This window comes from Macaca fascicularis, chromosome 6, assembly GCF_037993035.2.
Source record: "Macaca fascicularis isolate 582-1 chromosome 6, T2T-MFA8v1.1".
NCBI lineage: Eukaryota > Metazoa > Chordata > Mammalia > Primates > Cercopithecidae > Macaca > Macaca fascicularis.
Genome location: NC_088380.1, coordinates 183,596,714 through 184,057,087, shown reverse-complemented (window position 1 = coordinate 184,057,087; position 460,374 = coordinate 183,596,714). Strand labels below are relative to the sequence as shown.

Below are 460,374 nucleotides of genomic sequence, written 5' to 3'. Positions count from 1 at the left end.
TGACCTCAGGGAGGCTCCTTCTGTTGAAGAATCAGAGGTACCCTGAAGATTCCCAGGTGCAAAGTCAGGTAGGCAGTTGTCTATGTGCTGGGACCAACCAGAGAAAAGTCCGGTCTATACCTACAAGGGCCAGCCCTTTGTTCTGCCAGGGTCACTCACCCTGCTTATCCCATCTGGGCAATTCGACTCAACAGGGAAGCTCTGACTGGTTCCGTCTTCACACCTAATAATTTGAGCCAATCATTTTGACTGACAATTACTCCTCTGGCAATTGCCCCAATTCATCAATGCCCCTCCCAGTCCTTTACTTTGCCACTAACCATCCTGAGGGCCTGAGAGCTGCCTTAAACAAGTCACTTAACAGCCCTGAGCCTCAGTTTCCCCATCTGCAACTTCCAATGCACAGCACTGGCTGCGAAGATCCTGTAAGGTAAAGGTCTAAGTGTTAGCAGCCTACACTTAGACTTAGTTATAGGCTGAGCACTTGATGAGTGCTGAAATGTAATTCATCACTTTATTCAGCAACCATTTCCTGCATTCCAGGCAGTGTGCTGAGTGCTGGGGAAACAAAAGATGAGATCCTGGCCTCGGGAAAAGACAGTTAAATAAAGGTGCTAAGGTGTGAAAATAGGGTTGAGACAACAGTTTCTTCCAAAGCTCACCTCTGAACAACACTGCCCTCTGGAAGAGTAAGGGCCAAAAGGAGATTGGCTGCTGGGGATGAACTGCTTGCTGACAGGTCTAGGGGAGAAGACCAAGACCCCAGGGAAAACCTCTCAGATTTCTCTGGGGTAACCCCTGAGGACCCTCCCTGCCTCTTAGAGTAAAGCTTGGCCACAGAGGCCTCAACCACAGCAGACCCGTCTCCAGCCTCCCCATCCAGCAGGCCCTAGCCAAGCATCTCATGTGTGCCAGCACTAGGTTGAGAAGAACCACAGCACCATGGATTGTCACAAGGACACTGACTCCTTGAGTGGGGGCAGAAGGGGGAGGACTGTGACCCTGTAGGGTGGGGGCCTGGGATGTACACTCAGCTCTCCTCTGGCTGGTTGTCTCAATCCAGGGACCTTTTCTGGGCCTGTGACTCCCATCCTTAGGACCGAGATAAGAATCAGTAAACACTTGCTGGGTCTGTACTATGTACTGGACACTATCCTAGGCACTTCACATACAGTCGTTCCTATGACCCTTCACCAGCCCTATGAAGAATTGAGGCCCGGCCGGGCGCGGTGGCTCAAGCCTGTAATCCCAGCACTTTGGGAGGCCGAGATGGGCAGATCACGAGGTCAGGAGATCGAGACCATCCTGGCTAACACGGTGAAACCCCGTCTCTACTAAAAAAATACAAAAAACTAGCCGGGCGAGGTGGCGGGCGCCTGTAGTCCCAGCTACTTGGGAGGCTGAGGCAGAAGAATCTCGTGAACCCGGGAGGCGGAGCTTGCAGTGAGCTGAGATCGGGCCACTGCACTCCAGCCTGGGTGACAGAGCGAGACTCCGTCTCAAAAATAAAAAAAAAAAAAAAAGAATTGAGGCCCAAGAGACTAAGCCTTCACGCAAGGTGTCAGCACCTTAACTCTCACCTGGTGTGATGGGTCTCACGTGCTTGCTTTCATCCTGTCCAGCCTACAAATACTGCCTGTGAAAAGCCCAGCATGGTGCTCACACACAGGTGCCCAGGAATTTGAATGACAGGCAGAGGGACTCTACCTTAGGCTGAGTTTCCTCATCTGTAAACTGGTGAGATATAATAGATACCTTGGGACATTTGGCCAATGTACAGCGATCTCTTTTTTCTTAGAACCGCCCCTTTTCATTCATTAATTCCATAAATATTTTGGGGGCTCCCTGTCACAGCCTTGTGGAAAAAGCAGACGGGTAATAACAAGGCAGAGAATTGAGTACTGAGAGAGAAGCCAAGGTTGCTGGAGAAGCTGAGAAGGCCCTTGAAACCAACTCAGGGGTATCCTTGAGGAAGCAACATCCAGAGAGAGTCCTGGAGGATATGCAGGAATAGCCAGGCAAGAAGGGGAAGAGGCAGAGATTCCAGCCAAGTCCAGAGAAACACCAGGCTTCAGAGGAACTGACCACACCAAGCATGGCCAGTGCATGTGCCCGGGGCGGAGGTGGTGAGTGCAGAAAGAGGCTCAACCAAGGATGAGGCAGACACAGGGGCCTCACCCTGCAGGGCTTGGCTGGTCAAGTTAAAGAGTTTAAGCTTTATCTGGAAGGCAGTAAGCAGCCATGGAAGGTGAGGGAGGAGGGAGAATAATGACATGATTGCATCTGAGCAGTAGAAAGCTCACTCTTCTGTGTCCAGAAGACACTGGTTCCTCCCCTAGAAACACAACTCCAGCAAGGGCTCTGCCTGTTGTTACAATAACAGTTGTAGGCCGGGCGCGGTGGCTCAAGCCTGTAATCCCAGCACTTTGGGAGGCCGAGATGGGCGGATCAGGAGGTCAGGAGATCGAGACCATCCTGGCTAACACGGTGAAACCCCGTCTCTACTAAAAAATACAAAAAACTACCCGGGCGAGGTGGCGGGCGCCTGTAGTCCCAGCTACTCGGGAGGCTGAGGCAGGAGAATGGCGGGAACCCGGGAGGCGGAGCTTGCAGTGAGCTGAGATCCGGCCACAGCACTCCAGCCTGGGCGACAGAGCGAGACTCTGTCTCAAAAAAAATAAATAAATAACAGTTGTAGCTTATCCTCCTTTGTTCCAGCTACCCTGCAAGACACTCATTTATTCCTCTGAGATGGGCATTATTGTTATCCCTATCTTCCAGAAAGGAAGCATGACTTGACCAGAGACAAACTCCCATCCTAGTTCCAGCTCCTTGTTCCCACTGAACAGGAACAGCATCTGCCTTCTGACTAAACAGTTAGGTCTTGGGAGAGGCATGGAGGCCTTTCGTAATTAATCCTGAACGTTGCTGGTGAACACCAGAACCGTGCCTTCTGATGGGTCTAGGAGCTGTTTCCTTCCTCTCCCCACCCACGGATTTCCCCAGAATTGAATCAGTTTTCAACTTAAGATCAAGAGAGGCCTGGCCACATCTGAGACCAGGCAGCCCACCAGCAAAGTCTCCTTCCTGCCCCAAATACCAGGTTCTGTCGCTAACCTGAGCCTGTACCCCCAGCCCCAGCCCGAAGGACTCAAGCATCCACCTTTAAGTTTTCTTCTTCTTAAACCTCCTTCTGAAGCTTCATATGGTGACCACTAATCCCTGCCCTCCTGCTCTCACTTCCCCCAACTGCCCAGTGCCAGGACAAGCCACATCCTGTCCAGCCTATGCTCACGTCTGTCACTCTGCCTTTTCCCCTGGGCAAACTCCATTCATTCTGTTTAGAAGACTCCTCCTTCCGGAAGTCCTCCCACTCCTACAGGCAGCCATTTTTCCCTGAATGAGTCCCAGTAGTAACTAATGGCTTCTAAATCTGGTCTCATCCAGTTGGAGAGCCACTTCCAACAAGACTAAGGGTATATACTCTAGACCTCCAGTGACCAAGCCCAGACTGTGAGGCTCAGAGTGAGTGCTCCAGAAACATTTCATGATGCCTATCTATCCCCTCCTCTCCTCTGCAAGCCTGTGTCTCCATCAGACAGAATTGTGGTTTCAATAACGGACCAAATGAGTTGTACAAAACTCAAATCCTCCCAAAAAGGATTGAAGATGTTTGAGGAACAAACAGCCTTTGGTGCCAGACAATGCTTTAAAAAGCTTAAGAGGCCAGGTACGGTGGTGCACGCCTTTAGTCCCAGCACTTTGGGAGGCTGAGGCAGACAGATCGCTTGAGCCCAGGAGTTCAAGACCAGCCTGGGCAATATGGCTAAACCCTGTCTCTATAAAAAATACAAAAGGTAGGCCAGGCGCTGTGGCTCACATCTGTAATCTCAGCACTTTGGGAGGCCAAGGTGGGTGGGTCACATGAGGTCAGGAGTTTGAGACCAGCCTGACCAACATGGTGAAACCCCAGCTGAGGCAGGAGAATCACTTGAGCCCAAGAGGCTGAGGTTGCAGTGAGCTGAGATCGTGCCATTTCACTCCAGCCTGGGCCACAAGGCGAAACTCCGTCTCAAAAAAAAAAAAAATTATCCTGGCGTGGTGGTGCATGATTCGTACCCATAGTCCCAGCTACTTGGCAGGCTGAGGTGGGAGAATCGCTTGAGCCCAGGATATGGAGGCTGCAGTGAGCCATGTTCATGCCATTGCACTCCAGCCTGGGTGACAGAGTGAGACTCTGGCTCCAATAAATAAATAAATAAAAGTATAAGAGAGTTTATGACTGGGCTTAGTGGCTCACGCCTGTAATCCCAGCACTTTGGGAGGCCAAGAAGGGCGGATCACGAGATCAGGGGTTCGAGACCAGCCTGGCCAACACGGTGAAACCCCGTCTCTACTAAAGACACAAAAGATTAGCCGGGCGTGGTGGCACGCGCCTGTAATCCCAGCTACTAGGGAGGCTGAGGCAGGAGAATGGCTTGAACCTGAGGGGTGTAGGTTGCATTGAGCTGAGATCCCGCCATTGCACTCCAGCCTGAGCTACAGGGCGAGACTCCATCTCAAAAAAAAAAAAAAAAGGTTACGTGACCTGGAGTCAGACGGATACAAATTCAAACTGCAGCTAGGCTACTTACCAGGAATGTCCTTTATGCTCTTTGAGCCTCACAAATGGGATAGTTATGAAGATAAAATATTCAAAGTACGTATAACCTGGCCCTGGGCCCAACACAAAGCAACTGCCCACTGAGCACCTCCTTCAGGATGCCCTCAGGTTCCTCAACCCAATTATGTCTTCTCTCTCCCACCCCAATCCTGCTCCTTCTCTAGGCATCTGATTTTGTTGGATGCACTCCCAGCATCAAGCCAAGCACTTCTGAACATACTGATTCAAAACAGAGGAAGAGAAAGTGAGAGAATGCTGGGTTCTGGCAGTGCTTGGATCAGGGAGTGGGAGGAGGAGTATGGGGAAAGGGGAAGGTCTCCAGCCAGTGGCCAGAAAGGTGGCTGCACCTCCTCCTGGGTGAGGATTAGTGTTTATAGCTCACCCACCCACACCTACCCCTTGTTGCCCTTCAAAGAGAAGATAGTATCCTATTTTACAGATGAAAACAAAGGCTGAAAAGCAGCTTGTGAAAGCACTGCTCTTGCTAGTGGAGGAATGACAAAGAGTTTGTACCCAGTAGTTGCTCAATAAATACTAAAAGGACTGGGTGTGGTGGCTCAAGCCTATAATCCCAGCACTTTGGGAGGCCGAGGCGGGTGGATCACTTGAGGCCAGGAGTTGAAGACCAGACTGGGCAACAAAACCTCGTCTCTACAAAAAATTAGCTGGGTGTGGTGGCGTGTATCTGTAGTCCCAGCTGCTCCGGAGGCTGAGGTGGGAGAATCACTTGAGCCCAGGTGGTGGAAGTTGCAGTGAGCTAAGATCACACCACTGCATTATAGCCTGGGCGACAGAGGACACCCTAGCTCAAAAATAAATAAATAAATAAATAAATATTAAAAGAGGGTCAGGTGAATAAAAGCAAGATAAGACTCTGGGTAGGCTGGGTGTGGTGGCACATGCCTCTAATCCCAGCACTTTGGAAGGCGGAGGTGGGCAGGTCCCTTGAACCTAGAAGTTTGAGACCAGCCTGGGCAACTTAGCAAGACCCCATTTCTATTTTTTTTTTTTTTTTTTTGAGACGGAGTCTCGCTCTGTCGCCCAGGCTGGAGTGCAGTGGCGCGATCTCGGCTCACTGCAAGCTCCGCCTCCCGGGTTCACGCCATTCTCCTGCCTCAGCCTCCCGAGTAGCTGGGACTACAGGCGCCCACAACCGCGCCCGGCTAATTTTTTGTATTTTTAGTAGAGACGGGGTTTCACCGTGGTCTCGATCTCCTGACCTTGTGATCCGCCCGCCTTGGCCTCCCAAAGCGCTGGGATTACAGGCGTGAGCCACCGCGCCCGGCCACCTCATCTCTACTAAAAATACAAAAATTAGCTGGGCGTGCTGGTACAGGCCTGTAATCCCAGCTACTTGGGAGGCTGAGGCAGGAGAATCGCTTAAACCTGGGAGATGAAGGTTGTAGTGAGCTGAGATCACGCCACTGCACTCCAGCCTGGTGACAGAGCGAGACTCTCTCTCAAAAAAAAAAAAAAAAAACCTCCAGAGCTGTAGATTCAGCTAGCTAGATTTATAGAAAATGTGTCTGAAATGGCAAAGACAGGCCCCATCATCAAATCCCTCAGCCAGGGTGGGTACGGTAGCTCACACCTGTAATCCCAGCACTTTAGGAGGTCTAGGTGGGTGGATCACAAAAGGTCAGGAGTTTGAGACCAGCCTGACCACATGGTGAAACCCCATCTCCACTAAAAATACAAAAATTAGCCAGCCATAGTGGTGCACATCTATAATCCCAGCTACTTGGGAGGCTAAGGCATGAAAATTGCTTGAACCCGGGAGTCTGAGGTTACATGAGCCAGGATCATACCACTGCACTCCAGCCTGGGCAACAGAGTGAGACTTTGTGTCAAAAAAAAAAAAAAAAAAGAGGCCCTCAGCCAACTCAGATTGACTTTCAGTCAGAAAAGATCTGACTTCGTTTCTCATGAAAACCAGTGTTAGGTCAAAAGTGGTGGCTCACGCCTGTAATCCCAGCACTTTGGGAGGCCGAGGTGGGTGGATTACCTGAGGTCAGGAGTTTGAGACCAGCCTGGCCAACATGGTGAAACCCTATCTCTACTAAAAATACAAAAAATTAGCCCAGCATGGTGGCACACGCCTATAATCCCAGCTACTCGGGAGACTGAGGCAGAAGAATTGCTGGAACCCAGGAGGCGGAGGTTGCAGTGAGCTGATATCACACCATTGTACTCCAGCCTGGGTAACAGGAGCAAAACTCCGTCTCAGAAAAAAAAAAAGAAAGAAGTAAACCAGTGTTAGTATGCATCCCTGTGACAGCCATCTCCTGCTGGATTCTAATTCCAGGACAGACAGACAAGATCAGAGCCTAGCCCGAGTTTGTTGGGTAAGGCCTGGGAAGCTCTGCAGGCTCCCCAGCACCCGGTCTCTGAGGCACCCCGCCCCCACCCCCCACTCCCCCGCCGCCTCCCAGAGAGATTCACTTGGGTGAGATGTAGCTTTTCCCTTCTTAGTGAGAAACTGGCAGAAGTAAGACCGAAGAGATGTGATTTCTCAGGCCCACCGAGGACAAATGGAAGGTGAGGTCTGGGAACTTGCTTCTAACTCCAGCCATACTCAGAACAATCTGGAAAATCTTCATATTTCTCAGGCAAAAACTTTAAGCAAAAACCGAGATTGGAAGACAGGGCTTTGTAGATCAAAGGCAGCAGTTGTGAGTGGGGGATAGCATGAAAGGACTTTTTCCAGAGGTCCTGTATAGTTGACCTCTCGTATCACAGGGCCTGGGTTTGCTGTTCCCTCTGCCACCCCAGGACTCCTCCTGTCAATCAGCTGGAGTCCCTCCTCAAACAGGTATTCTTTGGCCCCTCCCCTGGCTCTAGGATCCCCTATCAGATCCCAGGTCACTCTGGCACATCTTCCTGTTGAATCGCCTTAGAGCTATTAGCACTCTCCGAAATTGCCTGATGTTTTTCCTATTTATTTATTTATTTTCTTTTTGTTGAGATATAATTCTCATACCATAAAATTCACAAAGAGTACAATCCAGTGGTTTTGGTTTTTGGTGTTTTTTTGAGACAGGGTCTCACTCTGTTACCCAGGCTGATGTGCAGTGGTGTGATCTTGGATCACTTGCAACTTCCATCTCCCAGACTCAGATGATCCTCCCACTTCAGCTTCCTGAGTAGCTGGGACTACAGGCACAAGCCACCACTCCCAGCTAATTTTTATATTTTATACTTATTGGCCATTTATAATCTTCTTTGGAGAAATATCTATTTAGATCCTTTGCCCATTTTTTTAAAAATTGGGTAATTTGTCTTTATTGTTGTATTTTGTTTTGTTTCAGAGTCTCACTGTGTTGCTCAGGCTGGAGTGCAGTATCATGATCTTGGCTCACTGCAACTTCTCCTGTCTCAGCCTCCTGAGCAGCTGGGATTACAGGTGCTCATCACGCCTGGCTAATTTTTGTATTTTTAGCAGAGGCGGGGGTTTCACCATGTTCGCCAGGCTGGTCTCGAACTCCTGACCTCATGTGATCCACCTGCCTCAGCCTCCCACAGTGCTGGGATTACAGGTGTGAGCCACTGCACCCTGCCGTCTTTATTGTTGAGTTGTCAGAATTCTTCATGTATTCTGGATATGTCCTTTATCAGATATGAAATTTACAAATATTTTATCCCATTTTGTGGGTTGTCTTTTCATTTTCTTGATAGTGTAATTTTAAATACAAAAATTTTAAATTCTGATCAGGTTTCGTTTTCCTGGATTTTCTTTAGTTTTTTTTTCTTTTTTTTAAGATAGGCTCTCACTTTGTTCTGTCGCCCAGGCTGGAGTACAGTGACATGATCTGGGGTCATTGTATCCCTGATCTCCAAGGCCCAAGTGATCCGCTCCACCTCAGCTTCCCTAATAGTTGAATTACAGGTGTGTGCCATCATGCCTAGCTAAGTTTTATATTTTTTTGTAGAGACAAGGTTTCACTATGTTCCCCAGGCTAATCTCAAACTCTTGGGCTCAAGTAATCCACCTGCCTTGGCCTCCCGAAGTGCTAGAACTATAAGTGTGAGCCACCTATTTTTTCTTTCTTGCTTGTGCTTTCAGAATCATATCTTTTTTTTTTTTTTTTTTTTTTTTGAGACGGAGTCTTGCTCTGTAGCCCGGGCTGGAGTGCAGTGGCCGGATCTCAGCTCACTGCAAGCTCCGCCTCCCGGGTTTGCGCCATTCTCCTGCCTCAGCCTCCCGAGTAGCTGGGACTACAGGCGCCCGCCACCTCGCCCGGCTAGTTTTTTGTATTTTTAGTAGAGACGGGGTTTCACCGTGTTAGCCAGGATGGTCTCGATCTCCTGACCTCGTGATCCGCCCGTCTCGGCCTCCCAAAGTGCTGGGATTACAGGCTTGAGCCACCGCGCCCGGCCTCAGAATCATATCTAAGAAACTACTGACCAATCCCCAATCATGAAGATTTACCCTTACGTTTTTTGCCAAGAGTTTTACAGTTTTAGTCCTTACATTTAAGACTTTGATCCATTTTGAATTAATTTATGGTGTAAGGGAGGGGTTCAACTTCGTTCTTTTTTTTTTTTTTTTGAGACGGAGTCTGGCTCTGTCGCCCAGGCTGGAGTGCAGTGGCCGGATCTCAGCTCACTGCAAGCTCCGCCTCCCGGGTTCACGCTATTCTCCTGCCTCAGCCTCCGGAGTAGCTGGGACTACAGGCGCCCGCCACCTCCCCCGGCTAGTTTTTTGTATTTTTTAGTAGAGACGGGGTTTCACCGTGTTAGCCAGGATGGTCTCGATCTCCTGACCTCATGATCCGCCCGTCTCGGCCTCCCAAAGTGCTGGGATTACAGGCTTGAGCCACCGCGCCCGGCCCCTCAACTTCGTTCTTTTGCATGTGGATATCCAGTTGTCCTAGCATGATTTGTTGAAAGGACTATTCTTTCTCCATTTGAATGGTCTTGGCACCCATGACCACAAAAGCACAGGTTTATTTTTGGATTCTCAATCCTACTCCATTGATCTGTAGACCCATCTTTATGCCAATACCACACAGCCTTGATTGCTTGATTTTTGTGCTTATTATTATTCATACCTGTGTCTTTCTGGTTGTCTATAATGGAAACACCGGGAGGTGAGGACTTCTCCACCGCTTTGTTCCCAATGCCTAGAGCAAGACCTGGTGCAGAGTAGGTGCTCAATAAATATTTGTGAATTGAATGAACAAATTATTGAATGAGTACAGTGCTGTTGGGAAGAGGCCAATTGAGAGGGGAAGGTTGAAGGTACAAGACCAAGAGACCACTGAGGCAAAGAAGGTGCAGGGCATGTGGATGGAATCACTAGTGAAGGCATGGGCCATGGACCAGATGAGGAATGCCTCAACCTCTGACACTGGAAGGAAAGGTAAATTGGGGCCTCAGCTATATTTTATGTGGGAAGGGAAGGAAACTGAAGGAGGTCCCAGCCAGTGCCTCTGTTTTCTTGGAGAGGTGAGAAATGAGATCATTAGTTGAGGTAGAAGGGAGGGGCTGCAGGCTCAAAGAAGCTGAGGACAACTGAATAACCTTGGGGTTCCAGCCCAGATCCCTCCAATCACAGGTGGAGGGTGCCCACTGGTTAGGCCCAACCATGGGCTGAAGTTGGGGGTGGTACCAGAGGCTGGGTCCAGGGGGGTTCTGGGGAGAAGGGGTACCAGATGAAAAATGGAGCTGGGGCAAGGGTAGGAAATATGTTCCGTTTTTTGTTTTTTCCTTTTTTGAAACAGAGTTTCTACTGCCCAGGCTGGAGTGCAATGGTGTGACCTCAACTCACTGCAGTCTCTGCCTCCCGGGTTCAAGTGATTCTCCTGCCTCAGCCTCTGAAGTAGCTAGGATTACAGGTGCGTGCCACCACGTCCAGCTAATTGTTCAATTGTTCAGTCTTTTTTTTTGTTTGTTTATTTTTTGGGTTTTTTTTTTTTTTTTTGAGATGGAGTTTCGCTTTGCCACCAGGCTGGAGTGCAGTAGGGCGATCTTGGCTCACTGCAACCTCCACCTCCCAGGTTCAAGTGATTCCCTTGCTTCAGCCTCCCAAGCAACTAGTACTACAGGTGCACACCACCACGCCCAGCTAATTTTTGTATTTTTAGTAGAGACGGGGTTTCATCATGTTGGCCAGGATGGTCTTGATCTCTTGACCTTGTGATCTGCCTGCCTTGTCCTCCCAAAGTGCTGGGATTACAGGCGTGAGCCACCGCACCCAGCCTGTTCAGTTTTTTGTTTTTTGTTTTTTGTTGTTTTTTTTAACAGATATACTGTTTTTGTTGAGATGGAGTCTCAGTCTGTCACCCAGGCTGGAGTGCAGTGGCGCGATCTCTGCTCACTGCAACCTCCTCCTCCCGGGTTCAAGAGATTCTCCTGCCTCAGCCTCCCGAGTAGCTGGGATTACAGGTGTGTACCACCACACCTGGCTAATTTTTGTATTTTTAGCAGAAGCAGAGTTTCACCATGTTACCCAGGCTGCTCTCGAACTGCTGATCTCAAGTGATCCACCCACCTAGGCCTTCCACCATGCCCGGCGATATCTTAAACACATACAGAAAAGGCTGGGCCTGGTGGCTCACTCCTGTAATCCCAACACTTCGGGTGGGATCACCTAAGGCCAGGAATTCGAGACTAGACTGGCCAACATGACGAAACCCCATCTCTAATAAAAATACAAAAATTGGCCAAGCTCAGTGGCTCACGCCTGTAATCCTTGCACTTTGGTAGGCCAAGGCAGGCGGATAACCCGAGATTGGGAGTTCAAGACCAGCCTGGCTGACACGGTGAAATCTTGTCTCTACTAAAAATACGGAAATTAGCTGGATGTGGTGGTCTGCCCCTATAATTCGAACTCCTGGGGAGGCTGAGGCAGGAGGATCACTTTAACCCGGGAGGTGGAGGTTGCAGTGAGCTGAGATTATGCCACTGCACTCCAGCCTGGGCGACAGCAAAACTCCATCCCAAACAAACAAACAGCCAGGTGTGGTGGCATGCACCTGTAATCCCACCTACTCTGGAGACTGTGGAAGGAGAATTGCTTGAACCCGGGGAGGCAGAGGTTGCAGTGAGCCGAGATCATGCCACTGCACTCCAGCCTGCGGGACAGGGTGAAACTCCATCTCAAAAAAAAAAAGAAAAAGAAAAAAAGAATGACCGGGGCAGTGACTCACGCCTGTAATCCCAGCACTTTGGGAGGCCTAGGCAGGCGGATCACCTGAGGTCGGGAGTTCGCTACCAGCCTGACCAACATGGAGAAATCCCATCTCTACTAAAAATACAAAATTAGGCCGGGCGCGGTGGCTCACGCCTGTAATCCCACCACTTTGGGAGGCGGAGGCGGGCGGATCACGAGGTCAGGAGATCGACACGATGGTGAAACCCCTTCTCTACTAAAAATACAAAAAATTAGCTGCGCACGGTGGCGGTTGCCTGTAGTTCCAGATGCTCGGGAGGCTGAGGTAGGAGAATGGCGTGAACCCGGGAGGCGGAGCTTGCAGTGAGTGGAGATCGCGCCACTGCTCTCCAGCCTGGGCGACAGAGCGAGACTTCCTCTCAAAAAAAAAAAAAAAAAAAAAAAAAAAATTAGCTGGGCATGGTGGCGCATGCCTGTAATCCCAGCTGCTGGAGAGGCTGAGGCAGGAGAATCGCTTGAAATAGCTTGAACCCGGAAGGCAGAGGTTGCTGTGAGCCGAGATCGCGCCACTGCACTCCATCCTGGGCAACAAGAGTGAAACTCCATCTCAAAAAAAAAAAAAAAAAAAAAAAAAAAAGGAAAAGAAAAACAATACCACCGGGACTCAATATGTGTTAACATTTTGCATATTTGCTTGGTAGACTTTTTTCTAAGCCATTTCAAATTGAGTTACAGAAATCCTGATACTTCTCCCCCACAACACTTAGTAAACTTCTCCAAAAAGGAGGACAGTTCTCTACATAACCACTATACCACCTAACAATAATTTGCTTCAATCTAACGCCTTTTCCATATTCAAATTTCCCTAAAATGTCTTTTCTAGATGGATCATACACTGATCCTTGTATTTTTTTTTTTTTTTTTTTTTTGAGATGGAGTTTTGCTCTTGTTGTCCAAAGTGGAGTGCAATGGCACAATCTGGGCTGATTGCAACCTCTGCCTCCTAGGTTCAAGCGATTCTCCTGCCTCAGCCTCCCGAGTAGTTGGGATTACAAGCGCATGCCAGCATGCCTGGCTAACTTTTATATTTTTAGTGGAGACGAGGTTTCACCGTGTTGGCCAGGCTGGTCTTGAACTCCTGACCTCAAGTGATCCACCCACCTTGGCCTCCCACAGTGCTGGTATTATAGGCATGAGCCACCACGCCCAGCCAGTCCTTATATCTCTTAAGTCTCTTAAATCTAGAACGTCCCCCACCTCATTTTTTTTTTTTTTTTTCTTTTTTGAGACAGTCTTGCTCTGTCGCTCAGGCTGGGTTGCAGTGACATGATCTCAGCTCACTGCAACCTCCGTCTCCTGGGTTCAAGCAATTCTCCTGCCTCAACCTCCTGAGTAGCTGGGATTACAGGCACACACCACCATGCCTGAGTAATTTTTTTGTATTTTAGTAGAGACAGGATTTCACCATGTTGCCCAGGCTGATCTCGAACTCCTGAACTCAGACAATCCACCCGCCTGGACCTCCCAGAGTGTTAGGATTATAGATATAAGCCACGATGCCCAGCCACGCCTGGCTAGTTTTTGTATTTGTAGTAGAGAAGAGGTTTCACCATGTTGGCCAGGCTGGTCTTGAACTGCTGACCTCAGGTGATCCACCTGCCTCAGCCTCCCAAAGTGCTAGGATTACAAGCGTGAGCCACCATGCCTGGGTATTTTTTTTAATTAATTAATTAATTATTTTGAGATGGAGTCTCACTCTGTCACCCAGGCTAGAGTGCCATGGTGTGATCTCGGTTCACTGCAACTTCTGCCTCCTGGGTTCAAGTGATTCTCCTGCCTCAGCCCCCTGAGTAGCTGCACCACCATGCGTGGCTATTTATTTATTTATTTGTATTTTTTGTAGAGACGGGGTTTCACTATGTTGGCCAGGCTGGTTTCCAGCCCCTGACCTGAAGTCATTTGCTTGCCTTGGCCTCCCAAAATGCTGGGATTCTAGGCATGAGCCGCCTGGAAACATGCTCAGCCTTAGCCAAGCATGTTTAAGTAAGGCAGGTGCTGATGCTCCAGCTTGTGAGGTTTGGAGAGCTTTGAGGGACATCAGGGGCAGATGTCATGCTAGTGGTTGGACACGCATGTAGTTTGAAGATCTGGAGAAAGAACTGGGTGAGAGAGAGTACTTCCGGGGTCATCACGGAGGAGATGAGACCTGAACACTTCAGAGGGGTGAGAGGCAGCGAGAAAACCAAGGACATCTGAGAATAAGCATCCCAGCCAGATGGGCATTTCCAGAAGAGTAAGTGTAAGAGAGGAACAATGGGAGGACGACCTGAGGCTGGACAGTCAGCAACAGACCTGCTCTTCCCCTCTCCCAGATATCAATTCCAGGCCCCTCCCCTGGATAGTCAGTTGGTAGATCTAGAGTTGATACCAAGTGCTCTGGAGGAAAATTGCAGAGGCCTTAAATGATATGGCAGCTCCAGAATCAAAACCGGAAGTACAGGGATTGGATATTTCAAGGAGGAATGAGGCTGGTGGCAGAAGGCCTAATTGGCTGTATTAATGAACCATGCATTTTTGTTTGTTTTGTTTTTTTTGAGACGGAGTCTCGCTCTGTTGCCCAGGCTGGAGTGCAGTGGTGCGATCTCAGCTCACTGCAAGCTCTGCCTTCTGGGTTCACGCCATTCTCCTGCCTCAGCCTCCCAAGTAGCTGGGACTACAGGTGCCCACCACCATGCCCGGCTTCTTGTATTTTTAGTAGAGACGGGGCTTCACCGTGTTAGCCAGGATGGTCTCGATCTCCTGACCTCATGATCCACCTGCCTCGGCCTCCTAAAGTGCTGGGATTACAGGCGTGAGCCACCGAACCCGGCTGAACCATGTAATAATGAGGACTTGAGGCATGGTACTCATGGCAGTGGCATTTCCAGTCTGGGCGGTGGCATGCCCAGAGAGAAAGCCCAGGGGGCAGCTGGGGAACTTAGGGCTGAGATGGACCCTGGGCCTCTGGGCTGCGCACAGACAGGACTGAAGCTAAGTCACAGAAAGACAGAGGGCGCTTCTGCCTCCTGCATCACTGGCCTGTGGCAATGAAAGGTCAGAAACCCCTTGAACACCCAGCCACATGCTTCCCATGTACTGACCGCACCCTAGGAGACTTGTCAACTCTGTTCCTACCTGCAAATCCAGGCTCATCACCTACCGGGTTCCCCTCACTCTCCACCCTTGGCCACACTGGCCTCCTTCGGTTCCCGGATGCAGAGGCCCTTGCCCTGTCAGCCTAGCACTCTCCATAATTCTGTGTGGTGGGTCTTTTTTATTTTTTATTTTTTATTTTTTGAGATGGAATCTCACTCTGTCACCCAGTCTGGAGTGCTGTGGCATGATCTCAGCTCACTGCAACCTCAAGCGATTCTCCTGCCTCAGCCTCCCCTGTAGCTGGGGCTACAGGGTGCGCCACCACACCGCACCCAGCTAATTTTCGTATTTTCAGTAGAGACGGGGTTTCACCATGTTGGCCAGGATGGTCTCGATTTCCTGACCTCATGAACCACCTGCCTCGGTCTCCCAAAGTGTTGGGATTACAGGCGTGAGCCACCGCGCCTGGCCGTGGTGGGTCTTTAGAGTGCCCACTGCCTGAGCTGGTGTTGGAGAGGCAGCACGCTGTGAAGTTATAAGCGCAGACGCTGGCCCAGATGGCTTGATGTGAACCCCCAGCTCTGCCACTTAATAGTGACCTTGGGCAAGTTATAGAGAACTTATCTGTGCCTCTGTGATCGCTCTGTAAAGTGGGATTTTCTTTTTTTTTTCTCTTTTTCTTTTGTTAAGATGGAGTCTTGCTTTGTTGCCCAGGCTGGAGTGCAGTGGCACAATCTCACCCCAACCTCCACCTCCCAGGTTCAAAGGATTCTCCTGCCTCAGCCTCCTGAGTAGCCGGGATTACAGGCATGCACCACCATGCCTAGCTAATTTTTGTATTTTTAGTGGAGACGAGGTTTAGCCGTGTTGGCCAGGCTGGTGATTCACCCGCCTCGGCCTCCCAAAGTGCTGGGATTGCAGGTGTGAACCACCATGCCCGGCCTGAAGTGGAATTGTTGATAGGTAATATGTAAGCTTAGAACAGTGTCTGGCACCTGGCAAGTCCTCCAATGGTTGTAATCATGATTATTATTTTAGTGAGGTTCACACAGAGTTGGTGCATGGCAGCCTTCTAGCAAGATGTGTTTCAGTACATACCTGTTGTGTCATAAACATTCCCACCTTATTGCTGGTGTTTTTCCTGATGTAAATCCCATGGTTTCATGTCCTGTCCTACTACTGTTCCTGTATAGCTTAAATTTCCCCTTGTTAGACCAAGTGAAGGGATTATGGGATTGGAAGACTAAACAGGCATATGGTTACGCCCTTGTTAACAGCAGTGTACATTCTAGTAAGGGGGAGTAGGAAGAAAAAGCCTTAGTACAAGGCTGTGTGTGATGAGATTGTGAGTTCCTCTAGGGTAGGATTATCCACAATCATAAAAATTGTTACCAATGTGTTTTGGGAGCTCACAGTGTGCCGGGTAGGAGACTTTACAATCTTCACAAAGATACTGAAGTAGGTATTAGTAGTCCCATTTTCCAGAAGAGGTATCTGAGGTTCAGTGAAGTTAAACACTTGTCCTAGGTCATATGGTAAGCAAGTAATTTTTCTTTCTTTCTTTCTTTTGTCTTTTTTTTGAAACGGGGTCTTGCCCTGTCACCCAGGCTGGAGTGCAGTGGTGTGATCTCAGCTCACTGCTGTCTCTGCCTTCTGGGCTCATGCTATCCTCCCACCTCAGCCTCCCGAGTAGCTGGGACCACAGGCACACGCCGCCAGGATCTGCTAATTTTTGTATTTTTTGATAGAGACAGGTTTTGCCACGTTGCTCAGGCTGGCCTCAAACTCCTAAGCTCAAGCAATCTGCCTGCCTTTGCCTCCCACGGTGCTGGGATTACAGGCGTGAGCCACCATGCCCGGCATTTTTTTACTTATTTATTTTTGAGGCAAGGTCTCACTTTTTCGCCCAGGCTGGAGCGCTGTGGCGTGATCTCGGCTCACTACAGCCTGCACCCTCTTGCTCAAGTGATCCTCCCACTTCAGCCACCGGAGTAGCTGGGACCACAGGCGCGCACTGCCATCCCGGCTAGTTTTTGTTTGTTTGAGACAAGTCTGTCACTCAGGCTGGAGTGCGGTGGCGCCATCACCGCTCACTGCACCCTCGAACGCCCAGGCTCAAGTGATCCTCCCACCTCGGCCTCCAGGGTAGCTGGGACTAAAGGCACGCACCACCACGCCCGGCTAACTTTTGTATTTTTTAGTAGAGACGCGGTTTCACCATGTTGCCCAGGCTGGTCTCAAACTCCTGAGCTAAAGCAATCCGCCCGCCTAGATCTCCTAAAGTGCTGAGATTGCAGGCGTGAGCCACCGCGCCCGGCGGAGCAAGTAATTTCAACTTGGTTCTGCTTGCTTTCAGATGTCCTGAAACATTACTTTGGACCAGAGAGGGTAAAAAGGACATGACCCCAGAAGCCAGCGAGAGAAAAAGGGGGAATTATCAGAAGGACACAGGGTCCGGGTGTCTGGGACAGGTGGCCTCCCCAACCCCCTCGGCCGGCGGAACAGGGTAGTGGGAGACCCGGCCCCAGACTCCCAGTTCGGCGCCCGCGGAACCCAGCCGGGTGCACGTGGCCAGCACAGCCGCTGGGCCCCGCGGCACTCAAGTCCGGCTTCCGCTCCCGACCACACGCGGGCCGCATTCCTGGGAGAACGCCTCCGATTGGTCCGTTCGGTCAGGTGGCTGCCACGGGCCAATCAGCGGCGGCTGGTGCCGTGGGCCGCGCGAAGGGCTCTGCGGCGGTGGAGCCTCAGAAAAGATCATCTTTGTGCGCTGGGCTACTCCGGTAAAGGGCAGCCAATTTCTATTAACGTTCAGTGGATCCCAGATCTTGCTAGCGACCCCACTGGCCCTTTGTGCCTGTTTATCTGAATTCACCACCAGCCCTGCCGCAGCGCCTGGAGAAGGAGACAGAGAACAACTGGGCCGGACCTCCTCGTGGGCTTTTGAGTCCCGCCCTATTGCTTCCATGGGTTTTTGTGTCCCTTTCTCCTCTCTCGCCTGTGGAGCGCCAACCCTTTCCTGTCTTCTTGCTCCTTCCCAGCAGCCAACAAACGGCCGAGAAAAATCTCAACTCCCCTGCAACCAGGCTCTGCCTCTCCTCCCCTCCACTGTCCTGTCCCCTCTTCCTCATCTTCCTCCTGATCCCACTGCACTCTGGCTTCAGATCACCAGCAGTGCCGCTGTAGCCAAATCCTGTGACGTTTCACGATCTTTGCTGCTTTATTCTGAGAAGCATTTGCGTCTTTTTTTTTTTTTTTTTTTTTTGAGACAGAGTCTCGTTCAGTCCCCCGGGCTGGAGTACAGTGGCACGATCTCAGCTCACTGCAAGCTCTGCCTCTCGGGTTCACGCCATTCTCCTGCCTCAGCCTCCCGAGTAGCTGGAACTACAGGCGCCCGCCACTACGCCCGGCTAATTTTTTTTTTGTATTTTTAGTAGAGACGGGGTTTCACCGTGTTGGCCAGGATGGTCTTGATCTCCTGACCTCATGATCCGCCCGTCTCGGCCTCCCAAAGTGCTGGGATTACAGGCGTGAGCCACCGCGCCCGGCGCATTTGACTCTACCCCACTTGAACCAACCAGGTTTCCAGTCCATCCCCCACTCCTGCCTGATCCCTCCTTATTCTCACAAACCCTTCTCTATGCCTCCATGTCATGGGCAGTCTCCCCTTTTCCCTGCCTGACAAACAGAGATGTCGCAGTGCCCCATCCCAGGCCCACTTTGCTTATCATTCACCCAGTTTCCACGAGGGATCGTCATCCACTCGGCACGTGCATTCCCTAGATGCCAGCAATGCTGGAGCCTCAATCTAGCCTAGATTTGTCCCACAGCCCCAAATTCACTACCTGGGAATCTCACAGATAACTCAGGCTCAACGTAAGTCATTCATTCAATAAATATGTATTAAGCTGTGTGCTTATTTATAGTAAATATCTATATATTTATATATAGATATACATATATTTTTTTCAGATGGAGTCTTGCTCTGTTGCCCAGGCTGGAGTGTAGTGGCATGAAATCGGCCCACTGCAACCTTCGCCTCCCGGTTTCAAGCGATTCTCCTGCCTTACCTCCCAAGTAGCTGGGATTACAGGTGCATGCCACCATGCCCGGCTAATTTTTGTATTTTTTTAGTAGAGACAGGGTTTCACCATGTTGGCCAGGCTGGTCTCGAACTCCTGACCTTGTGATTCGCCTACCTGGGCCTCCCAAAGTGTTGTTGGGAATACAGGCGTGAGTCACCGCCCCGGATTTTTTTTTTTTTTTTGAGACAAAGTCTCACTCTGTAGCCCAGGCTGGAGGGCAGTGACCTGATGTCGGCTCACTGCAACCTCCACCTCCCGGGTTCAAGCAATTCTCCTGCCTCAGCGCCCCTAGTAGCTGGAAGTATAGATGTGCGCCACCACACCCCACTTACTTTTGTATTTTTATTTTTATTTTTATTTTTATTTTTTTATTTTTTATTTTTTTTGAGACGGAGTCTCGCTCTGTCGCCCAGGCTGGAGTGTAATGGCCGCATCTCAGCTCACTGCAAGCTCCGCCTCCCGGGTCTACGCCATTCTCCTGCCTCAGCCTCCCGAGTAGCTGGGACTACAGGCGCCCGCCACCTCACCCGGCTAGTTTTTTGTATTTTGTAGTAGAGACGGGGTTTCACCGTATTAGCCAGGCTGGTCTCGATCTCCTGACCTTGTGATCCGCCCGTGTCGGCCTCCCAAAGTGCTGGGATTACAGGCTTGAGCCACTGCGCCCGGCCAACTTTTGTTTTTTTTTTTTTTTTTTTTTGAGACAGAGTCTCGCTCTGTCGCCCAGGCTGGAGTGCAGTGGCCAGATCTCAGCTCACTGCAAGCTCCGCCTCCCGGGTTCATGCCATTCTCCTGCCTCAGCCTCCCGAGTAGCTGGGACTACAGGCGCCCGCCACCTCACCCGGCTAGTTTTTTGTATTTTTTAGTAGAGACGGGGTTTCACCGTATTAGCCAGGCTGGTCTTGATCTCCTGACCTTGTGATCCGCCCGTCTCGGCCTCCCAAAGTGCTGGGATTACAGGCTTGAGCCACCGCGCCCGGCCAACTTTTGTATTTTTAGTAGAGATGGGGTTTCACCATGTTGGCCAGGCTGGTCTTGAACTCCTGACCTCAAGTGATCCACCCACCTTGGTCTCCCAAAGTGCTGGGGTTACAGGTATGAGACACCACATCTGGCCAACATTATGTTTTTTGTTTTTTTTTTTTAGAAAGTCTCACTTCGTCACCCAGGCTGGAGTGCAGTGGCAGTGGCTCCATCTTGGCTCACTGCAACCTCCGCCTCCCGGGTTCAAGCGATTCTCCTCCCTCAGCCTCCCTAGTAGCTAGCTGGGATTACAGGTGTGTGCCACCACTCCTGGATAATTTTTTTTGTATTTTTAGTAGAGATGGGGTTTCGCCATGTTGGCCAGTCTGGTCTCAAACTCTTGACTTCATGTGATCCGCCCGCCTCAGCCTCTCCAAGTGTTGGGATTACAGGCGTGAGCCACCTCGCCCGGCACACAAGTTACCATTGATAAATATTCTTTTATTGCTGCATGCAAGAGCTTGTAGTGCTGTCTATTGTGACAGGCACACAGTGTGTGCTTTATTACTATGTACCGAATGAATGTAGAAAGGATGTCTGGTATAGTACGTGGCACAGAGGAAGTGCACCTTCAAAGTTAGCTCTCTTCCTCTTGAGAAGCTAGGAGGGCCTGGGAATTCAGTCTTGGGAGCCTTGGCTGGGATAGGGGAGGGAAACTGTGGGAACACCGAGGCCTCATCCCTCAGATCAGCTCTTCCCCAGCGATAGGAACTATCCCAGCACCTCACCCCCAGTGCAAAAGCTATGTAAATGATCTAAATTTCAGAGGTAGAAAGCAAAAGTGAAAGTCTTTGCCCTTGTCCACTCCCAGGGCAGACCTCTGATCTGTCAGTTCAGCAAAGGCAGCACTGCCCAGTGATGGGGCGGGAGGCTGAACCAGGACTGATGGCCTACCTAGGACAGGCAGCTGCTGCAGCTGTCCTGGGAGACGCATAGACCAGGGTTCAAAACTTGGCTGGAGACCACATGCGGTGGCTCACACCTGTAATCCCAACACTTTGGGAGGCTGAGGTCAGCGGATCTTTTGAGGCCAGGAGTTAAAGACCAGCCTGGCCAAGACGGCGAAACCCCATCTCTACTAAAAATACAAAAGTTAGCTGGGCATGGTGGTGCGCGCCTGTAATCCCAGCTACTACTCACTAAGCTGAGGCAAGAGAATTGCATGAACCCCAGAGGCAGAGGTTGCAGTGATCTGAGATTGCACCACTGTACTCCAGCCTGGGCGACAGAGCGAGACTCTTATCTCACACACAAAAACAAAAACAAAACCTGGTTGGGTGATCTTGAGGGTGTGAATTGACTTCTGTGAGTCATCATTTCCATCTGTAGGCAGGGGATACGAATGGACTCTACCTCTTAGGGAGGTTGTAAGGAGACCCCTTAGATCTCTCCCTAAATCTCCCTCCATCTCTTAAAAAAAAAAAAAAAAAAAAATAGAGGCGTCTAGAAAACATTGGTGTTTGGCTTTTGCTTTGGCTGAAAGGGAGGGAGAAGCAGAGCGCTCATGGTGCACTGTCGCCACCGTATGACTAGCTGGGGAATTGCATAGGGGAAGGTTCTCAGACCCAGGAAAGCCCATCTGGACTGTGGAGTGTTTTGTTGTTGTTGTTGTTGTTGTTTGAGACAAGGTCTAGCTCTGTTGCCCAGGCTGGAGTGCGGTGGTGTGATCTCGGCTCCACTGCAACCTCCCAGGTTCAAGTGATTCTCGTGCCTCAGCCTCCCAAGTAGCTGGGACCACAGGTGCCAGGCTGTGGAGTTCGAGGAAGACTGAGATGGGCCCCTGCTGCCAACACCCTCTTCCACTGCCTACAGTGCTTTGGGGGAGCGAGCAGCCTCCCCCTGGGCTTAGGGTACTGGTGGCACCTTCTCTGCTTCTAGAACTTTTGTTGACTTCTCAATGTGGCATTCAAGGCTCCTCACAGCTGGTGCCCTGGACACCTGCTCTGTGCTTGGAACTCAGAGTGACTTAGCCCAGACCTGCCCCTAGCCATTCTCCCTACTTTATCCTCCCTTCTCGGTCCTCCTGGAGCTCCTTTTGTTTTCTCCCTGACTCAGGAGCGTGAAGCGCATTTCCCCGGCGAGCGTGTTCAGTTCCCGAGAGAGTATTCATGTAAAAAGCAACCATTTATGAGTGCCTGCTGTGTGCACGGTGCTGTGCGGCAGCCTTGTGGGGATTCATTCTACCTACTCTTCACAAACCTCACTGGGCCGATTACTACGATTGTCCCTGTTTTGCAGAAGAGTACAATGAGGCCGAGAAAGGTAAAGCTGTCCACCCAAAGTCACATAGTCACTGGATGTGACAGAGCCCTGCCTGTAACTGTTAGGCCGCCTAGTATGGTGGGGAGGGCAGACAGATCCAGGTTCAAATCCCCTCCCTACCCCTCTCAGCTTACTTCCCAACTGTGAGGCTAAGCTTCCTCCTCCATAGAATGGGAGGGCAGCTCCCACAGGCCAGAGGGGCTGGCTCAGTGAGGCAGGCATGTGGGTGCCTAACACAAGAGTATAAGAAGTATGCATGTGTGGCCGGGGTATCAGAGGAGGCAGCCAGAGCCGGTGTGGAGCACACCAGGGTACGCCAGGGTCTCCTCAGGGAGGTTGGGCAGAGGAATTAGGCTGGCACCTTGCAGGGCTGCCCCTGTGTAGCCCAGAAAGGCTGGAGACAGGACTGGGAGCCCCTGCTCTGGACCCAGCCGGCAGGAAGTGGGGGGCTCAAGGATCCCAGCCCCCATCATCTCTCTCCTATGCAGCCCCAACCTATTCCCCCCAAACCCACTTTTGCCTTGTCAGTGCCTTTTGCACTTGGCAGCCTTACGTGGGCCTTCCAAACACATATCTGACCATGTCTGCTGCCACTGAAAACCCTGACCTGCCACTGTTCACCAGGGACTCAGCCCATCACCCAGGACCATGGTACCTGTTGCCACAGCCCTGCCAACTCCGTCACCCTCTCAGGCCTTTGGCCCTCTTCCATCCCCTTGAAGCATCTTGGGCCTTTGCACATGCTGTTCCCATGGCTTGAGATGCTCCTCCTCCCTGCTTAATGTGGAGTTGCTGGCAGCTCTCTTCCAGGGAGGTGGGGGATTGGAGACCTGAAAGAGGAGGAGGAGTTTGGAAAACCGGAAGCGGGGAGACTGCTCTAGGAAGAGAGGGCAGGTGCAAAGGGTCCATGCACTGGGGAAAAGGCACTGAAACTAGTAAGAATAAGGTTCTGTGCCTGAGGCCAAGGCCAGATCCTGAAGGTCTCCTATGCATGTTAAGGAGCTCAGACCACCGCCTGAGGGTGGGGAAGGGTTTGAGCAGGGGCAATTATGGTTTTGTCCATCAGGGATTCCCCTGAGGAAGGTGGAGAGTGGCTTATCAGCATCGTTCTGAAAAACACAGCGCCTAGAGTCACAGGGTCCTTCAGGAATCACTTGATCACCACCAGCAGGGGAAGACTCTGGGCTAGACGGGGGCAGCCCTGCAAGGTCCCCAGCTCAGGCCTGCATCACGCACCAGGCTGAAGCGGAGTATGCACTTCCTGTGGCTGCCAGCAGGTGGCAACAACACCCCACCATGTCCCCTCCAACTCTTCCTTCTGTTTGGAGACCCCTCACAGGGCAGAGAGACCAGAGAGAAAAAAAGAGATGGAAGAGGAAAGGAGAGGACAAGGCCAAGGGATGGTTGGGGAAGGGGCTTGGAAGAGTTGGGGTGAAAGGCACAAGGATGGTGAAATTGGGATGCTGCTGGCTTCCTGTTGTTTGTTTCACAGTCAAGCACAGTTTGTTGGTCTGACGACATTTTCATCATCACCTGCCCTGTGTCCACCCCACTGTGGTCCCTCCTCAAGCCCCTGAAACACACTGAGTCCACCTGTTCACTCAGCTCTCCGTCCTTTCCCATCTCCATGTTCTCCATCACCTCCTTCACTCTCTCGCCCCCATCAGCTAGTCCCCTTTTATTATTTATTTATTTATTTTATGGTTTTTTTTTTCTTTTGAGATGGAGTTTTGCTCTCTCGCCCAGGATGGAGTGTAGTGGTGCAATCTCAGCTCACTGCAACCTCTGCCTCCCAAGTTCAAGCAATTCTCTGCCTCAGCCTCCCAAGTAGCTGGGACTACAGGCACCCACCACCACACCCGGCTAATTTTTTGTATTTTTAGTAGAGATGGGGTTTCACCATTTTGGCCAGGCTGGTCTTTAACTCCTGACCTTGTGATCCACCCATCTCAGTCTCCCAAAGTGCTGGGATTACAGGTGTAAGCCACCGTGCCCGGCCCCCTTTTATTATTTTTATTTTTATTTTGTTTTTGAGACGGAATCTTGCTCTGTCACCCAAGCTGGAGTACAGTGGTATGATCTCGGCTCACTGCAACCTCCACCTCCTGGGCTCAAGCAATTCTCCTGCCTCAGCCTCCCTAGTAGCTGGAGTTACAGGTGCCCGCCACCACGCCTGGCTAATTTTTGTATTTTTAGTAGAAACAGGGTTTCATCATGTTAGCCAGAATGGTCTTGATCGCCTGACCTTGTGATCCGCCTGCCTTGGCCTCCCAAAGTGCTGGGATTACAGACATGAGCCACTACGCCAGGCCACATTCTCCGTTCTTATCACCCTGCCCCCCGGACAGTCATGCTGTTTTGTGTGTGCGTTCTTGGAAAATGTGTGTTTTCTGTGTCATCATTTCATGCAAATGGCTTTGTGCTTTAGATTCCATTTCTTTTTTTTTTTTTTTTTTGAGACGGAGTCTTGCTCTGTCACCAGGCTGGAGTGCAGTGGTGTGATCTCAGCTCACTAAAAGCTCCGCCTCCTGGGTTCAAGCGATTCTCCTGCCTCAGCCTCCTGAGTATCTGGGACTACAGGTGCCTGCCACCATGCCTGGCTAATTTTTTGTATTTTTAGTAGAGACGGGGTTTCACCATGTTAGCCAGGATGGTCTTGATCTCCTGACCTCGTGATCTACCTGCCTCGGCCTCCCCAAGGTGCCGGGATGACAGGCATGAGCTGCCGCGCCCAGCCCATTCTCTGGCTTTCTCACTTGCCGGTCTGGTGGGTAGGAAGTGAGAGCATACCTAAGAGTATTCTCGAGTTTCCAGATCTCCTCCAGTGCTTCTTAGCCTCTGAGGGTCTCCTCCTCAGTCAGTTACCTGGTTGCACACTGTCCTCATTTGTGTTTTGAGGTATTCGTCTTCTTTTGGATTTGCAGGAGTTCCTTAGATGTTGGTCGCTTGTCTCCCACGCTGTCCCCCACACAGTGTTGGAGACTCCTGGTTTATAAGCACACATCCCCAGCCTGGAGGTCCCTCAAGGGCAGTAACAGTCCTGAGCCGTCCCTGCGTCCCCACCCTGACATCAGGGCTGGGTCCCCAGGTCAGAGGATGAGAAGGGGTTGCCGGACCCCCTACAGACACTCTGGGGCTCATGGTTGCAGTTCCCCGAGGAGGCAACATGGATATTTTGGGAGCATTGTCTGGGGTCCTGAGAGGTTTTTGGAGCCTCTCTGAGATCAGTTCACCAGCCTGGGATTTGAATTCTCAATTTGAGAAATTCATTCAACATGTCTTTTTTCCATGAACATCTATGGAGCACAGACTATTAGGCAGATGCCGCTGTAGACACTGGTGGCGCAGCCCTTGGCTTCTCAGAGCTCGCCTTTTTGTGGCAGCCAGTAAAGAGTGAACAAATAAGATCATCGCAAAGAACAAACAAGGGGCTAAAATATGGAATAACAGAGACAGGACTTTAGCCAGGGTGATCGGGAGAGGCCAGTCTTAGGAGCTGACCTTTGTTTTGACAGTCAGAAGAGCCAGGTGAAGAGAGTGACCAGTGCAAAGGCCCTGGGTTGCTAGTGGGCTTGGGACGAGAGAAACACAGAAAGGTTGTGGGGCTGGAGGCTAGACGGGGGAGGCGCACGTGAGGAGCTTGGGAGTGGCCCATTCCGGCTGTGTCAGGTGGTTCTCCATTCTGGCCTGGGCTGCTGTGTGACCTGGGCAGGAGGATGATTTGGCCTGAATGTGACTGCCTAGGAGGGTACTGGGCTCTGGAGTTTGTGAACTGGCTCTGGGGTGGCCGAAGCTTTGGGCCAGGCAACTCTGGCAACAGCGTGTACCCAGAGGGAATACTTTTCTTCCTTAATGTTTTTTTCTTTTCATTTCTCTCTCTCTTTTTTTTTTTGAGACGGAGTCTCGCTCTGTCGCTCAGGCTGGAGTGCGGTGGCGCGATCTCGGCTCACTGCAAGCTCCGCCTCCCGGGTTCACTCCATTCTCCTGCCTCAGCCTCCAGAGTAGCTGGGACCACAGGCGCCGCCACCACGCCTGGCTAATTTTTTGTATTTTTAGTAGAGACGGGGTTTCACCGTGTTAGCCGGGATGGTCTCGATTTCCTGGCCTTGTGGATCCACCCGCCTCGGCCTCCCAAAGTGCTGGGATTACAGGCGTGAGCCACTGTGTCCGGGCTTTTTTTTTTTTTTTTTTTTTTTTTTGAGAGACAGAGTCTTGCTCTGTCACCAGGCTGGAGTGCAGTGGTGTGATCTCAGCTCACTAAAAGCTCCGCCTCCTGGGTTCAAGCGATTCTCCTGCCTCAGCCTCCTGAGTAGCTGAGATTACAGGCACGTGCCACCACACCCATGTAATTTTTGTATTTTTAGTATAGACGGGGTTTCACCATGTTGGCCAACATGGTCTCCATCTCCTGACCTTGTGATCTGCCCGCCTTGGCCTCCCAAAGTGCTGGGATTACAGGTGTAAGCCACTGCGCCCGGCCTCTTTTCATTTCTCTTTTTGGAAACATTTTTCCTCTTTGTGATAGGTAATACATGTACCAGGTACAAAAATCAAAGAAAACAAAGGCATACACAGTGTAAGGTCTTTTCCTCCCCTTACCCCAGCCACCTACTTCCCTTCCTGGGAAGAGAACCAACTCTTGTGCCTGCCTGCCATCCCCAAGCTGTTGCATTTCTGCAAACTCAGGTTCACAGTTCACACCGATGCAGGCACACGCCACACACTGCCCGTGCCTCGAATTTTCCACTCAGCAGTGTAAGGCAGAGACAGTTCCCCATGAGTGCACTTAGGAGTCCTGAGGGGCTCCAGGGCGGCCTGGAGGCTCCAGACCTGCAAGGAGCCCACAGCCCTATGCCTTAGGCCAGGTGGTGAGGTCAATAGGGCCATGTCAGGCTGCATCCCCGAGTACCAGCACGAGAACGTGCGGCTGGCACTGGGGGCCCTGGAAAGGGCTGGCGCTGTGGAATGTGAGCAGTGGCAGGGCCGGAGAGGATGTGGGGAAAGCTGGGTGAGTTCAGCTGTTGGCAATTTCACGCCGCCTCTTCAGCCACTTCTCAGGGACAGGCCCCAGCCGTGGGGCCCAGGTGCCGACGAAGGTCAAATTTCGATAGCAACAGAGTAAAAAGGAGATTTCCTGCAGAGGGGAGCCCTCTCCCCCAAGAGGGAGCTGCAGCTGCCCCACACTCATACTCCAGGATTAGGCCAAATCCTACAGCAGGTGGAGGGGTGGCGGGGGGCCGGTTAGGGTCCAGGGAGTGTGGGAAGGGGTGGGCAGTGTGGGGCAGAGTATACACACCTGACTGTGCCTGTACCTGGGAATGGGTCTCCTTCTTCTCTTCATTCAACAAACACTTTGGCCGGGCGCGGTGGCTCAAGCCTGTAATCCCAGCACTTTGGGAGGCCGAGACGGGCGGATCACGAGGTCAGGAGATCGAGACCATCCTGGCTAACACGGTGAAACCCCTCTCTACTAAAAAATACAAAAAAGTAGCCGGGTGAGGTGGCGGGCGCCTGTGGTCCCAGCTACTCGGGAGGCTGAGGCAGGAGAATGGCGTAAACCTGGGAGGCGGAGCTTGCAGTGAGCTGAGATCCGGCCACTGCACCCCAGCCTGGGCGGCAGAGCAAGACTCCGTCTCAAAAAAAAAAAAACAAAAAAACACCACTTTGCTGCACCCCATTTCTGCCAGACGTTGACCTGGGTGGGGATTTTGCAGGGAGGAGCAAGACTGGTAACAGCTGAACTGGATTGAGGGCCACAGAGCATGTGATGGGGGCTGTGCAAGGAGACTCTGGAAATGATGGCGGTTTCTGCTGGGGAGGGAGATAGTGGGAGCAGGGCGTGGGGGGGTTGCTTTCCATTGAAAACCTTTCTGTACCCTTCTAATTGTTTTTTAATTGTTGAAACCATATACGTGTATTGACTCTTTAAAACTATGGTTCTCGGCCGGGCGAGGTGGCTCATGCCTGTAATCCCAGCACTTTGGGAGGCTGAGGGGGGCGGATCACCTGAGGTCAGGAGTTCGAGACCAGCCTGGCCAACATGTTGAAACCCCATCACTACTAAAAATACAAAATTTGGCCAGGCACGGTGGCTCACGCCTGTAATCCCAGCACTTTGGGAGGCCGAGGCGGGTGGATCACGAGGTCAGGAGATTCAGACCATCCTGGCTAACATGGTGAAACCCCGTCTCTACTAAAAATGCAAAAAATTAGCCATGCATGGTGGCATGAGCCTGTAATCCCAGCTACTCGGGAGGCTGAGGCAAGATAATCGCTTGAACCTGGGAGGCGGAGGTTGCAGTGGGCCAAGACTGGGCCACTGCACTCCAGCCTGGGCGACAGAGGGAGACTCTGTCTCAAAAAAAAAAAAAAAAAGGCCGGGCGCGGTGGCTCACGCCTGTAATCCCAGCACTTTGGGAGGCCGAGGCGGGCGGATCACAAGGTCAGGAGATCGAGACCACGGTGAAACCCCGTCTCTACTAAAAATACAAAAAATTAGCCGGGCGCGGTTGTGGGTGCCTGTAGTCCCAGCTACTCGGGAGGCTGAGGCAGGAGAATGGGGTGAACCCGGGAGATGGAGCTTGCAGTGAGCCGAGATCGCGCCACTGCACTCCAGCCTGGGCGACAGAGCGAGACTCCGTCTCAAAAAAAAAAAAAAAAAAAAAAAAAAAAAAAAAAAAATTAGCCAGACATGGTGGCACACACCTGTAATCCCAGCTACTTGGGTGGCTGAGGCAGGAGAATTGCTTGAAACCAGGAGGCGGAGGTTTCAGTGAGCTGAGATTACACCACTGCACTCCAGCCTAGGCAACAAGAGACTCTGTCTCAAAACAAAACAAAACTAAACAAAACTAAGGCTGAGGCAGGCAGATTACTTGAGGACAGGAGTTCTAGACCAGCCTGGCCAACATGGTGCAGCCCAGTCTCTACTAAAAATACAAAAATTATCTGGGCATGATAGTGCACGCCTGTAATCCCAGCTACTCAGGAGGCTGAGGCGAGAGAATCTGAGACTCTATCTCAAAAAACAAAACTAGGCCGGGCGCGTTGGCTCACACCTGTAATCCCAGCACTTTGGGAGGCTGAGGTGGGCGGATCACGAGGTCAGGAGATCGAGACCCTCCTGGCTAACACGGTGAAACCTCGTCTCTACTAAAAATAACAAAAAATTAGCCGGGCGTGGTGGCGGGCGCCTGTAGTCCCAGCTGCTCAAGAGGCAGAGGCTGGAGAATGGCGTGAACCCGGGAGGCGGAGCTAGAAGTGAGCCGAGATTGAGCCACTGCACTCCAGCCTGGGCGACAGAGCGAAACTCGCGGCGAGACTCTGTCCCAAAAAACAAAACAAAACAAAACAAAACTAAACTATGGTTCTCAAAGCGTGACCCTGACTCCCTCCCCAGACCCCCTCCCCAGACCAGCAGCATCTGGGTAGCAATGCAAATTCCCACGCTCCACCCCAGACCCACTAAATACAAAATTCCTGGGGGGAGGGTGTCCAGCATGCAAGCCCACTAGATAACTCTGACATACGCTACAGCTGTGGAGCTACTGATTTAAAAAATGCAACCAAGCCCGGCATGGTGGCTCACGCCTGTAATCTCAGCACTTTGGGAGATTGAGATGGGCAGATCACCTGAGATTGTGAGTTTGAGACCAGCCTCACCAATGTGAAGAAACGCTGTCTCTCAGGCATGGTGGTGCATGCCTGTAGTCCCAGCTACTCGGGAGGCTGGGCAGGAGAATCGCTTGAACCCAGGAGGTGGAGGTTGCAGTGAGCCGAGATCGCACCATTGCACTCCAGCCTGGGTGACAAGAGCGAAACTCTGTCTCCAAAAACACAAACACAAACGCAAACAAAACACAACCAAAGCAGAGCTTGCATCGTGGTGCTCACAGTCTGGGGAAAGGAGACTGTTCAGAGCATCCCTCTGCTACAGACAGCCGCCAGAGCCTGGGAATGGGGCCAGGCCTGGAAGCCGGCCTGGAATGGAGGACCTGAGGAGGCTGCCCAAGAATTGAGGCTTGAGTGACATCTGAAGGGCAAGTGGGTCTCGGCCACGTGGGAGGTGGTAGGAAGAGTGTCCCCAGGAAGGAGTGGCCTGTGGGAGGGCCCTGAAGGGGCAGGCACTGAATGCCATGGGGCTGGAGGCAGGAGCACTGAGACAGGCACCTCTGTGCTTGGGTGTGGTGACTGTCCATCCACCCCTGTGTGCACATCTCAGTCACAGACATCCCCTGCTTCGTGAACACCCAGAGCCTCTCCTGATCCTCGCAGCTGCTGGGCTGACTAGGGTGTGGGAGTGGGCTCTGCAGTGGGACAGGCAGGGCGCCTGGCCCTGAGCACCGACTTTCTCACTTTCCCCCGTGTGACCCTGGGCCAGTCACTTCCACCTTCAGAGCCTCAGTGTCCACATCTGGAAAATGGGGCAAGAAAGCCTTTGTGGAAGGGCTGCCAGGAGAAGGAAATGAGATCATGGCATCCACACAGTAACCCACCCCTGGAAGCCATTCCCCCTGGAAGCCATTCCCCCTGGAAGCCATTCTTTCCTCACCTCTGTACAGCGACAGCTGTTGTTTACAGAGCACTTAGAAACCACGCTCTGAGGTGGGCGTCGCCATTCCTATGTGACTGGTTGGAAAAACGAGGCTCAGAGAGGGTAACTTTGGTCCTACAGGTTGAGCAACCCTAATTCAAAAATCTGAAACCTGAAATGGTCCAAAATCTGAAATTTTTTGAGCACTGACATGATGCCACAGTGGAAAATTCCACACCTGACATATTTGCTTTTTGTTTCTTTTTTTTTTTGAGACAGTCTTGTTCTGTTGCCCAGGCTGGAGTGCAGTGGAGCAATCATAGCTCACTGCAGCCTCGAACTCCTAGGCTCAAGTGATCCTCCTGCCTCGGCCTCCCAAGTAGCTGAGACTACAAGTGTGCACCACCACACCCGGCTACTTTTTTATTTTTTGTGGAGATGGGGTTTTGCCACGTTGCCCAGGCTGGTCTCGAACTCCTGGGCTCAAGCAATCCTCCCGTCTCAGCCTCCCAAAGTGCTGGGATCATAGGCATGAGCTACGGCACCTGGCTTTTTTTTTTTTTTTGAGACAAGGTCTCATTCTGTCGCCCAGGCTGAGTGCAGTGGCACAATCTTGGCTCACTGCAACCTCCTGGCTCAAGCAATTTTCCTGCCTCAGCCTCCCAAGTAGCTGGAGTTACAGGCAACCACCAGCACGCTTGGCTAATTTTTGTTTTTGTTTTTGTTTTGTTTTGTTTTGTTTTTGAGATGCAGTCTCTGTCACCCAGGCTGGAGTGCAATGGTGTGATCTCTGCTCACTGCAGCCTCCACCTCCTGGGTTTAAGCAATTCTTCCACCTCAGCCTCCAAAGTAGCTGGGATTACAGGGACGTGCCACCATGGCCAGCTAATTTTTGTATTTTTAGTAGAGATGGGGTTTCACCATGTTGGCTGAGTTGGTCTCGAACTCCTGGCCTCAAGTGATCCACCCGCCTCGGCCTACCAAAGTGCTGGGATTACAGGCGTGAGCCACTGTGCCTGGCTGGCCAATTTTTGTATTTTTTGTAGAGATGGGGTTTCACCATTTTGCTCAGGCTGGTCTCGAACCCCTGAGTTCAGGTGATTCATTCACCTGCTTTGGCCTCCCAAAGTGCTGGGATTACAGGTGTGAGCCGCCACGCCCAGCCCCCTACTTTGCTGATGGTTCAGTGTACACAGACTTTGTTTCATGCTCAATATTATTTAAAATATTGTATAAAATTACCTTTAGGCTATGTATACAAGGTATATGTGAAACATAAATTTTGAATTTGAAACATTTTGTATGTGAAACATGAATTTTGTGCTTAGATATAGGTCCCGTTTCTAAGACATCTCATTGTGTATATGCAAATATTACAAACTCTGAAAAAATCTGAAATCTGAAACACTTCTGGTCCCAAGCATTTCAAATGGAGGCTACTCAGCCTGCAGCCCCTCCCCTCCACTGTGTGCCTCCCCCTCCCTCCCAGGTGCTGATTCCTCAGCCAGCAGCCTCCGTCCCGCGGCTAGGGCTTCCCAAGTCAGAGTCACTGTCTTGCTGCCACCAGCCTTATGCAAACAGCCAGCAAAAGGCAGAGTCCGGAGGTGGGCTCAGTGCTTTTTCTTTTCTTTTTCTTTTTCTTTTTTTTTTTTTGAGACAGAGTTTTGCTGTGTAGCCCAGGCTGGAGTGCAGTGGCTCGATCTCAGCTCACTGCAACCTCTGCCTCCCGGATTCAAGCGATTCTCCTGCTTCAGCCTCTCAAGTAGCTGAGATTACAGGCGCCCGCCACCACACCCAGCTAATTTTTTGTATTTTTAGTAGAGATAGGGTTTCACCGTGTTGGGCAGGCTGGTCTTGAACTCTTGACCTTAGGTGATCCGCCTGGCTTGGCCTCCCAAAGTGCTGGGATTACAAGCATGAGCCACCTTGCCCGGCCTTCTTTTTTTGAGACGGTGTCTCACTTTGTTGCCCAGGCTGGAGTGCAGTGGTGCAATCTTGGGTCACTGCAACCTCCACCTCCCAGGTTCAAGCAATTCTCCTGCCTCAGCCACCCAAGTAGCTGGGACTACAGGTGCTTGCCACCACGCCCTGCTAATTTTTGTATTTTCAGTAGAGTCAGGGTTTCACCATGTCGGCCAGGCTGGTCTCGAACTCTTGACCTCAGGTGATCCGTCCACCTCAGCCTCCCAAAGTGTTGAGATTTCAAGGGTGAGCCACCGTGCCTGGCCTCAGTGCTTTTTCTTTCTTTCTTTTTTTTTTTCTGAGATGGAGTCTCTCTCTGTCATCCAGGCTGGAGTGCAGTGGCCCGATCTCTGCTCACTGCAACCTCCGCCTCCTGGATTCAAGCAATTCTCCTGTGTCAACCTCCCAAGTAGCTGGGATTACAGGTGCGTGCCACCATGCCTGGCTAATTTTTTTGTATTTCTTTTTTTTTTTTTTTTGAGACGGAGTCTCGCTGTGTCGCCCGGGCTGGAGTGCAGTGGCCGGATCTCAGCTCACTGCAAGCTCCGCCTCCCGGGTTCCCGCCATTCTCCTGCCTCAGCCTCCCGAGTAGCTGGGACTACAGGTGCCCGCCATCTCGCCCGGCTAGTTTTTTGTATTTTTTAGTAGAGACGGGGTTTCACCGTGTTAGCCAGGATGGTCTCGATCTCCTGACCTCGTGATCCACCCATCTCGGCCTCCCAAAGTGCTGGGATTACAGGCTTGAGCCACCGCGCCCGGCCTTTTTTGTATTTTTTAGTAGAGACAGGGTTTCACCATGTTGGGCAGGCTCATCTTGTACGCTTGACCTTAGGTGATCCGCCCAGCTCGGCCTCCCAAAGTGCTGAGATTACAGGCATGAGCCACCTCGCCCCGCCTTCTTTTTTTTGAGACCGAATCTTGCTCTGTCGCCCAGGCTGGAGTGCAGTGGCATGATCTCTGCTCACTGCAAGCTCTGCCTCCCGGGTTCACGCCATTCTCCTGCCTCAGCCTCCTCAGTAGCTGGGACTACAGGCGCCCACCACCATGCCTGGCAAATTTTTGTGTTTTTAGTAGAGACGGGGTTTCACCATGTTAGACAGGCTAGTCTTGATCTCCTGACCTCGTGATCCGCCCGCCTCGGCCTCCCAAAGTGCTGGGATTACAGGTATGAGCCACCGTGCCCGGCCCGGCCTCAGTGCTTTTTCTATCGGACCCTGTCACTAGCTAGAACCCAGGTAGACGAGGGAGGCCAAGCCCCAGCTGCTGCCATGCTGCCTGGAGCAGGAAGGGGAGGGCAGAGAGCTGGAGCATCAGAGCTCGAATCGGGGAATTAGCAGTATCTGTCTCATTCTGACATGGGACATCAGGAATGTGGAATGGCCCCAGAAAGCATATGCCTGCCAGGGACACTGGCAGGGAGGGGGTGCAGGGTGGGCAGCTGAGCCCCTCCCAGGACCCACCAGGCAGCAGCTGCTCCTGTCACTCTGAGTGACCTGGGTCTGGTCTCCAATGTGCACATGGCCTTCTGGGAACCTGGGGTTCAGCCTAGCCTGGAGACCCATTCTTGTGACCCTGGGCATCAGTTTCTCCACCGTTAAATGGGAAGAACCATCTTGATTTGGCAAGGCTGTGGCGGGGGAGCGCATGGCTGCTTGAGCCTGGCACTGCAGCAGGCTCATGCTGGGAAATTGGAAAATGGGGCTGTTGTTCCACATCCCCTTAGAATAGTGTCCTCACACATGATTCTAACCTCCCAATCCTCTCCTTCCCAAGGTCAAGTCCAAGGGATCTGCTTCTCCTGTGATTGGCTGGACAGGTGGACACAGTCAGTGGACAGTGACCCCCAATGGGAGGCTATACATTGTAGAGTGAGGCTCAGTCAGAATGTCCGGGGTTTGGGAGCTTTGGGAGGCCAAGGTGGGAGGATTGCTTGAGGCCAGGGGTTTGAGACCAGCTTGGACAACATAGCAAAACCCCATCTCTACAAAAAATAAAAAATAATTATCCATGTGTGGTGGCATGCACCTGTAGTCCTATGCACTTGGCAGGCTGAGGTGGGAGGATTGCTTGAGCCCAGGAGTTTGAGGCAGCAGAGCCATGATCATGGCGTCACTGCACTCCAATCTGGTCAATAGATCAAGACCTTGTCTCAAAAAAAAAAAAAAAGAAAGAAAGAAGGAAAGAAATAAAGAAGAGAGAGAGAGAAAGAGAGGAAGGAAGGAAGGAAGGAAGGAAGGAAGGAAGGAAGGAAGGAAGGAAGGAAGGAAAAGAGAAAGAGAGAAAGAGAAAGAAAAAGAAGAGAGAGCGAAAGAGAGAGAGAGAAAGAGAAAGAAAAAGAACGAACGAATGAAAGAACGAAAGAACAAAAGACAGAAAGAAAGAAAGGAAGGGAGGGAGGGAAGAAGGGAGGGAGGGAGGGAGGGAAGGAAGGAGGAAGGAAGGAAAAAGAAAGTCAGTCTGGGGGCTTTCAGGAGTTAGAGGGGGTCTTTGCGAGCAGTCCGCCTTTGGAAGCTGCCTCTGGAGCCACCTGCAGGGGAGGGAGCAAAAGTAGGGTACGCCCTCCCCCAAGCCTATGTGCATCTGCACTATGCTTCGCTTCGTCCTAAACCCTAAGCCCCAGGAGGCAGGCGGGACAGGCGCACCCTACTCATGGGCAAGGACAGTGATCATCAGAGAGGTGGCAGTGCTGGCCTCAGGAGCCACGGCTGGACCCTGGAAGCACTTTAGGGAATAGGGTTCTTTTTTTTTTTTTTTTTTTGAGACAGAGCCTTGCTCCTTAGCCCAGGCTGGCGCAATCTCGGTTCACTGCAACCCTCGCCTCCCGGATTCAAGTGATTCTCCTGCCTCAGCCTCCTGAGTAGCTGGGACTACAGTGCAGCCCACTACGCCAGGCTAATTTTTGTATTTTTAGTAGAGACAGGGCTTCACCATGTTGTCCAGGCTGGTCTCGAATTCCTAACCTCAGGTGATGCGTCCTCCTCGGCCTTCCAAACTGCTGGGATTACAGGCGTGAGCCGCCGTGCCCGGCCTGGAAGGAGGTTCTTGAGGGAAGTGGTCAGGTGACTCCCCGGAGCCTGCCCTGGAGGAGGCGCCGCTCTGGGGGGAGGATGAGTTCTGTGTGGGAGACTGTCAGCCGGAGAGGCTATGTGGAGAGTTTTCAGCCACCACTCCCTGGGGGCAGATGGGGGCAATCCCAGTGGCCTCCATAAAGGCTGTCCTGGTTGGGCAGTTCTGTCCCAGCCTGTAGGAAAAGGCAGGAGAGTGCCAAGCGCTGTGTCAGACACCATGCCTAGGCCCCCCATGGCCCACTCAGGGGCTGGGGAGTAGCAGTACATGCCAGGATGGGGCCAGGGAAGGCTCCAGGCTCAGAGCCCTGAGAAGCTGCTCCCTCTGAGGGGCTCTGGGTACAGGGCTGTGACGGGTCCCCAGTGGAAGACCAGGCAGGCAGGGACAGCTGCAGCCCAGGCGGGCGGCAACCAGCTGCTGCCTGGGAGATTGGCCAGGGTGGGGCGGGCATGGCCCCCACAAGCCCCCAGCCTGAGCAGGCAGAGCGTGGGAGCAGGCCGTGGCCTAAGGCTGGCTTTCAGATTTTCATGCTGTGTTAACGGTCAGCTTGGTTAATGCTGAGCAGATGGGGGAGGGGGCTGCCTGCTCCCCCGGGGACAGCTGCAGGGCACACACGCACACACACATGTGCAGAGGGCACAGGAGTCCCACTGTAGATGGTGCAATGCGGACTCAGCCCATTAACACTCATTCACACTGTCACAGACACAAGATGGTGCTGGTGGGACCGGCGGACCAAGACAGGCACACCCTGGCTCCCGGGGCAGGGGAGGTGGCAGAGCCCACGGCCCGGTCCAGCGCCCTCAGTCCGTGTCCTGCAGGCAGAACTCTCTCCTGGGGGGATCCCTCCATCCCACTCCCCTCCATGTTGCTCAGGGAAGACCTAGGCACACAGAGCTTTATTTCAAAAAAATAATTTATAGAACGCCATTTGCTCCTGTTTTTGGCGGGCTTCCAGCTTCTCTGGGCTCGGGGGTCGACGCTCCCATCAAGATGCTGGGGCAAGCAGCAGGGGGAGGTGTGGGGAAAGGGGGTTCAGAGGCCCTGAACCCCCTGCTGGTATTGGGAGGCAGGAGATTTAGCATAGCAGCTCTCCAGCCAGGCTCAGCCAAACCTGAGGTGGGGGCTGAGCGCCAAGGTCCAAGGGCCGAGCAGAACCCTGACGTTTGGCCCATCAGGACACAGGCACTGCAGCGCCAAGGGCAAGGGCACGGCCTTGAGATTTGAGTTGAGCTGTAGGTTGGGAACCCAAGGCCAGAGCAGGAAGCCTTTACGAACTCCAGGACCAAGAAGGGACCTACCCAAAGCAGAACCAGAGACCTGGGACAGCACTCTGGGCCAGGGACCCCGTGCTGCCAAGGTCAAGCACTGTGCCAGGCTGTGGCTGAGCCCCAAGGCCCAAGGCCACCAGTCTATGTGCCTGCACAGCCTTGAGCCTTACTCATGTCTGCACCCCAGACCCAAAGGGGAAGGAGCTGGATCCCAGTGGCAGGGGGTCGTGGCTGAAGACGGAGTCACTGGAGGAGCAGGTGCTGCTGGTGTCCCCACCAGCAGGGGAATAGGGTCCGAAGGTCAGGCGGAGGTCGAGGTACTGTGGGGAACGGAGCCGGTCAGCCTCTGCAGTGCCCAGGATGGGACGGGGCGCATGTCCACGCGGTCAGGCCAGACGAGGCCTGGAGGGGAGCAGGCAGAGGGAGGTGGTGGGTGGGAGGGGGCTGTACCTCCTCAGAGACGGCCAGTAAGACCTTGTCCAGCGCCTCCACCAGCTGCTTGAAGGTGGGCCTCTGGGAGGGTGCCGCATGCCAGCACTCACGCATCAGCCCATACCTGGGAGAGGTGGGCCAGAAGGTCATAGGGAGCCTCAGGCCTTCAGGAGGAAGGGGAGGACCGGGGGTTCTCTGAGTGGGGAGTTTGATGAGGGATAGGCGGGGTCATCAGTGGAAGCCAGGCCAGGACGATCCACTAGGCTGAGGAGCAGGAAGAGGAAGAGGAGGAGGAGAAGGAGGAGAAAGAGGAGGAGGAGGAGAGGAGGAGGAGGAGGAAGAGGAGAGGAGGAAGAGGAGGAGGAGGAAGAGGAGGAGGAAGAGGAGGAGGAGGAAGAGGAGAGGAGGAGGAGGAAGAGGAGAGGAGGAGGAGAGGAGAGGGAGAGGAGGAGGAGGAGAGGAGGAGGAGGAGGAGGAGAGGAGGAGGAGGAGGAGGAGAGGAGGAGGAAGATGAGGAGGAGAGGAGGAGGAGGAAGAGGAGAGGAGGAGGAGGAAGAGGAGAGGAGGAGGAGGAAGAGGAGAGGAGGAGGAGGAAGAGGAGAGGAGGAGGAGGAAGAGGAGAGGAGGAGGAGGAAGAGGAGAGGAGGAGGAAGAGGAGAGGAGGAGGAGGAAGAGGAGAGGAGGAGGAGGAAGAGGAGAGGAGGAGGAGGAAGAGGAGAGGAGGAGGAGGAAGAGGAGAGGAGGAGGAGGAAGAGGAGAGGAGGAGGAGGAAGAGGAGAGGAGGAGGAAGAGGAGAGGAGGAGGAGGAAGAGGAGAGGAGGAGGAGGAAGAGGAGAGGAGGAGGAAGAGGAGAGGAGGAGGAGGAAGAGGAGAGGAGGAGGAGGAAGAGGAGAGGAGGAGGAGGAGGAAGAGGAGAGGAGGAGGAGGAAGAGGAGAGGAGGAGGAGGAGGAGGAGGAGAGGAGGAGGAGGAGGAGGAAGAGGAGAGGAGGAGGAGGAGGAGAGGAGGAGGAGAGGAGGAGGAAGAGGAGAGGAGGAGGAGGAGGAAGAGGAGAGGAGGAGGAGGAGGAGGAAGAGGAGAGGAGGAGGAGGAAGAGGAGAGGAGGAGGAGGAAGAGGAGAGGAGGAGGAGGAAGAGGAGGAGGAGGAGTTGTTGTTAGTGTTGTCCTTCTGGCCGGCACAAACCCTGAGGCCAAGGTCAGGGCAGAGGAGGAGGACTGGAAAGTGGGGGTCGAGGGCAGGATGAGGCCTCACAGCTCTGGGGGGCAGTGTGGGGGTCGGTCCATCCGATGTCCCTCCCGCAGCAGTGAGAACAGCTCCTCCACCGGGATGCCAGGATACGGGGAGCCCCCGAGGGTGAAGATCTCCCACAGCAGGACCCCAAAAGACCACCTGGAGGCAGGGCCAGGGCTCAGTGTGGCCCAGCGCCCTCCCTAAGACCAGGGCTAGGACGGGGGACCCCACAGGCATGACCCACCCCAGCTGGTGGGGAGTGGGCTCCTCCTGGAGTGTGGTCCCACTCGGATCCCAGAACAAATCTGAAGGAGCCCTGGAGCGCAGGCCTCCTGGGGCCATGTGACTTTGGGCAGTGCCTTGCCCTTTTTGTGGGGTAGGACAGTGACCGCTGGCAGGACTCACACGTCACTCTGGTGTGTGTACACTCGGTCAAACAAGGCCTCGGGCGCCATCCACTTGACAGGCAGGCGGCCCTGGAGGGGAGGGAGGGCCTCAGTGCAGAGTCCCACGAGTTCCCATGCCTGCCACCCCAGGCCCAGCCCCCCTCCACTCCCATCCAGTTCTGCCCCGTCTCCCTCACGTTGCTGGTTTTCTTATAGTAGTCAATGTGGTGGATGCCACGGGCCAGCCCAAAGTCAGCTATCTTCATCACATTGTCCTCCGTCACCAGCACATTGCGGGCAGCCAGGTCCCGGTGGATACACTGCAGGGAGTGGGGGCTTGGGTGCATCAGGACACCTGACCTTGAGCTGAGCACACACCACCCCCCAGCAGGCTCAGGGGCAGGGGCCCTCCACCCACTTTACAGAGGAGGTGGTCAAGGTTTAGAAATGGGGAACGCCCTCTCCTGTGTCCCCTCTCCCCTCTCCCCTCTCCCCTCTCCCTTCTAGGGAAGTGTGAGGAACAAGTGGGGAAGGCAGGAAAGCATGAATGCCTGGGGACACTGAGGTGGGGTCATGAAAAAGAGCAGAAAGGAAGAAGTTGGGGACATTTAATGCCACAGGCCTGAGAGAGTGGAGCTGGAGAGATCGAGAGGGGCCCAGAGCCCTACCGCCTGTACCTTCCGGGACTCCAGATACTGCATGCCTCGGGCCACCTGGTAGGCGCAGGAGACCAGGACTGGGAAGGAGAGTGGCCCCTCACTGCTCTGAGGACCGTCCGGGCTGAGGTCAGGGCCCGGGGGGCGCCGGGCCCGCAGGAACTCCCGAAGGTTTCCCTTGGCAGCGCACTCCACGATTACATACAGGGGCCCTACAGAGGGAGTGGAGGGAGCTTGGAGAGACTGCCACAGCTTTGGCTCTGTACCCTAACGGCCCATGCAGCCGGCCCCGCCTTGGCCCCACCTTCCTGGGTGCAGACACCCAGCAGGTTGATGATGTTCTTGTGTCGGCCAATCAGCTTCATCACCTCCATCTCCGAGACCAGGTCAGCCAGGTCCTTGTCAGAGGCGTTGTCTGTAAGGGCAGCAGATGGGGTGAAGAGGCTGCTCTCCAACTACATGAGGGAACAGGCAGAGGCAGGGGCAGGGCGAGGCAGAGGCAGGGGCAGGGCGAGGCAGAGGCAGGGGCAGGGCGAGGAGCACTGGACCAGGGCTACGTAGGTCTAGGGCTGAATCCTTGCTAGTCTGTGTGGCCTTGAAAAAGTCTCCTAGTGTCTCTGAACCTCAGGGTCGTCTTGTGGGAAACAGAGCAGTGGGTCACACCCTACCTGTCACAGCAGTTGCAAGGATGCAACTATATCAAGGATCTGAGAGGCAGGCCTTCCAGTGGGCAGGTCCAGGAAACAGGAGAGAGGGGAAGAGCTCGGAGCAGGAAGGAAGCTGCCTCTGGAGGGGTTAGCGGTAGTCCCTACATGGGGTCAGAGCTTCTGGGAGCGGAAAGCAGGCTGGCACCCTGGGGTCTGTTTGACCAGGGCCTGGCGTCCAACTGGCCTGGGAATTCAGGGAGCCGGCTGCAGGCAGGGCGCAGCCAGGGAGCTTGGGAAGAAGGCTGCTCTGGCTTCTCTGGCTGGGCCCCTGGGGCTGACCTGTGGCCCTGGGCCAGTGATGTAACACTCCCCACCCACACACGGCAATGTCACAATGCACATTTCTCAATCCCTGCCTCCCAGGGAGCACCAGGTGGCCCCAGCTGTGTAGAGAGGAGGGGAGGAGCAGAAGAGCAGTTGAGGCCATTCTTGCAGGGGGCGCTGGGGAACTGCAACGAGAGGACCTGATGGGCGGGGTACGGGAGTGCCTGGCAAGAGCACCCTCGGGGCTGGGACTGGGTGCAAGCAGAAGGGCTGTCCTTCTAGAGCAGTGGACGCGGGATGGACCTAGGGAGGGTCCCAGGGAGGCTGAGGGTGTGTCTGGGGGGAACCACAGGGAAGGCGGGGGAGGGCCTGTGAGGCTGAGAAGAGGTGAAGTCAAGGCTGACACAGACTGACGCTGACAGAGGATATCAAGCCTGTCACACCAAATCCTTCTCATCATCGTCACCCCAATGGTGACGATTTGTTGAGGGCTGAATATGAGCCAGGCACTTTCCACAGTCCCTGGGCTGGGAGTAGGGACTGTTATTTACCCCATATGACACGAGGGAAAACTGAGGCTCAGAAGTCACTTGCCAGGGTCAGGAGCAGAGCTGAACTGCAGGTTTAAAGGTGGGATCCCACAGCCTCTCCCAGCTCCAGGGCTCACCCGGTAGCACTGTGATCCCCTTCTATTAGTCCCAAAGCCATAGCACCTCCTCCAGGCTGCCACATTCACCTTTTACTTTTATTTCTTTTTTTTTTTTCAGATAGGGTTTCACTCTGTTGCCCAAGTTGGAATACAGTGGTGTGATCATGGCTCACTGCAACCTCCAACTCCTGGGTTCAAGGGATCCTCCTGCCTCAGCCTTCCTAGTAACTGGGACTAAAGGCACACACCACCACACCCAACTAATTTTCTTATTTTTTTTTGTAGAGATGAAGTCTCGCCATGTTGCCCAGGTTGGCCTCGAACTCCTGGATTCAAGTGATCCTCCCACCTCGGTCTCCCAAAGTGCTGGCATTACAGGTGTGAGCCACCACGCTGGGTCACACTCACCTTTGAGCATCTTGACAGCCACAGTACTGGCTTGGTCAGGCCGGGCAGGGTCCATGCCAAAGGCCTCTGCACGTACTACCTGTCCAAAGCAGCCCTCGCCCAGGGGCTTCCCAAGCACCAGCCTGGAGATGGAGAAAGTCCATGCCTCAGACCTCCGAGTCACTCCTGCTGAGGGCAGGCTGCAACCTGGCGCCTGTGTCCCTGCCCCCACACAGCTCAGCGCACCTGTCCCGGGGGAACTCCCACAGTGGGTCGAGAGGTAGGTCTAGACTCACGAGGCCGGCGAGCAAGGCGGGGCCGCTGGAGGAGAGACGCACGCCTCGCACCAGGGATGAGCTTGACTTGCCGGAAGAGCCTGACTCCAGGGAGAACTGCAAAGTGGGAGACTTGGTTCTGCCTGCTGGAGTCAGGCTGCCACATGCGAGGTGGGGGATGCGCCCAGTACCTGTCGGGCCAGAGGGAAGCGGGAGAGCTTCTGCACGGTGGCGGGTGGGCGGGCGTGCCGGCCGTGGAGCGCCTGCCCTCGATACAGCCCAGCCAGCAGCAGGAGCACAGCCAAGGCCAGGGAGCCCGACGCGTACAGGATGACGTCCGTATACCTGGCCTCGGGCGTTGCTGCGGTCCATGTGAGGTCCTCCTCTGCCCTCGCACATGAACATACACAGACAGACCAAGTGGTCAGTGGTAAGACTGGCCTCCCCATGTGCCCTAACTCAGTCCCTCCCAGCTCCCAGCATATGTGGGGACACACACGGAGGAAGCTGTAGTTATGCCCAGTCCCATAGCTCAGCAGAGGGTCACATGGACAGCCACACGTGGACAGGCACAGAGGGGCTGCCATACAGCTCAAACTCACAAATCCACACACTGCCCCCGAGGGCAGACCCCACAAGCCAACAGAGACTGACCACCCAACAGACCACAGCCCCCACTGCTGGCCCAGAGGGGCATCTCGCAGCATATTCTGGCCCTGCAGGTGCTTACCTGGCAGCACCGTGAGCCAGGCAGACTGGTAGGAGAGGCCGATGGAATTGCCTGCAAGGCAGGTGTACTCGCCTGCGTCCTCGGCTGACACGTTCCGCAGGTACAGGACCTCCACCTCTGAGCTATTGATGTCTGCAGTCTGGGGAGGGGGACATACTCTGGGGTCACAGCAGGGCCTGGGGCCACACTGTGATCAACAGGGAAGCTGGGGAGCCCCCAATCCTGGGTGGGAGAAGAGTGGGGCCCAGGCTGGAGCACGGTGCACCTTCAGGACTTGCACATAGGGGAAGCCGTCGGCCCCGAAGCTGCTGCCGTTGATGACGATGTGCTTCAGCCACTGGATGTGGGGCTGGGCATCGCTGTACACCTTGCACAGCAGCTCCACGTCACTGCCCACCACGGCTGTGGTGTTGGCCGGGAGCCCAGCCTGCAGGATGGGCCGGTGCGGGGACCGCTCTGGGGACCAGGCAAGGTAGTCAACCCTCATCACTGGCACCCACAGAAGCACCTGTTTGCCTCCCTCCAGCCTTCCTCAGGTTCAAGGGAAGGACCTTCCTGCAGCTTCTCGTCCGTCTCCTGCTCACCCTGTTTCAACCTTCCCTGGCTCCTCATTGCTTCGGGTCAAGGACGTTTCAGCCTAGCACTCAAAACCCTCCACCACCTGGCTCCCCATATAAAAGCCACATCTCCGAATACGCTGGCCTGCAAGTGCACGGCATTCGTTATACTCAGGCCTGCAGCTCAGGCTGCGCCCTTTGCCTGGCTGTCCTTCTTGTTTTTCCTCTTGGCAGAGCCCTGCTCCTCCAGCCCCACACTAACCCCTGTGCTTTCCCCTGACCGCCTGGTCACCGAGCTGCTTGACTCATCTGAGTCCATCCTGCCCGCCAGACTAGACCCCACCGGAGGGCACGACTGAGCCCAGGATGGGTCAGGCCTCCCCCGTTTCCGGCCCCGCACTCACCCAGCACATCCAGCAGGTAGTTATAGCGGATGCTGCCCACAGCGTTCTCCACCAGGCAAGTGTATGTGCCGCGGTCCGAGGGCACCACGCTCTCCATCACGAGACTCCAGTGCTGGTGGCGCAGCTGCAGGCAGAGGGAGTGTCCAGGACCACCAGACCATGTCCACCAAGGGGGCCAGAGGACCAGGGGGCTAGATCCTCATCCTGCCCACAGGACTCTTCTCAAGCTCTCTAGGCCCCGAGAACATCAGGGCCAGGCCAAGGACTATGGGACAAAGGAGAAGGCTCCCCAGAGTGCTTAAGCCTTGGGTTTGAGCCTTTTGAATTTTAGCTCTCCCTCTCCCTGGCTGTGCCACTCTGAGCCAGCCCTTGCCTTCTCTGAGACTCAGTTGCCTTATGACAGCATGGAGCCGACTCTGCAGGGTCTCATCAAGATGATGAGATGCTAAGGCTTACTGAGACCAACCAGTCCGTGATTCTTCTCACTTTACAAATGGAGTTGCTAAGGCTGTGAGGTTAAGTCACTTGCCAGAGAGTAGCAGAAGAGGAACCAGAGCTGCCCAGGTCCACAGTCCAGGGCTCCTTCTGGGACCCCGCAATTGCTTTCCTCATTCAATGGATGTATAGGTGTGCTTGTAGGCATGAGGGGACTGAGGAAGGAATGAGAATGAGGCAGCAGATGGTCTTGGAACCCAGAGACTCACCCGAATGCCTCCAATGCGGTTCTCCCCATGAAAGGCCTGTCCATCCTTAAGCCAGCGGATGGTGGGCGTGGGGTTGCCTGCAGCCGGACAGCGGAACTTGACGGTGTTCCCAGCCGGTACTGCATGCAGTTTCTTCTCCATGCGCTGGGGGTGTGTCCAGTAGGGTGCTGGAGGGGAGAGGAAGGCCCTTAGAATGACCGTGTGTTCCCACACAGACCTCTTCTTCTCAGTGATTAAATGAGCAGCGGGGACACAAGTCCTTGAAGACTTATACTCACCTTGCTGGGGGTAAATGTGCCCATTCGAGGAGTCCCTATGGGACTGGGGGTCCTCATCATCGTTGCTGGAGGTCAAGGAGTCTACATCAAGGACAGAGGGAGGCATCCGAGGTCCGGGAGGGGCAGGTCTCTCTCCCCAGACATCCCTTAACTGCTAGAGTCTCTTACCATCTATAGTCAAGGTGACATTTTGCAGGACGATCATGGAGGCTCGGGCCAGGCAGAGGTAGCGGCCAGCATCCTCAGGTAGGAAGCTGGCAATCTCTAGGCGGCCCCTCCAGCCCCGTACACGGCCAGCAGGTGCCAGGCGACTGCCCTCCTTGTACCAGTGGCCACCACGCTCAGCCCGCCCACAGCACAGCCGCACAGGCTGCCCAAGGGCTACTGTCAGCTCCTGCTCTTGCTGCTCCATGCTGGGAGCCAGGCAGGGCTCTGTGGGCAGAGGGCAGAGGTCAGCAGACCCCACAGCCCCATCTGAGGCAGCCTCCTGCGTACAGAGAACACGCCACACATGCAGGGCACAAGCACCTCGCGACGCATGCTGGAGGAGCCACCGCTCCTTGACACCCGCACAGCCACATGCTGCGGATGCCACACCCAGGGCAAATGCCACACTCTTGGGGCATGTCACGCACACAGCATTTAGTGCACATGACACTGGCCAAGACACACACACACACACACACACGGACACACACACACAAGGCACATGCTATCGGTGCCATATACAGGGTCATGCTGCGCTGGGGCATATCACCCTCATAATGCATACACCACACATGCTGCCTGGACCTCCTAGGTCACACATCCAGTGCACAGAACACACACACACACACGCGCGCGCACACACCCAGGCAAGGAGCTCACCACCAGCTCTGCGGCCCAGCTTAGGGCCCTGCACCCTGCGAGGCCAGTCCTCTCTCGCAGACACAGAGATACATGGATGCTTGCTGGAAGCCAGGCACTGACTGAGTCTCAGTGGTTGAGCCCTGCCCTGTTGCCACTTTCTCAGGGCCTGGGCAAGGATCCTTTCCAGCTTTGCTCAGCCCAGCAGCCCCCTCCTGGTGCCCACTCTTCCCACCCCTGCCACCCTCTCCCCCCTCAGAAGCCATACCCAGCTCCACTTCCTCCGAGGCCTCCAGGGACAAGACTGGAGGCCCAGGCACACTCAGCAGGACCCCCAAGAGGGCCGACAGCAGCCGCATCTCCTTCCCGCAGCTCTCAGGGGCCCAGGCTGGACTTCCCACCAACTGCCTTCCTAGAATAGGGGGGGAAAAGAGCTCCTGCTCCACATGCACCTTTGCGGGGGCTTTCCCTTATTTTGCAGATGAGGAAACGGAGACAGGAAGTGGCCAGTAGATGTGTCCAAGTCCCTGGCCAGGCTGTGGCAGTGCAGACTGGAACCAGCTCTGCTGTAGCCAGAGCCTGACGCCTTCCTACAGTAGGTTGTGCAAGGGGTCTGGGCTGGGCTTCCTGCTCTCCTTGAGTCCTGCTGGGACCCTGGCACACGTTCACAGAAAGCAGTTTTGGGATTCTTTTCTTGGAGGGAAGCAGAGAACGGAGACTATCTTCTGCATGCTCTTGGCACACGTAATTTATTTTTTGCTGAATAAATGAATTGATTGCCGAAGAGCCAAAAAACAAAGTGAAAAATGATACAAGGCCAAACTTCAGCATCTGGATGTTATCTGATCCAATCCCCACTCCTTATAGCATTACTGACATTTCCAGAGCTGGGCGCCCACCACTGACAAGGCAGCTCCTTCCGTGGCAAGCAGGACCGCATCCCTGAATACCTCTGCTTGTCATGCACCAACTCCATCCGAGGTACACACGGTTTTGTAAAGAATACAGACCGTAATTATCCATCCACCAGAGCCAAGTTCAAATCCCGACTCTCATCAACTTGTAATTCCTTGTCTCTGTCTCTCTCTGGGTTACTATCCTCATAGGACTGTTTTGAGGATAAAAGAGACAACGTGCATCGGCACTGGGCACACAGAGTGTTGGAATGTTCTTCTCCCTGTGCCCGGCCCTAGAACTGTTCACCTGTTGCCCTGGGTCTGCCCTCAGCCAGTCACCTCCGGTTCGGGTGCTGTTACTGTCAGGCTGTGATGTACACACACCCCAGCTGGCTATCCTCTTCCAAATGCTACCAAGGACACCTCTGTTCCCCAAAACAGAACACTCAGAACCGAGTCTCAGCTGGGACAAAGGAATACTGTGATCACTGCAGTCCTAGGGGCCTATGGGTGGCACTGGTGCCTCTGGATCTACCCTGTGTGGGAAGCCTATCACACCTCCTTACCCTTGGTCACTGCCACTCCACTTCCAGTCCATCTGGCTTCCCCTGCCCTGACTCAGGGCAGGTCATGGCCATCTCTTGCATGGGCCTTTGGAAACATCCTCTCCCTGGGCTCTTCAACCTTCATCTTCCAGCAGAGTTTTAAAAAACTACAAGTCTGCCATGTCATGCCCCCAGCTTGCAAGCCCTTAATGGTTACCTGTGCCCAGCAGGATTCAGCTCAGCATCCTAGGGCTCCCTCTGTTCCGCTGCCTATCTCTTTGGTCACACCGTCTGTCCCTTCAGGAGCGCTGAAGCCATTGGCTCTCAAAACTGGTCACATATGCTCTCTTGCCCATCCCTCTGTGCCCCCCATTCCTCTTCTCTACTTGACTCAGATACTGCTGTCTCTGAGGCCACTTCAACTCTCAAATCCAGTTGGATCCCCCTTGGTAAAACCCCCTACCAAGCTCGGCTTGGCAGGGAGGGCAGCTCTTTGAGTACACAGCTTGGGCTGGGAGTGGCTGGGGAGGCCCGGGGATTTTATTCCTACCCCAGGCTGCCCTGATATCAGAGTCCGTGGAAAAGTCACCCGTGGCTGCTGACCGCTGACCGACCACCCCACACGTGGGAACAGAGGGCCTGCCTTAGGCATCAGACAGCCTCCCGCACTCGCGGTGGAGGCCCCCGGGCGCTAAGTGACTGAAACTTTCGGGGCCTCAGCTCCCTCATCTCTGCCGCCGGCGCGAAGACAGCCGCAGGGACAAGCTTGTCCTCCCCCACCCTTGCCGGGCCAGCCTGGGGGGAGGTGCGAATCAATGGGTCCCGAGGGTAGCTGCACAGGGCCAGCCTGCCCCCGCCTCGGTGGGCAATGAGTAACCAGCTCCGCGGCCAGGGTGCTCTTTGGACGGAGCGGGACAAAAGGCCCTGTGTGCACTGCGGGTTACTGATTTACCGCCCCCTCCACCCCCTGCCGCCCGGCGGACGCCCAGGTCCCCTGCGCCGGGAGGGGCAGTCCCTGCAGCCCCGCCGCCGCTCGCCCCCTGGCGGCTGGGAGCGCAGCCCGGGCCCGCAAGGGTTCCGGCTCACCTCGAGCCTGCGTGACTCCGCGCCCTGCACAGGGTCCTGGTCGCCTGCCTCCTACTCACCTGGCTCCTCTGCCGCCTCACTCCCAGCTCCAGCCGGCCGCGACCCCTGCACCCGGCGGGGTCCGCAGACAGCCCAAGCGCTCCTCAGCCGGGAGCAAGGAATGTACCCGCGACGGCGGCGTGGCCGCGGGCGGCCCACCTCCTGCCCCGCCCCTCGGGCCCGCCCCTCCTGCTCGGGCCCGCCCGCCTCCTGCCACGCCCCCTCGGGCCCACCCCTCCTGGCCCAGCTCGAGCCGGAGAGAGGTGTGGCCGGCGGGGGAGGTGGCCAAGAGCCCCGCCCACCTGGAGACCTGCCGCCGACCCAGTCAGCCCACTCCAGGGACCCCGCCCCAGCCTATACACACACCCCTACGCACACCCCCTATACACACCCCATTCAGGCTCCTCCTCTTTCGCCCCACCCAGGCTCCAGGCCAGGCTTCTAAGTTCTAGTCCACTACCCAGCTCTACTGCTTGCTTTTCACCCCTCAGGGAATGCCTGGCTCCCCTGTCTTCTGCGCAGTACCGTGCAGTGGATAGGAGAACCCCTTCCTTCGGCTCCCTCATTTGTTCTCTGCGCAACCTGGGGAGTGATACTTACAACACAAATCTGACTGTGTCAGCCACTCCCTTAAATTTTCCTATAGCTTCCCATAGCTCTTTATACATAGATTATTGCCATGACCCACGCCTCCTGGCTCCCTGCTACTCCTGGGCAGTTTCAGGTACCATTCCCTCTTCCTGGAATGCCCTTTGGTCTGGTTAATTTTATATTATTCTCAGCTCACTTCCTCCAGGAAGCCCTCCGGACTTGCAAGCTCCTCTTAGATGACTTCTCTGTTGTGAGGATGGAGAAAGAAACAGAGTGAAGTGGTTCAGAGCACAGACTACAGGGCTGGACGTCATAGGCCCAGCTCTCAGCACCATCACACAAGGCCTCGGTCTTCACTGTCTTTTCAGTGAAACAGGCAAATGATAGTCTCACCCTCAAGAGGTTGTTGCAAAAAGTAGATGTGGCTGGGCGCGGTGGCTCAAGCCTGTAATCCCAGCACTTTGAGAGGCCAAGACGGGCGGATCACGAGGTCAGGAGATCAAGACCATCCTGGCTAACCCGGTGAAACCCCGTCTCTACTAAAAAATACAAAAAACTAGCCGGGCGAGGTGGCGGGCGCCTGTGGTCCCAGCTACTCGGGAGGCTGAGGCAGGAGAATGGCGTGAACCCGGGAGGCGGAGCTTGCAGTGAGCCGAGATCGGCCACAGCACTCCAGCCTGGGCGACAGAGCGAGACTCCATCTCAAAAAAACAAAAAGTAGACATGTTAGCAGTATATGTAAGCCTGGCATGCAGCGCTTGCTTTGTAATACTAGTGAAAGGACACAAAGATAGATGTGTACCCGCCCCCCACCCGCTACACCTTTGTTCTGCTCTCTAATCTTTGCACATACCAGAGATTTCGTAAGTTCTGTGAGTACCTGGTTTTCTGCACGTACCAGAGATTTTGTTTTGCACATACCAGAGATTTTGTAAGTTCTGAGGCAAGGTCACAAGACGTGTTTAAGTAAGAAAAACTCTTGCTGCCATAAACCTGCTCTCCCGCCTCAAAGTTTGAACCAAAATATCAGAAATGGCGGGAACCAATCATAGTTAGCCAAATCGCCTTGTTCAAACACTAGCCAATCATATATCTGATTTGTATAATAACTCTATGCCCACTTTTCTTAGACTATATAACACTGCTCGGAGCTCAGTGGGGGAGCTCTCCTGCCTGTCTCGTTTCACGAGCGAGGGAGAGTTCCAGGTTCGAACCTGTAATAAAGATCCTTGCTGCTTAGCTTTGACTCTGGACTCTGGTGGTCTTCTTCGGGGAATAAACGGTCTGGGCATAACAAATGGGGGCTCGTCCGGGATTTCCCCCAAGCCCACCAGACCCCCAAGTCAATGGATCTTAATCTGTAGGTAAGCCGGCTTTGTCACTGTCTCTGTCTTTGTCTCTGTCTGTCTCCCTGAAATTTCGCGAAATCCGTAATCTGTAATCTGTATTGGTCTGTTTTATAAGTGGCATGGTCTTGGCGGACGCGCTAAAAGACAGCCACTCGGGACTGGTGGGAGACGTCCCCCAGTGCCCATCTGGGGGCCTCCATCCTTGGTTGCCCCGTCTGACTCAGGTCGGAAGTCCGACACGCGCTCGCGAAGGCTCATCGTTTCTCACTGTCTGTCCGTTATTGTTAAGTGTTAAGTATAAGTCCAAAACGAAACATAAAACCTTTTCTTCCCCTTCCAGGACCGGACCTGTTGGATACTCCCCTCTGCTTCACACTCATTTTCGTCCCTCCTTCTCTTTGTAGGAGCAGTCCAAAGATGGGCAACAACCAGAGCACGCCGCTCTCACTCCTTGTTACCAATTTTAAGGATGTGAAGGCTCGGGGGCGTAACTTAAGCGTAGAACTAAAGAAGGGAAAGCTAGTTACTTTCTGCCGTTCGGAGTGGCCCTCTTTCGGCGTAGGGTGGCCCTCCGAAGGAACTTTCTGTTTCTCTATTATTACTAAGGTAAAAACTAAGATTTTCCTGCCAGGGCAGTCAGGACATCCTGATCAAATTCCTTATATTCTAGTGTGGCAAAATCTTGTGGAAGACCCACCGCCCTGGATAACTCCATTCATCCTTGAGCCTTGCAAGGTCCTAGTAATGCGACCTACAAGACAAAGGACTCCCTCTGCTCCCTCGGCCCCTGTGCTGCCAGACAGCCAGGACCCCCTAACGTTAGAACCCACACTTCCCCCACCATATCCGCACCTTATCCCTCAGGACCCAGTCCCCCAGGGTGGTGCTTCCGTAGAGGGAAACCGAGAAGCGGAAGCAGCCAAGAGCGAAAGTAACCCGGGGGGGCCGGCCGGCCGAACGCAAGGCCGCGTACTGCGGGACCAAGCTTCCCGACTCCCTGACTCCACCGTAGCCCTGCCTTTCAGAGAAATAGGATCGCTCGATGATACCGGGCTCTCCCGTCTCATGTATTGGCCTTTTTCCACTAGCGATTTATACAATTGGAAGTCCCAAAATGCTCGGTTCTCCGATAATCCCAAAGATCTAACCTCGTTGTTAGACAGTGTCATGTTTACTCACCAGCCAACCTGGGATGACTGTCAACAGCTCCTCCGAATCCTGTTCACAACGGAGGAGCGGGAAAGAATCCAAGTTGAGGCCAGAAAGCTGGTTCCAGGAGATGACGGCCAGCCAACTGCAAATCCTGACCTCATTAACGCGGCTTTTCCTTTGACCCGGCCCAGATGGGACTACAACACGGCAGAAGGTAGGGGACGACTGCTCATTTATCGCCAGACTCTAATGGCGGGTCTCCGGGCTGCAGCTCGCAAGCCCACCAATTTGGCTAAAGTATATTCTGTGTTACAAGGTAAGACAGAAAGCCCCGCTGTGTATTTAGAGAGATTAATGGAAGCTTTCAGACAGTATACCCCTATGGACCCGGAAGCACCGGAAAATCAGGCTGTGGTAGTAATGTCCTTTGTAAACCAGGCAGCATCAGATATTAGAAGAAAACTCCAGAAATTAGAAGGTTTAGAGGGAAAGCAGATTCAGGACCTCCTTCAGATGGCCCAGCGAGTTTATAATAATAGGGATACTCCAGAAGAAAAACAGTTCAAGGCAACCAAAGAAATGACCAAAGTTTTAGTAGCAGCTTTCCCCCAGGCAGGGAATGGCCAAAGCAGAAAGCAGACAAAGCAAGGCTCTAGGCAAGGATTAGAAAAGGATCAGTGTGCTTATTGCAAGGAACGTGGTCACTGGATTAAAGACTGCCCAAAGAAACGGAGACCAGCTAACCCTACCTCCGTACTCGTTACCCAGGACTCTGACTAGGGAAGACGGGGTTCGGACCCCCTCCCCGAACCCAGGGTAACTTTGCAAGTGGAGGGGTCCCCAGTTCGCTTCTTGGTCGATACTGGGGCGGAACGCTCAGTCCTAACCAAACCAATTGGAAAAATGTCTAAGAAAACATCCTGGGTCCACAGGCATCAAAAAATACCCCTGGACAACCCAGAGGACTGTAGACTTAGGAACGGGAAAAGTCTCCCATTCCTTCCTAGTCATCCCAGAGAGCCCCTGCCCTCTACTAGGGAGGGACTTGCTGACAAAAATGGGGGCCCAAATCCACTTTGAGCCAGAAGGGCCCAAGATAACTGATTCCCAAAACAGGCCAATATCTATCCTGACTGTCACCTTAGAAGATGAGTACAGACTCCATCAAGAGCAAAAGCCCCCCGATCAGGAAATTGACTCTTGGCTCCAGCGTTTCCCTGAAGCGTGGGCAGAAACTGGGGGCTTAGGGCTAGCTAAACATCGACCTGCCATATTTGTGGAAGTTAAGCCAGGGACGGACCCGGTTCGGGTTCGGCAATATCCTATGCCCCTGGAGGCAAGAGAAGGAATTACGCCCCATATCCGCCGACTCCTAGACCAGGGAGTCCTACGGGCTTGCCACTCATCCTGGAATACTCCACTGTTACCTGTTCGTAAACCCAACAGTACGGACTACAGGCCAGTACAGGATTTAAGAGAAGTTAATAAAAGGGTCATGGACATACATCCCACTGTGCCCAATCTATACACCCTTCTGAGTTCTTTACATCCCGAAAAACAGTGGTATACCGTTCTTGATCTAAAAGATGCTTTCTTCAGCCTTCCTCTGGCTCCCAAAAGTCAAGGACTCTTTGCATTTCAATGGACGGATCCTGAGAGGGGCATCAACGGTCAGCTAACATGGACCAGGCTGCCACAAGGGTTCAAGAACTCGCCAACCCTGTTCGATGAAGCCCTTCATGAAGATCTGGGTGAGTACCGGCGGCAACACCCTGAAATAACTCTTTTGCAATATGTTGATGATCTCTTAATAGCAGCCAGATCCCCGGAAACTTGTGTTCAAGGGACTGAGGACCTCTTGAAGACTCTGGGGGAGCTAGGCTACCGAGCCTCAGCAACAAAGGCTCAGATCTGCAAGTCGGAGGTAACTTATCTGGGGTACCTATTAAAAGGGGGGCAACGCTGGCTAACCAAAGCCCGAAAGGAAACAGTCCTATGCATCCCTAGACCCCAGTCGACACGGCAAGTGAGAGACTTCCTGGGGTCGGCAGGGTTCTGTAGGTTATGGATACCCGGATTTGCTGAGTTAGCCAAGCCCCTATACCAGGCAACAAAGGAACGGCAGCCCTTCAATTGGACGGAAGAGGCTGAGCTGGCCTTTCAACAAATCAAAACTGCCTTGTTATCAGCCCCCGCGCTGGGGCTCCCTGATGTCTCCAAGCCCTTCCACTTATACGTGGATGAAAGTAAGGGTGTTGCAAAAGCCGTGTTAACACAGTACCTAGGCCCCTGGCAGAGGCCAGTTGCCTATTTGTCAAAAAAATTAGATTCAGTGGCTGCTGGCTGGCCACCCTGCCTGCGGATAATCGCGGCGACCGCCCTAATGGTCCGAGACGCTGATAAACTTATCATGGGGCAAGAGTTGCGCGTTATAACCCCGCATGCCATTGAAGGCATCCTCCGGCAGCCGCCGGACCGATGGATGAGTAACGCCCGGCTCACCCACTATCAAGGACTGCTGTTAAACCCCCTCAGAATAACTTTTCTGCCCCCAACCTCTTTAAACCCTGCTTCACTGCTGCTAAATCCAGACTTGGACGCCCCGTTCCATGAGTGCACTGAGATACTGGCTCAGGTGCATGCGGTGCGGGAGGACCTGCAAGATCGTCCGCTCCCCGACACAGAACTCACCTGGTTCACTGATGGCAGCAGCTACGTCCACCAAGGCCAGCGGTATGCAGGAGCGGCTGTAACGTCAGAGACTGAGGTAATCTGGGCGGAACCCTTGCCTCCAGGGACATCGGCCCAAAGAGCTGAACTGATAGCCCTCACACAGGCCCTCACCCTAGGGGCAGAGAAAAAACTAACAGTATACACGGATAGCCGCTATGCTTTCGCTACTGCGCACATACATGGGGCCATCTACAGAGAAAGGGGACTATTAACAGCCGAAGGCAAAGAAATAAAAAACAAGCAAGAGATCCTAGCTCTATTAACTGCTTTGTGGAAACCAAAGAAATTGGCTATCGTACATTGCCCTGGGCATCAGAAACCAACTACGCCAATTGCTCGAGGCAACTTCTTAGCCGACCAAACCGCAAGGAGCATAGCAAAAGCTCCCAGTCAGCTCCTCGCGCTCCAGCTCCCCGATCCTGGCCCGCGAAATTTGCCATGTTTTCCCGACTATACTGAACAGGATCGTGAATGGATAAACACGCTTCCCCTAAAACAGGTTAAAAATGGGTGGTGGACTGATATAAATGACCAAACCATCCTACCAGAAAAATTAGGACGGCAGGTGTTGGAACACATCCACCGGACAACCCACCTGGGTGCCCGGCGAATGATGTACTTAATCAGGCACGCCAAGTTTAGAATCAGGCGCATAGCTGAACTGGCCAGCGATGTCACAACAAATTGCAAAGCCTGCCAACTAAACAACGCTTGCCCCCAAACCCAGACCACCGCAGGAATTAGGTGTAGAGGAACTAGGCCTGGTATCTATTAGGAAATAGACTTTACTGAGATAAAGCCTGGAAAATATAGGTATCAGTACTTACTTGTCTTTGTAGATACTTTTTCAGGATGGACAGAAGCGTTCCCAACTAAGAGAGAAACTGCTCAGGTTGTAGCAAAGAAAATTTTGGAAGAAATCCTCCCCAGGTATGGCTTTCCCGTCCAAATAGGGTCAGACAATGGACCAGCCTTCGTTGCTAAGGTAAGTCAGGATTTGGCTTCCATTCTTGGGGCAAATTAGAAATTACATTGTGCTTATAGGCCCCAAAGCTCAGGACAGGTAGAAAGGATGAATCGGACTCTGAAGGAGACCTTAACTAAATTGACCATGGAGACTGGCGCTAATTAGGTAGTACTTCTCCCCTACGCTCTGTTCCGGGCCCGAAATACGCCTTACAGACTGGGCCTCACACCATATGAAATCATGTATGGCAGACCCCCACCCCTGGTCCCCAGTCTAAAAGATGACTTACTCAAACCTGAAACTGAAAATGTCTCTGAGCTCCTGTTCTCCTTACAAGCCTTACAGAAAATTCACCAGGAAATTTGGCCCAGACTACGAGAACTGTACGAGGCAGGACCTCCGCCGACGCCTCATCCGTTCCAGCCGGGAGACTGGGTCCTAGTCAAGCGCCACCGGCAAGAAACTCTTCAACCCAGGTGGAAAGGACCACTGCAAGTACTCCTGACTACTCCCACCGCTCTCAAAGTAGAAGGCATCGCTTCATGGATCCACTACACACACGTCAAACCAGTGGGCCCAACATCTGACCTTCTCGAGCCGTCTGGAGCATTGGTTACATGGACTGTAGACAAAGCTAAGAACAATCCCTTAAAGCTAACCCTGCGCCGTCACCCACATAGCCGTAACCATGTCTAGCTTGCCTATGCTTTTATGCCTTATACATCTGACTCTCCTAACTGCTGCGCCGTCTAATCCCTATGTCTGGAGGTTCTGGCTCTATGAGAACAAAACTCACCCCGGGGAAACCCCCCAAGCGGGTAAACTGCTAGCTAGTGCAGACTGCCCCCCCTCCGGGTGCAATACTCCAATTTACCTCAATTTCACTAATTTCCAAATTGCCCAACCGGGGATACCCATGATTTGTTTTGAATATGATCAGACTGAATATAATTGTAAGAATTATTGGTGGCACCAGAATGCAGGTTGCCCATACCACTATTGTAAAATGCACTCAGCCAGGGTATGGGACGAATACCCGAGAAAGTCTAACCTTCTCAGGACTCGCTACCCGACAGGGACTCCCAACATATTCACTTGGATAATAACAGATCCAGGGCACTCCCGGTGGACATCGCCCCAACATGGGGCAGTCTACTACGATGCCAGAAGTAGCTGGCCTAGTAGCCACCTGTACTTGTGGCGGAGTCTAGTCCAGATTCGACCCTTAATCCATACACAAATCCACAGACAGGAAACCAAGTTATCACAAGACTTGCAGCCCTTCTCCTGGCTAACCCTATTACAAGAAGGGCTAGCATTCGCCAACCTCACCGGTTTAGGCGACCTGTCCTCTTGCTTTATGTGTGCAACCTTAGGAAGACCCCCATTAACCGCTGTTCCCCTTTCCTCCCCACCCACAAACTATATGCCAGATTCTAATTCATCAACAATTGCAATACCTGATATAGCCCTGTACCGTGACCCATACCAAGAGAAATACCCCTACTGTTATTCAGCATTTAGTAGCAGCCTCTGCAACCAGACGGCTACATACCCTAATAGCCCCATACGTGCTCCCCCTGGTGTGTTCTTCTGGTGTAATATGACTCTGTTAAAAACTCTGTCCAAAAGCATCTCTGACGGACAGTTGTGCATCCCTGTTACACTAGTTCCCCGACTAACCCTGCTGACCCCGGCAGAGTTCATAGGCTGGGCAGGGACTGCCCCAACTGAAACTGCGCGACATAGACGAGCAGTTTTTCTACCACTAATTGCCGGAATATCCTTAACCACCTCTGTCGTCGCAGCGGGGTTAGCAGGAGGGGCCCTACAACACTCCATGATAGAAAATGACAAGCTGTTACAACAGTTCTCTGTTGCTATGGAAGACTCCGCCTATTCCCTAGCCTCCCTTCAGCGGCAGCTCACCTCCCTAGCACAGGTCACCCTTCAAAACCGCAGAGCCTTAGACTTACTCATGGCTGAGAAAGGAGGTACCTGTATGTTCCTCAAAGAAGAATGCTGTTTCTATATAAATGAGTCAGGGTTAGTTGAGGAAAGAGTCCAACGCCTACACGAACTAAGCTTAGAAATGAAAAAGCAACAATTCACTACAGCCGCTAACAATTGGTGGAGCTCTTCAATGTTTTCCCTTCTGGCACCCCTTTTAGGCCCCCTAATGTCTTTACTACTTCTATTCACTATAGGCCCCTGTGTGGTAAATAAAATTTTACAATTTGTCAGAGAAAGGTTTGATACCATCCAACTAATGGTCCTCCGTAGCCATCACCAGCCTCTCCTGCACCCAGAAAGTGAGGCTATATTATAAGACTCTGGAAATCCAAGATTGGACATCCAGTTACTTATGAGAAGGGGGAAATGAAAGGACACAAAGATAGATGTGTACCCGCCCCCACCCGCTACACCCTTGTTCTGCTCTCTAATCTTTGCACATACCAGAGATTTCGTAAGTTCTGTGAGTACCTGGTTTTCTGCACGTACCAGAGATTTTGTTTTGCACATACCAGAGATTTTGTAAGTTCTGAGGCAAGGTCACAAGACGTGTTTAAGTAAGAAAAACTCTTGCTGCCATAAACCTGCTCTCCCGCCTCAAAGTTTGAACCAAAATATCAGAAATGGCGGGAACCAATCATAGTTAGCCAAATCGCCTTGTTCAAACACTAGCCAATCATATATCTGATTTGTATAATAACTCTATGCCCACTTTTCTTAGACTATATAACACTGCTCGGAGCTCAGTGGGGGAGCTCTCCTGCCTGTCTCGTTTCACGAGCGAGGGAGAGTTCCAGGTTCGAACCTGTAATAAAGATCCTTGCTGCTTAGCTTTGACTCTGGACTCTGGTGGTCTTCTTCGGGGAATAAATGGTCTGGGCATAACAAAAGCTGTAATTTAATTATTTAGGACCTGTTATTTCTTCAGCACACTTACCAGAACTGTAACTGAACAGTTAATTATGTAAATAGCTGTGGAATGGCCGGGCACAATGACAGGTGCCTGTAGTTCTAGCTACTAGGAGAGTGAGGCAGGAGGATCGCTTGAATTCAGGAGTTTGAGGCCAGCCCTGGCAACACAGTTGCTCTGTCTCTATTTTTCAATAGAGGAACTGTGCCCGCAGACCTCACCATTAGAGTTCAAGTGTCTGGCATACAGTAGGTGCTCCCTGATAGCTCCGTGCTCACCTGGCTCATGTTTGCCTCACCTTTAAGCCCTTCTCTCCTAAGCATCTAGACTGTGGCCAAACTAGGAGGCCAGGCAGCCTCTGATCTCTGCCCATCCCTCATCTGAATCTCAAGCCCTCTGCTTCTCGTAAGGCACCTTGAGAGGAAAGGAAATGGGCTGGGTGCACCTGTGGTCCCAGCCACTCGGGAGGCTGAGGCCAGAAGATTGCCTGAGCCCAGGAAGTTGAGGCAGCAGTGAGCCATGATCACTCCACTGCACTGCAGCCTGGGCGACAGGCTACTGAGCGAGACTCTGTCTGAGGCTCAGGTCCTGGTTGTCCTCTCTAGCTAGTGTAGACCCTGCCTTAAGAAGCAGCTTCCTTTCTCATTGTTATGCAGACAAGTCTAGTTCTTTCCACTCTCACTCCCAAAGGGATAGTGGCATATCTTTGCATAACTCTAAGGCCCATTAAAGCGACTTAAAATTGTTTTTTTCTTTTTCTTCTTAAGCGAAAGAATGGTCTCCTCCCAAAGATAAATCAGAAAATAATTGGGGCCAGCCATGGTGGCTCATGCCTATAATCCCAGCACTGTGGAAGGCTGAGTCGAGAGGATCGCTTGAACTCAGGAGTTTGAGGCCAGCCTGGGCAACATAGCGAGATCTCGTCTCCATTAAAATATATGTATTAGACCGGGCACAGTGGCTCACACTTGTAATCTCAGCACTTTGGGAGGCCGAGGTGGCTGGATCACGAGGTCAGGAGTTCAAGACCAACCTGGCGAGATGGTGAAACCCCATCTCTACTAAAAATACAAAAAAATTAGCCAGGCATGGTGGTGCGCGCCTGTAATCCCAGCTACTAGGGAGGCTGAGGCAGAGAATTGCTTGAACCCAGGAGGTGGAGGTTGCAGTGAGTCAAGATCGTGCCATTGCACTCCAGCCTGGGCGACAGAGCGAGACTCCGTCTCAAAAAATAAAAAAAATAAAAATAAAAAAAATATATATATATACACACACACACATATGTATAATGTTTTTTAAAAAATTGGTTATCTTTTAAAAACAGTTTGTCCCGGTTCTCATCTCTAGAGACCTGCCTTGCTGGGGCTCCCAGCATAGATGAGGCTCCTTGCTCTGGGAGCTGCCTGTCCAGAGGGGACCTTGCCAGACCTCCCGGACTGCAGGAGGGGTTCAGCTCCCTGCCTCGGGCCCTCTGCTGGCTCCCCTTGTGAATGTGGTTGTGGGCGGGGGGAGCAGGGTGAACCGCCAGCTGGAGCTGGACCCCATATGACTTTCATTCACCTTCCCGGGCATTTCCTGAGTTTACCGGAGCCAAAGGCAAACTAAAAGTTTTCATAGCTCAGGTCATGCAACCTCCTTGTCTCTTGAGATGTGCAAATCCCTCAGACCGGCAACCCTCTGATGTCCCTAGGATATGTTCCCCATATCCCTTGTCTGCCTCCTCTCACGCACTCATAATCTTTCACACTGACCCTCGGCAGAGGCTGACACTCCCTCACAAAGTCATTCACTCATTCGCTCATTCATTTGAATGATTATTTATTGAAGGTTCATTATGTGGCATCCACTGTTTTAAATCATGGGGATAAAGCCCCGAATTGGACCTTTATTTATTTATTTATTTATTTATTTTCTTTTTGAGACAGAGTCTTGCTCTGTTGCCCAGGCTGGAGTGCAGTGGTGAGATCTCAGCTCACTGCAACCTCTGCCTCCTGGGTTTAAGTGATTCTCCTGCCTCAGCCTCCTGAGTAGCTGGGATTACAAATGTGCGCTACTACACCTGGCTAATTTTTATATTTTTAGTAGAGACAGGTTTCACCATATTGGCCAGGCTAGTCTCAAACTCCTGACCTCAAGTGATCTGCCCATCTCAGTCTCCCCAAATGCTGGGATTACAGATGTGAGCCACCTCACCTGGCCTGGGCCCTACGTCTACCCTTCAAGGGGCTGCTGATATTGTGGTGGGGACAGACAGATAAGTAATCAGTTACAGCCTGGGAGATAAACTGAGTCAGGCAGAGCACCTAAGCCTTTCACACTGCCTCACTCTCTTGCTGACATGCAATCCTTCACCAGTCACATTTGCAGTCTCTTTCTCAAAGACATTCAGATACGACTGGGCGCAGTGGCTCACTCCTGTAATCCCAGCACTTTGGGAGGCCGAGGCGGGCAGCTCACTTGAGGTCAGGAGTTCGAGACCAGCCTGGCCAATATGGTAAAACCCCATCTCTACTAAAAATACAAAAATTGGCCAGGCCTGGTGGCCCATGCCTGTAATTCCAGCTCCTGGGGAGGCTGAGGCAGGAGAATCGCTTGAACCCGGGAGGCGGAGGTTGCAGTGAGCTGAGATTGCGCCACTGCACTCTAGCCTGGGAAACAGAGCAAGACTCCATCTCAAAAACAAAAAACAAAAACCAAAAACAACCATTCAGACACACACACACACACACACACACACACACACACACACACACACACGCCTGCTTAGCAGAGGCAAGAGCCTGTCATCCTAAGATCCTGCTGTTAACTTGCCTCTGCCTCAGTTTCTCCACCAAGAAACAGTCATGCTCCATCTTCTTCTTCTGTTGCCCAGGCTGGAGTGCAGTGGCGTGATCTCGGCTCACTGCAACCTCTGCATCCCAGGCTCAAGCAATTCTTCTGCGTCTCCTGCCTCAGCCTCCCTAGTAGCCAGGACTACAGGCACCTGCCACCATACCCTGCTAATTTTTGTATTTTTTTTTTTTTTTTTTTGAGACGGAGTCTCGCTCTGTCGCCCAGGCTGGAGTGCAGTGGCGCAATCTCGGCTCACCGCAAGCTCCGCCTCCCGGGTTCACGCCATTCTCCTGCCTCAGCCTCCCGAGTAGCTGGGACTACAGGCGCCCGCCCCTGCGCCCGGCTAATTTTTTCTATTTTTAGTAGAGACGGGGTTTCACCGTGGTCTCGATCTCCTGACCTTGTGATCCGCCCACCTCGGCCTCCCAAAGTGCTGGGATTACAGGCGTGAGCCACCACGCCCGGCCTAATTTTTGTATTTTTGGTTGAGATGAGGTTTCATCATGTTGGCCAGGCTGGTCTCAATCTCCTGACCTCAGGTGATCCACCCATCTTGGCCTCCCAAAGTGCTGGGATTACAGGCGTGAGCAACGGCTCCCGGCTACTCCAGCTTCTTTCTTCCTGGGAGTGTCGGGGGAAATGAACGCATTCCTGTTCCTGAGTTCCTGACTCTTGAGCTCCCGTTACGTGCCAGGCACCATGCCTGTTGTACAGGCATTATATCCTTTAATTCTTCCACCAAGCCAAATGGCATAGGAATCCTTAGCTCTGACTTGTAGGTGAAGAAACAACCTCAGGGAGATGGAATTACTTTTTTGAGGTCATCTAGCAAGTGAACTGCGGAACTTGAACCCCTGTCTTTGGGGGCAAAGATGGAGCGCTCGGGATAACTCTCCAGAATGGGATCATTGATGCTACCTCATCAAATGCTTTCTGCTTCCATCCTTAACTGTGGCCCGGGAAGGTGCAGATTCACCTGAAGGTGAGTGTGTGGTGGAGGGAGGTGTGGGGGCTGGGACTGGGCACTGCACTCCTTGACCTTTTAGCCAGCAGTCCTGAGAAGACATGCGGCCCCAGGCAGGGGTTTGCAGACTCTGTGCTTCTAGAATGCTGGGCTGGGCCAGGAGGGTCTCCTGAGGCCAGGTCCTACCCCCCACCTGCCTGGGGGCAGAGTTGTCGGGGGGTAGAGGGCAGACGTTGCCTGGTGCCAACGATGTTGCTCTTGGATGGCAGCCGGGCCCAGGGAACACTGGAGCTCTTGTGCAGAAGGGCTGCCACTAAAGCCGGCCCGGCCCCTGCCCAGGCCCCACTCCAGCCTGGGCCTGGCCCCAACTCTGGGCCCAGTCTTGTTCTTTTTTTTTTTCCCCCCAAGATGGAGTCTTGCTCTGTCACCCAGGATGGAGTGCAGTGGCGCAGTCTTGGCTCACTGCAACTTCCGCCTGCCGAGTTCAAGCAATTCTCCTGCCTCAGCCTCCCAAGTAGCTGGACATGCATCACAATGCCTGGTTGATTTTTGTATTTTTTAGTAAAGACAAAAATCACCACCTTGGCCAGACTGGGCTCGAACTCCTGACCTCAGGTGATCTGCCCACTTTGGCTTCCCAAAGTGCTGGGATTACAGGCATGAGCCACTGTACCCCACCCATTCTTGTTCTTTCTTCATTTTTTTTACATTATTATTATTATTTTTTGTGTGTGTGATTAAGTTTTGCTCCTGTTGCCCCAGCTAGAGTGCAGTGGCAAAATCTCAGCTCACTACAACCTCTGCCTCCTGGGTTCAAATGATTCTCCTGCCTCAGCCTCCCGAGTAGCTGGGATTATGGGCACGCACCACCACACCTCGATAATTTTTGTATTTTTAGTTGAGACAGGGTTTCATCATGTTGCCCAGGCTGGTCTCAAACTCCTGACCTCAGGTGATCCACCCACCTCGGTCTCCCAAAGTGCTGGGATTACAGCCGTGAGCCATCCCACCTGGCCTCTTTCTTCATTTATTCTCCTTCCTTCCTCCCTCCCTCCTCCTCTTCTTCCTCCCCCTCCCCCTCCTCTTCTTTCCTCTTCCTTACCTCTTCCTCTTTTTCCTCCTCATCTTCTTTGTCCTCTTCTTTTTTTTTTTTTTTTTTTTTTTTTTTTTTTTTTTTTTTTTTTTTTTGAGACGGAGTCTCACGCTGTTGCCCAGGCTGGAGTGCAGTGGTGCGATCTCGGCTCACTGCAAGCTCCGCCTCCCGGGTTCCCGCCATTCTCCTGCCTCAGCCTCCTGAGTAGCTGGGACTACAGGCGCCCGCCACCGCGCCCGGCTAATTTTTTTTTTTATTTTTAGTAGAGACAGGGTTTCACTGTGGTCTCGATCTCCTGACCTTGTGATCCGCCCGCCTCGGCCTCCCAAAGTGCTGGGATTACAGGCTTGAGCCACCGCGCCCGGCCCTTCTTTTTTTTTTGAAACAGGTTTTATTTTGAGAACATTTTAAAATACAGAAAAAGTACACAGGGTCATACCATACCCGGCTGCTCAGAATTGACAATTGTTCATTACCATTTTTTTTTTTAAGTTGAAACAGGGTCTCACTATGTTGCCCAGGCTGGTCTCGAACTCCTGGGCTCAAGCAATCTGCCTGTCTTGACCTCCAAAAGTGCTGCGATTACAGGGGTGAGCCACCACACCTGGCCTATTTTACCATTCTTTTCCAACCCTTTTCTACCTTGGCTTCTCCATAGGCTCCAGGGAGGTCTGGCTTGGCTGGTCAAAACGGAGGTGACATTGACAACAGCGAATGATTAAAGGTTGGGTGTCAGAGTCAGACAGATCTGGGTTTTTTTTGGAGACAGAGTCTTACTCTGTCACTCAGGCTGGAATGTAGTGGCACGATCTAGGCTCACTGCAATCACCACCTCCTGGGTTCAAGCAATTCTCCTGCCTCAGTCACCACTTGAGTAGCTGGGATTACAGGCGCGTGCCACCACGCCCAGCTAATTTTTGTATTTTTAGTAGAGATGTGGTTTTGCCATGTTGGCCAGGCTTGAACTCCTGGCCACAAGAGATGCACCGGTCTCAGTCTCCCAAAGGGCTGGGATTGCAGGAGTGAGCCACCTTGCCCAGTGACAGATCTGGGTTTGAGTCCTGAAAACTCTTTGTGGTCACGGACAAATCGCTTAACCTCAAGCCTCAGTTTCATTTTCTGTGAAATGGGAATAATACATCTTCCGTGAGGACTCAGTGTGATGATGCATGTCCAGCACAATGCCAATGCCTGGCACATACCCTTGTTCACTAAAGAGCAGCCAATATGAATATTTGCAGCTATGGGCCTGGGACCCACCCAAAAGCATGGGCAACACCCTCCTGTGACCAAGAGGGAGGGACTGAGAATGACCCCTCCTCAGCCCTCATTTCTCCTCATTTCCCACCCATCCTCAATTCTGGGCACATCTGTCTCCAGTTGATACTCTGAGGACAGCAGGGCTGTGAGTTGCAGGTTGCCCAGGGCATTTTTGTGGAGGCAGAGTTTACAGCGGACGGCAGCCTGGGAGAGCTCCGGGGAGGCTTCCAAACCAAGGTGGAGGGAGGGGAACGGGGGAGGAGCGATCTGCGTGAGGTTAGTCCTGGCTAACCTCACTCAGTTCTAACTACCCTGGGCTAGTCCTGGGGCTTCTGAGTCTCAGTAGCACCCCCGGTCCCCTTATTCACTGGTCCCAGATACTACAGACCTGTGGCCTGGCTTGCTGGGACAGGGGCTTTCAGGGTTTGCCAGACTCAGCTCTCTCTAGACTTGGGCCTACAAGCCTCACACCCACTGGGTGTTGGCATGCACATTTGTTTGGAGGAGGGCCGACAGCTGGGAAGTGGCAGAGGCTGGTCTGGAAGAGTGAGAGGGTTGGTGGTCTCCAGGGAAGCAGGAAATAAACTCGTACCCTTCTCTACTTTGCCTGGTGCCCTCCTGGACCATGTAGGGTTTTGTTGGGGTGTGAATAACAGAAAACCTAAGTGACCAGGGCTTAAATGAAACAGTGTATCCATCTCTCACTTAGCCCCCACGCCTAGAGGTGGGTGTAGGTTGGTCTGAAGTCAGGGCTGAGGACACATCTGTTCTCCAGGTTTTTCTCTCATGGTCGCAAGATGGTGGCCTCAGCTGCTGCCATCACATTTGTGCAGAGGCAGGAGGAAGGAAGAAGTTCCAGAGAGTTGAGTTTCCACACAGCAACTCCCAATTTCCTTTCCTTGGCCAGACTGTGACACGGCCACCCCTAGCTGCAAAGGAAGCCAGGAAGTATATTCATTTTGCTGAACACCTTGCTTCCCCTAACCCCTAACAAAACCAGGGGCTATCAAAAAGAAGTGGTGACTGGTTGCCAAAATGACTTTTTTTTTTTTTTTTTTTTGAGTCTCACTCTGTCGTCCAGGCTGGAGTGCAGTGGCACGATCTGGGCTCACTGCAGCCTCCGCCTCCCAGGTTCAAACACATCTGCTGCCTCAGCCTCCTGAGTAGCTGAGATTACAGGTGTGCACCACCATGGCTGGGTAATTTTTTGTATTTTCAGTAGAGACAAGAGTTTCACCATGTTGGCCAGACGGGTCTCAAACTCCTGACCTCAGGTGATCCACCTGCCTCAGCCTCCCAAAGTACTGGGATTACAGGCGTGAGCCACTGTGCCTGGCCCCAAAATGACTTCTTTAAACTACGGATCTAACCAAGTCACTCCTCAGCTTTTATTTTTTTTTTTAAATCATTTATTTATTTATTTGAGACAGAGCCTCACACTGTCGCCCAGGCAGGAGTATAGTGGCGCAATCTAGGCTCACTGCAATCTGTTTCCTGGGTTCAAACGATTCTCCTGCCTCAGCTTTCCAAGTATCTGGGATTACAGGCGTGCACCACCACACCTGGTTAATTTTTCTATTTTCAGTAGAGATGGGTTTCACCATGTTGGCCAGGCTAGTCTCCAACTCCTGGTCTCAAGTGATCCACCTGCCTTGGCCTCCCCAAGTGCTACAGACTTCGGGATTGCAGGCATGAGCCACTATGCCCGGCCAGCTTATTTTTATTAGAGACGGGGTCTTGTTACATTGCCAGATGGGATTTCAACTGCTAGGCTCACAGGATCCTCCTGCCTCAGCCTCCCCCTTAGCTGGGGCTCCAGGCATGTGCCACTGTGCTGCTACTCCTCAGCTTTAACTACTCTCCCCGCACCACTCACTGGCACCCCCAGCTCCGCAGCCTGACATTCAGGGCCCTCTAGGACTGACCTCTGCTGCTCTCTTCTGTCCCAGCTCCAGTCTCCCCCAAGACACCTGCTCTGTTTGCAGCTGCAGTGAGCTCCAGGTAGAGCTCCAGGTAGAACGTGCCTGACTGGCTCACACCGTGGCGTTGTTGCTCACACTGCCTTTGTTGCTGAGTGTTCTTCCTCTGTCCTCCCTATCTATCCTCCCTGCTTTCCAGCCATTGTACCAGATACCTGCCATTCAGCTTTCTGAACTCCTCTCAGGCATTCCCTTTTCTTTTTTTTTTTTTGAGATGGAGTCTCGCTCTGTTGCCCAGGCTGGAGTGCAGTGGTGCAATCTCGGCTCACTGCAACCTCCACCTCCTGGGTTCAAGCGATTCTCCAGCCTCAGCCTCCCAAGTAGCTGGGATTACAGGCGCTTATCACCACGCCCAGCTAATTTTTGTATTTTTAGTAGAGACAGAGTTTCACTATGTTGGCCAGGATGGTCTCAAACTCCTGACCTCAAATGATCCTCCCACCTCAGCCTCCCAAACTGCTGGGATAACAGGCATGAGCCACCACGCCCGGCTAAAGGATATTTATTAAAGCACAGTAAAGAAGACTTTATTCAGGACCACTGAGATAGTCACAGGGACCACTGCAATGGGATCTTGCAGAGGGGGAGAGAGATTGGGCTCCATTCTGAACACAGCATAGGCGAGTGGGAATTCTGAGCCAAGGAGCAGAGTGGGGAGCAGTGAATGGAAAATGACTAAGAGGAAACATTGGGCATAAGGGGATTCTGTCTAAACTGACCCAACAGGATTCTTGCTGAAGACAGGTCCATCAGCCATCACCTGGGGGATGGTGGAGGAGGAGGAACCTGATCAGATATCGAGGATGGGCGGCAGTTCTTGCTAAACTAGACTTAGCAGGTTCTTTGCTAAAACTGGATTTTACAGGGAAGTGCACAGATGGACCTAGGTGAAGGCTCAGAAGCCTGAGTAAAATTTGTTCAACCAAAGAATCTTGCCATTGGTAGAAGACCTACATTCCTCTCAACAAGAGCCTCTTGATAGGGTTGCTTGAGTGTTCCCACAACACGTTAGCTGGTTTCCCTCAGAGCTGGTGATCCAAGAGAGAAATATTGAAGCTGCAATGTCATGTATAACTTACCCTCGGAAGTCAGATTCTGGTCACTTCTGCCTTATTCTATTAGTTAAGAGTGAGTCACAGCCAGGCACAGTGGTTCACGCCTATAATCCCAGCACTTCAGTAGGCCGAGCGAGGAGGATTCCTTGAGCCTAGGAGTTTGAGACCAGCCTGGGCAACAGAGTGAGACCCTCATAAAAAATATTAGCCAGCCGGGCGTGGTGGCTCATGCCTGTAATCCCAGCACTTTGGGAGGCTGAGGCGGGTGGATTGCCTGAGGTCAGGAGTTCGAGATCAGCCTGGTCAACCTGGTGAAACCCTGTATCTACTAAAAATACAAAAATTAGCTGGGCGTAGTGGCGGGTGCCTGTAATTCCAGCTAATCGGGAGGCTGAGGCAGGAGAATCGTTTGAACCCGGGAGGCAGAGTTTGCAGTGAGTCGAGATTGCACCACTGCACTCTAGCCTGGGCGACAAGAACGAAACTCCATCTCAAAAAAAAAAAAAAAAAAAAAAATCAGCCAGGCATGGTGGGGCATGCCTGTAGTTCCAGCTACTTGGGAGGCTGAGGTGGGCGGACCTCAGGAGAGGTCCTTGAGGTGCTTGAGCCCAGGAGATCGAGGCTGCAGTGACCTATTATTGTGCCATGCACTCCAGCCTGGGGGACAGAGCAAGACCTTGAATCAATCAATCAATCAATCAATCAATCAATCAATCAGTAAGTACAGTGAGTTGCTACTTACAGCCCGTATTAGGGGATGCAGGGTAGAAATTAAACTTGACCTCTTGAAGGAAGGGGTATTATAAAATGTAGATGTATTTTATTTTTATTAAAAAAAATTTTTTAAGACAACGTCTTACTCTGTCACCCAAGCTGGAGTGCAGTGGCACAACCATAGCTCCCTACAGACTTGATTCCTGGGTTCAAGCAATCTTTTTGCCTCCCAGGTAGCTAGGACCACCTAGGGATGCATCACCATGCCCGACTAATTTTCTAAAGTTTTTAGTAGAGATGGAGGTTTCACAGTATTGCCTGGGCTGGTCTTAAACTCGTGGCCTCAAGCAGTTCTCCCATCTTGGTCACCCAAAGTGCTGGGATTACAGGTGTAAGCCATTGTACCTGGCCTTATTTTTATTTTTTAGAGACAGGGTCTCACTATGTGCCCAGGCTAGACTTGAACTCCTGGGCCTACGTGATCCTTCTGCTTCAGCCTCCTGAGTAGGGTGCACGTCACTGTGCCCGGCTTTTGTGGACATCTTTTACAACTGCTGTAAGACTTAAAACATCCTGTAGAGGAAATATTTATCATCTGAACTTTTAGTTTCTTTCTTTTTTTTTTTGAGACGGAGTTTCACTCTTGTGGCCTGGGCTGGAGTGCAGTGGCACGATCTCAGCTCACCGCGACCTCCGCCTCCTGGGTTCAAGCAATTCTCCTGCCTCAGTAGCTGGGATTACAGGCATGTGCCACCACATCCAGCCAATTTTGTATTTTTAGTAAAGACAAGGTTTCTCCGTGTTGGTCAGGCTGGTCTCGAACTCCCGACCTCAGGTGATCGCCCGCCTCGGCCTCCCAAAGTGCTGGGATTATAGGCATGAGCCACCGCGCCCGGCCTAGTTTCTAGTTTTGAGGAGTACTCCCATGTGGCAGAGCTCACCTCTCATAGTAGAAGCTGAAAACGCTGTAACTACTACTGCAGTTTTTCTTTCAGCTAAAGCCCAGGTTCTGCCAGTTAACAGCATCCACTTCAGAGAGTCAGTGATGCCCAGGAGTGGCTTGGGAGGCTTGAGAGGCTTGGGAGGCCTAGGAGAAATGTTCCCTGGTGGGGGCTGCAGTAACAAGAATGAGCTCCTGGGGCTGGGCGCGGTGGCTCACGCCTGTAATTCCAGCACTTTGGGAGGCTGAGGCGGGTGGATCACCTGAGGTCAGGAATTTGCGACCAGCCTGGCCAACAGGGTGAAACCCCATCTCTACTACAAATACAAAAATTAGCTGGGCATGGTGGCATGTGCTTGTAATCCCAGCTACTAGGGGGGCTGAGGCAGGAGAATTGCTTGAACCTGGGAGGTGGAGTTTGCAGTGAGCTGAGATTGTGCCATTGCACTCCAGCCTGGGCGACAGAGCAAGACTCTGTCTCAAAAAAAAAAAAAAAAAAAAAAAATGAACTTCTGGGGTACAGAGCAGTGGTACTGGGCACCCTTATGCATGTCTGGACTGACTGGGCTAAGGGCACAGGCAGGAGTTTTCAGGGCTTAGTGTTGGTGGGGACAACGGTATCCTTCTTACACTTACTCTGTGGTATGATACAGGCAGGATCCTGCTCATGTAGCCTGAGCTCACTTTTATATATCTTTTGCTTCTTAAAATCTTTAAAATGTTTTCTCCATGTATAAGGTTTTTTTTTTTTTTTTTTTTTTTTTTTTTTTGAGACAAAGTCTCACTCTCACCCAGGCTGGAGTGCACTGGTGCAATCTCGGCTCACTGCAACTTCTGTCTCCTGGGTTCAAGTGATTCTCCTGCCTCAGCCTCCTGAGTAGCTGGAATTACAGGCGTGCACCACCACTCCCGCCTAATTTTTGTAGTTTTAGTCGAGACACGGTTTCGCCATATTGGCCAGGCTGGTCTTGAGCCTCTGACCTCAGGTGATCCACCCACCTCAGCCTCCCAAAGTGCTAGAATTATGGGCATGAGCCACTGCGCCCACCTCCGTATTTAAGTTTTTTTTTTGTTGTTGTTGAGACGGAGTATCGCTCTGTCACCCAGGCTGGAGTGCAGTGGTGTGATCTTGGCTCACTGCAAGCTCTGCCTCCCCGGTTTATACCATTCTCCTGCCTCAGCCTCCCGAGTAGCTGGGACTACAGGCGCCTGCCACCATGCCCTGCTAGTTTTTTGTAATTTTTTTTTTTTTTTTTTTTTTTTTTTTTTTGAGACGGAGTCTCGCTCTGTCGCCCAGGCTGGAGTGCAGTGGCCGGATCTCAGCTCACTGCAAGCTCCGCCTCCCGGGTTTACGCCATTCTCCTGCCTCAGCCTCCCGAGTAGCTGGGACTACAGGCGCCCGCCACCTCGCCCGGCTAGTTTTTTTTGTATTTTTAGTAGAGACGGGGTTTCACCATGTTAGCCAGGATGGTCTCGATCTCCTGACCTTGTGATCTGCCCGTCTCGGCCTCCCAAAGTGCTGGGATTACAGGCTTGAGCCACCGCGCCCGGCCATTTTTTGTAATTTTTTTAGTAGAGACGGGGTTTCTCTGTGTTAGCCAGGATGGTCTCGATCTCCTGACCTCGTGATCCGCCCGTCTCGGCCTCCCAAAGTGCTGGGATTACAGGCTTGAGCCACGGTGCCCGGCCAAGTTTTTTTTTTAGATGGAGTCTCACTCTGTTGTCCAGGCTGGAGTGCAGTGGCACGATCGCAGCTCACTGCAACTTCTGCCTCCCAGGTTCAAGCGATTCTCCTGCCTCAGCCTCCCGAGTAGCTGGGATTATAGGTGTGCACCACCATGGCCAGCTAATTTTTGTATTTTCAGTAAAGACAGGGTTTCACCATGTTAGCCAGGCTGATCTCAACCTCCTGACCTCAGGCGATCCACCTCCTCAGCCTTCCAAAGTGCTGGTATTATAGGCATGAGCCACCGTGCCTGGCCCATCTATAAGTATTAATATAAGTATTAAGCATAAAAAAAAATCTGTAAGTATTAAGCCAACTTCTTTAATGCTTCTGGTAGTTCTATGTACTTAAACTAGCTGGCTTGTTTCTGTTGCTTACTGCTGAAAATCTTGGCTGATATGTTTTGAGGGCCCTGGTCTTGCAGTCTCTCTCCTTACCTTGTAGCACATTCTCCCTCCTTTGGGTTGACAAGCATCTTCCTCCTCAGAGCCTTGGCACATGCTGTTCCCTCTGCCTGGAACATTCCTTACCCCCACCTTCCCACCCACCACTCACTCACAGGCGGATCACTCAGTTTAAATGTCATGTCCTCAGGGAGACCTTCCCTGGCCCACCCGCAGTCCGGGCTTTGGCCTCCTGCTACACACTCTGGCTGCACTGCTGTTTTCCTTTGCAGCCCTTTGTTACAACTGCTACAGGTCATTTGTACACAGGAGTCCTCTAGGGAAAGTGTGTCTCAGTCCAGGGTCCTGGCATATAGTTGAGGCTGAGGAAAAATCAGTTATGTTTCCCTCACTCTCTAGGGAATCCCTTCTCTCTTTTTTTTTTTGAGACGGAGTCTTGCTCTGTCGCCCAGGCTGGAGTGCGGTGGCGCAATCTGTTTGCTGCAAGCTCCGCCTCCCAGGTTCATGCCATTCTTCCGCCTCAGCCTCCCGAGTAGCTGGGACTGCAGGCGCCCACCACCTCGCCTGGCTAATTTTTTTTGTATTTTTTAGTGGAGACGGAGTTTCACCATGTTAGCCAGGATGGTCTCGATCTCCTGACCTCGTGATCTGCCCACCTTGGCCTCCCAAAGTGCTGGGATTACAGGCATGAGCCACTGTGCCCGGCCGGGAATCCCTCCTCTGTCTGACCCTAACTGCCCTCTGCCCTGGAGCTGCTCAGCCCCTATCAATTTTTCTGACTCTCAGGGAACATTTTCGTTCGGTTGCAAGACACAGATACTCAAAAATCAAATCTGCTTACAAAAATAGTAAATGTACTGGCTCATGCACTTTTGTTTTTAAAGAGATGAGGTCTTGTGGTGTTGCCCAGGCTGGATTTGAACTCCTGGGCCTAAGAAATCCTCCTGCCTCCATCTCCTGAGTAGCTAGGGCTCCAGGAGCATGACTCTAAGTCCTGGTATGAATCAGGCTTCAGAAACAGCTTGATCCTGGTTCCCAATAGTATGGGCAAAACTCAGTCTCTCTTCTGTCTTCTTCTCTATGGCAGGTGCTCCCTAAGAAGTGACAAAGAAGGCCACGAACAGCTCTGGGCTCAAGACATTCCCACTTGGCAACTTCTCAATTGTTCTGGCAAAAGCCAGGAGAGTGGGGGTCTTCCCCACCTAGACTACGTAAGCTGAGGGTGGGGTTCTTCAAAGAAAAGCTTGTTATAGGAAGAAGGCTAAACAGACACTAGGAAGCTTCCGATTATTATACCTAGTGATTCTGTGAGTGAAACTGTTCCCAAACTTAATTATTTAAAACAATGTATTATTTCTCACAATCCTGTGATTAGCTGGGCTCGGGTGGCAGTTCTGATTACGCTGTGGATCGGCTATGCTAGAGGGTCTGGGATGTCCTCCCTCACATGCATGGAGCTTGCTGTTGGCATCTGGTCTGTGGTCGCCACACGATCTAGCCCAAACTTCCTCTCACAGTGTCAGGAAGCTGCACAGGCACTTAAGTCCTAACGTTGGAAGTCGTACAGTCATGTCACTGAATTCTCTAATCAAAGTAACTCACAAGACTAGTTCAGATTCAAGAGACTGGGAAATGGACTCCCCCACCCATCTTGACGGAAGCAATGATAAAGTCACATTGCAAAAGGACACAGGCACAGGGAGGCAATGATTCATGAGAGGCCATGATTGAAAGAATCAACTATGCGCCACAACTCGCCTCTTCTAGTTCCTTTCACTAACCCTCCTCTCACCCCAGCAACCTGGCTACTTTGACCTTCATGACCACTAGAGGATCATCTCCCTCAATAAGTCTTTCTGGCCAGGTGTGGTGGCTCATGTCTGCAATCCCAGAACTCTGGTAGGCCGAGATGGGAAGATCGTTTGAGCTCTGGAGTTCAAGACCAGCCTGGGCAACACAGTGGGACCCTGTGTCTACAAAAAATAAGATAATTAGTTGGGTGTGGTTGTGTGCACCTGTAGTCCCATCTACTCGGGAGGCTGAGGTGGGAGGATCACTTGAGTCAGGGAGGTCGAGGCTGCAATGAGCTGTGTTTGCATCTGCATTCCAGCCTGTGTGACATAGTGAGACTCTGTTTCAAAAAACAAAATAAATGTCTTTCCTGTGAAATCCCAGCAATGGTCCCGACCAGACCATACCCATTTTTATTCATTTATTCATTAACGTATTCAATCACCAAGCAGTTATTAAAACATAACCACAGTCCTATGCTAGGGACCAGTATCATAAGACCCAATTCCTGCCCTCAAGCAATTTCTAGACCCAGTTCCTGCCCTCAAGCAGCCTCTAGTCTAAAAGAAGAGACAGGGAATTAGATCGCCATAACACAGCATATTAAGGGCTATGCTAGAGGGGAACACAGGGCATCTGGGAGCACAAAGGGCAGCCAACTAGGCCTTGGGGGCCAGTGATCTCTGGATGAATGGAGGTCCCTAGGTTGACAAGGCGAGTTGGAGCAAGTATTAGGCAGAAATCTTGGTCACAAGTGATAGAAACTCAACTCCAGCTGACTTAAGGAAAAGTCAAAACTAGAAAGTCCTGGGGGATATTAGCTTCGGGCATAGCTGGATCTAGATAGTCATCAGAAATGAGTCTCCTCATCTGGAGTGCAGTGGCGCGATCTCAGCTCACTGCAACCTCTGCCTCCCGGGTTCAAGCGATACTCCTGCCTCAGCCTCCTGAGTAGCTGGAACTACAGACATACGCCACCATGCCTGGCTAATTTTTGTATTTGTAGTAGAGACTGGGTTTCACCATGTTGGCCAGGCTGGTCTTGAACTCCTGGCTTCAAGTAATCTGCCTGCCTTGGCTTCCCAAATGCTGGGGTTACAGGTGGGAGCCACCGAGCTCGGCCTCCTCTGTGTTGGCTTAGTTCTGAAGCAGGCTGTCCTTACATGCTGGACACTAACAGCTGAAGACTATGACTGTGATTACTCAGGTGGGTCACAGGCTCACACCTGGAATCAGTCCCTCGGAACCACAGGGTCTGAGAATGGAGCAGGTTTGTCACCCAGAGGAGAAAAGGAAAAGAAGGGCTGTGGCGCTGGCCTGACATCAGGTGTACTCCTAGACAGGTGACTAAGTTACAGCCCTCAAACAGAGAGGGCCTCTGAGGGAAATGTCCTGAGGGAACCAGAAATCGGCCTTGGGAATGAGCAGATGTGCTAAGATCAAATCTCTCTCCAAGGCTACTTCTTGGTTGTATAAGCTCTGCAAGACTTTGTCCCTGACTTTCCCCTGTGAAATAAAGTCTTCTCCAGTTGTCCTGAGGGTTCACTGAAATAGGAAATACAGGGGCTCTTGAAGTCACCATGTTCTCTTCCCATTAAATCAAACAGTAAAGTCCCAGGGCGGGTCTACCTTGCCAGAAAAAAGAAGCGGACTCCACCTAGTGGCTAATGGGGTCATTGTGCTGTGGAGTTGACCATTTACAGAACTGGAAGGTTTCTTCAGCGTTTTGATACTCCTAGACAGAGGAAGCAGCATATATGAACAGTAAGCTTGGGAGAGCCAGGCCAGGGACGGGTCTGCCCTGTCTCTGTAATAGGGCTTTTCAAAGGGCAGAAAGGGCCGGGCGCGGTGGCTCAAGCCTGTAATCCCAGCACTTTGGGAGGCCGAGATGGGCGGATCACGAGGTCAGGAGATCGAGACCATCCTGGCTAACACGGTGAAACCCCATCTCTACTAAAAATACAAAAATTAGCTGGGCGCGGTGGCGGGCGCCTGTAGTCCCAGCCACACGGGAGGCTGAGGCAGGAGAATGGCGTGAACCTGGGAGGCGGAGCTTGCAGTGAGTGGAGATTGCGCCACCGCACTCCAGCCTGGGCGACAGAGCGAGACTCCGTCTCAAAAAAAAAAAAAAAAAAAAAAAAATCAAAGGGCAGAAAGGTGAGGTTAGGTGGATGGATGGTCAGAGGGAGAAAAATGTTCTTCCTATTGTATTTTACACTAGTGACTGCTCATCAGAGCATCTGGTCTGGGGGTGGGGACAGCTCATGTGGCAGGGACTGCTGTGAGGGAAGGGCTTTCTTCTTTTTTTTTAAGAGGCTCCCACTATGTTGTCCAGGCTGGACTTGAACTCCTGGGCTCAAGCGATCCTCCTGCCTCCGCCTCCTGAGCAGCTGGGATTACAGGCACATGCATCACACCTGGCTTAGGGCTCTGGGAGGAAACTCTACCTGTTCATTGCTACTTCTTTAGGATTTGAGCTGGGAACTATGATTTCTTCTAACTTCCACTTCACAAGACAGTATCAAGGCCTCGGGTCACATATATCTGGTGGCAGTGCTCAGACCAACACTTAGGGCCCCTGAATCCAAGGCCATTGTCCCTCATGCCATCCCTCATTGGCGGCTATATAGGTACATGTCTAGATGTGTCTGCACTGGTGGGTTGTTATATTCAAACAGCTGCTTTGCATCTAGCTCTGGGCTAAGAGCATGATTCCACTTCCTCTTGTTTCCATTTCATGCATGATTCCATTTCTTCCCCTCAGGTGTGACACCTGAGTAGTGTCACTGGCCAAAGAGCCCTGGGCCTGGGATAAGCAGGGGCTCCCCAGTAGTGGAGGGTGACTTTTCGCTGGACCCCAGTAAAGAATCACTTGTAGCCACTCTGCTAGTTTTCCCCCCGCCTCAGTCAGATCGAATTAGGATTCTGGCATTTCATAAATCACTGAATCGTATTACATGGGGCTATGCCAGATGCCATCTGCTTGTGGCCTTATCCCCACTCCAGGGGCACTCAGGGCTTACTTCAGGTCAACAACAGAAAGAGCAGCAGTTACCATTTATATAGCATTTATCATGTGTAAGGCACTATTAATTATTTCATATCTATCTATTCTTTTAATTCTCACCATAACCCTATGAGGTAGGTACTAATGTTCCTGAGGCAGCTTTGTGATGGCAGAGCTGGGATCCGAACCTTAGCTGCTTGCTTCCCAGAACCTGAGTTTTCGCCACTACACTAGACTACCTCTCCAGAGCTGATGCCTCTCTGAGACCGTCCCTAGGCACTAGAGCCACGAGCAGAGGCTCCCTCTCATGCTTGCCTGCTGTATACACCAGAATGGCCAATATTAAAAAAACTGACACCACCAAGTGCTAACCAAGACGTGGAGCTGCTGGAGCTCCCACACACCGCCGGTGAGGATTTAAGTCAATAGAGCCACTTTGGAAAACGGTCTGGCAGTGTCTAGACAAGCTAAACGCATGCCTACTCTGATCCCACGCCTAAGTCAATGAGTGAACATGTGTACCAAGCAACATGTACAAAATCCTTCATAGCAGTTTTATGATGCCCCCAAACCAGGAACAACCCAATTGTCCCTCAACAGGATGGCTGGGCCAGGCGTGGTGGCTCACGCTTGTAATCCCAGTACTTTGGGAGGCTGAGGCGGGTGGATCGCTTGAGCCCAGTAGTTTGAGACCAGCCTGGGCAACACAGTGAGACCCCATCTCTAAAAAATCATGAAAAACTAGCTGGTAGGCCGGGCGCGGTGGCTCAAGCCTGTAGTCCCAGCACTTTGGGAGGCCGAGACGGGCGGATCACGAGGTCAGGAGATCGAGACCATCCTGGCTAACACGGTGAAACCCCGTCTCTACTAAAAAAATACAAAAAAAAAACTAGCCGGGCGCGGTGGCAGGCGCCTGTAGTCCCAACTGCTCGGGAGGCTGAGGCAGGAGAATGGCGTAAACCCGGGAGGCGGAGCTTGCAGTGAGCTGAGATCCGGCCACTGCACTCCAGCCTGGGCGGTAGAGCGAGACTCCGTCTCAAAAAAGAAAAAAAAAAAAAAAAAAAAAAACTAGCTGGCATGGTGGCATGTGCCTGTAGTCCCAGCTACTTGGGGGGCTGAGGTGGGAGGATCACTTGAGCCCAGGAATTCAAGACCAGCCTGGGTAACAGAGTGAGACTCCACCTCTACAAAAAATAGAAAAAATTAGCTGGTGTGGTGGCATGTGCCTGTAGTCTCAGCTCCGTGGGAGGCTGAGGTGCAAGGATCACTTGAGCCCAGGAGGTTGAGGCTGCAGTGAGTCTTGATGGCACCACTGCATTCCAGCCTGGGTGACAGAGTGAGAACGTCTCAAAAACAAAAACAAAAAAGTAGGATGGCTAAATTGTGCTATATTCAAATAAAGGACCACTACACAGCATGAAAAAACTCAGCTTTTTTTTTTTTGAGACAGAGTCTTACTACGTCACCTAGGCTGGAGTGCAGTGGCGTGATCTCAGCTCACTTGCAACCTCTGCCTCCCGGGTTCAAGTGATTCTCCTGCCTCAGCCTCCGAGCAGCTGGGATTACAGGCATGCGCCACCACCATGACCGGCTAATTTTTGTATTTTTAGTAGAGACAGGATTTCACCATGTTGGCTAGGCTGGTCTCGAACTCCTGACCTCAAGTGATGTACCCACCTTGGCCTCCCAAAGTGCTGGGATTACAGGCATGAGCCACTGTGCCTGGCTGAAAAAAAAACTGAACTTCTGAGACATACAGTAACGTGGGTGAATTCCACAAACTAATATTGTGCAAAATGTATGATTCCATTTTTATAAAACTCAAGAGCAAGCAAAACTAATCTACAATGATAGAGGTCAAAATAGTGGTTACTTCGGGGGACACTGACTAGGAGGGGAAATAAGGGAATGTTTTGGGGACCTGGCAATGTTCTGTATCTTGATATGGAGGGTGACTGCCCCAATGTATACATATAAGTGAGGACTCATCAAATTGAAGCCTAAAATTGGTGCACATTACTGAATGTGTGGTGTACCTAAAAAAGTTCGGAAAAAAAAGGAAACAGTTAAACAATTTCTGGGTATGGTGCACAGTTGTTTTTGCCCCCTCTTCCCCGTGCATCCATTCCCCCTCAATCTGGAAAGAGCCCCTACAACTTTCTTCTTTTGGGGCTGCGTCACTCCCTCTCTCAATATGTTTTAGGTGGAGGTGACTCAGCTTTAGGCACATGACCCAGGCCCCAAATCAGAGTGCCTTTTCCCCTAGCCACAGGGATTAATTCAGGGATGAGAACAGGACTAAAGCAGTTGAGGCAATCCCAGATATTTTGTTGGAACTAGTGGAGAAAGGTGTTCTTTCCACTGTTGTTACTAACGTATCAGGATAGAAGCCTGGGGCTGCTGGTGGCCACCTTGGCACCTCTTGGAGAGAGCTTGCCTGAGAGAGGGCACACAGAGGAAAGCAGAAGGACAGAAAATTCTTCCTGATGAGACCATCTCCGAGTATGGGTCCAGCTATCACTGTATGTGGATTTTTCATTAAGTGAATCAAAACATTCACTTTTTTAGCTAATCGCTTTGGTTTGGCTTTTTTTTTTGAGACAGAATCTCCCTCTGTCGCCCAGGCTGGAGTGTAGTGGCGTGACCTCGGCTCACTGCAAGCTCCGCCTCCTGGGTTCACGCCATTCTCCCACCTCAACCTCCCAAGTAGGTGGGACTATAGGCACCCGCCACCACGCCCGGCTAATTTTTCTGCATTTTTAGTAGAGACGGGATTTCACTGGGTTAGCCAGGATGGTCTCGATCTCCTGACCTTGTGATCCGCCCGCCTTGGCCTCCCAAAGTGCTGGGATTACAGGCGTGAGCCACCGCGCCTGGCCTGATTTGGGTTTCCAACAGTTTAATAATTGGAATCTAATACATTGGGAATGGACAAAATTATGAGAAAAATGGAGGGACTTGGAATATAAACATTGAGTCTTGTCTCATCTGTTTCATGGGTGCTGCCCCTTCCCTGAGTGACTGCTCACCCTGTGAGACCATGGCACTGTTAGGAGATGGGTGAGGCAGGCTGCAGGGGCCATGTGGGAGAGACTCTGGTCCTCACTTGTAAAGGGTTCCAGAGCAAGTCTAGAGAACTGGATTCTACTCTCCATTTTGTCACTTCTTAGAGGCAAGACCTTGGGCAAATCATGACACCTCTTTCAGCCTTGTTCCTTCTCTCCATGGTTTTTATTTATTTTATTTTTTATTTTTTGTAGAAATAGGATTTCACCATGTTAGCCAGAATGGTCTTGAACTCCTGGCTCAAGTGATCCACCCGCCTCGGCTTCCCAAAGTGCTGGGATTACAGGTGTGAGCCACCCTGCCTGGCCTCCTTCTCTATATGGAATATCAACTCTTAGCTCAAAGGTTGTTACGCAGATCAAATGCTAGTTTCCCAATCTCTCCAGCTTTTTCATACCCTTGGCTGAGTCAGTTCCTCATCCTGGGCTTTCTTATCATTGTCATCATGATCTTTGACCGTGTGTGAATCCCCAAGGGCAAGAAAGTGTTAATCTCTAGGTCCCCTTACCAACAGGGCTGGCCACACAGCCGGCAGGGACTACAAAGTGGTCTTGCAGGCAGGAGGCTCACGGTATGATAGCCCATTGACCCTCTGCCCTTCATTTCCTTGCTTGGTAGCTGGGGCTGAATCCGACATACTAGGTGGCTTAGAAGGACCCTGGGGAATTGCTGGAGCAGTCTGATCTTGGGAAGCTGAGAACCTCCCCTGGGGCTGTGTAGAGCCTTTCACAGCAGACCAGGAGCAGGGGCTGAGTGGTGCTGAATGGGAGCTGAGGCTGCCTGGGCCCCTTCCTCAAACCTGGCTGTCTACAGTAAAGGATGGACAAAGAGCTCCTGAGGCCATAACACCCCTTCCTTTTTTTAAATTTTAAAAATTATTCTTTTTAGAGACAGGGTCTTTCTTGCTCTGTTGTCCAGACTGGAGTACGGTGGCATAATCATAGCTCACTGCTGCCTTGAACTCATAATTAAAGCGATCCTCCTGCCTCACCCTTCCAGGTAGCTAGGACTATAGGCATGCACCACCACACCCAGCTATCTTCTTTTAAAATTTATTATTTATTTATTTTTTTGGAGACAGGAGTCCTGCTCTGTCACCTAGGCTGGAGTGCAGTGGCACGATCTCGGCTCACTGCAACCCTCCGCCTCCCGTGTTCAAGCGATTCTCCTGCCTCAGCCTCCCGAGTAGCTGGGACTACAGATGCGTGCCACCATGCCCAGCTGATTTCTCCATTTTTTATAGAGACAGGGTTTTGCCATGTTGGCCAGGCTGGTCTCGAACTCCTGACCTCAGGTTATCCACCTGCCTTGGCCTCCCAAAGTGCCTGGATTACAGGCATGAGCCATGGCACCTGGCCTTAACATTTATTTTTATATATATTTTTTTGGAGATAGAGTCTTGTTATGTTACCCTGGCTGGAGTGCAGTGGTTATTCACAGGCATGATCATAGCATACTACAGGCTGGAACTCCTGGGTTTGAATGGTCTTTCTGCCTTGGCCTCCTGAGCAGCTGGGACTATAGGTGCATGCCACCACAGCTGGCCATAACACTCCTCAGCTCATTTTTGAGTCATGGAAAATGCTCTTTCAAGAATCACCAGGCCTATGATAAGTCCCATGGAACAAACCTATCACTGTGTAAGAGCTGAGCAGGAAAAAACCATCTCTTCTCATACACCTCATTCATTCATTCATTCAATAAAACTTCATGATACACCACTATGGACATCAGGAAGTAGAGACGAATAAGGCTGGGTCTCTGCCCTAAGTGATTGGCCTGGAAAGCCATACTGGACACAGTTTCCATACTGGCCTCCTTGTCTCCTTTCCTGCCCCTCCCTGCATTCCTTTACACAACAGCCAGAATTCTCTCAAACATAAAGCAGATCCCCAGCTTAAACCCTTTAAAGACCTTCACGAGGCCCTATGTGACAGGAGAAGCAGGAGAACATGGATGAGAAGATGAGGCTGTATTGAGTTCAGGGCAACTGAACTCAAGGGAGACTTTCACAGGGTGCTTGACTCTGTCCCAACTCCTAAAATGACTACTGGGGACTACTGAGGTCTGAATGGGGTGGGGGTGAGGGGTCAAGACAGACATACTAGATCCAGTGGCAATATGGCTCAAAACCCTAGGTCTGTTAAGTTGCAGTCTGGCTCATGGGGGAAATTCTTTATTTGGATGCTTCAGTGACCAAGAGACAGAGCATTAGACACACATCAGCACACACATACACACAAACACACACACACACACACCCACACGATATGCAAAGCAAAGGCATTTCACAGGTGAAGGGATAGGGAGTGGGGGAAGGAGGCCACGAGAGCAGCTAGGGGCTTCTCTGACACAATGAGGAGAAGCCTCTGATGGTGACACTCCTTGGAATTCTTGCCTCAAAGCTACAAGGAAAACTCTATCCCTGTGGACTCAGTCCCAGGCCACAAAACAGTAAAGACAGAGAAATCTGGGTGTGGGGCCCGGGGGACACCTGCTCCTCACTGTAGAAACCTGCATCAGCTCTCTATTTCTTTCCCTGGGACCCAGAAATCGCCTGGTGGATGACGGGGAAGGCTAGCACCACAGCAACCTGGGCAAGGTGGTCTGCTGCACAAGGGGGAAGAGAGGGCGAGTAGGGCCGAGGGTAGCAATGAACCTCACAGCTGGCTGGCATGAGGCAGTTTGCCTTTAGGGGCAGAACCCTCAGGGAGACTTGCATGTGGGGCACTTTCCCATGTGACCTTGGGTCAGAGCACCTCTGATGGAGGAGGGGAAAGGTCCCATCCCCACTGGAGTGTCCTATAATCCCAGTGGACATGGAGGCCGCCCCCAGCCCCAGCTCGTTGCTAACTGCTGCAGATCCTTAGCACCATTCAGGAACCGTGGAGAGGGCAGCGGGGGGAGCAATGCTCCGCCAAGACTGTGTCACCGCTCCAGGAGGAGACTTCACAGTTGGCAGAAACCTGCGCAACTGGCCATATCTGGTCTAAGGCTCAGGAAAGCCTGTACCTTCTGGGGGAAGGCAGAGTGTTGTATTAGCTCCAAGCTTCCATGTTGCAGCCATTTCCTCTGTTTCCTGCCTCAGCCCAGGTTTGGCATGAAAGTTCCAGGTTTCACTGGAAATGTCTAGGGCCCAGGGAGATCTCTGTTCTTTAGTTGCAGGAACTGGCCCAAAACTGACCTTTAGAGGAAAGACAGGTGGCTGGGGCCTCAGCACCTATGGCCCAGAGGGGCTGGGGAAGGGGGAAAGCCACCCTCCAAACTGCCACCGGTGAGACCCCAGGTCTCTCAATACCCTTGCCTCCCCTGTCATGACCTACAGGACTCCTGCCAAAGGGGAGCAGCAGGAGTGAATTAGCCTGGACCAACCAGAGGCTGTCTGTGGCCCAATGCTGCCTCAGGCCTGTGTACTTTCCTGGTGAGAACAAGGAGTGAGAGGGAGCCAAGGGCTGAGCAGTCACGGGAAGCTGGCTCACGGCTGGCCCAACATGGGATGCTGGGCAGAATCACCTCTAGTCTTCCAAGGTGGTTGCCTCTTTCTGAATGGGTTGCCTTTGCATTGGAATCTGGCCCAGGGATGATGCCACTGTTTTTGGTGACCTGTATTTGAGAAGGAACAAAGGAACAGGGTCAGTGTGTGGCAGCTGTATTGGCTTATTGCAATGATAGCACTGCCCTGTTAGGGCCTTGGAGTAATAGGCAGGGCACCTTTCCTTCACTGAGGTCCACTGTGGGCTGGCAGAATGCTGGATGCTTAGCTTCCATCATTCCATCCTCATGGCAATTCTAGCAAGGTGAGAAGCAGCATCCTCATTTTACATACAAGGAAAGTAAAGTTCAGAAAGTTTAAATGGCTGGCCCATAGTATGTTTTTTTTTTTTTTTTCTGAGATGAAGTCTCGCTCTTGTCGCTCAGACAGGAGTGCAGTGGCGCGATCTCTGCTCACTACAACGTCTGCCTCCCAGGTTCAAGCGATTCTCGTTACTCAGCCTCCCAAGTAGCTGGGATTATAGGCGCCCGCAACCACGCCCGGCTGATACCTGTACTTTTAGTAGAGACAAGGTTTCTCCAGGTTGGCCAGGCTGGTCTCCAACTCCCTACCTCAGGTGATCCACCCGCCTCGGCCTCCCAAAGTGCTGGGATTACAGGCGCGAGCCACCGCACCCGGCCGCAAAGTATGTTTTTAAGTGGTAGGTTCAGGACTGTAGCCAATGCCTTTTCACTATACCAAACCACTGCCTACAGGGCCCTATACAAACTCATTCCATTTGGTAGTGGCAGAGTAAAATGAATGGGCTTCGAAGTCAAACAGGCTTGAATCCTAGGTCTAACTCCAAGTAACCAAGTGAACTTGGGCAAGTCAATTAACCTATCTGATAATTAGGCTTTCTTTGGTTGTAAAAGGCAGGGGTGGGGGGATATCCTAATTTCAGATCTTTTGTTGAGAATTTAATGAGACTGAAATCAGGTGTTCAACAAATTATAGCTTTATCCTTACAGAATTAGAGGCTTTTTAAAAATTTTGAGACAGGATCTCACTCAGGCACCCAGGCTGGAGTACAGTGGTGCCATCATAGCTCACTGCAACTCAAAGCTCACTCCACCTCCTGGGCTCAAGCTATTGTCTCATTTCAGCCTCTCAAGTCGTTGGGACTACAGGTGTGCATCGCCACACCTGGCTAACTTTATTTTTTGTAGTCGGGGTCTTACTACATTGTCCATATTGGGAGAATTAGAGACTTACTGACTTGCCCAAGGTCACAATGCTGGAAAGTTTAGCAAGAGAACAGTGAACAACACCAGCACTTTCAGGTATGGGTAGCCCCACGGCGCGGCTCTGGTTGGCTTCAGGTTGTCTGTTGTAACTGCCATCATCCAAGCTGCAAGGGAGGTATGTATGCTGAAACACTGTGGGACTGAGTTGCTGGGGCTTGTCTCAAGTCTATACCTAAGAGTACCCCCAAAGTAAAAAACATATCCACAGGTAAAGAGGATGATCTGCTACCGTATGAGAGAGGAGACTCCAGGCAGAGTAGAGAGAACTAAGGACATTTTTTACACCAATACTCTGTGTTTCCACCACCTTTAAATCATTCAGCTCAATGAGCAAAGCAAAATCAATGACCAAAGTCAAACAAACATTTCAGCAGCTTGCCCGCCTGAAACTCAGTTTCCTTGTCTGTAAAACGGGAATTCTGCTACCCATCTCAGAAGGTTATGCTGGGGCCAGGTGCAGTGGCTCACACCTGTAATCCCAACACTTTGGGAGGCCGAGGCAGGCGGATCACTCGAGCTCAGGAGTTTGAGACCAGCCTGGCCAACGTGGTGAAACCCCATCTCTACTAAAAAAAAAAAAAGGTTATGTTGTGGCACACTGCTCATACCACACATTTCCCTTCAGAGAGGAAGGGACAGAACCACGTAGGCCCTCCAGACCAGGTCCTATCCTCTTTATATCAATGGTGCCATAACCTACTTTTGAGCCTGACGCCTTGGGAGGAGCATGCTGTGGGCCAGATAGGCTTCAAGTTGAATCAAGACCGTGCTTCATTCACATCACCACTTTGAATGCTGGTTGTCTATATGTGTAAAATGGGAATAATTATCTTTCCTCTCAGGATTGGAAGGATTACCTGAGAAAATATGCTTGACATACGGCCTGCAACAGAAGAGGGGCTCAAGGAATGTTAGTCACTTCCAAGATTACCATGAACAGGTAACTCTCCGTTCACCTGGTTCCTTCAAAACCCTTATCACAATCTGTGATTATTGGTTGTTTACTTGCTTAGTCTGTTTCCTCCCACCAGGCTGTAAGGTCATGGGAGCAGAGGCTGGGTCTGTCTTGGCCACCATTCAGAAGATGCTCAATATATATTTGATTAATGAATGAGAGGGCCTGGTCATATTTGATAAAAACCTATAGAGGGAACTCCTGCCAGCAAAGGATAGGGTCTCCAGGCCAGTGGAAGAACACTTCCCCAGAGTGCTACAGACCAGGAAAGCCAGGTGTTCTTAGGGTTCCACCAAGAAAATCATGTATGCTTCTCTATTAAAACCTTCAGCCCAACGGCTCCAAAGACTGGGCAGAAGCCGGTAGAGAAATACATATAGAGGAGACACTTGTTCCTGTTAAATGATTTATCTTCTGTTCACTGAAAAAAGGCTGCCAGGATTCCACTTCGGCCCAGAACTACCTGGCTTTGTTCTGACGCAGAAGTCCTGGGCTCCTGCTATGGATCCTAGAATTTCAAAAAATGGTTACTTACTGGTTCTTGTGTTTGAAGCCGCTGACATGAGCTTGGTACTGTTCTATGGAGTTCAGCACTATCTTACATGTTTTGCAGGGGTAGCCCTTTCCAGCTGAAACACATCAAAATCAAGATCTTAGTTATCCAGTAAGAAGTAACCTAAAGACTGTTGCTTTTCAGAGTGTACAAATGCCCTTCTAAGAACTGACAGGTGAGGCGAGGTGAGGTTGCTGGCCCTGATGAGAACCCAGAGGCCACAGTGCTCAGGAGGCACAGACTGCGTGCCTGTGTGCTTCCTGGGGTTGGGAACATCCTCATTCCTGTGTCCCCCGTCCCAGCATAGAGCCCGGCCCAGACTAGCTGAGTGATAAAAGAATGACAGAACAAAGAAGTGACATTTGGTGTCTCTTCTAACTTAACTGTGCTAACTGGCCTCATTAAGGATGCCCTTCACTGAGAGATCTCTGGGAAGGTGCCACTCTCCGAGGGCTTGCAGTAACAGTAATTAATGAGAATGCTGGTTATGAAAATCAATCTGTCTTTCTACCCTGGGAATCACTGACTGTATCTCACTTTACCAGGGCTGCTCCCATGACAAAGTGGCTTTTCCCACATGGTCTGGTAGTGAGTGAGGAGCCAGGAGAGGGAATTGAACTGCTGGTTCTGCTTTCATGTGACCTTAGCTAGATTCCTTCCTTTCTGAGCTTTTTCTTTTTTTTTTGAGCTCTGTGGCCAGGCTGGAGTGCAGTGGCACGATCTCGGCTCACTGCAACCTCTGCCTCTTCAAGGGATTCTCCTGCCTCAGCCTCCTGAGTAGCTGGGACTACAGGTGTGTGCCACCATGCCCAGCTAATTTTTGTATTTTTGGTAGAGACGGGGTTTTATCATGTCGGCCAGGATGGTCTCGCTCTCTTGACCTGGCAATCCACCCGCCTTGGCCTCCCAAAATGCTGGGATTACAGGTGTGAGCCACTGTGCCCGGCATGATCCTTAGCTTTTCTTAACCTCAAACCAATTATACCACAACTTATTTTTTTGAGACAGAGTCTCATTCTGTCGCCCAGGCTGGAGTGCAGTGGCACGATCTCGGCTCACTGCAAGCTCCGCCTCCCGGGTTCACGCCATTCTCCTGCCTCAGCCTCCTGAGTAGCTGGGACTACAGGCGCCCGCCACCACGCCCGGCTAATTTTTTGTATTTTTTAGTAGAGACGGGGTTTCACCGTGTTAGCCAGGATGGTCTCGATCTCCTGACCTCATGATCCGCCTGCCTCGGCCTCCCAAAGTGCTGGGATTACAGGAGTGAGCCACTGCACCCGGCCCACCACTTATTTATTTAGAGACAGAGTTTTGCTCTTGTTCCCAGGCTGGAGTGCAATGGCATGATCTCCACTCCCTGCAACCTCTGCCTCCAGGGTTCAAGCGATTCTCCTGCCTCAGCCTCCCAAGTAGCTGGGGCTACAGGTGTGTGCCACCATGCCTGGTTAATTTTTTGTATTTTTAGTAGAGATAGGGTTTCACCATGTTGGCCAGGCTGGTTTCAAACTCCTGACCACAGATGATCTGCTTGCCTTGGTCTCCTCCCAAAGTGCTGGGTTTGGGATTATAGGTGTTGAGCCACCGTGCCCAGCCCCACAACTTATTTTTGATTTTTTTGAGACAGAGTCTCATCCTATCACCCTGGCTGGAGTGCAGTGGAGGCAGCTCCGTCTCCTGGGTTCAAGCGATTCTCCTGCCTCAGCCTCCCGAGTAGCTGGGATTACAGGCGTGCACCACCATGCCCAGGTAATTTTTGTATTTTTAGTAGAGATGGGGTTTCACCATGTTGGCCAGGCTGGTCTTGAACTCCTGTCCTCGTGATCCACCCACCTCGACCTCCCGAAGTGCTGGGATTACAGGCGTGAGCCACCGCGCCCGGCCACACCTGGGTAATTTTTGTATTTTCTTTTTTTTGTAGAGATGGCGTTTTGCCATGTTGCCCAAGCTCCAAACCTCTTCACATTGGAACCAGGATGATCTGCCCATAAAACTCAAACTGGCAACGGCTTCCCAGGGCTCTTAGGGTAAAGGCCCACCTCCCTAACATGACCCACAAAGTCATGCGTGAACGCCTGCTCATTTCCTCCACATCACTATGTCCCACACTATCCTACTTGCCCTCTGGGGGGCCTTTCTTGATCCCTGCTCCCCCATCTTATCTCCCCTCATTTTATGCCCAGTCTTGCATTTGTCTTTTTTTCTAAAGTTTGTCACAGTTGTAACTATTTGCTCAATGCCTGTATTCTCTGCTAGACGGTAAGCTCCATAAGGACATAGACAATACCTGTCTTGTTTACTACATATATACCACCATGCCTGGCACATATTAGGTAAAAGTCCAATAAATACTTATTGACTATCTATGAATTTAGTAAGACTTGAAAACTTGTCCTGTATAAAAAGCTGAAGAAACTGGGGGACCAGCATGGGGCTCAGAAACCAGCTCTACTGAGTGGGAGACAAGACCCTAATTAGGGAGAGTAAGTGATGGGGTGAAGCAGAGAAGGATTTCAGTAACCTGGAGGGGACATTCAATGCTCTGGGGGCAAGAAGGATTTGCCTGAATGCTATGTAGGTTTTAGTTCTGGCCTTCTCTGGTAAATATGAGAGAAACGCAAGCCTGGAGTATAAAACCACTCTAAGCCTTATTTGATCTGCTTGGTAGATGATGCATTTGCCCAGGTGGGATTTAGATACCCTAGGTCATTTTACAGTAGATCCATACTTGCCATGAGACACTTGTCAGGGACCCTCAGGAACTAGTCTCTGGATCCAACACAGAACTACATTGGGTTTCAATGTGGGCTCAGGCTCTGCCACTCTTTAGTGTGGAACCTGTGGCAAATCACTTCATCTTTCTGGTTTTAATATCCTCATCTGTAAAATGGTGATAATCAAAGTTGTTCAACAGAGTTATCGTCAGGATTATATCAGGTAATGAAATGTGAGAGCACCGAGCCCAAGCCCTGGGCCATAGCTCCTATCAGTAAGTGTTAGATGACTTGACTAAATGAATGAACTAAATGAATGAGTGGCTTTGAATGAAGCCAGCAGGGAGAAGTCAAGCTGTTAACAAACCTAAATAGGCCGGGCTCATGCCTGTAATCCCAGCACTTTGGGAGGGCAAGGTGGGTGGATCACTTAAGGCCAGGAGTTCCAGACCAGCCTAGCCAACATGGTGGAACCATCTCTACAAAAACAAAAACACCTGAATTCTTTGCTAAGGTAGAATCCTTGTCAGTTGAAGTCATTGCCTGCATATTCTAGGTCAACAGCCTACCTCTGTAAGTAAGAAGGGGGATAGAGTGGGGCTCAGTGCCTCTGCTAGACATTCTATACTTGGAAAGCCTCCTGCCAAGTATGCTCAGAGCTGGAGGCAGGTGGAAGGAGTGTAAGGTTTGGAGCCACACAGAGCTAAAGACCCAAAGTGATATCAACACGGGGATTATTAATATCAAGGTCCTATCAGCTGTATGAGCTCAAACCATTTACTCTGGGTCTCAACCTCTTTGTGAAGTGGTCGAAATTATATCTGTTTATAGGAATGTGTGGAAATTAAAATTATAATGTACATATTCCTATCAAAAGGGGATTTAATACCCCTGCCTCTTTGCCTATTTTTTTTTTTTAAATAAAAAAGTATCGATTTTCTTCAAATCCAAGTCCTCTTGAAAATCTATGATCTCAGGCTGGGCACGGTGACTCACATCTGTAATCCCAGCACTTTGGGAGGCCGAGGCGGCTACATCACCTGAGGTCAGGAGTCTGAGACCAGCATGGCTGACATGGTGAAACCCCGTCTCTACTAAAAATACAAAATTAGCCAGCCGTGGTGGCGCATGCCTGTAATCCCAGCTACTTGGGAGGCTGAGGCAGGAGAATTGCTTGAACCCAGGAGGCGGAGGCTGCGGTAAGCCGAGATCACGCCATTGCACTCCAGCCTGGGCAACAAGAGCAAAATTCTGTCTCAAAAAACACAACAACAACAACAAAAAACCTGATTTTTCTTTTTATTTTTTTGAGACAGGGTCTCACCCTGTCGCCCAGACTGCAGTGCAGCGGCACAATCTTGGCTCACCACAACCTCCGCCTCCCAGGCTCAAGCGATTCTCCTGCCTCAGCATCCTGAGAAGCTGGGATTACAGGTGCACGCCAACACGCCTGGTTAATGTTTTTGCATTTTTAGGAGACACAGGGTTTCGCCACGTTGACCAGGCTGGTGTTCAACTCCTGACCTCAAATGATCCACCCACCTCGGCCTCCCAAAGTGCTGGGATTACAGGTGTGAGCCACTGCGCCCAGCCAAGAACACGGGATTTTAAAGTTATGTTATTTGGCTTGATTGCCACCTGCATCTCTAATTGATAATATACAACTTAGTTTTAGAGTCTTTATTTGTTCTCCATAAGGACCAAAAAAAAGAGAAAAAACAAAACTTAAAGAGACACAGGTCGTTTTTTTTTTTTTTTTTTGAGATAGAGTTTCATTCTTGTCACCCAGGGTGGAGTGCAATGGCGCGATCTCGGCTCACTGCAACCTCTGCCTCCCGGGTTCAAGTGATTCTCCTGCTAGGATTACAGGCACCCGCCACCACACCCGGCTCATTTTTTGTGTTTTTAGTGGAGACGGGGTTTCACCAGGTTGCCCAGGCTGGTCTCTAACTCCTGACCTCAGGTGATCCACCCGCCTCGGCCTCCCAAAGTGCTGAGATTACAGGCGTGAGCCACCACACCCAGCCACAGACAGAGGTCTTTCTATAATACGTTCCTCTATGTATTTAAGAACTTGAAATAACTAGCATAAAATGAATATTCCATTCAGTAATAATTTTTTATTTATTTTATTATACTTTAAGTTCTAGGGTACATGTGCACAATGTGCAGGTTTGTTACATATGTATACATGTGCCATGTTGGTGTGCTGCACTCATTAACTTGTCATTTACATTAGGTATATCTCCTAATGCTATCCCTCCCCCCTCCCCCCACCCCACAACAGGTCCCAGTGTGTGATGTACCCCACCCTGTGTCCAAGTGTTTTCATTGTTCAATTCCCACCTATGAGTGAGAACATGCGGTGTCTGGTTTTCTGTCCTTGCGATAGTCTGCTCAGAATGATGGTTTCCAGCTTCATCCATGTCCCTACAAAGGACATGAACTCATCCTTTTTTATGGCTGCATAGTATTCCATGGTGTATATGTGCCACATTTTCTTAATCCAGTCTATCATTGATGGACATTTGGGTTGGTTCCAAGTCTTTGCTATTGTGAATAGTGCCGCAATAAACATACGTGTGCATGTGTCTTTATAGCAGCATGATTTATAATCCCTTGGGTATATGCCCAGTAATGGGATGGCTGGGTCAAATGGTATTTCTAGTTCTAGATCCTTGAGGAATCGCCACGCTGTCTTCCACAATGGTTGAACTAGTTTACAGTCCCACCAACAGTGTAATAAGTGTTCCTATTTCTCCACATCCTCTCCAGCACCTGTTTCCTGACTTTTTAGATTTTTTTTTTTTTTTTTTTGAGATGGAGTCTCGCTCTGTCGTCCAGGTTGGAATGCAGTGGTGTCATCTCAGCTCACTGCAACTGGGTTCAAGAGATTCTCCTGACTCAGACTCCTAAGTAGCTGGTATTACAAGCACATGCCACCACGCCCAGCTAATATTTTTTTTTTTTTTTTGAGACGGAGTCTGGCTTTTTTGCCCAGGCTGGAGTTCAGTGGCATGATCTCGGCTCACTGCAACCTCCTCCTCCTGGGTTCAAACGATTCTCATGCCTCAGCCTCCAGAGTAGCTGGGATTACTGGCATATGCCACCATGCCTGGTTAATTTTTGTATTTTTAATAGAGATGGGGTTTCTCCATGTTGGTCAGACTGGTCTTGAGCTCCCAACCTCAGGTGATCTGCCTGCCTTGGCCTCCCAAAGTGCTGGGATTACAGGTGTGAGCCACCGCACCCGGCCAATTTTTGTATTTTTAGTAGAGACAGGGTTTTGCCATCTTGGCCAGGCTGGTCTCGAACTCCTGACCTCAAGTGATCCACCTACCTTGGCCTCCTAAAGTGTTGGAATTACAGGCGTGAGCCACTGTGCCTGGCCCTAGTTTTCGATTTTAATCAGTAAGTTATTCCTGAGGCAGCGGGAGATACTTTGCTGGTTCAAATTAAAAAGGACTCAACAAGGCCAAATTTATGTTAAGAAAACCTTTGGAAAAGCCTAATATTTTTCTCCTACCAAGTCTTTCTAGACTGGACACCAGGATGTTGAAAACACTGACATTACCCCTTTATTACCAAAGATATGGAGTCAATTTCCAGTTTCCACACATTTATGAAGTAACTTTCTCAAATTCTCTTAGTGCCCACAGTTTCAGGGATAGCTATATGAAGTCTCAAAAAAATCGACATATTAGGGCTGCGTGTGGTGGGTTCGTGCCTGTAATTCCAGCACGTTGGGAGGTCCAGGCAGGTGAATCACCTGAGGTCAGGAGTTTGAGATCAGCCTGGCCAACATGATGAAACCCTGTCTCTACTAAAAATACAAAAATTAGCCTGGTGTGGTGGCAGGCGTCTATAATCCCAGCTAGTTAGGAGGCTGAGGCAGGAGAATCGCTTGAACCCAGGAGGTGGAGGTTGCAGTGAGCCGAGATAGAACCAGTGCACTCTAGCCTGGGTGACAGAGCGAGACTCTGTCTTAAAAAAAAAAAAACAAAACTACATACTTGTAAATGTAATATATAATAGTAATATGTAGCAAAATCTATATATTAGTAAAATTTCAATACAATTGTGTACTTTTCAGAAAAGTATCTTTACCATAAAGAAGCTACTATTTCTTAATTTATAGAACCAGTTTTTACTCAGAAATCTACCAGTTTTTACTCAGAAATCTAAGTAAATCAAATTAGTGATGTTCACTCGAGATCTTTCTGTTCTGGAGTAATAGATTATACTATGCAATTATTACAGTAGCCCCGCCACCACACCCCACTCACCATCCGCAGATTTGCTTTCTATGGTTTCAGTTATCTGTGGTCTACTGCAGTCCAAAAATATGAAATAAAAAATGCTGGCCAGGTAAGGTGGCTCATGCCTGTAATCCCAGCACTTTGCGAGGCCGAGCTGTGTGGATCACAAGGTCAGGAGTTCAAGACCAGCCTGGCTAACATGGTGAAACCCTATCTCTACTAAAAATAAAAAAAAATTAGCTGGGCGTGGTGGTAGGCACCTGTAATCCCAGCTACTCGGGAGGCTGAGGCAGGAGAATCGCTTGAAACTGGAAGGTGGAGGTTGCAGTGAGCCGAGATGGCACCACTATACTCCAGCCTGGGCAACAAGAGCAAAAGTACGTCTCAAAAAAGAAAAAAAAAAAAAAAAAAAGGCAGATCTGGCATGGTGGCTCATGTCTGTAATCCCAGCACTTTGGGAGGCCGAGGTGGGTAGATCACTTGAGCCCAGGAGTTCAAGACCAGCCTGGGCAACATGGCGAGACTCTGACTCTACAAAAAACAAAAAAGTAGCCAGGTGGGGTGGCGCACACCTGTGGTTAAGCAATTTGGGAGGCTGAGGTGGGAGGAATGCTTGAGTCTGGGAGCTCCTGACTGCAGTGAGCCATAATTGAGCACTGTGCTCCAGCCTGTGGGACAGAGAAGACCCTATCCAAAAAAAAAAGGAAAAATCCAGAAATGAACAATTCATAAGTTTTTTAAAGTGCTGGCTATTCTGAGTAGCGTGATGAAACCCCAAGCTATCCCAAGCTATCCCATTGTACTCTGTTCAGAATGTGAATCATCTCTTTGTTCGCCACACTGTATATGCTATCTGCTCATTAGTGCCTTAGCCATGTTGGTTCTCAGAGAGAAAAACACAGTATATAGAAGGTTTGGTATTATCCACCATTTCAGGCATCTATGGGGGGTTTTGAAATGTATCCCCTATGGACTAGGCGTGGACTAGTATATTCTAAAAACGTGTATGTCACAAAATGTTAAAATATACATCGACTTTGAAATGTTTTAATATAATTGGAATGTACAGTAAAAAGGCAGCAAATATTTTTTCCCAATGAATTCACAGCAAACAAGAACACATGTAAGAAAAACTATCATCAAGATGGATATTTTTTTCCCTCTCTTAACCGTATAATATTCATGAAAACTGAATTTCTTCCAGGTCTTTTTTAATTACCCTTAATGTATAAGAAATGGTCCCTACATTCTAATTTTTCCCGTAAGTGTGAAGTTGGTGATTTTATAAAAAGACCCTGATGAGTTACAATATATTTAAAGTTACACGTTAAAAAATTAGGGCCAGGCGCAGTGGCTCACGCCTGTAATCCCAGCACTTTGGGAGGCCAAGGCGGGCAGATCACGAGGTCAGGAGATCGAGACCATCCTGGCTAACAGGATGAAACCCCGTCTCTACTAAAAATACAAAAAATTAGCCGGGTGTAGTGGCAGGCGTCTGTAGTCCCAGTTACTCGGGAGGCTGAGGCAGGAGAATGGCATGAACCCGGGAGGTGGAGCTTGCAGTGAGCCGAGATCGCGCCACTGCACTCCAGCCTGGGCGACAGAGCAAGACTCAGTCTCAAAAAAAAAAAAAAAAAAAAAAACTTAGGAAGATCGGTGGGGCATAGTGGCTCACGCCTGTAATCCCAGAACTTTGGGAGGCCAAAGTGGGCGCATCACCTGAAGTCAGAAGTTGGAAACCAGCCTGGCAAACATGGTGAAACCCTGTCTCTACTAAAAATACAAAATTTAGCTGGGCATGGTGGCATGTGCCTGTAGTCTCAGCTAGTTGGGAGGCTGAGGCAGGAGAATCGCTCGAACCCGAGAGGTGGAGGTTGCAATGAGCCGAGATCATACTACTGTACTCCAGCCTGGGTGACAGAGGGAGACTCAGTCTCAAAATAAGGAAGACCACCTTTCCAGTCAACTTTAAGGAATGTTCATTTTAAAACAGCATTAAAAGTACCAAAATACACAAATACTTTGGGCAAGACTTAAATGCATACTTGATAAAAGCAGGCTGCATGTAATGGCTCATGCCTGTAATCACAGCACTTTGGGCGGCCAAGGTAGGAGGATCACTAGAGTCCAAGAGTTCATGACCAGCTCAGGCAACAAACAGAGACCCTGTTTTTTTTTTTTTTTTTTTGAGATGTAGTCTTGCTCTGTTGCTAGGCTGGAGTGCAGTAGCACGATCTTGGCTTACTGCAACCTCCACCTCCCGGGTTCAAGCGATTCTCCTGCCTCAGCCTCCCAAGTAGCTGGGACCATAGGTGCGTGCCACTACACTCAGCTAATTTTTGTATTTTTAGTAGAGATGGGGTTTCACCATATCAGCCAGGATGGTCTCGCTCTCTTGACCTCATGATCCACCCGCCTTAGCCTCCCGAAGTATTGCGATTATAGGCGTGAGCCACTGCACCCGGCAAGAGACCCTCTTAAAAAAAAAAAAAAAAGGACGGACGCGGTGGCTTGAGACTCCCGTCTCAAAAACAAAAACAAAAACAAAAATAAAAACAGACGGATTTCTATATAAATCTGGCTTTCCAGAGTCTTTGGAAAACCTGAAAGAGGGACGGGCACAGTGGCTCATGCCTGTAATCCCAGCACTTTGGCTGAGGCGGGTGGATCACGAGGTCAGGAGATCGAGACTATCCTGGCTAACACGGTGAAACCCCTGTCTCTACTAAAAATACAAAAAAATTAGCTGGGCGAGGTGGCAGGCGCCTGTAGTCCCAGCAACTTGGGAGGCTGAGGGAGGAGAATGGCATGAACCTGGGAGGCGGAGCTTGCAGTGGGCTGAGATCGTGCTACTGCACTCCAGCACTCCAGTCTGGGTGACAGAGCAAGACTCCGTCTCAAAAAAGAGAAAAAAAAAAAAAAAGGCCGGGCGCAGTGGCTCAAGCCTGTAATCCCAGCACTTTGGGAGGCCGAGACGGGCGGATCACGAGGTCAGGAGATCAAGACCATCCTGGCTAACATGGTGAAACCCCGTCTCTACTAAAAAATACAAAAAACTAGCCAGGCGAGGTGGCGGGCGCCTGGGTCGCAGCTACTCGGAAGGCTGAGGCAGGAGAATGGCCTAAACCCGGGAGGCGGAGCTTGCAGTGAGCTGAGATCCGGCCACTGCACTCCAGCCTGGGCGACAGAGCGAGACTCCGTCTCAAAAAAAAAAAAAAAAAAAAAGAAAGAAAACCTGAAAGATATGGTAACAGCTGAGTAGGAGTGGCATTCACTCTTCAGCTGACCATATCCCCTTCCTGGCTCTCATTTTAATTTCTCATCTGGCTTCTGTAGGTATCTGAGTTTGCAAACCCTACTTACAAGACCTAAGGAGGAAAAGCACAACGTTGGCTGGTCCAGGGAGCCCCAGTGGCTAAGCCCTGGTCCAGCTCTGGGTGTGAGCTAGGCCCCCTCACCTGGAAAGTCAGTGACAGCAGGGTCCGCCAGCCGCCCATAGCGTGCCATTAGTTTGAGCTTGGTCTCCTGTTTTCTGTGTTTCTTGCCCACATAATGTTGTTGAGCCATGACAGGGTCGTTGAAAGTCGCATGGCAGAGGCTGCAGAACTTGTCTGGGTCTATCATCTCTCTATTCTGGTGCAAGGCTAAGGTGGAGGCCACAAGGAAAGGATTTGTAAGGTGTTTCGACAGAGCTGCGGTGAGAGAGTTCAAACAGAAACAATGAAAAAACCCAGAAGGTGCCAGGCTTTTGAGTATGCTGAATAGAAAGGGCTGTGACACCAGTTAATCCCACTTGCAGTGTGGCACTGCCTGTGTGAATCACACACGTGAATGCATTCTCTAATTGGGAAACCTGCGAAGATTTGAGGGAGCCCAAAGACTGGCTATTTCATTCAGCAACTTTAACTACTGTAAGCCCACAAATCCTGATTTTTCTCATATTCTTAGGAGGCTCTGAACTTCTGCTATCAAGTTGTCAAATTACAATAGACTCGAGACGCATACTTGCACTCTTGCAGGGATACCTCAGCATTTCCCAGAACTTCACAGCAAGTGGGACACAAAGTTTGGGAGTTTTATTCTCATCCTTGAAGTAATACAGTTGCAGAGCTGGGAACCAATGCACAGATACAGAAATTGAGGCTTGAGTTCCTGGAGCTCATACAGGGTCATTTAGAAAAGGTAACCATACTAGGGATGCCTTTTAGGCTACATTGCATATTAACAGGCTGAGCAGAGAGAAAAGAGGACCATTAACATTTAGTTATGTGTTTTGCTCATGCCTGTAATTCCAGGGCTTTGGGAGGCCAAGGCGGGCGGATCAGGAGGTCAAGAGATTGAGACCATCCTGGCCAACATGGTGAAACCCCATCTCTCCAAAAAATAAAAAAATTAGCTGGGCATGGTGGCATGTGCCTGTAATCCCAGCTACTCGGGAGGCTGAGGTAGGAGAATCACTTCAACCTGGGAGGCGGAGGTTGCAGCGAGCCGAGATCATGCCATTGTACTCCAGCCTGGGTGACAAGAGTGAAACTCCGTCTCAAGAAAAAAAAAAAAAAATTAGTCATGTGTATTGTATATGTATTTTCTCCTTTGGTCCTCAGAACAACCCCAATGAGGTAGGTATCACTTTGCCACATTATTCAGAAAAACTGAGGCTCAGACGAGTGAAGTGGCTTGCCCAAGGTGACCCAGCTAGTGAGTGAAGCCAGGTCTGTGACCCTAAAGCCTATGCTCTCTTTGCTACGCCAGGCTGCCAGAGTGTGGCAAGAAGACCTGAAGGCTATAGCTCTTACTTTCACCTTCAGAAAACATCCCTCCGGAGGCTGAGGCAGGAGAATGGCCTAAACCCGGGAGGCGGAGCTTGCAGTGAGCTGAGATCTGGCCACTGCACTCCAGCCTGGGCTACAGAGCAAGACTCCGTCTCAAAAAAAAAAAAAAAAAAACAAAAAAAAACCAAAACATCCCTGATTCTGGCCAATGAATTCAGTTAATCAGAACCTGGTGTAGGCATACCTGTGAGCCTCTTGTGCATCAACATATGGCTAGATGTTGACTGCAGGCTGTGCTGCTGCCTCATAAAGTGGATGCCACAACTCACTAACAAGTCCATGTGGCTGAAATGGTGTCAACCTAGCAACTACTGCTTTAAAAATGTGGGGCCCAGAAGCCCCCACCAGTGGTGGAGGATGGATGGGGCTCAGCAGGACTGAGATGAGATGTCTCAGATGCTCTTCCATACCTTTATCACTTCAACTGGGGAAGTTTTGAGGATTTTGGGCAAGCCAGAAGAAATTTTCTGGCCTTTCCCACAATGGTTTTCCAGTAGAGATGGAATCTCAATTTCTCTGCTTGTTGATTTTGTTTCAGCAAGTCATTAAAAAAGTAATGTACATGTTGTAGAATATTTTATAATATGAGAAAATATTCTGTTTGTGGTGTTAGAGTGTAAAAAAATCAAGTTACAGGCCAGGCGCAACGGCTCGTGCCTGTAATCCCAGCACTTTGGGAGGCTGAGGCAGGCAGATGAACTGACTCAGGAGTTCTGAGACCAGCCTGGCTGATCTTGGCGCACTGCAACCACTGCCTCCGAGGTTCAAGTGATTCTCCTGCCTCAGCCTCCCAAGTGGCTGGGATTACAGGCATGCGCCACCATGCCCAGCTAATTTTGTATTTTTAGTAGAGACGGGGTTTCTCCATATTGGTCAGGCTGGTCTCAAAACTCCTGACCTCAGGTGATCCACCCGCCTCAGCCTCCCAAAGTGCTGGAATTACAGGCGTGAGCCACTGCACCCGGCCTACTATCTTCCAACTTTTCTGTAATGAATGTAGATTTTTAACATCAGAAAAGAGATATATAATGGTTGTAAGAGAGAACGGTCATTCTTTGAGATACTGAAGAGAAGCATCAGAGGTGAAAGCGTAAGTTAAGTTTAGAAGAACCATTTAATGTGCATCCAATAAAACGAGGGATATAGAGTCTGTTCCCAGAAAATAAACTGAAATACAATAAAGTGTTCTACAGAGATGTTCACTGTAGTGTTATTTGTAACACTAAAAAGTGGGGGGTGGGGAGATTAAATGTTCAGCATTAGAGGAATGTTAAATGTGGTATGATGCACTCACTAAAAATGCTTATAAAGAATTTTTTAATAACATGGGGAAATACAAATGTCATATTAAATAAAAAACGTATAGAAGGCAATTGTATGGCCAGGTGCAGTAGCTCACACCTGTAATCCTAGCACTTTGGGAGGCAGAGGCAGGTGAATCACCTGAGATCGGGAGTTAGAGATCTGGCTGGCCAACATGATGAAACCCCATCGCTACTAATACAAAAATTAGGCAGGGCATGGTGGCTCACGCCTGTAATCCCAGGACTTTGGGAGGCTGAGGCGGGTGGATTACCTGAGATCAGGAGTTTGAGACCAGCCTGACCAACATGGTGAAATTCCATCTCTACTAAAAATACAAAACTGGCCGGGCATGGTGGCTCACATCTGTAATCCCAGCATTTTGGGAGGCCGAGGTGGGTGGATCACCTGAGGTCAGAAGTTCAAGACCAGCCTGCCCAATATGGGGAAACCCCGTCTCCATTAAAAATGCAAAAATTAGCCAGGCGTTGTGGTGGGCGCCTGTAGTCCCAGCTACTCAGGAGGCTGAGTCAAGAGAATTGCTTGAACCCAGAGGGTGGAGGCTGCAGTGAGTCAAGGTTGCACCACTGCACTCCAGCCTGGGCGACAGCAAGACTCTGTCTCAAAAAAAACACAAAAACAACATTAGCCGGGCATGGTGGTGAGCACCTGTAATCCCAGCTACTCGGGAGGCTGAGGCAGGAGAATCGCTTGAACCCGGGGGGCAGAGGTTGCAGTGAGCTGAGATCGCGCCACTTCACTCCAGCCTGGGTAGAAGAGGGAGACTCCATCTCAAAAAAAACACAAAAAACATAAAAGAAGGCAATTATACACACCATACGGTAAGATCATTGTTTGAGGCCAGGAGTTCAAGAGTAGCCTGAGCAACACAGTGAAACCCCGTCTCTACTAAAAATACAAACATTGGCCAGGCGTGGTGGCACGCGCCTGTAGTCCCAGCTACTTGGGAGGCTGAGGCAGAATCGCTTGAACCCAGGAGGCAGAGGTTGCACTAAGCCGAGATCGTGCCACTGCACTCCAGCCTGGGTGACAGAGTGAGACACCATCTCAAAATAAATAAATAAATAAATAAAAATAAATTAAAAAAAAAATTAAAAAACCCTACATGTGTAATCCATATGTGTATACTGGTATTTTGAAACATCACCAACATATTAACAGTATTTCTCTTTTGGTGGTAGGATTTGGGTGACATTTTAGTTTCTTCTTTGTATCTTTTGCAATTGCTTGAAGTGGAATTATTCATAATGAGTATGCATTGTTTTTATAAAAACATTAAAGTTATTTAAAGTAGTCTATGTTTATATGCACATATACACGGAGCTAACCTAGATATACATAAAACAAATATACACACAGACATACACAGATACACATAACAATAAGATTATAGGAGAAACAGATTATAGGAGAAACCAAAATGTTAACAGTGTTTATCTGTGAATGGTAAAATTATGGGTAACTTTTCTTTCCATTTATCCATGTTTTCCTTATCTCTCACAACATGCTTATATTACTTTTACATTAAAAAGTGTTTAATCTCAGAAATATAGTTATAAAGTCGTGTAATAACATGGAAATGTGCGTAAGCTGTAAAATTAAATGAAAAGTAAGAGCAGGATATAAAGGGTACATGCATTACAATCACAACTATATAAAAACAAAGTATGTGGCAAAAGCTGAACATGAATATGGAAAATAATCTCTTGAGTATGAAATTTCAGGGACCAGGCATAATGCAGAGAATTTTCCCATTTGTGGAAAAATAAGTCTGTGACCTTATAAATTTTTTTTTCTTTTTTTTTTTTTTGAGACAGGGTCTTGCTCTGTCCCCCAGGCTGGTATACAATGGTGCGATCTCAACTCACTGCAACCTCTGGCTCCTGGGTTCAAGCGATTCTCCTGCCTCAGCCTCCCAAGAAGCTAGGACTACAGGTTCGTGCCACCACGCCCAGCTAATTTTTGTTATTTTTAGTAGAGATAGGGTTTCACCATGTTGACCACGCTGGTCTCGAACTCCTGACCTCAAGTGATCCGCCCACCTTGGCCTCCCAAAGTGCTAGGATTACAACAGGCATGAGCCACCACGCCCGGCCTATGTCCTGTGTTTTTAATACACATTATTGTATCCTCACAACCGATGAAGTAGATAGTATTATTATCGTTGTATAGGTTAGGCAGTTCAGACACAAAAAAGTCATATAAACAGTAACAGTGCCAGGCTTTTAAACCTGGGACTCTGTGACTTCAAAGTCCACATTCTGCTGTTTCATACCATGACGTGGGTGTGATCAAAAGGTGTAATTATGAGTGGCCAGGTGTGGTGGCTCATGCCTGTAATCCCAGCATTCTGGGAGGCCGAGATGGGAGGATCACTTAAGGCCAGGAGTTCAAGCCCAGCCTGAGCAATATAGTGAGAAGCCATCTCTATTTAAAAAAAAAAAAAAAAAGGTTTTGGCCAGTGTGGTGGCTTACGCCTATAATCCTAACATTTTGGGAGGCTGAGGCGGGTGGATCACGAGGTCAGGAGATTGAGACCATCCTGGCTAACATGGTGAAACCCCGTTTCTACTAAAAAATACAAAAAAATTAGCCGGGCATAGTGGTGGGTGCCTGTAGTCCCAGCTACCAGGAAGGCTGAGGCAGGAGAATGGCACGAACCTGGGCAATGAGCCGAGATCACGCCACTGCACTTCAACCTGGGCAACAGAGCGAGACTTTGTCTCAAAAAAAAAAAAAAAAAATGAGTGATTTTTCACACTACCTTCAAAGCCTTCCAAAACACTGTTGTCAGTAAACACATAAAGGATAATACTATTACTAATAGTGTAGTCTACTTCTTGGTCCAAAATAGAGAAGCAAAAATTATCAAGGAAACAATGAAATAAACATCAAAGAACTTTCACTCTTGACTAATTGCAATTAGCAGAGCTTAAAACCCCAGAAAGTCAGGAGTTAATGAGATGAAAGTGAGGGCTGAGCCTTAGTCATGACAAGATAAAGGGGGCTATTTCAGAAGTCACTGTACTGGGAATGAATTCATGGCAGTTACAGATTGCGGGGCAGTAGTAGCAGCACTGAAGTATTCAGCTTTGAAAGACAAGTCCCTGTCTTGAGGAGAACAGGCAGCTTTTGAGGATTAAAGTGAGTAGGCCATAACCTGAGCATGTGAAAAAGACAAGGATTTAGCTTTCAACTTGGAACATGCAGTAATAAGGGCAGGTGGATGCTGGGATGGAAAAATCTAAGTGAGAGAGGTAGGAGATAGAATGCTCTCATGGTATGCACGGCCTGGAGGACTTTGGCACTCCTGAGTTATAATTATTAGTCAGGACAAAAGCTCAGGCTATAGAGAAAAATCTATCACCAAAGAAAGGGAGGTTAGGTGAGCATAATTCTGAGATTGCATTTCAATGAAACTGGGTCTAGTTGGAGATTTTTAAGGGTTCTCAAAAGGAATTCAACCTCAAGTCTGTGGCCCCAGTGAGGATCTCTGTGAGTCCCTGGCAATGGTGCCCTGAGGACAGGAGGGGTCCCACTACAGCACTACTCAGGAAAACCAGTACCTTCCACCTTAGTGGATTGCTGCTTCAGCTTTAAGTTCTTTGCGTGGGTCTTCCCCAGGTAGTGCGACTGGGCCACGACAGGGGAGGAAAAGGTCATGTTACAGATGGGGCAGCACTGGTTCTTGTCTTTGCTTCTGCTGCTCTTCTGGTTGGAAGAAAGAACATAGGTCTGATCATACCACTGCCCCGCCAGAAAACCTTCAATGGTTCCCCACTGCCCATAATAGAATAGGCATTTACGGCCCCCCTCACACATTAACCCCAACCTACTTTCTAGATTCTTCTCCAGCTACTTCGTCCCAGGCTCTACTCACCATCCCCCACTTTATTCTCTGATGCTTCCTTGATTTGCTTTGGCCATTCCTGCTGTCTAAAATGCTCTTCCTTCCTTTCCTGCTTGGCAGCGTGTCTGCTTAGCCTTGAAGACCCAATTTAAATAAAAGCTTTTCTTCTGGGGGACTTTCTCTCAAAAAAAAAAAAAAAAATCATTCAGTAAACAACTATCAAGTCCCTTTGTCTGTGTATTCCAGGAAGAATAATTAACCCTGCTCCTCTTCTGTACTCCGAGAGTACATGAAATAGACCTCTGTCCTACCACTTGCCACCCTAAACTGACAGTGTGTCATAGCTTAGGAGACTTTTCTGTGAACTCAAGTGTAACACTGGAACAGGCACTATTTGACTCATTTTTGTTTCCTATCCTTCACACCCCGCTGGAGTCTGGCACACAGTAGATGCTCAGAGTTTGCTGAACAAGTGGACCATTAGGTTGTGTTTTTTTTTTTTTTTTTTTTTTTTTTTTGAGACAGGGTCTCACTCTGTTGCCCAGACTGGAGTGCCATGGCACGATCTCGGCTCACTGGAACCTCCACCTCCAGGGCTCAAGCAATTCTCCCACCTCACCCCATCAAGTAGCTGGACTACAGGAACACACCACCACACCTGGCTAATTTTTGTATTTTTTGTAGAAATGGGGTTTTACCATGTTGCCTAGGGTGGTCTCAAATTCCTGAGTTCAAGCAATCTGCCCGCCTCAGCCACCTAAATTCCTAGGATTACAGGCATGAGCCACTGCACCCAGCCTCCCACTGCATTCTAGTTGCTGATTATGATTAGGCTAGAAAACCGCATATTTCAAGACTACATAAAGGGATCCCAACATCTCTCTCAGAAAGCCTGATCTCTGAATAGGGTGCAAAGATGTAAAATAAGTTGCCCAGGGTCATAGAGTTGATCTTGCCTTTCTGAATTATAAATTATAAGAAAAGGGCCAGGTGTAGTGGTTCAGACCTGTAATCCTGGTACTTTGGGAGCCTGAGGCAGGAAGATCGCTTGAGACCAGGAATTTGAGACCAGCTTGGGCAACAAAGCGAAACCCTGTCTCTATGAAAAAATTTTAAAAAACTCAGCCAAGTGTCTGGGCGCAGTGGCTCACACTTGTAATCCCAGCACTTTTGGAGGTTGAGGCAGGCAGATCACTTGAGGTCAGGGATTTGAGACCAGCCTGGCCAACCTGGTGAAACCCCATGTCTACTAAAAATACAAAAATTAGCTAGGCGTGGTGGCGCATGCCTGTAGTCCCAGCTACTTGGGAGGCTGAGACAGGAGAATCGCTTGAACCAAGGAGGTGGAGGTTGCAGTGAGCTGAGATCGTGCCACTGCGCTCCAGTTAGCCAGGCATGGTGGTGTGTGCCTGCAGTCCTAGCTACTTGGGAGGCTGAAATGGAAAGATCACTTGAGCTTGGGAGGCTGAGGCTGCAGTGAGCCATGATTGTACCACTGCACTCCAGCCTGAGTGACAGAGCCAGGTCCTGTCTCATAAAGAGACAGATAGAGAAATAGATAGAAAGGAGGGAATCCAGGGATAAATAAATAAATAATAAGAAGGGAAACCAGGGGATGAGTCCAGTGAATTTTGAGAAGAGATAAACAAGGACCTTCCTAACCTGTGGCTACTATAATAGGAGGTAGCAGTTTATAGAGTAAACTCTTATTTTTGAGCATCTACCGGGAATTGAAAATTTTACCTCACAATACCTTAAGAAGTAGGAATTATCTTTACTTTATGGGTGAAGTTCGCAGAGGTTAAGTGACTTGGCCAGGTCACCCGACCAGTAAGACACACAGCCAGCTTTGAGCCCTAGTCTGCTCAATTTCTTTTCCCATGATGAGATGGTACTCCTGAGGGGTTGGGTGTTGCTTCAGCATAATGCTCATAATATTTCTGAGCCAAAAAGCACATGTGATCACCTCTAAATCAGAACAGACATTTGGAAAGGAGTTACTTCTGCTTATTTATTCAAAACATTCAAGTGCTGAACTTAGTTCTTTTCCCTGGCTCTCGAGAAAGCAAGCAGCCTGGCTTCTTTCCACTTTCTCTTGTCTGGCTCCAATAAACCACTAGGTGGTAATATGTAATATCGACTCCATTACTGAGTCCCTACTATGTGCCAGGCTCTGAATTGGGTGCTTTTTATAAACCTGCCCTCAATTTTAGTTTCGAAAAATCCTGAAAGGTAGTTGGTATTACCATCCTCATTTTTATACAGGAAGAAACCAAGGCTTTGTGAAGTAATAGACTTGCCCAAGTCACACAACAGGGCCAGGATTTGAAGCCAAGACAGTCTGACTTGCTCACCACACCAACCTGCTGGCTGGCGTCATCAGGAAGCAAGCAGGCTCAATATGGCAGTTGTATTACCTGATCTGAGTCTAGCTTCTTCGTTTCCCCCTTTAATGTCTCCATTCCATGGATTGCTAGGTATCTCTTCACTTTGTTGGCATGTTTTTTGCTCTGCAAAAACCCAGGGAAAAGATCAAAGATAGCCAAATGCTACTTCATACTTAAGGCACTCAAAAACACTTACTAGATTTTCATCTGATTCATCCTCACAAAAAGTTTTGAGGAGGAGGTGAGGGAAGTTTGAGTTCCTGCTCTGTGCAAGGCATTTTACAGCTATCAAATTTAATCTTCACAATCTATGAGAAAATTATGACCATTTCTATTTTATGGATGAGGAAACGATGTCTAGAAATGATGAAGTTTCTTGCTCAAGATGAGTAGCAGAGTTTTGATTCAAACTCAGATCTATTTAATACCAAAGCTCATACTTTATGCTATGCCAAGCTGCAAGGGAAGATACACATATAACGATCCTGATTTAGATAGGGGAGATGAGACTCAGGGAAATTAAGTCAATCTTCAAGTCACAAGCCAACATGCATGGAGGCAACATCTGGGTGGCTAAGCAGCAATTACACTTCACCATGCAAGCCAGGGAGAATTAGGGGTTTGGCATCAGGTCTGAAAAGAAACACAGCTCTAAAAGTATGACGGCATACCTGGTAATGTGCCAGCTTCTGGGACTCAGAAATAAGCAAGGCGCAGCAAACCTTACACTGGGTGTTGGTGAAGAGACATTGGTTCTTCTGGATCATGTGCTCCACTACAGAGGGGAAAACAAGAAATCACTGAGTTGACAAACACCACCTCAACAGCATTGTCTTTCAACTCTGCCTCAAACACAGGCACTGAATGATGGGATGCCATACTAGGACACTGGCAGACCTCAGCCAGCCTTTCCTACTGCCGCTGTGACTCATGCTGTGTTCTCACGCCACCTACACTATTACTTATTTTATAATTTTATGTATGCCAGCTTTCTTTACTTAGGAACTTCTTTTAAAAAGGAATCTTTAGATCATAAACTTAAGTAGATACCAATAAAAATAAATATGATAAAAATGAGGCTTGGAGCATTCCCCAGGAAGAAGAGAACAGCAACTGTGCTGAGAGGTTTTAAGATAAGGTAGTACCCAACTGAAACTTCTTCCCAGATAGAATCAGGAGGACTGAAAGACTCGAAAAGGGAATACTTTTCTCATTGTTCTCGATCTGACTTTGAAACATTTAAAATCACGTAACAGAGCAGGGCGTGGTGGCTCACGCCTGTAATCCTAGCACTTTGGGAGGCCGAGGTGGGCAGATCACCTGAGGTCAGGAATTTGAGACCAGCCTGGCCAACATGGTGAAACCCTGTCTCTACTAAAAATACAAAAATTAGCCAGGCGTGGTGGCAGGCGCCTATAATCCCAGCTACTCAGGAGGCTGAGGCAGGAGAATTGTCTGAACCCTGGAGGCAGAGGTTGTAGTGAGCTGAGGTCGTGCCACTAACTCCAACTTGGGTGACAGAGCTAGACTCCATCTCTAAATAAATAAATAAAATAAAATCACATAACATATTACATAAGTGCCACACTGTATGAAACATGGCCTGGAGAACAGTCTTACCTTTTTGAGGAGAGGTAAAATCTCTCTCCCAAGGCATGAGTTGCATTTTTTTTTTTTTTTTTTGAGATGGAGTCTTGCTCTGTCGCCCAGGCTGGAGTGCAGTGGCGCAATCTTGGCTCACCGCAAGCTCCGCCTCCCGGGTTCACGCCATTCTCCTGCCTCAGCTGGGACTACAGGTGCCCGCCACCGCACCCGGCTAATTTTTTGTATTTTTAGTAGAGACGGGGTTTCACTGTGTTAGCCAGGATGGTCTCGATCTCCTGACCTCGTGATCCTCCCATCTCGGCCTCCCAAAGTGCTGGGATTACAGGCGTGAGCCACCGTGCCCAGCCCTTTTTTTTTTTTTTTGAGACGGGAGTCTCACTCTGTCGCCCAAGCTGGAGTGCAGTGGAGCATTCTCGGCCGACTGCAAGCTCCGCCTCCTGGGTTCATGCCATTCTCCTGCCTCAGTCTCCTGAGTAGCTGGGATTACAGGCGCCCGCCACCACGCCCGACTAATTTTTTTGTATTTTTAGTAGAGACAGGGTTTCACCGTGTTAGCCAGGATGGTCTCGATCTCCTGACCTTGTGATCCGCCCGCCTTGGCCTTCCAAAGTGCTGGGATTACAGGCGTGAGGCATTGCGCCTGGCCAAAGCATGAGTTCTATCATGGCACTGGCAATGTGAGGCAGAGGCAAAGTCTAAAACTGGGAGAGGAGGGCAAGACCACATTTTTAATCTCCTGGTCTCAGCCAAAAAGTGGTCAAGACCAGGCACAGTGGCTCACGCCTGTAATCCCAGCATTTTGGGAGGCTGAGGTGGGAGGATGGATTGAGCCCAGGAGCTTGAGACCAGCCTGGGCAAGATGTGAGACTCTGTCTCTACATAGAAACAAACAAACCAACAAACCAAAAACTAGCTGGGGGTGGTGGCACATGCCTGTGGTCCCAGCTTCATGGGAGGCTGAGGCTGAGACAGAGACAGAAGGATTGCTTGAGCTCAGGAGGTCAAGGCTACGGCAAGCAATGTTAGTGCCACTGTACTCCAGCCTGGATAACAGAGCAAGCCCCTGTCTTAAAAAAAAAAAAAAAGGTCGATGCCCTGGCAGAGGTTCCTGGTGGGGAGCTTTTAAGATGCCTCTCCCTAATCCACAAAATCTAAAGCTTATCTATGTCAGCCCTTTTAGGCAGAAGGGCTGTATTTCCGTCCCTAATGATCTCTTTTTGTATCTGCATTTTTCTCTTACAATGGTAAATTTTTGTCAAAGACCTTGCCTGCCTTAGCTATGCTCTGAAAAACCAAGAGAAGTGACTCTATAAACAGAATTGGCCCAGGGCTTTTAAAAGAGGGTCAGAGGCGGCCGGGCACGATGGCTAATGCCTGTAATCCCAGCACTTTGAGAGGCCAAGGTGGGTGGATCATCTGAGATTAGGAGCTCGAGGCCAGCCTGGCAAACATGGTAAAACCCTATCTCTACTAAAAATACAAAATTAGCCGGGTGTGGTGACGCATGCCTGTAATCCCTACTACTTGGGAGACTGAGGCAGGAGAATCACTTGAACCTTGGAGGTGGTGGCTGTAGTAAGCCGAGATTGTGCCATCGCACTCCAGCCTGGGCAACAGCGAAACTCGGACACACACACACACACACACACACACACACACACACACACACACAGAAGAAGAAAAAAGAAAAAAAAAAAGAGGGTCAGAGGCTTCTCAGAATCAGAAACCCACATGGAGAAGGTAACACCCAGAGGTCAGAGTTCAGTCATCACTTCCTCACCTGGAGATTGTGGATTTTGTTTTGTTCAAGAGATGAGGTTTCAAGCATATTCACAATCAGACTCCTAAACCCACAGCAGGGGTAGGCAAGTACCTGCTAAATAAATGTACCTCTCTGCTGGAATGCACTCTCTGGCCTTAGAGAGCACATTCACATAGTCCACACACATACATTTATAGTACCTGCTTTGTGCCAACACTGCACTTAGTGCTGGGGGCCACACCAACAAATAAGACAGGGTATAAAGTAAAAAATAAGCAAGATAATGACAGAGAATTAGAAATGCCATGAAAACAAGCAGAGTACGTGGTAGAGAATGATGGGGCAGGAGAGTTAGTAAAGCCCATCACAGGGCCAGTTGTGGTAGCTCACACCTATAATCCCAGCAACTCGAGAGGCTGAGGCAAGAGGACTGCTTCAGGCCAGAAGTTTGAGACTGTCCTGGGCAACACAGGGAGAGTCACATCTCTACAAAAATAATAATAAAAAAACCCCCAAAACGTAGTTGGGCATGGTGGCACATGCCTGTAGTCCTAGCTACTCAGGAGGCTGAGGTGGGAGAATCCCTTGAGCCTAGAAGTTTGATGCTGCAGTGAGCCGTGATTGTGCCACTGCACTCCAGCGTAGGCAATAGAGAGAGACCTCGACTCTGAAAATTAAAAAAAAAAAAAAAAAAAGATCATCATGAAGAAGTGTCAGCCACAAGGCTTACAGGAAAAGAGTGTTCCAGCCTGAAACAGTATTAAGTCTGTGAGGCAGGGATGAGTTTGGCATATTCCATGTGCAAAGAATGGAGAGAAGCCCAGTATGCCTGGAATATGGTGAATGAGAGAAGAATGGTAGGAAATTAAGTTGGAGAGATAGCATGAGGCCTAGAAGATCATGTTGAATTAATATAAAGCTCCATAAGCCACAGTATGAACTAAGGATTTTATTGTTAGTGTAATGAGAGGTGACAATATCTGGTTTGCCCTTGAAAAGATTACTCTGACAGTTGTTGTCAACAGAATGTATGGGGACAAGAATGGAAGCAGAAAGAACAAGGAAGAGGCTGCTGTAGTCTTCAGAGAATAGATGGAAGCTTGGACTAGGCAGATTGTCCGTGGAGACGGAGAAAAGTGAATGAATTTGGAATTATGTTCTGGCAGTAGGTTTGACATCTGATTTCTTAGACTGGATGTGGGGGTGGGAGTGAAGGAAGGAAAGGACTCAAGGATAATTCCTAGGTTTTGAACTTGAACAAGTGAATAGATTAGAACTAGGGGAAGATAGCCTTGGAGGAAAAATTAAAGACTTTTTGTTATATGAGTGTGAGTAGTCTATCAGATATATAGGTGGAGATGAGTTGGAGATTCAGATCTGTCAGTCACTTGAAGTTCAAGGGGGAGATCAGAGTTGGAGACATAAATGGGGAATCATTACTGTATCAATCATATTTAACGCTGTGGGGTTGGAAGAAAATGCCTAGCACTGATGAAGAAGGAAAAGTTCAGAGACTGAGCCTTGGGACCCTCCCAATTTTGAAGTTAGGCAGAGGAAGCGAAGTTGAATATAAAACAAGGTGAGTACAGGGTGGAACTTCTGGCCGAGGCAGAGCGAGGAAATCTCCTGCAGAAGCAACAATAAAACAGGACAAAACTGACAAAACCAACCACTTCAGCACTCTGGAAGTTAACCAAAGGGACTTAACAATCTGAGCAACTTTATGCTTGCAAAACTGCTGAACTTCAGGTAAGAATAGTAGGAATCAGTGGCTTTTTTTTTTCCCCCCAAATGGGGGAAAAACGAACAAGCAAACAAACAAAAATTCAGGGTTGCCCAGGCTACACGCTGGACTGCAGTGGCATAATGTCAGCTCACTGTAGCCTCAACTTCACAGGCTCAGGTGAGGCTGCTCTCAGCCCCTCCTGCACTCGGTGTAGAAACTCTGGCAAGAAGGTGCTGGCCATGAAAACAAATAGCTTCCATACAGACGGGAGGAAATCACTTGATTTCCCTTGCATGTTTTCTATATTGTTGATGGAAGTGATGATCTCCAAGGCAGTAAGCAGGAAGAGTCAAAGGCTCCACTGGCCGGAGGTTTGGTCATGGTTGGGGCAAGTGTGTTCCTGGCTGAGACTGTGTGACAGCGCAGACCTGAGAGGGCCCAAGTTAGCCACATACTCACGGCCCACCCTGAGGCTGCATACGCACATGTAAGAGATACAAAAGGACCTCGTGGGAAGGGTAGATCTCAAAATGACTTGAACTTTGAATATGCTTCCCTACCAACACACAGATCCAACAGTAGAAAATCAAGGCCTTATAGGTTCCAGGTGTTTAGAACAAGATCTTGTTGAATCACTAGTTAATCTGACCACTAAGCAACATAAACATACTAAAGTAAAAATTATACAAAGGAACCAAATTGGGAATGCTTGCTTTTAAAGTCTTTGGCCACCATGTAAGCAGTCTGACTGCTCTGAGGCCACCAAGCTATGAGGAAGCCCAGACTATTTCATGCATCAAGACCACATGGAGAGTTTCTAACACCACATGAAAAGAGAGAGATGTCTGGCCAGCCCCCCGAGGCTCCACTCCGCTGTTGTTTCAGCTCTAGCTCCCAGATGCTCTATTTCCCTGCTGTTTCAACTTGAGCCACCATCTGACTGCAACTGCATAAGAGACCCTAAATCAGAACTATCTAGCCAAGCCTTTCCCAAATTCCTGACCCACAAAAACTGAGAGGTGTACGAGGTTGGAGGAAGCTAAGGCCCACAGAGGGGGGAAAAAAAAAAAACTTAGATAAAATTGTCAATTAGGCTGGGCGCAGTGGCTCACGCCTGTAATACCAGCACTTTGGGAGGCAGAGACAGGCGGATCACGAGGTCAGGAGTTCAAGACCAGCCTGGCCAACATAGTGAAACCCTGTCTCTACTAAAAATACAAAAAAGTTTAGCTGGGCATGGTGGCAGGTGCCTGTAGTCCCAGCTACTTGGGAGGCTGAGGCAGGAGAATCGCTTTAACCCAGGAGGCGGAGGTTGCAGTGAGCCAAGATCACGCCACTGCACTCCAGCCTGGGTGACACAGTGAGATTCTGTCTCAAAAAAAAAAAAAAAAAAAAAAAAGCCAATTAGCTGGGTGTGGTGGCAGGCACCTGTAATAATCCCAGTTACTCAGGAGGCTGAGACAGGAGAATCACTTGAACCCGGGAGGCGGAGGTTGCGGTCAGCCAAGATCGCACCATTGCACTCCAGCCCAGGCAACAGGAGCAAAACTCTGTCTCAAAAAAATAATAATAATAATTGTCAAAATTCTGAGATGGCAGCCTGACTACACATCCTTTTTCCCATGATATCTGCACACAACTTTAATCCAACTACCAACTATCTCTCCAGAGTGCAAAAGATTTGACATGGAAAATGAGGTGCTTTTCATTTATTCACTGGAGAGGCAGGGCGTGGCGGCTCAGCCTGTAATCCCAACACTTGGGAAGGCCAAGGCAGGCAGATTGCTTAAGGCCAGGAGTTTGTGACTAGCCTTGCCAACATGGTGAAACCCCATATCTACCAAAAATACAAAAATTAGGCAGGCAGGGTGGTGTGTGTATGTAATCCCAGCTACTTGGGAGGCTGAGGCACAAGGAGCACTTGAACCCAGGAGGCGGAGGTTGCAGTGAGTAAAGATGGTGCCACTACACTTGAGCCTGGGCGACAGAGTGAGACTCCATCTCAAAAAAAAAAAAAAAAAAAGAAAAAGAAAGAAAAAAGAAGAAAATCACTAGAGAGGCTGAAAGTATGGTACTAGGTTGGGCCTCCAGAAACATCTCCAGGAATAGTGCATATATGTTCCAATAGGTGACTTACAGTCTCTGAGGCTTCCTTCACAGCTCTGCTGGAAGCAAGATGCTTTGACTGTAACAACTTCTCTCTCAACCTATGAAGCCGGACAATGGATGCTGGAAAACTGATGTAGTTCCATGACCTTTTTTGACAGCAACAATAGCCAAGAGGCACAGAAGTATGGTCTTTACTGCATTCTACATCCTATGAGATGTTATGTATTCACAGGATTTAATTTATATCCACATGATAGCCAAGTAAAAGACGTATGGTGCAGAGGCTGAGAGATGCAATCTACAGTGTGAAGCACAGGACTACTTTTCACAGGGTCGATGAAGTAGGGACACAGAACTTCTGTGGGGCAGCAAGATAATTAATAAACTTAACACGTTTAAGGGTTGGGTGTGATGGTTCATGCCTATAATCCCAGCACTTTGGGAGGCTGAGATGGGAGGACCACTTGAGCCCAGGAGTTCAAGAACCAGCCTGAGCAATATAGTGGGACCCTATCTTCACAAAAAAACAAAAAAGATTAGCTGAGTGTAGTGGTGCACACCTGTAGTCCCAGCTACTTGGTAGGCTGAGGTGGGAGGATTGTCTGAACTTGAGCCCAGGAGGTCAAGGCTGCAGTGAAGTAAGCTGTGATCACACCACTGCACTCCAGCCTCCATCCTGGGTGACATAGCAAGACTCTGTCTCAAAAAAAAAAAAAAAAAAAAAAGAAAGAAAGAAAGGAAATTAGGAAATTTAAGCCAGGTGTGGTGGCCTGCATGCACCCGTAGTCTCAGCTATTCAGGAGGCTGAGGTGGGAGGATCATTTGAGCCAGGAGTTTAAGACCAGCCTGGACAACATGATGAAACCCCATCTCTACAAAAAACTACAAAAAAATTGGCTGAGTGTGGTGGTGCACACTTGTTATCCCTGCTACTCAAGTGGCTGAGGTGGAAGGATCACCTGAGTTTGGGAGGTCGGGGCTACAGTGAGCCAGGATTGTACTGCTGTACTGCAGCCTTGGTGAGGGAGTGAGACCCTATCTCAAAAATGACTTGCTATTCCTTAGGCCTACATGCTCAATCTACAACTGAGCTCTATATACATTCATCAACTGGGCCGGGCACGGTGGCTTACGCCTGTAATCCCAGAACTTTGGGAGGCCGAGGCGGGCGGATCATGAGGTCAGGAGACCGAGACCATCCTGGCTAATACGGTGAAATCCCGTCTCTACTAAAAATACAAAAAATCACCTGGGCGTGGTGGTGGGTGCCTGTAGTCCCAGCTACTTGGGAGGCTGAGGCAGGAGAATGGCGTGAACCCAGGAGGCGGAGCTTGCAGTGAGCGGAGATCATGCCACTGCACCCCAGCCTGGGTGACAGAGTGAGACTCCGTCTCAAAACAAAAACAAAAACAAAACAAAACAAAAACAAAACAAAACAAAAAAATTCATCAACTAACTGAAGGTGATCCTTAAGAAGATGAAACCTATTTACTACCCAGCTTATTAGGAGGCAAAGGGTTTTTAGGTACAGCTATAGTTAGAAAGCAGCAAATAAAAGATCCTAGGGCTAGGTCAGTGGCCCACGCCTGTAATCCTGACACTTTGGGAGGCTGAGGCTAGAGGACTGTTTGATGCCAGGAGTTTGAGACCAACACAGGCAGCAACATGAGACCACATCTTTACAAAAAAATTTCAAATTATCCTGGTGTGGTGGCACATGCCTGTAGTGCTGGTTACTAGGGAAACTGACATGGGGGGAAATCACTTGAGTCTAGCAGTTTGAGGCTGTGGTGAGCCATAATTGAGCGACTGCACTTCTGCTGGGTGACAGAGCAAGATCCCCCATCTCAAAAGCAAAAAACCCCTCAAACAATCATAAGAAATGGAGGTTGGGTATAATCTACCCATGGGTGAGAATGGTTAGACAATGTAGTTTTTTTGTTTTTTTTTTTTAGACAGAGTCTGGCTCTGTCACCCAGGCTGGAGTGCAGTGGTGCATCTTGGCTCACTGCAAGCTCCGCCTCCTGGGTTCACGTCATTCTCCTGCCTCAGCCTCTTGAGTAGCTGGGAATACAGGCACCCATCACCATGCTCGGCTAATTTTTTGTATTTTTAGTAGAGACGGGGTTTCACCGTGTTAGCCAGGATGGTCTGGATCTCCTGACCTTGTGATCTGCCCGCCTTGGCCTCCCAAAGTGCTGGGATTACAGGCGTGAGCCGCACCCGGCCTAGACAATGTAGTATTTTAATGGGCAGTATGGCCTAAAAGAATGAACAAGATGCTCCTATTAAGTCTACTTAGCAAATTGGTACTTCCATTTTGTGAGTCCATACTGTGTTTTTGTTTTTAATTTAATTTTTTAGAGTCAAGAGTCTCATTATGTTGCCTAGGCTGAATTCAGACTCCTGGCCTCAAGTGATCCTTCTGCATCAGCCTCTCAAGCAGCTGGGACTACAGGTGTGGGCCACCATGCCTGGCCAAATCCATATTGCTGATGGTCTCAAGAAGCTCAAATTTTTATCCAATGAAAATGGCATGAAGAGGCCAGGCATGGTGGCTCACACCTGCAATGTCAGCATTTTGGGAGGCCAAGGCGGGCAGATCACCTGAGGTCAGGAGTTTGAGACCCGGCTGGCCAACATGGTAAAACCCCATCTCTACTAAAAAATACAAAAATTAGCCGGGCATGGTGGAGGGCTGGTAATCCCAGCTAACTCAGGAGGCTGAGGCAGGAGAAGCGCTTGAACCCAGGAAACAGAGGTTGCAGTGAGCCGAGATTGCACCATTGCACTCCAGCCTGGGTGACAAGGGCGAAACTCCATCTCAAAAAAAAAAAAAGCTGGGTGCAGTGGCTCATGTTTGTAATTCCAGCACACCAAGATTGCACCACTGCACTCCAGCCTGGTGACAGAGCAAGACTCTCAAAAAAAAAAAAAAAAAAAAAAAAAAAAGGCCGGGTGCGGTGGCTCATGCCTATAATCCCAGCATACTTTAGGAGGCCGAGGGGGGTGGATCACCTGAGGTCAGGAGGTCAAAACCAGCCTGGCCAACATGGTGAAACTCCGTCTGTACTAAAAATACAAACAATTAGCTGGGCGTGGTGGTGCATGCCTATAATCCCAGCTACTCGGGAGGCTGAGGCAGGAGAATTGCTTGAACCTGGAGGCAGAGGTTGCAGTGAGCTGAGATTGCGCCATTGCACTCCAGCCTGGGCAACAAGAGTGAAACTACGTCTCAAAAAAAAAAAAAAAAAAAAGAAAAGGGCATGAAGAAAGCAAATATAAGGGTACTGATGATCTGTTACTAATAAAACAAACAAATGGAAATTCTGCAGTTCAAGTTAAAATAAATAAAATAAATTTGCTGAAGGAGTTCCACAGCAAGTTCAAAATGGCAGAAGAATCAGTGAACTTGAAGATACAGCCATAGAAATAGCTGATCTGAAGAATAAAGAGAAATAACATTGAAGAATAAAGAACAAAGCTTCAGAGATTATGGGAACACTTCAAGCATACTAACATGTGTAAGGAGAACCTCAGAAGAAGAGAGAAGAGAGACAAAGAGTAGAAAAAAATATTTGAAGAAAATGTCTGAAAACCTCCCATACTTGATGAAAAACATTAATCTACACATTCCAAAATCTCAAGGAACCCAAAGTAGGAAAAATATGAAGACAGCTACACCTAGACACATCTCAAACTGTTGAAAGGCAAAGACAGAAAATCTTGAAAGCAGTGAGAAACAGAGAAAAATGACTCATCATGTATAGTGAAATAATTCAATTAATGACAATTTCTTATTTGAAAACAATTAAGGCCAGAAGGTAGTGGAATGACATATTCAAAGTGGTGAAAAAGAATAAAAATGTCAGCTAAGAACTCTATATCCAGCCAAATGATCCTGCAAACATTACACTAAGTGGCTGGGCACAGTGGCTCATGCCCGTAATCCCAGCACTTTGGATACCAAGACAGCAGATCACCTGAGGTCGGGAGTTTGGAGACCAGCCTTGCCAACATGGAGAAACCCCATCTGTACCAAAAATACAAAATTAGCTGGGTGTGGTGGCACATGCCTCTAATCCCAGCTACTCGGGAGGCTAGGGCAGGAGAATGGTGTGAACCCGGGAGGCGGGGCTTGCAGTGAGCCGAGATAGCGCCACTGCACTCCAGCCTGGGAGACAGAGCGAGACTCCGTCTCAAAACAAAACAAAACAAAACAAAACAAAAAAAAGAGAATCACTTGAACCCCACAGGCGGAGGGTGCAGTGAGCCCAGATCATGCCACTGCACTCCAGCCTGGGCAACAAGAGCAAAATGCCATCTCAAAAACAAAAACAAAAACAAAAAATTTACACTAAGTGAAAGAAGCCAGTCACAAAAAGGCCACATATTTATATAATTCTATTTACATGAAGTGTCCAAAATAGTTGTTGCCAGGGATGACTGCTCCTAGGTACAGGGTTTCTTTATTGGGGTGATGAAAATGTTCTAAAATTAGACAGAGGTGAAGGTTGCAGAACTCTGTAAATACACTAAAAACCACAGAATTGTACATTTCAAACAGGTGAATTTTACGGAGTGTGAAATTTATGTCAATAAAGCTGTTATTTAAAAATAAAATAGCCAAGTGTGGTGGCTCACACCTGTAATACCAGCACTTTGGGAGGCCGAGGCGGGCGGATCATGAGGTCAGGAGATCGAGACCATCCTGGCTAATAAAGTGAAACCCTGTCTCTACTAAAAGTACAAAAAATTAGCCGGGCATGGTGGCGGGCGCCTGTAGTCGCAGCTACTTGGGAGGCTGAGGCAGGAGAATGGCATGAACTTGGGAGGTGGAGCTTGCAGTGAGCAGAGATCATGCCATGCACTCCAGCCTGGGTCACAGCAAGACTCTGTCTCAAAAATAAATAAAATAAAATACAACACAACTGTCATTCAAGAATGAGGACAACACATAGACATTTTCAGAAAAAGATTAAAGAATTCATTGCTAACTGGTCTGCTTTGTAAGAAATACTAAAGGAAGCCCTTCAGGCTGAAAGGAAGTGACACCAGATGGTAACTTGAGTCCAGAGGAGGAAATAAAGAACACCAGAAATGGTAAATATGTGGGTTGATATAAAATATTCTATATTTTTTCTCATTTATTCTCTTAACTTCTTTAGAGAACATAATACTATATAAAGCAATAATTATGACACTGAATCATTAGGTTTATAACATATATACATATAATATATATGACAAAAATAGGACAAAGAAGGGGGAATAGAGCTGTATTAGAGAAATATTTTTGTATTTTACCAGAATTAAGTTAGTATTAATTTAAAGTAGACTGTGATGAGTTAAGATGCATACTGTAATCCCTAGAACACCACCAGGAAACTTAAAAAAAACCAAGAGGAATTAAAATGGTACACTAAAAATACTTAAAGGAATTTAATAAAGGAGGAACAGAAGGATAAAACAGAAAGGAAATCAACAGCACAATGGAAAATGTAATTTTCATATCAGTAAATAAAATAGGAATAGTCTAAACAGTACACTCAAAAGGCAGAGACTGTAAGACTGGATAAAAAAGCAAGCTCCCACTATATGTTATCTATAAGAGATACAAAGAGGTTGAGATAAAAGAATAGAAAAAAATACACTATGCAAAAGTAACCACAGAAGAGCTAGAATGGCTCTATCACTGACAAATTGACTTTAGTATAAAAAATATTAGAGGCAAAAAAGAACATGACACAATGATAAAGGTTGATACATCAAGAAAACACAAAAAAGGAAAAAAATTGATAATTTAAAAAATAGACAAACTAGTAATAATAATTGGAAATTTCAATATGTAAACTGAAAAAATCCTAAGCTCCCCAACCAACTAAACAGAATCCCTCTTGGCCAAGGCGACTCCAGAGAAACCTGAAAAATTGTGTTCCTGGCATGACAGGACAAGAGGTTAGACATGATGTCTCATTATTAAACTTCCTTTTGGAGTTTTTTTTTTTTTTTTTTGAGATGGAATCTTGCTCTGTTGCCCAGGCTGGAGTACAGTGGCACGATCTCGGCTCACTGCAACCTCCACCTCCCAGGTTCAAGTGATTCTTCTTTCCTCAGCCTCCCGAGTAGCTGGGACTACAGGCATGTGCCACCATGCCTGGCTAATTTTTGTATTTTTAGTACAGATGAGGTTTCACCATATTGGTCAGGCTGGTCTCGAACTCCTGACCTTGTGATCCACCCACCTTGGCCTTCCAAAAGTGCTGGGATTACCGGTGTGACCCACCATTCCCGACCTTTTTTTTTTTTTTTTTTTTTTTTTTAAAGATACAGGGTCCTGCTCTGTTGCCTAGGCTGGAATACAATGTCACGATCCTAGCTCACTATGGCCTCAAACTTGTGGGCTCAAGCCATCCTCTTGCCACAGCCTCTTGAATAGCTAAAACTACAGGTGTGTGCCACCATGCCTGGCTAATTTTTAAATTTTACGTTGACATGGGATCTTACTGTGTTGCCCAGGCTCCTTTTGGGGTTTAGACGCAACTGACCAGCATTAATGCTAAAATAGAGATCATAAGACTAACAAAATGGACTCTGTGGTAATAAGATACCAAATTACAAACAGGACCAAAGGCCATGCTAGACAAAGGTTAAGTCACATACTCCTACGGGTCACTCTGACCTGGTATACTGGTTAACAGACTTCCTTATATTAAATTAAAACATCATGGCCAGGCACTGTGGCTCACGCCTGTAATCCCAGAACTTTGGGAGGCCTAGGCAGGCAGATCACCTGAGGTCAAGAGTTCGGGACCAGCCTGGCCAAGATGGTGAAACCCCATCTCTACTAAAAATACAAAAAATTAGCGGGTGTGGTGGCAGGTGCCTGTAATCCCAGATACTCGGAAGGCTGAGGCAGAAGAATTGGTTGAACCCGGGAAGCAGAGGCTATAGTGAGCCGAGACTGTGCCATTGCACTCCAGCCTGGGCAACAAGAGCGAAACTCTGAGTCAAAAAAAAAAAAAAACAAACCCAAAAAACAAAAAACCCAAAACAAAACACTCCTTTGTGCTGACTCCAAAATTTTAGACAAAGCTTTACTCCTTTAACCGCAAACTAAAGAATCTCTGAAGCCACCTATGACCTGTCAGCCCCTTGCTTCAAGATATCCTGCCTTTTTGGGCCAAATCAATGTATAATCGCCATGTATTGATTTATGACTTTGTCTGCAACTTCTTTTTTTTTTTTTTTTTTTGAGACGGAGTCTCGGTCTGTCGCCCAGGCTGGAGTGCAGTGGCCGGATCTCAGCTCACTGCAAGCTCCGCCTCCCGGGTTCATGCCATTCTCCTGCCTCAGCCTCCCGAGTAGCTGGGACTACAGGCGCCCGCCGCCTCGCCCGGCTAGTTTTTTGTATTTTTTAGTAGAGACGGGGTTTCACTGGGTTAGCCAGGATGGTCTCGATCTCCTGACCTCGTGATCCGCCGGTCTCGGCCTCCCAAAGTGCTGGGATTACAGGCTTGAGCCACTGCGCCCGGCCAAGGACTGCTGCAACTTCTACTTCCCTAAAATGTATAGAACAGAGTTGTGACCTAACTGCCTCAGGACCACTTACTCAAGGCTTCTTGGGTTTGTGTTTTTCCTCACCCATGGTCACTCATATTAGCTCACAATAAACCTCTTTAGAATGTTTTACAGTGTCATTTGAGCGCCATTTGGTTTTTCTATTAACAAATATCTTGCTTTCAATAACTCACAGAACTTGTTAGAAAATCAGTAAGGGTTTAGAATAATGTTATAATCAATTTGATCCAACTGGCACATAGAATACTCCACCAACTGTAGAATATAAATTGTTTTCTAATACACACTGAACATTCTCCAGGGTAGAACATATGCCAGTTTCACTTCACTCATTCATTCATTCATTCATTTATTTGAGAGGGAGTCTTGCTGTGTCATCCAGGCTGGAGTGCAGTGGCACGATCTTGGCTCACTGCAACCTCTGCCTCCTGGGTTCAAGCAGTTCTCCTGCCTCAGCCTCCCGAGTAGCTGGGATTACAGGCATCACCATGCCTGGCTAATTTTTGTATTTTAGTAGAGATGGGGTTTCACCATATTGGCCAGGTTGGTCTTGAACTCCTGTCCTCAAATGATCCACCTGCCTCGGCCTCCCAGTGCTGGGATTACAGGCGTGAGCCACCGCCCCCAGCCCAGTTTCACTACATTTAAAAGGAATGAACTCATCTGGAATTTAATCAGAAATCAATAATAGGAAGAAATCCAGGAAATCCTCAAATATTTGGAAACTGAATAACATGTATCAAAGGAGAAATTACAAGGGAAATTAGAAATTATTTTGAACTGATTTAAATGAAAATAAAACATTCAAAATTTGAGTTGCAACTAAAGCAGTGCTCGGGAGGGAAAAAAACTCAGTTTATCCTACTTCACTTTTACAATACAGAATGCAAGACCCAGCAAGCACGACAATGTGTAAGATCCCAAGTCAAAGGTCAAACTGCATACTTGTCTCTCTCAAGTTGCCCTCTTGGCCCTCTTCCAAGTATACTTTACTTCTTTTCATTGCAGCCCTAAAACTTTTTAATAAACTTTCACTCCTGCTCTAAGAGTTGCCTTGGTCTCTCACTTTGCCTTATGCCCCTTTGGTCCAATTCTTTCTTCTGAGGAGGCAGAGACTGAGATTCAGGGCCACTAACACTCCTGCCTTGGCCTCTCAAAGTTTTGGAATTACGGGCAGGAGCCACTGTGTCAGAACAACCTAAAAGATATGTTAAAGGATACAAATAGATAAAGAGATACACAGGTTTGGAAGGGTCTAATGTGTAGGAGCTTCCATCCCAATGGAATTGGGGTGTGCCACACTTCCAGCACATGAATGTGTTCTTATTCACCTTCCTGGAAGCCCCTAAACTCAGTCCTTTGGGTTTTTATGAAGGCTTCATTATGTAGCCATGGTTGATTAAATCATTGGCTATCGGTGATCAACTTGACCTTCAGCTTCTTTCTATTCCCTAGAGATGGGGGGCTGTAACTTCCAATCCTCTGAGCACATGGTTGGTTCCCATGGCGACCAGCCAACCAGAATGTGGTAAACTAGGGACTTCCCAAAAATCACCCTATTAACAAGTACCAAGGTGTAGCTGAAAGGGGTTTGTTATATGGCCGGGCGCAGTGGCTCACGCCTGTAATCCCAGCACTTTGGGAGGCCGAGGTGGGCGGATCACGAGGTCAGGAGATCCAGACCATCCTGGCTAACACGGTGAAACCCCGTCTCTACTAAAAACACAAAAAATTAGCCAGGCATGGTGGCGGCGCCTGTGGTCCCTGCTACTCGGGAGGCTGAGGCAGGAGAATGGCATGAACCCGGGGGGCGGAGCTTGCAGTGAGCCGAGAGATCGTGTCACTGCACTCCAGCCTGGGCAACAGAGACTCCGTCTCAAAAAAAAAAAAAAAAAAAGAAAGGGGCTTGTTATAAATAACAAAAGTCTGCTTTTCACCTTTCTTGCTCTGGAGCAGTTCCAGAGGTGTTTCAGGAACCAAGGACAAAAGGCCAAATATTTTAAGAGAAGATACTCTTACTGCTTTAGTCACTGAAGAAATTATAAGGGTTATAGAAGCTGTGAGCCAGGAACTATGGAGGGAAACATATATATATATATAAACATATATATATAAAAATAATATATCTTATAACGTCACAAGTGCTTAAGAGAGAAACTTATAATTTTAAACATCTACATCAGAAAAGAATGGTCTCAAATCAGCAACATAAGATCTCACCTTAGAAACTAGAAAAGATCAATAAAATGACAAATTCTTAGCTAGACTAACCAAGGAAATAATCAGGGGCCTCACGCCTGTAATCCCAGTACTTTGGGAAGCAGAGGCGGACAGATCACTTTAGAGTTGAGGAGTTCAAGACCACCCTGGCCAACAGAGCGAAACCCTGTCTCTACTGAAAATACAAAAAAATTAGCCAGGGGGCACATGCACTCCTTAGACCAGGAGTGAAAGTTTATTAAAAATCCCAGCTACTCAGGAGGCTGAGGCAGGAGAATTGCTTGAACCTGGGAGGCAAAGGCTGCAGTGATTTTTACTGCACTCCAGCCTGGCAAGACCCTGTCTCAAAAGAAAAAAAAAAAAAAAAACGACACAAGGAGAAACACAAAATTCTGTGTACACTTAAAACAAGTAAAGAAACTGAATTAATAATTAAATATCTTTCCACAAAGAAAAGCCCAAGCCAGCTGATTGCCATGGCCCATGTCTATAATCCCAACCCTTTGGGAGGCTAAGGCAGGAGGATCACTTGAGGCCAGGAGTTTCAGACAAGCCTGGGCAACAGAGCAAGACCCTCTATGAAAAAAACACAAAAATTAGCTGGTCATGGTGGTATGCCCTTGCAGTGCTAGCTTTGAGTTTGAGGGAGTTTGAGCCTGCAGTGAGCTATGATTGTGCCACTGCACTCTAGCCTGGGCATAGCCTGGGCAACAGAGACCCTGTCTCTAAATAAATAGAGAATCAAAAAAAAAAAAAAAAAAAAAAAAGGAAAGGAAGAAAAGCTTAGGCCCAGGTAGCTTCACTGGTGATAACTTTTTTTTTTTTTGAGACAGAGTCTCAATTGTGCTGCCCAGGCTGGAGTGCAGGGGCACGATCTTGGCTCGCTGCAACCTCAGCCTCCTGGGTTCAAGTGATTCTTGTGCCTCAGCCACCTGAGTAGCTGGGATTACAAGTGAGTCACCACACCTAGCTAATTTTTGTATTTTTACAAAAATACACAGTTTACAAAAATTTATAGGTTTTCTCCATGTTGCCCAGGCAGGTCAGAAAATAACTTTTATCGGCTGGGCGCAGTGGCTCACCCCTATAATCCCAGCACTTTGGAAGGCCGAAGCAGATCACCTGAGGTCAGGAGTTTGAGACCAGCCTGACCAACATGGCAAAACTCCATCTCTACTAAAAATACAAAAATTAGCTGGGCGTGCTGGCGGGCGCCTGTAATCGCAGCTACCTGGAGGCTGAGGCACGAGAATCGCTTGAACCTGGGAGGCAAAGGTTACAGTGGGCCAAGATCGCACTATTACACTCCAGTCTGGGCGGCAAAGTGAGACTCTGTCTCAAAAAAAAAAAAAAAAAAAGAAAAAAAAAAAGAAAACTTTTTTTTTTTTTTTTTTGAGACAGAGTCTTGCTCTGCCGCTGGGGCTGGAGTGCAGTGGCCGGATCTCAGCTCACTGCAAGCTCTGCCTCCCGGGTTTATGCCATTCTCCTGCCTCAGCCTCCCGAGTAGCTGGGACTACAGGCACCCGCCACCTCGCCCGGCTAGTTTTTTGTATTTTTAGTAGAGATGGGGTTTCACTGTGTTAGCCAGGATGGTCTCGATCTCCTGACCTCGTGATCCGCCCGTCTCAGCCTCCCAAAGTGCTGGGATTACAGGCTTGAGCCACCGCGCCCGGCCAAAAAAAGAAAACTTTTATCTCCAAGTTCTGCCCAGCGCGGTGGCTCACGCCTGTAATCCCAGCACTCCGGGAGGCCGAGGCGGGTGGATCACAAGGTCAGGAGATCGAGACCATCCTGGCTAACAGGCGTGGCGGCAGGCGCCTGTAGTCCCAGCTAATCGGGAGGCTGAGGCAGGAGAATGGCATGAACCCGGGAGGCGGAGCTTGCACGAGCTGAGATGGCGCCACCGCACTCCAGCCTGGGCGACAGAGCAAGACTCCGTCTCAAAAAAAAAAAGAATCCAAGTTCTTTTAAATGATCAGGGCCCAATGAGATATTAAAATGAGATCGTAATCACTTCCTACTCCCCCTTTTTGAGCTATGACTCATCTATCAAAACTGCTTGCTATTGCCACAAGTGGGTAAGAATTAATCTAATAATGCCCTACCTGACGCTATATCCTACATCCTATAGCTTAACAATGTACAGCCAATCACTAACCAATGTTATTTCTGTAAATCAATGAGAATCCTTTTTTTTTTTTTGAGACGGAGTCTCACCCTGTCGCTGAGGCTGGAGTGCAGTGGCGCGACCTCGGCTCACTGCAAGCTCCGCCCCCCGGGTTCACGCCATTCTCCTGCCTCAGCCTCCTGAGTAGCTGGGACTACAGGCGCCCGCCACCGCGCCCGGCTAGTTTTTTGTATTTTTAGTAGAGACGGGGTTTCACTGTGTTAGCCAGGATGGTCTCGATCTCCTGACCTTGTGATCCGCCCGCCTCGGCCTCCCAAAGTGCTGGGATTACAGGCGTGAGCCACCGCGCTCGGCCGAGAATTCTTGATAAACGACTTTGTATGAGTCCCACTCCCTGTCCACATTTTTTGCCTTTAAAAATCAAGTAAACTCTTTAAATCATATTTTGTGTGTTAGCCTCTTCCTTGTAGATCAACACTTCTATAAAATACTGTAAAAAGAAATATTACCAACTGGGTGTGGTGGCTCACACCTGGAATCCCAACACTTTGGGAGGCCGAGGCTGGTGGATCACCTGAGGTCAGGAGTTCAAAACCAGCCTGGCCAACACGGTGAAACTCTGTCTCTACTGAAAATACAAAAAAATTAGCTGGGTATGGAAGCTCCCTCCTGTAATCACAGCTACTTAGGAGGCTGAGGCTCGAGAATCACTTGAATCTGGGACAGGGAGGCTGCAGTGAGCTGAGATCATGCCACCACACTCTAGCATGGGCGACAGAGTGGGATTCTGTCTGCACTCCAGCCTGGGTAACGGTGAGACTGCGTCTCAAAAAAAAAAAAAAAAAAAAAAAAAAATTAAGAAGATCTATAAGAGAAAATTTCTCAAATCTTGGGTTAAGATAAAGAGTTATTAGATATGACACTACAAGCACAATACATAGGATAAAAAACTGATAAATTTAATTTCATCAAAACTTAAAACTTTTGTGCTTCAAAAGGCACTGTTTAGAAAATGAAAACACAAGTCAGTCGGGGGGAATCTTTGGAAACCGTATCTATAATAAAAGACTTGTACCCAGAACACACAGACAACTCTTACAACTCAGTAGAAGACAAACAGCCCAATTACAAAATAGGCAAATGATATCAATAGATATTTCACCAAAGATCTACAAATGGGTAGTTAGCCCATGAAAAGGTGCTCAGTATTATCAGTCTTTAGGAAACCACAATGAGATATCACTACATGCCCACTAGAATGCCTATAATCAAAAAAGACAAGTGTTGTCAAGGTTATAGAAAAAGCAAAACCCTCATACATTGAAGGCAGAAATATAAAAGGTGAAGCCATTTTGGAAAAGTTTGGCAGTTCTTCAAAATGTTAGAGTTACGATATGACCCAGCAATTCCATTCTTAGGGATATACTCAAGAAATGAAACGTATGTTCACACAAAAACTTGGGCATGAATGTTCGCAGCAGCACTATTCACAAAAACTCCAAATTGGAAACAATCCAAATGTCTAGAAATAATGAACAGATTAATAGAATGTGTTATATTCATTCAATGGAATTCTATTTAGCAATAAAAATGAAGTACTAATACACACCATGACTTGGCTGACCTTCAAAAACATGCCGAGAGAAGCCAAACTCAAAAGACTACCCAAGACAGAAAACAGATCACTGGTTGCCTAGGGCAGGAGGTGGGAGTGGGGATTTAATATAAGTAAGCTCAAAGGAACTAATTGGGGTGATGGAAATGTTCTAAAACTGGACTGTGGTAATGGCTATACAACTGTACATTGGCTAACAATCATTGGCGATATGCTTACAATGGGCGACTTGTATGGTATATAAACTGTAACTCAATGAAGGTGCTAAGAGAAGAAAAAGAGTGAGTAGAACTTAATGTTGCAGGTGTCTACTTAGATTTCATATAAATGTGCGAGAAGTGAGGAGAACAGGGAAATGAAATGGGTCGTAACAGTGCCACTGTACACTCACATACACATAGCAGACAGTTCACTTTTTAGAGCACAGTGGTTTTCTGCTTCAAGATCTAGGGCAAAGGTCACCTTTTGTGCACCTCCAACTCTTAAAACATTCCTCAGCACTGCATCCTTTACATTACACTGGAACTGTTTTAGTGTCTGCTTCCTGGACTAGACTGCAAGCCTTTCCAGGGAAAGGGCAATATCTTTCTCTGATACTCCAGCTCTGAAGCTCAACCAATTCTGGGTCGAGAGCAGACATCTGTGAATGTTTGTCAAATTAATGAAAGGAAAATTGGGGTAGAGCAAGGAAACTACCAAACAAGTTTGAAAGTAGGAGAGCCGGGTGTGGTGGCTCATGCCTGTGATCCCAGCACTTTGGGAGGTCAAGGAAGGCAGATCACTTGAGGTCAGGAGTTCGAGAACAGCCTGGCCAACATGGTCAAACCCCATCTCTACTAAAAATACAAAAATCAGCTGAGCATGATGGTGGTCACCTGTAATCCCAGCTACTCCGGGGGCTGGGGCAGCATAGAACTGCTTGAACCTGGGAGGCAGAGGTTGCGGTGGGATTGTGCCACTGCACTCCAACCTGGGTGACAGAGGGAGACTCTCTCAAAAAAAAAAAAAAAAAAAAAGAAAAAGGAGAGAGGGTCCAAGAAATGGTATGTGTGTATATATTTATATATACACATATATGTAAATATACACACACATATACACATACACACACATACCATTTCTGGGGCCCTGCCTTTCTTTTTAATATATATATATATAAACTTAGGAGACAGGCTAGACTTGTTTTTAAATTGGAGAATTATATACCAGGGTATAGGTCTGTGTATCACCCCTAATTTAAACATATGTTCCTTAGATATGGTCCAAATTTCAATTTTATCCAGGGCAGTCAGTTGACAAATAGCATATTAAACTTTCCATGACAAGTCTGCTCAGCAAGCAAACAAATCACTGGAGAAATCTGATTTCCCTCCAGATACCTGACAGGGTTAGCAGAGAAGCCCAGATAAGAGTTCTTGGACACTTGGGTTAGCATTAAGCAGCTGGCTCTGTAAAGGACGGTGAAGGGAGTCACACAAGAAGGTCAGAACAGCTCTTTCCCATCCTTCTCTTTCTTTCATCCCATCTTACCCAGTCTCAGGTCAAGTGCGCAGCAAGCTGGCACACTTCGGCCCAGAAGTGACCCCTGATGTGGCTTTGCTTATACTGTTCTCAGCAACTTTGGGTCAAGTGTAGAACACAAAGAAGCTGGAGTCAAAGCGAACCCAGACCAGTTTCTCAGGCTCCTTGTCCCCACCTTAGAATAAGGAACCCAGCAAGTAGAAGCCAGAGAGCTAAAAACGGGTAAGCCACGGCTCAGTCACCAAGACCAGGAGGAACCCGGGGGTAAGGAGAAGGCCTTCCAGAGCCCTCGGAAGTGTGAGGCCTGACAGAAGGGAGGCAAGAGGCTCTACGAGGAAATCTGGAGATTGGGACGATGAGGAGTCAAGGAGTGGCGAGGGGCACTCGGCCTGAATTACGGGGATGGCAAAGACTGTGGGTCTCCGACAAGCATAGGGATGACAATCTTCGAATTCGGGAAAAACTGCGCTGTGGTGACTGATGAAGGAGGAGGGGAAAAGCTCTGGGCCTGAGCGTGAGCGGCCGTGATCACCCTCAGCGCGCTGGGGGCCCGATTCTTGGGGTGCCCGCGCCTGAATGGGGAGCACAAGTCTGGGGGTCCCGGAGCGCAGCACGCAAGGAGGCGGGCCAGGGGGGTGTGACCGCAGGCGCTTCCGCAGCTCCCCGCGAGCCGCGCAGGCGGGTGAGGGGCTTCCTGCCTCCAAAGCCCCCGACTCACCTTCCTCCCTACCCACCGGCTGGGCACCGGACACGGCTTCCCACAGGCGGCGCGCCCTCTCGCGGTCAAAGCGCACCCCATCCGGCTCCTGGCCCTCTAGCTCCTCCGAGCTGTTGTAACGCCCGGCCCCTCCGCCGTCTGCGGCCTCCACTGTGGCCGGCGCGGGATACGCCATCTTCCCCGCAAACCCTCGCCGGTGGAGAGCCACTCAGGCGCCTAAGTATCGCGAGATTGGGGGAGTGGTACTTGGTCCGGCCAACAAATCTCGCGAGGTTTGGGCGCTGCCGTGCGGTACCTGGCGCTTATTTTGCTTTGCTACCTCTGGTACCCCTAGCGTGTGGTGTGGATTCGGAAACCTGTCGCTGATTCCGCAGCAGTGACACCCCCTCCCGGAGAGGCTAGTGCGGTTTTGGCTCAGGACTCTCACCTTCCTCACGGTCAGCCCTTGATACTTTTCATTTCGTTCTCAAGGTTCCGTTATGTGGGAGTGTTTTCGCCATTTCATTTACAGGGAAACTGAGGCCCAGAACCTAGAAATGGTCAACTCAACAGTTCGCTGCTAGTAAGTAGTAGTACAGCTGAGGTTCCGTATTACTAATAATAGATTCTACTCGTTGAGTTCCAAGTGCCGGCTCCCAGCTCTGATTTTCCCTGAGACTCCGGACCTGTACACATCCAGTTGCCTCTTCCACAGTTCACTCGAATGGCTAATAGGCTTCTCCAATGTAGCTGTCAGACCCCAAATTTTATTTTCCAACCCCAGAGCTGCTCCTTCCTGTGTCTTTGGGAGCCATCATCTCTTGCCTAGGTTATTGTAGTAGCCACCTCATTGGTATTCACAGCACAGCAGTCCCAGGGATCCTCTTATGACAAGTCAGATCATGACACTTAGGTTCTCAAATCCTCCAACAGCTTCCCATCTCACTGTTAGTAAAAGCCAAAGTCCTTACTTTGACCAACAAGGCCCTGTACAATCTGACTTCACTTAACCTCCCTGATCCTGATGTATCACTCAGTCTCCAACTCCTTAATTCCTGTCCGGGTTACACAGGCCTCCTGGGGTGCATTTCTCCCATATATCTTCATGGCTCAGTCTCCCACTTCCTTCTCTGGCTACTGTATCTAAAATACCTTCTCTGGCTATCATCTAAAATGTTACTTTTCCACACATACTTCATGTCCTCCTTTCCTGCTTTATTTCATATATATTTTACTTTTTATCTTGTTTATTGTCTGTCTACCTACTAGAAGGCAAGCCCCAGGAAGGCAGGGATTTTTGTCTATTTTCTTTTCTTTTTCTTTTTTTTTTTTGAGACGGAGTTTTGCTCTGTCGCCACGTTGGAGTGCAGTGATGCGATCTCGGCTCACTGCAACTTCCGCCTCCCGGGTTCAAGCAATTCTCCTGCTTCAGCCTCCCGTGTAGCTGGGACTACAGGTACATGCCACTGCATCCAGCTAATTTTTGTATTTTTGGTAAAGACAGGGTTTCACTATGTTAGCTAGGCTGATCTCGAACTCCTGACCTCGTAATCGTCCCACCTCAGCCTCCCGAAGTGCTGGGATTACAGGCACATGTCACCGCGCCCAGCCTTTTGTCTCTTTTCATTGTACCTGAATCTCCAGCACTTTGAAATAGAACCTGGACCCTCCTAGGTACATACAAAATATTTGTTTAATGAATGAAGTTTTTAATATTACTAGCTTATTTCAACCTTATTTGTTCAAATACGGAGAATTTACTATGAGCTAGATGATATTTTGAGCATGGAAATATAGTAGTGAACAAGACAGGGAAACTCTAGTATTTTTTATTGTAGTGGAGGAGACTACAATAAAAAAGTTAACAGTAGGCCGGGCGCGGTGGCTCACGCCTGTAATCCCAGCACTTTGGGAGGCCAAGGCAGGCGGATCATGAGGTCAGGAGATCGAGACCATCCTGGCTAACACGGTGAAACCTTATCCTTACTAAAAATACAGAAAAATTAGCCAGGCGTGGTGGCAGGCGCCTGTAGTCCCAGCTACTCGGGAGGCTGAGGGAGGAAAATGGCATGAACCCGCGAGGCGGAGCTTGCAGTGAGCCGAGATCGCACCACTGCACTCCATCCTGGGCAACAGAGTGAGACTCTGTCTCAAAAAAAGAAAAAAAAAAAAAAGGTTAACAGTAATAAGTGCTAAGGAGAAGATAAAACAGGAATATATCTCAGGTGAATGATGTGTTAGGAACATTAGTCAGGGTGGTGTCAGGGGAAGCCTCTGGGAAAATGACATTTGAGCTAAGACCTGATTAATGAGAAGGGGTAGCCATGCAAAAAGCTGGGCAAGAGTGTTCTAGCAGAGAGAACAGCAGGTGCAAAGGCCCTGAGGCAGGAGAGAGCTTGATGTGTTGGAGGAACAGGAAAAAGGAAAGCATGGCTGGAGCCCAGTGAACAAGGGGGAAAGTAGTATCAGACGAGGCCAAAGAGAGACAGATATGAATTATTTTTGCTTGAGATCATATAGCTCATTGGTGTAATTTAGTCATTTATACTACAAGTATTTCCTTATTCATTCTACAAATACTGAGCACCAGCTCTATATCAGGCCTCAGGTCTCAGAGCTTCCAATTTTCCAATACAGTACGTGACTGATGTTTGGCCAATGCTTTACAACTTTTTTGTTTTGTTTTGTTTTATAGATAGAGTCTCTGTTGCCCAGGCTGGAGTGCAGTGGCACGATCACAGTTCACTGCAACCTCCACCTCCTGGGTTCAAGCGATTCTCCTGCCTCAGCCTCCTGAGTAGCTGGGATTACAGGCATCCATCACCATACCCGGCTATTTTTTGTATTTTTAGTAGAGACGGGGTTTCACCTTGTTGGCCAGGCTGGTTGTGAACTCCTGGCCTCAGGTGATCCGCCTGCGTCGACCTCCTGAAGTGCTGGGAATACAGGCATGAGCTACCACACCCAGCCTGCAATTTTTTTTTTTTTTTTTTTTTTTTGAGACAGGGTTTCACTAGTGCAGTGGTATGATCATAGCTCACTGTAACCTTGAACTCCCACCCTCAAGTGTTCCTCAGCCTCCTGAGTAGCAAGGACTACAGGTGGACACCACCTTGCCCAGAATTAAAAATTTTTTTTTTTTTTTGTAGAGACAGGGGTTTCCCTATATTGCCTAGGATGGTCTCAAACTCCTGAGCTCAAGTGATCCTCCTGCCTCAGCCTCCCAAAGTGCTGGGATTCCTGGTGTTAACCACACACTTAGCCCAGGGCAGTGCTTTACAGTTTGCAAAGCGCCTACATTATAGCATTTAATCCTCAGCGTGGTTTCTGTTAGGGATTTCTTCGTAAGTGATGATAAAGAAACAGACTAGGAAAGGTAAAGGTTTTGTCAAGATCACACAGCTAGTTAGGTACAGAGCCCATGCTCGAACACTAGTCCTTAGATTGCAAATCTATGTCCTTTTGCCAACACCAGATGACCAGCCTAAAAGCCAGTGACTGCACATTACTTATTCTCTTTTTATTTATTTATTTGCTTTTAGAGACAGGGTTTCACTATGTTAGCCAGGGTGGTCACAAACTACTCATTTATCTTTTTTTTTTTTTTTTTTTTGAGGCGGAGTCTTCACTCTGTCGCCCAGGCTGGAGTGCAGTGGCACCATCTCGGCTCACTGCAAGCTCCGCCTCCCGGGTTCGCGCCATTCTCCTGCCTCAGCCTCCCGAGTAGCTGGGACTACAGGCGCCCGCCACCGCGCCCGGCTAATTTTTTTTTTTTTTGTATTTTTAGTAGAGACGGGGTTTCACCGTGTTAGCCAGGATGGTCTCGATCTACTGACCTCGTGATCCGCCCACCTCGGCCTCCCAAAGTGCAGGGATTACAGGCGTGAGCCACTGCGCCCGGCCTCATTTATCTTAAAGAAGAGTTCTGGTTACTCATACTTGCATAGCATAAGTTATTCAGGGATAATCCAAGGGATAGAGGGGATTTTTGTTGAAGTGGCAGAACCCACAAGGATATTTTTGAATACTATGTAACAAATCCTGGGAGTGGAGTATATAAGTTGCTTTGCATATTATTGGAAAACAACCCCTCCAACCCCCACCACTCCCAATCCAATTACATGCTCAAAATAATGTCCATTTATTCTCCAATGAGTGCTGTCAGGGTTCATCCCCTGTGCCATAGAGGCAGAGTCCTGAGCTACCCTGCTGAGGGTCTGAACAGCCCTCATTGTCACCAGTTTTCTATTTTGTCTTTGTGTGAGTGCTTCTAAGAACGGCCCAGGCCTGGACTCCTTGCTGGGACCTGGCAGTGCAGGTGATGCCTTATATTTGTTGGGCTGGCTTTTTATTTCCTCCTTGTGGAAAATGAGAACTATTTTCCAACACATCCTACTGTGTATTGTTGCCATGGGAGATGAACAATCCCAGGGAAATGGCTTTGCTAAGGGACAGGAACTAGCTACAGTTCAGCATACATTTCAGTTGCTTAAATACTGACTGTGTGTGTGCATGTGCAAATTAAACTATAGGGCTTAAGATATAGTTCTTACTCTCAAAGAGATTAAACTATAGTTTTTCTTTCTTTTCTTTTCTTTTTTTTTTTTTTGAGATAGAGTCTCACTCTTGTCACCCAGGCTGGAGTGCAATGGTGTGATCTCGGCTCACTGCAACCTCCGCTTCCCAGGATAAAAAAATTCTCCTGCCTCAGCCTCCCAAGTAGTTAGGACTACAGGCATGCACCACCACGCCAAGCTAATTTTTGTCTGTTTATTAGAGACGGGGTTTTACCGTGTTGGCCAGGCTGATCTCAAACTCCTGATCTCATGTGATCTGCCCACCTTGGCCTCCCAAAGTGCTGGGATTACCGGTGTGAGCCACCACGCCCGGCCTCAAACTCTAGTTTTTCTAACTCTAGTATGTCTAATCTAGTGATAGACATAAAAGTATCTACTGAGTATGTAATATCAGAGAGTATGTTTTAACTGCTATAACAGAGATAGAGATTAGGCTGGGCATGGTGGCTCATACCTGTAATCCCAGCACTTTGGAAGGCTGAGGTGGGAGGACTGCTTGACCCCAGGAGTTCAAGACCATGATGGGCAATGTGGCAAGACCCTATCTCTACAAAATTAAAAAAATTAGCTGGGTATGGTGGTGTGTGCCTTTGGTCCCAGCTACTCAGGAGGCTGAGGTGAGAGGATCGCTTGAGACTGCAGTGAGCTGTTGTACCACTACACTACTGCCTGGGTGACACAGCAAGATTCTGTCTTCGAAAAAAGAAAAAAAAAGGCCAGTGCGGTGGCTCATGCCTGTAATCATAGCACTTTGGGAGGCCAAGTGGGTGGATCACCTGAGGACAGGAGTTCAAATAGTGAAACCCGATCTCTACTAAAAAATAAAAAAATTAGCTAGGCATGGTGGCAGGAGCCTGTAATCCCAGCTACACAGGAGGCTGAGGCAGGAGAATTGCTTGAACCCAGGAGATGGAGGTTGCAGTGAACCGTGATCGCGCCACTGTACTCCAGCCTGGGCAAGAAGAGCAAGACTCCATCTCAAAAAAATAAAAAAAGAGAGATGACAGTCAAGGCTAGTTGGCTAGTGTGGATGGGGTGGGACAATGAATTCACCATGTGGGGATCAGAATGGTATCTGGGTTACCTCCTAATAGTCTTTTTATTTCTCATCTCTAAGAATATATCTCAAACTATTAGAGGTGGCCACAGATTAGCTTTTACTAACAGGATGTAAAGAAGTGTTGTTTGAATCAGAACCTGAGATTGGTCCAGAACAGAAGGGGCGCTCTTGAGGAGAACGGCGGAAATACCATGCCCAGCAGGGACCCAGGGGCACATCTTTGCTGCAATCCTAGTCCACTTCTCAGGCTGGGTAATTTTATTTTATTTATTTTTTTGAGACAGAGTTTCACACTTGTCACCCAGGGTGGAGTGCAATGGCACCATCTCAGCTCACTGCAACCTCCGCCTGCTGGGTTCAAGTGATTCTCCTGCCTCAGCCTCCTGAGTAGCTGGAATTACAGGCACCTGCCACCACGCCTGGCTATTTTTTGTATTTTCAGTAGAGACGGGGTTTCCATGTTGGCCAGGGTGGTCTTGAACTCCTGACCTCAAGTGATCCACCTGCCTCAGCCTCCCAAAGTGCTGGGATTACAGGCATGAGCCACCGCGCCCGGCCTGCTGGATAATTTTCTTTTTTGAGACAGAGCCTCGCTCTGGCCAGGCTGGAGTGCAGTGGCGTGAGTGCAGTGGTGAGATCTTGGTTCACTGCAACCTCGGCTGAATGCGACCTCTGCCTCCCAGGTTCAAGTGATTCTCCTGCCTCAGCCTCCTGAGGAGGTGGGACTACAGGAGCGCGCCACCACACCCGGCCAATTTTTTTGTATTTTTAGTAGAGGGGGGTTTAGTAGAGGGGGGTTTCACCACGTTGGCCAGGATGGTCTCGATCTTTTGACCTCGTGATCCGCCCGCCTTGGCCTCCCAAAAGTGTTGGGGTTACAGGCGTGAACCACCATGCCCAGTCTTTCTTACCTGTAGTAATTGAATGGCTTCCTATTGCTTACTGGATAAAGTTAAAATGTCACGTGGTATAAGAGACCCAGCATATTGTACTTCCTTTTCCGCCCACTTCCGATACTCTCTCAAGCACCAAGCCCCGCTGGATGAACTTTAGCACTGTGGTAGGTTCTCCAACTGGGGCATCCTTTCACACCCCTTTGCCTTTATTCATTCTATTCCCATTGCCTTTATTTATTTATTTATTGAGATGGAGTTACGTTCTCTCACCCAGGCTGGAGTGAAGTGGTGTGATTTCGCCTCACTGCAACCTCCGCCCTCCTGGGTTCAAGCAATTCTCCTGCCTTAGCCTCCCAACATTACCTTTAATGTCCTTCTACCATCTCCTGTTGTCCATTTGACAAACTCATTCAACTTCCACCCCAAGTTTCAGCCATAGCATTACATATTGTGCAGAAAATAATTAACATAGTAGGTTTGAGACTACAGTAGCTCTTTGAAAGGTCTGCTCTCAAGTTTGGCTTTTGGTTGGCATCTGGGAACTTGGGATTTCAGAAGTGTTTCCAAATTCCACATAAAAGTGGTTCACTGCGGCTGGGCGCAGTGGCTCATGCCTGTAATCCCAGCACTTTGGGAGGCCTAGGTGGGTAGATCGCCTGAGATCAGGAGTTTGAGACCAGCCACGCCAACATAGTGAAACCCTGTCTCTACTAAAAGTACAAAAAATCAGCCGGGCATGGTGTCGCCCGCCTGTAATCCCAGCTACCTGGGAGGCTGAGGCAGGAGAATCACTTGAACCCGGGAGGTGGAGGTTGCAGTGAGCTTAGATCGCACTCTAGCCTGGGCAACAAGAGCAAAACTCTGTCTCAAAAAAAAAACAAAAGTAGCTCAGTGAGTCTAAACTGTTTGTGCAAACAATATAGTTTATGCTGAACATCTGCTTTCCTTCTGGGAGTGTGAAATTTTGGTTTGCACCAGGCAGAGTGGTAAAGAAGGCAGCCTATGTAACTGACCCCTGATAAAACCCTGGATTCCTAGGCTCAGGCAAGCTTCCCTGGTAGATACCACTTCACAAGTGTTGTCACAATTAGATGCTGGAGGAATTAAGTGACTCCACTGGGAAGGTACTCTTGAAACTTGTGCCCAGTTTCCTTTGGACTTCATCCCAGGTGCTGATTTTGCTTTGTATCCTTTGGCTGTAATAAATTACAGTGTAAGTGCTGTAGTTTGAGAAGCATTGGTTGCTTTTTTTCCTCGTGGTTTTTAGCTTGTATCTCTATTGGCTGTGTTTCCTCTAACTGAAAGTTATATCTAAACACTTGGTGTATTTAAGTTAAACATTCTGGCTAGAATACATCTTTGGAGATGTTGCATGATTCATGTTGTGTAGCATCTGAAGAACATAACAACATCATATCTGATTAATTCGCCAAGTGAAGCTAAATTGACCACTGGATTAGGGTATTGGTAGTTTAAACCTTCCATTACGTAAATAAGTTTCCTCCCTTATGATCAGAAAGTGTGTGTGTGTGTGTGTGTGTGTATGTGTGTGTTTTGGATGGAGTCTCACTCTGTTGTCTAGGCTAGAGTGCTGTGGCATGATCTCAGCTCACTGCAACCTCTGCCTCCTGGGTTCAAGCGATTCTCCTGCCTCAGCCTTCCAAGTAGTCTCAGCCTTCCAAGTAGCTGGGATTACAGACGTGCACCACCAAGCCTGGCTAATTTTTGTATTTTTAGTAGAGCCACGTTGGCCAGGCTGGTCTCAAACTCCTGACCTCAGCTGATCCACCCAGCCTCCCAAAGTGCTAGGATTATATGCATGAACCACTGTGCCTGGCCACCCCCCTCTTTTTTTTCTGATACAAGATCTCCCTCTGTCACCCAGGCTGGAGTGCAGTAGTGCAGCCTTAAACTCCATGGCTCAAGCAATCCTCCTGCCTGAGCCTCCGAAGTAGCTAGGACTATAGGCACATACTACCAAGCCTGGCTAGTTTTATTATTAATGTTTTGTAGAGATGGGGGTCTCACTATGTTGCCCAGGCTGGTCTGGAACTCCTGGCCATAAGTTATCCTCCTGCCTTACCGATTTTTAAGAGCCTGTTTAAACGTCTACTTTGAATGGGCACAAATGAGTTTTTACTTTTTTAAATATCATTATGGAATAATTGATTTTTTTCATTGATTCAGTGTGTTTTCTTTTTGTGTGCTTTTTGGGTTCTTTTTTTTAGATAGGGTCTAGCTCTGTCACTCAGGCTGGAGTGCAGTGGCACAATCACATCTCATTGCAACCTCCACCTCCTGGGTTCAAGTGATTCTCTTGCCTCAGTCTCCTGAGTAGTTGGGATCACAGGTGCCTGCCACCATGCCCGGCTAATTTTCGTTTTTTTTTTTTTTTTTTGAGACGGAGTCTCGCTCTGTTGCCCAGGCTGGAGTGCAGTGGCCGAATATCAGCTCACTGCAAGCTCCACCTCCCGGGTTTACGCCATTCTCCTGCCTCAGCCTCCCGAGTAGCTGGGACTATAGGCGCCTGCCACCTCGCCCGGCTATTTTTTTGTATTTTTTAGTAGAGACGGGGTTTCATTGTGTTAGCCAGGATGGTCTCGATCTCCTGACCTCGTGATCCTCCCGTCTCGGCCTCCCAAAGAGCTGGGATTACAGGCTTGAGCCACCGCGCCCGGCCAATTTTCGTATTTTTAGTAGATACAATGTCTCCATGTTGGCCAGGCTGGTCACGAATTCCTGGCCTCAAGGGATCCACCCGGCCTCCCAAAGCGCTGGGATTACAGGCGTGAGACACTGCACCTGGCCCTGAAGTCAGGTTCGAAGTCAGTATGCCTCCATGACCCATTGAATGTGTGGCGAGAGGGGCTTTGTGGTGGTCTAGGAGGCTTATAGCTTGAGGAAAAGAGTGGATAGTAATGTAACTAAGAGAGACAAATAATGTGTTAAATATACAGATTTCAAGGGAGAGATAATAAATTTGGTTGTGAATGTTCTGAGTTTTAACTTTACGTGGGACATACAGGTGGAAAAGTCAAGTAGGCAATTGAGATTCGATGCTAGGAACCAGAACAGGAAAAACAGATTTGGATGTCAGTCACCAGGATGTAGAAAATCTCCCTAAACAGAGCACTGGGAATCCCAGACCTGCAGTGGTTGGCCTGAAATCACTGTGACCATCTAGCTTGAACCTTCAGTCATTTCCTGATGTTTTGAAAAATAGTGTGATCAGCTTCAGGAGGTTGGAGGACATGAGTGAAGTGACAGTTGTCTCTTTGCTGCTTTTGTCGCTTTTTTTTTTTTTTTTCTGAGATGGAGTCTCGTTCTGTTGCCCAGGCTGGAGTGCAGTGGCACGATCTCGGCTCACTGCAACCTCCACCTCCTGGGTTCATGCCATTCTCCTGCCTCAGCCTCCCGAGTAGCTGAGATTACAGGCGCACACCAGCACACCCAGCTAATTTTTTGTATTTTTAGTAGAGACGGGGTTTCACTATGTTGGCCAGACTGGTCTCGAACTCCTGACCTAATGATCTGTCTGCTTCGGCCTCCCAAAGTGCTGAGATTACAGGTGTGAGCCACCGAGCCTGGCTGCTTTTGTCTCTTGGGCTTTTGGGTTGCCCTATTTAATGTAAAGTACCATGCAAAAAACCAAAAAAACCAAAAAAGATAGGATATTGATAAATTTAGAGAACAGGTGATGTGAAAGCTTAGTTCCAAAGAATGTTTTGTTTATTACACAAAATTGTTTTTACTTTTCTCTTTTGAGAAGGGTCTTACTCTATTGCCCAGACTGGAGTGCAGTAGGATGATCACAGCTCACTGTACCCTCGACCTCCCAGGCTCCAATGATCCTCCCACCTCAGCCTCACCAGTAGCTGGGACTACAGGCGGGCACCACTACACCCAGCTAATTTTTGTATTTTTCGTAGAGATGGGGTTTCGCCATGCTGCTTAGGCTTGTCTCGAACTCCTGGGCTCAAGAGATCTGCCCCACTTGGACTCCCAAAGTGCTGGGACTACAGGCATGAGCCACTGTGCCCAGCCTATTACACACAATTCTTGGACGTCCCTTATCTTGTGAGAGAGACCTATTTATTTATTTTTTATTTTTTACATTTATTTATTTATTTTTGTAGAGATGAGTCTCACTATGTTGCCCACACTGATCTTGAACTCCTGGGCTTAAGTGATCGTCCTGCCTCTGTCCCCAAAGTGCTGGGATTACAGGCATGAGCCGTAGTGCCCCGCCAAGGCAAGATCTATTTTTTTTCTTTCGAGATGGAGTTTCACTCCTATTGCCCAGGCTGGAGTGCAATGGTGTGATCTTGGCTCACTGCGACCTCTGCCTCCCGGATTCAAGAGATTCTCCTGCCTCACAGCCTCCTGAGTAGCTGGGATTACAGGTGCCCGCCGCCACGCCCAGCTAATTTTTGTATTTTTAGTAGAGATAGGGTTTCACCATCTTGGCCAGACTGGTTTTACACTCCTGACCTCAGGTGATCCACCCGCCTCGGCCTCCCAAAGTGTTGGGATTACAGGTGTGAGCCACCGCACCTGGCTAAGAAGATCTATTTTTAAATTAAGAGTGTTAGTTACAAATGACTGAAACCTAACTTGAACTAGCTTAAGCAAAAAAAAAAAATAAATAAAAAATAAAAAAAATAAAAATACTGGCTCATGTAACTCAACCACAGGAAGGGCAAGAGTAGTTGGAATAATGGCTCCCCAAAATGTCCAAGTCCTAATCCCCAGAACCTGTGAATGTTACTTTGGCAGAGGGGACTCTGTAGATGTGATTAAGTTTAGGGTCTTGAGATGGGGAGATTATCTGTGTGGGCAGGATGTAATCACAGTCCTTATAAGAGGGATGCAGGAGGAGTCAGTCAGAAAGAGAAGAGGATGTAATGATGGAAGCAAAAATTGGATTATTGCACTTTGGAGATGGAGGAAGGGGCCACAAGACCAAGAATGAAGGTAGCCATCAGAAAATGAGTAAGGTAAGGAAATGGATTTTCCCCAGAGAGCCTCCAGAAAGTAGCAGCTCCGCCAACACCTTGACTTTCAGCCCAGCGAAACTGACTTCAAACTTCTAACATTCAGAACTGTAAGAATAAATCTGTGAGGCTGCACGTGGTGGCTCACACTTGTAATCCTAGCACTTTGGGAGGTTGAGGCGGCCAGATCACTTGAGCCCAGGAGTTCAAGACCAGCCTGGGCAACATGGCAAAATTCTGTCTACAAAAACAAAAATTAGCTGGATGTGGTGGCAAGTGCCTGTAATCCCAGCTACTAGGGAGGCTGGGGTGGAAGGATCACTTGAGCCTGGGAGTTTGAGACTGCAGTGAGCCATGACCGTGCCACTGCATTCCAGCCTGGGCAACAGAGACTCTGTCTCAAAAAAAAAAAAAAAAAAGTGTTTTAAACCACTAAATTTGAGGAAATCTGTTGTAGCAGCCATAGAAAGCTAGTATGAATACATTGCCTCCCTAGGCTTTGGCTTTCTTTTTATTAATTATATATTTTAATCAAATGAACAAAATACCTGTAAACTAAAAATCTTGAGCCCCCAACCGATGGAACGGACCTCCTCTTGGCCAAGGGGAACCCAAAGAAACCTTAAAGAAACCGAGTTCCAGCCGGGCGCAGTGACTCTCGCCTGTAATCCCAGCACTTTGGGAGGCCGAGGCGGGCGGATCACGAGGTCAGGAGATTGAGACCATCCTGGCTAACACAGTGAAACTCCGTCTCTACTAAAAATACGAAAAATTAGCCAGGCGTGGTGGTGGGTACCTGTAGTCCCAGCTACTGGGGAGACTGAGGCAGGATAATGGCGTGAACCTGGGAAAAGGAGCTTGTAGTGAGCCGAGATTACACCACTGCACTCCAGCCTGGGCAACAGAGCGAGACTCCGTCTGGGGGGGGGGAAGAAACCAAGTTCCCAGCCATATAGGATGGGAGGTCAGACACGCCTCATTGTACCCCCTCCCTTTTGTTGTTTAGACACAACGGACCAGTATTAACATTTAAATAGAGATCAGAAGACTGAATTGCCACTGCGTGGCAATAAGATACCAAATTGTAGATAAGACTTAAGGCTATGCCAGGCAAGGGTTAAGTCATACACCTGAACAGCTTAGTTCTTCTCCAGTGTCTCTTCTTGGAGTTGTACATTATTTTATTTTATTTTAGAGACAGAGTCTTGCTCTATCACCCAGGCTAGACTGCAGTGGCGGGATCTCGGCTCACCCGCCTCTCGGGTTCAAGCAATTCTCCTGTCTCAGCTTCCTGAGTAGCTGAGATTACAGATTCCTGACACCATGCCTGGCTAATTTTTGTATTTTTAGTAGAGATGGGGGTTTCACCATGTTGGCCAGGCTAGTCTCGAACTCCTGACCTCAAGTGATCTACCCGCCTCAGCCTCCCAAAGTGCTGGGAGTAGAGGCGTGAGCCACAGCACCCAGCTGTAAATGATTTTATTACCGGTTTTCATGTGAATCCACTGGGGAGTGGGCAAAATTTGCTTTTGTTTATTGGTCAGGAATTGCTTGATCCTGAAAATCTTGTGAAAAGACATGGCAAGGTTTGGAGTCAACCTCCATAGACTACGATGGCGGACAAAGGGAGAAAGAGCTCATGGTAGTTTTGATATGACTAATGATATTATGTATCTTTTCATGTAGTTATTGGACATTTGAATACATTATTTGGAGAGATGTCCATTTAAGACCTTTGTGGCCAGGCACAGGGGCTCTTGCCTGTAATCCCAGCACTTTCGGAGGTTGAGACAAGAGGATAGTTGCCTATGCTTTTTTCCCAGTTGTTTTTTTGTTATGGTAAAATACACATAACATAAAACTTACCACTGTAACCATTTTAAGTGGCCAGTTCAACAGTATTAAATACATTCATAATGTCGTATAGCTATCACCACCATCCATCTCCAGAACTCTTCATCGTGTTGCCTGTGCTTTTGATGTCATATTCAAGATATTATTGCCAAATCTAAGGTCATGCAGATTTTCCCATATGTTTTCTTCTAAGAGTTTTTTTTTTTTTTTTAATTATTATTACTTTTTTAAAGACAGGGTCTCACTCTATTGCCTAGGCTGGAGTACAGTGGCTCAATCATAGCTCACTGCAGCCTGGAACTCCTAGGCTCAAGGGATCCTCCCATGTTAGCCTTCTTAGTAGCTGGGATTACAGGTGCACACCACTATACCCAGCTAAGTTTTAAATTTTTTTGTAGAGATGGAGTCTCACTACGTTGCCAGGCTGGAGTACAGTGGCTATTCACAGGGATGATTATAGTGTACTACATCCTTGAACTCCTGGGCTCAAGTAATCCTCTTACCTCAGTTCCTGAGTAGCTGGGACTACTGGTATGTATTACTGTGCCCAGCTTATAGTGTATTCATTTTAAATTACACAGTAGAATTACACAGTAGTGGTTCTTTTTTTTTCTTTTCTTCCCACCTCAGCCTCCCAAGTAGCTGGGACTACAGGTGCAAGCCACCAAGTCCAGCTAATTTTTGCATTTTTTGTAGAGATAGGGTTTTGCCATTTTGCCCAGAATGGTCTCGAACTCCTGAGCTCAAGTGATCTCCCCATGTTTGCCTCCCAAAGTGCAGGGATTACAGGCATAACCCACCACACTTGGTCCAGTAGTGGTTCTTAAAATAAAATTAGAACATTACAGATATATTAAGGTTCCTTTTGTCCACTCCCAATTTTGTACCTCTAGCTCCCTTTTCAAAAGTATCCTCTGGCCGGGCCTGGTTGCTCACTTTGGGAGGCCGAGGCAGGCAGATTACCTGAGGTCAGGAGTTTAAGACCAGCTTGGCCAACATGGTGAAACTAAAAATACAAAAAATTAGCCAGGTGCAGTGGTGCACGCCCGTAATCCCGGCTACTCAGGAGGCTGAGGCAGGAGAATCACTTGAACCCGGGAGGCAGATCATGCCACTGCACTCCAGCCTGGGTGACAGAGTGAGATTTCCTCTCAAAAAAAAAAAAAAGTAGGGCCGGGCGCGGTGGCTCAAGCCTGTAATCCCAGCACTTTGGGAGGCCGAGACGGGTGGATCACGAGGTCAGGAGATCGAGACCATCCTGGCTAACGCGGTGAAACCCCGTCTCTATTAAAAAAAATACAAAAAAACTAGCCGGGCGCAGTGGCGGGCGCCTGTAGTCCCAGCTACTCGGGAGGCTGAGGCAGGAGAATGGCGTAAACCCGGGAGGCGGAGCTTGCAGTGAGCTGAGATCCGGCCACTGCACTCCAGCCTGGGCGACAGAGCCAGACTTCGTCTCAAAAAAAAAAAAAAAAAAAAAAAGTATCCTCTATTATGTGTTTATTACATATCCCTGTATCTTCCTAGGCCTATGGAAATACTTTTAGATATATTTACTACCTTCAAAAACATATGGTATTATTTGCGTAAGAATATGTGTTTATGCAAATGGAATCATAATGAGCATATCATTCATTCTACTTTACTCTGTGCTAGGCATTGTTCTAACTTTGATGATACAGCAATACACCAAATAAAGTTTCTATTCTCATGGACATTACATTATCCTGCCACTTGTTTCTTAAAATTCATATCATGTATTGAGATCTATGCATGATGATACATGTAGATCTGTTTCATTTCTTTTTTCTGAGACAAGGTCTCGCTCTGTCACCCAGTTTAAAGTGCAGTGGTGCGATCATAGCTCACTGCAGCCTGGAACTCCTGGGCTCAACAGGTCTTCCTGCCTTGGCCTCTCGCGTAGCTGGGATTATAGACACACACCACCACATGTGGCTAATTGTTTGTTCATTTATTTAATTTTTTTCTGGCCACACGGCATCTGTATAATTTTTTATAATTTTTTTTTTTTTTTTTTTTTTTGAGACTTTGAGATGGAGTCTCGCTTTGTCGCCCAGGCTGGAGTGCAGTGGCACGATCTCGGCTCACTGCAAGCTCCGTCTCCCGGGTTCACGCCATTCTCCTGCCTCAGCCTCCAAGTAGCTGGGACTACAGGCGCGCACCACCACGCCCAGCTAATTTTTTGTATTTTTAGTAGAGACGGGGTTTCACCGTGTTAGCCAGGATGGTCTCGATCTCCTGACCTCGTGATCCGCCCACCTCGGCCTCCCAAAGTGCTGGGATTACAGGCGTGAGCCACCGCGCCCGGCCTCATTTTTTATTTTTTAATTTAATTTTATTTTTTGAGACAGAGTCTCGCTCTGTTGCCCAGGCTGGAGTTCAAGCAATTCTCCTGCCTCAGCCTCTCAAGTAGCTGGGACTTACTGGCATGTGCCACCATGCCCGGCTGATTTTTGTATTTTTAGTAGAGACGGGGTTTCACCATGTTGACCAGGCTGGTCTCGAACTCCTGACCTCAGGTGATCCACCCGCTTCGGCCTCCCAAAGTGCTAGGATTACAGGTGTGAGTCACCATGCCAGACCTATTTTTATTTTTAATAGAGACAAAGTCTCAATGTGTTGCCAAGGCTGATCTTGAACTCCTGGGCTCAAGTGATCCACCCACCTCAGCCTCCCAAAGAAGTTTCATTTCTTTTCTTTTCTTTTTTCATTTAATTGTTGTATGTTATTCTATGAATATACTATACTATGTAATACATCATTCTCTTATGATGGACATTTAGTTTTATATCAGGATGTTTTCTACTTCAGGTAACAGAAAAACATGACTCATAATGGTGTAAATATTAAGGAAACTAATTATCTCACATCATAGAAAACCCAGAAGTTGAATGGTTGCCAGGTATATATGCTTAGGGTCCTAACTGTGCTATTTTCTGCTTTTTTGCTTTCCTCTCTTCTAAGCTCTGAAATAATTGTATGTTGTTATATAACAAATTACCCCAAAACTTAGTGGCTTAAAACATAGGCCAGGTGCAGTGGCTTATGCCTGTAATTCCAGCACTTTGGGAGACTGAGGCGGAAGGATCACTTGTGCCCAGGAGTTTGAGACCAGCCTGGGCACATAGTGAGACTCCATCTTCACAAAAAACAACAAAAAAATAGCTAGCCATGGTGGCATACACCTGTAGTCCCAGCTACTTGGGAAGCTGAGGTGGGAGGACAGCTTGAGCTCAGGAGTTTGAAGCTGCAGTGAGCCGTGATGACATCATAGAACTCCAGTATGGGCGATAGAGTGAGACCTTTTTTTTAAAAAAAAAAACAAAAAACAACAACCAAAAAACCATAAACATAGTTTTCATAGGTCATGAGTTGGGACACAGCTTAGACAGGTCTTTGGCTTAAGGTCTCTCCCAAGATGTGATCAAGCTGTTGCCCTGTGAGTCTTTCCATATGGCTATTTCTCACAGCACAGCATTTGGCCTGAGTGAGCAAATGAAGAACTTGAGATAGTACCCAAGAAGGAAGCCACAGAGTTTCTATAACCCAATCTTGGAAAAGACGTGCCATCATTTCTGCCTTATTCTATTGTTTAGAAGTGAGTTATTAAGCATAGCCCACACTCAAGAAGGGAGATTACACAAGAGTGTGGTTGCCAGCCCGTGGGATCATTAAGGGCCATCTTACAGGCTGCCTATGATAGGCTGTCTGTCCTCAGGTTTGCAGAATGGCTGCCAACAACAATGCATTAATAGTCTTCCCTGAAGTAAGATGCCCTAAAGGGATCTTTTTGGCCCTGCACTGAAACCTTTTCTGATCTCCCCACTCCTCAATATTTAATCAACATTTATTGAGTATTTGCTTTAGGACAGGCCCATTGCTACTTGTGAGGATTACATGGATCATGTCTTCACAGAGCTCACAAGTCTTATTGAAGAGATATAGACTCATACAGCAAAGAATTGTAGTATATTGTGGGAGATCGAATGTCCCAGAAGCTGAGGAAGGATGCAGGAGAAAAGAACTGAGGTTAGAGGAAGCAGTGGAAGAAATGGTTCAGGAGGGTTTTGGAGGATCAGTTGGAGGTAGGTGGCATGGGGGAGATAGGGCAAAGGCATTCCAGAATGTAAATGTTACAGAAAAGTACTAAGAATAATGCACCTGTAGTTCCACGTTCGATTACCCCACCGTTAACATTTTCTTTTTTTTTTTTTTTTTTTTTTTTTTGAGATGGAGTCTCGCGCTGTTGCCCGAGCTGGAGTGCAGTGGCCGGATCTCAGCTCACTGCAAGCTCCGCCTCCCGGGTTTACGCCATTCTTCTGCCTCAGCCTCCCGAGTAACTGGGATTACAGGCGCCCGCCAACTCACCCGGCTAGTTTTTTGTATTTTTTTTAGTAGAGACGGGGTTTCACCGTGTTTGCCAGGATGGTCTCGATCTCCTGACCTCGTGATCCACCCGTCTCGGCCTCCCAAAGTGCTGGGATTACAGGCTTGAGCCACCGCGCCCGGCCAACATTTTCTTATGTTTATTTTTAGGTCTTTTTTTTTTTTTTTTTGAGACAGAGTCTCACTCTGTCACCCAGGCTGGGATGCAGTGGCTTGATCTGGGCTCACTGCATCTTCCGCCTCCCGGATTCAAGCGATTCTCTTGCCTCAGCATCCCAAGTAGATGTTATTACAGGCGTGCGCCACCACGCCTGGCTAATTTTTGTATTTTAGTACAGAAGGGGTTTCCCTATGTTGACCAGGCTTGTCTCGAACTCCCGACCTCAGGTGATCCGCCCGCCTCGGTCTCCCAAAACGCTGGGATTACAGGCGTGAGCCATCGCACTCGGCATTTCCACATTTTTCTAGATGTGAAATAGCTGGGTCATAAAATGGACATTTTAAATTTCACCACACGGAATTGTCCTCAAAAGTGGCCGTTCTATACATTTTACGCCACAGCTATCTCTGAGTTTGTTACTCCTGGCTTTCCCTCAAACCGCAAGCAACTGAGATCGCGCCAGGCGTGAGCCGGGTCCCGGGCGGCCAGCGCCTCCCGCGCAGTTGGTACGTCCCGGGTGGCTCCCCCGCGGCGGGGGTTGGTTCAGTCTCCGCGCGCCGCGCCTGCGCCCGCCCCGAGAGCACGTCTCTGGCATCGGACGCGCGCGCCCCTCCCCCTCCCCCCGCGCGCCCAACGTGTGTCGGCTCGCGACCCCCGGCAACCTAGGGAAGGTCGGCGGAGCGGCCCGCGCCAGCGAGTGAGTACCTGCCGACTGTGCACAGCTCCGCCCGCCCCTCCCTGCCTCCTTCTCTTCCTCAGCGGGTCCGCGGCCCACTCCTCTCCGGGAGGGGTGCCTTCCGACGCCGAGGTAGGCCTCTCCCGACGGCGGGGCGGCCCTTCCTGATGCCTGGGTGGGTCCTTCGCGACGCGGGGGTGGGCTCCGGACGCCGGGGCGGGCCTTGCCGAAGTCGGAGGTGGGTCCCTCCGGACGCCGAAGTGGGCTCGGGATGCGGGGTTGGGATCCTCCCGATTCCAGGACGGATTCCGGACGCCGGGACGGGCCATTCCTGGTGCTGGGTTGGGCTTCTCCAGATGCTCGGGCTGGGTCCCTCCCGACGCTCGGGTGGGCTCGGGACACGGTGAGTCCCTCCGGACGTTGAGGTGGGCTCGGGACGCGGGTTGGGTTTCTCCTGACGCCACGCAGGGCCCCTCGGAACGCCAGGTTGGGCTTTGCACCCTCGGTTGCCGGGCGGGTCCCTTTCACACCTGGGGGGCGGCCTGCATCCTCCGGGGCGTCGGGCGAGCGCCGAGCTCCCTCGGCCGTGGTCCGCTCCGCCTCACGCTTCGGGGCGCCCGGCCTGCGCTCCTTCCCGCGCTGGGTTACTATTTTGTTGTGTGATCCTCGTTTTCTCTAATTATTTGCCCCGAAAAAACCCCCAACGCTCTCTTTGGAGATCCTTATCGTCCTAGACGCTTTCGCCCCCGCAGGGTCGGCGCGTTTCCAGGTGCTCTCAGGCAGCTCCGCAGACTTCTCAGCGCCGCAGCAGGCGGGCTGGTGCCCTGCCGCTCCGTTAACCGGGCGCGCGTCCTGGGCAGTAGTGGAGCTGGATTTGAATCCCGGGAGCTGGACTCCAGTGTTCTTTCATTTGATCACTACATCGCACTGACATATAGAAAAGACACCCGGAGAAAGTGAAAAGTTTATGCTTCTGTCTTTATTGTTTTCCTATCGAGGGAGGAAGTGCCTTGTAGTCAAATGAAAGTCTGTTTTTGGAATCAGATAGATTGAGCTTCAATTCTTAGCCCTTTACCAATTTATCAGCTGTTTGCATAAGTTTCCTCACGTGGAAAATCGTGATGTGAATATCTACTACGTAGAGTTGTTGTGAAACTAGATACTAAAGTCGTGTTCGGATTGTATTGTTATACACTTGTCCTAAACTGAGGCTGTATATAAACTGAAAAATGGAAAATAAAGTATCAGGGATGTATGCGTGTGTATGTATGCATTTACCTTTTTAGAAAAATTACAGAAATAAGTTCATCGTATTTAGTTATTAAAGCGCTTGGCTGCCGGGCGTGGTGGCTCACTTCTATAATCCCAGCACTTTGAGGCTGAGGCAGAAAAATCACTTGAGTCTAGGAGCATCAAGACCGGCCTGGGTAACATAGGAGACTCTGTCTCTACAAAAAGTAAAAAAAATTATCAGAGTATGGTGGCGCCTGCCTGTAGTCCCAGCTACTCAGGTGGCTGAGGCAGGAGGCTCCCGTGAGCCCAGGAGGTGGAGGCTGCAGTGAGCTATGATCGTGACACTGCCCTTCAGCATGGGCAAGAGTGAGACCTTGTCTCTTAAAACCCTCAAAATAAAAAAAAATAGCTGGGTGTGGTGGCACGTGCCTGTGGTTCCCAGCTTCTCGGGAAACTGAGGTGGGAGGGTTGCTTGACCTTTGGAGGTCAAGGCTGATTGCCCTACTGCACTCCAGCCTGGGTGACAGAGCAGGACCTTGTCTCCAAATAAAGAAAGTGCTAGGTACCTATTTAGGGCTAAGAGTCAATCATTTATAAAGGATTGTTCTTAAGGTCCCTATGCCCCCAAGCTTTCAAAGCAATTTTGACAAGTTTGGTACCTGGACTGTCAAGATTTTAAATTACCTTGTCAGTAATTTTTCTTCAGATAGATCAAGACGATGGATGTGCTGAAAGAAAATGACAAATAATATCTGAAATTGAGAATTTTCAAGGACACTTCCCAAAATGTTACCTGTGAAATAAGTCTCATTACTGGGGTACCTGTCCTGCTTCTGCATCTTTCTGGAGACATTTTGTTCCTTAATGTCATGATTAAGAAGCTGCATCCAGACTTGATTCCTCCTTCATAGGCAGTCAGTGGTAATTCATTTTAGCTTCAGTTCAATAAGTGAAGATAGACCATTATTTTAGTGAGTTCTTCATCTTGAAGGGTAGTAACTTAAAAAATAGTAGTTGAACTGTATGCTGGCTTGCTTGTTTAAATGAACTCATCAGGGACCTCTCTTATTTACGTTTTTAGAATTACTGTGGAAAACAGTAATTTACTGTGGCTAAATCTCATGAAGCACTTGAAATTTTGGAATTTGTGTCTGTGGGGAGCCTTTACTTAATGCTTCTTATTGATCCTTCATCTGCTGTGATTCTTTTTTTTTTTTTTTTTTTGAGATGGAGTCTCGCTCTGCCGCCCAGGCTGGAGTGCAGTGGCCGGATCTCAGCTCACTGCAAGCTCCGCCTCCCGGGTTCCCGCCATTCTCCTGCCTCAGCCTCCCGAGTAGCTGGGACTACAGGCGCCCGCCACCTCGCCCGGCTAGTTTTCTGTATTTTTTAGTAGAGACGGGGTTTCACCGTGTCGGCCAGGATGGTCTGGATCTCCTGACCTCGTGATCCGCCCGTCTCGGCCTCCCAAAGTGCTGGGATTACAGGCTTGAGCCACCGCGCCCGGCTGCTGTGATTCTTTGAATACCCACCTTGAGCCTGCAGTGGTTCTATGCTGGGTTTTTATTTATTTACATGCCTTTTAGAAATTACATATATTTTGCGGTGTAGCTTCCCTTGCTATCAAATTTGAGCATATTGATTTAAATATATGGTACATGTAATCCCAGCACTTTGGGAGGCTGAGATGGGCAATTACTTGCACCCAGGAGGTCAAGACCAGCTTGGGTAACATGGTGAAACCCAGCCTCTACAGAAAATACAAAAAATTAGCTGGGCTTGTTGGCACATGGCTCTGGTGGGAGAATTGCCTGATCCTGGGAAGTTGAGGCTGCGGTGAGCTATGATCATGCCATTGCACTCCATGACAGAGTGAGGCCTTGTCTCAAAAACAATACACATGCACACACATGGTACAGGAAACAATTAACTTTATGCTCCTTGTTCACTCAGCAAATATTTATAGGTGCATATCCTGTATCAAGCAGCAGTTTTAGTTAGAGGAGATACAAGTCATGGAAATTGGAGTCCAGTTTTCATGTCAGGAGACAAAAGTGCAAGTACCTGCTGTGTTTGGTCAAGTTACTTTTCTGAACCTGTGTTTCCTCATAATGATATATTCGGGTTTCTTAGGATGGATTGAAATATTCAGTCATCAAATATTTATTAGTACTATTATTTTTTTTTGAGACGGAGTCTCACTGTCCTGAGCTGGAGTGCAGTGGTGCGATTTCGGCTCACTGCAAGCTCTGCCTCCTGGGTTCACACCATTCTCCTGCCTCAGCCTCCCGAGTAGCTGGGACTACAGGTGCGTGCCACCAAGCCAGGCTGATTCTTTGTGTTTTTAGTAGAGATGGGGTTTCACCGTGTTAGCCAGGATGGTTTCGATCTCCTGACCTCGTGATCCACCCACCTCGGCCTCCCAAAGTGCTGAGATTACAGGTGTGAGCCACCGCACCCAGCCGTGTTTATTATTTTTAAAAACTTTGTATTAAGGTATCATTTATATACAGTAGAGTGAACCAATCTTAATTGTACAGTTCAGTGTGTACACTCATGTAAGTACCACCAAGGTATGGAACATTTTCAGAAGGCTCTCTTGTGTCTTTCCCAGTCACTACCCTCCAGAGGTAACCAGAGGTTAATTGTTTTATTTTTTATTTTTTATTTTTTTGGGAAAGAGTCTCACTGTCACCAGTCTGGAGTCCAGTGGTGCAATCGTAGCTCACCACAACCTCAAACTCCTGGGCTCAAGATCCCTTCTCCTCAGCCTCCTGAGTAGCTAGGACTACAGGCGCACGCCACTATGCCTAGCTAATTTAAAAATTTTTTTGTGGAGTTGTTTTTTTTTTTTTTTTTTTTGAGACAGTCTCACTGTTGCCCAGGCTGGAATGCAGTGGTGTGATCTCAGCTCACTGCAGCCTCTCCCTTCTGGGTTCAAGCCTTTCTCGTGTCTCAGCCTCCCAAGTAGCTGGGATTACAGGTATGTGCCACCATGTCTGGCTGATTTTGTTTTTTTTTGGGCGGAGTCTCGCCCAGGCTGGAGTGCAGTGGCGTAATCTCAGCTCACTGCAAGCTCCACCTCCTGGGTTGATGCCATTCTCCTGCCTTAGCCTCCCAAGTAGCTGGGACTACCTTGCCTTGCTAATTTTTTTGTTTTTTTTTTTTAGTAGAGATGGTTTTCACCGTGTTAGCCAGGATGGTCTCGATCTCCTGACCATATGATCCGCCTGCCTCAGCCTCCCAAAGTGCTGGGATTACAGGCGTGAGCCACGGCACCCTGCCCTCACTTTATTCTTTGTCAAGATTGTTTAAGCTGTTCTGGGGCCCATGCATTTCCATATACATTTAGAATAAGCTTGTCTGTGTCTATAAAAAGTCTTAGTGGAATTTTTATAGGAATTTCATTAAACCTAAGATAATGTTCTGTGCTCCCAAAGGTTGAATTAAAAAAAAAAAACCGCCGGGCGCGGTAGCTCACGCCTGTAATCCCAGCACTTTGGGAGGCCGAGGCGGGCGGATCACAAGGTCAGGAGATCGAGACCACGGTGAAACCCCGTCTCTACTAAAAATACAAAAAATTAGCCGGACGCGGTTGTGGGCGCCTGTAGTCCCAGCTACTCGGGAGGCTGAGGCAGGAGAATGGCGTGAACCCGGGAGGCGGAGCTTGCAGTGAGCCGAGATCGCGCCACTGCACTCCAGCCTGGGCGACAGAGCGAGACTCCATCTCAAAAAAAAAACAAAAACAAAAAAAAACCTAGGATCAGTTTGGGGAGAATTGATACATTTACTATGTTGAGACTTCCAACCCGTGGGATGGTATGTCTCTAGTTATTTAGTTCTTTGATTTCTTTCACTAGTTATTCAAAAAATAAAACCCCATAAAACAACTTATGTATAAATCTATCCATACACCTGCAGTGAACTCATTTTCCACAAAGTTGCCAAGAACATACACTGGGGAAAAGACAATCTCTTCAATAGATAGTGCTTAGAAAACTGGATATCTACATGCAGAAGAATGAAACTAGGCCTCCATCTCTTGCCATATACAAAAATCAAATAAAAATGTATTAAATGTATTAAATCTGAGACCTCAAACTATGAAATTAGTGCAAGAAAACTTTGGGGAAACTCTCTAGGATATTGGTCTGGGCAAAAACTTCTTGAGTAATATCCCATAACCACAGGCAACCAAAGCAAAAATGGACAAATGGGATCACATGAAGTTAAAAAGCTTCTGCACAGCAAAGGAAACAATAAAGTGAAGAGATAACCCACAGAATAGGAGAAAATATTTGCAAACTACCCATCTGACAAAGGATTAATAACCAGAATATATAAGGAACTGAACTCTATAGGAAAAAAAATCTAATAATCCAATTTTAAAAATGGGCAAAAGATTTGAATAGACATTACTTCAAAGAAGACATGCAGGCCAGGCACGGTAGCTCATGCCTGTAATCCCAGCACTTTGGGAGTCCGAGGCAGGTGGATCACCTGAGGTTGGGAGTTCGAGACTAGCCTGACCAACATGGAGAAACCCCATCTCTACTGAAAATATAAAATTAGCTGGGAGTGGTGGTGCCTGCCTGTAATCCCAGCTACTCAGGAGGCTGAGGCAGGAGAATCACTTGAACCTGGGAGGCAGAGGTTGCAGTGAGCCGCGATTGTGCCACTGCACTCCAGCCTGGGCAATAAGAATGAAACTCTGTCTCAAAAACAAACAAACAAAAAAACATGCAAGTGGAAAACAGGCATATGAAAAGGCGCTCAACATCATTGGTCATCAGAGAAATGGAAGTCACAGCTACAGTGAAATATCTCACCCCAGTTCAAATGGCTTATATCCAAAAACAGGTAGTAGGAAATGTTGGCAAGGATGTGGGGTAGAGGGAACCCTTGTACACTGTTGGTGGGAATGTAAACTAGTACTACCACTATGGAGAACAGTTTGGAGGTTCCTCAAAAAACTAAAAGTAGACCGGGCACGGTGGCTCATGCCTGTAATCCCAGTACTTTGGGAGGCCGAGGTGGGCAGATGATGGGGTCAGGAGATGGAGACCATCCTGACTAACACAGTGAAACCCCGTCTCTACTAAAAATGTAAAAAATTAGCCAGGCATGGTGGTGGCCGCCTGTATCCCAGCTACTCGGCAGGCTGAGGCAGGAGAATGGCATGAACCTGGGAGGTGGAGCTTGCAGTGAGCCAAGATCACACCACTGCACTCCAGCCTGGGCTACAGAACGAGACTCCATCTCAAAAAACAAAACAAAACAAAAAAGTAAAAGTAGAGTTACTGTATGATCCAGCAGTCCCACTGCTGGGTATGTATCCAAAAGAAAGGAAATCACTGTATTGAAGAGGTATCTGCACTCCCAGGTTTGTTGTAGCACTATTTATAATAGCCAAGATATGGAATCAACTAAGTGTCCATCAGCAGATGAATAGATAAAGAAAATATGGTACTTATACATAATGGAGTACTATTCAGCCATAAAAATGAATGAGATCCTGTCATTTGTAACAACATGGATGAAACTAGAGGTCATGATGTTAAGTGAAATAAGCCAGGCACAGAAAGACAAACATTGCGTGTTCTCACTTATTTGTGGGATCTAAAAATCAAAACAGTTGAGCTAATGGAGATAAAGGGTAGAAGGATGGTCACTAGAGACTGGGAAGGGTAGTGGTGGATGATAGAGAGGTGGGGATGGTTAGTGGGTACCAGAAAAAAAAACAGAATCAATAAGACCCAGTATTTGATAGCACAATAGGATGACTATAGTCAATAATAATGTAATTGTACTTTTTTTTTTTTATGAGACGGAGTCTCACGCTTTTGCCCAAGCTGGAGTGCAGTGGTGCTGTCTCCGCTCACTGCAAGCTCCGCTTCCCAGGTTCACGCCATTCTGCCTCAGCCTTCCACGTAGCTGAGACTACAGGCACCCGCCACCGCGCCCGGTTAATTTTTTTTGTATTTTTAGTAGAGACGGCATTTCACCACGTTAACCAGGATGGTCTCAATCTCCCAACCTCATGATCTGCGCACCTCGACCTCCCAAAGTGTTGGGATTACAGGTGTGAGCCACTGCACCCGACCTGTAATTGTACATTTTAAAATAAAAGAGTATAATTGGATTGTTTGTAACACAAAGGGTAAATGCTTGAGGGAATGGATACCCTATTTTTTATGATCTGATTATTACATATTGCATACCTGTATCAAAGCATCTCGTGTATCCCATAAATATATACACCTATGTACCCACAAACATTAAATTTAATAAAATGTATAAGACATATATGCTAAAAACTAAAATACATCCTAGAAAACAAAAATGCTGCAAGTTTTTTTGAGGATTATTATTATTTTTTTTTCTGAGACAGGATCTCGCTCTGTCACCCAGTCTAGAGTGCAGTAGCACAATCACACTCACTGCAGTCTTGATCTCCCACGCACAAGTTATCCTCCCACTTCAGCCTCCTGAGTAGCTGAGACAAGGTATGCAACCCCATGCCTGACTGATTTTTAATTATTTTTTGTAGAGATGGGGTCTGGCCAGGTTGCCCAGGCTAGTCTCAAACCCCCAGCTCAAATAGTCCTCCTGCCTTGGCCGCCCGAAGTGCTGGAATTACAGGCGTGAGACATTGCACCCAGCCTGAGCATTATTTTTAAATTATAAAATGAGTACAGACTTGTAGGAATTTTAAATAAAGGAGGAAAATATATATAAATTCACCACACTAAATTATTCTAAGGTTTATATAATTAAGTTTTTTGTTTGTTTGTTTTCTTTTTTTTTGAGATGGAGTTTCACTCTTGTTGCCCAGGCCAGAGTGCAATGGCATGATCTTGGCTCACCACAACCTCTGCCTCCTGGGTTCAAGTGATTCTCCTGCCTCAGCCTCCTGAGTAGCTGGGATTACAGACATGTACCACCATGTCTGGCTAATTTTGTATTTTTAGTAGAGATGTTGGTCAGGCTGGTCTTGAACTCTCGACCTTAGGTGATCTGCCTGCCTTGGCCTCCCAAAGTGCTAGGATTACAGGCGTGAGCCACCGTGCCTGACCTTTTTTTTTTTTTTGAGACAGAGACTTTTTCTGTTGCCCAGGCTGGAGTGCAGTGGTGCGATCTCGGCTCCTGAGTTTAAGCAATTCTCCTACCTCAGCCTCCTGAGTAACTGGGATTACAGGTGCGTGTCACCACGCCCAGCTAATTTTTGTATTTTTGGTAAAGACGGGGTTTCACTGTGTTGGTCAGACTGGTCTCAAATCCTTGTCCTCAAGCATTCTGCCCACTTCGGCCTCCCAAAGTGCTGGGATTACAAGTGTGAGCCACCGTGCCCAGCCCACAAGTTGTCGTTTCATCTGTTGATGATATTTGGGTTGTCTTTGGTGTTTGACATTATGGAAAGAGCTGTTGTGAACATATACAAGTTCTTGGGTGGTGATGTTTTCATTTCTACTGGGTAGTCAATAGTAGTGGAATTGAAGCAGAAGTTAAAAAGAGAAAAACAAGTTTTCCTGTACTTGGCTGACTCACTCCAAGGCCAGCAATAGTCTGGGCCTTGACAGAGCCTTGATAACGCTATCTGAAAAGCCAGAGCCCAAAGGAATGAGCTTCAGAGACTCTCCCAACACACTGTGCTGCCCCCCGCCACCCTGGAGCAAAGATAAGAAAAGAAAAAAATTCCTTTCTCATAATTATTTCTACAAACACCTGTGTTTCACAAGTTTTGTAAGTTCCTGTTTTCCCTACAGTGTGGCTGCAAGATCACAAGCTATGCCTGGGTTGTGAGAGCTGTCACAATTTAATTAACTACCTTTGTTCTGCTTCTGTAAGCCTGCTTGCCTGCCCCATGAGTTTTGCGCTGTCATTTTCCCACCACACCATTCAAACTAGCCAACTCCCTTTCAGAGAAGTGTGTGTAAAAAGTCAAGCCCTGTCTTTGTTCTGGGCTCAGCCTTTAGATGTTAATCTGCTGGGCTAGTGGCCACCTAAATAAAATCCTCCTGTTCCACCCATTGGTCTCTCCAGTCTCCTGATTCCCGCAACAGAATGACTGGCTTACATGATAGTTATACTTTTTTTTTTTTTTTTTAAAGAAACTGCCAGTTTTCCAAAGTGGTTATGCCATTTTACATTCCCATTAGCAATATATGAGAGGTTCATTATACTCTGCATTCCTGCCCACTTTTGTATTGTCACTATTTTCGTTTTTTTTTTTTTTTTTTTTTTTTTTTTGAGACGGAGTCTCGCTGTGTCTCCCAGGCTGGAGTGCAGTGGCGTGATCTCGGCTCACTGCAAGCTCCGCCTCCCGGGTTCACGCCATTCTCCTGCCTCAGCCTCCCAAGTAGCTGAGACTACAGGCGCCCGCCACCACGCCCGGCTAGTTTTTTGTATTTTTAGTAGAGACGGGGTTTCACCATGTTAGCCAGGATAGTCTCGATCTCCTGACCTCGTGATCCACCCGCCTCGGCCTCCCAAAGTGCTGGGATTACAGGCTTGAGCCACCGCGCCCGGCTCACTATTTTCAATTTTAGCCATTCTAATGGATATGCAGTGTTAAATCATTGTGAATTTAATTTGTAATTTCTTGATGACTAATGATATTGAACATCTGTTTGTTTTTCCTTATTGACCTTTAGTATATCTGCTTTTGTGAAGTTTGTTAATATCTCTTGTTTCTTTTAAAAATTAGTTTGTCTTTTTTTATTTTTTCTTTTGAGATAGGGTCTCAGTGTGTTGTTCGGGCTGGAGTGTAATTTTTGGAATCCACTTAGAGATGTAAAGTGACATAGCCAGCCTCCCAGTGTTTATCATGTTTATGCTGCATTACCCAGGTGTTTTTTACTATTTCATCCCTTTTACACTTTGATTTTTGTATGCTTTCTTTTTTTTGAGATTGAGTTTCACTCTTGTCACCCAGGCTGGACTACAGTGGTGTGATCTCGGCTCACTGCAACTTCCACTTCCTGGGTGCAAGCAGTTTCTCCTGCCTCAGCCTCCCAAGTAGCTGGGACTACAAGTGCCTGCCACCATGCTCGGCTAATTTTTGTATTTTTAGTAGAGACGGGGTTTCACCATGTTGACCAGGCTGGTGTCAAACTCCTGTCCCCCTGCCTCAGCCTCCCAATGTGCTGGGATTACAGGCATGAGCCACCATGCCTGGCAGATTTTTGTATGTTTTCCAGTATATAAAATACATACATTAGTATTCATATAGTTAAAAAATAAATATACATGTTTTGTGGTTGTGCTTTAAAAATTATCAGTAGAGTTTTTTTTTTTTTTTTGAGACGGAGTCTCACTTTGTGGCCCAGGCTGGAGTGCAGTGGCGGGATCTCGGCTCACTGCAAGCTCTGCCTCCTGGGTTCACGCCGTTCTCCTGCCTCAGCCTCCGAGTAGCTGGGACTACAGGCGTGCACCACCACGCCCGGCTAATTTTTTGTATTTTTTAGTAGAGACGGGGTTTCACTGTGTTAGCCAGGATGGTCTCGATCTCCTGACCTTGTGATCCGCCCGCCTTGGCCTCCCAAAGTGCTGGCATTACAGGCGTGAGCCACCACACCCGTCCTAGATATGTTTTTAAAAGGTAAGAAAATATTTGTGCCTGGGCGTGGTGGCTCACACCTGTAATCCCAGCACTTTGGGAGACCAAGGTGGGAAGATCACTTGAGCCCAGGAGTTCGAGACCAGTCTGGGCAATATAGTGAGACCTTGTCTCTACAAAAAATAAAAAGTAAATTAGCTGTGTGTGGTGGCACATGCCTGTGGTCCTAGCTACTTGGGAGGTTGAGATGGAAGAATTGCTTAAGTCCAGGAGTTTGAGATTGTGGTGAGTCATGTTGGCCTCATAAAGTGCTGGGATTACAGGCATGAGCTACTGCACCTGGCCAATAATTTTTTTTTTTTTTGAGATGGAATCTTGCTCTGTTGCCCAGGCGGGAGTGCAGTGGCACAATCTTGGCTCAACCTCTGTCTCCTGGGTTCAAGTGATTCTCATGCCTCAGCCTCCCCAGTAGCTGGGATTATAGGTGCACACCACCATGCCCAGCTGACTTTTGTATTTTTAGTAGAGATGGGGTTTTGCCATGTTGGCTAGGCTTGTCTCGAACTCCTGACCTCATGTGATCCACCTGCCTCAGCCTCCCAAAGTGCTGGGATTACAGGCGTGGGCCACCATGTCTGGCCCAAGAATTCTTTATATATTCTGGATATAAGTCTTTTGCAAGATAAATGTATTGCACGTATTTTCTTTCTATGGCAGCTTTTTGTTTTCTTTTTTGATACGGGGTCTTACTCTGTTGCCTAGGCTGGAGTGCAGTAGCGTGACCACATCTCATTGCAGCTTTGACCTCCCTGGCTCAGGAGATCCTTCTACTTCAGCCTTCTGAGTAGTTGAAACTACAAGTGTGTGCCACCATACCCAGCTAATTAAAAAGAATTTTTTTATAGAGACAAAGCATTGCTATTTTGCCCAGACTGTCATTCTGTGGCTTCTTAATGGTCTTTTTTTTTTTTTTTTAAAGAGCAGAAGTTTTAAGTTTCAGTGATGTCAAATTTATCAAATTAAAAATTTTCTTTATGTCCTAAGAAAGCTTTACTCAGGCTGGGCACGGTGACTCATGCCTGCAATCCCAGCACTTTGGGAGGCCGAGGTGGGTGGATCACGAGGTCAGGAGATCGAGACCATCCTGGCTAACATGGTGAAACCCTGTCTCTGCTAAAAAAAAATACAACAAAAATTAGCTGGGCGTGGTGGGGTGCGCCTGTAGTCCCAGCTAATCGGTAGGCTGAGGCAGGAGAATGGCATGAACCTGGGAGATGGAGCTTGTAGTGAGCTGAGATTGTGCCACTGCACTTCAGCCTGGGCGACAGAGTGAGACTCCGTCTCAAAAAAAAAAGAAAAAAAAAAGCTTTATTTACTCAAAGTCACTTTTTTTTTTTTTAAATTGAGACAGGGTCTCACTGTGTTGCTGAGGCTTATCTTGAATGCTTGAGTTCAAGTGATCCTTCTGCCTCGGCCCCTCAAAGTGCTGGGATTACAGGCATGCACCACTATTCCAGGCCAAATCTTGGTAGTTCTACACTCTTTTGGGTCTTTAGCTCCTTTGAGAATTCAATAAAAATTATAAAAATTTTTCCAAGGAAGATACAGAAAAAACCAATTTTACACACAATTTTAGTTAATCCCCTGAAGCCAATCTATAGATTCTTTAAGGGCTTTGGGATTGACAGGTTAAGAACTCTCGGCTGGCAGTTCTCTAAATATTAATCTAAGATCTATCTTTTCTTTTGAGATGAGATCTCACTCTGTTGCCCAGGCTAGAGTGCAGTGGCACCATCATGGCTCAGTGCAGCCTCCACCTCCCTAGGCTCAGGTGATCATTGCACCTCAGCCTCTTAAGAGTAGCTGGGACTATAGGCATGCATCACTACACCTGGCTAATTTTTAAAAGTTTTTGGAGAGATGGGGTCGTTCTTTTTTTTTTTTTGAGACAGAGTTTCACTCTTGTTGCCCAGGCTGGAATGCAGTGGCACCACCATGCCTGGCTAATTTTGTATTTTTAGTAGAGGTGGGATTTCTCCATGTTGATCAGGCTGGTCTTGAACCGCCGACCTCAGGTGATTGAGAGGCGGTCTTTCTATGTTGTCCAGGCTGGTCAGATCTGTCTTCTCAATTTGCCAGGTTTCATATTCTTTCCCCTCAGTTGTCTTTGCTGTTTCTCCCCAAAGAGATTTGTTCTTTGGGTAGTGTTCATTATGATAGTAACAGACCTGAATCTAAAAAGGTAGAGTAAGGTGAATTTTTTTTTTTTTTTTTTTTTTTTTTGAGGCGGAGTCTCGCTCTGTCTCCCCGGCTGGAGTGCAGTGGCGCGATATCGGCTCACTGCAAGCTCCGCCTCCCGCGTTCACGCCATTCTCCTGCCTCAGCCTCCCGAGTAGCTGGGACTATAGGCACCCGCCACCTCGCCCGGCATTTTTTTGTATTTTTAGTAGAGACGGGGTTTCACCGTGTTAGCCAGGATGGTCTCGATCTCCTGACCTCGTGATCCGCCCGCCTCGGCCTCCCAAAGTGCTGGGATTACAGGCATGAGCCACCGCGCCCGGCTGGTGAATTGTTAAAACTGAGAACTTGATCAGTCATGATGGCTCATGCCTATAATCCTAGCATTTTGGGAGGTCAAGGCAGGAGGATCGTTTGAGGCCAGGAGTTCAAGACCAGCCTGGGCAACATAGCAAGACCCCCATCTCTTTAAAAAAAAATTAGCTGAGTGTGATAGTGTACTCTTGTAGTCCTACCTTCCTGGGAAGCTGGGGCAGAAGGATTGCTTGAACCTAAGAGTTAGAGGTTGCAGCAAGCTGTGATCATACACACTGCACTCAAGCCAAGGCAACAGAGCAAGACCCTATCTCAAAAAACAAAAACATAAATATAAAACCTGTTTTTGTTAGAAATATGGCAACGTTTGTACAAAGTTGTATTTGTGTTTTTTCCATTTATCTTATAGTTTGGAGTTTAGAAAATTCACTTCTTGCAAATTAATATAAAAATTAATTTTTTTTAGGAAGTACAAATATGTCATCTTATTTGTGTTTTAGTTTGTGTAATGGTAACTTGATAGGTTTTTAGTCTTTTCCTGCTGCTGTAACAGAATATCTTCCACTGGGTAATTTATAAACAATGTAATTTTTTTGCTCACAGTTCTGAAGTCTGGTAAATCTAAGATCAAGGTGCTTGATGAGGACTTGCTCTCTGCTTAAAAGATGGGACCTTCTTGCTGCATCCTCACATGGCAGAAGGGTAAAAGGGGCAAACAAGCTCTCTTAGGCCTCTCTTATAAGGGCACTAGTCCCTTTCATGAGTGCTGTGTCTTCATGACCTAGTCACTTCCCTAGGGCCCCATTTGTTTGTTTGTTTTTTTTGAAACGGAGTCTCGCTCTGTTGCCCAGGCTGGAGTGCAGTGGCGTGATCTCCACTCACTGCAAGGTCCACCTCCCGGGTTCACGCCATTCTTCTGCCCAACTAGCTGGGACTACAGGCGCCCGCCACCATGCCTGGCTAATATTTTTGTATTTTTAGTAGAGACGGGGTTTCACCGTGTTAGCCAGGATGGTCTCGATCTCCTGACCTTATGATTTGCCTGCCTCGGCCTCCCAAAGTGCTGGGATTACAGGCGTGAGCCACCGTGCCCGGCCCCAGGCCCCATTTCTTACCAACACATTGGGGATTAGATGTCAGCATATGAATTTTGGAAGGACACAAACATTTGGACCATAGTGGATAGCTCATATCCAGTTATCTAGTGAGATGTTACTGCTTTAGTATGAATTTATATGTACTTAAATAATAACTAGCTAGTTCTGCGTTGCATATGCAGTAAATATTCTGTTAACTATATTTAAATACAAAAGTTAAAAATGTATATTTCTTTCTTTTTTTTTTTGAGACAGGGTCTTGGTCTGTTGACTGGCTGGAGTGCAGTGGTGTGATCTCGCTTCACTGCAACCTCCATCCCCTGGGTTCAAGCAATCCTCCTGCCTCAGCCTCTCCAGTAGCTGGAACTGCAGGCATGCACCTCCATACCCAGCTAATTTTTGTATTTTTAATAGAGGTGGGGTTTCACCATGTTGTCCAGGCTGATCTCAAACTCTTGTCTTCAGATGATCCTCTCACCTTGGCCTCCCAAAGTACTGAGATTACATACTTGAGCCACTGCCGCTGGCTAATTTTTTGATTTTTGTAATTTCTTGTTCTTTAGTCATTAAAAATATGCATTAAGCACAGAAAAAGACGTTTGTGTGTCTAGTTTTATGAAGGGGAATGATTTTGTAAATTGTAAGCATCTGGGTGTGTACGTTGTCACTATCCCTTAATTTAGAATTTTTTATCCCTTAAGTGTTTTTTTAGAAAAACCTTAATGCTCGTATTGTGCAGACTACTTCTGATAATAAGATAAAACAGCTCCCTTAGGAGTAATTGAATGGTTTGAGAAGTTTGTAACAAAGTTAAGGTGGCTTTATTTAAATCTGTGATTGAGTCAGTGATTCTCTGCTCTGGCTGTAAAATAAAATCATCTGGGGCTCCCCTTTTTTAAAAATTGAGGTGAAATTCACCTAACAGGCCGGAGGTGCGGTGGCTCAGCCTGTAATCTCAGCACTTTGGGAGGCCAAGGCAGGTGGATCACGAGGTCAAGAGATCCGTACCATCTTGGCCAACATGGTGAAACCCCATGTCTACTAAAAATACAAAAATTAGTGGGGCGTGGTGGCGCATGCCTGTAGCCCCAGCTACTTGGGAGGCTGAGGCAGGAGAATTGCTTGAACCCGGGAGGTGGAGGCTTTGGTGAACTGAGATGGTGCCACTGCACTCCAGCCTGGCAACAGAGTGAGACTCTGTCTCAAAAAAAAAAAAAAAAAAAAAAATCACCTAACAAAATCTACCATTTCAATCATTTTAAGTGTATAATTTAGTGGTTTTTAGTAAATTCACAGTGTTGTACAATTATCACCACTTTCTAATTCCAAAACATTTCTATCACCCCCAAAATAAACCTTATATCCGTTTAGCAGTCATTGTACATTTTCCCCAACTCCATCTTCTGGTAATCACTAATCTGCTTTCTGCCTATGGATTTGCTTATTCTAGATGTTTCATATAAATAGAATCACACAGTATGTGCCTTTTATGTCTGGCTTCTTTCGCTTGGCTTGTTTTCAAGTTTCATCCATGTTGTAGCATATATTAATACTTCATTCCTTTTGTTTCCCCATAGTGGCTACACCATTTTACATTCGTATCAATAATACAATGTACTAGAGTTCCAGTTTCTCCAGCATCCTCACCAACACTAGTTATTTTCCATTATTTTTAAAATAGCCAGCCATCAGAGTGGGTATAAAGTGGTATTTCATTGTGGTTTTGATTTGTGTTTCCCTCATGACTAATGATTTGAGTATTTTTTTATATTTTTTTAGACAGGGGCTTAGTCTGTCACCCAGGCTGGAGTACTGTGGCGTGGATCTTGGTTCACTGCAGCCTTGACACCCTGGGCTCAATTGATCCTCCATCCTCCCACCTAAGCCTCCCAACTAGCTGGGACTACAGGTACGCCACCACATCTGTGTAAATTTTGTATTTTTTTGTATAGGGTTTTGCCATGTTTTCTGGGCTCGTCTCAGACTCCCAGGTTCAAGTGATCCACCAGTCTCGGCCTCTCAGAGTGTTGGGATTACAGACTGGGATTATAGTCCACTGTGACTCAAGTGATCCACCAGTCTCGGCCTCTTAGAGTGTTGGGATTACAGCCCACTGTGCCGGGTTACTTTTGCATTTGATGTCTTTTTCTTTTTTTTTGGAAACAGGGCCTTGCTCTGTTGCCCAGGCTGGAGTGCAATGGTGTGATCACAGCTTACTGCAGCCTCAACCTTCTTTTTTTTTTTTTTTTTTTTTTTTGAGACGGAGTCTCGCTCTGTCGCCCAGGTTGGAGTGCGGTGGCGCGATCTCGGCTCACTGCAAGCTCCACCTCCCGGGTTCACGCCATTCTCCTGCCTCAGCCTCCCGAGTAGCTGGGACTACAGGCGCCCGCCACGATGCCCGGCTAATTTTTTGTATTTTTCAGTAGAGATGGGGTTTCACCGTGTTAGCCAGGATGGTCTCGATTTCCTGAACTCGTGATCCGCCTGCCTCGGCCTCCGAAAGTGCTGGGATTACAGACGTAAGCCACCGCGCCCGGCCTGCAGCCTCAACCTTCTGGGCTTAGGCGATCCCTCCTCCTTAGCCTGCCAAGTAGCTGGGACTGCAGGCATTAGCTGCTATGCCTGGCTAATTTTTATTTTTATTTTATTATTATTTTTTGAGACAGGGTCTCGCTCTGTCACCCAGGCTGGAGGGCAGTGGTGTGATCTTGGCTCACTGCAACCATGTTGGCCAGGCTGGTCTTGAGCTCCTCACCTCAGGTGATACACCCACCTCAGCCTCCTAAAGTGCTGGGATTATAGACATGAGCCACTGTGCCTGGCCAGAAATAACATTTTTAAAATTTCAGTTTTGATTGTTTAGGGCTAGCATATAGGAATGCAATTGATTTTTGTGTGTTGACTTGTTTCCTGCATTGATACAAGGCAAGATGAACCTTGATGAACTGTTGATTAGTTATAATAGTTTTTTTGTTGTTGTTGTTTTGAGATGGAGTTTCACTCTGGTTGCCCAGGCTGGAGTGCCTAATAGCACGATCTTGGGTCACTGCAACCTCCACCTCCCGGGTTTAAGCAATTCTTCTGCCTCAGCCTCCCAAGTAGCTGGGATTACAGGTACCTGCCACCACGCCTGGCTAATTTTTGTGTTTTTTTTTTTTTTTTTTTTTTTGAGACAGTGTCTCACTCTGTTGCCCAGGCTGGAGTGCAGTGGCACCATCTTAGCTCACTGCAAGCTCCGCCTCCCATATTCATGCCGTTCTCCTGCCTCAGCCTCCTGAGTAGCTGGGACTACAGGTGCCTGCCACCACGCCCGGCTAATTTTTTATATTTTTAGTAGAGACGGGGTTTCACCGTATGGGCCAGGCTAGTCTCAAACTCCTGATCTCAAGTGATCCGCCTGCCTCAGCCTCCCGAAGTGCTGGGATTACAAGTGTGAGTCACTGCACCTGGCCTGTAATAGTTTTTTAATGTGTTTCTTAGTTTTTTTTTTTTTTTGAACACAGGTCATGTCATCTGCAAATCATAATAGTTTTACTTCTTTCTAAGTTGAATATCTTTTATTTCTCTTTGCTTAATTGTTCTGCCTAGAACCCTAAGTATAATGTTCAATGATGAAAGCAGACATTGTTTTTTTTGAGACAACCTCGCCCTGTTGCCCAGGCTGCAGTGACTGGGACCACAGGCTTGCCACCATTGTTCAGCTAATTCTTTTATTTTTTGTAGAGACAGGGTCTTGCTATGTTGATGAGGCTGGTATCTTAACTTGTGGGCTCAAGCCATCCTCCCGCCTTGGCCTCCCAAAGTACTGGGATTATAGGGGTGAGCCACTGTGCCCAGCCTCTTTTTTTCTTTTTGAGACAGGGTCTTGCTCTGTTGCCCAGTTGCCTAGGCTGAAGTTCATTGGCATGATCATAGCTCATGGCAGTTTCAGACACACTCAAGCTGTCGTCCTGCCTCAGCCTCTTGAGTAGCTGGGACTGTAGGTGCTCAACACTGTGCCTTGCTAACTTTTTTTTTTTTTTTTTTGAGATGAAGTCTCACTCTGGCACCCAGGCTGGAGTGCAGTGGCACAATCTCAGCTCACTGCAACCTCCGCCTCCTGAGTTCAAGTGATTCTCCTGCCTGAGCCTCTGGAGTAGCTGGGATTACAGTCGCACGCCACCACACCCAGCTAATTTTTGTATTTTTAGTAGAGATGGGGTTTTACCGTGTTGGCCAGGCTGGGCTTGAACTCCTGACCTCAGGTGATCAGCCCACCTCGGCCTTCCATCCTGTAGAGACAGGATGCCGTGTCTTGTCTCTACAAAAAAAAAAAAAAAAAAAAAACATTGCATAGGATGGTCTCAAATTCCTTGACCTCAAGTGATCCTCCTGCCTTGGCCTCCCAAAGTGTTGAGATTACAGGGGTGAGCCAGTGTGCCCAGCTGAAAGGAAACTTTCTTGTCTTGCTCCTTGTTGAAAGGAGAAAGCATTTAGTCTTTTACCTTTAAATATGACGTTAGCTTATTAGTTACGGGATTTTTGTAGATGTTCTTTATCAGGTTGAGGCATTTGATATTTAAAAAATCTTAACCTAGGTAACATAGTGAGATCCTATCTTATAAGGAATAAAAAGTAAATTAGCCAGATATGCTGGCACACCCCTGTGGCCCCAGCTGCACAGGAAGCTGAGGTGTGGGAGGGTTGCTTGAGCCAAGGAGGACGAGGCGATCGTGAGCTACGATCATGCACTCTAGCCTGGCCAACAGAGCGAGACCTCGTCTCAAAAAAGAAGAAAAACTTGTAAGTAAATTATAATATGTAGTCAAGGAAAGCAGTTATCTAAATTGATGTTTAAAGAACTAGGATACATTTCTATATTATTGATACTGAAATTTCACCATGGAGAATGAGATTTGTATATTTATATAGTTTTTTTGTTTGTTTGTTTTTGAGACAGAATTTCCCTCTTGTCGCCCAGGCTGGAATGCAGTGGCGTGATCTCTGCTCACTGCAGCCTCTGCCTCCTGGGTTCAAGTGATTCTCCTGCCTCAGTCTCCTTAGTAGAGTAGCTGGAATTACAGGCACACGCTACCATGCCCGGCCAATTTTTGTATTTTTAGTAGAGACACGGTTTCCCCATGTTGGCCAGGCTGGTCTCTTAACTCCTCACGTCAAATGATCCACCCGCCTCAGCTTCCCAAAGTGCTGGGATTACAGGCGTGAGCCACCGTGCCTGGTCTGTGTTTCCCTCTATAGAAAAAAAACATTTTTTCCCTATATTTTTCTAAAAAAAATTCCTCTATATTTTTAATAAGTAGTAGACTAGTTAAGAAATCCAGTTTTACTTCTGTTAGTTAGGGTTATCTTTTCCTTTTACAAGATTAAATTGAGGCTGGGCACGGTGGCTCACTCCTGTAACCCCAACACTTTGGGAGGCCAAGGTGGGCAGATCACCTGAGGTCAGGAGTTCAATACCAGCCTGACCAACATGGTGAAACCCCTTCTCTACAAAAATACAAAAATTAGGCTGGGTGTGGTGGCTCATGTCTGTAATCCCAGCACTATGGGAGGCTGAGGCGGTGGATCACCTGAGGTCAGGAGTTTGAGACCAGCCTGGCCAACATGGTGAAACCCTATCTGTACTAAAAATACAAAAATTAACCAGTGTGGTGGCACGTGCCTGTAGTCCAGCTACTCGGGAAGCTGAGGCAGGAGGATTGCTTGAATTGAGAGGCAGCGGTTGCAGTGAGCCAAGATCGTGCCACTGCACTCCACCCTGGGCAACAAAGCGATACCGTCACAAATAAAAGACTAAGTTGAATAGCTTCTAGAAAACTTTAAGTAAATTTTGATCTTTTTATTCTAGACAAAATTATTGTCCTTTTATTCTAGACAAGAGGATGCCACGGAGAAAGAAAAAAGTTAAAGAAGTCTCCGAATCTCGGAACCTGGAGAAGAAGGATGTGGAAACTACCAGTTCTTTCAGTGTGAAGAGGAAGCGTAGACTTGAGGATGCATTCATTGTGATATCTGATAGTGATGGAGAGGTAAGTAAAGTAGAGCTGAAAAGTAGAGCTGTAGCTCTCAAACTATGCTTCTTTAACCATGGGGAGTATGTTTCATGACTGACGTCACCTTAATGCCAGCTCACCAAAACCATGAAATTTTTACTCAACTTTGTTTTACTTTGTAAATGGAGTTAAGAATTACTTAAGGAAGTAATCCTGTTGCTTAGTTGAGGATGGATCATAGTTCTTCAGTTTTGTGATATAGTAATCCAAAGTGGCATTTTGGAACTATTTGAATAATCTAAATCAATTGAAAATCTTAGTTTTGATATGTCTAGAAAGTGAGAGGAAAAACGTGAATGTTTTTAAATCTTTTGATATGTTCTAGATATAATAGCACCTAGTCACCTATAGCTGTTTAAAAATAACTGAAATTAAAAATCAACTTCTCTGTTGCACTAGTCACATTTCAAGTGATTAAAGACACATAAGGCTAGTGTCAATTGTATTAGACAGCAGAGCTATATGACATTTTTAGCATTTTAGAAAGCTTTATTCTCCAGAATAAAGATTGTAACCTTTTTCCTTTATCCTGTATTTCCATTTGTTTATTGGAGTTTTCTACCTGCCTTCAGGTCTCATCTCAAAGGCAGTGAATTAACTCATTGTTTTTTCCTCCAGATTTTCTTATCTTTCTCTTGTGCTTTTTTTTTTTTTTTTTTTTTCCTGGAGCCAGGTTCTCCCTCTGGTCATGTAGGCTGGAGTTTGGTGTTAGCTCAGCTCACTCCAGCTTCCTTCTCCTGGTCCCACCTCAGCCCCCATGTAGCTGGGACTACAGGTGCGAGCCATTACGCCTGGCTAATTTTTGTATTTTTTTTGTAGAGATGGGATTTCGCCATGTTGCCCAGGATGGTTTCGAACTCCCAGCCTCAAGCAATCCTGCCTCGGCCTCCTGAAGTGCTGGGTTTACAGGTGTGAGCCACTGCATCTGGCCAAAAAATGACATATTTTTGGTTAGCAAGATTGAGCATTTCTTTACATCTTTATTGGTTTTTAAAAAACGTTTCTTGGCTGGGTGTGGCAGCTCATGCCTATAATCCCAGCACTTTGGGAGGCTGAGGCGAGCATATCACAAAGTCAGGAGATTGAGACCATCCTGGCTAACCTGGTCAAAGCCCGTCTCTACTAAAAATACCAAAAATTAGCCGGGTGTGGTGGAACGTGCCTGTAGTCCCAGCCACTCAGGAGGCTGAGGCAGGAGAATTGCTTGAATCCCGGAGGCGGAGGTTGCAGTGAGCTGAGATCGCACCACTGCACTCCAGCCTGGGTGACAGAGGGAGACTCTGTCTCAAAAACAAAACAAAACAAAACCACGTTCCTTATAGTTTAGTTTTTAATTAGGACTTTTGTCTATATAGTTCATCTTAAGTGCATAAAAGTATAGAGAAGAAAACAAGGGCTAGGTACATCCCTGGTGACTCATGCCTATAATCCCAGTGCTTCGGGAAGCTGAGACAGGAGGATTGCTTGAGGCCAGGCATTTGAGACCAGCCTGAGCAACACAGAAAGACCCTGTCTCTACGAAAAGTACAAAACTTAGCTGGGCATGGTGGCATGCGCCTGTAATCCCAGATACCTGGGAAGCTGAGGCAGGTGGGAGAATTGCTTGAGCCTAGGAGTTCAAGGAATTTGAGACTGCAGTGAGCTATGATTGTACCATTGCACTCCATCTGAAAAAGAAAGAAAACAAAACAGTTGTATTACTTGGATATCATCTTAATATTAACAAAAATAAAAATATTAAATACACAAATAGATACGGATATGTTAAAAAAGTTGTATACATAGATGTTTAAAAAAAAAAACCAAGCCGGCCGGGCGCGGTGGCTCAAGCCTGTAATCCCAGCACTTTGGGAGGCCGAGGCGGGTGGATCACGAGGTCAGGAGATCGAGACTATCCTGGCTAACATGGTGAAACCCCGTCTCTACTAAAAATACAGAAAACTAGCCAGGTGTGGTGGCGGGGACCTGTAGTCTCAGCTACTTGGGAGGCTGAGGCGGGAGAATGGCGTGAACCCGGGAGGCGGAGATCATGCCACTGTAGTCCAGCCTGGGAGACACAGCGAGACTCCGTCTCAAAAAAAAAAAACAAAAAAAAAAACCAAGCCATAACAAAACAGTTTAGAAAGGTATGAAATGAAAATGTATACTACAGACATTTAACCATAAGAAATAATTTCTTTTTCATTTTTAAAATAATTTCTTGATGTCATCCGTGTGATCCGAAGGCAATAATTTCTTCTGTGTCCTTGGAAAAAATTTTTTACGTATACAGTATCAGTAGAGATTTTTACAGGAAACAAATCATACTGTAGAAACTGTTTTGCTTTTTTTCCACTTAATGTCTGTGTTAGGTCCTCCAGAGACATAGAACCAATAGGATGGGCAGATGGATGGATGGATGGATGGATGGATGGATGGATGGATGGACGGATGGAATTTATTAGGGGAATTGGCTCATGTAATTATGGAGAATGAAAACTCCCCACAATAGGCTGTTTGCAAGCTGGATACCCTGGGATGCCAGTAGTATGGCTCAGTGCAAGTCTGAAGGCCTGAGAACAAGGGGTAAGGGGTGCTGAGTGTAAGGCCTGAAATCCAAGGCCTGGAGAGCCTGGAGTTCTGATGTCCAAGGGTAGGAGAAGAATAATGTGTCCCAGCTCCAGGAGAGAGATAAATTTGCCTTTCCTATGTTTTTATTCTATTTAGCCCCCCAGCCAGTTGAGTGGTGTTCACCCACATTGAGAGCAGATCTTCCCCACTTAGTCACTGAGACTCACACTCCAATCTCCTCTGCAAACACCCGCACAGACACACCAGAAAATAATACTTTACTAGTTCTCTGGGTATTTCTTACTCCAGTCAAACTGATACCTAAAATTAACCATTACATTACTGGAGACCTTTCTATAGCAGCACATATGTATGTCATATGTCATATATGTTATACATACAGAAATGTGCATAAAATATAAATGCATAGTTTTAAAAATTAATGTGAACACTTGTAGTTACCACCTGAGAATCCCTCTTCTCTTAGTGTGTCCCTCCCCAAATACATTGTTTTCCAACTTACTTTTGTTTTTTTTTTTGAGATGGAGTCCTGCTCTGTCGCCCAGGCTGGAGTGTAGTGGCGCGATCTCAGCTCACTGCAACCTCCGCCTCCCAGGCTCAAGCAATTCTCCTGCCTCAGCCTCCTGAGTAGCTGGGATTACAGGCATGCGCCACCACGCCTCACTAATTTTTGTATTTTTAGTAGAGATGAGGTTTCACCATGTTGGCCAGGCTGGTCTCGAACTCCTGACCTCAGGTGATCCGTCCGCCTTGGCCTCCCGAAGTAGTGGGATTACAGGCGTGAGCCACCTCACCCAGCTCTTTTTTACCTTTCTGAAGGTAACCACTGTTTGTTTTATCTTCCCATATTTCTCCTTACAGTTTTACCACATTTGCATGTATCCCTAAACAGCATACATATATTTTGAAAAACTAAGTACTGGTGATTAGACATGTCTACCAGTATTTTCCAGTAATCTCTCAATTCCCCAGATATTTGAAATTTTCCCTTTATCATAAACTAAAATCTTGTTTATAAATGGGTGTGTCTCTGGATTTTTTTCTTCCATTAATCTGTCACATATTTTTATAATTGTTCAGTTGATTGTCTTGGGTATTTTAGATAGGCATTTATCTCTGCTGATAACGACCATTTTTTTCTCTTTCTTTCTAGCACTTATACCTTTTTCTGTTTTGTTTTCATTGCTTTAGCTGTGGCTTCCAGAATAATGTTGATTGATACTAGCAATAGAGCACATCTTTTATTTCTGATGTTTTGCTATTTGTTTCATATTTCTGTTTTTATGTTAAGGAACTATCCTTTAATTGCTTATTTACTAGTAGTAGTTTTAGGAATTATGTTTAATCAAATACCCTTTATTTAGCAAGATGATGGAGTAGTTTTTCTCCTTTAATCAACTAATATTATATATTGGATTAGTATTTTCTAATGTTGGAACATCTTTGCATTTCTGGAATAAATCATGCTTGGTCATGATGTGTTATGTTAATATAATATTGATTTTTTTTCTCAATATATTATTTAGAAGTTTTTCATCTGTACTCCTAGTGCCATTGGCTTTATAAAGTTTTTGGGAGGGGCTATGGCCTTCATCAGATGTTAATATTAGGGTTATGGTATAAAAGAGAAGGAAAGCTTATTATTTTTTTCTATGTCCTACCACAATTTAAATAGTATAGGAATTATTTGTTTTACAGGGTTTCCTAAAAATCTCCCATAAAACTGGGCTACCAACTGATTTTTTTTTTTGAGATGGAGTCTCGCTCTGTCGCCCAGGCTGGAGTGCAGTGGCGTGATCTCTGCTCATTGCAAACTCCACCTCCTGGGTTCACGCCGTTCTCCTGCCTCAGCCTCCTGAGTAGCTGGGACTACCGGCGCCCATTACCACGCCCGGCTAATTTTTTTTTTTATTTTTAGTAAAGATGGGGTTTCACCATGTTAGCCAGGATGGTCTCGATCTCCTGACCTTGTGACCCGCCTGCCTCAGCCTCCCAAAGTGCTGGGATTACAGGCATGAGCCACCGCGCCCGGCCTACTAACTGATTTTTAATATGTATTTCATATTCTTGTAGTGTCTTGGTATTGTTGTATATGGAAAAAAGTCTTTTTTTCTGCTTTAGAATAGAAAACAGTTGGAATCATCTTAGGAACACATTTGTTTGTTTTTTGTTTTGTTATTTATTTTTATTTTTTTAATATGTATTTTTTTGAGATGGAGTCTTGCTTTGTTGCCCAAGCTGGAGTGCAATGGCATGATAGCGGCTCACTGCAACCTCCGCCTCCTGGTTCAAGTGATTCTGCCTGCCTCAGCCTGCGGAGTAACTGGGATTAAAGGTGCCTGCCACCACAACTGTGTAATTTTTGTATTTTTAGTAGAGGGGGGGTTTTACCATGTTGGCCAGGCTGGTCTCGAACTCCTGACCTCAGATGATCTGCCCACCTTGGCCTTCTAAAGTGTTGGGATTACAGGCGTGAGCCACTGCACCTGGCCTTTGTTTTTGTTTGTTTTTTTTGTTTGTTTTTTTTTTGAGACAGAGTCTTGCTTTGTCATCCAGGCTGGAGTGCAGTGGCACAGTGATGTGATCTTGGCTCACTGCAGTCTCCATTAATAGTATGTACTTTATATGATTTTCATCATTTTTAAACTTAGTCAAACTTGTTTTATGGCCCAGAATATTCTGTGTGTACTACAGAAGAATGCACATTTTGGATAGTGATTTCTGTAAATGTAAATCTGATAAAGTTTGATGATAGTGTTGTTCAAATCTACTTTATATTTATTGGTTTTCTGTCTGTTCTACAAATATTTTGAGGCTATTGAAGTCTTTGACCATAATTGTGAATTTGTCTTACTTCTCTTTTTTTTTTTTTTTTTTTTTTGAGACAGTCTTACTCTGTTGCCTTAGGCTGTAGTGCAGTGGTGCGATCTTGGCTCACTGCAACCTCTGCCTCCTGGGTTCAATTGATTCTCATGCCTCAGCCTCCTGAGTAGCTGGGATTACAGGCATATGCCACCATGCCTGGCTAATTTTTGTATTTTTAGTAGAGATTGGGTTTCACCATGTTAGCCAGGCTGGTCTCGAACTTCTGACCTCAGGTGGTCCGCCCACCTGGGCCTCCCAAAGTGCTGGGATTACAGGTGTGAGCCACTGCACCTGGCCCACAGTTAATTTTAGAACATTTTCCACCCTCCATGGCCACTGCCCTCGCCAGCCTCACACCACACTATACTCTGCCAGTCTGCATGGTCCAGTAGCAGCGGCCTAGAACATTTTCATTACCCCCCAGAAAAAAACCCATTTTCATTAGCAGTTACTCTCCATTTTCCCCTAAACCCCTAGCCCTTGACAACCGCTAATCTACTTTCTATATGGATTTGCCCATTCTGGGCATGTCTTATAAATGGAATTATATGATATATGTGTGGCCTTTTGTCTGGCTGCTTTCAATTATGTATTTTCAAGGTGCATTCATTTTGTAGTGTGTATCAGCACCTAATTTCTTTTTTGTCCACAGTGGTGGCACTATTTTATATTCTCACCAACAGTGTACTAGGGTTCCAGTTTTTCTAATCCTTGCCAATGCTTATTTTCTGATTTGAAACAAATTATTTTAATTATCCTAGTGGGTGTGAAGTGATACCTTATTGTGATTTTGATTTGTATTTCCCTGATGACTAATGATGTTGGGCATCTTTTCATGTACTTCTTGGACATTTCTATATCTTCATTTTCAGAGAAATTCTGTTCAAACGCTTTGCCCAGTTTTATTTTTATTTATTTATTTTTAGAGATGGGATGTTGCTTTGTCTCCCAGGCTGGAATACAGTGGTGCGATCTTAGCTTGCTGCAGCCTGGAAGTCCTGGGTTCAAGTGATCCATCTGCTCCAGCCTCCTGAATAGCTAGGATCATGCCTGGCTAATTAAAGAAAAAATAAATTTTTTTTTTTAATTTAAAAAGAATTTTTTTTGGGAGGGGGTAAGGACAGGATCTCTCTACATTCCCCAGGATGGTTTTGAACTGGCCTCAAGCTATTCTCCCACTTCAAAGTGTTGGGATTACAGGCATGAGCCACTGTGCCTGGCCTTTTATTTCTTTCTCTTTTATTTTTTGTTTTCTTGATTATTTTGTTTGTGTTTCTTATTAAATTTTAGGGTGGGATGTAGGGTTGGTGTATTTGGTTCACTTTTGCTTCTATAGGGTTTTTCATTTACCCTCTTTTTCCTTTCCTTTACTATCCAGTGTCGAAAGAGTGATTTAAAATAAATGAATAAACACTGAGTTTAAACATTATTATTGTTTTTTTAAATCTTCAATCAAGCTACTCTGATCTCAGGTGATGCTTACTGGTATTTTAGAGATAGACTAGTTTTTGTGTGACTGTTTATATGACAGATAATAATGCCAATATATCACACGTTTTTGTTTTTAATGGTTTTTATTGGTTCTAGATCTTATGTTTTCCTTTTTGTACTGAAAAGGATCTTCTGATGTTTTATGTGCATATTTATAACAATCATCAATTCCTCAGAGGCCTCTCTTAGCCATAGAGGAGGTAGAAGAGAGAGAAATTACTACTTTTAGTGGCAGCCACACTGGTCATATTTCTTGTTTTGCAACAGGAACCAAAGGAGGAAAATGGATTGCAGAAAATGAAGACAAAACCGTCGAATAGAGCAAAGTGTTTGGCCAAAAGAAAAATTGCACGTATGTTTTCATTTTTGTTGAGAATGGTTTGGGAATTGTAATAGTCATAGAACTGATACATTTTGGGCTAGTTGATTATCTTGCATTCTTAGCTCTCTGATAGATTCAAGAAAAGTTGTGAATTTATCAGTTTTTGTTGCTATTGTCGTAAGGATTGGAAGAATAACTTTTTTCAGTTTCCTGTATCTTAAGTGGAATCCAGAAGTGGTCATTCTGAATCTTAAAAAAATTTTTTTTTAATTTATTATTTTTTTAGAGACAGAATCTCACTGTCACCCAGGCTTAAGTGTAGGGGTATGGTATGATCATAGTTCACTGCAGCCTTGAACTCATTGGCTCAAGTGATTCTCCTGTCTCAGCTTCCCAAGTATGCCCCACAACGCCTGGCTAATTTTAATTTTTTTTTTTTACACAGGGTCCTGCTGTGTTGTCCAGGCTCATCTCAAACTCCTGGCCTCAAGCAGTCCTCCAGTTTGGGCCTCCCAGTGTTGGGATTACAGGCGCCAGCCACCAGTTAGCCCCCCATTCTGAATCTTACTGAGCAGCAAAATCTGTTTTTATGATTTCTTTTTTTTTTTTGAGATTGAGTCGTGCTCTGTCGCCCAGGCTGAGTGCACTGGTGTGATCTTGGCTCACTGCAAGCTCTGCCTCCCGGGTTCATACGATTCTTCCACCTCAGCCTCCTGAGTAGCTAGACCTATAGGCACACGTCACTACACCCTGCTAATGTTTGCCAGGCTAATCTCTAGCTCCTGACCTCAAGCGATCCACCCGCCTCAGCCTCCCAAAGTGCTGGGATTATAGGCATGAGCCACCACGCCTGGCCAGAACAGAAGTTTTAAACTTTGATGTGGTCCATTTTTTTCTCTTTTATGGTTTTTTTCTTTCTGTGTCCTAAGAAATCTTTGACTACACTAAGGTTATGAAGATTTCCACCTATTTTCTTTTGGAAATTTTGTAGTTTTAGCTTTAGCATTTAGATTTCTAATCCATTTTGAGTTTTTGTATATGGTGCAAGGTAAGAGTTAAGGTTCATTTTTTTTTCCATATGGGTATCCAATCATTCTTGTACCATTTGTTGAAAAGACTGTCCTTTCCTTGTGTTGAAAATCAATGCATGGGTCTATTTCTGAATTTTCTGTTCTTTTCCATTTATTTATGTTTGTCATTATGCCATACCACACTGTCTTGATTACTGTAGCTTTATAATATCTTAAAATCAGGTAGTATAATTCTTCCAACTTTATTTTAAAAATTGTTTTAATCTGGGTCCTTTGCATTCCTGTATAAATTTAATTTTATTATTTATTTATTATTATTATTTTTTGAGACAGGGTCCCACTCTGCCACCCAGGCTGGAATATAGTGGTGTGGGTGCAGCACACTGTAGTCTCAACCTCCTAGGCTCAAGTGGTCCTCCAGCCTTAGCCTCCTGAGTAGCTGGGACTAACAGGCATACATCACCATACCCAGCTAACTTTTTTTTTTTCTTTCTTTTTGAGACAGGGTCTCCCTCTGTTGCCCAGGTTGGAATGCAGTAGCTCACTATAACCTCTGCCTCCTGGGCACAAGCGATCCTCCCACCTCAGCCTCCCAAGTAGCTAGGACCACAGGTGTATACCACCACACCCAGCTAGTTTTTTATTATTTGTCCAGACAAGATCTCACTATGTTGCCCAGGCTGGTCTTGAACTGCTGGGCTCAAGTGATTCTCCCACCTCTGCCTCCTGAGTAGCTGGGACTATAGGTGTGCATCACCACACCCAACTATTTTTAAAAATTTGTTTTCTTCTTTTCTTTCTTTCTTTCTTTCTTTTTTTTTTTTTTTGAGTCAGGGTCTCGCTTTGTCACCTATGCTGGAATGCATTGGTGTGATCTTGGCTCACTGCAGCCTCGACCACCTGGACTTGAGCAATTATAGGCATGAGCCACTGCACTGGCCCTATTTTTCATTGTTATTCTCCTGAGGTGCCTTTTTAGACTATTTTTCCCTCTAACCATTGCCATCCCCATGATATTTTAATACCACAGATATGCTATGTGTTCTGTTTATGTACTGATTGTATGTCTGTATTTTATACATAAGATTTTTTTTTTTGACCTCCAAGAACCAATTTTTGTCCACTTGGGAATGGTACCACTCTTGTTGAGAATGCGTGATAGAAGTTGCCAGACTTGGCCTTGCACAGTGGCTCATGCCTGTGATCCCAGCACTTTGGGAGGCCGAGACGGGCGGATCACCTGAGGTCAGGAGTTTGAGACTAGGCTGGCCAACATGGTGAAACCTCATCTCTACTAAAAATACAAAAATTAGCCAGGCCTGGTGGCGGGCACCCATAATCCCAGCTACTCAGGAGGCTGAGGCAGGAGAATCACTTGTACCTGGGAGGCAGAGGTTGCAGTGAGCCGAGATCACGCCACTGCACTCCAGCCTGGGCGACAGAGAGAGACGCCCTGGCTGATTTTTTTGTATTTTTTTAGTTGAGATGAGGTTTCACTGTGTTAGCCAGGATGGTCTCAATCTCCTGACCTTGTGATCCGCCCGCCTTGGCCTCCCAAAGTGCTGGCATGAGCCACTGCGCCCGGCCAGAATTAATTTTTTGTTTAATTTTTTCTGTGTTGTATGCCCATCTTTCATTTTATTGATTTCTTTCTGTTCTTTATGTTTTTTTTTCTTTCTCCTTACTTGGGTTAATTTTACTCTTTATATTCTAGCATTTTAAGGTGGGAAACTCGGATTACTGATTTTAAAATTTTGCCTTATATGAGCATGGAAAACTATAAATTTCACTATAAATGCGGCTTTTGTTGCATTCTACAGATTCTGATATGTTTTCATTTTCATTAAGGTCATTTCAAATTCAGTTGGGTGCATTTTTTATGTTTGGATTCAATTTTAGTGATCCCCTGTACTTGTTGATTTCGTATTACTAAAACATGTTTAAGATTTGTGTGATTCCATATGTCAAAGTTATACAAAAAAATATAGTCAAAGAAGTGTCATTTCCTCTCTTGTGCCCTTCACTCTGTTCTCAACCACTGATAGGTAATCGTTTGCATTAGTTTCTGGTTTATCTATCTTTCTTTCTTTCTTTTTCTTCTTTTTGTTTTTTTTTTGTGAGACCAGAGAGTCTCTGTGTCACTCAGGCTAGAGTGCAGTAGTGTGATCTTGGCTTGCCTCCTGAGTTCAAGGGATTCTCCTGTCTCAGTCTCCAGAGTAGCTGGGACTATAAGCGCATGCCACCATGCCCGGCTAATTTTTGTGTTTTTGGTAGAGACAGGCTTTCGCCATGTTGTCCAGGCTGGTGTCGAACTCCTGACCTCTGGTGACCTGCGTGCTGCAATCTCCCAAAGTGCTGGGATTACAGGCGTGAGCCACCATGCGCAGCCTATTTCTGGTTTATCTTTCTTTTGTGACACTGTACAAATAAATAGGTTTGTGTGCATTTTCTTATTTCTCCTTCCTTATGTGAAAGGTAGCATATTATCCATAAATTCTTTTGTACTTTATTTTTTACTTAATAACATATCCTTGAAATCACTTTATTCCCAGTCCATAGATATATTCCTTGTTCTTTTTTATAACTGTATGTATGTGTACTACAGTTTATGGTTATTAAATAGATTCTAGTGTTTGGCAAATTTGAACATTGCTGCAATGATATACTCCTTTTAATTAGAAGTGTATCTTTAGGGTAAGTTGCTAGAAGTGAGATTGCTAGGTCAAAGGGTAACTTTATGTAGGTTGTTAGACATTACCAAATCCCCCCCATAAACAACATCCAAAATGGTGATATTCTAATTCTCTCATTTCTTTTACGTTTTTTTAACTGTAATAATTCTATAAAGAGGAGCTTTTAATCTGCTTGGTTACCCAGTAGTATAGCTTGTGTAGACAAAGTAGGGTAAAAACAATTCTATTATTTTATTTATCAGTTTTCATTTTTTTTTTTTTTGAGACAGAGTCTCGCTTTATCACGCAGGCTGGAGTGCAGGGACATGATCTCGGCTCACTGCACGCTCCGCCTCCTGGGTTCAAGCCATTCTCCTCCCTCAGCCTCCCGAGTAGCTGGGACTACAGGTGCCTGCCACCACGCCCGGCTAATTTTTTGTGTTTTTAGTAGAGACGGGGTTTCACTGTGTTAGCCAGGATGGTCTCAGTCTCATGACCTCATGATCCACCCACCTCGGCCTCCCAAAGTGCTGGGATTACAGGCATGAGCCACCACGCCTTATCAGTTTTCATATAGTTAATTCACTAACATTCTTCAACAGTGACTGGTTAGTCAATGTCTTTTAAAAAAAATATTAGTATGAACTTACAGGGTTTTTTTTGTTTTGTTTTGTTTTGTTTTTGAGATGGAGTCTTGCTTTTGTCACCTAGGGTGGAGTGCACGATTTTGGCTCACTGCAACCTCCGCCTCCCGGGTTCAAGTGATTCGCCTTCCTCAGCCTCCCAAGTAGCTGGGACTACAGGCACCCACCACCACGCCTGGCTAATTTTTGTATTTTTAGTAGAGATGGGGTTTCACCGTGTTGTCCATGATGATCTCGAACTCGCGACCTCACATGATCCTCCCACCTTGGCCTCCCACCGTCCTGGGATTACAGGCATGAGCCACCACACCTGGCCTGAACTTACAGATGTAATATAGATGTAACTACACATGTAAATATATTTGATGTAGTTTAATGCATTGCATTCATTATCTTTTTTTTTTTTTTTTTGAGACGGAGTCTCCCTCTGTCGCCCAGGCTAGAGTGCAGTGGCCGGATCTCAGCTCACTGCAAGCTCCGCCTCCCGGGTTTACGCCATTCTCCTGCCTCAGCCTCCCGAGTAGCTGGGACTACAGGCGCCCACCACCTCGCCCAGCTAGTTTTTTGTATTTTTTTTAGTAGAGACGGGGTTTCACTGTGTTAGCCAGGATAGTCTCGATCTCCTGACCTCGTGATCCGCCCGTCTCGGCCTCCCAAAGTGCTGGGATTACAGGCTTGAGCCACCGCGCCCGGCCCGCATTCGTTATCTTTAGTTGATGCTCCAGTTTCATTTTTGGCCAGTGAGGAGTCTGTTTAATTGGCTCCTAAGTTCTTTCGATATGACTCTAGTAGTGTCTAATAGATTCCTTGCTTACATCTGTGACAAATATTCTAGCTCATCTTGTTCATTTCATGCTTTGGACTTGAGGCCACCCATTTCTTCAGTGTACCCCAGTTCCTTTTAAATGGAAAATGGTGTCTGGAGACCACATTCTTATCACTAGGGATGATCTTTTCTACTGGGTAAATCAGAGGATTCTGAGTACTAAAATTATTCTGGCTAAATGTTGAGCATAAAGCATTGTGGATTTAGTAAAAAGCTCTAGAGTGGGCATTAATTCCTCTATTTATTCATTGAGCAAATATTTATTACGTACCCTATGCCCAGCACTTTTTTATGTGCTGGAGGTATAACAGTGAACAGTGTAGGTGAAAACTCAGCCTTCATGGGAGCTTACAGCCTAGTTAACCCAGGATTCTTGTTGTAACTGCTGCTAATTATCTTGACCAACACCTTACCTTTTGGGGTTTTCCTTCTTTACAAGATTATAAAATTGTACGGTCTTGTAATGTCTTCAGTTGAAAAGTTTAATAATTCTCTTTCTTGCCTCCATGCTTATTCAGTGTTTGTGGTGTCCCTCCCTCTCTTTTCCCTACCCTCTTATAGAGATGACAGAAGAAGAACAGTTTGCTCTGGCTCTCAAAATGAGTGAGCAGGAAGCTAGGGAAGTGAACAGCCAGGAGGAGGAAGAAGAGGAGCTCTTGAGGAAAGCCATTGCTGAAAGCCTGAATGTAAATATGCCATGTTGCAAAAGTTTGTGGAGATTGATCAGCAGTATTTTAGACTTCTGTGGTGTCGTAGTTACATTAGGAACTAGCTGTAGTCATTTATAGGGTTTTCACCTAATAGAAATTCCCATAGTAATTTTTTAAAGTCTGTGTTGAATTGTTGGTTAACCCAATTTGAAGTGTTTTGTTAATTCGATATGAAAGAGTTTTCTTCCACCCATGGATTTTTTAGTTCATGGTTGAAAAGAATTATCATAAGTTAACAGCTTCTGAAAAGACTTACTGAATACCAAGAACCCAAAAGGCAGCAAGATAAGATGCTAACTTCTCCTGTTTTGTGGGAGAGCAAAGGGGATGAGAACCAGAGGTGGGTTATGGGAAGAAAGAATGGGCAGTTTTAAAAAAAATAATCAAATAAAGTTAAATTGTCATTTGAATATGCACAACTGAATTTTTTTTTTTTGAGATGGAGTCTCACTCTGTTGCCCAGGCTGGAGTGCAGTCTCAGCTCACTGCAACCTCCGCCTCCTGGGTTCAAGCAATTCTCCTGCCTCAGCCTCCCAAGTAGCTGGGATTATAGGCGACCACCACCACACCCAGCTAATTTTTTGTATTCTCAATAGAGACGGGGTTTCACCATGTTGGCAAGGCTGGTCTGGAACTCCCGACCTCAGGTGATCCACCTGCCTCGGCCTCCCAAAGTGCTAGGATTACAAGCATTAGCCACCTCGCCCAGCCTGAAATGATTTTAAATGTGAAGGATACTTGCCAGTGGTAGGTCCTGAACCATCTTTTATGCTATTTGCCTCCCTATTTTAAAAAAGGGTTTAGTATAGCAATCTAGTACAACACTTTGCACATAGACATTCAGTATATGTTGTGAAATTAAATTGAGCCATCTACATTTTGGAGAAGAGAAATTCTTATGAACAGTGGCCTCCCATTTTGTCCTTCCTGTGACCCTTCATATATAGTTATTTTAATAATAAACCTGGTCTGGTATGGGATCACTTGTTTCAGAGTTGCCGGCCTTCTGATGCTTCTGCTACCAGATCTCGACCTCTGGCCACTGGACCATCTTCCCAGTCCCACCAAGAGAAAACCACAGACTCTGGGATCACTGAAGGCATGTCTCCCTGTTCTGACTCCTTCCATTCATCAAGTATAACTGTACCACAGGGATCTCATGCTGAGAGTAAATATACGGAAGTACCCCAGGTCCTTTTGGTGATAATAAATAAGTTAAATCAGGAAGTAGTTAAGATCATAAGAATATCCAGCATACTTTTATTTCCAAGGAAAAAACCAACATTTGGTTAAACCCAAAGAAGAGCCTTTCTTACCCATATTATGTAATTCTTGGTAAGTGATAGCTTACCAAGCCCTCTTAATAAAAAAGTTTGTCCTTAGCCCTACTTTTTCTCAAATACCTACAGGCATATGGCAGCTGGTACCTCCATCACTGTTTAAAGGCTCACATATCAGTCAGGGAAACGAGGCTGAGGAAAGAGAGGAGCCTTGGGACCACACTGAAAAAACTGAAGAGGAGCCGGTCTCTGGCAGCTCAGGAAGCTGGGACCAGTCGAGCCAGCCAGTGTTTGAGAATGTGAACGTTAAATCTTTTGACAGATGTACTGGCCACTTGGCTGAGCACACACAGTGTGGGAAGCCACAGGAAAGTACTGGGAGGGGTTCTTTTCTCAGAGCTGCCCAGGGTAGCGGGGACACATCTAGGCACTGTCTGCCTACCCTAGCAGATGCCAAAGGTCTCCAGGACATTGGGGGCACTGTGAACTACTTCTGGGGTATTCCATTCTGCCCTGATGGAGTAGACCCTAACCAGTATACCAAGGTCATTCTCTGCCAGTTGGAGGTTTATCAAAAGAGCCTGAAAATGGCTCAGAGGCAGCTCTTAAAAAAAAAAGATTTTGGGGAACCAGTGTTACCTAGACCTCCTTCTCTGATCCAGAATGAATGTGGCCAAGGAGAGCAGGCTAGTGAAAAAAATGAATGCATCTCAGAAGATATGGGAGATGAAGACAAAGAGGAGAGGCAGGAGTCTAGGGCATCTGACTGGCACTCAAAAACCAAGGATTTCCAGGAAAGCTCAATTAAAAGCTTGAAAGAGAAACTTTTGTTGGAGGAAGAACCAACAACCAGTCATGGTCAGGTAAGGGTCAGTGATGCTGTAATTAAGGATGATTTATTCACAGATTAAAACAAGGATTATTTTAGCTATCTGTTATTTTTGTGGTCTTCCCCTCCTTGATTATTAAAGTAATACATGTTCACTGTAGAAAATTAGGAAAGTACAGGAGAATATAAAGAAGAAAAAAACTACCATTTCTTTTTTTTTTGAGTTGGAGTCTTGCCCTGTCGCCTAGGCGCGATCTTCGGCTCACTGCAACCTCCACCTCCCAGGTTCAAGCAATTGTCCTGCCTCAGCCTCCTGAGTAGCTGCGATTACAGGCACCTGCCATTATGCCGGCTCATTTTTGTATTTTTAGTAGAGATGGAGTTTTACCATGTTGGCTAGGCTGGTCTTGAACTCCTGACCTTGTGATCTGCACGCTTCAGCCTCCCAAAATGTTGGGATTACAGGCATGAGCCGCCACACCTGACCAGTCATCATTATTTCTATGCATACAAAAATACGTTAACAATTTTTTTGAACAAAATGAAGACTCTTCTGTATAAGTTTTGTTCCTCCCCCTACTTTATAGTTTATCTTAGATCAGTTCTTAATATATGACATATTCTACCATAGATACACCATAATTTATTTTTTGTTTAAATTTTTTCTTTTGAAGACAAGGTCTCGCTCTGTCACCCAGGCTAGAGTGCACCAGTGCCATCTTGGGTCCTTGCAGCCTCCACCTCTGGGCTCAAGCGATCCCCCAACCTCAGCCCCTTGCAGTAGCTGGGACCACAGGTGCACGCTGCCAGGCTGAGCTAATTTTTATATTTTTTGTAGAGATGGGGTTTCACCTTGTTGCCCAGGCTGTTCTCGAACTCCTGTACTCAAGTCATCCACCCACCTTGGTCTCCTAAAGTGCTGGCAATATAGGCATGAGCCAACACGCCTGGTGTAAAAAAAATTTTTTTTTTTTTGAGATGGATGCATTTTATTGACCTTTTCGTAGAATTGTTGGTTTTTTTTTTTTTTTTTTGAGATGGAGTCTCGCTCTGTTGCCCAGGCTGGAGTGCAGTGGCACGATCTCTGCTCACTGTAAGCTCCGCCTCCCAGATTCACGCCATTCTCCTGCCTCAGCCTGCCGAGTAGCTGGGACTACAGGCGCCCGCCACCACGCCCGGCTAATTTTTTGTAGTTTTAGTAGAGATGGGGTTTCACCGTGTTAGCCAGGATGGTCTTGATCTCCTGACCTCGTGATCTGCCCGCCTTGGCCTCCCAAAGTGTTGGGATTACAGGCGTGAGTCACCGCGCCCAGCGTAAAAATTTTTATTATTTCTAAAAAGTTAAATTTTTGAATAGGTAACAATATTCACATGGCTCAAAATTCAAAAATACGTAAGTAAAAAGTCTTAACTTTTCTCACTATCACCCAGCCAGCCAGTTCCCCTCTCTGGACTCAATTTGTGTCACTAGTTCTAGCATATCCTTCCAAGATACTTTATCTGGTACAAGCAGAACACATATTCTTTTCCCTACCTTCTTTTACACAAATGATTTACACATTATTTTCTACTTTTTTCATTTAATATCCTACTGAGATCATTACATAACAGTATATAAAGAATTTCTTCATCTTTTTTTTTTGGATGTGAAAAATACCATATATGGATTTGTCAGAGTTTACTATTACAAATAGTAAAATGTCCAGAAGACATTTCATCCACAAGGAAGATATTTGTATTATATGATAATTTTCTGTAACTCTAATTGGTGGACCAAAAAATGTATTTGTAATTTCATTAGCTGTTGCCAAATTGCCCTCCATAGAGATCATGTACATTTACCTTCCCACTGGCAGTGTATGAATACTAGTTTGTGCATACCCACAGTAATGCAGTATTGTCAGACTTCGTGATCTTTGCCAGTCTTGAGAGATGAAAAATGGCGTCTCAGTATAGTCTTAATTTGCATATCTCTTACTATTTGTGAGCCTGAACTTTTTTCTCACATGTCTAAGACCCATTTGTATTTACTTTTTTGTCTGTTAGATCTTAATGATCATTTTTCTTTTTTGATAATCTGTTGATTTGTGGATACTTTTTATATTGTAGAGAAAGTAGTCCTTTGTGGTATGAAGTGTAAGGATAGTTTCCCAGTTATTTTTTCCCACTGCATAATGGTGTATATTTCTTATTTTGCTTGTAGTGGTTTTGAATAATTTATTGAAACCAATCTTCTTTTTGGTATGTTTAGTTTGCTTTTTCTGACGTAGCTTGATTATATTGTATATGAAAGCTTATCTCTTATTTTTCCCTTTGAATATTATAAAAGCAATAATATAAACTCTTTATATATAAATTGTAATTTTTTAGAGTATTCTGTTTTATGACTATACTGTTTTTTCTTGCTATTTCTGTTACCAGACTTTGACTTTTGGTTTTGTTTTATTATTGTGTTATTCTGTCTTTCTTGTGTTATGATAAAGGTTCAAGAAATGGTAACTTTGAGGAGCTTCATAGAATAGAGAACATGGATTTGGAGTTGAGTTCTGATTTTTGTGTTTAAGTAATTTGTGTGTTTTTGAGCAAGTCACTTAACCTGTTTGAATCCCACTTTTACATCTATAAAATGGGAATAACAATTCCTATCTTTCGACTGTTACTTTAATGATTGAAGTGAATTTGTGTAAAATGTCTACTACAATGCTTAGGAGTTTATAGGCACTGAACAACTGGTAATTCTCTCTAAGGGATCGAAGGTCATTCACTGGGGGATGCCTCTAGGAATCATTATTTCCTAGTAACCATCTTCATTCACATTCTGGAAAGATTGTTGTCTGGGAAGAGAAGGCATTTTTATTTTTTTAATTTTTTTTCCAAAGGTATATCAGCGAAGAAGCCATTTTTAAGAAATAGTTCTTTTAGTGACTGGCTTCTTTTCCAAAGGAAAGTTACATGATGCTTATGATAAATGTTCAGTTTGTTCTTTCCAATTCAGAGATGCTGTTTCTTAAAATAATACATTAACTCCAAAGAGTGACACTTAATAATTTATTATAATTCAAGTTGTTAGCTTGAAAGATCCCAGGGGCCAGAGCTCTAGATCATAGACTTGTGTCAAGTTCTGTGTTGTGTCAAGTTTGAAGGTAGTGCCTTTGCAGTAGCCTGGAAGTAGTCAAAATCTAGTGGATGGTCTTAATTAGATTGAAGTTCTTTGACTCTTAACTTCATGACCAGGCCACCAAGTACTACAGGTAGTATTATCAGTTGGTACTATTTGCTACAGTAAACTGAATTAAGCTAGCTTAATTAAAAAGAGGACTGGGCTAGGCATAATGGCTAATGCCTGTAATCCCAACACTTTGGGAAGCTGAGGCAGGAGAATTCATTTGAGTTTGGGAGTTTGAGACCAACCTAGGCAACATAGTGAGACCTCGTCTCTACTAAAATACATAAATTAAGGAAACGGGGTATCTCAGAAGTTTTGTTTTTTGTTTTTTTTTTTGAGATGGAGTCTCGCTCTGTCGCCCAGGCTGGAGTGCAGTGGTGCAGTCTTGGCTCACTGCAAACTTTGCCTCCCGGGTTCATGCCATTCTTCTGCCTCAGCCTCCCGAGTAGCTGGGACTACAAGTGCCTGCCACCACACCCGGCCAATTTTTTTGTATTTTTAGTAGAGACGGGGTTTCACCATGTTAGCCAGGATGATCTCGATCTCCTGACCTCGTGATCCGCCCACCTCGGCCTCCCAAAGTGCTGGGATTACAGGCGTGAGCCACTGCGTCTGGCCTCAGAAGTTTTAAAATAGAACTATAACCAGGCCCAAAGAAGGTACCCGGCATCTGTGAGTTTTCTATATCTCATGGTTATATTGTATCTGCTTCATTTTTCTCCCTGCAGACTTAGCATTCTTTGCTTTTGTTTTTCAGGTGCAGGTTGAAGACACTGATCTTATAGCTCTCAAAACTTATTACAGGTTACAGGAGACTTAATCTCTCCCAATTCCAATTTTAAATTTTCAGGAAAGGATTTATGGCCTATTTGGTATCAGTAGCCTAGTCAGCTGTGGCCTGAAGGAAGTTACTTGTCAAATTGGCTGTGAGCCCACTGCTAGTAGGATGGGAGGGGTGAGGGACAGTCCTCAGTGAAAGGAGACAAAGCAGACAACCTAGTAAGTGTATGGACATTAACTTTAATTTTAGAAATCACTTGGAGATGTTAAAAAATGCTGAAAAGTTTAAAGAGTATTACCTATTTTTTGTATGGTTCAGATCATATTATTTAACATTATGTAAACATTTTCTTATGTTAAATTATATATTTTACTTTTAATGGCTATATCATATTTCAGTTTATGAATTTACCATAATATTTTAAACATTTTTCTATTGCTGGATATTTCAGTTGTGATATCTTTCTACATGAAACTTTTCTTTATTCCTGATCAGTGTACTTAGGCATAAGAGCCAGAAAAATGATGGGTTAAAGAGTTACGAACATAAAGACTTGATATTTATTGCCAAATTGCTTGTCAGAAAGGCTATTAAAATTTGTATTCTCTCCATTTGGCAATGTATGAGAATATCTAGTTCACTGCAACCTTGCCAACAAGTAATTGTACCTTTAAAAAACAAACTTGCTAATTTTATAGGCAAATAATGAAAGTCTTATGATTGTAATTTTACCTCTCGATCTTTTGCTTTCAGGAAATGTGGGTAGAAAGAATTCATTTGTTAAACATTCTCTATTGAACACAGCTTTGCTGGAGCTGCCTGTATTTGAGACTTCTTGGTTGATAGAGATAGCAGGAGAGTCTCAAAAATAGGGACTCAGAGAAACATTCACTTTGAGGCACATGACTTAGTCTATATTAAGGTTTATAAAGCTTTAGAATCAAGATGATAACTGGTTTTTGACATCACTGAGACAAGATAAAGTTGCTAATGAAGGCCTATAGATCACCCTGAGAGCATTATGGCAAGGAGTTGGAAGGGGTAGTATGTTGATGTGATTACTACTTTGCAGAATCTGATTCTTAATTTTTCAGTCAGGATAGTGGAATTTTTTTAATCAGAAATGACCAGATTGTGTGGAGTTGTAAAAACTGACTTTGATTTGCCAAACTTCACGCTGATGTATGTATACAAAATGACAATTTATTAATTTATTATGGAATAGAGACATTTTCAGTGACCAGAATACTCAGATCTGTATCTACTGTCTTCTAGAATGACAGTATCTGGAGGGTTGAAATAATCAGAAAATGGAATTTTTAAGGGATGACTCAACTAGTCTGTGGAAAAACCTAATAAACTACCACTGTCACACAATAGAGGACATTTATGTGATGACCAGATGATGTCTCTATTCATTTTCACTTTTTTTTTTTTTTTTAAAAGATGGAGTTTCACTCTGTCACCCAGGCTGGAGTGCAGTGACATGATCTCGGCTCTCTGCAACCTCCACCTCCTGGGTTCAAGCGATTCCCTGCCTCAGCCTCCTGAGTAGCTGGGATCACAGGCATGCACCACCACGCCTGGCTATTTTTTGTATTTTTTGTAGAGACGGGGTTTCACCATGTTGACCAGTCTGGTCTTGAACTCCTGGCCTCTAGTCATCCGCCCACCTTGGCCTCCCAAAGTTCTCAGGTTACAGATGTGATCCACTCTGCCCAGCCCCAATTTCACTTTTAAGTATTAAAAATACCCTTTGATAATAATTCTTTGAATTTTTTTTTTTTTTAAAGATTCAATGCAAACCATCCCTTCCTTATTAACGTATTTCTTCAGGAAGAAGATGTCTTGATTAGGCCACAGATTCCTTGAATTTTTATTTCTGCCATGCTTTCCTGTTCACCTTGATTACATTTGGGTAGTCTAAATTTTATTTGCTTATTTTGCTATCCTATGTTCATATTCTGGAATAACCGCACTTTATGTTCATATTACTGCCATTGAGGTATAAATTTCTAAATTAAAATAATGTTTTGAAATGAAGACATTCTTGGGATTCTACATTGAAATGATTAGGAAGAGGATTATCTGATTAAGCAATATAATAGTAGTTTTGAGTGCATGGGTTTTAGAGTCAGGCAAGTCTCAGCTCTACGATTTTGACCAACTATATGATTTGGGGCAAATTGTTTAACTTCTCGAAGTTTCACTTATTTTTAAAATAATTTAATGGTTTTTGCTTCTTAAGTGGCTTGTGAAAATTAAAGGAGATAAGGAATGTAAAGTGATTAGCACAGGCCTGGCACTGAATAGAAGCACAATAATTTTGTTTGTTTGAGACAGAGTTTCGCTCGTCACCCAGGCTGGAGTGCAGTGGCGCGATCTCGGCTCACTGCAACCTCTACCTTCTGGGTTCAAGTGATTCTCCTGTCTCAGCCTCCCGAGTAGCTGGGATTAGAGGCGTGAGCCACCACGCCCGGCTAATTTTATATTTGTAGTAGAGACGGGCTTTCTCCATGTTGGTCAGGCTGGTCTTGAACTCCTGACCTCAGGTGATCCGCCTGCCTCGGCCTCCCAAATGCTGGGATTACAGGCGTGAGCCACTGCACCTGGCCAAAGCACAATAATTTTTTAAAACAATTACACTGAGAAGATCTGAGATATGCTTTAGCCTAAGGCAGAGATGGAGGTGCCTTATAACTAACTTACTGGTGTCTTGATTGCATCTAAAGACCAAGGCTAGTCATTATAAAATTTTATTAAATGGACACTAGGTGTCAGCATTTCCTTCCTTCCTTCCTTCCTTCCTTCCTTCCTTCCTTCCTTCCTTCCTTCCTCCCTTCCTCCCTTCCTCCCTTCCTCCCTTCCTCCCTTCCTCCCTTCCTCCCTTCCCTTCCCTTCCTTCCCTTCCTTTCCTTCCTTTCCTTTCCTTCTCTTCTTTCCTTTCTTTCTTTCTTTTCTTTCTTTTCTTTTCTTTTCTTTTCTTTCTTTCTTTCTTTCCTGTCTGTCTGTCTGTCTTCCTCTCTCTCTTCCTTCCTTCCTTCCTTCCTTCCTTCCTTCCTTCCTTCCTTCCTTCCTTCCTTCCTTCCTTCCTTCCTTCCTTCCTTCCTTCCTTTCTCTTTCTTTTCAATAAAAACCTTGTCACCCCTGAGTTTTTCAAAGGAAGAGACAGGTTAAGTATTTATTGCTGTTGTATTTTAGTCCTTTGGTAGTTGGGTTAAGTCTTATTTTTCATAATGACTATATTCCATATTGTACAACTTTCCTTTTGACTGAAAACTCATCTATTCCTGATTTTTAAGTGTATTTCATCATTTACCTGAATGGTAACGAGATTCATAGAGAGATAACCTAACTTGTTTAGGTTATTTATATCTTATTAGGAAACCTTGAAAACTTCAGCTGATAGCTTAATGTCTAGTGGAAGAAGCCTCACAGCCCAGGCACTTCCTCAGAAGTCTGCCTAAGGCAGCAGTAGCTGCTTTTTCGGTGATCTTCTGTGCATGTATGTTTAATGAGTTGGTATTTGCACCAACTCTACCATTAATCAATGAAAATAATTTTTGAATCAATGAGAATAATCTTTCCTTATGTAGTCCCTATTCATTACATTTCTGAAAAGATAATCCTGTAGCCAGATATAAAAACCATAGTGGCAGATTTGTAGCAAAAAGAATCTTTATAACCTTCCCTTTAGATGTCCTATGTTATGGCTTGGTTTTTCTCAAAGATCATGGATTGCAGTGTTTATCTCAACTCAGTATTTCCTTTGAAAATTGGACTTTTCTCTATATTTTTCTTTCCCCCTGCACAAAATTTTCGATTGTTTTTCTGAAATCATAATTCATTTGACTTACCAATTAATATTGATATAGGTCTTGCATTTTATGAAGTGCATTGCATGCATTATCTTGTTTAATTTTCACGACACTCTGTGAGACAATTGTTAATACCCATTTTAAGATGAGGAAAGAGATTCAGATGTCACTTACCCAATCACAAAGTTAGTAAGTGATTTAGTTCTGATTTAAATACCAGTCTTCTGACTTTATAGGATGTGCCTGTTTTACTGAAATTTACTGGCTTATGGAAAATATTTTCTTCTTATTGTTAATTGTTGAGAGAGAACGTTGAACAATTAATTTTTTTAAAAAAGGAAGAGAAGCCAGTTCACCTGCGCCTGTATATTTAAGATACTATGTATTTCTTTGCAGTCTTCCCAAGGGGTTGTTGAAGAAACTTCTGAAGAGGGAAACTCTGTACCTGCTTCGCAAAGGTGAGAGATTATATGTTGCTATGAATTCTCTCCTCTGATGGTTGCCAGCATAAGGGAGATGAACCACGTGAGTGAGACTGTACATGGACAGCTTGCCAGAGAACTTGTAGCACTTTTATAAATGAAGACTAGGAGAAATTTTATTAGTATCTCTAAGTTCTCAGATGTGCATTTCATAGAAGCCCAGAATATTAAGAGCTGGAAGAGATCCTAGAGGTTATCTTGTCCAGGCCAGCTATCTTGGCGTAAATCTTATTTACATTATTCCTGAAAAATGGTCACATCTTGCTATTCTTTTAACTAATTACACTAGTTTTTATGCTAATTTGAAGGCTCTAGACTGATTTCTTTATAGTCCTTCTATTCTTAGCCCCTTTCTCTCTTTTCCCCAACTCTGCTTATGCTTATTTTGTCTGTATATCTAAACCTTATATGTCTTTTAAATTTACTCTTGAGACTTATACATCCTCTTTGAAGTTTTCGTATTATTCAGGCCACACAGGACCTGCATCACTCTCACTGTCTGTTCTGTGCCACTTTTAATCTGTTTGTGCCTCCTATCTCCTGTAAAGGATTGTATTTGCATTACCTCCTCCGTTGTTCTTGCTGATTGATTGAGGGCTTACCTTCTAAGTCTTCTTACTTTAATAATAAATAGCAATTGATTAATTATAAACTGCACTGTTAACTGGATCATGCTTCCAGTTACTTTCTTTTTTTTTTTTTTTTTTTTTTTGAGACGGAGTCTTGCTCTGTCACCCAGGCTGGAGTGCAGTGGCCAGATCTCAGCTCACTGCAAGCTCCGCCTCCCGGGTTCACGCCATTCTCCTGCCTCAGCCTCCAGAGTAGCTGGGACTACAGGCGCCCGCCACCTCGCCCGGCTAGTTTTTTTGTATTTTTTAGTAGAGACGGGGTTTCACCGGGTTAGCCAGGATGGTCTCGATCTCCTGACCTCGTGATCCGCCCGTCTCGGCCTCCCAAAGTGCTGGGATTACAGGCTTGAGCCACCGCGCCCGGCACTTCCAGTTACTTTCTGCTTGCCCTTTTTATCTGGTAGTTGAGTTTGAAACTTTCTCAAGAGTTTAACTTTGAACTGCATGACTGTGTTCTCCCATATGAGAGTTGAAGCCCAATTGCCATTTGCTGTAGTCAAGGTGGCGGTCTTTCTTAGGCGTCTGGTTGATAGTACTTGGTATTCCTTCCTGGGCTAAAGAATATGGCTTTGGTTTGATTTTCCTGCTGTTAAGACAGTTTTGGAAGTGGTTTTAACAGAGTAGGCCTTCTACTCCCTGTAGGCCTCTCTGCTTTATTGTGGTGAGCCTTGTGCAGAGCAGATGTAGGTTTTAATAAATGATTATACACTTTGTCACCAGGAGAGAGTTGGAATCGCAGGCAATGTGGTTTGACTTCAAATTGATTAGCCCATTTTATAAATGTCAGAAAATTGTTTTGTGATGGACCCTTTGAATAGAGCACTAATGTTACATGCAGAGTAAACTGTGTCTGGCTTGGGTTTATAACAAATGCTATGAGATGTTTTATTTAGGGAGAAATCACTTGTGGTTTTTTATCAGGAGTTAGTTATTTATCATGAGTTCAGTTGTAGCTATTCTTTTTGTGGTTCTTGGTTGATGTGAGGATTTTTGTTTTTAAGCACTCTTGCATACTTGATCATACTAATGATAAAGCCCTGTGAAGCATGAGGGGGCTAGCTCAGATGCTCAGATCAGCCATGTGTTCCTATGTCAGGCAGCACTCCATGAGCAGTCAGGGAAAACCAGAAGGTTGGATGAAGGAAGCCATTTATAATTAAGTTGTTGTTAGAAAAGAGATTCAATTTCTGTGGGCAGATTTTTGCTGTAGGGCAGTTTGGAATTGTATTTTATTTTTGTTGCATGGAAAGCAACATCTTGAGATAAAGAGGAAATTTAACTGCAAAAGGAGGAGAAAGTTAGTGTGTTGTCAGAAGAATCTCTGTGTCTTCTCTTGTGAGTTCACAAATCTCTAGCCTTCAGAAGGCTGAGATGGAGTCTGTAAAACACCTTTGACATCCTTACGTTGGAGTGGAGTTTTTGTCTTCTGTGATATTCACAGACAGTTCTTACCCTTCGACCTTCCTTTGTGAAAAACTCCAAAAGGGAATTTGTTTTCATTCAGTGATTTCACTGGAACTGAAGTTTCAGTAAGCGTATTTATTTTCCATATTTCTGGCCTACAGTTTTCAGTACTGATTCCTTGCTTTCCTGTTGTGCTTTTGTGGCATTAGGCAGCAAGTATCTGTGATTACCTGTGGCTTTGTGAGTGACTCACCATTGCTTTTGGCTCTATGTTCTGATTTATTTTACTGGGAATTCATTTGGGATTTGGTTCTCTTTTAGTGTTGCTCCTTTGACCAGTAAGAGAAGCTTAGTCCTTGTGCCAGAGAGTTCTGCAGAAGAAATCACTGTTTGTCCTGGTAAGTACCCCACTGTGATTTTACTGAATTTCTGATACCTATCTACCTTCTCATGCCTATTAATTTTCCTCTGACTCTTCAAAACTCCTCTCTGGAGGTTTATATGTAATTGATACGTGTATGTACATATCTCCACACTCGTATACATATATACATATAGGTGTTTTTAATGGCCATTGGCTTTTATTCTCAATCTTTTCTCTCCTTAGGGGTAATTTAGTTTTGAAATTAACATGACTTTTTTGTCTCCTTGATTGTTGACAGGCCTCATCAGAGATGGCATCGAAGCATCAGGAATAGCACTTACTTAACTCTACATTCAGAGCCTTTTGTTACTTAATTTGTTTTAAATTATTTTAAATTAAATTGTTTTAAATTATTCTGTCACCCAGCTTGGAGTGCAGTGGTACAATCATAGTTCACTGCAGCCTTGAACTTCGGGGCTTAAGTAATTCTCCCTCCTTGGCCTCCCAAAGTGCTGGGATTACAGATGTGAGCCACTGTGCCTGGACTTCAGAGCTTTTTAGTAGTTAGTTTTTGTATTGCCATTTGTTGGGGTCTTACTGCACAGGAGGTCCAGAAATTGAGTTTTGTGTATGTTCTGTCATTATTTTTAATCTTAGACCTAAGATGCTTAACCTTGTTAAGTGCTTTAGTTTGCTTTTTGTTAATTGTAAAAATTAAAAGATATGTACGTTGTTTTAGGCAGAAGAGATGCTTATTCAAAGTTGTACATGGATAGATTTAGATATACAAAATAATGTAAAATGAACTAAGATACTTACCATCTAAGGGAATTCCTGAATCATTGTATAGTATGAAGCATTATTTTGTGATATGAACTACTACTTTGTAAGGAATTTGTTTTAGACTATATTTTCCGTTCTGGCTTTTCTGAAAAGATCATTAGCCTCATTCCTGTGAGATTGAGGGGCTTCCTACTGGTGTTTAACTTTGAACAGCAAGTATACAGATGTTGCGATAAGTCACGTCTGGTTTTCCTCAGGTCTCATGTAGCCTATAAGGATTGGAGATAATCATAGTTTTCTTATTTTGGTTTTCTTCAATGTTTATCCACACAGACTCAAACTTAGTTTGTATGTAATCTAGGAAAGACCCATAAATATTTTTAAACATCTGGCAGTCTATCATAAAGGTCTTTATTTATTTTAAGATTGAACTGTGTTGGCTTTTTTTTTTCGAGACAGAGTCTTGCCCAGGCTGGAGTGCAGTGGCGCAATCATGACTCACTGACTGTAACCTTGAACTCCTTGGCTCAAATGATCCTCCCTCCTCAGCCTCCTGAGTAGCTAGGACTACAGGCATGTGCCGCCACACCTAACTATTTTTTAAAATTATTATTATTATTATTTTTTAGTAGAGACGAGGTCTTGCTGTGTTTCTCAGGCTGGCCTTAAACTCCCGAGCTCAAGCAATCCTCCCGCTTTGGCTTTCTAAAGTGCTGGGGATTATAGGCATGAACCATTGTGCTTAACCTATGTTGGTTTTTATTGAAAGTGACTCCTTAATTCATTTGAAATGTATTTGGATTACTGCCTAACAATACCCACTAAGAGACTACACTACCAAGTGCTCAGATTTTGGCAGGAGCACTCAAGAATGCTGTGCCACCTTTGTGAAAAGAAAGCTTTCCCCCCTCTCTGGGACTACTGACTTCCTAGAAGGAAATCACTCAGTCTGTTTAGGATGATGGTGTGTGACATCACCATGGGATCTTGTAGGAGGAACCTGCAAATGTATTGATCTTGAAAGGCCTAGTTAATGAGAGGGAAAGCAGGTCCTTCATACTGAGGTTAGATAGCTTTTATGATCATGACTTGCTGTCATTAGCCTGCTAATTAAGTCCAACTGTTTGCTGACATAAACCACGTCTAAATGAGATTGCAAAAGGTATTCATTACATTAATGTTCTTTTGCTGAGAAAGTATAACTACTTCACCATGAAGCAAAACTCTTGGGTTTCTTTTTAAATATATAATTTAGAAGTTATATATATAAATTGTCTGAAAAAATTTGTTCCAAATGTGTGAAACACATATTTAGTGTAGTAGTCTGTTACCTGTTCCTATTTACTTTTGTTTCGTATTTCTGACAGTTCAGGAGTCTAATATTTAAGATTACAGTATTTTTTTAGTGTTACTTAGTTGAAGAAGCAAGATTATAGCCTTATGCCCACATTTTGCATACTTTTAGCATTGCTTATTTCTGAGAAGCTAATGCCCTCTTAGTTGGACATTTCAGCCATTCACAGAAAGTATAATTGAAGACTTTTTATTGTTGCAGTAATCTAAGCAGTGAATGGTTCTTATTTTTAAATATACTGAATGTCTTTTTGAAAATACCTTTAGGGAAAGTTGACAGAGAGGATTTTGAAGTTTATGTGCTGTAAGCCTTTTTCCAATAAGGTGGGGTGTGTGTGTGTGTCCAGTTTTCAAAAAAATTGGTGATGTATTAAAATATAGTTAATTCTGGAAATGTATTTAATCCTTTCTTAAAGATTCAGAAGATACATTAGAAGCTTGCAGATGCTCTATTTGCCTAACACTGGCCATTTACTGTATTTGTGAGGCACAAAAGTGCCAGTTAGAGGTACATCAGGTATAGTGTCAGATAACAGAGAACTTACTGGATTTGCATTCTGAGATAAATTTCTGGTTTTAGTTTGGGTTCCTGTAACAAAATATTCTAGACTGAGTGGGTTATAAGCAACATAAATTTATTTCTCACAGTTCTGGGGGCTGGAGAGTCCAAGATCAAGGAGTTGGCAGATTCAGTGTCTGGTGAGAGCCATAGATAGCAGCTTCCTGCTGTGTCCTCACATGGTGGAAAGAGGGTGAGAGCTCTCTGGAGTCCCTTATAAAAGGGCATTAATCCCATTCTTTTGAGGGAAGGCCCTATGCTCATGACCTGATTACCTTCCAGAGGTCCCATTTCCTAATATTATCTATCACATTAGGGGTTGGGATTTCAACATAGGAAGTTGGGGAGGTACACAAACACTCAGTCTGTAACTGTCTTTTCCAGATACATTGGTGGTTTTGAAAGATAATTACAATTTTTTTTTTGTTGTTATATTAAGTGATATGTGTCTATAGCAGAAGTTGGCAAACTTTTTTTTTTTTTTAAGACAGGGTCTCAGTCTGTAACTCAGGCTAGAGTGCAGTGGTGTGATCATAGCTCATTACAACCTTGAACTCCTGGCCTCAAGTGATCGTCCCACTTCATCTTCCCAAAGCATTGGGATTGCAGGCATGAATGACTATGTTCAGCCAAACTTTTTAAAAATAAAAGACTAGATAGGAAATATTTTAGGCCCTATGGGCCATAGAGTCTGTTGAGACTATTTGGTTCTGGCATTTTAGTGCAAAAACAGCCATAGACAGTATATAGATGAATGAGCATGGCTGTGTTCTAATAAAACCTTACTTACAAAAAGAGGCAGCTGACAGGATTTGGCCCAAGAGCTGTATCTAGTTTTCTGGCCCCTGAACTAGACTACAAGGGACCCCATCTTACATTTTCATATTACTGGTGGCTAGTATAAAGCCTGGGACTTGATGTTCAATTAATATTTGTTGAATTAATAGATGCTGCTTAAAGAATATATTAAAGAAAGGCTCATCTTTGTCTGGAATGTATATTCTATTTCTGGTCTCAATTTCTGTTTTTGCTTATCATCTCTTTAACCTCAGCACTAACATTGGCAGGTTCTTGTTTTCTGTCAAATCAATATACTTTAAAACTAGAATTACAGTGGAAATAAGCCAATCGATCAATTGATCAATGAATAAACAAATTGTGATATATCTATACAATGGAATGCTACTCAGCAGTAAAAAGTATGAACTATCGATATTATGTGACAACATGGGTCCATCTCAGACACATTATACTAAGTGAAAGAAGCTGGATGCAAAAGACCTGTGATTCTATTTATATGACATTCTAGAAAAGACAAAATTATAGGAACATAAAGTCAGCTGGTCATTGTAAAGAGTTCATTGCAGTGACTGGAGTGGTAGGAGATTGACTGCAGAGGGGTACAGAGAACTTTTTGGGGTGTTGGAAATGTTTTATATCTTGATTATGGTAGAGGTTACATGGTATAAATGGTAGTATATAAAGGGTATACATTTGTCAAAACACATTAAACTGTATACTGAAAATTTATGAATTCTGTTATTTGTAAATTATGCCTCAGTAAAGCTTTAAGAAGAAACAAACTAGATCTATTAATATATTGCCACCACAGTATTATCATATCCTAAACTTTAGGGGAAAATAGGCACGTTTGTTTTTTTAACTACGAAAACGCAAAATGAAAATTAATGGGATTTTAACTTTTTTAAATTACAGAGACACAACTAAGTTCCTCTGAAACTTTTGACCTTGAAAGAGAAGTCTCTCCAGGTAGCAGAGAGATCTTGGATGGAGTCAGAATAATAATGACAGATAAGGAGGTGAATATTTTCCTCTCTATTTTTTCTCAGTGGTTTCTTTCTGTTGGCAGTCCTCTCTCTGATGCAATGTTGACATTGGCTGAAAAGATTTAGATGGCAGGGGTTTTAGTTTTGGGGGCGCTTATGTCAGGGAGATTTTTTTTTTTTTTAGACGGAGTCTCGCTCTGTTGCCCAGGCTGGAGTGAGTGAAGTGGCACAATCTCCGCTCACTGCAAGCTCTGCCTCCCAGGTTCATGCCATTCTCCTGCCTCAGCCTCCCGAGTAGCTGGGACTACAGGCGCCCGCCAGTACGCCCGGCTAATTTTTTTGTATTTATAGTAGAGACGGGGTTTCACAGTGTTCGCCAGGATGGTCTCGATCTCCTGACCTCGTGATCTGCCTGCCTCAGCCTTCCAAAGTGCTGGGATTACAGGCGTGAGCCACCGGGCCCGGCCTGGGAGAGATTTTTATAGTTAAGATTAGTTCAGCATTGTTTCTAAAAATAACAGTAGTTACCATTTCTTGAGTACTTTTGTATGCATTATTATTTCTATTAGAGATGGGGAAACAGAGGCTTAGGATGTTTAATTTACTCTAAATCATGCTACTAATAATGATAGAATTTGAACATGGGTTGGAGTCCAAAGTTCTAGGGCATTTTTTATTATGTACCAATAAGTAACAGAGACAAACAGTCTTGGAAAAAATTACTGTGTTTATATTATGATGTATACATAACTTTCAGCCCTAATTTGATCAGAAATGCAAAGTCAAGATAGCTGTCTGATCTATTTGCGTCATTATCTTTCCTCACTTTACATATCTGGCAGTAACCATAAAACTGATTGATACAAAAGTTCATACTTCTGATTGAGATTCTCGGTGTGTATATTTTTCTTTTTCTTTTCTTTTTATTTTTTCTCTTTTTTGGGATGGAGTTTCGCTCTGTCGCCCAGGCTAGAGAGCAGTGGCACAATCTCGGCTCACTGCAACCTCTGCCTCCCTGGTTCAAGTGGTTCTCATGCCTGAGCCTCCCGAGTAGCTAGTATTATAGGTGCACGATGCCATGCTCAGCTAATTTTTGTATATTTAGTAGAGAGGGTTTTGCCACGTTGGCCAGGCTGGTATTGAACTCCTGACCTCAAGTGGTCTGCCCACCTCAGCCTCCCAAAGTGCTGGGATTACAGGCATGAGCCACCGTGCTTGGTCCTTGGTGTGTATTTTTAATGTTGAGTCTAACAAAACAGTTTAACTACCTGGAATTCCTTTAAAAATTTTAAAATCTTAAAAATCTGTTGCTGTCATGAGCCGCCTGAGAGCCAAATTCCTCAGTAGAAATAAAGATTTTGGTTACATTGGTGTATACTTTCTTATCCGGTGCACCTTAAGAAAGGTTCCTTTTTGGCTGGGCGCAGTGGCTTGTGCCTGTAATCCCAGCACTTTGGGAGGCTGAGGCAGGTGGATCACAACGTCAAGAGATTGAAACCATCCTGGCCAACATGGTGAAACCCTGTCTCTACTGAAAATACAAAAATTAGCTGGGCGTGGTGGTACGCACCTGTAGTCTCAGCTACTCTGGAGGCTGAGGCAGGAGAATGGTTTGAACCCGGGAGTTGGAGGTTGCAGTGAGCCGAGATCGTGCCACTGCACTCCAGCCTGGCGACAGAGCAAGACTCCATCTCAAAAAAAAAAAAAAAAAAAAAAGAAAGAAAGGTTCCTTTTTATACTTTGGGATTTTTGTTTGTTTGTTTGTTTTTTTCCTCCTTGAGACAAAGTCTTGCTCTTGTCTCCCAGGCTGGAGTACAGTGGTACGATCTCGGCTCACCGCAATCTCTGCCTCGTGGGTTTAAGTGATTCTCATGCCTCAGCCTCCCGAGTAGCTGGGAGGCTGGCCCACCAGCCTGGCCCACCACCATGCCCAGCTAATTTTTGTATTTTAGTAGAGATGGGGTTTTACCATGTTGGCCAGGCTGGTCTCAAACTCCTGACCTCAGGTGATCCACCTGCCTAGGCCTCCCAAAGTGCTGGGATTACAGGCATGAGCCACCGTGTCCAGCCTGGAATTTTTAAAAAATAATTTTTACAGTAGAAGTTAGATCCTTTCCCTGGTCTCTGCACTGCAGGCAACTGGGTAAAAATTCTGCCTTCATGAATCATGCACACTGCCTGGTTCTCTGGAACCTGATCTGTCACAATTGACAGACCAAGATTCCCTGATGCCAGTGGTGGTAGGAAAGACGATGACACTCCCTGCTGCAGAATGACTGAGGACAGATCCTGCTCCATAATGTCAAAATGGCCTCTGGATGGTTTTCTCAGGAAGAAACAGAATCTTCTAAATGGGAATGAGGGAACAGAGTATTATTACCATAGTCATCCTAACATACAGAAGAAGCCCTTAGTTAAGGCCAATTTCATACCCGTCCATGACTGCAAACCAGACTATTCTTTGTTTGGGTCAAAGAGCATGAACCCTGTTTAGAATTTGTGGTGAACATGTCTGTGCTACTACACATCAAATAGATGGAATCATGTAGCCTTTCTCCCATTGAATGTCCTCTTTTTGGTATTGCTGTTTGCTGAAGTCTGTGGATGTCCCTAAATAGTCTTAGAAGTTTTCATTAAAATAAGTTAGAGATACTGCAGATTTTAAATCATGTACTAGTTACAAGTCACTTATTAGACAGAATGTAACACTTTATGTGCACAAAGATAGTATAGTATAAAGGGTGTGGACTCTTGCCATTGGGATCTATGTAGGTCATTTGTCCTAAAATTTCTTGTTTACTGGAAGGTAGTATGGTGTAGTACAAGTAGCTTGAGCATTGCAATTAGAAGACATGGCTTTAAATCCCAACTTCACCATGTTTTGAATGTTGTGCAAATTAATCGTTTTATTCATTCACTAGGCAGCTATTTATAGTTTGTATACTTTGTGCCAGTCATTGTTTTAGACTCTTGGGATACAAAGATAAATAAGAAAAACAGTCCCTGCACTGAGGGTTCTGGTAAGAGAGGAGACAGACATATACACAGATAATTATAATGTGGTCTGACAAAGGTAATGATAGATTCCTAGGGCATTAGGGAAGCACAGAAGAGAAATGCCTTCCTGAATTTCAGTTCTTCATATGTAAAATGGAGGCAGAATACCTATTTTATTAGGTTGCTTTGCAGGTGAAATTAGATAAAGAATGTAAAACATGTAGCAGAGATTTGTCACAAGTAGAAGTATCATGTGGAAAGTCATATTATTTTACTGCTTTGTAATATATTACTGTTTATATTAGTTTACTAATGACAGAGAATTGCTCAATAGTATTTGAGGTATTTGGAAATACCCATGGCACAACTGTATGTAGTCCCTCTTGATTTCTGACAATAGTCAGCTTTCTTTGGAAATAGTGTTTTCTGAGTATCTTGCCTGAGAGTTTCCCTTTGTTGGAGTCTTAAATAGTCTCTTCTCAGAAGAGCTAACAGAAGTTATTCAGAGTCCTCCAGAGCTAGTTTAGTCAGTAAATTTTTTTTTTTTTTTTTTGAGGCGGAGTCTTCACTCTGTCGCCCAGGCTGGAGTGCAGTGGCACCATCTCGGCTAACTGCAAGCTCCGCCTCCCGGGTTCGCGCCATTCTCCTGCCTCAGCCTCCGGAGTAGCTGGGACTACAGGCGCCCGCCACCGCGCCCGGCTAATTTTTTGTATTTTAGTGGAGACGGGGTTTCACCGTGTTAGCCAGGATGGTCTCGATCTACTGACCTCGTGATCCGCCCGCCTCGGCCTCCCAAAGTGCAGGGATTACAGGCGTGAGCCACCGCGCCCGGCCTAGTCAGTAAATTTTTAAGTAAACTATGTTAAGAGTTGTGTGGTAGGAAGGGGAAGATCCAGAACAAGGAGGTTTCTAAGCTACACATAATTGGGTAGGGGAGGGATGGAGAGTTTGGTGATTTGCAGGACATGCTTTTGTTTTCACTGGGTTCATTTCTTAGAGTGAGGTGTGTTTTTTTTTTTTTTTTTTTTTTTGAAGTCTGAAGTTAAGGACCAACAACCTTTAAGATGTCAGTATTCAGTATCTAAGTACCTCTTTTAAAAAATAGTTGTATAATTTTTTTTTTTTTTTTTTTTGAGATGGAGCCTTGCTCTGTCGCCCAGGCTGGAGTGCAGTGGCCTGGTCTTGGCTCAGTGCAAGCTCCGCCTCCTGGGTTCACGCCGTTCTCCTGCCTCAGCCTCCAGAGTAGCTGGGACTACAGGCGCCCACCACCACACCCGGCTAATTTTTTGTATTTTTAGTAGAGACAGGGTTTCACCGTGTTAGCCAGGATGGTCTCCATCTCCTGACTTTGAGATCCACCTGTCTTGACCTCCCAAAGTGCTGGGATTACAGGTGCGAGCCACCGCGCCCGGCCGAAAAATAGTTCTATAATATTTTAAAAGAAGTAAAAGCAACTCTGCAAAGAAATCCCTGACTGCATGGTCCTAATAAAAGCTACTTTGCTTGCCTTTTTCCCCCTTGAGGTTCTTCCATAGTAGTTAATACTTAAATAGACTTTTTAAATGATGCTGGGAAATATACCTTATTTTAACATTAAAAAAAAAAAAAACACCCTGCAGGTTAGGAAACCTTCAGGGTTGCCTAAGAACAGTGGTTGGAAGTGGTCTCATATTCGTAATAAGACAATAGACTACTCCCTCTTGAATACATTAATAGTTAAAGGTACATTCTCTGCATTGTATAGAGCTGTGATGAATACAATGGAGTATAGTGCTCAATGTGAGCACCAGTGACACATTTGTGTCACATAACATTTCTGTGCTTAGTGAGCTTTAGAATGCCAAGTAACTGCTCATTCGCCACTGACTTTAAGTAATTCAAGACTACTTGCAAATTTTAGGGTATATTGATCCCCTCTTACCCTCCTGCCATCCTTCTGCTCAAATAGCTTTGCTATTTTTCTTTTCTTTTCTTTTTTTTTTTTTTTTTGAGACTGGGTCTTCTTTGTTGCCCAGGATGGAGTGCAGTGGTAGGATCTCAACTCACTGCAATCTCCACCTCCTGGGTTCAAACGATTCTCCTGCCTCAGCCACCTGAATAGCTGGGACTACAGACATGCACCACCACCCCTGGCTAATTTTTGTATTTTCAGTAGAGATGGGATTTTGCCATGTTAGCCAGGCTGGTCTCGAACTCTTGACCTCAAGTGATCCGTTTGGCTTGGCCTCCCAAGGTGCTGGGATTACAAGCGTGAGCCACTGTGCTTATTTTTTCTTTCTTTTTTTCTTTTCTTTCTTTTTTTTTTTTGGAGACAGAGTTTTGCTCTGTCACCCAAGCTGCAGTGCAGTGGTGCGATCTCGGCTCACCACAGCCTCTGCATCCCGGGTTTAAGCGATTCTCCTGCCTTAGCCTCCTGAATAGCTAGGATTACAGGTATGCACCACCACACCCAGCTAATTTTTGTATTTTCAGTAGAGATGGGGTTTCGCTGTGTTGGCCAGGGTGGTCTTGAACTCCTGGCCTCATGTGATCTGCCCACCTTGGCCTCCAAAGTGCTGGGATTACAGGTGTGAGCCACCGTGCCTGGCCAGCTTTGCAGTTTTTCAAGCTTTACAACTTTTCTTTTTAAGATTTATGAACAGAGGAACCTGGATTTGTGAGAAGCTTAGTGATTAAATCTGAAAAACATAGCACCTAGAACTTCCAGACCCACTTGACTTTCCCCACTTTCTAGAGAAGAAGAATAAATAGATCCTTGCAGAATCTGCTTCCAGAAACAAGGTGGAATGGAAGGGAGGTTTTTTGTTTCTGCCACAACATGATAGAATGGAATTACTGAAGGTTTTGATGCCCAGTGGGTCTAGGTTTGAGCCTGGATAATTCACTTACTAACTTGGTGACCAGCAGGTTACTTTGCTTTCCCAAGCCTCAGTTTCCCCTTCTGTAACAGCAGAGTTAGTGATACTTCTGTCCAGTGGCTTGTTGGGAGGGATGGATATGAAAAATGACTGGTGGAGCCTGCATAGTATAAGAACTCAACCACTGTTAGTTCCTTTCTCATCTTAGGTTTAACAAAAGGCAGGTGGTGTTGAAAACAGGAGATTTTCTGGCAGTTTGACTTGGTATTTAGATGGCCTGTTTTCCTCTCTGCTGGTTCACACTTGTAAGCATTAGGTTTTAGAGATAGCCCCAACTCCTGACCCCAAAAGACCCAATTGACTCTAGTCCAGTTTTCTATGCATTGAAGTTTTGGTCGTGTTTTGTTCTTGTATCAGAAGATATTTTATTTGTTTTCCCCAGGTGTAATGACAGCCCGGGTGTCCCTTGCTTTAAATGTAAGCAGTAGCTATGCAGGACATTTTCACATTGATTGGATAGGACATGCTGTCCTTTGAAGCAAGTGTTAGGCAGTAGTGCTGCAGTGCTCACGCACACTGTTGAATTAATCACTGCAGAGTTCTTGGCTCTGATCAACCTGTGCAGGTAAAATAAAACTGCCTTTAAGAGACACCAGCAACTGTAAGAGAAATGATGACTACAAAACAGAGAGGAATAAGAGAGAGAGGTTTAAGAGTGGCTTTGGCAGAATTGATTGTTTTAACTAATGACTTCTTTGGTGCTTCTTAAGTATATAGATCTTAGTTTCCTCTTTCTTTTTTTTTTTGAGACGGAGTCTTGCGCTGTCGCCCAGGCTGGATGCAGTGGTGCAATCTCTGCTTACTGCAAGCTCCGCCTCCAGGTTCACACCATTTTCCTGCCTCAGCCTCCCGAGTAGCTGGGACTACAGGCGCCCGCCACCACGCCTGGCTAATTTTTTGTATTTTTAGTAGAGTTGGGGTTTCATCGCTTTAGCCAGGATGGTCTTGATCTTCTGACCTCATGATCCACCCGCCTCTGCCTCCCAAAGTGCTGGGATTACAGGCGTGAGCCAGTGCGCCAGCCTTAGTTTCCTCTTTCAATCCAGAAAGTCACAAATAAAACACAGGTCTTAGGTCTTAGGGGTCTAAGTACATACTTACGTTCTTAACTTAAATCCTAGTTATGCTGTTTTTGGCTTAGAGCTCTTTTGTTTGGTAACTCCTTATGTCTTAAAGTCACAGTAATAACGGTCCTTTTGTGAAATTGAAAATGTGTCCTTAAGGTGCTGTTGATATGCAGAATGTGAAACCCAGCAGGCACAGCACACTGATGCAGTGAGGATTGTGCCTTACAATGTGGTAGAGATCAGTGCCCTCAAGTTTTTGAGCCAGATACTAGTCCTTCATTTGAATCTCAACTCTCCCGCTTACTTGTTCTGTGACTTTGCAAATTGCTTTACTGTTTTACACAAGTACTTTTCTCATGTGTAAAAAAAGAGTGTGCTAATAACTTTGTAAGATTAAATGAGTAATACATATAGTGTTTAATACATAGTTGACAGTATAAGTATACTTATATATATATAAACAATATATAAACTTACATATAAAAGAGTAATATGTATAGAGTGTTTAATACATAGTTGGCAGTATAAGGAACTGAATAAGTATTAACTCTATCAGTAGTATCTCTCAGTCTTTACTCTTTGATAAGTAAAATTTGATAAGCTGTTGTCTCTTTGAAAGTAAGTGAAATATGGGGTGGAGTCTCTTGCACTTCTTTGGGGGGAAAGATATGAACTAAAGCTGTTATAATTGCTGTTTGTCATGTTCTTCAGGTTGGTAACAAGGAAGATGCTAAGAAGGAAGTACCTATTTCTATCTTCTCATCCAGTAACCAGGTATCCTGCCCGCTATGTAACCAAAGCTTTCCACCCACAAAGATTGAACGACATGCCATGTACTGCAATGGTCTGATGGGAGAAGATACAGGTAAAGACCCACTGGGACAGCCAAACTCTTACTTTTTTGTGTAGTGGTTTTATAATCCTATACAGTACAATGCAGGGAAAAAACAGATAGCTCTTCTTCAAAGTTAGAGTTGTTATGGTTTTGGGTTTTTTCTATCTAGTTATTTTTCTAGTACTTTTATGTTCATCATTACTTTTAGCAGGTATTTTGTCTTGTTACACATACCTCAGGAGAAGGGGAAGGGAAAAGTTTTTCATTTTTTAAGTTTTTGTTTGTTTGTTTGTTTTGTTTGTTTTTTTGAGACAGAGTCTCTCTCTCTGTCACCCACGCTGGATTGCAGTGGCACAATCTTGGCTTTCTGCAACCTCCACCTCCCAGGTAAATGATTCTCTTGCCTTAGCCTCCCAAGTAGCTGGGACTACAGGCTTGCGCCACCATGCCTGGCTAATTTTTTTTGTACTTTTTTTTTCCCATAGAGGCAGGATTTCACCATGTTGGCCAGGCTGCTGTTGAACTTGTGACCTCAAGTGATCCTCTTGCTTTGGCCTCCCAAAGTGCTGGGATTAGAGGTGTGAGCCACTGCACCTGGCCCATCTTTTAACATATTAACTTACATAGATAGGCTAAAAATCAGTGCATTGCAATGGACCTTGCATTTCAACTTATGTGTTCAAATATTGAGATTTCTGTGGAACTTGAGGAACTAAGTTCTAGAGTTGCCCATTTTTCATTCAAAATAAATCCCTTGTAGGTTTTTTTCCTCTTTTTGTAGTGTGTTTTAATAGAAATTCTACCTAAAGACAGCAGCTGAAAAATACCGCTAATTTACATTCATGTCCTACATATCTCTGCTGAGTTATCCAGGAGCTGTTGGTTTAATCTCGGTTTAATCTCTTTAAGAGTATACCAAAGGCCGGGTGCGGTGGTTCATGCCTGTAATCCCCAACACTTTGGGAGACTGAGGCGGGTAGGTCACCTGAGGCCAGAAGTTCAAGACCAGCCTGGCCAAAATGGTGAAACCCTGTCTCTACTAAAAATACAAAAAATTAGCCAAGCGTGGTGGCGGGCTCCTGTGATCCCAGCTACTCAGAAGGCTGAGGCAGGAGAATCATTTGAACCCCGGAGGCAGAGGTTGCAATGAGCCGAGATTGCGCCATTGCACTCCAGCCTGGGCAACAAGAGTGATACTTTGTCTCAAAAAAAAAAGAAAAAAAAGGTCTGTACCAAAATCCCTAGTTTTCAGACAGCATTAAGACATTGATCAAGAAAATCTTGTTAATCATAGCCCTTGAAATACCACCTCTGATTTGGCCTTTCTGTTTATGATTTTAAACTCTAAATATAGTCACGTCAGCACAGCTCTCTGTGGTCTAACATGCTGAATGTAAACCTAGGTAACTGGAAGTGTTGTAGTGTTCTTCTCAATGCTACTTGATTCCTGTAACTTAGATATATTTAAATGTGACATTGTATAATTGTGAAGTGTTTTTTAAATTAAGATTGCCAGAGAGGCAAGGCACATGTTATTTACTTTTCTTGAAATAATATACTTTGTAGTTATTAAATAAGGAAGTACATAAACACTTAATTTGTTGATTTTTCTGATTATAAAGTAGTACATGTTCATTGTAATAATAATGGCTTACATTTATTGAATACTTAAAATTAGGCACTATTTACGTAAATGGGACCATGCTATATATAGCTGTCTCTATATATTATTCTGCAACTTATCATTTTTATTTAGCAGTAAATTTAGCTCTTTCCATGTGCAGATAAATTTTTGACATAGTTGAGGTTTGACTATATATAAAATTTTATATTCTGCTTTTTCTATTTATAGCATAAATATTTCATCATGTCACAAAATTATTTATAAAAATATTTTTAATGCCTACATAATATTTGGTAACTGGGATTGCTTTCATTTACTTAATTATACATATTTGAAATGCTTCAAGTTACTGTGTTATAATCACACTGTACTGAGCCTCTTAGTCTAAAGTTGTCACTGTATTTTGGGATTATTTCCCAAGGATATGTTCCCATATAGGGTGGTAGTAAGAAAAGATAGGCCCTGGAAGGCCAGTCAATTTGAGCTTGAGTCCCACCTCTGTTACTGACTTACTAATGTGTGACCCTGTGCTAATTTCCAAGCTTCCATTTATGCATCTGTGAAATAATAATAATTACCTTGTTCAGATTTTGTGAGGTTAAATGAGATACTTTAAGGAAAGTACTTAACACAGTACCTAGCGCATAGTAAGTACATAAGAACTATTAGCTGTTGTTACTATTCCCAGTAGTGAAATTACTGTGTCAGAGATTTTTTTTAAGGGTCTCTATGCATAGCATTGTAGTCCCTAAAAACAGTGAAAGTTGAGGACCTGAATCTGGCCATCAACCACTTTTAGTGGGACAGCACTGAAGGATTGGAATCTAGATGCAGTTTTAATTTGAAAAAGCTCTTTAGTCTGAATTTTTTTTTTTTTTTTGCTGAGTATTCCAGTGACTAAAAGAATTCTGGGATTGAGCATTTCAAAGGAAAGAGACTATCTTGTCTGTCTTACTAAGCACTTACACAGCTGGTATTGGGTATCTGAGTCAATGACTTATTCAGCACAACATCAGGGTCCAGAAATAAATGAGTTTGAGAAACTGAATGCCCTGTTGAGCTCTAGGAATAGATGATCTCCTTCAGGTCAGAATGATCTGGTAAGGAGTAGTATAGGATAGCTTCTACTGACATCTGCCATACTGAATTCCACTAGTTGGTGCTAAAATAGGAAGCTTTGGCATTCATAACTGTCAGATATCTTTTAATTACAAGATAATTGCTGTTAAGCCTGTTCTTCCTTACTGGAGTGTGGTGAGAGAACTCAAACTCACATCCCCAAATCCTTGTGGTTGAAATTGATTCAGGCTTGTTCCTGAATTTTCTCAAACCAATTTTCAGACTTATGCTACTAGAACCAGGCCATTTAGGTGGGCAAAGTAGACTGAGTCTTATCATCATCATGATCCATTCAGGGAGGACATTTCAGGTTCTCCTTGTTCTGTTGGGTCCAGGATCAGTGACCCTGTCTAATGCTGTTCAATTGGATTTACACTCTGGGTATTGCAGACTTTCAGACATGATAGATGTAAATGTGATTTTTGATACAATAAAAAGTCCCTATATTCTTGGCATCATATGTCTTTATAGCTTTGATGCAAATACCCCAGACCTCCATGTAAAGATGTCTGCTATATCCTGAATGACAGGCACACTTTCTTTTTCATAGGGAAATTTGTTATAAAACTAGTTTAGAAAACAAATCTAGAATATAGTCATGTGTTGCTCAGTGATAGGGATGTGTTCTGAGAAACGTGTCATTAAGTGATTTTGTTGTGCAAATATCGTAGAGTGAGTGTACTTACACAAACCTTGATGGTGTAGTCTACTACACACCTACGCTATAAGGTATAGCCTGTTATCTTGGGCTACAAACCTGTACAGTGTGTTACTGTACTGAACACTGGTCACTTGTAACACAATGGTATTTGTGTATCTAAACACATCTAAACACAGAAAAGGTATAGTAAAAATATGGTATTATAATTTTATGGCACCACCATCATATAGATGGTCCGCATTGTTAGCTGAAATGTCTTTTTGTGGCGCATGACTGTACTACATCCTTCTTTTCAATGCTGACGTGTCTACATAGAGCCAGAAGTTTGATTCTTTTTTATCACCTATTCATATTTACCTTTAATTCATCCAGATATTTGGAACTTTTTTTTTTGGAGACAGGGTCTCACTCTGTCACCCAGGCTGGATTACAGTGGTGAGATTATAGCTCACTGCAACCTCTGCCTTCTGGGCTCCAGCAATTCTCCAACCTCAGCCTCATGAGTAGCTGCGACTCTGGGCACACACCATCCCACCTGGCTAGATTTTTTATATCTTCTTTTGTAGAGACGAAGTCTCACCATGTTGCCCAGGCTGGTCTTGAACTCCTGGGCTCAAACAGGCATCCCACCTTGGCCTCCTAAAGTGCTGGGATTACAGACGTGAGCCATCCTTGCCTGGCGTGACTTTTTTTTTTTAAGTGGTGCTAGGCCTTATGAAGCTTACTAAAGAAGTTTTGGCCGGGCACGGTGGCTCAAGCCTGTAATCCCAGCACTTTGGGAGGCCGAGACGGGCGGATCACGAGGTCAGGAGATCGAGACCATCCTGGGTAACACAGTGAAACCCCGTCTCTACTAAAAATACAAAAAAAAAACTTAGCCGGGCGAGGTGGCAGGAGCCTGTAGTCCCAGCTACTCGGGAGGCTGAGGCAGGAGAATGGCATGAACCCGGGAGGCAGAGCTTGCAGTGAGCTGAGATCTGGCCACTGCACTCCAGCCTGGGTGACAGAGCGAGACTCCGTCTCAAAAAAAAAAAAAAAAAAAAAAGAAGTTTTAAGATTTCTGCCTTCAAGGAGCTTGCATTATCAATGGTGAAATAAGCATTTCCCCAATAAATTAATTACAAGAGGACACAAGTGAATAATTGTGTACCCAAGTAAATGTCCCTGACAATGGGAGAGAGGAGAGCTGCAGTGAACAAGGATGAGTTCCCAGAAAGGGTGGGCTTAGCCTTGGCTGTGCAGGCTGGTTAGGTCTGGATAAACCCATAGCAAGGTAGAGGGCCCTTTCCCCTCCTGTGGGTTTAGGTAAGAAGTGAGGGAAATGGCCACTAAACAATAGCTTCGTCTTAATCTTCCTAAGAGAGCTCTCTGTTGATTTTTCAGGCCCTGCGAGAGGGAGTAGGGTGACCTCACTGGAACCATTCCACTCTCTGCATGTTCCTCTACTTTCCTGGGAACACAGCTTGGGGGTGTAGGTGGGTTGGGGAAGTAGAGGAATTATGCAGAGCACCTGCTAGTGTACTTGGTGTACAATAGGTACTCAGTACGTTTGATCTCTTTTCTTGGTTTCCCCACCAGCTTGTCTGCCCTGTCTTCCTTGCCAGAGACAGAAGTTAGTGATTGTGCTGGTTCTTCTTAGCTTTATATGACTGGATACAGAGGCCAGTCTCCCAACCTGGTTTTTAAATCTTTTGTAAAAGGAAGCTTTTTTTTTTTTTTAATACTGTGAAAGGAAAGGAGTAATTTCCACCCCGTTTTTTTGAGACAGGGTCTTACTCTGTAGCCCAGGCTGGAGTACAGTGGTGGAATCATGGCTCACTGCAGCCTCGATCTCCCAGGCTCAAGTGATCCTTCTGCCTCAGCCTCCCAAGTAGCTGGGACCACAGGTGCATGCCACCACACCTGGCTAATTTTTTAGTTTTTGTAGAGATGGAGTCTTTTTATGCTGCTTAGGCTGGTCTTGAACTCCTAGGCTCAATTGATTCTCCTGCTTTGGCCTCCCAAAGTGCTGGGATTATAGGCCTAAGCCACCATGCCTGGCAAGTTACTTTTCTTGAAGACACAGAAGCCAGACTGGGAGACTATTAGCCCAATGCCTAAGGGTTGGAGTAAGAGAGGACTTAACCTTCCAGTATTAAGTATCTAGCTTTTCACTCCTTCCTGTCTTCCCCTGAAGGGGATCCTAGATATGCTTGGTTTGGCTGTGTAAAAGAAATAGCAATTAGAATCATTTACATAAAGTGTCTGCTATTTATGCCTACTTACCATGCAGCACAATAACAATTATGCATATCATTAATATATGTCTGACTAATTTTGCTGTAAGTTTTGATTATAATACTACACACTAGTTAAGTTGGCTCAGTCTACTCAGTTTTTTGCTCAATGACGTTGTCTATTCAGAACTACGAAAAATTAGAGGGGATGCTTTTTTTATTTTTGAGACGGAGTCTCGCTCTGTCACCCAGGCTGGAGTGCAGTGGCACGATCTCGGCTTCTGCAAGCTCTTCTTTCCAGGTTCATGCCATTCTTCTGCCTCAGCCTCCCAAGTAGCTGGGACTACGCACGCCTGCTACCACGCTCGGCTAATTTTTATATTTTTAGTAGAGACGGGGTTTCACCGTGTTAGCCAGGATGGTCTCGATCTGCTGACCTCATGATCCACCCACCTCGGCCTCCCACAGTGCTGGGATTCCAGGTGTGAGCCACCTCGCCGGACCAAGGGAGTGCTCTTTAAAGGTACTGTTTGAGGGGAGAAGATTGACTGAGTTGATCTAGACTAGAACAAATGCACATATCCTTTGCATTTACTTTCTGGAAAATGTATCTAAGGCCAATTGTGTTAAACACCTAGGGAGAATAAAATCCCCCATTTACTCATTCAGTACATATTTATTATATACTTACTATATAACAGATACAGTGAGCAGAATATACAATTAACAGAATATAAGTCCCTGTTCTCATGGAGCTTATATTCTAGTAGTGGGAGGCAGACAAGAAAACAATAAATATACAATATTTCAAGTGGTGATAAGTACTTTAGAGAAAAAAATAAAGCAGAGGGAGAGGGGAATAGGCCATACTGAGGTCAGAAGTTAGCAATATAAAATAGGTGATCAGGGAAGGTCTCCTTGAGAAGAGAAGATGGCATTTGAACAGGGACCTAGAGTAAGTGAGGTAGTAAACTAAGAAGATTGTGAGGTGGGGAGAGTGCTACAGGTAGAAGGAACAATAAATGCAAAAACCCTGAGGTGTGAACAGGTTGAGTGTGGCTGGATTAGAGTAAGTGAGGGAGAGATAAACAGTGAAACCAGTGAGGTAATGGGGGAGGAGTGCAGATGGACAGATCACAGGGTTCTTAGGCCATAATAAGGACTTTGGCTTTTCCTTGAGCAAGGGAGGAACCACTGGAGGGACTTGAGCAAAGAAGTAATCAATATTTAAGCAAAGGATCACTCCACTCTGTCTGCTACTATGTGGACAGTAGATTATTGGGTTGTGGGACAAAGGTGGAAGCTGGGAAGATAGAGTCAACATTTTGTTTTTGGCACTTTGATAAAGTAGAAGAAATGCAGGTTTTGGAACTAGGCAGCTCAGCTGTAATATTTCCTAATTGGCTAATATTTGACAAGTTATCTCTTTCAGGACAGGTTCCTCTTTTGTAAAATTAGTATCAGGATTGCCATGAGAATCACAGACACTTAGTAAAGTACCAGGCGTTGTGACTAGCATGTAATAGGTATGCAATAAATGATGGCTGTTATTATTATTGACTGTGCTTTCCTGTCTGTGTAATCTTTCTGAGGTCTGTGTTTCTGTATGATGACGGGACAAAGGATAAGCCACTAGTTGAGTAGAACTAAGAGAAAGAAGAAAGGCAAGACATAAGAGTCAAAGGGGTAAGAATAAGTTAGGGAGAAATAGATTATAGGAGAGTTAGGGAAGCTGAAAGCATTAACTATATACACTTTGAGTCTAGATAGAGGATATGGCTTAGAGTTAGGATACTGCTAGGAGTGGACTTTCTCTTCAGGGATATCGCCTGGAAAAATAATGGTAGATGGGTGAGTAGGTAGGAGGAGGTAGAAATTCTTATTATAGATATGCCTGAGAGTTAACAGAGAAGGACCAAGGCCTAAAATAGGCTTGACTTGGGTGACTAAGAGAAAATGTGTAAGACCTCAGTATCTCTAAGTAAAACTTATTTCTTAAATTAGACAAAGTTGGGACTTTTTCTGTTCTATATATGCCTATCTAAATGTAATTTGTACCCTGTCCAGTCTTCTCACTTATATTAACGTGGCCTTTGTGGTACCCAGGAATTAAGTATATTGCTATATTGCTACTGGTACCTAGCTACTGAGGTATTGACAATTGTGAAATAGCATAGGTTTTGTAGAAGTAATACGGATTTTGGGGACAGACTGACCTGTGGGGATATATACAAATCAAATATGGGCCCTGATCTCACTGACATTTCAGTTCAATTAGGTAGATAAGACATGCACATGCATAACTGTAATGCAAGGTCAGAACTACTAAGGGACATACAAATAAAAATACTGTGGTGTTTCAGAGGAAGTACAGTTAGAGATTGAGAGGGAAGGGTATTAATGTAAGAGAACAATAGGCTAAAATTACAAATAGAAAAATGTGAAGAGAGTGTATAGGAAAGAACAAGCACTTCAGTGTGGTTATAGTGTGGGCATTATGAAAGGAACGGTAGGCAGTTGGAGAATGACAAATGTAACTTGAATCTTGTGGGTTAATATTTATATGAATTATGTGGGTTAACATTATGGAACAGCATTTTTTTTCAACTCTAAAAAAATTATTGGTGTGTGTTAATAATTATTTGTGTGTTTACTCCTATTGTAGTATATAGGACTCTTTTGGATGCAGGTGTTGAAAATATTATTTCAGTAGTTGGAAATATGATTTCAGTAACCTTAAGCAAAAAAAAAAGTTAATCTGTATAATAATTGGCAAGTCTGTTTAGAGGTTAGGCTGAGCTGGATCTGGGAGCTCAGACAATATCTCTCCATCTTGGAATCCAGTGGTCTCCATTCAACAGATGGCCTCTTCTTAAGGGACAAGCAAAATGGCTGCCAGTAGCCATAGCTTTTTTTTTTTTTTTTGAGGCCGAGTCTGGCTCTGTGGCCCAGGCTGGAGTGCAGTGGCTCGATCTCGGCTCACTGCAAGCTCTGCCTCCCGGTTTCACGCCATTCTCCTGCCTCAGCCTCCCGAGTAGCTGGGACCGTAGGCGCCCGCCACCGCGCCCGGCTAAATTTTTGTATTTTTAGTAGAGACGGGGTTTCATCGTGTTAGCCAGGATGGTCTCGATCTCCTGACCTCGTGATCCGCCCGCCTCGGCCTCCCAAAGTGCTGGGATTACAGGCGTGAGCCACCGCGTCCGGCCGCCATAGCTTTTAATGGAAAGAAATAATTTTTTCCCCCCTCAGACCATAGGTTAGTCTAGAGGAAGACTCTGATAGGCCTTTCTTGATTGAAGTGTCCACTTATGGTGTAGTCACTGTAACCAAGTAGATGGGTATGTATTACTTACAAGTCAGAACAAGTAAAGGAAAACTCTTTCACTAACTATGAGAAATTCTGTTAGTATCTTAGAAAATTCTGTCAGTCACAATAACAGAAAACATCATTAACAGTGAGTTTAACACGTGGGATTTCTTTCTCCTCACATCACAAGTCCAGAGTGAGGCAGTGGCTCGTTGATGTAATTGAGGATCAGGCTTTTGCCTTTGGCACTACAATCATAAACTTGTGGCTTGATTCACCGTTTCAGGATACCCATTGCATCTCTAGGCTTTGAATGTATGTTTGAGGCAGGAAGATGGAGAAAAAGGTAAAGGGACATGACTGCTGATTCTGACTCCTTTGATCTAACACTCATTCCTGCATTCTCATGGAATTTGAGCTTATTCTAAATTATGGTTGAATTAAGGCAGTTCTAAATTTAGTGTTTGTTCATACCTCTTAAGTGTTTATATATCTTGTATATAAAATTATGTTATCTCTAAAGTCATTGATTAATTGCTTTTTGTAGTGGTTCAGCTTAAGACTTTTTTATATCCTGCTGTTAGTGAAATATTGTGCTGGATGCTGAGGGTGAGGAGGAGCGGCCCAAAAGACCCAAAAGATGGTAAGGGATATATTACAGAGCTGAATCGAATCTCAAATTTGTACTCAGAGAGTTTACAGTCCAGCAAGGGAAACAGACTTGGGTATGACTATGTATAATACAACTCAGTCAAAGTGCTAAACTGTAAGCACTAACCACCCGCAAAGGAAGGTGTTAAATTTGATTGGTGGAATAAGGGAGGGCTTCTTACTTAATTGTTCCCCTAATATTGAGCATGGCTTTTTTCTTAACCTATTTTTTTTTTTCTGTTAAAGATAAGCATCTAGGGCCAGTCATGGTTGCTCACACCTGTAATCCAAGCACATTAGGATGCTGAGGTGGGAGGATCAATTAAAGCCAGGAGTTCAAGACCAGCCTGAGCAACACAGGGAGACACTATCTCTACCAAAAATAAAAAATTAGCTTTGTGTGGTAGTACATTCCTGTAGTCCCAGCTACTTGGTAGGCTGAGGTGGGAAGATCGCTTGAGCCCAGGAGTTGGAGGCTGCAGTGAGCTGTGATTGCACCAGTCCACTCTAGCCTGAGTGACTGAGCAAGACCCTGTCTCAAAAAAGAAAAAAGAAAAAAAAAAATCTAAACTAGCAATGAGCCTTGTAATGTAGTACTTTAATCTGGATTACTAAAAGTGGAATTACTAGATTATATTTATAAAGCTACCAGTAATTTATGAGAGCATTCCTTTTGCCTCCAAATACTGAGGGATATTCTTTAAAAAAAAGTATGGCATAGTAATAGATAGTAACCAATGACATTTCATTGTACTTTGTTTCTTTGGTTAGTAGTGAAGTTGACATTTTTTGTTTTTAAAAAAATCAATTTATATTTATTTGAAGAATTATTCTCTGAAGTTTGCCTCTGTGTCTGTTGGGATCTCAGTATTGTTCTTATCAGTTTATACAAGTTCTTTATAAATGATTTACTTTTTGCCTCAGAGGTGCTTTCCAGGGTTTGTTTGACTCACCCATCAGTTCTCACAAAGTTTCCAGATTTATGCAGACTGGGCCAGCAGCCCCCTTCTTGCGTGAGCACTGCCAAAGCTTTTATTTCTTGAAATAGAAGCAGTGCTGATCCTGCAGAAAGATCTAATCGGTGTGAACAGAAGTGGCACTGATGTAGGGAAAAGGGTATTCAAATCCATGTAGAATTAAGAGGATGGGTGGGCAGCAAGTAGAAAGGAAAAAGAATTCATTGACTCCATGCTGTTCCATTCCTGTTTAAAAAAAAAAAGAAAAAATTCATTGCTATTGCTGACTGGATGAAGAAGCTAGAGATAGAAGGAAGAGGAGGTGGGGCCTGGTCACGGGGGGTCAGCAGGGGCTGGATGCCCAAAGTGTTATGTTTAACTGGGATGTATCTCCAGAGCAACTGGGAATTTAAAAACATACCTCTTCCACTAAATATGAAAGTAATAGAAATGAAACCAACAAGTGAAATACATATATTTTTCTATATTCTTTCTGGTAGGTTGCAAGAACAAGCACTTTCCCTCCCAGTATTGGGATTCTGCTGATATGTATCTGGGATTCTGCTGATGTCTGTCTGTCTGTCTGTCTATCTATCTATATCTGTCTCCTGTATTTATATTTGTCCCCCCCAGAATTACATCATAAGCATCATCTAACATGCTGTTCGAAATTATTTATATTCATGACATTGCGTATAGTTTTTAACTTTCACAAATAATACAAAATGTACTTAGTTGTTTTTCCTTGTTGTGGGAATATTTTTTGACAGAGGAAACCAAAGTGACAGGAGCAGCTTATAAAACAAAACGCAAAGACATTTAAGAAAGGATGTTTTGCGGCCGGGCGCGGTGGCTCACGCCTGTAATACCAGCACTTGGGGAGGCCGAGGCGGGCGGATCACAAGGTCAGGACATCGAGACCATGCTGGCTAATATGGTGAAACCCCATCTCTACTAAAAATACAAAAAATTAGCTGGGCGTGGTGGCAGGCGCCTGTGGTCCCAGCTGCTCGGAAGCCTGAGGCAGGAGAATGGCGTAAACCCAGGAGGCGGAGCTTGCAGTGAGCCGAGATCAGGCCACTGCACTCCAGCCTGGGCAACAGAACGAGACTCCATCTTAAAAAAAAAAAAAAAAAGAAAGAAAAGAAAGGATGTTTTGAAACAGAGCCTGGGCACTAGGTCTTATCTGCTATAAAGTAGATTCTTCTTTAATCGGCTTCACCCTAGAACTGTTCAGTGTTTCTGGAGAGGACATTATCTTATTCGAATGCCCACAGTACTGACATATACATACTCCTAGCTACTGGATGAACTCGTAGACCAATATTTCCACCCCAGACTTATGTTACACTGCATGCATGTTACTCCTCTTGGATTAATAACGTAGGAGTGCCGGGCGCGGTGGCTCAAACCTGTAATCCCAGCACTTTGGGAGGCCGAGACGGGCGGATCACGAGGTCAGGAGATCGAGACCATCCTGGCTAACACATTGAAACCCCGTCTCTACTAAAAAAATACAAAAAACTAGCTGGGCGAGGTGGCGGGCGCCTGTAGTCCCAGTTACTCGGGAGGCTGAGGCAGGAGAATGGCGTAAACCTGGGAGGCGGAACTTGCAGTGAGCTGAGATCCGGCCACTGTACTCCAGCCCGGGCGACAGAGCGAGACTCCGTCTCGGAAAAAAAAAAAACAAAAAACGTAGGAGCTCCTCCCTGCAACCCCTGTGGTCTCAGTTGTCTACTTTTTTTTTTTTTTCTTTGAGATGGATTCTCACTCTGTCGCCCAGGCTGGAGTGCAGTGGCACGGTCTCGGCTCACTGCAACCTCTGCCTCCTTGGTTTAAGCAGTTCTCTCCCTCAGCATCCCAAATAGCTGGGATTACAGGCACGTGCCACCACGCCTGTATTTTTAGCAAAGGTGGGGTTTTGCCATCTTGGCCAGGCTGGTCTTGAACTCCTGAGCTCGTGATCCACCTGCCTCGGCCTACTGAAGTGCTGGGATTACAGGCATGAGCCACCGCACCCCGTCTTCAGTTGTCTTCTAACAACTTTGTTCAGCTTTGCTGTGGAACATTTCCTCATGTCAGCTCCACTAGGTTGCATTAATAAAGTAACTGTATGAGGTGACATATGAAATGGCAGCCTGACTGCAGTGTAGGTCTGCATGAATTCTCAGTGCTTTTACTCTTCCCATCTTGTTCCTCTCTTAACATTGACTTTGCCTTCACTTCAGTTATCCCATTCATTGTACCTTCATGCTAAGGAGCCCCCTGCCTCAGGATTTCTCTTAGCAGTTTTCTTCTGCCAGATGTGCTTATTCCTTCCTTGAAAAATAAAATAGTTCTTTTTAACACCTGAGTTCATACCCAAAGCATTATGTGTTAAAGGAATATTAACAGCAAAAACTATTTTAGAGAAGTTCGTCACTTCATGATCTAGTCACACTTTTAAAGTCAGGCATCTAGAGCATTTTGAGAAAGATAAAAGTTCAAGGAATTAATATTAGATCAGTGATCTCCATTAGAACGATCTTACAGCCACAGTCAGGACTATGAGTATGTATTAATATAAGTTTTTATTATCTCCATTTTACTGATGATGAAACTAAGAGAGCTTTAGTACTTGCATTGTCAGGCAGTAAGCAGCAGAGCCAGGGCCCAGAGCTAGCATTCTTCATTACTGTGTTCTTTCTGCCTTCCATGTGTAGAGCTGGGACACACAAGGGAGTGTTCGAGAAGACCATGGAAACGTCAGTCAGTTTCAGGAGAGCAGAATGCTATATAGTCTTTTACCTCTGAGTGCAAACATGAATTCTCATCTCATCAGAACTGACCTTGTCAGCTTTTCAATTACCTAGAATAAATAGTTTGATGGATTAGACTCTTTGCTGGTGAACAGAGTCCATGTGACATAGTCACCTCTGTAAACCCTTGAGTGCAAAGTCAAAAAAAGATCAGATGAACCTTACTTCTTTCTGGTGGTAGCTGTGGAGATTGACCATGCACAGACTGATCTCTTACTAAGGAGTTTTCTAACGGCCTTATATAAAGGAAATACTTGATAACAAGATACTATTTTCTGTTAAGTAAAAGGATTTAATTTGCCGAATCTTTATAAGCCATGCTTAACATTAAGCAACATTATGAACATTTATGAACACCTGCTATATACCAGTAACAGTGCTTTTTGTATATTGTTTTAATCCTCATAACAGTCTTTTGAAACAGGAATTATTTCACTTATAAAAGAGGACACTGAACTTGACGGGGAAATAATTTCCCCAAGATCACATACCTAGAAAGTGGCAGGAGCTGGGATGCACCAAGTTAAACTCAAAAGCTAGTATTCTGTGCTCTATAGAATCTTCCTTGAATGTTCAGATTTTTTTTTTTAAAAAGTAAGTTTCAGAATACTAAATCCAATATGGTGGTCAGTATATTGTTTAAGAATTTGTGGTAAAACTGTGTGTTTGTATAAAAAGAAAGTAAAGTAATATAATTTTGAGAATAAAGGCCACCTCTGGGGTGGGGGATGGGGTGGAGGCAGAGAAATGAAATCCGAAACAAGCATACAGTTGGCTAATCAGTTTGGGCAATATTCTAGTTCTTAAGTTGGGTAATAGGTTCACATATATATTCTTTTGTACATATTACATTATAAAACCTTTTAAAGAATTGTATGTTTCTGTTATGCACCACTGTCATCCATTACATTTTCAGAAGAACCTTGGTAAACATTTGCTAGTGAAGTTCAGATAAATTCAGAGTCTTTTCTCCATATGAAACTTATTTACTATTATCTTTATTTAGGCTCTGATGACAGTATCCAGTGTGATTTGACTGCCATTGATGATTCTTTAGAAGGAGGACTCTTGGGGTTTTTTCCTAGATCCTTATCTTTGTTACGTGATTTTCATACCAGTTTCTTCAAAAGACAATGGCTAGTTTATCTTTGGTATTTGTCTTGCAAAAGGACTTTGTGTGTGTGTGTGTGTTTTACTTTTAATTACCAAAAATTTCAAACTTAAAAATGGAGAGGATAGTAGTACCCTGAACCCCCATGTTCTACCTAGTCATTCATCAACTTGTGGCCACTGTTGTTTCAGATGTGTTGTATCCTGGATTATTTCAGATTATATCCCAGATATCTTTTTTTTTTTTTTTTTTTTTTTTTTTTTTTTTTGAGACGGAGTCTCGCTCTGTCGCCCAGGCTGGAGTGCGGTGGCACGATCTCGGCTCATTGCAAGCTCCGCCTCCCAGGTTCATGCCATTGTCCTGCCTCAGCCTCCCCAGTAGCTGGAACTACAGGCTCCTGCCACCATGCCTGGCTAATTTTTGTATTTTTAGTAGAGGCAGGGTTTCACCATGTTAGCCAGGATGGTCTCGATCTCCTGACCTCATGCTCCTCCCACCTCAGCCTCCCAAAGTGCTAGGATTGCAGGTGTGAGCCACCGCACCTGGCCAATTAATTATATATATTTATGTGTGTGTATATGTATATTTTTTGATATGGAGTCTCTCTCTGTCGCCCAGGCTGGAGTGCAGTGGCACGATCTTGGCTCACTGCAACCTCCATCTCCTGGGTTCAAGCGATTCTCCTGCCTCAGTCTCCCAAGTAGCTGGGACTACAGGCGCGCGCCACCACTCTCAGCTAATTTTTTTTGTATTTCCAGTAGAGAAGGGGTTTCACTGTATTGGCCAGGCTGATCTGGAACTCCTGACCTTGTAATCCACCCGCCTAGGCCTCCCAAAATGCTGGGATTATAGGCGTGAGCCACTGCGCCCAGCCAATTAACAATTTTTTTTTTTTTTTTTTTTTGAGACGGAATCTCGCTCTGTCTCCCAGGCTGGAATGCAGTGGTGCGATCTCGGCTCACTGCAAGCTCCGCCTCCTGGGTTCACACCATTCTCCTGCCTCAGCCTCCCAAGTAGCTGGGACTACAGGCACCCACCCACCATGCCTGGCTAATTTTTTGTATTTTCAGTAGAGACAGGGTTTCACCATGTTAGCCAGGATGGTCTCAATCTTCTGACCTTGTGATCTGCCCGCCTCAGCCTCCCAAAGTGCTGGGATTACAGACTTGAGCCACCGCACTCAGCCGATAATTTTTAATACCACCAAATATCTGGTTTGTTCAACTCTCCTTGAGTCCCATAATTGTTTTTTTGTTGTTTCTTTTTTCACAGTTTGTTGAAAACAGGATCCAAACAAATTTTACACATTGCAGAAAGCTTTTGTTGCTAATATCTCGGGCTCTTTTAATTTACAGAAGAGTCAAACCCCAAAAAGTTCTTTTTAAAGTCTGAATCATTCATTAATTACGTATAAGCTTAATATTGTTAACAGTTACTGTGTCATAGTCCTTTAAATTCCCTCCACAGTATCTAATATGGTACTGTGCAGGTAGGCCCTGAGAAAATGTACTTTTAAAAGCAAAGTCTAGCTAACTTTCTCTGAAAGGAATAGATAGTAAATATTTTAGGCTTTGCAGGCCATATGGTCTCTGTTGCAACTACTCAAGTGTTTGTCACTGCTACTCAACTCTGCTGTTAAAGCACTAAAGCAGCCATAGACAATTTGTAAATGAATCAGGCGGCTGTGTTGCAATAAAAGTTTATTTATGCAAAAAGCTGGGCGGAGCGCATTAGCTCCAGCCTGTAATCCTAGCACTTTGGGACGCCGAGGTGGGCAGATCACTTGAGGTCCAGAGTTCGAGACCAGCCTGGCCAACATGGTGAAACCTCATCTCTACTAAAAATCAGCCGGGCATGGTGGCACCCTGCCTGTAATCCCAGCTACTTGGGAGTCTGAGGCAGGAGAATCGCGTGAACCCAGGAGGCAGAGGTTGCTGTGAGCTGAGGACACCATTGCACTCCAGCCTGGGCAACAAGAGCGAAACTCCATCTCAAAGAAAAATGTTGGCTGGCCATCCCTGTCCTAGAGAACTGGTTTTTCGTGTTTTTTTTTGTTGTTGTTGTTTTTTTGTTTTTTTTTTTTAAAGAGGCCACGCCCGGTTGAGAACTGGTTTTTCAAAATGTCCTCTAGTTAACTAGGGTTCTGTAAAGGTGTGGGAAGGGCAGAATGAATACTGGTAACACTCCACCTTTACCACCCACCTCATCCAGAGCTCTACATTTATGTATTTTACATACTGGGTTTCATGTGAAATTTTATTTGAAAATAGGATTCTCTCTCTTTTTTTTTTTTTTTTTTTAAAAATTGAAATTTGGCTGGGCATGGTGGCTCACCCCTGTAATCCCAGCACTTTGGGAGGTCGAGGTGGGTGAATCACTTCAGGTCAGGAGTTCGAGGCCAGCCTGGCCAACGTGGTGAAACACCATCTCTTCTAAAAATACAAAAATTAGCCAGGCATGGTGGCGCACACCTGTATCTCAGCTACTTCGGAGGCTGAGGCAGGAGAATCACTTCAACCCAGGAGGTGGAGGTTGCAGTGAGCTGAGATTGCATCACTGCATGCCAGCCTGGGCAACAGAGTGAGACTCCATCTCCAAAAAAAATAAAAATAAGAGACATAACCACCAAGCTGGGTATCGGGGAGATGGCCGAGACTGACCCCAAGACCGTGCAGAACCTCACCTCGGTGGTGCAGACACTCCTGCAGCAGATGCAAGATAAATTTCAGACCATGTCTGACCAGATCATTGGGAGAATTGACGATATGAGTAGTCGCATTGATGATCTGGAGAAGAACGTCGCAGACCTCATGACACAGGCTGGGGTGGAAGAACTGGAAGGTGAAAACAAGATACTTGCCACACAAAAGAGTTGAAGGATAATTTATGCTGGAATCTGGAACACCATGTTTCCAAGCCAAGGGAAGATCGAATGGCTTTTTACAGCTAACTACTATGTGTAGACAGGTTTTATATTATAAAGTATGCATTCTTATCACGTACTATATAGTTAGTTTGTAGAGTGATTTACCCCCCAGTTTCTTGAACATAGTGTCTTCACATCTTGGGCCTTGGTCAGTTGTGCTATTCATTATTAAACACTAAAACTTTGGCGGTTCCTGCATAATATTGTCAAATTTTTTAGTGTATTTCTGTGAAGTCGTATTTTTTTTCTTGTCATTCCTTTTGTAGTAGTTGCTGTTTGGATAAAAGTTGCTGTGTTGAGCTGAGATCCGGCCACTGCACTCCAGCTCTGGGCGACAGAGCGAGACTCCGTCTCAAAAAAAAAAAAAAAAAAAAAAAGTTGCTGTGTGATTTTTTTATTAAACAAATAGTAAACCCTTCGGGAAAAAATAAATAAATAAATAAATTCATGAGTCTGTGACACACTACTGGTCTTTTTTTGTTTTTTTTTTTTTCTTTTTTAAAGAAATGGTGTCTTACATTGCCCAGGCTGTTCTTGAACTCCTGGGCTCGAGTGATTTTCCTGCTTTGGCCTCCCAGAGTGTTGGGATTATAGACATGAGCCACCATACCTGACCGCTACTGGTCTTTATAGTAACAGTGACTGCTGTTACTACTATTTTTTGCAAGGCACTATGCACTTACGCACTTAACTCTTTATTTTACCTGATCTTTGCAGTAACCTTACAAGTTAGGCTTTGTCATCCTTAGGGAGAAGTAACTTGCTCAAAATCGTTAAGCTAGTAATTGGTAGTGTGGGAATTGAGACTTAGACCTGTTTATTTCAGGGCCTATTCTTTTTTCCTCTCTATTTTGAAAATTTTCAAATTTCAGAAGTATGAGATACAAAAATAGTGTACTTTCTGTATCCTTCCTATTTCTCTTCTTTTTCTTTCTCATATGTATATTTTTACATATATGGACTTTTCCCTGACCATTTGAGAGTTAGTTGCATAAATCATGACACTTTACCTCTAAATACTTTAATTAGTATGCATCTCTTGTTGTTTTTGTTTTTTGAGACAGGGTCTTGCTTTGTCACCCAGGCTGAGGTGCACTGGCATGATCATAGCTCACTGTAACCTTGAACTCCTGGGCTCCAGCAGTCCTCCCACCTCAGCCTCCCTAGTAGCTAGGACTACAAGCACTCACCACCACACCCAGCTAAATTTAATTTTAATTTTGTAGTGATAGGGGTTTTGCTGTGTTGCCCAAGCTGATCTCAAACTCTTGACCTCAAAAGATCCTCGTATCTTGGCCTCCCCAAGTGCTGGAATTAAACCACTGAGCTCAATCAGTGTGTATCTCTTAAGAACAAGATCATTCTCCTACAAAATAATGTGTTACAACACCATTATTATACTCAAGAAATTTAATGTTAATGCCAATACTATTATCTAGTATACAATCCACATTCACATTTCCTCAGTTGTTCCAGTAGTATCCTTTGTATCTCTTTTTTGGGGTAAAGGATCCAATTAAGCATCATACATTGCATCTAGTCATATATCTTTATTCATCTTTAGAGGGTTTCCCCAGTCTTTTTCCCTCTGTTATTTTATTATGAAAATTTTGAATACACAACAAAGTTCTTACAACAAAGAATCTTGCTACTTAGATTCCATTAATATCTTACTATGTTTTATTACAAATCTGTTTATCTCTCTAGCCATCCTTTAATCCACGTTATGTTTTCGATGCTTTGCAAAGTAAGTTGCAAATATTGGTTCATTTTCCCTGAAATACTTAAGCATGCAGGTCATGAACTAAGTTCCAATATTTGTGTGAAATGCACAAACATTACAGTGTAAATTTGCAGAGTTTGGGCATATGCATATACCTATCAAGACACGGAGTATTAATATCACCCTGGAAGAATCCCTCATATCTCTTCTTCTCCCCCCTCCAAAGGCAACCACTGTTTATTTCTGTAAAATTCTGCTTATATGATATTCTAGAATGTGATATTAGTAGAATCATACCAGTATACTTTTGTGTAATCTTTCACTCAGCATAACGTTTTTGAGATTGATCCATGTTACATTCCTTTTTATTACTGAGTAGTATTCTAGCGTGTGAATATACCAGTTTCTTCATACAGTTCTTCTCTTGGTGTATTTTTCACTATTACAAAGAAAGCTGCTGTGAACATTCTTGTACAGGTTGTATAGTGAGCATAAGATTTCACATCTTTTGAATAAATAGCTAGGAATGGAATTGCTAGGTTATAAAGAAACTGCCAAACCTTTTTCCAAAGTAGTTGTACTATTTTAATTCCCACTAGCAGTTTATGAGCATTCTAGTTATTTTACTTGTTTTACATCTTTGCCACCATTTGATACTGTTTTACCCCCTTAATTTTAGCCATTCTGGTAGTCATGTAATGATTCTAATTGCATTCCCTGATGGCTAATGATGTTGAGCACTTTTTTTTTCACATGATTGTTGTCTAATTTTGTATCTTCTGTAAAGTGTTCAAATGTTTTGTCCATTTTAAAATTGGATTATGTGACTTTTTATTATTGAGCTAGGAGTTCTTTGTATGTCCTGAATACCAGTTGTTTGTCAAATATATGTTCTTTTTTTAATTTTATTTATTTATTTTTTGAGACGGAGTCTCGCTCTGTCCCCCCAGCTGGAGTGCAGTGGCGCGATCTCGGCTCACTGCAAGCTCCGCCTCCCGGGATCCCGCCATTCTCCTGCCTCAGCCTCCTGAGTAGGTGGGACTACAGGCGCCCGCCATCGCGCCCGGCTAATTTTTTTGTATTTTTAGTAGAGACGGGGTTTCACTGTGTTAGCCAGGATGGTCTCGATCTCCTGACCTTGTGATCCGCCCGCCTCGGCCTCCCAAAGTGCTGTGATTACAGGTGTGAGCCACCGCGCCCGGCGCAAATATGTGTTCTACAAATATTTTCTTCTAGTGTGTGCTTGCCTATTCATTTTCTTTTTCTTTCTTTCTTTCTTTCTTTTTTTTTTTTTTTTTGAGACAGAATCTCGCCCTGTCACCCAGGCTGGAGTGCAGTGGCGCGATCTCGGCTCATTGCAGCCTCCACCTCTCAGGTTCAAGCGATTCTCCTGCCTCAGCCTCCTGAGTAGCTGGGACTCCAGGTGTGTGCTACCATGCCCGACTAATTTTTGTGTTTTTAGTAGAGATGGGGTTTCACCATGTTGGCCAGGATGGTCTCGATCTCCTGACCTCGTGATCCACCCGCCTTGGCCTCCCAAAGTGCTGGGATTACAGGTGTGAGCCACTGCACCCAGCTGCCTGTTCATTTTCTTAATGGTGTCTTGCTGTGAAGAAGATTTAAGATGGTCTAATTTTCCATTTTTTCCTTTATGGTTATTATTTTCTATTTAGGTATATGGTACATCTTGAATTGATTTTTGTGTATGGTGTGAGTTAGGGGATGAGGTTTATTTATTCTATGTAGATATCTAGTTATTCTAGCTCAGTTCATTTAAAAGACTTATTTCTCTCAATGGGTTGCTTTGGTGCCTTTGAAAACCAACTTACTGTATAAGTGAGAGTTTATGTCTGGGTTCTCGTTTTTATTTAATTGATCTGTTTGTCTTTATGCCAGTACAAGTGTCTTGATTATAGTAGCTTCATAGTGAGTCTTAAAGTCAGGTAGCATGATTTCCCATTTGTTGTTTTTCAAGATTGTGGCAGATACTCTTTTTTTTTTTTTTGAGATGAAGTCTCACTCTTGTCCCCCAGGCTGGAGTACAGTGGTGTGATCTTGGCTCACTGCAACCTCTGCCTCCCGGGTTCAAGTAATTCTCCTGCCTCAGCCTCTTGAGTAGCTGGGATTACAGGCGCCTGCCACCACGCCCGGCTAATTTTTGTATTTTTAGTAGAGATGGGGTTTCACCATGTTGGCCAGGCTGGTCTCGAATTCCTGAGCTCAGGTGATCTGCCCGCCTCAGCCTCCCAAAGTGCTGGGATTACAGGCATGAGCCACTGTGCCCGGCCAGATTGTGGTAGCTATTCTAGTCTTTCACAGTTTCATATAAATTATTCAGCCAACATGTAAATATACTATGTAATTTCTAGTTTTATCTCTGATAGTGTGTATATGTGTGTGTGTGTGTATATATATGTGTGTGTGTATATGTGTGTGTGTGTGTGTGTGTGTGTGTGTGTGTATACATATATATATATTTTTTTTGAGATGGAGTCTCGCCCTGTTGCCCAGGCTGGAGTGCAGTAGCGCAGTCTTGGCTCACTGCAACCTCTGTCTCCTGGGTTCAAGCTATTATCTTGCCTTAGCCTCCTGAGTAGCTGGGATTACAGGCACCCGCCACCATGGCCAGCTAATTTTCGTATTTTTAGCAGAGACAGAGTTTTACCAAGTTGGCCAGGCTGGTCTCAAACTGCTGACCTGAAGTGATCCGCCTGCCTTGGCCTCCTAAAGTACTGGGATTACAGGTATGAGCCACTGTGCCCGGCCTTCTTTTCTTCTTCTTTTTTTTTGCTTTTGATACAGAGTTTCACTGTGTTGCCCACGCTGGAGTGCAGTGGCACTGTCTCAGCTCACTGCAACCTCTGCCTCCCAAGTTCAAGGGATTCTTGTGCCTCAACCTTCCAAGTAGCTGGGATTACAGGCACGTGCCATGATGCCCAGCTAATTATTTCTTGAAGTGTATTTTATCTGATAGAACAACTAGATATGGTTCTAGTCATTTCAGTCTTACTCCTACTGTTTGCCTGATGTGTCTTTTTCCATTCGTTTACCTTTAACTGATCTGTGTTTTTATTTTTAAAATGTGTCTCCTGTAGACAATATACCATTGGGTCATCCTTTTATCCATTCTGACAATTTCTTGTTGTTCTCTCAGGTACTAGACTTGATAATCTTATTCTAATAGACATAGCTTCCTAACTCAAACATCTTACATGATTATGTTGGTAGTTCCTAAATAGAAATCTTTATAACCCTAAAAAGATAAGCATTGCTGGGTCCATTTACAGATGAGCAAACAAAGGCTTAGAGGCTTCAAGCCTGTAATTACCTGGTCTGGGATAGGATTCAAAGGCAGTTAGACTCCAGAGACAGTACTGCAATGCCAAACTGCCTTTGCTGCAAAAAAGCCACAGAGGCCCCCTCCCTCCCTACTCAAATTGTGGCAATTTTCTTTCAAGCTTAGAGATAAGCTTGTTCTCTTAAGAGGTACACTTTTACTGATCTACTTCCTACTAGTACTTGTCTATAATATTTATAGCTTAATCTTTAACAGCTGAAATTTTTGTTTAAGCAATTTGATAATATATATGTAGAACTTAAAAGTAACTCATATCTTCTGACCCATGAATTAAAGTTTGAAAATCTACTCTAAAAACATCATCAGAATTTAGATGAAATTGTATAGACAAAGATGGTTTATTAAATCATTATTTATAACAATGAACAACTTAACCCAGTGTTCAAAAACAAGACGAAGTATTACATACATAAGGATTCAAAATAACGACTGAAAGACAATACAGTGTACTGAAATATTAACCATAATTTGGAGGAGACTAAAAGCAGAGAGACAGATGATAAAGCAGTGTTAGTAGAAGTGGACAGACTTGAGAATCTTTTGGCGAGAGAAGCAGACCTTGTGACTGGTCAAGATGAGAGAAGGCAATCTTAGGTTTCTGGCTAAGCCAATTGTAGGGTACTCAACTTAGAAAGCCCCTCTGAGTAATTCAGAAGATCACTGTGTTGTGTTTAACTATGTTATTTGTACTTCTTTACTGACAACCCAATTAGTATTTATTTAGCAGCAACTATAACCCAGATATTGTTCTGCAAGCTGAGGGTACAGTACTAAACACAGAAGTCAGCGTTCTATAAAGCTTACCTTTTTGTGAGAGAAACAGATAATAAATGCAATTTAAGAAAAACGAGGCAAGAAGAGGGGATGGAGAATGACTAGAACAGAGGAAAAAAGGGGGCTTGATTAAAGGGGAAGATCAAGGGAGACTTCTCGAGGTGATATTTGAATACAGTCATTCTAGGTCAGGGAATAAATATAAAGGCCCTAAAGCAAGCGTGTGTTTGGCATGTTTCTTAGAGCTGCAGGAAAGACACAATGACTGAATTAGATTGAGCGACGAGGAAAGGAGAGAAGAAATAAACAGTGGTCAGATCATGTGAGGTGAGGTTTTTGTACTTTATTCTAAATATGATGAAAAGCCATAGAGGGGTTCAGAATGAGGGAATAATGTAATCTAACTCTGGCTAAAATGTGGAAAATAATCTATAGAGGGATAGGGACAAAAATGGAATTGAGGAGACTAAGTAGGGGTGGAGGAGAATGGCTGTTGCATTATTCCAGGGAAGATCTGATGTTTGCTTTGACCATAGAGGTAGCTGTGAGGTAAAGAAGTTGTCAGATTTGGAAACATTTTGAAGGTTGAGCCTACAGGATTTGTTGGAGTGTGAGAGAACCAGAAAGACTAAGGTGAAATCAAGGTTTTTCCCCAAGCAACTGGGTTAATGAGGACTTCGTTGTTTGAGAGCGGGAACACTGGGGTAGGAGCAGATTTGGAGGAAGAAATTAAGAATTTGGTTTTGTACATAATTTTAAGATGCCCAGTGAATAACCAAATGAAGATGTTGAGCAGACAGTAGGCTATACAAGTCTAGAAATAACCTTATGGGAAATATTACTGCATATTTGTATGCTGATGGAATGATCTAAAAAAAGAGGGAAAAACTGATGTTTCAGGAGAGATGATGGCAGGAGGGGAATCCTTAATTAAGCAAAAGCATTCAGATTCAGGGTCAAATGGAAAAGTTAGCCTTAGATAGCCATGTGAGCAATTCATTCTGTGCAGTAGGAGGGAAGACAGAGGATATGGGTACAGATGCAGATAGACTAATACTTTTGGTGGTGGAAGAGTGTAGAATTTCTCTCAGGTACTACTACTTTTCTCATCAAAAAGTCTGAAAGGTTGGTTTAACATTAGAAAATCAGTTAATATACTATATTGTAGAACAAAGGACAAAAACCACACAATATCTAAATGGACACAGAAAAAGCATTTGATAGAATTCAGTACTCCTTCATGACAATAAAATACTCAGCAAACTAGGAATAGACAGGAACTTCCTCAGCCTGATAGAGGGCATCTATGAAAAACTCACAGCTAATATCATACTTAATGGTGAAAGACTGACAGCTTTCCCCAAAATCAGAAACAAGACAAGGGTGTTCATTCTTGCCACTTCCATTCAACATGGTAAAGGAGGTTCTAGCCAGGACAGTTAGGAAAGAAATGAAATAAAAGCCATTCAGGTTGGAAAGGAAGACGTTAACTCCTCTATCAGATGACATCTTTTATATAGAAAATCCTAGAGAATCCACTGAAATAAAACAAGCCTTTAGAACTAATAAACGAGTTCAGCAAATTTGCAGGATACAAGGTCAGTATAGAAAATGAACTGTATTTTTGTACACTAGCAGTGAACAATCTGAAAATGGATTTAAGAAAAGAGTAATATTTAATATAGTATCAAAAATAATAAAATACTTAGGAATATGTTTGACAAAATAAATAAAAAACTTCTCTGAGAATTATAAAACATTGTTGAAAGAAATGAAACAAGACCTAAATAAATGGAATGGTATTTCATGTTCATGGTTTAGAATACTTAATGTTGTTAAGATGGCAGTATTCACCAAGTTGATCTACAGATTTCAAATCCTTCTCAAAAGTCCAGCTAGGCTGGGCACTTTAGGAGGCTGAGGTGGGCAGATCACCTGAGGTCAGGAGTGTGAGAACAGCCTGACCAACGTGGAGAAACCCTCTCTCTGCTAAAAATAGAAAAAAAAATTAGCCAGGCATGGTGGCGCATGCCTGTTATCCCAGCTACTCAGGAGGCTGAGACAGGAGAATCCCAGCTACTCAGGAGGCTTAGACAGGAGAATCGCTTGAACCCAGGAGGCAGAGGTTGCGGTGAGCCAAGATCATGCCATTGCACTCCAGCCTGGGCAACAAGAGCGAAACTCCATCTCAAAAAAACAAACAAACAAAAAAACCCCACAAAAATCCCAGCTAACTTTTTTGTATAAATTGATAAGTTGGTCCCAAAATTCAACCAAAATACAAGGGACACAGAATAGAACAGTCTTGAAAAAGAACGAAGTTAAGGGTTCATGCTTTCCAATTTTACAACTTACTAATTCAGATAGCGTGGTTCTGGCATAAAGGTAGGCATGACGATTCAGTGGAATTGAATTGAGGGTCCAGAAGTAAAACCATACATTTGTGGGCAATTGATTTTTGACAAGGATGTCAAGACAATTCAGTGGGGGAAAACAATCCAGTCTTCTTAATATGTAGTGCTGGGACAACTGAATATCCACATGCAAAACCATGGAGTCGGACCACTTGTTTATACTACATATGAAAATAGATCAAAGACCTAAATGTAAGTCATAAAGCTTATATAGGCAGCTACAGTGGTACACACTGGTAAGTCCCATCTACTCAGGAGGCTGAGGCGGGAGGATCCTTTGAGTCCCACCTGGGCAACATAGTTGAGACCTTGTCTCAGCGAGTCAGGGGAACTGTCTTAGGGATAAAACCTCACAATCATAGGTTTAGCAATGGATTCCTAGATATAATACCACAAGCACAAACAACAAAAGAAAAAAGATAAATTGGACTTTATCAAAATTTAAAACTTCTGTGCATCAAAGGACACTATCAAGAAAGTGAAAAGACAACCTACAGAATAGGAGAAAATATTTGCAAATCATATGTATGTTAAGGGTTTAGTATCCAGAGTATATAAAGAACTCTCCTGTCGCCCAGGCTGCAGTAGTGCAATCTTGGCTTGCTGCAACCTCTGCCTCCCCAGCTCAGGCAGTCCTCCCACCTCAGCCTCCCAAGTACTTGCCATTGAATCATAGACTTTAAATGGGTGGATTATATGGTACATGAATTTATCTCAATAAAGTTACATTTAAATAAAAAAGAATGGTGATACAGGAATCAGAATGGATATTAGAGGTTTGAGAATAGCAGAGAAGATGTGAAATGTACCTGGGAGGATGGAAGAATGAACCGACTAGGAAAATATATCAGGATTGCTAGGCAGTAGTGAGGGACCACTTAAGATTTTGATCTTAAATAAAACGTGAGCCCAATCAGCACTGTTGTATGTGTTTTTGTTCCTGTCACATTCAGCAGATAGGGACACATAATAAGTAGGAGGGCTGTATTTAACCAAAGTTGGATTTTGCAAGGAAGTACAGTAGAAAGAAGTTGAGGGAATATTCAAGGGGATTGTTAATATGATAACTAGGTAAACTAAGGTAAGAAGGAATGCGAGGATACGACGGAGTAACAGTGAAAAGATGATAGTGTAGGATTAGATGTCCTAGTGGGGCTGAAGGGTGATTGGTGTAAGAACATTAGAGAGGGTGAGTTGGGAAAGATAGGTGATGGTGATCAGAGAATGGACACCTGAAATTGAGCTCATCATTAATGATAGGCTCAGCTAGAATTCTTCATTGGAACTATAGAAGTCAGAAAATGAATTGATTGTTTGCTCACTTCTCCCAGTTATGACACATAACTGGTACCATTTTAGATGCAGGGGACAGAAATTGATTTATAACATTTGGTGGATACCTTAGGGCGTTAGGCTTACTCCTCTCTTGGAACCCCACTGGAGAAAGGCTGAGATGGTAGGAGCCATAGGAATTAATAAACAAGAGGTCAGGGAACTGAGAGGCTGGACTAGTGGATGGATCATATCTTGGGTTGAACTTACAAAAACTGCAGCATCATATGGTTCAGTCTAATATGTAGATATTGAAATCACCAAGAATAGTGGCAAATGGGGATGAGAATCCAGTTGAAGAGGTATGCCAGAGGAGACTTGGATTTCTTTTGGTGCTTAAGGTAAACACAGTTAAGGCATAATAGGATTGGTCCTGGTTATCTCTTGAAAAAACAGCACTATCCAATCGGAACTTGGGCAATGATAGAAATGTTCTATATCTGTGCTGTCAAATATGGTAGCCACATGTGGCTATTGAGCGTTTGAAATGTGGCTCGTGGGATTGAGGAATTCAATTTTTTTATTATTTTTTGAGACAGAGTTTTGCTCTTGTTGTCCAGACTGGAGTGCAATGACGTGATCTCAGCTTTACTACTACCTCTGCCTTCCAGGTTCAAGCGATTCTCCTGCCTCAGCCTCCCAAGTAGCTGAGATTATAGGCATGCGCCACCATACCCAGCTAATTTTGTATTTTTACTAGAGACAGGGTTTCACCATATTGGTCGGGCTGGTCTCAAACTCCTGACCTCAGGTGATCCACCCACCTTGGCCTCCCAAAGTGCTGGGATTATAGGTGTGAGCCACCGCACCTGGCCCAATTTAAAATTGTATTTCATTCTAATTAAGATTTAAATTTAAGTAGCCACATGTCTCAGAGACTTGCAGATAATTTTTTTTTTTTTTTTTTTTTTTTTTTGAGACAGAGTCTCATTCTGTCACCCAGGCTGGAGTGCATTGGTGCAATCTCAGCTCACTGCAACCTCCGTCTCCCAGGTTCAAGCAGTTATTCTGCCTCAACCTCCCGAGAAGCTGGGATTACAGGCACTCACCACCAAGCCCGCCTAAATTGTCTATTTTCAGTAGAGGCAGGGTTTTGTTGTGTTAGCCAGGCTGGTCTGGAACTCCTGACCTCAAGTGATCCGCCTGCCTTGACCTCCCAACGTGCTGGGATTACAGATATGAGCCACCTTACCCAGCCAATAATTTGTGCTAATAATAACCTTTAATTGAGACTGTTCATTGGTTGTAGGGAGGCAGGCAGCATGGCTGCCTCACTGTGTGCAGGTGGAGCTTGTCTTCCCTTCTTTTCCTTATATCCACTGAAGAAGTGCTAGGCTGAAAGAGGGGTGATCTTAGCAGGAACAGACACAACTCTGTGGCTTCCCATTATTTTCTGCTGAGGTGGTTTTGAGGTTGAGGGAGACAAACTGAGAAGACTTTAACCACTTGTCATTCTGTCAAAACTCCCTTCTTTGTATATATAATTTCCACTCTCCTCAGGGAACTGTTGTCTTTACAATTTATAGTACTAGGCCATATATTTTTTATTTTTAATTGCTTATCTTCTTTGAATTTTGGAAACAAATGTGTTGATGTTTATATGGTATTGATAATTGTTCTGCAATGCCTAGGCTATTTATTTGTCCATTTTGTTTGTAAAATTTAGTATGGAAATCACTTAAGACTAAGTTCTAACCCAAATTGTAGGCTAGCTAGTGGTCACTGGTTGCACGGATGGGTTTAAGTCTTTGGATAAGGCTAAGAAATAAATCTGGAAGAAGAATAATGAAAATTATATAAACAAATAGTAAGTGAATAAAACTAATGTTTATTGAGTGCTTTCTGTGGGCTGGATACTCTTACAGTATCTGATATGATTGTTAGCAAAATTCTTCAGTTTAAGTGCAGTTATCTCATTCAACAGGTAAGGAAATTGTTACTCAGGTTACAGAACTTGCCTAAGACCACACAGCTAGTAGAGGCCCAACTTGGACACCTACTGTCCAACTCTAAAGCCAGTGAGTGCCCTTCATCACAAGGCAATACTGATTATTTGTATCTTAACAGTGCCAAGCCACAGTTCTAAGTACAACTCCTTAAAGCATTTCCCATGCAGTGGAATATAATCTGCTGAGGTAATGGTCTTATGTTTATTGTCGTCTTTCTCAGCTTTCAGTGATACCTGTTCTCTTCTACCTTTCCTTGATAGTCGTACTCAGACCCCTGAGTTGTTCTCTTTTGAAATCTGTGGCTGCTGTCATCAGCAGTTTGGTTTTTGGATATGTGTTTCATAATGAATTCTCTGCCTGTAGCTAGTTTAAATAGCTCTCTCAACCCTCATAAACCACAAGTGCTCCTTCAGAGCAACCTGCATGCACTTCTGTGCTCTTTTGTAGGGGCAGTAGGTTTCAAAGGAAAAACAGCAGCAAGCCCCAGTCCAGTCCGTTGTGATCATAACATTTAATAGAATTACCGTATAGTCCTAACCATCTATCAATATCAAGTCTCTCCCTTCAAATTCTCTTCTACCTGCCCCCTCATTTACCACTTACCACCTTTTCTCTTCCCATTCTTTAGCTTCTTATTTTCCAGGAGAGGCAGCATGCTCTTGTAGAAGAACATATGCTTCTGTGGTCAGATTTGTATTGCATTCCTTGTGCTTTTTTGTTTTGTTTTGTTTTGCTTTTGTTTTGTGACCTTGATCAGGTTACTTAATATTTCATTTACAGCCAGGCACAGTGGCTCACGCCTGTAATCCCAGCACTTTGGGAGGCCGAGGTGGGTGGATTACGAGGTCAGGAGTTCAAGACCAGCCTGGCCAACATGGTGAAACCCCATCTCTACTAAAAATATAAAAATTAGCAAGGCGTGGTGGCAGGCGCCTGTAATCCCAGCTACTCAGGAGGTTGAGGCAGGAGAATCGCTTGAACCCGGGAGGCAGCGGTTGCAGTGAGCCAATATCATGCCACTGCACTCCAGCCTAGGCCACAGAGCAAGATATGGCTAAAAAAATATATATATGTATTTACTATAAAATAGAAATAATGATATATTCTTTGTAGGGTTGTTGTAAAGATAGAGATTATGTTTATAAAGTCTCTGGCACAGAGTAGGTCCTCATAAAACAAGAACTCTTTTTTCCCCTAGAATCTATTGATACTAATTCAGCAAGTATTTATTAGCATTTAATCTGTCCTAGACTCTGCTGAGGATGCTGAAGAGGAAAAAAAAAAACCAAAAAAACAAAAAAACGAAACAAAATAAAACCCAGAGTCTCTGAATTCAGAAAGTTGTGTGGTATAGAAGGAAAACTGACATATAAATGAATAGGAACAGAAATGTACTAAATGCAATAGTGGTATATAGACAGTACTAGAATCAATTAATTCTTTTTCCAACCCTATCTGTGGAGTGGTTTCCAAGTATTTCTTTTGGAAAAATACATGCTAGTCAAGATGGGGGACAAGTAGAAAAAGAAAAATAAAAAATAGAACTCCTAAAGGATTCTGTAATCTTTGAGGTGCCAGCCTTTTAAGAATGGATTTCAGCAAGGCGCTTGATAAAATCTCTCATGAAGTCCTTGTGCGTAAGATAGAGAAGTATGGGCTGGTTGATGTAATAGTAGGTGGATTTGAGGCTGGTTCTGTCCTGGATGTTTTTCTCCTGCAGTACTTTAATTTTACTTATAAAATCTCTGCATTGGAAGGAACCTTAGATCATTTAATCTGTGCCTGACTCTATATAATCTGATTCCTCCCTTCTAATTTTTAATTTGATTTACAAAAAAGTATACAGTGAAAAGTATGCCTCTTTCCTCTTCCAGTCTTCAAGTATTCCTGTCATCCTCCCCAGAGGCAAACACTGTTATTAGTTGCTTGTGTGTGATCTTGTTTTATTATGCATATCTCTTTACACCTTGGGTTGTAGTTATTTGAGTGTGTATGCTGTCTCCATTAGTAAACTGCACTCTCCTTAAGAGCAAGGACAGTGCCTCATAATTTCCTGTATCTCCCCAAATTACCTGCACATTGAAGATTGTCAATAAATGTTTGCTTAATTATTTAAAGAAAAGTTGGACCAGGGAGAAGACAGACTTCTCTGGTAACATGTCACAGTTTTGTCCTTGGCCATATCCTTTACAACCATTTTTCCCTGGTGACTTGGGTGAAGATGTAAAAAGTGTGATTGTCATATATGCAGATGACACGCAGCTGAGAAAGAGAGCTAATAACATCAGATGACAGAATCAAGACTGCAGATGATCTCAATAAATAGAAACGTTCAGCTGAAAAGAACAGGGACAAATACAAAATCCTATGTTTAAGGGGAGAAAAAAAATACCCAGCAACTTAGTTACCAAAGTACAGAATTAAGAGACTTGTCTTGGTAACATTGTATTGTATTGTATTGTATTGTATTGTATTGTATTGTATTGTATTGTATTGTATTGTATTGTATTGTATTGTATTGTATTGATTTTTTGAGACAGTCTAGCTCTTCACCTAGGCTGGAGTGCAGTGCCGCTGTCTCAGCTCACTGCAGCCTCAACCCTCCTGGCTCAGTTGATCCTCCCACCTCAGCCTCCTGAGTAGCTGGGACTACAGGCAAGCACCACCATGCTAGCTAACTTTTATATTTTTTTGTAGAGACGGGGGTTTCACCCTGTTGCCCAGGCTGTTCTCGAGCTCCTGGTCTCAAGTGATCGCCCGCCTCAGCCTCCTAAAGTGTTCGGATTACAGGCATGAGCCACTGCGCCCAGTGATGATAACATTTTATTTGAAGATAATTTGGGAGGGTAGGGGATGGATCTTAATTTCCTTTAAGTTCAGTTTAAGCCAGTAGTATGCCGGGATTGTCAATAAAGCAAACACAGCCTTGACTGAATCAGTAGAATATGAGTCCACATGGGGTAGCTCATGGTTCTTCTGTTCTCTTTACTAGTTGGATTGTTTGTTGAATATTGGATTCTGTTTGGGGTGCTACACATATTAAGAAAAACTGACAAATTGGATTGTATATCTAAAAGAGGTTAATTAGGAAGGTAAAACGTAAGTATAGGAATCAGATCTAGATTCTGTCCTGGGTTTTACTATTTAGTAGTTGTGATAGTGTGGTGAAGTCAATTCCTCTTACCGGGGAAAAGGCCGGGCGCGGTGGCTCAAGCCTGTAATCCCAGCACTTTGGGAGGCCGAGATGGGTGGATCACGAGGTCAGGAGATCGAGACCATCCTGGCTAACACGGTGAAACCCCGTCTCTACTAAAAACTACAAAAAACTAGCCGGGCGCGGTGGCGGGCGCCTGTAGTCCCAGCTACTTGGGAGGCTGAGGCAGGAGAATGGCGTGAACCCAGGAGGCGGAGCTTGCAGTGAGCTGAGATCTGGCCACTGCACTCCAGCCTGGGGGACAGAGCGAGACTCCGTGTCAAAAAAAAAAAAAAAAAAAAAAACCGGGGAAAAGTAATAATACCAATCTGGAGGGGCATTGTAAGGATTAGAGCTAACCTAGGCATTCAGAGTTTCGGCAATCCAAATCTTAATAGAATAGCCATAGTAACTAGGTATAGTTCTTCCTTTGATGATGGTTCCATTTTAATAGGGACAGAAAACTGAGTAAATCCAAGATTTTGTTAAGTGTTCAAAGAGCTGACTTGTGGAAAGGCAGGTAAATGTATTTATATAGTCTCCAGTAAATGCAGATTGAGCCAGATTGCAACAGAATGGATTTCCCTAGGAGGAAGTGAATTTCCCTCAGTTAAAAGATACAGCCAAGTTGGCCGGGCGCGGTGACTAACGTCTGTAATCCCAGCACTTTGGGAGGCTGAGGCAGGTGGATCACCTGAGGTCAGGAGTTCGAGACCATCCTGGCTAACATTGTGAAACCCCGTCTCTAATAAAAATACAAAAAATTAGCTGGGCATGGTGGTGGGTGCCTGTAATACCAGCTACTCAGGAGGCTGAGGCAGAAGAATCACTTGAACTCCGGAGGCGGAGGTTGCAGTGAGCTGAGATCACACCATTGCACTCCAGCCTGAGCAAGAAGAGTGAGATTCCGTCTCAAAAAAAAAAAAATACAGTCAAGACCGTATGATTACTTGTCAGGGATGTTTATAGAAGGCATTTTTGTATGAGTAGGAGGTTGATCTAGAAGGTTAGGCAAACGGTGGCCAGCCATGGGCCAAATCTAGCCAGATACCTGTTACTGTAGATAAAGTTTTATTGAAACATACCCATTTGTTCATGTATAGTCTGTGACTGCTTTCCTGCTAACAGTACAGAGTTGAGTAGTTGTGACAGAGACCATATGGCCTACCAAGCCTAAAATATTTACTCTCTGTCTCCACAGATAAAGTTTGCTGACCCCTGGACTAGATAAATGCTTCACAACCTAAGTTACTCGTAACCCTGCTAAATTATCTGTTGTGGGGATTCAGGTATTAGGAGGAAAGAAGGTAGAGTTTGACGTGAAATTGTTGTAGTTTTTCTTGTTATGCAAGGAATGAACTGGAAAACACTTGATTAAATAACCTCCAGGATCCTTTAAGAGACTGATTTTATAAACAGATGTCTTTTGGTGTGAGAGACAATATATTTGTGTGTCATTTGGGCTAAAGCCATTTATACCCACTAGAATTGGGAGGTGGTACTAGTGTAGTGAAGAAAGACTGGTTGTATTAACTGTTCTGAGCCACAGTTTTCTCATTGCAGAACTTTTCAGAGTTTTGTAAAGATTGGAGCTTATGTAGGCACTCAGATGTGGCTGTCATTACTATATTTCATAGAGTACCTCACTTGAGTATGTGTCATACCAGATAGAATTTTGCTTGGGAAAGTGTAAATCCCTCCCTTGAGTGCTGCAAGCTGGGATAGTACACAAAAACCTTTCTTGGTGTGGAGTAGATCTTTAGATCTCATGGCTTAGCATATAGCGGAATATCTTGTGGAGGACAGAATATTGTCAAAACATTTGTTTTGGTGCAAATGTTACAATTGCTATTCTCAATGCTAGAAAGAATGAGACTTCGCAAACGATGTATTTCTCCCAGTGGGATAAGGTTTTAAACTTTGCTTCTTCCTATACATTTTGTCTTTTATATTCAGAGTCTGCTGGCAGCTAATTATATATATGTTTTATTTTATTTTATTTTTTATTAAAAGTATTGACTCGGAGACAAAAAGAGGCCAAGACCAAGAGTGACAGTGGGACAGCTGCTCAGACTTCTCTAGACATTGACAAGTAAGTAGGTGTGCTGCATTCACGGAGCTCCTGTATAGCATGCCATCATGTGGACTGAAGAAAAAGATCAGTTGTTATCTTACTCATCTGACCCTGTATTTCTTTGGCCTGCCAATGGCTTCATTGCTTGGATGCCTGAATCGCTCTTTTTTTTTTTTTTTTTTTTTTTTTGAGATGGAATTTCGCTCTTCTTGCCCAGGCTGGAGTGCAATGGCATGATCTCGGCTCACCACAGCCTCCGCCTCCTGGGTTCAAGCAATTCTCCTGCCTCAGCCTCCCAAGTAGCTGGGATTACAGGCATGCGTCACCACACCTGACTAATTTTGTGTTTTTAGTAGACGCGGGGTTTCTCCATGTTGGTCAGGCTATCTCGAACTCCTGACCTCAGGTGATCTGCCCACCTCGGCCTCCCAAAGTGCTGGGATCACAAGTGTGAGCCCCCGCGCCCGGCCCTGAATTTCTTTTTCTTATTCCTAGTCTCTGTCAGTGTAGGTGGCCTTTGTATCCATTTTTAATACACTAAAAACAATCCTGCCACCCACTCCACTTCCACATTGCTCTTAGGTTTCTGTTTTCTTTAATTTGCATATTGCTATTTGGTGCTCTTTGGGAAGCATTGAGCATTTCACATGATAGTACAGAAGTTGAATTGCAAAAGGTTGGGCAATATAGAAGACTTTTTGGTTGTGTGTTGTAGCTTGACTGAGAAAGCTCATTCTGAGGAAGGGGTCAGGTGTAGATGCTGCCATCTGAAAGTAAAGTCATTACCAACAGTAGATTAAAGCAGTTACTAAGCAGAAACTTTTATCTTTGAAACACAGATCTTAGCCCCTGAATTTCAGGGCTGTCTTCCCTAATTTAGTTGAGCAGAACTGATCCTTTGGAATCTTACTGTAATGTAGACATTCGTTTAGAAATTCCTCACATTGTATTGCAGTAATTTTTTTTTTTTTTTTTAAAGAACATTTCTGTATTCCTGGTTAGTCTGAGTTTTTTGAGACAAATACTTGCCTTAATTCATGTTTATATCCCCAGCTTCTAATAAAATGTATCTGAGACAACAATAACAATAATAGCTGTTTGTTTAGTGCTAGTATTATGTGCCAATCATTGTGCTAGGTGCTTTGTTTGTTACTCTCACTGTGGTTGATTTAAGGTAGTTATTCTTTTGTTTTTTAAATAAGGAAACTAAAGAGAAATTATATGTAACTGGTTAAGATCACTGCAGCTAAAAGTGACAAAGCCTGTCTGACTCTAACACTCCTGCCTCTTATGCAGTACTTCTGTCTCTCATATAGTAGGGAATTAATAAATGTTTTTTGCATTAATTGATAAACCTTGAAAGGTATATTAGTCTAGCTTTTCTCACAAGGCAGCATTTTGCTTGCATTCTTCTGGATAATTAAGTATTTGAGAGACTTATTTCTCCTATTTTAAAGATCTTCAGAAAAAGTCTTCCTTACAGCTAATCCAAGTCTCCCTTGCTGTAGTTATTGAATAATAACCATCTGGCCATCATTATGGCCAGAAAGAGATGTCCAAGATAGCATGCTTTGGAAAATTTTTTTTAGTTTCTTAAAACTAAGGTGATCTTATGAGTCAGGCAGATCTAGTTTCTGACAGTTATTACCTATAAGACCATAGTTAGATTAGTTCCGTCCTAATGGAGCTGAATAATTAATTGAGAATTGTGATTAAAGAGCCTTGCACAGTTTCTCACCACAGAGAAAATACTTACTAAATATTCATTTTTTTCTTTTACCCCCAGTGATTCCATTTTTACTGATGCCCAGTAAACTTTACCTCAAGGACCTACTTTTCCTCTCTTTTCCCAAACTCTACTCTTCTAAAAAGATAAAGATAGCTATGCATACAGAATTACGCAAAAGCCTCTGGCAGAACCACATGGTTTTTAGTAACTTCTTAGTTGATGTTGCAGATTGTAGAATTAAGGAAGTCAGCATATAGACAGAGTTAATTTACTAATCAGACAAGTTCATCCACCCTGGTAAAAATGTCAACTTAATTTAATGCTTTTGGTGCTCCCTTTTCTGTGGAAATTTTAACTTCTCTTTGAAAAAACTATTACACTTAATTTTGGAAGAGTTTGACAGAATATTTTATGTCTGAAGAGCAATCAGCATTGTTTGAGATAGTTTGAAGAGCTGATTTCATTACCATCCCACTGCTGCAACAGCAGGGTACAGAGAAACAGCCAGGGAAAACTGCTAATCACTCAGTCCTTTTGATTGACGTTGGGTTAGTTTTATTGGTGATCCTGCTGAGTGAATCTGCATTGGTTGATATGTCTCCTCCACAGAATAACTTTGGGATGTAAAAACACAATTTGAGACATATCCAGGGGCCCAGAGGCAAAAGCGCATCTTAAAACTGTGTTTTCTTCCTTTTTTATTATTGGCTAGGAATGAGAAGTGTTATCTCTGTAAATCCCTGGTCCCATTTAGAGAGTATCAGTGTCATGTGGACTCCTGTCTCCAGCTTGCAAAGGCTGACCAAGGAGATGGGCCTGAAGGGAGTGGAAGAGCATGTTCAACTGTGGAGGGGAAGCGGCAGCAGAGGCTGCGGAACCCAAAGGTATGTGTAGAGTGTTTTGGGAAAGGCTACCTAACCCTCCTGGTTGTCAGTTGTAAGAGACCACAGTTCTGTTCTGGACTTTTCTTCTCCCTCCCCTCTTCCCTCTATTTATCTTGAAACAAGATTTGTGCTTTTTAAAATTATTTTTCCTTTTAATTTAAAAAGTAGTACATGTTCATTGTAGAAAATACGGAAAGTTCAAAAAAATATAAATAATCAGGGGAAGTCATCACCCATAATTTAGCTACTCAAAGATGATAACTTTTAATGTATTGGCCTATTTTCTTCTGGTCTTTTTTTCTGTGCGTTGTTAATGTAATTGACACTGTTCTCCCTCTCCCCCCTTCTCTCTCTCAATATATATACAATAAGCACACACACAACATACTATATATCTAGTACTATATGTATACTGTATTCTATATAGTACTTGATATGTAGTTTTCTCACTTGCATTTATGAAAACTTAAGGTGTAGTGTAAACATTTTGGATTTTATTTTTAAAAATTACTATTAATGTTTATATCACACAGATGGTCATTTAAACATTCACCTATTATTGAACATTTTGGTTCTTTTGTATTATAAGATTGTATTTAAAACATTAATCAGTCTTTATACCGTTGATTATTTCCTTAGAATACATTTTCTGACATGGAACTATTAGGTCAGTGGATACATGAATTTTAAAGTCTCTCAAAACCTGCCAAATTGCTTTCCAGAAGGGATATCCAGTTTATAATCCCACTGCCAAGAATATATGTGAGATCAACTCTGTTGAACTCCTTAGGAAGCTGCCGGGTCTGGGCCCTGGTCACTGGGAAGGATGGATGTACTTTCTGGACCTTGTAATTAGAGATCAGGAAGAGCAAGTCTTGGCTTAGAGATGAAAAATAAAGCAGCAGCTCCATATCCTAGGGTTCCTGACGAAGGAGTCACTGCACACACTAAAATGGGGAAGCCATTGTCTGTCATGCCAGAAGAAAGAGACCTCTCTCTGAATGGGGTGAGTTTGAGGTGGAGATTTGGAGTTAGGTTTATAGGTAGGCACTTACTTATATAGCCAGTTTATTCTGGCATCACTGCCTGTAGACGCTACCTTAAAATTTATTTTCTGTTTTAAATCCATGATAATCTTGGCATAACGATGTATTCTCTTCATTATAGTTTGCTTTTTCACTTGTGTACCCTCATTTATTAGAATGCAGAAGACTTCCCTAGAGCTGTGGCCCCCACACCTTTTCTCTTCTATGAACACGTGTGATCTGGGCCGTGGAAGTTGTATTTTAGACTCTGCCGTGAAGTAACCCTTTCATCTCTTTTTCTCTGTTACAGGAAAAAGGCCACAGTGAAGGCCGACTCCTTAGTTTCTTGGAACAGTCTGAGCACAAGACTTCAGGTGAGGACCCCAGGACCAGTTTTCTGGGCTTCTGCCTAAGGCCTTTCAATGAAGATAGCCATTGCCAGCCCCCTGACTATTTGCTGGGACTCTCTGGGTACACACGTGAACCAATCAGCCAGCCTTTGAGACTCCATCTAAGTCATCTCTCCTTAAGGAATATGGGGCAATATACTGTCTTATTCATCCTATGTTTCATTTCAGGCTTTATAAAGCCTTGAATCATGACTGCCTATTGAACTCAGAAAAAATACTATCAAAACACAGGGGAATAAGACAAGCCCCAAGTATACCTAAAGGAACAGGCACAGAAAACTAGATATGCAGATGTTATTGCTTCCTCCTATTGCTTTGTGCATCATTCATATGTTACCTTTGGCTTAGTGTCCCAACCTGCAATCCTCAGGGTTTGTGCATAGTATTTAGGGAGCAGTAGAGTGGATTGGTTAAGACCATTGCAGGGAGTTAGTAGTACTAAACCTCATAGATTGCAAGAATTATATCTGGTAAAGCTCCAAACATACTCCCTGGCATAAGTAGACTCTTGATAAATGTTAGCTGCTGTTATTACTGTTGTTATTAGTCGCTGTTGTTAAAATTCACCAGATGTGGATGGAAGAGGAGCTTTTGCTTAAGCCTGGTGAGATGTGCTTACCATCTAGTTCTAATAGTTCATTCCCACCAAGCAAGTCTGTTGTGCCTTCTGATGACTATAAAAAGGCAGCCTCTCCCAGCCTCATATCCTGCTGTCTCTAGATCACCAGTTTGTGAATCTCTGCAGGTGGCAGATTTCCCTTGGCAACTTCCTTGTTCCTCAAGTCTAGAATTGAAGTCGATTTATTCAGAGGCTGTTCATTCAAAAGTGTTTCTCTGAGTGCCACAGCAGCTGAGTCTGTTGGACACTAATACTCACATTCCGTGGGTTTAGGGGATTGGGGATCTGTGCTACCTGGATAGGCCTGATGAGAAGCAGTGCCTAGAACACAGGAAGCAAAAGATCAGTGAGAAGTGGTGTGATTACCAACACTACTACCAACATTATTATTTTTTCTCTCGTATCACAGATGCAGACATCAAGTCTTCAGAAACAGGAGCCTTCAGGTGAATTGGATTGTGCGCTGAATTGTGGCTGTCAGATTTCTGAAAAGTGCAGGCCTTGTCCTGTGTTCTGTGTGTAGTGTGATACTCAAACTGTGGCAGTGGAAATCACTGTGGAACTATTATGACCTCTCTCTCAGTATGACTGTGCTCCCCGTTTATCTGAACTAAAGATTAGATAGCTCAGTTCATTCATTGTGTTAAAACAAGCAGAGTAAAAGTTATGTCTTATTCTTCTCTACCTCTCTATCCCTATCCAACCCTGGTTTTCTGACCTGGATTCTCAAGCAGTTTGGGAATTTGGATCTGAATTCTCATTCTCTCAATGCCAACTTTAAGTATATGATTTTGATTTACCCAGTGACCTCATCTGTGAAAACAGAGTGATGATATGTGGTAGGATTATTACAAAGATTATTTGTACTAATAATCCCCTGATACAGGGCATAGCATGTCCTTGATGCTTAGTAGGTGTATATTGAATCTGAATTTTTTCCTTCTCTCTAGGGTGCCCTCACCAGGGATGGAAGAGGCAGGCTGCAGCAGAGAGATGCAGAGTTCCTTCACACATCGTGATTTAAATGAATCTCCCATCAAGTCTTTTGTTTCCATTTCAGAAGCCACAGATTGCTTAGTGGACTTTAAAAAGCAAGTTACTGTCCAGCCGGGTCGTCGGACACGGACCAAAGTTGGCAGAGGAAGAAGGAGAAAATTCTGAATTTCTAGGGTCCAAAAGTTGACAAAGCCATTAGTAGGAGGGGTGGGCCATGTTCATTAAGCCATAGTGGTCCCTTGTTCATTGTTGAGTAAGTTTTAGCCCTGCAGTTTTCACCACCAGCACCCACTCCGCATTCTGGTTTTTATGTTTTTTATGACCTATGCAGACAACTGTGTATAGTATTCTGTTTTATAACAGTTTTTTTGAATTCACTTACAGTTAAAAATTTAAATATATTTATGTTTGTATGAAATCTTATTTCAGTAGATGGAAATTTTAATTTTTTTCCCTTCATGTTGCAGGGTTTGGGGTGGGGATATTTTCATTGTAGAGATAGTTTATTAGACTCATAAATCACATGCTGAATGAATTCCATTACTGATCCTTGACATACCATGTATATATTCACTTAATGTGTACTGCACAGTTCTGAACACTGTGTGGTTATTCCGTTGACTGTTTCTGACATAATTCTGGGAGGTGCCAGGGGCATTGATTCCCACTATCTATTCTGCCATCCCTGCCATTCAATGACCTGTCCCTTCATCTTGTACTCACACAGTGGTATTCTCAGCCTGAGCATAGAACCTTTGAGGGATGTGTCCTGCCATTCTTCCCAGGAATGTGTAAGTGAACTCTGTTATTAGATGCCTATGCAATTATTTTTTCTAAATAGATTAACCATTGGGGATGCCAGGCATATTCATCTGTTCAAATCAAGATTGGTTCTCTTGATGTCAAAGATTAGCAGCAACAGGACATGGCTTCTATTTTGGTAACATTACTAACATAGTGCACATTCCTCACCATGTTGCCTAGGAGCTTCCAGTGCAGAACAGAGATGTGGTCTGTTCTCAGTGCGTGCCACACACAGACTCCAAACATGAGAGGATGTCAGTTGGCAGGAGCAGCTACCTGAAGGCGACGACCAAACAAGGATGTGAAGAATGCTAGCTTTGGCCAAAACTGATTTGAAGATGTAATGAAAAACTGGGGGAGGTGGCTGTTGACCAGGAAAGGATCTTGGGACAGGATTAACAGGCACATTGAAGACTCTCCTAACTTCTGATTTTGTCCAAAGTTTTCTTTTAACATGAAAATGAGGTATGTGTTAGACTGGGGAGTTTACACGTAGCTGGGATGGAAGACACAGCACAAACATTAAGGCCTTGTTCCTGCCTAGGTCCCTTTGTGCACAAGCTTTTGGGTTAGAAGAAGGCAAGATGGCAATCTCACTGTCTTTTCCTTCCATAGATAATGTCTTGCTGTTGGATGGCACTGACCTAGTGGCTAGCATCACATAAGAAATAGCTATTATTTTTTGAGCAACTACTATGGTCCAGGCAACGTATGTGGCCTTCATTTAATCCTCATAGCAACCCTGTGGGGTAGGTGTTATCATCTCAATTTCCAGATGAGGAAACAAAGGCTTAGGGGAACAAATAAGCCACTTTTTGTCCATGGCAGTGAAACCACAGTGCCCCTACTCTTCATTCCTGAAGAAAATGCCATGTTTGGACTCCAGTATTGATTATTTTCCCGTTTTTCTTCCAGTGAAAAGTAGTTTATCAGTTATGTCCCATAAGCTTAACTCTCGCTTGTTTTCTCTCATTAAATGGCAATTTATTGGAGGTAGCACTCTATAAACAGGGGATAGTGTGTGTATCTGTTCGCCTGAAGATAAGAAAAGGAAAAGGGTACTTCTGGAAAGTGAATTATTTAGCTTAAAATTGAGCAGTCTCCCTAAAACATGAGTCAGCAGCAGGAGGGTATGGATCAGCCAGACCAGGAACCATAGGCTTAATTTTTAGCTAAATGGGGAGTCAAAGGAAGAACAGCTACCTGCTTCCCCCATCACCTCCCTACAACCGTCTTGTGTGCCCCCAGTTTTTTCTCCCCATGTTGTGATCCTGTGAGAGGAGCATTAGTGAAAGAGTGAAGAGACAAAGTAGAAAATGTGTGAGATCAGCCTACATCTGCATCCTGCTTCTGATAAAAGTTAACCTCTCTGAGACCTGGCTTCCTTGTCCATCAAATGGGAAAAAATCATAGGGTTCTAAGGATTACCATAATGTGGATAAAAGCTTTGTTTTAGCACAATGTCGTCACATAGAAGAATGAGTTAGTGGCAGCAGTTATTAATGTGATGCTAGTCTATGTGTCACAAATGATGTTGCACTAAGGGGTGGAGGGATGGGGGCGGGGGTGCAGATGCAAGAGGAGATAGTTTTCAGAGGAGCGCGTACTCAGGAGGGACTACTTGGGCTTCATCAACCATCAGGCTTCCACAGAAAACTTGGGTCCTGGGCATCTAGAGCTTTCCTAGGGCCGCTGGGTTTCTTTTACTTCTGAAAGATGAGAAACAGCTGTTCTGCTGATGCTGCCAACTCATGGAGAGCTGGGAAGCTCCATGAACTTCACAAGCTATTGCCATAAATTGGAAGAGAGTCCGGGTGCGGTGGCTCAAGCCTGTAATCCCAGCACTTTGGGAGGCCGAGACGGGCAGATCACAAGGTCAGGAGATCGAGACCATCCTGGCTGACACGGTGAAACCCCGTCTCTACTAAAAAATACAGAAAACTAGCCGGGCGCGGTGGCGGGCGCCTGTAGTCCCAACTACTCGGGAGGCTGAGGCAGGAGAATGGTGTGAACCCGGGAGGCGGAGCTTGCAGTGAGCTGAGATCTGGCCACTGCACTCCAGCCTGGGTGCCAGAGCAAGACTCCGCCTCAAAAAAAAAAAAAAAAAATTGGAAGAGAGATCGGGGGACTTCTCTTTGTTAGGCACTGTAGTTGTGTTTTTCATTTAGTCCTTATGGTAGCCCCAGCGGAGGTTGTGCCTCGCCCATTTCCCCCAGGCATTCACCATTCTGCTGTATACCCAGAGTCCTGTTGTAAGTACCTGAAACTCTGCCTGAGGACCCTCTTGGTTTGTATTGACATAAGCTGGGAGTGCCAGGGAATTAGTGCCCCTGGGGCAGCTCTCAGCCAGTGGAAGGGGGAGGATAAATACCCCAGCTTCCTCACTCAGTGAGGGACAACGCTAAGGCACATTCTACCTATTTCTCAGGGTTCCCTGTGGGAGTGAACCTCTCTAAGCTCCCAGTAACAACTATGTACACTTCATTGGCTTTCTCTTCCTACCTGGCTTCCAGCTCCTCTTCCGTGTTTTCCGGATCAGGACTGGGACTAGGGTGATGAGCCTTTTTTCTTGGGTTCATCTAAGTGCAAGGTTGGCACCTGTATGAACCCGAGAGGGTCTCTTTACATTCTGTACTCTAGGCATATCACTTGCATTGCCCTAATTCTGGCCCTGTCCTGGATCACTTCCCGAATAAAGTTACTTGCATTCAAATTAGGTCTGCTTCTGGGTTTACCTAACCTAAAGCAAATCCTATGAAGACATTAGTCTCCATGTGTTTGTTATACAGGGAAAACCGAGGCTCAGAGGAATGAAGAAATTTGCCTAAGGTCATTCAGTTGGTAATGGGATGGGATTTTGAACCCAGGTCTGTCCAACCCCAGAGCTGAAGCTCTCTGTACTATACCACACTACTTCCTGCTTCCCATTTCAGTCACAAAACTAATGACTTAAGGGAAATTTCAGGTTTGGATGAGCTCATTTTTGCCTGCGAATCAGGGTAGCTTTGGCCTTAAGTTGTTAGCAGATGGAAATTTGGGGAGGGGAAGGCAGGTAGTAAGTGGATGAGAGGGTTGTAGTTGTCAGTGGAAAGATAGACTAGTGGAAAGACTGCTGAAACCATATGCACCCAGGAAGACAGTAAGAGGTTACTTATTTCCTGTCAGTTTCAAAAGACCTGGACCTTTTTTTTTTTTTCTTTTTTTTTTTTTGAGACAAAGTCTTGCTCTGTCACCCAGGCTGGAGTGCAGTGGTGTGATCTCAGCTCACTGCAACCCATGCCTCCCAGGTTCAAGAAATTGTCCTGCCTCAGCCTCCCGAGTAGCTGGGATTACAGGTACATACCACCACGCCTGGCTAGTTTTAAAATTTTTAATAGAGACGGGTTTCACCATGTTGGCCAGGCTGGTCACGAAGTCCCGACCTCAAGTGAGGTCACCTCGGCTTCCCAAAGTGAGCCACCATGCCTGGCCAGCCCTGGACTGTTGAGGTTGTGGGAGGGCTCTTCAATTTAACAAAAATTTACTGATACTTGTTCCTTACCAGACACAGAACTGAGGTCTAAGGCTGCATGGGTGAATAAGAAACATTCTCTGGGAGCCCACAGTACAATGGAGAAGATGAACACATAAACAGATGCCTTTAATAAACAGATATAAATGCAGTGATACAAGAACATCCAAGATAATACGGAACCAATAAGCAGACCACACTCAGATGGGGTCAGGGCCAGGAGGAGCTTTTCAGGGAAGGGCTCCTCATTGTCGTTGATTATAATTTAAGGGATGAGGAAAAAGGTGAAAAGGTGGAAGAGGCCAAAGGGAGGGTCATTCCAGACAAGTCAGTGCAAACAAAGACACAACAGAAGTAGCTCCATGTGTGTAGGAGAGCTGCAAGGCACATTCATGATATAAAGGGTGTGGAGCAAATTGGGGGAGCTTGTTGAGGATCTCTATGCCTGGCTGGGGGCACTGTGAGTGGAGAAAAGCCTGTGAGCAAGCTCAGAGGGAAGGCCTGACCTCCCAGCCCACTGGCAGTGCTCTGCTTGTGCCCGCCTCTCCCCCAGCGAACTGTTGTTCCTCATTCCTTAGCTCTATCTGCACAGTTGGAGATTGGCACTAAGGGGCTCTGAGGGAACCTTGTGAGGACTTGTCCTTCCCTTTGTTGGTCAGTGGCCACCTGGTGTCTGAAGAGAACTGCTGGCAGCTGCAGTGCCTCTGCTATAGCCAGGCTATCCCAGCTGCTCACAGACCTCAAGCTCAGCCATCCTTCTCCCTCCACTGGCCTTGACCCAGACTTTCCCTGGCATTCTGACTAGGGAACCAGGACCCCTGCTCCTGGGGTCTGGACACAGACCTTCCAGAAACACAGATGAAGAGCCCTGGCAATGCTCGTCAGGGGCGTATCCTCACCCTGGCTCAAGAAATTGCAGGCTGTCAGCATGAATCACAGCTGGGCCTTTCATATTCAGTTCCACATTCTCCTCTCCCCACTGAACAAAGTGGAGAGGGACTGGGATCCCAGGCTAGGCGGGATGCTATGTTGTTTGTGACAGCCACTCTATCCTCTGCACCCCATCCCCCACTTCCCTGCCTTTCACAGCCTATATGCCTGGTTGGTACCCAGTAAACTTCACAGCAGGACTGATGTTTGGCATGTTTCCAGGCCTCTTCATGCCACTACTGATAGAGGAGCCACTATCCCTGGTCTCCATCCTGATGTCATGTGGAGGTCTTCTACTGTCTGTGGATAATGATAGAGTTACTGCTGACAAGGCAGCCTGAAGCTTTAAAGTGTATCCATGCGTTCAACAAAGATTGTTGCAGGCTGTCTGGTATTCTACGTTGGTGCCCCAAGGTTCTGTGCCTTTGAGGGGAAATTTCCGCAGAGAAACAGTTTGTTGGCCAATAGCTCCACAGCAGCCTAACACTCCCCTTCTCCTTCCAGTAAAGAAGACCTACCGTGTGAACCTACTCTCCCTGCTCAGCCTACAGACTAAAGTCTAGACTCTGCAGTCTGCCTGTCACCTCCTCTCCCACCATATATCCCCGCTTCGGTGTATCCTCTTCAGGCGCCTGGAGCTGCACCTCATTCCATGAAGGCACCTGTATGTGTGTGTGATTTGTGGTTGTGTACGTGCTCTCCACTTGGTCAAGGACCACTTTTGTCAGCATACTGCTGTTCTTTCTTCAAGGCTCAGCTTCTTCAGCTAGCCCTGCCCACTTTCTGTAGAGTCAGCCCCTTCCTCTTGTGCTCCCACATTGCCTCTTGCTCAAAAGTACTTACCATAACCTTCCCAGGCCCAGCTCCTTCCAGGGGCGAGCCGCCATCTCAAAACTCATTTTATTTGCAAAATAAATAGCCCTCAGCATTGTAGAGGGAATGGCCCAAAACCTTAGACCCAGTTCAAGGCTCCACTTTGCAGTGATCATCTTGCTCAAGTTTTCACCACAGCCTTGCCTAGCCTGGGCTACTCTTAGGGCAGGCCTGGAAGGAAGTGCAGCTTCCTGAATTAGCTGATGTTTGGTAAGTGGTGGTGGAGGAAAAGGGTGGGGCTTGAGGATATTATAACTCAGGTCACCCCTGAATGTCACTTTTGGTCATTGGGGTGCCTCATATTGCCAGACAAGAGCTCAGACCTGAGGAGAGTGGCCAGCTTCTGTGTGTCCCAGGTAAGTGCCTCGGTCTGATTACTGCCTGCTCCTTCCGCGCCGTCTTGTCCTCATCCCTCCTGTTTGGCGCACGCCAGGGGAAGTGGACACTGGAAAGATTAAGCCAGCTGGTTCTCTTGCTTTGTTTTTGAGACGGGTTCTCTCTCTCTGTCACCCAGACTGGAGTGCAGTGGCACAATCGGCTCACTGCAGCCTCAATCTCCTGGGCTCAAGTGATCCTCCCACCTCAGCCTCTGGAGTACCTGAGACTACAGGCACACATGACCACACCCAGCTAATTTTTGTTATTTTTTTTTTGTAGCGATGACATTTTGCCATGTTGCCCAGGCTAGTCTCAAATTCCTGGGCTCAAGCAATCTGCCCGCCTAAGCCTCCCGAAGTGCTGGGATTACAGGTGCAAGCCACCACACCCAACCTGCCAGCTGGTTCTTGATGGCAGCTCCCAACATCAGCAGAGGTCCCTGGGGTACTTTTCAGGAGGAAAACTCACTTCACGTAGCCCATTCAGCTAAGGGAAGCCAAAGGGCCCTTAGTCAAACAGACCCTGGGCTCTGTGGATACTGCAGTGAAGGAGACTTGACCCTCCCTACAGGGAATCTCAGATGGAAGAGACAGAGCTGAATACCTTTACCTAGCATATAAATATTAGGGCTACTTGGGGATTACGTCACAGATTTTGTCATGTAAAAATGCTGAATAAATATCGAATGGATGAGGGAATGAATGAGTGAGTGAATGAATAAATGAACTAGCTGGGCCTTGAAAGGAGGCCACGTGTGTAGCCCTTGGTCCTTTTCAAAGGTAATTGCCCCAGTTACCTCATTTTATCCTTGAAATAGACCTGTAGCATAGAACAAGCATTCCACACCCCTATTTGGCAGATTCAGAAACTCAGCATAGGTATGTAAGGTTTCGGGGAGATTTATCAGAAGCTGATTTGTTGCTTTATTAAATAAGAAAAAACTACCCATTCCCCTTCCTTCCAATTTTAGAAAGGCACATTAGCACATACCTATACCAGACCCCGTGCCAGCCATGAGTGCAGAGGTGATCAAGTTGGGTGAGGTAAAGAGGTGAAGAAACTAGAAGCAGAGGTATCAGTTAGGAGGCCGTTGTAATAATCAGGCTGGAGGATGGTCTGGTGCAGTGGCTGTGGGAATGGGGAGGAGGGGATGCCCAGGAGAGCTCTTAGACAGCCTGAGATCCAATTACATAGAGGAGGTGAGGGTCAGGGATGCATGCAGGCAACCCAAATGGCCGTGTGAGTGAGCACACTTCGATGTCTCCAGTCAAGGTGGAGAACAGAAGAGCTTTGTGGGGGAAAGGTGATGGAAAAATGAGTATGGCTTTGTTGAATTTGAGGAGCTTCTCCACCATCCAGATAGTGATGTCTCACAGACCACTGGGACTTAGGATTTGGCTGAGGCCAAAGGTAGATTTGGGAGCCCTGAAACAGCTATTAAATGAAACCTTGGGAATGGGTGAGATAAAGGGAGTGTGGGGGAAGGGCACGACCAGAAACTTGGGAACCCCATTGTCTGAAGGAAGAGAAATTACTGATGAAGACTACGAGAGACTCAGGAAGGAGACCTAGGAGAGACTGGCTGTGAAAGCTAAGGGCAGGGAGAATTCTGTAGCAAAGAGAATGACTAGTGGCTTTGCATGTGAGAGAGGGCAGTAAAGGTGGGGGCTGAGGAAAAGGCTTGGGATTGGGCAGTTAGGAGGTCACGAGTGACCATGTGGAGAGGGCAAATTAGTGAGTGTAATGGGAGTAGGCGAGGAGGGGAGTGCAGGGGTGGGAAGGTACTGTGTTTCCAGAAGTTCTGCTGTTGCAGGGAAGAGAGGTAAAGTGACTCAGTGGACAGATGTTTCTTCCCATACTGGACCCTCTACTGTGTTTCCCTTTTCCCCACCCCTAAAGAGCACCTGACTCACTGAAGGCTCCCTTGGGACTACGGGAACAGCAACACCACCTCCAGCTCGGATGAGCGAAGTATGACATTTCTACAGTTCTTTACAGTGTGCGAAGGACCACTCACTCCTTTAATCCTCCCAAGAACTTAGCTTTCCATGTTAGAAGAGGAAATGGAGACTCACAGAGTTTCAGTTCAGATTCAGCTACATAAATCTGAATGCACATCTGAGCAAGTTCCTTTGCTCTCATGATCTCATGTGCCCCACACAGCCCTTTAATACATGTTGGTCCCATTTCACAGATGAAAAGCCTCAAGGCTGAGAGATGCGGCGAAGCTGCCTTGTGGAGAGCAGGATCCCCACCTCTGAGCACAGGGCTCTTTCTGCTCTGCATTACTGCACTGTTAAAACCCCCCTGGTTTATGTTGCACATCACATCTCATAAAGCATTTCCCCAGGTGTTAACTCTATTTAGCGCTCACAACAACCTTGTGAGGGTAGACACTATTTCCTCCTGTTTTACGGATGGAAGCTGAAATTCAAAGAAGTCATAAATGACTTGCCCAAGGTCACATCACTTGTGAAACCCCTTTCTGAGGCACAGATCCACCCCTGTCCATGACCCCTGTTGCCTTCAGGAGGAAATTCACACGCCTTAGCCTGGCACAACGGCTGTCCCTAGTCCAGCCTGCCTGCCTCTCTGGCAGGTCTTTGCTCCCTTCTTTGTTCCAAGCCTCTAGCATGTCCCTGACCTCCCAACCACAGCAGCATGTCCATCTATTACATGTGGCCATCTCACCCACTGCCTGTGCTAATCATACTGTGATTGTTGATGAGACTGAGGTCCCTGAGGGCAGGGCCTAGGTCTGCTTCATCTGTACCACAACGTCCAGCATAGCAGGCATCAGGAACTGGTGAATGTCAATGAATGACAGAATTAATGAACAGCATTTGGACTGAAATCAGCCTTTCCAGTGTTCTCTCGTTTCACATGCTTGTGAAAAACAAGGGCCTTCTGGTTGACTGCTACAGGATCTTTGATGGTCGCAGGTTCTAGATTCTGCTCCCAGCTTCCTTCCTGGTCCCCTTCAGAAGGAAGGAAGCTGGTCTGGGTTACAGACTCCTAGGGCCTGTAGAGTAAATGGTTGACCCAGGTTATCCCTTTTCTACTGTAGGTGGCCAGCCTCCACTGTGGAAGCTCATGGACTCCGTTGGATCTGCAGGGTTGCGACAGGGGGAAGAAGCCCTGAGTTACCCTGAGGAGGGCTTGCCCGGGCCCTCAGACAGCTCAGAGCTGGTAAGTTCAGCACTGGGTTCCTGTTTCATGCTTGTTCAAGGCCATCAAGAGCTGCGTGACTGAAGCTGCCATGGGGCCCTGGGCTCTCACCCATGCAGCCCCTTTCCACCAAGCTTTCAATATCTGAGCTGGAAATGATCTCTTTTCAGGCTCCAAAACAACTGCAAGGTTGGGATGATCATCTTACAGGTGATGAAAAGGGACATAGAGAAGTGATATGACTTGAGTTTAAGACATGACAGGAGCTCGAGCTGAGGTGTTTCAACTCCAAACATACCACTTTTGCCACCTTGCCACACAGGTGCTGCTCCCGCCCCAAGTGGGTTGACACAGTCTAGAGTGGACCTTCCCAGGATTATCTGGTCAAAAGCTGTGTTCTTGAGACCTTTCCCGCCTCTCCAGTTCCTCTTGCATGTTTCCCTCAACGTAGCCACTATAATCAGGCACACAGATGATTTTAGTGCCAAACTCATGCCTGAGGCTTGCTCAGAAGTGAGTTTCTCCTTTTTCTGTCATCTTGACCAAGATTTAGAAGTTGTCTCATACCACACCCTTGAGCAGGAAACTCTTTTGTAAGCCATTTCTTATCTCTTAGTCTCTGTTTCCTCATCAGGAAAATGGAGGAAAATAAAATCTAATACTCCCCACCCCGGAAGGCTAATGGAGATAAAGGACTTGCCTATGGCTGGACACGGTGGCTCACGCCTGTAATCTCAGCACTTTGGGAGGCCAAGGCGAGTGGATCACCTGAGGTTCAAGAGTTCAAGACCAGTCTGGTCAACATGGTGAAACCCCGTCTCTACTAAAAATACAAAATTAGCTAGGCATAGTGGTGCATGCTTGTAATCCCAGCTACTCAGGAGGCTGAGGCAGGAGAATCGCTTGAACCTGGGAGGCAGAGGTTGCAGTGAGCTGAGATTGTGGCACTGCACTCCAGCCTGGGCAACAAGAGCAAAACTCCATCTAAAAAAAAAAAAAAAAAAAAAGGCCAGGCTCGGTGGCTCACGCCGGTAATCCCAGCATTTTGGGAGGCCGAGGCAGGCAGATCACAAGGTCAGGAGATCGAGACCATCCTGGCTAACACGGTGAAACCCCATCTCTACTAAAAAATACAAAAAATTAGCTGGGTGTGGTGGCGGGTGCCTGTAGTCCCAGCTACTCGGGAGGCTGAGGCAGGAGAATGGTGTGAACCCAGGAGGCGGAGCTTGCAGTGAGCCAGGATTGTGCCACTGCACTCCAGCCTGGGCAACAGAGCAAGATTCTGTCTAAAAATAAATGAATGAATGAATGAATAAATAAGTAAATAAGTAAATAAATAAATAAATAAACAGGACTTGCATAGAGGAGGTGCCCACTAAAGGGTTCTTGAGTCATTGTCTGTGGTTTCTTTAGTTTTCTGGCATGTTCTGACATCCACTTGACTAGGCTTGTTGCCCAGATTGTGGGGGTGTTACCCCTCGCTTCATTTCATGCTCCCACTTCCCCCTTGTCCAACCAGTGCCCCAGACCCTGCTGCAGACAGTTCTTCTGTGCCCAACCCACAGCCGTGCCTCAGGAATGAGAGCAGTAGCTGGGCCCCAGTGCCTGCTCAGCCAGGACTGGCTCTAGGGCCTGCTGTCATCTCCTCCCTCACTTCTCACCCCTCCCTGCTGACACTCCTGTGCAGGCCCACGTTTGCCCTGCTGGCTCCATCACATACACCTGCGGTTGAAAGAATTCCCTTTGGCTTTGGGAGACTTCACAGGGACACCAAATTTCCCATGGTCCTGGACTCCCAACTCAGCACCATAGGCCTTACCCTGTGCTCCCCTTGCTATGACCTTAGGTTGAAAAAAGGTTAGTTAACCACGTGTGGTCAGTTCCCAGCCCCATCTCAGAGGCCCTTCCCGACCCCTTCCCCTAGGCTTCTCTTTGTCATCAGAGAGGTATGGAGTCAGGCTCTCCAGGCCAGGTGTGCTTTGTGCTCTGAGGACAGGGAGCCTGTGCTTCGCTGAGCATCTCCCTATGTGTGGCGCTGTTCCTCCACCTCCGGTTTTCTGTCTTCTCCGTCCTCATGGCACCTCTGGGAAGTGGGTACTATTGTTCCTGTTAGATAGAGGGGTCACTTGCTCAGAGAGGTGAGGTGATGGGCCCAGGCCAGCAACACAGCAAGTTGGTGACAAGAGCCAGAGTTGAAACCACACTGGACTTCACACGCTCTCTACTGCCTTTCTCCTTGCTCTTCTGGCAGAGGTCTCTCCCCGCTCTTCCTGGGGTGTCGGAGGTGGCTCCAATACCTTCTCTTGGCTTGTGTGTGCCTCGCCGGGATCTGCCAGGGAAGTCCTCCTGTCTTTCTTGCAGTTCTGCTGTCTTCTAGTCTCTCCTCCTGAACATCTCAATGTGCCCAAGAGGAAAAGGAAGAAAAACAATTTGCCCAAGCCATTGACTTCTCCATGACTCTATTGTTTCCATGAAGCAATACTAAAACGCCCCTCCCATCCCAGCAGCACTTGGCACTTCCACATACATTACAGCCTTTAATTCTCATGCCACCACAACCATCCAATCAACAAATCCTGCTCCCAGCTGGTGCTCCTCGTGGCCCTGAGATGTAGCCTTGAGCAAGACATAGTCCCTGGCACTGGGGGACTTCCAAGTACTATTATTTTCTCAGTTTTGCACGAAGAGGTGACGGAGGCTCAGAGAGAGTGGGACTTTCCCAGGACCACAGAGCCAGAAAAAGGGAGTGCGAGGACCCAGGTGTAAGTTTTCTCAAGCCAGATCGTCTGGGGTTTCTTTCCAGCAACTTTCATCGGCCTTGGGTTCTTTTCAAGGGAACTTTCTAGGTTTTATAAAGCTTCACGTTGACGTGGAAACATCTCTGCAGTCAGACAGATATGGGTTCAGATTCTCCCCTGCCTCTTCACAGCTGCTGGGCCAGGCAGCTGACTTGCCCTCTTGGAGCCTCCGTTTCCATGTTTCTAACACTTGGGTGGCTGGGGCTCAGAGGGGCAAGGCTGAGACCCCGCCTGTCCTGCAGCTCTTTGACTTTGCTGCCCACTGCCTGAGTTCCTGGATGCACAGCCTGTGAGCAAACAGGGTCTGTAGCTTTGCTTCAGCTTCTCTTTCCCTTGTCACCAGACTGGCCTGGTCAGGGTGAGGTAGAGTGGGCATGGGCACCCCTAGCATGCATGGCTGTTGGAAGCATGTGCTGTAAGGTGAACGTGTAAGTGGACATCTGGCACCCCAGTTAGGATGATTTGCCTCCTTAGGGATCTATTTCCCATTCTCTTCCTAAAGCAAGAGGTGGGACTGAGCTGTCCTTATCTCCCTCAAACGGCAGCCTCTCCTCCCAGCCTCTCCTCCCTCCCAGCCTCTCCTCCCTGGAGGGGCCTTATTATCCAGGTGCCTGAGTTGTTATTTCACAGATAAGGGTCCAGTTTGGGGCAATAGGTCATTGAAATAGAACTCTCGTGTGACAGGAAGTGGAGGCTTTGGAAAGTCTGAGCCTGAGGAGGAGGAGGATGGAGTTGCTGGGCTGTGACCCTTCAATGAATCCAGGGAGGCTGTCGGGGCTTCTTTGAAGGACGGGTGAGAGTCGTCTAGGGGAGGGTTTTGCTCACAGGAATGAGGTCCCTGGGGCTCTTAAGCTACTGGGCTTCTGGTGGAGTGAAAGCCTGCGGTGTCCCGGCTTCTGCCTTCCTTGCCTTCTCACCTGCCCCTTCAGACTCTGATCCACCCCCACATCAGTCTTCCCCAAATCCATCCCCTCGCTCTTCCCCTGGATCTTTAAATGGCTTGTTCCCTTCCTTCATTTAGGTCACCTCCTCTGGGAAACCCTCTTGGACTCATATCTAAAAATACCTCTTTCTACCCTGGTCACTCTCTAATTTCTTATCCTGCACCCCACCTTTAATAGCCACCATCACTACTGGAACCAAATTGTATGTTTATATGCTTAATTTCTATCTCCCACCCTGGAATCTAAAGCATTTGTTGCTTCTTGGGTGGTTATGTGTGTGCAGTGCTTAGATTAGAGCTGGGTGCGTGGTGAGGGCTAGAGCAATGTTTCAGGAAGGATGACCGAAGGGATAAAGGACCATCCTCTGCATTGTGCTCTCCAAATGCTTTCGTGCTGGGCCTTTTCAGGCTTCAGAGTCTGAGAGTGGATTAGGAGAGGGAAACACTTGAAGTTCGTTCGTGCATTTGTTTATTCTCTCGTTCGTTCAACAACAACTCACTGAGAGACTCTTGCTGTGGGTCCTGGGGAACCAGAGAGCAATCATCTGCAGTACGACAGGAAGAAGGTCTTGCCAAACCCTGAATTCAAAGAAGAAGGGGGTAGGGTAGAGGATGCAGGGAGTTGAGAAGGAGCCGTGAGGTAATGGGGGCAGGAGGAGGAAGAAGGTGGATTGTCTTTCCAGGACAGAGCCTTCTGAGGAGGCCAGAGCTGGGTGCAGGCTGTTGGCAAGAGAGCCAGGGTGTATGAAGAGCTGAGAAGCGGGTTGGGCTGGGCAGGGCAGGCCTCTGCCTTTGTTGGAGTTGGGGAGTCTGGCTAGCCCAGCAGTGCTCCTTCCCAGATGCTGGCCTGTTTCTCCCCAGGTGCAGGAGTGCCTGCAGCAGTTCAAGGTGACAAGGGCACAGCTACAGCAGATCCAAGCCAGCCTCTTGGGTTCCATGGAGCAGGCGCTGAGGGGACAGGCCAGCCCTGCCCCTGCGGTCCGGATGCTGCCTACATACGTGGGCTCCACCCCACATGGCACTGGTGGGTAGCATAGACTGAGATGCGTGGCCAGGCCTGGAAGAGGGTACTGATCTAGGGGAGGGAAATGTTCCTTATTACTGTCCCCCATCTCTATGGCCCCTTGACCAGACTTTGCAGGCCTTAGGAATTTGGGAGGTGGGCAGAGGGCTCTGGTCGTGCCAGCTGCATGCCTTTCTGTGACCTGCTTGCCCTCTAGAGCAAGGAGACTTCATGGTGCTGGAGCTGGGAGCCACAGGGGCCTCACTGCGTGTTTTGTGGGTGACTCTAACTGGCATTGAGGGGCATAGGGTGGAGCCCAGAAGCCAGGAGTTTGTGATCCCCCAAGAGGTGATGCTGGGTGCTGGCCAGCAGGTAAGCACTCTCTGCCCAGCGTCTGGGGTCTGGGAGCCTGGCTGGGCAGCTGGGGCTCAGAGGGGCAAGGCTGAGCCCCCACCTCTCCTGCAGCTCTTTGACTTTGCTGCCCACTGCCTGTCTGAGTTCCTGGATGCGCAGCCTGTGAGCAAACAGGGTCTGCAACTTGGCTTCAGCTTCTCTTTCCCTTGTCACCAGACGGGCCTGGACAGGGTGAGGTGGAGTGGACATGGGACGCTGGGTCGGGGGGGGCTGCAGCCCCATGAAGGCCATCAGAGGAGTAACTCAGCTTCTCTACCTCCAGAGCACCCTCATTTCCTGGACCAAAGGTTTTAGGTGCAGTGGTGTGGAAGGGCAGGATGTGGTCCAGCTGCTGAGAGACGCCATTCAGAGGCATGGGGTGAGTGGAGGGAGGGGTGATGGGAGGGAGGCCCATGCTGGCCTGGGCCTGGCACACATGTGTGGGGCCTGCGCTTCTGGAGAGCTGCTTTCCTTTTCTCTTCATGTCCTCCATCCAGTTTAACCTCAGGTACATGTTGCTCCCATTCCCATTGTATAGGTTAAAACACACGGAGGCTAAGAAAGGTCAAATAAATGTTCAGGGCCCGGGACAAACAAACATGAACAGACTTTGACCTCCTCCTCAAGGTTTTCACAGTCTAGAGGGGGACACATTCTAATAAAAAATTGTCCGCGTCAAGGAGTAGTGCGTGGACAACTCTGGGAGTACTATAGAGGAAGCACCGGCTCTTCGATCAGGGACTTGAAGGAAGAGTTCGCCTCCTTCAAGTCAGGCTGGGACTGGGGCAGAAGATCTAGTCTCAGAGAAGGCCACACACGAGAGTCTGGATGCTGGAGAAAGGCTGGTTCGTCTGGACTAACCCTCTGTGGCGAGAAGCCAGTGCTGGGAGGAACGGGCTTGGGGAGCCAGGCAGAATGACAGTGAGGCTGGGAAGGTGCAGTGTTCAAGGAGGTGCTCAGTCTCAGGAAACTCATCCTGGTCCTGGGAGATGCTGAGGGTGGACGTCACTGTGACCTGGGGACCCGAGTTGGGGGTTAGGGAGGAGCTGAGGGTGAGATTGGAGGAAAAGCTCCTATAAAATGGAAGCCCAGAGCATCTGTGGCACAAATGTGTGTGGCGTGCAGACATATGTTTCCTGGACTCTATGTGTCTCTTCCAAAGCCAGGGCCCCAGCCCTGCCCATCCCTTGGATTCCCTGCTCTGACCACTCAGGCCAGCCTTGACCTCTGCCCTCTCCATCATCCAGGCCTACAACATCGACGTGGTTGCCGTGGTGAACGACACAGTGGGCACCATGATGGGCTGTGAGCTGGGAGCCAGGCCGTGTGAGGTTGGGCTAGTTGTAGGTGAGCCACAGACCATTTGTGATGACGGGTGGAGGGTGTGCTGCCTGGCGAGCAGGTCCTGACAGGTTCGTCTCTGCCAGACACGGGCACCAATGCATGTTACATGGAGGAGGCGCGGCACGTGGCAGTGTTGGATGAAGACCGGGGCCGCGTCTGTGTCAGCGTCGAGTGGGGCTCCTTCAGTGATGTTGGGGCGCTGGGGCCAGTGCTGACCACCTTCGACCACACCCTGGACCATGAGTCCCTGAATCCTGGTGCTCAGAGGTGCCCTGGTGGGGGGCCCTGACCTTTGGTTCCAGGCCCTATCTATGCTCTGCTCCCAACCCCTTCTGTTCCTGTTCTCAGGCCCTTAGGCCCCTCCCTGTCACTCTGAGGGTCTCCAGGGAGCAACCTGGGGCCCTGGCCAGGTTCAAAGAAGGAAGGGCCCAAAGTTCTAGAACCCAGAATTGTCAACCCTTGGTCCTCCCGATTCCTGACTCTGCCCTGCCCTGACAGGTTGGGGGTTGAGGGCTGGAAGTGGCGGAGCAAAGTGCTCTCTGCCGCCTTCTTCCTCTCCCCAAGGCTTCGGAATGTAACCTGTGTCAGAGGGGGCGATGGGGTCTAGGCATACACCCACCTGTCCTCTGGGAGGCCATTCGTTGCTTCTGGGGTCTCCAATTTGGGAGCCCCAAAGAAAAGAATCCTTCTTTGGGAATGCTTGGAGGTAGGACGAGGTGGACTGAGGGCTTAGAAAAGGCTTTGTCCAGCCACCCTTTCCACCTTCAGGTTTGAGAAGATGATTGGAGGCCTGTATCTGGGTGAGTTGGTGCGGCTGGTGCTGGCTCACTTGGCCCAGCGTGGGGTCCTCTTTGGTGGCGGCACCTCCCCTGCCCTGCTGAGTCGAGGCAGCATCCTCCTGGAACACGTGGCTGAGATGGAGGAGTGAGTGGGGGAGATGGTGGCTTACTGGGGGATTCTTGGCTTGGGGTAAGGGGAGGATACTCTGTCCCCAAGGTAGCCATAGGGCTTTAGTGGGATGGGGAGCTTCTGGGCTGAGCTCCAAATCACTTCTCTTTCCTCCCCAGCCCCTCTGCTGGGGCAGCCTGTGTCCGTGCTATCCTGCAGGACTTGGGCCTGAGCCCTGGGGCTTCGGATGTTGAGCTTGTGCAGCACGTGTGCGCGGCCGTATGCACACGGGCTGCCCAGCTCTGTGCTGCCGCCCTGGCCGCTGTTCTCTCCCACCTCCAGCACAGCCGGGAGCAACAAACCCTCCAGGTCGCTGTGGCCACCGGAGGCCGAGTGTGTGAGCGGCACCCCAGGTATTGTGAAAACATGATCCTCGTGATTATGTGGCATGAGCACGTGTGTGTGATACACACCCAGAGGGTCCTCTGGGATCACGTCTGCAAGCCAGTGGACATGAAGGGCACTTAGGCAGAGGGAGGGCCAGACTGAGCTATGGGAGGCCAGAAGACATCCAAGGAGAGAAACAATGCTTCCTTGCCGGGCGCGGTGGCTCAAGCCTGTAATCCCAGCACTTTGGGAGGCCGAGGCGGGCGGATCACAAGGTCAGGAGATCGAGACCACAGTGAAACCCCGTCTCTACTAAAAATACAAAAAATTAGCCGGGCGCGGTGGCGGGCGCCTGTAGTCCCAGCTACTCAGGAGGCTGAGGCAGGAGAATGGCGGGAACCCGGGAGGCGGAGCTTGCAGTGAGCCGAGATCGCGCCACTGCACTCCAGCCTGGGCAACAGCGTGAGACTCCGTCTCAAAAAAAAAAAAAAAAAAAAAAAAAAAAAAAAGAAACAATGCTTCCCTTTGTGTGTGCAAGGGTGGAGGCCATGGGGACATTAGGGCTTATGGTTGGTGCACAGAACAGATTTAGAACTGAAGTGATAGGGGAGGCTGGGTATGGTGGTGCACGCCTGTAATCTCAACACTTTGGGAGGCTGAGGTGGGAGGATCATTTGAGCCTGGGAGTTTGAGGTTGCAGTAAGCCACGATCACTCCATGGCACTCTAGCTTGGGTGACAGAGTGAGACTCGGTATCTAGAAAAATTTAAAAAAGAAAAAAGTGATGGGGCCTTGGGCTTCAGGAGGCCCGAGGGGTCCGGGGCCAAGCTGGGCACACCTGTATGTGTCTGGGGATCCAGGGCCAAGCCGGGCGCACCTGTGTGTGTCTGGGGGTCCGGGGCCAAGCCAGGCGCACCTGTGTGTGTCTGGGGGTCCGGGGCCAAGCTGGGCGCACCTGTGTGTGTCTGGGGGTCCGGGGCCAAGCCGGGCGCACCTGTGTGTATCCATAGGTTCTGCGGCATCCTGCAGGGGACAGTGATGCTCCTGGCCCCGGAATGCGATGTCTCCTTCATCCCCTCTGCGGATGGTGGTGGCCGGGGAGTGGCGATGGTGACTGCTGTGGCTGCCCGTCTGGCTGCCCACCGGCGCCTGCTGGAGGAGACCCTGGCCCCGTTCCGGTTAAACCACGATCAGCTGGCAGCGGTTCAGGCACAGATGCGGAAGGCCATGGTCAAGGGGCTCCGAGGGGAGGCCTCCTCCCTTCGCATGCTGCCCACTTTTGTCCGGGCCACGCCTGATGGCAGCGGTAAGGACCTGGCCTGAGTGTGGGACCGAAACATGGGGTCACAGTGTGGGCTAGGGCTGGAGCCACAAGCACTATCCTGGCACTGAGGATCTCTGCCCCACAGAGCGAGGGGATTTCCTGGCCCTGGACCTCGGGGGCACGAACTTCCGTGTCCTCCTGGTACGTGTGACCACAAGTGTGCAGATCACCAGCCAGATCTACTCCATTCCTGAGAGTGTGGCCCAGGGCTCTGGGCAGCAGGTACCCACAGCCTGAACCTTGGTGTCGGAGGTGGGGAAGGGCTGAGCAGTGCCTACGCCTGACCTGTCCTGCCCCACAGCTCTTTGACCACATTGTGGACTGCATCATGGACTTCCAGCAGAAGCAGGGCCTGAGTGGGCAGAGCCTCCCACTGGGTTTTACCTTCTCCTTCCCATGTAGGCAGCTTGGCCTGGACCAGGTGAGGGAGGGCCAAGAGAAGTGATTCCCAAGGGCCTCCTACCCACATACCCTTCATGGAGTGGGCAGGGGGCAGGGGAAAAGGCTGGCTGGTGGTGGGGGCTGGGGTTGGTGGTGGTGGCAGCACTGCTGGGCTGGCCTTGCACACAGCCTCAGTTTCCCCAGACAGGGTAGGCCCAGGGTCAGGGTCTGAAGCATTTGGGAGCAGGTCAGGCCTAGACTGGGGTTGATCAGAGGACAGAGCATCCATTCTAGCTATAGCACTGGTGTGTGGGCCTCAGGGTTCTGCGGGAACCAGCGTTTGTTCCTGTCTCTAGCAGGGGCTTGAGGTTGCTTGGGGTTTTTTTGGTCTCTCTCCTCCTCCTTTCTTCGTTTGTTTCCTTCTCAGTGCCTGGCTCGGTGGTGGGTGCATGACTAGGGTGGCAGAGGGCCAGGCATAGGCCGAGACACATATCCCTACTCAGCACACACTTTAGCTTGTCCTTACACAAGGATGAAGGACTTGTCAATGTGCACACCTGAAGCCTGTCACAGAAACAATACCTCCCGGGCCTGGAGTGCAATGGCATGATCTTGGCTCACTCACTGCAGCTTCCACCTCCTGTGTTCAAGCGATCCTCCTGCCTCAGCCTCCCAAGTAGCTGGGACTACAGGCACATGCCAACATGCCCGGCTAATTTTTAGTAGAGACGGGGTTTCACCATGTTGGCCAGGCTGATCTAGAAATCTTGACCTCAGGTGATCCGCTCACCTCAGCCTCCCAAAGTGTTGGGATTACAGGCGTGAGCCGCCATGCTGCACCTCCTGTGCAACTCTGTACTCTGCTTTCTTTTACACGGTGATTCTCTGGATGGTGCAGTGGGCCAGTCTTGCTGCTTGGCTGCTCTGCTCCAGGCTAAGCCTGCTCAGTCCTTTTGATTATTCCTTGTAAGATGTGAGAAGCAGGTGAGGCTCCATGTGCAAATCGGGGGTGGGGGTGGGGGCAAGAAATATAGTCTTATTAATTTTCTGTAACTGAACTTAATTTCTGTGCTGAAGGCCGGGCGTGGTGGCTCAGGTCTCTAGCACTTTGGGAGGCTGAGACGTGTGGATCACGAGGTCAGGCGTTCAAGACCAGCTTGGCCAAGATGCTGAAACGCCATCTCTACTAAAAATACAAAAATTAGCTGGGTGTGGCAGTGAGCGCCTGTAATTCCAGCTACTTGGGAGGCTGGGGCAGGAGAATCACATCAACCCGGGTGGCAGAGCTTGCAGTGAGCCAAGATTGTGCCATTGCACTCCAGCCTGGGCGACAGAGCAAGACTCCGTCTAAAATAAAAACAAATGTTGGGCCCACATTCTTCTCAGGGGTGAAAACTTGACCCGTGTGGGGATTGCCTTCCCCAGGAGCCCCCTTGGCTCTGCAGCAGCCTTTGCTGTGCAGAATTTGCAGGGATGTAGGGACACAGGGAGGTGCCCCGGGCCCTGCTCTCTGGGCACTTCCCTCTGCCACGTTCTCTCTTGAGTCTCGACACCTTCCTGGGCATTACCTGGGGAAGGAGGGCAGGGGCCTCTTCTGTTCTCAGATTTCTCAGATCCCTTCTGAGCAGGAGTTCAGCCCAGCGGGGAGGGCATAGGACACCTGTCTCAGGAAGCCATCAGCAACCTGGCTCTGACGTCCCCCTTTGCCTACCCTTCTGCATTCTAGGGGTAGCAGCCCACACAGGGGCTATTACTCATCATCTGGTCTCTCTCAAACGGCTTCTTTCTCTCAAACATTCTTTCTCTCATTCTATCACATTCTCGGCTTTCTGTTTTTGAGACAATGAGCCTATAACAATTTAAAAAAAGGAATAAAAGGACATATTATTGGAGGAAAATGTTGGTTACTATTTCTAAAATCTTCTGCCCCAAGGATTTCCTGACCTACCCTCCGTGCTCCTCCTCTGAGCAAAGCAGTAATTTTCTCCCAACAGCTGTAGACTAATTCCTGCTCCCCCTGCCCCCTCCCTCACAGGACGCACACTCAGAAAACAGCACTCCTTTCCAGGTACCGTCGAGCCCCGTGTCACTAAGTTCTAAGTCCCTTTTCTCACAATCCAGGAACTCTGCCTTCAGCCTGCCCAGGGCCTAGGTTCTGGCTTTTCCATTCCTCCTCCCCTTGTGTTTGGAACACTCGAGTGACTCACCCATTGACACAGCTCTATCCTTGAAGCTGAGAATTCCTTCCTCTCGAGTAACTTGGAGTTCTTTCTGAAAGGGTGGGATCTGCTGTCATCTGGGCCTCTGAGCCTTCTCTGTCCTCCCGTTTCACACACAGCACTCACTTTACCAGCTCTGTTCATTCCTAACCCAATTACAAAGGGCCATTCCTTCTGGGCAAACGTCTTAAAATGGCCAGACCCTCTGACCGTCTGGAACTAATAATGGAAAATGTAGGTTAGATGGTTATTAATAGGTTTTTGAACACCGAAAGCCTCCTGGGGAGTAAGGAGCGGGCAGAGGGCAAGGCCTTCAACCATACAGCAAAGTAGGCAAGGAATTGTGCTTGGGGAGGGTGGAAATCTTAGGCTTGTGATGGATGCAGGCTTTGCGGAGGCAGAGTGAGCCTGAAGGGGCCTCCAGCTTCCCGCCACTTCCTCTTGTTCTCACCCCAGGGCATCCTCCTGAACTGGACCAAGGGTTTTAATGCATCAGACTGTGAGGGCCAAGATGTCGTGAATCTGTTGCGGGAAGCCATCGCACGCAGACAGGTAGGATCCTGTTCTAGGGGTGCTTTGGGGCTGTGGCAGCCCTTGAGGGGAGCAAAGAGTCTCCTGGTTTCTGAGCGGGGAGCCCTCTGCGGTAGAGACCTCTGGGTCCGGTGCTGGTTGCTGTGACGACCGCGTTGCCCAGCAACTAGCAGCATCCTTTTGTGTGCAGGCAGTGGAGCTGAATGTGGTTGCCATTGTCAATGACACGGTGGGGACCATGATGTCCTGTGGCTATGAGGACCCCCGTTGCGAGATAGGCCTCATTGTCGGTGAGGAGGGCCCTGCCCTTTCATGCCCCTACTGCTTGGCAATTTGCTGCCTTCTGTGGATTCCTCCGCTTGGATGTTTCCTTGGCATTGGGGATGTAGGATTGCTCTGGTCTGACCCAGTGGGGCTCTGGAACAATCTCGGGCTGGCAGTCTGGAGCTTGGGTGTTTAGTCCAGCTCAGTGACTGACTCATGGTCATTTAAGCTCTCTGAACTTCAGTTTGCCATCTGATAAATGAATCTGAGCTTTGGAGTTGTACAGATTTGGGTGGAAATACTAGCTTTGTGTTTCCACCTGTGTGACCTTGGGCAAGTCACCAGAGCCTCAGTTTCCTCATCTCTAAGACAGAGATAAGAATAACAATGCCTGTCTCAAGGCATCATGAGGATGAAATGGGAGGGGACAAAATATAGCATGGTCCCTGGCTCACAGCACACACCTGGTGTTTGGAGCTGGGCGGGGGCAGGGAAGCAATGAGCAGTGAAGGTCCTTCAGACAGTCCAAGATTCCATCCTTACTGAGCTCCTGCCCTGTGTCCACAGGGGACTGACTGGACAGAGGAACAGGAAGACACATAAAACAAGAGGCAATTTCTGCCTTCTCAGAGCTGACCACTCAGCAAGGGTTAAGCCCAGAACAACACGCGGTGGTCAGAGAGTGACTCGATTCTACACGTGGGCAGCAGCGCACAGTTAGGCACTTAGGAGAGGCATGCCCAGGTTGCTGTGGGCATAAACAGCTGGACAGAGGAACTCCAGGTGGGGCCAGCAAGGAGCCCACCTGCCTGGAGCTGAAGCTGTGTCAGGGAGAGGAGGGAGACGCCCTCATTCAGGGTGCGCGCTCTGCCCGGAATGCCTTTTCCTTTCTGTGCTTCTTGGGTTCGGTCACTTCCTCTCTGTTGCTTTCCTGACCCTGTTGGCAGAGACTTGCCCCGTGGTCTGGGCTCCCACGATGCTCTCCTTGGTGCTTTCACAGGGACACAGAGGCTCCATCAGAGCTGGCTATTCGTTGCCTGACCTCTGGCCAGACTGTGGGGCTCCTCATCTCTGATTTCTCTGTGTCCCCTGTTCCTGGTCCAGCACCTCTTAGTTGGAATAAGGGCCTGGCAGGCCAGTCCAGGGAGCTTCGGCCTCTCAACCGCAGAGAGCTGGGGACGAGGACGGGAGATGTCACATGTCTCCCAGGGGAATGACAGGACAGCTGGGCATTGTAGGAGCACTTGGGGGTGGCATGGTGGATGCACTGATGGTGATGTTGGTGGGAAAGGCAGTGAAGGTCCCCAGGGCTTGGAACTGGCAGGGTCTGCACGAGGGATGTCTGGGAGGAAGGAGGACCAGGACTAGGGACAGGCTGTGAGCATGAGGAGACGGAGAGGTAGAGAGAATGAGCCCGAATGTTGCCATCTCGGTATAGGAAGTGCTCAGAGGGTCCTTGTCCGCGTCAATAAGTAGCTTCCACGTTATCTGGCCTCTCTGCAGGAACCGGCACCAATGCCTGCTACATGGAGGAGCTCAGGAATGTGGCGGGCGTGCCTGGGGACTCAGGCCGCATGTGCATCAACATGGAGTGGGGTGCCTTTGGGGACGATGGCTCTCTGGCCATGCTCAGCACCTGCTTTGATGCAAGTGTGGACCAGGCGTCCATCAACCCCGGCAAGCAGAGGTGTGGACTGGGCCCAGGCAGTGGTGGCTGGTCGTGACCGGTGCTGGGGACTGTGGTCGGGGGGGCCTTCTGCCCTGTGAGCACACACATGTTCGTGCAGGTTTGAAAAGATGATCAGCGGCATGTACCTGGGGGAGATCGTCCGCCACGTCCTTTTACATTTAACCAGCCTTGGCGTTCTCTTCCGGGGCCAGCAGACCCAGCGCCTTCAGACCAGGGACATCTTCAAGACCAAGTTCCTCTCTGAGATCGAAAGGTGCCTGAGGCCTACACTGCCTCCCCTACTTCAGGGAGTATTTCTGTCCACTGTGGGGGATTGCTGGCCATGGGTGGTGGCGAGGTCCGCTCTGGAGGATGACGTGGGAGAAGTCATGACCCGCCTCTCTGTGCTCTCTTCCTTCCTGGCCCCCAGCGACAGCCTGGCCCTGCGGCAGGTCCGAGCCATCCTAGAGGATCTGGGGCTGCCCCTGACCTCAGATGATGCCCTGATGGTGCTAGAGGTGTGCCAGGCCGTGTCCCAGCGGGCTGCCCAGCTCTGTGGGGCGGGTGTAGCTGCTGTGGTGGAGAAGATCCGGGAGAACCGGGGCCTGGAAGAGCTGGCAGTGTCTGTGGGGGTGGATGGAACGCTCTACAAGCTGCACCCGCAGTGAGTCTGGGTGTGCGGGCTGGGGAGGGAGGTGTGGCTAGGTGGGGCTGGTGGCCTGAGCTCACCTCAGTCCTCCTCTCACAGCTTCTCCAGCCTGGTGGCAGCCACGGTGCGGGAGCTGGCCCCTCGCTGTGTGGTCACGTTCCTGCAGTCAGAGGATGGGTCCGGCAAAGGTGCAGCCCTGGTCACCGCTGTTGCCTGCCGTCTTGCACAGTTGACTCGTGTCTGAGGAAATCTCCAGGCTGAGGAGGCTCCACCGCAGCCTTGCTGGACCTGGGTCGGGGTCTGCCTGTTTCCCAGCCAGGCCCAGCCACCCAGGATTCCCGGGACATCCCATGTGTGACCCCTCTGCGGCCATTTGGCCTTTCTCCCTGGCTTTCCCCGAGAGAAGTAGCACTCAGGTTAGCAATATATATATATAATTTATTTACATTCACGTCCAATAAAATCCCTATGCGCCCCGGCGGCCGGGCAAGGCTGTGTACATAAGGCCAAGTGTAAGTGCGTGAATGCACTTAAGACAAAGTCAGGACACGAGCTTCACATGACAGGCCCCGCGTGGGGCACCAGCCAGCCCTGGGGACGGGCACACCACGCCACACACACTCGCCACTGTACAGCCCGGGACTCCCATTGCATATTCACAGGCCCCGCCGGGCAGGGCACCTCGAGGCTGGGGGAGGGGCAGGGGCAGGGAGGAGCCGTGGGGTGTCCCTGGGTGGGTGGAGAGAGGGCAGCACGTGAGAGGCAAATATGCACCGACACTGGGCGTGAGACGTGAGCAGCCTCAGGTGTACAGCATGAGATGTGTGTGGTGGGGGGTGTCTGCATGACCCGGGAGGGGGGTGTGTGTGAGATGAGCACACGAGGCATGTGTGGCACGTACTCGTGTGGTGGTCATGTGCCTGAATCCAGAGGCTAACCCCTGTCCGGCTGTGGCCCTCGGTCCTGCAGGCTTGGAGCAGGGCCCCTCAGACGTGCCCCTACCCAGCAGGCACAGAAATGTTTGCATAAGGTCCAGCTCAGGCAGGAGCTCCGGGGTCCTGGCCCAGGCCCAGTGTGTGCGTGCATGGCCGTGTGTATGCGGGGCCCCTGGAGAGGGACGGGAGGAGAGGTAGCATCACACGCACATACACACACACACAGATGGGCTGGGCCTGGCTCAGGCTCCAGGCACTGTCCATCCTGGGCCCTGGGGCCGAGTGTGAGCAGGTGGCAGTGCCAGCCTGGCTAGGCAGGCCATGGAGAGGTGGGAGTTCGGGCAGGGTCTGAAGGACCAGCATTAAGGGACAACTTTGGCCGGGAGGGGGCCTGTCCGAGCAGCTCTCCCCGGGGTGGGGAAGGGCCCCTGTCCGGCTTCTGCCTGTCCTTGGTGGGTGCCAAAGCTGGTGAGAGTGTAGGCGTTGGGCCTGGCCGGCCTCAGCACTCGGCCTCCGACACTGTGAAGAGGCCAGCGTCTGGCTGGCCCAGTCCGGCTACTGCTGCAGCCAGCTGGCTGAGGTTGCCGTTGGGGAAGTGCCGCGCCTCCCACAGGTTGAGGATCATGGCTGTGGGGCTGGGCTTGGAGGCAAAGAAGCTGAGATGGCTGTGGAGGGGAAGGGGCCGTCAGCAGCCTGGCCTGGCCCCAGCCGACACCTCCTGGCCCCCTGGCCCACCCCAGTGCAGGGCCTCCTCCAAGCCAAACACAATGAGTGCCCTGGCCACTAGTAGATACGGCACAGGCCCCACAGGGCCTCCTGTCCACGCCACCCCCCACCTAGGCAGGACTGTCGGTGGCCTGCGCAGGCCCTCTCTGCCCCTCTCCCACCCACCTGTCCAGGTGGAGTTTCTGGGCCAGAGTCCGCCAGTCGGCACCCCGGTTACAGGGTGGGTCCAGGCTGGAAATGATCTTCTGCCGAATAAGGAAGGGGATCTTGAAGGCACTGGGGCCCACCAGGGCTGGGACCCCCCCTTCACTCTCCAGAGCCAGCAACTCAGCAAACCTTGTGTCCTGGAGGTGGGAGGGACAGAGGTGCCTGTTAGAACTTTCCCCAAGCCTGGGCCCACTGCCACCTCCTGCTGGGGGAGCTCCCAGACTCCCCAGAGCATGGGGGTGGCATGAGCACTGGTACATCCTGGGCACCTCCCATGTGCCAAGGCCCTGCTTACTGGAGCTTAGAGGTACAGTGACCTGCCCAAAGCCACAAAGCCAGTGAGCAGAGGAGCCCTCTGTGGCCTCCCTCCCTCTCCGCCCTTCTCCCCTCCAAGTCACCCTGCCCAGCCTCTGCTGACACTCAACACGCACAGCTCTTTTCATGGCCTGAGTCCTCCCTGCCCAGCTATCACTGCCAGAAATGCTCTTCCCCTTAATGCTGCAGCCAAATGGCTCATTCTTTGGGGCCCAGTACAAAGCCCCTCCTCAGGGAAGCCCTCCAGGGTCTCCCCTCCTGCTGCTCTCATGTCCCCTGCATTCCCCTCCCCAAGTCCCATTTGCACCTGCGCCTCCCTCTCTCTGAGTCTGGGAGGAAGCTACCAAGGGCTTTCTGGGAGGAGGTGGGCCTGGGGACAGGTGGGAGGGAGAGTGGGTGGCAGGGCAGGCAGGGCAGGAGCGTTTTGGGGGCTGGTAGGGAGTTGGTAGTGGGAGCACGTCACGGCGGTGCTGCAGCCCCTGCTGTCCACCTTGGTGATGTTGAAGTTGATGTTGAAGCTCTGCCCATCGCCCTCCACCTGCCACACCCACAGCTTGCAGGCCAGGTCGCTAGTGCTGGGGCTGACGCGCTCCAGGGTGAAGGTGCAGTGCAGGTACTGCTGCGTGCCGTTCCAGATGTGATAAAAGGGGATCTCCTGATGGGGGTGCAGAGAGGAGGTGTCAGGTGAGCCCAAGCTCCAGGCCCTCTGTGCGCTGGCCATGGCCCTGGCCCTCACCTGGTAGCTGACGAGGAGCTTGCTCTGCCACAGGGAGCTGGGCACGTCGTGGATGGACAGGCGCAGGTTGTGGTAACTGTCCTTGAAGTGCAGGACCCGAGGCTCCTGGATCAGCTGTCCCCCCAGCTGCTTCTCCAGCTGCACCACCTCCTGCAGGGCCCCGGGTGGTCAGCCGAGGCCCCTCCCCACTGCCCCAGGCAATCAGTCCACAGGGCCAGGCATAGCTGGGCCTCCCAGCGGCAGGGGGTGGGGGTGAGGGGCGGGCGATACCTTGAGTGCGTCATGGGTGTCATGCAGGCAGTAGACCCGGATGTTGTACTCGAGGGAGGTGCAGGCCACTGGGGCAAACAGAAGCAGCTTGAGGCGCTTGGCGGCAGCCACGCTGAGGGCCTCTCCCACCAGGGCGAAGCGGCCCAGCTGCTCAGTGAAGACGTAGCAGGCACTGGCCTCCAGCTGGCAGTAGTAGAGGTGGGAGGGCGCCTCCTCGCCCAGGTGCAGCACATCCTGCGGGCAGGGGTCAGCGGGTCAGTTCTGCCCAGCTTCAGAGCCCTGGGGCCAGCTGTGGCTTCAAGAAGTGGCCGGAGACTGGGGAGGGGTGGGGGTGCGGCTCAGGGCCAACTAGCGGTGGAGGGCTGGGCCGAGCGTGCAGTTAGCCCACGTTCCCTTCCGGAGCCCGGGTCGGTTCCCTGCTCACCTCCCAGCTGCCCTCGCACGACTGCTTTTTGAGGCGCAGGCTCCAGCTGTCGGGGCTGGGCTCCCCACAGTGGTCCATAGCCAGGATGACTGGCCGGGTGAGCAGGACGCCGGGGGGTCCGCAGCTAACGATGGGACTCAGCAGGGTCTGACAGCCAGCTAGGGGCAACCTCAAGTGGGGGAATATGGGTGGGAGGGAAAGGTGTCAGTGGCCCATCCTGGGTCCTGAGGGCTAGGCCAAGGGCAGGGCGGCAGCGTCCCAGGGCCCAGGGGCTTGGGTTGCAGAACCAGATGGGGCTTAGGCGCAGCTCTCCCCCCGCTGCCTCAGGCCAGGCACAACAGTGGGTGGGCAGGGGGCTTCCTGGGGACTGAAGGCGGCAGGTGGGTCCCTCCCACCCCGGGCAACGGGGCCCGCGGTCACACCTCACGTCTTCCGGCTTGTGCAGCGTGAGGTAGATCTCGTAGATCTTCCCTCGGGGTATGGCGTCTGGGGGGATGAGGAGGCTGATTCCTGGAACAGCAGGAAGACGGCCAGGGCTTACCCACTGCCAGCGCATCCAACACCCCACCAGACAGCCCCTCCAGGAGCCTCCCTGTGAGGACTGACTGGTGCCAGCCCGGCCTGGGGACCGAGGGGCCTCAAAGACTGCCATGCTGACCAACCACCCCCACAGGCATGAAGCTGACTCAGGGGCACCCCAGGAGCAACTGAGGGAACCCCGGTGGGGAAAGCATGCCTCGCTAGCCCAGGCGCAGGATACCTGGGGACAGAAGGCATGCTGTACCAACCTCCCTTGTCCCTTGAAAGGCACTGGGCAGGACCAGGGTATTCCTTGCTTAAAACCTTCCCTGCCTCTGGGATGAAGTCCGGCTTCCTGGCCTGGCGTTGAAGGCCCTTTGCCTCTGGCCCCCACTGCCTCTCTAGCCCAGCCAGTGCTACATACTTGACGGTTCTGGAACCACTGCCTGAGCCCCCACTGCCCTCCTGTCCTGCTCCAGCTCCCCATCTCCATTGCCCCTGCTACTCTCTGCCACACCATGGTCCCTGCAGGTGGGGCAGGTCTTGAGCAACCTATCTCCTGCGCTGGATGCCCTCCCGTCAGCTGACTCGCCTCTGCTCCAACATCTTGGAGGAGCAGGATCAGTGTGTGCCGAGAGGGGAGTGGTTCAACAGGGAGGTGGTGGGACAGGATCCGGCAAAGACGGGCCAGGGAGTCCCTCTAGAAGTGGTGAGCAGGGACTCCCCCAGACAGGGAGCCCTCACATGAGGAGGGGCTCCCAGCTCAGGACGGGTGGAGGGAGAGGAATTCCACGACTTTACCCCACCGAGTCCAAAAGCAAAAGCACACTCCCCAGACGGCAGCGCAGAGCAGAGCAGGGCGGGGCGGGGCATCACGGCTTCACCGGAGGGTGCAGAGTCATAGCCACCGCTCCCTTCCCTGGCCCGAACTGCCCCGCAGTCCTAGCCGTAGTGTTGGTGACAATCCCAGACATCCTCGCAGGAATGCTCTCCATGGGGAAGGTACACACACTTGCATCTTCATTCATCAGATCCTAATGCTGGGTACTCAGGACGGCGAAGGAAAACGACAGACCCCACTCATGAAGCTCTTAGCCCAGCAGGCAGAAGGACAAGTCAACCACAGCACAGGATGCGGGAGAAGTGGCAGTCGCCCACGCTGCCTGGGCAGCAAACGGCGAGGGCTGCGGGGCCGCACTGTCCGCCTGCGTCTCTGTAAGAGCTGACAGATGCCGTCTCACCTCGTCATCCCAACAGCCCCATGAGGGGTTCGTTATCATCCGTGTGGACGTGAGGCACAGACAGCAAGAGCTGTCAGGCTGGGACCCAAAACAGAAGTCCCAGCTGAGCCGGTGGGAGGGGCAGGGGGTCAGTGCGTGTGAAGGGCAGCGCCGTGTGTCTGGGATGCTGAGAGTCCATGGTGGCTGCCGTGTGCAGGGGGATGTGTGTGCGGGAAGGGGCTGAAGCAGCTGGCCTGCAGGAGGCAGGTCTTCTCTGCAGCGTCAGGTGGGCTTTGCAGGGGGCAGAGGGGAGCCCAGAAGGGGTTCGAGCACGAGAGGGTCATGATCAACTCTGGCTTCATTGGTGAAGGTTTAGAGCGAGGAACCAGGTGAGGGGTTTGGTGGCCTGTGTCAGGAGAGGCAGCAAGGGAGGACGAGAGCAAGAGGCAGCAGGAGCTATTGAGGAGAGACTGGCATGGGACTGAAGCTGGCGCGGGGCAAGGGTGGAAGAGCAGGAGGTCAAGGTGACCCCAAGTTTCTGGCTTGAGCAACTAGATGATCCGTGAACTGGGGAAAGCCAGGAACGGGGAGGTTCTGGGGGAGGGTGGGAGACGGTTCTGTTTTAGGCACCAGGAGTCTGAGGTGCTGTGAGACATCCAGATGGAGCTGGCCAGGAGGCAGCTGGGTGTACAGTTCTGTCGCCTGGGAGAACTGCAGGCTGAGGATGGGGAGTGGGAGTTATCTGCACAGACACAGCGATTAAAGCCATGGAGTGGGCGAGGCCGCTCGGGGAGAAGGGCGCCGGGAGGGAGTTCGGAGGCACACCTACATGTATGGAACACGCAGCTGGAGACGGACAAGCAAACCAGGAGCACACGGGGTCATCTAAGCTGAGGGACTTGAGAATTTCAGGTGGGAGTGGCCGGTCATGCCACAGGCTGCAGTCACTTCTTGCAAGGCAGCCATGGAAAGAGTTCGTCAGAGGGCTTCTGTGCTGGGGTGGGTGGAAGCCAGGATGCAGTGGGGACTCCAGGATGCCCTCTGCCCAGGCCTGTGCTGATCTGTTTGCCCCTGGTTGTCTCCCTGCTCAGTTGCAAGCTCCCTGGGACCGGGGCTTGCCCTACCTCTGGCCCCACACGGAGACCGGCACAAGTAGGCTGGTTGGCTGTGTATATGAACCGACAGTTATTTTGCGCCCACAGGCAACAGGAGGAAGACAGCTCTGGCCATGGCCTCGGTGCCAGCCAAGACTGAGTTCTCCCCAGAACTCCACCCCTTTCCTTGCTGATCTGTCGCGGGACACTGAGGGGCACGAGAGGAACATCCAGCTGTCCCGTCCTCCTCTAGGAGGGAAGTGGAGATGAAGGAGGGAAGTGGAGCTCTCAGAGCCCCCTGGGGTCCTTCCTACCTGTGTTAGGGATCATCAGCCGGCCCCCGAGGAAGTTGAAGGTCCCATAGGTCATGTTGCTGGTGCCTCGGGGCAGGGAGCGGAAGTAGTTCTGGGTGGAGAGGCGGGAGACGAACTCCTCGGCCTCAGAGGTGGGGGAGCTGTGGTGCAGTGTGTGGCGGCCGCCACCCAGGGGGCTGAGCAGGTGCCCATTGGTGAGCTGGAACTTGGGGCTGGGCCCGTCCTGCCGGGGACAGAGACTGCCCTGGTAGGTGGTGGTGGTGGTGCTGAGGTCCGGCTGGATGGTGAGCAGATGGGGGTTGTCTGCAGGATAAAGAAAGACTCAGGCAGTGGCACTAAGGGCATCCCTGCCCCAGCAGCCCTTGGCGTGGGAGCTGGGGCAGGAGTGCTGGGGGCAGGGGGCCCCTCACCTGCTTTGCTGGGCTTGATGCTGACGGGCTGGAAGCCTGAGGTGAGAATGGATGAGTCAGCCACGTCCGAGTCCAGCCCCTCCTTCTTCCGGCAGTAAACGAGGATGAGGACAAGCAGCAGCAGGACGAGGCAGACGGCCACGGCGATGAGGCCCACGTAGAGGGCCACGTCCTCAGGGCCAGAAGCAGCTGCAGGAGATAGCGCGGCCTTGGTGGGGGCAGGGGTGTAGGAGTCTGGGAAGGAGACGTCAGCGGTCTGCATCCCAGGAGGATGAGGTCTGGACCCTGGGGCATCTGCACTAGCTAGGGAGCAGACGCTCGTGGCAGGGACTGTGGAGTCTGTGCGTGTGCATCCCAGCCCTGTATTTGCCATTACTGTGCTGTGTGACTCTGAGCAAATCACATCCCTCACGGGCTTGAGATCCTGGCTGAGTCTGCTGCCCGGAGGATAGACGAGGGGAAGAGCTACTCCCCCAGGGCGGATGACCTGGTGCCTGGCTGCTAGGCTGAACCTGCTGCCTGCTCTTCTGGGACAAGGGCAGCTTGGGCTGGGGGTGAACTCCTGGGATCCCCAGAGCAGGGGGTCTGCCTCCTGCATAGTTCCAGGTCAGTGCCTAGACCAGGAGTAGGGGTTTGGGGGCCCTTCTCTCTGTCTGCCTCCCCAAGGCCTGGGGCAGGTTTGGGGAGGGGGTGATTGACTGCTTGGAGGAAGCTATATTGATTTTAGAAGAGTTTTGCATAAATGGAAGAAACGTCCATCAGAAAGGAATTGACACAGATAATTAGGTTTTTAATTGAAAGAATGGGGGAGGGTATGTTCTAGAGGAAAAAAATCCAACAGAGATCTTTAATTGTTAGTTATGGCTTTGTAATTAACAGCCCTCACAAGCCCGGCATCCCCACAGGACCTGTATGTGCACTTGGGGGACGAGGCAGATGTGAAGCTGTGGTGTTTGGGCAAGTGTGGGAAATGGGTGCGCATAAGTCAAGGTTCAAATCTGTGCATGTCTCAGGAGGCAAGGGAGGTGGCAGGGCGCGCCTGGGCCCACGTGCAGTATGCTAAGGGTGAGGGGGATCCCACAGGGTCCTGAGCCTGGAGAGGCTACAGCCTTTGGCGGGAGAATAGCTCCCTCAGCCCCCACCTCCCCAGGGCTGGGCAGGGCCAATCCAGGCAAACAGAAGAGGACCTCAGGGCAGAGAAGACTCACTGTGTACACAGAGGTCAGTGGTACAGTTGCGGGTGTCCAGGTCAGCACCCTGGCACTCCTCCCCTCCGTTGCGGGGTGCTGGGTCAGAGCACTCACGGCTCCGCCAGTGGGTGCAGTCCAGCCCACAGGCCGACCACTTGCTCCATGGGCTCCAGCTGCCATCCACTAGACGAGAGACAGACAGGCAGAGAGGAGACGGTGCAGTCAGCCTGGGTGCCCGCCCCGGCGGTCGGCCAGTGTGGCCCCTCTGGGCATCCAGACCAGGCAGGGCAAGGCAGCCTGGATTTGGGGGCAAAGCCAGGGCCAGGCCCGCAATGCACGCCCTCTAGTGTCCAGCTGGCCTTGATGACGCATGCTAATGACAGGGAGGCGCGGATGACGCCGGGGCTGCTTGGCTCTCTCCACACCAGGGAGGCTGTCCTGGCCCTGGGGCAGTGAGGGCTCTCTCGTCACACGTTGACCCTTCTGAACCCAGGGACAAGTGGACTCTGCAGCCACGGGCTGAGCCCTAGACCCTGTCAAACTGTACCTCACATCCTGTGACTTACACCCTATGTTGAGCCCTGAGACTGGACACAGATCGAGCCCTGACTCCAACCATACACCGCACCCCGATCCCCGCCTCAGACTGAGCCTGGCCCTGTGTGGCAGGCGGGTGGGATGGAGCCATGGGGGGGCAGGTTGGTGGGCGCGATGGAGCCAGGGCACGGAGATGGCGTGGTGAGGAACGATGCGGGAGGCGGTGGCCGCTGGTACCTGGGCACAGGGTGGCGCAGGCTGTTTTCTGGACATTCTGCCCCTCACAGAAAGCGCCCCCGTTGAGAGGCGCCGGGTTGGTGCAGCTCCGGCTCCGTTTCTGCCAGCCGCGCCCACAGCTGGCGCTGCAGACGGACCACTCGGTCCACGTCGACCACCCACCGTTCACTGGCCGGACAGAGAAGGGCTGGGGTCAGGGAGCGGGGGCGTCCTCAGATACACTGGCCCAGGGGACGGGGCGTGAGGGCAGAGGGGCTGTGAGCTGGATACGGGTGGGCTGTGTCTGAGCTGGGAGAGAAGGCCTGGGGGAGGCCATGCTCGTGCCTGCTGGCCCCCGGGCCCTGCAGCACGCGTGCCACAGTCTTCCCTTCTCCCAGGGGGCACTCGGAGTAGCCAGGCTGAACCGTGGCTCACGCGCTCCTGCAGCCCAGACCCCAGCCTCTCCTGGGGTGACTCCCGCACCCTCCCTCTGCCGGATCCTGGGGGTGCCCGGACTGTGCGTCTTCTGATTCCCGCCCTGGAGACTCAGGAGTGGGGATAGTCTGTCACCTTTCCTAGATTCCCATCCTGTCCCTCATCTCCTTTTGCACAATGCCTGCTGCCCACAGGACCTCCAACCTGTCCCATACCTTTGCCCAGACATGCCCCTGGGTCCCCAGCAGTCACAGCGAGCCCTTTGCTTATCCTGCCTAGTCAGACATGATCTGGTTCACCTGGCCTTGGCCTCATGGCCTCTCTTTACCCCACCAGCCACATGTCACTGCCCAGGGGCACCACAGTGCCTCTCCCTGTGACCGGGGAGCCCCGGGGCCCACCGTAGACGATGACGGCAGCGGAGGCGCTGCGGCGACGTGCCACAATGTTCTTGGCCACGCAGGTGTAGTTGGCCGTGTCAGCAAGGCGGGCCTGTCGCACCACCAGGCTGTGCTCCCGTGTGATGTATACGTTGGGGTCCAGGGATGGGTCCACCAGGTCCTCGTTCCGGAGCCACTCCACCTAGGAGAGGGAACCCTGCCATGTTCTGCCAGCCCATGCTAGCCCCGCCCGGAGTGGCCCCTGCCAGAGTGGCCAGGCAGGAGCCCAGGTCTAGAAGGGGGCACTAGAGGAGTCCTTACCTCGGCTGGAGGGATGCCCTCCGGTGGGCGGCAGGGCAGCACGATGCCCTGCTCCAGGGACACCTCCTTGGCCAGCGGCTCCTGCTCAAAGTTCTTGCGCAAATCTGGAAGAGGAATGAGGGTGTCCTCCTGCCTGAGGGCCTTGCACAGGCTCAGACTGGCTGGCTGCGTCCCTTGTCCTGCAGGGACCATGGCACATGGCAGAGGAAGTGCCAGGTGCACAGGGGGACATGGGGTGGCTAGGCGTGTCCACAGGCACTTTCCCCACTCATCCAGGCAGGGCTGTGAGATTTTCTGACCGGACCCCTTCTTCCAGGTAGCCTACTGTCCCCTCTCCTGGTGACACCCTCCCGCCATGCGCCCTCGCCCAGGGCCCAGCCCTAGACTCACAGGCTATGCGGATGTAGGCCTTCTGACTCTTGGTGGTGCCCGAGGAGCTCCATGCCACGCACTGGCACCAGTATTCCTCCAGCCCGAACACCTTTTCTACCTGCTGCCTTGAGACGTTAATGCGGACCTCCATGGTGGGCAGCCCTGGGGGAGGGAGGGGCAGGTAGTCAGGGCCCCAGGGCCACCCGGAGCCTCTGCGTGTGGGTCTCCGCGCCACCCTCAGCCTCGCTCGCTGCCTGGCAAGGGAGTGCACTTTGAAGGCAACCCCCAGCCTGGAGGAAACTCCGGAGGCCCAAGAGCCACTTGATTTCTATCTCCTGAAGGCCCCGGGCAGGCTGGGTAGACCTTCCATTCATTATACTTTGTTACCTGAGGCCTGACTCCTTGGAGTCACTTACAGAAATGTCCCTAAAGGGGGCTGCCGTAGAGCTTTGGGCCAGAGGGTCTGGCCTCCAAAGACTCCAGGCAGAAGGGGTGGGGCACACAGGCTGAGCTCTGCACCTCTGGGGTAAAAGAGGTGAGGAAGGATCTGGCCCCCTCCCTCAGCGGCCAGCAGATAGATCCTGACATGTGATAATATAATAACAGTCATTAACAATATAATTGCAGTGATTATGTAGTATGATGCTAGCCCCTAGGACGCCCTGGGACTTAGGGTTTCCCACGTGCAGGGATAGGGATGTTGTCCTAAGCCACTCCCTTGGACAGAAGCGCAGAGGGAAGTAACTTGCCGTGGGGTCCCGGGACTGTCTGCATCCAAAGGGTAAGCTGGGGTGCCTATGCACTAGGGAGAAACTTGGAAGAGGGTGAGAGGGCAGCCAGCAGAGGGGGAGCTGAGCTGGGGGTCCAGGACCCGCTCTGCCTAACTAGGGTGAGGTGGGGGGACTCCGCTCCAGGCTGGACTCAGCCCCCCGCCTTCTGCCATACCTGGACTGAGGCAGGCTCAGGACCCTCTAACCACTCAGGAGCGGGGGCAGCAACTCTCCTCCTGCCGTCTGTAGCCAAAACCAGCATCCCCAGCAGTGAGAAAAGACTGTTTCCAATTTCTCCTCCTCCTGACCCCAATTTCCCTCGGGTCACTGGCTTATCAGAAAAGGAGAGAGAGGCCTGCAGCCAATGTGTTTCCATTGTTAACAGCGAAATTCAATTAGGGCTGCATTGCGGGAAGAGCGGGCGCCCAGCTGAGCCGCAGGCCGGGAGGCCGTTTCCCTCTTATTTCTCTCACATGTCTTTCTCTGACGCTTCCCAGACCCCTCCTCAACAAGTCTCTGGGCTCTCACACTAGGTGTCCAGATTTTTCTATCACTTCATTCCTGTCGCTGGCCAGCTGTCATAGGAGGTGGCGGGGCTGTCACCTCTGGAGAGATCGTGGTAGCTGGGCTGCTTCCCTCCATTCTGGGCACCACCTGCCCCGTTCTCTAAGACACCCAATGTGGACACTCTCAGGGGTGGGGTGGGCAGGCTGAAAACGAGGGGGTGGCTCACAGGGTTCTCTACAGGAGAGGGGCCTTGGGCACCAGCTGTCTTTCAAGATGACTGAGGGCATCTGATAAGAAGATTTGGGAACCGGCCCTCCACTCCCCTCTTCCTCTCTGCCTTGGGGGCTAGGGGTGGGAGACCTCCAGAACATTCTGAACTGTGTACTTTTTCTCCCTTGGGTGGACAGGTCTGTTAATAGTTCCTCCATCCCCCGTGGTGCTGTGGGGAGCCTGGCCCTCCTTCAGAAGCCTCACCCATGGCCCAGGGGGCTCAGCTGGGGAGAACAGCACTAAATTGAAGCGCTCCCTTTTCCTTTCCCTTTGTCTTCCCTCCCCTTCTGTCCTGCCACCTCCTCTCCTGCCTCTCACTTGCATGAGTGAGGGCCAAGTGTGTCCTCAATGTGCCAGCTCCAGGCAGTGCCTTGGTGAGGGGTGCCCTTCAGCCCCACAAGCTCCTGGAGGGCAGTGCCTGAGGCGGGGGCTGCAGACCCGGCCCTCCCCTGCCTTTGATGTGAGGGGCTGTGCACTGCCCTCTTGCGGATCACCAGACAGCCTGGTTCCTGGGAGCAGTGTCTGGGTACAGCTGTGTCTACACCTGCCCGGTCAGTGTGAGCAGGGGCCAGCCTTGGGGAGGGACCCCAGGCCAGCGGGCCTGGGCGGGTGTGTGTGTGAACCTGGGCCTCCCAGGGTTTCTGGCTGGGGCTCTGAGGCCAAGTTGGCACTTCGGTTCTCACCTTCTCAGCAATCTGCTTCTAAACAATCTAATAAGTTAAACAAACAATCAGTTTGTTTAACACAAAATAAATTACACTCCCAGACCAGACTCCAGTGCTTGGTTTCGCAAATTTCAGGCTTTTTTAGTGTCAGCAGGTTTGGGTTCTAGCACTTCAGGCCTTGGTCTCTGTCCCCTGGCCTTCTGGATGAGGACTGAAGTAAACGAGAGGGAAGTAGGTGCTCTCCTGGGTGTCCACCCGGCCACCCCCAGCCCCACACACGAACGAATGGGCTGCAGAGCTGGGTGGACCTCCAACCCCTGCCATACCTGTCTGACCGCAGCATGTTTCTAGTTTGGGGGTCTTTGGTCTGTGTCGCCGTGTGGCGCCACTGCCGTGGTATCTGTCTGTGGGTCAGGAAAGCCTTTCTCTTCGCCTCAAAGCACTCGATGGCTTTGGGTTGAGAAATTGATGAGATCAATGAACATTCAGATGTTCCGGCCATGGGAGGCCTGAGGTCGGATGCTCGGGGCAGAAGAGGACCCTGGTGGTTACGGGTGGGACGTGTCCCAAGCGTTGCTTCTCTGCCCGGCAGGAAGAGAACAGGGCCATGGGAGCCTGCCGGGGAGTGTGGGCCGGGGGCTCCCGGTGTGTGTGCTGGCCCGGGCCTGTGACTGCTCATTCAGACAAGGTCCTAGGTTCCTGCCAATCCATGGATCTGAGCCCTCATGATGGCAAGGGTGTTTCAGACAGAGGGGTGTGCACGGGAGCCTGGAAGGGGATGCTGGGAACAGCAGGGGGCTGGACTGGAGCTTCCAGGCTGCAGGAGAGCAGTTCTCTGGCTGTGCTTCCCTGGGGGACCTCCCACAGCAGTGGAAGAACTTACGCTGAAGGGACGCTGGGGAGAAAGGAAAGGCCCCGTGCTGGGTCCTGACTGGGCATGTGAGATCTCGAGGCTTCCCCCAACCAATCTGCAAGGGGCAGGATGGGGGCGGTCTCCTCATCCCCATTTTACAGATGAAGAAACTGAGCCCAGGGAGGGGAGGGACTTGCCTGCAGTTCTCCTGCAGACCCTCCCACCAAGACAAGGTGGGCCGTGCTGCTGGGCAGGGAGGCCTCTGGCACCGCCGCTGGGGCCAGGAGAGGCTCTGGTCCTGGGAGGTGCTGGTGCCCAGAGTTCTGTTGGGCTACATTGGCCACCAACCCTCTCTATCTCCCTCCCGAGGGTAGGAGGCGGAGCTGGATCACTGCCCTGAGAGCATAACTCCTAGTACCTAACCCAAGGTGTGCCACAGAGCAGGTGTTCAGCGAACACCCAAAGACCGCAGGTGAGAAGCTGCAGTCAGGCCAGGGCGCTGAGATGACACTTGGGGGAGGGAGGCAGCCGGTGCTGACCCTTACGGAAGGGCGGGGTGTGACTGCTGCAGACCAGAAGGCCTGCTTGGAGCCCCAGCGGGGCTCTGGCTGAGTAAGAGCCAAGGCCTCAGGCTCAACTGTAAAATGACAAGCTGGTTCTGGGGCTAAACGGCGCTACCTAAATCCAGGGCTCTTTACCTCACATCAGATCACTGCCAGAGCTTCCAAACTGTTCTTCCTGGCCAGGGTCTTGCCCTCCTCCAGTCTCCCTGTGCCCAGCATGGTCTTCCTACAGTGCAAGTCTGACTGCAGCCCACTCAGGTGTCTCACACACACTCTAGTGTCTCAGCCGCCAGGGGCCCCTTAGCGCAGTCTCCCAGGCACCGCTGCCTGCCCCGGGGCTCGCTCTCGCCCCATACCTGAGCCACTCGAGGCTGTTCTGCGCCTCTGCACCTTGCAGTCTACGGGCCTGGGTGATGCCCTTTCCAGGCGGTTTTGAGACCTGAGCTTGGATGTTCCTCCTGCTCTGGGAATCCTTCCTGGGCCACCTCTCTAGGCCCAAGGTCCCCAGCCTGTCCTTGGCATCAGTGTGAGTCCTGGGTGACACCTGCCTGTTCCAGCTGCACTGTGGCTTGAGTCTCATGGCAATGGCCTGTGTGTCCCACACGGGCTGTGACTCAACAGGGTATGTGTGCTATGTGTCTCAGGATGGCTGAGGCCTTGGTGGGAGCCTGCTCAGGACCACCCCTGAGATGTCATTATGTGTGGGGTGCTCCACAAAGCACCAAGGGAGAGGAAACTGAAACAGACTCTACTGAGTGAGGAGGAGGAGCAGGAGGAGGAGGAGGAGCAGGAGGAGGAGGGGGAGGAGAGGAGGAGGAGGAGCAGGAGGAGGAGGAGGAGGAAAGTTAGGAGAGGAGTGGGGGAGGGGAGGAGGAGGAGGAGGAGGAGAAGGAGGAGAAGGAGGAAGGGGAGGAGGGGAGAAAGGGAGGGAGAGGGGAAGGGGAGGGAGGAGGAGAGGGAGGGGGAAAAGGGGGAGGAGGGGGAGGAGGAGAGGCTGTTGTCCGCTCCTGCCTCTCCCTCTGCCAGTCCTCTCTGGGGGAGTCATGGAACCCAGACATGTGGGCTGTCTGCCCACGTCCCCAGTGCCTGCTTAAGGCCAGGGCTGGAGGTGGGGAATGTTGTGTCTCATGGAAGAGGTGCTTCCTGGGTCTGCTCGCTGTACCTAGAACCCCTCTCGCTGTGCCCCCAGCTGAGTCTGGCTCCCTCCGCTCAGTGTCTCGGGACCTGCCGCTTCCGTCAGCCTCCATCCCGGCCCCTGAATCATATATACCTCTGGCCATGCCGCTCTGCAGCTCAAGAGCCCCTAAGACAGTGGCCTTACCTCGGTCCCCTGCACACCCTCACCCTCACTGCTGACCCACCGGCACGCCGGCGTCTGCCTCCAGGCTTCCCTGGGCTGTGTCCCCTGCCTGGGAGGCAGGTCCCCTTCTTGGCTCCCTAAGCAGTTCTTACGCCTCTCTCAGTTTACACATCACCCCCCCCCCGAGGGGCCTCTCCTCTTGCTGAGAGGTCACCCGCTCTCTGCCTGTCTGTGGGGGCTTGGGCTCCGAGGGTGGGGTGCCGTGTCTCCAGCACGGGAGTGGGTGCGCACAGAGGTGTGAGTGAATGCCTGACTGATGGAATGAACCAACGCACAAGAAAACAATCACTGAACCTGAGGTCTGGGAGCTCCTTGATCATCAGGGACCCACTCTCTCCCGCTCCTTCTCCCCAAACTGCTGAGGGGTGTCGCCTCTGGGGAAGGCCCCTGTGGTCCAAGGTGGGAAATCCTGGGGGCAGCTGCAGGCTCCTCTGGGCTGGCCGAGACTTGCCTCCCCCTGGATGGGCCCTGCCCGGGGAGGCCCCGGGCTCAGCTCACCGCTGCTCCCGTCTGTGCTGCGCTCAATCACATGGTCCACCTGGCGCACCCACTCCCCGTTGCACTTGAAGAAGATCTGCGTGGCGGGCACGGCCTTGCACACCAGCAGCACCGGCTTGTTCTTGACGATGTAGACGTCCTCGGGCTCCACCAGGAAGTGGGGAAGCAGGTCCGGGTTTGCACCAGGCACTGGGTTGGCCACGGTGGCACTCTGCTGGGCACCTGTGGCAGGGTAGAGGGGGAAGGTGAGGCAGGGGCCAGGCTGGGCAGGGCAGAGGCAGCGGCTCAGCAAATGATCCCACCATGGGTTGGGGCGGATGGGAAGAGAGTAAGTCCAGGCTCTGTCATGTCCCAGCTGGGCAATCTCAGGCCAGTGAACATCCCCCACCTGGGTCTCCACGTCCTCCTCTGTAAAAGGGGGGAAGGAGCAGCCCAGGCCATCCTGAAGACTGTGGCGAGGTGAAATGAGACCCGGGCAGAGTCCCAGCACCGAGGCGGCCTGGCGACCGCCTTCCTCGAAGTCCAGGGATCTGGCCAGGCAGGCCCCTGCCCGGGAGGTCCAGGGCAAGGCGGGGCAAGGTGGGAAGGTCCCTGGCCAGGCAGGTGGGCTGCCCGGGGCGGGGGAGGAGCAGCCCTGGCCAGTGGCCACCTCTGGGGCCCTGCTTCCTGGTTGGCCCCATCCCTGGCCCTGCACATTGTAGATGCTCAGAAACAACACGTGGGGTGGGCACAGGCAAGGCGAGAGCCGGGAATCTGTTTGGGAATCTGAGGTACCCACCTCCTTCAGGAAGACCTGAATATATGGGTTTCCTTCTAATTTTAACTGAAAACCACAACCATCCCACAAGTCATTTGTTGCTAATTACACAGGTAATTGGCTCTGAGGCATTGGCAGAGGTAAAATCCCCAGAGTAGTCTGACCCCTGCTCAACCAGCAGGTCCCCTGAGAGGGTGAGGTGGGGGTCACCCTCAGCTCTCACACCCCCCAGCTGCCCTTCGAACAGGCCCTCAGCCAGCCTGGCCTCCCCTGGGGCTGCAGTGATCCCCCCACCAATGCACACTCACAATTGCAGCCCCTGGGCATAGAGGGAAACCCTGGGTTTCCAGACCATCTATTCTGCTCCTCTTAGTGGTGACCCTGGGGAGTGAGCAGCTTGCTATCTGTGAAATGGAGATGACAGCTGCCTGTGGGGGAGGCCGCAGGCTCCTCACATGGTTGGCCTCTGGGCTCCTCCATCCTCCCCACAGGTGGTCCAAAACCCACCCAGGGCTTCAGCCCGGGAGGCCTGGGCCCACCCTACCCACCGAGGGGCACATATACCTGGCCCACTGCCCCTTTCGCTCCTGCTTGCACAGGGACCCTCTCCCCACAGTGGGAGTCCACCCTTCACCAGGACCGTGGTTTCACGGGGAGAGGTGTGGGCACCAGCTCCTGCAGGCGCCGTGGAGGGCAGGCTCGGACTGAGGGCTCAGGGGCCTCTGCAACTTCAGGCAGGTCCACCCCATCCTGAACCTGTGGGGCATGGTGCCCAATTCTTAAGGTTGTTGTGAGGATGAAATGAAACAGGCTTGAGGCACTCAGCACAGTGCTCAGGGAACGTTGGCTGCTGTTGGTACCCCCACGATTCTACATGTTCCACAGCAAAGGGCTGCACCCCCTCAGCTCGGTCATCCGCACAGCAATCTCATAGGGGTGAGAGTCAATAGGGAAACTGAGGCATGGAGCTGGCAGGTGCCTTAGAGATGGCAGAGGGAGGCTGGCTGAGCTGAGGGGCACAACAGCTGTGTCTTTGTGAACTCAGGGGCAGATGGGTGCGGAGGGCCTTTGGGACATAGCCGGACAGTTTGTCAGCCGCGGGGTCACCGGCCCTCCCTGGGCACCTGCCTCTCGTCTCACCCTCCGGCCTCCCTGACTGCCTCCTGCCTGCCTGCCAGACTCCGGCCTCTCCCCAGCCTGGCTTTCTTCCTTGTGTGCCCTCCCACCGGCCACCACCCCCTGCATGTTCCTGTAGCTCTGTTACGGACCCCAAGCCCTCATCATAAGCGAGTCATACCTGCAGTTCACACTTCGTGAAAATTAAGCTCACCAGACACACCCCGCCCTGAACCACCTCTGCTGGGGTCTGTCGTAGGCTCGGGAAGTGGGGGAATGTAGGCGATGCTGGGGGGTGGGACCTAGACACCTTACAGATGGGGAACCTGAGGCCCGAGGGGCTCCCTTACTCCAGAGCCACCAGCTCAGACACTGAGCTTATCAACTGAACAGTCACCTGTGTGCTCGCCATGGTCACTTGGCAGCCACCGGCCAGCCCTGACCCAGGAGTGGGACCCAGGGGTGGCTCAGGGAGAGCAGGGCTGAGTTGGGCTCCCACATGGTCCTCCCACGGTCTGGAGAATGAATGGAAGGGGGTGGTCTTGGGAGGCTGGGGAGTATGAACCCTGGAGTGGGGGTGTGGGGTGGGTGCTGCCGGCCCAAGGGTCGCTCTAGACATGCACCTAGGCAAGCCGCAGCATTTGGGAGGACCCTAGGCCATGCAGAGGACAGGCCAAGCTGGATGCCAGAGCAAGCCCTGCAGGTGTTGAGAAGCAGGCAGGTGTCACCAAGACCCCCCAGTGGCAGGTTCCGGGCCGGCCTGTGCCATGTCCCTTAACAAGTAGACAATGCGCTGGCCTGTGCCTGCCTCTTGGCAGGGGGGCTGGGTGGGCAGGGGTCCCTGGCTGGGCGTGTGGGGGCAGCGAGGGGGTGCACGGCCCTCCAGCCTCCCTATCGATCAGCACGCCAAGCACTGCTCGCGCCAGCCGCCCAGTGAACCCAGCACAATCCCTCATGTCTGCATTTAACTGCTAATGAAAAATAAATGTACTGTGACCAATAAGGGGCATAGCTCACTTCTCCAGGGCCTCCGTCACGCCACTCTGGCCCCAGGGGGCATTTATCCGGTGGACCCAGGGGGCACCCTCCAGGCTGCAGCTATGTCCTCTAGCAAAGGCACTAGCAGCTATGCCCTCTAGCAAGGGCATGGGTGGGGTAAATTCGGGTGCTACTGGATGTCCTCTTGGGGCTACAGGAATCTTCCTGGGCAGTCAGGGCTAGCATTCCCTGCCTCTGCCCCCCGAGCTCACTGTGTGACTTCTATTCTTGCCATCAGTACCTGAGATCTGTCTGTCCCGGCTGGGTGTCCCAGTCAGGGCTCTCACCTGAATGAAGGCACAGCCGAGCCTCTGGCCTCCCCCACTGCACATCCTAGGCTACTAGCATGAGCCTTCTTTCCCTTTCCATGTACTTGTCCATCAAAGACAATGCCAGGCAGTGCGTGCTCAGTCCAAAGGACCTAGGATCCTTTCAACAGGGCCTGAGAGCTGACTAGTTTGCCGTAGTCCCCACCACTCCCTGTTGCCTCACCCCGGGTCTGTTTCTCCCAATTCCATTGTTCATCTAGCTCCCATGGGTGTTTCAGAATGGGGCCAAGTGCCTTTGACTGACATCACTGAGCCTCATGTTCTGGCCCCAGTTAGTGCTCTAGTCCTTCTCTGCAGAGACACTCATGGATCCCTCCGAGGCAGGAGTTTCCCACCTCCAGGTCTCTGCCTGAAACTCCCTTCCTTCCTCCTTGGCCAGTGCTTTCCTACCTTCTGTCCAGGGCTCAGCTCCAATGCCACCTCCTCTGGAAAGAGGGTTCCCCTGCCTCAGCTCTCCTGGGAAAGTACACAAGCCGTCTCACCCTCTCTGCATCTAGGGCCCGTCCTTGCTGGTGCTGGAGCTGTTGTCACAGGAGAAGCAGGCAGGTGGCCCAGGCTTTGTCCCCACCCCAGACTGTGCGTCCTCGGTCCGTGCCATGCAGCACAAGGCTACTTAATCGGGCGTTAGCTGGGGAGTCGGGGTGGAGCGCCTACCACTGCTGCCTCTGGGGCCACGGAGGGACAGGCGGGCGAGAACACTGCCAGGGCGGACACACCTTGGTTGCAGTGGCTCGTGGGCCTGCAGGAGAGCAGGCAGGTATGGGCCCACCAGCGTCACAGGCCCCCACTTTCCAAACCCCACTCACCCCTAGTTTTCCAAAGGCTCCTTCCGCCACGTCAAAGCTTTCCCATTGGCACAGGGCGTGACCTGGCCCGGCTGCTTGGAATTAAGTTAGAAGACCTCATTCACCGACTAGCAGATTCCTGAGGATACTTGATCCCCAGGAACTATAGGACTCGGTCAGACAGGGCTGGGTGGACGGCTCAAGCCCTTAAGTGGAACCCGATTCGCAGTGAACCCCGGGGCCCGCTGGCTGGCCCTGCCTCTCTCAGGAGGGAACTGGCGGCCCACGTGAGCTGGAGCTGGTGCCCTGCTCGGCAAGGGTGGGAGCAGCAAACTGGACAACCCCCACGCCCCACATCTTCACAGGAATAGCAAGGAGGAGGGGCAAGGCATGTGTGTGCGTGTGTGTGCATGTGTGTGTGGCGCGCATGTGTGTGTGTGCGTGCACGCGTGTGTGTGCGCGTTTGTGCGCGTGTGTGTGCGTGTGTGTGTGCACGTGTGTGGAGCGCGCGTGTGTGTGTGCGTGTCTGTGTGTGCGTGTGTGTGTGCGTGCACGCGTGTGTGTGCGCGTGTTTGTGCGTGTGTGTGTGCATGTGTGTGTGGTGCGCGTGTGTGTGTGTGTGCGCGCGCGTGTGTGTGTGTGTGCGCGCGCGCATGTGTGTGTAGGGAGGCTGGGGGCTAAGGGGGGTGGCAACTACAAAAAAGGGAAGCAGATGAGGCCCCAGGGCCAGTGACAATGGGAGGCAAGAGACCCCTGGGCAAGGAGCCTTGGATGGAACTGAGCCTGGGATGGATGCCACCTTCTCCCATGACCTGAAACATATTCATTCATTTGACAAATACTTATTGAACGCCTGCTGTGAGCCAGGAACTGTTCCGGGCACCGGGATCCAGCGCAAGGAAGACAACACAGCCCCCCTCTCTGAAGCTTTCAAGTCGGGGAAACAAAGCAAAACAAAAGCCAAGTGCGGCAGACACACGAGGTTACGGAGAAGGTGGAAGGGGCGGACTTTCAGAAAGGGGCGGGTCAGAGGGCTCTCGAGGGCGCGGCGCTCAGACAGGTGCCATCTGAGAGCGCCCTGAACACCAAGGCCAGGCTGCAGAGTGTGCTTGGAGAAGGGAATGGGGGACGCCCTAAGGCAGGAGGCAGCTGGGCTTGTTTGAGGATAGCGGGGAGGCCAGTGTGGCCTGGGCAGAGGGAGTGAGGGCGAGATGCATTCGGTCAGAGAGGAAGCAGGGGCTGGACCCCAGGGGCCTTTAGGTTTGAGTCAGGAGTTGGGATTTCATTGCCAGGGCCATGGGAAGCCTTTGGGGGTCATGTGAGGGACGTGGTGCGCTTCCCCTGTGTGAGGACTGGAAGGGGAGGGGTGGCACTGGGCAGAGGGGAGGTGAGGAGGCTGCTGTGGGCATCCAGTGGCGTGGACTGTGGTGGACCTGCTCCACCTGGTCCACCAGGGAAATGTCAGCAAAGTTGTTGCCTCCTCCTGGAGGCCTTTCTGGATCCACACTCTTTGTCACTCACCCAAGCACCCCCTCCATCCGCTGAGCCTCCATCTGGGTTAATGCCACTTCAGGACCAGGGGGAGTTTCTACCCCGCCTCCCTTGTTAGACCATAAACTCCCTGGAGGCAGAAGCCCAGGTCTGACCAGGATGCTGATGGAGGGTTTGTGGCATGACTGAATGACCGCCGCTTTTTCCCACTAGAGTTTCAGATCTGCCCAGGGTGGCCCTTCACTCCTGGTCTGTGGAGAGACCCAGAGAGAGGGCAGAGCAGCCCACAGGCGGAGTGGCGGCCAGGGAGAAGCCCCTCGCTCCAGGCTGCCCCCAGCCACCCCCTGGCATGTGCTGCTCTTAGAGGCTGAGTCCCTTTCCTCCCTGTAGTCTGGGAGATAAGACTCGCCTGGAATCTGAGGCCCAAGCTGGGTATGAAAGTGCTTTCAAATGTTGTATTTTTAAAAGCACCAGAAAATATGAGGTGTGATTAATCAAGCTATTAATGAACCCATATATAGTGAGGAAGGCCTCCATCCCTGGGGGCAGGGGAGGGGTGGAGCAGGGCATCCCTCAGTCTCACTCAGCTGGGAGAGGTGAGTGCTACTTCCCCAGGCCGGCTGCCATTCCCTCCACCCGCCCCGCAGGCCACACAGCGTGGTTGAGGAACACAGCCAGGGGCCAGGGCGGCAGCCCCTTCCTCTACTTCCCTGAGAGCTGTTCTGGATGTGAAACGGGGTAGAGGAGGAGGCTGGGGCACAGCAGCCAGCACTGCACCCCTGAGCCCTGGATGCTGGTGCCCAGCAGGCCTTGGGGAGCCCCTGGGCAGCCTCCCCACAGAGGTTTGACCCCAGTAGGTCCACCAGGGCCTGGGGTCCCCGCTCCACAGGTGCTCGGATGTCCGGGCATGGGGAGTGCCACAGGGTGACGTGCCACTCGTGCCTCTGGCTGGCATTTGAGACCCTGCTGGCCTTGCCTCTAGGGATCCCTCCACACCCGGCAGTGTCTTCACCATGTGCAATTCTCAGGGCTTCTGCCCGTTCTGTCCCAGGTTCTGCCTCCCTCTCACTTTTTGGCTAACAGTGCCTGATTTTCTTTAAAGAATGCCTTCCTCTCAACTCCTCCCACCATGCAGACCATGTGCTCCAGGGACTGACCCCATCTCTGGCCCCACAGGTGGGCACGCTCCCCCTCTCCCATCCCCACGAGTGGTTCCCAGAAGGACTTGCAGGCCGCCCCATCCAATAGACGGGATTCCGGCATCTTTGCTGGGCTTTTAGGAAGGGAGGCCCTCTCCCTGTGCTGAGCCTGGAGCCGTGGAGTTGCCGGGGGCCCCAACAGGGAAGGGCCAGTCCTTCAGGCATTGTAGGCCCTGGTGAGGCCGAGGGGAAAGGCAAGCCATTCACAGGTCTGAAGCAAGAGCGTGGAGAGTGGAGACAACCAGTGCAAGGGAGAGGCCAGCTCCTCCTGCCAGCATCAGGGGCCTCAGGGTCCATGGGCCTGGAGGCAGGGCTAGCTCTGGATCCCCAGAGCATGAGCCGGTACATTCCTTTTTTTGGCTGAAGCCAGTTGGAGTCAGGATCTTTCCATCTCATTGGTCCCCCTGCCCATCTGCTGTCTGCCTGGGTGGCCACTACTCGTCCTTCAAGGCCTGCTCAAACACTCCCTCCTCCAGGAAGCCTGCCCTAACCCCCGTCCGAGCTCCCACAGTCCCTGACTGAAGTCACCCTGTGCCTAGAATATCATATTGTCACCATTTCTGCATGTGTCTTCCCATATAAATTGCCAGGGCCTTGAGGGCAGGGGCCGCCCATCCCCGCAGCCTGGCCAGGCCTGACACACAGCCAGAGGCTTTTCGTGGGATGCATGTTGAACGTCATTCCCAGCAATGGGACAAGAGCCCAGGATCGAAGGGCTAGAAGTGGAGGAGGAAACTCAAATCTGGCTGGGAGCCGGCTCTGCTCACCTTCCAGCCAACCAGTGAACCCATCAGTTCAACGGGAAGGGAACCAGGTTCTTCAAATGCCAGTGCTGGCCTCTGGGGAAGCAGAGGGGTCAGGGAGCCACTGGGCACAGTGGCAGGGGGCAGGGGGTGCAGGAGCCCAGTGTGGCTCAGGCGGGCTTGTAGACACGCAGGTGAGTGGGGCTGAGCACTCCCTGCCACCTGCATCCCTGCGGCCTGAGATGGCGGCATGAGTTTTCACTTTTATTTTTTACATTTATGTATTTATGTATGTATGTATTTATTTATTTATTTTTGAGACAGAGTCTCGCTCTGTTGCCCAGGCTGGAGTGCAGTGGCGTGATCTCGGCTCACTGCAAGCTCCGCGTCCCGGGTTCACGCCATTCTCCTGCCTCAGCCTCCTGAGTAACTGGGACGATGGGCGCCCGCCACCACGCCTGGCTAATTTTTTGTATTTTTAGTAGAGATGGGGTTTCACCGTGTTAGCCAGGATGGTCTCGATCTCCTGACCTCGTGATCCGCCCACCTCGGCCTCCCAAAGTGTTGGGATTACAGGCGTGAGCCACCGCGCCTGGCTGAGTTTTTATTTTTTAAACATACACAATTCTGTGAAGAGGGAGCTTCACTAGGAGGCTCTGAGAAGCAGGGACACATTCTGCTCTTGCTGAGAGAGAGGGGGAGAGAGAGACAGCACCTCTGGTGAGGAGTGCGAGGCGGGAGTGGCAGGTCCCGTGATCTCTACCAGAGACTCTACCAGAGACTACAGATCTGGGTGGCACAGTAAGAGCCATGAGGGTCCAGGCGGCAACTCAGGTATGAACCTGCCTGGAGGTAACAATGGGGTACCACCCAGCCAGCAGCAAGCTGGGGTGCACGCCCCTGAATTCTTTCAAAGCCAAAACATAGAAACCCTCTGTACAGCCGGCCAGCTGCTTCCCTGACCTTATGGGACCCCACTGCAGCCCCCTTGTGTGAACCGCCTATTTCTAGAGCCTCATTGTTCTCATTTGTGAAACGGGCAAACAGAGGATGAGGTGGGTCGGGAATGCAGTCCACCCCGGGACTTGCTTCTCTTCTTCCACTTCCAGTCCGCTTGGTCCATCCCTCCGTCCATCCTCTGTCTCCCAGGCAGTCACCCCCAATAGCACAGGACTCCCTGGAGGGCAGGGACAGGTCTGCGCCAGCGTCCCAGGGCCCATGCCCAGCGTGTGGTGAACGCACGAAGGTGGGGAGAGGGCGGTGTCTCCTGTCTAGGAGGGTGCTGGACGTGGAGGTGACCGGATGGGGGTGAGAGCCCCTCTCAGTGCTCCTGGGAAGGGAGGGCTGCTCCCCCGACCTACGCTCGCACACAGGCATGCACGGCACTCTGGTTTCCATAGTAACGTGTGCATGAAGGTGTCACTGAAGCAGCAGCCACCTCCCCGAGATCGGGGGAAAGTCACCCTCTTCCCCAGTGGGCTCCAGGGCCCTGGTCACAAGGACAGACACGAGCATCACGAGGAGGAATGCAGACAGGCTGAACCACAAAGAACAAAGTGAGGCAGGGCGGGGGCAGCACCGCTCCCAGATCAGAGGACGACTATGCTGCTCAGGCGCACCACCGGCCCCTTGCCCGCCAGCTGCTGCAGACCAGGCATGTCCTCCACCCCGGCCACTGCTCGCAGGCTCCTTCTTCCTGCCTCTGGTCGTACAGACAAGAACGTGAGGCTCAGGCCTTGCCTAAGGTCGTACAACCCACCAAGGACTTTAGCCAAATGGCCGGGGCCAGGTGTGGGGTAGGGCTCCTGTATCCGTTCTCAAACCCTCTGCACTCACCCCACCGTAGGGCCTTTGCCCTTGCCCTGCCCGCACACGCTGCCCCCGATCTTCCCACAGCTGCCTGCTCTAACCCCTCCCATCTCCGCTCTGGCAGAGTCACCATCACCCAGGACCTGGCCTGTGTGAAGGTGCTCTTCCTCCCCCTCCCCTTTCCCAGTCTGTTTTCCTCCTCACACCTGCCACCATCTGAAGTCATCTTGTTTGTGTACTTGGTTACTCTTCCCTAAAACATGTCACAACAGCAGAGACCACATCTGTCTTGCCGGCACCAGGCACAGGGCCTAGCACTGGGTAGGAGCTGAGCCAAGACGTCCCAAATGCAGAGTGAACTGGCTTGGGCCTTCCCACACTTAGTGTGACACTGTTGCCATCGCTAAGTTCCTGAACCCACTCGCAAAGGGAACTCAGAAAGTCCCGGGGGGAGTGCTGTGATGGGGGGACGGGCTCCTGGGGCCCCACCCAGGGGCCCCTTCCTGCCGAGGGGCCTCGCCTCAGGCCAGAGAAATAGTTAATAAAGCTGAGGTCTAAATAAGCATTTGATTAACAAACGATAAAATAGCTATTGTGTCCCTGAATTAAGCTGTAATTGTGGCTGATAATTGGCTGGTTAGAATTTAATAAGCTGCAATTAAATAGAATGGAATCCAGGGTAATTATGTGGTCACACGGCCCAGGGAAAACTGGGGAAGGAAGGTGCTTTCCTGCCTTGGGATCCTTGGCCGGCGCCTGTGCTTTGATAGCTGTAGTGTGTGTGTGTGTGTGTGTGTGTACGCGCGTGCATGCGTGTACATGTGTGCTTCTGTGTGGGGTGTGTATGTTTCTGTGTGGTGTGTGTGTGTGTTTCTGTGTGGTGTGTGTGTGTTTCTGTGTGTGGTGTGTGTATTTCTGTGTGGTGTATGTGTGTGTTTGTGTGGTGTGTGTGTGTTTCTGTGTGTGGTGTGTGTATGTGTGTTTCTCTGTGGTGTGTGTGTGTATGTTTCTGTGTGGTGTGTGTGTGTGTTTCTGTGTGGTGTGTGTTTCTGTGTGTGGTGTGTGTGTGTATTTCTGTGTGGTGTATGTGTGTGTTTCTGTGTGTGGTGTGTGTTTCTGTGTGTGGTGTGTGTTTCTGTGTGTGGTATGTATGTGTTTCTGTGTGTGGTGTGTGTGTGTGTTTCTGCGTGTGGTGTGTGTTTCTGTGTGTGGTGTGTGTGTGTGTTTCTGCGTGTGGTGTGTGTTTCTGTGTGTGGTGTGTGTGTGTGTTTCTGCGTGTGGTGTGTGTTTCTGTGTGTGGTGTGTGTGTGTGTTTCTGTGTGGTGTATGTGTGTGTTTCTGTGTGGTGTGTTTCTGCGTGTGTGGTGTGTGGTGTGTGTTTCTGTGTGTGGTGTGTGTGTGTGTTTCTGCGTGTGGTGTGTGTTTCTGTGTGTGGTGTGTGTGTGTTTCTGTGTGTGGTGTATGTGTGTGTTTCTGTGTGGTGTGTTTCTGCGTGTGTGGTGTGTGTGTGTGTTTCTGTGGTATGTGTGTGTTTCTGTGTGCAGTGTTTGTGTGTGTGGTGTGTGTGTTTCTGTGTGGTGTGTTTCTGCATGTGTGGTGTGTGTGAGTGTGTGTAAGCCTCCCTCACCTCTCACCTGGCAGAGGCAGGTGGCCGGCCCAGCTGCCTCACAAGCAGTAGGGGCACTAGGCGGGCTCTGAGCGCTGCCAAGGCCTGTGCCTGCCCCTGCTGAGAGAGACAAAGATTCCTGGCACAGCTCCCGAAAGGCAAGAGGCCAAGGGAGGGTGGCCGGCAGGGCACTGAGAACACGACAGAGGCAGGCAGGTGGGTAGGTCCTTCTGTCTTTCTAATGAGGAAATGGGCTCAGAGAGGGGAAGGACTAGCTCAAGGACACACAGCAACCATGGCAGAGCTGGGGCCGATCGCCCGACTGCCCACAGAGGGAGGTAACTCTAAGTGGCCAGGAGGCTGGAGGATGCCCCCACCCTCGCCAGCTCTGGAGGCACCCTCCCCATTTCCATCCGGGTTCTTCCCCAGGCACACCCACAGGCCGAGTAAGGACAGTGGACCTGTTCCACAGACGCCCCTCAAGACAGGCCAGGTGGAAAGTCAGGAGCCGCCCCAACTAGGAGTGCCACTCTGCAGCCCCTCCCAAGAGCACGTTCCCCTGCCCACCCACTGCCTCCTGCCGCCATGCTCCCCTCCCCTCTCCTGGGGCCACCTGAGGGGGTGCACAGAGCTCCCTCAGAGGCTGCAGCCCGTCATGGCCAGCCCCGCCCCCAGCCCAGGTGTGGCCCCGGTGCGGGAATGATGAACAGCGTTGCCTACGCCGTTTATGACCCCATCAGCATTTTTACAATGTTGCTGGCAATTAATTTAATTAAAGACCCTGTCCCAGATATGGCAGCATTTCATATCTCACTGGTTTAATGTGTGCCCAGCCACAGCTGGGGCTGGGGTGGTCCAGGAGTGGCAGCAGCTCAGGTTGTGCAAGGTGGGGACCAGAGCCCAGTGGCACTCGGGAGGTCACACAGTCGCCTGCACTTGGCTGGGTGGGAGACGCCCACAACCACAGCCGTCACAGCACCCACACAGTCACAGCGATGACAACCACGGTGACCTTGACAGGATATTCTCATTTAACCCTCACAACAATTCTAAGAAGCAAGGAACTAATTTGAACTACCAATGAAGAAACTGAGGCACGGAAAGGCACAGTAAGTCGAGAGCGATGGATTCCTGCCCAGGCAGGCTGGCTACAGTTCCCCGGGCTCTCAACCAGAAGCATTCATCTGGCAACGTGTCCTGGCACCGTGCTAGGCACCAGCCAATGCAGCCCAAGAGGGACCCACATCCATGCTCCCATGGGGTGGCCCAGGGACCCCAACCCCACTGGGAAGTCCTGGGAGCACAGCCTCCAGAATCATGCCTGCTGCAGCCCGGTCCATTAACATTCGTGGGCACATACACCACTGCCCGCACCAGGATGGTGACCGCAGCCACAGGCCACCAGCCAATCTTCGATTCCCATTCTCAGCAGATGAGCCCGCTTGGACCCCTCCTCATACGATGGCCCACAGGAAAACCCAGTCACCCAGGGACAAACCCAGCTCTCACTCATGGGCCCCGCCAGCCCAGGGCGACGGCAGAGGCCAGCACACGCAGCTGCTCCTCAAAGCTGCCAACGGTCCCCTAGGCTCCGCTCTCCTGAGCCCTGCTTCTGCGGCCCCCACCAGCTCCTGCCCCGGGGTCTCCAGCCAGGCTCCTCACCCACCCTCGCTGCCTGCGCCATCCTGACTCTCCCTCTGCGTCTCGCAGTCAGCAGGGCCCCCTCCTCCCAGGGAGCCTCCCTCCTCTCCTGCCTCGAAGCCACCTAACTCATCCAGCCCCCACCCTTGGCCCCACCACCCACAGTATGCCTTCCCTTGGCCACCTCCTAGCTCAGTGCCATCCTCCACCTCGCTATTTCTAGAAAGAGAATCGGATCCCACACTTCAAACCCCTGCAATGGTTCCCAGTGGCCACAGGGAAAGGTGGCCCTCCTGACACCCCCACACAACTAACACAGCATCCCATCCCTGGTCACCAACCCACACCCTGCAGCCAGCTCAGCCAGGGGCATGTACTAAAGTTAGGGCTCGCACCCCGATTTCCTCCTAAACCTACAGGGCACCCCGCCTACTACCAATGCACTCAGCCCTGTTCATTCAAAATTAAAGATGTTGCCTCCTCTGGGCTGGCGTGGCGGGGATTGGAGGACATGGGCTGCACGGCTTGTTCCTCGGCCTCCCAAGATCCTGCTGACGCAGGGCTGGCTGGCACCTGCCTCCGCTGTCAACCTGTGCACCCTCCAGCACACGCAGCAGCTCGGAGCCAACTCTTCTCAGCAGTGTCCAGCTCAGGGGCTGGCAAGTCGGGGGCCAGTGATGGTGGTGGAGTTGAAATGTCTCCTCAACTTGCCACAAGCTCCGAGAGCAGGCAGTAGGGTGTCATCTCTGTCCCTGCTGGCAACTGGCCCAGGGTGTGTACTTGCTGGGGGCTGGGGCACAGCCCTCAGTCGGGCATCAGGAAGTTGAGTCCCCAGCCCCTACTCTGCCTCCACCTGGCCACGTGGCCTCGGGCAAGCCACTTCCTCTCTGGACCTCAGGAGAAGTCGGACTGAGTGAGAGGTGGCAAGTTCAGTGCCTTCAGGGGCTGGGTGGGGCCGGGAAAAGTGGAAAGTGACGGTGTCCATCCAAGGGGGCGGGCCAGACGAGAGATGCACCGTTTTTTTATTTTTTGAGACACAGTTGCCCAGGCTGGAGAGCAATGATGTGATCTTGGCTCACTGCAACCTCCACTTCCCAGGTTCAAGGGATTTTCCTGCCTCAGCCTCCCAAGTAGCTAGGATTATGGGCGCATGCCACAATGCCCAGATAATTTTTGTATTTTTATTAGAGACGGGGTTTCACCATGTTGGCCAGGCTGATCTTGAACTCCTGACCTCAAGTGATCCACCTGCCTTGGCCTCCCAAAGTGCTGGGATTACAGGCATGAGCCACTGCGCCCTGCCTGCACTGATTTTTTTTTTTTCTTTCAAGGGAAGCTAGAATCTATTTTTATGTGAAACCTCCCATTTAAAGATGTTGACAACTAATTTAAACACTTTAAACACTGCAAACAAGCCGGCAGGGCGAAGCCAGACTGGACAGTGTCCAAGGCCTCTTCCGACTTTACCAGTCAGGGTCACAGCAAGGCAAGGGAATCCCCGCTGCCCCACACTCCAGCCCTGTCCCTGTTGTGCCCTCCCAGTCTCTGCCCGACTCTTCCTGCTCTTGCCAGCACCCCATCATTCCTGGGAATCCTCCTCATCACAGCCCCCAAAAGAAGGCCCCTGGGGCTGGACAGAGGCGGAGGGGTCGGCTGTCCATCGCCTCAGGCATCTGGGTGGGTAGCAGGATGTACTTGTCAGCACCAGGTGTCCTCTCAGCTGAGGCCTGAGGGCACTGTCCCTTCCAGAGGCTGAGAGGGGAGCAGCTGCAATCCCGAGAAGGGCAGGACCCAGGCTGTGGCTGCCCGCCTTGTGTGCCCATCGTCTGAGCCTCAGCTCCTGCCCCTGGGTGAGCCAGCTCAAGCCTCCTGCAGCCAGCAGCGCCGGCAGGTCCGGGCCGGGACTCCAGAGAGCAGACCCCCGAGACACCCACCTTCCTATTCCAATTTTGGGCGAGAAGGAGTCTGGGCCCCGCTGCGACCTTCCATCTGGGAATAGGGTGTCTGGCCGCTCCCATCACACCCCTGATGAGACAGTAATGAGCCCTCACCCCGTTTTAATTACCCACTGTCCAAATAATTACCAGCTTGTTTACTTCACTTAATGGCAGCCGTACTTTTTTCTCCTGGTATTGATTTCATGTTTTCCTCGTTTGTTCATTATCTTTCCTGCCCCTTTAATGTGCTCTAAGGTCTTGGAGGAACATGGAGGAAAGAGACAGGGGTGGCCTCAGCGTCACTGTGCAGCCTCAGATGAACCGCTGCCCTGTCTGGGCCCTGAGTCCCAGGGCCTCAGATCCCTGCACACTCACCCTCCTTGTGCTTTGGGGTAGCAGGGGAGAGAGAAGCTGGGGTACCCCCTCCCCAAGGCTCCCTGAAGGATATCAGACCAGGCTGAGAGGCAGAGGGATCTGGGTGCAGGGAGGGGGCGGGTGGTGCTAACGCCAAAATGAGGCAGGGAGGGGTACTCTAGGAAACCAGCCTGGAGGAGGCCGCAGTGTGGGGGCTGCTGGGCAGCTGATCAACAGGGGCCTGGAGGGGCTGCTGTGTGCCTCCTCTTCCTCTTGCCCCCAGGTCTGGTGTGGGAAGGCAGCAGGAGCCTCTGCCCTTAAGAAGCCCAGCCCCTCCCTGGGCCTGACCTCCATCCTGGGCCTCCGCCCCACCTGCCTGCTGTCACCATGGAAACGCAGGCGCTGCTGCCATGCCATCTGGGCTGTGGAAGGGCAGCCCATTTCTCTGGTTTTGGCGGGGGAGGGTAAAGGGGAAGAGGGACAAGGGGGGAGGGGAGGGCCAGGGCCTCTTTGGGTGAAGATTTAGAGTCTCTTGAAGGGGTCATTAGCTCTTAATAAATCACTAATAATTGCATGAATATTTAAATCTTAATAAAAAAACACTGAGGGCCCCGCGAGTCTCCCTGTGTGGGTATTTATGGCTATCGGGCTGGAATATATAAAAGTTGGGATCAGTCTGATTGAACTGCTGTTATCGCCGCAGCTAAATGGGTAATTGGGAGTGAGAGACGCTATCAGTGGATATAAATTACATACAGTAAACCAAGGGCATTAACTGAGGGTTTATTATCAATTATCTCTGCGCTTGTTCCCCTTAAAACGAACTTTAAGTATATTAATGAGAAAATTTACAGGTCTTAATGAATTGAGGGAAGCCAGAGGATGCTGAGGGCCCCCTACCTCGGCGGCCTGTTCCCAGGAGGGGTCCCCTTAGAAGGGAGGCCCTGGAGGGAGGGCGGGGTCAGCCAGCCCGGCCACATGTGTGTGCACAACGCCAAGCCCAGCTCTCCCATCAGCCCCTGAGGCCAGCCCTGTCTCTCTCCCAAACGCCCATCCCTGAGTCACGCGCTGGATGGGAATGGGGCATTTTCATTCAAACATCCTTTCATCAGTGAAGACCACCAGGACCTGGCTCCAGCAGTTGGGCACCGAGAATCAGCCGGAGCCCGACTTCAACGAACGGGGGGCGAGGCAGACTTTCATTTGCCCCCACGCGGGAGCGGGGCACCCATCGGAGCAGCACAAATGGAATGAGAGGGGGATGGGAGGGCGGCAAGGGGCTGTGCGACTCTCTCCTAGGCTTGGCAGGGGCGCTCCCCGTGGAAGCTCTGGGAGGGCAGAGCATGTGCATGGCTCTGCATCCATCCTGCTCCCAAGCACGTCCGCCCCTGCTGAGATGCGCTCCAGCCGCTCAGAGCAGCCCACAGGCCGGCTGGCTTCAAGGTCGGCATGACCTCCTTCTGGGCCAATTCACCACCCAGCAGCCCCAGCTCCCTCCGGGCCTCCGCGCCAGGACTGTGGCTGCTGTCCCTGCTGTCCTCAGCCTCTCCCACCACCGGCTGTGGGCCAGGTCCTGGGCAGCAGCTTAGATTCACCAAGCAGCGCGAAACCAGGCCTGGTCCCTCTCTGGAGCCCGCCCACTTGTGGGAGGCAGACGGTGGTGAGATCATCCAAGTGGTAAGTCCAAGGTTACTGCCCAAAGTTAGAGTTCAGTCAGAGAAGGGCTGGTGGCATGAGCACATAACTGGGGGGCCCGATCTGGGGCATCCAGGAGGGCTTCCTGGAGGAGATGTCACCAAGCCGTATAAGATGCCTCAATAGCCAAGGAGTCTCCAAGGATGCTCACCTGTCCCCCATCACGGACAAGAAAGCCATTCATTAAACTCCTTTGCTTTCTTGTCCCTGCTGGTCTGGGTCTCTCTTCTCTTTTCCCTTCCCTACTCAGTTCCCCGACCCGCCTTAATCCCATTCCTGGCTCCACCTCCTACAGTCTGGCTTCCACCTCCGCCTAGCCATTTGCCAAAAGACCCCTCTGTCTCTGGTTCCAACGCTCCTTTTGGCCTGGCCTCCAGGGCTCCTCCCTCCTTTGTGCTCTGTTCTGCTCTCCCCTCTCTCCTGGAGAATGCCAGGCTCCAGCGAGGACCTCAGGGCAGAAATTGCCTCCATCCTCATCAGGACCTCCAGGCTCACCACAGCAGAACATTTCGCCTCAGCCATCCTGTGTGGCTACCACAAATGACCAGCTCCCTGTGCAAATAGCATGGTCACCAACGTGGCCAGAAACCTGCTGAATGTGACCTTCCACCTCCTTTTCTCCTGTCACTTCAGACACCACGGCCACTGTCCCTTTCACAATGCAGCACCCAGCCCTTTGTTGGTTCTCCCAGCGCTCTGAGCTCAGTCCTGCTTCAGAGTCTTTGCATCTGCTGTTCCCTCTGCCCAGAATGCTGTTCTCACTGATGCCACAGTGCACTCCGCATCACCTGGATCTCAGCTCGTGGCACCTCCCCAAGGAGGCCCTCTCTGTCTCCCCATTAAATAGTGCCCTGTTGCACTGTAGTGCCTAGTGACCCTGGTGGGTGCCCTGCTGGACATGTCTCTTTGTTGTCGGTCTGCGTGGAACTAGAGGGGAAGCTCCAGGAGCAGGGGGGCTGTCGGTCTCATCCACCTGGACCAGGGCCTGGCTCACCGCAGGACAGATTTCGGAATGGGGGAATGCAGACATTTCTGGAAGCCCTACTCTGTGCCAGGCCCCAAGGCCTGGGCTGCAGAGGGTCTGTGGGACACTCACTGTCCAACAGGGGACGCCAGCAGGCACAGGTGCAGTGCATACGCCCTGCCTCAGGGCCTCGGGGAACAGGCGGGGGCTGAGAAGAGGTGGTAGGGAAGGGCATTCCAGGCCGATGAACAGCATACGCAAAGCATATGAGGCAGGACCTATCTGGTGGCAGCACGGGCTGGATTAGACAGGCTTGGATCCGTGCCAGGACACTGAGCGTGGGGAAGCAGGGGCGGCAAAAGACTTGAGTAGGGACGAGGAGATCAGAGAGTTCTGGAGCGAGGGCTCTGTCGTGGGGGTGGTGGAGGCTATCGTCACAGGAGGACAGGGAGCTGCCTGACCTGGAACAGGCTGCTGGAGACGGGGAACGGCCGTGAAAAACATCCCCGGGGCAGGGCATGAAGGGTGACTCTCCTGGCAGGAGGGAGGCGGGGCGGGAGCAGAAGATACCTCTGTCATTTCCTGCCTGGTTGTTGCGTGAGTAGATGGCGGTGCAGCCGGGCAGAAATAACTGGAGAAACCTTGGCCTACTGCTCACTCTCAGGGGAGGGCAAGACCACTGCCCTCTGATAAGGTGGGGCTCTTCCGGCAAGCTGCGAGCCACCAACCCAGACCCAAGTGTGGAACTGCTGCTGTCTGTCGCGAGCACTGGGCAGGTCTGTGGCTGGCACCGAGGACCGGCTTCCACGATCCACTGCAGGCAGTGCTGGGGGGTGGAGAGGAGTCTCGGGGTGAGTGGTTGGGCCACAGCCCCGCTGAGTCCTCTGTTCCAACTGGAACAACAGGAGGCTTTCGGAGGCTGCGAGCTGTGGTCCACAGGCCCCAGGTGTGATGTAGGAGGTTTAACTCAGCATTTAAAGACTAGGAAGTTACACAGAAACACTGGTTTCCCACCTCCTGTTGAAGAATCAGAAGCCAGGGTCCCACCAGCCCACGCTCCCCCGAGCCACAGTGGGCTGTGCATTTCGGTGTGGCACAGTGCAGCTAAGTCCCCACTGGACCTTCCCTCACCAACCTGCTGTACGCAGTGGGCGCCCATGCCGGCTCAGATCATCCCGTGTCCCTTCTCGCTCAGCCGGGACCCTGTGGGTGGACATAAACCTCCCCTGGTCTCTCCTTCCTTGGCACAAGGCAGGCCCAGGAGAACAGAGTGAGGCTGGGCCCTGCACAGATCTGGGCTCACCTCCACCTGCGACTCCAGCAGAGCGGCTTCCTTAGCTGTGCCACGCCCACCAAGAGAACCCCCGTGGCCCATGGGCTCCCAGGACGGAGCGTTCTCCCCAGCTCTGTCCTGAGGATCAGGCAAGGCCTGGGGCCTCTCATCTGTCCCCTGAGATGCTTCCGTCAGCGTGGACCTGAGTTTAGTCATAGCTTTTATTCAAAAAGCCCCGTTTGCTGAACCTCGCCAGCCCTCCACTGGTTTCCATGTCTCAGGGCCCCTCCTCCTCCTCCTCCTCCTCCTCCTCCTCCTCCTCCCCCCCTCCCCCTCCCTTGCCTCCTGTCTCTGTAAATAATCCTCTCCTCTGTGCCTATAATTAGCCCCAAGTAGAATAATTCATAATAAACTTTATTTCTTGTGGCATCTTTCTTGCTAACATGTCGCTGAGCGCCTCACACGATCAAAGGGAGGAAAGCAGACTCCGGGGAGCTGCTGAGAGCCCTCCCCACGCACTGCATGTCTGTCAGGACACCGGGGGCCAGGGCTGGGCAAGACGGCCCATCACACGCCACGGCTGGGCCCAGCCACCGAGTGGGAGGAGAGGTGCCCTCCTCGGCCAGCCTGAGCAGAGGGGGGCTCCAGGGTGCAGCCCGGTGGGTTAGGGATGCAAACGATAAGCGACCAGTCCAGAGAATCTTCCGCGAATAATAATAATGGTAACAGTAATAATAATAAGAGCAGCGAGCACTTACATACTTACTACACCCCTGGCTCTGTTTTTCAAAAATCTGTTTTTTTTTAAAGCATAAAATAAAATTTATCCCCATTAAATCTACAGCCTGATTAATTTGGACAAATGTATCCACCACCAGCACCAAGATACAGAGCAGTTTCATCCCCTAAAGTTCCCGCCAGCCCCTTTGCATCAATCCCTTCTCCCTTCTGCTTTCTGTCACTAGAGTTTTGCCCTTTCTAGAATGTTATTGCAATGGAATCATGCAGAATGGAGTCCTTGTGTCTGGCTTCTTTCGTGGAACACAGTGCTTTAGAGTCCCTCTCGGTGGCTTGAACCCGCGGCTGTGTCCTTCCCCTGCTGGGCAGCGTCCCACCGTGTGGACGGACCGCAGCATCCGTCCCCTCACCTGGGCTGTTTCCAGATTCTGATGATTTTCTCTTTCTTTCTTCTTTTCTTTTTTTGAGACAGAGTTTCACTCTTACCGCCCAGGCTGGAGTGCAGTGGCGTGATCTCGACTCACTGCAACCACCGCCTCCTGGGTTCAAGTGATTCTCTTGCCTCAGCCTCCCGAGTAGCTGGGATTACAGGTGCCCGCCACCACACCCGGCTAATTTTTGTATTTTTAGTAGAGACAGGGTTTGCCATGTTGGCCAGGCTGGTCTCAAACTCCTGACCTCAGGTGATCCACCCGCCTTAGCCTCCCAAAGTGTTGGGATTACAGGCATGAGCCGCAGCGCCTAGCCCTTTTTTTATAAAAAAAAGAAATTATTTTTCCGTTATTGGGGTACAGGTGGTATTTGGTTACATGAGTAAGTTATTTAGAGGTGATCTGTGAGATTTTATTTTAGTGCACCCATCCCCTGAGCAGTATATGCTGTACCCTGTTTGTAGTCTTTTATCCCTTGCCCCCTCCCACTCTTCTCCCCAAGTCCCCAAAGTCCCTTGTATCATTCTGATGCCTTCGCATCATCATAGCTCAGCTCCCACATATCAGTGAGGACATACGATGTTTGGTTTTCCATTCCTGAGTTACTTCACTTAGAATAATAGTCTCCAATCTCATCCAGGTCACTGCAAATACTGTTAATTCATTCCTTTTTATGGCTGAGTAGTAGTCCCCCACATATATATATATATACACACACACACACACACACACACACACATATATATATCACAGTTTCTCCACTTGTTGATTGATGGGCATTTGAGTTGGTTCCACGATTGTGCAATTGTGAAATGTGCTGCTATAAACATGTGTGTGCAAGTATCTTTCGTGTATAATAACTTCTTTTCCTCGGGGTACACATCCAGTAGTGGGATCCCTGGATTAAAGGGTAGCTGTTTAAGGAATCTCCACGCTGTTTTCCGTAGTGGCTGTGCTAGTTTACATTCCCACCAGCAGGGTGGAAGTGTTCCCTGATCACCACGTCCACGCCAACATCTCCTGCTTTGTGATTTTTTTATTGTGGCCATTCTTGCAGGAGTAAGGCGCTATCGCACTGTGGTTTTGACTTGCGTTTCCCTGATCATCACTGATGTCGAGCAGTTTTTCATGATTGTTGGCCATTTGTATATCTTCTTTTCAGAACTGAGATTTTGACGATTTTCAGCAAATCTGCGAAGAGCTTTCACAGACAGGTCTTTGGTGGACACATATCTGAACTTCTCTTGGGAGTGGGACTTCTCCAGAGAGACGGATTGCTGGGGCGCATGGTAAGCACATGATTAATTTGATAGGAACTTTTATCTTTGTGGTTTGTGCTACGTACGTTTATAGAGAACTTCTCACTTCATCCTCAGAGCAACGTTACGAGTTAGGTGCTACCAAGATTCCCATTTTACAGGTGACAAACTGAGGCTCAGCAAGGTTCAATCAGTTACATGCCCACAGCCACACTGCTGCACATGGGACAGCCAGGCAGCCCGGCTCCAGAGTCTGCGCCCCAAGCCCCCCGCTACGCTGCGGCTCACAGCTCTTCTAGGCTCAGCCCTGGGTGAGGCTCTGGGGTGGTGGGCACAGCTCTGATCTGGAAGCTGGGAGCCGAGTCTGAGTCCCCGATTCACCTCTGGCCGGCTCACTCTGGCACAGCTCTGTCTGCAAATGGCACCCACAACCACCTATGTCACCGAGCAGCTCTGTGGCTCAAAGGAAATAAATTAGAACAGACATCTGGCGCCCCCTGCAACTTTAGCTCGTGATCATTACCATGTGGTCCTGACCCCCTGACCTTACAAGTTTAGCTGAAGAGACGAGAACAGTTTCTGACACTCTCATTGCCTGCCACAGCTTTTGATGCATGACCAAGTCACGCTGCCTCCATTCAGCGCTGAGTGGTTCCTCCCCCTTCTCGGGTGAAGGAGGTGGATGGTTTTCCAGTGGGGAAACCTTTGCCCAGACACCCAGAGTTTGGGGATCAAATGGAAGCACCAGCCAGGCCACCCCATTGCCAGCAGCTCTCTGTGCTGCTCAAGGGTTGTGGGGGGACCCATAAGAAAGGCGGGACAGGGTGGCACAGAAGCCCTTTCCGGGGCTGTCAGTGTGGGCTCATAGGGGCAGGTCTCCCTGTCATCTGGTCCCGTTTGTCCCACTGCAGAATGAGGCTTCTCTGAAGTTGGCCTGGACTTTGCAAGTCCTCTTCGTTGCGGAGTTAGAAGATGGGCACCTGGGGCGCCTGGGCCGGGTTGGGGAGAGGCCCCCTTTTGTCCTGCCCACTTGCTCCCTCTGGGAAGCGCATCTGCAGATGAACGGTCCCCGGCCCTCACACGAGCCCTCTGCCACCCTGAGCTCTGCTCCGGACCAGCGGATCCTGTACAGGGTGAGGGTTCCCTCAGAGGGAGAAAGACACGAAGAGATAGAGATGTGGTCACTCCCTTGCGGAGCCCAACGTGTTATTAAAACAGGAGCACAAAAGAGAAAAGTGCTGATGCGAGTGTTATCTCATTTAGGAAGCTGCGGGCTGGTGGGAATGAATAATGGCTCTGCTGCCCAGCCCCTCCCCTGCCTCACAGCCCAGCCTGTCCCTGCACCCTCACAGTGGGCCCCACGCCTCGAAGTTCCTTCTCTCCTCTCTCTGACACTCTGCTCCAGTCTCCTCTCCCTCAGGCTTCCAGCGGGTTCCTTACAAGCCCCTGCTCTCCCCAACCACATCCTAGTCCCCACATCCTGGGCCAGCGCCAGCAAGGCGTGAAGAAGGTTCACACTTTAAGAAGAAGGTTGCCAAGCGTGTGGCTCATGCCTGTAATCCCACCACTTTGGGAGGCCAAGGTGTGCTGACTGCTTGAGGTGAGGAGCTCAAGACTAGCCTGGCCAACATGGTGAAACTCCATCTCTACTAAAAATACAAAAATTAGCAGGGCATGGTGGCGAGCGTGCCTGTGGTCCCAGCTACTCGGGAGGCTGAGGCAGTAGACCACAAGCATGGACCACAAGCAAGGCTGAGGCAGTAGAATCGCTTGAATCCAGGAGGTGGAGGCTGCAGTGAGCTGAGATTGCACCACTGCATTCCAGCCTGGGCAGCAGAGTGAGACTCTGTCTCAAAAAAAAAAAAAAAGAAAGAAAAGAAAAGAAATAAAAAAAGGAGGTGGTGGGGAAGCCACAGTGGGGAAAGGGAAAGGAGTCCAGGTGCTGCTTGCTTCTGTCTTAGCTTCCAGCATCTGCTCTCCCAGGACCCCCATGCCCTCCCCAGAGTGCTCCACTCAAGCCAGGTCACCCACTCCCTGCACATCCTCAGCCTTCCTGCGGCGGGCCCTGCCAGGGCAGTTTCAGGGGCAAGGCTCCTACCCACAAACCAGGGAAATTCAACCCTTTCCTAGGGGTGAGGGCAGGAGACAGCCTAGGCCATGTAACCTGGGCACCAGGGACAGCCTGGGACTGCACAGACAGCGGCCCTCCTGGCCTGCCTGGGCTGTGATGCTGTTATCCCACCCCACTGAGCCAATGTGACAGCAGCCATCCGTCACCAGGCTCCTGCACATGGGCCCTGGGAGGCATGTCCACTCTCCTTACTGCCTGCGGATCAGGGATCTTGCTGCCACAGAGCTGTAGCTTTCCTGGCTTTCAGTTCATCTTCTTCCGATGTGCTTGTGGCTGAGTGGCCTTGGCCCCCCTACCTGCTCCCCAGCTAATCCACTTATCCCCTTCAGTATCTCCTCAGGACAAAGAGCATGTGCTAGGTGCTGTGAGGGGTCAGGGAAGGTGAGCGTGATGGGAGTGACAGGAGTGGGGTCAGGAAGGCAGTCGCCTTTGAGAGGGGCCTTGAAGGTGGCACAGGGCATCAGTAGGTGGGATGATAGGAGAGGGCATGTCAGGCAGAGACCTGCAGGTGCAAACGCACAGAAGCAGGAGAACACACTCCATGACTGGACACCTGCTGACCGCTTTCCCAGCTCCAGCTCCCCTTTCCCCAAAATCACAGCTCCATTTTCTTTGGAGATCCACTCCTGTTCCATACTCAACTATGTGGTTTGAGTGGACATGACCTCTACCAGCTTCAGGGATGGACGCTGATTGGCTTAAATCAATGCTATCTCTTGCCCTGGCTCTGGTGATTGGTTTGAGATGGGCATGTGGGCCAGCCACCGAGGTCCCAGGAGACATTCCCCAGGGCTTTTCAAGAGAGGAGGTATCTTTCCCCTGGAAGGTGTGGGGTGAGGATGTGAGGGCTGTGCTGCTGCAGTCATCCCCGTACCAAGACAGGAAGAGTGTGGAGACGTTAGGGGATGCCCTGGGGAAGCAGAGGATATGGCCAACACCAGGGAAGCCAGAGTGGAACAGCGAGCCAGGGTAGCTCCCGAGTGGTGGTGTCTGAGCCAGCGCATCAGGCTTTGCCCGAAGTCAGTTGTACCTTTGGGATTTTCAGTTGCAAGTCAATAACATCCACTTAGTAAATGTGTTTAAGTCTGTGTGAGTCAAGTTTTCTTTCAAACTGCAACCAAAAGATTGTTAACTGAGAATCCAGTTTGGCTGGAGTGAAGGGAACATGAGGAGAGGTAAGAAGACAAGACTGGCAAGATAGATCAGGAAGATTTTACCGCGGGACTTGAATGACAGGTTGGGAACTATACTTATATCTATAGGCATTGGGGAACCATCACAGGCTTTTCAGCAGGGGAGTGGCTTCCTAAAATCCTAAAATACCATCTGAATTAGGCCTCACCAATTCCAACTTCTCACCGCTCCAGCTCCTTCCCCCCAGAGTTAATCAGTAGAATCAGGTTTGCAAGAAATAATAAATAGTTCACTCTTCATGATTCTGCAGGGCCACGTTGCCCGGAACGAGTTCTGGGAATTTCAACGGAAGCCGATGGGGCGGGAGTCTCCACCACAAAGAATGGAGGCCCCGAAGGGCAAGTTTCTGACTATTCGGTTCACTAGTGTACTCTTGCACAACAGTGACTGGATGTATATGTGCTCAGTTAATCTTTGCAGATGGATAAATGAATTCTCTAGAGGTCTCTAGAGGTGGTGGCGGGGACCTCCATCAGGAGCTAGCAGAGGTTAGGAAGCAGCCTCCAGAGAGGCGTCTGGGGCTGTCCACGGTGCTGAAAGCGTGCCACGTCCAGGACCGCTATCTGTGGTGCTAAAACAGAGTTCCCAGCTAGCTACACAGCTCATCCATGGCAGCTTGGAAAGGGCCCAAGGCATCTTAGGAACAGCGGCGGGAAAGCATACTCCATAACCTTACCTCCCTTGCTAATCCCATTCCCTGAAGACCTTCTGCACGACTCAGATAACCTGGCACACACCCAAGCGTGCCTATTTCCCGATGGTGACCCTGTCCCTGGTGTGGATGTCGGTCTGGCCTCGGGTACCCAAGTTCTCCAGGGTGTGGGTCCCTGAAGGGCTCATACCTCAGCCCCTATTCAGCCAGCCTCTGCTAGGGACCCTGGGAGAAGCAGCCAGGCAGAGATGGGCTCTGGGCAGTCAGCCGGAGAGAGAGACTGCAAGCCAACAGCATTCACTGGAGGGCCTGGCAAGAGGCTCCTATCCTCACCGACTCATGGGCAGTGCCAGGCAAGGTGCCTGTGCTAGAAGACAGTACCCAGAGGGAGGGGTGGCTGCTCTGTGATGGCAGGTGAGATGGCAGGGGCAAGCTGGAGATAGAAGTTGGCACTGTGAGAGTGAGGTCTGGGAGTGGGGCTGGGGAACCCCACAGCATGGAGTTTAAGGGGGCTATGGGAGCAGCAATGGGGGTGAGGGACTGGGGAGGGAGGAGAGGCAATTTCACGGCACAGTGAGGCTGGTGAGAGGGAAGGCACCCTCGTCAGACAGGGACAAGTTGTTCCCAAAGGCAGACTCACACATACAGAGACGGGGTATCAGGTTGTTCTGTCTGGCCTGTGCGCCGGCTCTGGCAGGGACTTCCTCTGACATCAGAGAGGAAGATGCCTCCTAACATTCTAATTTTGCCCAAGAACTACTTTGGCTCTGCCATCCATGAACTTATCTAAACCTTTCTGGAAGCAATTTATATTTCCAGCCTGTATCACCTCTAGGGGAAATGATTTTCAAAGTTTATTCCCTGCTGAGTGCAGCAGGATTTCCTGTGATTGGTTTTAAACATACCGCTCCTGAGCTTTGCTGGGGGCTGGGGGCTGGGGGAGGGGTTCGCTCTGTCAGGCTGGGGCCCAAGCTGCCTTCTCCCAGCCCTTTCTGGTTTCCCAGATCTCCGCGACACTCCCTCTCGGCCTCTCTGACCGAGGCTGTCCCAGGTGGGCCGGTCTGATTTTCTATGGCCGCTCCCTTCTCATCGCAACTCTCTCCGTAACCACTCACCTGGCACTGAACTTTACAGGTGTCTACACACTGTGGTCTCTGTGAGATCTCAGTGGCTGTCGCTCCCCTGTGGAGCAGGCCCCCAGGGATCGCTACTTCCATTTCACAGATGTGCAAATCGAGGGAAATGAATTATGCAGATCACGTAAGTCTGTAATATAATCAGGTTCTGCCCCCTCTCGGCTGGGGCTCCCCTAAGGAGGTGTAACCACAAGCATGCGGGATTGTTGGGTGCAGGTATCCCTCACTCACCTGTTGGGAGAAGGGAACATCTATGGCTTGCTGCAATCTCCCCTCCCTATCATGCCCGGCCTGCTGTTGCCCTCCTGGGCCCTGCCTTAGGAAAGTTGCCTTCCCCCAGACACCGTCCACATCATTCTCCCCAAACTAAGGCCTGCTGGCCATTCTCTGTCCAGCTCACGGCCTTTCAAGATAACATCTTCCTAAAGCTCATCCCTCACCAGTTCGGCATTTCACTGCCACCCAGGAGAGTTTCGATTTAACTGCAAACTTGGTGATTTCACTATACACATCCTCTTCAGATCTTTTATTTAAATGTTAAAAAAAGATTAGCCCCAATTCTTGCCTGAGCTCACATCTTCCATTTCTCTATCCAGAAGACTGTTTATTCATCCAGGCCTTTTGTTTCCTTTCTTTGTCAGCTCTTTATCAATGAGAAAACAGTGGCTTCAAATTCCAGATGAATCTGTTAAGACACTTACACAGGAGACCTACACCCCAGGATACTTAGGATGTGCACACCATTGCAGGACACACACACAGGCACACACACACAGGCACACACACAGGTACACACACAGGCACACACACACAGGCACACACATACACAGGCACACACACACAGACACACACACAGGCACACACACACACAGACACACACACAGGCACACACATACACAGGCACACACACACAGACACACACACAGGCACACACACAGACACACACACAGGCACACACACAGGCACACACATACACAGGTGCGTGCACACACAGGCACACACACAGACACACACACATACACAGGCACACATACACAGGCACACACACAGGCACACACACACAGGCACACACACACAGGCACACAGACACATACACAGGCACACACATACACAGGCACACACACAGGCACACACACACAGGCACACACACACAGGCACACACACACAGGCACACAGACACATACACAGGCATACACACAGGCACACACAAACACACAGGCACACACACACAGGCACACAGACACATACACAGGCACACACAGGCACACACATACATACACAGGCACACACACACAAACACACACATACACAGGCACACACACACAGGCACAGGCACACACACACAAGCACACACACACAGGGACACACACACAGGCACACACACACAGGCACAGGCACACACACACAAGCACACACACACAGGGACACACACACAGGCACACACACACAGGCACAGGCACACACACACAAGCACACACACACAGGGACACACACACAGGCACACACACATACACAGGCACACAGGCACAGGCGCGCACACACACACAGGCACACATACACACACCCTTTATCAAAGGCATCATTTACACAGATGCTGGTACCTCTACACTCATGCTCAGGTGCACAAGAATTCACACCCATGCCCACACTCCTTCCTCACTGGCACACCTGCACGCTGGGGAGGGATCCGGAGCCACCCTTTGAAGGGCCCTTGGTTTCATGTGTTTGACAGGCGGGAAGGGGCCGGAGCCAGGCAGGGAAATGCCAGCACAGGGAGCGATGAGTCGGAGGCTCTGGAGCATCTGGAACTGTTGGGAAGGAATCAGGGAATTTCCTGAAATTTGGACAGGATGGTTACAGAATCTGGGATGGGAATTTCTCCCAGCCACAGGCAGGCACCCCCAGGAACATTCCTGGGAGACACACACACTGGACTAGGCAGGCGGCCTCTGTTCAGACTTAGCCAGAGGCAGTCCTGGCAGGTGGCCCTGAGCCCCCAGGGCCTGCTTTCCAAGCCTGCAGGAAGGTCACCTTCACCCATGGGCACATACTTCCTCAGTCACACCAGTGCCAATGTTCACCTCCAGGTGCACAAGCCAGCCCCTGGCCAGAGGCCCCATTCCCTGGCTGATGGGATGTGAGAACACCTGGCACTTTAAGAAGCCACCCTGAGACCGCCTCTCTCCCTGGCCACGCTGCCTGCAGAGTGCAGGGGCTGCCCACAGTGCCAGGAATTTCTGAATGCTTTCATGGAGCTTGTGGCTGCACGCAGGCATGTGTCTCCCATAGCCACCTGGCACAGGATGGACCCAGCCTGCCAGCTCCTCTGGCCCAGCTATGGGGATGAGAAGAGTGAGGCTGGTCCCTTCAGGAGCCCAGACAGTGCACACACTGCTCCTCTAAGAACTGGGAGGGAAGGAAGAGGGACAGTGGCAGATTGAACTGTAATCAGGGACACCATCTCCTAGCACCGGGAGACAGCTTCTCTCTGGGAGGGTGGGGCAGGCTCAGACTCCTGCAGCGACACAGGGAGAGGGAGAGAGAGAGAGGGAGAGGTTGGGGTGGGGGAGAGAGAGAGATTGAGAGAGAAACCTGCAGAGAGTAGAGAGAGGTGGGAGGGTACTTGCGCTGCTGGGTAAATACGTCTCTCGGCAAACAGGGCCCTGCTCCTTCCACATCTGTCCTGCTGCCTGGGAGTTCTGAAACCAGATCCCTCTTCTTCTCTTTTTCGTCCTTTTCTGGCATTTTTCTTCCCCTTAGGGTCCTCAGAGGAGAAGACTCCATAGAAAACTCTTTAAATGAATGGCCTCTCCTGGGCCCCGGGGAATAAATTAGAGTTTGGAAGTGATGGCCAAAACGGGGGAAGTAATCCCGGGAAGACAGGGAGACGGATCGGGCCAGCTGGGCGGCTAATGCCAACCATGCATCTCGGCAGGGCTGGGGAGCTGGGAGCCACTTCTCCTGTGCAGACAGGACAGCGACAGGCGGGGCGCCCTGTCTCAGCTCCGTCTTTGTTCTCTTCCCGGCAGTGTGTAATTATTTCATTTCTTCATTGGTTCACTGGTGCACGGCATCCCCTCCACTAGAGTGTCAGCTCCATGAGGGCCCACGCACAGCTCCGCAGTACTCCACCTCCCCAGTGCTGGCCTAGAGCCCGGCACAGACGCGGCATTCCACAAGCATTTACTGAAGACCTAAGTTGATGAATGAGAGAATGAGAGGCTGTGTGACTGAACTAATGAGTTCTGCCACAAAGGGCAGACTCATGGGCTATGCTTGAACCTGTCAGGGAGAGGAAGCCGGGGCCCTGCGGGTGCCTAGGGAGGCCCCACCTGAGTCCCAGGCCATGGCCTAAAGATTCTGAGCTGGCGTGGACTGGATAAAGAACACGTGGTACATATACACCATGGAATACTACACAGTCCTAAAAAAGAATGAAATCCTGTCCTTTGCGGCCACATGGATGCAGCTGGAGGCCATTATCCTAAGTGAATTAATGCAGGAAGGGAAAACCATGTTCTCACTTAAGTGGGAGCTAAATATTGAGTACGCATGGACACAAAGAGGGAAACAACAGACACCAGGGCTCACTTGAGGGTGGAGGGTGGGAGGAGGGTGAGGACAGAAAAACTACCCATCGGGCACTGTGCTCACTACATAGGCAACTACATCACTCACACGCCAAACCCCAGCACACACAATGTACCCATGTAACAATCTGCACATGCACCACCTGGAACCCCGAGTAAAAGTTGCAAGGAGAAAAAAGATTCTGAGTCGGGTTCCTCTCGACTCCAACTTGGCCTCGGCCTGAGAGGGCCTTGCTGTTTCCTGGCCTTGGCCAGCTACCTGCACCCTGGGTTTGAGAGTGGCTACCACACGTGCCAGTCCTGTGTGTGGCACTGGGGAGGGAACGGAGGATTTAAGAAGGCACGAGCCCCCTCTCATTCCTCCTCTGCCCAAGGGGTGACCAAGCCCTGGCCATCCAGTTCTGTCCCTGCCTCCACCTCTGCCTGTCATGGCCTCGTCAGTCCTCATCTGGATCACTCCAGTACCGACGGCTCCCTCTTGCCCAACCAGCTTCTGCTTGCCACCACCATTGTTCTAAAACCCAGATCGGAGTCCGCCGCCTTCCTGATTGAAAATCTCCAGCAGATCCCTACCATCCCCAGAATGGCTCAACACCCCTCAGCGTGCCATGGAGGGCCTTGTAGAAGGTAGACCCAACTTAGCTTCCCACCCTGAGCTTCCCCCACCATTACATGGTCACAGCAGCAGCGGCAGCTGAGGGTCCCGGGTTCTCACCACACACCACACAAGGCCTTATCTGATCCTCTCATCCTAGAGGCTAGGTGACTGCTGTCCCCATCCTACAGATGAGGAAAGTGAGGCACGATTCAAGCAGATAAGTGACTTGCTCCAGGGTGAACAGCAATAGAAGCAAAAAGAATCATTATGAGAGCTAGCTTGGATCAGGCGTGGACTTTGCTCCTGGCATTGTCCTAAGCATTTCACAACTGTCACCCCAGTGAGTCCTCACTCCAGCCCTGTGAAATCAGACTGCCAGCCAAACGCCTAACTTCTCCACAGCTCATTTACTGCATCTGTAAAATGGGAGCATAATAACGGCACCTCCTCCAAACCGCGTTGAGGCTTCAATGAGAAAGTGTGAGGCCAGGCACGGTGGCGCACGCCTGCAATCCCAGCACTTTGGGAGGCTGAGGCAGGTGGATCGCCTGAGGTCAGGAGTTCGAGACCAGCCTGGTCAACATGATGAAACCTCATCTCTACTGAAAATACAAAACTTAGCCTGGCGTGGTTGCAGGCACCTGTAATCCCAGCTACTCGGGAGGCTGAGGCATGAGAATCGCTTGAACCAGGGAGCCGAGATTGCAGTGAGCCGAAATTGCACCACTGCCCTCCAGCCTCCTGGGCAACAGAGTGAGACTCTGTCTCAAAAAGAAAAATAAATAAAAGAGAAAGTGTGTGAAAGTGCTTAGGAGAAAATAAGGTTGGCACCTGAGGAGGGACCAGCTTGAGTGGGCTTTGGGAAGACGGTGGGTACACCAGTGGGGATGGGTGGGTTGAGGGCAGGACAGAGGAGGACTTCAGCCAGGAAGCAGTGGCCAGGGGTCAGCTCTGGGAGGTGGAGGTGGGCGGGACAGGAGGAGACAGGTGTGAGGACACTGGGCTTACAGGGAAGCCCAGCTCTGGGCAGTGCAGGAGAGTCCGAGGTGGTGCAGCAGAGCCGAGTGATGGGAGAGGGCCTGTCAGGGAGAACCAGTCCAGCCCACGGCTAGCCCCCTTCTATGGGGCAGAAAGAAGGGCCAGCCCAAGGCTCGCCCCCCTAAGGAATGGAGCCCCGAGGTCACACCTGGATGTGTGCTGGCCTTGAGCATTCCTGCGCAGAGGCGGCCAGTATCCCGCTGTGTTGGGTAAAATGCGATGAACAAAAGGGGTGCCAGGCCCCTGGCATTGGAGCCCTGGCCCCAGGGACAGGGAGAGGGGCCCCGGGGGTTCCATACAGCTGCCTGGAGTTACCAGCTGCAGCCCCATAAATCGAGCCCTGGCCCAGGCTGGCAGTCCATTAACATGAAAGATTTTATCACACTTTACAACCTCCCCGTCTTGTATGGCGACAGCAGGTAATTAAAACAATAATTGTTTTCTGATGTTGCTTCTGCAGAACGATAAAAGCTTCTAGTTATTTTCCTTTCACTGGGGTAGGTGAGGGAGGGTTTGATCCGGGGCGCGGAGGTGGGGTGTGGGGCAGCAGAAGTTTGGGAGGCGCAGAAGGATGAGGAAGGGGCTTGGGTGTGGCCACCACAGAGCAAGACTGCAGGAACCGACTCTCGCTGGACAAAAGTCTGATCACCTCCCATCTCACACCCACACACACATGCACACCCACACACCAGCGCACACACACACCTGCACACACACGCATGCACACACCCCAGCACACACACACACCAGCACACACACGCATGCACACACCCCAGCACACACATGCACACACACACCAGCACACACACCCCACTCACGCACACACACCAGCACATACACACACCAGCACACACACGCATGCACACACCCCAGCACACACATACACACACACACCAGCACACACACCCCACTCACGCACACACACCAGCACACACACACACCAGCACACACATGCACACACACACCAGCACACACACCAGCACATACACACACACCAGCACATGCACACACACACACCGGGCACGCACACACAAAGCACACACACAAGCGTGCACACACACAAGCGCACACACACCAGCACACACATACACCAGCACACACCAGCACGCACACACACACACGCCAGCACACACACAAGCACACATATACACACACCAGCACACACACACATGCACACACACACCAGCACACACACACACACACACCAGCACACACACTCTTACACACCAGCACACGCACACACACACACACCAGGGCATGCACACACAAAGCACACACAAAAGTGCACACACACACCAGCATGCACACACACAAGCACACACACCAGCACACACCAGCACGTGCACACACACACGCCAGCACACACACAAGCACACATATACACACACCAGCGCACACACACGCCAGCACACATACATGCACACACATACACCAGCACACACAAGAACACACCAGCACACACACACAAGCACACACACAGGCCAGCACACACACACACACACATAAGCACACACGCCAGCACACATGCCAACACACACATGCACACACGCCAGCACACACACACGCACACACATACACACACCAGCACACACACGCACATGCACACACTAGCACACACACATGCACACACATACACACACCAGCACACACACAAAAGGACACACATCAACACACACACAAGCATGCACACACACGCCAGCACACACACACACGCACATACCAGCACACACACATCAGCGCACACACACACCCACTCATACACATGCACACACACCAGCACACACACACACCAGCACGCACACACACACCAGTGCGTGCACACACACATCAGCACACACCAACACACACACGCCAGCACACACACACCAGCACACACACACATGCACACACACACATGCACAACACATGCACACACGCCAGCACACACACGCCAGCACACAAGCAGGTGCACACTGCACGCCGCACCCATGCGCCATGGAGGCGTGTCCTCCAGCCCAGGCTTTAGCGCACTGTGAGCGGCTCCGGAGAGGGCCACCCTGCTTGGGAGCTCCTGGGAAGGGAGTAGAGGGTCCCCAGCCAAGAAGACTGGCAACAGCTGAGACCTGGCAGAGCTGGTCTGTCTGAAGGCCTGGGAGCCCCTTAGAGCGGCTCTCATGGCACCCAGAGAGGAAGGTGACAGGGACAGGCTCTAAAGAGTAAAAGTTTTGTGACCAGCCTGTCCAACATGGCAAAACCGCATCTCTACTAAAAATACAAAAGTTAGCTGGGCATGGTGGCACGCGCCTGTAATCCCAGCTACTCAGGAGGCTGAGGTAGGAGAGTCGTTTGAACCGGAGAGGTAGAGGTTGCAGTGAGCCGAGATTGCGCCATTGCACTCCAGTGCGGGAGACAGAACAAGACTCCATCTCAAAAAAAAAAAAAAAAAAAAAAAGAGTAGCAGTGATATGGAAGTGAGAGGGTTGGAGGCCTGTGGGTACCAGCCCCATGGTAATGAACTTGTACTTCCCAGGTGTAGAGAAGCCTGGCACACCCAAGGTGGCCTGCCCAGGGCTGGGGACTTGAGGGACTGATTCAGGGATGATAGGATGCCTGATAAGGTGAGGGAGTCTTCTGTGTCCCCTGAATAATCATCCACCTTCCCTCCCACTGATCCATCCATCCATATATCTACCTGTCTATCCACCTATCCATCCATCCATCCATCCACCTCCCACCCATCCACCCACTCCATCCATCCATCCATCCATCCATCCATCCATCCATCTTTCATCCATCCACCCATTCATCCACCCACCCATCCATCCACCCATCCATCCATCCATTCATCCATCTTTCATACATCCACCCATTCATCCACCCACCCATCCATCCACCCACTTCATCCATCCATCCATCCATCCATCTTTCATACATCCACCCATCCATCCACCCATCCACCCACTCCATCCATCCATCCATCAATTCATCCATCTTTCATACATCCACCCATCCATCCACCCACTCCATCCATCCATCCATCCATCCATCCATCCATCAATTCATCCATCTTTCATACATCCACCCATCCATCCACCCACCCATCCACCCACCCACTTTATCCATCCATCCATCCATCCATCCTTCATACATCCATCCATTCATCCACCCATCCACCCACTTTATCCATCCATCCATCCATCTTTTTTCTTTTTTCCTTTCTTTTTCTTTCTTTCCTTTTTTTTTTGAGACAGAGTCTCGCTCTGTTGCCCAGGCTGGAGTGCAGTGGTGCGATCTCGGCTCACTGCAACGTCAAACTTCCAGGTTCAGTTCAATTGATTCTCCTGCCTCAGCCTCCTGAGTAGCTGGGATTACAGGTGTGCCACCACGCCTGGCTCATTTTTATATTTTTAGTAGAGATGGGGTTTTACCATGTTGGTCAGGCTGGTCTTGAACTCCTGACCTCATGGTCCGCCTGCCTTGGCCTCCCAAAGTACTGGAATTACAGGCATGAGCCACCGAGGCAGCCCCCATCCATCTTTCATACATCCACCCATCCATCCATCCATCCATCCATCCATCCATCCATCCATCCATCCATCATGAATGAGCAGTGAGCATGAGCAGGCCATAGTCCCTGCCCTCAAGAAGCGTGTGTTTTAACTGGGGGTGGTGCAGAACATCAACAAGTAAGCAAGTCAAGAAAGTCATCTCCAATGTTGATAAATGCCAAGAAGAAGCTAAAGCAGAGAGTGACAGGCTTCTACTTGAGGTTGGAGGCCCAGGGGGAACCTCCCTGAGGAGGTGATATTTGAGTGAGACCAAATAACCCAGGGAAGCCAGAGGAAGATGGGGGGGCTGAGGCTTCTGGGCCTCCATGCCCTCAAGGGACTCTTGCGTCCCATGATCCCTACTCCCTGGTCCTGCCACCTCCAGCCCCATGCCCAGGAAGCGCAGGGTGGGCACAGGTGGGCGTGGAGTGGTGACTGCTTGCACTGGTGCCATGAATGACATCACACCCAGGGGCTCCCTCACCCCCACTGCCCTCCAGGTCTGCAGCAAATCACCCTGATGCTTTAAAACAAATACCTCTTAATCACTAAAAATTGAAATGATTTCATGTGAAAATGTTAATGTATTCGGAATCACAGCCGCGCACTGCGTCTGACAAATTAGCACCCAGCCCGCCGCATTGTTTGTAGCTACATTTATCCTGGTGACGAGACACACACACAAAACGGTGGCGCAGAGGGGCAGAGAGGGCAGCTCCTGGCTGGGGGTGGGTGTGGAGGAGGGGGAAGGAGGACCAAAGGGGGCTTTCAGAGGGAAACAGAGGTCCACAGGGGTCCAAGAGGGCTGTGAGAGGCCCAGACCCGCTCTGACCCTACCGCTAGCTGCACCTCTGGGGGCTCCCAGCCGTCTGGTCCCCTCTCCCATCTTCTGTCACCAATCTTGAACCACGAGACCTACACCAGGCTAACCTGATGACCACACACAGATTCAAGCACCAGCAAAACAGGAGCCCCAAGAGATGAGAAAAATTTTTGCAAGAATTTAACATTTCAAAAACAAGAATCAGGACGTGGAGAAACTGGAACCCTCATTATTGCTGGTGAGAATGTAAAACGGTACAGTTGTTAAGGAAAATAGTTTGGCAGTTCCTCAAGAAGTTCAACATAGAGTTACCATATGACCCAGCAATTCCACTCCCAGGCCTACACCCAACAGAACCGAAAACAGGTCTTTAAACAGGTTCTTGTACCCAAGTGTTCAAAACAGCATTATTCAGTCGCCAAAAGGTAGAAACGACCCAAATGTCTACCAATGGGTGAAGGGATAAACCAGATGTGGTCCATCCACACAATGAAATATTATTTAACCACAAAAAGGAATGAAGGCTGGGCGTGGTGGCTCACACCTGTAATCCCAGCACTTTCAGAGGCCAAGGTGGGTGGATCACTTGAGGTCAAGAGTTTGAGACCAGCCTGGCCAACATGGTGAAACCCCATCTCTACTAAAAATACAAAAATTGGCCAGGCGTGGTGGTGCATGCCTGAAATCCCAGCTATTCGGGAGGCTGAGGCAGGAGAATCGCTTGAACCTGGGAGGTGGCGGTTGCAGTGAGCCAATATTGTGCCACTGCACTCCAGCCTGGGTGACAGAGTGAGGCTCTGTCTCAGAAAAAAAAGAGAGAGAGAAAAAAAAAAAGGAATGAAGCAGTTGAAGCAGTGATGCATGCTACACATGGATGAACCTGGGGCACATTATGCCAAGTGAAAGAAGCCAGGCACAGAGGACCACGAATTATATGATTCCATTTACATGAAATAGCGTCACAGATAAGTCCATAGAGACAGAAAGCAAGCTGCCATTTGCCAGGAGCTGGGGCAAGGGGAGCAAGGGGAGTGACTGCTTAATGGCGTCTCCTTTGGTTTGATGAAAATGTTTAGAAACTAGATAGAAGTGGTGGTCACGTAACATTGTGAATGTACTCAATGCCAATGAATTGTGCACTTAAAATGGTTAATTTTATGTTATGCGAATCTCACCTTGATTAAAAAATGGCAAAGAAGAATTAAAAAAATGAAAAAATATATATATATATATGCATCAAAGTCCAACTCCATTGGACTAAGCTCGTTTTACCAGTTACTGTTTGATCCTGGGGTTGCTGAGGCCTGCGAAGGGCGGACGCAGCCTGCCTAGCCTTCTCCCCGCACCCTCCCAAGGCTTCTACCCTTGCCCTGTCCCAGGCTCAGGATCAGCTCCATGAGAGCCCAGGCCCGGTCATTCTTCCCTTTTGTAGATGGGGCAGGGGAGCGTGTCTGGCCTGGGCTTGTGCTGTAGCAGCAGAGCAGGTCTGGGACCCAGGCCCCCTGACGTCCTCCGACCAGCTAACCCTAGCAAATGTGCCCTCAGCCGCTCCCGCTGTGCGTCTCTGGAAGTGGAGGTGGCTTCTACGCGTGTATAAATGGACACAGACACAAGTCATCACACCTCTCCTCATCCAGCTCCACATTCCCTGTAACCAGACCACAGTAGGCCCTTTGCTGCACCCGCAGCCGGTCTCAGTTCATTCAGGTCTCAGTTCAAGTGTCACCTCTTCCAGGACTGTCCTGTCTCACTGGCTACCCAGCATGCCCCTGCTTCCAGCTCCCTCATGGTCCCATGGCCCTCATGCTCATCTGTGGCGCCTGACGCCGGGCCTGGCCCCAGCCAGTGCTCAATACATGCTTATTTAATGGCCCAGGTGCCGTCGCCACCTAGCTCTGTCCCTCAGTCCATCCCCTCTGCTTCTCTTAAAAGCTTGCTGAGGCTCTGGGCCTTCTGCTCCTTTTGCCTGCTATGGAGCTGGGGTTGGCACCTAGCTCTGCCCTGGCAGCCGTGGGATGTGGGCACGTCACTCGCCTCTGAGCTACCCATCGAGAGCTTTTGTGCAAGTACATTGCCAGCGCCCAGCAATATATGCTTGTCCTGCCCTCACCCCCATTTCCCAAGTTTCTCCCTGAAACCTTCACTGCATCCTGTGCCTTTTCTACCTGGTATCCTTCCATGCTCTGCAAATTCCAAAGGGCCTCTGTGTCCGGCCTGTCCACACTGTTCCCACTGTCCCAGCTCACTCCTGCTGCTTCTGAGCACAGCCTCCTCCGGCCGCTCTCCTTGCCTGCTCCCAGCGTGTCCTCCAGGCCTTATCAGCAGGGCCTTTGCCAAAGCCTTCCTCAAGGCTGCCTCCCCTCCAGCTTAAAACCTTGCACATACTCCTGGGCCCCCACTGCTCTCTCCCGGGCCTCCTTTTGGCTTCCTCAAAATTGTCCCCTGAATCATCCTTTCCACCCCAGCCATGGCCATTCCCTAATCATCTTCTTAGAATGGGATTCGAGCTCACGTATGTCCGTGATCAGCTCCTTATGAAAGGGTCTCTCATCTCCATTTCCCACCCTTACTGCATCTGAAAGTGCCAGTCACGGTTTCCAATTATCTTTTAGATGTTTCCACCTGACTATATCCTCCATCACTTCAAACTGAACAGGTGAAATCTAAGGCCCCAAACGCAGGCTTCGAGAGCTGGAAGGGAGGGAAGGAGAGGGATGGCCCTGCCCATGGCCTCAGTACCTGACACCGACCAAGCACTGTGCATAGGGTAGGGGATGCAGCCTTGGTGTGCATGGGAGCGGGGGTGAGTGGCAAAGAGAGGGCAGTGCACAGGCACTGGGGGTGCATGGGGCAGGGCATACGGAGTGGTGAGAGTGCCCGGGACAGAGAGTACACAAAGCAGGGAGTACACAGGGTAGGGGTGTGCAGGGCAGGGCAGGCTGGTGCACAGGTGGTGGTACTGCACAGGGCAGGGGGCAGAGGGGGACACGGAGTGTGAGAGTACCCGGGACAGAGGGTACACAAGGTAGGGGGTGCACAGGGCAGGGGGCTGCACAGGCACTGGGCTGTATAAGTGGTGGGGGTACACAGGTGGTGGGGGTACACAGGTGGTGGGGGTACACAGGTGGTGGGGGTGCACAGGTGGTGGGGGTACACAGGTGGTGGGGGTACACAGGTGGTGGGGGTGCACAGGTGGTGGGGGTACACAGGTGGTGGGGGTGCACAGGTGGTGGGAATGCACAGGTGGAGGTACACAGGTGGTGGGGGGTACACAGGTGGTGGGGGTGCACAGGTGGTGGGGGTACACAGGTGGTGGGGGTACACAGGTGGTGGGGGTACACAGGTGGTGGGGGTACACAGGTGGTGGGGGTGCACAGGTGGTGGGGGTACACAGGTGGTGGGGGTGCACAGGTGGTGGGGGTACACAGGTGGTGGGGGTACACAGGTGGTGGGGGTACACAGGTGGTGGGGGTACACAGGTGGTGGGGGTGCACAGGTGGTGGAGGTACACAGGTGGTGGGGGTACACAGGTGGTGGGAATGCACAGGTGGAGGTACACAGGTGGTGGGGGTACACAGGTGGTGGGGGTACACAGGTGGTGGGGGGTACACAGGTGGTGGGGGTACACAGGTGGTGGGGGTGCACAGGTGGTGGAGGTACACAGGTGGTGGGGGTACACAGGTGGTGGGAATGCACAGGTGGAGGTACACAGGTGGTGGGGGTACACAGGTGGTGGGGGTACACAGGTGGTGGGGGTACACAGGTGGTGGAGGTACACAGGTGGTGGGGGTACACAGGTGGTGGGGGTGCACAGGTGGTGGGGGTGCACAGGTGGAGGTACACAGGTGGTGGGGGTACACAGGTGGTGGGGGTGCACAGGTGGTGGGGGGTGCACAGGGCAGGGAGTACACAGGTGGTGGGGAGCACAGGGCAGGGGTGCAGAGGCACTGGTTGTGCATGGGCATGGGGGCACCTAGCAGTGAGGGTGCTCATCTGCCAAGTGGCATCCAGGTTCCAGCCCCAGCCACCCAGGAAAATGGGCTCGCTGGGCCCAGCCCAGATCTTTTGCTTTTTCGGGAGAAGCCTGACATTTGGATTTTTATGTGAATTCTCTCTCTCTCTCTCTCTCTTTTTTTAGAATGTTCTATCTGCCGCGTGGGGGCTCGGTGCCCTGCCTGCTGCCACCTGGCTACCTCTGGGTGGGCGCTTTGCCCACATCATCATCTTTCTCCTGAGATCCTAGGCCAGGCCCCTTTCAGGTGCAGGACACAGAAACCCAACTCACACGGGCGTTAAAGTGGGAAGTTCTTGGATCTAGGGCCAGGAAGGCTGTTAAGAGCAGCTCACAGGACTGAGAAAAGCTGCAGGGACCAGAGCCTCAGGGCCTCGGGGCCACTGGGACAGCCTCCTCCTTCCGCTTGTCCCTGATCTCCCTGTGCGCTGGCTTCACCCGCCTCCACCCCACGGCTGCTTTCCATACGAGGGAGAACTAGCTCTGGGCCAGCGTCAGAACCTGCATCAACACTGCCACCAACCTGGGAGGTATCAGGGTTGCACCTCTGCCTCCAGGCCGGAGAAGCCCTGGGAAGGATCCTGACTGGCTCAACTCAGGCCATGTGGCCAGCCTGGCCCAATCATGTGCCCAGGATCTCCGGAACCATTCACCAGCTGGGGCAGGTCCTTTCCCTAGGGAGAGGCTGGGCCCCCATAACTGACCGTCCCACCAGGGCTCCACAGCGGGAGGTCACCAAAGGAAGGTGGAGGTGCTGTGCCCTGAGAAAGTATTTCAGCAGCCAAAACAATGGGCGGCAGAGAAACTACCAAACCCCTCGAGATGGAGCCGTCCCTCCAGAAAGCCCAGTTCCCAAAGCGTAAGAAACTTCTCGAGACCAAGTAGGGTGGACCTAAGGGGAGTCCAAGTCAGTGCCCAGCCGTCCTTTCTCTTTTCCCACCGAGCCTCGCCGCGGCCACCTGCCCCTGTCCACAGTCTCCCTGACTGTCCCATAGAGCCCGTTTCCAGCAGTCCCCCTGTGGGGGCTCTCATTGCACCCAGACCTCTGTGCCTCTGCTTGCTGGGAGGGTCTCCCTCAGCCTCCCTGTGTCTCTCCCTGCTGGTCCTGACCTACCCTGGAGGGCTTCACAGAACCGAGTAAATCCACCTTTCCCTGGACGGCTTTCAGTGCCCTAAAGGAAACAGGATGGCCCCACACCACCAGGACCTGTTGGACGTCTCTCCTGGGCCACGGCTGGGTTTTAGTCTGCCTGTCACCCCCAGTGCCTGCCTGACCCGACAGGGCTGTTCCGCTCCCTTGCCTTCACGTGACCACAGCCAGTTTCTGTTGCTTGTGACCCAAATGCCCTGTCCACACTCTACACATAGCCTGGCAGGGTGGAGCTCCCTGGGTGGAGCCTCTTGCTCTTTCGGCTTCTCCCCCATCCCAGCTCCCCATCTATTTTCTGTTTCTGACATCACTTCCCCAGGCTTGAGAGCTCTGAATCATGTTTGCCTCCTCCCCCTCCCTCGCCCCCCCACATGCAGCATCCAGATGCAACATTTCCCCCTTTGCAGCGTCTCCCACATCCATCTCTCTTACTCCATCCCCGCCGCCTGCCTGCCACCAGGGAGGGACGCCTTGTCATTTCTTGCCTGGATGACCGCAGCAGCCTCCCGGCTGGTCTCCTTGCCTCCAGCCTCTCCCTGCTCCCATCCATCCTCCATGGGCTGCCAGATTAATCTTCCTTAAACACTGCTCACTGCCTGTCACTCCCCAGCTCAGAGATGTGGTCACAGCCCTGTCGCTTGCTGGCACCCCACAGGCACCGTCTGCTCCAGTGGGGCTGCATGCCTCCCGACTGCCCTGTACACATGCTGCCACTGGCATTGCCTGTCCACTCCTCCTCCCCTCATTGTCTGGCCAAATTCCACCACGTGCCAAGGTCCCAGCCTGAGTCCCTCTCCTGTTCTGGCCTCAGGGCTCCCAGAACTCTAGGGCAGAGGCAGGGGGTGCCCAGGGACCAGCTCTGAAGTCACAGGTTGGCCTGAGGCCAGCAGGTGGGCTGTCCTTGCTGGGCCTGTCTGGGCTCTCCAATGTGGCTGTGGCCTCTGCCACCTCTCTGCTCTGCATGTCCTGGAGACACATCCCGGCTCTCAGGTGTCAGAAGTCCTACTCAGCCAAGTCACTCTGGTGACTCACCACCACACCAATCTTCCTTCTCAGGCCCCCCATGAATGCTCATTATCCAAGAATGAGCACCTTCCCAAGATTCCAGGCCTGTAGGCCCTGCCCTTGACGCATGCTGCTGCCAGTTTTATCAACCGAAGATCCTGCTCCACACCAACCCTTCAAGGGCGTGTCACAGAGAGGGGCCAAAAGTGAGCATCCCCCGCCCCGCAGGCCACACAGCTCACACCTGCAGAGCATTTACTGTGAGCCAGCATCAGGCGGCGTGCGCCACGTGGCATGACTCGTTTATTCCTTGAAGCCCTGTGAGGTAGGAACCTTTCATTGTCCGCATTTTCCAGGTGAGCAAACTGAGTCACAGAGAGCTTAAATAACCTGCCCAAGTTCACCCAGTTTAGGATTCTAATCCACATCAGAGCCCTGGCTCTTAAGCACAGTCCTCCCAGGTCCTAGCTGACGCTCTACCTTTCGACCCACCAGAGTCTAAAGTCCAGGAGGGAAGCTGCCCCTTCTGGCCTGGGAAGTCAATTGGTCCTGCAGGGGAAGGCCTGAGATGCCTTTGTCCACTCCTTGCCTGTGGTCATTTCAGAGGGCTGGGAGTGACCTTGGTCAGGAGCAGTGGTGTATGGAGCCAGCTCGTCCTGGCTCAGGACAGCCAATCGCTACAATTTCTAGAATTTTGCAAGTCAGTTGACATCACATTGGTAGCTTGAAATAGGCCGTGGTGGGAGTATTTACACCATGGAAATTGGCAAATTAGTCCCCCAGCCTGCCTGAAGAGCCAGTTGTTAACCATTCAACAGGACGCCACGCTGGTGCGGGGGGAGGCAGAATGCTGACCACTGTCAGAAGGCGTCCTGGCATTTGGGTGGTGGGCTTCAGGAATTCACACTCAAGACGGGCCTCCAGTGGAGCCAGGGATCTGAAAGAGGTCTTGAGAAGACCAAGTGGGTATCAAAAATGGACCTCTCATTGTGTGATCCTGAAGGAACTGGAGGAGGAAGGTCCCTAGAAAAGTGCCAGGGCAACTACAAGATATCCAGGTAGGTAGGCTCAGACTCTGACCAGACACGCCCAGTATAGAAAGATGGCCCGAAACCAAGGACAAGCCACAGGTGAGAGGCATGGATGGAGAAACCACGCTGGGAAGCGGAGCACAGGTGCAGCGGCGTGAGGCTCGTGGGCAGTGCCAGAGAAACACAGGGCAGGGGCGGGGCTCGGAGGAGGGCGCCTGGAAGAGCTGAGCCGTGCTGCTGACCTCTGAGAAAGTGGCATGGGGGCGGCTGTGGGGCAGGAGCTGTAGTCTAGTCGTCATAAGGAAGAAAGTTTGGTTTGGTGAATGTATCACTTAGGGTTCTTTGAAGGTTAGCAAGAAAAAAACAATTCTCACAAATTTAGGAAAGAAGTAGTACTGGCGGAAGACTGGGTTGTTAAGAGAAGGAACAGAGGCTTAAGGAGCAGGCTCTGTAGCTGGAAAAGAACTAGGCCAAGAGAAATACTTACCTAGCTCACCTGGGCCCTGTGGCCGGAATGAAGGGGCCCCCAAAACACCCCACTAAGACTGGAGTGGAAGCTGGACCAGATACAAAACCTAACAAACATCCACTGGAGTAGCCACAGCCCAGTGAGCCTTATGCAAACTCTAGGCACTGTTCTCAATGAGCTGCAGATGACCAAAGGAAGGTGGGACCGTGAGAGGCCTGCTGGGATCCCCATGGACCAGTCACACCAGACCAGCTTCCCTTATTATGGGGTTACTGTCCCACGGTAGATTAAGGATGGACTAGTAGAAACACAGCATGTCTGGATTCTAGCCAGGCACCTGATAAAATATCTTAGATGGCTAAATGCAGATATATGAGCAGATGACAGCACAATGAAGGGGAGGCAAAACCTGTTGAATGGCCAGCCTTGTTTTCTTTTTTCTCCTTTTTTTTTTTTTTTTTTTTTTTTTTTTTGGTGAGATGGAGTCTCGCTCTGTTGCCCATGCTGGAGTGCAGTGGCATGATCTCGGCTCACTGCAAGCTCTGCCTCCCGGGTTCATGCCATTCTCCTGCCTCAGTCTCCTTAGTAGCTGGGACTACAGGCGCCCGCCACCGCGCCCGGCCAATTTTTTGTATTTTTAGTAGAGACAGGGGTTTCACCGTGTTAGCCAGGATGGTCTTGATCACCTGACCTCGTGATCCAGCCATCTCGGCCTCCCAAAGTGCTGGGATTACAGGCATGAGCCATCGTGCCCAGCCTGTTTTTTCTTCCCTCCCTACCTCCTTCCCTCCCTTCCTTCCTTTCTCACACTGTCGCCCAGGCTGGAGTGCAGTGGAGCAATCTTGGCTCACTGCAAGCTCCGTCTCCCAGATTCATGCCATTCTCCTGCCTCAGCCTCCTGAGTAGCTGGGACTACAGGTGCCTGCCACCACACCTGGCCAATTTTTTGTATTTTTAGTAGAGACGGGGTTTCATCGTGTTAGCCAGGATGGTCTCGATCTCCTGACCTCATGATCCGCCCGCCTCGGCCTCCCAAAGTGCTGGGATTATAAGCGTGAGCCACCGCGCCTGGCCTGGCCAGCCTTGTTTTCTAATGCTGCCAACAAAATAGTGTTGATCCAGATCCTGCTTTGCTTCTGAGCCACAGGCTGTGCTTGGTGCTATTCAGTATGCTCATTTAATACCTGGCAAAATGTGTTGATGACATCTGAGGATGATTGTGCCCACCCTTCCTGGTGGACAAGAAGCTGAGAGGAGCAGCACATAGCCTGGGTAAACACAGGACAATGGCCTCGGTGGCTCCAGCCCAACCTAATCTGCATAATCATACCCCTGGCTGTGGTGATTGGCTCACACACTGGGCAGGGCACTGGAGGTAGACCAGTGATGGAAGACTTGGACATTTGTTGGATGGTGGAGGGAAGAGATGTGCTCTTCTCCCCCACCCCTGCCAGGCCTGGGCCTGGGCCTGGGCCTGTAAAGATGTAGTCCCAGGAGCTACTGGCAGCTACCTTGGGATCAAGGGAAGAGGCTGTTGGAGAGTGGTGCCAAATCCCCAAGAGCAGAGATGAGGCAAGGACCTTGGCCATGCTGTTCTCCCTGGGTACAACCATGCCTGAAGCCACAGCCACCCCGAGTTCAGTTCCATGTGCCATTATAGTCTCCTTACTTTTTTTTTTCTTAAGCCAGTGTGAGTTGGGTTCCAATATTTGCAACAGATACACTTAGTGTCCTATGTCACTTCAAGTTGGGGCATTGTGGTGAGCTCCCAGGGCTGGGGAGGCTGTGACAATTGGGCCGCCACCCAGAGGCAGGTAACAAAGATGTGGGGGGTTGGGATTCCGGCTTGGGTGAGGAGCAGCTGAGAGGGCTGGGGAGGGCTGGCCAGGAAAGGGGCAGATGTGGCCAGGTGAGAGCCTTGTCTTAAATAACTGAAAGGGTTCCTCCATCCTGTGCGGCCCCAGAAGGAAGGGCCCAGAACCATCTGGGGAGCTTACTGGGAAAGAGTCCCCCTCATTATAAGAAAGTGGTTTTGAACAGTCCCAGTCGCCTGAAGATGTGTGGTCCGGGCAAGTCCCTTTGGCTTAAAGCTCAGGGCTATGGGTGAGGAAAGCCAACACCACCAGAGGAAGTTAATAATCAACGTCTGGTGGCCTGGACAGCCGTTCTCAGGCTGGAAGCACACTAGGTTGGGGTCAGGAGGCAGCATGGCGATGGGGAATGGGCTCCAGGCTGTGAGGGAGGTCACTCGAGGCCACACAGAGAATCAGGGTCTCCATACTTTCTCCCATCAAGTCCATAGGAAAACAGAGAGGCCCTGGCAGTAAACAGCCACACAGGAGAGCCCACAAGGTGGGTGTGGAGTGTGGTGGGGGAGATCGGGCAGAGCAGTAGCTGCCCAGTAAGGTCCTAGCTCTGCCACTTCCTGTGGTGTGACCTCCCCTCATATGTGTCCTCATCTGATGCATGGGGCTAACCTCACCCACCTGTGGGTTGTCCTGAGATTTTGATCAGATGATGTAGGCGGAGCCCAGCAATGGCATGATTACTACCATCATCAAGTTAATTAAGAATAAAAAACGTAACAGTCTATAGCCCCCAGGGGCTCCTCCTCTTCCTGCCACACAGCCTCTCTACTTAGCAGAAGGAGAATGCATTTGGGTGTCTGGGGCTGGAGTGGAGCCCCAGCCTGTAGAGGACAGTCGGGACCTGAGGCAAGTCGGTGCTCGACCTCATCTGTAAAACGGGAATGGCGACACCGGTGCATCGGAAGCCCCGGCCTGCAGGAGGTGCTCGGGATATGGGCACGTTCTCCTCCCTTTCGCGGCGGTATCAGCCCGGGGTCTTCGGAAGCCCCAGGCACAAGATCGCCTGACAAGCCCTGCGCCCACCCACTTCTCAGGGGGCCCGGGAAGGGCGGGCAAGGGCGGGGGCTGCAGCTGGGCTAGAGCACGGAGGCGGGGTGGAGGCGGCCGCGCGGCTGTGCCCGGAGGCTGGACGCCCGCTCCCGGGGCGGCAGCCGAGCGCTCAGCCAGGAACTTGTTAACAGGCCCCGAACAAAGAGCCGCTAATCCGGCGGGCGGCCGCGGGCGGGCTGGCGGGCGGAGGGATCCCGCCCCTTCCCGGCTTGGCCGCCAGAGTTTGCAGCGCGTTAATTACCCCGCGCCCGGCGGCCCCACGGCACCCACCCCCGGCCTGGACGCCCCTGGGCGCAAGCTTCCCGCAGCCCCGCCCGACGGGCGCCGCGGCGAATGGCGAAGCCCCTCGGCCCCCGGCTGCCGTGGGCTCGGGCACCCGCGCCCCACGGCCGCTCACGTGCCCCGCAGATCCGCCGGCCTGAGGGCCCCCGCGTACCGAGCCACCTAGACAGCGGGGCGGGGGCTGCCGAGGCCCGAGGCACACGCTGAGGAGGGGCTGCTACCCGCCAGTGACGGGCACATTTGTTTTGGGGGGGGGTGGGCGAGGTGGGGGGCGGTGCTGGAAAGATGCAGACCTGGGAAAAACCACTGGCCCCTCGGCTCCACTTGGCCCCTGCCCCGATTAGAAGGGGTAGAATCTAATTCAGGGAGTACTCCCCCAGAACCCCGCAGCCTCTCCACTGGACCTGCTGGCCTGGGGCACGGGAGTTCCACCTGCCGCCCTGGCTGGGGACACCTAGGGCAGAGGTGGGACGCAGGCTCCGGACCTCCTTCCCCAAGGCCCTTCAGGTGCTGTCAATCTAGACAGACTCCCCCGGTCTTCCCCCACACCCCCTCCCCATCTGAGCTACATATTTGCCTGGAGCTCAAGGTGACCCTGAGCCTTCCAGACGGACACAGCTCTGATATCCCAGTGTGGGACAGGCCCGGCTCTGGGGGCCCCACCAGTCAGGGTGACACTGGCCCTTGGCGCTCCCACCACAGCACAGAAGCAGGGGCCTCAGGGCCCCTCCCCCATCAAAATAGTACCTAAAACTTCCCCTTCCCCAGTTACTCTAGGGCTGAGCAGCTGCCACTCAGACCTCCCAGAGGTCTGTGCGGCTCCCCCTCTCCCACGTCAAACAGGGCTGGGAGGGCCAGTCAAGGACCACCTGCCCTCGGCATGACAAGAAACAGAAAGGAAGCCAGGCCTGCCCCCAGCCCAGAATGGGAATCTCACCCCAGGCCTTTTGCCTCCCCCCTGGTTCCCCAGCCGCACCATCTTCCACAAATTCAGCCGAGGACTCCCCCACTTCCCGAAGGAGAGGGCTGAACAGTGCCCTCTGCCATGTCATCATCAATTGTTAACATGTATTGAGTGCCCACTATGTGCCAGCACTGACACGCTTCAGCCCGCCTAATCTGCACAAAAACCTAGGAGGTGGGTTCTTTTGAGTACGTTGTTCAGTCAAGGAAACTGAAGCTGTGCAGGGAGGAGCTGGATGCAGGGCCAGGAGGCGTTCACTCTTGGGAGCTGGCCCTACCTTTGTGCCTAGGCACCTGCCCAGCCTCACCCTAGTACTGGTCCAAACCCAGCTACAGAGCTTGCCAACTCACCTGTTTCACTACCTTCTCCATGTGCCTGGGGTTCTGGGCCCCTGGGGTCTGAAGCTGCCTGCCACACCTGACACCAGTGCCCAGGAAAGGGGTGGGCCTTGGGCACTAGGACCCTGACCTGGGTGCCCTGAGAAGGCCTGTTTCTGACATAGGAGGTATCTGCCAGCAGAAGTGGGCCCTCAATTCCTGGCCTAGGGGTTGGGACTCACAGTCCCCAGCTCTGCCTCACAGCCACTTTTGGCTCTGCCCCAGCAGCCACCTGGCTCTCCAGCAATGCACACAGCCCCTGCCAGGGCGGCTGATGTCTGTGGCAGGTGCTGGGCAGGTGTGAGCAGTTCCTGGGGGAGCCTGCTGCTGAGTGCAGAGTCCACCCCAGGCTCCAATACAGGCATCATTGGGTTTACACCCTTTAGTATACAGAGAGGCAAACAGCCCAGAGAGGTTAAATGATTTGTCTAAGATCACACAGCAATCAAATAGCAGAGAGAGGACTAGAATTTAGTTCTGTTCAGGACTCCTGCCCCACTCTGTGCCATGTCCTGAGAGTCAGAGATGATCATCAACACACAGTTGCATGACAAGCTGAACCCAACTCTTCATCTCCAGAACCTCCAAACAGCTGCCCCTTGTGCACTGGAAGCACCGACGTCTGAATCAGGCCCAAGCCCCTGCGGTGGGTGATGTATGTAGAGATGGCGGGGGAGCGGGGGCGCTTCTTCCAACCAGAAGGGGCCACTGCCTGGGCCTGGGGCAGAGGGAAATGAAGCGGCTCACACTGAGACTCATCTTTCTCCTGTGTCTGGGCTCGGGCCCTGATGTGGCTTAAGTCCCCACCTCTGTCCTAACTCACGCCACCCCCCCACAAATGCAAGGGAACACAGACGAAGGAGACAGAGAAGTTATGGCACCTACTGGGTGTCGGAGTTCATCCTGAGTGCCCTCTCCACATTGCCCATCAATCTGTTACCATAACCCCAGAAAGCAAGCATGACCCATTCTATCAATGTAGAAACAGGCTGGGGACTGCAAGTTGCTTGTCCAAGGACATGAGGCTTGGGTTGGAAGTTGGCCCTGACTGCCTCCTAAGCCCCTGTCCTTTCTGTTCCACCTGGAGAGAATATAGGGTGAGACTCTCCAGAAGGCAGGAGGACCCTTCAATGCCACTCCCACAGGAGCAGACGAGGAACGAAGGGGTGGGCTGGTGGAACTGATTGCAGGAAGCTGAGCTCCTGTCTGCGCGTGGTTGGGCCCTGGGGCTCAGCCTCAGGAACCAGGAGTCCCACCCCACGTAGGAGCTGTGCAGAGCAGCCCACGTCATGACGTGACTCTGTGAATGACACTATTTGCTCAAGAAAACATTCGCTCTGGGAAAATCCATGTCAGGGTGGGGATGGGGGTTCCTACTCAACAGATATGGGCATACAACTTGTGTGAGTGGCCTACAAGCATGCACCAATGTGAGCTGGTTTGCTGTCCATACGTGTGGCTGGGGTATGGCACTCCCCACTCCATGATGGGGCCTCCTTTTCCTGGTTCCCACCCTGGACAGGAGGCCCTTTCCAGCCTCCCTGGAGTACGGCAGTCTGTGTTCAGGGACAGGGATGGGGTGGTTGCTGAGAGGGGCAGAGCAAACATCTCTCCCTGTCCCCAGCAACAGCACCCTCCCTGCCTGAACAGAGAACCCAAACTCACAACGAGGAAGTGAAGAGAAACAGCACCTGGTTGGCAGTGACTCGGAGCAAGCTGGGGCGGAGAACAGGGTCATCGCGCCATAAACAATGGCAATACCTGAGGGAGGCACTGGAGGAGAAGGCGGCGGCTCAGGTCGGCTCAGGTCAGAGGCTTCTGGCAGCTGCCCCAGGGCTGAGGACTCAGTGCCTCCGTCTTTCTTTAGCCCCCCCAAAGCACATCAGTATGCCAGGGCCCCTTTGCAGCGGAGGAGGTGGGAGGCCTTTGGGAGGGGCTGGACTGAAACTGCAGGCTTCACAGTGCAGGGACTGGCAGCAGCAAAGGGGTGTGTCCCAGGTCTGGACAGAACCAACGTGGGGGTGTTGGGTGGGGAGCATGCTGGCAGGGTCAGTGGCACGAGGCTTTGCAAGGCAAGGGAGTTACAGTCTGGAAGCCAGAGCTTGCCTGGGGGTGCCCACCCCACCAGCAGTCAGAGCCAGGGAGGGCACCCGACCTCCAGATAGACCAGCCCAGAGCTGATGTGGGGTGATGACGAGGGAGGAAGGTATTTTTCTAAGGGCCCAAGGGGGCTCAAGGTTTGGACTGACCTGCAGGCACTGGGAGTCACCAAAAGCTTTCTAGCAGATTTCCAGCCTGGATGCCAGGGGATGCCTTAGTCTGAGTGGAGGAGGCCCGATGGGGATGGGTGGTGGTGGTTGCTGCAGTGGTCCAGGTGAGGGAGAAAGGAGTGGAGGAAGACAAAGAAGTCGAGGGACATGAGCAATGTCACAAGTAGGCCTGAGCTGGAGGACTTGGTGACATATTAGACGTGAAGCGTGAAAGAGAAGGGAGAACCAAGGGAGACTCTAAGGCTTCCAGCCCCAGGCTGGGAGAATAGGAGGAAGAGATGACAGGGCCCTTGGGAAGAGGGGGCATCAGGAGAGGGGTGGCCTAGAACAGGAGGCACCACATGCATGTGCGTGGACACACAGGTTCCCAAGTGGCAGCTAGGCCCAGCACCAGAGCAGGGAAGCCCCACCCCAAGCTCAGGGCAGGCTCCCGCCTTCTGAAGCCCCAGAGCTCCAGCCTGCAGGTCTGGGCCCAGAGCAGCACTAGGCAGGAAGAAGGGTTGTGAGGACAGGGGCTCTCTGGCCCCTGGCTGAGGCCAAAGTTGGCTGCTCCTGGGAACCAGAGCTGTGACTTTTGGTTGTGGGCTTGGTACCTGGATCAATGCCTATCCCTGGTTCCTGAGAGAAGCCCCTCCCAACACAGGCAAGTGGGGGAGCAGGCAAGCAACAAGAGGACCAGCTCTCCCCTGGGGGGACCTAGGGACCCCAAAGCCCAGGCCACCCCACCCACAAGGCAGGGTGAGCAGGAGCAGGGTATCTCCTAGCCCTGGAGGATTAAGACCCCCTCAGCCAGCTGCATTCTCCCAGGTGTGGGGGTGGACAGACAGGTCCTAGGTCAGCCCTAAGTATGAGGATAGGGGTCCGAGAAGGAGGAGCAAGGCTAGGTGGTTGGGGTCAGGTTAGGCAATGCGGCAGTGCCAGAGCATGGCACCCCTGAGCCCCATCTTCAAGGGAGCCAGCTCCCAAGCCCCTCCTGCCCAGGACTGCAGAGGTCTGGGTGACAGGGAGACCACAGGGGCAGGGTGGGAGTGTGCATGCCAGCTGCGTGTGACGGGGTTTGAGAGGGAAAATCCTGTGAGACAGATGGGTGCTTGCGTGCACGGGCACAGAGAGGGCCTGCAGGTGCGAGCATGATGAAGGGACAGGCTTTTGTGTGATGTCCAACAACAGAGGGTGGGCGGGTGGCCTGGGGAGCAGGCGGCTGCAGTCGGTCACGCTGGCCCCCGGCGCCCCCTGCTGCCCACTGGCCATCCCTCCTTCAGCGGCTCACAGACACATTTTTCACTGGAGGCTGTTGCCACGGAGGCAAAAGGCAGCGCGGGAGGAGCCGGGGTCACCGCAGGGCCAGCCTGCCTGGGCGTCCACATGTGCCCCGTGCCTGTGGGGCACAGGGGGAAGGGAGTCCCAAAGAAGTAGGGCCAGCCCCCCCTTCCCATGGCCTTCAGCAGCTCCTCCCGCAGGCCCACGGGCAGAGTTGATGCTCGGGGGCAGGCTCTGCTTCAGCCCCTGCAGCACCTGTGCCCACCTGCCAACTCCCTAGGCAACCTTGGGCCAGGCCTGAACAGATGCCCTGCCAACCAGGGATGCAGTTTCCCCACCCCACAGCCTCCTGAGGAGTCCATCTGGCAACTCCCCGCTCCAGGCTGCGGGGCCCTGATTCACCGGTACCTGTGCCCCCTTATCTGTACACGCTCACCTGTGCAACTGCACACAGCCGTCACACATGTGTGGCATGCTGGCCATCACACACATTCATCAGGGCACACATACCAATGCTGCACAGACTATGCCAACCCCCTTCGTCACCCGGGCACACATGTCAACCCAGAGCCTTCACACGTGCTCACGTGGGCGACATGCAGCTATGACCACCCAGCCCTCACATGCATCAACTCAGAAAACATTTCCAGGGCACCTACTGGGTGCCGGGCAACACCTCACCTGTGTGTAGGGCACTAATACCCCCACCTCATCATGGACAACAGTGCAACCTGCACCCCCATCTGGAGAGCCACACACACGCCCCTAACACACACGTGTGGGACACGGACACACACCCAACAGTTCAGCCTTTCAGCGTGGTCAGGATTAGAAGGAGAGGCCCTGGGGAAGAAGAGGGGTGCTGATGGAGAAGGGAGATAGAGGGGGTGGGATGGAGTAGAGAGGGGTATTGAGGAGGCAGGATGGGGCGGGCGGACAGGCAGTGGTGGGTGCAGGATGCGCTGTGCAGAGACACCCTTTAAGGAAACAGCCATCAGCCTCAATCATCAGGCTGGTCCCCGAGCTCTCACTCACCGATCTCTCATCAATCTGGCTTGGCAGCTCAGAAACCCCAATGCTCCCTTCCAACACCCCTGTTATAAGCAGTGGCCTGGCCAGGCTGGGGAGTCACCACCCAGGTTCTAGGGGCAGCAAGAATCGAGAATTGCCAGGTAAGCCTCAAGCCCCCTTGACCACACAAATGGCACCCGTCCCCCCTCCCCCCGACCACAGACACATAAGCTTAGCTCAGCTTAGTGCATGGGGGGCAGAGATCAGGAGGCCCCCACAGCTCAGCCTAGGTGAAGGCTCAGGGACAGCAGACAAAGGATGCAGGGGAACTTCCTCCCCCCAAACCTCCTCCCAAGGGAACCAGGTGGGGTGAGGGCTGAGTTAGCAGAGGGTTAGGGTGACCAATGGGGCATGCAGGGACCAAGAAAGGCTATGGAGTTTAAGAAAGAAGGGGAAGCTGGTGGACCAACCGCACACAACTCTGGCCCCCAGCACCAGGGAGACCAGGAGCCACAGCCCCGGCCATTCGGACCGCGGCGCTTTGACTGTGCTGGCTGCAAGGACTGGGGGCTGGTGTATGCGCCTCCACGCCTGAGTGTGTGCGTGTGCGAGCGTGTGTGGCGGGGACAGAGGAGGACACTGTGTTCTGGACGTGGGCAGAGGCCAGGTGCCAAGCTGGGAGATTGTGAGTGGCTGTTTAGGGCAGATGCTACCGGGAAGAGGTATCTGAACCGCTCCCCGCACCCCCCATATTCTGGGCACTGGGATAGGATCAAAACCCTCTAATCTTCGAATCCTGAAAGTCAGTCTCCCTGGGGTTGATCAAAACCCCCAGCCCTGCTTCGGGCCCAGGCAACCAGCAAACTTCCCCCACCCGGAGGCGTGGGGTGTCTACACTCGCCAGCCCCGTGCGCTGACAGCTGCTCCTGGACTTGGCAGAACCCAGGCTTCCGGGAGAGCGCGCGGGGAAGCTGCGCAGCAGCAAGAAGAGGCCCCCGCGTCCCGCCTCGCAAAGTTTGGCCTCGGGGGGCTCCTAGCCGAGTCTGGCAGCGCGGGTCAGGGACCCCCCCAGAGTAGCGAGCGTTCACGCGCACGGTCCCCCGCAAGCCTCCCCAGAGCGCGCGCGGCGTGACTCACCCGAGCCGCGGAGCCAGGCGGCGAGGACTATGCCCAGAAGCGCTGGCCACAGGCCGGGCCGGACGGCCATGGCCGCGGGCGGGCGGGCCGGGCGCGGGGCCCCGCGGGCGGGAGGGCAGCTTTCAGCGCCTCAGCCCGGAGCCCCAGCTCGGGGCGCCCCCGGGGCCCATGCCAGCGGACTGCGCTGCCTCCGGGCGGCCGGCTGCCGGGCGCACGCGGCGCGTGGCTCCCCTGGGCACGGGAGCGCAGCAATGCAGCCGGGGCGGAGCGCAGCGCCAGCCGCGCCGCGCACCGAGCCAGCCGCGCCGCGGAGCCCGCAGCCGGAGAGCCGGCCGGTGGGCGCCGCAAAACCCGGACTGGAGCAACGGAGCGGGGCGGCGGCTGGGAGGGGCTGGGGAGGGAAGGAGGGGCCGGGCCGCCCCGCGACGCGCGCGCGGGCCACCCCCAGCACCGGGAATCCCTCTGGGCGATGCCTGAGGCTCCCCCAGGGAGGGGCTTGGGGTGGTGGGCGTGGAGGCCTCCCACCGCCCCGCGCGGTCTCCAGGGACAGGGGCAGGAGTCTGAAACCCGGAGTGGATCGGTGCTCCGGATCCGGGCTCTCGCAGGCCCGCCAGTCTGCGCACAGGTGGCCCGGGAGGGGCCCGGGGCTGCGGCGACCCCGGCGCGGCGCCAGCCTGCGGAGAGCCGCCCAGGGCAGGGGTGCCCCGGGCAGGTTCCGCTGCAGTCTTCTTCCCCGCCCCTTCCTCGCGGCCGCGCTCCGGGACTGTCCGGGCGCCCCGGTATGCTGCCAGCCCGCGGCTTGGTTAGGGGACTGCGGGAGAGCGCCGGGGCCCCGGCCCGAGCGCAGAGGTGGCCACCAGAGCTGGCAGGCCAGACTCGGGGACTCCCGCAATCCCAGTCTCGCAGCCTGGTGGATTCCAGGGGCGCGCCTCCCACCATGACCCAAGGTTTCCCTAACCCCTCGGCGCAGCTCGCCGAAGGAAAACAACCTTTGGGCGCAGAGCACCCGACTGGGCGCGAGGTGTTTGAGCCCCGAGAGCGCACGGTGCCCGCGACGTGGGCGGGAAGGAACGAGCTGGGCTTTGGCAGCTAGAGAAATCGGGGGTAGGGTCTAGGCGACTTCACCTTCTAGCTCTGTGACCTTGGGCAAGTCACGTCGTCTCCTGGAGCCTCCAGCAGTGACCGCTGCTGGAGTCTCCTGCGCCCCACCCCCATTCCCTAATCCGGCTAAAATAAACAGAGGACTGCCTTGAAGGAGAAAGAAAATGACAGCTGCACGCCCTGTGCCTTGCGGCGAGTGATCGGAAAAAGAGAGGGTCCTAGTCTGGGTCGGGAGGGGAATGAGAAGGGTGAGGGCAGGGTCGCAAACTCAAACGCCTACGGGGCCGGTCGATAATATAAATTGGCGCTGCAGGCTAGGCGATATAAGGAATGGTCTTGCTTCCACAAAGAGATATGAGCTCTCCTATATTTCTTGAGACACGAGGCCCTCTCTCGGTCTGTCTTTTGTTTCCCACTTTTGAGAGAAGGGTTATGAAAAATGTTTTGCTTTCCTCTTAAGTCTACTATAAAAAACACCAGCTAAAGCTCCGGAGGCAACCATACAGACGCTGGGCTCCATCGCCAGGGAGGCAAAGGGCAGCGCTGGGGACAGGGCACAAGGATCCCATCTCAAGGGACAGCTGTCTCTTCTGCTCCAGGTGCTGGTTGTCGGGGAAGGGGTCTGGGGCACAGTATAGCCCCGTCTTCCAAATTTTCAACAGAAGCCGTCGTATGTGAAATATTCTGATTTAAAATTTTTAACTGGTAAAAAATAATTTTTTAGACTTCATGTGAGCCCAGGGGAGAATGTCCACCACCTTCTTGTTTGGGAACTTTGCTTTGGGGGCTGTTTGAATGTACACAGTGTCGGGGCCTGATCTACTCACATGTCTGTGTGTGTGTGTTTATGAGCAGTTCGTACCCAGGCTGCTCCTATTGGCACCATAACACCCCTCTTCAGCATCTGCAGGAAAGAGGTGGGAGGGAGAGGTGAGTCAGCGGCAGGATCTGCCCTTGGGGCTCATGGAATAGGGGAGATGATTAGGAACCAGGATTGGGCACTGGAGGCTGGTGGTTGAGGATGAAGGAGCAGGATTGAGGGCTGGAGTATAAGATGGCATTATAATAGTGTATGCTCTGTCTAAAGGGATGCCTGGGTGTGGTGGGTCACACCGTAATCCCAGCACTTGGGGAGTCTGAGGTGGGTGGATCACTTGAGGTCACACAGCCAGATGTGGTGGTGGGCGCCTGTAATCCCAGATACTCAGGAGGCTGAACCAGGGAGAATTGCTTTAACCTGGGATGCGGAGGCTGCCGTGAGCCAAGATCATGCCATTGCACTCCAGCCTGGGTGACAAAGCAAGACTCAGTCTCAAAAAAAAAAAAAAAAAAAAGAGTGTATGCTGGACACCACTATGTCCTTGCATACATTTATAATTTGGCTTGATCCTCCCATGCAGTCCTATTAAAGAAACATGATTATCCCCATTATGCAGATGCAGCAGTTGAGGCATAAGGAGAGGTAGCGCCTGATTGCTCAGGGCCAACCTTATTCAATAGACTACTGGGGTAGCTAAGATACGTCCTTGGGAGATTTGATTTCAATGTCCATGTCCTCATCTTTCCTCCTGCTACAGTTTCTACTCTAGGATTTGAATTGGGGAGATGAGGTTTGAGATATAGGAAAGGAAGGGTCTTTTCTGCTCAGTTTGGCTGCTTTGTTCACTTCTCTTCTTGCCCCTCTCTCTTCAGCCAGAATGGAATGATCTATGTAAGAGTCAGGATAGATTAGGGGATGTCATAACAAATAGTCCCCAAATCTCAGTAACAAATCAACAAAGGTTTGTTTCTCATTCGTCCATCATTGGTCTACTACTCCAGGTCACCCTCACTTGAGGACCCAGCCTGACAGCAGCCACTCCAGAGGTACACCCACTAGCCATCAATGGCTCAGCTCGGACACAGTGGATCGTGTCTGGTCACAATCCATTGGCCAGAACTGGCCCCACAGTCCCACCCAAGAGAGCCAGGAAGTATAATCCTACCTCATGCCTGGAAGGCAGAGCTGAAATAGATGGAGAGTAGTGTGAGTGCCTGCACACCCTGCGGTCCCAGCAGGATCTGGCCCCTGCCTTCCTCTTCAATTCTGCCTAGGCCCTGGCCATAAGGCCCCCCAACCCCTCACTTTGTTTCTCCAGCATCCAAGCTCATCCCACCTCCAGGCCTTCCCATTTGCCTTTCTTCTTAGAATACTCTGTCCCTAGATCTTCACATGGCTGGTTCCTTTTAGTCACACAGGCCTCAGCTGAACTGTTTCCTTCCAAGTAGTGCTTACAGTCATGTCAGGAGAAGGAGGAGGGGTGCCCCTGCAGAGAGGGGGAGTAGGTGTCTCACTGGAACTCTTCTTAAGAATCCAGGGTGAAGGGCTGCCAGGAAAGGGTTTGTCTCAGGCCCTAAGGTAGGATGGCCAGATGCAAAGAGGACTCCTGAGAGCTCCAGCCTCCTTTGCTTCTGTTACTCAGGCAAATTTTTCTTCAGAAGACAAAGTCTTGGTCTATCCTGAATTTTCAGGGCAGACAGTTCTGCTTCAGATGCTGGCATGGCAGCAGGGCTCTGGGCCCCTGTCCTCGCCACCCAGACACCCTGTGCCTTCCCCCCGCAAGTGCTCTGTAGTGAAGTGGCTCCCTGAAGGCATCTCCTGAAGGGATTGGCAGGTGTCCTGCCATCATGGCCTGATGCAAAAGAAGAGTCCTAATCAGCTGTTGGTCAGTGACATCGAACTACTAATATCCCCTGGACCTGGGGAGCTCAGACCCTGTGCTGAGGCCATCATTGACTTGGACATGCACCGAAGTTCCTATGAGTTGCTTGGAGTATAAATTTCCATGTCCTGCCTATCCTGATGTTGATCCAGGATGTCTGGGGAGGGGTCTAGGAATCTGCTTTTACCGAGCCCTGTAATACCTACAAGATGTTTCTGCTGCTGCCAATGGTCTGAAGACTGACCATACTTTGAGGGACATTGTCCTAGGTCTTTGCCATAGGTGCTATCAACAACTGGGTGTTCCTCACCTACCCTTTAGGTCCCTGGTTTTTGCAATTAAATGCAGACACTTAAATTCATCCCAATTATATTCCATCGTATTACATCTAATCCTCTTTTCCCATATGGAGCCCTCTCAGGACGTGGGTGCTGTCAGGCAGGGTATTTGCTATTTTCTTCTGCTTCCTGTCATTCCCAGATGACATTAGGAAGTCACATATACTTTCAACCAAGTCCTTACTAAACAGGTTGCTGCAAGCAGGACCAAGGACAGGACCTAGAGGCTCACCAGCTGCTCCTTTGTCCACTCAGCAAGCCTCTGACCACACCATCCTTCAGCTCACATCTCACTGCTGCACCCACAAAGAGAAATGGAAAGACTTAGCAGAGCCCCAGAATCATGAACTTCCAGCTTTGCTCAAATCTACCAGACAAATAACCCAATTGATCAGGAAATTAGTTCAGCAAGCAGGACGTGCTCTTGGAGACCCCTAAGCAAGACACTGGATTTTCTTTTTATTTATTTATTTATTTATTTATTTATTTATTTATTTATTTATTGAGACAGGGTCTGGCTCTGTCACCCAGGCTGGAGTGCAGGGGCACTCTCTCAGCTCACGGCAACCTCCGCCTCCCAGGCTCAAGTGATCCCACCTCAGTCTCCCAAGTAGCTGGACCTACAGGCACATGTCACCACTCCCAGCTTTTTTTTCTTTTTCTCTCTCTTTTTTTTTTTTTTGTAGAGATGGGGTTTCACCATGTTGCCCAGGCTAGTCTTAAACTCCTAAGCTCAAGCCATCTGCTTGCCTCGGCCTCCCAAAGTGTTGGGATCACAGGCGAGAGCCACTGCGCCCAGGCAAGACATTGGCTCTTTATAGTGGTCCAAGTGTTCACATCTGCCCACTGCTCAGCATTCAGCTTCTGTCTTCTGGAAGCAGCTTCCTGTCTTTTCTTCGAAGGATCACCCCTCCCCACCATCAGTGCACAAGATTCAGGTCAGACTATCCCACTCCATTTCCAAAAGACAGCACATGCCCAGGCCTGGCCAATCAGCATCCACTGTTCCCTGAAACACAGTGATTGGTTCAGGGATGGGTATATGACACTAGCCAGGCCATTGAGTTTCATTTCTGGGAGTTTTGTTGGAACTAAGGAGAGAAAGAATTTCTTTTCTCGCCGTACTTAAAACTGGAAATAAATGACCTGATCTTGGCAGCACTGCCACAAGAGAAGGGCATGCCTGAGATTGAAGCTTGGATGGAGAGGAGCAGAGACTGGAGAAAAGAGGGTTGCAGAATCCTAATTCATTGTTCAAGCCCTTAGATTCAGCTGCTTCTGAGGCTGCTGATACCGCTGGATTTTTCAGTTAGATCAGCCAACGCATTCCCTTTTGAGCTGTTTAAGCCCATTTACGGTTTTTGTCATTTATATTTGAAAACATAATACAGGGCTGGGTGCTGTGGCTCACATCTGTAATCCCAACATTTTGGGAGGCTGAAGGGGGAGGATTGCTGGAGGCCCTGAGTTCAAGGCCAGGCTGGGCAACATAGAGAGACACTGTGTATCACTGTGTATTAAAGCATTTTTTAAAATGAGCTAGGCATGGTGGCATATGCCTGTTGTCTAGCTACTTGGAAGTCTGAGTGGGGAGGACTGGTCGAGCCTAGGAGTTTGAGTCTGAAATGAGCTACGATAGGGCCACTGCATCCTATCCTGGATGACAGAATAAGACTCTGTCTGTTAAAAAAAGGGAAATAAAAATAATACAGAATTATCCTTTATTAAAAATATACAGGGTGAGCATTTATGACTGACTGCTATCTGTAAGGCTTGATGCTACCCACTGGGGGAACCTGCAGCATGTTGGGGAAGACACAAATGTCCTCCCAGTTGTAAACTGGGGTGGAATGAGAGCCAGATCATAAAAGAAATGAGTGCTTTGTGAGGGACAAGACAGGAGATGGAACTAGAAATAAGCCCCTTCAAAGGACCCCTGGCAACATCTGGACCCGTCCCCTCTGCACACAAACCCCAACACTCACCCGTGCTCTGAATCCAACACACGCACACAGCAAGCCAGAACCTGCCCAGTCTCCACAACTAACACAACACAAATGCACTTCCCACACCCAGCTCACACATGTGCATACTGGATAACCGATGACAAGCAGTACAGGTACTCATGTTCCCCGCACAGTCACATACATGTACAGACTCTTCCATATCTTTCCACTCCTTTCCTGCACAGGCTGTTCACATGCCAACCCTCCATGCTGCCCTGTTCTACTGAGCACTTCGTGCCTGGGCCTTGAGGCTGGCCTGGTAGTGCCTCGGCGCAAGAACTGGGATGTCACTGCCTTGGAGCCTCCAGGACCAAGGACAGCGCCCAGCATTTCTTGAGAACTCTCCAGGTGCCCAGGACAGGACTAAACTCTGTAGCTGGTTTATCTCCTTCGATTCTCACAGTCCCTTATGAAGTAGATGTGATTATTGTACCCATTATATAGATACAAAAACTGTGGCACAGAGAGGGGATGTAACTTGCTAAAAGCCACTCAGCTGGTAAGAGATGGAACAAGGAAGGATTTAAACCTAGAAGCTGCTCCAGAAATGTTTGCTGAGTGATTGAAAGAATGTTCAGTCTAAATGGTTTTATTAGAGACACATCCTCCTATGATGCATGTGTTATCACACACACACACACGCACGCACACGCACCGCACACACCCAGAGACAACCTTTCCCAGCTCCGTGAGCTCCGTAACATCTCAGTCTCTGAGGTCTCCCTGGCTACACAGTCCCCCTTTCGAGTTTTCCTGCTGGGCACTCTCAGGCAGGTTGGGGGGTGGGCAGTTCTCTGCTGAGGGGCCTATGTGAAAAGGAGGAGGCGGAGAACTGTCAGGAAGGGGCAGGAGGAGCGGAGGAGGAGGAGGACGGGATTGGACCAAGTGGAAGCCTGGCACTGTGCCCTTTGCAGATGACCTGATGAGTATTTTGCAGAGTTAATTTCATTAGCGTCTCTGGGAGATGAACAATTAGCAAGATGCTCTGATGCCTTTAAAAGCTTAAGAGAAGGAGAAGGTGGCCTTTCTTGCTTCCCCACCAGACCACAGCATCCCCCACCCCCACTCTCCTCCATCTCTGTCCCCATCTGCATCGTTCATCCACCCTTGTCTGATCTTCTCTCGTGCCCTCATGCCCTCAGAGCCACTTCTACCCTCACCCCACCCTGCTCCTTGGCCACCACACAGCCCCTCCCTCCCTCTTCCAGGCTCCCATCTCCCCTGCGGCCTCGTGCTGGAGCTCTGCCCACACTGCATCAATTGGTCCCCTGTGTTCTGATCGCTCAGACACCCAGCACTGGGGCCTGGCACTGGCCCAGCCCTCCAAAGAGACACAGCTTTCTTTGGCACCCAAAGAAAGCTGGGCCAGGTAGGGGTTCTCTGGTTTTGATTGATTTTGCTACCAGGTCTCTAGCAACTTCCAGATGGGGTTCCAATGGGGATTAGAGCTCCCATGCCAATCCCAGGGTGGGTCTGGTAGGCAGGACAGAGGTAAGCTTTGACTCAGTGAACCGAGGGCTGGGAGAGGAGGCAGAAGCTTAGCTCTGCCTTGCTTACCAGACCCACCCTGGGATTGGCATGGGAGCTCCAGTCCCTTGGGGAAGGTTGGGGTCCACAGAAGGGAGGCCCAGGTCTGTGGGGGGCATCTGTGGCTGTATCAAACAGGTGGAAAATGGGACTCCAGACATCCTGGGGCAGTGTTTGTCCCAGACACCTGCTGCGTGACCGTGGTCCTGGGAACACATCCTCATACTGCCTCCTCCATGCCCTAAGTCAGTGGGAAGGGTTCTGGTCCAGCCACCAGCCTCCCACAAGCCTCCTCTGGGCAGCCCTGGGTAGTGCTGGCATAGGGAGGCCTGGCTAGATGGGTCTTGAGTTCTCTAGGACCAGGTCAGTGTTCTAGGCAGGCCCTTTTCCCTCAGACTAGATGGTTCCTTGGTGATTTGAAACCCCCTTCAGCCCCAGACCCCCACTTCAGACAGGGCATCAGAACCCCCTCAGAGCTTGCTGAAACCCCGATGTCAGGCCCCTCTTCAGGTCTACTGACAGGATCTTTAGGTGGGGCCCAGACAGCTGTGTTTTAAGAGATTTCCAGCTGGGCCCTAAAGACTGGGAACCACTGCACGCAACATGGGCCAGGAGTGGGAGGACAGTGGTCACACCCCTGAGGCCGGGCAAAGAAACCCTTGCTCTGCAGCAGGGACTCTCAGCGGCCTGTGTGGGAGGGTCTCCTTTCTCCAGGAGCAGGGTGGAAGCTGGTTATTCCATGGCAGGTAAAAAAATTCTGGTCTCTAAAGCACAGATATACACACACATATACACATACACACATACGGTGCATAACCAGATATACAGTGTATCTGTGGTCTTAACATTTCAGGGGGGCTACTAGGGATGAAAAGTCTACAAAGGCTCCTTATGGGGGCAATGGTAAAAAACAGGCTAAGAAACACCTCTTACTAGTCAAAGAGCCTCAGAAGTACAAGAGCACAACGAATACTCCACAGCTGGACGTGCACACACACAGAAACACAGGCAACACACACACATATACACAGCCCACACCCGGATATGCACACTCATGAAATAGCCAACACACACACACATATACATGCAGCCCTCATCCAGACATGCACACACAAATACACATACTCCACACCAAGGCATACACACACCCTACACCCAGACATGCACACACACATATACATGCACCCCACACTTGGACTGAACACACACACATACACACACCCTACACCTAGACACGCACACACAGATATACACATCCCACACCCAGACTGAATACATACAAGCACGCACAACTCACATCTGGGCACACACACACCCCCCACACACACACCTGGACATGTACACACAGACCCAGGGATACACATGCTCCCAGGTACACACAAACACAGAGGCCACACCTGGACACAGCCCACGCAATGGCACACCCCACACACATGAATAGAAAGTCTCCCTCACACATACACAAACACATACACTCTCTTCTTCACCCTCCCACACAATCATCAAGAGACTCCAGTCACACTGCGTTAGTGAAGAGGAGACTAGGTTAAGATTTTAATAAGCGTTAAATAAATAAATATACCTTTACCAGGACACCATGCTTTTTTATTAATGTGACGTCTTGGCCTTATGCTTCTTGAGAACAGAGGAGGCACACAGCCGTCTTCACACATGGCCACCCGTGCATGCGTGTGGGTGTAGAGTTGTTTTTGAGATGAGTGTGTGTGCTGTTCATGGCTGTGAAGGAGACACGCATCTCCATGCAGGCGTGTGTGTGCAAGCATCTTCTAAGTGTGTGCTGAGTGTCGGTGTCATGGGTAACAGGTCAGGAAGCAGCATGTGTGTGCTCATATGTGTTCTCATGTATATATGTGCGTGCTCATGTGTGTGTGTGCTTGTGTGTGTGTTCGTGTGTGTGTGCTCATGTGTATGTGTGTGTGCACTCATGTGTATGTGTGCTTGTGTGTGTGCTCGTGTGTATATGTGTATGTGTGCTTGTGTGTGTGCACACGTGTGTGGGTGCATGTGTATTTGTGTGTGCTTGTGTGTATGTGTGGTTGTGTGTGTGTGCTCATGTGTGTGTGCTCGTGTGTGTGTGTGCACTCATGTGTATGTGTGCTTGTGTGTGCTCATGTGTATATGTGTATATGTATATGTGTTCTTTTGTGTGTGCACTCGTGTGTGTGCATGCATGTGTATCTGTGGGTGCTCGTATGTGTGCTTGTGTGTGTTCATGTGTGTGCTCATGTGTATGTTTACTTGTGTGCGTGCTCGTGTGTATGTGTACTTGTGTATCTGCTCGTGTATATATGTGTATGTGTGCTTGTGTGTGTGCACCTGTGTGTGTGCGCATGTGTATCTGTGTGTGCTCGTGTGTATGTGTGCTCGTGTGTATGTGTGCTCGTGTGTGTGTGCACACGTGTGTGTGGGTGCATGCGTATTTGTGTGTGCTCGTGTGTATGTGTGGTTGTGTGTGTGTGCTCGTGTGTGTGTGCACACTCATGTGTATGTGTGCTTGTGTGTGCTCATGTGTATGTGTGTATATGTGTATGTGTTCTTGTGTGTGTGCACTCGTGTGTGTGCATGCATGTGTATCTGTGTGTACTCATATGTGTGCTTGTGTGTGCTCATGTGTATGTGTACTTGTGTGTGTGCTCATGTGTATGTGTACTTGTGTATCTGCTCGTGTATATATGTGTGTGCTTGTGTGTGTGCACCTGTGTGTGTGCGCATGTGTATCTGTGTGTGCTCGTGTGTATGTGTGCTCGTGTGTGTGTGCACATGTGTATCTGTGTGTGCTCGTGTGTATGTGTGCTGGTGTGTGTGTGCTCATGTGCGTGTGCACACATGTGCTTATGACTCTGGGGTCCTTAGGCAGACATTGTCAATTCCCAGAGCACTCAGTCTCTAAATCCTTCCTGTTCATCATCGTATCCCTTACTTTTGCCAACACAGTGCACACTCCAGGAATGTGTGCTGAATGAATGAATCAACAAATTAATGTAATGCAAGCATCTAAATTTCTGTTCTCTTCATTAAACCTTATAAATTGCCCCGTGACTTAGATATCATCCTGCTCATTTTACAGATGAGCAGACTGAGGCTTGGAGAATTTGAAGCAGCACCTCCACCATCGCCATCCACATCTTCTACCTCCCAGGCTTGCACAGGGCACACTGGCTACCCTGCGGACACTTGGGAGACCCAAGCAGAGTGGCCCGGGCTGCCTTCTCTGAGGTCGGGTCAGCCCTGCTCAGGTCGTTGCAGGAGGGCTGCTGAAGAGGCAGCCTTGTTGGAATTCGGCGCCCATGACAAGACTCTCTTGTGAGGTTTCGGACAATCCCTGCCCACATTTTCCTCCGCTCCTTCCTGGTGCCACCAGACTCCTGGCCCTCGATGTCCACTACCCTGGCCCGTTGAGAGTCCTCTGGAGCTTGTGCAGAGCAGATGGGTGATGTTCACCCAGCACAACCATTCTGACTCAGTCCCTCAGGGCTGGTACATACTGTGTGCCAAGGTTAATTAAACCAGTAATTAGAAGGAGAGATGCTTAATCTACCTGGTTAATAAAATAACTCCCCTCACATGAGCTTGCGGACGCTGTCACTCTCTGGGTGGAAGCGGAGATGCTGCAGCCCCTGCACCGTGGATCAGCCGAGCAGAACGCTCCCTGCTCTCCGTGGGCCCGGCTCCTGCCCCGCGCCAGCTCCCTGCTCTCCGTGGGCCCGGCTCCTGCCCCGCGCCAGCTCCCTGCTCTCCGTGGGCCCGGCTCCTGCCCCGCGCCAGCTCCCTGCTCTCTGTGGGCCTGGCTCCTGCCCCGGGCCGCTCCCCGAGTCCTGGAACCAATTCCTGGGCCCACCTCAGCCACTTCAGGGTGGGGTCTTGGAGGAAGCTTCAAGGGAGGTCAAGCCTGGGGAGATAGCTGGGGGTGTCCAGTCTCAGAGAAGGCGCCGTGGTGACAGGCGGCACCAAGGTTTTTCTACCAGGCACCAGGCCCAGGGCAGCGGCTCAGCACCCCGGGGGTCTCCCCTGTAGCCGGGACCCTCTCCTGTGCTTTCCTCACTGTCCGTTCCCTTCCTTCAAGGGTGAGCTCTGACCCTCGCACTCTAAATTATATCCTTGGTGAATATCTTTAAAAATTAATTTTTAATCTTACATATAAAACATGAATACATTATGTTGTGTTTTTAAAAAAGACTGCACATCACCCCGCCTCACATCCTTGGTTTTTCCAGGGAGAAAGCTGCTGGCAGAGTCTGCCGCGTGGCCTCCTGGGCCTTTCTCTCCATGGGTGCAGGTCTATATGTCGGTATCAGTCACTAGACCGAGTTTTGCTTGAATTTAGGTATTTACTCTCTGGTGTCTTGCTGTATGCTTCCTTCAGCAGTGTGTCTTTCCCCTCACTAACGACATGAGGAGCTGATGTTTTCTTCAGTTACATTTCATCGAGATGGAATTTTCTGGATGAGGAGAGGAGCCTCCCTCGCCCTCACGACCCCACGCTGGGAATGTCCTGTATCTGTATCAGGGCACCCCCTGAATGGGAACCCTCAGCCCCAGGGGTCCACCCTGCCCCACCCCAGTCTTGTCGCCACGGCCCAAACGCTCCCCAGCCCCTATCCCCCGTGCCTGGTGTGAGTCAGGGGGACAGCAGGCCCCTTCCCTCCTCCATCGTGGAGACTACTGCAGCTCACAGAGCGCGGGTCTCTGTGTGCGAGGCTGCCTCAGTCCCGCTGTAGTGGCCGCCTCCTGCCAGCCTCACAGGCCCCCCAACAGGGTCTGGCTCAGGTGCAGGGTCTTCAAAGAGACAGGCCACCTCCCACTTCCCACCTCAAAGGACAGCCTGGAGGGACAGGGCCTGAGTGACAGCCGCTCCCTCGGGGCTGCTCACCTGCACGGCCACCCTGCTCTCTCTCAGCTCCTGGCAACAGTGAGAGCAGACCCAGATGATGGGCAGCAGGCTGCAGGCGAGGGCGGACGTGTGCGGGTGTAGGGGAACGGGTTTTATTAACCTGGTAACGATCTGCTTAATGGGCTTTGAAGTCAGGTGCATCCAGCAGCTAGAGCAGGTGGCCCTGAGGCCACAGGGTGTGAGCTGGTGGGATGTAGGAATCTGGAGGGTCTTTAGCCACCAGAGCGCCACGCGAGTTCCCAAGCTAAAGAGAATAAACAGGACACGTGTTTATTATTATTTTTTAAAGAGGCATGAAATAGATTAGAGAGTGAAGGCAGGACTGGACAGGGCATGGGCTCAGTCCACCAGGTTGCTGGTGCCAGCTGTGTGGCCTTGGGCACATCACATCTGCATCTGAGCTCGGCCCGCTCACCCTCACCCACCCATCTGTCCGTCAGATATTCATTCATTCAACAGGTATTTATTGACCTCCCTGCTCTATGTCAGGCCTTGAGCTATGTGGAAGACCTTGTGTTTTTGGAGCCAAGTACTCCAGTGGGGGTAGCAGGTGGGAGAAAGACTGACAGTAAGTAAGCAAACAAATAGAACAACAAAATAATTCCAGAGGCTGCAGAATATAAAGTGGGTAAAGTGAGAGAGGGGCAGAGAGGAGGAGTGGAGGGCATCTCTGTGGAAGTGTGGCCAGGGAGGGTCTCTGAGGAGGTGCCATTTCAGCAGAGACCTGGTTGAAGAGAAAGTGGCAGCGGCCATGGGGAAGACCTGGAGGAAAAGTGTTGTGGATACAGGGATCAGCAAGTGGAAAGCACCCTGGGGGAAAGTGAGCTAGATGTGTTTCCAGACCCCAAGGACCGGCAGTGCAGCTGGAGCGGCAGGGTGTGGCAGGAGGACATAAGTGGGGATGGAGTCTGAGAGGTGGGCAGGTACCCGACCCCCAGAGCCCTGAAGCAAGGAGAATCTAGAGTATTGCAAGAGCAAAGTGAAGCCAGCGGAGGGTTCAGGAGGGAGTGATAGGATGTGATCTGCATCCAAAATACATTATTCTGGCTGCCACGTAAGGTGACTGGGAAAAAAGGGGGGGTTGGGGTGGTGGCCAATCATTTTGAAGCCCATTTCAGTTCCAAAATCCTGTAGTGCCTCGCCCCTTTCCTGTTCTGCAACACTAAGGATAATCTCTAACATTTGAAGGGTGTTTTCAACATTTACAAATCACATTCGTGAACAATTCTGTTTCATTCTCACAGAAGCTTCTTTCAGTACTTTCCCAGGGAAGTGGACTCCTCCGACCACCTGCAGGGCAGTCCCAGAGTGGAGCCTCCAGGGACCTGGGACCTTTGAGTGCTCTGATCGCAGGGCCAGCCAGAAGGCCGAGATTGTCACCATTTGTCTGGTGGTGAACATCCGTTGTCTGCCAGCCAGGGTCCCAGACCCCCTCTTTGGGTAGCAGTGCTCCCGTTTTCCCTTGGAGAACCTGCACCCGCCACCTCCACCCACAGTCTCTGTGGCTCAGATGAAGCCACTCTAGCCCGGGCTCCAGGGTGGCCAATCAGAGTTTCCCAACATCCTGGCTTCCACAGAGGTTGGTTCAAATTGAGTTCTCCATGTGTACCAATGAGAACCAAGCCTGAGGCTGAAGCCTGGGCTTACATAGAAGATGTTCCCTTTCAGGTACGGTGGGCCACATGTCAGGGTAGGGGCCTGGAGGGCTGATGGCCACCAGCTGGTAAAAGCCTGCCTAAGCAGGGAGCCCCCACAGAGGAGGGCTGACAAGCAGACAGGGAAGGAGAGACTTGTTCTGTTGGAGCACCTTGATCTGGCCATACCTGAAGCTAAACTTCTCTCACCCTAGGGACTTTTCAGTGACAAGAGCCCATGAATTCCCTTTTGAGTTTGAGCTAGTTTGAGATGGATTTCTGATCCTCGCAGCCCAACTGGGTCCTTACCAATACACATTTGTACAACCCTTAAAGGTTTATAAACAGATTCTCACATATGGCTTAATTCAGTTCTTAGAGCAACTCTGGGAAGTAGGCACTTTTTTTTTTTTTTTTTGAGACGGAGTCTTACTCTGTCGCTCAGGCTGGAGCACGATAGTGTGATCTCAGCTCACTGCAACCTCTGCCTCCCAAGTTCAAGTGATTCTCCTGCCTCAGCCTCTCGAGTAGCTGGAATTACAGGCGTGTGCCACCACACCTGGCTATATATATACGTGTGTATATATATGTGTGTGTCTGTGTATATATATATGTGTGTGTGTGTGTGTGTGTGTGTGTGTATATTTTTTTTTAATTTTTAGTAGAGACAAGGTTTCACCATGTTGGCCAGGCTGGTCTTGAACTCCTGATCTCAGGTGATCTGCCCACCTTGGTCTCCCAAAGTGCTGGGATTACAGGTGTGAGCCACTGTGCCTGGCCAGAAGTAGCCATTTTTATCCCCATTCCACAGAGGAGGGTAGTTAGGCCGGAAGATGGAGTTGCCAGGAGCAGGGCGAGGGCTTGGACCCCAGCCTTCAGTCGTTCCACTTCTGAAGGACCAATGTGCCACACACAGGATCTCCCCCAGGGAACTTATTTTCTGTCATGAGCCAGGCCTCTGTGCCCCTACCTTTGTCCACCAAGGCCTAGGACCGTCCTGTCCGGCTTTTTCCTGGCTGCTGTCCCCTTCAGCCTGGGGTTCTTGGAAGCCAGACCCTCCTGCCTATTAAATGCCTATTGTGTGACCTCTGTGCTCCAGCACATGGGGACACGGCGCTGAGTGGGAGAGCACTCTGCCGGGTGGAGGCAGATGAAAAGCACGGGAAGGAGATATTTTCAGGCAGGGATCCCTGCTGTGCAGAAAATGGACAAAACTCGGGAGATGTGATTGTGACCAGAGGAGGGAGAGGGTGCTAAGTGAGATGACGGAAGGCCTCTCCTCTGAGACCGGAGTGATGAGAAGGCACCCAAGGCAACAACTGGCTGCTAAGTTTCCCAGGCAGAGAGCACAGCCGTGCAAAGGCCCTGCGGCGGACTGGGCTGGAGGAGCAAGGCTGCTAGGGAAGGAGGGCCAGGAGGCAGGGAGGGGTTGGCAGGGGCAGCCCTGGGTACATTTATAAATTTGGGCCTTATTGTATGTGCAGTGGGAAGCCAGGGGTTGGGGGCATGGATAAACAGGCGAGGGACAGCTACAAAGCTCACTCAAGAAAAGAGCAGTCTGGCGGCTGTGGGAGGATATGTGGTGGGGACAGAGGCAGCAGGGTGCGCCCAGCCCACTCCAGCGCTCCCAATCGGATCCTGCTGAGCCCCAAGCTCTCTTCTCAACTGCAGAACCCCGCGTTCAGCTCCGGGCACCTGGGGGAGGAAGCACCTTGACAAAGTTCAGCCAGGGGATTAGCGCCCCACAGAAATGGCCTTCTGTTTTCTGTTATTAGCATCCACAAAGGCGCGCTCCTCAGGCTTCAAGGGATCTGCCCCAGGGAAAGATCTTTTCCCTTAATGCCAGGGACCAGGTCTCTCCTCAGTAGTGTCTCTGGAATTTGGAGGGTCCAGCCCCCAATCTCCGGCCCCCTCCATGGCTGCAAGAGGCGGTGTTGTGAGCATGAATGGACACTGTGCCTGTGTGTCCGCGGGCTCGTGAGCCAGAGCAGATGACTGAGGGCAGGAGGAAGGGAAGGGAGAGATCCTTCCCTGGGAAGGATCCTGGTGGAGGAGAGAAAGGCCCAGGCTACGGGAACCCTGCGGCCACCTCCACTGCCTGTCTGCTTCCATCAGGAGAGCCACTGGCCTCGCAGGCTATTTTATGTGTGTTTATTTGTCTGTCTGCCTGTGTCTCGCTCTGTCTTCTGATGTGCCTGTGTCTCTGCTGTCAGATGCCCCCTCAGCTGGAGCCACTATTGCTGAAGACAGGCACAAGCCCGCATCTTCTCCCTGAGGGCGGCATGCACACCCTTTGGCCCCTGGGGCCTCGCCTCCTCTGAGAAAAGCAAAAACAGCTCCTCAGCTGCACAGCCCTTTACAGTTTGCATTTCTCTATCCCACGCACATGTTTAATTATATCCTTGCCTTGTTCTTGAAGTTTAAGGCACTAACCCTCTGTTTGTTCTTCACAATGACATTGCGGGGTGCACAGGCACAGACTTAGCCCATTGGCAGCTGAGGAAACTGAGGTGGAGCCAACGTGTGCGAGGCGCAGGGCTGGGCTCCGGCCTCGGGCGGGCGCGGGTTGGGTTGCTGGTGCAGGGAGTTTCCAGAGTCCTCCCTCTCCCGGAGGTTCGGAGGTTGCACTACCTGGAGGTGTCCCACGCCACGCTGCCCTGTAGCGGGCTCAGCAGGCTGAGCTGGTCACCTCCTGGTTTTCTTAGGCCCCTGGTTCCTCAACTTTCCTTCGAAAGTTCCTGGGAAAGGCGCCTGTAAGTGGGGGAATCCCTTGGGAAGTGGGGGAGAGGGAAGGGGATTCAGTCTGGGCCCGGGACGGAGGGTGGGGTGCTGAGGGCCGCTGTGAAGTGCCTGCCTGGGCCCCACCCTGAAGCCTGACCATGAGGGGCTAGGCCTGGGGAGGGATGGAGTGGTCTGCAGGAGGTGTGGTGGGGAAGAGCAGGGGCTGCCTGGTTGACAGCAGGTGACAGGATGGCTCGGCCGAGCTGCTGCCGTTGCAACAAAGGAAGGGAGCAAGGGGGGCGACGAGGCTTGGCCACCATTCTCCCAGCTGCTCTGGGTTTGAAGCTGAGCCACTTTGCTGGCTCCAGCACAGCGCGAACAGGTGGCAGCAAGATTGGCACAGCCAGGAAAATCCATCTTGTGGAGGCCAGCGTGCAGCAGAGCGGGAGAGGAGCAGCCAGACGGAGGGGGGTGCAGAAGGAGAGGAGGGGAGGGGCTGCAGGGAGGGGACCCTGTCATCTCCAGGCCTGGCCATCCCCAGACAGCTCTTCCCAGCTTCCCCGACACGTGTCCATGTGTGCCCACAGAGCCAGTTCTGCACTCAAGAGACCTCCAGAACCCTCAGGGACCTCGGGCCGGCCAGATCTCCTACCTGGGAGGGCTCACAGGGCACCTGTCTTTCCCTTTTGCCCTGCTGTCCTTGCCTTCCAGCCAGCCTCCCCTCCAGCTTGTGCCAGGTGGGCTTCCTGGCACAGGTAACACTTGAGCACCTGGGGTAGAAGGAGGCACCTGGAGCTCCCAGGTGGGCTCCCAGCTCCAGGAGTAGCAGGTTGAAGTTTCTTGCCTGGCAGCTCTGTCAGGATGGGCAGCCCCCAACACGTGCTGCAGCACCTGGTGGCTCGGCTGGGGGCTGGTTTGCTCAGCAGGGACCCAAATCATGACCATGTGGGCTCTGCCACAGCCCCAGCAATACTGCCTATGCGTGAGGTGCTGTTTGCCACTCAGCAATCACAGGCTTGTGCATGGTGCTACCTGAACACCCAAATGAACCAGGTGGCTCTGGAATTTACTCGGTCCCCACTTGGTAGGTGTCTGTGAAGAGTCTAGCCTGGGCTAAGCCCTGTTCCAGGTGTAGAAGATGTAGCAGGAAAGAGGACAGGCAAGGTCCAGGCTCATGATGCTTACATGGTGGAGGGACAAGTCAAACCAATGAACAAGGTTATTTTTATTTTTTATTTTATTTTATTTTAGATGGAGTCTCACTCTGTCACCCAGACTGGAATGTAGTGGCATGATCTTGGCTCACTGCAACTTCCACCTCCCGGGTTCAAGCAATTCTCCTGCCTCAGTCTCCCCAGTAGCTGGGATTATAGATGCCTGCCACCACACCCAACCTATTTTTGTACTTTTAGTGGAGATGGGGTTTCACCATGTTGGCCAGGCCGGTCTCGAACTCCTGACCTCATGATCCTCCCGCCTCAGCCTCTCAAAGTGCTGGGATTACAGGCGTGAGCTACCGCGCCGGGCTGTGGTCATTTTAGATAGTGATAGGTACATGCAGAAATACACAGAGTGATGAAAAAGTACCTGGAGATGTGGCCTTCCAGATGAGGTGGCCATAGAGGGCTTCTTTGAAGAGGCGGCATTTGGGCTGAGAATTTGGATATGGACAGAAAGAACTGAAGATTGGTTCAGGGTTGAGCTGGGGACTTGGCATTCCCTGGGCCGGGAAGGACTGGGGACTCCCGTGAAGTTAGGGAGGGGCCATAGAAGATATTCTTTCTCCTCCTTTAAAAGTACAGCTTAAAGGGAATTCCCACACTCCTCCTGCCTCCTGGGCTAGCCTAGCCTGGGGCCCCTCATCCTACCCGAGAGCCCGAGTGTTCACCCCTATCCCACAGACACTCTCACCCTGACCCGCTCTCTCATGCATTCTGAGTAAGCTGTATCCCTTCTTGAAGATGGACAGCACTTTACAAACTCCATATGCTCAGTTTTCTTTTATTATTTTAATTTCTAAATACTTGGGAAGGTTTCCAGCACTGGCTTCTGCTGTGATTCTGGTGCCAGCAAACACACTTTGCTCTGTCCCCCTCCTCCTCGTCCCTTCCTTCATCCAAACCACAAAGACTTCCTCCAACTCGGAGGAGAACTGGGATGCAGGGAGAGAAATTCAGCCAGCAAGTGGGTGCCCTGTGGGCCTGGTGGAAGAACGCGCTGCCCCAGGAGGCAGCATGGACTAGCAGGAAGGGCCTGGCCTGGCGGGAGGGAAGCCCAGGGTCTAGATGATGCGGGGGTTTCTGAAGATGGTGTCAAATGGCCCCTGGCACAGAACAAGAACTTCAGGCCTTGCCACACAGCCCACTCCACAGAGCCTCCCAGGCCTCTCCCCTCCCTGAGTCCCACAGGGTCTGACTCCCCACCCACCAGCACCCGTGTCCTCCAGGGGAGCTGGCTTCCTTTCTGGCTGTCAGAGGCCTCGAGGACTTTGCTTTTCTCTTCCTTCTGCCTCGAATGTTCTCCCCATCCCCAAACCTTCACCAAGCTCGCCCTTTCTCTTTCAATGTTACCTCTTCTGCAAAGCCTTCCTGGATACCCAGTCTGAGCAGGCTTCCCTAAACATTCGTCACAGACCCTGGCGCTAGCTGAAATCTCATGTCCCGCTTTCATGACATGTTCCTATAAGATCAGAGACCTTACCTGTCTTTGCTCTCTTCTGTACCACCAGTGACTGGAATAGTGCCTGGGGTGGAGTCAACCATTCTCTTTGAATGAATGAATGAATGAGTTTTCCAAGTTTCCTGTCCATCTCCTCCTCCTGCCAGCTCCCATTGGTGGAAGGGAGATAGGGTTCTGGGTAACTCATAGTCTGGTATCTAGAGAAACAGGACGACATTTATTGACTGGCTGCCAGGAGCAGCCATGTGACCACATTCAATGGGCTACCCCCATTTTAGTTACAAGAAAATGAAAACTCAGAAGAATAAGAACCTGCCCAGAATCAGGCAGCTTGAAAGCAGGGGAGCCACGATTCAGATTCCTGGCTTTGCTACCCTACCAGGCCATAGATGGACCACAGAGAGATGACCAATTTTCAAAGAACTGGAATAATAAAGTGCACTTAGCACAACGCACTGTTGACTGCAAGTCAATGCCACTTTGATGACTCAGAAGGTGATGATTTCAGAGCCCCAAGGGGCACTGTCACCGCTGAGTCCCGATCTCATGGAGCGGGCCCACACCCGTGCACAGCATGGGGCACCGACAAAGCTGCATGACCCCAGACCGCGCCCGGGGGCTGCTTTCCAGGCAGCAGCGCTTGTCTCCGCAGACGGTCCTCTGCTTTTTTGTCTGGAAGAAAGGAGGCTAGTGCCTTGATGTGATGTTTCCTGCGGCGTATAATCTTGACCAGCGGGAGTCTCCAAAGCCAGCCTCAACCAGAAGGGATGGCGACACCACTGGATCCTTTTGCATGGTGCCAGGATAGCTGTGAAGCCACAGCCTTGCCTCCTCCCAGCCTGTGCTCATGGCCACGCTTTCAGAGCATGAGCCAGTGTTTGCGAGGCAGCGCCCATGGCAGCCAGTGCCCTCCCTTCCCTGCCTCCCCGTCCTTCAAATCACCCGCCACCATTGATCACACCATGCATTTGATTTATTTTAGTTACATCTCCCCCTACCCACCCCGCTGGACTGTAAGCTCCACAAAGGCAGGGCTTTGTCTGCTGGGTTCCCTGCTGCCTTTGTCCCCAGCACCGTGGCTGCCACACCACTGGCACCCCATGTTTGTGCAGTGACTATTTCCCCATTACCTGTCACTCACATCCCACCTTCACAATTTTGGTCCTAACTGTGCCTCACTTGTGCTATTTAATATTTTTCTTTCCATCAACCCCTTTTTAAAAAAACTGAAAGATATGAAATGTAAGAGGAAGCTTTTTTATCACTGCCATAAATGGAAAGCCAATATCACTTGCCATAAATAGAAGACAACTGTTAAAATAAATGCCACAAAAACAAAACAATGTGATGAAATCTGAGCAAGAGCTGGTTGCTGGTGGAAGGCAAGAAGGCTGGGGCCAGCTCTCCCTCTGTGCTAAACAGGGGAGGGCAATGAGCCCCAGAGAGGTGCTGAAGACAGGCTCACACCAAACCCAGACTTTGTCCTTGATAGAGGCTCTTAGAGCTGAACAAGGAGTCACTTTCTCAGCATGCAAGTGAAGCAGTGTGACTTAACTCCAGCCCCAGCACGTCTGAAGATCACTCCCCCCACGAGGGGCCTTCCCCTGTGCTTTGGGAAACAGAATCTGGAGAAGTTGGTGGGGCTAGACCTGGAGGAACTGCTCCCCCAATGCACCTGGCATTGCTAGCCCCTAAGGTGCCTTTGTGCAAGTTAGAGAAAGAGCTCTCTCTGGGGGGAGGTGGCCCCCAGCGACAGGGCTGGGCAACCGAACGGTGCCTTTGTGGGCAGAGAAAGGTGCTCCGTCCCCAGGGTCTTGCTTTCCTGCCAGTGTCCCGAGGCCCATGGATCCATGTCTCAGCCTCAGCTTTTATTCCGGTCTTGCTCATGTTCTGGTCAGGCCTGAGCCTGTCTTCCTCACCTGGAAGCAGCTGCTGGCTGCAGGGGCTGTCTTGCTCATATGTATGTCTTTCACCATGCGACAGAGTGTCCTGCATGTGACCAGCTTTCAGGAAACATTCGAGGACTTGAATGGAATTGATGATTAATCAAACTTCAAATAGCCAACATTTCCTCCTGTCCAGACAAATAAGACCAAAAAATTCATCTATGCTCTCAGCCTTGGTGGCTTTTTTCTGAAGTCTTCCCAGCACCAGGTGGGCCGATGGGTACTTCCCAATTCCCACACCCTTTGAAAGAATTTTGTCTTCCTGATTCCTGAGCTCTCCTGCCTGATCCAGTCTCTGGTTTAGGCCTCAGGGAGTTTCCATTAGAATGCTTTGTGTTGCAAGTGACAGGAAAACCCAAGTCTAATTGGTTACATCCTGGGGAGTTTATCGAGTGGAGGTAGCATTAGCATCATGTGAGGCTTGGTCCAGCGGCTCCAAAGATGTCACAAGGACCTTGTTCCTTCCCATCTCTCCTGTTACAAGCCTCATCCTCAGGCTCCTTGCAGAATCTTCCGTTCTCCCACTTCAGGCAGTTCCAGGCTATCCAGGCTATAAAATTCCAATTTTATACCACATCCTTCCGTTCTCCCACTTCGGGCAGTTCCAGGCTATAAAATTCCAATTTTATACCACATCCTTCAGGGAAACAATGAAGGTCTCTCCCAAAAGCTTCCATGGAAGACAGGAGAAACCTTGCTCTCCCAGAAACACTAGGAATATTCTTGCATCTTATGTGCTGATTGGGTTACTTGCCTATCTCTCAACCAATAGCCACAGTCAGGGGGAGGGAATGCGCTGCATGGCCAATCAGGGCCTGCTCCTGAAGGTGGGTGTGGAGTCAGCTCACCAATCATGAGCTGAGAATGGATAAGGGCCCCAAGGGACATGCAGGTGAATGGTCCCAGAAGGAAGAGGGGTTGGGTGCTGGGGGCAAATGGTAGATGCCCCACTGGCCCGGGAGATAAGTCAAGAAAGCCAGCCATTGTGGGATTTGGAGTTTTGCAATAGTTTCTCTTCTTCCCCAGGGTACAGTCAGGTGGGACGACAGGCTGGGACCACTCTGAGAATCCAGGTGCTACTGGGTCTGAAAAAGACAAGGGTGAGCTGGGTGCCCCCCGCCCAGCCCCCACCATGGAGACATAGAAGGTTAGGACTGGAGGGAGCCAGCAATTCTCAGCCAGGGGCTTCCCAAGGATGGTGGGTAGATTGCAGGAGGTGCAGGAACCTTCCAAATCACTTGCCAAATGTGTGGGGTCCTCTGTGTACTTTTCTGGGCAGAGGGCCAACAACTTAATGTGGTCTCAAAGAGATCTCCAGCCTAAAGAGGTTCATCAAGAGGTGCTTGCTCAAGATTGAACAAAGAGCTGCTAGCAGAATCTAGAAGACCTCCTGGGTCCTCTAGCTCCCCATACAAGGTGCTCACGCACCTCATCTTGTGTAATGCACTCTTCTTCTTCATGTGACACAGGGGCTGCTGTCTCCATTGTGCAGATGGGAAAATTGAGGCTGAAGAGAATCTGTGATTTGCTCAGGCTCACAAGTGGTGTAGTGGGTTCAAACCCAGGTGTCTCTGTTTGTTTTTTTTCTTTTTTTTTTTTTTGAGACAGAGTCTCGCTCTGTTGCCCAGACTGGAGTGCAGTGGCTGGATCTCAGCTCACTGCAAGCTCCGCCTCCCAGGTTTACGCCATTCTCCTGCCTCAGCCTCCGGAGTAGCTGGGACTACAGGCGCCCGCCACCACGCCTGGCTAGTTTTTTGTGTTTTTTAATAGAGACGGGGTTTCACCATGTTAGCCAGGATGGTCTCGATCTCCTGACCTTGTGATCCGCCCGTCTTGGCCTCCCAAAGTGCTGGGATTACAGGCTTGAGCCACTATGCCCGGCCCTCTGTCTGTTTAATCTCCATTATTCCTTAGAGCCATTCAGTAATGTGAGATCAGGCAATGTTGTTCAACGGTTCTCCAAACTGCCCGTCTGCAGCCTGAGCATGAGAAAACTGCCTCTAAAAGGGAGTCCATTTTTGCCGTGCCTCTAAGTATGTTCACCCAGGAATCACAGGCTTGGCTTCTGATCAACTTGGCAATCTCGGTTTGCTGTCTCACCTCTCAGAGCTTCAGGTCCCTCATCCTAAATGGGACTCAACAGTCCTTACCTTGCAAAGCTGTTTGGGGGGTCCCCATGGGTCCTTGTTGCCATAACATCATGTGCATGGCAAGGCCTGATGTGGGAGAGAGGTGGCTCTTTGGCCACCTGGATTCAAATCCCAGCCTCACCGTGACCATGTCATCTGGACCAAGCGACTTCCCCTGGGCTGCCATTTCTTTGTCTGCAGAATGGGGGTGTCCACAACACCTGCTCAGTGGGGCTGGAGCACGATCATGCAAAGCACCTGGCACAGAGACTCCGCTCCCCAAATGTGGACCATGGCATCTCTTGAGGCGGTCTGGTTGCCCACTCAGGAACCCCACTCCTCCTTGGCTTGGGGATGATTTCCCCATGGCCCACAGAGGACATGCGTGAATCACTTAGAGCGACAGCATGGGCTGGGAAAGCGAGCTGACCTTTGGGGAATGGCGTCTCTGTGCCAGGTGTTTTGCATATATTACCATGCTCCAGCCCCCTGGCAGCACCAAGCAGGTGCTGTGGACATTGGGTACGAGGAAATGGCAGCCTAGAGGTGAGTCACTTTGTTCGGTGGCACGGTATATTGATGAGGTTGAGATTTTAATCCAGGTCTGCCTAAGGCCAAAGCTGTTGCATTGTCCCGTACTGCACTTGCTGTGAGCCAGAGAGCAAAGCACATGGCTGTGTGATGGAGATGCTTCAGACGGCAGAAAGGCTGGCCTGACCGGTCTGGCCATCATTTAATTTAGACCTGTTCTTTGCTAGCTCCTTAGGGAGGTGCCAGGGGCAGGGGCCTGCATGGGGACAACAGGACCAGCCTCATTGCTTCTCCTGCCCAGCCTGCTGCCTCCGGTGCAGGATTCATGGCCCCATTGCCCCCTGCGGGCCTGACTGCCCTTTGAGCTCTGGCATGGAGGTGTGGGGTGCTTCCTGCTCCAGTGGGCAACACTGCTGCCACCACGCACTGCTCCGAAAGCCATAAAGCAGCTGAGGAAAAATGACGGCGGCTGAGGAAACGAGCCACGGAGGAAATTAACTCGCACCCAGGGAGCCGCGCGGCTTTCTGCTGACAGAGAGGGCCGGCTGCCTCATAAAACTAAACACTTAAACTCTCCTCTTTACAATAATTATGGCGCCTTGAATGTCTCTTCCCGCTGCCCCGGTCCAGCCTGGCTTCTTGCAGGGCACCAAGGGGGACCCACGGGTGGGAGCCGGGGCTCCTTGGGGGAAGGGATGGGAGCCAGGTTTGGCTGCTGGAACCCAGGTGCCTTCAGTGGGGATGCCTGGCCAGGGAGCCAGAGGACGCTAGAGCCAATGGTGCCTTGGGGCCCGGCGGCTCCAGCCTCCTCGTTTGACAGATGAGGAACCTGGGAGCCTAGAGAGGGTTTGTGACTAAGTGAAGGTCACCTAGCCAGATGGAGGCAGGACCGTACTGAAAGCAGCACCTCTCCCCGAGGGCAGTGGGGTCCAGTCCATTTTCCTCCAGAATCACTGGCCTCCCCACCTACATTTCCTGAGGGCCCGTGCCTGAGCCAGACCCAGTGTGGAGCCCAAGAGGGAAGAAAACGCGCCTGGCCTTGGCCTCATTAGAAGGTAAGTCCCTGGGAACCGAGGCGGCCTCTGCCCCCTGCACACTGAGCCTCAGACCCTGAGCAGGGCCAGATTCAGGCGGGCCCTTGGGCAACACTTGACTCTCACAAAGCAGCAGCCCTGTATCTCCTATAAGAAAGTGAGTGTCCTCTTCACCCCCTGGCCATCTGGGGCAACCCCCAGGAAGACACGGAAGCCAGCGGTAGCTTCCCAGCACAGTGGAGATCGTGTCTGCCAGAGGGGCAGGAGTCAGACTCTGAGCCTGGAGGGGCTCCGCGGGTGAGGGGTCTGTTGCCGCAGGTCCCAGACTCGGCTTCTTCTCACGAGCAGCAACAAACTACTGCGCTTCGGGCCGTGGCCCCCCGTTTCTCCCTCTGCCTGCCTGCAAGGCTGCCCGTCGACTCTTCAGGGGAGGACCCCTGCCCTCTGTGACCCCGTAACCTGCTCCCCAGGCCCAAGTCCAGCCAGTCTCCTCCAACCCCCATCCCCCACTCCTCCCTGGGCCTCCTCCCCCAGCAGCAACCTTCCTCTCCGCTTGGCACTCACTGCCTTCTGTGCTTCCAGCAACCCCCCAACCCCCTCCCCAAGTAGGGGACAGCTGTTGTTTTTTCCTGCAGGCATCGTCCTGCTCAGTGGGACCCCCCTCCCTCTTGCTCAGTCCCTGAGCTTTGGAAGAAGCTGCTCACTCACTCAGAGGGGTGGGCACATACCCTACGCCTGGCCAATCAGTGGAGCCCATCACCCTGGTTACCGAGAGTGGTTTGAAGCTGTTCAGGTAAAGTCGAATCAAGGCAAATCCTGGGATTGTAAGAAGGCCCTAGCCTTTTGCTGGAATCGCCGAGCTGGGGTGGGGGTGAACCTGATGTTGCCAAAGACTGGAGAATGCCGCTGACTCAGGAGGGCAGACCTCAGATGGGGCTTCAGCTTCCTGATGACTCGCTGGCACCTGAGTCCTGCCATGCCTGAAGCCATTGGCCAGGAATATTTATTTATTTATTTTTGAGACAGAGTCTCACTCTGTCGCCCAGGTTGGAGTGCAGTGGTGCGATCTCGGCTCATTGCAACCTCCCCCTCCTGGGTTCAGTGATTCTCCTGCCTCAGCCTGCTGAGTAGCTGGGATTACAGGTGCGCGCCACCATGCCCAGCTAATTTTTGTATTTTTAATAGAGACAGAGTTTCACCATGTTGGTCAGGCTGGTCTCGAACTCCTGATCTTGTGATCCACCCACCTCGGCCTCCCAAAGTGCTGGAATTACAGGCATGAGCCACTGCACCCAGCCATATTTATGTATGTATGTATTTTGAGACAGAGTCTCGCTCTGTCCCCCATCCTGGAGTGCAGTGGTGCAATCTCAGCTAACTGTAGCCTTGGCTTCCCAGGCTCAGGATCCTCCCACCTCAGCATCCCTAGTATCTGGAACTATGAATGCACACCTCCATGCCCAACTAATTTTTTGATTTTTTTGTAAAGATGGGTTTTGCTATGTTGCCCAGGCTGGTCCAAACTCCTGAGCTCAAGCAATCTACCTGCCTTGGCCTCCAAAGTGCTGGGATTACAGGCGTGAACCACTGTGCCTGGCGCCATTATTATTATTATTGTGATTATAATAATTATTTCAGTATTTCTATTTTGCCTCGTCCAGTCTGAGTTTAGTTTCTGTCTCTCACAACCAAAAGGTTCTAATGTGGCCACATCTCCTGTTTAGGGACCCAGTTCACAGGGTAATGGCCTCTCCCCACTTCCTTCCCACTGAGGAGGCCCAGAACCTGCCTGGGCCTGAGTCTCTTGCCTCTGTTAATTTACTCCCTCTATAAGCAAAGGACTGGATCTTTTTGCTGTGTTCAGGTTCTGCTGTCTGTTGCTCTGGGGACATTGTATTAAGTAGAAGGGTCTGAGTCACCCTGGCCAGGCCTCTGAAGGTCCATATCATGACTTTTCCCCAGACACTGGCTCCCAAGAAAGTGAGCAGGAATTGAGCCAATCGAGTCAGGTCTACAGTTTTATGTTTTCAGTGGTGAATGTTGTTTGCACATACATTCCGATATTAGACGGTACATTGGGCTATTGAAAATGAAAAGGGCCAGGCGCTGTGGCTCACACCTGTAGTCCCCAACATTTGGAGGCCCAGCAGTTGGATAGCGTGAGCCCAGGAGTTTGAGACCAGCCTGGGCAACATGGTGAGACCCTGTCTCTACAAAAATAAAAATGAAAAAATTAGCTGGGCATGGTGGTGTGTGTTTGTAGTCTCAGTTACTCAGAAGCCGAGGTGGGAGAATCGCTTGAGCCCAGGGGTTCAAGACTACGAGGAACTTGTCCCACTGCATTCCAGCCTGGGCAACAGAGTGAGATCTTGTCTCACAAAAAATAAATAAATAAATAAACAAATAAATAAATAAATAAATAAGAAAAGAAAATGAAAAGGGAAATGAGGAATGAGGGTATGGTGGCCCTGCCCCGTGACGGCCTCAGCATCTGCCCTCCTCTTCCTGGGTACTTTTTCCCTGGAACCACCCCTCTTGGGGATCACGGATGGGGACAGACACCCGGCCGAGGCTTGGCCACCCAGTGCGTGCCCTCCCTGACACAGTGATGTCCGGGAGGCCACCTGCCCCTGGCCAGGAGAGAGGACTCCATTCTGGGACCCTGATCACCTGTGAAGAATGAGGCCCTGTCTTTCCTGTGGGGTTGCTTGACCGTAGGATATAAACTTGGAGCTGCTGGGAACCTCCATAGTGAAAGAGCCTGTGAAAGAATGAAGCCAATGCATGGGAAACGGCAGGATGTGGGTGGAGCAGAGCCCCAATAACAGTGCTTTTGCATCTGGATCCAGCTGTGCCCCATGCTGTGGTTCATACCCTCGAATTTCCCAGTTCCCTGTTTTCTTGAGCCAGTTTGAGTTGAGTTTTTGACTCTTGTAAACAATAAAGTACTAATGTAGGAAAGGATTTGAAATTACTCATTTTTAAAAAATGATGACATTTTATAGATGCCAAAGTCGTTTATGACTGTTAGAGTACACAAGATTTTAAAAACAGGATGTCACAGACTATGAGAGAAGATGGGCCCACCTCTGTGCAGGCCAGACTCTGAGAAGCCAGGGGAGATAGGATGGTACTCGCACCTTGCCTCTTTGGTACACTCCATAACTAGGGCGATAGACGGCTTCCAGCCACATTTGCAGGTGGCTATGTTTGACTTTGTTGACTGGCTCAGGTTTCCCCTCCCTTTCCTGTCAGAGGTAAAAACGGAGGGCACCTTCAGTTAGTGGAAGCTGGAAGGCTGACCTGCCATCCATCCCACTGCCATGCCCAGAGAAGAAGACAGTGGGGGCTTCCAGCAGAGCAGGAGCCATGAGTCAGGACCCCCAAGCCATCTTTCCTGCTCCTGGGGTCTCCAGGTGCAGTGCACAGGCTGCATCCCGCACCGCTCTGGGGAGCGCCATCCCATAGACCATGATGGGAGTGTCCTCCCCACCGAGCATTTAACACGGGCGCCCTGCCTGCTACCAGCGCACTCTGGAACACCAGTTGGCAAAGATTTCCAGCTGGAAGACCCGCTACTCAAGAAAATAATTACTGTCAGGGCCCAAGTTGTCGATAAATTGATTCTAGAGTTCTGTTTCCCTCTATTTCCCCTTTCCACACAAAAGAAACAAGACACAGATGGCTTTGAAAATTTCTCCAAAGGAAATTGCCAGAGATCGTTAACCTTCTACATTCTTCTCTCTCTCTCTCTCTCTCTCTCATTCTTTCATTCTCTCCCTCTCCCTCTCTCTCTCCATCCTGCATCACTTAGACTCTGTGTCACTCCACAGCTCCAAGACCCTCAATAGCAACCCACTGCCAAGTGAATGGAATCCAGAGTTTCTGCCCTGATCAAAATGCTTTCTGGGCTCCATGCTCCCTGCATCCCTTTCTGGAGCCTGCCTTACTATTCCAGGCACCCGGCTGCTCACAGCTCCCCAAGCACATCTGACAATTGCCTGTCGAGCTCGTGCTGCTCTGTCCCCTGGAATGCCCCCTTGGCCGACAGCCACCATTCATCCGTCTCCCAACACGTGCCGGCCATGTCACTCCTCGCGTCGCCTGGGAGATATACCCATCCCTGCCCATTCTAGGAACAGGCAAACAAGCTCTCAGAGAGGTCAAGCAATTCGCCCAAGGTCATGTAATAATAGGAAGAGGGTCAAGAGTCCAAACCCCTGTGTCTGGCTCCAAGCCCAGACCCCTTTCCCAGCTCCAGGAGCCCTGTTCCCCTTCCTGCTTGCAGAGACACTGTAGACGCCACGCACAGAGCCCTCCGTCCTGAAGAATGCCTGCGCCTCCCCATAGAAGCTGTTTTTGTTTGTTTGTTTGTTTGTTTGTTTTTTTATGATCACATCTCACGTATCAGGCGGGTTTCTGGCAGGAGATGGAAGGCTGCTCAGCTGGGATTTGAGGAGAGCTTAACGAAGGGTCTAACTACATAGGTGCAGGCAGGGTTATAAGAGAAGCCACAGGGGTGTGGAAGCACCAGGGACAAGCCACCCAGAATGCCACTGTGAACTTGGCTGGAAGGAGAAGAGCACTCAGACCACACAGCTACTGTTAGAACCACCACCCAGGCGGGGACAGAGTGGGGAAGAGATGCCCTGGCCCCTCCTTCCACCTTCCAGTTTCCCATGGGTGCTACCCATTGGCTGGCCCCAACTGTAACCCACGGCACCATTTTACAGTCAAGGAAGGTCAGCCTTCCAGGCTCAGAGCCAGAGAGGGAAGGGCTGGGGGGCACTGGAGTGGGGAGGGTGCTGTGTTCGCTGCCACTTGCTGATGTAACAATGCCACAAACCCGGTGACTTAGAAAAGCACAGGTTTCTTATCCGGCAACTCTGGAGACCAGAAGTCCAAAATGCATCTCACTGGGCTACCATCAGGGCGTCGGCAGGCCTGCACTCCTTCTAGAGGCTCCAAGCAGGATCTGTTTCCTTGCCTCTTCCCGCCTCTGGAGGCTGCCTGCCTTCGCTGGCTCATGGCCACTTCCCTCTTTAAAGCCAGCCATGGCCAGCTGAGTCCTGCAACACCATCTCCCTGATTCTGACTTTTCTCTGCCTCCCTCTTCCCCATTTAGGGACCCTGTGATACTTTGGCCCCACCCACATATTCCAGCATTATCTTCGTTTAAGGTAAATTGATTAACAGCCTAAATTCCATCTGCAACCTGAATCCTCCCTTTCCATGTAGCCAACATATTCACAGGTTCCAGGAATTAGGACACGGACACTGTGGAAGGGGGCATTATTCTGCCTGTCACAGGCATCACACGGAGAACAATGGGCCCACCTGCCTTATGTTCTGGGATCTGGGTTAGCTCTCCTACTGTGGAGGCTTCTTGAGGACAGGAACTGTTTGGGTTGTCTATTGCCGTGTGACAATGCACCCCAAGATTGCAGCGACTTGACATAATGGTTATTGCTCATCATGCGTGCATCTGTGGATCAGCTTGTGCTCAGCTGACCGGGGCTGGGCTGCTGGGTATCTCTGCGTCTCACTGTGCGTCATGAGTTTCTCATCTTCCTTGGACCAGCAGGCCAGCTGGTGGGATCTTCCCGGGCAGTGACAAAGGTGCACAGCAAAGGTGAGAGAAAACACACGGTACCTCCTGAGTTTGCCTCTGAGCTGTCACTTCCACTCATCTGCCACTGGCCAACGCAGCTCCATGACCAAGTTCAAAGTGTAATCTACCTTCCGCAGGCTGTGGCAAGGATGAATGCGGGGGGAGTGAAAAATGGGGGCACAATTCAGTTCAGGGGCAGCACCTTAATCACATTTGTTTCCCGTGCTGTACCAAAACATTGCTTTTTACTGAGTTGTGCATGGAAATGCATAAGTGAATGAATGAATGAATGAATGAATGAATGAGTTCTTACCAGTAGAACATACTCAGCCAGGCTCCGAGTGTCTCCTACTGTGGTGGAGATGGGCTCTACACTCTCGCCCTGGTTCTCTGCTGGAGGTTATAGCTGGCAGAGCACGAACACCCTGACACTATCTCCTGCACGCTGGGAAACAGCTCACAGCTCTGGAGGGAGAACAGGCCAGGAGCTCGCCTCCTTTCTAGGGAGCATCTGGACTGATGCAGAGTGCCTGGGAGGGTGCAGCTCCTGCAGATGAGCGGGCACCATGCCATCAATACCATCTCTGCTACCTCCACTGCTTCACTCCCTCCTTCAGAAGTCTCTGCTCCCTGAGTTCCTGCCTATGGAACTGGGCCCGCACTGCTAAGGCTGTCACTGAGGCAGGGCTGAGAAGACCCTGCCCTGCTGTCAAGATGCTTATGGTCTCCCAAGGACACAGGGCTCCACAAGCAAGAACAAGATGGGTGCTTTAGGAGAGTCTATGAAAGGAGTGTGGGAGGAGCAACCCAAGAGGACACCATGAAAGAAGCAGCACTGGAGCCGAGGCTCGAAGAATAAATCAGGGTTTGCCAGGCAGACAAGTGGAGATGGGAACCTTCCAGGAGCCAGCGTAGATGGCATAGACGAACATTCAGCCCATATGTGCATGAACTGCTCTGGGAACTAAAGTAGTTCATTACTGCTGGAGGGTAACGTGTATGTGTATTTGGGGAGGGGTGGAGGGGGTTGGTGAGAGTATATGATGGATGAGAAAGAAGCCTCATCACCAAGGTTGTTTCTTGCAAGATGAAGGGTTTAAATTTCTTAACTAAGCCAGGGACTGACAAACATCCTCTATAAAGGACAGGATAGTATAGGCGCTGTGGCTCACACCTGTCATCCCAGCACTTTGGGAGGCCAAGGCAGGCGAATCACCTGAAGTCTGGAGTTTGAGACCAGCCTGACCAACATGGTGAAACCTCGTCTCTACTAAACTACAAAATTAGCTGGGCGTGGTGGTGCATGCCTGTAATCCCAGCTACTCAGGAGGCTGAGGCAGGAGAATCTCTTGAGCCCGGAAGGTGGAGGTTGTGGTGAGCAGAGATTGCACCATGACACTCCAGCCTGGGCAACAAGAGTGAAACTCTGTCTCAAAAAAAAAAAAAAAAAAAGACAGGATAGTAAATATTTCCAGCTTTGCAGTCTCTGCTGAACCTTCTCACGGCCATTGTGGACTGCAGGTGTAGTCAATATGTAAATAAGTGAGCACGACTGTGTTCCAATAAAACTTTATTTGTAAAAAGAGGTGGTAGGCCAGATTTGGGTTGTGGGCTATAGTTTGTTGATCCTTGCTGTAAGTCCAAAGTCACAGATTAGTAGCCTTCCAGCCAATTTTGTCCCACAGATTTTTGTTTCCTTTTGTATTTTTAGCTAACATTAAAAGATGAGGTGATTTCATGATTTCACATACAAATCTAGATTTCTGGGCTCCTTAGAGAGTCTGAAGCTCAGGCTTGCAATCTCACACGGCAGCAACCAGCTGGAGATGGCTTTCACTGGGCTATGGGCTCTCCAGTTTGCCAGAGTTCCCACCGCTCCCTATTGCCTCCCAGATACCATTCCCTGGCTTCCGCTCGGTGTCCTCCCCACCCCTCACTGCATTAATTTCCCAAGGCTGCCTAGTAACAACATACCACAAACTAGGGAGCTAAAAGACAGGCATGTGAAGTTCAAGATCTAGGCGTTAGGGTTGGTTCTTTCTGAAGGCTGTGAGGGGGAGTCTGTTCCACGCCTCTCCTCTTGACTCTGGCAGCCTCAGGCATTGCTGCAGACGGTGTTCTCCCTGTGCCCTGACATGATCTGCCCCTGCGTTTGTCTGTCTTGCCCAAACTCCCTGTTTTATAGATACCAGTCATACTGTATCAGGGGCCCCCTTAGTGACCTCGCTTTAACTTGATGACTTCTGGAAGGACCCTGTCTCCAAATAAGGTCACGTTCTGAGGTGCTGGGGGTTAGAACTCTAGCCTGCCTTTTTGGGTGAGCACAGTTCAACCTGTCACACTCACCCAGTCCCTTCATTGCCTTGTATTTCCTTCCTGGTTCCCACCATTAGTAGTGAGGACCCAGCCACGTGTCCCCAGCACAGTCAGATCTGCCTGTCACAAATATTTTGCAGGTGACAGCACGGAGAACATACTTGGATGGGGCAGGGCCTGGCCCCAGGAGCATGGGGCGGGGGCGGGGGCCCTGGATGGGAGGCGTTGGGTCAGGAGGGACCGAGGAGAAGATCCACAGGCTCGTTGCGATCTTGGACCTGGGGAGAGGAAGGCGAATGCCTGGGTCCCAGGCTTGAGAGAACAGGGGGGCAGTTGTGCTTTGTTTGTTTGTTTGTTTGAGATGCAGTCTTGCTCTGTTGCCCAGCCTAGAGTGCAGTGGGGTGATCTTGGCTCACTGCAACCTTCGCCTACTGGGTTCAAGTGATTCTCCTGCCTCAGCTGCCCAAGTAGCTGGGATTACAGGCACCCGCCACCAAGCGCAGCTAATTTTTGTATTTTTAGTAGAAACGGGGTTTCACCATGTTGGCCAGGCTGCTCTCGAATCCCTGACCTCAGGTGATCTGCCCGCCTCGGCCTCCCAAAGTGCCAGGATTACAAGCATGAGGCACCGTGCCCGGCCGCAGCTGTGCTTTTGCTGAAGGAGCAAGCACATTTTAGTGGAGTTTTTGTACAGGGCGGAAACTGCAGACTGAGCTGGGCGAGAAGACACAAATTGTGCTCCCAGAATTTCCATGGGGAGAGACCTGGACCCAGGCTGATGGGAAAGAAGATGGGGGTTAGGGAAGTTCCCCAGACAGGAGGACTCAGGGCAGCTGCAGCAGAGGGAGAAAGGCTGACTGGACCACCTCAGCGACCCAGAGTCAGGGGTAGCTTCATTTACTGGTCTCGATTTTTTACCCCTCTCTATAGCCATACCCTTTGCAGTTTTCCCCCCGAGGAGCCGCGTGTTCCCCCTGACCTTTAACTTTGGGTACAACCACAAGACATGGCCTGGCACCCCAGGGGTCCAAGAAAAGTGAGAAACACATGGAGCAGAGCCAGACCCAACCGCCCTCCCAGCGCAGCCCAGGCTGGGCTGCCAACATCCAGGCAGTCTACACACATGGGAGTCACATACACCCGGTCCCTGACTTAACGATTTTTCAACTTTGCAATGGTGCAGAGCCATGCGTGCTCAGCAGAAACTGTACTTTGGCTTTTTGAGATGGAGTTGCACTGTGATTGCCCAGGCTGGAGTGCAGTGGTGCTATCTCAGCTCACCGCAACCTCTGCCTCCCAGGTTCAAGCGATTCTCCTGCCTCAGCCTCCCAAGTAGCTGGGATTACAGGGATGCACCATCACACCTGGCTAATTTTTGTATTTTTAGTAGAGACGGGGTTTCTCTATGTGGGTCAGGCTGGTCTTGAACTCCCGACCTCAGGTGATCCGCCCGCCTTGGCCTCTCAGAGTGCTGGAATTACAGGCGTGAGCCACCCCGCACGGCTCCTGATTTTCACATTTGGTATAGTGTTCAATAAATTACATGAAATATTTGACACATTATTATAAAATAGGCTTTGTTTTCGATGATGGTGCCCCAACCTAGGCTGATAGAAACCTTCTGAGCACGTTGAAGCTAGGCCAGGCTAAGCCAGAGTGTGTGCCAGGGCAGGGGATCAGGTGCATTTTCCACCTACAAGATTTCTAACTTACCATGGGCTTAGCAGGATGCGACTCCATCGTACGTCAGTCACGTCTCCAATGTCTATTGCCGTTTGCCCCTGAGAGTTTGTGGTCGTTTGCTACATAGCAACAGCTGACTGACACACAGTCAAACTGTACCATTTTACAGATGAGGAAACAGAGGCCTTAGAAGGTAAGAGGCTTGCCCAGTGATTTACAAATAATAAATAGCAGAGCTCCAGGTGTCCCGATCCCTAACCCAAGATTCTTTCTACTCCATGGCAGCAACTGTCACCTAGCTTCTGGCTCGCTCATTCATTCGTTCAATAAACACCTGTTCCTGAAGAGACGTAGATGACTTGGGTTTATTCTCAGCCCTCAAAAAGCTCTGTGTGGTGTTGGTGAGAAGACGGGCCTCAAACAAACCACGAGGAATGTGGCAAGAGGTAACAGAGATGTGCTCAGGCACCAACAAAGAGGCACAGAACCCAGTTTGAGGCAACCAGGACAGGCTTCCTGGAGGATGGGGCATCTGAGCTGAGTCATAATGAATGAGAAGGAGCTGACCAGCAAACTAAGGAGGAGTGAGGTTGGTGTGTGAGTGGGCTGGAATTGAGGCACAGCCTGGGGCTAGTGTGTGGGGCTGTGGGCAGGCGGGAGCAGCCACCGGCCAAGATCAAGTCCCCTTAAGCTGTCCCAGCCATTCAGGTGAGGCAGGGAATGACAGGAGACAGGCTGGAAAAGGCGGGCAGGGCTCACATCCAGGCCTTTATCTCTTGCAAAGAGCTCAACCCCTTTCACAGCAGGTGATTGGGGGCCCTTGGGGATGTGGCCTCAGACAAATGAACTCATTTGCTGTGCCACAGTTTGTCCATCCCTAAAACCAGGGGCTGGACAAGCTGACCTTCAGGGGCCCCTCCAGCTGTAAAGCCACTGTGGGGCCCTCACCAGGGGTGGGCACACCACACAGGAGGTTATCTGTCCTGGCAGCCGATCCAGGCCCAGAGTGGAGAAGAGAAGCCCCCTCTGCCCGTGGGGGTTGGGGTGTGACACCTCAGAGAGCCAGGCGACCCTTCCTTCCACCTTCGAGCAGCAGGGAACATCCCTGTAAGCCAAAGGCTGGTCGGGAACAGGCAGAACGAGGACACATTGGACATTCGACATTAAATATAGGACTATCCAGATGGGGGAAATGACTTTCTGTTTCCCTTCCTCTTCTCCCCACAGAGGGAACACGGGGGAGGCTGGGATTAGTCATTGACGCGAGGGGGGCCGGTCAGCCCCAAAGAGCCCTGTCCTCGCACCCTGCCTCAGAGCCCAGACAGAGAGCACCTGAAGGAAAAACAGGCGCCTAACACAAGAACCCCCTATTTAACAGGCGAGGGGCAAGCCAGCCAGGCTGGCAGGCAAATTCCAGGTAATTGATGTTATTTTCCCATTGACTACGTTCTGCTAGAAAAGATTTCAGTTACAGGGTGTAATCAAATCACACTTAAGAATTCTACTAAAAGATTACTTTTATAATGAGGAAAAAAATGTACTTTTAAAGAGGAGTCTGTGGTAGAACCTCCTCAGAGGGCAATTTGGCGATGCCTTTAAAACCGTGAAACGCGCACACTCTGATGCGGCAATTCCACTTGCGGGAATCGGCCTCGCAAGCGTGTTTGCACAGGCACGCGCACACCTGTGCGGGGAAGATGCCCTTTGCGGCACTGCCTGTGGACGCAGATGACTGGAAGCGACCCCAGCATCACCAGTGAGGCGTTCAGGGCCAATGAACAGGATACCCCATAGGCTGGAATACTATGCAAGCATCCAGAAGACCGTGGCCACTGCCTGTGGGAAAGATTTCCAAGCAACAGTGTTCAACAAAAAAAAAAGCAAGAGGAAGGTCTCTTTCCTCGGGCACAGCCTGCTCTGTGTACGCAGAAAGCAAGGACGACTGCACACAGACGGGCAGGAGCTCTGTTTCTTGCAGTGACCATAAAAATGACCACACACTTGGCGGCTGCAGACAGCACAGATGTATCCTCTCTCTGGAGGTCAGAACTCTACAATCAAAGTGTCAGCGGGGCCATGCACCCTCTGGAGGCTCTATTTTCTTCTTTGAGATGAAGTCTTGCTCTGTTGCCCAGGCTGGAGTGCAATGGCATGATCTCGGCTCACTGCAATCTCCACCTCCTGGGTTCAAGATTATCCTCCTTCAGCCTTCTGAGTATCTGGGGTTACAGGTGCGTGCCACCATGCCCAGCTAATTTTTTTTTCTTTTTTTTCTTTTTTTCTTTTTTTCCACTTTTTAGTAGAGACAGGGTTTATGTTGGCCAGGCTGGTCTGGAACTCCTGACCTCAGGTTATCTACCCACCTCAGCCTCCCAAAGTGCTGGGATTACAGGTGTGAGCCCACCGCGCCCAGCCAGCGAGGCTCTACTTTCCTTTGTCAATTTGACTCAGCCACGGGGTGCTCAGTTATTTGGTTAAACTTTCTTCCAGGTGTTTCTGTGAGAGTGTTTGGGAGGAGAGTAACATTGAAATTGGCTGACTGCATAAAGCAGACTGTCTCCCTAATGTGGGTGGGCCTCATCCACTTGGATGAAAGTCTCCATAGAACTAAAAGTGTGTCCAGAGTTGGTTTCTTCCAGTGGATTTGTGGTCTTGCTGACTTCAAGAACAGAGCCGTGGACCTTCACGGTGAGTGTTACAGCTCTTAAAGATGGCACAGACCCAAAGAGTGAGCAGCAGCAAGATTTATTGTGAAGAACAATGCTTCTATAGCATGGAAAGGGACCCGAATGGGTTGCCGATGCTGGCTGGGTGTGGCCAGCGTTTATTCCCTTATTTGTCCCTGCCCATGTCCTGATGATTGGTCCATTTCGCAGAGTGCTGATTGGTCCATTTACAAACCTCTAGCTAGCTAAAGAGCACTGATTGGTGCGTTTCTACAGAGCACTGATTGGTGCATTTTACAAACCTCTAGCTAGCTATGGAGCACGGTTTGGTGCATTTTTACAGAGCACTGATTGGTGCAAACCTCTTGTAAGAAAAAAAATTCTCCAAGTTCCCACTCAATCCAGGAAGTCCAGCTGGCTTCACCTCTCAAAAGGCTGACCCTTCTACCCATGAGTAAGAGGATTCCTCCTTCCTGTTTACTCCAAACTGGAGTGTCAGCTTATCTTTTTTTCTGCCTTCAAACTTGACCTGAAACTTTGGCACTTCCTGGGTGCCGAGCGTGCTGGCCCTTGGTCTGGAACTAAACCATCTGCTCTTCTGGGTTTCCAGCTGCCAACTCACTCTGCAGATTTTGGGACTTTACCTAACTCCATGATCCCATGAGCCAATTCGTGTGTGTGTGTGTGTGTGTGTGCGTTTATAATGTAGAGTTCTCTGTTCCTCTGGAGAACTCGGATCAATGCAGGAAGTCTGTTCACCGCCTCTTCCAGCTTCCGTTGGCTACTGGCATCCCTCTGCTTGTGGCCGCATCACTCCAAGCTCTGCTTCTGTGACCACATTGCCTCCTCCTCTTCTTTGGGTGTCTATTTTATAACGGTATGACAGTCAGTGCACTTAGGGATCACTCAGATAAGCCAGGATCATTTCCTCATCTCAGGATTCTGACTTAGTTACATTTGCAAAGACTCTTTTTTTTTTCAAATAAAGTCATATTCACAGGTTCCAGGGATTTGGACATAGTTTCATCTTTTGGGGGCCACCAGGGCCCCACTTCAGATCCCAGCTCCATGAGAGTGAGCAGCCCTCTGGGAAGAGAGACAACAGTCCCGGGGGTCTGGTGAGCAGGAAACTTGTTTTTCATGGTAACCCCTTTCTGCAGTGTCCGGCTTCTTTTCCATAAACATGTATTACCTGTTTCCACAAACCTCAAACAATCAGCAGTAATGCAGCTAGCCAACTTAGCAAGCCCCTGAAAAGGCCTTCTGTACACAGCATTTGACTACAAGCTGGCTGCCCTTCTGAGAGTCCCTGACTGGAGGGTCCAGCTCCCCAGGGCAGGGGTGGTCCTAAACGTGTTTTGCAGCTGGACCCAGAGAAGAACATGCCTACGGGGTCTTCAATCCATATTCAAATGAAAAATAGCAACTTTCTGATTCACTGTTTGACTCAAGATAGTCACAGTATTGCAATGTACTCAAAGCGGGTTACACACTTACATTCTGCATCATGAGAACATCTTTTCTAGTGTTGTCCATGCAATAGAAATAGCTTCCAATGTAGAAACAACAACCCCACAGGCAGAGGCCAAAGGCATCTTGGCAGGGTGGGCTGCAGCTTGGTTCCCATGTAACCCAGGCTGGGTTCTTTGAAGGCAGACACACTTGCTCACACATTCAATGTGTTGGAGTTGTCTCTGCTTCCTTAAGAAGCGGTTTCTCTCTCCTCTTTTCTCTCTCTCACCTGGGTTTTGTTTGTCCACGAGAGGGGCTTGGAGAATTATATTTCTTTCTTCTCTCTTTTCTTTTCTTTTCCTTTTTTGAGATGGAGTTTCGCTCTTGTTGCCCAGGCTGGAGTGCATTGGTGCCATCTAGGCTCACTTGCAACCTCTGCCTCCTGGGTTCAAGGGATTCTCCTGTCTCAGCCTCCCGAGTAGCTGGGATTACAGGCATGCGCCTCCACGCTCAGATAATTTTTTGTATTTTTAGTGCAGAAGGGGTTTCTCCATGTTGGTCAGGCTGATCTTGAACTTCCCAACCTCAGGTGACTCCACCCTCCTTGGCCTCCCAAAGTGCTGGGATTACAGGCGTGAGCCACCGCGCCCTGCTCTTTCTTCTTAAATCACCGAAAAGAAAAGGATCTGGGAAAACCTGATAATAAATGGCAACTGACACTGGCCTCGGGGTGGGGAGATGTTGAGGGGTGGTGGGGACTGTGACAAAGGGTTCAGCGCATGCCTTGTCTAACGGACGGCCACTCTGGAATATGTGCCCGTGGATGCCAGAGCTTCTGGTTTTTCAGGAGAAGCTTAACATCCAAATTTTAATGTAAACCCTTCCAATAATTTAGTGTAGGAAACTGACTTAAATCTTTTCAAACTGCTGTGTAGGCCAAGTAAGATGCACTCTGGTTGGATTTCGCCTGCAGCCCTCATGTTCAAACCTCCCTCCTAATGCGTTAGTGCTTTAAGTTGCTGGCCAGCCAGCTGAGCTGTGTCTTCACCTCTACTTTCATATCCAAGCAAATCCTTATTTATTTATTTATTTTTTTCAATTTTTCTCAATTCTTAAACTAACAGCTTCATGTGGTAGTAACAAAGCAGCCAAGGCAGTGTCCTGGGACGGGGATTCATAGTGTGGGGAGACACAAGCAGGAAAATGGGCTCTCCGCTCAACTGGGCAGGTGGGGAGATCTGTCCGGCACTGGCTGGAGGGGCAGCGGCTGCTCCCTGGCTGGTTGCCTGGTTGTTTTGGACATTTGCTTGTGTAGACTGTTCTGTTCTCAACCTAATGATGCCATTTTTAGTGACTCATTAGGATCCTCATTAAGCGTTGTTAGCACATCAAAACAACATTGGTGAGGGCTGGCAGAGGGCGGCTTCCTGGACATTAGCCGTTGTCTAAATTTCCCTGGCAGCAAGGAAAGGACAAAATGGCAATGCACAGATTCCCAAGTGCATCAGTTCAGAGGGTGCTGTTTCTTTGGCAAGCACTTATTGAGCACCTACTGTGTGTATGCATGGGCATACAGTGGCTTCCTCTGGTACCAGGATGAAATGCAAAGTCATCATGTCCCACCCTCTCCGTGGCTCATCCACTCCAGCTATGCTTTCCGCTCCTCCAATGCCCTGCCTAGGCCCTGCCTCAGGCCCTTTTCACTTGCTGTGCCCCTTCTTGGTATGCTCTTCCCAGGCCTCGGCCCCAAATATCCCATTTCTGGAGAGATGGCTCCTGACTCCCTGTCTGCCGCTGACAAACCCTCGCCCATCATCCTCCAATCCACTCTCCTATTTTATTCACTACATGATTATTGTACTTATGTGCTTACTAATTTGCTGTCTATCTCCCTCCACCAGAACATCAGCTGCATGAGGGTAGGGACCTGGTCTGCTGGGTCTCCAACCCCCACAAGAGTGCCTGGTACATAGTAGGTGCTCAATCAATACAGGTTGGTGCAAAAGTAATTGCCACTTTTGCCACTGAAAGTAATAACAAAAACAGCAATCAGTTTTGCACCAACCTGTTTTTTTTTGTTTTTTTTTTTTTCTTATTTTGAGACAAAATTTCACTCTTGTTGCCCAGGCTGGAGTGCAATGGTGCAATCTTGGCTCACAGCAACCTCTGCCTTCTGGGTTCAAGTGATTCTCCTGCCTCAGCCTCCCAAGTAGCTGGGATTACAGACATGTACCACCACTCCTGGCTAATTTTGTTTTTTTAGTAGAGACGGGGTTTCACCACATTGGTCAGGCTGGTCTCGAACTCCTGACCTCAAGTGATCCGCCCGCCTCGGCCTCCCATAGTGCTGGCATTATAGGAGTGAATGAATCACCGCGCCTGGCCCAACCTGTTTAACAAATGCAAAACAATGAAAAAATAGCCCATCCTCTCAGCCCAGGGTCACAGATGATCTGGTATGCCCCGTATACCCCCGCATTGTGCATCTCCGAGCAGTACAGCTTGTGGCTTTATTAAAGAAATCTGAGATCATTCTGAAGGAAAGATAACGTGAGAGAACATGTTAATTTCTTCAGTTCACAATTCCCTTCAGCAAAGAACGCCTGTGTAGGAGCCCCGGCCCTGGCCCCTGCCTCTCCCCACTCTGGTCAGCGCCTGGAGCGAGCCTCAGGTGCTGTTGGCTGCAGGCGGAGATCAGGCAGGGGCATCCCAGGGCCAGGCTCTGCCAATAGATTATTTCTCTGAGTAATTAAGATGGAATTAAAAATTAATTCTTTCCTTCAGCCTGATTGCATTTCAAGGGATAAACTGAGTGTTATGGCTTTTGTGTAGTTTTTTCTACCTAAATTAAATTGGATTGTGTTTTCAGAGATGGAGGAAATGAAATACTAAGATTAATCCAGCAGCTAAAAATCCCTGGGGAGGGAACCTGGTGATTCTGCCCTGGATGAACTTGAAGGTTTGGCTGCTCTGGCCATCACAGCGGATGTGGCTTCCCAGGGAGCAACTTGTGTCCATGCCAGGGACCCACCAATTCCAATCTGCTCTTGTCCCTGAAATGCAGGACATCAAGCTACCTTGTCTACTCCCCCTGGAGAATGAGCTGAATTGACCTGAGTGAGCCCAAGCTCCAAGTCAGTTCCACCATTCGGTTCTGCCATTTACTGGTGGCAGTTCATCTCATGCATCCCTCCCTGAGCCCCAGCTTCCTCCTCTGTGAAATGGGTATAAACCATGACTTTACAAGGATTGGAGGCATTATATGACAATGAGGTGAGCCCAGGGGCATAGGTATTCAATAAATGTCTGAGTCCACCCATCCACCAACTCTGGGCTGCAGAAGGAGTTTCCTTCCCTTCTTTTAAAATATATGCATTTATTCACTCATTCATTCATTCATTCATTCATTCATTCATTCATTCATTGATTTATTCACTCATTCATTCACTAGGTAGTGCATTCCCATGACTAAAAAATCAAAAGGTAGAAAAGCCCTATGGCAAAAATCTTACTCAAGCCACTGCCCCACAACACTGGCTCCCCTGTGCAAAGGTAGCTAGTATTATCTGTGTCTTGTTTAACCTTCCAGAAACATTTTATGTACCCATGAGAAAATATGTTTGCATCACTCCTCCTCCTTTTGTTTCACAAACGGCAATGGGTTAGATGCATCTTTTGGCCCTTGCTTTATTTTTCCTCCATAATATATTTTGGAAAATGTTCCATATTGGTGCATAACCTAATTCCTCAGTCACTTCCACACCTGGATAGTTATCTATTGCATGGATGTTTCATGGTGTATCTAACTAGTCCCCTGTTAATGGACATTCATATTGTTTCCAACCTCTTGTTGCTTCAAACAGTTCTGCAATAAATAACCTTAGACAAAGTAATTTTTATCATATGCATATATCTCTCTAAGGTAAATTCATAAGCATGAAAATGTTGGTCTAAGAGAATAAATAAACTACATTTGTTAAAAATTAAAGCTGTGTCTAAGGGAGAGGGAATGGATACAGGAAGAACCATGGAATATTTGTAAAAAATGCTGATGGTTACATGTGACTTCATTATATAATTCTTTCTACTCTTGTCTATATTTGAAAATATCGGCCGGGCATGGTGGCTCATGCTTGTAGCCCTAGCACTTTGGGAAGCTGAGGTGGGCAGATCATGAGGTTAGGAGTTTGAGACCAGCCTGACCAACACAGTGAAACCCCAACTCTACTAAACATGCAAAAAATTAGCTGGGCATGGTGGCAGGTGCCTGTAATCCCAGCTACTCGGGAGGCTGAGGCAGGAGAATCACTTGAACCTGGGAGGCAGAGGTTGCAGTTAGCCAAGATCGTACCATTGCAATCCAGCCTGGGCAACAGAGCTAGACTCTGTCTCAAAAAAAAAAAAAAAAAAAAAAAAAAAAAAAGAACAAACTGTAAAAAGAAATGGGATTTCCTGTCCTATATCTTCCAGTAAGGAGCTTGAAACTCATACCTCTCACCACACAACAAGAAAAAGGCTGAACAAACTGAAAATCAACAACTTTTCTTAGATTCATCAGAGATCTGAGGTCACAGGGCAAACTCTTGCCCCCAAATTGACAGGTGGATACAGAGAATCACAACTTACCAGAGCAGAGAAACCTCTGGTAGAACAATTCTGTGACAGGAAAGCCTAGAATGTAATTGAGGGATTGCTGGAGGCTCCGTGTAGACAAGTTTGAGAGTTAAAAACTCCAAGGGGTCCAGTCCTAGGGGATGTCACCCCACCCCACTTATGTGAGTTTGACCTCCAGAAGCGCTACCAGGTTCTCAAAGTGAAGATCAAAGAAAAAAATCCCCGTGTGCTTCTAGCATATGGGGGAGAAAAGCAGCCATTTTGAAATGTGCCAGAGCATTCCGTTCTTCTTAACCAAAGCCTGCCCTCAAGAGAAACTATTTTATCAGAGCTTAATTGACCCGGGGAAAGGAAAATATCCAACTCTAGGCCCCCTACCCCAGTTTTTGGCATGAGGGGAAGGAAATTCTCAACTGCAGCCAAATCTATCCTTCTTGTGCCACCCAAGAGGGAAAGGTGAGAATAACTGAGAGGCATTGTGAGGATCACAACCCAAGGGCATAGGCTCAACAAAAGACTGAGACCTAATGATGGGGCTATAGAACCCTTCTCCACCTTCCACGCCTTACCACTACTCACTAAAGACCTTATCACAGTTCTTTTACTTCATACAGCAAGTCCAGTTTTCAACAAAAAATTACAAGGCATGTTAGATGGCAGAAACATAGTTTGAACACACAGAACAAGCATCAGACTAGATTCAGACATGGCAGGGATGTTGGAATCATCAGATGAGGAATTTAAAATAACCATGGTTAATATACTAAGGGCACTAATGCAAAAGCAGATGGGTAATGTAAGCAGAGAAATGGAAATTCTGAGAAAGAATCAAAAAGAAGTGCTAGAAATGAAAAATACTGGATCAAAAAAGAGAAAGAATCAAAAAGAAGTGTTAGAAATGAAAAATACTGGATCAAAAAAAAAAAACAGAAATGAAGACTGTCTTTGATGGGTTCATCAGTAGACTGGACACAGCTGAAGAAACAATCAGTGAGCTTGAAGATATGTCAGTAGGAGCTGCAAAGAGAAAAGACTGAGGGAAAAAATGGAACAAAATATCCAAGAAATTTTAAGATAATTACAAAAGGATGTAACATATGTGTAGTGGGAATACCAGAAAGAGAAGAAAGAGAGGGAGGAACAGAAGAAATATCTGAAGCAATAATGACTGAGAATTTCTCAAGGTTAATCTCAGACACCAAACTGCACATCCAGGAAGCTCAGAGAACACCGAGTAGAATAAATGCCCAAATAGTTACATCTGGGCTTATCATATTCAAATTGTAGAAATTCAGGAACAAAGAAAAAAATCTTGAAAGAAGCCAGAGGGAAAAATCTCTTACCTATAGAGGATAAGGATAAAAATTACATCAGATTTGTCTTCAGAAATTGTGAACGCAAGGAGAGAGTGGAGTGAAATATGTAAAGTGTTCAAAGAAAAAACCCTACCAACCTACAAATCTGTATTTAGCAAAGTTATCCTTCAGAAGTGAAGGAGAAATAAAGACTTTCTCAGGCGAACAAAACTTAAGGGAATTTATCACTATTAAACCTACTTTGCAAGAAATGTTAAAAGAAGCTCTTCAGAGAGAAGAAGAATGATACGGGTCAGAAACTCAAATTTATGTAAAGAAAGAGAGTGTTAGAGAAGTAATAAGTTAAGGTAAACACTTTTGTTTTTAGTTATTAATTGATCTAACAAATAAAAGTTTAAGATAATAGTAGCAACAACATATTTGGTGACTATAACTTGTAGATAAGCAAAATAAATTGCTGAATGACACGAGTGAAGGATGAAGGAATTAGGAATATTTTGTTATTATAAAGTTACTTGCACTACCCGTGAATCAGTACAATGTCATTTGAAAGTGAACTTGGATTCATTATAAGTGTATATCACAAACTCTGGGGCAACCAATAAAAAAAATTTTTTTAAGTATAATTGATGTGCTAAGAAAGGAGAGATTATGGAATAATATCAAATGCTCAATTAAAACCACAAAAGACAGAAAAATAGTGAAAGACAAAAATAGAAACAGAGAACAAGGGCAATGAATAGAAGACTAGCAAATATGGTAGATATTAATTCAACTATATCAATAACCACTTTAAACATTAATGGCATAGCAATTTTATTCACAATTGTGAAGAGTTGGCAGCATCCATATATTGAGGCCCTTCAGTAAATGAATGGATAAATTCCCTAAACAAGGGAATATTATTCAGCACTGAAAGAAATGAGCTATTAAGCCACTAAAAAGCCTGAAGGAATCTGGAATATCTGCTGCTAAGTGAAAGAAGCCAGTCTGACTTCCAACCGGATGACTTCGGGAAAACTCAATGCTATGGAGACAGTAAAATGATCAGTGGTTGCCAGGGGTTGGGGGGAAGGAGGAATTAATAAGTGGAGCACAGAGGACTTTTAGGACAGCGAATCTACTCTGTATGAAACTATAATGGTGGACACATGGCGTTATACATTCATTCAAACCCACAGAATGTACAATACCAAGAGTGAACTCTAATGTCAACTCTGGACTTTAGCGAATACGGTGTTTTACCATGTGTAGGTTCATCATAAATGCATCACTCTGGTGGGGGACGCTGATAATGGGGGAGGCTGTACATGTATATGGGCAGGGGGTATATGGGACAACTCTGTAACTCTGTAACTCTCAATTTTGTTGTAAACTTGAAACTGCTCTTTAGAAAATAAGGCTTTAAAGGCCTGGCGTGGTGGCTCATGCCTGTAATCCCAGCACTTTGAGAGGCCGAGGCAGACGGATCACGAGGTCAGGAGATCGAGACCATCCTGGCTAACACGGTGAAACCCCGTCTCTACTAAAAATGCAAAAAATTAGCTGGGCATCGTGGCGGGCGCCTGTAGTCCCAGCTACTCGGGAGGCTGAGGCAGGAGAATGGCGTGAACCCGGAGGTGGAGCTTGCAGTGAGCCGAGATCGCGCCACCGCACTCCAACCTGGGCGACAGAGCGAGACTCCGTCTCAAAAAAAAAAAAAAAGAAAGAAAGAAAGAAAGAAAGAAAGAAAGAAAGAAAGAAAGAAAGAAAGAAAGAAAATAAGGCTTTAAAAAAATTACAATGGCAAGATCTCAGGTCACCACAACCTCCGCTTCCTGGGTTCAAGCCATTCTCCTGTCTCAGCCTCCTGAGTAGCTGGGATTACAGGCATGCACCACTGCACCCAGCTAATTTTTGTATTTTTAGTAGAGATGGGGTTTAAAAAAAGGCTTTAATTTGCTATTCAGAAAATAGCAAATGTTGACGAGGCTGTGGAGATGTTGAAACTCTTGTGCACTGTTGCTTGGAATGTAAAAAGGTGCAGCTGCTATGGAGCACATTCTAGTGGTTCCTCAGAAAATTACAAGTAGAATTACCATATGATCCAGTAATTCTCAGTTGTGGGTATTTGCCCAAAAGCAATGAAAGCAGGGACTAGAGATATTTGCACACTTACGATCATGGCAGTATTATTCACAATAGCCAAGGACTGGAAACAACCCAAGTGTCCATCGATAGACACAAATGTGGTCTACACATGCACGGAATAATCCTCAGCCATAAAATTCGGGCACGTGCAACAATATGGATGAATCTTGAGGACATTTTGTAAGTGAAATAAGTCAGGCGCCAAAGGACAAATACCGTATGATTCCACTTAGTGAGTTATCGAGAGCAGTCCAACTCAGCCCAGCTCACAGGGAGGGCAGAAGAGTGGTTGCCAGGGGCTGGGGGAAGGTTAATGGAAGTCGTTATTTAATAGGCAGAGTTTCAGACTTGCCAGATGAAGAGTTCTAGAAATGGATGGTGATGATGATTGCATGACAGTGTGAATGCCTTGAATGCCATGGAATGATACACTTAAAAACGATTAAGATGGTAAATTATATGCATATTTACCACAATTAAAGGAAAAGATCGGCTGGGCACGGTGGCTCATACCTGTAATCCCAGCACTTTGGAAGGCCAAGGCAGGCGGATCATCTGAGGTCAGGAGTTCGAGACCAGCCTGACCAACATGGAGAAACCCCGCCTCTACTAAAAATACAAAAAGTAGCTGGGCGCAGTGGTGCATGCCTGTAATCCCAGCCACTCGGGAGGCGGAGGCAGGAGAAGGGCTTGAACTCGGGCAGCGGAAATTGCAGTGAGCTGAGATTGTGCTATTGCACTCCAGCCTGGGCAACAAAAAAGAAACCCTGTCTCAAAATAAATAAATAAATAAGTAAGTAAGTAAATAAATAAATAAATAAGATCTGTGGTTGCCAGAGGTTTGAGACAATGGAGGTGTGAATTGGTGGAGCACAGGGGATTTAGGGCAGTGAAACTGTTGTGTACGGCACTGTAGTAGCAGATACGTGTTCTATACTTGCCCAAACTCATAGAATGGAGAACACCAAGAGTGGGCTCTCACGGGAACTACGGACTTTGGGTGATAGCCATGTGTTAACGGAGGTCCATCGATTGTAGCAAATGTACCACCCTGGTGCAGGATGTTGGTAGTCAGGGAGGCTGTGTGGGTCAGGGGATGAGGCAGGGCAGAGGGCACTCTATGGGAGCTCTCTGTACTTTCTGCTCCATTTTGCTGTGAATGTGAAACTGCTCTAAATAAAGGTTTATTAATTAAAAAAAAAAAACATAGACTCTACAACTCAAAGAGTGAGCCCTAATGTAAACACTGGGCTTTGGTTGATAGTGATGCGTCGGCGCCGATCCACGGACAGGTGCGCGCTGGGGATGTCCGTTTTGGGGGAGGCTGGGGGACGGGCCTGTGGGGAGCCTCTGTACTTGATGCTCACTTTTCCCGTGAACCTAAAACTGCTCTCCAAAAATATGTACATTTGTAACTTGGTAGATTGTCAAATCTCCCTCCGCAGGGGTTGTGTGCATGCAACGTGTGACAGCACCTGTTCACCCACCCCAGCACACAGCGCCATCCAGCTCTTGAATCTTTGCCAGTTTTTGGTGTCTTGGCATAATTTTTTTGAACAAAGTTTTTTATCTAAGTCTGATATACTTACAGAAAACAGCACAAATACTAAGTGTACAGTTTGATAAATTTTCACAAAGTGAACACATATGGTAGATAGCACCATGATCAAAATATAGAATATTATCTGAGAGTCCAGAAGCCTCCTCACTCCCTTCCAGTCACTATCTTCCCTCCCTCAAGGTAACATTTAACCTGACTCCTATAACCATAGATTAGTTTTGCCTCATTTGCCTTTTATATAAGTGGAGTCATACAGCCCATACCCTGTGCCAGGCATCTTTCATTCAACGTAACATCCGTGAGATTCATTCTTGTTGTGTAGTTGAAGTTCATTCATTTTCATTGGTGCATAGTATTTCACTAAAGGACTATGCTGCAATTTATTTATCCATCCTACTATTGATGGTCATTTGGGTTGTTTCCTGTTTGGAGCAAATAGCGATGCAGTAAACATTTGTGTACTTGTCCTTGGTCCAATATACACTCATGACTGTTGCGTAAACATCTAGAAGGAGAATTGCTGGATCATAGAACATGCATGTGTTCCACTTTAGTAGATAATGCTACACAGTTTTCCAAAGTAGTTTTTTGATTTACAATTTTGCTGTGATAAGAATTCCACGAGATCTATATCCTCATGAACACTTGAAAATGCCAGTCTTTTTTTAACTTTTGGAGTAGTTATCTCAAATGGTTTTAATTTGCATTTCCCAGATGACTAAAGAAGGTTAGCGCCCTTTCATATGTGAAAATGCCAGTCTTTTTAACTTTTGGAGTAGTTATCTCAAGGTGGTTTTCGTTTGCGTTTCCCAGATGACTAAAGAAGGTTAGTGGCCTTTCACATGTGTGTAGATAGTCTTTCTTATAAAATGCCTGTTCAAATATTTTACTCAGTTCTCTGTTGAGTCTTGCTTTACTTACTGATTTGTGGGAGTTCTTTGTATGTACTGGATAAAAGTCTTTTGTAAGTGACCCGGCGCGGTGGCTCACGCCTGTAATCCCAGCACTTTGGGAGGCCGAGGCAGGCGGATCATGTGGTCAAGAGATCGAGACCATCCTGGCCAGCATGCTGAAACCTTGTCTCTACTAAAAATAAAAAAAAATTAGCTGGGCATGGTGGTACACACCTGTAATCTCAGCTACTCAGGAGGCTGAGACAGGAGACTGGCTTGAACCGGGAGGCAGAGTTTGCAGTGAGCTGAAATAGTGCCATTGCACTCTGGCCCGGGCAACAGAGCGAGACTTTCTGTCTTGCTTTGTAAGTGAAATGTACAGAAGGTATCTTTCACTTTCTGGGGCTCGACTTCCCATTGTATTAACAGTGTTGTTTTTTTGTTTTTGTTTGTTTGTTTCTTTTTCTTTTTTTTTTTTTTGAGACAGAGTCTCACACTACCACACTATCCACTCGGCTAAGTTTTGTATTTTAGTAGAGACGGAGTTTCACCATGTTGGCCAGGCTGGTCTCCAACTCCTGACCTCAAGTGATCCACCCTCCCTGGCCTCCCAAAGTGCTGGGATTACAAGCATGAGCCACCGTGCCCAGCTGTGTGTTAATAATGTCTTTGATGGATAGAAGTACTTGATTTTAATGCAGTCCAATTTATCAATACTTTTCTTGATGCCAGTGCCATTATATCCTATATAACAAGCCTTTGCCCAGCCCAGTGTCACAAAGATATTCTCCAATGTTATTTTCTAGAAGCTTTATTATTTTGCTTTTATACATATAGTGTAAGATAAGAGCTAACACTGATTTTGTCCATATGAATATCCAGCTGACACTGCACCATTTATTGAAGATCTTTATTATTAATTAAAGGATGAGCTCATCCTTTCCCACCACTCTGTCATATCAACTTTGTAAAAAACTCAAATCCTCACGTGTATGTGTGTATCTGTTTCTGGACTTTATTCTGGCCCATTGTCTACCCTTGTGCCAATATTATACTTTTTTGTTTGTTTGTTTTTGAGACAGAGTCTCACTGTGTTGCTGAGGCTGGAGTGCAGTGGTGCAATCTCGGCTCACTGCAAGCTCTGCCTTCCGGGTTCACGCCATTCTCCTGCCTCTGCCTCCCAAGTAGCTGGGACTACAGGCACCCGCCACCACACCCTGCTAATTTGTTTGTATTTTTAGTAGAGATGGGGTTTCATCATATTAGCCAGAATGGTCTCGATCTCCTGACCTCGTGATCCATCTGCCTCGGCCTCTCAAAGTGCTGGGATTACAGGCTTGAGCCACTGCACCCGGCCAACCAATATTATACTTTTTTAATGATTGTAGCTTTATACTAAATTTTGATATCTGATAGCATAAGTCCTCCCACTTTGTTTTGTCTTCAAGATTGTTTTGACTATTTTTCATGCTTTATGTTTCTATATAAAGTTTAAAATTAGCATGTCAATTTACACACACACACACCCCCTGTTGATTTTTATTGAGATTTCATGGAATCTACAGGTCAATTCTGGGGGAATTGACACCTTTATAATAATGAGTCTTTCACGCTACAAACATTGTTTCCCTCCATTTACTTAGGTCTTCTTTAATTTCTCTCAATAATGTTTAGTAGATTTCAGCATAGACATTTTGTTCTGATATTTTCCTGTGGATTTTCTATCTACACAATCATGTTATCTATGAATAATGACAGATTTATTTTTTCTTTTCCATTTTGTTTACTTGCCTTATTGCACTGACCTGGACCTCCAGTACAGTGGATAAGAATTTAAAAGAAGTGGAGAAAGTAGACATCCTTGTCTCATCTATAATTGCAGCCAGAAAACCTTTAATACCCATCATTAAACATGATAGATGCTATACATGTCTTATACATAACCTTTGTCATATTAAATGCATTTCTGTCTATTCCTAGTTTGCTAAGAGCTTTTCAAAATTGTAAATGGATGTTGATTTTGATCAGTTGCTTCTTTTGCATTTGTTGAGTTGATTACACAGCTTTAGCCTTTATTCTGTTAGTGTGGGAAATCACATCTTTTTTTTTTTTTTAAGCTAGCCTTGCATTCCTTGAATAAACCCAAGTTGGTGGTGATGCATTATTCTGTGCTTCTGGGTTCAGTTTACTAATAATTTATTTAGGAGTATATGTCTGTGGAAGAGATTGCTGTGTTCCTAAGAGAGATTTTCTTTTCTTATGCTTTTCATAATCAAGTTTTAATATGAAGGCTGTGCTGGCTTTATATAAAATAATTGGAAATTATTTCTTTTCTTCTATTCTCTGGTGAGCTATATGTAAGATTGGTGATATTTCTTCCTTACATGTTTGGAAGAATTATTCAATGAAGACATACTGGTGCAGGGGTTTTCTTTGTGGGAAGGGTTTTAGCTACAAATATAATTTATTTAATGGATAGAAGAATTTTCAGATTTTCTGTTTCTTCTATCAGTTTTGGTAAGCTGTGTTTAGCAATTCTTCTATTTCATCTAAAATTTCAAATTTTCTAGCATACAGTTATTCATAATATACTCTTATTTTTAATATATGTAGGATCTGTAATGATGTTCCTCTTTTCATTTCCAATATTAGTTATTTGTGCCTTATCTCGCTGTCTCTTAAAAATCAGTGTTGCCAGGCATGGTGACTCACATCTGTAATCCCAATACTTTAGAAGGTCAAGGCAGGAAGACTGAAGTTCGAGACCAAACTGGGCAACATAGCGAGATCTTGTCTCTATAAAAAATTTTAAAATTAGCCACAAGCGGGGTGTGAGCCTGTAGTCCCAGCTATGCAGGGGGACTGCTTGAGCCCAGGAGGTTGAGGTTACAGTAAACTATGATTGTGCCATTGCCCTCCAGCCTGGAGTCTTTGCAAGAGACCCTGTCTTAAAAAAAAAAAAAAAAAAAAAAAAAAAGGGAAGAAGAAGAAGGAAAGAAAAAAAAGACAAAAGAAAGAAAAAAAATTAATCAGTCTTCTAGGAGTCATCACTTTTATTCCTGTTTAAGAAAACATTTGACTTAATTGATCCTCTCTGTTGTTTCTTTCTTGTTTTGTTAGTTTCTGCTCTTATTTTTTTCTTCTAAATTTCTTTAAAGGATAAATATGCTGTTCTTTTTAAATCTTACTATTTTCAGTCTTCTTCCTTTTTAAATGCTACCTCTAAGCATGACTGTAGCTGTACCCACACGGGTTTTAATATCTTGTGTTTTCATTATCATTCTACTTAAAATGCTTTCTAATTTTCTTTTCTTTCCTTTTAATTTTTATTTTAGGTTTGTGGGTACATATGAAGGTTTATTATATAGATAAACATGTGTCACAGGGGCTTGTTGTATATACTATTACATCTCCCTGCTATTAAACTTAGTACTCAATAGTTATCTTTTCTGCTCCTCTTCCTCCTGCCACCCTCCCTGCTCAAATAGACCCCAGTGTCTGTTGCTTTCTTCTTTGTGATCATAAGTTCTTATCATTTAGCTCCCACTTATAAGTGAGAACATACTCTGTTTGGTTTTCTGTTCCTGTATAGTTTGCTAAGGATGACGGCCTCCAGCTCCATCCATGTTCCTGCAAAAGACCTGATCTTGTTCTTTTTTATGGCTGCATAATATTCCATGGTGTATATGTACCACATTTTCTTTATCCAGTTTGTCATTGATGGGCGTTTATGTTGATTCTATGTCTTTACTATTGTGAACAGTGCTGCAATGTGTATACCCAGTGATACGATTGCTGGGTCAAATGGTAGTTCAGCTTTTAGCTTTTTGAGGAATGCGTTCCAATTTTCATGATTATTTTAATTTTGAGCTGAGGCTATTTAGAAGGATACTTTATAATTTCCAAACATTTGGGTTTTAAAAGTTTTTTAAAAAATTGGTTTTTAGCCTAGTTCCTGTATGGTCAAGAATTTCAATCTTATGAAATTTGTTGAGACTTACTTTAAGGCCAAGATATGGTTCCTTTTGATAAATATTCCATGTGCGCACACACACAAAATGTATATCAGAAGTTGTGGGGCTCAGTGTATTGTATATGTCAGTTAGGTCACATTTGTTATATATATTATTCAAATATTCTATATCCTCACTGATTTTTTGGTCTGTTCTAAACATTATTGAGAGGGCTATATTAAAATCCCTGGATGATGATTGTGGATTCCTCTATTTCTCCATTTAGTTCTATTCAGTTATTTATATATGTTGAGGTTATGTAAGTAGAAATATAAAATATATAAAGAATTATTATATTTTCCTGGTGGATTTAACCTTTATTATTAAGAAATGTCTCTCATTATATCTAACTAAATATTCTGCTTTGAAGCCCACTTTATCTGATAATAATGTAACTACCTTAACTTTTTGCTGTTTTTAGTAGTTTCTTTGTAAATCTTTTTTATGTTCACCATTTTATATTGGAAGGTTATTTCTTGTAAATAACATATCGAATTTAAAAAATCAAATCTAATAATATCTGTCCTCTAACTGGAATACTTAGTTCATTTACATTTAGTGTAATTACTTCTATATTTGCGTCTAAATCTACCACCTTATGATTGGTTTTCTATTTATCCCATCTGTCCCTTGCCTCCTTTTGTATCAATCAAGTACTTATTTTATTCCATTTTCTTTGTCTATTGGCTTATTAGCTTTGGTAATTAGTCTAATATTTCATCTTTGACTTATTCAAGCTGAATGTAAATTAATAATTTTATCACTTCCCAGAGTCATAAGAACCTTAGAACACTTAATTCTATTTACTGCTCTCCCACCTCTTATGCTGTCGTCATTTTGCATTTTCATTCGATTTTAAACCCTAAAATACATTTTCATTGTCTTACATAGTCAATAATAATTTCATTTACCCTTATATTAACATTTTCTGTTATTTTTCTTTCCTTCTTGCAACTTGATGTTTCCAACTGAGGTCATTTTCTTTCTGCCTGAAAAACCCCTGCTAGTATTGGCTTCCGTATGTATCTGTTAGTAATAAATGATCTCAGTTTTTGATAGCTGAATATATCTTTTAATTATTTGAAGAATATTTTCAGTAGAATTTGAGGTTGGAAATTCTTTTCTTCCAGTGTTTTCAAGTTATCAGTCCAATGTCTTCTTGACCTCATTACTTCTGTTGAGAAATCAATGATCAGTCTTATTGCTGTTGTTTGGAAGCAACTGGCATTTTATCTCTGGCTACTTTTAAGATTTTCCCTTTGTCCTTGATTTTCAGTAGTTTTATATTGGTATGTCTGGGTGTGGTTTTCTGGTTCTGCTTGAATTTGTGGCATGTTATCTTTTTTTTTTTTTTTTTTTTTTGAGACAGAGTCTTGCTCTGTTGCCCAGGCTGGAGTGCAGTGGCACAATCTTGGCTCACTGTAACCTCCACCTCCCCAGTTCAAGCGATTCTCCTACCTCAGCCTCTTGAGTAGCTGAGATTACAGGTGTGCACCACCACACCTGGCTAATTTTTTGTTTTGTTTTGTTTTTAGTAGAGACAGTGTTTCACCATGTTGCCTGGGCTGGTCTTGAACTCCTGAGCTCAGGCAATCTGCCCGCCTCGCCCTCCCAAAGTGCTAAGATTACAGGTGTGAGCCACCATGCCCAAAGCATGTTATCTTATATATGCTTCTAAGAAAATTTTTAGCCATTATCTTTTTTGATATTATTTATGCCTTCTCTTCCTCTTCTGTCTTCTCTTTCCTTCCCTTCCTGGATTCCAGTTACATATCCTATTAGCCCTTTCACCACGACTCGTATAGTTCTTATTCTGTTTTGTTTTTCTTTGTCTTCCTTTTCTTTTTTTTGGGGGGGGACAGGGTGTCACTCTGTCACCTAGGCTGGAATGCAATGGCACAATCAGAGCTCAATGCAGCCTAGAACTTATGGGCTCGAGGAATCCTCCCACCTCAGCCTCCTCATAGCTGGGATTGTAGGTGCACAACACCACATACTTGGCTAATTTTTTTACTTTTTGTAGAGATGAGGTCTCACTATGTTGCCCAGGCTAGTCTTGAACTCTTTGCCTCAAGCGATCCTCCCACCTGGGCCTCCCAAAGCATTGGGGTTACAGGTCTGAACCACCATGCCTGGCCTATTTCTTATTCTTTTGTGTATATTCCATTCTGTATTTTCTTCTGATGCGATGTAAGATATTTCTTTCTGATCTATCTTACAAGGTGACTTCAGTGGTTTCTTAACCCATTATTTAGTTCTTACTTTTAGTTATTGTGTTTAACATTATGTTTCCCATTTTTTAAACAGCTTTATTAAATCATAATTGAGGGACAAAAACTGCACATATTTAAAGTATGCACCTTGGTCAGATTTGACATATGCATTCGCCTGTGAAACCATTGCCATAATGAATAAGTTTCCTCATGTCCTTAATCTGTCCCTCCCTGTCCTCTCTCCCTAGTCAACAACTGATCTACTTTTTATCACTATACATTCATTTGCATTCTCTAGAATTTTACATAAATGGAATCATACAGTAGGTATTTATTTTTGGTCTGGCTTGTTTTTAACTCAGCATAATTATTTTGAGATTCACCCATATGTTGCATCAATATGCATCACCCATGCTGTTATATCAACAGCTCCTTCCTTTTTATTGCTGAGTCGTATTCTATTGCATGGCATGCTACAATTCATTTGTCACTGCCTGATGATGTTGAGCCTCTGGATTTTTACAGATGTTGGCTCTAACAATGGCATTATTATGAACATTCATGGATGAGTCTCTGTGTGAGAGTTCTAGTTGCTCCACATCCTCACCAACACTTGGTGTGATCAATGTTTTTAATATTAGTCATTCTAGTGGATGGATGGTAGAATCTCATTGTGGTTTTTTAATTGGTATTTCCCTAATATTGAATGTTTTTGAGTGTCCTTTCCTGCATTTATTTGACAACATTTATCGTCTGTGGTAAAGTGTCTGAACAAATATTTTGCCCATTTAACAAATTGGGTTGTTAATCATCTTCTTATTGAGCTGTAATAGTTTTCAATCATTCTAGATACAAGTCCTTTGTCAGATACACATTTTGCAAATGTTTTCCCCAGGTTTGTGGTTTGCCTTTTAATTTTTTAACACTGTGTTTTCCTCCCACTTTTAACAGCTTTACTAAAGTCTAATTTACACATTATACAATTCATCCATTGTTAAGTGTGCAGATCAATGATTTTTAGTAAATAATTTGATTGTTCACCTATCACCACAATCCCATTTTATAACACTTTCCCCACCCCAAAAGTTCCCCTGTGCCTGTTTATAGTCATGCCTTACTCTCAACATGGGCCTCAGGCACTCACTGATATGCTTATTAGATCTATAGTTTTGCCTTTTCTAGAAATTTCATATATATACATATATATATATGTATATAAACATATAGGCTGGGTGTGGTGGCTCACACCTGTAATCCCAGTGACTCAGGAGGCCAAGGCAAGAGGATTGCTTGAGGCAGGAGTTTGGGCCTGGGCAACATAGTGAGACTTTGTCTTTACAAAAAATTTGAAAAATTAGCCGGGCATGGTAGGGCACACCTGTAGTCCCAGCTATTCAGGAAGGCGAGGTGGGGGGATCACTTAAGCACAGGAGTTCAAGGTTATTGTGAGCTACTGCACTTCAGCCTGGGCAACAGAGTGAGACCTTGTCTCTAAAAATATATACATATATATCCTTTTGTGTCTGGCTTCTCTCACTTAGCATAATGTTTTTGAGATTCATCTATATCTTGTCGCATCTATCAATAACTAATTTCAATTTCATTGCTGAGTAGTATTCCATTATGTGGATATACCATACTTTGCTTATGAATTTACCATTTGATGGACATTTGAATTGTTTCCAGTTTTTGACTATTGTAATTAATGTTGTCGTTAGCAATCACATGCAAGTCTTTGTGTGAACACATCTTTTCTTCTAGAAGAATTGGTAAGTCATATGGCAAGTATATATTTAAGAAACTGCCAAACAGAATAGTGTATTTTAAAGAGTAAATATTTTAAGCTTAGCGAAGTCCAATGTATTGTTTTTCGTGTATATGTCATTGTTTTTGTCATATTTAAGACATCTTTACCAAACCCAAGATTGCTAAGATTTTCTTCTAGAAGTTTTATAGCTTTGCTTTTACATTTTGGTCTATGATCCATTTCAAGGACCATACCCCTAATTTTTTAGGCCTATTTTATGAGGATCACAGATCCTAATTTCAAGGATCATAAACCATTTCAGTTTGTATATGGTGTGAGATGAGGTCAAGATTTCTTTTAAATTTTATTTGTATCTTTTGCATATGTTTATCCAAGTGTTCTGGCATCAGTTGTTTAAAAGAATATCCTTTCTTCATTAATTGCCTTGGTATCTTTTTCAAAAATCAACAGCTGTGGTCTATTTCTCAAATCATTCTTCTGTTCCATTGATCTAGATGTCTATCCTTATACCAATACCACACTGTACTGACTATTATAGCTTTAATAATGTCTTGAAATAAGGTAGTGTAAATTCCCCATCTTATTCTTCTTTTTCAAAATGTTTGGCTATTCTAGATCATTCCATAGAGATTTTAGAATGAGCTTGTCAATCTCCACCAAAAAAAAAAATAAATAAATACAGTTTTGCATTGAATTTATAGATGAGTTTGGGGAGAATCAACATCTTAACTACATTGACTCTTCCAATCTATGAACGCAATGTATTTCTCTATTTATATTTCCTTTAATTTCTCTCAGCAATGTTTTGAGTTTTATATGTGCAGATCTTACACATCTTCTATGAAATTTATCACCCCCTTTCTTATTTTTAGAATTTCTATTTGATTATTTTTTCTAACAGTTTCCAGTTCTCTGCTGAAATTCCCCTTCTTGTTATACAGCTTCTTGAATACATTAATTACAGTTACTTCAAAGTCCAACTCCGGTACCTTGAATATCTAAGACCACGTGGATATGTTTGTAATGTGTTATTTTTCTCTTGGTTTCATCCCATTCTTGTAATTCTGCATTTCTGTTTTTTCACTGAATATCAGACATAATAAATGAACGTGGAAAAGGTAATTTGAGGCTCTGGATGCTGTTATCCTCCTCCAGGGAGGGTTTACTTTAACTTCTGCTAAGCCAGGGGCACCATCAATCTTAAATTGCATTTATCCAATCAGGAATTAAGATGATTTGAAACAGGTCTGCAGTCCCTGAAAGGGCCAGTTTCATTCTGGTTCCCTCACTTCTAGGGTATAGTGCTTTGGGATCCCGGATGAAAGCCTAAGCTATTTACCAACCTTCTTGCTTTTTGAATAATTGTTTTGAAATACACATAACATAAGATTTACCATCTTAACCCTGTTTAAGTTTGTATCTCAGTGCATTAAGTACCTTCCCATTGTTGTGCAGCCATCAGCACCATCCATCTCCAGAACTCTTTCCATCATCCCCTACTGAAACTCCGTACCTATTAAACACTAACTCCTAATTCCACCTCCTCCAAGCCCCTGGCAACCACCATTCCACTTTCTGTCTCTATGAAGTTGATTACTCTGAGTAGCTCACATAAGTGGAATCACACAGTATTTGTCTTCATGCAACTGGCTTACTTCACTTAGCATAATGTTGTCTAGGTTCATCCACATTGCACCGTGTGTCAGAATTTCCGTCCTTTTTAAAGCTGAGTAATGTTCCGTTGAGTGTCTATGCCACATTTTATTTATCCTTTCATCTGTCGATGGGCGCTTGGGTTGCTCCTGCCTTTAAGCTATTATGAGTAGTGCTGTTCTGAACATGGGGATATAGATAGGCTCCTTATTTCTCAAGAGGCCCTGGACTCCAATTTTTGTCTCCCCACCGCATCAGATGGCTAAAGTGCTTCTCAGCCTCTGGAGCACTGCTCAGAAGTGGCAAACGCTGCGAGGGATAGAGCTCTGCCGAACAGCGGGCTCCCCGCTGTGGGCTTCCCTCCTCTCTGGGATCTTGGAGCCTCTGTACCTCTGCAGCATCTTCACACAACTATTTCTGTAGTATTTCATCCAGCCTCCCGAATTGTTCCCAGCAGGATGATTGGTCTGATGCAGCCTAGTCCATCACAGCTAGAAGCAGATGTGTCAACATAATTTTAATGTGTGGGTCTATTATGCCCGGAGTTGAGCATCTTTTCTGATATTTAAATTATGTTTGTATTTTCTCTGAAATCCTTACCCCGTTTTTCGACTGAGTCTTTCTTATTGATTTGTAGGCATGTGTTACACGTCCAGGAATTTAGGCTGTTGTCTTTGATCTAAAAATTGCTTTCTAGGGCCAGTTCTCACTTGCTGTATAATCTTAGGCAAGTCCCCTTCTCCTTTGGGACTCAGTCTCCTCGTCTGTGAAATAGGGTGAGAGGGCTTGATTTCACCACATGGTCTCAAAGTTTCCTTTTGATCTATAATTCATGGATTAGTGACCATCTACTTTGTAGATAACACCAAAGAAAAAATTGTTATTGAGACCAAAAACCATCCTCACCGCACCCTCCCTCTACATTCCATTGCACATATTTATTGTACTCTGATTTCCGGCTGCCCAGGGGCTTCAGAAACATTGATCACAGAAGGCAGGAGCAGGGAGCTCAGAGTATGTGTGCTTTCATGCTGAGGACTGCGGCAATGTGACAAAAAGCCACACCTTCCCAAACTTTGGTCATTCCCATGATACACTCATGATTTTCGCTATACCCATGTACCACAGGCACTATTATTTACTTACTTGTTTCAGTTCATTTAAATACTTAGTTTCTCCTCATCTTGAATAAGAATGTTGAAGAAATCACAGGTTTGCTGTGCTAGAGTATTTTTTCTGATACAGAGGAACACGAAGGAACAGCGATGATCACTTAAAGTACTGTTTGCATGCTCCTCCATCCTCCATGAGCAGCCCTGGGGCCAGGACCAAGGGCCTGCAGTGCACCGGACGAACCCAGGCCTCCACTCAGCTGCTGGGAGACTTTGCTCAAGCATTATTCAAATGTTACTAATTATTGCTGGGGCATTCCGACTGATCCACATGCTCAGAAAGCTTCTGGCTTTGTGGCTGTGGGTTGTTTTTGTGCAGAAATGTTTGCTTCCTTCCTTGGATGAAAGGGGGCCTGAGATGGCCCCCAGACAGAAGGGAACTTTGCCGGAGCCACCACCGGAGGTCTCTGGAAAATTTTCCCCTTTTGGAGGCTGCGATCTGCAACGCAGAGCCTTTCTCCTTCCCCTTCTGAAGTTGGCTATTGCTTTTAGCCCAGAGCCATTGCAAGTCTCAGAGAGCAAAGATACTGTGGGAGCCCTAAAATAAATCATAAAGTCCAAAATGGAACACGTTGAAAGTGAGCTCTGAGAGAAAAATAGATAACACTTTAGGGCTGTTTTCCTAAAAGAAATCACCAGACCAATACATCATTGGGTCCTCTTAACTGTGGCATCTGGATAGATTTAATTTTGACTTTTGACGTGACCAATCAACTCATACATAATCTCCAAGCCAGATAGTAACTACCTTGCCACCGTGTCTGTTTGGGGGCAGTCTTGTGTCTTCAGGAAATACCAACAAAGACCTACTGAGTGGCAGTTCTCTGCGGGACCCTGGCTGCCGGTGGTGAGATAAAGCACGCGCAGGGAGCTCACGGTCTGGTGGACAAATTGATCTCATTCTGGGAAACTCCGGCACATGTTTGAGATGCTTTAGGGGGCAGAGTTGAGCACCTCTGGCCTGGGAGTTTCTAGGAAAAGCTTCCTGGACCACAGGGGCTCAGGGTCTGTGCTGTCCTTTCCAGAACCTTTCCTTCCTCCAGCGAGCAGTCTAGTCCCCCGCACTCACTGCAGCTCACGCCTATCCACTGGTAGCCAGGCACCGTCTCACTCCAGGGGCAGGAGCCTTGAACAAGGTGAATGTGAATCTGTTGAGCCACCTGTGAGCAAGCACACTGTCTTCTACTGCAGAATCAGCTACGGGGCAACCCCCAGAGTCAGGAAAGGGATGTTGGTCTCAAAGGGAGCCCACCATTTCCCTAGATGAGCAGGGCTGACTCTGGCTTTGTGGCCAGGTGCTATGTCCTGTGGGCGATTTCACAGTGGTTCCCACATAGCCTGGGGCAGGACAAAGTTTTCTCCTTGTCCTTATGCCCTGTCACCTTCTACATGTCCCATCCCTGAGGATGGCCTGAGTCAGATGAGGTTACGATTCCAGGGGCTCAGACAGCATCACTCCTATCCAGAACTCTGATGGGAAATGAGTGACCGCTGGCCGTTTGTGACCATTGGTGACTACAGAGGCCGCTCAGAGAGACTCAGTTTCCAGATGACCACCTGGTGGTGCTCCTGGAGGAGGAAAAAGGAAGGGGGTGCTGGGGTGAAATGGGGCATATGAGTTTCCCAGCCCTCCCACCTGCTGTCTCCCCCAGCCCGCGCTGGGCGTGTTGTCTGCGAACATGAGTCTCCGCACATCCATCAGCGTCTCCTTCCAGAGGCTTTTGAGCCTTGACGCTGAGCCTCTGCAGCCTGGATGCCCGATTCTGCAGCAAGTGAGTCATGCATGGTGTGGAGGCTGGGAGACGAAAGACACCCTCAGGACAGGAGAAAAAATTCAGTTAGTGCAGGGGTGGGTGGGTGGGAGATAAACATGCTGATTGAAACGTCAACGTGAGTGAGCTCATTCACCGAGCACCTTGCCAGGGTCCCACCAATGAGTCAGGAACGAGCCTATCGCTCAGACTGGAAACTAGGACTGAAAGAGGCTGACCTTGGTAGTGAGGGCGTCACAGTGTCTGAGAGCTGCCACCTCTACAGGGGTCCCCTGAGGGCCAGAAGTTAGTGCCTGGACAAGGGGTGGTGAAATGCTCTCACCTCTGGGTCTGGGTGTAGCCTCCTCTTAGACAGGCCTGGAGTGGACAGGGCTGGTGCCCTGGGAGTGAGCTGGCCCTGGCTGGACAGAAACCAGAGTTTTGTGAATGTCAAGAGGATGCTGTGAGGCAAATGGAAGAAAAGGACACTCTTGGGTGCTTGTTGAGGCCTCCCTAAGTCAGGAGGAAGCTGAGAAACCAGGCCTGGAGATGGGCAGGGAGTGAGAGGAAGCCAGAGCATCCCTGTCAGGGTATCGTGGCCAGAGCATCCCTGTCAGGGTATCGTGGCCAGAGCATCCCTGTCAGGGTATCGTGGCCAGAGCATCCCTGTCAGGGTATCGTGGCCAGAGCATCCCTGTCAGGGTATCGTGGCCAGAGCATCCCTGTCAGGGTATTGTGGCCAGAGCAGGGAAGGGTGGAGCAGGCCCTCCTGCTGTCCCTGTGGGCCCTGAGATGCCCGCTCCAGAGTCAGCGTCCCAGGAGCAGGCATCAGATGGGAGAGCTCAGGCTGCCACCTCCACCCCGGCTGCGTCTGGGGTGCGGCATGGGGAGACTGGTGCTTTTGCTTCTGCCCTGGGAGGTGGGTGGCTGGGTTACGCAGATCTAGAGGGGGATTTGGGGTGATACCCATGAAAAGAGTGGATTCTGAGCAGCCAGAAAATGACAAATGGCTACTACTGCTCACAGGAGCACTTTCCTGCCTCTGGCATTTTCTTCTCACCCTTCCTTTTCCCCTTCAGCCCATGTGAGTTGTAATGAACAAGCTGGGTTCCCAGTCAGAGGCCCCACTGCCTCACCAGCTGCCTAGGAAAGGACAGGAGTGTGACGAGAGAGGCTGCACACCTGGATGGTGGCCCCATCCATGCCCAGCGTCCTGAGCGTGTCCTCCATGGCTGCAGTGGCATCTGGGTTAGGCCATCCACCATCCTTTGCCCACTTTCATATTCCACTTTGGGTTCTAGGGGTGGGCAGGGGCCCCAGACGATCACCTTTCCATACCCTTGGCAGAGTGATTGACTTGCAAACGGGTCCCTGGTCCAGTTCTAGCCAAGACATTCCCCATCAGCCTCTGCTCTTCCTTTCAAAGTTGGCCCCAACAGGAGGGGAATGCGAGGTGCCCCAGCCATCTTGCTGCTACAGTGGGGAGCGCAGAGCTTCTGAGGTTCCCCACGCCCAGCCTGAGATGGAAACTGGCCCAACAGCACCAAAGAGAGGGAGAAGCTGGGTCCTGAAAACCCCATTTGAGTCCTGGATCCAGCTGTGCCTGAAGACCACCCTGGGGCTTTTTAATTACGCAAGCCAACACGCTTCCTTTTTTGCATAAGCCATTTGGAAAGGATTTTCTGTCATTCCCGAACAAAAATGACTTGGCCAAGAAATACAGTGGGGCGGAATGGATGAGGGAAAGAAGCTCTTAGGGCTCCCAAAGGCTCAAACGAGAGGCAGGAGTATTTGTATGTGCATACACATGTGCAAAAAAATTTTTTTTAACTGGGGGCTGGGTGCGGTGGCTCACACCTGTAATCCTAGCACTTTGGGAAGCTGAGGCGGGCAGATCACCTGAGGTCAGGAGTTCAAGACTAGCCTGGCCAACATGGCAAAACTTCATCTCTACTAAAAATACAAAAATTAGCAGGGCATGGTGGCTGTACGGGTGGGATGCCTGTAATCCCAGCTACTCGGGAGGCTGAGGCAGGAGAATCGCTCGAACCCAGGAGGCAGAGATTGCAGTGAGCAAGCGTCCTTCCTGCATCGACACACACAGACACCGCGATCACGCACTCCAGCCTGGGCGACAGAGCAAGACTCTGTCTCAAAAAATAAATATATACATAAAATAAAATAATAAAAACAACAAAATTTGGCCCTACTCTGCTAACGGAACCTAGAGAAGGAGGTTTTCATTCTGCTTAAGCCAGAACCTTAGAGCAAGAAGCTGCATCTTGGGAGACTCCTATGGTCATGGGGACAAGAACTGAAGACTCTTCCTCAAGGGAGATGTGAAAGTCAGGGGGTCTCAGGCAGAGCCTCCTGTTCTGGCTGCCCACTGTCATTGGGAGTCCCTCCTTTTCCAGCCTTGGTTCTTCTACTAATACGAGAGCTGCTTCTTTCCGCTGGCACATAACCTCATCTTTCAAATGCAACTCAGCTTTCAAAATCAACAAACAATACTGTGATGACCTCGTATTCCTGCCGGCTCTGTCACTGCAGATCCTCGCCCCGCCCCCGCCTTTCCCTGCCTGGTCTCCTCAGTCTGAGAACAGAGCCCACCCTCTCTCTGAGATTGTTTTCCCTCCCTCTGTGACCTCTGTCCAACCCCGCTGCTCTGTTGAAACCACTGTGTCTGCAGCCCCAGACACGGCTGGCAGAATCCCCTGAGTGGGTCATCCTCTCTGGTGTCCACTCAGCTCTGCCCCCTCACCTGCCAGCTTGCCCATCTCCAAAGCCAGTCCACATCCACCACCCGGGAAACACGCACTCAGATCCGCCCAGAACACCCCACATGGCCTTGTGGCCGACCTTCCGCCCTTTTGCCCATCTGGGTCCTTGGTCCTGCGGTCTCTCTCTCTGACCTCATCTTAGAGGGCATGAGCCATCCCATGAGCCCGCTCCACCCACGTTACTCAGCTCGCTCAGATGGAAGGGGTCCTGATCCAGAGTGAGTGCTGGAGGACCTGGGTTTTCTCTGGGCCACCGCCCCTTCCACACACCCAGTCCCTGCACACACAGGCTCGTTCATTCACAAATCCCCGCGCTCACACCCACAGGTGTCTCCCTGCGCACACATCCGCCCGCTTCCTTCCTGCATCGACACACACACACACACACACACACACACACACACTCCCACGGCTTCCCCTTCCTGCAGACATGCGCCCACACATCCCTAACACGGGATGGGAGGAAATTTTGTCTTCTGCAAGGAGTTTTTATCCTCAGGTGGGCGGGGTGGGGGGGGGGATTAAGTATAGGCTATTTGCAAGTCTGAGGGAATTTACTTTGGCATATCATGTAATTCTAGAGAGAGGCAGGAAGTCGAAAGGGGAAAAGGTGGGGGCCAGAGAAACGAGGGAGGGGCCCCAGTAAATCATTGGTCCACCTTGCCATTCAGCCAGCACCTGGCGGCAGGGCCTGAAGACCCACTGGCTGCTTCGGTAGCTTTCCAGGTGCCTCACGAACATACTCAGAACGTTGGAAAACATTTCTTTGATCAATGTTTATTTCTGTCTTTGAATTCTATTTGCTGAGTTTGAGTAAATGATTATATATCATAATGCTTATTATTTAGTTGTTAGATGTAGACCTTTGTCAAATACCTCACTAAAGGCTCCACCTACATTAATTTACAGCATTAATTTAAATCTTCGGAGCCCTATGGGTAGATATTTATATAATCCCCATTACACAGATGAGGATACTGAGGCTCCAAAGTGCCCAAGGTCGTAAATTGAAGGTGGCAGAACTGCAGGTTTGAGTTCAAGTCTGCAGACAATTCAGCCCTAATCTCAACCATCAGGATGTAATTAATGCCTTATGCTTTAGAAATTCCCATAGATCTGGAAATCTAAGATGGCTACAACATAATTTAGCAGTTATTTGGGAAAATAAAATTGTCTGGTATGCGTATGTTAACACTTTGTTGTTCTGAGCCTTTCTTGTAAAATCCAGTTAATGTGAGCTTCCCAAGGCTAGAAACAGATCGGATTTATCCTTCCACCCAGGTATTCTGCAGAACATCACTTGGCCAATAGGAGGTGCCCAGCCAATGTTGAAAGTAAATTAAATGAAGTGAAATTCAGGTTTTTGCTCTAGATGTGTGCCAAATAAGCTCATTAAGGGACTGGCAACAACAAAATTAACATTGAGTGATAAGTCCTTTAGAGGCCAAGAGGCCTGGCCGCTCTTCCTAGCTTTGTAAAAGTTGTTAGCAAACTTGTAAAACCCAAACGTGGTGTGAGGAAGGCCACATGCGGAATTCACACTTGAGGCTGCACAGGTTGTGACCTGGAGAGCCATTTTCCAGATTCTGAACACCCATCTCTCCCTTGGTCTGCGTTTCTCACAGGCCTGAGTCTCGCACACACAAACTTGTGTTTCTTACACACTCATAGGAAAAACGTGCCTTGCACGCTTGACAACATGCTGCAGAGGAGGACGTGCAGTCTGGATGTGAATGTGGGTCTAAGCCGCAGCAGGAGTCTTCTTGTCTGCGAGACGCGCCTGGCATTCACTGAGCAGGGCTGGCGTGAGCATGAGTGCCGGTCCACGTGAAGCGCTTAGCACGGAGCCTGGCACCGGGGGCGCTGGGGAAGACAGCTGATCCCAATCACTTTCTTGCACATTTCTGACACGGCTGCTGATTCCTGCCAGGCAGGCCCCGGGTGCCTGGGATTCAGCAAGACTTCCTCATCGCCTTTTTAAACCTGCTCTGCTCAAGCCTCAGCTCTTGGTGATTTCCTGAAGATGCTGCCACCGGGGAAGAGCCTCCCAGTCCTCAAATCCCGAGCCCATGCCTTTTATCCCTGCCAGGTTTCCATTTCCAGTTTGCTCCTAACCTGGCCCTTCTCCCCTGCCCCGGCCCCCGGGACGTGTGAGAGAGAGCCAGACAATAGTAAACGGAATTCAGTCACACACATGGAAAAAAAAAAAAAAAGATTATGAAAATGAAAAGTAAATAAATATGGATGTTGAGGACCTAATTCTGATAAGCGGATTTTCAAAATTAGCCATTTGCAAGAGTAGATTAAATGCATTTAATGTGGTGGGTGGAAGGAAGTCGATTAAGATGCACAGCAGACCCATTTCAGTAGATTCCGGGGAGCAGGCCTTGCAGGCCCCCTTCGCGCTGCGCATGTTTGCCGGGATAAACGCTGAATGCCTCTTAAGCGCACTAATTTGCTGTTGTCGTGCTGGTAAACAGGCCTCCTGGAAAGGGGCCACTCGCCGCTTCTGTACCCAAGGCGGACGGCGGAGCGGGGAGGGGCCCCCGGCCGGGCTGGGGCGGGAGGCCAGAGGCCAGCCTCGGGGGTGCGGGGGCTCCGTTCGCGGTCTGCAGGGAGGCTGAGAAGCGCCAAGGACAAAGGAATGGCACTGGCTTTCCCCTCACCTTCCCCAGCCGGCCGCCCCCCACCCGGCCCTCTGCAGAGAGAATTCTGGTCCCAGAATACCTTGCAGCTCCTTCCATGGCAACGGCCGCCTCCCTCCCGCACCGTTTCGCCTCTTTCCTTCCTTCCCGCGCCTTCTCCCCGCAGCCCACACCAGAGCCAGGCCTCCCGAGGGCTCGGCGCACCCGCATCCCGCATCCCCGGAGCAGGGACGACGGCCAGTCCTTCCCCCCGGAGGAGGGGCAAGCAGGCGCTCCCAACGCGCACGCCAGCCACACCTGCAAGCGGGAGAGAACCGGATCCCCAGACATCCCTGCCCTGTCCTTCTCGGGGCACCCACCACACTCGGGGGCCTTAGAGCCCTGAAAAGCCCGGCTGTGTTTTAGGTTTGAGGAAACAGACAGAACTGCCTTACCGTGGCCCCGTGTTGGGGGATGACGCGGGTGGGGGGTGAGGGTCGGGGGCGGTGCAGAGAGAAGCCAGTGATCTGAATAAACACCTCCTGACGTCTTTGAATGGATCCCAGCCAACGATCTGAAGTTGCGTCCGGGCAGTTCCTAGGACCTGAGGCTCCAAGTCACCATGTGACCCTAATGTCTCAGCCATGGTGCGTCTGTCATGGGGTGAGGGCACAGACAGCAGTCACCTGGCACCAACCCTGGTGCAAGCGGCTGTGCTTCATTACTCCATTTAATTCTCCCAGCTGGGAGGAGCTGCCCATCACACTTAGAATAAGCTCCACAGGCCCTGCAAGATCTGCCGGGCTGCCTCTCTGAACTCACCCCCTCCCTCACCCCACCGCTCCTCCCTGGGGATGCTCCAGCACAGCAGCCTTCTTTCTGTCCCCTTAGCACTCTGCATCCATTCCTGCCCCAGGACCTTTGCCCTTGCTGTTCTCTCTGCCCAGGACACTCTGCCACTATTTACACCATGTCGGTTACTTGGCATTGGGGTCTTTCAATTGCCTTCACAACAGATATCACCGTTCGTTTCACTGGTTTGTTTGTGAGTTTGTTGTCTGCGTCTTGACACCTTGAAAACAGGGGCCTTGCTTGTCTGGAAGAGCTGTGTCCCAGCACTGAGAATGGATCATACAGGTGTGATGGCGTGAAGCCAGGTCTAGAGCCCTTGTGTTAGGGGTGCAGAGCCGTTTTCACCCCAACCAATGCCACCACCTGGTGCTTGATGACCCCATGCACCAGGGCAAGGCAGGGACGAGTTCCCTTCTGTAACAGCTTCTGTCAGAGCTGCTCTCAGGGAGCCATAAGGCAAGGTGCCTTCTACTCCCTTGGAAGCAAGGCTCAAAGGGGAGGTGGGTTCTACTTCTCTCCCATTTCACAGATGAGGCAGCTGAGGCACTCAAACTCCCACAGCTTTAAGTGGCAGAATGGGACTCAAGCCCAGACAGTCTGGGGTAGGGGAGGAGGAAGTGAAGGGGAATTCCGGCCCAAGAAGCATGACATCTCAGTCTAAGGGAGTTGTTCTCAAACGTTTGGAAGCAAGAGCATCAATCGCTGCAGTCATTTTTTTTTTTTTTTTTTTTTTGAGGCAGAGTCTCGCTCTGTCACCCAGGCTGGAGTGCAGTGGCGGGATCTCAGCTCACTGCAAGCTCCGCCTCCCGGGTTCACGCCATTCTCCGGCCTCAGCCTCCCGAGTAGCTGGGACTACAGGCGCCCGCCACCTCGCCCGGCTAGTTTTTTGTATTTCTTAATAGAGACGGGGTTTCACCGTGTTAGCCAGGATGGTCTCGATCTCCTGACCTCGTGATCTGCCCGTCTCGGCCTCCCAAAGTGCTGGGATTACAGGCTTGAGCCACCGCGCCCGGCCTGCAGTCATTTTTTGAAAGGTCATCTTCACGGCCCTGCCCCAGCGATGCTCACTTGGCCGGACGGACGCCGCCCAGCGCCAGAGTCTGCAGGTTTAACAAGCATATGCCTAGGTGCTTCTGATGCAGGAGCTGCAGGGCCACCCACTCTTTGATTGCAACCGGGAGAGGAGGTGGTTATCCTGGCCAAGGACCAGAGGAGCCACCTCTGTAATGTTCCCTCCAAGATCACCATTCCCTCCTCCGCCCCCAGGCTCCAACCCACTTCCCTCGCAGTCTTCTGTTCAAAGGAGAAGGCTTCTTGCAGGCGGCTCCTCAGGAGACCCCAGCGCCGCTCAGGGCTCTGCTATGGAAGGGCTTCCTTCAAAAAGTCTGGGCCCCTTCTTCTGCCACACCCTGTCTCATCTTAGGTGGGTGTGAGGCCTGGCCAGGACCCCAGAGCCTAGCTGCGGGGGGTGGGGCCTTAGCAGGTGAATGAACCAGGTTGTGAAGGCATCTTTGCCTTCTCATACAAGATGTAGTCCCGAGAAAGGACGCTGTCCTGTGTGCGGGGCTTCGCCAGCCCGCCGCAAGGCTGCTCCTGAAATGAGGCCTGGGCAGGGGGGCAGCGGTGGCCACAGCCACTGCGCTCTGCCTGGATGTGCGGCTGCTTGCCTGTTTACTTGATGGTCATGTTTCTCACAAGAGAGGGGCAGGGGCAGGCAAGAAGCACAGCTTTGGAAATTTTAAATGCAGTGAACCCTTCTTGAGCAGTAACCTCATGCCAGGCTCTAGGCCAAGCACTGGACAAGGGTCCTCTTATCGGCACAGAGCACCAGAAGGTGACCCCAGAGCCTCTCATCCCGCCTTCCCCGAGGTCCCCCAGGCCTGTGGAAATGAGGCCCAGAAGCCGCACGGCGAGGCAGGTTTGACTTTGCTGCTATGGAAGTTGCGTGCTGGGTCATAGCCAGGTGCTGGTTGGAGCAGCACTGACAACCACCCGGGACACTTGGTGGGGCAAGCCAGCTGCTAAAATATTAAATTGCTTCCATCCCAGGTGGTGAGTAGCTGCTGCCTCTGGCCCCAGAGGCCTCTACTCCTCTGTCCTGGCCACCCCGCCCCTACCCCCAGCCTCCAGGGCCTCCGGGGCCTCTGGGACCTGCCCTATCCAGTGGCTGGTCTGGCCACAGCCCTGCTGGCTCAGCGCCCTGGCACCTCGGGTTGATAAATATTTTAACTGTCGCCCTAGGGTTCAGGAGAGGATTTGGTACAAATATGACCTGAAGTCCTCCCTAAGCTACGACGGGAGCCTCAGACTATCACAGATGAGGACCCAGATCTGCCCAGAAATGGTCATATCCCTGAGCCTGAGCTTCCCTCTCCATTAAAAGCAGCAACCAAGGTCCATTCATCCTATCTGCCTCACAGCACTGTCTACCCAGGGTCCTCCAGGTGTGCTTTGCATGTGTGAGCGCTGAGTCTCCCGGGCTACAGAGCCCTGGGTCTCCTGCGGGCTGGAACTAGCTTGTGGCCCCACCCGGTACCTCTCTTTCCGGACGACCAATATTTTAGAATTAGTCTTCAGTTCTGAACAAGAGCAAAAATCATTAGACTTTTTCATAGGGGACTTGTTTCCATCGGTGTTTGCCAAACCCCAGCCCAGGGTCTCTGCAGTTCATTATTTGTTTTTTTGTTTTTTTTTTTTCTTCGTTGGTGATGAGCTGTTTTCCAAATTCAGTTGCCCATGTTGGCGGGAAGCTTGGGCCTCCCACGCAGTGCTCAAACCGGCCTTCTCGGCTGGCACGTGGGGGAGAGGGGAGCTGTGGGCCCCATTCCAGATGGCTGGGGAGCCCCTGCGGGATGCAGGAGAGGAGGCACAGAGTGCGGAGGTAAACATAGGCTGGGCCGATCGCCCGTGGCAACCTCCCCCCAAGGAGGGAGATGGCTGGAAAAATAGGAAAACAGTATCGAACCAAGCACATGGCGGCGGAAGTTGTCGCCCAGCTGGGGTTTGCTGTTACCCTTCCCCCAACTCTGGGAGGAAGGGACAGGGGAAAATTCTAGAATCTAACAGGACAGGGAGGTTGGCAGAAGGATCTGTGAGGCTAGCAAGTGCAAACACGGTCAGGAGGGTTAGGTCCGTGGTTAGGAAAAAGGAGAGAGAGGTTGAGAGCAGGCACCGGGGACTGCAGTCCGTCCACCCCTTGCAGGCCACCCCCGCCCACACCAGCAGCACCTGCTGGGTAAACGAGGGCCCAGGCCTGTTCCAGACACGGGAAGCTTCCTTCCTGCGAGAACATCTTTTTGTCCTTGAGCAGGTGGTGATAGATAGAGAAACCAGCTCAGAGAAGGGAGGTAAGTTGCCCAGGGTCACCGGGAGTATTAATATCATAATTGAGAATAACAACTAGGTCTCCTATTTACTAGATAAAATAGCACCAGGAGATGTACTGAGAGAGATAAGAAAATAGAATTTGAAATCATGTATTATTTCTCTTCAAATGTAGTTGGTGTTACGTTTTTTTTCCTCCTCTCCCCAAGAGATGCTATAACCACTACTGTCTTTTCCCCATCCATGCATGGATGCCGAGACCCTGTGTTTTTCCTGGACTTCATTTCCTCCTGCCTGCCAGGGAAGCTTCTCTGTGTAGGATCCAGGGGAAGGTTGTAGGGAATCGCCAGAGGTGGAGCCAGTAGGGCCACCAAGTTCACTCTGGAGCCACCCCAGTAGGACAGATGTGCACCTGGGACCTGACAGCCACCATGTGCTCCCCCTTGAATCTGGAGCAGCTGTTGACTCAGGCCAGCAGCTGGAGGTGGAGGTTCAAATCCCAGCTCTGCCTGTACTACAGTCCTGGAGCAGACTGCTTTACCTCTTTGAGTCTGAATTTTTCCTCTCTGTAAAAGCAGGCTACTCTCCTAAGGTTATTATGAAGATCAAATGCAACCGATGCGCTCGGATGCAGTAGGCGTGAATAGATGGCTGTGTTGTCGGAGACGCTGCTGTTGCACGCGACGGTTAAACTGGAAGGGTTTGTGAGGGCAACTTACGTGAGAACTTTCAAGAGCTATGAAATTAATTGGAGGGTGTTAACTGTAGAAATAAAGTAACAGAAGAAAATTACCTCTAAAGAATTAGAACAAAGCAATTATCTAGAAAGAAAATGATGTCAAGGAGGAGTAAGACATGCAAACCGCGGCGCGTGGAGACCCAGGAACGCGCAGACCATCAATCAGGGCCTGAGCCTGGGGAGCTCTAGGGGGCCCTCAGGGATACCCTCACAACCTCACCATGGGGAGATGGGAAGCTAAGGTTGGCAAGCAGATAGAGACCAGGGCCACACAGTTAAGACCTGACTCCCAAGCAGTGAGGCAGACACAAGGTAAGTGACAAGCTGTCCTATTAGACGTGGATTCTAGTCCCCGTTCTGCTCTTCGTGGGCTGTGTGACCCTAGGTGCATTACTCAAAGAGACTGGAGACAACAAACTCTAAGATCCTTTTCCGGTCCCAAACCTAGGAGTCCAAGTACTCTGGAATATCAGGGGCAGGGAACATGGGACAGGAGATCAGTGCCAGCTGGACCAGGAGGCGCTGGAAAGAACTGAGAATAAAATAAAATCTTTTATCTGGATTCTATTTTAGCTGGAATCCCCCTCTGGGTGTTGGGTAAGTCCCTCTACTTCAGTGCTCTCATCTGAAGAAGTATCTGCAGAGGCAGCTGAGAGGGGTACGTTGGATGAGGTGTGTGGACACAGGCTCAGCGTTGCCGTGAGCCAGTGTCTGCTTGCTTCCTAGGCCAGCCCTGCTCCGGGGCCTCCTGCCCTCTGTGAGGCTTGGATGGGACTGACCTCCCTCCCCTCTTCACTTGGTGCTTTGGAGTGGGCGGAGACAATCAGCCTATCCCATCCTCCTGGCCACAGTGTTTGGTTTAGGGAAGGGGCATGTGACCCAAGCCAGACCAATCAGAAAGGACCTTGGGACTTTTGCAGGGAATGCCTGGCCCCAGACATGCTCCCCCAGCGTATTCAGCAGGAAGCATGTGGTCTCAGGAACTGTTAGATGTTCTCACAGGGAGTCCTGGATTCAGCCGTACCTGACTAGACTACTCCATGACCCAGCGTATTTCTTGTTTGCTGAAGCCATGCTGGCTTATCCTCAGCCACTATTCAGTAAAGCCTCTCCCATTCCACCGAATCGTCAGCTCATTTGACACTGAGATTCCCTTCTCCTAAGTGCTGACTCCGGGATGGGAATATCCACCTCCAGCCTGCTCCATCCTTCCAGCAGCAGCAAGGAGCAGGTTGTGCAGCATAGCAGGCCCAGCCCTTGCTGCCTGACGTCGCGCCTCCCCTACTCAGGAGCTCCACGTTCTCACCTTGCTATTAAGCATTGCCAGGAGCCAGCCTCCGCTCAGCTCTGGGCCCTGCGCATCAGGCTCGGAGCTGCATTAAATAAAGACTGCAGCCCTGAAACTGCTCAAATGGATCTACATCAACGAGAACAGCCAGGGGAGGCCTTTAAATAGATTATCACCAAGAGCCAGCCAGAGCAGGCAAAGTTTGCCTTAGGCATCATTCCCTACCCCCAACCCTCCCCCTCCCCCTTCCTGTGCCTCTCCTGCCCTTCCTCGGTCTGCTTTGAGCATGCCTCACCCCAGACCCTGTCATAAATCAGTTCACACATTCATGGCTTAATATGTTACTCCTCTAGTTTGAAAAGAACAGAACGCAGGAGTGGGCAGTGTTTAACCCAGGGATGAGCTCAGCGATGGAATTCTAGGGATCCTAAAACCATGACAGACCATGAAATACATGTTTGGAGACAGAGGAACATCTGTAGCCTCCCTCAAGCAACCCACTGAGCCCCGACTGTCCCCAGAATTCTTTCACTGACCACAAACACTGTATCCTTTCCTTTATTCTCAGAGGCTGTACCTCGAAGTCCATTCCGTGCAGATTCCACTTCAGGTTTGTGCTCTCCATCCTCAGGGAGGACCGGGAGAAGGAAGGCGGGAGCCTGGGTTCTCTGGGCAGGGGTCCCTCCACTTCCTTAGGTGCCTGGGATCAGATTTTCTGCTTGGCCGGAGTGGGATTCATCATTGGCTGCAGGATCTTGAAGGGGAAGCTCCTGAGGGTGCTGATCCCCAGGAAGTGAGAGCTTTCCTGGCAATGCTGCAACAGACCTCGCTGCATGGCCAGGGGCCCCCCCACCCCCACCCATGGGGCCATTCTCCGCACCCCAAAGGGCTACTGTCCCTGCAAGTGTGAGGTTCTGCCCTAGGGGCCTCAGGTGCACTATCTCATTTAATCCTCAAAAGCAGACCAGGCTACATGGCTCACACCCGAAATCCCAGAGCTTTGGGAGGCTGAGTTGGGAGGCTTGCCTGAGGCCAGGAGTTCAGGATCAGCCACATAGGGGAACATAGGGAGAACCTGTCTCTACAAAAAATAATCCTCAAAAGTAGCATACGTGATAAGCACTATGATTATCTCCATTGTACAGATGGAAACACTGAGGGCCAGAGAGGTCAAGTAGCCTGCCCCAGGTCACCCAGGCAGGGAGCAGCAGAGCCAGGACTCAAGCCCAGGGAGGCTGGCTCAGAACCCATGACCTTGCCAGGTCCGCGCAAGGCCCCCGCTGTGTTGATGGCCTGCTTCTGCTGCTGAAGTTTATCACCTCCCATAGCCAGGTCCTGAGCGAGACAGAGCACAGTCTTGATTGTATCCTCTGTCATCACCACACCATGGGGCAGGCCCATGAGCCCCAGTGAGCCCCACTCCACGGATGAGAATGCTGAGGGCAGGAGGAGAGACGTGACTGACCCAAGACCACTTAGCAGCTGAACAGCCATGCTCAGATTTCAGCTCTGGTCCACCTAATTTCAAGACCACTTAGCAGGTGAACAGCCACGCTCAGATTTCAGCTCTGGTCCACCTAATTTCAAGACCACTTAGCAGGTGAACAGCCATGCTCAGATTTCAGCTCTGCTTCATCTGGTTTCAATGCCCATGCTCTGCCTTTTGGGGTCCAAGAGCTGCTGGGTGGTACGCCTACAAAGAACTTCTTCTTCATAACTTTTTATTTTGAAATTATTACAGATTCACAGGAACTTGCAAAAATAGTACAGAGAGGTGCCGTTGTACCCTTTACTGGGTTTCTCCCAATGGTTCTATCTTACATAACTCTAGTACAATACCAGACCAGGAAACCAACATTGGCACAGGCTATGCATACGGCTCTACGTCATTTTGTCACATGTGGAGATCATGAAGCCACCACAGCACTCAAGATCCAGACCTGTCCCATCCCCGTGAAGATGTCACACCCACCTCCACCCTCCACCAGCCCTAGCTCCCGGCAGCCACAAGCCTGCTTGTCATCTCTATAATTCTGCCATGTGCGGAGTGTTAGACCCAGGAAATCATAGAATATGTCTTGAGACTGGCTGTTCTCACAAAGGTCTTATCTTCCACATGTATTGAGAGCCTACTGTGTATCAGGCACGTGTTTGTCCCTTTCAGGAATATAGCACATACAACTCTTCGGTTGCAAATGACAGAACCCAATTCAGGCTCTGTTATAAAAGGCAATGTATTGGCATCGGTTACTGAAAAGTCCAGAAGTGGATCTGGCTTCAGGCCCAGCTGGATCCAGGGGCTTGTTAGGACTGCTCTTATTCTCCCTGCTTTGGCTCTGCTCTCCTCTCTGCTGGTTTTCCTCACAGGCGGGCTCTCACCACATGGCAGCCACCAGTAGCTCTAGCTCACAGCCTGCTCACTCTCACAGACCCAGGGGCAAGGAGCACCCCTTCCTTAGAAACGTTCCAGCAGGCTGGGCACGGCAGAGTATGCCTGTAATCCCCACACTTTGGGAGGCTGAGGCAGAAGAACACTTGAGTCCAGGAGTCTGAGGCTGCAGGGAACTGTGATTGCACCACTACACTCCAGCCTGGGCAACAGAGCAAGACCCTGTTTCCAAAAAAACAAAAAAGAAAGGGAAAGGGAGGGGAGGGGGGTAAGGGAGGGGAGGGGAGGGGAGGGGAGCTAAGTTCGGCAAAGGTTCTGGCCCTGACTAACCCAGCTTGGCGCCCACCTGACCCCAAGCCAAGCACTGAAGTGGGGGTGGGGCTGAGTTTGCAGTGCTTGGATTGTCTAATCTTTGGTCACGTGTCTTCTCCTGTCAGCCCTTCCCAAACCTCAGGGATTGAGAAGGGGCTTAAGGAAAATTTGGGGTGCTGTTGTCAGAGGAAGGGATGCTATTCCAGGCTGGCCTGAGGGGTAGGTGATGGTATTGTATTACCTCAGTGCAACTGGTTTATTTTTGAAAATATGAGCAGGAAGTCAGGCGGGAAAAGGCTAAGTAACCCACCCAGATTCAGAGCTCTGGGTCCAGCCCTGCAGGGCCTCGGATCCCAGGCTTGTGACTCGTTTGCTTCCAGGCTGCCTCCTGCCCCCACACCCTTCTGAAATGCCCACCCTCTTCCTACTTCCACGCTCAGATGCAGAATTGAAAGGCTCTGGCATTCAGCAGAGCCGGGTTTATACACAGCCTTGATACCAGGCATCTCCATTTCTGCCTCGGCATGGCTGTGGCCTGGCCTTTGTCTCTCTGAGTCTCTTTGGTCTCTTTGAGACTCGTCAAATGGACCACCAGACCCTCCAGGGCTGCGGAGGAGGCCTCCAGTGGGGGCTGTCCTTGAGGGGCCCCTCCTGGGATGCAGGCTGGCACCAAGCCGCTCACAGTCACATCCCCACGCGTGTGCTGGCTCTGGCACCCGCTCCACGCGTGGGCTGCCACGTGGCTCCAAGAGAGCCAGGAAGGAGACGGCCACCGTCCAACAGCGAGGACAGGCAGATGGAGCGGGTGACTCAGCACGGGGGCCAGATGTGGCCAGATGAGAAGAGTAAGCACGAAGGCCAGACCTGCCGAGGCCCCTCAGAGCTGGGCAGGGATGGTGGGGGCCTGGCGGTGACAGACAGACGGGAGATGGGGCTGGGGGAGATGGATGGTACCATCAGGCTCAGCCGAGTGAGGAGAGCCAGACAGATGGTCTCGTTAAAGAAGCCAGCCCGCGTGAGGGAACAGGGCTCCGCGCAGGAGTGGGGGACAAGGCAGGCTCCTCCTTGAGAGGGGCTGCTCCAGGCCTGGGCCATTCCACCCGTGCTGGGCCCTGTCCTCATTCTGTCTGGAGTGGCCACCAGGTGTGGGCAGGCCTTTCTCTTGGGTCTGTCTCAGGTGTCTTCAGTGCTGGGCTTAAAAGCCTGGGCACAGCAGGTGGGATGAGAAGCCCCTGTCCCAGGACAATCCCCCTCCATCCTTATTGCCGCCGACAGGCTTTTCTGAGCTCCTGCCACCCAGATACGCATGCCTATTGAGGTGCATCACCCCCACAGCAGTTGCTGTCCCCTCAACTTGGAGCTGTCTCCGTCAGTCCCCAATCACTTCCTCCGAGAGGCCCTCCTTGACCGCCCCATGTGCAGCAGCCCCATCAATCCTGAGCCCAGGGCCCTGCTATGGTTCCTCCCAGCCTCACTGCCTTCTGCACATGCTCCATTCGTTTCCTCATCGGCTTCATCCCCCTGCTAAACTAGGTGGTCTTCTGGGACAGGGCTGGGTCTGTCTCATTCTCGGCTGTGTCCCAGGCCCTAGAGCCTGGTAGGTGCTTGATAAGTGTGTGTGGGCTGCATCTTCACAGCCCGGGCCTGCCCTGCCCTCCTCTCCCTGTCCCTGCTTGCTCTCCTTAGTGCGCTTCACTGCCTCCCACATCATGTACCCAGCTTCTTTTTTTTTTTTTTTTTTTTTTTTTTGAGACGGAGTCTCGCTCTGTCGCTCAGGCTGGAGTGCAGTGGCCGGATCTCGGCTCACTGCAAGCTCTGCCTCCCGGGTTTACGCCATTCTCCTGCCTCAGCCTCCCGAGTAGCTGGGACTACAGGCGCCCGCCACCTCGCCCGGCTAGTTTTTTGTGTTTTTTAGTAGAGACGGGGTTTCACCGTGTTAGCCAGGATGGTCTCGATCTCCTGACCTCGTGATCCGCCCGTCTCGGCTTCCCAAAGTGCTGGGATTACAGGCTTGAGCCACCGCGCCCGGCCATACCCAGCTTCTTCCCTCTCCCTCACTAGGATGGGAGCTTCTGAAAAGAAGCAGTTTTTGTCTGTATGTCCAGTGCTTTGTTAGTTCCATGAATGGTCCTGTGGTAGGTACTGTCACCTGAGGAAGCGGAGGGGTGGAAGGAAGGAGCATGCCTTGCAGTGGACGAGGAAGGACCAGAGGAAGGCCCCTGTATGTTTCCAGACGGCGAGAGACAGATCAGGGGACAGAACCGGGCTTGTCCCCAAGTCCTGCTACTCCATGGGCCCCCACTTGGCATTTTCCTCTGGGACCCTGCTTGTCCTAGCTGCCAGGGAAGGCACCTTGGGCCCAGAGCGGACCATGGTAGCCAGGGTGTTAGGCGAAGAGCGGCCCCCAAAGACATGCAAGTCTCAATTCCTGGACCCGTGAGTATGGTACCTTGCCTGGCAAAGGGGGCTTTGCATATGCAGTGGAGTTGAGGATCTTGAGAAGGAAGCGTTACCCTGGATTATCTGGGTGGGCCCTAAGTGTAATCACAAGTGTCCTTACAATCGGGAGGCAGGGGGAGATTTGACACTAGAAGTGGGAGCTGTGACAACAGAAGCAAGAGGTTGGAGTGATGTAAGGAAGTGGAATTCTGCCAAAGAATGCAGGCAGCTCCGGAAGCTACAGAACTCCGGGAAATGGATCCTCCCTGCAACCTCCAGCAGGAGCCAGCCTGTCAACACCTTGACTTTAGCCCAGTGACAATGATTTTGGACTTCTGGCTTCCAGAGCTGTAAGAGAATAAATGTGCGTTGTTTAAAAAGTCACCAAGTTAGAGAGCTTCAGTTTTGCAAGATGAAAAAGTTCTGAGGATCTGTTGCACAATATGAAGATACTTAGCACCAGACCATACACTTACAAACGGCTGGCATGGCACATTTCATGTTACATGGGCTTTTTTTAACCACAATATTTAAAAATGGAAAAAAAAAAAGTCACCACACTTGTAGGAATTTGTGACAGCAGCCACAGGAAACGCATACAGCCAGACTGTAACTGACTGGCCCCAGGGAACCTGTGTCTCAGGCCCATCCTGGCCCCTTCCCTGGATGAGCCTCCTCCGTGCAGGCAGGGATGCCCCAGGAGACTAGGAACCACCCAACTGGCCACATACCTCCCTTGCTCCTGTCAACATCCCTGAGAAGTGGTTGCTATGATGATTCCCAACCTCCCAACAAGGAAACAGGCTCAGAGAGGTGAGGCGACATGCCCAAGGTTACACACCAAATGGCAGAGCTGGAATTTGAACCATGAGTTCTTAACCCCGTTTCCTGCATCCTCAAGTCGGATTCAGCCCTCGTCTCATAGCTGCTGGCCCACAGGCGTTCAAATGCCCAAATACTGCTTTTCAGCAGCTTCTAAAAGAGCCATAGAATTGCCTTCTTTTTCTCTGTTTGTAACCAGGCAATCTCTTCCAGTTAATCATAGAGCAGAGAGTCTCATTCTGTCCCGATACGCCCACAAGTAGATCTGAGATTGCATGGGAAAGTACAAAAAAATGAGTTAGCTCACGTTCTATGTACGGTCCTCTGAGGCCCTACAGCTGAGCCTGTGATGGTGGGTGGGCTGCAAACCAGTGGCCCATGGGGCCACACCTCTCCTGCACAGGGATTCTGCTCGGTCTGCGCTATATTGGTAGTATTTTTATCCTGTCTCCAGCATTTAACACCAGAAGATTTCTTTTCAAAATCACAAGTCAGGACAACATTTAGCTCTATTTCTGTGTAGGTCAGGAAAGGCTGAGCTATGCTGCAGTAACAAGCACCTCCAAGTCACAGGAGCTTACCACACAGGTCTTTATTTCTTATACCCACCACATATTCAGTGCGGGTAGCCAGGGCACTCTGCTCCACAGAGTCACTTAGGGAACCAGGCTGATGGAGGCACCACCATCTGTAAGTGGCATCTGAGACACATGGCCTTGTCAGTTGCTGCTTCTGGGAAAGAAGAGACAGAAGAAGAGTGCAGGGACATTGCACAGCTTCAGCATGTGACATCGTCTGACTTCTGCTCACTTGTCATTGACTGAAACTAGTCATGTGGCCCATCCACACCCCAAGGGCTGAGAATTACAGTCTTCTGTGACCACTAGTTTTAACAGTTTCAATATTGGTGGACACTAGTCTATAGCAGCTTCCCACTTGGCAGCATTCACTGGGGCCGAATGAGCCTTGACTTCTGGGCATGCTGCCATGGACAGATGTTCAGAGTGCACACTGCACAGCTCCAGGAGCCACCATTCAGGTTGTGGTTTCTGGGGTTGGTGTTCCCTGCAGCTGTGCAATGCTCAGCTATAGCAGCCCTTTCCTGGAAGCAGGGCATTGGAAGAGTTTGCAAATGGACCTCAGCTTCATTTTCCAGTAGCATCCCTCTTGTCCCTACTCCCATCCCTGGCTGCCATGTGCCCCTGTGCTCTTGTCAGTAATTCCTAATTCCCAAGGTGGTCTAGATGGCCCTCTGAGCCCTCCACGTCCTCCATGAAACAAATCAGTTTTGGAAATGGGGCACGCTATATCCCATTAAAGGCTCTGGCGAGTCCTGCAGTGACAATATCAAGCTAACTTTGTTTAATCCAGTGTTTGCCAACTGCCTACCTTTTGCCCTCCCCTCCCCGCCTTCCCTTCCCTTCCTTTGACAGACTCTCGCTCTGTCCCCCGGGCTGGAGTGCAGTGGCACAATCTCGGCTCGTTGCAACCTCCACCTCTCTGGTTCAAGGGATTCTCCTGTCTCAGCCTCCCAAGTAACTGGAATTACAGGTGCACCACCACCACGCCCAGCTAATTTTTGTATTTTTAGTAGACACGGGGTTTTGCAATGTCAGCCAGGCTGGTCCCTAACTCCTGGCCTCAAGTGATCCACCTGCCTTGGTCTCCCAAAGTGCTGGGATTACAGGTGTGAGCCACTGTGCCCAGCCCCTTTTGCCCTTCTCTTAAACAGAACCTGTGATGTCCCAGGAGGAGGAAAGCCCATTTGCCCAGCACACCCTGTCCGTGTGTTTGTGTCTGCACCATTCTCTTTTCCCTGCTTTTCCTTCCTCAAGTGAGCTTAACAGCTCCCACACACCCTGTAAATGCCCTTTCTGAAGATTCTCCTGTTGGCCTGTGTCACAATGAATAGTCTTGTGTTGGGATTCCCTGCACCGCAACTTCTGTAGGGCATTTGCTCTGAGCCCCCAGGGCCATAGACCAAGCTGCCTCCTCTGTGGGGGGGACATTCTTGCCCCCTGGCACCGAGCACATCTGTGCTGTCTTCCTCCTTCCCTGGGGTGGGCAGAACCTCTGGACTCAGCCACCCACCATCATGCTCCTGCTGGGAGCTTCTCGAGAAAGGAGACTCTCCAGTAAAACTATGTTTTGGGTCCTCGTATGTTAAAAATGCCAGAAATTCCCCATAGTGTTACAGGAACTGTGGGATAACTTAAATGTTTACATTTAACCATTCGTTCATCCACTCATTCATTCAGCACGTGTTTCCAGAGCTCCTACTTAGGGGCCAGGCACTGGGGAGATGTCAGGGAACAAAACAGACATGGAGTCTGTTTTATAGCCAGTTGCATTGGAGGCGAAGTAGAGAAGCACTAAGCAGCCGTCCAACAAGCCAGGTGGGGGTGTGTGCTGAGAATGCTAAGCTGGGCCAAGGGGCTGGGGTACAGGAGGTCAGGGAAGGAGGGGCTTCTCCCTTCCGGGGACAGGGAAGGAGATGCTGAGACACGGCCCTCAGCCCACAGGGCCCAAGGGAGGCAGAAGGTGGGGCTGGGTTCTGGACAGATCCTGTGGACAGAGTTCATAGGGGTGCCAAGAGATTCCCCAGGGAACGAGGGAGAAGACAGGCGAGATGGCCACAGCTATGCAGAGTGACACCCATCTTCTTTTCTCCATCCCGACAGAGCATCTCTGTGAGTCTCCAGTCCGAATCTGAGGCCTATTAACCTGAGGCCCACGAGAGGCGCCTGCACGGACCCCCTTCCTTCCCTGTGAGGGAAGATGCCGGACCCCACAGCACCTTCTGCAGCCCCAGGAATCCGGTGGCTGGGTTATCAGCACCATCTCACAGGCTGGGAAACTGGGGCTCAGATGAGGAACTGGGGCCCATCAGGGCCCTGAGGGGGAGTATGTCCTGCCTCAGGAATCCTGCCAGGGTACCCACCTGGGGACGTCGAGTAGACAGAGGTAAGGGGGCAAAACAGCTCAGTACCCAAGCCAGGACAGGAGTGACAGACCTGTGGGCCAGGAACCCTGCCTTGACAGAGGACTGAGGCTGGCCTGCCAAGGAGTGGCTGGCCATGTCTGGAGTTCCATCCTGAGCTCCCGGCAGAGACAGGGGCACACCAAAGGACCCAGCATGCAGGAGGCAAAGGAAGGGGCATCCCAGCACCCTCTGGCAGTGGTGGCTTTGGGGGAAGGGCCTGGAAAGCACAGGCTGAGGGTAGTGGGAGCTGTTGTTCAGCCTGCGGTCCCAGCAAACCGCCCGACTGCCCCAGCCCCCTGCTCCCCACTTAGTGACACAGGGCCTCCTCACGGGAGCCTCTGGTGTGTGAGTGAGTGGAGTGCCTCCCCTCCCAGCCCCAGCACAGCCCCAGCACACAGAGGGCCTGGGTCCTGGGAGCCGGGGGCACCCCCGCAGGATGGGCTCATGGGTCATGTGTGACTGGCAGTGCCTACAACTCAGGACATTTCCTATTTTAAAAGCCTGGGATTCCGATTCTTCTTCAAAATGCAGCACGGCCACCCATACTGGCCTGTCTTGCGAATGCTTCTGTCAGCTGGAGCCCCAAGGGCCCGTCCTGGGCTGTCCCCACCTGGCTGGCTTGGCTGTAGGCATGAGAGTTTGCAAGCTCTACCCTTGAAAAGGTGATGAGGCTGCTGGCAGGAGTTTCACCCCCTGCTGCCCCCAGAACTGAGAGACAACTTCTCCCACAGGCCCCAGGCCCAGGATCCCTCACCCCCCTGAAGGCTGAGACCAGAACCATCCCCAGTGGCAGGCGGCGTGAGCTCCCCCAGCTGCTCCGTCCTCCGCAGTCACTGGTGATGGGCAGCATGGAGAGGGCCACGGCTGGGGTTCACTCTCACCTCTCTCATAGGCAGAGGAAACTGGAAAGGGTGAGGGGGAGTCCCTCGTGAAGGGGAGCGGGGAGTCTCCAGGGGCTGCCCCAGCCTTCCACACCAGGAGAAGCCAAGGACAAAGCCCACCAAAGGGCAGGGCAAGAGCAGCGACAGCCCCAGGATAGTAGCCTTCTCCCACTGCTGACACCTCCTAGACCAAGGGTGGAAGTCTGTGCGCCCCTACTCCCTGCCTCCGGGGCCAGGGAAGAAAGGAAGGTCAGGCGGCCGCATGGCCAGCCTGGAGACCCACACTCTTCTCCCTGTCTGCGCCACCTGTGTGTGCCCCCAGGAAGGTCCCTCAGCCTCCTCAGGCATGAGTTTGGGGTGCTGAGAGACAGAAGGTGGGCCTGCATGGCCTCTAGGGCCCCTTTTGACTCTGAAAGCCTCTGGCTTTAATGGAGCCTTGATAGACTGTAAATAACAGTTGTTATTTACAGACAGCCCCTCACCGACTGCACCCGGCCATGGCACAGCCTGACCCTGCAGCCGACCTCAGCCGGGAGTTGAGAGCCTCCACATCAGGTGCTTGGGCCAGGCCTGGCATGCTCCACGTGAGCAATACGTATTCCTTGCGATTGTTGTCGCGGTGCTGCTCACACTGTTCATTGGGGAAGCCAAGACCCGGGGAGGTGATAAGACTTCGCTAAGGGGTCACGGTGGCCTGTGTTTCCCGGGTAAAAGACTCCAGAGATGGGCCCCCCGCTTCTGAGCAGGTGCCGCTCCTCCGCACAAGGAGCACGAAGCTCTGGTCTTGTTAGTCCCCCGTGGGGCTGCGGTCAGGGAGGCCTTTGGTCCTGCATCCTGCCTGGGAGCTGGGCAGGTCATTCCAATGTCACATTACCCATCACCCCAGCCCCCTGTTCTCCACCCCTCACTTCAAGTCAGGGAGATAACTGGTTCTAGGCCAGGTGGAACCCAACTCAAGGGTCACTGGTGGGCTACCTGGAGGAATGCAGGCGGGCGGTGCAGGTTCTGGTAGCTTCTAAGCCCTAAGGCCGATTCAGAGGCGGCCTTCCAGGGTCAATCCCTGAGCAGGGTGAAGGAGGGAGAGACTGAGACCCTCCCTCCATGCTGCAGCCCTGGTGTCCTCAGCAGTGCTGGGGTCCGGTGGAAACCCCCCAGTCCCCCAAAGCAGATTTGGCTCAGGCACCCTGAGAATGGCCAAGTGCATCATTTTGGGGTTTTCTCACCAGTTCCGAATGTCTCCTGTTTATCATGCTTGAGGGCAGTTTTAGGAAAAGGTTTTATGGCTGCTGAGGAAAGAGTAAGTAATGCAAGATGTGGGGAAAAAGCAAATTCGCGGAGCCCTCTCTGAGAACGCTGTGGAGCCAGCACCTCCGACAGGGCAGATGGATGACCCGCAATTACCCGCCCGGATCCCCCAGCCTCGCCCCGCTCCCTCCCGCCTGGTCTCCAAGCAATTTCAGACTTTTTTGTACATCCAGAGCAGAGATTGTGTACGATTTCTCTCGCCGGCAGAAGCGGCTTTCAGGTAGGGGAAGGAGGCCGAGGCATGTTTATCTTCGAACAAAGGCAGCTACAGACAAAAAGGGAACGTGGCCCTGCCCCCAGCCGCCCGCTCCTGGTGCCCTCCCCAAAGCCCAGGTCCCTCCTCGGGCTACAGAGGGGAGATTTCAATTGTGTGTGCTCTGCTCAGCTTCTTCAGGGTGCCAGGATCTGGGGACAAGGGTGTGGGCTGCTCTGCTGGTCTCCCGTGTGTGGGTCAAGTGGTGTCTGCGCAGGTAGGAAGCAGTCCCCGCCTGGGCCAGGCCGTGTCTATATGTGTATGGGAAGGGAGCCAAACGGCTATCACTGGGCAGTTTCTCAACCCGGGCAGTCTCCTCTGGAGTCTTCCCTAGGTGGTGGGAAGCAGGATTTAAGGTGTCCAGTTTGAGGGAGAGGCCCCTCCTCACCACTCCAGAACACTGTGGGCTTGACACAGGACGCCAGGGGTGGCTCTGGTTGCTGCTGGCAGCTGCGTGCATGTGCACACAGCTGGGTAGGGGTCTGCACTCTTGGGTACTATCCCCACCCCCTCTCCAGCTCCCTGTTGGCTCCTGCAGGTGAACGAGGAGTGCAAGAGACAGCTCAAGACCACAGTACGGATCAGCTCCCCAAAGTCAGCCACTAGCTGCCACAGTCAGGATTTTGGTCGCCTCTGTTCCACCTCTGCATTCATTTATGCTTTTGTTTTGTAACCAGGTAATACAATCACATGGTTCCAAAAGCAGAAGGAGCTTAAAAGGTAAATGGAACCAGGCGCGGTGGCTCACGCCTGTAATCCCAGCACTTTGGGAGACCGTGGCGGGAGGATTACCTGAGGTGAGGAGTTCAAGACCAGCCTGACCAACATGGTAACACCCCGTCTCCACTAAAAATACAAAACAATTAGGCAGGCATGGTGGCTTGTGCCTGTAGTCCCAGCTACTCAGGAGGCTGAGGCAGGAGAATCGCTTGAACCTGGGAGATGGAAGTTGCAGTGAGCCAAGATGTGCTACTGCACTCCAGCCTGGGCGACAGAGGGAGACTCCGTCTCAAAAAAAAAAAAAGGGAATGGGAAGTCTCTACTCTAACGTGCTGCCCCACCCACCCCTACCACAAAGGCAGGTATGCTTACCAGCTTTCCGCCTGTCCATCCAGAGTGCCTTCCTTGAAGTATAACAAATATGAAAACATATTCTTATTTTCTTTCTTGTACAAAACCTAGTATGTCTTATGGACTGTTGCGTATCTTGTTTTCTCCCTTGATAGATTTATTGCATGCACGCTCCACCTTGTACTAACTCGATGACATAGGTGTAAGGCTATTCACTGCACTACAAGAGCAAAAGATTGAAAACGACTCAGGTTTCTGCCCACAAGGGTCTGGCTCAATGAACGAGGGCCTGTCAGGACTGTGGGACACTCTATAGCTGTGAGAACAAAAATAGAAAAGAGGAGAAGCGCATGTGGGGAAGGTTTCTATGCCCTGATTTGGAAAGGCCTCTAATCTCCAGGCTCTACTGGCTGAATAGGAAAGGAGGGATTGTTGGTTTAAAGGACATATATATGCATTTACAATTTTGATACTGTCAAATCTTTTCTGGTTTCAGGATTTTGGACTCATAATTTGAATTTTTAATTTACTTAATATTTTTCTTTGCATGAATGTATGTTTTAAACTTAATACATTTATATTAAAGAGATACTAGAATAAGATTTTTTTAAAATGAAAAAGGTGATGGGCAAGGCAGGGTCTTTTGCTGTAATATAATGAAATACAACCCAAAGCAATGGAAGTGTTTTCAGGCTCAAGTAAACAGAAAGGGCATTTATGAAAGGCTATCTGGAGCCCAGAAACCCTCCAGGAAGCCGAGCGTCATGCTGAGAGGCTGAACACCTGGGAAGGAGCTGCAGAGACACAGCTGCCCTTGCCCTTGGCGTTGAGACCCCAACCTGCCCAGCCCTGCGTCCAGTGCCCTGCTTCTGGAGGCCGGATGAGGTTGCTGCTACAGCTGGTGCTGCCACTGCCCCACACAGAGAGATGGATTCTGGGGGTCCCTGCCTCTCTGTAGACCTGGCTAGTTGGGGTAGGTGCCACTGATGGTGGACCCTTGTGTTTTGGGGAAGGCCCAGGTTGTATCTCTGGTATTTCTGTGTACACAGAGAGGGCTGGATCTTCCTTTTCAGGAAGAAGGTTCTGATACTAGGTGGCCAGAAAGAAGGATGAGAGTCCACTCCCAGAAGGAAGGGCCATGTTCCCAGAAAGAGTGCGGCACAGGGGCGGGGCAGGGGGACCGGATGTCTCAGAGCTGGGCAGAGAGAGAGAGAACGGTCTGGGGCTGTGAACCCAGGAAGGAGGACTCAGTGGGTAGTCAGATTGTGTCAACAGATATAAGGCAGCCAACTGGAGGCTTGAGAGCACCAAAAGAAGGGAGGGAGAACTAGGGTAGAAGGGGAGGAAGAGGACCCAGTAGGGATGGTGGGATGGGGACTGCAGTAGGGGGAGGCTGGGAGGAGCTGGAGGAGGGGTGGAGGCTCAGGGCTGGAGCCTGGGGGGAAAAGTGGAAAAGGCCTGCGCCTGGAGAGTAGGTTTGGATCTGGGCCTGGGCCCAGGAGGGGCAGTGGGCAAGCTGAGGGTGTGGGGGCACGGAGGAACCAGGGAACAGGTGGCCTTCCAGAAGTAGCACATAGAGCTCGCACCCCAAAAGGCTGCAGAGGCACATTCCTGAGTCTGGCAGAGAAGCTACCCGTGTAGTCAGGGTCCAGCAGGAGAGCTCACTGTGGCCTCTGCATCCCCCTAAATCCCCAGGACACCAGCCTTCATTGTGGGAAGCTGGGAGTGGATCGTGTTTTTCCCTGTGTCTGGGCTTCCCATGCTCATCTGTATGCCGGCACGGCCGGAGCCCCTCAACTCCATCCCTCCTCTTTGCTGCTCTTTTCACTGGAGGGCTTGTGCCCAGCCCTGCTTCTTCACAGCGAAGCCATGTCTTCAACGAGGTTGGGGGATCCCACCTCCTCCCCACCCCCAGCTGCTGTACACCCTGGGCTGTGTGTAGAGCTTGCATTATTCACGGCTCTCAGATCTCAGCAAAACGCACAGATCTGCGCTGGAACCATCACGGTTTTCATCTGTAGCTCTCAGCCATCCTTCCCTCATGATGCCTCTGCATTTGATCTTCTGCAAATTTGCCTCTTTGTTCTTCAGACAGAATCATATTGCCAGGGGCTCCTGACAGCCCTTGGTGACACAGACTGCCACAAAAATTCTTTTTACATATGAAAATAAAAATGTCCCCAGAGCAATGAGCGGGACACCTCCAGGTGGAAATGTCACAACCTGCCATAAGACAACAGCTGAGAGCAGAGAACAAAGCGCCCGAACCCAGTTGTGTGTGGACGGGCGCGAGAACTCACAGGAGGAGAGGCGAGGCCGGTTTCGGTTCTCTCCTGCCTTGGATCAGTTGTTTCCCCCTGAATTTCATATTCTAGGCTTTAATGCTGGTTGATGATAATACCCAGAGCTGGTGAGGCTGCAGAGACGCAGGGAACGGATGTATTGCTGGGAGTAGCGTGTTTCTAGAGATTTCCAACAATACTGATTGTCTCAGGCTCCAGGAGCCAGTGGCAGAAAATCCAGTTCAAACTTGGGGTGACTACTGGCTTACAAACCTGGAAACTCAGGAAGCAGATGGCGGTAGTTTATGTGATGTGTATTTTACCATATTTGAAAAATTAAAGACCAGACACAGTGGCTCATGCCTGTAATCCCAGCACTTTGGGAGCTGGAGGCAGGTGGATCGCCTGAACCCAGGAGTTCAAGACCAGCCAGGGGGACATAGGAAGATGCCCATCTTTACAAAAAATATAAAAATTAGCTAGGCGTGGTGCCATGTGCCTGTGATCCCAGCTACTTGGGAGGCTGAGGTGGGAGGATCACCTGGGCCTGGGGAATTCGAGGCTGCAATGAGCCGTGATCATGCCACTGCCCTCCAGCCTGGGTGACAGAGTGAGACTCTGTCTCAAAAAAAAAAAAAAAAAAAAGAAAAGAAAAGAAAAGAAAAATGTAAAACAAAACAAAGCAAAAAACGTGCACAATGCCATGTCCCACCTTAGGCCTTAGGTGACTGCCTCCAACTGGAATACATCGTTCAAATTGCTCAAATGTCAACTGTTCAGAGGCCCCCTGAAGGCCAGTCCACAATAGCCACCCACCGTCAGCTACCCGCTCTCACCCCATCAGCTGTTTTTCATCTTGGCAGTTACCACTTTCTGGAGCAATCCTACTTACTCACCTGTTTACCTGTGTGCTTATTGGGTTTAGCGCCCGCTTCTCCCTGCTAGGATGTCAGCACCGTGAGAACAGGGACTCTGTCTTGTTCATGGCTGTTTCCCCAGGGCCAGGAATGGGCCTGGCACAGAGTGAGGCTTAACACATAGAGGCAGGAGGAGTACATGAAGGAAGGTTCCCTCTGCCTCCCTTGGTGCTCTCACCTTGTGTTGGCACCATCTTCAGGGATGCTCCCTAGAAAGTGGCAAATTGGCTGCAGGTAGCTCCGATATTCACTGTCAATATTATGTCATGGTCAATATTCCATCAGCGACATTACATCATCAGTCCTGGGAAGTCCTCATAGCCGCGAGTTCAAGGGGAAGAAAGGGTGTTGCTAAGTGTCTCAAGGTTGCAAATCATTGGCTCTGACTCAGTCATGTGACATCCCCTGAACCAATCCCTGTAAAGCAGAGATGCAGTGCTCTGATTGGCCAGGCCTGATACCCAAGTCCGCTGCTGGGAGAGAAAGTCACCTCGATCCCACTGAAGTGGCACATGGGCACGGGTAGGGGTTCCCCAGGAGAAAATCTGTGAGCCAGCGGCCAGAAAATGGGACACAGATGTGGGGCAGGCGCATCAGGCCAAGGCCGCAAATGTCTCAGACACACCAGGTTTTGTAACAGGCTGTTATGTCTGTATCCCCCCAAATTCCTATGTCAAAGCCCTCACCCCCAGTGTGATGGTTTTAAGGTGGTCAAAAGTAACCTCTGCCAGGCGCGGTGGCTCCTAGCACTTTGGGAGGCCGAGGTGGGTGGATCATTTGAGGTCGGGAGTTCGAGACCAGCCTGACCAACATGGTGAAACCCCGTCTCTACTAAAATACAAAAATTAGCCGGGTGTGGTGATGCACACCTATAATCCTAGCTATTCGGGAGGCTGAGGCAGGAGAATCACTTGAACCCAGGAGGCAGAGGTTGCAGTGAGCTGAGATCGCCACACTGCACTGCAGCCTGGATGACAGGGTGAGACTCTCTCTCCAAAAAAAAAAAAAAAGTAACCTCAGTCCCCTGGTCATGAGGGTGGAGCCTCGTGAATGGATTAGTGCCCTTATCAAAGGGACCCCAGAGAGCTCTCTGGCCCTCTTTCTGCCGTGACGACACAATGAGAAATTGGCATCCAAAACCAAAAGAGTAGCCATCGTCAGAACCCTTGCCAGTGCCCTGATCTCTGACTCAGTCTCAGGAACCATGAGAAACAAACTTATGGTTTATAAGCCACCTAGCTAATGGTGCTTTATTACAGCAGCCGGAAGGCATAAGACAAGGCTCTGGAGAATCCAAGATAGATAAAACTTTAATAAGCATATGCTGAATGAGGACAACACAATCTCTGACTGCTCAGAAAATCAGGGAGACAGATCTGTGTCGTCACAGAATGTGTTTATGCTGAGGGAAGAGATGGGGGTGGGGGCGCTGTGTCCCTCCCTGTGAGCCCAGGGGCCTGCCTGACCCAGGGATTCCACGAATTTACTCAAAAGGAGAAAGAAATGATCTTGCACAAGAACAGTTGTTGCGGCATTATTTGCAATAGAGAAAAAACTGGAAACAACCCAAATGTTCCCCGGTAGGGGACTGGTTAACTAAATTATGAAACATCCACTTGATGAAATATTCTGGAGTGGTTAAAAATGATCGTTATGAAAACTACAGAGCAACAAGGGAAAAGGCGTCTGTTCTAACACACAGTGACAGCACAGAATGCCAAACTGTGACCGCAAGAAGCACAAACCACATGCCAGGCTCTGTGCAAGAGACTCGCGGGAGCCCTCCTGCCCCCAGGAAGCTCCTGGCCCCGTCAGGGCAGGAAAGACATGAAAACAAGGAACGACACTTGGGGTGAGAAGGTCAAGGACAGAGGCAGAGAGACAACGAGTTACTCAGGGTCCAGGAAAGCTGCCTTGGGACATATCCTGTGAGCTGGATTTTATGAGGAGTAACTACCAGGATTGGAGCTATGGACACTTTAGGAAAAGGGCTTGAAGGCAATATACATGCAAAAATAAAAATGAAAATAGCTGTGTCAGGTAGAATTATGGATGATTTCCCCATTTTTTTCCAAAAATGTTTCATGTTATATTGTTTTTACAATAAAAACTAGTTGACAACTAAGGTCAGATATGGGCAGATAACTTTCACTACCAACATTTGTGTCTATAAATCATACATGAGTTCATAAACGCTTTTTTCCTTGACAGAGCAGGGAAGTGAAGAAATATTTATTGGACATTTTGCAAAAAGTATATCTGTATTGTTTGCAAGTTGCCTGGTCCTGGACTCTGCAGTGAAGGGGTAAGTCACTTACATTTCTAGCAAGAACAGGCATAAACGTATGAAATAGGAAACGTTTTTAAAAATATTTAAATATTGGCTGGAGAGAAGTGTGGTGGCCAAAGGCGCTCTACAGGTGTGGGAGCGTGGAGCTGGCTGAAACAGAGGAGGAGCAGGGACGGCCGGGGCAGATGGAGAGCTGGAACCCAGTGGGCTGGGTAAGCTGATGCGGTAAGTCAGGGCGGGCTTTTGCTGCGGCTTAAAGTGTGGCTGCCTCCAAAATGCATGTGAAAACAGAATCCCTACTGGGGGGATATTAAGGGTTGGCCACTGTGGGAAGGGACTAGGTCATGAGGGTTCCACCTGATGAATGGATTCGAGGGAAATAGCTGAGGCCCTTTTTGCCTTTCTGCTTTTCTGCCAGGTGAGGACACAGCCTTCGTCCCCTCTGGAGGATGCAGCAGCCAAGCAGCATGGTGGAAACGAAGACCAGGCCTTCGGCAGACACCGACCGGCCAGCACCTTGACTGTGGGCTTCCCTGCCTCCAGAACTGTGAGAAAGAAACCTCCGTTCTTTAGCAGTTACCCAGTTGGGAGTTTTTTATAGCCACAAAAATGGACTAAGAGACTTGCCTCTGGATAAGGGACAGGTTAAGGGTCCAGGATTGGGAAGGGCAGGAGAAGGCTGGTCTGGAGAGGCAGAGCAGGACAGAGGTTGTGAGAAGTTTGCAGGTGGGGAAGGCTCCCTTTGGGGAGGTTCCAGGTGCAGCTTCCAAAGGGCTGAGCGGGACCCAAGGGCACAGGGAGAAGGACATGGCATCCTGTCAGGAGGTCCCTGCCCTGATCCCAATTGCCAGTAGCCTGCCACTAGCCAGCTGTGTGAATCACTCAGGGCTCTTAGCTGATCATGGTCCAAATCCTTTGAAGAACCTAGCTGATGGGAACAAGGCTGCCAGCACCCTGGCCGTGCCCACCTCGGCTTCCATGTGGCATGGTCCCTGCTGCTACCCCACCCCAAAGGTCTTCCCTGACTCCTGCTTCTTTGCTCACTATCTCCTGACCAGATCTGGGGTGGGAGCATCTTTTTGGCTGGGCTTGGGCACAGACTGCCAGCCTAGCTGCTAGGCATGACAGGCAAGTACGTATGTGGCATCGTCAGTTTCTATAAGGGGTGATGGGCTCAGCCTCATAAAGTGAGGATCGCCCCTACACAGGAGGGTGTTAGATGTTCCGCGCCTGTTCGTCTCCATCAGAAGCCCTAATTCTCACCCCCATCACCTCCTTTGTAAGCTGTGGAGGGTTAGATATGATGGCAGATAGAACATGCATATCTAATTTCACTCCCGCCCAGCCCCCACTAAAACTACACCAAATGAATTTTTAAATTTTATTTTTATTTTTTAGCGACAGGGTCTTGCTTCATCATTCAGGCTGGAGTTCAGTGGTGCGGTCATAGCTCACTGCAGTCTCCATGTCCTGGGCTCAATCGATCCTCCCACCTCAGCCTTCCAAGTAGCTGGGACTCCAGGAGTGCACCACCATGCCCCGATACTTGTTTTATTTTTTGTGGAGATAGGATCTCACTATGTCACCCAGGCTGATCTCAAACTCAGGCCTCCTAGCCTGATCCTCCCACCTCAGCCTCCCAAAATGTTGGGATTACAGGCATGAACCACTGTACTTGGACAGCAAATGATCTTTCAAAAGACACCAACTTGATAAGAAAGATAACAGAGGATGAGATGACAGCAACGCAGTTGTGGAACCTGGGAACAGAGGGATGAGTGATACCTGACAGAGAGGGCTCTGTTGGACAGGACCTCAGGCTATTTGATTCTCTAGAAGAGATCCAAGTCTATTCACATCTCAGAGCCCTCAAAGCCTCAGGAACTTGCAGCTGCAGGTACACCTGGAAATGGGGATGAATGGGAGTTAAAACAAGAAAGAGTGGAGCAAAAGCTTTTGAAAACCTATAGACTCTAGATCCCCTACCTCCCTCCAAGCTGTTAGATCACTCTCCCATCCTCTCCCCAACCACTAGCAAAAGTCCAAGGTTTATGCGCTGGACTGGGGGAGGCAAGGCACAGCTGAGAGCTGCTATACTGAAAACGGGGGCTACAGAATCCTGGGACCCCCCTGCTCAGCTTCCTTCCCTTAATCAGTTCCAGAAGCTGATAAGCCAGAGCTTTTTACCAGGCAGGAGATTGAGTCTTTCCTAGGGATCTGGCCAGCCCAAATGCAAGACCTCAACTTACCAACACTGGTAGGTGCGCCAGGTGACCCGTCAAGATCTGGGAGCTTCCCATCTGCATTTTGGTACTTGGTCATGATCTGATGAGCCACAAATCAACAGACAGCTGAGGGACAGCTCATCATGGAATAGAGGAAATAAAGCAGACAAAGAGAGAAAGAGAGAGAGAGAAAAAAAAAAAAAAAAAAAAAGGCCGGCCACAGTGGCTCACACCTGTAATCCCAACACTTTGGGAGGCCAAAGCGGGCGAATCACTTGAGGTCAGGATTCGAGACCAGCCTGGCCAACATGGTGAAACCCTGTCTCTACAAAAAATACAAAAATCAGCCAGGCATGGTGGTGGGCATTTGTAATCTTGGCTACTTGGGAGGTTGAGGCAGGAGAATTGCTTGAACCCAGGAGGCGGAAGCTGCAGTGAGCTGAGATTGCACCACTGCCCTCCAGTGTGGGCAACAGAGCAAGACTCCATCTCAAAGCAAACAAACAAACAAACAAAAACAAAGAGAAAAAAAACAACAGTGTAAAGAAAGAGACCATGCAAGGTTATCTCCAAAGAAAACCTTTACAAAGTGTATTAACAACTTCAGAGAGATAAGAGATGTTACATCCATGAAGCACTAACAGAGAGTTAAAGGAGAGTTCTTGGAAATTAAAAGCACAAATGAATGATTTTTTAGAAAGAAGAACGAAAGGATGAATTAGAGGGCAAAAGGGAGAAAACCTCCTAGAAAACAGAGCAAAAAGACAAAGAAAAAGGAAAACAGGAGGTAAAAGGTAAGAACATTGAAAGACCAATTCAAGAGACTGAACATATGAATAACAGGAGTCAAGAAAGAGAAAACAGAGGGAAAGGACTCATACCCGAAATAACTCAAGAACATTTCTCAGAAATGAGGGACACCAGTTTTGGGATTAAAAGGATTCACAGTTGCTCACCACAATGGTTGAAAACACCCACACCAAAGTCATTGCTGCAGAACTTCAAAAGCCTGGGGACAAAAAGAAGCTTCTGCAAGCTTCCAGAAAAACTAGAAGACAAGAAGTAATGCTTTCAAAATTCTGAAGGAAAATTATCTCCAAACTCAATTCTATACCCAGATAAACTACTTCTCAAATGAGAAGACAAAAAAAGATGTCTGCAGGCCTCTTCCCCTCTTTCTTAAGAAGCTACTTGAGCCTGTGCTCCACAAGGGAACAAGGCAAGAAAGAGATGACCATAGACACAGGGAACCCAACCACGGGGAAAGGGCAAAGGGAGTCCAGGTGATGGTGACAAGCCATCCAGGGTATCTCCTGAGTCCCGGGCATAGACTGGAGGTGGTGTGAACATTTGTGACCAAGCACCAGTGCAGGGCTCCCTGTGTGTAGTCCCCTGTCCCTCCGAAGTGGAGAGACAGGCATGGTGAAAGTCAGAGGAACCACCCTTCTACTGCCAAGGCCCACAGTGAGGCTGAGTGAGGAGGAACAAAGTACTGTGCTTTCCTAACATGAATGGTTAGGCCAGGCGTGGTGGCTCATGCCTGTAATCCCAGCACTTTAGGAGGCCAAGGTGGGTGGATCGCTTGAGGTCAGGAGCTCGAGACCAGCCTGGCCAATGGGGTGGAACCCTGTCTCTACTAAAAATACAAAAATTAGCGAGGCGTGGTGGCCCGTGCCTGTAATCCCAGTTACTTGGGAGGCTGAGGCAGGAAAATCACTTTAACCTGGGTGGCAGAGGTTGCAGTGAGCCAAGATCACACCACTGCACTTCGGCCTGGGTGACAGAGTGAGACTCTGTCTCAATTAAAAAAAAAAAACATGAACGGCTGCGCTGAACCTAGGCCTCTGGCAAGAGCCTTCTCACACAGGCCCCCACAGACCATGATGCAGGAGGAAACACAAATGAAGGATTCTCCTCCGTCTGCACCTGCATGTGGGCAGCCTCTCTTGCTGTGCCACTGAGCTTTGGGCAAAAGTGACAGTCTGCCCCCTCATGTACAGCATAAACACGGGACACAGGAGAGAATTCCGGAGTGTTCTGGGTGCTCTGGAAAACAGGTGAATGGGGCTGAGAGTGACTGTGGTGGGGAGTGTGGGGCAGGCCCTTTAGGGAGGGGCATGTGAGCTGGGGCCTACATCATGAGATGAGTGAGTTGTGCGAGGATCTTGGGGCAATGTGTTACAGGCAGGGGGAGCAGCAAGTGCAAAGGCCCTGGGGTGGGGGGGGGGGGACGGGGGATGAGCTCAAGACACATTGAGTGGAGAGGGAGGAGGAGATGAGTCAGGAAGGGGTGGGACAGGGCCTGGATCAACTAGGGCTGTGGGACTGTGGTGGAGGAGCTGTAGATGACAGGAGAGTTTTAAGCAGGGGCAGGCCTTGATCTTATTTACATGGTGTCACCACTAATGTCCTGGGACCAAGGTGCCTAATTGCCTTCCAACACTCCTTTCTCCCTTCTACCTCAGTGTAGTCCTGAGCTTAGCTTAAAAAAAAAAAAAAAGGGCCAGGTGTGGTGGCTTACGCCTGTAATCCCAGCACTTTGGGAGGCTGAGGTGGGCGGATCACGAGGTCAGGAGATCGAGACCATCCTGGCTAACACAGTGAAACCCGTCTGTACTAAAAATGCAAAAAAATTAGCCAGGCGTGGCGGCGGCCACCTGTAGTCCCAGCTACTCAGGAGGCTGAGGTGGGAGAATGGTGTGAACCTGGGAGGTGGAGGTTGCAGTGAGCCGAGATCGCACCACTGCACTCCAACCTGGGCGACTGAGCGAGACTCCATCTCAAAAAAAAAAAAAAGAACGAAAAAGAAAAGGAAAGCAAAACCAAAAAAACCCAAAAAAACCGCCTACATTTCCCAGGCTCTCTTGCAGCTAGGTGTGGCCAGTGCACTAAATTCTGGCCAATGAGATGTATGCAAATGTATATGGGACTTCTGGGCAGACTCCTTGAGAAGGAGGAGCTAGACCCTCTTTACTCCTCCATTTTTCCCCTTCCAGGCTGACATCATGACTGGAAGTCCAGCAGTCTTTCTGGGCCACGGGGAGATCTTAAGATAAAGGCCACGTGCTAGAAAGGGGCAACAGATAAATAGAAGGAACCTGGGTCTCTGATGTGCACAGTGGTCCATGAGCCCTAGACGGCCAACCTCCCAGGCTTGTGTGTGAGAAGAGGTACGCTTTGGAGGGGAAGCCGCCACCTTCAGCTCACCTTGACTACTGAGTCATCTCTGGGGTGGCAGAGCTCTTGCATCAGACCCTTGGAATCATTGGTGGTTTGGGGGTGTTGGCCTCTTGTTGCCAGTTCCTCCACTCACATGCAGGCTGTAGGCACCTCAAAGAGGGTTGCTACCCTTGGAATCTCAGAGTGTGAAAGAGAAGAGGCCCTTGCGGGAGGGGAGGACTCCCGGGAAAGCGCACCCCCCTCCTTGCTGAGAGAGGGGACTGCAGAGTCTTCTCTTCCCTGTTTCATGGGAGGAGAAAGTCGCAATGAGTGGAATGGCAAGTGTTTTCTATGTTTAAACGTTTAGATTCCACCCCTTCCTTGGCAACTGGAACCCCCAGGCTACGGTTTTTACACACATAGAATTCCAAGTCCAGAGTTGAAATTTGAGAGCAGAGGCTTCACCCGAACCCCTTGGGGGTCAGCTCATTAAAAATTCAGGTTCCCAGACCCCTCCCGAAATCCAGAGTCCAGCAGAGCTCCCTGCTTTCCCTTCCACAGCCTTCCCTTCTCCAGGGCTGGCCAGTCCTGGCTCAGGGATGGCTCAGGCTCCAAATCAGACCTCCTCCTGCTCTTCTCTAAACGGCCTCCCACAGGCATCCATTAGCAGAGGCTGCAGGCTCCACCCCAGACCTATCCCAGGCCCAGCTACTTCCCTCACCAACCCCCAGTCCCAACCCCCTCCTCTCTCACTACAGCCTCCTAAATTTTCTGTCACCTCCTCCCCAGTCTCTCCATTGCACAGGAGCATCTTGGGTTGTGTTTTCTAATGTCAATCAGATCACGGAACTCCGGTGCTGAAGCTTCCAGTGACTTTCTGGCTGCAGTGGAAGGAAATCCAGACTCTTTTTTCCAGGGCTACATGCTTCCCCCGACTCCCTTGCTCCATCTGCTTCCATCACTTTCCCCAAACCTCTGAGGGTGGTCCGCACTCCCGGCCTTTGCCCCTGCTGTTCCCAGCTGGTCTGCCCTCCTGTATCCTCAGCAGCCCAGGCCTGAGCTCTCCACCTCCCTCTCCTGCCCCAGGTCCCTGCCCCATCAGCTGTGCTGCCACTGGTGCAGACCACATGCTGTCTTTCTCGTTCATTTAATAGCTGGCCTGTCCATCGTCCTCTTCCTTCTCCACTGGAACATGAGCAGGGACCTCTGAGGACATGCCCACCAGATCCCCAGGGCACAGAGGAACATCTGGCACACAGTAAGTGCTTCAAAAACAATGTTGAATGGACAGACAAACATGAGCCGTGCTTGCCCCACCCCTCACTGTCCCCTTTAATCCCTGCAGCTGGGAAGACAGTGAGGCCCAGAGGTGTCCAGCTGGAGAGGTGGCCAGCCATGGTCCACAAGCAGCTCTCCTGCCGCTCTACCGGGCCCTGCCCCCAACGCCTCACTGAGGGGTGGGGAAACCTGTGTGTAGGGGCTTTCCTCCCTTCTTTAGCTCCAGATGCTGAGCTGGCACCTGCCTTCCCACTTCCTTCCTAAGGATGCAGTTTCCGGGGTTCTCAGTCCCTCCCTGTGTAGACAGATCCAAAGGCCCAAGTAGTAACACCATACTCGGAACTGCCGCCGGGTGGGGGTTGTTCCACTCTTTCTATTCAGAAGATGTTTTCCCAGGCTCCTCCTGGTGTTAAATCATTCCTCCAAATTAGCAGGAACACTCATTACCAACCCAACCACCTCCATTAGGCAGGAAATGTGTCTTCTTGTGGCAGCTCCCCTCAGACCTGGGGCCATCCCCCAGCACTCCCTGGATAGGGGTGGGTGGGAGGCTGGCTGGAAGCAGGGGGTGGAGCAGGCGCTACTCCTAACTGGCGGTGTGGGGGTGGGGGGTAGCACGGAGCCTTGCCAGGGCGGGTGATAGTCACAATGGCTTCAGGCTCCTCTTCTGCGCCCTTACCCCTCAGTCCCCCAGACCCCCTGCTCAAAGGGCATACAAGTGCCCTCACTTGTGGGCCCTGCCTCTCTGGTCCTGCCTCTGTAGACAGGCCTGGGTGATGGGTTTTAAGGAAGGCAATGAGGGCAGGGGCATTTGTAAAGCAGTGAGAGACCAGATATCACTTATTTATGGGAATTATCTTAAGAGTTCAGTCCTTTCCACCATGGGAGGCCGAGGCAAGAGGATTGCTTGCGTCTGGGAATTTGAGATCAGCCTGGGCAACATGGCGAGACCCCATCTCTACAAAAAAAAGTACAAAATGAAAAAGAGTTCAGTCTTTCCACAATCTAAAGTTTGGATGTGGGCTTTCAAAACAGCTGTGGATGCCCTCTGTCTCCAGGCCCCCAGGGCTCCCCACTGCCCAGCTCAGGGCCTGGAAGCTGTCCTGAACTGGGTCTCCCAACAGGTGTGTTGGAGAACTCCAGCTCACTGCAGTTTTCTAACGCGTTACTCACCAGACTGTCTTCAGGGAACAGAAACTGATTAAAAACCAGGCGTGAAATGGCTCATCCTACACAATGGGTATAATAAATATTAGATAACAACAACAACGATAATAATAATTTTACCTGCATCTCCCAGGCTGTCTAAGGAAGTGTCAGCAGCACAGTTACAGACTGGAGAAAATGCAACATTTAGCTGCCTTAAAATAGCCTCCTTTGGCTCATTAGCGGGGTGTGTACCCGAGGGCAGGGGACAGCATTTGTTCAGCTCTGGAATTTCCAGCGTACAGCAGCTCCACACATCATGCCGTGGTATCCTACACACCACACGAGGAAGCCCTTGAGGTCCCAGCATGGGGAAAGCTCCTGTCTAATCTACAATAGGAGGGTGTGTCTAATTGTTCGTTTATCCAGTGAGTATTTATTGAGCTCCTACTGTGTGCCAGGCTGTGGATACTCAGAATGAAAACAACTTGGGGTCCGCCCTTGTGGAGTTTCATCTGATGTAGTGGAAAAATGGCAAGCAAACAAAACCCAAAGCAACCCTGGGAACTTGTTAGAAATGCAGATTCCCAGGCCCCACCCGGACCTGCCAACTGAGGAGCTGTTCTGCTGCCCAGCCATCTAGATGTCCCAAGCCCTCCCGATGAATCTGATGGACACTTTAATGGCGCAGGAGCTGGGACCTGAATGACAAGGAGTGGTGAGCCTTGCCAAGCCCAAGAGGAGTGTTCTGGACAGAGGGCACCGCTGGGCACGGTCCTGTGCCAGGCAGAGGGCCCATGTGAGGGAGAGCCGAGCGACGGGGCCAGTGAGCTGCGGCCCGGAGTAGTGTGGGTGACACCAGGGCAGCTGGCAGGGGCTTCTCAGACCTTCCGAAGACATTTGGATGCTGTTCCAGAGGCGCCACTGCTCTCACCTGCCTCCCGGCCTGGCCTGCTGTGGTGTAGAAACCTTGGACTTCACCTTCGCCTTCTTTCTAGGGAAAGGGCAGGGATCAGCTATAACTCCTGTCCTGTGTCTCAAGAGTTTTCCGATTCCATCCAGTGCCCAGCTGGGTTCACTGGTCACTTCTCTCCACCAGTCTAGGAGAGTGGGAGAGGGATGGAGGAGAGATTTCGCTTCTCCTAGAAACACAGAAATGGGTGTGGAGGTGACAAAGGTGGTAGGACCCTAGGGAAAGGCTGGGAGAGCCCAGAAAAAGCAAGCCATGGTGTCGGGATGCGGGAAGGGCAGAAGCCTGGAAGTAAGGAAGGAGAGACTCAGTCGCTCTCCCAGTGCCCGTGGAGAGACTGGACAGGCCCTGGACCCCCCTTCAAGCTGTCTGGCCAGGAGACTGGTGTGAGCCGCTTGTCACTCCCTCCCCACTCCATCCTGCTGCAGTGGTGAGGTGCAGAGCAGTGCAGCGTGGCCACTGCTAAATCCCTCCCAAGCCACCTCACTGGGCACTCAAGTGATGTACAGCTCCAGGAGACAGACACGAGTCCCAGGGGCCCCACTGGGACAGCTGTCCTGCATGTCACCTCATAAGCCCAGCCCACAGGCACTGCCTCGGAGAGCAGGTCAGCCCCCCTGGAGAAAAGCCTCCTGCCCCGCTTGTTATTCCAGCAGCTCCGGCTGGGGGCATAGACACGTCGGCCTGCCAAGCAGAGGCCCCTCCCAGAAGGTAGGCCGCAAAACCCAAGGAGGGCTTGATGACCTCAGAAACTGGGAACTGGTTGGGCGCGGTGGCTCACGCCTGTAATCCCAGCACTTTGGGAGGCCAAGGCAGAAGGATCACTTGAGCCCGGGACTTCGAGACCAGCTTGGGCAATGTAGTGAGACCCTATCTCAAAAAAAAGAGAAAAAAGAAAAAGAAAAAAGGAAAACATCAGAAACAGCACATCATGAACCCTGTGAGGCCACTTGTTCAGTCTTCCCATTTTCAAAGTCTTTCTTGAGCATCCACTATGCCCTGGGGACTGCTCTGGGCCCTGAGGATCCCCCGTCTGTGAATAAGACAAGCTAGGTCCCCTCTTCCCTGGAACTTCCTGTTCTAACGGGATGAGATAATAACACGAGGCTAGTAAATGGGACAGTGACAGGGAGCATGCTGTAGGGTGATGTTCCTGGGGGTGGAGGGCTACCAGGCAAGGCCCCGGAGGGCCTGACATTTTTGCTGAGACATGGATGATGAGAGGGAGCAGAGAGGGACCTGCAGGAAGACCGTCCCGGCAGAGGAACAGCCAGTGCAAAGACCCGGACAGCAGCGGGCCCATTACCCCCTGCAAGGAAGCCAGGCCTCAGAAGAGGTGGCAAAATCACTGTCCCTTTTCCCCTGGAACAAGTCCAATCACTCACCTACGTGGGGTTTCTTCTGGTACCAAGGAATAGTCAGAAAAGAGACCAAATCAAATAGAAGCAGTCTGATATTTTCAGGCTATTTGCAGGCCCCTGGAGCTCACATTTGGAGGGCAGGGGAGGGAGTGCCAGCAGAGAGGTGAAGCCAGAGGTTATAGAATGCATCAGCCAGACACAGCGAGGATCCCAGCTCTACTGCTCACCGGCTGTGTGACCTGGGCAATTGCTTCCCATCTCTGGACCTGCATTTTCTTCCCTCTATCTTGCCTTTTTTTTTTTTTTTCTTTTTTTGAGACAGGGTCTTGCTCTGTCCCCGAGGCTGGAGTGCCATGGAGCCATCACGGCTCACGGCAACCTCTGCCTGCTGGGCGCAAGTGATCCTCCCACTTCAGCCTCTTGAGTAGCTGGGACCACGGGCGTGCACCATCGCACCCGGCTAATTTTTGTATTTTGTGTAGAGACAGGGTCTCACTATGTTCCCTAGGCTGGTCTCAAACTCCTGGGCTCAAGAGATCCTCCTGCCTCGGCCTCCCAAAGTTCTGGGATTACAGGCATGAGCCTGGCCTCTATCTTGTTACATGTAATTCCTGAAAACGGTATTTAGGAAACACCTGGTAGAGGTAGCTCCTCCATCCACAGTGGCTGTGATTGCAACACCCAAGTTTGAGCCACACTCTGTGTTGTTCTGCAGGGTTTATTAAGCACCTCCTGACCACAGGAACAGAAGAGGGCATGATTCCTGCACCCGAGCCCTACACAGGGAGGAAGAAGCATCTGTAGAGAGCAAGGTAGAGCACACAGTGCTGGCAGAGTCGGAGAGGACAGGGTCACTGGGGGCTGTTGTCTCTGTCTTCCCAGCTTATGGGACTTCTTTTCTTGAAACAGAATCCGTCCCTCAGAAGTCTCCCCTCCTCCTTCCTTAGCTCCTGTGAATCAGGTGGGGCCCCCTCCCACCAGGGTCAGGGGCACACTCTGCACCAGACCTGGCCTTTCAGCCCTGTGGGCCCCGCTGCTCTATGGTGATTGGTCAGGGGTGGAGTGAGCATCGCCCTGGGGCCTTGGCAGAACCCTGGCCAAAGGTTTCTCTTTCCACAGGGGTTGCTAAACCGCAGGGTGGGCACCTGGACTACCGGAGCCATCCCTCCTCTTCTTGCAGAGGGCCTTCTGAGAATGAAGTCACACAGAGGCCAAAAGAGCCCAGAGATGGAGAGAGACCAAGCACTCATGATGCTGTTGGAGTCCCTGGAACCACCCAGGCCCGGTCCGGCAGCACCATCTCTGGACTTTAAAGTGATGTCAGACAATTCTCTTTCGGCTCATGTCAATTTTAATTGGGTTTCTGTCACTTGCGACCAAAGATTCCTGACTGATTCAGAGGATTTCGTTAGGGGAGATAGAGCTTGAGCTTCCAAGAAGGATCTGAATCGATGATTAGGGAGAGACAAGAGTGTGTATTAGGGAATGGTAAGAAATGAAATTGAGAGGTGGTGTGGATGCGTGTTCGTTGCTGCCTCAACATCCATTTTCTCCCCTCCCCCTTCCTCATGGAATCTGGAATTTCCTATCCATGCATTTTGGTAAAATTGACCCCAAATGCAGCTTCAGGGGTGGGCCCAGGTTAGCTTAGCTGATAGCATTTTCCATCCCCATGTCCAGGTGGAGATAACTGAATCATGGCGGGGGTTTCCCTCACCCTATTCTCCTGATAGTGAGTGAGTTCTTATGAGATCTGGTGGTTTTATGAGGGGCTTTTCCCTTTTTTGCTGGGCACTTCTCCTTGCTACCGCCATGTGAGGAAGGATGTGTTTGCTTCCCCTTCCACCATGATTGTAAGTTTCCTGAAGCCCCCAGCCATGCTGAACTGTGAGTCCATTAAACCTCTTTCCTTTATAAATTACCCAGATTTGGTATGTCTTTATTAGCAGCATGAGAGCAGACTAATACACTCCCATTGCACAGCGATAGGTGTGCATAAATGAAGTAGTGCATGGCCCAACATCAGCATAATCAGGGCCAATGAGGTTCCATTGTGAGGCTTTAATTTAATCATGGGAAACATTCCCATTGAACACAAATAAGAAAGTGGCCTTGGAAGCTTCTGGTAGCCATCTTGCAACCATGAGAAGAGAGCCTGCTGAGAATGGAGCCTGTACCAGGGCTGATTCAATAAATGGAAGCACTGGGCCACATTGTTGGAGTCCTGGAACGGGCCACACCTGAAGGAGGATCTACCCTGAACTACTCAGCTACATGAACCAGTAAAGTTCCTTTGGGCTTAGGAAGTTTGATTTAGTTTTCTGGCATGTGTAAAAAAGAATCCTGTCTGCTTCAAATGAGACTCAAGGTGAGGCTCTCATTTTCTGATGTCCCGCCCTGCAGTGGCCTAGGTCAACAGCAACACTCCATCCTCCTAGTCTGCACCCTGTGGCCTCTAGAAAAGAATTTTGTTTTTCTCAAACTCAGGCCACCAGAATGCAGGGAGCCTCTCTAGGGCCTTGGAACTGAGGCTCCTGAAAGGGCCAGGGATCGATGGAAGTTTGTGTGCCATGTGGGCTGGAGTGATCTCAGAGCCCCAGACACCCTGGAGGAGACAATAACTCACGCCGGGTCCTCCTCTGCCCTTCCCCCAGCCCATCCTGGGCAAGGACAGCCATCAATCCCACTTATCAGTCCTCTTATTTCATCCTTTATCCAGCTGTCTTGGGTGTCACTCCACATCCTTAACGCAGAGTTATGAGAGATTGAGCGCTCAGGCCTGGGCTGGCTGAAGGATTCATGGGTCCAGAGCTGCCCATTCATCAGGGAGAAATTGCCGTGGCTTTGGGGGTGAGGTGGAATATGATTGACTGGCTCAGGGAGAGGGGGCTTTGCTCTCAGCAGCTAGAAATATCAAAGTCACGGCAAGGAGGGTAGGGATGTTGGGTGAGAAGACCCCCACATTCCTGTGAAGACAATCCTAGGCCTACGGGTTATAAGCAAGACCAGCTCCAGGAACACGGAGCCAGGCAAGTCGTTGGCTCAACAATTATAGGGCATCCCAGGCAGGGGAACCTGGGAAGATGAGTCCGACTTGCCCCAAAGCAATCCAAAGAATCTCCAAAAAATGTGTGTCAGTCCCTGGCTACCCTGGTTAACCACACCGCACCCCCACCCCCAAATGGCTGCCCACTACAGTTAAAGTAAAACCTCTGCTCCTGACCCCAGCTTCTGAAGTCCTCTTTGATGGAGCCCCTGCCCACCTCACCTGCCACGCCCCAGCACCTGCTGCCTCTGCCTGTTCTTCAAACACCCAAGACCTTTGCGCTCACTGTCCCCTCTGCCTGGAGACTCGCCCCCCAGGGTCTCACATGGCTGGGTTCCTTGCTGCGTTCAGGACTCAGGGCTCCAGAGAAAGCTTTCTTGCCCCTTCCTTGTCTCCTGCAGCCCCCTGGCTGTTTCATTCCCCTCACAGTGCCGAGCACTGGCCCAAATCGCCTAAGGTTCCTTTTCCCTTTACTTGAAGAGATGCCAACTAGTAACCTAGTCCCTGAGGGCAGGGTTCTGTCTGTCTTCTCCATCGCTGGGTCCCCAGGCAGCTCTCACTGTGTCGCTGGACATCACGGGCACTCTATAAAAGTATGTTAAGTGCATAAACTACCACCCTCCACAGCCAGGCTCCAGGACGAGGCATCCTGGAAAGGGGCGATTGCCCGAGGCTGTGCTGAGGACTGAGTTTTCTGTAGACCCCACCCGGATGGCTTCTCTAGCAGACAGAGGGAAGGGAGGCTGCTTGTTCGGGAGGCATGGCTATTTTGTGTCGCCAGGAGGTTGCCATGGGAACGCCCGGCTGTGCAGCAAAGACCCCCCTTAAAGTTAGAGATGTAGAGATATGAAGAGATGGCGCAAGTCAATGAAGTATGGACCAATCACTGCAGAGCCTCGGCCGTCGGGAGGGGAGGACTTTCGGGTCACCCTCACCTGCCCTCAGCCTTATCGTGCCACTCTTCTCTGTCCCTTCACTCGTACCTTCTCTCATTCCCAGCCTGTTTCTATCTGTGTGATCAGGAGCACCCACCTGGGGGCCACAGGTCCTGCTGAGGTCACCCAGGCATCTACCATCCAGGTGTTGGGTGATGGAAGAGGCATGACAGTAAACGTAGACGTGGGAGATGAAGCATGACAGCAAGCATGTATTGAGCACTTACCGTATGTATGTCAGGATCGATGCAGCAAACATGTATTGAGCACTTACTGTATGTATGTCAGAATCGATGCTTATACCAGTTACTGGACTCAATCCTTACCTGGCCCCAGAAGGGGGGTGTATCAGCCCCACTTTACAGACGAAGTAACTAAGGCTCAGAGAGGTTATGTGAAATTTCTGGAAATTCCCACCTAACACGAGGTAATTCCAGCGTTAGAACCCAGGGAGTCCAAATCAAGCTCCAAACCAGGGAGTCCAAATTCAGGCTCTTAACCACTCTGCCATCCCAGCAATTCTAAACACAAGCAAGCCTGGTAATTCCTGCGTATTGAATGGTTACTGCAGGCCAGGCGCTTTGTTTCCTGTATTAGTCCATTTCCATGCTGCTGATAAAGACATACCCAAAACTGGGAACGACATGAGGTTAAATCAGACTCACAGTTCCACGTGGCTGGGGAGGCCTCAGAATCGTGGCAGGAGGCGAAAGGCACTTCTTACATGGCAGCAGCAAGAGAAAATGAGGAAGAAGCAAAGGCGGAAACCCCTGATGAACCCATCAGATCTTGTGAGACTTATTCACTACCACGAGAATAGCACAGGAAAGGCCCCATGATTCAATTTTCTCCCCCTGGGTTCCTCCCGCAACACGTGGGAATTCTGGGAGATACAATTCAAGTTGAGATTTGGTGGGGATACAGCCAAACCGTATCATTACATAGGTGCCTTTGTTATTTCACACTGGGAAACGAAGGGTGTCAGGAATAAAGTTATTCACCAAGTGGTAGTTTGGACCTACATACTTGCCCAGAGTCCAAGTTCGTGGGCCCTGGACACACAGGGCCGGAACAGACCCTCCAGCCTGGCCACCCTTAAATTCCAGGGTTTAAGGAAAGGCAACACTTCCTTTCCCCAAACCCCACCATGCCCAGGGCCTGGGGAGGGCACTGAGGATGTCCAGCAACCTGACCAGAACGAGTGGCCCTGTGTGGGCTGCAAGATGCCCTTGGACCACAGCCTGGAGGGAGCATGGCACCCCCTGTCCAGGGTCGGGGCCAGGCGGGGTATCACTCCACTGCTCACATGGGCAGGGCCCTTCTCAGAGCCTGGCCCTCCTCACTGGAAATGTGGAATAACTCTTCTCGCCGCTTTAGGGGTGTCGAGGGTGCCTGTGAACTTGTCCGTGAACAGGGCTGCCGCAGCGCGGGCGGGTCCGCCGCTGGGAATCAGATGAGTGAGAGTCGGTATTTACTGCTGCGAGTATCCTTCCTTCCTCACCCTCCAAACAGATCCTCTCCAAGGCATTTAAATGGAGATTAAATTATAAAACTTTAATTCAAATGCAGTTTTCTAGGAATCTGCCAACTGCACGCGGTGGCTTAGAGCCGAGCAGCTCTGCGAGGGCCAAACGCAGCCCGGCCTGGAGGTGGCCCCTCAGCTTGCTGCGAGGACGCACTCTCCAGGCCTCTCCTGGGCTCTTGCTGTGCCTGTCTCCTGGCTGTGCCTTCAGCCAACACCGGGGAACAGGAAGCGGGGGTGGGGTGGGATAGGATTGGAGAGTGGAGATGGGGTGCCTATTGTTCTTTTAAGCCATGACTGGTGTCTTCCCCCAGAAAGAAACCTCTTTCTCCCAGGCCCTTGGCAAGAAAAGGCATGAGACATCTGACAAAGGGAAGCCAGACATCTCTCTTCATTCCAGAGGGCAAACAGGGCTTTTCTGGGAAGTCCTCCAATTTTCTCTCTGATGCTGCCCCCCCACCACCCTGCCACCAACGTCCAGAATGTCAAAGCTCTAAATAACCTAGCACCTCTCTGTGTTTGCATTAGTTACCCGTCACTGCAATAAAGCTGTGTCACAAACTACTCCAAGAATCTCAGTGACTGAAACCCACAATCATTTCTTTTTTCTGTCCATAGGCTTCAGGCCACAGGTCAGGCTCAGCTCTGTTTCACATGTCACATTCCAGGACCAGAAGCTACCTGGGGGGTGCTCTTCTCATGGTGGCTGGAAGAACACAAGGAGACCCTCAAAACCACACACACAGGCTCGGCGCAGTGGATCATGCCTGTAATCCCAGCACTTTGGGAAGCCGAGGCGGGTGGATCACCTGAGGTCAGGAGTTTGAGACCAGCCTGTCCAACATGGCAAAACCCCATTGCTACTAAAAATACAAAACTTAGCTGGGCATGGTGATCGGCGCCTGTAATCCCAGTTACTCAGGAGGCTAGGGCAGGAGAATTGCTTGAAGCCAGGAGGCGGGGATTGCAGTGAGCTGAGATCATACCACTGTACTCCAGCCTGGGCGACAGAGCGAGACTCAGTCTCAAAAAACAACAACAATAACAACAAAAACAAAGCGAAAAATGAAGCCCACACACACTGCTCGCATCACATCTGCTAACACTCCATTGGTCACAGTGAGTTATGGGGCCAAGTCCAACATCACTGGGGTGACAATGTGTCCTCAGTCCATTTGAATGGAAGTCACTGCAAAGTCACATGGCATTATGTTAAAAAAACAGCAAAATAACAACAACAACAAAAGTGACCTGGCAAAGAGTGCAGTGCTGTGAGTCCATTACAGGGAGGCAGTGCTTACAAACAGGATGGAGTGTCAGCTGGTCACTCCTTCAAGTCCATTTGCCTTTGGCGGGTTTCCCCTTCCTGCCTTTGGAGGAGAAGCATCTCCACTGACCCCATTCCTGGCTATAGGGTGGGACCAGCAGGCTCAAGACAGTCTGACACCCTATTCCATAGCCACAGTCATTGACTCAAAGATAGGCCTTTGACCTAAGTCAATGAGGGACACTGAATCCCCAAAATAAATCCAGAAAGCCCCTCCCTTCCTCACCAGAAATAACAAAGAAACACAGAGTCCAAGGGGCTTTTTGGCGACCGACCTCTGCCTCTGAGAGGAACCAGCCTGAGGATGGAGCTGTGGAAAACAGTGCAGAGGTTCAGAAAAACTCAGGTCCTGGGGTGATGGGATTTAGCTGGATCAAGCTTTACCTGAAACTTGACTACCACTTAACTTTTCACTTATAAGGGCAAATACATTCCCTTTTTGGTTTTGGCCAGTTTGAGTTTCATCCTCCATCATTTGCAACCCAAAGATTCCTGAGTGATAGTGATGACATCAGAGAGAAGACAAGAGAGAAGGAAAGCTTCCTAGCCTTTTCACCTCCTTACACAGCTCCGCACCAGCCGTGAATGTAGGCCCGAGAGCATGGTGAGATTTGATCAGCTCCACCAAGACGGTTCAGAGCCAGCCAGTTCCCCATGCTTTGCTGCACCCGCCATGGGCTTCATCGAGCCAAACAATCACCCCTTTCATCAAGACCTGCTTACCTCTGGATGCAGCCTCCAGCCGCTGGCTGGCCCCGAGGGCCAGGGAGTCTGGAACTCCTGCCTCATAGATCAAAGATCCGTTTGCACGGAGTGGGAGAATGTAGGTCATTTTTCAATGCGTATGGCTACCTTTGGGCAACCATGAATGTCAGAAGTGTGGCTGGGATGGCAGGGCTTGGTCCATTGGTATTTGTCTCAGAAGGAGCTGCCTACATCTACCCACTCACCAAATATGGGGGGATCTGGAAAAGGGGATATGGAGTGTGTTCCCCACAACACATACACTATAAATAGGGATGACTTTGACTCTCTCTGGACCCCAAAGCCTTCCTCCCATCCCTTAGACACTGAGATAAGAGACAACTTTTTTTGTTGTGATTGTTGTTTTTAAATCTTGTTTTGTGAAAGAGAGAAAGAAAAAAGGCAAGTCCATTAAGTCATTTATTCCTAATGCTCCAAACATCACCGGCTGCTGGGGTAGTTGAGCAGTAAATCTGGGCTTGCAGAAAAATCAAGAAAATTAGTGCTTGTGAAAGGGAAAGACTGACAGCCCTGGATAGGGACGCACAGCCTGCCGGCTCCTCCTCTCCCTCCATGAAGCCCCTCTCTGCTCCCTCCAAAGCCGCTGGGCACTCCTTCCTCCTCTGTCCTGGAGCCCCTGCATAGCACCCCCACCCCCACCCCAGCGCAGCTCCACTCCCCTCTCCCCTACAAATCCTCGCTCCGTAGCCTGGACGGATAGTGCCCCCATCAGGCCACACTCGGCCCTGGGCTATGGGCACTTGTGTGACAAAGACAAACACCCGTGGGGGGATTAGGAGAACGCAGGCAAATCTCCACTGGTGACCCCAATTTCAGATTCGAACCCAGGTCTCCAGAAGTGAGTATGAAGAAAGCACCTAAATTAAAATGCTAATTACTGTCTCTGCAATTGGTAACCAGACAGTCGCTTGTGTCTATTATTAACAGCTCCCGCCGCAGCCCCAGCTCGCCCAGAGACACGGATGATTTAAAGATTCAGGTGCAAGAGAAAATAGCATGAAGCCATGTCTATGTGGTGGGGTGCAGCTGGCGCCGGTGCCACTCCCACGCTGCCCAGAGGTGACCAGGGCATGGGCCACCCAGGCCCCTTCCTGGATGGAAACTTGGGAAGTGGATAGATCGCTGGACCAACAAGATAAGGTCAACTCTGGTGTTTAAAATACCTGCAGAGGTGGGCGCAGTGGCTCACGCCTGTAGTCCCAGCACTTTGGGAGGTCAAGGCAGGTGGATCACCTGAAGTCAGGAGTGAAAGACCAGCCTGACCAGCATGGTGAAACCCTGTGTCTACTAAAATAAATAAATAAATAAAATACAAAAAATTAGCCGGGCCTGGTGGCCTGTGCCTGTAATCCCAACTACATGAGAGACTGAGGCAGGAGAATCACTTGAACCCAGGAGGTGGAGGTTGCAGTGAGCAGAGATCGCACCACTGCACTCCAGCCTGGGCAACAGAGTGAGACTCCGTCTCAAATAAATAAATAAATAAATAAATAAATAAATAAATAAATGCCTGCAGAGCCCTCTGTGGCTCCCAAAGGACATCCATATTTTCTTAATTAAACCCCAGGGTTTGGAGAGCGTAGGAGTTTGAGCTCTGATCCCCAGGCAGGAAGAGGGCCAGGTAAGATTCCATCCTGGGCATGAAGCCTCCCCTGCCACTGGTGGCTCCTGGGATCCGGGACTGCCCAGGCACATAGTGAAGGAGGGAAGGGTTTGCCTGTGGGGAAAATGTGGCCCCTGAGCTGCCTGTTCCCACTGAGCCGTGCTCCACTGTCACACTGGCCTCCAGAAATCAGACAGAGCAGGTCTCCAGGGAGCCCTTGGACCTTAGCAATGCCCATGGAAGCTGGCCAGGCCGAGCGCTGAGGCCACGGGAGACCACAGGGAAGGAATAAAGGAGGAACATGTAACACCCAGTAGAACAAACAGCAGAGCCAGAAGAGACCCAAGTGTTCACTCTCCTGTGTTCACCGTGGGTGCACAGGGTGGCCGCACTGCCTGATAAGGACCGGGGTGGGTTCAGATCTCCTCCATAAACTCACTGTCCAGATGCACAGAGGCTGCAAGGCCACGTCCCCCTCACATCATCCTGTAAAGCTGCTGCCACAGTAACCCCACCCCACCCTGAGATGACCTCATCCTGCATCTGTGGGCTTGGGACGAGGTCTGCTTGGTGTCCCCAAAACATGGCTCCAGACACAGAGGGTGCCCTGTGATGTCTTACCGAACCAGTGAATAAATAAGTTAGATGCTCTGACCGAACAGCCTCACACAGGCCTGGGCCAGCTCCTGCCAGCTCCTAGGAACCAACTGTTAAATATTCAAGATTCGTGGGTTTGGTCGTTTAACAATTGGTAGCTTGAGATCAGCCAGGGTGAGGGTATTTACACCACAGCCATCAGCAAAGGCTCCCAGTCCGGGCTCTTTTCTACCCAGCCCCACCCCTAGCAAAACACCAAAAGCCAATCTTCTTAATCTGAGTTAATCTCCTTAATCTGCAAAATCTTCCAAATGCAGGGAAAGTTGAAATGCCTCCTGCAGTAGGTCCTGCTCCGTTTCCTCTGACGCATTAATTCCTATCTTTTCAGCCACCTCCAGCAAGCCCCAGGGCCCCTTGGAGCTGGTGCCAGAAGAGTTAATTCCCATCACCTCCCCATCCCTTCCTCAACACACCACCTGTTCTGCTCGGGCTCTGGCCCCAGGTGGGGTATAAACACCCCCAGTGATGAATGGCCCGGCAAGCAGCAGTGCCGGTGACGCTGGGGCCCTCTGCTCCCTCCACCACCTGTTCTATCCCAGCTGGAGGGGGGGTACTGGAGGAGGGGGCTTCCATCTGAGTCAGAATCATTCATCCTAAGTAATTAGCTGCCAAAGAGAATGGAAACCTGCAGCCGGGGAGCAGAGGTCTCCCCCCAGCCAGCTTCTCCAAACTCCTCCTGCCCCAGACTTGCCTCCGGAGGCTGCTGGGAGAGCTGGAAACCTGAGGAGGCCAGAAAACCATCTGCCAGGGCTCAGGTCTCTTTGCAGATCAAAAGCTAAGCCACTCCTTTCAAGACTGCTTCTGTCAAGCCCTGCCTTGTCCAACCCACAGCTTCCCTCCCAAGGCTGCTGTGCCGGGCCTCTCAGTCACCCTCTCCCGAGCTGTACTGGTTGAGTTGTATTGGTTACCTGTGCCTAAGGCGTCTCAGCCCAGGGAAAGCGAAGGCGTCATCACCCGCCGAGTCAGGCCCCGATCTTGGACCCCCCGTGTGGGTAGCTGGGTTTGGGTTGTGCCTGATGCCCAGGTCCCATCTTCCACCCATTTTGGTGCTTTCCCCCAAAGCAAGCAATGTAGGTGCCCTCTGCAGTGTATGCCAGCCCAGCCTCCAGCCGCCAGCACCTGCAACCACATTTCTTTGCCCGAGACCTTTCTCTGACATCTGGATGCCACTCTGCCCATGTTGCCACAGGCCAGAGTGCTGGAAAATAAGGCCCCCCGAGAGCAGCCATCAGCCAGTAACTGATAGGAGTTGGTGTCTAGCTGCTCATAATCCTCCCTTCGTGCAGGGTACTCGGAGGCACACTGGGCCCAGCCCTGCAGGGTGGAGCCCTGGTCGCCCACAGTGGAAACTCACTGAGAGCGCTCCCTCTCCTGGCTGCTCCTTCCCCTTTCCCATTCCCCCACCACCTCCCAAATGAACTACTTGCACGGGAAACCTTGTCTCAGGGTTTGCTTCCGGGGGATGCGAACTAAGGCTGCCTCCTTCCAATGCATGGCTGAGTACCTGCTGTGTTCCAGGCGCTGCAGCAAGAAAAGGACACAGGTGTGCAGGCTCTGCCCTGGGTTGGGTCTATGTGGGAGGATTGGCAATGGACAAGGAATCAAATCATATCCTCTTAGATGGTTTTAAACACAATGATGAAAATGCAACCGGATGATGGCAGTGATGCGGAAGTTTGTTTTAGAGGAAGAGAGGGCAGATAGGGAAGAGCGGATCTCTCCAAAGGAGGGTCAGCCACGCAAAGAGCAGTGGGAAGAATATTCCAGGCAGTGGGAACAGCAAATGCAAAGGCTGTGTCATGGGCGTGAGCGAGTTTGGTGTTAGGAACACGTAGAAGGCATTGTGGTAGGAAGGAGGTGGGCCAGGAGAAGGTGGAAGAAGTGAAGTAGGAAAGAACGCCGAGGCTGGACCTGGTGGGCCCCTGCAGAGCACGAAAAGGAGTCTGTGGGTTCAGGAGCACTGGAAATCTTGGGCAGGGTTGAGAGGGGAGGGGGAGGTTTGCTCGGCATCACGGAGCATTGCTCAGCCTACTGCGTGGAGACTGGGTGGAGCGGGGGCAGAAGTGGATTACAGAGGCAGCTGAAGCTCCCCCACCCTTAATCTAAATGGGAGATGCTGGTGCTTGGAGCAACTCCATGTTCTCTGCAGGTGAACCTTCCATTCGAAAACCTGCCCTTTCTCTGCCTAGGACCAGTCCCTGGCCTGTGGGTGCCGTTCCCCAGGCCCCTTCAGGCTGGGGGTGACCTCCAAACCTCAGGCTGATGCTTGAGTCCTTGCTCCCTCTGGAGTCCCCCACAATGCCAAGCGCCCCTGCCCACCACTTGCCCAGGGAACATCCTTGCTCCCCGTGGCTGGGCATCACTAGGGGCCTCCCAGCTCTTGCCTGCTCACGAGTGAGTGAGTGTCATTCCAGATTGAAGTGCCACCGCCACCCAGACCCTGGCCTTCCCTAGTCCAGCGCCCAGAATGGCCCTCGCAGGGCCCAGGCAATGATCATTTAGTGGCACGATGAGCTTGCAGCAGCTTTCCCTGGGCTTCTCAGAGCACATTAACTACATTAGTTTTTACTCAATATCCATCAAGAAACCCTTGAGAGAGCTGAAGGACGTGGCTTAGCCCTAGTTTACAGACGGGTTGTACAAACAGAAAGGTTTCCACATTTTTCAGGAGCACCGAGGAACAGGGCCCCTGTTTGCTGAATCCTAAACCGGCATCAATCACAAATGGGCACAGTTAGGGGAAGAGTTTAAGCCTTGTATGGAAACCAGGTTCGGGGCCTTGGTGCCTGCCTCTGCTGGGGAACAGGCACCACAGAGCTGCAGACCCCTGCCCGGGGACTAGGGGAGAGCTTGCTCTTGCTCTCTCAGAAGGGTCCCGGGTTGCCTGCCGGGCTGGCTCCATCCCGCTTCAGTACTGAGCTTTATGGTATAACTCTAACGCTCAGGATGTGGTGGCACATGCCTGTAATCCCAGCACTTAGGGAGGCCAAGGCTGGAGGATTGCTTGAGCCCAGGAGTCCAAGACCAGCCGACAATCTCTCTTTTGTAGAGATAGGGAGTCCCCTATCTCTACAAAGCATATGAAAATTAGCCAGGCATGATGATATACACCTGTGGTCCCACCTACTTGGGAGGCTAAGTCAGAAGGATTGCTTGAGCCTAGGGGGTTGAGGCTGCAGTGAGCCAAGATTGTGCCACTGCACTCCAGCCTGGGCAACACAGCAAGACCTTGTCTCAAAAAACAAAAGAATAATTCAAGGGCCACTGAGAACTATGTTCTGGGTCCAGGGCAGGAGCAAGAAAAGGTCTAGCAGAGTCTGGGGCATAGACAGCTAGTTATTAACTGCCGCCAGTGTCTATTCTCCCCTCCCTCTGCTCTCCCCTCCCTTCTGGCTCATGGCTGGCAGAATCGACACCCTCTCCAGCCTCCCTGCCACATGACTAAATTCGGACCGTAACGCTGTAAGCATGAGTGTAGCGTGCAGTTCTGGGAAGTGTCCTCAAAGGCAGAACATGTCCTTCTCAGTCCCTTTCTCCTCTCGGCAGCTGGAACTAAGCAGCCACCTTGGCTGGTGAAGTGGAGGAGGTCTCCTGCAGAGGAGGTCGCCGTCGACCGGAAGAAGGCTCTTCTAGTCCCAACTCCTGCCTGCGGGCTCTTGACTGTTTGAGAGAGAAATCGCTTCTATCTTGTTTACAGTGCTGCTTTTTTCTTTCAAGTGGCTTCTATCACTCCTAGCTGAACCCAGTCCTGTTCGCTATAGACTAGAACCTAGATCTGTCTGTTCCCAGGGCCCAGGCCCACCCACCAGCCCACTGCTCTGTGGGTCCTCGTGAAAGGCCATAGTGGTTGGAGGGGTGGTTAAGCTCCAGATGTGTGAATGAGCCGCCCGATAAGGCAGGTGGCCCTGGCTTGACTGAGGCCCCTGTGCAGCTCAGCTAGAAGGTGCTGGGGGTGACCCCATGAGGTTTCTGGAACAGGCTGGAGTGTTGGCTTTTGACAAGGACAGGAAAAGAGCTTGAAGAATGAGAAGGCTGAGGACAAGGACAGCGACTGCAAATTACTTGCTGGCTGGCTTCAGCCCAGCCTCTGGCAAAGCAAAAAGGAAATTCTCAACTGGTCCCCATACAGTTAGAAGAACGTGGTGATGAGGCGGCCTCAGATGTCCCATCCTCATCCTCTGACTCAGTCCTTGTACCCATTGCACAGAAAGGAACCCATGGCTCCCCTTCTACCTCCTGGGAGCACGAGCCAGCTGGTGACCACAGAGCGGATATCATCTGTGTCTCTCTGGCCCCACATCCGTTCGTCCTTCTCACTGCTAACAGCACCCAGTTTCTCTGTGGGAATCCCCATTGTCCCTGCTTTCAATCCATGAGCTTCAGATGGAGCAGACCTCACCCCAGGGTCCAAGGCTGCCACGTGGCTCAGGCCAGGCCAGATAACTTAAATTCCTCCAACTACCAGGATGGGCCAGGGATGGACATGTGACCCGTAAGACCCAGTGAGACTGGAGGAGATGTTCTTTGTTCCTGGGTTTGAACCTGGGAGGGTATAACCCTTTTGCTACCACATGGAGCCTCAGGGTGAAGCTAATGTGGAAACTAGCAGAGCCAAGAGACAGACAGGAGCCCTCCTGGTTCTAGATGGCTCCAAGCTGAAGCTCATCAGCCCTGGACATGTATATATCAGCAGATTTCTTCCCCCATCACCACCCAGAGCAACTCGCCTACGTACGTTCTAGTCTCTCTGACTGGAACGTCATTCCTTCTCCAGCTGGCAAAATCCCCTCCGCATCTTAAGGCAAATGTAAACTGCTCCCCCCACCATGAAGGAGCCGGCTCTCTCCCCTGCCCCAGTCGAGCACCGATCACATAATTGGGAACCATTTTCACGTGGGCTCCACCTCCCCATAGGAGTCTCCTCAGCCCAGGACCTGCATCTCCTGTAACTGTATCCAGCACCCAGCATCCAGTAGGCGCTCACTAAATACCGGTTGAATAAATAAATGAATGACTGCAGAGAAGCAAGCTAATCGTTCATCAAGTTTATGGATGACATGGAATTGGGAGCAGTTTCTAGCCAGAGGTGAGAATCGTAAAGCAGATTGGCTTTCGCAAATGAGACTACAGCAAGACGGAATCGGAATTGGATGACGTTCATTAAGTAACTAGTTTGAGGAAGTCGTCGCCGGGAGTGTGTGAGAGCTGGGGATATAATGGTTTCTGTGCACGTTCCAAGACAAGCTGTGGGTGGCAGGCTGGACAGGGGGCGAAAGAAGTTGGCTGTCAAGAGCTGGGGTTAAAACGGGGTCGAGGTCAGTTCACGGGCTTGTGACAGGCAAGACCCCAACAAGTCCTTCTGCCACCAGAAGCCACCCCTAGCTCTATTTTAGATGCAGGGGAAGCAAGGGAAAAGCTTTTAAAATACAGAGGACAAACTGGATTTCTGAAGTCGGGTTAAAGAAACTGGGGTTGCTGCATCTGGAAGCAAAAAGAGGAAAAACCACTTCCCGGCGTGGGCTTTAATGAGGGTGCCGCTCCCCGGAGTGGGAAAGGCATCCCCGCTCCCACCGGGAAGAGCCCTGTGCCCCAGAAGAAGGGTGACAGGCAGAGAGGTGGTGGCAGCCCGCCCTGCCCCCACTGCAGCCTCCAGAGCTGCCGCCACCCCTGCTGTTTACGCTTTTATCGTTTGCAATGAAAGACGATGATGTGTGTGCGCTGTATTGATTGTGCCTCTTAGATTTTTATGTCATTGTGGAAAGCAGCAATTATGCTCGCCTGCTCTGGAGGGAGCAAACAGCCCTAGGGGAGGATGAGGCAGGGCCAAGAAGATGGAAAAGGCAGCCCGAGGGGTCCCCTGCTCAGGAGCTGGGGGTGTGAGGTAGGCAGGACAAGAGAGGGACTGGCTGAGCCTGAGAAAGGCAGGCTGGATGCACCCTACTCCAGGCTGCAGACATTTATTAAGCACCTGGGGTGTGCCTAATACTCAAATCTTTGTCCCATATCCTTCTGAAAGCCACCAGTGGCTTCTCTTTTGCATGTAGAATAATGCAAAACATGTCACTGTGCTTACCAAGACATGTCACCTGGCCCTGCCCAGCCCGCTGGTCTCACCTCCACCCTCACTCATTGCCCTCCGGCCCCCTGGCCTTTCTCCTGGCCTGTCCATTTGCCATGCCGGGCTCTGTCTTAGGGCCTTGGCACATGCCATCCCTCTGCCTGGAATGCTGTTCCCCACTATCCCTGTCCTCTTCACACCCAGGCCTCAACTCCAGCGTCACCTCCTCACAGCCCGATCACAGAGACACTGTGCCATGGGCACACCAGTATCTATCACATCACCTTCCTTTTTTACTTCCTAAGACTTTTAGGAAGTCTTGTCCACTCTCAGTTGGTTTCCTGTTTGTGGGCTCCTTGTCTGTCTCTCTCACCCACCGAGATGTAAATGCAAAAAGAATGAGGGCCAGGTGCGATGGCTCAACACCTGTAATCCCACCACTTTGGGAGGCTGAGGCAGGCAGGTCACTTGAGCTCAGGAATTCGAGAGCGGCCTAGCCAACATGGTGAAACCCCATCACTACCAAAAAAAAAAAAATTACCCAGGTGTGATGGTGCATGCCTGTAGTCCCAGCTACTTGGGAGGCTGAGGTGGGAGGATTGCTTGAACCCAGGAGGCAGAGACTGCAGTGAGCCAAGATTGTGGCACTGCACTCCAGCCTGGGTGACAGAATGAGACTCTGTCTCAAAAATAAATAAATCCATAAGGAATGGGAACCTTATCTCTTGTTCACTGCTCTGCCACCGGCACCTAGAGTACTCCCTGGTAAACAACATGAGTGGAATGAATATTGATAAATGTAATTAGCTCCAGTGAACAGTAAAGGAAACTGAGGCCTAGAGAGGGTATTGATTAAAGCTTGTTTGTGAGTAACAGAATGCCCAACTAATACCCAGAGGTGGGTGATTGCTGGCACTGGCCCAGCTGCTCAGTGATATCCTCCCAGGCCAGGGAACTTCCCATCTTCCTGCCAGCCTTAGGACATTACTCTTAGCTTGCCTCTCGTGGTCACAAGGTGGCTGCTGCTGCTCCTGACGTCACATGGCATTCTAAGCCAGAAGCAGAGCAGAAGGCCAAATTCTGATTCGGTTGAGTCTATCCCTCTTTCTACTGGGCCCTTTCCACTCCCAGAACACCCTTCACCAAGATTCTTCCTCTAGCTCATTGGCCAGATGGGTGTCACTTGCTGCAAGGGAGACTGGGAAACTGAGCTCTCCAGGCTCTGCCATAGAGGAAAGCAAAGAGAAGAGGGTTGGACAGGAGAGTGGGCCAGCCTCAGTAACAGCCACGGCGGGGGGTGAGGTGACTTGCCCCTGGCCACAATTACTGGCTGACTCCAGGGTCCATGCCTTATTTGTCACACCCTGGTGCTTCCCTCCTGGCACCTGTGTCAGAGAGAGAAGACACTAGAGCAGTTAGCACAGGTGCCCTCAGGTCTGTCGCCTGGCCACGTGCAGTTGTGTCTAAGCTGCCTCTCTTGATCAGCTCCCAACATCTGCCTCCTTCCCACGACACACCTCAGTGCTCCAGCCACAACAATCCGCCCAGTACTCCCTGACCCACGCAGTCCCTAAGGCCTCCTCTGGCTCTATGCACCTGTTACTCCTGGCCAGAGTCTCTGCTCACCCTGCAGCACTCCACTCATCCTTCCAGGACCAGCTCAAATGTTGCCTCCTCCAACTCCTTCTCTTCCTTCCTCTGTCATTTGGCACACACTGACATGCTGGGTCAGCTCAGGGTGCTCCAAGGTGCCCTTATATAGCTGACGCTCCAGAGAAAGAGACAGGCCATAAGCAAATAAACAACGAAATAAGACCATTTTACAAAGGCACCAGTATTGTAATAAAAACAAAACAGGGTGATGTGTTAGACACTGGGAGGTTGTGCCAGGCGGAATCATAGCCCCCTAAAGATGTCCTGAGCCTAATCCCTGGAACCTATGGCTATGTCAGGTCACACTCCAAGGAGAGTTAAAGTTGAAGATGGACTTAAGGTTGTGAATCATAACGAATCTGGCTGGTCTTCGTACCCACTTCCCAGGAGGTAGCTTCTAAATCCTTAGAATCTCCTGAGTGATGGGTGTCTTGTTACTTGCAGTCCCTCAGACAACAGCTGTTACTTTATGCCAGTGAGGTGGCTCAGGATCAGGGCTGGACCTGCCAGAAAGACCAGCCCTGTGATGAGAGGGTAGGGCTGTGAGCCACACGTGATATCAGCCCCACCTCCATGGAGGACAGGGGGATGGAGATGGGGTTCAGCTTCACGGCCAATGAGGCAGCCCATTCAAGCAACCGTGTCCATGTAATGAAACCCCAATAAAACTCGCCGCCAAAGCTCAGGCGCGCACCCCTGGCTGGCAATACTCTGTATTGTCACACGTTGATGTCTCGGAGGGGGATGCGTCCTGACTCCACAGGGAGACGATGATGGATGCTTCATGTTTAGGACCCTCCCAGACCTTGCCCTATGGGTCTGTCCCTTGGGCTGGTTCTGATTGTATCCGTTTATCGTCATAAGTATAGCCCTTTTCTGAGTTCTGAGTCATTCTAACAAATTATCAAACCTGAGGGTGCAGTGAGAGCCCCTGAATGTGTAGGCAGCTGGTGAGAAGTGGGGGTGGCCTGGGACCCCTTGCTCCTGTGGCTGGTGTCTGAAGTGAGGGCAGTCTTGTGGAGGAATGTACCCTTAACCTGTGGAGTCTGGCCTAATTCCAGGCAGTTAGCATCAGAAGCCATTGCAGGTTGCTCATGAGCTGACCTTGAGTTGGGGACATTGTCCTGAATTATCTGATAGGCCCAGGAGAATCACAAGAGTCCTTAGAGATGGAAAAGGGAGACAGAGGGGAGAGAACTAGAGAGGGAGCAGTGCACGAGGGACTCAGCTCAACATAACTGGCCTTGAAGGTGGAAAAGGGGGCCACGAGGATGGGGGAGGACAGGTGGCCTCAGGCGGCTGGAAGAAGCAAGGTAACAGACTCTCCCCGAGAGCCTCCAGGAAGAACACAGCCCTGCCCATACCTTGACATTAGCCCAGTGGGACCCAGTTTGGACTTGTGTCCTCTAGGACTGTAAGATATAAGTGTGCATTGTTTTACACATCGAAGCTTGGGGTGATTTATTACAGCAGCAATGGGAAACTCATATAAGGATGCTACTTTGTGTGGGGAGGGTCAGGGAAGGCCTCTATGAGAAGGTGGCAATTAAGGTGAAACCTGACCCTTCTCCTACCCCCTTATGTCACACTGTTGCTGGCTTTGTAAGACGCCCACAAATGTGGAACTTACTGGATTCTACTTTGTACACCCACAACTTACTGGAGACCAGCAGGGACTAAGTTCTCAATAATGTTTTTCCTCACAGTAATTTATTTATTTATTTGTTTATTTAATTTCTTGAGACAGGATCCCACGTAGTTGCCCAGGCTGGACTGCAGTGGTGCAATCATAGCCCACTGCAGCCTTGAACTCCTGGGCCGCAGCAATCCTCCTGCTTTGGCCTCCCAAGTAACTTAGACTACAGGTGTGCACCACCATGCCCTGCTATTTTATTTTGTTGTTGTTGTTGTTGAGACAGGGTCTCCTTATGTTGCCCAGACTGGTCTCAAACTCCTGGACTCAAGTGATCCTCCTGCCTCATCCTCCCAAAGTGCTGGGATTACAGGCGTGAGCTCCCACGTCCGGCCATGGGTCAGTTTTCATGGGAACGTAAGTTTTCATTTCTGTAGAGTAAATCCCCAGGAGTGGAATTGCTGGGTCACATGGTAAGCATATATTTAACTTTATAAACAACTGATAAATAGATTTTCAGACAGGTGGTGCCATTTTGAGTTCCCATCAGCAATGTGTGAGCATTCCACTCGGTATTGTCAGAACTTTTACTTTGTTCATTCTAATGGGTGTGTAGTTGTAC

The 460,374-nt window shown here is 49.5% G+C and overlaps 5 protein-coding genes, 3 long non-coding RNA genes and 1 pseudogene across 106 annotated transcripts; 4 read left to right on the top strand and 5 right to left on the bottom strand.

Annotated features, from left to right (window-relative positions):
• Positions 1–36,724: 36,724 nt before the first annotated feature.
• Positions 36,725–48,346, bottom strand: FGFR4 (fibroblast growth factor receptor 4). Of its 20 annotated transcripts, none has more exons than XR_012414401.1 (18): positions 48,203–48,346; positions 45,885–46,028; positions 44,939–45,202; positions 44,771–44,851; positions 44,493–44,659; positions 43,789–43,912; positions 43,093–43,283; positions 42,828–42,966; positions 42,289–42,482; positions 42,119–42,214; positions 41,844–41,965; positions 40,120–40,230; positions 39,837–40,027; positions 39,357–39,479; positions 39,179–39,249; positions 38,795–38,932; positions 37,562–37,667; positions 36,725–37,431 (listed from the first exon to the last, which is right to left on the bottom strand). XR_012414401.1 is itself a non-coding variant. In XM_045394556.2 (18 exons), the coding sequence occupies exons 2-18, from the start codon at positions 45,973–45,975 to the stop codon at positions 37,282–37,284; spliced, it is 2,409 nt and encodes an 802-aa protein (XP_045250491.1). In that variant the 5' UTR covers positions 45,976–46,028; positions 48,203–48,346; the 3' UTR covers positions 36,725–37,281. The 20 variants fall into 20 exon arrangements, 11 of the variants coding, with proteins under 11 accessions (XP_045250491.1, XP_073850882.1, XP_073850877.1 ...); XM_045394556.2 differs by having other exon boundaries at positions 42,069–42,214; XM_073994781.1 differs by lacking the exon at positions 48,203–48,346 and adding an exon at positions 47,275–47,819 and having other exon boundaries at positions 42,069–42,214.
• A 16,396-nt stretch (positions 48,347–64,742) lies between these two features.
• ZNF346 (zinc finger protein 346) lies at positions 64,743–127,580 on the bottom strand. 11 transcript variants are annotated; one of them, XM_005558618.5, is made up of 7 exons: positions 127,363–127,580; positions 105,049–105,152; positions 104,408–104,500; positions 101,707–101,851; positions 95,444–95,677; positions 84,998–85,091; positions 80,889–82,331 (listed from the first exon to the last, which is right to left on the bottom strand). In XM_005558618.5, exons 1-7 carry the CDS (start codon positions 127,535–127,537, stop codon positions 82,244–82,246), a joined length of 933 nt encoding a protein of 310 aa, XP_005558675.1. In that variant the 5' UTR covers positions 127,538–127,580; the 3' UTR covers positions 80,889–82,243. The 11 variants fall into 11 exon arrangements, 7 of the variants coding, with proteins under 7 accessions (XP_045250504.2, XP_005558675.1, XP_005558676.1 ...); XM_005558619.5 differs by having other exon boundaries at positions 95,444–95,629; XR_012414416.1 differs by lacking the exon at positions 101,707–101,851.
• Positions 127,581–127,631: 51 nt separating this feature from the next.
• UIMC1 (ubiquitin interaction motif containing 1) lies at positions 127,632–244,910 on the top strand. Of its 50 annotated transcripts, none has more exons than XM_073994791.1 (17): positions 127,632–127,799; positions 166,276–166,430; positions 173,649–173,733; positions 174,149–174,246; positions 179,438–179,562; positions 180,580–180,679; positions 180,990–181,729; positions 189,857–189,918; positions 192,297–192,373; positions 196,751–196,854; positions 204,515–204,668; positions 214,113–214,208; positions 238,764–238,842; positions 241,266–241,437; positions 242,773–242,836; positions 243,901–243,937; positions 244,442–244,910. In XM_073994791.1, exons 5-17 carry the CDS (start codon positions 179,440–179,442, stop codon positions 244,650–244,652), a joined length of 2,019 nt encoding a protein of 672 aa, XP_073850892.1. In that variant the 5' UTR covers positions 127,632–127,799; positions 166,276–166,430; positions 173,649–173,733; positions 174,149–174,246; positions 179,438–179,439; the 3' UTR covers positions 244,653–244,910. The 50 variants fall into 50 exon arrangements, 45 of the variants coding, with proteins under 45 accessions (XP_073850892.1, XP_073850906.1, XP_073850901.1 ...); XM_073994805.1 differs by having other exon boundaries at positions 180,580–180,685; positions 181,529–181,729; XM_073994800.1 differs by lacking the exon at positions 174,149–174,246 and adding an exon at positions 162,181–162,310 and having other exon boundaries at positions 180,580–180,685; positions 181,529–181,729.
• LOC102115018 (heat shock factor-binding protein 1 pseudogene) lies at positions 221,725–222,293 on the top strand (annotated as a pseudogene).
• A 5,971-nt stretch (positions 244,911–250,881) lies between the features above and the next one.
• HK3 (hexokinase 3) lies at positions 250,882–269,448 on the top strand. 16 transcript variants are annotated; one of them, XM_065547079.2, is made up of 20 exons: positions 250,882–250,961; positions 254,051–254,172; positions 258,754–258,916; positions 259,113–259,267; positions 259,361–259,480; positions 259,572–259,667; positions 260,536–260,635; positions 260,716–260,899; positions 261,401–261,556; positions 261,700–261,933; positions 262,918–263,213; positions 263,317–263,453; positions 263,533–263,652; positions 265,648–265,680; positions 266,288–266,383; positions 266,553–266,652; positions 268,130–268,313; positions 268,414–268,569; positions 268,726–268,959; positions 269,044–269,448. In XM_065547079.2, the coding sequence occupies exons 2-20, from the start codon at positions 254,077–254,079 to the stop codon at positions 269,186–269,188; spliced, it is 2,805 nt and encodes a 934-aa protein (XP_065403151.1). In that variant the 5' UTR covers positions 250,882–250,961; positions 254,051–254,076; the 3' UTR covers positions 269,189–269,448. The 16 variants fall into 16 exon arrangements, 7 of the variants coding, with proteins under 7 accessions (XP_065403151.1, XP_065403153.1, XP_005558670.3 ...); XR_012414386.1 differs by lacking the exon at positions 266,553–266,652; XR_012414388.1 differs by lacking the exon at positions 268,130–268,313.
• On the bottom strand, positions 269,362–339,121 carry UNC5A (unc-5 netrin receptor A). 6 transcript variants are annotated; one of them, XR_012414404.1, is made up of 16 exons: positions 338,792–339,121; positions 285,052–285,273; positions 279,584–279,727; positions 279,194–279,297; positions 278,894–279,074; positions 278,079–278,246; positions 277,323–277,487; positions 276,115–276,348; positions 275,705–276,007; positions 272,980–273,067; positions 272,558–272,715; positions 272,134–272,367; positions 271,864–272,013; positions 271,618–271,782; positions 270,771–270,949; positions 269,362–270,544 (listed from the first exon to the last, which is right to left on the bottom strand). XR_012414404.1 is itself a non-coding variant. In XM_045394551.2 (16 exons), the coding sequence occupies exons 1-16, from the start codon at positions 338,859–338,861 to the stop codon at positions 270,379–270,381; spliced, it is 2,742 nt and encodes a 913-aa protein (XP_045250486.1). In that variant the 5' UTR covers positions 338,862–339,121; the 3' UTR covers positions 269,362–270,378. The 6 variants fall into 6 exon arrangements, 4 of the variants coding, with proteins under 4 accessions (XP_045250486.1, XP_045250487.1, XP_073850885.1 ...); XR_012414405.1 differs by having other exon boundaries at positions 276,115–276,303; XM_045394551.2 differs by having other exon boundaries at positions 272,558–272,726.
• LOC135971480 (uncharacterized) lies at positions 311,841–313,130 on the bottom strand. Its single transcript, XR_010587735.2, has 2 exons — positions 312,998–313,130; positions 311,841–311,972 (listed from the first exon to the last, which is right to left on the bottom strand). It is a non-coding gene; the product is annotated as an uncharacterized lncRNA (long non-coding RNA).
• LOC141407107 (uncharacterized) lies at positions 337,646–350,051 on the top strand. Its single transcript, XR_012414420.1, has 2 exons — positions 337,646–337,815; positions 349,554–350,051. It is a non-coding gene; the product is annotated as an uncharacterized lncRNA (long non-coding RNA).
• Positions 350,052–404,404: 54,353 nt separating this feature from the next.
• On the bottom strand, positions 404,405–406,925 carry LOC107130123 (uncharacterized). Its single transcript, XR_010587734.1, has 3 exons — positions 406,723–406,925; positions 406,371–406,585; positions 404,405–406,263 (listed from the first exon to the last, which is right to left on the bottom strand). It is a non-coding gene; the product is annotated as an uncharacterized lncRNA (long non-coding RNA).
• Between the last annotated feature and the right edge of the window lie 53,449 nt (positions 406,926–460,374).

What these genes read in the sequence shown, in the direction of transcription:
- HK3 (XM_065547079.2), top strand. Translation starts at nt 254,077, where the DNA reads ATGGACTCCGTTGGATCTGCAGGGTTGCGACAGGGGGAAGAAGCCCTG. An exon ending in ACGCCATTCAGAGGCATGGG is followed by an intron (nt 259,668 to 260,535) that starts GTGAGTGGAGGG and finishes TCCATCATCCAG; the next exon opens with GCCTACAACATCGACGTGGT. An exon ending in CTGAATCCTGGTGCTCAGAG is followed by an intron (nt 260,900 to 261,400) that starts GTGCCCTGGTGG and finishes TTCCACCTTCAG; the next exon opens with GTTTGAGAAGATGATTGGAG.
- UIMC1 (XM_065547089.1), top strand. Translation starts at nt 166,284, where the DNA reads ATGCCACGGAGAAAGAAAAAAGTTAAAGAAGTCTCCGAATCTCGGAAC. An exon ending in AGAAATCACTGTTTGTCCTG is followed by an intron (nt 192,374 to 196,750) that starts GTAAGTACCCCA and finishes TTTAAATTACAG; the next exon opens with AGACACAACTAAGTTCCTCT. An exon ending in GTCTGAGCACAAGACTTCAG is followed by an intron (nt 242,837 to 243,900) that starts GTGAGGACCCCA and finishes CTCGTATCACAG; the next exon opens with ATGCAGACATCAAGTCTTCA.
- UNC5A (XM_045394551.2), bottom strand. Translation starts at nt 338,861, where the DNA reads ATGGCCGTCCGGCCCGGCCTGTGGCCAGCGCTTCTGGGCATAGTCCTC. An exon ending in CAGCACAGACGGGAGCAGCG is followed by an intron (nt 279,728 to 285,051) that starts GTGAGCTGAGCC and finishes TCCCTCCCCCAG; the next exon opens with GGCTGCCCACCATGGAGGTC. An exon ending in CGCTGCCGTCATCGTCTACG is followed by an intron (nt 278,247 to 278,893) that starts GTGGGCCCCGGG and finishes CTGTCCGGCCAG; the next exon opens with TGAACGGTGGGTGGTCGACG.
- ZNF346 (XM_005558618.5), bottom strand. Translation starts at nt 127,537, where the DNA reads ATGGCGTATCCCGCGCCGGCCACAGTGGAGGCCGCAGACGGCGGAGGG. An exon ending in GCCGGTGGGTAGGGAGGAAG is followed by an intron (nt 105,153 to 127,362) that starts GTGAGTCGGGGG and finishes TCCCCTCTGTAG; the next exon opens with TGGAGCACATGATCCAGAAG. An exon ending in AGAAGCTGGCACATTACCAG is followed by an intron (nt 104,501 to 105,048) that starts GTATGCCGTCAT and finishes GGGTTTTTGCAG; the next exon opens with AGCAAAAAACATGCCAACAA.
- FGFR4 (XM_073994776.1), bottom strand. Translation starts at nt 45,975, where the DNA reads ATGCGGCTGCTGTCGGCCCTCTTGGGGGTCCTGCTGAGTGTGCCTGGG. An exon ending in CTCGGAGGAAGTGGAGCTGG is followed by an intron (nt 45,203 to 45,884) that starts GTATGGCTTCTG and finishes CTCTGCCCACAG; the next exon opens with AGCCCTGCCTGGCTCCCAGC. An exon ending in GCTTCCCTCTGGCCCGACAG is followed by an intron (nt 42,215 to 42,288) that starts GTACTGGGCGCA and finishes CCCACTTTGCAG; the next exon opens with TTCTCCCTGGAGTCAGGCTC.